General features: G+C 48.4%; 11 protein-coding genes and 1 long non-coding RNA gene across 122 annotated transcripts; 4 read left to right on the top strand and 8 right to left on the bottom strand.

Annotated features, from left to right (window-relative positions):
• Positions 1–2,077: 2,077 nt before the first annotated feature.
• On the bottom strand, positions 2,078–39,212 carry LOC145527844 (uncharacterized). The gene is made up of 9 exons (XM_081546128.1): positions 39,062–39,212; positions 37,729–37,808; positions 33,618–33,779; positions 29,007–29,169; positions 26,617–26,760; positions 19,283–19,425; positions 10,522–10,613; positions 2,553–2,680; positions 2,078–2,327 (listed from the first exon to the last, which is right to left on the bottom strand). The coding sequence occupies exons 4-9, from the start codon at positions 29,060–29,062 to the stop codon at positions 2,204–2,206; spliced, it is 687 nt and encodes a 228-aa protein (XP_081402254.1). The 5' UTR covers positions 29,063–29,169; positions 33,618–33,779; positions 37,729–37,808; positions 39,062–39,212; the 3' UTR covers positions 2,078–2,203.
• Positions 39,213–46,828: 7,616 nt separating this feature from the next.
• On the bottom strand, positions 46,829–80,957 carry MVK (mevalonate kinase). 9 transcript variants are annotated; one of them, XR_014069931.1, is made up of 15 exons: positions 80,909–80,957; positions 79,679–79,770; positions 78,258–78,405; positions 77,028–77,172; positions 75,867–76,022; positions 72,726–72,829; positions 72,076–72,121; positions 68,328–68,418; positions 67,849–67,965; positions 64,298–64,451; positions 60,863–61,002; positions 54,628–54,865; positions 50,004–50,161; positions 49,168–49,291; positions 46,829–48,939 (listed from the first exon to the last, which is right to left on the bottom strand). XR_014069931.1 is itself a non-coding variant. In XM_081546123.1 (11 exons), exons 5-11 carry the CDS (start codon positions 75,883–75,885, stop codon positions 63,144–63,146), a joined length of 780 nt encoding a protein of 259 aa, XP_081402249.1. In that variant the 5' UTR covers positions 75,886–76,022; positions 77,028–77,172; positions 78,258–78,405; positions 79,679–79,770; positions 80,737–80,957; the 3' UTR covers positions 62,567–63,143. The 9 variants fall into 9 exon arrangements, 8 of the variants coding, with proteins under 8 accessions (XP_081402249.1, XP_081402244.1, XP_081402247.1 ...); XM_081546123.1 differs by lacking the exons at positions 46,829–48,939; positions 49,168–49,291; positions 50,004–50,161; positions 54,628–54,865; positions 60,863–61,002 and adding an exon at positions 62,567–63,295 and having other exon boundaries at positions 72,726–72,926; positions 80,737–80,957; XM_081546118.1 differs by lacking the exons at positions 46,829–48,939; positions 49,168–49,291; positions 50,004–50,161; positions 54,628–54,865; positions 60,863–61,002 and adding an exon at positions 62,567–63,295 and having other exon boundaries at positions 80,737–80,957.
• Positions 80,958–81,228: 271 nt separating this feature from the next.
• MMAB (metabolism of cobalamin associated B) lies at positions 81,229–92,220 on the top strand. 2 transcript variants are annotated; one of them, XM_081546125.1, is made up of 9 exons: positions 81,229–81,396; positions 82,883–82,944; positions 83,594–83,687; positions 85,779–85,836; positions 88,326–88,398; positions 88,636–88,733; positions 89,297–89,361; positions 91,134–91,193; positions 91,807–92,220. In XM_081546125.1, the coding sequence occupies exons 1-9, from the start codon at positions 81,281–81,283 to the stop codon at positions 91,904–91,906; spliced, it is 726 nt and encodes a 241-aa protein (XP_081402251.1). In that variant the 5' UTR covers positions 81,229–81,280; the 3' UTR covers positions 91,907–92,220. The 2 variants fall into 2 exon arrangements, with proteins under 2 accessions (XP_081402251.1, XP_081402252.1); XM_081546126.1 differs by lacking the exon at positions 81,229–81,396 and adding an exon at positions 82,245–82,330 and having other exon boundaries at positions 91,833–92,220.
• Positions 90,416–101,223, bottom strand: LOC145527845 (uncharacterized). Its single transcript, XR_014069933.1, has 2 exons — positions 100,974–101,223; positions 90,416–93,407 (listed from the first exon to the last, which is right to left on the bottom strand). It is a non-coding gene; the product is annotated as an uncharacterized LOC145527845 (long non-coding RNA).
• Positions 101,224–102,580: 1,357 nt separating this feature from the next.
• Positions 102,581–149,550, bottom strand: UBE3B (ubiquitin protein ligase E3B). 16 transcript variants are annotated; one of them, XR_014069922.1, is made up of 30 exons: positions 149,418–149,550; positions 146,798–146,834; positions 145,422–145,524; positions 143,942–144,123; positions 143,296–143,416; positions 141,529–141,588; positions 140,626–140,730; positions 139,012–139,108; positions 137,341–137,426; positions 136,400–136,482; positions 134,973–135,078; positions 134,577–134,697; positions 133,404–133,581; positions 132,820–132,983; positions 131,502–131,669; positions 126,405–126,576; positions 124,728–124,846; positions 123,793–123,907; positions 122,905–123,004; positions 120,928–121,047; positions 116,574–116,750; positions 116,356–116,466; positions 114,509–114,646; positions 114,087–114,152; positions 110,816–110,874; positions 107,814–107,996; positions 107,215–107,326; positions 105,553–105,645; positions 103,688–104,695; positions 102,581–103,602 (listed from the first exon to the last, which is right to left on the bottom strand). XR_014069922.1 is itself a non-coding variant. In XM_081546042.1 (29 exons), exons 4-29 carry the CDS (start codon positions 144,100–144,102, stop codon positions 104,504–104,506), a joined length of 3,207 nt encoding a protein of 1,068 aa, XP_081402168.1. In that variant the 5' UTR covers positions 144,103–144,123; positions 145,422–145,524; positions 146,798–146,834; positions 149,396–149,550; the 3' UTR covers positions 102,581–104,503. The 16 variants fall into 16 exon arrangements, 11 of the variants coding, with proteins under 11 accessions (XP_081402168.1, XP_081402167.1, XP_081402163.1 ...); XR_014069923.1 differs by lacking the exon at positions 146,798–146,834 and having other exon boundaries at positions 145,344–145,524; XR_014069920.1 differs by lacking the exon at positions 146,798–146,834.
• Positions 146,792–209,592, top strand: KCTD10 (potassium channel tetramerization domain containing 10). 46 transcript variants are annotated; one of them, XR_014069929.1, is made up of 13 exons: positions 146,792–146,959; positions 147,077–147,286; positions 164,006–164,219; positions 170,711–170,880; positions 173,725–173,811; positions 174,133–174,185; positions 175,461–175,656; positions 182,976–183,196; positions 185,758–185,926; positions 188,119–188,194; positions 202,384–202,475; positions 205,912–206,124; positions 208,665–209,592. XR_014069929.1 is itself a non-coding variant. In XM_081546060.1 (10 exons), exons 3-10 carry the CDS (start codon positions 149,945–149,947, stop codon positions 205,949–205,951), a joined length of 984 nt encoding a protein of 327 aa, XP_081402186.1. In that variant the 5' UTR covers positions 146,792–146,970; positions 147,077–147,286; positions 149,909–149,944; the 3' UTR covers positions 205,952–209,592. The 46 variants fall into 46 exon arrangements, 40 of the variants coding, with proteins under 40 accessions (XP_081402186.1, XP_081402188.1, XP_081402185.1 ...); XR_014069928.1 differs by lacking the exons at positions 188,119–188,194; positions 208,665–209,592 and adding an exon at positions 149,909–149,947 and having other exon boundaries at positions 146,792–146,970; positions 205,912–206,353; XR_014069930.1 differs by lacking the exons at positions 185,758–185,926; positions 188,119–188,194; positions 202,384–202,475 and having other exon boundaries at positions 146,792–146,970; positions 147,077–147,290; positions 208,665–209,185.
• On the bottom strand, positions 187,869–304,509 carry MYO1H (myosin IH). The gene is made up of 32 exons (XM_081546034.1): positions 304,301–304,509; positions 273,997–274,183; positions 222,912–223,073; positions 222,016–222,131; positions 219,973–220,171; positions 217,989–218,069; positions 215,537–215,716; positions 214,392–214,490; positions 213,343–213,456; positions 212,922–212,993; positions 211,773–211,892; positions 210,724–210,791; positions 210,270–210,375; positions 209,896–209,976; positions 208,618–208,709; positions 205,920–206,014; positions 201,981–202,027; positions 201,485–201,565; positions 200,628–200,733; positions 199,256–199,373; positions 197,271–197,384; positions 195,677–195,753; positions 195,137–195,205; positions 193,775–193,859; positions 192,930–193,089; positions 192,068–192,151; positions 191,197–191,290; positions 190,936–190,991; positions 189,971–190,106; positions 189,400–189,470; positions 188,938–189,035; positions 187,869–188,168 (listed from the first exon to the last, which is right to left on the bottom strand). Exons 3-32 carry the CDS (start codon positions 223,035–223,037, stop codon positions 188,087–188,089), a joined length of 3,027 nt encoding a protein of 1,008 aa, XP_081402160.1. The 5' UTR covers positions 223,038–223,073; positions 273,997–274,183; positions 304,301–304,509; the 3' UTR covers positions 187,869–188,086.
• Positions 276,010–302,454, top strand: FOXN4 (forkhead box N4). 2 transcript variants are annotated; one of them, XM_081546048.1, is made up of 10 exons: positions 276,010–276,954; positions 277,773–277,861; positions 290,568–290,713; positions 294,993–295,117; positions 295,211–295,324; positions 295,626–295,753; positions 296,391–296,487; positions 297,203–297,410; positions 299,119–299,511; positions 300,593–302,454. In XM_081546048.1, exons 2-10 carry the CDS (start codon positions 277,776–277,778, stop codon positions 300,850–300,852), a joined length of 1,557 nt encoding a protein of 518 aa, XP_081402174.1. In that variant the 5' UTR covers positions 276,010–276,954; positions 277,773–277,775; the 3' UTR covers positions 300,853–302,454. The 2 variants fall into 2 exon arrangements, with proteins under 2 accessions (XP_081402174.1, XP_081402175.1); XM_081546049.1 differs by having other exon boundaries at positions 276,036–276,954; positions 290,568–290,723.
• A 1,111-nt stretch (positions 304,510–305,620) lies between the features above and the next one.
• On the bottom strand, positions 305,621–432,543 carry ACACB (acetyl-CoA carboxylase beta). 27 transcript variants are annotated; one of them, XM_081546020.1, is made up of 59 exons: positions 432,312–432,543; positions 431,466–431,672; positions 430,646–430,741; positions 427,967–428,064; positions 427,274–427,362; positions 426,078–426,256; positions 417,356–418,405; positions 402,226–402,881; positions 374,388–374,520; positions 374,058–374,196; positions 371,289–371,398; positions 370,993–371,074; positions 369,767–369,865; positions 368,683–368,792; positions 368,464–368,574; positions 366,987–367,196; positions 366,528–366,698; positions 365,760–365,921; positions 364,120–364,283; positions 362,549–362,699; positions 362,339–362,442; positions 360,732–360,813; positions 359,859–360,004; positions 358,231–358,381; positions 356,827–356,961; positions 354,239–354,385; positions 352,651–352,839; positions 350,280–350,380; positions 346,519–346,607; positions 346,302–346,426; positions 344,676–344,789; positions 344,474–344,587; positions 343,798–343,887; positions 341,924–342,042; positions 340,246–340,383; positions 339,116–339,215; positions 338,907–339,014; positions 336,859–336,915; positions 336,578–336,619; positions 335,038–335,253; positions 332,647–332,802; positions 331,570–331,773; positions 331,075–331,230; positions 327,125–327,247; positions 326,267–326,536; positions 324,875–324,972; positions 323,567–323,687; positions 321,169–321,279; positions 319,728–319,871; positions 318,956–319,076; positions 317,341–317,437; positions 315,410–315,506; positions 313,905–314,040; positions 312,651–312,828; positions 309,931–310,043; positions 308,434–308,588; positions 307,412–307,582; positions 306,919–307,055; positions 305,621–306,201 (listed from the first exon to the last, which is right to left on the bottom strand). In XM_081546020.1, the coding sequence occupies exons 8-59, from the start codon at positions 402,870–402,872 to the stop codon at positions 306,075–306,077; spliced, it is 7,371 nt and encodes a 2,456-aa protein (XP_081402146.1). In that variant the 5' UTR covers positions 402,873–402,881; positions 417,356–418,405; positions 426,078–426,256; positions 427,274–427,362; positions 427,967–428,064; positions 430,646–430,741; positions 431,466–431,672; positions 432,312–432,543; the 3' UTR covers positions 305,621–306,074. The 27 variants fall into 27 exon arrangements, 13 of the variants coding, with proteins under 13 accessions (XP_081402146.1, XP_081402147.1, XP_081402150.1 ...); XR_014069908.1 differs by lacking the exons at positions 417,356–418,405; positions 426,078–426,256; positions 427,274–427,362; ... (2 more) ...; positions 431,466–431,672; positions 432,312–432,543 and adding an exon at positions 408,046–408,107 and having other exon boundaries at positions 335,034–335,253; XM_081546021.1 differs by lacking the exons at positions 417,356–418,405; positions 426,078–426,256; positions 427,274–427,362; ... (2 more) ...; positions 431,466–431,672; positions 432,312–432,543 and adding an exon at positions 408,046–408,107.
• UNG (uracil DNA glycosylase) lies at positions 421,504–432,543 on the bottom strand. Its single transcript, XM_081546099.1, has 7 exons — positions 432,312–432,543; positions 431,466–431,672; positions 430,646–430,741; positions 427,967–428,064; positions 427,274–427,362; positions 426,078–426,256; positions 421,504–422,649 (listed from the first exon to the last, which is right to left on the bottom strand). Exons 1-7 carry the CDS (start codon positions 432,438–432,440, stop codon positions 422,509–422,511), a joined length of 939 nt encoding a protein of 312 aa, XP_081402225.1. The 5' UTR covers positions 432,441–432,543; the 3' UTR covers positions 421,504–422,508.
• Positions 432,134–440,210, top strand: ALKBH2 (alkB homolog 2, alpha-ketoglutarate dependent dioxygenase). Of its 12 annotated transcripts, none has more exons than XM_081546101.1 (5): positions 432,145–432,504; positions 434,711–435,142; positions 436,550–436,642; positions 436,735–436,933; positions 438,836–440,210. In XM_081546101.1, exons 2-5 carry the CDS (start codon positions 434,866–434,868, stop codon positions 439,140–439,142), a joined length of 876 nt encoding a protein of 291 aa, XP_081402227.1. In that variant the 5' UTR covers positions 432,145–432,504; positions 434,711–434,865; the 3' UTR covers positions 439,143–440,210. The 12 variants fall into 12 exon arrangements, with proteins under 12 accessions (XP_081402235.1, XP_081402227.1, XP_081402231.1 ...); XM_081546103.1 differs by lacking the exon at positions 432,145–432,504 and adding an exon at positions 433,559–434,120; XM_081546102.1 differs by lacking the exon at positions 432,145–432,504 and adding an exon at positions 434,159–434,424.
• Positions 439,340–462,491, bottom strand: USP30 (ubiquitin specific peptidase 30). Of its 4 annotated transcripts, none has more exons than XM_081546050.1 (13): positions 462,330–462,491; positions 460,272–460,381; positions 458,788–458,970; positions 452,827–452,930; positions 450,891–450,989; positions 450,251–450,296; positions 448,917–449,011; positions 446,743–446,802; positions 446,170–446,256; positions 444,890–444,970; positions 444,533–444,752; positions 442,265–442,385; positions 439,340–441,822 (listed from the first exon to the last, which is right to left on the bottom strand). In XM_081546050.1, the coding sequence occupies exons 1-13, from the start codon at positions 462,410–462,412 to the stop codon at positions 441,558–441,560; spliced, it is 1,554 nt and encodes a 517-aa protein (XP_081402176.1). In that variant the 5' UTR covers positions 462,413–462,491; the 3' UTR covers positions 439,340–441,557. The 4 variants fall into 4 exon arrangements, with proteins under 4 accessions (XP_081402176.1, XP_081402178.1, XP_081402177.1 ...); XM_081546052.1 differs by having other exon boundaries at positions 439,340–441,800; XM_081546051.1 differs by having other exon boundaries at positions 450,251–450,293.
• Between the last annotated feature and the right edge of the window lie 9,931 nt (positions 462,492–472,422).

Raw genomic sequence — 472,422 nt, 5'->3', positions numbered from 1 at the left:
AGGTTTCTGCGGCCTGGACCTGGATAAGACCCCTTGGGAAGTGCTCCAGCCCAGGGGCTGTGGGGACTGTATGATGAAGACAGAGCCGTTTGCTAATACCATGTGGCTGCTGTGACAGTCTGTTAATGCCATTTACAACGTGCTGTAATTATATCTCACACATGCTAGAGGCCCAGCCAGCAAGAACGTTCCCAGGGAGGGGCTTCGGGAAGATTCCTTCAGCGGGTGGGAGACTGGCTTTCTCAGGAGGCTGGGGACTAGGGGTTTCCATGCCATTGTGAAGGAGGAAGAATTCTTTGCACAGCCCTGGACACCAAAGAAAGAGGTCATCCTTGCCTGGACCAGCGGTTCCCACCCTGAATTGCTATGGAATTTGGGGCAAGTCAGGGCTCCTTTCTGGGCCTCTGTGTGTCCTTCTGTAAATTAAGGACGTGGGGAGAGATGAGAGAAGTATACAAGAGTGGTAGGTTCTTAACATCTTCTGGAGCATCTCCCTAGAAAAATACCCAGACTCACAGCTAATGGCAATGCAGCTTGTATTTCAGGGAGTTTGTCGGGCACTAAAGTCCATCATAAAGCTCTAAGGGCCCCAGGTCCTTAGATTAGCCCAGAGGCACACAGCTGCCCCATGAGAGAGTCGAGATTTGAACCCAAGTCAGTCCAAATATGGCTGAGCCTGTTTCACCACCTGGGTTCTGAGGTTGCTGTGTGCTGGGTGCTGCTCCTGTGTTGTTTGGGACATAGGTGTTCATGACAGTTAGGTATTCACTCTGGGTTGGGCTTCTTTTTTTTTTAATTACTTATTTATTTATTTGGCTGCCTGGGTCTTAGCTGCAAGCATGTGGAATCTTTGTTGCCACACTTGGGCTTAATTGCCTCACGGCGTGCGGGATCTTAGTTCTCCGACCAGGGATCTAACCAGTGTCCCCTGCATCACAAGGTGGGTTTTTAACCACTGGACCACCAGGGAAGTCCCTGGATTGGGTTTCTTTCATAAAGTGCCCAGAGTTGTCTCTTAAGGCATTTTTGCCCTGAATTTAATGGGCCGGCTAATTTCTACAATGCTGCCCAAACCCTGACATTGTAGGATTCTTGCTAGTTGGGAAGGCTCTTTCTCCTTGAGGTTTGATATTAATAAAAAAAAAAGAGTTCAGCTTTGGAGTCAGACAGGTCTGAGTCAGAATCTCTGCAAACTTCCTTGCTGGCAAACCACCAGCCTCCCTGATCCTGTTTCCCCTTGCAGCAATCCAGTGGTTCTGAGGGTTAAAAGGATCAATGCCCCTCAGGTGCCTAGCAGGGAGTAAGCACCCGATACATGCCAGTTTTTCTGTCCCCCTCACTCCCTACCACACTGAACTCAGGGCCCCTCTCCCTTTCCTGGAGGAAGCCGAGGAGTCCTGGGGAAAAGCTCTCTGGAATGGAGAAGCCTATTTCCAAGTCATTAGTCCCCCAGTGTCGGGCTGCAGGATGGATTTTGATCAAGAGCGGGGTGACATTTGGCAAAAGTTGCTGATGAGGGATTGAATGATTAATCGTCATGACAACCAGGCTGGAGTAATGACAGGGATGCGACGGCGCCCGAGTTAAACACAAAGCGGCCCTGCGAGCCGGGGCGGTAAATTACTAGGCATGTCACTGCTGCGCTTTTGGAGAAAGCGGCCGTGCGTTCCTAATGAGAGGTTAACTGTGTCCCCAAAGTAATTACAGCCGATTGAAGAGGTGGCTGGTAATTAGAGGATTAGCAGTGATGAGGCTCACCTGCATGGTTGCCATGGTGATGGAGGGTGGGTGGGGTTAGCCAAGGAGGGTCCAGACTCCTCCTCCAGGCAGGTGCCAAAAGCCTCTCTAGCAGCCTTGATGCCCACTATGGATGGGACAGGCCCCAAGGCTCTGTCTACGGTGGCTGGGCCTCAGCCTTCCCATCTGTAAAGTGAGGGCTTGAACCCATTTGCCACCTCATGGACTGTAGCCCACCAAGCTGCTCTGTCCATGGGGATTCTTCAGGCAAGAATACTGGAGTGGGTTGCCATGCCCTCCTCCAGGGGATCTTCCCAACCCAGGGACCGGACCCTGGGTGTCCTGCATGGCAGGCATATTCTTTATTGTCTGAGCCACCAGGGAAGTCCCATTTGAGAATACAGAATATCAAAACTGGAATTCTGGAATGCGTCGAGTGATATTTCTTTCATAATTCAAATAGTCTTTAATTTGCCACTCTCCCTCCAAGCCTGGCATTGCTGGGACCCAGGAAATCACACACAAATTCCAACTTCTTGGCTGAGTGACTCAAGTCAGGGGTCTGATTGCAGTTCTCAGTTTCCTCACCTCTGAAACGAGAAGAGTAACAATAGCTCCTACCTGGAGGGTTGTCTGGAGAATGAAGAGAAATCGTAACTACAGAGCATCTGAAACAGGGCCTGGACAGCAAGACAACAGTGCCCCTCTCTATGTTAGCGGTGATGGTCACCTGTCCAATCATCTCTCCTCTCCGCTGACCTGGGGAACTGGGGGCAGGGGCCTTGAACTTTTGTGGGGGAATGGGCTGAACCTACCCACAAGTGACAGGTGACAGGAACTCCAGGGCAAGGAAGTAGGTGCCCACTTTCTGCTCACTTGCTGTGCATCCCTGGTCAAGTCTCGTTGCCTCCCTGAGCCTCTGATTCCAGCCTGCCTGAGCCCTCTGTTGGGAGAAAGCCATGAAATGCTGGATTTGTGGTGCATTTACTCTAAACCAGACCCTCACGATGCACTTCACAACTCTGGTTTAATTTGATCTGCCGCACAACCCATAAAAATATTATTTTGCCCATTTTCGAGAGGAGAAATCTAAGGTTCAGAGAGGTGAAGTGACTAGCCTAGAGGCACATAGCAGGAGCATGAGAAAGTCAAGATTTGAATGCAAATCAGTCCAAAATTCTCAGCACCAGGAAGAGGCCAGCCTACCTCCCAAGAAGGAGCCAGGCCCACTACCTTCATCTAAGAGGGTTGGGCAGCACCACCCTCCATGGGCAGAACTTCAAGAGAAATCTCCCTGGGATTGGCTAGGGCTGGTCAACGTGAGGGTGGGGCCATCACTACTTAAGTGTGGGCTTGCATTTGCCTTGGTGCTGATGGAGTCTGCTCCTCCAGGGGTCGAGTTTGAGGTGCTGTCGGGGGGGGGGGGGTTGCGGGGTGGGGGGAGACACGGAGAGCGACAATGAACACCCCAAGCCAGTTCAGCTGCTGGTGATGCCTGGCATCAGGGCACAGGCCTTGGCGAACCGCCGAGCACAGTGCCCTAATTATTCCATCCATAAATGATAAGCCTCGTTCATTTCCAGGCCTTCATGACAAATTTATGGCCTTAATGTGCTCGCTGCCTGACCTTCCCTGGGATCGCAGGGAAACCGGGGGCCCTTTCTGGAGGACGCAGCGGGCGAGGCTTGCTGCTGCTGCCCCTGGGCCTGGCATTCCCTCCTATGGCTTCCAGGCGCCTTGCTCAGGTCAGCCCGCCTGTTGCAGCTTGTAAACCCATTGCTCTCTGCTTTGCTTCTGGGACATGCAGCAGTTTAAGCTAACGGCCACGACTCTTGTGGCAGCAAAGACCCAGGTTCAAGTCCCAATTGTGCTACCTCTGCCACCTTAAGTATGTGTGGGTCTCTGCCTTGGTTTCCTGGTTATGAGGGGGAAATGAGATAAAACAGATAGGAAATGTTTAGTGTGTAGTAAATACTCAGAGTAGGGTAGTGGTTACTGCAGCTTTGGGGTTTTCATATACAGTTATATGTTCATGGTATGTTGCTTTAGTCATGTCCGACTCTCAGAGACACTATGGACTGTAGACCACCAGGCCCCTCTGTCCATGGGCTTCTCCAGGCAAGAATACTGGAATGGATTACCATGCCCTCCTCCAGGGGATCTTTCCCACCCAGGGATCGAACCTGCATCTCTTATGTCTCCTGCATTGGCAGGCGGGTTCTTTACCACTGAGGCCACCTGGATTCAGAGCCTATTATGTGATAAGCACATAAACAACAATAACAACACCACCACAAATATGTATCTACTGCTTAAAGTACACCAGGCAAGTGACTTCTATTAACATAGTTAATCCTCACAACGACCCTGTGAAATAGTAACATGATCATTCCCATTTTGCATATGGGAAAACAGAAGCACAGAGAAGTGAAGTAAGCTGCTCAAGGTCACACAGCTGTTAAGTGGCAGAGCTTGGATTCAAACCCAGGCCATCTGGGCCCATGGTTCATGGAGACCCCTCCTTCTCAAGGTGGGAGAACTTGCCAAGTTGCTGTGCTGTTCCCAGCATGATTAGACACATGAGGACGTATGCGTGTGTGTCTTAGCTCAGGCTGCCACAAAAATACTAAGGACTGGGTGACTTAAATGAGAGAAATGCCATTTCTCCTAGTTTAGAGGGCAAGAAGTCCAAGTTCAAGGTGTTAGCCTATTCAGTTCCTGGCTGGTAGACAGTTGCCTTTTTGCTGTATGCTCACATGTCTTTCCTTGTTTCATGTGCATGGAGAAAAAATTGATTTCTCTCTTTGGTGTCTCTTCTAATAAGGGCACCAATCCCATCATGAGGGCTCCACCCTCACGACCTCATTTAACCCTAATTACTTCCCAAAGACATCATCTCCGTCATCACATGGAGGGTTAGAGCTTCAACATATAAATTTAGAGAGCAAGGGGACACAGACATTCAGTAGTAACAGTATGTATACTGTACACTTGTGCACATGTACATGCATGAGTGTGCCTGTACACACAAGTGTGTTAGCATGTCCATGCATGCATTTCATGTATGTGCGTGTTTGTGTAAATTCCATGTATATGCCTACGGATATATAGGGATGTGTATGTATGCATATGTGCAAGTGTGTGCATGGAAGCATGTGCTGTGTCTGTGCATATGTATAGTACATCTGAGTGTGTACATTCAGGTAAGAGGCTGGGAAACCTCATCCCAGGTCAGCTCCTCTGCCACTCATTCCAAGAGCCCCATGAAAGTCAGGGTCACACAAAGTGAGCTACGGAGGGGCTTTGGGGAGCTAGGGCCTAAGAACTAGTACTCTCTAGATTGGGGGGAGAGGACTCCCCAGTGCTCATGCCTGTCACCCTGGCCTCCAGGAGACATTAATAATAGATCAGCAAATTCCAAATGTAAATAGCGCAATCAGGCTCAAAAACACAGACATTCATCACCCAGATACAAATTATGCTGCTGGCCCTGATGTAATTACTGGAGTTCAGCTAGATGCATGAGCCACCCCCACGCTGCCCTGCACACTGCTTTGTGCTGGTGTTCCGCCCTGAGAACGCTCCCCAACCTGACTCTGCAGGGTCTCTCTGGACACAGTCAAAGGTCCCCAGCTGCCTTACGCAGCTGTGAAGACAGAAGCACATGAGATCCTTGTGCTTTGATGGCAGAGCCCAGAAGTTCATGGGGGCAGACACCAGGCAACAAATCTGCCCCAGATCTGGCTCCAGTTTTGAAATGACTTGCTGTGTGACTCTGGGTAGGTCACTAACCCCCTCTGAGACTCAGTTTCCTCTTCTAGCCAAAGGAGCTAACAATACAGTATGGTGTTAGAGCTTCAGGTTTTACAGAAGGGGCTGGGTTTGAATCCCAACTTTATCCACTCTCGAGTTTGGAAACCCTGGGGAAGTTTCTTCCCCACTCTGAGGCAACTTCTTCATCTGTAAATTGGGTATTATAATGCCTATCTTATGGGGTTATTTGGAGGAAAGAATGAAATAATATTTTTTCTTTTAATTGGTGAATCTAACTCATTCACATTTATTGGGATTATATTATCATATATAGAATGTATCCCATCAATATATAAATAGATTTTTAAAAATCTGTATCCATATATAGTCATTATGTAATTATGTGATTATATGGCTGGACTTGAGTTTTCCTGGTGGCTCAGTGGTAAAGAACCTGTCTACAACGCAGGAGATTTGGGTTTGATCCCTGGGTCAGGAAGATCCCCTGGAGAGGGAAATGACAACCCACTCCAGTATTCTTCCCCGGGAAGTCCCATGGACAGAGGAGCCTGGCAGACTACAGATCATGTGGGCGCAAGAGAGTCGGACATGGGCTTCCCAGGTGGGGCTTGTGGTCAAGAGCCCACCTTCCAATGCAGGAGATATAAGAGATGCAGTTTTGATCCCTGGGTCGGGAAGGTCCCCTGGAGGAGGAAACGGCAACCCACTCCAGTATTCTTGCCTGGAGAATCCCGTGGACGGAGGAGCCCGCCAAGTGATAGTCCACAGGGTCACAAAGAGTCGGACACGACTGAAGCAACTTAACACACACAACACATGGCTGGACTCTTTCTTGCTGTATTTGTTTTGTTTCCTGTTTATCAGTTTCCCTTTTGTTTCCTTCCTTCCCATGGCTGTTATATCAGTTATCTATTGGCTCAGATGGTAAAGAATCTGCCTGCAATGTGGGAGACCCAGGTTCAGTCCCTGGGTTGGGAAGATCCCCTGGAGAAGGAAATGGCAACCCATCCCAGTATTCTTGCCTGGAGACTTCCATGGACAGAGGAGCCTGGCAGGCTACAATCCATGGGGTTGCAGAGAGTCGGACATGACTGAGTGACTAACACTTTCACTCCGAAACTTGACGGCTTACCATAATAACTACTTTGTATCTCAGTTTTGTGGGTCAGGAACTTGGGAGCTACTTAGCTGGGTGGTCCTGGTTCAGGGTCTCTCATGAGGTTGCAGCTCTCCTGTCAGCAGGGGCTACAGTCTCATCTGAAGGCTTGTTTGGACTGGAGGTTCCAATCCCCGGAGTGGCTCCTCACTTCCTCCCCAGATGGAGCTCCCCAAAGCTGCTTGAGTGTCCTCATGATATGGCTACCGGCTTTCCCCAGTGATCCAAGAGAGCAAGGTGGAGGCTACAACGTCTTTAACAACAGAGCCTTGGAAGTCACAAGCTGTCACTTCTGCAGTGCTGGTTCTACAGGTCCATCTATTTGTGTGGGAGAGGACTACATAGCAAAGTGAATATCAGGAGGGAGAGATCCCTGAGGGCCCACTTGGAGTGTGGCTACCTCACCAGTGTTGTGTCAGACTGAATGACAATATACGTAAAGCTCTTAATCCAGGCACTGGGAGAAATTAACTGCCCCATGTCACCCCAATACCTGGCACAGACCAGGCCTCCACAGTAACAGGAAGGCAAGAAAAGGACAGTAGCAGAAATGGGTCTCCTCTCCCCCAAAGCCATTTCCTAGAAGCCAGTGGGCCTGTAGCCCACTGTAAGCCCACATCCTCCTTTCTTGTCACTGGCCAATCCTTGGTTTGGGATGGGCTGAGACACGGAGGGCCAGGGCCTCCTGCCGTCTCTGAAACGGAGAGTCTAGACCAAAGGCAGTTTCCAGGCCTGTCTCGTCCCAACTTTACATTGATCAGTAATTAAACACAGCCTCCAATTACTATAACGTTTGGCGAGGCACCAAGCTTGTGTGAAACCTTGTAATAAACATCTGCTTTATAAATTGCTTCTCTGTGCAGCGCTGCACCAGCAGGGTTCTGGGGGGCTGGGGAGAGAGAAAACTAGAGAACTGGGAAAGGGAGGAGAGGTGAGGGAGGGAGAGAGACAAAAGGAGAGATAAGAAGCAGAGAGGGAGAGGCTGTCCTTTCAGGATGTGAAGAGTCCCGATTATTCCTCCGTGACCCTCACCACCCTCCAAGGTGGAGGCCCAGGATTTAATCGAGAGCACAGAAAGCCTTGTCTCTTGAGATTTTGTCACATATCTGATGCAAATTACTTTTCTGTTGCTTTTTATTTTACCAAATCCCACAACATGCCTCTCGTCTGCCATTTACACTTAGAGGAAGAAACATAAAGATGTATTTGCTACACCTGCAGCAAATACAGGTGAGATACTCCCCAGGTTGCAGAGAAAGAGGTGGGTTGATAGTTTCCCAGCACCGGCCTGCAGCCCACTCCACACAATTACACACACTTCCCCCTGAGTGAGAAAAGGGCCTGTGTACCCCACTCTGCAAGGTCTTGTTCTGGGAGGCCACAGGGAATGGGGAACCCAGGATGGGAAATTAGATGGAAATGGGCTGAGCTTTGGCTCAGCTCACATGAAACTTAGGGCAGCTGACTTACCTCCCCGGGCCTCTACTTTTGCACCTGTTAAATGGGCATAAAACTACCCTCAGACGTTTGGGGTGGATTTTAGGGGTTGTGGAGGCAAGCCTCCAGCTAGACCTTTTCCTCTCAGGCCTCATCTAAAAATGGGACAATTTGATCTGTGGTCTCCAGCCTGCTTGTTTGTTCACTCAGCACTGGAGAAAGTTGAGGACTTCCGGTGGATGGGGATGGGCAGAAATGGGAGGGCTGTCTGAGGCCAAACTGCCTGCCTAGGGGACTCCCACGGTCACCCGGGGCGGCTGAGATGAAATGAAATAGCACATGTGTTGTATACTCAGCTGGTCACGCTAATACCACTCTCGTGGTATCTGCAACCCCGCCTGGGAGGTGTGGGGCGTGTCCCTCTTCCTTATTCCGTCCACTGGTCAAGTGAGATGCCAGGCCACCTCCCCTCTCCACACCCAGGCACCTGAGTCCACCATCAGAAACCCATTCCTTAACCACTGACAGCTGATCCTCTTTAAAAATGAAAACGGCCCCCAGAAGGCTGGCAGAGAAGTCCTCCTCTCTTAGCAAGAAATCATTTATGAAATGACCTAATCTGAGAGTGAATGGGGATGCAGCCGAGTGCCTGGGTCACGGTGAATATTTGATGCAAGAATAAGTGAAGTCTTCCTTCCCGTCTGGTGCTGGCATTCTTATTATGACACATTCACTGCACCGGAGCCCAGCCTCACTGTGAACCCTTTCCTGTTGCAAGGAGCTCATTGCCTGGAGGGCAGCCTGGGCCATCCTTAGACAATGTTATGCACTGTGCCTCTGTGCGCAAGCTCACATCCCTCAAACTCCTCTGGGAATCTCTCTGTGACCCTGGAGCCCAGCACTGAGGTCACTCTCCAGAAAATCCTAAGCCGCAGATAAGCAGCTGCCAATAAGTTTTGTAAAAAGCCATCTCAGGGTGTTTGTCAATGAAACCAGCATAGCAGGCACGGTTTTATTCAGAGTTGTCAGTCTGAGGAAGCATGTCCCAGGTGGCTCGGTGGTAAAGATCCTGCCTGCCAATGCAGAAGTCGTGGGTTCAATCCCTGGTTCGGGAAGATCCCCTGGAGAAGGAAATGGCAACCCACTCCAGTATTCTTGCCTGGTAAATTCTACGGACAGAGGAGCCTGGCGGGCTACAGCCCAGGGTGTTGCAAAGAGTTGGACATGACAGAACATGCATGCATGTCAGTCTGAGGCAGCACACAGGCGCTCCGATGAGTGGGAATGTGGCAGAATAATCTTAATAATAAGGGCTCATCCAGGCCAGGTGTCAGGCACTATTCAAATGCTTTCATGTGCAGCAACTTATCTCTACTTCTAACCCTCCAGTGAGGCAGGTGCTAGGAAATGGAGACTTAGAGAGGTCAAGTGACTTGCCCCAGGTCCCACAGCTGCCGAGGATTAGGGAAGGGATTTGAATCCAGACTGCCTTTCTTGTTTAAAATTTTTGTATTATATTTTTATGTTTACAGACATAGTAGTTGGTTGTTGTAAAAACTCAAACCATAGAGAATATTAGCAAGGAAACAAATACGCCCCAGGAGCTGAACATTTTAAAAGCGTTAAAACTTTAAAAATATACAAGTCCTGCTGCACATAGTAAAAAGCAAATTAAATGAGGGACTTCGCTGGTGGCCCAGTGGCTAAGACTCCATGCTCCCAATGCAGGGGGTGCGGGTTCTGATCAGGAGACTAGATCCCACGTGCTGCAACTAGGAGTTCTCATGCTCTCAACTAAAAATCCTGTGTGCCGGAACTGAGACCTGGTGCAGCCAAATCGATAAATGAACAAATGAATAAATAAAGAATATTTTTAAAAAAGTAAACTAAACAAGCACAAAAGTGGATGAAATGAAAATCAAAAACTGTCCCCATCCTGGGTTTTTTGGTCTCACTTGCCAGAGAGAAAAACTGTGAAGAGATACGTGTGTGATTCTTTCTACATCCTTTTCATGTACATCAAGCACATATATGCCTACTTTTATGTGAGAGCACATTATAAAACGCCCTATAGCTTGCTCTTTCCACTCAGTAACATCTCATATGCTTTCTTCTCCATTAGTCCACACAGGACGAGCTCGTCCTTTTTCTTAGCTTCATAGTATTTCACTCAAAGGGCTGTATTATAATGTACATGGACCTAGTTCCCTGTTGATGGACACTTAGATTGTTTCCAGTTTTATGCTTTTCTTAAAGGTTGCCATGAGCATCTCTGTACTTTTCTCTTTGCCCATTTGGATGCACAGACTTGGCTTCCATGCTGTAACCACCTGCTCCATAGCCCTCGTCTGTGTGGCCACACTCCCCTGCCAAGTTCTGCTTTGGGAACCTCTGCTGAGCCAGCCTTGACTACTTACGGGGCATGAAGGAGCCTCCCCTCCTGGCATCCCAGGCAGACTCTCCTCTCTGTCTTTTCTGAAGGAGACCCAGCTCGCAGCTCGCAGCGTCTCTGTGATGAGATAATTTACATTTTCTGTTCTTTTTCTTTTTCAGTGAAAAGGGGACACTTAAAGTGCTTAAAGTGAAATATCTCTCGCCACTCTGTTAACAAGGATTCATAAAAGTGAACTGCTCACCTTGTCTGTCGGCAGGCAGTTATGACAAATCAATAGCGCACAGAGAAACCCTGCTCCTCGCGTCTGGCGCTGTCTGTTCACTGGTGCGGGAGGGTGGAAGCACCCTGCCCTCCTCAAACACACTACTGGGAGCTGGGTGCATTTGCAAACATGGGGCCCTGCACCTGGGTGACAGCCCAGATCAAAGGTCAAGGCAGAGAGCTGTCATGCAGTGCCAAAAAAGCTGCCTGGCCCTACAACCCAGGGCCAGTATGGGTTGTATGACCAGCATGGGTCAGAGGCCACATCTTCTAGGAAACCTTTCCAGACAGATGCATTCACTTATTCACTCAACAAACACATATGGAGACAGGTTCTGGGCACACGGAGATGACTCAACACAGTTCCCGCTTTCTATGATGGGGTAGAAACGTGGGTAAACAGAGAGGGGTGAGGTGTACTTCTGCAGAGAACACCTGGGCAGTGTTGGGGCCTGATGGGAACCCCTGACCCATCTAAGGGGCAGCGCGCTCAGCAGGGCTCCCTAGAGGGCCTGTGTCTCTGCTCAGAGTCTAGGAAGCATGGGGGTCGGCCAGCCAGAGGACAGGAGGAAGACCATGCCAGGCACGAGGAACAGCCCATGAGGGGGCCCAGAGGCGAGCGGAGGGGAGGCAGCTGGGTCTGGGGGCATTAGCAGTTTGGTCTCACTGGAGCACATGGTCAGAGAGGATATGGGGTGGTTAGGTGGGCAGCAGACCCCACTGAGGAAGGGGACCTACCAGGGGCTGACACCTCTGGATGGTGGTATTTGGGGGTGAGTTTTCATTTGTCTTTGAAATTACCTCTAAAATTTCTTAAATTTTCTGTCATGAACATACATTACCTTTGTCATAATTTAAAAATAACAATAAAAATTATAGCAGAGGGGGAGAAAGGAGGAAGGAGGAGGAATAGTAATAGTGATCATGTTAGCAATAGTAAGAGTAGTATTGGTAACAGTGGTAACAGTAGTAATAGCAGATGGTGCTATCTACTATAGATAGGTAGTTATAATAAGAGTAGTAACAGTGGAAGTAATAGTAGTAATAGTGGTAGCAACAGTAACGATAGCAATAGTGGTGATAGTGGTGGTACCAGTAATAGTAGTAATAGTGATGGTAGTAATTGTGATGGTAGCCATAGTAGTTTAGTACTAGGAATAGTAGCAATAGTGCTGGTGGCAGTAGTGATAGTGGCGATGGTACTGATAATAGCAGTAATATCGGTAGTAAGAGTACTAGCAGTATTGGTGGCAGTAGTAGCAATAATAGCAATAGTGGTAATAATGACACTGTCCTTGCACACTTAGTTGCTCAGTTGTGTCCAACTCTTTGTGACCCTGATGGACAGTAGCTCTCCAGGCTCCTCTGTCCATGGGATTTCCCAGGCAAGGATACTAGAGTGGGTAGCCATTCCCTTCTCCAGGGGATCTTCCCAACCCAGGGATTGAACCTGGGTCTCCTGCATTGAGGGGGATTCTTTACCATCTGAGCCACCAGGGAGTAGTGTGATATTAATAGTAATAGTGGTAGTAATAGTAGTGTTAATGGTGTTAATAGTGGAAATGGTGGCAGTGATAGTAACAGTAGTAACTGGTATGGAGTGACAGGCCTCTCACCACCACTTTTCCACCATCCAGAACCTTCATCGTCCCTATTCTCAGCTCTAAGTATCCTCAAGAACTTTCTTTTGTTTTCTCCATCTACTCACCCATGCACCCATCCATCCATCCACCTGTTGCTACTTCATCTATCCATCCATCCATTCTCCTATTTTTGGTTTTGGTTGTAAATTTTTCCTCGATTAAAGTTCACCAAAATATTAATTTCTGGGTAGTGGAATTTAGAGTGTTGTTTTTCCCCCCTCTAATCTTTGCACTTTTCCATAGTGTTTGAATTTTTATGCCACACATCCATCATGAAAGTGAAAATGTTTAGTTGCTCAGTCATGTCCGACTCTTTGTGACCCCATGGACTGTAGCCCACCAGGTTCCTCTGTCCATGGGATTCTCCAGGCAAGAATACTGGAGTGGGTAGACGTTCCCTTCTCCAAGGGATCTTCCCGACCCAGGGATTGAACCCAGGCCTCCTGCATTGCAGGCAGATTCTTTACTGTCTGAGCCACCAGGGACTCCCATAATATATGTGTTTGTATAAAAATGATATATTCATAAAAACAAACAAGCATACCCAAACAAAAAACACGCCCAAGATTTCACAGTGCTTTCTCCAGTAGAAGTCAGCCGCCATGAAAGATGCCTCAGTGCTCTGAGACCACCATGCTGTAAGGAAGCCCAAGCTAGCTGAGGGGAGGAGCTGCAAGGAAAGAAGGGAGATACTAAGGCAGCTCCAGCCCTCCCAGCCACTGAGCCCGGGCATCAGATATGTGAGTGAAAGAGCCATGCTGGACATGTCAGCCCCAGCACTCACTGAAGAACCAGTGAGTCCATTTGGCAGAACTGGGACCCCAGACGTATTTCTAGTCTTTCAAACCACTCCAAATTAGAACCCAGTCATCGGCAAGCAAATACAAGCTGTCCCTTTGGTGGCCTGCATAGGCCAACATACTAAAACAGTTATTTTTTTTTAAATACACACACACACAATTAAGACCTGGGTTTGAATTCTGGCTCTGAGATGGTTTGGGTAAGACCATGGACAAGTCCCTTTATTTTTCGGGCCTCAGTTTCTCTGTCAGTGGAACAGGAGCTGGATGGCAGTAGGTGATCCCACTGCTGGTTTCTCCAGATCTCTTATTCATCATGTCAGTCAGCATCATAGGATGATACTAACTTGGACTTTGCAGTCAGAGTCCCAAGTTCAAGCTGCAGCTCTGGCATTTATGAGCGTGTGACCTTGATTCTCCACACAAGGCTTAGCCTTTTTTTTTTTTTCCTGTTTGGCTTTTCTATCTTGATGAAAAATATGTGATGTTGGATGTCACTGCCAACAGAACTGTAGCTAACGCTGCACTATTTATATTGCTGGTACTTTTGACAGTTCAAACATGCTTTGGCAATATTAGAAAGAAAGGTTCTCTCTGCAAAGTGGTTGAGGGGTACAACTGCCTCCAGCTCCCATACCTGGGGCCTGGATTCTCAAACTGAGTGTACTGAAGTCAGGAGAACCTCTTAGGCAGCCTGTGCCCCCCAGAATCAGCCCCAACGAGGCTGGAATGAAGATCTTGGCAGGGGTGTGAGTGTGCAGCCTGTGAGAGTGCAGGGGCACACACACACACACACACACACAGAGCCATGCACAGACCTGGCCTGATTAGAGTCAAAAGGGTGAAGAGCCAGATTAAATATATGTTGATTATGCGAGCTTGTGCTCCTGTTTATTTCTCATAAATAAGACATGAGCCCTGTGTTCCATCTCCAACACACACACACACACACACACACACAGTTCCACAGGGTGTGTGTGTGTGTGTGTGATATTTATTGTATGCAAATCAGAAACTGAACTGGGAGGAGAAGTAATCACCTGTTTATCAGATGGCAAGTGGATCAGGCAGAAAATAATGACCCTGCCTAATGGTGCCCCATCAATTTGAAAACATGATATTGACCTGCATCTGGACTTGCTGTGCGCTGGACCAGACAAGGGCTAGACCTGGAACCCACTGCCCCCAGACCTGCTCAGGTCAGCCGGGCCCCCTCTGCTCCGCCCAGTGGCCTTCCCCAGGTCATGGGGGTGGGGGGGCAGGGCAGCACGGTATTCACAAAGCAGCAGGAGGAAGACAGCAGTTACCTGCCACCCCCTGCATGAACCTGGGCAGCTGTTTGCAGGAAGGACAGCGCGGCAGGCAGACCAAGTTCAAGTGCAGGATCTGATGCTGCTCGCTGTGTGACCTCGAGCCAGCGGCTGCACTTGCTGGGCCCCCATTTCTCCACCTGTGAAATGAAGATGATCCTGACTCCAGTCTCGTGGATGCTGGGAGCAGGCGAAGACCCGAGGGTGTGTGGAGCAAGGCACCAGAGTGACCCTAGACCCTCCCTTCTCCCTCGCCCCCCATTTCCATTTCCTAGTATTTCTTGCTTATGAACACTGCCCTGCACCCTTTGAGGGTTCAGCCAGCACTAAGGGTTCGCTATCTCTTCCAGACTAACCCCCTTGTGGGCTACCCTCCCTCTCCTCTAATCCGTTCCTCGGTCTCCAGGGCAGAGAGAGAAGGCTCTTTTCTCATATTAAAATCCTATCATCACACCACTCCCCTGCTCAAGAGCCTGCTGTTGTTCCTTGGTGACCCCAACATGAGAAATCCTCACTGCTTCCTGCACCCTGCCAGGACCTGTGGTCCCAGCCCAGCTGACCTCAGCAGGCCGGGTGGTGCCTCTTGGATCTTTTTTCAGATCCTTAAGTGGAGCCAGTTCCTGCCCCAAGGCCCTTGCCCTAGTTGTGCCCTTCGCCTGGAATCCTGTGCCCCGGCTCCTTTTCCACAAGGCTACTTAAATGTCACCTCCCCCGGGAGACTGCTCCATCTAAATTAGGTCCCCTGCCGGCTGTTTGCCAGCTCTGAAAACCTTGTCAGTTTCCTTCATGACAGCCCTCACAATTTGTCATCGTGTTATTTATTTGGGTTTACTGGAATGTGGCTGTCTCGCCAGCTGACTGTGAGCTCCGGAGAGGAGGGACTGGGTCTGGTTTGCTTCACCACAGTGGCCCTGTGAGCTGGTGCCCAAGTAGCCACTTAAAATGGGCCAAACGGCCAGGGTGGCTGTGACCACGGAGGCACAGGGTCAGGGGGGAGGTGGAGTGGGTAGCCAGGGCGGAGGGGTGCTCTGGGCCAGGGACCATGCTTCTTGTACCCCTCCTTGGCTCCCTGCCAACTCCAGGGCCCCCCAAGGGATGTTTTCTTGCCTCTCCCTAATGACCTGACATACAGGGTGCCGGTGATAAACCTCCCTCTGATAAAAGATGCAAAACTAACATCTGGCGGTTAATTAATAAAGAGCAGCGGTGCCTGGCTGGGGCACGCGGTGTGCTGATGCTGGCATTTTCTTCTCCCGCCCCAAGAGATGCTGACACTGTGAGTGAAAATGGGGGGAAAGGATCGATTTCGAGCGGGCCCTGCTGACGAGGCTCCCAGGGGGCCGGACACCCCCTCATCCCCTCTTTAGGGGACTGACGCTCACTCCTCCACTGAAGGGGCATGGGTGGTGGGGCATGGGGTGGTATCATTTATTGAGAACCTACTATGTACCAGCACCTAGTCTCATTCATCCCTGCAGGAAGCCCTGAGAGGGCAGTGTCTCTGTTCCTATTTACACACAAGGAGTCCAAGGAGCCAATACTTTGGCCGTCTGATACGAATAGCTGACCCATTGGAAAAGATCCTGATGCTGGGAAACATTGAGGGCAAGAGGAGAAGGGGGTGACAAAGGATGAGATGGCTGGATGGCATCACCGACTCAGTGGACATGAGTTTGAGCAAACTCTGGGAGATAGTAAAGGATAGGGAAGCCTGGTGTGCTGCAGTCTATGAGGTCGCAAAGAATCGGACACGACCCAATGACTCAACAACAACAACAAATCCGAGGCTCAGCTGCTTGTCCCAGGGCCTAGGCTCCTCCTCACTCACTAGGAAGCAGGGCTGCTGGAGAGTCACTGGGAGCAACTCTCACAAACGCAGACTCCAGGGCCCCAGCATAGAGGCTCTACCGGTCCAGGAGGAGCCCAGGAGTCTTTACTTGTAATGAGCGCCCCATGGGATTCTGGAGCAGGCAGAATGGGCAGCTCAACTTGAAAAACACAGGTCTTGGGAATACTACCGTTTACCGAGCACCTACTATATGCCAGGCCCCAGGTTAATCCCGATAACACTATAAGCAGGTAAGCGTGATGTCTCCATTTGGCAGACACTGCCCAGAGAGGGGAAGGGTCTTGATCAAGGCCACACAGCAATGCAAGCAGGCTCCAATCCTCTGAATGTCCCCAGCCCCAGGGCTTCCCAGCTGTCTCTGCCCAGCCTCTTGGGAAAAGACCCAGCTTCCCAGATACAGCAGTCGCCTGCCAGGACTGGCCACTGAAATATTAATTGGGCTAACGTTCCAGTGACTTACTTGGGGCACTTTGGCAGGCCTGGCCCCTAACCTCCACTGAGTGTGACCACCATGGTGACCTTAAGCAAGCGGGTGGGGGGCCCTCTTGTTTGCCCAGGCTTCTGGGGTGGGTATGTGGCCGCTGGAAGTTCCTATTTGAAGGGATGGGGGGAGGGTGGCAGCTGGGCTGCTCTCTGCGTTGACCGGGAGGCCGTGGAGGAAGAGGGTAGAGAGAGGCCAGCAGGATGGGCCGGAATGTGGGAGGGTTTGAGGCTCCAGAGAGGGATAGACAGAGGGCTGTGTGAGACTGAGAACAGAACAACCCATGTCTGGGGTCTTCCCTAATGGTCCAGTGGTTGGGAATCTGCCTTCCAGTGCAGGGCAGGCGGGTTCGATCCCTGGTCGGAGAGCTAAGAGCCCACATGCTTTAGGGCGACCAGGCCTATACACAACTGGAGGCCCTGGGTGCTGCAGTTACTAAACCTGCACGCTGCAACTAGAGAAGCCTGTGTACCATAACGAAGCCCCAGTGCAGCCAAAATTTTTTAAAAAGCCCACATCTGAATCCCAGTTCCTTCTGGAACTCTCCATGGGGCTACGGAGAGTCTCACCTGAGAACAGCACCCAAGGGATCCCCCAGAGCCACGGTGAGGAGCCAAGCCAGGTGCTGGCTGTGGACTGAGCCTGGGGGTGCAGCTCAGAGCTACTGAGAGGCTTGGACTTCAGGCCGACATGTTCAAACCTTAGCTTCACAGCTTCTGAGCTGCATGAACAAGTCACCTCACCTCTCCAGGCTTCAGCTTCCCCATTGTCTCCTCCCACAGGGTTCTAACGAGAGTTCAGTGATATAAAATGCTTAGCACAGGCCCTGGCACAGAATAAAAGCCAACACACCACTGCACAACAGGCGTGAGGTTGCCTTAACACTACCATTCAGAGCATTACACTGGGAGCATGCTGCTTACCTTTTGGGGTTTTCCTGTCCCAGCTGAGCCCAGCCAGCGCTCCTCGTGGTCCCCCTGTTCCAGGACCCCTGCTTGGTTGCTTGTCTCGGAGGGGCGGCATGGTCAGCCACCACGGGTGGGGGCGCCAGCCAGCCCTGAACCTCTCAGCATAATTGAATTGTTACCGACTTGTCCTTATGACTCTGGTCCACAGACATGATAACGCTCCAGGGGGCTGAGCCGACTCCCACCTTGGAGACCTCCTGGCACCCGGGGGGGCGTCCAGATCGGGCTGGGTGTTGGGGGCTTGTGGAGATTATAAGATGTGCGTGTGCGTGGGGTCCCTGGCTCTGGGTCATCTTGGCCAAGCCTCTATCCCTTACCCCATCTGGGGCTCAGTCTTCACCTTTCAAGTCAGCTCTGACTAGCGGGGGAGACAGGAGAGCACTGGGGAGGAGAAAGGAGTCTGGCTTAGGGCTTGTTTGAGGCTTTGCCCCCAGCCCTAGTCCATTCCCCATCCTGACCCCTCTCCCTTAATCATAGCAGCTAACATTCACTGCCTGCAAAGTATATCTTAGCATCAAACCCATTTTCCAGCTGGGCAAACTGAGGCCCAGAGGGTGTAACAAAGGAGACCCACAATCAGAAAGTATCAGATCCTGGCTTTGAACCCACGTCTTTCTTTCCACCCCGTGTTCCTTCCTTCCCTGATATCCTGTCATCCTTTCTACCTCACCTTCTGCTTGACCTGAACCAGAAGTTGGGGAGACTCCCCTCATTTCTTGCTTTTCCAGCTACCTCCTCTTCCTCCCCCCCCACCCCCTCTCATTCCTGCCCTGGGCAATCAGTTTCTTCAGATATGATTTGGGATTCTAATGAACGGAATGATTTGGCATTTAAATAATTATCCACTCTCTAACTGTTAGTGGTGCTGAGTCGGGAGAAATTTCCGCATCTTATTTATGAATATGGTTTTTCTGTCTCCTGGGGGGAGGCTGCCCACCCCACCCCTTCCAGTGCCTCCTCCCTCAGATGCCTTTTCAGTACACGCTTCCAGGGGAGCTCCCCCCACCCCATGAGTCCCTAAGTGCCTATTAACAACTTGCCTCTTCCGCTATGTGGCCCCCCCACACCGTTCACGCCCCTTTTTATCTTTACATTTCAATATCATTACAAATCCTAGTGTTATTTAAATTGCATCAATTATTCAATTTCTCCTCCCCGAGTGGAGGCAGTGGAGGCAGCGGCTTCCGAGTGGCTGAGCAGGAAAAAGCAGAGGCCTTTCAAGGAGGGTTTGAAATTCATGGGGGATTGGGCTGTGTTCCATTAACCTGGGCTTTTTGGCTCCCACAAACCACGGAATTGATTAAAATACACACACGCTGTTTCAATTTGGTTTGGGGAGAAAGTCTGCTTCTGAGAATCACTGAAGAGACGGTTTGGGAGGGGAAATGCTTTTGCTGCCCAGTGATACTCATTCAGTGACCGTTTATCGAGTCCCTGCTGTAAGAGCGGCCACCGTTTATGGAGCACTTACTGTGTGCAAGACGCCACTTGAAGGTCTTTATGGAAGATACAGCCGTTACCCAGCAAGGGCTGGCTGCCTGAGGTGTGCAAGGAGCCAGAGACACGATGGCTCTGGTGTTTGAGGAAAGAGCGAGTTTTGTTCCCAAGGTCGACCTGCAAGGAGACAGGAATGGGGGTTCAAATCTGTCTCCTCCATCCAGGGTTCTGGGTGAAATTTACAGGATTAGGGGAACTTCAAAACTGGAAGCTACCTGGCTAGGCTTGAATCAGCCCAACTAAGCTACTACTGCTGGAAGTCGGAGTATCCTTATTGAAGGACTTCTGTAAAGGGCTCCAGTGGCAACATGTCTATTCTTTAGGTTCCGCCGACTGAAGGTTCCTGGTTCCAGGATCATCTTGGAGATGTGGGGTGGGGGGGTGGGGGGCGGGGTGTGTGTGCCCATTTTGCACATGTGCAGTGCTGTCTGAAAAAATAACTGAAGGTTTTAAGGAAGCAAAACCAGTTTAAGCTGGTCAGTGTTTTACACACTGTTTTGCCACCTCTAATTATCAAGAACCTGGAGTTAGTTATCATTATAACCTTCCATTTTACAGATGAGGAAACTGAGGCTGAGCGGGGTGGTCTCTAGCCCAAGGCTGCACAGCGGTAGAAACAGTGTTTGTCTTCAGGGTCAGGCCTCTTAACCAAGAGGTTTATAGGATTTGGGTGACCCCCAGGAATAGCTAGACAAGGAAGCGAGGGCGTGGAAAGGTAAGATAATTACTTCCTCCTGCAGGGCCTGTTTTTGAAGACTCACTTGAGAAATTGCTCACATCTCATTACCAAGAAAAGTTCTTTTTTTTCCCCTAAGCAAGTGGTAGTTTCTCAGCTTATGAACCCCAAGAGTCAAATAAGGCTCACATTTCTCTCTTTGCGTGGCTGCCAGGAAACTCTGATCCAGACATGTGGCCCACTGCTCAAAACCATACGAGACCTTACCCCACCATTCCATCATCCTGCTTTCTCATCTAGGTCTTTCCTACAATGGCACTGCGGTATATATTTGTAAGCCACTTCTAAGCCTTTTTTGAAATGAGGCTATATGTATCCGCCTACAATGCAAGAGACCTGGGTTTGATCCCTGGGTCAGGAAAATCCTCTGGAGAAGGGAATGGCTACCCACTCCAGTATTCTTGTCTTTAGAATTCCATGGACAGAGAAGCCTGACAGGCTACAGTCCTTGGGGTCGTAAAGAGTCAGACACGACTGAGCGACTAACACTTAGCACTTTATAAGTGCCTTTAAAAAAGGACTTTCCAGCATCCATTATGAACCAGGCATTTTACACAAGTTCTCATTTTAGCTTTGGCAAAGGGCTCATTCTCACTTTATAGATGATGAAACTGGGTATCAGGGGGGATATGTGAGTTGCCCAAGGACACGCAGTAAGTGGCAGAACCAGGATGGAAACAAAGCCTGTAGGCTTCCTCTTGCCACGATGCAAGGGATACAAAGACCAGGGAGGGTGGTCCCTCCCCAGGCTCTGACATCCCTGCTCTAGTCTGGCAGGAAGATGTCACGGAAAGAGCATTCAATCGTGAGTCAGCAGACATGTGACCTTCCTCTCTCTAAGCCTTGGTTTCACTGTTGGGCTGTGCTCCAAGGCCCCATGAGGCTCTGACCTGACATCACTCCCTTTCTGCCAGTTTTATTGATGCATCTGCCAGCATCTGAGCCTGGCTGTGCCTCTGAGTCACAGCCGCCACTCCCTGAGGCAGGTACACTCCCTGGGGAGGAGTGTCACCTAGTTCCCAGCGTTTTCTGATGCCACAGACAGGAGGAGGGAACAACCGTGGTGGTGATGGGGCTGTGACACCTGCCTCCCACACCAGCTGCCTGTGTGCTTTGCGATCCTGCGTCCCCGAGGCAGGCAGGCAGCACCTTCCTGGCAAGACAGGGTCTCCTGGGATGGGGACAAAGGAGGGGTGAGGGTGGCCAGGGGCTTTGATCTGGGTAGGACTTAGCCCCTTCCTGGATTTGAGGGTTCTAGGAAGGTCTGAGCTCCAAGCAGGCAGCTAGTGGCATAGAGATGGAGGAGGGAGGGGCACTGGAGATGGGGGCAGGGGGCAGAGAGGGGCTGCTCAAGAGAAAGGGACCTGATTTACTCAGCATCTTCTCAGAGTGCCGCCTTCCACCAGCGGCTGCACGCTGGCAGTCCACCGAGCAAATTCGGGCCACAAACATGGTGGCTTTGACCCACCTTGTGTTCTTAAAAAACTTGAATTCATTTCTAACACTGACAAATAGGGACGACCTACATAAAATCAGGATTTAGGGGTCTCTTGAGAAGTAGGACTACGTTGGGAAGTCCCCTTTACATTGTCTGCCTGCTCCCTGTGGGCATCCAAGTGTCTGACCCCCTTCGAGAGCCAAAATTGCCTTCTGGGTAACCGTTGTTGTTCAGTCGCTAAGTCATGTACAACTCTTTGCAATCCCATGGACTCCCCTGTCCATCACTGTCTCCTGGAGTTTGCTCAAATTCATGTCCATTGAGTCAGTGATGCTATCTAACCATCTCATCCTCTGCTGCCCCCTTCTCCTTTTGCCTTCAATCTTTCCCGGCATCAGGGTAAGTGTTATTATCCCCTTCTTACAGATGAGAAAACAGTGCCTAAAGACATCCATCCCACCAAGTCTCACAACAGGTTAGCACTGGAGTCAGGATTTAACCCCACCTCTCCATCCCCCAAGGCTCTACTGCTCCACACTCTCTCCCACCCATGGAGGCTGGAACAGACAGCCCCTGCAGACTCCCTTTCCAGTGGATCACTCTAAAGTTCTCTGTGCTCCTATTGTTCAATGAATGGCCTCTGACATCCTTTCCAGCTTTCATGTTGGGTGTGGCAAATTGAATGTAGTCTCCCTGGGGTTAGAACCAAGAAGCCAACCAATCACCACGCGTGCTCAGGCTTTGTGCTGGGAACTTGAAGCGCACCATCTCATTTAACCCTCATAGCTTTGCAGAAGGTAGGCTCTACTATTATGTCCATTTAATAGATTAAGAAACTGAGGCTCAGGGCTGCCCTGGTGGTCCGGTGGCTGACACTCCTCGACCCCAAAGTGGAGGGGCCAGGATTCAACCCCTGGTCAGGGAACTAGATCTCACATGCCACAACTAAAGATCCTACATGCCGCAACAAAGATTGAAGATCCTGCATGCCGCAATTAATACCCAGTACAGCCAAATAAGCAAATAAATATTTAAAAATAGAAACTGAGGCTTTTCCATCACTGTCTGTGGTCCAGCCCCTCTGGCTTCTTTTTAGCTCTTTGGTGATGTCCTGCACCCTTCCTACCTCAGGGCCTTTGCCCATGCCTTTCACCCTCCCCCATGTAAGACTTCATCATCCTTCAGGTCTTCCCTGATTCTCTGAACAAAGTATGGCTCCCCCGTTATTGACTCTGAGAGCTCCTGGCACACTGCATAGTATAAATAATGACAATAACACGAGATAAGACTTACTGAGCACTTTCCATGAGCCAGACTGTTCTAAGCACTTTAATTACATTACTGGAATCCTCTCACAATCCACTGAAGTGCTTATGATTATTACCCTCATTTTACAGATGAGGCCATCAAGGCACAGAGAGGTTGAGTAACTTGCCTAAGGTCACACAGCAAGTGTTGACATTTTTACCTTAGGTTGTATGACTGATTGGAGAAGGCAATGGCACCCCACTCCAGTACTCTTGCCTGGAAAATCCCATGGACAGAGAAGCCTGGTAGGCTACAGTCCATGGGGTCACTAGGAGTCAGACACGACTGAGCGACTTCACTTTCACTTTTCCCTTTCATGCACTGGAGAAGGAAATGGCAACCCACTCCAGTATTCTTGCCTGGAGAATCCTAGGGACGGCAGAGCCTGGTGGGCTGCCGTCTGTGGGGTCGCACAGAGTCGGACATGACTGAAATGACTTAGCAGTATGACTGATTGACATCTTCAGGGATTATGTCCTGGGGAACCTGTTCTTGATCACTAAATATCCTTTAAATGAGTGAACACACTAGGATTGCTGTTTGGTCTTTAGTTGCTCAGTCGTGTCCGACTCTTTGCAACCTCAAGGACTGCAGCCCACCAGGCTCCTCTGTCCATAGGATTCTCCAGGCAAGAATACTGGAGTGGGTTGCCATTTCCTTCACTCATTTAAATATCCTTTAAATGAGTGAACACACTGGGATTATGGCTCCAAATTTCATGTCTATAACCATGAAGGTATATGACTGTCATTTTCTGTCCCTGTCAGGGTTTCACCACTGCAGCGGTCCCCAGCTCCCATCTGATTCCAGGGTAGTGCTGAGTTCCAACTACTCTCCCACCTCTGCCCGCACTGTCCCCAGGGAGAAAGAGAAAGAGGCCAGTGTGGTTCAGGACCATGGACAGCACCACCTCCCTGCTTATACACACTCCCCTCCAGGGCTGGGGCTGTGTGAACTGGCCTCTGGGAAATTCCCAAGGAGACCCCGCCCCCAGCTCCCTTCCTCACTGCCCTCCCCCGCGCCAGTTTACTGCCAATGACATTCAGATAAATGGCTGCTGTCAGCCAGGCCGGTCCCACGGAAAGGCGTGTCGGGTGATGTATGACACCATCTTCTAAAACCGCAGGACTCACTGCTCAGGAGCTCCGAGGCGGGCCGCTCCCCTACCCCTATCAGCCTCCGACCCTGGGCTACACCTGGGATTTTTGGGTCCCCCTCCTCTCCAGCCCTGGGGATGAGTCCCCCGTCAGACACAATTACTAGGATCTTCAATCACACGCTGTTAAGACTCTGGCCCACTCTCCTACTCTCTGGGCTGCTGTGGTAGTTGTTTGGTTGATAAGTTGTGTCTGACTCTTTGCGACCTCATGGACTGTAGTCCGCCAGGCTATGTCCATGGGATTTCCTGGAGTAGGTTGCCCTTTCCTTCTCCAGGGGACCCTCCAGACTCAGTGATCGAACCCATGTTTCCTGCGTCTCCTGCACTGCAGGCGGATTTACTGCTGAGCCACCAGGGAAGCCCCTCACTCTCTCTGGGCTGCTATGTGACCCCAAACCTAACCTCCATTCCTATCTGCCCTAGGTATGCCCTCCTGGATTATTCAGGGGCTTGGGGCGCTGTGTGGGTGATGGTCATCAGGTTCTGAGCTTCTGGGTTCCATGGGAGGAAACTTAGCTCAGACCAGCCACACCACCAATAGGACAGCTAATACCACCCTAGTTTATGATCTCTTGACATGACTCAGATGATGTGGAGAGAAAAGGGCACGTAATAAAGCTGCTGCCCCGGGGGATCCTTGCCCCTTGCCTTTGAGAAGGATAGAGGTATGAAGCCACCCTGGCCTCACATGTCGGGGGAGGTGGGGGGCACAAAACTGTCCTCTCCTATCCTTGGCCTTCTGCCAGCTGCCAGCTTTGGCTCCAGGTCCGTCATCTTTAAAATGGGATTAGCAAAAATAATAACTAACACACAGTACTGTTCAAATGTTTTCTAAGCCGTTAAAACCCCTGCCATAATATTTAAAAGAGGGAGCCAAAGTATTTAGCTGCATACAGTTCAAAGTCATGTGTGATGTTAACCAGATGACTGAAGCCAAACAACAGAAATGTATTTTCTCATGGTTCCGGAGGCTGGAAGTCCAAGATCAAGGTGTTGGCAGGTTTGATTTCTTGGAGCCTCTCTCCTTGGTTTGTGGACAGCAGTCTTCTCCTCCCTGGGTCTCCACATGGCTTTCCTGCTGTGTGTGTCTGTGTCCTGATCACTTGTGATAAGGACACCAGTCACACTGGGGTGGGTGTGGCCCAGATGACCTCACTTTACCTTAGCTCCCTAGGTCAAGGGCCCATCTCCAATTGCACTCACATTCTGAGGAACTAGGGGTTAGGACTTGAACATACAAATTTTGGGGGAGACGCAATTCAGCCCACAGCAGTGCCCCATCCATATTCCCTCACTCTCACCACCTGGGTCCTCTTTTTTTTTTTTTCGGCCACTTCACGTGGCATGTGGAACTTCCCCAACCAAAGATCAAACCTGTTCCCCCTGCAGTGGAAGTACAGAGTCTTAACCCCTGGACCACCAGGAGTGTCCCTTAGTCCTCTCCTTAAGCCCACTCACAGGTCTCTGTGAAGCAAGTACTATGCTGAGCCCCTTCTTACCAAAGGGAAAATGAGACTCAGAGAAGCCGAATTACTTCCCTGAAGATGCAGAGCTAGGTTCACAACCAATACTGTATCTATCGTGCTGCAGGGTTGCGACCTCTGTCCCAGCCGCACAGAGGGGCAGGTGCCCAGGGCCCCCTTGATGCCTGCTGGGGCCGTGACAACTCCCCACCCAGGCCCCCCCCCCCCACAGCTGGGACCCGTTATCTGTTTTGCGCACGGCCTGTGCCCGTCAGGGTAATGGACTGTGCTTGTCCTAGTGGAGGTGGCCTCTGCCAGGGATGATGTATGAGGCGCTATTGTTTGATATGAATGCATTAGGCGACATTCCCGATAAAGACTTTACCAGCAGAGCCACACTCGCTGGCAGCAGCCCCCGAGGAAGAAGAGGGCGGAGGCAGAAGCCTGAGTCCCCATCAAGCAGGGCTCAGGGGGACCAGCCACCTTCAGGGAGGCAGGGACCAGGTCACTCTTGCTTTCAAACTTCTGGGTCCTGAGCCACACGTCTCACCCCCTTCAAGCAGCAGTGTAGACCATGGGTCTCACACTTCAGAAAGCATCAGAGTTGGCTTGGGAGCAGGCTGAAAACGCAGAGTCCTGGGTCCCGACTCAGAGCCATTGAAACGGAATCTCCAGAGTGAGGCCCGGGATTCCCGTTTTGCAAACCAGTTCCCTCGGTGAATCTAATAGCGCTGGTGTGTGCGCGTGCGTGCTCAGTCTCTCAGTCGTGTCCGATTCTTTGAGACCTCATGCACTGTAACCCACCAGGCTCCCCTGTCCACGGGATTTCCCAGGCAAGAATACTGGAGTGGGTTGCTGTTTCCTCCTCCAGGGGCTCTTCCCGACCCAGGGATCAAACTTGCATCTCCTGCTTGGCAGGCGGATTCTTTACCACTGTGCCACCTGGGGGCCGGGGCCCAAATGTGGTCCAAATATCCCACCTAGCGGAGGGATGAAGGGAATGGGGTTTAAAGTCAGAAAGCCCTGGATCTGAATCTGGGCTCCTCTGAGAAGCAGCAGGGAAATCTTGGGCAGGTCACTCAGGCTCTCAGTTGTGACCCTCCTCATCAAATAAGCCTCAGTTTCCCAATCTGTAACATGGGCACAACAGCGATACTCCCTGTGGCTGCCCCTACCCCCAGGGCTCAAGGGGACAAGACCCTACCTGTGCTCTGTCCACACACTCATGAATCCCAGGGCCTGGCAACGTAGATCCTCTACACCTTCCTGGGGTCGGCGGATGGTGGTGGGGCTTCCTGAGGATACCACTGTTATGTCCAGACTGATGCTCCAGGGAATTCCAGGCCCACTACAAGGAACGGGGAGCCCTCTATGGGCTAGAAGTTCCTTCAAAGCCTGGACTCCATGAGTCCTTTATTTTGAGTGGGGCTAGGGCAGGGAGGGGCATTGGCCGTTTGCACATTCGGTATGAATGGAATCCAGATGCTGCCCCAGAGGATGCTTACCAGGGGGAGAGGGGTCCTCCTCTGGGATGGCACCCCTGGGGACAATCTGGAGGGTCCCCACAGAGACAACATGATCCCATGAGCTGCAAGGCCCAAGGAGACAGAGGTCAGAGGAGTTGGCAGGAGGCAGATTATGTGTGTCCCCTCCCTGGATAGGACAATGCAGGAGACGTAAGAGATGCTGGTTCAAACCCTGGGTCGGGAAGATCCCCTGGCATAGGAAATGGCCACCCACTCCAGTATTCTTGCCTGGAGAATCCCATGGACAGAGGGGCCTGGCAGGCTACAGTCCATGGTGTAGCAAAGAATTGGGCGCCACTGAGCTACTAACACATAATCCCTGGAGAGAGAAATGGCAGGGTCTGGGGAGGGTCTCACTCCAAATGGTCTGATCATTGTGTTTATGGAAAGAAGACCCTGCAAGCTGAGGGGTGGCACCCTGTCCCAGGGGCACTGAGGGATCACGGGAGGACTTTGGGGAGGGGACAAGCAGGGTCAGCTCTGAGCATAGAAAGACCCCTCTGAGGCCCAGTGGGGAATGACCTCATGTTTGAGTCTGAAGTGGAAGCTGGTGAGAGGATCTAGGAGAACAGAATTCAGGAGGGGAAGGTGCAAGGAGAATGCCCCAGAGAAGGAGGCAGGTTTTAGTATTTGAAGCAAGAGTGGCTTCAGCCATACGGGGCAGGGGGGTGTCCCACATCAAAGTCAAGTCTCTCCAACCCCATTTTTCATTCATTCAGTAAATATGGATTGAGCCCCTACTCTGTGTCAGGCTGTACTGGGTGCAGGGAGTATGAGGGTTATTTTCATGTGTCAACTTCCCTGGGACTGAGGGTGCCCAGACATTTTGGTTAAACATCATTCTGGGTGCATCTGTGAAGGTGTTTATGGATGAGATGAACATTTGAATCGTGGTCTGAGGACAGCACACTGCCTCCCCAATGCCCGTGCCCCAACCAATCCACAGAGGGCCTCAATGGAACAAAAAACTGAGTAATAAAGAATTCTCTCTCTCTCTCTCTCTCTCCCCCCACCGACTGTCTTTGAGCTGGGACATCCATCGTCTCCTGCCTTCCAACCTGGACTCGGACTGGAACTTACCCCATCAGCTCTCCTCGGCCTCCAACTTACTGACTGCAGGTCTTGGGACTTGCAGCCTCCATAACTGCATTAGTCAATATCATCTATTGGGACTTCCCTGGTGGTCCAGTGGTTAAGACTCTGTGTCCCAGTGCGGGAGGCCTGGGTTCGATCCCTAGTCAGGGAACGAGATCCAGCATGCTGCAACTAAGATCTGGCACAGCCAAATAAATACTTTTTTTTTTTTTTGAGTTTCCATACTGAAAAGGAAAACATCCCCCTCCCCTGCCAAATAATAATAACCGTGCGAATACACAAGCATCTACTTTGGAGATGAGAACGCAGAGGATCAGAAAGGTTAAGAAACCTGCCTAGGGCCTCTCTGGTGGCTCAGTGGTTAAGAATCCGCCTGCCAATGCAGGAGACATGGGTTCGATCCCTGATCCAGGAAGATCCCACATGGTGTGGAGCCACTAAGTCCATGGGCCACAACTACTGAGCCTGTGCTCGAGAGCCCGTGCTCCACAAGTAAAGCCACCGCAGTGAGAAGCCCCCGATCTCTGCAACTAAAGGAAAGCCCGTGCAGCAATGAAGAACCAGCACAAATAAAACCAAAGACAAATAAATAATACTGTTTTTCAAAAAAGAAAAGAAGCCTGCCTTAGACTCACCCAGCTAGAGCCTACGTGTGGGGGCCAGGTTTCCCTCACGCCTGATTCTTGGGGACAGGTTTTTCCTTGTCAAGTTTTTCCCAAACCGTTGTTCTTCCAATCATCTCAGAGCTCCCCCTCCTCTGCACCTCAGGGTCATCAGCCAGGATGACCAGCCCCACCTGACTCCGCATGTTGAGAACCTGCCCATCTTTCAATCAATAGTCATTCAGCAAACAAATATAGGCTCAATTGCGCGCTTGGCATTGTGCTGGGAGCTGGGATTCAGCATGAACCAGACAGACATGGTCCCCATGCTCCAGGAGCAAATTCCCAAATGCCACCCTCTGGAAACCTACCTCCTTAATCTCTTAGGATGCCAACCACAGTCTGCTGCCAAGTTCAGCTGTTCCATGGCTGTTCCTCACTGGAGAGCGAGCATCTTAGGGTCAGGGGTGGTGTCCCACTCACATAGGGTCCCCAGTGCAAGGCCTGGCATGTAGTAGGTGCTCACAAAATGGCCTGTGAAATTGAATGAATGAGTAGGTGGGTGAGAGGCTGTGAGCCTGAAAGTGCTGGTCCTGTATACAATAGGTGCTTAAGACTGAATGATGATGATCATCGTGCTGATTGGGTCAGGAGGGGGAGAGGAGGTTCTGGTTCCTGTACTTTGATCTTGGGTTTCAAGGAGAGACTGCACATTCACACACACATGCACACACACGCGCGCACATACACACATGCTGACATTCATGTACACACACGTGCTTATGCCCTTACACACTCATGCACATGCACATGCAACATGCTTTCTCCATCAGGTCCAGGGTGAGACAATGAAAATGAGGAAGAGTTGAAATACGAGGTTTGGGTCCTGGTTTAGACGCCTCTTAAGGGTACCAACTCAGCCCCTCAGTTTCTTCATCTGTGAAATGGGGATGATACAAACCACCCTTACAAGGACAGGATCAAAGTTAGGTAAAGTGGAATCAGATAACTTATGTCAAGGTCTGGTCCACGGTGGCCCCTTGCTCCTCTCCCCTCCTCTGACTGGCTCTGGGACCCCTAACGCAGAGTAGGGGAGGGAGGGAACATGGAAAAGGCTGTGGAGCTGGCCCTGGAGCCTCATTGGCTCTTGCCTGCGCCATGCCCCCGAATGCCCCCTTAACCACTTGGTCCTGCCTCACTCTCCATCCGCCAGAGATGTCCCATTCCTCGTTTTCCACCTTTCAAAGTTCTTCCAATCTATGCCCACATCTCTCTCTTCTTTTGGCTGTGCCGTGTGGCATGTGGGACCTCCCGTCCCCCACCAGGGATTGAACCTGTGTCCCCTGCAGTTGAAACTCGGGAGTCTTAACCAATGGACCGCCAGGAAGTCGCATACATCCACATCTCTTAACACCCTGATTCTACCATCTACAAAGAAAATCCTGGGTCCTGCGTGTCCTGGGCATGAACACATTGAGGCAGAGGCTTCTAAACATGATGATGCTAACCATGGGGGTCTCAGGCACGTTCAGGACCCGCTTTCGCCCTCCTGCCCAAGCCAAGCCCACCCAGGGTTCGGCAGGAAACAGTCTGCAGCGTGGTGGCTGCAGATGTGATGGTTAGAGCTGATTTATGTTCCGTTTACACGGGCTCCAGATGTCGGGAGCTCCTCTGTGGGTTTATCCAAATGCCAAGGAAGAAGGGGAAGGGCTGGGGGCCGAGGCTGCAGCCCCTTCCCCCCAGCCTGCCTCCTCTCCTAGTTCAGCTCTGAGGACAGTATTCTAACGTGGCCCCGGCATGGACCCACCCTGCTGAGCCCCCAGCCCTGGCCCCCCAAGCTTCTGCCCCACGTTGTGGTCATAGACTCTAAACTTTGTGAAACCAGGAGCTCTGTATCTGGGCCAGCTCCTGGGCCCATGAAGTACTTATTAAATGCCTATAGTAATAACCATGGGTTGCAAAGAGTCGGACATGACTGAGCAGCTTCACTATAGCTATAGTAATGAGCTGACAGTGTGCCAGTGGCTCTAGTGGGAAGAATGGTGTCCCTGCCCACAAATATGTTGAAGCCCTAATGCCTAGTACCCGTGAATGTGACCCTATTTGGAAACTGGGTCTTTGCAAGTGTCATCAAGATACAATGAGAGCTCTCATCAAGTTAAGATGAGAGTTCAGGGACCTCCCTGGTGGTCCGGTAGTTAAGAATCTGCCTGCCGATGCAGGTGACATGGGTTAGATCCCTGGTCTGGGAAGATTCCCTATGCTGTGGGGCAACTAAGCCCGTGGACCACAACTACTAAGCCCGTGAGCCTAGAGCCCATGCTCTGCAACAAGAGAAGCCACCGCAAGGAGAAGCCCGTGCACCGCAATGAAGAGTAGCCCCTGCTTGCCGCAACTAGAGAAAACCCACATGCAGCAACGACAACCCAGTGCAGCCATAAATAAATAAATCAAATCAGGTGGCTCGAGTGGTAAAGAATCCGCCTGCCAACGCCGGAGACGCAGGTTTAGTCCTTGGGTCAGGGAGATCCCCTGGAGGAGGGCATGGCAACCCATCCCAGTATTCTTACCTGGAGAATCCCATGGGCGGAGAATACTGAATTGAAGTGGGTCCTAAATCCAATGACAGGTGTCGGAAGTTGTGCTATCAAATGTTTGCCTTTGGTTCCTCTTAGCTTGTCGGTTTTTCTGTCTGTCCCTCCCTTTCTCCACTCTTTCTTATGTCCTTTAGGCATTTACTGAATGCCACTCTTGGTCAAGGAACTGGAGGCACAGGGACAGAGGTGGCCTCTGTCTTGGAGAAGCTCCTTGTCCAGAGCTGAGCGGTGAGGTTGCACACGATGCTGGCCACGCAGCCTCAAGAGGACTCTGACGGGGACTCAGGGGGGCTGAGGGCACAGCTGAGGCACCCAGCCAGCCTGACCTTGGTTCTCTGCGCCCCTCCTGACTTCCAGGGCCATCTCATTTCCCACCCACCTCCACTGCTCAGACACCCACCTGGTCGGACCCCTTGGGCCAACGAAGGTGTCCAGGGGGTACGTGCACCCCCTCCCACTCACGCACGTCTCCCACCCTCCCACTCTCTCTGAGCATTTCTCATTAAAGGCTGCAGATTGCCCGGCCTGTCTCTGGGCTTCGCGCTGAAAGGGCTAAATGATATGCTGACACCTTAATTACGGCCCATTGTCACGGAGTGCTGCGGAAATTGTCTGAGTGATCCCTGGAGAATGGGCGCTAACAGGCCCGTCAGAGCCTTTGATTCCTTGTGGCAGATTGGAAAATGACACGACCCGGCGGCCGCTCCAACCGGCGGCCGCTCCAACCACAGCCTCCGGGTGACCCGGTCGGACCACCCCCTCACACAGCTTTACCTGTGGGGTTGCCACAGACAAGGGGTCAGGGGTCTCCCTGTGGTCTCATTCCTATAACACCTACCCCCCGCCCAGTTCAGTCCATTGCCTGACAATCGCTGAGTCAGGTATTGCACGCGTAATCCCAACCGAGATCCTCACTGCGGCCCAGCTGGGTGAGAACTCTTCTGCTCCCACTTTACAGAAGAGGAAGCAGAGATCCTGAGTGTTGAAGTCACCAGCCCCAGCTCACTGGCTTATGCAGAGCAGAGCAGGCAGCCCGGCTCCCCACCCAGGTCTCAGCCACTGTGAGACGCTGCCTCTGTAGGGACAGCGGCTCCAGGCCCAGGCAGGTGGTGTTTGCCGAGGTCACTGGGGCCACAGCAGACAGGGGCCAGGACCCAGGCCCCTCAATCCCACCCCACGACTTTTTTCACCAGGGCGGCCATTTGCCAAGTGTATCTGGGGGAGAGATGTTGACAATAATAATAACAACACAGTGACAGCACTGGCCTGTCACCGAGGTTGACAAAGCACGGGCTCTGAGCCTGGCAGCCCCGGGGGAATTTCAGCTCTACAGTCAACGGCGCTACCTTCGTGAGCTGGTTCAGGGAAAGGCGGGGAGGCCTCGAGCTCACTCTTATACCCCTCCTCCTCACCAGCTCACAGTCCACAGAGGGCAGGGGCTGATTCCTTGGGGGAGCAGTGTCGGCAAATGGAGGGAGGGAAGCTAGGGCCCACTCGAAGCCAGGTCTCTGACCACCCCCACCTTGGGAACACCCTTCCTGCTGCCACAGTTTCTGGGGTGAGCAAGAGGCGGGGCTGGGCATCTGATAACCTGGACTAAAATTCTGGCCTCTGTGTTGGAATCACAGGGGAGAGGCCTCTTGACATCACTATCCATTATCCAGTGTGCTCAGTCATGTCTGACTGTGTGGCCCCACGGACTGTAGCCCACCAGGCTCCTCTGTCCACAGGAATTTTTCCAGGCAAGAATACTGGAGTAGGTTACCATTTCCTCCTCCAGGGGAATCTTTCCTACCCAGGGATCGAACCCACATCTACTGTGTCTCCTGCACTGGCAGGCAGGTATTTTTTTACCACTGAGCCACCACTAACTGGCTCCATTAGCTGGAAAAGGAGCCAGGACACCTCTGTGCAGAAGACATACTCATTTGACCCCTCCAGGACAGGCAGAACTTGAGGCTGGGACCCCACAAATGTGTGCGGGAGCTGACAGGTGGTGTACCCAGGCTGGGAGGAGAGATGGAGCAGCAGGAGCCAGGTGCCCTCACAAGCTCCAGGGCAGGACCAGCCATGGACTCTGACTGTCATCCCATTCTCCTCCCAGAGGAGCAACCCCCAGGTGAAGGCTGATCTCCCACCCACCCCCAGAACACCACTGGGGGACGACAAAGAGGCGGGAATGACGTCTGAAAAGCTCAGCTCTGTTCCAAGTGCTTTCTCAAGCTCAGGGGGTCAGATGTCTCACCCATTTCACAGATGGGGAAACTGAGTCTCCAAATCTTTTCAGCAAAATTGCTGAGTGCCCGCTTTGTGCCAAGGGCTGTTCTGGGCACTGGGGCCACATTGGGGGACGAGACAGACAATCCCAGCCATCTAGGGACTCACAGCCACAAATGGAGCCTGGTTTCTCGTTGCTTCTCATAGCCGCCAGGAGGAGGCAGGGCCAGGCTGGGAGCAGGCTGAGGGAAAGATGTCATCTGGAAGACTGGGGACTGGATCTGTGACCTCAGCAAGTGACTTTGATTCCTGAAGCCTCAGTGTTCTTACCTGAAAAATGGGGGCTGTAATGATGCCTTCCTCCCAGGGCAACATAATCAAATACCATCAAACCTGGTTCTTCCACCACATCCCCTGCTGACAGGGACGGGGGTACTGGACAGTCAGCTGAGCATCTCCAGGGCCCTTTCCACACCTGGCAAAGGAGGATGCTTCCTGTGAGCCTTCTTCCTGCAGCCTTGTCATTTCCCATGGCCCCCATCAACTCTTGGAGGCACCTGGGTTGTCTCCACTTGGCAGATGGGGAGGTCGAGGCTCAGAGACTTGCCAGATACCACGGCAGGTAACTGGAAACTGCTATGCTCCTCCCCACCTGGCACCTCTCCCCTCCCACCGTCTCTCAGCACAGCCTCCCCTTGCCACCCAGGAGGCCACCAGAAAGCTTCGGAGCTGCCAAAATGCCATCACAAAACCCAAGCATATTCTCCTTCTCAGCTTTTTTTTTTTTTTAATTTTGGCCACAACACATAGCTTGCAGGATCTCAGTTCCCCAACCAGGGGTTGAACTCAGGTCATGGCAGTGAAAGCGCCAAGTCCTAACCACTGGGCCGCCAGGGAACCCCCTCTCCTCCCCAGTTGCTACCCCCAAGAAATGAAAACATGTGTCCACACCAAGAACTTGTGCACGACAAAGCGGCATTATTCATAACAGACAAAAGGCAGAAACAACTCAGATGTCCATCAGCTGAGGGAGGGACAAACAAAACGTGGTCCGTCCAAATGGTGGAATAGTATTCAGCCTTGAAAAAGGAATGAAGCGCTGACACACGCTACAGTGTGGACGAACCTTGAAAACCTGATGCTAAGTGAAGCAAGCCGGTCACAGACCCTGTGTTATATGATCCCATTGATACGGAACGCCCAGAATAGGCAAATTCATGAGTCAGAAAGAGGAGTGGTTGCCAGGGGCTGTGTGTCTGTGTGTGCGTGCGTGTGTGCACATATGTGTGTGTCTGTTAACAATCGAGGAGTTTCCTTTTGGGGAAAATGATGAAAATGTCCTAAAATGGTCGTGCTGTTTGCTAAACTCTGCAGATACTGCAAACCATCGAATGATACACTTTGAATGTATGATTTATCTCTCACAGAAGCTGTTCCCCCAAAACCCTGGTGAGCGGACCCCTACCCACAGTCTCTGTGATTCAGCCCCCACACCTGGGCTGGAGGGAGGGCCCAGCTGGGGTACCCTCAGGCCTTCAGACTTCCCCCCAAAGCTGGGTAGGGCCACATGGTCTAGCCCAGGAGGTAACACAGGGAACCTCCAGTGGGGATGCTCTGGGCCCATCCCTGAACCCACGCGGCCGTTCAATCTTCATTCCATATTCCAGGCTCGGTGCTGGAGCTGGGGGCTTGGTGGAGAGCAAGAAACTCTCCCTCCCTCTAGGAAGCTGAGAGAGAGACAGAGTGGGGCTGACGAGCACGAAGAAATGAAAGTCCAGTGTGACATTGCTACAAACCCGGCGAACACAGAGAGGATGGTCCCTCCCCTAGCCTGGCACGAGGACCATCTCCTAAGGAGCAGACATGCAGGCAGAGATGGGAAGAAGCTCCAGGGTGGAAAAGTAATCCAGGCAGAGGGAACAGCAGATGCGAAGGCCTAGAGGATCAAGAGGGGGTGGCAAAGAAAAAGAGGCTTTCCCTGGCAGTCCAGTGGTTAGGTCTCCAGGTTTCCACTGCAGGGAGCATGGGTTCAGTCCCTGGTTGGGGAACTAAAATCCCACGTGGTGCGCAGCGCGCTGCCAAAAGAAAAAAAAGGAGAGAGAGAAAGAGCATGTATTTGGAAGAAGAAAGCGAGGTGTGAAGGGGGACCCCTGCCTCTGTGAGGAGGGGGCTGGGAGGGTGGAGATGGAGCAGCCCACAGACTGGCCCTGAGAAGCCCCTTCCCGGAGGCAGAACAAGCTGCCAACCACATCCCCTGCCCTGTTGGACCTTCCGGGCTAGGGTGCCTGAGATGCTATGGGGGAGGATGTCAGGCCTGCACAGCTAGAATCCCCTAACCTGCTTCCCTCTCAACTTGTATGTCCCCGTCCCCAGCCGCCTCTCCCATGCCCTGAGTGTTAATCACAGTAGATGGAAAAGGCAAGACTAAATTTTAATGAGACAGCTCCGGGATGTCTTAAGCTGCATTTAAAAGCCCCAAAGTTTCCACGACAGGGGAACCTGCGTTTGGCAGGGTAAATATTTACAGCTTCATCTGAAAAGCTGGGCCTGTATTTCATGCAGGATTTTAACAATATAGATCATGCCACGAGTGAGACGCATATAGAGGGGAATGAAACCATGGGCGGCCACAGCCCTGGGCCCTGAATTATGGATATGAACCTGTCCCCAACTTCTTGTTTTTAATTAAAAGACCCTTTTGGGTAATTCCAAAGAGGTGGCTGTGGTTTGAGAGTCTCTTGCTTGTTCTCTTTAAGTCATGAAATGTCCCTTTGGCTCCTTCCCGTTTCAGGGATCAGAGGACAGGAGACGGGAACATTAGGATTAAGGAGGGGACAGGTCAGGGCTGGTGGGCACAGAGTCCTGAGTCTCCTCACTGCCATCTGCTTCTCCCCTGCCCTAACTCTCAGCCAGACTGGTGACTGCCCATCTGCTATGTGCTGGGAGCTTCCCTCTCCATCATCTCTCTTGCTGTTGTTGTTCAGTCGCTCAGGACTGTAGCACACCTGGCTCCTCTCTTTTCCACTGTCTCCTGGAGTTAGCTCAAATTCATGTCCACTGAGTCGGTGATGCCATCCAACCATCTCATCCTCTGTTGCCCCCTTCTCCACCTGCCCTCAATCTTTCCCAGCATCAGAGTCTTTTTCAGTGAGTTGGCTCTTTGCATCAGGTGGCCAAGGTACGGGGGCTTCATCTTCATCATCAGTCCTTCCAGTGAATATTCAGGGTTGAGTTCATTTAGGATGGACTGGTTTGATCTCCTTGCAGTCCAAGGGACTCTCAAGAGTCTTATCCAACACCACAGCTTGAAAGCACCAATTCTTCAGTGCTCAGCCTTCTTTATGGTCCAACTCTCACATCTGTAGATAACTACTGAAAAAACCATAGCTTTGACTAGACGGACCTTTGTTGGCTAAGTGGTATCTCTGCTTTTTAATAAGCTGAATAGGTTTGTCATAGCTTTCCTTCCAAGGAGCAAGTGTCTTTTAATTTCATGGCTGCAGTCACCATCTGCAGTGATTTTGGAGCCCAAGAAAACAAAAAGTGTCACTGTTTCCACTTTCTCCCCTTCTATTTTCCATGAACTGATGGGACCAGATGCCACTATCTTAGTTTTTGGTATGTTGAGTTTCAAGCCAGCCTTTCACTCTCCTCTTTCACCTTTACCAAGAGGTTCTTTAGTTCCTATTCACTTTCTGCTATTGGAGTGGTATCATCTGCATATCTGAGGTTATTGATATTTCTCCCGGCAATCTTGATTCCAACTTGTGCTTCATCCAGCCCAGCATTTCTCACAATGTACTCTGCATAGAAGTTAAATAAGCAGGGTGACAATATACTTTGCCGTACTTCTTTCCCAATTTTGAACCAGTCCACTGTTCCATGTCTGGTTCTAACTGTTGCTTCTTGACCTGCATACAGGTTTCTCAGGAGACAGGTAAGGTGGTCTGGTATTCCCATCTCTTTAAGAAGTTTCCACAGTTTGTTGTGATCCACATAGTCAAAGGTTATAGCACAGTCAATGAAGCAGAAGTAGATGTTCTTCTGGAATTTTCTTGCTTTCTCTATGAGCCAACAAATATTGGCAATTTGATCTCTGGTTCCTCTACCTTTTCTAAACTCAGCTTGTACATCTGGAATTTCTAAGTTCACATACTGCTTAAGCCTAGCTTGAAAGATTTTGAGCATAATCTTACTAGCATGTGAAATGAGTGTAACTGTTCCATAGTTTGAACATTCTTTGGCATTGCCCTTCTTTGGGACTGGAATGAAAACTGACCTTTTCCAGTCCTGGGGCCACTGCTGAATTTTCCATCTCTCTTGCTGCCCACAGTACTAGTGAGGTTGAGATCAGGATGCCTAGTGGACAGAGAAGAAGCTGAGTCTCAGAGACAGGAAGGGACAGGTCTAAAGTCACACAGCAAGTAGGAGGTAGAGCTGGAATTCGGACCCAGGTCTACCTGACTCCAAGTTTCCTGCCTTGGTCACCACCACCAATGATGGAGAGGGACCTGGAGTCTTCATCCCAGCCACTGGAAGGGCCTGGTGAGAGATGGGACTCTCTGGGACCTTGACCAGCACAGACTCGAGATCCAGGGAGATGGGATCTCTGAGCATCTGTTCTTGGTAGTGGGGAGAGCAGGCCAGATGTGGGTTTAGAGCTCGGAGATGCACACAGCTTGCCCTTGAGGAACACACAGCACCCTCCTGTTTATCTGTAGCTTACTTCCTCCTAGAAGCCTTCCCTCACTTTCCCAGCCATCATCCCTCCATCCATCTGCCATTCCTTCATTCACCTGCTACCCAGACCCTCATCTGATATTCACCGATCCATCCTTTCAATCATCTGTTGTCTTCTTCATGCATCCATCTATCCATCCATCCATCCACCCATCTACCATTCCATCCATCCACCCGTCCTTGCACTGATCTAATCTCCCATCCATTCATCCAGCCATCTACCCATCCACCCATTCATCCATCCTTTCCTCATCCATCCACCTACCCATTCACTCTTCCATCCATCACCCATCCTTCCATCCACCCATCCTTCCACTCAGCTAATCTCTCATCCATCCATCCACTCATCCACCAATCCATCCATCCGGCCAGCCATCCTTCTGCTCCCAGCCATCTATCCATCCACCCACTCATCTATCCATTCTTCCTTCCATCCATCCATCCAGCCTTCCAGTCATCTAATCTTTCCACTCATCTCCTCTCCATCCATTCATTCATTAATCCACCCACCCCTTCACCCATCCTATCCACCCATCTTCCTACCCGCCAACCATCTACCCTTCCACCCATCATGAAAAGGAACTGACACATCTCAAGCCATTACTGTGTGTCATTCAGTATGCCTCCCTCATCTAACAGCATCTCTGCCAAGTGAAATCTATCCCCTTCATTTTATAGATGGAGAAACGGAAGCTCTGAGATGTTTAAGTTGCTTGCCTAAAGGGAATGGAAAGCTACTTATACACTTTCAGGCAAGGTAAGAGCACGTTTATGGTGGAGTATTTAGGCCAGGAAAGAGAGACCTTCCAGCTCCTGCCATGTGGGTGGGCTGCCCACTCCCATCTCCATGTATGAGCTCATCAGTCCCTCACCCCTTGCTCCTAGGCCAGGCGGTGGCTGCCAAGGCCATCTCTCATCCCCAGAGTGGCGCAGGGACAGGCAGGCCCCTGAACACAGGGTGTCTATTGTGCCCCCAGGAGCACAGGCTTCTCATTGTCTGGAGGGAGCTGCAGGTGGGCTCCAGGCTGCTCCTGAAGCCCTGTGTCTGTCATCTGGCTTGGATTGTCACCATTGTGCGGCCACAGTGGCCCTTTGTCTCTGACGGTCTTTCTCTCTTTGACTCCCAGCCCTCCCCCACCCCACCATGGGGATTTGCACTCAGGAGGGTAGAGAGATTGAGGAGGGTGGGAGAGAGCACTGGCTTGGGAGTCCAGAGACCCCAAAATGTCACATCCTCTCTCTGAGCCTCAGTTTCCCCATCTGTAAAAGGGATAATCATGGGACTTCCCTGGTGACCCAGAGGGTAAGACTCCGCGTTCTCAATGCAGGGGGCCCAGGTTTGATCCCTGGTCCATGAACCTAGACAGCATATTAAAAAGCAGAGACATTACTTTACCAACAAAGGTCCGTCTAGTCAAGGCTATGGTTTTTCCAGTAGTCATGTGTAGATGTGAGAGTTGGAACATAAAGAAAACTGAGCGCTGAAGAATTGATGTTTTTGAACTGTGGTGTTGGAGAAGACTCTTGAGAGTCCCTTGGACTGCAAGGAGATCCAACCAGTCCATCCTAAAGGAGATCAGTCCTGGGTGTTCATTGGAACGACTGATGCTGAAGCTGAAATTCCAATACTTTGGCCACCTGATGTGAAGAAGTTACTCATTTGAAAAGATCCTGATGCTGGGAAAGATTGAGGGCAGGAGGAGAAGGGGACGACAGAGGATGAGATGGTTGGATGGCATCACTGACTCAATGGACATGAGTTTGAGTAAGCCCGGGAGTTGGTGATGGACAGGGAAGCCTGGTGTGCTGCAGTCCATGGGGTCACAAACAGTTGGACATGACTGAGTGACTGAACTGAACTGAACCAGAAACTAGATCCTACACGCCACAACTAAGAGTTCACGTGTTGCAACTAAAGATCTCGCATGCCACGAGGATGATCAAAGATCCTGCATGCAGCAACTAAGACCCGATGCAGCCAAATGAAGAAAATGAATAAATAACAAAATAAATATTAAAAAATAAAATAAAAGATAAAATTTTTAACAGGGATAATCATTCCTGCCATGATCCATCCATATTGTAGACAACGGTAGGCTTCACAGAGGTTGTTCTGAGTACAGATTTGGTCTAACTCAGTTTATCTCTGCTGTGTGGCTGTGAGCAAGTTGCTTGCTCTCTCTGAATCTGTTTCCACATCTGCAAAGTGAAAATAAAAGAGGGCCTGCCCCCGAGGAGACCCGACACACTAGGAGCTCATCCCGGGCCTGCACTAAGACAGAAACTGACATCTCCATCAGCATCAGGGGTGGTGGCAGCAGCCCTCTGAACACCTCAGAGCTCTCTGCCACACAGAGCAGGCTCCTGTTTCTGCTGCCCTTCCAAATCGTCAAGCCCTTTCTCAGGTCATCTCATGTCTCAGACCAGAGAAGTTAAGCAATCTATCTGGGGACACAAAGCAAGGAGACAATGGGCAGCCTCACGGATCCTGTCCTGAGTTCCTTATCCTCCAACTCAGGAGGCTTCAGCTGTGCTGTGGGCACCGTGGGGGCAGAAGGTAGGCAGGGGCTCAGCGTCTGAGAGTGGTCGAATGGGGGTGCTCCTGGCCTAAGCACATTTATTCATTGTGCTTGGTGAGGGCAGGCAATTGACTAAATCCCTAGTGTCGAACGGGCTTGGCTCATGGGAGCCTGATAAGTGGATAAGGGGAGCGTCCTTCGGGGGCGCCACAGAGGGGACAGCATGGAGGGCTCTGCCACTGTCACCACTGAGGACACAGTTGCTGCTGAGAGGTGCCCCCTGGTACGGAGGGATGACAAGATGCCGTGGGATCAGCCCTGCCCAGTAGCAGGCACTCTGCTCGGTGTGGCCAAGAACCGCAGCCTCTGTGAACACTTTCCCCACTCAGGGGCCCAGGCCTCAGAGTCCACGCATGGCCGGGTAGGGGGGTGGGGTGGCCGGGGCTGCAGAGATTGGTCCAACAACCACCAGGCTCTGCCAGCACCCAGAGCCCAGCAAGGGCTCTCAAGGCTGGGAATTACCCAGTTACAGTTCCTCATAGGGACAACACCACCCGGACACAACAAGGTCATGCGACAGTGTCATGAGACACGGATAGATGGTGCCACACAAACAACTTAGGTCATGTGGCCATGTCCTGGAGACATGGAAAAACATAGCGCAACGGGGCCAGTGTCACCGCAGTTGAAACAGTGCCCACAGCATCCATGGGTGTCACTTATCAGACACAGAATCACACTCAGCATGGGACACACCCCATCTGTCACACAGGGACACGAGTGGGTGCAGTGTCTACAGGGTCCCCGGGCATGAATGCCCCTCGGGGATCCAGGGGCTGGCCTGGAGTGGGGAGTGGTGTGGAGGGGAGGAGCCTGGCCACCCATACTCACACCCCCTGACCCCCTGTGATCAAGGCTGGCTGGGTGGCCGCACCACCCTGGATGCAGACACCTGTGTCTTACAGGGCTGACCATGCCCTTTCCCACCGGGTGAAATCTCTACGGGCCCAGGAGATGAGCCCACCAGAGCTTGTGCCTCTGTGGACCACACTCAGGAAGGAGGCATCATGAAATCCCCCCTCTAAGAGCCCTGAGCCCGCTCCCAAGCCTGGAGGACCTCTCCTAAGGTCCATTTGAGGACTATCCTCCCAACACGATCCTGCCACCAATGTGAGCATCCCCAGGCCCAGGGGGTGGTCAAGAGGAGGCTCTTTGAGCAAGCCATGTGGACCTGAGCAGGCTGGTGTCCCCCAGTGAGGGAGTGAGGCCCCTCTAGTTCCGGACATGGCCCATGATGGGAAGAGAAGCCTGAGGGGACTGGCGCTGGGCATCCGTCCTACCCAATCCAGACCCCTGCAAGTGTCACAGGCTGGCCTGGTGGGAGCTGCACCCTATCCTCAAACCACTCTGCTCCCAAAGACGGCAAGAAGCCTGCTTGTCAGGGGAAACTTCCCCTCCCCAACAAGTGAGATTCTGGGTTTGGGACTCTGTAGCCTCCCATCTCGTCAGGCTTGCAGCACCCCAGCCCTGCCATGGGACCTGCCATATGACCCAGGGATTATAAGCTGGAGCCCACGAGCCTGCTCATTGACCCAAACACGGGTGCACAGAGGATGCAAGTATACAGTTCACTCAGCAGCCCTGAGTAGACAATCCCGCCCAGCCTGGGGCTCAAGCTGGTAGAATCCAGGTCACCAGGAACAACTCAAGACTCAGAAATTCCATCAGGTTTGGGTTTAAATCAGGGCCCCAGGTGGTGTCTGCTGTGTGACATCCGGAAAACTAACGAGCCTCTCTGAGTCTTCGTTTCCATTCTGTTGGAGACTGGAGATAAGACCTGCCTCCCAGGGATGCTGTAGGGATGAAGGGCAATCATGGCTTTGCATCCTCCCTCTACCCATCTATACAGATGTCCTTGACCAGTCCCAGGAAGCATCTGTTGAACGGACGATTTTAAAAGACAATCTGAAAAGTGGGGCCTGGAGGAAGCCGCAGACCTCTGCCCAGCCCCCAGCTCCCAAATCCCTCCCTCTGTGCAGCTGCAGCCCCTTCCTGGGGCGGGGACCCCCGGCACCCCCGCTCCGGGCCCCTCCCCAAGCCACAGGAGGCTCAGACACATGTTGGAGGGGGCATTATCTGTGCTCAGTTGACTGTAAACGTTTAAGCGGAATTGACTGTGTACTCAGCCACTTTCAAACACAACTAATCTTCATCGGGGCGACGGGAAGTGAAATATGTTATTGTCGGCAGCAGTAAATTACCCGTGCCAGAGCTGGCTCGTGAGGCATTACGGGCCGTGGCCGGCGCACTCCTTCACCCAGCCGCCACCCGCCCGCAATTCATTACCACAAACGGCCCTGGTCACCTCCTCGCCAACTCGAGGGACATGGGGCCAGCTGCCAACTGCCTGGGCCTGGCCCCCAGCCCACCCGGGACAGCAGGGTGAGTAGCGGGCTGGAGGAGGGATGGGAGCAGGGTGGGGAGGATCTGGCTTCGCGTTGCTCTGCCTCACCTCCCTGAGGCTGGGGCAGGAGCCCTGGGAGGACTCTTGGCCTTGGATTCTTAGAGGATTTTTGGAGGTTGTTGACCAGATGGGGTGACGGAGGCCCAGACAGGGACAGAGATTTGGTCCAAGGCTTAGCTCTGTTGCCTTCTGAGCCTCAGTTTCCACATCTGTAAAATGGAACGGTTCATGCATTGTTTCACTGTGTTGCAGGTCTCTTTAACATTTGGCCAACTGAAGCAGCTGGGTTCCCACATGAGCCTCTGCATTTCAATCTGTCGCAACATTTGGTTTCGGTTGAAGCAGAGGAAGAACATCTGACCTGGCACGGGCATGTGCGAGAAAAGCGAAGAGTATTCTAACAGCCTTCTCAGATGATTATGGATATTCTTTGATATTAAACCAAAAGCCCTTCTGTGGCCATTCGCTAAAGGTTAGCTGTAACATGACACCTGAAACGACATCCATTAATTCTCCAATTTCGTTAAATTAAAACCTTGGTCTATTCTGTACTTCGAATGGATTTTTTTACTCACTTTGTAACATTCTGCATTGGTCATCAGGAATGTACTGGTTTACTAAATTATGTAGCTCTTCCAAATGTTGACATATTTCATTATACAATATCCAAAAAAAAAAGTCACATTCACTATTACCACCCAGCTCTTCGAGAAGTCTTTTCCATAGGAAGCTGTCAAACCCAGAGTGGCAGGTACAAGTTCTCCAAAATTCAGATTTTTTGCTTGAAAGTCAAATTTCATCATTGGCAACAAGTACTGTCAGCTGACAGGCAACTTTGTACATTTTCGAGAAAATGTCTGCCAAATCATCGAGCCTGCAAGGCTATAGTTTGGTCCGTGAGTCATTATTTAGAGTGAAAATGATGTTCCATGAAACACGTGGCTAGTGCAGCTCACGACTCTGACAGTCACATGGCATTTTTCCGGGCCCTTCCTGGTGTGTTTCCTATTTTGTCACACGGAGTATTAAAACGATGTGTACTCAAAAGTTGAGATTTTTAAAAATTCAGAATTTTTATTTTTCATGAAGAATATTCATAAGTGAAACTGGCTTTTAAATTTTTAGCAAAGGGAGTGTTCAGGATAAAGAATGCAACCATCGCTGTTCCACACTGGTGTCACTACCATGATTCTCCATGCTATGAAGTCAGTGGGTTTTATCCGCCCATTACTTTTACACCATCAACACAGTGAAAAGGGGCAAGGAAGGACTTAGGATTATTATGAAAATGGTCTTGATCTCCCAGGCTCCCTGAAAGGTGTCCCAGGAGGTCTGTGGAGCACACTTTGAGAACCACTGATCCAGGGTGATTATCCCAGGGCCACCAGGGCTGTTGGAAAATGCAGATGAAGTAAGGTGGGCAAATGGTCCTTAACGAGCAGCTTTTCATCAATCGGGTACCACCATCCCTGCCTCCATCATCAGGGGCCACTTCTGCATTCAGGGGGAAAAGTGTCCTCCCTCAATCCCAAGTCTAAAGGAAGCTGCTAATGGAAACCTCTTGGCTCTTTCAAGACTTTGTTCAAAGTCAAGTTCTTCCTGAAACAAGCCCTCAGTGGGGATCATGTCTCCCTCCTCTGAACCTTCAGTCCTCTCAGCGTCTCCCTTTCAGGCTCACCTCACTCTCAGCATCTGCATTGGACACAGTAAGCCCTCAACAGAACTATGTTGATCCAAAGAAATGAGGAGATGGCAAGTGTGACTTGGCCAATGGCTGGGGCTAATCTGTGATACCAGTTAACAGCAGCCAGAGGACCCCAGGAGGCTCTGCTATGAATCCCAGAACATGGGTGTAACCCAAGAGCTGAGCACCAGGGAGCAGAGACCCCCAGCACCCTGGGGGAGACTGGGATGGGTGGGGCTTGGAGGAGATGAAGGGGTTACAAGTTCTCTTATGGCTGAGACTGAGACAACTGAGACCTTGATGAAACTTACATTTTGGGTCCTTCCTGCTGTGTGACCTTTGGCAAATTACTTAACCTCTCTGAGCCACCGTGTCTGTATCTGTCAAATGAAGAGTATGGATCAATCTCTAAGAGTCCTAGAGCTCCCAAATTCTCTGAGTCCATGATACTTCAGTGCTAACACTCCATGAAGTTGGTTAACACCCTGACCTCCTGTGAGAGGAGAGTCAAGCTTTCTGGGTCACCTTTACGGCAGAAAGTGAAGAGGAACTAAAAAGCCTCTTGATAAAAGTGAAAGAGGAGAGTGAAAAAGCTTAAAGCTCAACATTCAGAAAACTAAGATCATGGCATCTGGTCCCATCACTTCATGGGAAATAGACAGGGAAACAGTGTCAGACTTTACTTTTGGGGGCTCCAAAAATCAGTGCAGATGGTGATTGCAGCCATGAAATTAAAAGACGCTTACTCCTTGGAAGGAAAGTTATGACCAACCTAGACAGCATATTAAAAAGCAGAGACATTACTTTGCCAACAAAGGTCCGTCTAGTCAAGCCTATGGTTTTTCCAGTGGTCATGTATGGATGTGAGAGTTGGACTGTGAAGAAAGCTGAGCACCGAAGAATTGATGCTTTTGAACTGTGGTGTTGGAGAAGACTCTTGAGAGTCCCTTGGACTGCAAGGAGATCCAACCAGTCCGTCCTAAAGGAGATCAGTCCTGGGTGTTCATTGGAAGGACTGATGTTGAAGCTGAAACTCCAATACTTTGGTCACCTCATGCGAAGAGTTGACTCATTGGCAAAGACCCTGATGCTGGGAAGGATTGGGGGCAGGAGGAGAATGGGACAACAGAGGATGAGATGACTGGATGGCATCACCGACTTGATGGACATGAGTTTGGGTAGACTCCAGGAGTTGGTGATGGACAGGGAGGCCTGGCGTGCTGCGATTCATGGGGTCACAAAGAGTCAGACACGACTGAGCGACTGAACTGAACTGAACTGATATCTGAATATAGCATGGCAATGACATTCAAATGTTCTGTGACATCACCCAGTGAGATCGACATCAAACAGTCTATAATGCTAACATGGTAAAAGACAGTATGCTGACATTCACACGGGCGGTGGCTGACATTGAATGCTCTATGACATCAGTGTGAATTGAGTGCCAGCTGTGTGCTGGTCTCAGCAACAGCCTGAAGAAAGCTGTGAATCCATAAACTGTCACTTCTCAGAACTTTCCTTCCCAGGAATCTAGACCCTCGAGATGGTACCAGAGAATGGCTTCCAGAGATATTGGCTGTCCCCATCTCCCATGGTCCATCCATTTATACGAAGGATTGATTTATCTAAACATAACACAAAAGCTATGACAAACCAAGCAGCATATTAAAAAGCAGAGACATCATTTTGCCGACAAAGGCCCATATAGTCAAAGCTATGGTTTTTCCAATAGTCATGTATGCACATGAGAGCTGGACCGTAAAGAAGACTGAGCGCTGAAGAATTAATGCCTTTGAACTGTGGCGCTGGAGAAGACTCTTGACAGTCCCTTGAACTGCAGGGAGATGGAGCCAGTCAATCCTAAAGGAAATCAACCCTGAATATTCATTGGAAGGACTGATGCTAAAGCTGAAGCTCCAATACTTTGGCCACCTGATGCGAAGAGTCGACTCACTGGAAAAGATCGTGATGTTGGGAAAGATTGAAGGCTAAAGGAGAAGGGAACAGCAGAAGATGAGGTGGTTAGATAGCATCACCGACTCAACATACATGAATTTGAGCAAACTCCAGGAGATAGTGAAGGACAGGACAGCTGTCCTTCAGAGTGGGACATGACTTAGCAACTGAACAACACCACCACAATGGAAACTTCCATACAAGTCCTATGGCCTCTTCCAAAGAGGTTCTGTCCCCCCTGGAATCTGGAGCTATCATTGCTGTGGCTGAAGTCCCCTAAGATTTCCCTGCTGCCCGATCTCTACCCAGGGCCTTGCCAGCTGGACCATGCTGGTGGGCATCAAGGAGAAACCAAGGTTCGGGGGGAGGGGACCCTCAAAGCGCTGTGGAAGAATGTCCCAGGGCGGTGGTTCAGCTTCCTCAACTCTCTGGCTGGAGTTGGGGCTCCTAGGGGGCCTCTAGGGGCAGAGGAGACAGTCACCATGGGGATGCCCGCTCCCTCGCCCCAGGCCACTGCCCAGACAAAGATTCCAAGCCCTGATTGGCTTTGCCTCTCCTGCCTCTCTTATTTAAAAAAAGAAAGAAAGAAAGAAAAGAAATTCCTGCAAGTTGAACAATCCTTGTGTTGGATTTGGAAGATGTTATTCCTAGTGACAGACAAGGGCAATTATCTGCAATCCGCCAGCAGTTTTAGCCTAATTTCATTACTGCTGTGCAATTCTCCCTGAGCTGCTAGTCTATCAATGTCTTGCAGAACGGATTAGCGGGCACTTTCTTCATCTTCAAATGAATTTTAGCTGTCATGCCCTTGATGAATAGAGCAGGGACAGGCGGCTGACCTGGGCCCGGGAGTGGCCAGGGGGCGGCAGGCAGGCCGGCAGCCTCGGCCGGGGCCTGGCGGGAGGTGAGGTGGAGGGGAGACACCGGAGTCATCCAGCCTTCCAGGGCCCCTCCAGGCACAGGAGTTAGGGCTGTTTGGACCCACCGACTGGGGCTCTGCACATGAGCGACCCTGCCCCGCCGCCCCCGCATCTAAGGACAGCTTCCAGGGCCCCAGGCTGAGGATCTGGGTGGGGGGTGGGGGGGTCTCCTGGAAACATGTTGCCACCTGACCTCCAGGGCCCCACCTCCCAGCCCTCTGGGGGCCCCCTGCCACAGCAGCTCAGACTTTAGAAACTCTGGCTTTGAGTCTGCTTCCTCGGGACGCCATGGACCTCACGGGAGCAGAGTCCAGCGCTGTCCTGTCCCCACTGTGTCCCGAGTCCAGCTCGCAGGGGAAGTGTTTGCCACAGGACAAATGGCTCTCGCTTCGCTGCAGCCTGGGTCGGGGGGCTGGCGCAGGCCCGGCTCATGGCAGGAGTCCAGCCACTCTCGATGAGTGGGTGACGCATGGTGGCTGATTAGGAAGAGGGTGCTGAGCAGAGGAAGGGGACGCTTTGGGGACCACCTGCTGTGTATCAGGCGCTGTGTGAGGCAATCTGGCTGATGTGGCCTCAGTTACTCTCAGGGAGGTGGAGGCCCTACGCCTGGGGTACAAGCCCACGGGGAACTGGTGGACCCAGGGCTGTCCAGCCATCCTCTCTGACTCCCCAGGGAGCACTGATTTGGGAGCTCTGATGCAAAGTGAGACTGATGGGCAAGATGAGGCTGAACAGGGGGAGAGGAGGAACCCTGGCAGAGGTCGAGTGGAACTCGGTGTGGGAAACATGGGGTGAACACCATGCCTACTTGTGGACCCCCTTGTCCCCACTCCCATCCGAAACCTCCCCTCCCCTCAATACTTATCCAAAGTCCTGGGAAGAGGGGCTGTGGTGTGATGGCTTTTTTCCTTTTACCACCTGTCCATTCTCCGCTTTCCTGGCCTAGCTTTGTGGCCTGGGAAGCTGACCTCCATGGGCTTCCCCACCCTCTGGCTTCCAGGAAGGATCAGAAGCTGGGGGTTGGGAGAGAGGGCGAATTCAGGGTACATCTGCCTCACTCTGCCTACCTCGGGGCAGCATTCTGTGTCCCTTTGAGTCTAGGGCCTTGACTTCCCTGGCTGGCTTGCACCGCTGTGTACGTAAATCCATGCACTGAACTCTCCTCACTGGTACATCCAACTGGGATGGCAGGTCCCGCCGGATGCTGCGGGATGCGGGTGGGGTGAGGGTGGGAATCCTGCCCACGGCTGCTCTGTGCTGACACTGGGCTGGGCTGCAGGCATCCCCTGGCCCACTGGAAACTCCCAATGGGCTCAGCGGGGTGTGTGATTTTCAGAGGGGAGTGCTGAGGCTCAGGGGGCGGTCAGGAGATTGGCTGGGGCACCCAGCAGGGAGGCGGGGGAGTAGAGACCTGAGCCAACCTTCAACTGACCTGTCACGTTCTCCCCAGGGCTGCACACACTCAGCTCTTCATCTGACCAGAACCTGGGGCGGCAGAGGCCTCCTGGAGCTCTACGCTGATGATTCCTCAGAAACACCAGATGTTCAACTTTGTCCTTAAAAGGCGGTTTTGGGGGACCTTTTCTGTTTCCTCGGCCCCCAGCAGGCCACCATGTCAGCAGAGGGAAGCTGAGGCCATGAGAAGAGGGGTCCCTCCACAGCTGCTGCCTCACTGGTCTCTACACCCCTTTTCCCCGACACCCCTCAAAGCTTACAGGAGAAGAAGGAAGGTCTCTGACTGGGGGGCAGCCCGGACCTCCATTTTACAGGTGGAGAAACTGAGGTTCGGAGAGGTAAAGGGACTTGCTCAAAGCCACCAGGAAGTCACACAGAGCTCGGCCCCCACCCAGGAAGTCGAGCGGCAAACCCCACCCCTCCCGGGGCTGGAAAGCGAGGCTCAGACTTGGCCTTCCACCCCCGCTTTCAAGTTCTGATTCTTCCTCCAGGCACCCAGGAGACTGACCCAAGTGTATCGATCACCAGGGCAGCCTTGAGTCAATATGGTGCACTTCGCTAATTAATCTTTTCCAGATAATTGCAGGAAATTATTGGTCAGTGTGAAGTGGGGGTGGAGAGGCAGACTCTGTCCCACACTCCACCTGTCCCTGGGCAGGACACAGGATGCCCTCCTGGACCCTCTGCCCAGCCTCCCAGCCCTCGCCTGCTTCTTCTGCCTCAGATCTGGGGCAAATGAATCCTGCCCCCTCTTGCCCCCCTGCCCAAATCCTCAGCCCAGCCTCCCTCCAGGTCAGCTCTGCTAGCACTTACGCGCTCTGGGATGCCGCAGGAAACTGGAAGCAGTGACGGTCCCAGATTCAAATCCTGACTCTGGCAATTCCTAGCTGTGCAACTTCGGGCAAGTTGCTTAATCTCTCTGAGCCTTAGCTGAAAAGCAAAAGAGTTTACAATTTGCATCACAGGCTGCTCTGAAAGATGAAACCAAAGAAGGCATTTTTAATACTGGTGGGTTGTGACCTCTCTGAATAATAATAACTCCAACAACAACAGCCAATGCAAAGCAGGGGGCTTTGCCACATTCTGAGTGTCTGAGAGGTGCTATTATTATACCCATTTTCTAGAACAGGAAATTGAGGTCTTGAACTAAGGTCACACTGATAGTGAGAGACTGAGACTGGATCCTGGGCCTGGGATGCCCGTCACTGCCCCACACAGTGTCACCAGACCCAGCGAGGTTCCCATCATAGAGCAGTGTCACCGGGAGCAAGCCCTCCACGTGCTCATCTCAGAAGTCAGGGGACACTGGCCGTGGGTGAGAGGGAGATGCGGTGGGATCCCAGGGGTGGCACAGACCTTAGAGGCACCCATGGCTCCCCACTCCAAGTTCCTCGCCCTAAAATTCTAGCCCACCTCAAGGAGGCTGAGAGATCCATCAGGCACCCCCCAGCCCAGGGGCCTTCCCCAGGCCCCACAGTAATTAATCATGATTGGACATTTCTGAATAAAACTTCCCATCTCTTTGGGGTCTCTTTCTCCCAGATATCATTTAATACATCACCTCACCGGGCTGTATATACCTGCTCCTAATAAACCTCTAAGACTTTAATGAACTAAATAGCAAATTACTTTTTTATTCAAGAATGAAATTTCATCATATTCATAATTCATATTTTATTTCAGACATCTGCTGCTGATTACATTACATTTAACTAAAATTAGATGATGCTCAGAATGCAATTAAGGCTCTGCCAAATTCTTCGGCCCACCAATGCCGGCACAGCGCAGCGGGGGCCGCTAGGAACCTAATATGTAATTAGGAGCTATTTTCTAGCTGTTTTTAAAGTCTGAAAATTAGCTGCCTTTATTAATCACACAGACAAATATAAAGTGGAACCAACGCTCGCTGAAATTTCTAAAAGGGATTTTTTGTTTAATTATACACCGCAGAGGGCCGCCACTCGTTCTGCATGTTGATTTGTTGTGCGCTGACATTTTGACAACTGGTTTTCAATTTGTCTGTCGTAGTTAGGCAACAACAAAGCTGACGGTAATACTTTAACTTTCAAAACCTTCCGTGTGCCAGGGAGAGGGAGAATGGCATGCCTCGCTGCGGGGCCTGCAGCTCGGGCTCTCGAAGCCATGGGGGACGGAGACGCAAGAAGAAGGATGGGCGGGGGCCCGAGGGCTGAGTGGGATGGTGGCGGAGCACTGGACTAGGAGTCCAGTGGCCAAGGTGCAAGCCCTGCTCTGAGGACCAGCTATACGAGGAAACCCTTTTCTTTCTGGGCTTCTGATTCTTCCAGTGCATCGTGGAGGGGTCGACAGTCAGAGATCCTTTAAGAAGCTTTTAGGTGCAAGATTTCCCTGGTGGTGCAGTGGCTAAGGGGCTTTCCAGGTGGTAAAGAACCCGCTTGCCAATGCAGGAGTCATAAGAGGCGTGGGTTCGATCTCCGGGTGGGGAAGATCCCCTGGAGAAGGGCACGGCAACTCACTTCGGCATTCTTGCCTGAAGAATCCCAGGGACAGAGGAGCCTGGCAGGCTACAGTCCACGGGGTCGCAAAGAGTTGGACGTGACTTAAGGGACTTAGCATGCACCAGTGGCTAAGACTCCATGCTCCCAATGCAGGGGGCCTGGGTTCGATCCCTGGTGAGGAGACTAAGATCCCACATGCTGCAACTAAGAGTTCACCTGCCACCACTAAGACTCAAAGCAGTCAAGTAAATAAAAATAAATATTAAAAAAAATGAAGCCTTTAGGTTCTAAAACTCTGTCTTCTTTTCACTGTGTTCCAGACCCTGTGCTAAGTGTACTCCGTGAGCATTATTTAGCCCCTGGACCTCACGAGGGAGACCTTTTATTATCTCATCCTACAGAGGACGAAACGTAGACTCAGTGACATTTGGCAATTTTTGCTGGCCAGCAGGTGGCCACACCAGAAACTCATGGACTCCAGGATGTGCTTTAACTAGAGCATCCCCCTGCCTGACTGGGTGGACCTGAGCAGGGGCGGCTGTCCAGCCCTTGTTACCCATCTGTGAGGCATGGACTTGGGGAAGCGGCCTTGCAAGGTCTCAGGCTGATGCTGTGGCCAGCTGCCCTTGCCCTTGCCCACCAGGCAGCTGACAGCCCCGCCTGGAGCCCTGCTGGGGGCCAGGAAAGGGGAGCACAAGGAAGCCACGGCATGGAGTAGAACAGGACCCCTTGATCAGACCCTCAGCCTCTGAGTTCACTCTGTGCCCTGAGCTCACCTTGCCATGTGGTCAACACCTCCCAGCAACGTCCAGAGAGTCCTGGGGGGCAGAGTGGCTGGCAAGGGGCCCAGTTCCACTCTACACAAACAACAAAGATGGTAATAGCAGCCAGCTTTCCCAGTGCGCAGGCGTCGTGACACTTTGACGCCTGCACCCTCCCACTGACCCGAAGAGGAGGTCCACAGTCAGGCTTGGCACCTCAGCCTGGGTTCAGATGCAGCCTCTGACATGTCCCAGCCATGGAGGCATGGCCAGGCTTCCCCCCTCTGAGCCTCAGTTCCACATCACAACAGTGAGGCTCCTGACAGCACCAGCTCTCAGGGTTCTTGTGAGAACTGACTGGGATAAGGGGTGCTTGGCTCAGACGACGCCTCAGACATTGAGGCTGCGTGTTACTACCCCATTGGACAGACAGGGCTGTTGAGCCTTTGCAGGGTGAAGGACTTGCCCTGAGGTGCAAGGCTGGGCTGAGAATCACGTCCCAGTGGGCTTGATCGCACAGCCTGGGCCCTCACCCACCACTGAGGCCACCAAATGCCCGTCGGGTAGGACTGGGGGAGGGGGCAAGGACCCGCCGTGGGGTCTGGGCTACCCATCTGGCCACTGTGGCTATTTCCAGGGGCCCTCAGAGTGCCTCCCTCTCATTCCCTCTTGCTCCCTGGATGAGGGATGCCACGCAGGCCTGAAGCCCAGCCGAGGCAGATCACACAACGGGACTCTTCTGCCACTGCTGTCCCCAGCCCAGCAGAACCAGTGCCCACCGCCTGCCAAAACCAGTTTTGGGGAACCAGCCCTGCCTGCCCTCCTGCCCCCAGGCTCTCCTGATGAAAATGCCACCAGAGAAAAAGAGGTTTTTTCTTTTTTTGGATGACAATGAAACTGTCAATAAAATCTCAAACGCAAGGCTAAGCAACGACTGTTTCTCTTCCTCTGACAGCTGAGACTGCTGGGGAAGGAAAGTTGATAGGCATCTGCTGACATCGACAGTGCTTCCCGGGAGAGGCCGCCCCCAAGATCTGCCCGGCGGGGGACTGTTCGGGCTGGGGTGGCTGCAGTTGCCAGAGGAGCCGGGGTCAACCATGGAGGAAAGGCTGGACATCCGGACTCTGTCCGCTCTTGTGTTCACCCCATGACTCCCCTGCGAGCTGCAACGTAACGCTAGGCTCTGTGCCAGGGACCACAGACACAGAAACAAACTGGGAAGACCACTGCCCTGAAGCGTGTCATGAGTTCAGTTGCATCCCCCCCACCAAAAAGATGAAGTTCTGATCTCTGGTACCTCTGAAGATGAGACCTTATTTGCAAATGGGGTCTTTGCAGGTGTCATCAAGTAAGAGGAGGTCATGAGGGTGGGCCCGAATCCAGTGTGACTGGTGCCCTTACGAGAAGAGGAGATGTGTGCTTTGCAGAGTGATTTTTGGGGTTTTGTGGCCACACTGCATGGCATGTGGGGGTCTCAGTTCCCCAACCAGGGATTGAGCCCATGCTCCCTGCACTGAAAAGCAGAGTCTTAACCACCGCACCACCAGGGAAGTCCCTGGAAATGTCCTGAGAAAGCAGAGACACACAGAGAGGAGATGGCCAAGGGACAACAGAGACAGAGACCGGAGGGAGGCGGCTGTGATCACGCCCAGGAATGCCAAGGACTGCCGGCCACCACCAGAAGCTGGAAGAGGCGGGGAGTCTCTACCTAGAGTCTCAGAGGGAGCATGGCCCTGCTGACACTTTTTTCTGACTGTGCCGGAGCTTAGCTGTGGCACACAGATCTCTGATCTTCCTTGTGACATGCGGGATTTTTAGTTGCGGCGTGTGGGATCTAGCTCCCTGACCAGGGATTGAACCTGGGCCCTTGCTAGGGAGTGTGAAGTCTTAGCCACTGGACCACCAGGGAAGTTCCCATTCATTCACCCTACACTCCTGTCAGGTACTGTGCTAACTTGGGGAGGAGGTGGCAGTTGAGAAGACAGCTAAGGTGACTGCCCTTGGAGAGCTGGCAATCGACTGGGGAGATGGCAATCGACTAGGGTGATGTAACAGCAAGTGATAGCAGTTTGGAGAGAAAACAAAGGGAGACATGGGGTGGGGTGGGGGCGTTCCAGGCAGAGGGCACTGTAGAGGCAGAGGCCCTGCAGTGGGACTCGCTCCATCACCATCATCATCCCCATTCTCCTTCTCACTTGCCTGGTCCTCCCCATGTCGCACTGGGAGGGAGTCCTCGTTTATTTCCAAGTCTTGCTCTGGAATGTAAGCTTCCCGAAGGCTGGCCCAGGGCCTTATGTCCTCAGTGACGCAGACCAGCACCTGGCACAGAGCTGTCCCCCCATCATATTTGTTGAGACTTCTCTGGCAGTCCAGTGGTTAACTCTGTGCCTCTACCACAGGGGGCACAGGTTGGATCCCTGGTTGAGAAACTAAGATCCTGTAGCAAAAAGAAAAGTCGTATTTGTTGAGTGATATGCCAAGGGAGGTGGGCTTCCAGGTGGTTCACAGTGGTAAAGAATCCGCCTGCACTTGCAGGAGGTAAAGGAGATACAGCAGATAAAGGAGAAGTGGGTTCGATCCCTGGGTCGGGAAGATCCCCTGGAGTAGGAAATGGCAACCCACTCCACATCCTTGCCAGGATAATCACACGAACGGTGGAGCCTAGTGGGCTAGCCCACGGGGTCGCCGAGAGTCGGACACGACTGAGCATGCACGCATGCATGCCGAGAGAACGCACAGGTACTGGGTTAAATGGCCTACACCGGTCCCCGCAGGTCATCCCTCCTCCCTCCCCCCACCTTCATGAAGACGATGGAGTCACTTGTCTCCCATTTGCCAGATGACTAAACTGAGGCTTGCTGGAGGCCATACAGCCAGCAAGTGGTAGCGCTGGGATTTAAACTCAGTTCTCCCTGGGCTCTTTTGCTCCCCTGCCTAGGCCCGGAGAGGGGGTGAGGGGGGAATGGGGAGTGCGGCAGGGTAGTAGGCCCCCCATACCCCCATACCTCCCCCTAAAGGCAGCAGGTCAAGAACAGTGCTGCAGGCTCCATAAATAACCCGGGTCCCTGGGCCCTGCCTGCGGTTTAGCCGCGGAGAGTGTGTGTGTGTATTACAAACAGCTCTAATCCCCTGTCAGTTAAACTGGATATCAGAGGAGACAAGCTTCCGAGCGGGGAGGCCTAATTGAATCGAATTGAAAAGGCGGAATGGGCGGCCGCGATGCTGGGAGGGAGAGGTGCGCGCAGCTGCCGGGGGGCCTCCCCTGCCCGGGGGCCAGGCGGCACCGCAGCCCCCGCCGCAGGGAGCCGGGCTTGGAGGGCATCGCAGTGGCGGGGGGCGGGGGGGACGCGCCCCAGCCGCGGTACCCCGCCCCCTCCGGCCTCCCCTTTATCTGCTGGCTCTGCCATTTTCTCTCCGTCGCTGACCCTTTTTCTGCTCCCTCTGTTATCTCGAATAATGTCACTGCCTCTTTAGAATCTATTCATCAGAGCAGAAAGAAGCCAATGCTGACACTGATAAAAAAAAAAAAAAATGCCATCTGTGCCTGATGGGGAAGCGCTCTCAGCCCAACCTCTGGCGCCCCTGCCCGCCCCCGCCACCCGCCTGTCTGCCATTCTGCCATTCGAGGGGGCACCCGGGGGTAATCAGATTCCGTGGGGGCGGGGTGGCAGCCCACAGGTGGTGCCCCCCGCTCCCCAGCTCATTCTCCAGAGCGCAGCCGAGCTGAGGGGACGGGCTCTGAAAGAGGTCTCAACCCCTGGCAGTTTTCCAGCTGCAGAAGAGTCGGATTTGACCCTTGGGGGTTTTAAAAATTGATTTACAGTCTTTATTATTTTATTATTATACCCTCCAAAATTTCCAGACTTGTGAATTCTCTTTAAAAACCAAATAGAAAGGTTGGGTGACTGTGAACTGACCACCCCGCAGGGCAACAACTGTCTGGAGCTTTGGAGTGGGGGTGCTGCACCCTCCCGGGGGCCTGGCTGGTGGGTGTCACCTGGCTGACCCCTGGAGGCTGTGAACTTGAGACCCCTGGGTGGGTAGGGTTCCTCGGAGTGGGGCTGAGGGGCACGTGGAAGACCCCAGGGCACTCTTCATGGGACTGAAAATAATATCCTTAGAAATACTAACCCAAAGCCCAGAGAGGGTAAGCCACAGGGTTAAGTCACACAGCATTTCAGGAATCTCCCAGTTCATGGGTAGGTGCTCTTCTCAACCACACAAGGCAGGTGGGGAGATGGGGGTCCTGATTCTGCCCCCGATCCTTCCCTGTCCCTGCTCCTCATCAAAGCAGTGAAGACGCCTGCATCTGTGTGCTGTCCCACCACCCCTTCTGGGAGCAGGCTCTGCTCCAAGCGCCCTAAGAGCGTCAGGGGACGTACCAGCACCCAGTCTTCTCTCTCCTGGGGCGGGACGTCCCATCGGCAAAACCCAGCCACGCCAGGCAAGGAAAGTGGAAGAAGTCCAGGCTTTGGAGTCAGACGCTGCTGGGTCCCAATCCTAGCTCGGCCACCTTGGAGCTGTCCCATCACCTTTCTGAGCCTCAGTTTCCCCACCTCTGATAACAGCAAGAGCTGACGCATCTTGGATGCTCACTCCAGGTACCAGGCTCCAGGCCAAGTGTTTGATGTGCACCGTGACCCAGCATCCCCACTTTACAGATGAGGAGTCGGATGCCCAGACAGGTGACATGACCACTGCAAGCCCCACAGCTGGAGGTGATCCGGCCACAGAACAAGGCCAGACCTGTCTGACCTCAGAGACCACAAAACGGTAATCACTGGGAAGATGACACCAGGGCATGAGGGCAAGCTCCTGGCAGAGTGAATGAGCCCCATGATTTCTATGGATGGGGAAACCCAGGCCCAGAGAAGGCAAGAAACTGCCTCAGTTCGCACAGTAAGCTGCCTTTTGGTTTTCTCTTCACAGCCAGAGCATCTTAGGAAGAGCACAGTCCTTGGTGTCTAGAGACCCATCTCAAGGCCTAACTTCTGCACTTGTTGACTTCATGGCCTGGAGCAGGGACTCCCTCTGGGGGCCTTAGTTTCTTCATCTGTTAAGTGAGGCTCACCCTGCTTTCCTCATAGGCTTGTGCCTCACAGATACAGGTGGAGAGAATGAACGTCAAAGTATCCAGAGCCACAGACCAGCATGCCGACAAGAGGAGGAGCAGCCTGTATTGGTCACCCAGCTTCCCTGGGGCTCAGCCCAGTTTCTGGCACGTATACGTACATACAGACATTGTGTGTGTGCTCAGTCGTGTCTGAATCTTTTCAGACCTCATGGACTGTAGCTGCCAGGCTCCCCTGTCCATGGAATTTTCCAGGTTAGGAACACTAATAGGTTGCCATTTCCTTCTCCAGGGGATCTTCCCGACCCGGGGATCAATCCCGTGCCTCCTGCGTTGGCAGGCGGATTCTTTTCCACTGAGCCACCTGGGAAGCCCCCTTGGCATGTGTAGGTGCACATTTAATATCTGCTGGATGAATAGCATCCAGTAGCTCAGCGGCCAGAATCTGCCAACAGCCCTGGGCAGCCATGGGGAGGAAGGCAGCCCCATTCTCTCCGGGCAGGGAGGATGCCCAGGAGGGAGGCCAGGTGCATCCCAGGAAAGCATCCGCGGTGGGCGGGGGGGACACCTCCTCAACCAATGCATTATGCAAATGCATCGAAATGGATGTTTTCCCCATCAGATTTAAAACATTGTGCAAGAACAGACCCAGTTAATCTCCTGTGCCGGGGGGTTTGGCAGAGCAGCGTGCCAAAGAGGCCCAGTTCCCGTCTCTTCCCCTGTGTGTGTGATTAGGCAGCCTCCCCGTCGGTGAGCCCACGAGGGTGGTGAGAATGCATGCGTTCGGGCCTCCCCATCCCTTCCCGCTCCTTGGAGGGAGGTGGGGGTGGCCCAGGAGATGGTGTTGGCAGGACCGCAGGTGGGGGGGGGTCTAAGGTGTGTGGGCAGCAATGAGGGCCAAGGGGGCTGGCGGGGTGTGCAGAGCCAGTGCCTCTGGGGCAGGTGTGACAACTCATGACAGCGGAGCAGGGACTGGAGGGGGACTTGGGGAGGGTCACCAGTCACCTCCCGGAGAAACAGTCCACCACAGTGGCTGAGAGCAGGGCTCGGGGGTCACGCAGACCTGGGTTCAACTCCCACTCTGCCACTTGCTTATCTCGGGACCTCAGGCAACTCACTTCCCTCTCCGGGGCCTCAGTTTACTCATCAATGGATGAGAACCTCCCTGTCTCACCTCCCTGAGGGGATTCACAGGGAGAAGGCACCTCAAGTGCTAGGCACCATGCTAGGCAGGGAGCAGGCGCTTGGGACGGCTGCTGTTGGCCACTCGGGAGCCGACAGAGCCACGAGGAGGGGTGTAACTTGCGATGACCAGTGCAGAAGATGGAACATTCTGCAGGATGGCTGGCCAGGTAAGGCACGTAACGAAGAGGAAAGGTGTGTGTGTGTGTGTGCAGGACTGCAGTGCTAGCTTAAGAGAGAATTTAGGGCTGTAACAGTCAGATGCATGGTCCTGGACAGGATTCTGGACATTTGGGAGACGATTGGGAGGAAATGTGCCTATGCCTTGGGCATTGGGGATGAAAACATATTGTAAGCATGTTGCTATGCCCCTCTGGGCCTTGCCTTCCTCACCTAAGCTGATGATTGAGCCTGGCACACAGTAGGTGCTAAGAGACAGCCCAGGAGTTGTCCAAAATGAGCTGGAAGGCAGGCAGCTCTGCAGAAGGGGGTGTGTGCTAGCTTTCTTTTTTAAAAAAGAAAAAGCTTTGGACAGAGAACAAGGATGAAAAGGGGGACCTTGAGAGGCAAAGGGGCGGGGCCAAGGCCACTCAGATGGGCAGGGTGGCAGCCCCACCACACCTGCTGACCTGCAGCCAGTGCCGCCTAACTCGATGGGCTGCTAGTGGTGCACAGGAGCCAGTCTCAGAGAGAAGACGATCCTCACTGACAGGAAGAACAAGGGTGCAACCTCAGCAGCTCTTTTGTCAGCAGGGATCACAGTGTCTGCTGCCCGTCTCCCAAGGCGAGACCTCTGCCAGAGTGGGTTAATTTCCTGCGAACTTCAGGCTGTGAGGGTGGGTGTTAAATCGGCTGCAGAGGCTGGGAGCCGCTCCAAATGCTGACTTGAGAAATTGCTGTCCTCGGGCTGGCGGACAGGGCCCGGGGCTGTACCACCACCTCTTTGAGGAGGAAGCCAGGAGGCTGGAAAGCCAGTTGGCATTCTCTTGTGTTTCCCGAACCGCAGTCCTGGGTACACGATTCAAACCCCAACTAGGGGGTTTGAATCAGCAGGTCTGGGTGCTTCTAACCAGCTCTGTGCACCATTCTGAAACTTCTGGACCCTGAGAGACACCCATGTTTCTCAGCTCAGGACAGTTATAATAAGGTGCATTGGACTTCCCTGGCTGTCCAGTGGTTAAGATTCCTAGCTCTCACTGTGGAAGGTGCGGGTTCGATCCCTGGTTGGGGAAGTTCTGCATGCCATGTGGTGCAGCCAACAATTATACTAATCATAATAGTGAGTGTTTTCTGAGCACTTACAATGTGCCAGGCACCGTGCCAAGGGTGTACATGTGTTTTCTCATTCAATCTTCATGGCACTCTATAAGGTGGCTGCTGCTGCTGCTGCTAAGGTGGGCATTACTATTATTTCCATCTTCCCGATGGGGAGCCCGCAGCCCCGAGAGTAGAGGTCAAGTGGTAAGTGGCTGGCAGGGCCAAATGGGGGCCCAGGTAGAGGCGAGCTCTTGGCAGGTATGACTTTAGGCAATATCTAGTTCAGTGATGTCAGCCCTGGCCGCACATTAAAATCACCTGGGAACTTGTGAAAACCACTCACAATTGAGCCCCTTCGAGATGTGTTAAATCAGAAGAGCTGGGGGAGGGGGGAGGCATTTGGGGGTGGTTTCTAGGTGGGGCTGGGAGAACGCCACACCAGGCAAAAGGAGAAGGGCGAGGCTACAAATGCAAATCACCTACAAATGTGACATCAGAGACAGGTGGCCAGGAGTGGGGGCCACCAGGCCCATATGGTGGCCAGTGATGGTGGTGGCTGGGGTGAGAGGCTGCAGGCCAAGGTGTGCCAGGTGGTGGCTTCAGTGGGGCAAGGGTAACGGGTTGGCTCATGCTCCAGGAGTGACACCCGGTCCCCAGGGAGGAAGAGGGAGGGTCTCAAGGAGCAGGCAGGTTTTGAGGCCTCGGCCTCTGGACACCCTCCTCGAAGGCCCACCTCCCGCAGTGCAGGAATGCTGTCAACCAGCATCAGCCCTGAGAAGGCATCATGTACCCCTGGCTGCTCTTTAAAATCGTGTGGGGAGCTTTCGAAAAACACCCAGGCCCAGGTCCACTCTGACCAAGTACATCAGCGTCCACAGGAAATCAGGAGCCCGAGCGTGGAAAACAGCAAGAATCACAACAAACCTGTGTCCAGGCAGAAGCACAGAGGGGCAGGGGGCGGCCATTGGAATCAGACCGTCTGACGTGGAATACTGCTTCGGATGCTGCTTAGCTGTGTGGCCTCGGACGAGTTACTCGACCTCTCTGAGCTTCAGTTTCCCAATCTGTAAAATGGGACTAGCAATTATTCTCCAAGATTGGGGGTAGATAAAAAGAGATGACTGAGGAACAATACTTAGAACAGTGCCCCACACATAGTAAGACCCAGTATTGATATCATTTTATGCATTGTGTTTTGAAGGCCAGAGGCACGCAACTGCCCATCAGTGACGCTGGGGCCATTTTCACATGTTAAGCTGAGGCAGACATTCTTCCCAGCACCCTGATTCCTGGCAGTGACCCCAGGCAGAACCTAGAGAGACAGAACCCTGGTGTTGGGGGGAGGGTAGAGAGACTGCTCTAAGGCGGCTCTTACCCACTCTCCCCTGAAGACACTGGGAAAGAAGTCAGCTGCCCTCTAGTGGCCAAGGGCAGAAGCGCAGACCATTTAAACCAAATCCTGCACTCTCTGCCCCAGCGCCCCAACCTTGTTGTTGACCCGGGGCTCCCAGAGCTGCCGGTGCTAATGGTTTTGGGTGGATTCTGACATTTCATAAAGCGCCTTGACTTGCAATATGAAGTTCCAATAGAGCCAGGTGGGTGCCAGACACTGGCTACCGGCACTCAAGTCTCTTTTCCCCACCCAGTCAATTTTAGAGAGGAAGAAATATTCCACGACCAAAGCCAGCAGGTTTGGTTTCCATTTCTTACAAAAGTCTGCAAATTAGTGAGTGCTCACGATTTGAGAAGTTAGGAAGTTTATTTTTTTACTTTTTCAGTCCAGTTCAGTCACTCAGTCATGTCTCTTTGCGACCCCATGGACGGCAGCATGCCAGGCTTCCCTGTCCACCACCAACTCCCGGAGGCTATTCAAACTCATGTCTATCACATCGGTGAAGCCATCCAACCATCTCATCTCTGTCATCCCCTTCTCCTCCTGCCTTCAATCTTTCCCAGGATCAGGGTCTTTTTCAATGAGTTGGTTCTTTGCATCAGGTGGCCAAAATATTGGAGTTTCAGCTTCAGCATCAGTCCTTCCAATGAATATTCAGGACTGATTTCCTTTAGGATGGACTGGTTGGATCTCCATGCAGTCCAAGGGACTCTCAAGAGTCTTCTCCAACACCACAGTTCAAAAGCATCAATTCTTCAGCACTCAACTTTCTTTATAGTCCAACTCTCACATCCATACATGACTACTGGGAAAACCATAGCTTTGACTAGATGGAATATTGTTGGTAAAATAATGTCTCTGCTTTTTAATTGGAGTATAATTGCTTTACAATGTTGTGTTAGTTTCTGCCATACAACAATATGAATCAGCTGTAAGTATACATGAGCTAGGAAGTCCCTCCTGAGCTAGGAAGGTTAAAATCCCCCTGGAAAAGCAGGCTGGAGCTGTGCTGATGGGATGAGAGTTTGATGTTCGGGCATCCATCCTGTCCACCACGGCCATCTGGAGAAACCCTGCCCTATCCCATGGACACAGACAACCAAATGACCCAAAGCCCTTCTTTCCACTAAGAAAGTGGCTGGAGAAGGGACAGGAGAGAGGGGGAAGGTATGGGGAATAGAGACTACCAGACCCTCCCATCTTTCTAGACTTGGAAAGAAGTGAGTGAAGCACTGTTTACTCAAGATCTTTTTATTTCCCCTTTGCCATCTTTCCTGCAACCCCTTCAGATACAGACCAGAAGGTACTGCACATCAACCCTGCCTTTGGCCAACCCTCAGGCCAGATGGAAGGCAGAAGGCAAAGACCACCACCCGAACATCCCAGGAAGGCTTCCTGGGGGAGGTGGGACAGACAGGCAGGAGTGCAGAGGTGGAGGGAGGGAGAAGTCCACTGCTCTGGGAACCAAACCCCTGCATGTGGCGTCCAAGCACCCCGGCCAGGGAGTCTGTGGGTCCGTGGAAGCTTCCAGGAGGCCGGGAAAGAGGCCCTCTTGTCTCAGACGACCACACACACCCCACTGATAGGCTGGCGTGAGAGAATGTTGTAGAACACAGACCACGGCTTCCGGGCAGCCTGGCTCACGGTGCGGAACAAGGGGCACGGCTGGCCGGAGGGGTGTCACAGAGGGGCTGGGGCCTCCCGTCAGCGTCAGGAGCTGGGCGCCCACTGGCCAGCGCAGAAGCCAACTCCGGCGCCTAGAATAATCTGGGAAGGGGCTTCGTGGTGGGGCTGCAGCCGTGTGGGCTCCTCTCAGAGGCTGTCCAGGGCTTGCTGGACAGAGGCGTCCAGGGAGGCGGCCGTGTGGACAGAGACACCTGGGGCACCAATGCTGGTTTCCCAGCAGTCAAACCCACAGCCGCTCAGCGCCCGCTTCGTGGCCTCTACCTCTGGCCGCTCCAGATCTGCAGTGGGGGGAATGGCAGCAGGTCACTCCCACCGTCAGCTCCCTCGGGGAACATTCCCCCTCAGAGAACGTTCAGCCCCGCTTGCGGCACAGGCAGGGGACTGGTCCTCCTGTTGGAACGCCGAACCTGGCATCCTCCATGGGAAGGTTATAGACCCCTGAGTCATGTGGACCTGGCCGTGGGGCCTCAAATGACATCCCCCCTCTGAGCCTCATCTCCTCATCTGGGGGTGAGGCTGACAATGAGACCCACCCCTCAAGGGTTACGGAGAGGCTGACGCGGGCTACTACAGGGGGAGGGCCTGGCCCAGTGTACCGCACACATTCCAGGAATGTTCTCCCGCCATCGTCACTGCCCCGAACTAGGCCCCCACAGTCAAGGTTGGCCAAAGTTAGGACGCAGCATCTCCTTGAGGCCTGGGGGTCCTACTGAGGGTGAGGGACCACTGTGGGCTTACAGCAAAGCAAGGGGGAAAGCAGGACGAGGAGAAGAGGGAGGAGATGGAGAGGAGCCGACCGAAAGCAGCGGTGACTCAACGCCCCAGCGCAGGGCGTGCTGCTGTAAGCCCGCTCCTCAGCCCTGCTCTTACCCCAAAGACTAAAGAGGGCAGAGACATGTTTCTTTTGTAGCACAGTCAGCCCCTGTCCCGGGCACATCAGGAGGTAACAGCAGGGGATGCAAGGCCAGTAGTGGTGGCAGTGACAATAGATGGTGACAATGCCTTTGTTATTTCTCAAGCTTGTGGGAAGCTTGGCAGGTAAGGAGATGGGAGGAATAAGACCTGTGCCAGGCTCTCTGCATACATTTTTCCTCCTTGAATCTAGGCAACGATTTTACATAAACTAGATGTTACATAGGCCCAGAGAGGTTAATTCCCTTGACCAAGGCCACACAACAGAAGTGAGACTGTTCACAGGCTTCTTCCTCCTCCCCCAGGAACTGCCCGGGGGGGAGCTTTGTGGGAGCCCAGGCTGGCAACCCTGCCCACCCCCTGGGTACCTGGCCTGAGAAGCGTGATGCCACAGCCCCCGCCGCCCGCGCCAGTGAGCTTGCTGTGCAGTCCGTGGGCCATGGTCACCTGGCACAGCTGGTCCAGCGAGGCATGGCCCACACCAAGGGCATTCAGATGGTGCTGGTTCATGTCGATGAGCTCCTGGGGAGAAAGTTCTCTGTTCCGGCTTGGCCTGCCTGAGGCTGAGATCCTGGGCCCGTCCCATCCATCTGACAGCCGCTGGTTTGGGACCTCAAAAGGCTTTGACTGCCCGACACAATGTCCTTCTCCACTGATAAAAAGAGACCCTCTCCTTCCTGCAGGACTCCCAGTGGGGCTGGGATGGAGCTGGTGGTGAGCACACGTCCCAGGTCTGGCCATGGAAGGCTCTGGCCGTGGGGACTGGTCAGACAATGAGAGCCCTTCCAGGGTTTACTCTGCCTCGTTCCACTGGAGCTGCTAAAACTGGCCAACCTCAGAGACATGCCACCAGAGTTATGTTCCCTGCATATGTTCTCAGAGATTACATTGAAGACAGAGAGACATTTCAGACTAGGTTGTCTTGGGCCCTGGATCCAGCTATGCCTGAAGCTGTCTCCTCTGGTCTTCTCATTTAGAAGCCAATAAATTCCTTTTCTGATAAAGCCTGGTTGAGATGGATTTTGGGCATTTGCAGAAGAAGTCTCAAGTAATTTGCTGTCCTACTGCTTCCTCAGGAACCGACTTTCAGAAGAAGAATGGGTGTGTATAGTTCTAACTAGGTCACGAGTTGGGGGAGTTGCTGTTTGTTCAGATTTCTCTGATTATGGATAATAAAATTCCTGCTCTCCTGCAGATCAAACAAGAGGCAGGTTGATGGAATAAAAAAGCTTACACTCTCCACTGCCCAGGCATTCCCTATTTATATTTCATTTACTCCAGTGGTGTCAGCAAATCCCATCAAAATGCCAGGCACCTCGCTAGATGCTGGGGCTCTAAAAATGAGCTCCAGCCCCTGCTGTCGGAAGTTATGAACATGGGATCTGAAGGCAGGCGAGCCTGGGTTTGAGTTCTGGCTCAGACACTTCTTGATTGCGTGACTTGGAATGAGATTTTTCAGCTGAGCCACAGTTTGTGTGCTGTGTGCTGAGTCGTACCCGACTCCTTGCGACCCCATGGATTGTAGCCCACCAGGCTCCTCTATCCGTGGGATTCCCCAGGCAAGAATACTGGAGTGGGTTGCCATTTCCTCCTCCAGGGGATCTTCCTGGGATCGAACCTGAGTTTCTTGAGTCTCCTGCATTGGCAGGTGGATTCTTGATCACTGTGCTACCTGGAAAGCCCCCGGGCTCTCCCTTGTAAAACAGGGATTCTAAGAGTATCTGCCTTGTTGCCAGGAGGATGGAATTAGGCATCTTTCCCATGAAGCCTGGCACAAGGTAAGTGCTCGGCAAACGTCAGCTGCTATTAGTACTTTCATGCTTCATTTCTAGTATCCCCATTTTTCAAAGGGGAAAACTGAGGCTCAGAGGGGACAGTGATGTGCCTAAGGCTGCTGAGCTGGGAAGGGCTGAGCCGGCACCAGAAGCTGGCTCTCCTGATGTGAAGCATGTGTCTCTCACCTCTGAGAGCACCGTTGACCACCCTCTTCTTGCAGTGTGCGGCTTCACAACGCGCAGTTCTACCCCAGCGTCCTGGGAGGGCCTGTGTGCTGGGAGGATGCCCATCACAGGGCTGTGTGCCGAGGTCCACCTGGTTCTCCTACCCGGAGCCATCGGGCAGGGTCGTGTCTGCCTCTCCCCGGCAGCCTGCCTCCCATACCCCAGCACTTGTGACAAATGAGCAGACATGCGTGATGGCCCGGTAGCAGCCCTGGGTGTCTTTCACCGGCCCTGGGGGCTGGAGGGGAGGGAAAACTTCTGGGGCCTCTCTTGGTGCCTGAGTACCAGGTGTCATGTTGCCAAGGCAGGTTCCAGACACCTGTCACATTCTGATCCAAAATCTGTCAAGGATCGGATGACAGGCTGTGACACAGGAAAACAGCTCGCTGCTGTGAGTGCAGAGCTGTCCGGGAGGCGAGTTGCACATTTCAGCGGCTGCCGCAGCCAAAAATATACACACTGTATAATCGACGTTCTGTTCTCAGGCATTCTCCAGGGGCTCAACGGGGTGTATTTTAGGCAGCACTCCATCATTATTAATTTCCTCCTCGGGAGGACTGTGTTCCCTTCCTTTCTACGTGAAATGAATCGAGAACCAGTGGGAAAAGGCTGGAGGGATGGAGGGAGATGGCTGGGGGAACGAGGGCAAAAGCCTGGAAATGAATTAGATGGAGTCCCTGCACCGAGCCTGGAGGACACACTTCTTAAAAATGTGGGGGAAGGGATTCCCTGGTGATCCAGGGGTTAGGACGTGGTGCTTTCAGTGCCCTGGCCGAGGTTCAATCCCTGATCAGGGAACTAAGATCTTGCAAGCTGTGCAGTGAGACCAAAAAAAAAAAGATAAGTTGACTAAAGGAATAAACGAACAAGTCAGTGACTCCAAGCTCAGCCACTCACCAGTTGAAACACCTCAGAGAAAGTCATTCTCTTTAATCTTGGTGTTTATATCTGTAACAGGGTGGCAACATACCCACTTCACAGGTAGGTTGCTGGAGGATTAAGTGAGGAATCTTTTGTGAAGAGACTTGGAGAGTACCAGCTCCCACTCATGACAGGGGCTGCAGACTCAAGCGCCTACAGCAGGACAGGGAGGCCCCAGGCATGGGGTACAGTGGCTGCGGATGATGATTAAGCAGTGGTGGGGAATGTGGAGAAACGGAGACCCCCAGGGCCTCTCTCGAGGTGGCTCCCTGGGCACCTCAGGCTGACCCGCTGTTGCACAGCCATGTTGGCCAGGCCTGCCGGATCCTCTGGTTCTTCCATGGAAGCCAGGTGGCTTTTTAATGCCAGTCCACATTCACTGGGCCAGATGGGCCAGGTCTGGAAATGAGCCCATGCCCTCTGGCTGAGCTGGTGGCTCATCGGGCATCGTGCTCCTGTGTCACCCATGGAACCTCACTTCATTAAGACACTCCAGTGAGGCCAGGATTCAGACGTGGGCCTGATGAAATCCCAAGAGTGAGGTTCTCGAATTAGGCAAAGGGTGGGGGCTGGAACATTGATGAAAGACTTTAGATCATGTCTGATCCACAGCGTGAGTGAGAGAGAGTTACTGCGTGAACTTGATGTATTTAGCACTAACTAGAGGTACTTAGCAAACAGAGCAGGAAAGAAGTGGCCAGGGGAGAAATCGCTCCTGGAATTATGGAGGACTGTGTCCTTATACGCATGACCCCAGACCTGGCCCACTGCACTTATTACACACTAGGCGCCACCCTCGGGGCTGTCTGTGTTCCCTTGATTGCTCCCAATCACTTAGGATGAGGCTTCAAGAGAAGACCCACTTGTTCATGGGTGCACACACAGGCTCCAGGCCCAGGCTCTGTATTTTAGCTCCCAGGGATTCCGAGCGCAGACGGAGCCGCTGCCCGGGACAGCGCCGTGGGTGGGGGACCCCAAGCCTGCACGTGGGCTCTTACCTCTAGCACGAGGTAGTGCTCCAGGCTGGGGGCTGTGGCCATCTCCCCCAGCACCCGCTCGCACTCCAGGGAGATGGCATCTATGGAGGTCAGGAGAGGAGCCACGATCTCCGGGAACTGCAGGGAAAGGAAGCGAGGGCCCGTGAGGCCTAGAGGTTGGCAGATACCTGGTGGAGGGGGAAAGTGTCCCCACGGCCCACACCCATCCTCTGAGCGAACCCCTCTCCTTCAGGCCTGGTCCCTGCCTTGCCTGGCCACCATGGACCCAAGCAGAGGGGCGGTTCTCACTGCAAAGGCAGCGTGTTTAAGGATTCCCGTCCTGCCTCCTTGCTGGGCTGTGGATGGACGGACCCTCCCCAAGTCCCTGCCCCCCCACCCCCTCCCCCCACTAACCCGGGAGGCAGAGGGAGGGCTTGGACACCCAAACGTGAGTGTCGTGGCCCCGCTAGGAACACTCCCAGGAGTGGAACCAGCAGCACCTTCAGCAGCCGGCTCCTGACGTTGGCCACCAGGGCCTTGGTGCTGCGAGGCACTTTGGTGTTGATCAGCAAGATCTTCAGAGCCGGTGGCCTGTGGGGCAAAGAGGGTCCAAGGTGAGCCCAGGACAGGGCAGCTGGGCCAGGGCTGGGGGCCCGCCTGGAGTCCGCCCAGGGCAGGAAGCAGAGGCCCAGGGAGGTGAGCTGGAGACAGGTCCAGGGAGCAGGGTTCCTGATGCCCAGTTGTGGGTGCCCACAGCCGCATCCCCGCTTTAGCCCCTGGACAGACAGTTGTTTTCCTTTGGCTTGTGACTCACTTCTCCAGTCATTTCAACCTTGAGTGAATGTGTAGACAGAGGGCCCGGCATGCGTGGAGTTAGAAGTTCAAAGGCGCCACCACCAATGGTATAAGAAGGGGATGAGGCTCTGTCCTGTGGGCCACCCCAGGGAGCTGGAGGGGAGGGTGCTGGAGAATCAAAAAGCCATGGGACCAAGGATGGGTCATGGATGAAGAAAGTCAGGTCCCAGTGTTGTGAGCCTGTTCGTGCCCTGCCTCATTGGCGCCCAGACCTGCCAGGACCCCAGGTGTGGTCAGAGGGAGTCAGTCACGCCCAGGTAGGAGAACGGAGGCCCCAGGGTGGCCACGGTCAGCTGGCCCTCCAGCACCACCACAATGTCCTCACCTGCCCTCTGGGCTCTATAATCCCTCCTAAAGCCACAGCCCCAACGGTCCTTGTGGTTGGCTGTCTTTGGGGACTTAAGCCACTGTTTTCTGTCATCTCGTCTGCCTTTCAGAGCACTGCCCTGAGGCTGGGGACAGGGTGTGGAGGACCTGAATGAGCTCTGGCCAGAGACAGCTGCATATAGGCCCCCGATACCTTTATTTGCTTTTCTTTTCACCGATCGAGACTGTAAAATCCAGTGGGGCTGGGAAAGGCTGCCAGAAACCTGCTTGATCTCACCGCCCATAAGCCCATGAAATTAATATCGATTCTCACCCTTGGAGGCCGGCTTTTTTTTTTTTTTCACTTTACAAAAGATGAACATTCTATTTGGCTTTTCTCTTCCCTTTCAAGACAAGCCGTTCCTCAAAAGGGCAGCATTCTGGGAGGCTGAGTCTTGATCCACTTGGCAAACAATGGTTGTTGTTTTTTTTTTTATATTGAGAAGCACCATGTGTGGTTTGGGGGTAAAGGGCTTCTCCTTAAGCCACGGGTGGGATTAATGTGGAGTCTGGCCTCCTGGCTTCTCAGAGAACCTGCCATCTGCTCACCGTGGCACCCTGCAGCCAGCGATGAAGGTCGGTCGCTCGCCCTGTGTCCCCATCTATCAGGGTGGGAGGAGTCTAGGTATCATGTCTTCATCTTTCTTAAATAAAGTCCTTTGCAAACAGGCCTGCTGCCAGCCCTGCCAGCCCCACAAAACTTAGAACTCCTGTGACATCCAGTGACCACCCCCAGGGCCACATCCTCTAAGTGCTGTGTGATCTGGGCCGGATGACATCCCCAAGCTCATCTCATCTCCCCTCTCCCTGGAGCTCACTCTACTCACCCACCCTGGCCTCTGAGCTGCTGTTCGACACTTCAGCCCCACTCCTGCCTCAGGGCCTTTGCACATGCATCTCTGCTGCCAGGGACCTGCCCCCCGGCCTTGGCACTCTGCTCAAATGCCATCCAGGCAGAGGGCTCCAGTTCCCTCCTTCACGTCCCAGCCCCCACTACTCTCCTGTATACTGAGGCCATGGGGATGGCCTGCTGTGCCCTTACAGAGACAACTGTCCAGGGATCGTCTTCTCCCACAAAGTGGGGCTCCGTGAAAGTGGGACTTTGGGTTCCCTGCTGAGACCCCAGCACTCGGCAGTTGTTCAGAGATACTTATGGACTGGATGGATGAATTCCATCAGGAAAGAGTAAAAAGCACTTGGCAGATACCGTTTCTGCCATGGACTCTCATGCCTAGGACTCCCATTCTATAAATGAGAAGACAGAGGCCTTGGGGGAAGTGACTCACCTAAGGGCCCACAGCAGGCAAACGGCAGAGCCAGGCTTCAACTGGACCCTGGGACCCCAGAGCACCTGCTGCCCCCTGCAACTGCACACACTTCCGGGCCTCTCCCCTGCCACCCGTGCTTGGGAGACCCTCCATCGCTCACTCGTAATCACCCTCACAGGCCATGCGCCTGCCCGGCCTCATCTGCACAGGGCTTAGGATACAACAGGCTCGCAGGAAAGAGACCTGCCCCTGCCCCATGAAGGACTCCCCAGATCTGCAGCCCGATGACGACCTCCCTGCTGTCAGCCCTGACAACTTAAGAGCCCCAAGAACACCTTTGTTCCAGATCGACATCACGACTGTCTCCTCTGAGAGACCGTGGGCTGCGGGTGGACCGGGCTCAGACACTCAGCTTCCAGCCCTCGCTCCTGATCTCACTGCATTCGGGTTCAGGCCACCCGGCAGAGCCACCCACCCCTGGGGGCCAGACCTCCCTTCCCTCCCCGCCATCGCTTCCACAAGCAGCCAGAGGAAGCTGTTCCACCCTCCTGAATAGCCCTGCTCCCTCCTCCGTGGGGTGCAGGGGTTGTCACTCGGGGGACTTGCCCTCCAGGGGCCGTGTGACAACATCTGGAGCTATCTTTGGTTGTTGCACTGGAGATGGGGGAGGGGCTACAGGCCTCTGGTGGGCAGAGCCCAGGGAAGCTACTAAACACCCCACGCTACCCAGGACCGGTCCATCCGCAAGGAGTTCTCCAGCCCCAAACGTCCACAGTGCTGAGGCTGAAGGAATGCTGACCTGGAGCCTCAGAAGGGCAGGTTTGGCTTCCGGAAGCCGACAGAGCAGGCATGAGAAGAAGCTACAGGTGTAGAGAGAAGGGGTCCACACCATGGCCTGCCAAGTCCCTAAGCCCCGAATGCAGTAGCCCAACTGGAGATGGCAGAGGTCTGGGACCTGCTGTCCGGCCACCAAGAAGACCACCCTGGCTACAGAAGGTGAGAGCAGGCCCCGGGACCCTCAGAGTGTGGAAAGGCCCCCGCAAGGCAGCAGAGTGCCCTGGGACAACCATCACCCCCCTTAACTTGATGGGGGAGGGCTCAGGGGACAGCCAGGAGGCACCTGCTCCTCTGGCCGCAGGCTCACTCCCTGCCCCTGACGGTCCCACTCTGAAAGCAAACAGAACAGAGGATACTGGAATTTAATACACACATCTGTAATTCCAGTGCCTCTGGAAGGAGGGAGGAAGGAAATCTACAACAGGCTGAAAGTTGCCAAACGTCTCTCCACTCAGCCTCCCATGAGCCTCCTGTGGGCTCCAGTCCTGCTCAGACATGGTGCTGTCACTATGGCAACTGCCACGGAGTCTTTCGGTGGCTTGTGTGTGCATGTCTGTCCCTGGCCACTCAGGACTATGTCCGAGATCCAAGGGCCCTAGAGTAGGGTCAGCTGGAACGCAGGAAGGTATCGTTTCTTGTTTACTAAACGGATGGATGGATGAACTGGTAACTGAAGGAGAGTCTGGGGGAATAGCTGCATTTTGGAAGGGGAATGGCCCAGCCTCACCTGACCACCTGACCACCCTCTCGGCAACTTCAGAGCTGAAGTGGAGAGGAAAGAGCAGGCTTCCTCATGCTCACGGCCTGTGGGACTACATGGGGGAGGGGAATGCCCAGGGACACCTGCTCTGGGTTCCTTCACAAAGAAATGGAGCTCCCCCTCTCCCACCAGATGCAGAAGCTGTGGCTCCCCCAGAATTACCTCTTTAAAGATGAAATCTTCCCTTGCTGGTATCGGAGCGCTCCTCCTAAAGAGAAGAACGGGTGCATCACAGTCACAGGAAAAGCTCTGTATCTGGGCCTCCTGGGAGAGGGGCTAGATTGGGGTGGGGTAGAGTGTCTCCATAACAGACTTGGCCTCGTAATGAGGCTTCTCAGCTTCAGGGATCAAAGGCCCAGGAGGGCGTGGAGGTGCTCCGTGCCCAGGGCCAGGGGTCCCTCCCTTCTGTCCAGATGCCCAGCTTCCCTGACAGGCCACACGGTAATGCAGTGGAGGTGGGGCCAGAGGGCATCCAGCTGCAGTGAGCAGGCGTCCTCGCCAGAGGGGAGCCCAGCTCGTGTGGCCTGCAGACCCCACGGCAGTGGTTGTATAGCTGTGCCCTCTGGAACGCTGGGGGTGGGGGTCTCACTGAAACCCCAGCTTCCCAGGCCCTAGCCCACCCCCAGAGATTTGGATCGGGGAGGTGGGAAACCCTGAGGTTCCCCGTCCCCCTCCTATCAGGAAAATGCTATCTTCCTCAGAAGCACTGACTCTATGTTCATCCCAAATCCACAGAGCCTGGGCAGCTACGCCTGTCACAGAAATTTCTGAAAGAATAAAAACTGAGAACGCGGGCCTGAGGCAGCACCTACCCCAGGTGCTGACGGCGTTGTCCACTCCAGATGGGTTCCCGTGAATCACCCTCTCCCCCTGGAAGGCCCACTTGTTAATTAACTCCAAGTTCTCCTCGGTCCACCTGAAGGAGACAGATTCGTCTTCATCATCCATGGTGGTGAATGGGGAGCTGGGGGTCACTGAGGGCAGCAGAGGGCCAGAGTCACAGGCGTGGCTTGCTGGAGACCAAAAGGCAAAGGGGTTTGGGCCCCCAAACTCAGAAAGAAAACAAATAAACAGCTCTGAACATCTCCAGCTAAAGAGTAGGCCCTGAAGAGCACTCCTGCCCAGTGCAGTGGAGAGACCCGAGGCTTGAAGTTCATGGGGCTCTGCTTTGCCTCTCATGAGCTGAGTGACTCTGGGCCCCTTGCCTGCCCACTCTGAGCCTCACTCTCCTCCTCCCGCCTCCGCACAGGCTCAGCAGGCGTGTGGGTCCGTTGGCCCCAGCCCTCTCTGGATTCCTCCCCAGAAGAGGTGTGGACTCACTATGACAGTGCGAGTATCACTTGAAAACCTGCGAGGACCATGTGAGGACACGTGCTCAGCCCCACCGCCCCGCCTTCTCTCTCAGCTCATTTCCTCTGTCTGGTCCCTGCCCCGAGACCCAACAGAAGCTGCTGGGGGTTGTGCAGCTGAGCTGTGGACTAAGCAGGGAGCTGGTCTGAACTCCATTTTGCTGCTGACTCACTGGGCGTCAATGAGCAGCCGCATCACCTCTGACCCTCAGTGTCCTCATTCGGGAAACAGGGCTAAAGGTGTCAAATCACAGAGGACATTGTGGGATGGAAAAGCGCAAAACGCACAGGGAATGGTGTGTATTTCACCTGGGGTCTCTCTCCTGGAGTCACTCCAAGCCCGGTCCACCCACTCTTTTGCTGTGGAGCCTTGGGCAAGTCAATCACTCTCTCTGAGCCTCTTTCCTCAAGGGTCAGATGAGGGTTTTATGGACCTGAGACTCACCCAGTGGTTGTGAGGCTATGATTAATAGCCAGTCAACACTGCTCAGAGCTACTGATTACCCAGGGCCAACCACTGTGCTACAGGCTTCCCCTAATAGACCGTGTGTAATCCTCACAATAACCTCTCAGGGAAGGTACAGTCACCACCCCCTTTCTTACAGAAGAAGACACTGAGACTCCAACGGATGAAACAGCATCCCCAAGACCACGGTGCCACTCACGGTGACATCGGTGCCACTCACGGTGACATCGGAGCCACATCCGCCCATCGGAGTCTGAGCTCATAACTACTGACCTTTGGGGTGCCGACGAGACTCCGTCGCTCACTTGTTCAATATACACTGAGCATCTACTATGTGCCTGTGACTAAGCGGACACAGATGTGATCCCTGACTGCTTGTAGCCTTGGAGTCTAATGCAGAATGGATGTCAGGAAGTCACCGGTATTTAACTATAGCCTCAGAGAAGTGCAATGCTGGCTGGACAAAGTGCACCCCATTCTGAAAGGGGTGGGGCGCCTGAGGGACAAGGGGAGGGGGTTAGGGAGGCAGGACGTAGGGGCAGAGCTGTGCAGCCTGTGCCGTGCCTGGGACTGGACAAGAGCTGGCCCTTTCCAGGACCACAGATGAGCCGAGAGCGAGGTGGGGAAGGGGCACCTGAACGTGGCTCAGGGTCCAGTCTACTCAGCAAACTTGACTCTTTCTTCTGACTGGGAGACGCTGGGGGCAGGGTGGGTGGGGGCCAGGTCTGCTCTCCCTTCAGGTTCTGAGAAGCAGTGATAGGTCTTCAGGGGAGGTGGGAGAACTAGGTGGAAAGAAGCAGGACAGGAAAGACCACACGCAAACTTGGACACCCACAGGCGTGCACATGCACACACACACCCACAACCACCCTTATCTTTTGAAAGGCAGAGCCGGTCTGCCAGTCCATGGGCAGATGTCTGTTTGGGGGACCCAGGACCACCTGGCCTTACTGCTCTGCACTAGAATCAGCGATCAGCATGCGGTATTGAGTGGCGGTCCTGTCGCCTCTGTCCCGTGTCACCATCTTATCCTGGGATCAGCACGTGTCAAGGCTGGAAGCTGCCCCACCCAGGAGTTCATCAGGTGCAGCCACTTTTCAGATGAAGAAACAGAGCCCCAGAGAGAAGCGAGTTAACAGGCAAACATGACTGCAGTTCCTGAAAAACGGCCCCTCCACAGCTGCAATCGCTCATTACCTGTCAGATGCTTCCCAAGGCCGTCTCCGCCGGCCCCCACCCCCCGGCATGTGAGCCCTTCAGAGCAGCCCTGGAGAATTCTGACTGGGAATCCTATCAACAGCCCCCGGACCCACTGTGGCCACAGGGACCAAACTGAGCTTTGGGCCCTGGCAAGCAGCACACCCTCCCCAACACAGCACAGCTGGGCCCACATGGCTGGTACCGGAAGGCCCCCAGCAAGAGGGCTCCCCGGAGCCATGAGGGCCCAGGACAGGCCTCAGCAAGAAGCTGCCAAGCTGGATGCTGCAGCCTCACTCCCGACTCCCAGGACAAACTGCATTATCCGTGCTCGGGCCGGTTTCTCAAGTTTCCCCAAGTAACAGAAACGGCCTGCCCGCAGCCCTGTCTGGACACACCTCACTGACTCACAGTGAGAACCGCAGAAGAGATGCTACGACCTTGTGGGCATAAAGATCTACAGGAGGGGAGACGTCCTGACTGGACAGATTCTCCTTCTGTGTTTACTTCTCAGCACGCTATTTGTCATAATCATTTGGTACGACCTGGCAATGCCCCCCTGGGTATTGGTATCACCATTTACAGAAAAGGGCACTGAGTGAGGCTCCCAGTCCGGGGAGTGGGCTGGTCAGGGTCCCACAGTGAGCTGATGACAAAGGTGATGACTCTTCTGATCCACTGCACTCTACATCTGGACTCAGGTTCTTTCTAAAAACACCACAGCATCTGAACCCAAAGGAGGCAAGGTTGGGATGAGGTGGCAGGGGCGGTGGCAAAGAGCTCAAGTTCTAGATTCAGACCACCGGGTCCAGATCCTACTCCACCATCACAAGCTGTGTGGCCACCCTGCGCCTCAGCATGCCCAGCTGTAAGGGGCCAACGGGACAGATCTCAGCTTGAGGTGCGGTGCCCAGGAGGGACAAGGGGGAGGGCCTGATTACCTGCCGGCAGCCTTCCCATCCTTCAGCGGGTTTGGGATCTCCTCGCATACTGTCAGGAGGGCGGCTGCCAAACACACGGAGTAGGCAGCACTGGAGCCCAGGCCAGCCCCGGTGGGCAGCTCCGACCACACGGTGACGTCCAGGCTGGGCAGGGCTCTGAAACACACCAGGTGGCAGAGCTCTGACTCTCCACAGGACCCCCTGAAGGTAGGTGCTCTCATCACCCCCATTTTACAGATGAGGAAACTGAGGCTTGGGAAGGCTAAGAACCTCATTCAAGCTAGAAAGTGACCTGGACTTGAACCAACAATGTCTGACCCTCAGCCGCATGCAGCCCGTACCCTGTATCACCCCGTGACACCACCTCAACAGGAATGTCCCTCTCTAGGAGCTGGCTTCCCCAAGGGCAGACAACCCAGATCTTATCGTAACACAAGCTTCACTCTGCTAATCACAGAGATCCCTTGGAGCCTGTAGGACATGGCACAAGCATGCCTCCCTGGCCATGGCACAGAGAAGCCACCTAGCAGATCTGAGAAGGGACTCTGGCTTTGGTTTGGCTGAATTGAAAGGCCAGAGGAGGCAGCATGAATTAAAAAGGCAGGTGTTGATGCTGAAGAGAACTGAGTTGATTTCCCAGCTCTCAGCACTTACTAATTAGCTGTGTGGCCCGGATACTCTCTAACTCTCTGGGTCCCAGTTTCTCCCTGTGCAAAATGGAGAGGGTGTCCTTCTTGTGAGGTTGCTGTGAATACTGAAAGCAGACCATATATATATATATACACACACACATAGGGTCTAGTAAGGTGGGCTTCCCTTGTAACTCAGTCAGTAAAGAATCTGCCTACAATGCAGGAGATCTGGGTTTGATTCCTGGGTTGGGAAAATCCCCTGGAGAAGGAAATGGCAACCCACTCCAGTACTCTTGCCTGGAGAATCCAATGGACAGAGGAGCCTGGCGGGCTACAGTCCATGGGGTCACAAGAGTCAGACACAACTAAGCGACTAAACCACCAACTAAACAACCACCAGTATGGTGCCTGGAATACAGCAAGGACAGCTGATGGGTATTCAGAGCCTGGAAGGGTCTAGCGGCCAAAACTTCGGCTCAATCTCAGGGTCAGGCTGCACCTGGGCTCCCTGCCCCAACTGCGCACATACCTCTGACTCCGGCAGATAGACAGGTATAAGTAGAGGAAAGCTAGCACGGCCAGGCGCTCAGGGTCCACACAGTCCTCAGGGAAGCCTGCCACCTCCTTCAGCTTCTCCACCTGCTCCAGAGTGAGCGCTGAGCCGTCACTGTGCCCTGTCACACAGGCAAACAAGTGTACGCAGGTGGATGAGAAGGGCTTGGTGCTTTTATAGACACCGGAATACAAAAAAACTGAGCCATTCCAGGCATCAGAATCTGGACAGACGTGGGCTCAGGGTCCGAGCACCACAGCCGAGGCTGTCGGTGGACTGCAGGCTTGGGAGGCAGGCAGACCTGGGTTTGGGTGCATCCTGACTGTGCCAAAGACTGGTTTTCTGACCTTGAGTAAGGGACTTAATCTGTCTGCGCCTCAGTTTCCCTGAGTGGTAGAGAGGTAACAGGGGTACCTCCTTCCAGGATTGTCACAGAGATAATAAAAAAGGTACAGAAAACCCTTAGCACTGCTCCTGACATGTAGTAAGGGCTTAATTGCTAGTAGTTTTCAAACACACATGCATGTACACGCGTGCACACACACACACATATCACTCAGAGACCTCGGTTTGACCTCCATGGTACAATATCAAAACTAAAGGCCACAAGGCTTCCCTGGTGGTCTAATGGCTAAAATTCCAGGGTCCCAGGGCAGGCAGACCAGATTCGATCCTTGGTCAGGGAACTAGATCCCACAGGCTGCAACTAAAAGTTCACATGTCACAACTAAATGACCCTGCATGTGGCAACTAGATATCCTGTGTACTGCAACTAAGAACCCAGTGCAGCCAAATAAGTATATAGATATATTTTAAAAAGATTTCCCAGTGATTTAAAAATTGCTACAAAATATTAAAAACACACACACACAAACTAAAGGCCATATTACTTCCCCAATATTGCCCTCTCCCAAAACATAATTAGTGAGAACAGGACACGCACATAAAGTGAATATGAAAGGTGGAGATTTGCTTGGGTGGAAGGGGAAGGCCGGCATGTAAAGAAGACTTTTAAATTTTAAATAAATTAGTATGTTAATAAATAAGTGAAGCTATTCTTAGGGGAGACAGGAGAGAAAACAACCCCAGGGTGACTTGCTTTGGGCCCCTCGGGGACAGTCTGGGATGACGGCCCAGCCGTCCTCCTTCCCCTTCTCCTCAGGGCCCAGGCTCTTCCCGCACCTGGTTCCTGCCCCCTGCACTCACCCAGAAAGCTGGTGTCCAGCAGCTGAAGGCTGGCCACATCCCAGGCCCTCCTGACACCAATGTTTGGTAAGTTGAGGTCCACTTTCCCATTGCTGTGGGGCTGAAGCCGGAGGAATGTTCTCAAGTTCAAGGCCACTGCTAGTGCTACCTATAGAACAAAGGGCATGATACCAGCAGTTAGCCCAGGGGTGGTTGGCAACATGCATGGCTTCTGACCTAAAATACTAGCACATGAGCCACTCTGAACTATGCCCTTGGCAGACGCTTCTCATCATCAACCTTGGCACCTTCACAGGCATAACCGCTACCAATCAATTAGGAGTTAATACCTACATATCTTTTCCCTCCCCACGTATAACTTCAGAATTCTCAACACCAAGGGACAGCTTCCCTAATCACCATGTTTTCAAAGATTAATATAAGAACATGAAAAATGACAGCATGGAGGAGCAGAGAAAGCATGGCTTTAGGTTCAAGCAGACAGGGTCACTCCTAGCTCTACCGAGGTGTGCGGGACCTTGAACAAGTTGCCAACGCTCTCCTAAGCCTCAGCTTCCACAACTGTAAAATAGGACAATAAAAGTTTAACCTCTGAGGACAGCTGTAAGAATTAAACAAGATATGCATGTCTCAGACTCCTTTGCAGGATCCTATTCATTTTCCCCAAGAGTTTAGTCTTTAAACTTCATCTCTTCTCCACTGAAGCTCACTTCCTAAGTGACTTTATTCCACCCACATGGCTTTCCATGTCATCTTCTTGCTATCTTACTGGGTGGGCCAGAGAAGTCCTTCAGAGAACCGAACACCTGCCTTTTCTTTGCCCAGCTGGGAAGAAACTGATCTCCTCTCTGATATCCCAGGCTACACCTCAAGACTTTCTTTCAGCTCCTTTTAAGATTAGCATCAGGGGACTTCCCTGATGGTCCAGTGGCTAAGACTCCACGCTCCCAATGCAGGGGGTCTGGGTTTGATTCCTGGTCAGGAAACTAGATCTCACATGCTGCAACTACGACCCAGCAGTCAAATAAATAAATAAAATATTTTAAAAATATATTAGCATCAGGGGACTTCCCTTGTTGTCCAGTGGTTAAGAATCTGCCTGACAATGCAGAAGACACAGGTTTGATCCCAGGTCCAGGAAGATCTCACATGCTGTGGAGCAACAAAGCCTGTGCTCCAGGCCCCTGATAGCTGCAACTATTGAGCCCACGAACCATGACTACTGAAGCCAACTTGTCTACAGCCTGTGCTCCACAACAAAAGAAGCCACCACAACAAGAAGCCTGCTCTTGCTGCAACTAGAGAAAGCCCTCACGCAGCAATGAAGACCCAGAGCAGCCAAAAATAAATTTAAGAAAGAGAAAAGATTAGTGTCTAGGAGCAGCAGTTCCCAACCCTCAAAGGCTCAGGGGGCCTTGTACCTTGCCGTGGACCACGGCATGCTCTCCATGAAGAATGACTTTCCCTGGAGCGGACACCAGCAGGACTTCTGACAACATGGCTCCTGGGAGTACTGAAAAGGAAAGAGAGAGAGAGGATGGAAGGTCCCCAGACCTCAGAGAACGCCTAATTCAAGCATCTCGTTATAACAAAAAAGGCAGCTACCATTCAGCATTTGCTGTGTGCCCCAAAAGCAGTGCGGGGCAGCAGTCAGCCTGACACACCAAAAAATCTGGGTTCGAACCCACTGCTCCCCAGTGATGTCATCTTAGCTAGCCACATAGCCATCAAATAGCCACGAACCTTAAAAGTTACACAGGGACAGTAACTATTTACCTTAATGGGTTTTGAGAAAATTAAACTAAATAACACAAGCAAAACACTTAGCAGTGTCTGGCACACCACAGTCAGTTACTGATAGCTCTTTATTACTGACTCTGTTTTTGGTTCCAGCTTTCATTATTACTACTATTAAAGGTAGAAATTTAAATGAAATCATGGACTGGAAAGAAATTTTTTCCCGGGCTGTTTCTAATGTTTGACAATTAGAAACAAGCTGCAGAAAACAGCTGTTACACCTCCCCACCCCACCCCCCTGTTTTTGCACACTTAAGTCAGGATCTCTACAAGACAGAGTCCTAGAAAGTGACTTGCTGGGTATGCGTGTGCACATTTTAGGTTTTTATGAATAATGCAAAGCTACCTTGATGGCTCAGACGGTAAAGGATCCGCCTGAATGCAAGAGACCCACGTTCGACCCCTGGGTCAGGGAGATCCCCCAGAGAGGGTACTGGTTACCCACTCAAGTATTCTTTCCTGGAGAATCCCATGGATAGAGGAGCCTGGCAGGCTACAGTCCATGGGGTCGCAAAGAGTCGGACACGACTGAGCAACTTAAAAAACAGAAAAGAAAAAAACTATCTATTTAAGGCTTTACTTCAATAGCGTGAGACCTGCCTGAACCGCACTATGAGCTAAGCACTATAGAGACCCCAGTTCCTCAAGTAGGGAAACTCAGGCTCGGAGTGAGGAGACCTACTACTTGTCCGAGATTCAAAATCCTGTCCGATTCCAGGTCGCCGGCTCCTGAGGACCGATTCTCAAGAGCTGAGGAAACTGAGCCTGAGAAGCCGAGAGCCCAGTCCGGGGTCGTTCTGGGTCTCGGCCTCGAACTTCGCGCCACCTCGCCTCGCAACCCCAACCTCTCTCACCCGTCGCCTCAGGTCCTCTGCTCCCGAAGCCGAGCCGCTCCCCAACTCCACACCCGAGCTCGCGGGTACGGAGGAGAGGCGGCTTCTTCCTTCCGCCAAGCCAATCAGAGCGCGCGAGCCGAGAGTCCCTTTACCAATTGGCTTGAGTATTGGCCAATAGCTGTCGTTTACCAAGCCCTCACGGGTTTCCCCGCCCAATTCCTTCCCTGGACCAATGGAAAGCAAGTACTTGGGAGTGTCCCGCCCTGGGGAGAGAGCCACGGACCAATAGAAAACGGGGACTGAGCGGTGGCGCGGCCGGCGGTAGGTGGAGTCAGCTCGGAACCTGGACGGGAAGCTGGCTGGGTCAGCTCTCGACTAGAGGCCCGGGGCATGGCTGTGTGGGGCCCGGGAGGTCGCCTTGGCTTGCGCGGGTTCCTTGGCGCCCGCAAGCTATTGTGTCCCCGTTTCCAGAGCCGAGGCCCCCAGGGCGTGGAAGACGGGGACAGGTGAGTACCTGCCTGAGAAGTTAACTCAGACACCTGAGTTGTGTTGTCGTCGGCGTGTTTACGTCACACCGCTGGGAGGTCACCGCAGCAATCGCCAGGTGACGTCCTCTTTAATCCTGACGTCATCATGGCAACGTGGGCTCCGTGGAAATCAGAGACCAAGATTTCTTAGCACGAGACAAATCCAAACGAAACCCAGCATCCGTCAGGACCGGTCATAGCCCACGTGAACCAGGAGGGTCCTTTTGCCTGACCTCACAATCAGGAGGGGTCCTCAATTCGGATCTTAACCTGTCCGCAAAGCAGTCAAGACACAAAGAGACACCAGCGCGATCTAAAGATGGCTCATCACATACCTTGAAATTTGCACCCCATCCCAGACCTCAGAACCTGACTTAGTACTGGATTAATATATTTTGTAGATCCAGTAATTCAACCTCTGAATAACCTTTTAATGTCACATTTTAATGTTGAAGTCTGTATTAAAGGCATTGCTATTTGAAAATGCCAGTTTTTGAACCCTATTTTGGCAATTCTCCATTTCAGAGTATACTTGGAGCTTCATAGTATGAAAGGGTTTTTTTCCCTTTCAAGAGCCCTTGGCTTTCCCTGGTACTCCAGTGAAAGTCGCTCAGTCGTGTCTTACTCTTTGGGACCCCATGGACTATGCAGTCCATGGAATTCTCCAGGTCAGACTACTGGAGTGGGTGGCCTTTCCCCTCTCTAAGGAATCTTCCCAACCCCGGGATTGAACCCAGGTCTCCGGTATTGGAGGTGGATTCTTTACCAGTAGCTGAGACCAATCTTCCAATGCAGGGGGCCTGAGTTCCATCCCTAGATCCCACAGGCTGCAACTTAAGATTCCACATGCTACAATGAAGATGAAAGAAACCACATGCCCAACTAAAGATCCAGCGCAGCCAAATAAATAAAAGTAAATATTTTTTAAAAAGAGAGTCCCTGGCTTGGTAGAACAGAAGTGATGGTTTGGGGTTGTGAAATAAGTCTTGGGCCAGAATCAAGCCCTACTATTTCTTCCCTGGGTGACCTAGAAAGGTGAGTCTCATCCTGTGAGCTACAGATTCCTCAAAAATAAAATGAACATCATAGATTGTGCCTCCCTTTGGGGTTTGGGAAGATTCCAGGGATAATTCCAGGAGATAACGCCAGTAATTCACTTAGCATAGTGCAGAGACTGGGAAAGTGATTGATAAATTCTCTCAGCAAATATTTATTGAGTATCTGCATTGAGCAATGTAGTACATCAGCTACTCTGCAGGTACAGGTGTGACAAGACACAGAACTGGCCCACAAAGGGCTTAAAACTAAGAGGAACAGAGGGGAAAGATTTCAAGAGATCCAAGCTGAGGGGGTGAGTTTTGACACTAAGGGTACAGGTAGCAAACTGTGACCCACTGAAGGAGGTGTCTCACTGGATATGCCATCTGTCCTCACTCACCATCTCTTGATGTTTATTTCTCCTTAGGCCACAGCCTTCCTCGAAGACTCCCAAGGTCCCCAAGATCTACACCAAAACAGGAGACAAAGGTAGGGTGGGGACAGGTGAAAAATGCAAAGAGATGGCAGATTCCATCTTAGAGTTCTTCCAAATTCTTTGCAGACATTAAAAAGTATGTGACAGACCTCAATAGGCATCACCCAAGTATCATGCAAAACAAAAGATGCCCAAGATACATTAAATGACAAAAGCAAATTGCAGAACAATCCAGAGTTGGGATCCATTGGATAAAAGTGTGTGTGTGTGTGTGTGTGTGTGTGTGTGTGTGTGTGTGTGTGTGTGTTTATATGTGTGTTCAGAAAGGCAATGTGAAAGGCTACACCTTGGACTGTTACCTAGGAGAGAGGTTGAATAGTGAGAGAGAGGAATGAACAGTCAGGCTTTCATTGTTTCCTGTACATTTATTCTATCCTGTTATCTTTTGTAATGGGCATATATTTCTTTGATAATTTAAAATCTGTCAGAACAGGGGACTTCCCCGGTGGTCCAGTGGCTAAGACTCTGCACTCTCAATGCAGGGGGCCTGGGTCCAATCCCTGATCAGGGAACTAGATGCCACCTGCTGCAACTAAGACTCAGTGCAGCCAAAAAAATCAGTAAATATTGGGGGGAAAAAAAGAGTATATCAAGATTAAAAAAAAAAACTCTTTAATTTGGGAAGCAAAATATTTTTCACAGGATTTTCTAGCACCTTCACTGGAGAAAGAAGACCCAAAGACGACCAGGTGTTTGAAGCTGTGGGAACTACAGATGAATTAAGTTCAGCCATCGGGTAAGGAGGACAGGATTGACCTTGAGGTCAGGTATGAGTGGGCCATTAGCAGGTGTGACTGAGGTGCGGCCCTGCAGAGCCAGTCCTGGAGGCTGCTTGCCCTTGACGCACCTTCCTCGGCCTGGAGGCGCAGGGCCAGCCGGTCAGCTCCACTATGCTGTGGACACCCTTCACCCTTCCCATCTGTTCATGTGCTGCCTTCTGTCCTGGGCTGTGTGCCCCACTTCACCCCTCCCTCCCCGCTCCCTCACCGTGCTCATGGCTTAGAAGGTGGACTTGGGGAAGTCATCAGAATCGGCCAGGCCTTGCTGGGGGTAACAGTGCCCACATCTCATGACTTGCACCACCAAAGGAATATTTCATCCTCTTAGTTCAAGCCCATCCTGGGTTGGGTGTGTTTCTCTGCATGGCCTTCACTCTGGGACTCAGGCTGGCGGGACAGCTTCTGTCTGGAACATGATTATTGGCTTTGGCCAGTAATCACAGCAGAGGGAAGAGAGGTCAAGGCAATGCCCATGCTGGCTCTGAAGGCTTCCAAGAAGTGACATGCCATCTCTGCTCATGTTTCATTGGCCAGAGCCAGGCACGTGGACACACCTGCCAGTGGTAGGGGTGGGAGGGGCAGCAAATATTAGAGCACCAAGTACAAGCCACTCAGGAAACTGTTGGCAGTGTGAGCTGCAGTTACTTGTTCTCTAGCTCTGGTGTGGCCTTGAGGGTGAAGGTCATGGTAATCAGATGGACCTGGGTTCAAATTCTCTCACACTTCCGACTGGCTGTGTGACTTCAGGCAGATCACCTGGTCTTTCTGAGCCTCAGTTTCTTATTCTGTCAAATGATCAGAGTGGGAAAGACTTCCCTGGTGGCTCAGATGGTAAAGAGTCTGCCTGCAGTGCAGGAGACCCGGGTTCAATCCCTGGGTTGGGAAGATCCCCTGGAGAAGGAAATGGCAACCCTTTCCAGTATTCTTTCCTGGAGAATTCCATGGACAGAGGAGCCTGGCCGGCTACAGTCCATGGGGTCACAAAGAGTCGGACACGACTGAGTCAGTTTCACTTATAATACATCTCAAAGGCAACAGGAGAAATCAGTGACGTGGGTTCAAATTCTGTCACACTGCCAACTGGCTGTGTGACTTCAGGCAAATCACCTGGCCTCTCTGAGCCTCAGTTTCCTGTTCTATCAAATGATCATAGTAATAGTATCCAGTCTCATTGGGCTCTTGTGAGGATGGAATGAGAGAATTCCATGTTCCCCCCTTAGTGCTAGGTAGCTAGCACTAATCATAATGCTAGCTATTATTATTATTATCATTATTATTAATTATTAAGACCTACTTGTTCAGGGCTGCCAGTTCTCAATGACAGGCCTGACTAAATAAGGTTTTCAGGATGGATAACGGGAGGTGGAGCTAGACTGCCAGCAGAGTAGAGGGCAGACGCCTCGGTGTGTGTGGGAAGAGTGTGGAAAAGGAGAGGTAGACACGAGATGAAGCAGGCAGAGGGCCGGGAAGGCGAGTTCTAGCATCATCGGCTGTTTGAAATTAGCCAGTCAGCAGCCCATCATCCCTCAGGTGATGTGGGTCAGGGGCCTGGCCAAAACTCAGCTGTGGATTCTTCTGCCTGTGTCACTTCTGTTCATATGGATCACCTGGCCCTGGTCAGAGGAAGCACTGAAAGAGTTGTTGTTGGCTGGATGAGTGATATGAAAAACAAATACCCCTAATCATATGTAAGGTTATGATGTTATAAAAACATTGTCAACAAAAAAATAACCCCTTTCCGTGATAGCTCAGTTAGCAAAATGGTCTGTCACCTGAGAAGGTATTACCTTCCAGCAAGACAGGGCTTCCCTGGTGGCTCAGATGATAAAGAATCTGCCTGCAGTGTAAGGGACCTGGGTTCGATCCCTAGATGGGGAAGATCCCCTGGAGAAGGGAATCTCTACCCACTCCAGTATTCTTGCCTGGAGAATTCCGTGGACAGAGCAGCCTGGTAGGCTACAGATCTCAAAGACTGAGCGGCTAACACTCAAGAACGGGGCCTAGGGATGTTATATTTGAGGCAAATTCTTTTTCCTTTTTCCTCATAGGTTTGCTATGGAATTAATTGCAGAAAAAGGCCACCCGTTTGTGGAAGAGCTTCAGAAAGTGAGTAACATTGTCTTACGAGAGCTGGGATTTTTCAACCCCGAGGCCTGGTGGCCGTAACTGGAATTGTCATCTGACCATCACTTCCTCTCTGTGTCACCTGGGACTAGTCACTTTCCCTCTGTGAGCCTCAGTTTCTTCATCTGTAAGATGGGAACACACAGAGATCACCCTCCCTCACAGGTGAGTGAGGAGGCTCACTCTCAGAGAGGGAAATGTGAGGTCACTGGTCTCAGCCCGGGACGTGGGGCAATGTCCAGACATGTTTTTGGTCGTCATGACTGGAGGTAGAAGTGATGTTGGGATCTAGTGGGTGGAGGCAGGGAAGCAGCTAAATGTCCTACAACGCACAGGACACCCCCACCCTGCACCCCCACCCCAGAGGATGACCTGGGCCAAAGTGTCAGTGGCTGTGAGGCTGAGAAACCCAGGAGGCCCAGCCGCCGGGAGCCCTTGGTAGGAAGGTTAGTAGGGTTCTTAGAATGACTGCTGTGTTCCCTAAGAGGCAGCCAGGCTTTGGCCCTCAGAGAGGACTTCAGAAATGGAGGCAGAGCTGCCACCCCTAGAGCACGAAGGACACACCCCAGGTTTCAGTCTACATGCTGACCTGAGCCTGCTGCCCGCTGGAGGGTCAGCCCCCGGCCCGCTTCAGTCCTCCAGGCCAGACCGGAGCACGCAGGGGCCCCTGGGAGCAGACGCAGGGCAGTGAGGGGCTGTACAAGGTTGGGAGGCCTAAACAGCTGGAACGTTCTATGAATGCAGCACCTCCTGTGTGAGGGAGGCAGGTCTTCAGCCTCATCATGAGGAACTGTTGGCGCCCACAGCGGTCGTTTCTGGTCTGCTGTGCCCACCTCTGAGCAGAGTTTGCCTGGGGACGAGGGTGCAATGACATGATGATCCCCCCTTACTTTAGGCCACATACTGTGAGTGACAGTTTCGACATCATCTTCTCCAGCACTGCTCAGGCCACCTACCCCCGCCTCCAGCTGGTGCCTCTCCCAGGCTCCCACAGCTCCTGCGCTTCTGCCTCGAAAGTGAAAGTGTTAGTCGCTCAGTCATGTCTGATTCTTTGCGACCCCATTGACTGTAGCCCACCAGCCTCCATCGTCCATGGGATCTTCCAGGCAAGAAAACTGGAGTGGATTTCCAGTTCCTTTTCCAGAGGATCCTCCCAACTCAGGGATCTTCCCAACCCAGGGATCGAACCCAGGTCTCCCACATTGCAGGCAGACGCTTTACCATGTGAGCTACCACAGACAGGAATCACCAGGCGTATGGCTTGGGCGCCCCATGGGTGTGGACTGTGACTTGTTCTCCTAGGCTGCCCCGGGGCCTGTAGAATGCCAGTCAGCCTGTTCCCAGCTCTCCCTGCAGAAGCCCATGAGGTGGAGGCCAGCTTTCACATCTTACAGAGGACAAAAGCGAGGCTCAGCCTGAGGCCCTGCAGCCAGGAATCCTAGCGGGGCTGGGATCCAATTCCCAGGCGGTGGTCACCTCTCTCCAGCCCCAGGGTGAACGCTGCAGGTGGCCAGTGGCGAGGTGGGACTGTGAGGTCACTTTCAGCTGGAAGCCGGAAGCCATGGAGACACCACATGGTCACATAACTCAAGCAGAGTCTGCAGCCTGGTGGCCCAAGGAAGGTTCCAGTCCACTCCTGAGCAGACAGCATCCACTGTCCACCCACTCTGTTCTGCTCCCAGCATACTGCCATGGTGGCCTTCTCATCAGAGGGCAGATCTGTCCTGTCTAGTTTAAAAAGCACCGTCAGGCTTTCCTGGTGGCTCAGTGGTAAAGAGTCTGCCTGCTAATGCAGGAGACACGGGTTCAATCCCGGATCCGGGAAGATGCCACATGCCACAGAGCAACTAAGCCCGGGCACCACAACTTATTGAGCCTGTGTTCTAGAGCCCACGTGCCGCAACTACTGAAACCAGAGCTCTAGAGCCGGTGCTCCGCAACAAGAGAAGCCACAGCAACGAGAAGCCCAGACCCTGCCACTAGAGAGTAGCCCCCACTCGCCACAACTCGAGAAAAGCCCACGCGGCAGCAAAGACCCAGCACAGCCAAAAATAAATTATTGAAAAAGAAGAAGGATGTAGATCAAAATAAAATAAAAAGCTCTGTCACCTTGGGTCTCTCAGCCCAGGTGTTATAGGTTAGAAGACCAAGGTCATCAGTTTAGAAAAAATAAAAAGAACTCACAGGGCCCCTGCATATGGGAGAGGAGGGTCGGGCGAGAGGATTCTTCTTAACCACCCCAGGCCTTTGATGCTCACTGTCTGCATCACCCAGATGTCCCCAAGGGAGCCAGGTCCCCTGCCAACCAGGGCAGATGTTCTGTGGGTTCAGTCAGTTTGCTCATAGCGTTTAAATGCTGGCTCCTTAGCGATCTGACAGCCCCAGCCCACCAGCTTCTGTGCAAGGACGCAGGGGACCTCACGTGGCCAGCATGACAAGGGTCTCATCCGCGCCTTCCTTTCCTCCCCCAGATCCAGTGCTCTCTGCAGGATGTCGGCTCTGCCCTGGCGACTCCGCGCTCCTCAGCCAGGGAGGCTCACTTAAGTAAATCTCTCCCTGAATGCACTGGGTGTGTGCTCAGAGGGCCCTGTGGGGGCCCAGGGAACCCTCTCCTGGGGGGCACCTGGGAGCCCTGTCAGCCTGGCCTTGCGGCCTGAGAGGGAAGGTGCCTCTGAGCCAGTGGAGTGGTTTGCAGGGTACCTGGATGGAAAGAGACCGGGGCGGGCTCCTATGATCCCGGGGCTGTGGCCTCACACAATGCCGGTCTCCTTGGCTCCACAGAACATGCCACGTTCGAGGCAGGGCCTGTCCTGGAGCTGGAGCAGTGGATTGACAGATACTCTCGCCAGCTGCCCCCGCTCACTGCTTTCATCCTGCCTGTAGGTACCCGGCCGCCTCAGCCTGCAGGGTGGCTGCGGACGCATGTGTTGACTACAACACATCAGCACTGACAAAGTCCCCCTCTTTAATGTGTAACAGTGACAGAAGCTGTCCCCCAGCCCCCAAGCCCCCTCCAGACCCTCACTGGTCCCATTCCCACCCCTGCACACCTTAGATGGGGGTACCCAGAGGCTTCCCTTGTGACTCAGACAGTAAAGAATCTGCAGTGCAGGAGACCCGGGTTCAATCCCTGGGTCGGGAAGATCCCCTGGAGAAGGACATGGCAACCTACCCCAGTATTCTTGCCTAGAGAATCCCATGGACAGAGGAGCCTGGCGGGCTGCAGTCCATGGGGTCACAAAGAGTCGGATACAGCTGAGTGACAACACCCAGAGACTGCGCCCTGGTAGGGCCCCTGGAGGCAGAACACTGCCCCGGGCTGGGGGCGGGTGGTGAACCTGCATGTCTGTCAGCCCCATCCGAGCTCCCTGTCTGCAGTGGGCAACCCCCAGCCCCCTCAACCCCACTCCCACCCCAGCCAACACCCGCTTTCTTCTTTCAGTCAGGAGGCAAGAGCAGCTCCGCGCTGCACTTCTGTCGGGCCGTGTGTCGCCGAGCTGAGAGACGGTACGGCCCCCCCGGGAGCGGGGCCTGGACGGGGACACAGTGGTCCCTGGTGAGATCAGAGCTGGTGCTGAAGCGGACAGCTCCAGCAACAGGGGGTGCGGGGGAGGCCCAGCAGGTCTAGTTGATTAATCATAATGATAATACCACTCAGGAGGTGTGAAGGCTCCCCGTTCTTCAGGTTAATTTAAATGGGAGGGGGCCTCTGCTGAGCAGGAAGATCCAAAATCTCCACAGCATAATGAAAGCTGTGAGGGAGGGTGCTTGGCCCCAGGGTGACCCAACCTGGTTGTGGGCATGGTGGGCGGTGGTTAGCAGGGGTGTGGTGGACAGAGTGTCCAGGGCGAGGGGACAGCAAGGGCAGAGGCAGCAGCCTGCGCTGAACGCACAGAAAGGAGGCTGAAGGTCTGATCCAGAGTGAGGGGCATGGGGCACAGTGAGGCCAGAGGCTGGGCTGAGGCCAGGCCAGGCAGGGCCTCCTGCACCCAAGGGCTCTGCCTTTATCCTGAAAGCCGATGACCGGCTCTAGGCTGTGGGGTGACTACTGGGTGCTGGGTGGAGAAGGGCCCAGACCAGCCAGCTACCTGCTGCCCCCGTCCCCAGATTCAGAGTCAGAGAGGAGGGAACCCCCCAGAAGCTCCTGGCCGCCTTATCAAGGAAACTTTAAAAGAGCAATTGCAGGGACTTCCCTGGGAATCCATTGGCTAAGACTCCAGGTTCTCAATGCAGGGGGCCCGGGTTCGATTCTGGGGCAGGGAACTAGATCCCACATGCCGCAACTAAGAGTTCACATGCCACCACTAAAAAGATCCCACCTGCCACAAGTAAGACCCAGGGCAGCGAAATAAATATTAAAAAAAAAAAAAAAAAGATTCTGCATGCCACAACGAAGATCGAACATCCCATCTAAGACCCAGCACAGTCAAATAAATATTGAAATAAATAAAAGAGTGATTGTGCAAAATCTCCATTTAACACGACTCATAGGCCAGGCTGCCACCCAGCTTTACAGAAAAGCAATAATAAAGACAATAAAACGTCTGTATACAACAGATGAGGCCACGCTGGGCGCTTTGTATTCATTATTTCATTGATTCCTTGTGGTAAGCTTGGAAGAGAGGTGGTGGCAGTCCCCCCTCTACCAGGGTCAGGAAATTGGGGCTCAGAGGTGACACCGCGGCCAGGGTCCCCTGGGTGGTCCATGGCAGAGTCTGGCTTGGAGCCCAGGTGTGTCTGCCCCAAACCTGAGCTCTGTCCACGGCCCCACATCATGAAGGTTTCACTTTTCACGAAAGGCTCTTGGACCCAAGTGGTTCGTAAAGGGACGCTGGGTCACAGAAAAGCTTCAGCTTCAGAAGGAAAAAAAAAGAGTCATTTGCACAGAGCCGTCCACATCAGCAGTGCTCATAGTAGCAAAAATGAGACAGTCCAAAGAAAGGTCCAACAACGGGGACTGGCCGAGCAGAGGAGGGTCCTCAGGACACCAAACCTGTGCCCAGGTGACAAAGCCCCTGGGGCAAGGGACATAAACCTGGGACCTCAGTTTGGGGTGAGCGCCTCCCAGCAGGGGTTATGCAGCAGAGGCTACGGGCCTGGAGGGGCTGCCACGTCATTGGCCCTCATCTCCAATAAGCACCCTCTAGAATGTCTGTGCACAGACTGGCGAGGACAACTCGTCAGGCTGCAGCGGGAGGGAGGTGCTGGCTCGGGATGCAGCCCCAGGCCCCGAGCGTGTTGAGCCCGTAACAACAGTGTGACGCTGTGTTTCCTCCTAGCGTGGTGCCTCTTGTCCAGATGGGTGAGACCGATGCAAACGTGGCCAAGTTCTTAAACAGGTACTCAGATGGGATGTGAAGTCTGTCTGAAAACGCAGGCACATTGTGCGGAGTAACGACCACGGAACAAGCCTCCCGCATTCATTCGCTTCAGTTGTGCCAATGTTGAGAAGCCGGCCCTAGGCCCCCTCTGCTCAAAGCGAGTTCCTTAGACCAGCAGCGCCAGCATCGCCTGCGCATCACTTAGACTTGCCAAATCCAGGCCTGGCCCAGCCGGTCCTTTCCAATCAGAATCTGATCTGTGTGTCACCAGGATCTCCGGGGGACTTGTGTGCACACCCCAGTTTGGGAGGCACCAGTCCTGGTCATTGGAAGGTGCAGAAACCAGGGATGGGTCCCAAAGTCGCTAGCCCCATGAGACTGGGCAGGGCAGTGGCCTCTTCCTGCGGAGACCGCCCCAGCCCTGGCGCCAGAGTCGGGTGCCGGGCTTGTACGGAAGCTGGCCTCGCGTGCCATCCATCAAGCCCGGGTTGGCTGAGCACCCGCTGTCCTGCCCGATGCTCCTGGGGGCGTGTGATTGATATTTCCTCCTTGAAGGCTCGTTTAGGGAGGACCCGGTTAGCATTGATCTCTCATTTCAGTCCATTCTGTTTGCCTGCTTCTGCCCCTCCAGACTCAGCGACTATCTCTTCACATTAGCCAGATACACAGCCATGAAGGAAGGGAATCCAGAAAAGATATACAAGAAAAACGACCCGTCGGACCGCACCTGAGGCTCTGGGAAAGAATGGAAGTGACAACAGTGAAGGGAAGACTTCGCCCTTGTGTCCTCATCCCTGAAGATCTCACCCACAGGGGCCAGAAGCTGGTCTTCTATCCAGACTCGGCTTCCTTTCATAGCCCTGCCACTTCCTTCGGGAGCTGTGGCTGGTTGAGAATCCTCCCCTCCTCCCCTGGGGTCTCCTCGGTCTTCCAGGAAGTGGGAATGAACTCAGTGTTGCAGGAAAGAAAGATAAAGTGATTGCTTCATTGAGGAACCAAGCAGAAAAAAAGAATAAAAGTGGGACAGGCTTGCTCCCTGTGTGTGTATATGTGTGTGTGTGTGTGTTACAGACAGAGCATGAGGCCTTCTACTGGCAACTCTGGCTGTCCGAGGATTTGGAATGGTACCAGAGGCTCTTGGAAATGTAATTGTGATTTACCTGTGCCAAAGGGGTTTTAAATGTCACATTTATAAAGGGGAAGGCAGACAGGATTTGGAGTTTAGTCACCTCTGAGCCACTCATCACAGGCGGAAGACGGCTGCAGACTGACAGGCGAGGCCTGGGGAACACTTGGACTTGAACTGTGTGCGTGGTGGGGGTGCAACCTGGGGAATCCTCTCTCAAGGAGAGTCTCCCTCTATCAGGGGCCAGAGACCCCTGATAGAGAGAGACACTGCTGCTTTGAGGGGGGCATGTCCTGCCCGGGGCGGCAGCATAGAGGGCCAGAGGTGGCGTGCCTTCAGCTTCAGACAATAAGCTCTTACGGTTCCAGCGAGGCTGACACAAACCAGACCGACTTCTCTGATGTTGCACTTGGCTGGTTTATGCCTCTGAGATCCAGACCATGGCTGTATTTTATTTCAGTTGTCACCGCGGCTCCCTCCTGCTATGAAGTGACACTGCCCGTGCCAGCTGTGTCCTTGGGAAGGGAGATATTTATGAAGGGCGAGGCAGCAGCCCTGAGATCCTGAAGGTTCCACACCGATAATTGCAGGAAACGAGTTGGGAGGGGCAGGCTCACAGAGTCAGGGCGGAAAGGTCCAGTGAACTCCATCCGCTGCACAGGAAGGCGGGTCCCTCCAGCCATCCTTGCCAGCAAGTCAGCAAACAGTAAAATGATGAGTTTTGTGCTTGCTTCTGCTTTCATTCTTAACCAACTTGCCTGCTCATTTTGCTGGAGGGAACATCATATCTCGTCCCCTCTAGGTCCTATTGTTCCTGAACTTGGGCAAAGTGGGTAAGGTGCCCGTGACCATGAGTGACAGCAAAAACCCTCCAGGAACTAGTGCCCACCAGGTGGCTTGGCTGGTGTGACCAGAGCTGAGAATGGTCCAGAACAGGCTAAAGGCAGTTTGTGGGCACTCAGGCTGGGTTGGGGAGGGGTATGTTCCAGGAGCTCCGAGAATCCATCAAGTCACTCAATCCTTCCTGCACCTCAGCGTCATCCTAGAAGGAGCAGGTTGTACATAATAAAACAACAGTCCTGCACTCCCTGCCATGGTAGACCATCCTACAAAGGACAAAAGAAGTGGTTTGAGTAGATTTCGTCCCCAAGGGCTGATCTTTGAAATAAGACCTTTTGCCTGTAGGCAAATCCCCACCCTACCAGCCCTTGCTGGGAAGGGCTGTCAAGGACAGATGGTAGCCCCGGGTTCCCAAGTCCCAACCGCTCCACACCATCCCTTCCATTGTGAACATCTCCGAGAAACAAACCCTCCAAGAAACAAGCATCCCTGAGAAACATGCAGATGCAGGCATGTCCTGTGCCTGACACAGCCACGTGGGAGCCAGAAGCGAAAGGAAAAATGTGTTCATCCCCCAGACACTCCTCAAAAGATGCTCCTGGGTCTGGAATCCAGTGGGAAAAGTTAACAAAACTCCACGATCAAAACACACGACTGTAAACAGCCCGTTTGTAGCCACTGTCAACCCTCGTAAATGATTGTTTCCATAGCACGGTAACGAGGGTCGGGGGAGAAAGGGCAGTCAGCTTTTATTTATAATTGTGATACCTTGTCGATCATAGATTTTTTTTTGTATAATTTTGATTTTTAAAAACTTATGGCATGAAAGCATTATTTCTCTTGCTTCCTGGATTTGGAGGCATTTCCATACATTTTGCACCCAAGAAAGTGCTCCACCTGCCTCCTGCTGGTCCTGGTCTGGCTCTCAGGAATGTATTTAGTGCCACGGCCAGAGGTGGTTGGATATTCTAGTGGCAAGAAGCCCACTGGGTGGCATCACTGAAGGGCTTGATGTGCCAGGCCCCGGGCCAGGGGCTTCACAGACATTATCTTGTTGAAATCACCCAGCAGCCCCAAGAGAGGCACCATCTGTGTCCTCTTAGCAGTGGAGGGAACAGACTTGAGAACCAACTCATGTCAGGGAGTCAACGCCAGGATGTGGGCCCAGGACGCGGCCCAGTGACTCCTGGCTGGGTGCCCCTCCCCCTGCCGCCACTTGACAGTCATTTTAATCACGACCTGGGCCGCCGAGAACAATGTCAGGCGCTAATAGATTCTGCTGTCTCATTTCTCAACCTAGTTTCCCTTAACTGATATTTCATGGCTATTGTTAATGTGCATTTTTTTTCACTGAGTAATTTTCACAGCCCGAACTTGTAACACATCCCAATGACAAACGTCCCCGGTACCGAATCCCCCCCTGTCAGCTGCAATGTCACCCTCATCTCCTCCCCACTCCGCCCTGACACCTTTCTCTGACAACCCATCCAGTTTTATGATCCCTCTGTCCTAGTTATCACTACTGAACCTTTAAGAATCCAGACGCATTTCAAGTTTAATTGAATAAAATCCTTTGTGTAATAAATTCCACATGAACGCTACATAAATCAGGGCCTGGGAGGCTTTGTGCCTCTTCCCTCCCTTCAGGTCGGTCTGATCTTGCTTAGGAGGGGCCCAGGGCCTCCTTTGCAGCCCGGCTGGGGTGCGGTGTTCCTTTGCCTTGACCTGTCGCTTTTCCTCTCTGGGAGTCCGTCATGGGAGACAGTGCTTGGATGCGAGCAGAAGCAAGAGATGCGCTGGTTGGGGACATAGCAGTTGGAAGGTTAGGGGGGTACCCAGGAACTCTGGGGGTGATCCTGGTGTTCACCCATCCACAGATTCGGAAACTTCTTCTTTTAAACATTTATTTATTTGGCTGTGCTGGGTCTCAGTTCCAGGACACAGGATTTTTGATCCTCATTGTGGCATGCGAGATCTAGTTCCCTAAGCAGGGATCGAACCTGGGTCCCCTGCATTGGGAAGCAAGGAGTCTTAACCACTGCACCACCCGGGAAGTCCCCAGATTCAGAAACTTGGGATGAAGGTTCTGTGCACCTTCTCCCTGGATAGACACAGACACACAGGTGTTCACAGTCTGTGTACAACCTGAAGAGGTCTGTGGAAGCCCCAGGGAAGAACCGTTGCTCTTAGCTCTCCAGTTTAGCACCCTCTGCAGAAGCGAATCCATGCACGGGGCTGCCTGCTTCATCAGCCTCGCTGCCAGCTGTGTGGAGCCCCAGAGGTGTGACAAGGAGCATGGGGGTGTGAGCAACAGCGCGGGCATCGGCTTCAAGCAGACCTGGGTTCAAGACCAGCTCTGTCACTTCCTAGCATCATGACTCCGGGCCAGTCATTCTGTCTTCCTGGGACTTGCTTCTTCGTCTGTAAAGCGGGAATGTGAAGCATATCTACCCCACAGGGCCACTGGGAGAGATTACTGAGGCAATGTTTAAAAGGCTCAGGGTCCCCCTGTCACATGCTAGGCTGCTATTCTTACAGTTGATTGTTACTATTTGAATTCAAGTCCCAGCTCTGCCACTTCCTAGCTGAGGCACCTTGAGAAACCCGCAACCACTCTGAGCCTCCATTTCCTACTTTCATCTTTGGGAATAATGATACCAGCTTCCAAGGGTTCAGGAAATATGTCCATGGGCCTCCATGGGCATGGCAGGTGGCTGCAGCTCAAAAACAAAAATGTATCTATTATCAAATCAAGTGTTTATCCTTTTTCAAAGCACTGTCAATAGCTCAGGCCCGGGTGATGGACAGAGGACCACTGAGCAGCATCTCTGGTTTGTTTAGACATCCTGAGCCTGCGGAAGACAGGGCTCTCCCCTGGCGGGGCCAGGTCAGCCAGGGGGCGTGGCTCCAGGAGCACCAGGACCAAAGTGAAAGGGAGGGTGACCTGGTCACAGGCCAGTGAGAGCTTTAACAGGTCGCCACCCAAGGACTCCCTGTGGGCAGTAGCAGAGCTGGGCAAAAAGACTGGTCTTCAGATTCCCGCGAGAGTTTCCTCTTGGGACAGAGAGCGTAGTAACTCAGGCAGAGGAGTAGAAGTGGTTAAGTGGTTAAGTCGTGTCTGACTCTTAGGACCCCATGGACTGTAGCCTGCCAGGCTTCTCTATCCAAGGGATTTCCCAGGTGAGAACACTGGAGTGGGTTGCCATTTCTTCCTCCAGGGGATCTTCTCGATCCAGGGATCAAACCTGTGTCTCCTGCCTGGACGGGCACCTTCTTTACCACTGAGCCACCAGGGAAGCCCTGAGGAGGAGAAGAGGGGACCATAAACCCAGGAGGACCCTGCTTCAAGCGACCTCTCCGAGAAAGGGTGAGACACAGGCCAGCTCAGGGTACACCAGGGCAAAGGCAGCCTGGGGAAGAGATTGAATAAATGGCAGAAAGGTGTCCAGTCCACCCAGGACCAGGGAGAGGGGTGTCCTCCCCCTCACCAGAGGCTCCCAAGGCAGAGACCCTCCAGCCCTTGACTCTGGCCATCTGTGGTGCCCACGCCCCTCCCCGGCGAGCAGGTGCCTTTATTTACGATCACCTTGGAAGGGTCGAGCAGACATATGTTGCTGAGGGTCGTTTATTCTTGTTTATAAAATTTATGGCTTTACCTCGATTACACACTGTCAAAACGGGAAGGATTGGCCCCAAAGTCTCTTACCGCATGACTGCCTCAGACGTGCGTACATCTGTTAACTCCGTAGGAGCTGTAGAGGGAAATAAGCCTGCCGATAACTCAGAAGCTCGCTGTCCCGTCAAGAAGTGGGGGCTGCGGGCCTTGAGAAGAGGTATCCAGGAGCCCACATGGAAGGGGAGTGGGGTTGGGGTCTGCTGGTGGCCACGCCAGGTGGCATCGGGACCCTGGCCCTGCCTGGTGACTTGGGTACTTTGGGGTGGGGATTGGGAGAAGAGGAACTAGAGTCCTGGGGCCTTCAGGGGTCTGGCTGCAGGACCGGCAGCTGGAGAGAGTTCCGAGCCTGTGGATCTCCACCTGCAGACGTCAGCGGGGAGAGAGAAACGCTGACTCTGCGCTGTTGGGGGGGTGGCGTCAGGTTCGACCTCTCAGAAGGGCGCTCTGGCATCGCCTATCTGAGTCGTGGAAATGTGTGTCCTTCTGGCCCCACAACTCCACGTCTGAGAATTTCTCCGAGGGAAAGAGATTCATCAGTGAAATCACAGGGTTGTTGTTGGTTTTCAGTGCTTGCTGCTCATTAAAGAGAAAAATTGGAAACAAACATCCAACAATAGGGAGCTCATTATTCAAGGAGGGATATTTAACAGTGAAGGGCTGTAAGAAATATCATAAGCTACTGAAAAGGATGGTACCTATACTTTTATTACTATGGAAAAGTGTTCATAATATTAAGTGAAAAAAAAACCCAAGCTATAAAATGAGAGGTATAGAATGATCGAAATCCTATAAGAGAGATATACAAGTGTAAATATACCAGAGTGTAAAAAAAATGCAAGGATCTGTTCCATATGTTAATAATGTGTGTGTGTATGTGTGTGTGAGTCACTCAGTCATGTTTGACTCTTTGTGGACCCCATGGACTGTAGCTCACCAGGCTCCTCTGTCCTTGAAATTCTTCACGCAAGAATACTCGAGTGGTTTGCCATTCTCTTCTCCAGGGGATCTTCCCGACCCAGGAATGCAACCCGGGTCTCCTGCAATGTAGGCAGATTCTTTATGGTCTGAGCCACCAGGGAAGCCCTATGTTAATAATACTTACCTCTAAATCACAGAATTATTGGGTGGTTTTAACTTTCATTTTTGTCTGAATTTTCCAATTTTGTTTTTTTTACTATGAATTTGGGTTAGATTTGACAGAGGCTTACTTGTGTGATAACATAATTTAAAAAGTGTAAGGAAACTGACAACTGCTTTCCCTGTCATTTACCTCCCTTGGGATGTTTAGCGCCAAGAGCACAGCCCCAGGGGAGGGCGGCCACCAGTAGCCAAAGCCACAAGGCCCCTCCGAAGACTAGAAGCCCAGAGACCGTGCCCTGAGTTTGTTCTGTTGGAGACAGCTGGCTGTCTGGAGAGCAGCCCCCCATGCAGCCTGCGTGTGGACACTTGGCTTCCATTCTAGGATGACAGCAGAGGGAAGAGAAATGATCACAGCCCTGCTGAAGGACCCCCGGTGGGGCATCATGCCAGCTTTTCACAGCATGCTGGCATCCTTCTTTCTCCTCTGTTGCTTGCTGCATCTTTGACTTGTACAGAATTTGAGAGGAGACAGCAGACTTCCACACTTACTCATCTCGTGTGGGTTTTCATCCTGCGTTATCACCCTGCGTTCACCTGGACAACCCGGTGCTCTGACCCATAGAGGAATGAATCCTAGGTGCTGCAGTCAGCAAGTGGAAAAACCAGCACTCGACCCCGGGCCTGCCAGGGCAGAATCCAGCTTCCTTGTTTCAGCTCTGTTCTGCTGAGACAGGGCTTATCCCAGAGACGGGCAAGAAACAACGCCAAAGCCAATTCCGACTGATCGGCAGTGGCTGCCTGGAGTGCTGTGGGAAGAAGGAACTTGAAGCTGGATCCAGATTCCGCAGGAAGGAGTTTGGTAATCCATTAGTAATGTCTGCCACGACTTGCTACGGAGGTAATGGAATAAATCGTGTGTGTTTGACATTTCTGAATCTTGGGCCAAAGTCCTCACAGATTTCCGAAGGGTGAGGACTTCAGAGGTAGGTATGGATCTTCAGGCTGCCTTAGGGTTCTCCCAACCCTATGGGCCCCCAAGAAAGCAAATGGGCAGGAAAGGGATTTCTCAGGGCTTTGAGACAACACATCAAACGTCATAGAATCTCCGAGAACGAAATCCTTATAAATCTGACTAACTGATTAGTCAGCCCTGATGAGCACGCCACCGTAATTTAGAATCTGTAATTACATTTCACATTAAAACATGCAAAGTTAAGATTAAAGCTGAAGAGAAATGGCTTGACACCTCCCGCCCCAGCCCACTTCCAACTTCCTACCTCCATCACCCAGCAGACAGGTCTCCTGGGGGCAGAGGCTGTGGTTCTAGAAGCCGCTTCCTTGTGTTGCTATTTCTCTCAGTTCCCTTGAGGGCTGTTTCCTACTGTTTTAGGACCAGGTCCTGCTTCCCTCCCTGCGGGGCTGCATTTAGTTGAGGCAAAAGCTTTGTTCAGGGGGGTACTTTTGGGTTTCTAATTTACAGTGCCCTCCAGCCAAAGACCACTAAGATTGCACCTATAGTTGGGCAAATTGTCTTGTTTCAGTGAGTGAGAACATGATGCAGGGAGAGGGTGTCAGAAAGAACTTAGAAGACTTGGGCTCTTGTTGGGTGCTTTGGGCTCTTGTTGGGTGCTTTGGGGAGGGTTCAAGGAAGCAGAGGTAGCTCTGTGATTGGATGTCTCACTAAACCCCTATAAGGAGGGAGGAGCGATGAGGCTAAAGCTGTAACAGGAGGGTCAGGCAGGCACAGCCCCCAACCTGTGTGAGGTCTCCTCAGATTAGTCACGCCTCTTCCACAACCCCATCACGAGCGCTGCAGGGCAGGGTGGTGTCCACGTTCTTCCACCAGAACTGCCAGTGCCTAGCCCAACCCGGAGCCTAGTAGGTCCTGGGTATCTATTAATATTTGCTGAATGAATGGACTTGGACTGAACTCCCTGGCAGTCTGCCTTCCCGGTCCAGCTCCTGGGCTGGGACACCTGCCAGCTTGCCAGGCCCATCTGGCACCCTCTGTAACGGGGACCACACCACCCAGGCTGCAGGGCCGACTTTACGTGGCCCTGCACTGCCCCACGTGGATGATGCCACCTCTCCCTGGACCCTGGGTGGGCCACGGGCAGGGCAAGATGTCAGTGGGGCCAGGCCCAGGGGGAGGGGGAAAGGACCATGGAGGACAAAGCGTCCCTGTGACCCCCGACTTGTCTCTTTCTGCCTCCTTCAGGCTCCCCTGCCTGCCGCTGGAGGTCCCTCTCCTGAAGCTCCCCCGGGTCTGTTTGCACCCCATGACTTCTAGCCCCCTTGGCTTTCCCACCCCCAGCAGCCCCCACCGCACAGGGTGTCCGGCGCGGACACTTCCCTGTGGCCGCAGGGCCCGTGGAGGTGCAAGGGGGACCTCCCTGGCCACGCAGACACAGGGCTGAATCCCATTTCCTGTGCTTTTGAGCTGTGTGGCCTCAGGCAAGTGAATCCACCTCTCTGCACCTGTGTCCTCCTCATCTGCAGAACCAAGCAGTGACCCTCCCAGGGCCCAGGGTCCTCGGGTGGATGCAACACAACTGCTTGTGCAGAGGTCTGAGCAGAGAGCTGGGCTTGAGCGAAGGCCGGGGAAGGCAGCTACCGCCATCACCGTTTATGGCACAACGCCCCCACTCCTGTCCTTGCTGACAGACGTGTCCTAACCTCCCCCCCACCTCCACCCCTCTGGTCTGGCTGCTTCCTCTGCCCCAGACGCCTCCCTTCCCGTCTCCAAAAAAAGAGGGGAAACCCTCTTTCCAAGTGAAAATGAGAAAATGCCTCCTTTATTGGCCCTTTCCTGCTTAAACCCCTCTTTTTGACCAGTGCACTATTTGCTACCATGAAGATGCGCTTTAAGGCATGCCTCACTCGGCCCAGTTCTTGGAGAAGGAACCAGAGGTTCGTGGAGGTGGTCAAATCGGTCGCAGCCAGTGGGCGGCCAGGCTGGGCCCAGCACCCATCCTATGAGCCCACAGCCCCTTTCCTGTTTGTGAGGTTCTCAGACTACTACTACTGGGGCGACTTTACTGATGAGGCAAGAAGGTTCAGGGAGTTAGAAACTTACCTGGGGTCACTCAGCTGATCTGTGCCCGTTTTTGATGCCAAGGTCAGGGTCTTTGCCTGATGTCTGGGCTGTGGAAGACAGCACCCTGACCCTTGCTCCTCAGTGTGGTCTGTGGTGTGGTGCCCCAGCCAGACCTGCGGAAGTGGACCTCCCTGGGGACTCAACGTGCAGGTGAGTGTCCGTGACGCTCTCATCTGGTTCCTCTGCTGGTCCTCTGGGACCCATCTTCAGCAGGACTGCTTCTGCCGTCACTGAGTGGATGCCTGCCATCTGGCTTCTTGGTGGAAGGTCTGTAATCCTACAGACTCACCCCAGTCCACCCAAATTCCCAAGGGCTGAGATAAGCCCGAAGAGAATGTGGCTGTGAGTCCTGGGTTGGGGAGATGCCTGGCCTGAGGGCATGTGGAAGCTTGGGCAGAGAAGGAGCCGTGCGCCTGGGGCGGGGCCTGGAGCCCAGCAGGAGATCCCCAGGGGTCCTGCTGACGTCATCAGGAAACAGCTCTGGAGAGGACACCACTTCTCGTTCTCCTCAGTGGAGGGTGCCTTGCTCCTTATTCAGTGGAAGCCCAGAGAAACAAGGGGCCTTGCCTCCCAGCCTCCCAGCTAGTGGGAGGAAGAGCTGGACACGAACCCAGGTCCAGATGCTCTGAAGCCCGAGGTCTCTCCAGCGCCCTCAGTTAGAGCTGCACTCAGCTGGACTCAGGAGTCAGCTGTGACCTGTTAAGAGCGTGCTTGCAACAAATGTCAACCATCATGAGGGTTATAATGAGGAGGCTGTTTCATTTTGACTCCACGCGGAGAGAATCACGGTTCCGGTCTGGGCCTCAGAGCAGCCCCTTCTCAGAGTTACTCTTGGATTCCTCTCGGGAGGCCGGGTGGCCCAACTGTCAGGCTTTTAAGACCTCTCCTGATGCTCAGATGCTCCCAGGCCAGGAGAGGCAGCGAGAATCCCGGGAGGAGCTGGAAAGATGGGCAGGGTTGAGATGGGTTTTCTGCTGAGTGTAAACCTGGGCTTGTGTGAAAGGATGAGACAGGGCTGGCATGTCCTGCAACTGCAACCTTTCGTAAGGGAGGAAAGCTGAACACACTCAGAGGAGCTGGAAAATCTCAGTTTGAGCATTACTGAATTATCTGGATTCTTTTCAACAGACACCCGTCACCGTATTATGTTACCGGGTAAGACGTGTGATCCAGGGTGGAGCTGCCTCTGGAGAGTGCATGAGAAGGATGGGGTGGGGGACGGACATGGAGGGTGCCTAAGGGACTTGAACTTTATCTGAAAGTTGACTCGCTTTGTATGGCAAACATCCCACTAGTGCTGACCCTGGGAAGGCAGTAGCTGCGGCTGTCTGCCGTCTTGTCCTGAGTCCTCTTCCCACCACAGGAGCCTCGGAGCTTGCCCCATCGCCAGCTCTCCAGGTGCTCGGTCGAAAGCGCTCCTTCCTGACATAAGAAACAGAACAAAGGGACTTCCCTGGTGGTCCGGTGGTTTCAGACTCTTGAACTTCCACTGCAGGGGTGCAGGTTCAATCCCTGGTCAGGGAACTAAGATCCCACATGCCCCCAGGAACGGACAAAGGGAGAAAAAAAAAGCGGAACACAGCCACTGTGTGCTGAAATACAAATTTAATAAAGTCTTTGATCATGTTTCAACCCATAAGTTATCTATGAAAACAACCCCACCCCGACAACTTTTTAGAGCCATCAAGAGCCATCACGGTGTCTGTGAACACCAGCAAGAAAAGTACAGATTCAGGGCTTCATTAGTGCCATACTGCTAGCCAGAAGTTAAATGAAATTACAAACTATCCCTCTTCATCAAAAGAGCAAAGCTGATGTTGGTGCATAGAAACCACTTTCTGCGATCCCACCCTGGCAGACTCCTAGGGAACAAACATCAAACCACTACCACTTCGTGCAGGCTGACAATCCTTCAGGCACCAGCATGAATGTACCCACCTGCCCATATCCCGACACAAATGTTTAGAAGAGATTTTCAAAGGAATTGAGTGTTTAGACGGTGACAAGTCCACAGACTCTGAGGTTACTAACATATCTTAAATAATAATAATAAATTCCTGTCTGTCTTTAGATTCCTTGCTGTCTTCCCATCAGGGTAAAACATGCGCTCTGTTTTCTAGAAGCCTGGGGCTCTACCAGGGCCAGCTTGGGCCTGCGCAGGACACTGTTACCCGGCTGAGACCCCCTGCCAGAGGCCAGGGAGACAGGTCCTGCCCGCTTTGTGCCAAAATGAAGGTTCTTTCCAGAAGGGTTTTTTTTTGCTGCTTGGAGGAGAGTTATGTGGCGTGCCCTCTGCTGGCTCTGCAGGGCCTAGGGACCGGGCGCTCCTGGCCTCTCGTCTGGCTTCAGTCTGGTGGCGGGAACACACGGAGAGTGCGGGGAGCAGGCGAGGGCGCATGGCTGTCCACACAGACACTAACGCGGCTTCTGCCTCGATTCCCTGGATCTGGAGCACAGTTCTTGTGACAAAGGTGAAGGTGACCGCAGATGAGTGCAATGGGTTGGAGGAGAAAACGAAGTGAAACACCAAACGCCAACCCGGAGCGCCCTCACGTTTCCTCAGCCTCGTGAGCCCCCGTCAGCGTCAAGGGCTCCTGGGTTCCTGGTGCTGAGGAAGGACGGGGAACAAGACCCGTGTTTGTGAGGACTTCCACCATCTACGGAGTGAAGCCACTGCCAGACAGGACAGGTACCTTCAGCTGGTGTTCATCCCTCACTGGACTGTAAGGGTGGCCAACAAGCAGCCAGCGCCCGCTGGAAGCAGCTGCTCTTAAGGACCGACAGGTTTTCTCTCCCAAGCTCAGGATGCCGACGTGAGTGCCCAAGATGGGAGCGGGCCGGTGGGGGCTCCTTGGCAGCCTGGCCGCTGAGGACTCGGGAGCACCCGAGGGGAGAGTGGGCAGGGGACCGCCACCGTGGGAACATGGGGCTCCTAGGTGGGAACAGCACCCCGAGCCTCCGGTGCCCCACGGCTTCCCCAGCAGGTGCCTCTGCGGCCCTGGGAGCCCGCGGGCCTGGCTGGCTGCAGAGGCCGCTGAGGAAAGGCCGGAGGGCGAGACTGCCGGGCGCGTAGAGGTGTGGCGAGGCCTTACCTGAGTAGAGAGCTTTCAGAAACGGAAGGGAAGCATCTCCCGCTTGGTCACCTTTGTGGGTTCAGGCTCACGCCCTGAAAAGCACTCTGGAGCCTGGGGGTTCCTGGGACTTGTTCATGCACAGCTTGCGCAGGAAGTTAAGGACCAGAAAGACTCACAAAAAGACCAGACTATCAAAAAGAGAAGCCCGGCTGCCATCAGAGGCCCATGCTTGAGGCCCCTGGAAAGCAGGAAAGAGGGACCTATGATGGTGGAAATCTGGAGGTTTATTTCCAACACCCGCTTCCTGTTAGTGTCACCTGGAGAGCGCTGGGTCGTGTCCTCACATGCATCCAAGTTCTTGAGGCCACAGGGGCGTCTCATGGCTATAGAGAAGGGCTGAGGCTGCCTGGGAGCCTGCAGTCGGCGGGGCAGGGGCTAGGAGAGCTCGAAGCCCGTGTTCATGCTGATGGCATAACGTAGCTTCTCCCGCAGGACGCTCTTCTTGCTGTAGTTGGGCAGCTTGAGCAGGTTGAAGCAGGTGGAGGAGGTGGGCAGGCGGCCGCCCGGCTCCCGCTTGCGGATGGTGAAGAAGCCTCGGAGGACGCTGCCCAGGGTGTCCCCCGTGTCCTGAAAGCACAGCCCACAGCCTCGGGTTGGGGGCACCCTGGGAGAGGGTCGGGCCAGTCCCCCCGAGGAGGACAACTGGAGGGATGGGTGCCCGGGAAGCGAGCCTGACTCCTCAGCTTCCGCACAGAGGCGGGGAGCTGCAGAAAGCAGCGCTGGGAAACAGGGCCTTCTGTCAACTGCTAACTATCGGTCAACCAATTCTCAAAGCGCCAGAGCACTCACTGTCCACATATTTTGGTAACAAAACATTTCTGAATGCAGCCTAACACTTCCTCCCTGATCTTGCCAGGGCGGACTGTAACTTGGGGCAGCCTTCCTTCAGGAAGCGGGTGAGAGTCGTTTGGTGTCACCTAAGAGGAGTGTGCAGCATGTAGCCAGGGGGTCGTGGAGAGTAGCGACCACCCAGAGACCATGGGCTTTCACGGGGGTAAGAAACTTCTAACAATGGCCACCACCCGAGCACCCACTGTGGGTCAGGTGGCGGCGCGCGGAACGCGGTCACTCTGAGGGCGTCCACTCTCTCTCTGCAGAGGAGGAAGGCGGCTGCTGGCCCAGGTGTGCAGAGCTGGCAGGTAGAGGAGCTGGACTGAGGGCTGAGCTTGTCCCATTCCTGAGCCCACGGCCCAACCCCTCTCCCATGCTGCCGTTCAGACCTGGAACCGGGGCGGCACGAGCAGCTACGAGAAACACCCCACAGGTATTCTTTCTCGAGGGAGTCATGAGAAAGGGACCTCCTGGAGCGCCGAGGTGCCCAGCCACCCACCCTGTAGACACGACCTGGTGGGCGCCCTGCCTGGTCGCTGGGACCCAGCAGATGACCCCTGGGAGGGGCCGGTCCTACCCCAGCAGTGGTATACCTGATCATCCGACACTTCGACACAGCGGATGGAGAAAGGAGGCTTGAGGTAGGCAAATCCCAGGAGCGGGGGCCGGGAACAGCTGGTCACAAACTGCAACACAAGGCGTGGCCGGGGGTCAGAGGGGGGAGATGCCGTCCTTGGGGGAGAGACCACACGACGGCACCAGAGAGGGAGAGGGAGGAGGCAGGGACCTGCTAAGCGCGGCAGGGCGAGGCCTGAGCTGAGGGCTGAGGCTCCGAAACACACATCACACCACCAACAGCTCGCTCACTTGGCATCTGCCTTCCCACTTGGCAGCTCAGGCACGCAGGGACGATGCCTGCAGGTGGCAGGGCTGTCCCCGTGAGCTTGGCCCCTGGCCAGCTCTCAGCAGGCTGACCAATACCTGGCCTCGGGCACCAGCGAGGCTGAGGGTGGACCAAGGTACTGGATGCCCCCAGTGGGGGATGTGGGACCAGCCTCGCGTCCCTGCTGCCGCCCTGGAATTACTGGCATCTTTCAGACGGCAGTTCCCGCGTCAGTTCCCTAAATGACTAGTCCTACCTGGACAGAGGCATCGACCCGCCTGGAAATCCAAGTGCTACCCCCGCCCAGGGAAGGCCTAAGAATCCCTTTGCTTTCTTCAGTTCAACATCAGTGCAACACTTTCCCTTCTCCAGGGGATCCAGGGTCCTGCTACTGAGAGCACCGAGCTGGGGATCAAAATTCCAGGCAAGACGAGTGTTTGGGTCTTAAAAACAAAGGTTCCCTTTTAAACAGTGCTATAAGTGATAGTGAGATTCCTGAGACGGTCCAAAAAGTTTGTGCGTCGTGCTTCAAAAACTGTTTGTACAAAAACTATTGACAAGATACATTACTAGCCTAATATCCTGTGTTTTCCACCAGAAAGACTGTAGCAACAGATCGTATTTAGAAGCATTTCCACCCTGAGCTGAGTCCACCGTGAACCCGACCCCATCTAACCAGGCCTCGGGTGCTGTGTGACTCCTCCCGTCTGAAGCATGTGGATACAGTCGTGGGAAGAGTCTGTGCCCCTTCCAGTTCGGGGTGCTCAGGCCCGCTGCCTGCTGCCGGCCAGGGCTGGTCCAGGGAGGGAGGCGCGGTCAGTCTCCCGGGATGGGAGGAGGATCGGAGGGCAGGGGCAGCCGTGGGGCTCTGCCATCGTTACATCTAAAGAAGGCACGTCCCCTCCTGTAGGACAGTTCTGGGGCCGCCCCCCAGCCCCTCCTCAGCTGTCTGCAGCCACAGAAAAGGGCAAGCCCGGGACAAGGGACTGCAGGTATGGTGACAGGCCACCCAGAGACACAAACTCGCCAGTGGTGAGGGGCGCGAGCGCGTGCTTAGGAGAGACCTGCTTTCCTCTTTCTAGGAGAGGGGGGCGCGCTGTGCTACAGGTCGGCAGAGACTGTTTGATGCTTCCAAGAGGCCCTGTTAGAAAAACTGATTCTCTCTTTTTTCAATAGGCATGATTTTTTTTTTTCATTTACTTGGCTGCAGCAGATCTTAGTTATGGCATGTGGGATCAAACTCGGGCCCTGCACTGAGAGGACAGGGTCTTAGCCACTGGATCATGAGGGAAGTCCCTAGAAAAACTGATTCTCCTGAAAATTAGCTTCTGGAATGATGGCCCCCTGAATGCAGAGGTAACGTATAAACTACCTTCAGAAACATGGCTCTCTCGTCGGGTGTGAAGTCAGAGGCCAGGATATCCCAGAGCCAGATGATAACCCTGTGGCTCCCATGGAAACCTCCGTAGTACACCGTGTGCTTCCTGAAAACAACACAGACAAGGGCTCAGCCACACACGCTGCCGGGCACGTGCAGACACAGACAGGCGTGGAATTCAGACAAGCGGCACAGTGAACTCTGCCTGGCCTGGATGACGATCAACTGCCCTTATGTCAGAAGTTCATGCCTTAATAACCCCTGGTCCCAAAAGCCCAATGGGCAGAGTGTTGCGTGGCAGGCCCGGGTGATCCCCAGCAGAAGCTGACAGGAGACCCTGAATCACTGTCTCCCAGGACTTTGGCGAGCCCCCCCACCCCAGCCTCAGACTCTGCTTCTGCTTCTCAGTCTCCAGGGAGACAAGGGTTTTGAGCTTTTCTTCCAAAGCAGTTCACAGGGAAGGCGATATCAGGGAGGGGAGTCCCTCTGGAGGCGGGACCCTGAGAACCCTCCAAAAGGAGCCCGGCGAAGGAGCGGCGTGCTTTCTGGGAGGCCTAAGAATCTCACCCTTGCCCCCTGCACTCGCTCCTTACTTCAGATCTTCCAGATCGATCTCGGCATTGTCCCCAGAGATGAGTCGCTGCAGCTCAGGGGTCGAGAACATCCGGATCCACTCAGGCTTGATGATGGAACGGAAGCCGCTAATGAGGGCAGCTGTCTGGTTCTTGATTTGCGTGTGCATTCGAAAGTGGGCCATCAGATGGATGTAGCTAATTCTGTCACCAACAGGGGAAAACACCGGAAATTAATGGGGCAGGGCAGGCGGTTGCTGACGGGCTGGAAGATGAGTCTGCTCGGCTCTGAAGCGTCTTACACAAACAGAAGGAGCGCCAAGGCATTTTACCAGAACTATGGCGACGAGGATGAAAGCTCTCCTGGACGGCCCGTGGCCGGCCACTGTGACGGCCTCAGTGTCAAGGGCATCACCTCGTGTGCTCCTCCCCAAAGCCAGTGGGTCAGACAAGGGGGTACCACTCCGCCGTCAAGAATAACAGTGAGATGTGCTCCAGCTAAGGAGAGGGCCCTTCTCAGTACAAAGGGACTTTTATCTCATTTCATCCTCTTGGACATAAACCATTTAAGACACTATTCAGTTCTCCAGAGAAAAACTGTTTCATGCTGAAACTTTAGGGGACGTCCCTGGTGGTCCAGCGGCTAAGACTCCAAGCTCCCAGGGCAGGCGGCCAGGATTCGCTCCCTGGTCAGGGAACTAGATACCATATCCTGCAACTAAAGATCCCGCGTGCCACAACTAAGACCTGGTGGAGCCAAATAAATAAAATAAGAAACGAAACTTCGGTCAAAATCTTCCTAGACTGGACAGAGTCCAGGCCGTGAGTAGGCAGGGCTGCAGAAAGTTTTAACCACATGTGGCTGGCTGATGATTAGGCTCAGGGAGGAAGTTGGAGCACCAACAAGGGTTCCAAGCGGCTAGCCTTCCGGGTCTGCTTTTAGCTCAGGTGCAGCTCACAACACAACGCGACGCCTCAGGCCAGGGGACAGCCGCTCCTACAGGCTTGCCAGCACGGCCCATTTCTTAGCAAACCATTTACTCAGAGACAGAAGAACGTGGGCCCAGCCCTGGTGCAACTCTCAACATTCCAAATCCGTACGGTTCAACTAAATCAGTTTACTCCATGATGCTCAGATCTGAGTTACTGACCTTGGAAATGTCCCTGTTTTAAGCTTCCAGGGGCTTCCCTGGTGGCTCAGTGGTAAAGAATCCACTGGCCAATGTAGGAGACGTGGGTTCGATCCCTCATCTGGGAGGATTCCACATTGCCTTGGGGCAACTAAGCCCGTGTGCCACAACTACTGAGCCCGTGTGTCGCCACTACTGAAGCCGGCGCGCCTAGAGCCTGTACTCTGCGACAAGAGAAGCCACCGCAACGAGAAGTTCGCACACTGCAAACAGAGAGTAGTCCCCACGCGATATGACGAGAGAAAAGCCTGCACAGCAATTCAAATAAATAAACATTAAGAAAAAAAGCTTCCAGTGGCAAGCCTGCACATGATACACTTAAATATGACTTTTTCTATCACTGCTACTCCTTTCATGGGCTTGTTGAAGCTTGTGATTGACAGTTTTCCCTTTTACCAAAAGAGAGGGAGGGAGCCTGAGAGACTTTCCTGGCCAACACCCAGGAAGTGCAAGATTAGGCCTCACCCCGTAGGAGTGGGTCCTGGCAATGCCAGGCCTTTTAAAGAGCCTGCAGAACGGAATGCCTTTGACCTCATAAAACCTGCTGAGGTTTTATGCTAAGAACAGGGAAGAGTTTGTGAAATGACTTTCCACGTAGGTTTCCAGGCAGGACAGGAACCTCACTCTGACTGCATCAATCCACTTCCACTGGCTGCTGGACATACAGCTCCATCACCCCTGTGCCACACCTGGCAAAATAGGGCCCTTCTGAGGGGGGATATATATGATGAGGGTGGGGTCACTGCTCTCATTTATTAAGGCCCTCTTTGGCACCAGACATCCTGGAAGATACTTTGCATGTGCTCTTGCGTGAAGCCCTCTGGAGGGATGGTTGCAGGCACGTGGTAGGCAGGCTCAGGACCCACCCTGCTCTCTGACACGCCCAGGCAGCTTCCTCCCACCCTGTGGTCCCTGACCTTTCTCAGCTGTCTTCATACGAAGGTCCTGAGGCCAAGAACCAAAACTGCCTGATGAGAATCAATCAATCATGATGATAATTCAGTCCGCTGTACTGACAGTCTAAATAAAAGCTACCCGAGCGCTGAGACTGACCGATCCGACCCGAGAGGGACGCGATGCTCGGGACAGCGGCCGTGATGTGCATCTGATCCCAGCGACTCACCGGGCAGGGCTAACCTCTCACCCGTCACCGAAGACAGCGAAGCTCAGATGAGCAGTTCAGATGCTCAGCTGAACCTGCAGACAGGGGGAGACTGACAGAAGGGCCGATACCGACTCCCTGTGCCAGGTCCTACGATCAATTAGGCAAGAACAGGGTGCAGACATGCCTGGAAGGGCTTTGCTTGGAGGGACCACTGATGACAGACTCATAAAAGCCTGCTTTCTGGGACAAGGCTGCCTGGCCTCAGGGTCTCCCCATGACTGAGGACCTGTCTGCTGCATCTGAGTTCATCACTGTTGTCTTTTCGAGAACAGCATTTTATACCACGGCCACACACTCTTGTTCCAAAATGATCTGCTCCTTCAAGGAGTCTTTCTGCCTCTGTGCCCTCTGGGTTCAGGACTGCAAACCCGAACGGCTCAGAACCCATCTGTCTGCATCTACAGCTGTCATTAAATTCCTAGGAACACCGCTGCCTGGGTGCCTCTGACCTTAGAAGTGCTACTGCCAAAAAATAAATTGTCAATTCTTATTCTGCAAATCGAATTTAATACGACTTCGGCCTATGAACTGTAACCAGTAAATTCCATTATGATATTTATGGCCTCCTTCTACTTCAATCTATCTTAATAAATTATCAAAGTAAGCCTGGAGAGCCAGAATGAAGTCTTTTCAAGTGGTGACCTTAAAAATCTAATTGCCATACTCACTTATTTTCATTTGTAACAGGAATGGTCTTCCCTCCAGGAACCAGTTCATGGCAAACAAGCTGGAGGAAAGAAAGGGGAGCAATTATTCAAGAGATTTCTAATGAGGAAATAAAGCTTCCCGAAGATGAAAGGCATGACGCTGACATCCATAATAATCATAGGAGGAAGATGAGTTGTGTGTGGGAACAATCATTTCCACAGAAAGTCAGGGCTTAAAAATCAACAAGCAGGCCCTGGCTGATCAATAGGAAAGGTTCCTTCTCTCTCATCCTTGTTCACACATGTGTATTAAGGCTCCAGGGTGTTGTGGAGGGGAATGTGTTAGTAAAGAGCACAAGAAGACGGGTAAATAAACAGTGGCATGCTGACCGTGCCCTGGAATACAGTGGCGCTATAAGAAATATGATGAAGACTTGACACTGGTCCCAGCAAGGACTCACTTGACAAGTGGCACTTGCTGAGGTAAGGAAAGTGTGCTCAGGGAGACGCAGTGACCCTGCTAAAGCCCTGGGAAGCTGGCCTCGTCCTACGAGCTCCAGGGCAGTCCTCGGACCATGTGCACACTGGGGCTCGTGCAGGGGTCCTGGGATCCAACTGGAGGGGCCAGGAGCCCTGTGGGGGAAAGCAAGACAGAGCGAGCCTAGGGGGAGCCCCTCTGCCACCATGACTTAAAGGGTCTTTTTTTCCCTGCTCTGCTCTCCATGCCGAGCAGGAGCGAGGACAGGATTTTGTTAGAGGGCCCTCCTGTTGGGTGGCTTCGGCCCCGTCCCAGTCCAGATTCTCCGTTTGGAACAGCTAATCCTCACCATCGTAACAAAAAGCGGGAGTCACTGTTCCCTCTAGAATAACCCCAAAGTGGACTGGAAGTAGAAGAGCAGGGTCTCTGTGGGGGGCCAGCAGGTCCAGGCCGGGTCATGGCAAGGGGAGGCGAGCGCCCTCTCGCCTGGCAGTGCGGGCGAGGGGCTGGGCAGGCAGAGGAGAAGGATGCACAGACGGACAGAGCCCCAGTCTGTGGGTCTCCCGGGGAAACCATCAGAGCAGGGCAGATCTCAGACTGGGAGCAGACTGTGGCTCAGATCATGAGCTCCTTATTGCCAAATTCAGACTGAAACTGAAGGAAGGAGGGCAAACCACTAGACCATTCAGGTGTGACCTAGATCAAATCCCTTACGATTGTACAGTGGAAGCGAGAAACAGATTTAAGGGACTAGATCTGATAGACAGAGTGCCTGATGAACTATGGACGGAGGTTCATGACATTGTCAAGACCATCCCCAAGAAAAAGAAATGCAAAAAAGCAAAATGGCTGTCTGAGGAGACCTTACAAATAGCTGAGAAAAGAAGACAAACTAAAGGCAAAGGAGAAAAGGAAAGATATACCCATTTGAATGCAGAGTTCCAAAGAATAACAAGGAGAGATAAGAAAGACTTTCCCAGTGATCAATGCAAAGAAATAGAGAAAAATAATAGAATGGGAACGACTATAGAAATTTCTTCAAGAAAATCAGAGATACCAAGGGAACATTTAATGCAAAGATGGGCACAATAAAGACAGAAATGGTATGGACCTAACAGAAGCAGAAAATATTAAGAAGAGGTGGCAAGAATATACAGAACTATACAAAAAAGATCTTCATGACCCAGATAACCACAATGGTGTGATCACTCATCTAGAGCCAGACATCCTGGAATGCGAAGTCAAGTGGACCTTAGAAAGCATCACTACGAACAAAGCTAGTGGAGGTGATGGAATTCCAGTTGACCTATTTCAAATCCTAAAAGATGATGCTGTGAAAGTGCTGTAATCAATATGCCAGCAAATTTGGAAAACTTAGCAGTGGCCACAGGACTGGAAAAGGTCAGTTTTCATTCTAATCCCAAAGAAAGGCAATGCCAAAAAATGTTCAAACTACTGCACAATTACACTCATCTCACACACTAGCAAAGTAATGCTCAAAATTCTCCAATCCAGGCTTCAATAGTATGTGAACCAAGAACTTCCAGACATTCAAGCTGGATTTAGAAAAGGCAGAGGAACCAGAGATCAGATTGCCAATATCCGTTGGATCATTGAAAAAGCAAGAGTTCCACAAAAACATCTACTTCTGCTTTATTGACTACGTCAAAGCCTCTGACTATGTAGATTACAACAAACTGTGGAAAATTCTTCAAGAGATGGGAATACCAGACCACCTGACCTGACTCCTGAGAAATCTGTATGCAGGTCAAGAAGCAAAAGTTAGAACCGGACATGGAACAACCGACTGGTTCCAAATTGGGAAAGGAGTATGTGAAGGCTGTATATTGTCACCCTGCTTATTTAACTTATATGCAGAGTGTATCATGCAAAATGCTGGGCTGGATGAAGCACAAGCTGGAATCAAGATTGCCAGGAGAAATATCAATAACCTCAGATATGGAGATGACACCACCCTTATGGCAGAAAGCAAAGAACTAAAGAGTCTCTTGATGAAAGTGAAAGAAGAGAGTGAAAAAGTTGGCTTAAAGCTCAACATTCAGAAAACAAAGATCATGGCATCTGATCCCATCACTTCATGGCAAATAGATGGAGAAACAACGGAAACAGTGAGAGACTTTCTTTTCTTGGGCTCCAAAATCACTGCAGATGGTGACTGCAGCGATGAAATTAAAAGACGCTTGTCCTTGGAAGAAAAGCTATGACCAACCTAGACAGCATATTAAAAAGCAAAGACGTTATTTTGCCGACAAAAGTCCGTCTAGTCAAAGCTATGGTTTTTCCAGTAATCATGTATGGATGTGAGAGTTGGACTATAAAGAAAGCTGAGCGCCAAAGAATTGATGCTTTTGAACTGTGGTGTTGGAGAAGGCTCTTGAGAGTCCCTTGGACAGAAAGGAGATCCAACCAGTCAATCCTAAAGGAAATTAGTCCTGAGTGTTCACTGGAAAGACTGATGCTGAAGCTGAAACTTCAACACTTTGGCCACCTGATGTGAAGAACTGATTCATGCGAAGAAATGACTCATTGGAAAAGACCCTGATGCTGGGAAAGATTGAAGGAAGGAGGAGAAGGGGATGACAGAGGATGAGATGGTTGAATGGCATCACTGACTCGATGGACATGAGTTTGAGTAAACTCTGGGAGTTGGTGATAGTCAGGGAAGCCTAGTGTGCTGCAGTCCATGGGGTCGCAGAGTCAGACATGACTGAGCGACTGAACTGAACTGAGGGCAGGTCTCAGGGAGCCAACGGAGGAAGGGGGCAGAAAGCCTGGCCAGAGAGGCCCATGTACCTGACCCATGACATCCTCATCGTATGACAGCGTCAGGCCCAAGTCAGCGATGTCTCCGTCGTACCGCTAAAGCAACAAAGAAAGGGACAATGTAGGTAGGGGTCAGTGAGTCCTACACCCCTGACGGTTTTAACACTCCCCTCCGACGATGTCCACTTGGAGGGCCACCACTGTGGCTGCCTGAGACTTGAAGCAGAGGAAGGGACCCCTCATCCCTTGTAGGAAGGAGGCCATGAGCATTAGTCTCGGGAGGAAGCGCTCAGGACACGAGGGCCCACTGCGACTATGGAGCAGGCCACTTCCCCATGGCAGGCGATCCTGCCCCTCCCACAACAGCTGGGCAGAGCTGGAGCCTGCCTTGGGCGTCCCTTCACTGAGTCCCTAAGGGCACTCAGCCAGGCCATCCCGCCTTCCACACTGACCTTGATGGATGTGAGGTTTTTGTAGAACTCCGAGTCCAGAGACGGCAGCTCATCCACAGAGCTGTAGAAGACGCTGTGGTGGTGCCCGAGCAGCTGGCTCAGGAAGAAGGACGCGAAGGGCACGTCGACCACGATTCCCTGCCAGAGAGGAGGCGGGAGCTGCCACCTGCTGCCCGGGACCCCGTTGCACGATCTCATCAGGGCAGCTCGGGCTGCAGAGGGGGCTCCGAGGGCCCCAGTGACGCATCTAAACACTGCCGAGATGCTCGCTCTGGAAGACGATGCCCCCTGGCACTTACAACACCGCGGAGTGCCTCCTGGGGACCTCACGGCACAGTGATTGAGGGCCTCAGCTCTGCAGCCGCACAGCTCAGGCATCAAACCCCAGCTCCGCAGCTGCCAGGCCACAGGGCACCAGCTTGCTCATCTGTAAATGTGGGCCAGCAGAGCCTCAGCTTCAAGGGTTAACCAAGCAGGGTGAGGGGACGTTTCCAGGAGGAAGGGTAGCAGGGCAGGAGGCCTCGAGTACAAGGCCCACGGTGTGCACCAGGGCTGGGATGCAGGTCTGGCCACAGGAGGGTGTGTGAGGGAGGGGGTGAGCAGGGAGGCCAGGGAGGCAGCAGGGCCCAACTGGGATGTGCCCATGAGCCTCCCAGAGCCTGGATTCTCTCCTGAGCCTGGGAGGACTCCCAGCAGGGACATGTGGATCTGTACTTCCTGTGGGGAATGGCTGGGAGGCAAGGACACGGCCAGGACACCCTCTCAGAACACTGGGAGCGTGCAGACTGGCGAAACGGAGACGGAGAGGCAGGCCGACTCCACGACGCCCTGTCCCGAGGATCACGAAGGGGAAGTGAGTGAACACAGGCCCGGGCTGTCCTTGCTGCTGGAGACGGAGGAGGCAGAGACTTGGCCCAGGAAGCGGGGGAGGACGTTTACAAAGCCAGGAAGTCGTGCCTTCAGCTGACCCAGGTGCTTCTGGGTCTGGTCACAGCTACACGTTCAAAGAAAAAAATCCACGGCAAACGACCAGGTGGGGCCTCAGGATTTTGCTTGCTTGTTTTGTAAAAAAAGGGGATCAACTGAGAACTGTTTCCATTTTGCAGATGTGGAAAAAGAAGCACAGAGAAGGGGCCTAGGCCACCTAACCAGTCCAGGCAGGAGGAGGACTGGAGGGGACTTGGACTCAGACGGGGCCCATGACATCATCATAGCGGGGACTGAGGCCGTGGATGGGGCTGTTTACACAGGGGGAATGACGGATTACTCAAGACTCAAAGCACTTTTGGCCCACACGGCCTCCTTTCTCAGCAGGGCCTGCAGTGGGCTGTGCCTCTGTAGGGTTTCCTGGCCTCCCTGGCCCCTGTAAGGGGTGGGATGTGAGTGCTGCTCAGGGGCGGCCCCTGGGGTGAGGAGGGAACGGTCCCCTGCCCCTCTGGAGTCCACTGCCAAGGCCACGAGGACAGGCGGTGATGGGCTGGAGTGGTGGCTTTACTTCCTTCCTGGGGAGCAGGACCCGTAGGGCTGGGGACCCAGCACCACCTGGAGGCACAGACCCCCTTCCTCCTAGTAACAGTGACGCTGGCAGCCCTGACCTGCCAGCCACCAGGCGAGGTGTTCACCTGTATCAGTTCATTTACTACCCACAGCGACCCAATAACCAGCTCTCTCATCCACCACCTCACTGCTAAGAACACAGTTGGTGTTGGTCCCTGTCCCTGTTCTTGACTTGATCCTCATGACCGGTAATTGCCACTATGTGCCAGGTCACCTCCAGGTATATGAAGCCTTCCGTACTTACAACATTTTATTTTCCATTTCAGCGCAATGGTCCTTAAGATGTTTACCTCGTACACCGCCTTCCCCAGCATCTTGCCCACAAACTCAAAGAGCTGCAGGTAATTCTCGTGGATGTAGGACGTGGGTGAGGGGTAGAGTCTCTCGTCCCCACTGGTCGTCTGCAAGGCAGAAGGACGGGGAGGGGCAGGGAAGTGAAACGCCTCCACTTTTCATCTGTCACCTCGAATCTGGCTGCTCTCTGCTGCACACTCACGCCCTTTAATACCTTGAACAGATTGAGCGCTGGGTCGAACACTCTCTTGATGATCTCTTCCAAGAACTCCTTGAAGACACCGTCTTGATCAATCCCGGCCTCGTCCACCCCGAGGTCGTTGACAAACTTGACACGGATGACGCCCTTCATGGCATGCTGTGAGAGCTGCCGGAGCTGCTCGTAGCCGTCCTGCAAGGGCAGAATTATAGTCCATTAGGAACCCAAGGACCCCTGCATAATTCAGGGCTCGCTCCTCAAAACTCCCCCGGTGCAGCCTTCCTGGTGTCATTACTAAACGTGTCAGAAAGCACAGGGGCGTGAGCAGAGCCAGAGGTTTTCACTTGCTTCTAGATGAGAGCCTGGTAGAAGAGGAATTCATTTTGGGGGATGTGGCTTTACCACTCTTGGGCAAGGGGAGACTGCCCTTGGGAGGGTGCTGAGCAGTGGGATGGACAAACTAGACCAGATGCATGATGACAAGCTCTCGGTCATCAGGATGGGAGAGACGAAAACAAGATGAATGGTGGGAGATGAATAAAAGAAGTCCTTCACAGCTCAACTCCTGGTACCTCTGCCCAGATCATGAGAGGCTGTGAGTCCTGCTGAGAAGTTTAGGTTAGAACCTGAGGGTGCTGGGGAGCCACAGAAGGGTTTAGGCAGAGTGACATGGCCGGCTTTCTGTCTTAGGAAGATCTTTCTGTCGGAAGCAAAGCCGAGGGCTGGTGGGAAGTGGGGAGGTGGGTGCAGGGGTGATGCTGGGCCTGGAGGAGGAGGGCAGGGGCAGTGGGAGGAGAGGCCTCAGCACCTCTGGCTTGCAGTCTACGCCCCTGAGACAAAGCCATCGGGCATGTCTCCCTGTTCAGAACCTAGGATGTGACGTCGGTGTCCTCCTGCTCGATGAATCACCACGCTCAGCTTCTCTCTTGGTTCTGATCTGCTGAGGTCTTCCTGCTGCCTGATCCTGTCATATAATGGATTCCTGGCATGTGGGCACTGACGAGCAAGCTGCTGAGCCTTTCATTTCAGAGCGGGGACTATAAAAAACAGTGCTTGGGACAGGACAGGGCCCAGGGGTAGTCCTTTGGCCTGGCATGAGAAGCCCCACAGCTTAACCAGGGACAAACCTGTGTCTTCAGATACTGTCCCAGAACAGGTTACAAATCAGTTGCCATGTCTGTCCTCTTGTGCACCGCCCCCCCAACACATTCCTCACCCTCAGTCACGAGTGCTATGCTCTCGGATGCTCTGCTGACGCCAGACAGGCCCTCTCCACGGTGCCTGCTCGCCGGCCCACCTGCTTCCTTGTCCCCGAGCACACGAGGCTGGTATAGCCAGACTTGCTCTGAGGAGCTCTTCCTGCTGACTACGTTTCCCTTGTACTCACCTACTGACCCGAAGGACCGGGTCACGAGGAGCCCCCCATCTTACTCAGGAGGTAGGCTCCAAAGTGAGTGAGCAAGGAAGAAAAATTACTCTGAAGTCCCCTGGAAGAACATGAACTAGATTTTGAGTGCACGGTCCTGAAAAGGACTTTTTATGCCTGTGAAATGTGAAAACCATTAAGTTGGATGAAAAGGAGAAAAACAGGAAGTCACCATGCAGCAGCTGGGGCTTTTAAGTCACTTGGCCTAAATGTAAGATAATGATCTTGGCGCTGAGTAGGGGATGGGGAAAGAATCCTAACAGGCCCTGCAAGAAATGCAGGTTCTCCACTCTGCTCCAAATGATGCCTGACTAACTTAGAGCGAGTTAGGAGGTGTGTTAGTGTCACGCATATGGAACAAGATGGTCGATGTGAAAGCTCTTAGCAAGTGGTCAAGCTCATGGATGGTGCGCCAGGAATGTCTGCTGGACTCAAATCTCAATTTTGATGGATCAGCTCCACATTAGCCTCCCTCTGAAATACTGGAGAGAGGAGTTTGCTGCCTGCCTCCTCTGACACACCTCCTGTTGCACTGCACTGCCCTTTCTTGAGGAGTCCATCTGCGCCCTGAGTGGGGAGGTGAGGTGGGGAACAGGGCAATCTTCTTCTCTTCCGCATCTCAAAGAGCAGATGAGCAGAAGGCGGACAGGAGACAGGAGCACCGGCTTCCATGCCCAGCACTGTCACTGAACTCCTCTGGCCTCGGTCTTGCCTCTCATGGGGTGAGCTGGATGAGGGTGCGTCCACGGTTCCTTCTAGTTCTGAAACGCTGACATCTGGCCCCTATTCACCCCTGTGAAGGGAGGGCTTCCTGCAGGACTTCAGACCATTAACTGGAAACCTCCTACATAAGCCTCAGCTTCAGTACAAACCGTGAAAAAGGGGACAGAATAAAAGCCCAGGAGATCAGCGGCTGAGTATCAGCTTGCTGATGCCCTCTTGTGTCCAAACCAAGCAAAGGTCACTGGGCTCCCGAGTTCTAATGACCTGAACCACTGAGTCTTGAGAACTGGGATAACTGAGTCAATGACCCTCTCCCCTTCCTAGTTCAATATGAACACAAGGGTTCAACTTAATGACATGATCTATCCCAAAGGAGCTTAAAAGAGGAAAATGGACTTTGCCTAAAATCCCGACAGACATCCCTTCTTTGATGCACATTCCTGGGGAATGTGCTGAAAAAAGCAGGCCTGGGGTAAGCGGGTGACTCTCCCAGGGACATCGGAGGTGTGCGGTAGGGATTCTGTCACTCCCAGAAGACACCAGCTTCCACCACCCAGACTCCCTGTCATGCTGGCCACGTCAGAGTGGGTATGACAGGTGGCGGAATGGAGGAGTCTGACAGGAGAGGTACATCCAGGCCCAAGGAGGAAAGTGCTGGAGAATCAAGTTCCTACAACACAATCGGGCTTTCTCTTCCTTGAGTTGAAGCAGAGGTTGGATACTCTGGGGCCCGCAGGTTGAGTTTGGTGGGCAGAAAGGTACCTGGAAGACTGCCGACCTTCCAGGTAGTTCATAAAAACTGCCTAGTTCACAACACAAGGATCTGTGGGCTTCAAAACTCTAAATTTTGAGTCTTCTCTTAAAAAGTCAGAGCATTATGGAGCCCGAATCTCCACAAGGCAATATGCAGGTGGCCTCTTGTAGAGGCATGTCTTCTCTACCTGCCTGCCCTTTCCTGGGCCCCAACACTGAGGCTGGCTGTCAGCTGTCATTCATCCAGTCACTCGTGGGGTCGGTCCAAGGGCTGGGCTCCAAGAAAAACAGGAAAGAGCAAGGGAAGGGGATAAAATTTCTATCTGTTTAACAGGCAAACAAAATATCCCCACACCGAGACACTGACGGCCAGCATTACTCGTCCCTGTGACTGGCAGGGCCCCTGGGGGGACTTACATTTCTTATCCCTACTTTTGAGAATGTCAAAATCGTCTGTTTACCACATGCTGTCTCTCCCCAGCAGACGTCAGCGTCCATCACCAGTGATCAGAAAACTTAAGTTCTCTAGGAGGGACAAACAAGGCGCAAACGCCCGAGGCAGGAATGCAAACAAGCGGGGAGGAAGGGCGGCCGCGGATGCCTGGTGCTCATGGCTGGCAACACGGCCCCGTGCTGACCTGGGATCCCATGACTGTCCTACTGTCCTGCAGAACGTGCTGATGAGGAACTGTGGCCGGAGTGAAGTTGGATGGAAGTCGAAAGGGCAAGTGTGGGCAAACCAACCAGGCCAAGCTGCTCCTGGGAGCGGGGACATGGAGCTCAGTCACCATACGTGAAGCAGTGTGTACTGCACAACCCGGGGGAGTGGCTGGCAGGCAAGACGCAGACACTGCAGGTGCGTGCATTCATGGTGATCGTGTTCCAGGATCTTGTTTCAACAAAACATATGAGGACAACTTTCTGACATGGGGAGGACAGTCTTCTGAGGACAGGCACCTATTTTTAAGTCACATCAAGTTGCTGTGCGGTGGGAACCCTGGATGCTGGGTCTGACGAAGGTGGGCCACTTCACGTGCGCTTCCTAGGTTTATGTCCACAAAGAACTTGCAGCCCTGTGATGGACGGAGGATTTCCCAGGACAGCTCAGTAACTTAACACCCAGCACTCCAGCTTCCACACTCATGGCTGGGTGTTGGGACAGAGCACCTGCTGGGACAATGGAGTCAGCACAGACCTGAGCCTGTCTGTCCTCGCTGTAGAGGTGAGGCTGCTCTCACTTCCTGGGGGAAAGGGAGGGAACCGCTGTGCTGTGCGGGGAGTCTCCAGCACTGAGGGCATGTCTAATTAAGCAGTCCTCAGGCTATCTGGCAGGACGAATGGGCGTCTCCTGCTCCCAGAGCCCCAGCTTCAGAGTCATCAGGTCAAGCAGTGATCAGAGCCATTCAGGGGTCATCCACTAGAAACAGAAACCCCGCGGTTGAGCACACTCAGAGACAAGCTCCTCACCTCCAACATCCGGGACCGGCGGATGGTGATGTGGGTGACGTGAGGGGAGGCCGAGCTGGTTTCCACAAGCCCCAGTTTCTCCTTCTCCTTGGTCACCATGTTTCGGAACAGGAGAACTCTCTGAGATGAGCAAAGGTGAGACCAGAAATGGGGTCAACAGTGGAGGATCCCAGAAAACACACCGTGCAAAATGAGCGAAATTTAAGCCTGGGAGAGGCCCCCAGAACGGGATGCTTTGATGTGCACTAAGGGAGGGAAGGGCCTTGTGAGAAGAGTAAACATTCCTCTACTTGCTCCTGGGATTATGAAGATAGCTGAATCCATGCCAAGGGAGAAAGGGTCTCGAAGGAGTGGTCTGGCTGCAGCCAGCGCCTGGCTAAGAATAGTCTGAGCGAAAATCATTCTCCATTTTCAGTCAATAATTCACCGTAAAAACCCAACGGCAGCATGAGTTACAGAGGCTGCTTTATATAACCATGCCTGCTTTAGAGGAAATCAATAGCGAGAATTTAAAAGAACATTTCAGAGAATTTTTTTCACCAGCAGAAAAAATTTTCAACGATCCTACTGTATAAAAGCCCCTGACCTTTCTATCTGCCTCTTCTGTGTCCTCAAGCACACTGCAGTCCCACCAGTAATATTTCTCAAGCATCATTTAAAAAAGAACCCTCTCGGGAGAATGGATACGTGGATAGGTATGGCTAAGTCCCTTTGCTGTCCACCTGAAACTCTCACAGTATTGTTAATCAGCTATATTCCAACAGAAAATAAAAAGTTAAAAAAATTAAAAATAAATAAAAAGCCTCTTGCATTCTCAAGATTCTGACAGGCTCCCTTAGGAGCACATAACCTTTGACCCCACCCTATAACAGCACACTCAAATCATGTCAGCAGAACGTATAAATAACAGCTGCAACCATAACTGTTTTTTTGAAAAATGGAAATCTCCCCAAAGCCAAGAGCGTTGTTAAAAACAAACAGTAAGAACAACAGTAGTGGTAACAATGGATAACTAGACACGAGGGGAGGCTAACACACGTCACTTGATCATTCCATGAGCTCTCAGAAGTAAATAAATATGGTTGTGACAGAAAAAGGAGCGGCCAGAATGACCTCCTGGAAAGCGGGGCTCCTCTCCACCCTGCCCTCGTCCGTGAACGCAGTGAGGAGGTGTGCGTGTCGTCCATGTATTGAGCCCACCTCCAGCCCAGCCCTCTTCTAGCTCAGACCCCCGTGTCCGCCGGCACTGAGGAGTCACAGACCCGTCACCTGCTCCCCGCTCCCCCAGCCCCGTCCTCGTCCGTACCCCCACCTCCGGGAACGGCTCCCTCTCACCCAAGCCGGAAGCCTGAGCATCCTCTGAATTCCTCTACTCCTTCCCCCCGGATGTCATCATTCTCCAGGGCCTCCTGCAAAATCTCTCGACATCCTTGTCTTTCTATTCCCAGGGCGCCAGCCTGAGTCCAGGCCAGGCTACCACGACATCTGCCTCTCACCAGTCCTCCACGCTACGGCCAGAAAGAAGCTTCCTAAGCAGAACTTTGACCAGGTACCTCCAGAGCTAAAAACTCTCCGATGGTTGTCGACAAAATCCAAACTGCTGCTCTTGATTCTCGAGGCTCTTCCTGCTCCAGCTCCAGAGCTCCTTGGCTCCAGCTCTGGACTCTGCCTGGCCCTCCACTGGTACCGCAGTCTCCCTTGCCCTGGGGCTGTGAACTCCGTCCACTTCTGCCTATGGAGCCCCCTCCTGAGCCCCTGCCCTGGAGCTCCTGAAGCATCCACCCCACAAGACCTGAACGGCCAGTTCACACTGCACCCTCCGACACTTGGCATGGCACCTGGCACAGAGTGAATGCCCACTGGCACCCGTGTTGACTGAACGATTGCTTTTATTCATGTCTGATCATTGCTGGGATGAAAATGGACATTATCAGGACCCACGGTGGTGGGAGGAGCCGGGCTCCAAGTGCAACTCACGTTTTTGTGAGGGATGACGTGTGGGATGTACTGCAGGATCAGCTGGGCCCGCTTTCTGTCCTTGTCAAGTTCCTGGAACAGCACGCTGGGCTTGAGATCCCTGCAGAGCAAAGACACAGATTTGGAATAAAGAGAGTGAATACCATCCTCCAGACAGGGTTGGCCAGCTACAGCTGATGGGCCAAATCCAGCCTGCTGCCCACTTTTTATAAATCAAGCTGTCACGGAACATGGTCAGACCAAGGCTTCATGTACTCCCTCTGGCTGCTTCTGCACTACAATGGCAGCATTCAGTAGGGGCAACAGACACTGCTGTGCAAAGCCTAAAATACCTACTGTGTGGCCCTTTACAGAAAAGTCTACCAGTCACTACTCTAGTGGCACAACTTGTAGAGTTACGTGAGAGCTGATCTGTCCTTGATTTAAAAAAAAAAAAAAAAAAAAGGCAGGCATGATCTTATGTTTAGTTGTTGCAAGAGGATTTCCCCCACCCACCTCCTAACAAACCTGGCTGTGGGTTTTCTCATCCCACTAATTCTGCTGGGAAAAAACCACCATTTAATGATCATAACCTGTTGCTTAGTTCGACTGAAAAGAACCTGTTTCTTTCCAGTTTGCATATGAAGTATCTGCTAAACATGATCTGGCTCTGTGACCATGAACGAGCTCTCATCACACTGAGTGTAACAGGGTCCTAACAGAAGTGACTGGGCGGTGGCCTGTCCTGACAGGTGCTTCATAGGGACACGTGCAGGTGAAAGGACGGGATCGAGATGAAGGACCAAGTTCTCTTGGCCCTAAAACACGATGTGCTGAGCGCTCAGGTGACCAGTGTGATGGAAGGAACCCGGCCTCCATAACCCGCCTTCCCCACAACCCGGTGCTCACTTTCGCAGCCAGTGGTCCTCGGGGGCGAAGCGCCGCCGGCAGTCCCGTTCGTAGAGCACCATCAGCCACCCGTGGACAGACTGGAACAACTCCAAGGTCTCACCCTTGGCGTTCTCTGTGGGGTGAGTAATGGGGAGAGCCACAGTCTGGGAGCCACTCAGGACTGGAGTGGGGGGAGGACAGCCGTGTCTCCTTCCGTCATCCTTGAGTCCAGCAAGGACGTCAACTCCCTCACGTTGAACGTGACATGGAACCAAGAGAATTAAGAGGCTCCATGGGTGCATTCTAAGGAACTGTGGGACCTGAGAATCGCTCAGACACAATCACTCGTGCTGTTTCCCACTTGGATGTCATCTAAAGGAGCTTTTAATCAAAGGGGTTCAGTGCTGAGCTACTGGAAATGTCTCAGGAGGTACAATCTAACTTAAGTGTGAGCAGGCACATGTTTTATCTTCATGGAGATCAACTCAAAGAATCAAAAGGAGATTCAGGGCAAAATTAATCATGAATAATGGTGGCACAGTGGTAAAGAATCTGCCTGCGATGCAGCAGGCGTGGGTTCAATCCCTCGGTTGTAAAGATCCTTTGGAGAAGAGAATGGCTACCCATTCCAGTATTCTTGTCCGGGATGGAGGAGCCTGGGAAGCTACAGTCCATGGGGGTCACAAAGAGTTGGACAAGACTCAGTGACTAAACAACAACAACAATCCTACATACACACGTAAATCCTGAAGGCTGCCTGGGAGACTAAGACTTCCACAACCACACTATGTTAAAGGATCAGAGAATGGAGAAATAAAACTTCTAATTACATGAATGAAGGTACATTTTTTTAATTAACTCTGATGGACAAGGCTAAGAATCAATTGACGTTCTAGACTCTGGACTCCCCGGGTGTAGTGTCAAGTGAGTGAGGGCTGACATCTTTACCTTACCTACGATTCCATCCCAGATCATCTTAAACACAAAGGAGTTCAGAAAAGAGGAAATGGTGACCAGCTCTTCCAGTTTGAATGAAATCTGTTCTTCATAAACTTCAATGTCATCGAGGATCCTAAATCAGACAGAAAGTTACTCACAGTTCCCCACTGAAAAAGGGAAAAAGGAGAGATCTATATCTTGCATTGAACAAAATAACGTTAAGAAATAAGCTCTAACTTGATAAAAATTACAGATAAAACGATCTGTGGGAGAGTGGGTTGGGGGTAGAGATGAAGCAAGAGTAGCCATGAGTTGATAACTATCGAAGCTGGTGACAGATATGGTACATGAAGGTTCATCATACTATTCTTTCCACTTTCGACTGATTTGAAATCAATCGTAGTAAAAAGTTTAAAAGATACAAATGAGAAAGGAAAGATACAACACACTCTATACTTTCCTTATTCCTAAGGACCTGACTGTGACACTTGTTCGTGACTCATGTTTGAATCACCAGGGCATCCTGACCGAGAGTCTGTGTCTACCGGAGGAAGCAGTACTCTTCCTCTGCATCTGTGACGGACACTAGGGGCATGTAGTAGGTACCTGGTAAGTATTTGAGGGTGGACGAATAAACGTCTGAAAGAACACGTGAATAAATGAACCACACGATGCAGCTCTAGCTGAAAACATCCTGTGAGTTGCTCTAGTCTCACTTTACAGTTTGGCTCACTCCTGGGTCACCCTTGACCTGGCCATTAAGGGTGTCTCACCGGCAGCTGCAGACCCCTGTTCTCACCTCTAACTACTCTCTGAGCCCTCCCTACATGACTCTTACCCAATCCGCCACCTACGTGTCCCTAATACCCATCTGCCAACGTCTCCTAGACCTGTGTGCAATTGCCTGAGGTCCATTCCATCTTACGAGTCTTTACCAACCTTTTGTGGAAAAAGTGAAATAAAAAAAAATACCAAATACTCAAGTAGACACATACACTTAAAGAAAAAGGAAGTGCAGGGGACTCACATTTGTTAATTTCCCACCGTGCCAGGCACTGTACTAACTCCTTGACATTCCTTGTCTCATTCACTCCCTATTAAATTGGTAATTCTGTTTTCCATTCTACTGTTGAGGAACCTGAGGCTCAGAGAGGTTGAGCAACTTGCCCAGGGTTGGCTTGGTAAGAAGAACCGCCAGCACATCCTGTGCCAGGACTATGCTGAACACTCATCTCCCCTATGCCTTCCCACACAGCCATGAGGTGCTACAAATTCCCAACTAGAGCTCAGGAAACTGAGGCCCAGGGAGGTGGAGGCCCTTCCTCCCTGGCCCAAGGGTGTCTCAGCCAGTGGCTGGGCCATGTTCTGCACCCTGGCTCTGGAATTTTCCGGGTAACTACTTGGCCCAGGGAGTAAACAGCTGAGGTGTAACCTGAACCCAGCTCCGGGGGCCCCAAAGCCCACATCGAGTGGTAGCGGCCCGGCTCTCCGGTAGAGGATGGGAGCTAACAAACGCTGACTCTCTACTACAAGTCCCCCACTCTGTTAAACGTCTTGTCTGCTCCTTTTAATGACGGGTCCAAGTGCTCGAGGTAATCCCGTCAAGCAATGGGTTCCTTGCTGACACTGTAGCTGGGTCTCTCCGCTCCATGTTCGGGGAAAGGAACTCAGCCCCACAGCGGTCAACCTACGTGATGAGGTGCCGGGAACAGTCACAGAACAGCATTAGCATGGCCAGGAGCTGCTTAGACTCCTCCGTGTCATTGTTGAGGCACTCCAAGAAGAGCTTCAGCCCTCCATGGGGCCCCAGCTCACAGATAAACGCCCACAGTTTGGGCAGCAGGTCATCGAGGTAAGTGAGACCTGGAAAAGGAGGCAGAAACCCAAGCTTCAGGTAGGGCTCCACAGGTCCCTTATTTCTCCTCCCCTCCAGGAAAGCAAAACGCTTAAACTTATCAATGCATGTGACAGAAAGAAAATGCCATTACAAAGAAAAGCATCATGAGAACAATGTTCCCCATGAGAACAATGATAATAGCAGCTAAGAGTCAATGGGTGCTTAACTACTATGTATCAGATACCATTCTGAATACTTTACAGGCACTACTTCCTTTTCACCTTGTGAAACCCGATGTTATTGCCATTTTATAAGGCAGGAAACTGAAGCCCAGAGAGATTGAGTAATTGGCCCCTAATCATACAGCCAGTAAGTGTCAGACGGAAGAATAGAACCCAGATCTACCTGACTTGGAGATAATGTTTTTTATTTTTTTTGAAAGATTTTTTGATGTGGACCATTTGAAAAGTATTGAATTTATTACAACATTGGTTCTGTTTTATGTTTTGGTTTTTTGGCCACAAGGCACGTGGGATCTCAGCTGCCCGGCCAGGACTGAACCCACACCCCCTGCATCGGAAGGTGAAGTCTGAACCACTGGACACCAGGGAAGTCCCCTCAGTGTTTAGGTTTTATTTCAGGGATTAGCAATTTTTTTGCGGAAAAGGCCCGAGAGTATTTTTAGATTTTTCGTCTGGATCAGGCTCGGTCAAAACTACTCAGTGCCGCTATCACAGCACAGAAGCAGCCGCAGACACGAGGTAAATCAACAGGTGCAGCTGCTCCAGCAAAACTTTATTTACAAAAGCAAGTGGTGAGCTGCTTTGGCCCGTGGGCCCTAGTTTGCTGATCCCTGTGTTAAAACATCTTGTAGGCTTATCCACACTGAGCAGAGCTTTCTCTCACCTACTTCTATTATTCTATCTCTTAAAAACGGGAAAGCAGTGAACAACCATAGCACAGATACTCTGAAGCATTATACAAAAATTCACCATAGGCGAATGAATGAAACTAGACTACTACCTTACACCGTACACAAAAATCAACTCAAAATGGATTGAAGAATTGAATGTAAGATCTGAAACCATGAAACTTCTAGAAGAAATCATATAAGCTGCTTGACAGTGGTCTCGGAAATGATTTTTTTGGATCTGACGCAAAAAGCCAAGCCAACAAAATAAAAATTAGCAGGTGGGACTAGAGCAAACTAAAAAGCTTCTGCACAAGAGTCGTCCACAGGATGAAAAGGCAATTTTGGGGATGGAAGAAAATATCTGTCCATCATATACCTGATCAGGGGTTAATATCCAAATTATATACAGAACTCATGCAACTCACCAAAATACCCCCAAGCTATCTGATTAAAAACTGGTCAGAGGGTCTGAATACATTTTTTCAGAAAAGACATACCAACAGGCACATGTAAAGCTGCCCAGTATCACTAATCATCAGGAAAATGCAAACCAAACCACAGTGAGCTATCACCTCACACCTGTCAGCATGGCTATCATCAGAAAGACAAGAAACAACCAGTGCTGGTGAGGATGTGGAGACAAGGGGACCCTCGTGCACAGCTGACGGGACTGTAAATTGGTGCAGCCATCATGGAAATCAGTATGGAGGTTCCTCAAAAAAAAGAAAACAGAACTACCATAGGATTCCAACAATTCCACTTTTGGGTATTCATTCATCGCAAGAAAACAAAAACACTAATTTGAAAAGATACATGCACCCCCTTGTTCACAGAAGCATTGTTTACAACAGCTAAGATAAGGACACAACCTAAGTGTCCATCAATGTGTATACACACACACACACACACACACACACACACACACACAGAGGAATACTATTCAGTCATAAGAAAAAAAAAAGAATGGTCTCTTGCCACCTGTAACAACAAGGATGGACCCTGAGGACATTATACCTTATGATCTCATTTATATGTGAAAACTAAAAAACAAAGAAACAAACCCAAGCTCATAGACACAGAGAACACATGGGTGGTTGCTGGGGAAGGGGGTGGGCGGCGGGGGGAAAGGTAAGCAAAACGGGTGAAGAGGATCAAAAACAACAAACTTCCCTGGCGGTCCAGTGGCTAAGACTCCACGCTCCCAGTGCAGGGACCTGGTTTCGATCCCTGGTTGGGGAACTAGATCCCACATGTCACAACTAAAGATCTCGCATGCCACAACTAAGGCCTGGCACAGCCAAATAAGTAAATAAACATATTTTTAAAGAAGGACAAACTCCCAAGTTATAAAATAAATAAACCACAGGGATGTAAAGTACAGCATGGGGACCACAGTTAACAATATATATACTGCGTTTTTGAAAGCTGCTGAAAGGGTGGATCTTAAAAGTCCTTATCACAGAAAAAAAAAAAAAAGAAAATTTTTTTAACAGTGTATGATGATGGATGTAGAAGCCTTACTGAGTGGATCATTTCACATTGTGTACAAATACCAAACCACTATGCTGTGCACCTGAAACTAAGAAAATGCTACATGTCAACTATTAAAACTCAAGCTAAAAAAAAAGAAAGAGACGGGATAAGTAGTTAACACCACGGAGATGACAGGTATACTTCTACAGGGCAAACATGCTCATTTACAGCGTGATGTACCAATTCAGTGGGGCTGCCTCCTGAGCACCTTGGACAGAAACAGGGACACCGTGGTCTGGAAGTCGTGTCAGAGGGGCAGCACGTGGCTCCAGGACCAACACACGTACGTTGAGGGGCACAAACGGAGACATTCTGTAGACTGTGAGAGCAGAAAAACTGCAGTCTTTTTATTTTCTATCATTCAGTTTGTGTATAGTGCTGTGTACAGCCAAACTGATAGAATGAATACTACACATAGACTTTAGATTAGTTTATCTTCATTTTTTTTTTTAATTAGCCACATGGCACAACTTATGGGATCTTAGTTCCTCATCCAGGGACTGGACCCGGTTCCCGGCAGTGAAAGCGCTGAGTTCTAACCACTGGACTGCCAGGAAATTCCCTAAAATCATGTATTTTCCACTTGCTCAGAAAACTTCCTTTTGGATGCTCTCACTGGGACAATGGAAGATGTTTACTCTGGTTATCTTAAAAAATTGGACACAGGGCTACAACCTCAAAATCACCTGACTCAGAATGCTTCCCAGACCCTCCCACTGGGTGCTGGGGTGCCAGTTCGTCTGCACCCCCCTCCTCTGCACTCAGGGAAGCGGCCCTAAGCCCCAGGGCTTTCACCCGCCCCTCTGCTCAGGCCCCCACACAGTACATTCGCATGCTGGCTTGGCATCTCTGCTGCGGGTCCAGTAGGCACCCTACACTCATCACAGCCCAGCAGAACTCTGGATGCCCCATGATCTCACCTCACTTCCCCAGATCCAATCTACCTGTGAGACCTGTTGATTCCACCTCTAAAACACATCGTAACCCTCCCACTTTCATCTCCATTGGCCTAGTGGTTCTCAACCAGGAATGATTTTGCCCTGCAAGGAGCACTGGACAATGTTGGGAGACATGTGTGGTTGTCATGAGTTGGGGAGAGGGGCTACTAGAACCTGTAGGTAAGGTGCCAGGGGCAGCTGAACATCCTACAATGGACAGGACCACCTCCACAACACAGAACTGTGTGGCCCCAAATGTCAGCAGTGCTAAGGTTGAAGAATACTGCTCCGGTCCAAGTCAACAACGTCTCTCATCACTCTGTCACAGTGCCCTTCATTATAGCAAATATATTTTCCTCTTGCTTATTACTGTCTTCGCACTACGAGAATACAATACTCTTGGGAATACACATCTTGGCTGTCTTATTCCCTCCTGTATCTTCAATGCCCGACACTCACAGGCTCTATAAATATTTGAAGATGAGTAAGTAAGTGATGAAAGAAGATGAGATGGTTGGATGGGATCACCGACTCAATGGACATGAGTCTGAGCAAACTCTGGGAAATAATGAAGGACAGGGAAGCCTGTCCATGGGGTCACAAAGAGTCAGACACGACTGAGCGACTGAACAACAACAAAAGTTAAGAGTGAAATACAGAAGCAGCAGCAATTTGATTCAAAAAAATGTAAAAAGCAACAGAGAAGTTCTTGACCCTTTATGCAGTCAACAGCTTCAAGGCTTACATTTTGTCCTCACAATACCAACCATACTAACAACTCCTGCGCTGCAACTTCTAAGCCCTGATGCCCAATTCTCTGCTCACAGTGGGGACTTTCTTCCCTGCTCAGCTAAAAAGGAAAATGTCGGGCATATCCATGAAACGAGGTCTCCTGCAGCCAATGAAAATGAGGGTTTAACAGCGAGGATCTATGGTAGAGCACAAGGAACTCTGCTCAATGTTATGTGGCAGCCTGGATGGGAGGGGAGTCTGAGGAGAATGGATACATGTATATGTATGGCTGAGTCCCTTTTGTTGTCCACCTGAAGCTATCACAATATTGTTAATGGCTATACCTCCAATACAAAATTAAAAGTTAAAAAACTAGTGAGGTTTTGAAGGATTTTGACATGATAAAATGCTTATAATGTGATTAATAGAAAGGGAAAAAAACTATACATTTCAATCTAAATACATATATATGTAACACACTCAGGATCAAATAGTTACCTATAGACTGTGGGATTAAAGGTGGTTTAAATTTTCTTTTCTCTGCCTCTTGTCTTTTCTAGTTTTCTATTCCTAAAAAAATTAACTTTTTTAGAAAGCCAGTTGTACTTCATAATGAAAATAAAAGCCAGGTCTCAGGAACAAACTAGGAGTGCTAGGCCTGGGATGAACTCGAGCTGTAACTGAAGTGGACCAATTTTTAAGAACAGCAAAGACACCTTTCTTCAAAGATCACCCTTCTGATTTCTAAGTCAAGGAAGCCAGGAGACAATCAACATCTAGGAGAACTTGTCTGGCAGACGTGAGCGAGGGCAGAGGCTGCCTTGGGACCCCAGACCTGTGAGGATCTGCAGCCGGATCTGGGTGAGAGTCGTCAGCGAGGTCTGGTAGAGGACGCAGATCCTGCAGACCTTCTGGACCTCCGCAGAGTCCACACGTTTACCCCCGACGGGCCTGAGGATGTTGCGAACTGATGCTGACTTCTGAAACGCACGCTTCAGGAGAGCTACCGGCGAGAGGAGGGGGAAACATGTGAGCAGGAGGTCAGTCATCTGCCCAACTCCCCCCCAGAAAAGGGAAGAGCATTTCAATAGGGCTCCTAACTTCCAGCCGCAGCCAGACAGGGAGGCTCTCCTGTGATTCGAATCCTCTCTTTGGGGTAAATCAGAAAAGCAGTGACAACAGGTTTTTAGGGAGAACGCAAAGACCTCTTCAGAATAGCAGGAGACTCTTCAGAACAAGCAGAACATATTTGATTCAGTTGGTGGATTACTTTACTGTAACCACTTAACTTTAGAACCCGCAAAGGTAAAACCTGAGGACTCCATTGGGGGAAGAGGGGGAGAAGTGTAGGGCCTGGCTGATTCCCAATGTGCTGTGCTTTCAGCAAGGAGGAGCATCAACTTCAAGTACGCATATGCAGTTTGGGGTTGCACTCTTGCTTACACCTTCCCGTTTATACCCTGCTGAAGTTACAAGCCCATGCTCACTGACGGCTACAACACGGAGCTCTGCAATACACTGGGCGGCAGGAGAAAAGCCACACTGAACCCCACAATCTGCCACAGGCAGGTAAGACCTCCAAATTATGTGCCAGAAGTGCTGCCTTCATTTTATCAGGATGAGCAATGAGAAACCTTTCCATGGAACCCACTTCCATGGATCCTGCAAGGGGGACACTGAGGTGGCAGTCTGCTCAGTGACCACTGTCCCTGTATCAGGAATTCCACAGGGGAGGTATCTTTTACGACTAGGAACTCAGAAAAGCTCTACCTCCCTTAAGAAATCAGTCCTCCTCCTTCTTCCTACTAATGAGAAGTTTGAAAAGGCCCACAAATTCCTTCTCATTTCTGGCTATTAGAAATTTAAAGCTGAAAAAAGAAATTCAGAGCCGAATAGAAGCTCAGAGTTGAGTACAGCTGCCCTCATGGACGATCTATGGATGTTCTGGACACTCAACCTTGATTTTGTTCACAGTTATACTTCCCTAGTCTTTGTTTTCTCTTCCTAAGGATTTTCTGCCACTGTTCTGCTAAACGTGAACCAGACTTAAGCCATCTCAAATCTTCAAGGGAGCAGGCAGAGGTCATGTGACAGAGGGGACAGGCACCCAGGGCCATTGACGAGCTGGACTTGGGGCAAGCTGAGCCACTCACTCTTCACGGGCAGCACGTTCTGCGGGGAGGCTGGTGGTGCGTGGGCCGGCTCCTGGTTCTCCAGCAGCTTCTTGCTCAGGATGTCGCTGAAGAAGACCCGGATGAGAGGCACTCCCCACAGGAACTGCAGCTGCTTGGTGATCAAGGGCATGGACTCGTTGAGGCTGGGCAAGAGCAGGAGAGCAGGCACGTCAACTCCACCTGACGGAAGGCCACCTGGAGGGGTGTCTGGGGACTGCCACTTGGCACGGCAAATAGGTCCCTAAAAGAGGTGTGGGGTCCCCAAACTGCCGCCGAGGCACTGACCTCCTCCTCGGCTCGGGCTCCACCCAGGCTTCCTTTGCTGGGGCAGCCCTGCAGCTCCCCCCAGGCCCTACGTGTCCCAGTCGCCTCCCAGCCAGCCTCGACCTGTTCATCCTGATTCCATCCTGTTCACCACCCTGTTGACGAAAGCTACCTGATGCCTAGTGCGCCATCGTCTTCATAGCTGGCCCACCGATCTCAACGAGAGGTGAGGGCAGTGGTGGGAGGGAAGCAGGAGGAGGAGGAGACAAGACAGGCAGGGCTCTGCCTCCAGGACTCACCCGTAGTCCACGGATTGGGAGAACCAGCCGAGGACGGGGTGCCAGTGGGTCAGGTTGGACTTCTTCTGGGACACGTACTTCTGACAGTAGCAGAGCATCTGGGTGAGCAGACTCACAAAGCCGTCCGTCTCCTCCTCTAACACCCTGGGGCTGAGGGAGCCCAAGTGCAGGAGGTTGCCTGCACAGAGAGAAGGCGGAGTGCGATGGGCCGGGGCCGACACGCTTCCTCACCTTCCAGCCCTGCTCCCTGCCTGGGGCCCAGGCACCCATGTCTACGGGCAGGAATAAAGTCCACAGAGAGGGACCTGTGGTGCTGGGGCTGCAGCGCAGGTCAAGGCTCAGAAACAGGCCGATCTGGCCTCCAGTCCAGGCTCTGCTGCAGGCGAGCTGGCCGACGCTCAACCCCACCTCTCAAGTCTGCTTCCTCCTCTGCAAGATTGGAATAAGGATCTCCTATCTTGATGTGTGAATTATTTGAAGTAACAGGCAAAAGGCCAGATTTTTAAGTGAGTGTAACACTTCATCATACTAGTATTCTAAAATCAAGGGTCAACACAAGGAATGACCTTCTGAAGAAAATCTGAAAGTCCTGGAAAACCACTGTTATTCAGTGAAGTTACTTAACGTCTTACTCTTACCATCGACTCCTTTCAAATGTAGCCCCAAGAGCCTTTTTATATTTCCTCTAACCTTTTTTTCCCCCTCTAATTTCTAATTCCTCTATTTCCTCTAATGAGGCAAACAGAATTCTGTACCTCTGCTGTTTTAAACACTCCTATCCACAAACCCTTTCCTCATCTAAATGAAAATATCATAAAATAAATGCTACAGACTCCATTCCGATCTAAGCCCCACCCATCTGTGCTCTCTGCTCCCCTGAGCTCATGATTCTCCAGGAACTCACATGTTTCCATTTTCCCCTTGGCTGCCAGGAAGCAAAAGGGCTGAAATGTAACATTCACTTACAGTCACTCAGCTAGTCTGCCAGGCTGATGTATTTTCCATGTGACTTTCAATTTTATGTGTCTACTTTAACTATTTACCTGTCTTTTGCTGTAAGCACCTTCAGCTTGTACTAAAAACAGCTTGTGGCTTCCAGAATGGTGGAAAGCAAAACACCTGGGCTTTTCCCGACGCCCGGGACACCATCAAATTCTAACCAAGGGTACTCACCCATGAGACAAAGCGTATGGCATCCTTCTAAACTTTCACACACATCACCGCATCGATCTTCGTCTCTTAAAAACGCGATGAATTTACGGAGCATGTCATGAGATTCTAAAACAGTGAGGCGCTGGGAACAATCGCAAGACTGTTAAAGTGGAGGCTGACAGGAGGAATTTCCCCCCAGAGCGTGAACCCCGTCACCTGCAGACCACCCCCTGGCTGCCAAACATGTTCTCCATCACCAGGGAGAAAATAAAGAGGAGGCCCCTTTTCTTCAGGCTTCCAGCATGAGTATGTCTATGGCGGCTACTGATTTAGGAGAAATGTCAGGAGAAGAGGCTGAAATTTCTATTCTAAGGACAAAGGCAAAAATGGGATTGGGGGAGTGCAGAGCCCACTGACCTCAGGGGTCACGGTGCTGAGATGAGTCACGAGGGCGGGCACAGACACGATGTGGATGAGGAACGGCCGGATCAGATTGTCTGAAAACTGTGCAGCAAGCACGGGGCTAGACACAGACAGACCACCTCACTCAGGAGGACTGTACTGTGAACCTGGAACAGAAGAACAATCCCGCCAACACCCCAAATCCCTTGAAGGTGTGCTTCACAGGACTTTGAGGAAGACCGGATGTGAAACGGGCCCATCCACTGGGGGAAGGGTTGAGTCAGTGACGGCTTATGATGCAGCTATGAAAAATCAATTCACTGAAGTTTTACTGCCATGAGAGAATCCTCACTCTTTAATTGACTTAAAAATCAAAGCAGAATAAGAAACTATATACATGGGAGAGGAAGGGGGGACTAGTGACTGGAAAGGAAACACAGAGGGGCTCCTGGGCTGCCAGTGCTGTGATGCTGACACGGGTATGTTTACTGTGTGCTAAGTCACCAACAGGCTTCCCAGGTGGCTCAGGGGTAAAGAACTCGTCTGCCATTGCAGGAGAGGTGGGTTCGATCCCTGTGTCGGGAAGATTCCCTGGAGAAGGAAAAGGCAACCTACTCCAGTTATTCCTGCCTGGGAAATCCCATGGACAGAGGAGCCTGGTGGGTTACAATCCGTGGGGTCGCAAAGAGTCGGACACGACTTAGTGACTGAGCGTGCACACAATTTTAATGAGAATAAATAAAAGCATTGATTCCATGCAAAGATGGTAACTTTGGATACAGTGGTTTAAATTAAAATATATCATTAATCTCCCCTTTCTTTTGACTTTTTACATAGTGTTCTCATCAGATAGAGCAGCCTTGTCCAAGCGAACCTCCTGTGATGATGGAAATGTTCCTTAGTTGTGCTGTCAATATGGTTTTCACTAGTCACCTGTGGTCTCTGAGCACCTGAAATGTGGCTAATGAAATCAAGGAATTGAATTCTTAATTGTATTTAATTTTAATAAATTTCCATTTGACACAGAAAGGAAATGGCAACCCACTCCAGTGTTCTTGCCTGGAGAATCCCAGGGACCGGAAAGCCTGGTGGGCTGCTGTCTATGGGGTTGCACAGAGTCGGACACGACTGAAGCGACTTAGCAGCAGCAGCAGCAGCATGTGGCTAATGGTTAAGTGGTAAACAGAGTCTAGCCCAGGTTGGTAAACTGTTGGCCACAGGTCAAAATCTGCCCACTGATGATTTTCGTAAATAGAGTTTTTTGGGAACACATAGCCATCCCTATCTGTGGCTGCCTGGCTACCGTGGGAGAGCAGCCGTGACAGAAGCTACATGGCCCACACATCTGAAAACATTCGCTAGCTGGCCTTCTTCAGAAAGAGTTTGCAAGAGGAGGTGGCTTCAAAAGCACACCAGCCCCTCAGCTACAGCGTCCTACTTACCGCATCGCTAGGGAAAAGGCGGCCGTTAAAGTGCCTTTGGACAGACAAGGCCGGGGTCTCGCCAGGCCACGGGTTAGCAGGATCTGAAGAGAGCATCGTAACTGGTCAGGGGGTGATGCCAACTTTATAGTCACGTGTACATAAAAAATGTACAACTAGTGCTTCAAAAAAAAAAATACTGTATTGGGATCTTTCTAAAAAAATGAAAGAAAAGTAATGCGCATGGAGGTTCACTGTCCCACTCTATCTCTACTCTAAGTATTACACTTAAGTTTTTCAGAAAAACAGATAAAAAAAAAATTAACAGCTGACAGAAAGAATACCAGATTTAAGATCTCAATTATTTTAGAAGCAGTTTGGAATTAGGGCGTGAAGGGGAAGCTGCCACTGAGAGGAACTGTGGAGAATCCACCCTTGGCCGCCACGGTGCTTCACAGGGCTGTCGTGAGGAGAAAAGGAAACCCGACTGGATGAGAGCCCACCTCAGCCCCAGGTGGGAGGATGGACTCAATCAACGTCACTTCTCAAACTCCGGAATTCCAAAGTACTTTTAAACACTGATTAGACAATTTCTGACAATTCCCTGCATGTACGAACTGGTGTGATAACATGCAGTGTGGACTGAAGACTGTTGGAGGACATGGAACTAGAAAGACATATCCAGACACTGACCAAGAAGGAACCTCCTGTCTGAGTTTAAGTTTCAAGTGACTGGACTGTCCTCATAACCAAAAGGTAAACACAATGAAGGGATCCCAGGCACTGTCCTCTCTTTACACAAACCATGAGGCGGGGTGAGGGCAGAGAGGGCGCTGGGCTGTAAGCCCTTTCTGCAGAAAGCGCTGCTATGAGGAGGGCAGCAGATATGCCGAAACCAGAGGTAAAATCCAAGTTCAGGTATTGGAGAATGAAGCCACACATCAGAAAATGAAGTCACAGACCTGCAGAACAGAGTAAAATCCATGCTGGTTGAGATGGCCCATTATGTTTGCACAAATGTGGTTCATGGCTGGTCGAAGACTCTCACCTAAACAAAGGAAAAAAGTCTAAGGAAAAAAAAAAAAAAAATCTCTGACCGTCATGTGAACTGTTTATGTCCCCAGGCCCTGGGCCGTAAGGAAACCAGAGCTCCCCTTGGGCCTGGTACCAGAAGAGATGCAGTATTTCCAGGATTCTCTCTCTCTCCTGCAAGGCCTGGTTCAAGGGTCACCCCTTAAGAGAAGGGTCTTATCCACTCCCAGAAGCATCATCCTAGGCCTCCAAGCTCCTGTAGCACCTTTTCTACGTCCCTCTGAGGGCCTGGCACTTTGTACCCACTGCGGCAACCTCCACTTCTCACTGGGACACAAGGTCCCTGGCAGGGCCCAGAACACAGCGAGTTTTAAATGCCTCCTCCCCTACCCCTCCCCAACCAGAGTCCAGGATCAGGCCCCAAAGAATCCCTCCTTCCTGGCCGGGAGCCTTGGCACACACAGTTTCCTCTGCTTCAAGTTCTGTCCCTCCTCTGCACACCCTACCTCTCCCTCCAGCTCTCAGCTCAGACACTGCTTCTTCAGGAAAGCCTGAGCCCCACACAAGGTAGGCCCTCTTACCCCACTGCACCTCGCTTCTCCTGGGCTCTTCCTTCCAAGCGCCACCTGCCACACTGGTGTCATGACCTGTACATACTCACATACATCACTCACACAGTCACATATGTTCATATATATGTTGTCATTCAGTTGCTAAGTCACGTCTGACTCTTACGACTTCACGGACTATAGCCCACCAGGCTCCTATGTCCACGGGATTCTCCAGGCAAGAATACTGGAGTGGGTTGCCATTCCCTTCTCCAAGGGATCTTTCCGACCCAGGGATCAAACTCGCATCTCCTGCACTGGCAGCTGGATTCTTTACCACTGAGCCACCAGGGAAACCCCATACTCTCTCTAACATCTGTCTCCTCTCCGGCCCCCAGACTCAAGCGTGGTGAGGAGGGGCGGGCACACAGAGTTCAGCCCTAAAGCCCCTGGAGGACAGTGACCGTTCTCACATCTCTGGTCGCTACTCGGCACCTTGCACCGAGTAGGCTATGATGAATGGATGAACGATATGAATGTATGAAACACATGAGCCTGAGTTCAGGATTCATGGACGGAGGCAGTTTTATGGGCAAAATAGAATTATTTTATGAGCTTTTAGTGTTTTTAGGCAGCGCTGTGCAGCATGCAAGATCTTAGTTCTTCCCTGAGAACCCACGCCCCCACATTGGAAGCACGGAGTCTTAACCATGGACCGCCAGGGAAGTCCCTAAAATAGAATTATTTGCTGCTGAACATTCTCCATGTGAAAAGATGAGGCTTAAGTGAATATGATCACCTGGAGGCTGCGGCGCTGTGGGCTCTGTAACAAGTGAGCTCAGAGGGACTGTGCCCTCTATCACAACACTGAGTGTGTTCTAGACACCGTGGGGCGGCGGGATGGGACACGCCAAGGGCATCTCCATGCGTGCGGTTCCAGGCCCTTCCCTGAGGCTTGTGGCAGCAAAAGCACTTCTTGAAAAGGTCCCCCAAACCCCCGAACTCTCTATGGAAATGCGACTTGGGGAAGACTTTGAAGTGAGTCTCACCGACCTTTTCCCCGGAGAATTTTCCACGTTGAAGTGTCCGTGAAAGTGACGAGCATCGTGAGGTACAGGGTGATGAGTTTGGAGTCTTGTAAAATTTCCGGCTAGAAACAACAGAGTGAGATTGAGACACGTGCCCTCCAGCCCAAGGCAGCAAAACAATCAATTTACAACTTTTCCGACTGCAAACAAACAAGTCAGGATTCTAAGCTTTTATTCTTTTTCTCTTGAGGAGTCACCACTTCAGGAGTTAAATGATGGGGATTTTGGCACATTAGGGTTTGACCACAGAACCTGAAAGATTCTTGAGACTGGTGAATTGAGAATTCTTGGAAAACAAGATGACCAGTGCTGGCTTGCTTATATGTATGCATTTAGTATTTAACACATGTATGCATGTACACTGCAGCTACGGAGAAATGCAATTGAACAGAACCAAGACAGTGAGCTCAGACTTCTGGCTTTACCACTTACTAGCTGTGTGATCTTGGGCAAGTTTCTTAACCTCTCTGTACTTCCTCCTCTGTTGACTAGAGACAGTAACGCTGCTTCTTTCATTGGGTTGTTATGAGACATAAATGGATTAATGTATATAAAGCACCAAGAACAGGGCCTGGCATACAGATCACACTAGGTAATACTGGCTATTTCTATAATGATGACTATAATTTATGCTTTCTCCGGGGTCAAGGCCGAGAGAGCCATTAACGAGTGCCTTGACAGAGACGTCTGGGAATGGATCCCTGGGGGCTCTGGCAACATTTGCTCCATAACTCAGTCACTAGCAAAGTCCACGCCAAGCCTCTGCCCCTAAAACATCTAGCCTCCACATGAGCAAAGTGGAAATGGCCGCTGTTGGCACACAGACACACCCTGCCCACCTTCCTGAAACACAAGGGAGGGCACTGGACCAGGTGGGGGTGAGGGCGGCACCCCATCTGTCTTGCCACCGTGACCAGTGCAGGGTTGAGGCCAGGATCCCACTGGACCTTTACGAGTCCTTCCAGATTTCTGAACTGGTGTGTAGAAGGGAGCTCTCCCTTTTCCCTTTGGTCAGGACAGAGTAAGGATGTAAGGCCCAGAACTGTTGGCTACCATGATCACAGTAGGAGAGGGCGAGGGGATTCCAAAAGGGAGCACAGAGGAGAGAAGTTAAGAGATGGCAACCCCATCAGCCCCTGGCTCCAGTCATCTCCAGCTGCCTTGTTAGAGAAATACTCTACAACAAAATGTTACCTTTCTTGCTTAGCTTGTATGGATTACCCGCTGCACTCACCTTGGGTGTCTGCACTTGTCACAAGGGGCCTGACTCATAACAATGTCAATTCTAAAGTATCCACTACATCAAAAGGACAGAAGGGAAAACAACAGATTCCTGGCATCAAGACTGTGGTGAGACCAGGTCAATATTCAAAATACTGTGCATGAAAAAGGTGCTCAGGCTGATAACAGCATCTAACTCACTCTCTCCGGGGACAGGGCTCCAGTAACTCATTACTAGACTCCAACTGGGAGATCATACAGGTAGTAACATCTATGAGTGGGTCATGAGGACTCTGAAAGTACATTCTACAGCCTCATGTGGGAAGGACAGAATTACAGTCTTATTTGTATTTTTTACCTTGAGCTGCTCAAGAAACTCACAGCAATACCACAGGATGTCTTTGATCTGTTTAATCCATAGGAGAGTGAGATCCTTGGAAAGAGCCAGGGACACGTACCACACCTGCAAGCAGGAAAAAAAGAGGAACATAATGGGCAATTACAGGGATCAAATAACATACATTCCAGACACTGGAATGGGATCAAACAGCCAGGTCTAGAGTCAGATGAGGTGAGGGATGAAGGACAAATAAGCAGCAAGTAGGATTTCTTTCGGGCTTCCCTGGTGGCTCAATGGTAAAGAATCTGCCTGCTAATACAGGAGAGTCGGGTTGATTGCTGGGTTGGAAGATGCTCTGGAGAAGGAAATGGCAACCCACTCCAGTATTTTTGCCTGGGAAATCCCATGGACAGAGTAACCTGGTGGGCTACAGTCCATGGGATCACAAAAGAGTCAGACACGACTGAGGGACTAAACAACAACAGGACTCATTTTAATGCTAAACTCAAAGGTAGAACAGCCTGGTAAGGGGATTTACGATCCTGAGTAAGAGGCAAGGGCTGAACACAGCTTCTTGGATAACGCAGAGACTGAGGAAATCAGCTGTACTTTGTTAATGTTTCTGATCCATTACTTACTTGCGTGTGGATGTGAACATATGCCCTGGAGGAGGGCATGGCAACCCACTCCAGTATTCTTGCCTGGAGAACCCCATGGACAGAGGAGCCTGGTGGGCTACAGTCCACGGGATCGCAAAGAGTCAAACACGACCGAAGCAACTTAGCACATGCGCACACCCACATGAACATAAGCAGACTCATACACAACAGTCAGAACATTCAACAGGAACTTTCAGAGCCAAGCAGGCTGGCTTGCGGGGTCGTGGGAGACTTTCTGGCAACCCCCACCACCCCCACTCACCTTGGGTTCATTCTCAGCTTCCATGCTGCTCAGGATACAGCGACACAACTTCTCAAATCTCTGCAGGGAGCAGAATGGGGGTTACACACGCCCACGATGAACACAGACATCAAGCAGCCCCACGTTCCCCTGGCGTGGCATGCCAAATGACTCACGTGGGGACCCTGTTTAACTCTAACTGGCAGACGTGGAGACCGACGGTCAGAAAGGCTAAGGAAAGGCTCTCAAACGGGTGGCCTGCGGGCAGGAGGAGCCCCGAGTGTGTTCTAGACTGGGGCTCCTTTTGGAAAACAAGATCAACCTGGCAAACTGGGCCTGGAGTCCCCCAGACCAGCAGCTGTTTCTCCTCAACTGTGCTCAGCCATTTGCCGTTTTGTAAGCACCACGCATACTGACTTCTGCCTCACAAGCTGTCATATCATCACTTGCATCTTGAAATGCAAAAGCAAGAAAAGTGGAAACTGGATCCTGGGTCACACTGTGGCTCTGCCATCCCTGGATCCACCCTTAGAAGCAGCGTGGCCCCGGCTGCCGCCCGGCCACACTAAGTTGCAGTCTCCTCCTCTGTTCACTGGGGATCCCTTCCCTCCTCCTGCCTGTCCTCACCTGCGTGACTGGACTCAGTGCCAGCGTCCTCCTCTCCCTCCTGCTGGGCTATGGAGCCCATTTTGTTTCCTTCAGAGACCTCAGTACCCAGAAGGGGGTCTGGTGCAACGAGATGCTTAGCTGCAATGGATGCCTGACCCCGGGAACACAGAGGCGCTCCTCAATGGTATCCTTACAACTGTCACAGACAACTAGCTCCTTCCTTGGAATCCTACTTTCTAGGCTGATGGTTCTAACTCCAAAGGTAGAACTAGCATGGTTCATTTGGTTTGCAGCATTTTAAAAGAAATTTCAAATTAGCTGCCAACCAGGCTTCCCTGGTGGCTCAGACAGTCAAGAATCCATCTGCCAAGGCAGGAGACTTAGGTTCGATTTCTGGGGTCAGGAAAAGCCCCTGGAGAAGGGAATGGCAACCCACTCCAGTATTCTTGCCTGGGAAATCCCACGGGCAGAGGAGCTTTGTGGGCTACAGGACATGACTGAGTGAGTTTCACTTTTCTTCAAATTAGAAAACTGAGTAGCAAAGATCTCCAGCATCTCTTTAAAAAATACCAGGGTCTCAGTCCCCCAGTGGCTGGAGCCGAGGGATGGCTGCTCTTTTGGTTGGTCATGGCACAGCCCATCTCTCCCTCCGATGCCCTCACCACCGCCTGTCAGTTACCGTGAATTATGACCTGTACTGTGCTGTAACTCATGAACAGCTTCTCTCACTCATCTGCTAACCTGTCTGGCTTCTATATGCATCTGAGGACAAGTGCTTACAGAGGAGTTACCATGAACCCAATCATGATGAGGGCCTTCCCTGGCCGTCCTGTGGTTGAGACTCTGTGCTTTCACTGCAGGGGGCACAGGTTTGATCCCTGCTCAGGGAAATAAGATCCCACACGCCACATGGCCAAATAAATAAATGGTAAAAAATAAGCAAACAAGCAAAAAAAAAATCCTCCAACCTTCTTTATTAAAAAAAAAAAATCATGATTCTCAGCACTGGGTATAATCCCTACAAAGCAGTTTCCAAGAAAACAAAAGGGACAGGACGTGGGGGTAACAGAACCTGACTCACAGAGCTGCTGTAAGGACTACATGAATTAATATTTATCAAATACTTATAAAGGATCTGACACATAGTAAGCATGACGTGTGTTTGCTGTTATTATTTACCTCGTTATCCTCTTTAATTCTGAACAAGAACAGCAGTTTCCTGGCAATCTTAAAAATACAAAGTGCACTTCTTTTACTGGACCCAGAGTCTTCTGCTTTAAAAAACTCATCAATCTCTCTCCTAGGTAGGGAAGGGTAAAAAAAAAAAAAAGATTTTTTTAGTTAGGAGCTCATAGCAGCTGGAAGGCTATTCAAGAACTGTAAGAAAATACCAACTGTGTTTTTCTTTTCCCCCTATTTACTGGGAATAAAAGTAAACATGCTGGGACTTCCCTGGTGGTCCAGTGGTTAGGAATCTGCCTGCCAACACAGGGGACATGGGTTCAATCACTGATGTGAGACGATCCCACATGCCGCAGAGCAACTAAGCGCCTGTGCCACAAGTACCGAGCCCACACTCTAGAGGCTGCAAGCTGCAACTACTGAAGCCCATGTGCTCTACAGCCCGTCCTCTGCAACAGGGGACACCACCACAGTAAGGAGCCCTCTCTTCACAACTAGAGAGTAGCTCCCGCTTGTCACAACTGGAGAAAAGCTGGCATGCAGCAACAAAGACCCGGCACAGCCAAAATAAATACACTTTTTTAAGTTGCAGAAAACAACATTTAAAAACCAAACAAAAGTGCTGAGGATTCCTGCCCCCTACCTGATTTCTCTTTGCAGTCGACGCCGACAGAGAAAGCTCCGTACGTGGGCCTGAATCTCCACAGCCGCCCGTTCTCGTTCCTTCTGCACCAGTCTTTCCTCTCGAGCCTGACGGGCTCTGTCGATGAACCAAGCTCTCGAGGTCTGAGAAACGGTGAACATGTTTGCAAACTTGCACAAACCCTGCAAGGAAAACGGCCAGTGGCTGATGTCAGTCATGATACGAAAAACACTCACAGAAAGGGGCTTAGGAGCAAAGGGCAGAAAGCCCTGGCACCCTCCCCAAGGGCTAATAGCTCTCCTGGCACGAGTCCCAACTTCCTATCGGCTTCTTTCATGCAACTCCCCAGACCAGCGCCGCTTTCTCCTATACTAAATAATTACATTTTCCTAAGAGAAAGAACACAGCGCCTGGCATAGGGTTCAGGCTCAGTAATCGTTTAATGAATAAACAAAGCATGAATCGATTCCATCTATAAAGCTCTAATTCAAACCAGGCATCCTCTAAGTCAAAGGTCCCTGGATATTTCACTGAGCAGTCAGCTTTTATTTTGCCGAGTAAAGCCTAGAGGGCAAAACATTAAACATAATTATTTACTGTTACCATTATTTTATTCATTCATTCACTCAACAAATATTTACCAATACCTACTTTGAGTCCAGCACAAAAGAAGACTTTCACTTTTTTTAAGGGCCAATTAAATATAAAGAAAGCCAAAGGTACGTGATTCCAGAATGTGAGACAATCCATCAAATTCAATGTGTTTGGTTCTAAGGACAACTTATTCTGTTGTCCTTACTATTCCCATTCAGCCAAGGGCTGATGAAGATGTTAGAACAGAGATGCCCCCATCCACAGACTGGCATTCTTGGACAGAGGCTCTCAATTAGCCACTAGAGTCTCAACTAAATCACCAGTAACTGTCTTTTCCCAAAGGGATGGTTGTGGCTATCAGCCTAGAGCACACAGTACTGGTCCATGGAGCCTCTCACACTGAGATAACGTCTTTAGATGCTTGAAAACTTTGTCCTTTTATGCAAAATAATGAGCCCAGCTGACACAGGCACTGAAATGAATTATTCATCAATTCAGACTTCTGGGAAGCCATCTCTTTACCAGGTTACCTCACTCAAAGCAGTGCCCACGTGAAAACATCCAGGATAAAAAGATCACGTGAGGCTTCTTCCACATCCACACATCGAGGGACCTGTGTGACTCCTGTTCAATGCTGAGCCACAGCTGGTAAACAAGGCTTTGCCAACATGTGGGTCTCCCATCAGTAATTCTCAAGACAAACATGGAGACAGTCCCTCGTGGAGTGTGGGGGGCAGTGGGGTGGGGAACAGTAGGGCCTCTAACCAATATTAAGACAGGAGGTTGCATGCAGACTATGACTAAGTACCTGTAATACAATCTCCAAACTTTCACCTGATTCCAGGATGGAGTGTGAGAAGACAGTTAATAGAAAGAGTCTTCTCACCTGAGGACCTGCCGGTGACCCAGAAATGTCAGGTAATCATTAGTGATCTTACACAGGACTCACAGCTGAGGGCAGCTTCTCACTTCAGAGGGGCTTGTCTTTTCTGGCAGAAGAAAAAAAATCCAGATTTGGGATTGAGTTTTATAGGCAGGGCATTGTCTATCTTCTTCACTGAAAAAAAGTAATAAAAACAGGGCCTCTGGTTTAAAAAAAAAAAAAACCCACCCATGTCCTCTTTAATTAATATCAGATCTAAATGGCACATGTATCTCCCCAGTCCTCAGTTTAAAGGGAGCAGGTTGAGAATAAGCCCAAAGAAGTTGCTGAATTAGAGCTGTAGGCTTTATGATGGCAACCAAGAAAGAATATCAGAGGGAATGGAATGTTTAGAAGCCATTGCAAATTATGTTTGGCATTTTTAGCAAACTGGAAAAATGTTTATGCTTAAGAAATGAAAAATGAAAAAAAAAAAAAGAAATGAAAAAGGGGCTGGCTGTGAACCAATACTGTTATTGAGTTCAGACTCATACTACTCATCACACAACAGGACAATAAGTCAAGAGACCAGTGCTGGGGCAGGGAACAATGACTTTATTTGAGAAGACAGCAAACTGAGAAGATGGTGAACTCATGTCCCAAAGAACCATCTTGCCTAAGTTAGAATTCAGGCTTCTTTTATACTAAAAAGGGAGGGAATAAAGTCAAACACTTCTTGGTTTCGGTCAGCCTCCAAAGGGGATATGTTCATTTCTTCCTCCCTGCAGTCATTCATGGGTGGGCCTGGTTAAGATATTCCCTGTGAGCTATACAGAGGTATTTTAGCTTAAGGCTTATTAGCTGGGAGGCAGAGGTCCCAGAGATGGACCACTGAGTATAATTCAGGCTTATATGCAACATCCCTTTAGGGATTAACTTGTAATAGAATACAAAAGATTCTTCCCTATGACCCCAATTACATCAAGAAAAACTCCTGTGTGCAGGTAGATACAAAACTGGAAAAAACCATTGTTAGGAATGCTTGTTTTAACCAGTGAATGTAACAAAAAAGCAAGCTCACAGACATAAAGAACAAGTGGTTGCCAGTGGGGCAAGGGAAGGAGAAAAGGGTAGCATAGGGGTAAGGGACTAAGAGGTACAAACTATAAGGTATAAAATAAGCTTCAGGAGCTTTCCTGGTGGTCTAGTGGTTAAGAATCAGCCTTGCAATGCAGGGGACAGGGGTTCGATCCCTGGTCTGGGAAGATCCCACTGGCCAAGGGACAGCTAAGCCCATGCTCCACAACTACTGAGCCTGCATTCTAGAACCTGAGCTCTGCAACAAGAGAACCCATGGCAATGAGAAGCCTGCACACCACTAGAGAGTAGCCGTCACTTACACAAGTAGAGAAGCCCACATGCAGCCACAAAGACCCACTGCAACAACAACAACAAACAAAACAAGCTACAAGGATGTTTTGTACAACATGGGGGAATATAGCCAATACAACTGCAAACGGAGGACAACCTTTAAAAATTGAGTCACAGTACATTGCACCCCTGTAACTTACATGTATTATACATCAACTGTATTTCAATTAAAGAATGGTTGCTTTGAGGTAGTGGGACTGGGGGACATTTTGCTTCCCTAACTGGTCTGTTTTTTGAATTCTCCACAGAAGGCATGTGGTCCAGCAACATGGCACTGTGAGAGGCACGAGTGTTTTGGAGTCACGGAGCGCTGGAGCGAGTCGTAGCTGTGCCGTGTACTGCAGGGATATAGCTCTGAGCCGTCCTGTCTTGTCTGTTAATCAGCTTAGAGGCTGATTGTAAGGACTGAATGACATGATGACATCAAGCACCTGTTGAAGTGGCTGACAGGGTGCACGGTCAGTAAGTCTGACGTCTTATTTTTATACACGTAAAGATCTGTCTTGTAAAAACTCTTTACCAGAGGCCCTTATCTGTACAGGCACTCTGGGTCTGCGGGTGGGAAAGAATGGTCACCTGTTAAAAGTGTTTTTTCTATCCCTGGGTGCACTGACACTCACCAGTCCTGTCACTTGGGCTATGAACCCGGGGCCTTGTTTAGACTGGGTGACAGCTTCAAGCCTCTCAGAGCTGCAAACAAGCCTGCCCAAGCCATGAGCACAATGGTATACTCCTTCCTCAACATGGAGACAGTCTCTCGTTGGGGGCAGGGGAAAGATGGGGAGGGAGCAGAAGAAGAGAGAGCTTTTTCCTGACAGAAAAACGGGAGGTTGCATGTAAACTGTGACTAAGCACCTGTAAGGCTATCTCAAAACTTCACTTCTCCCAGGGGGCTCTTCCTTGAGCTCACCAACCCCTGGGCAATGCTATATGCTGATTTCTGTTTACACCACATAATGGTCTATACTTTGCAGTTTTTCGAATCCTTTCTTCTTCACTTCCTCTAGCTGTATAATGTCTATTACAGTTCATCAATCAAATAAAAACACATAAGTATTTGTGAGGTACTTACTCTGCTAAATGCCCTGTAGGATCAAAGAAAATGCTGTGTATAGCAGAGAAAGCCCTGGATCAAAGTAGCCTTTGGTTCTTTTCAGTTCTGATTCTTTCTCATTTGGCCAAGTTCCTTATCCTCTGTATGCCTCAATTTCCTTATCTGTAAATTGAAGTTTGGGATTTTCCCGGAGCTCAGATGGTAAAGAATCTGTCTGCAACGCAGGAGACCCGGGTCCAATCCCTGGGTCAGAAAGATCCCCTGAGAAGGAAATGGCTATCCACTCCAGTATTCTTGCCTGGAGAATTCCATGGACAGAGGAGTCTGGTGGGCTACAGTCCATGCGGTTGCGAAGAGTCAGACGTGACTGAGCAACTGACACACATACACATAGCCCAGGTTAGACCACTAGTAAGGGACAGAGCCAAGATTTTAATAGAGTTAGGACTCTACTTGTATAGTTCCATAAGATATTCAGTCTTTTCTGGATGAGGCCAACTTCATGGGGAACTATGAAAGAGCCTGACAGTCCAAAGGTGAAGCACCGTAAATACCAACTGCTGTCTGAGCCCAAAAGAATTCTCCACTCATGGTGGGAACAGCTGGGCAGCCAGGTTGAATGACCATCACCATTTGTTAAGCGTGGATCATGGGTCAAATACCGTACAGATATTTAATCATCTCTGACTTTTCAACACCTCTGTCAGATCTCAATAGCCTAATTTTCTTAAGAATAAGCAACAGGACTTAGACTATTAATGATAACAGCTATCATTTATTGAAGGCTGCAGTCTATATCGGTGCATGCTACCACCCTCACACAGAGAAAACGATATTCAGAGAGGGACATGACTTGTCAGAGGTCACAAGGCTCCTGATTTTCAACTCATCTCTAGGTCACAAGGCTCCTGATTTTCAACTCATCTCTAACTCCAAAGAAATTACTTATTTTAAGTGAAACATAGAAGACCCAGGGATCCCCCCATTCACAGAAGGCAAAGTCGAGAATGCAAGACTGCCCGTGGGGCCAAGTTAAGAGTCAGATTACTACCAGGTTTTTCTTTCCTGGTATCACTAACTTCAGCTGTTTTTATTGAGAGCCGTCAGGTATCGTACTAAAACTTGAGTTACACGAGCTCCTCCATTTGACAGGAGCTAGTTACTCCATTTTACAAAGTTGGAAACTGAGGCACAGAGAGGGGAGGGAATTCACTCAAGGTTATAGGGAATCGGTTGGAACTCCGGTTCGGATGACTTCTGAGGCCCGGCGTCTTTCCTCGGCATCAACAACCACAATAACAAATCTTTTTCATCCAGCACTAGTCCGTTTATAAAGGCCTATTGCCTCTTTTTATCTCAGTAGCTCCGGAAATAAAAAGACCACGGAGAAACGGCCCCTAGAGCCCCAAAGCCAGCCCCCAGCACCTGCAATCCCGACCAGGCGAAGCAGGGACCCGGCCCTAGGGCCATCTCCCTCCCAGACCGCGGTCCCACCACCCGGAGAACCCACAACCCTGTTCCCACTCGCTACCCACAGGCCGTAGACCTTTATCCACTCGAGGCCCCAGCGCTCGGGATCGGGGCCGCAGTTACCACCGCTTCAGCCCAACACCCCCGAGCTCTGCCAGACCCAGGGCACCGGCCGAGGCCAGACCGCCATCTTGCCCTGGGGTGTTTACTCTGAGAGTTCCGTCGGAAAACAACAACTGGTTCCGGAAACGACAGTTCCGAAAAGCTTCTTCGTCCGGATGGGAAAACCTCCCTGCATCTTGCTGTCATTTATAGGAGCTAGAAAAGCGGAGCATTCAGGAGCGGTATAAACGCCTGACCCAGCCGAGAAGAGACGCAACCCATTCCAGCTAGGGAGCTTGGAAGAAAAGCTGTCTCTCTCTAGTAGTAGTACGACGGACCCTTTAGGAAGGTGTCCTCTGCGGGGCGGAAGTGAGGTGCAGGCAGCGGAAGTCCCCGCCCCAGCCCCGCCTCCGCCCGTGGCTCACGCGAGCTGGGTGTTTCCTGTCTCTTTCAGTCTGGGTTTGGAGACTCCGGCTTCCTCCGGCTTTTCATGGTAAGGAGGGCTTTGCCCGCGGACTGGGGGCTCCAGAGCGGCTTGAGAGAGCCGGGCAGAGGCAGAATAGAGAGGGCAGGGACCGAGAGGAGGGGGTGCGACGAGGGACTGTCGCGATAGGGGAGAGGAGGTTGGGAGGTTGGATGGGGGGCGAGGTTGGGGGTGGGGGAAGGGCTCTGGGCGGAGAATTGTGTCTCTGTTGTGGGGTGGGGGGCTTGTCCCTGGCTCTTGGGAACGCGAGAAAGGGTATTTGGGCTTGGGGAGTAGATATGTGCTTGAGTAAGTTGTGGGGGGTGAATGGTAGTGGTGAGGCGGACCACCTCTTAAGACTTCAGTGCTGGTTAGAAATGAGAATTGGCGATTGCGAAGAGAACAAAGAGATGTCATTGAAAATGGACTTTTGGGGTGGAAAATGAGAAAAATAGGAAGGATGGTGAAGGCGGATGTGTAGGTGACGAGAGAGCGAAGTGAGATTGCTTGGAGCGGGGCGTTTGGGGTTTTTGGAAGTTGTGCTCGAGTCGCTGGGTTTCGGAGAAGTGGGCAAGGTGCGTCTGAGTATTCGGGCCAGTGGTGTGGAGGAAAGAAACGAGAAGGAGCCTGTGGGCGGGCGTGCGTTAGGTGCTGGGAACTCCGCGGAGGGATGCCAGGGGCCTGAGGTCAGGGTACTTTCGCCACGGAGTTAAGCACCTTAACTGGTGCCAGGGTACCTATGTAGTCAACTTCCGTCGAGACCAGGGGTGACCACACCTAAGGAACTCGGGATGTCTGCCGCTCTTATCTCCTATCTGTGGGAATGTTTTTCTGTGCTTGGAATCCTTCAGGGCTTCGCTCTTTGGCTTTTTCCCTAGGTGGGAATGACCAAAGTTCAGCCCAGACCCTTTTTTTTTTTTTTTACTTGTTTGCCCAGAGTCTCTTCCCTGAAAAGTGCACTTAGGGAACACTAGTCCCAAGGCCAATATGGAAGAAGAAATGACTCTACCTGTATCTGACTTTGAACTGTTCCATTTCTGTGCCAAGTAAGTTCCACCTAAGGGAGAGAAGGCACTGAAGCAGTGGTTCTCAAACTGTGGTCCCCAGACCAGCAGCATCATCTGGGAACTTGTTAGAAATGGTCAAGTTTTCAAGCCCTGCCAGACTACTGAGTTAATCTGGAGGTAAGGCCCAGCAAGCCCTGCAAAGGATTAAAGTCATGATTTCTTGATTTGGGCTGTTATGAGAAGCGCATGAGAGTGGGAGTCAGAGGACCCTAATAGTTCTGACGCTTACTTTTTCCCTTTGAAAATGGGATTGATAATGACGTTTTTCTCACTAAACTGTTGAAAGAAATAGGCCAATGGTTTGTATGCTCAACACAGGAAGAGCAAGTAATTTGAGAGAACACTTGGAAGAAGCAGTGGCTGTCCTGTAGGTTTTGGATACCAAATAATGCTACAGTTATGTGGCTGGTTGAATTTAGTTGGTTTGAAATGGAACAGACTTTTTTGAACTGCAGAAGGGCCCACAGTTGGGAAGTTTTATAATTAGCCTCAAGGCAGTGAACCCTTAGATCTAGTCAGTTAAAGGAACACCTGAGCTTTGTGGCTGCACGGTAGAATCACCTGAAGAGCTTTTTAAACACTAGTTTCTGAGTTTCCACACCCTTCCACAATTTGATTAATTGTTCTGGGGGCGAAGCCAGCTCTCAGCACATCTGAGAGCACCCAGGTGATTCCGGTAGTGCTAGGGCTAGGACCCTCTGGTCTTAAGGATAGCTTGAGGAGCAGAACGGAAAGGACACTGTTTTGTTTTGTCTTTTTTAACAATTATTCCTTGAGGATTATTCTGAAGATTTTGGCTTTAACTTCATGTTACGAGTAGGAAGCTGAGAGACTTCCCTGGTGATCCGTTGGCCAAGACTCCGCACTCCCAACGCATGAGGCCTGAGTTTGATCCCTGGTCTCGGGAACTAGATCCCACATGCCGCAACTAGATCCTGCATGCCACAACGAAGATCGAAGATCCCACGTATCACAGCTAAGACCCGGCTCAGCCAAATAAGTCAATAAATACCCTTATCAGATCCTCCCAGGTAGAACACATAGTTTAAAAAAAAAAAGTTAGGAAACTGAGACTCGGTGTGTCTAAACGTCACACAGAACTGCAGTCCAGGTTTGCTAAACTCTTGTCCAAACCTTCCACACACATGTCTCCTCCAGCACACAACAAGGAAGACAGTTCTGCGAAGAGATGTAGAGAACACTTCAGAGGTTGAGGGATTCAGTATCTTTTTTTCCTATTGTACTTGCCTGGATCTCTTTTCAAGTCAAGGACTTTCCCCCATGGCTGGTTTTTGTTTTATTTTTTTTAAGCTAGTGTGCAGTTACTTCCTCTCTGTGTGTGGCCTGAAGCTGTGAAGCAGGGGCCTGCTTCTGTTTCTGATTTGGCTTGTTTTTATGTGTGGTCCAGAATTCATAGGGCCCATGGAGCCAGAGGAGGGGCAGCTTCTGCAATACCAGGAAGTTAAATGTAGCCTGATTGACCTGGGGGTGACACAGATCTCTTAAAACTGTGGGTTGCAATCTTGGCTGCACACTAGAATCACCCAGGGAGTTGGAATTTTAAATTTCTATTTCCCGGCCACATCCCCAGACCAGTTACATCACAATTTCCCTGGGTCAAGCCCAGGCGTCAGTATTTTTTTTTTGATAAGTGGAGAGCCACCATTGAGAATCAGCAACAGTATGCTCAGAGGAGGTGGGAAAGAGAAAGCCAGACTTACTGATATAATTAGAATAAACTTCTGATTGAATAAAATTGGTAACCAGCATGTCAAGTATTGATTACCTATGTTTCTTGTAGCCAGTTTTGCTCTCTCCCGCCTCACCTCCCCAACCTCACTGATAATGAACTCAAGCCTTTGAAAAAAGCAGGACCCAGCAGGGATGGCTGGGGAGTCCTCCGAAGAGAGGTTTGGCTGTGAGAGCCTCCTTGTCTACTACTTTGTGTCCCCACTCCATGTGACTCAGGCTTAGGGACAGACAACAGCCAGAACCGTATTTCCCAAGGTTCTCTCCTAGTATTGAAGTGGGCTCCAAAAAGGTGCAAGGCTTGCTATGTCTATTCGGAATTCTCAAGCTAGACAAGGTATTTTCCACCTTCATCCTCTTAGTAATTCTGTGTGATGTCAGTAGAGCTGGAAATGGTCTCCAAAGAGAAGAGACTTTGAGACTTGGAGCGCATCCTCAGATGATCATGGTTTGGGTGCTTCTTGTTGCTCTGAGCAAAGGGCCAGGCCCAGCACCCTCTGGGGCTTCTGTCACCACAGCCCTGGGAGGGAGGCGTGGCTGCTGTCCCGCTTGCTAGACCAGACTAGGTTCCAGACAGGCTTCCTTGATGGCTGAGCAGGTAAAGAATCTGCCTGCGATGCAGGAGACACAAGAGATGCCGGTTCGATCCCTGGGTCAGAAAGATCCCCTGGAGGAGGAAATGACGACCCACTCCAGCATTCTTGCCTGAAAATTCCCACGGATATAGAAGCCTGGCGGGGTACAGCCTGAAGGGTGGAGAAGAGTTGGACACGACTGAATGGCTAAGCACAGGCTCAGATGGCTCCTGCAGGCTCCCACAGCTGGTCAGTTGCAGGGCTAGGGGCTTAAACTCAGGTCTGATTTGCACACCCGAGCCCTCAGCCACACATGGCCTCCTGTCTTTATTCATTTTGGAGCTTTTTTGTACTTGTTGAAGAAGGGTGAGGTGGGGTCCCCTTTCTCAATTTCTGTGTCGTAGCTCTGTATGTACCAAGTGTGACCATGGATGAAATCGTGGGCTTGAGGCCAGGGAGGACTTACCCACGTTCTTCTCTTGCTTTGTCATCAGGCCGCTTCTGTCACCAGTGCACTTCCGGAAGTGACTGAATGTGGGCCCGAAGTATCCAGATTCACAAAAAGGAAATAACGATAGCTGTCTTCCAGCCTTGTTTAGATTTTATTTGTTTAAATATTTATTCATTTATTTGCTACGCCAGGTCTTAGTTGCAGCATGCAGGATCTAGTTCCCTGACCAGGGATCAAACCTGGGCCCCCTGGGTTGGGAGCACAAAGTCTCAGCCACTGGACCACCACGGAGGTCCCTGTTTGGATTTTAAATGGTTGTTTGTGATGATGCATTTTAGAACAGTGGCGGCGTCGGGAAAGGGGCTCTCTGGAGTGATGGAAGTGTTCTCTGTCTTGAGTAGGGGCCACATATATGGGCTTCGCTGGTGACTCAAACAGTGAAGAATCTAATTGCAGTGAGGGAGCCCGGGCTTCCATCCCTGGGTCGGGAAGATCCCCTGGAGAAGGGAACGCCAACCCACTCCAGTATTCTTGCCTGGGAAATCACATAAACAGAGGAGCCTGGTGGGCTACAGTCCTTGGGGTTGTAAAGCGTCAGACATGACTGAGCAGCTAACATACCCATAGATGCATCCATTGATCAAAACATCAAACTCTACACTTAAAATACACTTTATTGGGACTTCCCTGGTGGTTCAGTGGTTAAGAACCTGCCTTGCAGTGCAGGGAACACAGGTTCAATCCCTGGTCCCGGAAGAGCCCACATGCCTCAAGGCAGCTGAGGCCATGCCGCCACTACTGAACCCTCCAGCTCTGAAGCCCTCATGCCACAGCTCGAGAGCCTGTGCACCTCACCGAAGACCCCACGTGCTGCAGCTCAGACCCAGTGCGACCAAAATAAATAAAAAAACATTTATTGTATATACATTATCTTTAAAAAGGTATTGGGAAGCAAAACAAGTACAGTACATAAAAGTATCCGTTATGACTTTTATTTACCTGTTTCATGTTAGGTGCCTTACAAAATGCTACATCATTTCCCCAAAACATATTTATTTTTGGGTAAATTTTGATCTGACAAGGGTACTTAAAAAAATATTTCCATTTTGGGGCAAATTTCCTTAGTGAACTCCCATCCCACCCAAAACCCCCCCAAAATCCATAAATACAAACTTTTTCCCCCTAATATTTGTATTTTATTGAAGTGTAGTTGACTTACAGTGTTTCAGGTACACAGAAATGTGATTGACTTATGCATATACACACATTTTTTAAATTATTTTTTTTTAAGTTAGTATAAGGTATTAACTATAGTTGCCTGTGCTGTACAGTAAACCTTTGTTGCGTGTTGCATATCTATTTTTTTTAATTAGAAAGTTAGTATTCTATTCAAGCTAAGTCAAGTGGAATCATAATGTCATAAATTTTTTAGTTAGGCAAAAGTTCATGTTTTCTAAAATATACGTTATACATATTATTTTTATATATGTATACAAGAGCTTTACTACACTTGATAAAGGCTTGAGAAAGAACATCAAAAAAAAGAAGAGATGGAGAAATTGGAAAACAAACTAAATTAAATGGGAGCACTGAATATGAAATAGAAAAAGTGAAACGAACTAGATAAAAGATCTTTATACAGTCCAGTTTTTAAACATGGCTGCTCATTAGAAACATATTGAGCTCTGGCAGAAAGAAAAAAAGCAATACTTGGCCTTTATATTTTTCAAAAAATTCCAAGATAATTCTGATATGCATCTGGATTTTAAAAAGTGATTACAGGTTTTTCTTTTAAATGATAATTTTGATGATGTAAAACTCTTATTATTTTTCTGCTGACCAGTCATGATACAATGGTATTAAGTGAGTAATAGTTACATAATCAAAATAATGAAAGATATTTATCGGTTTTCACAATCAGTAGCCAGATAAAAAAAATAAAAGGTCGTTGCAGTTGCAGGCCACAAGGGGAATGTGATTAACCTAACAATATAAAGTAATTACATACAGTTTGGGGGATCAAGCAGAGTAATGTGATAAGTGGAAATGCATATTTGCACATGTTTTCATCTCCTCAGCCAGTCTATGTCTTTTGGTTGGTGTATTTAATCCATTTACATTTAAGGTAATTATCAATATGTATGATCCTATTACTATATTCTTAATTGTTTTGGGTTTATTTTCTGTAGGTCTTTTCCTTCCCTTGTTTCCTTCCCTTGTTCCTTTAGCATTTGTTGTAAAGGTGGTTTGGTGGTGCTGAATTCTCTTTAACTTTTGCTTGTCTGGAAAGCTTTTGGTTTCTCCATCAAATCTGAAGGAAAGTCTTGCTGGGTGGCGTATTCTTGGTTGTAGGTTCTTCCTTTTCATCACTTTAAATACATCATGCCATTCTCTTCTGGTTTGTTTCTGCTGAGAAATCAGCTGATAGCCTAATGGGAGTTCCCTTGTATGTTATTTGTAGTTTTTCCCTTGTTGCTTTTAGTATTTTATCTCTGTCTTCAATTTTTGTCAGTTTGATTACTGTGTCTCTGTGTGTCCCTCCTTGGGTTTATACTGCCTGGGACTCTCTGTACTTCCTGGACTTGGCTGACTATTTCCTTTCCCATGTTCGGGAAGTTTTCAGCTCATATCTCTTCAAATATTTTCTCGGTCCTTTCTCTCTCCCTTCTAGAACCTTCTGGGACCCTGTAATGCGAATGTTGGTGAGGTTAATGTTGTCCCAGAGGTCTCTTAGGCTGTCTTCATTTCTTTTTTCTGTATTCTGTTCTGTGATTGCCACCATTCTGTCCTCCATGTCATTTATGTGTTCTTCTGCCTCAGTTTTTCCACTATTGATTCCTTCTACTGTATTATTCGTTTTTGTCCTTTTGTTCTTCTAGGTCTTTGGTAAACATTTCTTGCATCTTCTCAGTCTTTGCCTGCATTCTTTTTCCGAGATCCTGAATCATCTTCACTATCATTATTCTGAATTCTTTTTCTGGAAAATTGCCTATCTCCACTTAGTTGTTTTTCTGGGGTTTTATCTTGTCCCTTCATCTGGGACATAACTTGCTGCTTTTTCATGCTGATTAGTGTGGTTTTTGTTTTATTTGCTGTGGGACTTGGTTCTTCTTGCTGCTTCTGTCCACCCTCTGACGGAGGAGGCTGCGGCTTGTGTAAGCTTCCTGATGGGAGAGGCTGGAGGTAGGAAAAACTGGGTCTTGCTCAGTAAAGCTTTAATCCAATTGTCTGCTGATGGGTGGGGTTGCACTGCCTCCCTGGTAGTTGTCTGGCCTAAGACGACCCAGCCCTGGGCCCTGTGGTAGAGTTAGCGATGAACTCTGAGAGGGTTTATGCCAAGGGGGACTCCTGGACCGCTGCTGCCAGTGCCCGTCCCTGTGGTGAGCCCCTGCTGACCCACGCTCCACAGGAGGCCCTCCACCCCTAGCAGGCAGTCTGGTCCAGTCTGCTGTGGGCTCACCACTCCTCCCCTCGGGGCCTGGTGTGGGCAAGGTTTCGTTCGTGCCCTTCAAGACTGGAGTCTGTTTGCCCCAGTCCTGTGGGCGTCCTGTAATCAAATGCTGCTGGCCTTCACGGTCAGATTCCCTGGGGATTCCCAGTCCCTTTGTCGCCTCCCCAGGCTGAGAAGCCTGACTTGGGGTTCAGAACCTTCACAGCAGTGCGAGAACTTCTTGGTATTACTGTTCTCTAGTCTGTGGGTCACCCACCCAGCGGCTGTAGGATTTGACTTTTTCGTGATTGCGCCCCTCCTACCGCTTTGCTGCGGCTTCTTCTTTGTCTGTGGGGTATCTTATTTTGGTGAGTTCCAGTTCCCCTGTGGATGATTGTTCGACACCTAGTAGCAATTTTGGTGCTCTTGCAGGAGGAGATGACCACACATCCTTCTCTGCCATCTTGAACCGGAAGCCCCTAACTAGAAGCTTTTTAACCCCCTGCTCCAAGTCTTCAAAGTTTTCCAAAATTCCTTATTCCCGTAAGCTGTTTCTGTCATCCCATGGATGATGTGTCTTTCTGGGGAAAGTGGTTGGTGATAACTGTTGCTGTCACCAACTGGTTTTGGCTGGAGGGTGTAAAACTATACTCTGATACTGCCAAAGATTTTTTTAAAATATTCTTTATTCCTCTCTTTTTCAGCCTTCCCACAATGAACATGTATTATGTTGATAACTGATAAATAAACAAAAGTGTCTTTTTTCTGCTGCAACACCTGTCAATGTGGGATCTCTAACCAGGGATCGAATTTCAATTGAAAGGAAGCTGGAAGGTGAGGGCCCTGCTTCCTCTTGGCCTCTGTCTTTTGTGTTTGGCATCAGGCCACAGAAACCCCAGGTGAGCTCAGCCTGCGCTTTTCAAACCTTAACTCCTTGTGACTTTTTTGCCTGATGGAGCAGGATCAGTTTCTTGAGAAAACACTTTTCTCTTCAGGAGGCTGTTCTTCATCTGTGTCCTGCTGCAGGCCCTGACCCCAGTTCCCCGGGGCACTCTTGAGGGGATGGAGGTTGAGCAAATTGGCCATTGTCTCTACTATCACCGATGGATGGCAGGTTGCCATCAGTTAGTCCCTTAGCCCATTTAAAAAGTATTTGTGGGATTCCCTGGTGGTCCAGTGGTTAAGAGTCCACACTTCCACTGCAGGGACATGGGTTCGATCCCTGGTTAGAGATCCCATATGCCAGGTATTGCAGCAGAAAAAAGACACTTTTTGTTTGTTTGTTTTTATCAGTTATCAATGTAATACATGTTCATTGTGAGAAGCCTGAAAAAGAAAGGAATAAAGAATTATTTTTAAAAAATCCTTTTGCAGTATCAGAGTATAGTTTTATGCCCTCCAGCCAAAACCAGGAGCATGTTTGTAGTCAAAGTTGAGTTTGTTTCCTTGATACATTGAGGGAGAACTGTGAGGCGGCTCAGGAGATTCTGGCTTGCGGTGGTTGATTTTGGGGAGAAATCAGGGAAGTGGGGCTTCACTTTGTATTGAATGCTGTCAGGAAATAGGGCTAACTCTGTGATTGGGTCTCACTAATTCCTCCCTTCAAGGTGGGAAGGATGGAATGGGGCTTGGGCTCTAATTGGGAAAAAAGCAGCCGTGGCTCCTATTGGTCATTTTGGGGGGACAGTGTCTTTGTCTGTGTTCAGACATAATCACAGAGAGGCCTTGCTTGGATCTTGATCCGTCTGCCACCAAGTGGCCTTGTCTGCTGGTGATGGGCTGCAGGCACCCCAGAGCCTCAGCGTGCATGCCAGGCAGCTGCTGGCCGTCAGGGGCTGCCTTCTCAGCGCCGTACTCCAGGTTCAGTAAAGACTCAGCCACTCTCGGACACTTCTCCAAAATTCTGTAGAATTTTGCCTATCCAAGAAAGTTTTCTACTGGGAGTTTGGGATTAGCTGATGTAAACTATTACATCAGTTCAGTCGCTCAGTTGTGTCCGACTCTTTGTGACCCCATCGACTGCAGCACTCCAGGCTTCCCTGTCCATCACCAACTCCCAGAGTTTGCTCAAACTCACGTCCATCGAGTCAGTGATGCCATCCAGCCATCTCATCCTCTGTCATCGCCTTCTCCTCCTTCCTTTAGTCTTTCTCAGCATCAGGGTCTTTTCCAGTGAGTCAGCTCTTCGCATCAGGTGGCCTAAGTATTGGAGTTTTAGTATCAGTCTTTCCAGTGAATATTCAGGACTGATCTCCTTTAGGATAGACTGGTTGGATCTCCTTGCAGTCCAAGGGACTCTCAAGAGTCTTCTCCAGCACCACAGTTCAAAAGCATCAATTCTTCGGCATTCAGCTCTAACTGTGGCCTTGACTATATGGACCTTTGTTGGCAAACTAATGTCTCTGCTTTTTAATATGCTGTCTGGGTTTGTCATAGCTTTTCTTTCCAAGCAGCAAACATCTTTTAATTTCGTGGCTGCAGTCACCATCTGCAGTGATTTTGGAGCCCAAGAAAATAAAGTCTGTCAAGGTTTCCATTGTTTCCCTATCTGTTTACCATGAAGTGATGGGACCGGATGCCACGATCTTCGTTTTTTGAATGTTGAGTTTTAAGCCAGCTTTTTTGCCTCTCCTCTCTCACTTTCATCAGTTCAGTTCAGTTCAGTCGCTCAGTCGCGTCCTACTCTTTGCGACCCCATGAACTGTAGCACGCCAGGCCTCTCTGTCCATCACCAACTCCCGGAGTCTACCCAAACCCATGTCCCTCGAGTCGGTGATGCCATCCAACCATCTCATCCTCTGTCGCCCCCTTCTCCTCCCGCCCCCAATTCTACCCAGCATTAGGGTCTTTTCCAATGAGTCAACCCTTCGCATGAGGTGGCCAAAGTATTGGAGTTTCAGCCTCAACATCAGACCTTCCAATGAACACCCAGGATTGACCTCTTTTAGGATGGATTGATTGGATCTCCTTGCAGTCCAAGGGAGTCTCAAGAGTCTTCTCCAACACCACAGTTCAAAAGCATCAATTCTTCGGCGCTCAGCTTTCTTCACCGTCCAACTCTCACATCCATACATGACCACCGGAAAAACCATAGCCTTGACCAGACGTACTTTTGTTGGCAAAGTAATGTCTGTGCTTTTAAATATGCTATCTAGGTTGGCCATAACCTTCCTTCCAAGGAGTAAACGTCTTTTAATTTCATGGCTGCAATCACCATCAGCAGTGATTTTGGAGCCCAAAAAAATAAAGTCTGACACTGTTTCCACTGTTTCCCCATCTATTTCCCATGAAGTGATGGGACCAGATGCCATGATCTTAGTTTTCTGAACATTGAGCTTTAAGCCAACTTTTTCACTCTCCTCTTTCACCTTCATCAAGAGGCTCTTTAGTTCTTCTTCACTTTCTGCCATAAGGGTGGTGTCATCCACATATCTGAGGTTATTGATATTTCTCCCGGCAATCTTGATTCCAGCTTGTGTTTCTTCCAGCCCAGCGTTTCTCATGATGTACTCTGCATATAGGTTAAATAAGCAGGGTGACAATATACAGCCTTGACGTACTCTTTTTCCTATTTGGAACCAGTCTGTTGTTCCATGTCCAGTTCTAACTGTTGCTTCCTGACCTGCATACAGGTTTCTCAAGAGACAGGTCAGATGGTCTGGTATTCCCATCTCTTTCAGAATTTTCCACAGTTTATTGTGATCCACACAGTCAAAGGCTTTGGCATAGTCAGTAAAGCAGAAATAGATGTTTTTCTGGAACTCTTGCTTTTTCGATGATCCAACGGATATTGGCAATTTGATCTCTGGTTCCTCTGCCTTTTCTAAAGCCAGCTTGAACATCTGGAAGTTCATGGTTCACGTATTGCTGAAGCCTGGCTTGAAGAATTTTGAGCATTACTTTACTAGCATGTGAGATGAGTGCAATTGTGCGGTAGTTTGAGCATTCTTTGGCATTGCCTTTCTTTGGGATTGGAATGAAAACTGACCTTTTCCAGTCCTGTGGCCACTGCTGAGTATTCCAAATTTGCTGACATATTGAGTGCAGCACTTTCACAGCATCACCTTTGAGGATTTGAAATAGCTCAACTGGAATTCCATCACCTCCACTAGCTTTGTTCGTAGTGATGCTTTCTAAGGCCCACTTGACTTCACATTCCAGGATGTCTGGCTCTTGGTGAGTGATCACACCATCGTGATTATCTGGGTCGTGAAGATCTTTTTTGTACAGTTCTTCTGTGTATTCTTGCCACCTCTTCTTAATATCTTCTGCTTCTGTTAGGTCCATACCATTTCTGTCCTTTATCGAGCCTATCTTTGCATGAAATTGTTCCTTTGGTATCTCTAATTTTCTTGAAGAGATCTCTAGTCTTTCCCAATCTGTCGTTTTCCTCCATTTCTTTGCATTGATCGCTGAGGAAGGCTTTCTTATCTCTCCTTGCTATTCTTTGGAACTCTGCATTCAGATGGGAATATCTTTCCTTTTCTCCTTTGCTTTTAGCTTCTCTTCTCTTCCCAGCTATCTGTAAGGCCTCCTCAGACAGCCGTTTTGCTTTTTTGCATTTCTTTTCCATGGGGATTTTCTTGATCCCTGTCTCCTGTACAATGTCACGAACCTCTGTCCATAGTTCATCAGGCACTCTGTCTATCAGGTCTAGTCCCTTAAATCTATTTGTCACTTCCACTGTATACTCATAAGGGATTTGATCTAGGTCATACCTGAATGGACTAGTGGTTTTCCCTACTTTCTTCAATTTAAGTCTGAATTTGGCAATAAGCAGTTCACTTTCATCAAGAGGCTGTTTAATTCTCTTCACTTCCTGCCATAAGGGTGGTGTCACCTGCATATCTGAGGTTATTGATATTTCTCCCGGCAATCTTAAATCCAGCTTGTGCTTCATCCAGCCCAGCATTTTGCATGATGTACTCTGCATATAAGTTAAATAAGCAGGGTGACAATATACAGGCTTGACGTACTCCTTTCCTGGTTTGGAACCAGTTGTTCGATGTCTGGTTCTAACTGTAGCTTCTTGACCTGCATACAAGATTTCTCAGGAGGCAGGTAAGGTGTTCTGGTATTCCCATCTCTTCAAGAATTTTCCCCAGTTTGTTGTGATCCACACAGTCACAGTTTTTAGCATAGTCAGTGAGGCAGAAGTAGATGTTTTTCTGGAATTCTCCTGCCAGCGGATGTTGGCAATTTGATCTCTGGTTCCTCTGCCTTTTCTAAATCCAGCTTGAACATCTGGAAGTTCTCGGTTCACATACTGTTAAATCCTGGCTTGGAGAATTTTGAGCATTACTTACTAGCGTGTGAGATGAGTGCAATTGTGCGGTGGTTTGAGAATTCTTTGGCATTGCCTTTCTTTGGGATTGGAACGAAAACTGACCTTTTCCAGTCCCGTCGCCCCTGCTGACTTCTCCAAATTTGCTGGCATATTGAGTGCAGCACTTTCACAATATCTTCTTTTAGGATTTGAAATAGCTCAGCTGGAATTCCATCGCCTCCACAAGCTCTGTTCGTAGTGATGCTTCCTAAGGCCCACCTGACTATTACGTAGAGGCTGGATAAGCAACATGGTCTTACTGTAGAGCACAGGGAACCGTAATGAAAAGAATATTAAAAAATGTCTGTGTATGTATAACCAAGTCAGTGCTGTGCCGCAGAGATTGGCACAGCATTGTAAATCAACTGTAATTCAATACAAATAAAATTAAATTTTATAAAAAGTTTGGAGTACACGCGTGCCAGATTCCAGTCTCCTTTCGTCTGTCTGCTTAAATCAGATGCGGCATCCATTTCTAGACTTGAGATGTGCACGGTCGCCAGCAGGGCTCTTAGAGAGACTCGGTGGATCTTGCTGTCTGGGGCAGCGCTAGTGCAGGAAGTCTCTAATTTTGCAGTAACTGGCTTCACGGCATCTTTATGTCTTTCATTGAGTCCTTGGAAACACTTTTTCCCTGGAGGGGAATGGTAGTTGAGATCACACTCAATTTCTTAAAAGTTTGTTTTGTGGGTACTTCAGCTGAAAGGTGTCACTTTCAGCTGTTGCATGGTGAGTGGCAACAAGGGGACAGAGACCCAGGTAGTGCTTTAGGATACAGTCAGGGTGTCCATTTAGTTATATCAGCAGTAGGCACAAAGGAACTCCTTGTAATGCAGGACTCGGTGGTAAACTCAAATCTGCAGGGTCAACAGGTGACACCGGTGTGTGAGCCCAGCTGTCTGGTGGAGTTTGGGGCCAGTTGGGGATTGCATACGCCTGCCCACAGGGCAACCAGCATCCCAGCTCACACCCCGCGTTCCCCTGCTGGTCTAATTGATCTCTTGATTTTGTTTGTTGTTGTGGTTACACTGGGTCTTTGTTGCTGTGCAGGCTTTTCTCTGGTTGTGGCAAGCAGGGCCTACTCTGGCTGCGGTGAGCGGCCTTCTCGCTGCGGTGGCTTCTCGTTGCAGAGCACCGGCTCTAGGCATGTGGGCTCAATCATTGCCGCTCCCAGGCTGAGTTGCTCCACGGCAAGTGGGATCCTCCTGGCCCAGGGATCAAACCTGCGTCTCCTGCATTGGCAGGCAGATTCTTTACCCCTGAGCCACCAGGGAAGGCCTGGCCTCTGATTTTAAGAGAAGCCAGAAATCCAGGTTTTCCTCTGAACTCTTCCTGAGCTGTCAAGACCGGGAGTGAACTTTGTTCTCAGTGCAGGACACACTGGGACTAAGTAGGACTCATCTGGAAGCCAGCCACAGCCCACTGGTTGAGGAAAGGAAATCAGGCCTGGTGCCCTGACCCTGCTGACCCTGAGTCTTGTCCCCGGGCAGGAAGAGATGTCAGGAGAAAGTGTGGTGAGCTCAGCGGTGCCAGCGGCTGCGACCCGCACCACTTCCTTCAAGGGCACGAGCCCCAGCTCCAAGTATGTGAAGCTGAACGTGGGCGGAGCCCTGTACTACACCACCATGCAGACGCTGACCAAGCAGGACACCATGCTGAAGGCCATGTTCAGCGGGCGCATGGAGGTGCTCACGGACAGTGAAGGTAAGCCCAGCATCCCGGGCTGGGGCTGTGCTTCTGGTCGAGGGCTTCCTTCCAGTTCAGAAAAGCAACGTGAAACCTGCTCGGGTTTCCTGTTGTGCTCAGTGTTACCGGACGTGGAGGGAGCCTTGAGTGTGCGTAATGGAGACCACGTCTAGTCTATTCGGGGTGTGGTCAAGGAGGGCTTCCCTGAGGAGTTGACACCTACACTGCGACCTGAAGATGACTGAGTTGGCCTGGGGGGAAGAGGGTGGGTTCATAGTCTCAACTTAGCTGTTGGCTTGCTTGCCGCCCCCAGGCCTCAGGTCTGTGCAGCGGACACTGGACTGGCTCCCCTGGTTGGCTCCCTTCCCATTCTCTCCGTGATGATCCTGTGATCTCAGAGTGAGACTCAGGTGTGACTCAGGCAGGAGCGTCGCTGAGGACCCTTGTCCTCCTAGGATGGGTCCTGTCAAGGACTCAAAGACCTGAATTGGAGTCGCAGCTCCCTATTCTCGTGTCTGGTGACCCTCCTCAAGTTGTTTAACCTGTTGACATCTCATTTCCCCATCTGGTAAATGGGCACAGTGACACCCACTCCCTGGGGCCGTTGGTCCATAGAAAGTGTTCAGTATGTGTGCATTCGGTGTGTGTTTTTTTTTTGTTTTCGTGGAAAGTCCTGTTAATACAAGATGAAGAATTGCTTACAGTGGTCCCACTTTCCACCCACGGGAACGCTCAGAACCTTGCAAGAGGGAGCATCCTCCTCTGACCAGGTTTACGGGGGAAGGTGGCATGTGGTTGAAAGATGGCCCCGTCCTTCGTTGCTTGGCCTGAGCTGGCTTGAGACCAGGCCACAGCCTGGCTTGACCTTAATTTCCCTGTTTCCGAGGCTAGCCTCTGTGCTGACGCCCCTGCCTCTCTTGGGATGGTAGTGCCTGGGAGAGGGGCGAGTTTTGACCCTGGGGGTGGGATTGGGGGCCCTGGGCCCAGTTTGCACATCATGTTCTCAGATCCTAAGAGAGCGCATCCTTGGGCTGTCAGCCAGTGGGCACGTCTCCCTGTGTCCTGGAGAAGCCAGTCTGCCGGGCCCGACGTCCGGCTTCCCCGGGCTCCCAGTGACCTTGGGTTTCTGGCCCAGCAGGAGCAGGCGAGTGAGGCCGGAGCCCCAGAGCTGCCTCCACGCCGCACCCAGAAAACGCAGAGCTTCTTATGAGTGGGAGGGTCCCCTCTGCTGGGCCACACCCAGCATCGCAGGAGTGTTTGTGGAAATCAAGACAATAGTGCCCCAGCTGCTGAAGGAAACAGACCTTATCTGAGAGCCCAGGATCGTTGTGGCTTTTCTTCCGCCCTGCCCAGTCCCTGGCAGGGCTCAGGAAAAGTGCCCAAGTTGTTTCAGAAGCAAAGTCGGAGCTTCGTCTCCCTGAAGGTCCCCGCCTTTGGTGGCCTGATGCCATGTCACAGAGGAGACGCAGTCCATGGGCTTTCCCACCCCAAGCTGGGAGACTCCCGGGAGTGGAAGCAGCGGGCCTGTGTGGGCTTCTCAACAGCTGCTGGACTGTGTGCTTGCCTGGGGCTTCCTGGAAAGCCCAGCGTCCCCAGGGAAGGAGTGGGGTCTTGGATATGCCATACCACAGCTGTTTTCACTTCACGGGAGCTCCAGCCCCCTTCGAGCCATTAGGAAAAGCTCACAGTATGGCCTTTTCTGGGCTTTGTTACATTTAAGTCTCACCCTAACCCTTTGAGGGGTGGCTTCTGTTGTTACTGATTAGTGAGAAATTCATTCCCTGATGGCTCAGATGGTAAAGAATCTGTCTGCAGTGCAAGAAACCTGGATTTGATCCCTGGGTCGGGAAGATCTCCTGGAGAAAGGCATGCAACCCACTCCAGTGTTCTTGCCTGGAGAATCCCATGGACAAGAGGAGCCTGGTGGGCACAGTCCATGGGGTTGCAAAGAGTCGGACGTGACTGAGCAGCTGACACACACACACATCTCAGAGAGGTGAGAGGCTTTTTCAAAAGCTACAGAGCTGGAAACGAGGAAGCTACTGAAGGCAGAACTGGCTAGCTCTTACTGTCTGCTCTGTGTGGTTTTGTGCAGGCTCAGGCCTCAGGCCAGGGCGGCTGGGGGTGGCAGCCTTGTGGCCCAACCACTGGCTTAGAACTGAAGCCCTTTCAGGCCTGTGACGTCAGGCTGGGTGTCTGGTCCTCCAGCCAGCACTGCGCTGGCAGAGCAATCCTGTTGGCCCCTGGGGAGACACTGCACAGCCCCACCCATGGCCTGAACACACCCCCAAATCTGCAAAACAGGGTAGACTTTCTGCATCTCACAGCTTCATCCTGGCCTTCAGGCGAGAATGCTGTCGGTGACAATGAAGTGTGCCACAAACAGGTGGGCAAAGCCAGCAGGACGGCTTGCTGGTTAAGGAACAAGGGCCCTGAAGGTCCCAAACTGTGTGCATTGTGTTGGTAGAAATCGCCACAGGATGCCTGAGAAGCTGGTGGCTTCTGGGGAGGGGTCCTGGGTGGGTGGCAGACTCTCTTGCACTCCACGCCCTTCTGCCTGAGTTGTATATCGTGTGGGTTGAGAAGAGCCCCTGGAGGAGGGCATGGCAACCCATTCTAGTTTTCTTGCCTGGAAAACCCCATGGACAGAGGAGCCTGGAAGGCTACGGTCCACAGGGTTGCACCAAGTCGGACGCAAATGTGACTGCTGCTGCTGCTAAGTCGCTTCAGTCGTGTCCGACTCTGTGCGACCCCATAGACGGCAGCCCACCAAGCTCCGCCATCCCTGGGATTCCCCAGGCAAGAGTACTGGAGTGGGGTGCCACTGCCTTCTCCAAATGCGACTGAGCACAGCACAGAGTGTCAGTAGGGACTTGCTTGGTGGTCCAGGGGTTAAGAATCTGCTTTCCAGTGCTGGGGACAGGGGTTCTTCCTGATCAGGGAACTAAGATCCCACATGCCACAGGGCAGCTAAGCCCACGCCACAACAGGAGAAGCCCACAGGCCACAACTAGAGAGAAAGCCTGTGTGGTACAACGAAGGCCCAGTGCAGCCAAAAAAAAACAAAGTGTCAGGAGTGCCGAGGCAGAGAAACCCTGCCCTGGAGATCCCGATTCAGGAAGGAGGCCGCTTCCAAGACTCTTGAGTTTGGAACGGGGACTCAAGTACCTAGGCAAGTTTGGGATCATAAAGATCTACCTTAGTATGGCAAAGGAGAGGTCGGTGAAAGCTTCCTGGAGGAGGTGGGGGAGGGAAGGAGAGAGGAAGTATGTGGTCTGCTGCCCCCGACCCTAAGCAGAGCCTCCTCCCAGGTTCCCCGGAAGCCACGCAGACCACCGTCCCTGGGGCTGGAACACGCCGTCTCCAGTCACGAGGACCTGTATACAGGGCTCACCGTCAAACACCTGATTTGAGTGTGGCCAATAGACCTGGCATTGTGCTCTGTGCCTCCTGTACATTTTCTTGCCTTTGTGCCAGCACAGGGAGGCACCATTTTTAGAATGGGAAACTGCCGGACCGAGAGGTTAAGTGAAATGCCGACGTCATCTAGCAGGCAAGCACAGAGCTCCATTTCCAGCAGAGGCCCACGCTGGGTGCGTCTCTCAGCCCATTCATCTGAGAGCCTCCGGGTCTGCACCCCTCACCCTTCTTTCCAGCCCTGCCCAAGGGGCCGGGGGACTCCAGGTCATCCTGACCTGGCTTGGCCTCTCTTAGCTTGTCTACATGCTAGGGACCGGAGCTGACCGTTTCAAAGGGATCGAATCCTGCTCTGAAAGCAGCAAAAATATTTTTGAAGTCAAAACGCTAATTGAAACCTCATGGAGAGCGCGCCTGGCTCTCCTTTTTTTTTGCCCTTATTTGTCCAAAGTATGATTCCTTCGCCACAAGCATTTCCTGGCAGCATTCTTGAGCTGGAGCCCGGTGTCACAGTCCGCCTGTTGGTTTATGGAGACTCTGGGGTGTCACTCGGGTAATTGATTTCAGGGGCCCTCGCTCTTAGCGGCCGAGTCGTCCATGCAGTGAAGGCAGGGGAGGACGTTTTCTTCCCAGAGCAGCTGAGTGGAACTGGTTGCCATTTCTCCCAAAGACTAAGGTTCTGTGTGGCTCCTCAGTTCTGTACAATGAAAGGAGTCTTCCCACGAGTTTCTTGCTTGTTCTCTGTGGTTTAGTGCTGCCTCCCCAACTCGAGGATGTCCCTGAATCTCTCTGAGCCTCTCTTTTTATCTGTGGAAAATGTAGGAGATTGAGCCTCTCTCATCAAGAACTTTTGGGAAGGTAATCCGGTCTTACCATACCGTGGCAGCTCATTGGAAGGCAGGCACTTGATCCACAGTAACACAGAGGTCGTAAGCTGGTGGCCTGCTTTCCCTGTTTTGGCTGCCCTGTGGTGGGTTAATGACAGGTTTACAACTAGTTTTGTTGTTCAGTCACTAAGTCATGTCCAAACTCTTTGAGACCCCAGGGATTGCAGCATATCGGGTTCCTTGTCCTTCAGTGTCTCCCAGAGTTTGTTCTAACTCACGTCCGTTGAGTCACTGATGTTATCTAACCGTCTCATCCTCTACTGCCCCCTTCTGCTCTTGCCCTCAGTCTTCCCCAGCATCAAGATCTTTTCCAGTGAATCAGCTCTTCAGTTTACTGAAAACTCAGGAGATTTTGCAGGGAAATCTGCATTTTTGGCTTCTCCTGGAGTCTTGGGGGCTCTCAGCCCTGGACTTCATTCCTGCCTGGCCACTCTTGGCTGGAGTGGGAGGAGTTCCCTTTGGGGGCGGGGCCTGTGCTCTGTTTGGCCCCGCCCATACACACTCAGTGGTCGTGTTTGCTTAAGGCCCCTTTAGGATCTGAGCTGCAGGACAGACCTTGAGTCTGTACTGTGTTGTCTTCACTGGAGAAAGGAGCAGTAGCATCAGCGGGCACCGTCAAGATGACAGGACTCGCCACCCCGTGAAGGGCTCAGCCTTCCTCGGATCCAGGGCCACACTTTTGCTTTGCATTTGCTGAGACTGGGGATAAACTTCTCACTGTGCTCAGGAAACCAGAGCTTGTGGAAGGATCTGGAGGACGAGACCAACCTGTAACCAAAGGCCCGGGAACTGTGGGCTGAGGAGTGGTTGCTCGGGAAGCATGGAAATGGCCTTGTCAGCATTCCTGGTGATGGTGATAGGCACCGCCAACTCGTGCGCTAGAGCACCCGCGCACCCTTGGTGGCGCTGGGTTTGGGGCAGGTGGGCCGACTTGCTGCTCCAGATGTGAAAAGGTACCTTGGCTGCTCTCGGCCTTCGTTGACCTCTGCTGATCCAGGGCCTGGGTCTGAGGAGGACTTGGGGAGGACGTAGTGGTCTTAGGAGTGGAAACCTGGCACTTTCCCCAGACTGAGAGCAAGCAGAGGCAGAGTGTGACTGATTGCTGTGTAAACCTCCTAACTGCCCTGGGTGCCGGCATTTTCTCCCCTGCAGCATGCAGCAGGAGACTGGGGGGGCCCCCCTTCCTGGGGTGATCCCACGGGTTGGGAAGGCCTGGACCCCTCCATCTGTCTGGCTTCACATTTTCTCTCGAGACATGCTTGGTCTTACTTCCCTTTCTGGTACCTCCTTCTCTTCTTCCCAGGCTCTAGTCCGCTTTCTCCCTCCCAATAGCATGTACATTTTAGCCGAGGAATCCTGAGAAGCATGGCTTTCTAGTGGAGGCGAAGCGGGCACCGCAGGCCAGTGCCGGATTGGAGATTGGAGAGGATGCTGATAAGCGGGAGGGCTTGCCTTGTCCTGCCCCCACCCCGAAGGCACAGTTTTGCACCATGCCTGGTTCCGGTCAGCAGCTGGGAGCCATCTCCATATCTTGTAAATGCCAGCGCCGTCTCCCCACGTCAGACTGAACCACTCGAGGGCAGGGTCTGTCTGCTCACCACCTTATTTCAGGTCCCTAAAGGCCTTGTGTGGGGTCACGGATGAAATTTCTTCTGGTGGTGCTGGTGAGTGCCTGGGGGGCACCCTGGAGAGCCAGATGTCACAGCCTGTGGGCAGTGAGCCTTCTGCTTCCTTAGAAACGGCTCTGCTATGTGGGAGTCTGAAAAAACTATTGTTGAAAAAGAGTGGACATTTTCACCCCAGAAGCCCTTCCACTGCCTGTGGGTTGTGGTTGTTGGGACCCCATTTTTATCCAGATGTGGGGCATTAGGCCCTCTTGGGATGCATTTGACAAAGGGATTTTTGAGGCAACTTAGAAACATGCTTTTAGGACGCAGGGGCCCTGCACCTGGAAGAGCCCAAGACCAGTGAGTCCGGGTGCGGTGTCTGCAGCCAGCAGGGCTGGGAGGCCGTGACGGTGCTGCCAGGTAGGGCCTCTGTCAGCCCTTTGCTGGGAGCCAGGCGGGTGAGGCCGCTGCCCTCTCCGTGGTCCTGCTCTCCCCTGGGAGGTGGACGGAACCAAGAGCCACCCCATTTCCCTCAGGGCCTTCCAGGAAAGGCACACCCAGCTGACAAACCCCTCCCTCCTGCCTCCTCCCGCCACAGGCTGGATCCTCATTGACCGGTGTGGCAAGCACTTCGGTACGATACTCAACTACCTTCGCGACGGGGCGGTCCCCTTGCCCGAGAGCCGTCGGGAGATTGAGGAGCTGCTGGCAGAAGCCAAGTACTACCTGGTCCAGGGCCTGGTGGAAGAGTGCCAGGCCGCCCTGCAAGTAGGTGTCCCCCCTTCCCCCAGGGCTCCCCTGCCTCTGGTTCCCCTCTCTGCGGAAGAGGGCGGTTCCTCCCTCACTGAGCTGCTATGCGAGTTAATGAGTTGACCTTGGGGCTGCTCCCCTCTGGCCAGCTTGACCCCCTGAGAGGCTTCCCTGGGATGCCCAGGCCACCTGCCTGCTCTTTGGCATATTTCAGCCCCCAGGGTTTCGGGTCCTCTCCTGTGTACGTTGCAACCCTTCAGTACCCAGCTATAGGGTGTACAACTTCATCCATTTTCTGGACCCTTCTGGGGACTTACCCATGAGTCATTGTTGAGAGCCCACCATAATCTGCAGACAGACACCCCCCACTCCTTAGCTGGACCTGGGGCAAGACCACTGGGGTCAAGTCTAGGGAGAGTAAAATCCCTGCAAAACTATAGTGGTTCTTGATGGGGCCAGCAGCTGTGAAGACACGGGAGAGAATCAGAAGAGTCCCTGTAGGTTGTCAGAGGCCTCGGATCTGTATTCGTGAGGCTCGAGTTTGCGCCTCTCCCAGCCGCCTGTCTGCGTGGCACCCCGCGGGGGCAGTCCTCGTCACGCCTGTCTGCCCGAGGAACCGTTAACTTGCACGTACCGACTCTCCTGAGAGTCTGTGAACTGACTGTAAATCTAATGGGATGTTGAAGCCTTTACTTTGTTGTTTTCATTTCGTGTTTATGTTTATTAAACTAACGCATGTAAAGCATTTACAAAGTCAAGTGAGTACTGTAGGCAAGGTTGATGTCTAAAACACTACCATATGCCCTCTACCCCCCTCCCGCCCCTGAAGCAGCCTCTTTTAATTCTTACAGCAGTTGTTTTTTTCCCATATTTCTTACATTGCTGTTGATTGATTTTCACTTTTTGGCATTATCCACTGACATTTCTATAGAAAGTGAAAAGTTAGCTCATGCACCACCCCAAACCACTACCAAACTTGCATGCACATATTCCTTCTCTCAATGTCGTTTCTCAAAGTTTTGATTAAACCAATACTCAGAGCTCACAGTAAGTCATATAAATATTGTTAACAGTTGAGCCATAGAGTATACAGTGATGATTTCCTTTCTCTTATAACTTTTCAGTTTGCCAGAATTAGTGATTGCTTCATTGTTTTTTGTTTGCTTGGTTTTCTAAGTACGCGACCTGAATATAGCCCCAAGTTCTCAGAAACCACAGTCTCCTTTTGGTATGCTTAGACACATCAGGGAATCTCTGTTTCACCTTTGTCTTAAAGACATGCCCTCTGGTTCCTTTTTGTGGTTTCTGTTAGTCTGAGATTAAACCTCAGGGGACTGGCCTCCTAGTTTCTGTCACTTTTATTGTTCTGTTTTCTCAGATTTTTTTTTTTTTTTCAGTTGTAGCTTTTCAAGGCTTCTGTTGAAATTTTCATTTCTGCTCTCATATTTCTGACTCCCAAGAGCCTTTTCTTGTTCTCCGCGTGCTCTTTATGTGGCATGCTGGTCTTGTTTCATAGGATGTGATACCGGCTCTTGTCATTCCGATCTTACTATTGGCAGTTTCCTTTCTGCTGCCTTCATTGTGTGGCTCTTCCTCTTACTTTTTCTCTTTGTCTTGGTCTCAGTCTCATATTTCAGAGGCTTTCTGAATCTAATCTGATGGTCCTTGGTCTGTTGAAATTTAAGCTCTGAAAAAAGATGTAGGTATTGGTCTCTGTTCATCGGGCTTCAGTGGTGAACGATAAGGCTGACTTCTTCAGTGGAAACTCTCAATGTCGGAATCTATAAATGCTTTTTCTGGACAGGTGGTTCCCGTAGAGGAGTCCTCCCCTCTCTAGCCTGATTGGTATGAGCCTGACTGGCTGCCTTTTGGGATCTGAGCAGAAGGGGCCAGGATGGGGCTCACCATTGAGGGTGTAGATCATTCACTGAATCCCCCTTTTCAGAATAGCAAGTCAGCCCTGTCCTCTCCTGTACAAACTTCTCCAGGAAAGTGGACTTTTCTCCTGCCAGGCTGGGGTAGGGCATCCATCTGGGGTCTCACCAGTGCTTCTGCCAACAAGCAGGCAATCCTCAACTCTTGCTCTCAGCCCACCAGCCTTCAGAGCCATTCTGGGAGAAGCTCCCAGACTCTTTCCCATCAGCTGGCTTAGGTTTCAGCTTTCTCCTTCTGCTTGGTTGTCACTCATTTGAGACCTGCTTTCCAGCCTTGAATTTGTGACATCTTTTGCCTGGTGACTGCACTTCTCCTATTCCTTTTCTCCTTATGGGCTTATACCTTTTCATTCCTCTGCAGTCATGGCAGTGGAGTTGGTAGGAGCTTTGATGCAATCATATTTCATCTGCCTTGTTTAGGGTTTATTTTTGAGTGGCTTCGTGGGCTATGAGAGGACTTCCCTGGTGGCACAGATACTAAAGCATCTGCCTACAATGCAGGAGACTCGGGTTCGATCCCTGGGTCAGGAAGACCCCCTGGAGAAGGAAATGGCAACCCACTCCAGTACTCTTGCCTGGAAAAATCCCATGGATGGAGGATCCTGGTAGGCTAAGTCCATGGGGTCGCAAAGAGTTGGACACGACTGAGCAGCTCCACTTTCTTTTCACTTTCACTGGGCTATGAAAAAGTGTCATCATTGTTAGTATTTATGGAGCACCCTGGCATGTAAGACTCCTGGCCAAAGAGCAGGTTCATTGGAGAACTCCGCTCCTGATTGTTGCCCAGCTTATAAGATCGTCCTCCTCACTTTGCAGCTGTGGCTGCCCCGTCTCCTCTCGCTAGAGCCTGTCTTTGCCCGGCAGGCCAGCTTAAACAGTCCAATGCTGGGCAGGCTTCCCAGGCTGAAAGTATGTTTTGTTCCAGCAGAACAAAGATACTTACGAGCCATTCTGCAAAGTTCCTGTCATCACGTCATCCAAGGAAGAACAGAAACTTATAGCGACGTCAAATAAGGTATGTTGGAGGCGCCCTTGTGGCATTTCTTTTGCTACCGAAAGTGGTGGAGATTCTTCTGAATAAGTTTTGAAATACATGTAAAATTACTTGCACAAGGTCTGAGAAGGGGTCAAGAATAGGAGCCTACGGCTCACCCTGTGTTGCCCCTGGTATTGGGGTCATGCCGTCTCTCTCAGCCCCTCCCCACCCAGCAGGCTACGCTTACCTGCTTCTTCAGGCTGATGGCAGGGCCTGAGGTGCGAGGGAAGCCAGTGGTTCTCTGCACCTGTGCTCCAAGTAACTCTCTTCTTTCTGTTTTTTCCCTAAAACAACCCACAGCCAGCTGTGAAGTTGCTGTACAACAGAAGTAACAACAAATACTCGTATACCAGGTAAGGTGTTGGCCAGAAAAGACCTCTGTACTCATGCCTGCCAGGCCCAGCTCCCTGCCCCCACCTTCCCTTCAGTCGAGGGTGGCCTTTCTGCACCTCTAGAGTGCCTGCTGGATAGATAGGTAGGAAATCTAATTCACACATACTGTAAAATTCACCCTTTTAAAAATACACAGTTCAGTGCTTCTTACTATATTCACAGAGTTGTGCACTCATCACCGCTTACCTCATTTTAAGCCGTTATCATCATCCCAGAAGGAAACCTGGACCCATTTTCAGTCACTCCCCGTATTCCTCCACCCTCCTACCTCCCCCAGCCCTAGGCAACCAATACTGTGTTATCTATTTCTATGGATCTGCCTACACTGGACATTTCATATAGATAGAATCATGCAATACGTTGTTTTTTGTGACTGGCTTCTTTCACTCAGCATAATGTTTTCAAGGCTCATCCATGCTGTAGCATGAATCACTACTTCATTCCTTTTTTATGGCTGAATAATATTCCACCATTCAGACAGACCACATTGTTTATCCATCCATCAGTTATGGTTGGACAGTTAGGGTTGTTTCCACCTTTTGGCCGTTAGGAATAATGCTGCTGTGGACATGTGTGTACACACACATATTTCCATTTATCCTGGGTAGATACCTAGGAGTGGAATTGCTGGGTCATGCAGGAACTCCAGGTTTAATCATTTGAGGACCTGCCAAACTGTTCTCCACAGTGACTGCTACACCATTTTATGTTGCCACTAGCAATATAGACGGGTTTCTTGAGTGCCATTTGCCTCTTGGGAACGTGGCTGCAAATCAAGAATTGAAGGATGTAGGGTTGATGAAGTCAGTCAAGACCAGTAAATGGATAAACAGTCTCCCTTGGGCAGGTCGCTCAGCTTCTCATGGGGCTCCATGGAGTGTCTCTTCATGTCCCCCACCTGCTGCCTGTGCCCGCAGGGCCCTGTGTTTTCAGCATTTCATCCCTGGTTTTGGCACAGCAGCGCAGCCACTCTAGCACAGACTTGGGGGCCAGAGCTGTCTTTTTGAGACTCAGCTCTGCCACTTAATAGTTTTTGACCTTGGGCAGTTTCCTGATTTCTCTGATCCTTGCTTTCCTTTGAGTGGTAGGGGCTATACTGCCTTCTTCTTGGGCTTCTTGTGAGATCGGTAAGGGCTGGTGGAGATAAGGGGCCTGCTTGTGGAAACACTGCCCCACCGGTGGTGGCCCTTAACACGCGCTGGTAATCAGTTGCCTTATCACCTGCTCCTTTGCAGCAATTCTGACGACAATATGTTGAAAAACATCGAACTGTTTGATAAGCTGTCTCTGCGCTTTAATGGAAGGGTCCTGTTCATAAAGGACGTCATTGGGGACGAAATCTGCTGCTGGTCCTTCTACGGCCAGGGCCGCAAGATCGCCGAGGTCTGCTGCACCTCTATCGTTTACGCCACTGAGAAGAAACAGACAAAGGTAAGCACCTGTAGAGGACGGTTCCAAGTGGCTGGGCTGAAGTCCGTATTCATCCAACTTCCTTTCCCTTGAGCTAAATCCACTTCAAGAGGCAAAGGCTCTAAAAATATTTTTTGGACTTGTGACTGCTCACTGGTACATGTTATCTCTGGGGCCCTGGAAAGGTCCAAATGTTGGCTTGGAAAAACAGCATGGCATTTTGTTTCTGACACCCAGCAAGGAGAGACAGTCATACTGCTCCTGGGTTCCTTTTCTGTGACTGGGATTCACACGGATCCTTGTCCCTACATGTACCCTGCTGCCCGTGTTTCCTCCTCTGCCGTCGGTGATCTGACACCACCTTGCCGTCCTCCATGCGACATGGCTTCCCGCCAGCCTGGCTGCACCCAGCTGGCTCATCGGGAGCAGTGCTCCCTCCAAGGCCTTGGCCTCGGGCTTCTGGCTGTGGTCTACTTCCTTGTTGTCCTGCTCTGCTCCCCGCCCTCACGGGGCTCACTCAGCACTCCTCCTGAACCCCGGGGGCTTCCTTCCCAGGGCGTGATTCCCTGACTGTTGTGGATTCTGTGGACCCATTTTTATGTCATCCTCTGCAAACCAGTGGGCCTGACCCTTCCCTTGGCCTCTGTCCCTGTGTTGTTCTGCAGAGCTCCATCATGCTGCAGTGTGGTTAGAGATCAGGTCCACTGTTCATTGAAATTCACTCCCTTTACGTCTCTGCTTGCCTCCCTTCCTTGGGCTGTGTGCCCTTTCTCTTTTCTTCCCCCTTCCTTTTTTTTTTTTTTTTGAAGTATAGTTGATTATACACTCTGGTATTAAATTACTTCTGTATAGCAAAGTGACTCAGTTACACGCATATATATTCTTTTTCATGTTCTTTCCCGTTATGCTTTATCACAGAATACTGAATCTAGTGCCCTGTGCTATACAGGGACCTTGTTTATCCATCCTATATATAATAGTTTACATCTGCTAATCCCAAACTCCTAATCCACCTACCCATCTCCACATGGCAACCACCAGCCTGTGCTTCAACTCTGTGATTCTGTTTCTTTTCATAGATAGGTTCCCTTCTGTCATATTTTAGATTCTACACATAAGTGATATCGGGCTTCCCTGGTAGCTAAACTGGTAAAGAATTACAATGCAGGAGACCCTGGTTGGATTCCTGGGTTGGGAAGCTCCCTGGAGAAGGGCTAGGCTACCCACTTCAGTATTCTTGGGCTTCCCTGGTAGCTCAGACGGTAAAGAATCCACCTGCAGTGTGGAAGACCTGGGTTCAATCCCTGCTTTGGGAAGATCCACTGGAGGGAGGAGGGCATGGTAACCCACTCCAGTATTCTTGCCTGGAGAATCGCCATGGACAGAGGTGCCTGGTGTGCTACAGTCCATGGGGTCGCAAAGAGTCAGACACGACTGAGTGACTAATTACAGCACAGCGTAAGTGATATACGTTATTTGTTTTGCTCTTTCTGACTTTACATACTATGATCATCTCTAATTGCCTCTTGTTCAGTTGATAAGTTGGGTCCGACTCTTTGAACCCCATGAACTGTAGCACACCAGGCTTCCCTGTCTTTCACTATCTCCTGGAGTTTGCTTAAACTCCTGTCCATCGAGTCGGTGATGCCATCCAGCCATGTCATCCTCTGTCGCCCCCTTCTCCTCCTGCACTCAGTCTTGCCCAGCATCAAGGTCTTCTTAGTGAGTCAGTTCTTCCCATCAGGTGGCCAAAGTATTGGAGCTTCTGCTTCGGCATCAGTCCTTTCAATGAATATTCAGGGTTGATTTTCTTTAGGATTGACTGGTTTGATCTTGCTGTCCAAGGGACTCTCAAGAATCTTCTCCAGCACCACAGTTTGAAAGCATCAATTCTTCGGCACTCAGCCTTCTTTATGGTTCCACTCTCACATCTGTACATGACTGTTGGAAAAACCATAGCTTTGACTGTATGAACCTTTGTCGGCAGAGTTATGTCTCTGCTTTTTAATATGCTGTCTTGGTTTGTCATAGCATTTCTTCCGAGGAGCAAGTGTCTTAATTTCATGGCTACAGTCACCATCTGCAGTGATTTTGGAGCCCAAGAAGATAAAATCTGTCACTCTTTTCCACTTTTTCTCCATCTATTTTCCATGAAGGAATGGAACCAGATGTCATGATCTTCGTTTTTTGAATGTTGAGTTTTAAGCCAGCTTTTTCACTCTCCTGTTACACTTTCACCAAGAAGCTCTTTAGTTCCTCTTCACTTTCTGCCCTAAGAGTGGTATCATCTGTATATCTTAGGTTGATGATATTTCTCTCAGCAATCTTGTCCAGCTTGTGCTTCATCCAGCCTGGCACTTCACATGATATATTCTATAAGTTAAATAAGCAAGGTGACAGTGTACAGCCTTGACGTACTCCTTTCCCAATTTTGAACCTGTCCATTGTTCCATGTCCAATTCTAACTGTTGTTTCTTGACCGGCATACAGGTTTCTCAGGAGACAGGTAAGGTGTTCTGGTATTCCCATCTCTTTAAGAATTTTCCAGTTTGTTGTGATCCACACAGTCAAGAGGCTTTGGCATAGTCAGCGAACAAGAAGTAGATTTTTTTTTTTTTAATTCTGTTCCTTTTTCTAAGATCTAGCGGATGTTGGCACTTTGATCTCTGGTTCCTCTGCCTTTTCTAAATTTAGCTTGTACATTTGGAAATTGTTGGTTCGTGTACTACTGAAGCCTAGCTTGAAGGGTTTTGAGCATTACCTTACTAGCGTGTGAGATGAGTGCAGTTATGCAGTAGTTTGAACATTCTTTAGCATTGCCCTTCTTTGGGATTGGAATGAAAACTGACCTTTTCCAGTCCTGTGACCACTGCTGAGTTTTCCAGATTTGCTGGCATGTTGAGTGCAGCACTTTCACAGTGTCATCTTTCAGGATTTGAAATAGCTCAACTGGAATTCCATCACCTCCACTAGCTTTGTTCATAGTGACGCTTTCTAAGGCCCACTTGACTTCACATTCCAGGGTGTCTGGCTCTAGGTGAATGATCACACCATCGTGATAACCTGGGTCGTGAAGATCTTTTTTGTACAGTTCTCCTGTGGATTCTTGCCACCTCTTCTTAATATCTTCTGCTTCTGTTCCTTACCATTTCTGTCCTTTATTGAGCCCATCTTTGCATGAAATGTTCCCTTGGTATCTCTAATTTTCTTGAAGAGATCTCTGGTCTTTTCCATTCTATTGTTTTCTTCTATTTCTTTGCATTCTTCACTTAATAATACTTTCTTATCTCTCCTTGCTATTCTCTGGAACTCTACATTCAGTTGGGTATATCTTTCCTCTTCTCCTTTGCCTTTTGCTTCTCTTCTCAGCTATTTGTAAGGCCTCCTTAGACAACCACTTTGCCTTCTTGCATTTGTTTTTCTTGGGGATGGTTTTGATCACCACGTCCTGTTCAAAGTTGTGAACCTCCATCCATAGTGCTTCAGGCACTGTGTCTAACAAATATAATCCCTTGAATCTATTTGTCACCTCCAGTGTATAACAATAAGGGATTTGATTTAGGTCATATCTGAATGGCCTAGTGGTTTTCTCTACTTTCTTCAATTTAACTCTGAATTCTGAAATAAGGAGCTCAAGATCTGAGCCACAGTCGTCTCCCAGTCTTGTTTTTGCTGACTGTATAGAGCGTCTCCATCTTTGGCTGCAAAAACTATAATATCCGTCTAAATTAAGTATTGACCATCAGGTGACGTCCATGTGTAGAGTCTTCTCTTGTGTTGTTGGAAGAGGGTGTTTGCTATGACCAGTGCATTCTCTTGACAAAACTCTGTTAGCCTTTGCCCTGCTTCATTTTGTACTCTAAGGCCAAAATTCCCAGTTACTCCAGGTACCTTTTGGCTTCTTACTTTGGCATTCCAGTCCCCTATGAGGAAAGGACATCTTTTTTTGGTGTTAGTTCTAGAAGGTTTTGTAGGTCTTCATAGAACTGTTCAGTTTCAGCTTCTTTGGCATTAGTGGTTGGGGCATAGTCTTGGATGATTGTGATGTTGAATGGTTTGCCGTGGAAATGAACAGAGATCATTCTGTTGTTTTTGAGATTGCACCCAAGTACTGCAGCACGTTGATGGACACCTGGCAGTCAGTGAAGGTTTACAGGCTCAACGAGGACCAGCAGTGAGACAACCAGGTGGCCAGGCATGTCGTCTTGACTATGGAGCAGCTGAAGGACATGTCCCTGCTAGTCAGGGCCTGAGAAAATGTGGTCTACTGGAGAAGGAAATGGCAAACCACTTCAGTGTGCTTGCCTTGAGAACTCCATGAACACAATGAAGAGGCATTTTTCGATAGCCTTAAATTCCTTCAGTATTTTTAATCTCTTTTTGAAACAGGTGTCTGTTAGACTGAAGGGGTCTGCTTCATTGTTTGTCTCTCAGGAGAATACTTTTAACCAGGAGTGGTTCCTCCGCTTTTCCATTTTACTTGCATTTCTCCCGCTCTGTGAGTTTAGGAGAAACAGTTGTCTTCTGTGGTCTTGGAGAGCTTTTCCTGTGGGTCGTCCCTGTGTAGCCTGTGTGATGGATTAGGTGCGGGGCTGTGTTTAGTATGGATGTCGGCCGCCTTTTCCCTGGCCTGTGCTGGTGGTTCGCTGCTCGATAGGTGGTGTGCAGATGCAGCGGGTGGTGCCCTCTTCTGGGGTTCTCAGTGGTGGCAGGCGGCTCGGGCACCCCCGCGCCATGTGATGGGGGCAGAGGCATCTGGCCGCCATGCCTGGTGTTTCGGCGGGCAGCAGAGGGGACCCCCATGACCACTTCTGGGGTCGGGGAGGGAGCTTCTGGCCTGTGACCAACCCCTGGAGCCCGTGCAGGCAATGTCCTGCCCTCTGAGAGTGTGCACACAGGGAAGAAGGCTGCAATCTGGGTCCCGCCTCTCCCCACGTGCACCCCACTATGGTCGCTGGTCTCTGGGGTGGCCCGGATTTCTGCGGGGAACACTTCCAGCCACGGTTGCACTGGATTCCAGCCCCCTGCCCCACTGTCAGTCTCTGCACAGCCATCCCCCGACCTCTGTCCGGTTCTGATCTCCGAAGCCCAGGTTGCAGCGCCCAGCCCAAGCCCACTGACCATCTGTGCCGCCTTCCATCCACTCTGGCCTCCGTGCTCTCCTCCCAGGCTTGCCTGTCCCAGCAGATCTCCCAGGGGTGGGGGGCTTCCCAGGGTGCAGGAGCATTTCCTCTTTCACTGCTCTCTCCCAGGGGCACAGGTCCCATCCTGATTTGTTTCTTGCTTTTTTTTTCTTTTTTCGTACCCAGTCTGTGGAGATTTTCTCTCCCTTTGAGCAGTCTGGGCTCTTTTGCCAGCATTCAGTAGACATTCTGCGAGAATCATCGCACATGTCAGTTTTACATATTTTTGATGTATTTGTGGGAGGAGGTGAGCGTCGCATCCTACTCCTCCACCATCTCGATTGCTCTCCTGTTTTGTTTTTAATCATACCATACCCTTTGTCATCTCCTTTTCAACCTAAGGGAAGTCTGATGACCAGGGACGCGTGTAGTAGGTCACGCCCTATCACCTTCCCACAGATCTGTAGGTCACCTGTTCAGGTCATCATCTTCACTGCAGCCCAAGAAGCCTGTGCTCCTGGAGCAGCCTCAAGAAACAAAACGCAAATGAGAGAAAATCAGACCACCAAGTAAAAACTAGAAATTAAAAAAAAATTTTTCACTTCTGAAAAGATTTTATTTATGTAGAACATATTCTAAAAGATACATATTGTTTTAAGGTAGCCAGGAAGGGAAGAACACTGAGGTTCTTCTTTTTCCTTCCAGAGATAGTGGGGGGGACCAGAATTTTTCACTTGGGGCGTCTCTGGTGGCTAAGACTAAAGGATCTGCCTGCAATGTAGGACACCCGGGTTCAATCCCTGCGTTGGGAAGATCCCCTGGAGAAGGGAATGGCAACCCACTTCAGTATTCTTGTCTGCAAAATCCTATGGACAGAGGAGCTCCAATCCATGGAGTCACAGAGAGTCAGACACAACTGAGCGACTAACACTTTCTCCAACATTGGGAAGTCACGTGGTTCTTTTCTCCTGTGACCTTGTCCTTAGGGCTGTGAATTCTACCAGTAACCAGACTCCCCATTGTGTCATGGTCTTGGGATCTTTCGTTGTGGTGCTTCAACATTCTAGTTGTGGTGTGTGGGCTCTTAAGTGAGTGGTCACCATAGTGCCAGCTCTTGGACCTAGTTGGTTTGCAGTATGTGGGATCTTAGTTCCCAGGCCAGGGATCGAACCTGAGTCCTCTGCATTACCAGGCAATTTCTTAACTACTGGAATACCAAGAAAGTGCTCATAGTTTGATTTTTTTGTCTGTATGTGGATTGCATCTGCCTTTGAATATTCAAAGTCTAGTCTTCATATTGATTAAACTTTAAAATAGTTACTTTATGTTTTTGGAGTTTAAGGGATAGGAAAGGTACTGAGAGACCTCACGGTTGGGTCCCAGCTGTGTATAGATTCTTGGATGGGTTATGGAGTGAGCCTGAGCTCATGTTTGGGCAGCTGGTTAGTGGTGGAGCCAGGATGGAGGCCAGGACCCCTTTCCCGGCTTCCTTCACTCTGCGTCCTGTCCCATCAGGCTCCTGTCTCCAGGGAGGTGGTGTTGGGATGGCCACCCCTTCAGAGGGACTGTTTCCTCCTCTTCCTCTCAGCCCAAACCTCCAGAAGCTGAGCTTTGGCATCAGCACTCAGGTTCTGTTGCCCCATGTCACTGTACAGATGTCCTACTTGGGTTTCTGCATCATTGCTATCTCCCTTGGTGTAGCATCTCAAGTGCTGTGCCAGTTCTCACCGATTCATTCTGTTGTATGAGTCGGGTGCCTGGGACCTGCCTCTTACTCATGGCGCCTGACCCCAAAGGGCGGTAAACAGACACGGTGCTTTCCTGAGTGGGAAGGGATTGTAATCGTCCGTTGCATGAGGGCCCCCTGCGGGTGGTCCCTGTTTGGACAGAACGCTGCTTTAAGGTGTGGCATGATGGGTGTGCAGGGATGCAGCCCTGTTTGCACCACGTTGGGGATGATGTCTGTGTCCCCGGAAAGGAAGCGCGGGGCGGAGAGATGCACTGCACTGCGTCCGTCGTGTCTCGAGAACCCAGTGCCGTGTGTGTGTTGCCCGCTGAACACAGTGACCACCTGGGACGTGATCGTGACGGTCTTACCGACCGTGGGGCTGCTGGAGCCAGACGGTGCTGCTCTCAAGTCCTCAGAGGCAGCAGAGGTGGACGGCGGGGGGAGCTGTGAGATGCTAACTTACCGCCTTGCGTTTCGTGGGGCCGCAGGTGGAGTTCCCCGAAGCCCGGATCTACGAGGAGACACTGAACATTTTGCTATACGAGGCCCAGGATGGCCGAGGACCTGACAACGCGCTCCTGGAGGCCACGGGCGGGGCGGCCGGGCGCTCCCACCACCTGGACGAGGATGAGGAGCGGGAGCGGGAGCGGATCGAGCGCGTGCGGCGGATCCACATCAAGCGCCCAGACGACCGGGCCCACCTCCACCAGTGAGTGGGTGGGGTCCCCCGCCGACACCCCACCCCCCACCCACCCCCCCTGCTGTGCACCCAGCACCCCCGCCGGCTCCTGGACGCCTGCCACTTCCCCCAGAGTCCAGAGAGACTTCCTTAACAAACCAAACGATTTTGGTATTTCTTGACAAGGTGAATTGATGTCTTTACCCGAGTGAACGCACCCCAGCTGGTGTACAAGCCGGGTCCACGGTCTCTGTTTCCCAGAGAATCCAAGCAGCGCTGGAGCCAGGCTTTCCCTGCTTGCGGAGGAGGGGGTGGGTGAACGGGTGGGGTGTGCATGTGAGGAGCACCTCTGCAGTATTTATTTCGGTGGGTGTTGACTGCCTCTCTGATCTTCTCATAGGGCCTTCCCTCCAGGGTTCAGGTTGCCAGCTGGGAGCGGGGCCCCGTGGTCGGTGGTCACCAGCGGCGTCCCCACATTTCCCCACCCTGCAGCCCCGCGCCCTGGCCCCTTTCCTGTGTGCTGCTCCTGGCACAGGCTCCAGGGCTTTGCGAGCCGCCCATCCGGCCATGGGCACCGCTCCGACCCACAGCTCCTGGCAGTGGGAGGTGTGTCCTGGGGGTTCGTGCCTCTCTGCTGCGGTTCCCAGCGTGGCCCTGGCTGCCCAGCTCTGCCGAAGGCCAGGCCTGTTGCCCCTTTGGCTGATCTGTGGTCTGGCTGCGGGCAGAGCTGCCCCTGCTCCCACCCCCCCCCCCCACCTTGGGGACCCACTCCATTCCAGGCAGGCCATCTGGCCTGCTCAGGGGCACAGCCCTGCCCGCTGGGCTCCATTCCTTCCTCCCCAGCCTTCTGCCCTATTAAGTGGGGCTTACTGCCCCAAGCAGATGCCCTCCCCTTTGCTTAGAAGAAATGAAACCTGGCCCCAGACTCTGTGCTGGCATCCAGGCAGGACCAGTGCTCACTCCAGTGGCCTCAGGATGGCTGTCCCCAGAGATGCCCTCCAGGTCTCCGCCTCTGAGTCTTACACAGTGTGACGTGGCCGTCAGCGAGCAGACTGAGAGGCTGTGCAGGTTTCTGGGGTCCTGTTGGTGTTCGTGTTCATGTTTGTTTAAGGGACGTGCGTGACTGTGGATGAGGATGTGTGCCTGGGGGGCCTGGAGGGCCCGCACTGGAGCCCTGCTGCCCGCACGGCGCTCGTGGGGGGCGGACGTTCTCGGTGACCTACCTCCCCGTCTCTCCGCGCCCGTGCCGGCCCAGAGGGAGTTGTGACGAATGTGATGGCTGAGACTAGGCTGGTAGAGTAGTTCCAGGAAGGTGAGGGTGTGTGTACCGTCTGGATGGGTTTTGTCGGCTATTCAAGTGACTGTTTTATACCAAAGGTATTAATATGGGCAGCCTTTGACAGTGTATTCCCCCAAAAACGAGTTTATATTTTGAAATGGTTTTTACCGCTTAGACTTTGTACATCTGGCCCTACTTGGTACAGTTGTATGTCTTTATTTTGTATCCAGCAGCAAAGCCTACAATAAAACTTGCAAACAATAGTGATCAAACCTAAAAATCACATACAGGGGTAGATGCTTTTTAAACTGTTGTGTGGGCAACTTTCGTATATAGGCCACCTGGATTTTATTAAGTACTGAGGACGGGAGGGAGGGAACTTAGTTAAATATGGTTTGTAAATATTTTCTACTGTGGAAGTTTTAAACACCAACCCTGCTGTTTGGGTTATCCTTTTCTAGAACGGTAAAGTGAATGTCAGTTCTGATGTTTTCTGTACGAATGGAAAAGCCATCATGTAAGTTCTCTTTTGTTTTTAAATGTTGACGTGAAGAGTAAGTTTGTGGATCAGTCTGAGCTGTCGGGGCTTCTACACCTTATGACTTAATAATGTTTCTGGCCATCTCTGTTTTCACATCTCCTCCCACTTTGCACTTGGAGTTTGAAGTCTTTGCTTCCCTGGGATATGAACAAGTTCATGAAAGCATTCCATAGTGAGTGATACTGTTAGCTGCCTATAGCCATGAGCTGATGATGATGAAGCGTTGGCTGGTCCAAGGCTCTGTTATCAGACATATTCTTCAAGGAACTCATCTCTTATGTAAGCACTAAGGGTCAGCAGAAGTCAATACCTGTATTTAAGAACCATCCAAGCAAAACACTGGCCCTAAGATTTGTTAAAGAGTGTAGTTTTTATTACACTGTAATAACTTACAGTGGGAAAAACCGAAATACGGCTTTGGGTCCCTCGTAATCAGGTTTTTTTTTTTCAAATAAGTCATTGCGGTGACTGGGGGGCCTCTGCCCATGACAGTTCCTGGCTGGGCCTCACCGTCACCCCCCCTGCAGTGACTTAGCGGGGTGGTCACCGTGCAGGTACCCCAGCCCTCCGTCTGGAATGTGTGCTCCCTACCACCCAGAGTCACCATAACACGTGTGTGTCACTAACCTTTCTGTCTTTGTCCCATGGGAAAAAGTACACTATGAGCTTCAGAAGCAGTCACTGTATGTTGTACCAGCCTCTGTGGACGTATGTAAAATTAAAGTTATATATAACGCTTCTACTTAAATCTGTTTTTGTGGATCTTTTCAGAAACGCCCAGCACAGTCCAGCCGCTGCACTGAGGTGCGGTTCAGAGCAGAGATCCCACCTCCAGGTTGCTCGGTGAAAAAGCTGAGTCATTTTTCTGGAGTGTTTGAACTCCCAGCACTGGCAGGAAATCTCAGGTCGAGAGGCTGCAGGACTGGTGGAAACACGCACGGTCAGTCAGCGGCTCTTGCCCCTGAGCGCAGGTTTGGGGTGGGGAGAGCTTCACCTCACCCCGCGGAACCTAAAGCCGTGAAGGAATTGGGGATGTTCCTGAGTTCCATTTACTGAAAGCAGAATTCACATTTTGCAGCTTAATGCGCTCAGACCATGTATTTCATTGTGCCTCGGGCAGCATGACAGACTCTGTCGCTGCCCCCATAATGATATACTCAAGTGTCCATCGAGCGTAGGTCCTCGTGGGAACGTTTAAAAGCACGCCCTTGGGTGATTTGAGGTTGGCTCCCTAGAAGGCACTTTTAGTGCCACAGGACACCTGTGGGGTTGGCGTAAGATGCCATTCCCTTCCCTCAGGGATGATCCTTTTCCCAGAACTGCTGGGACCTTTGCTTGAAGGTGTCGCTCGTGGGACCAGATTCAAGCTTCCTGGGCGTTCTCCTCAGTGGCAGCAAAAATGGTGATGGGAGAGGTCAGGTGCCATCTTCCATCAGGACTTCATGCGGACCGACACCTGGCAGGGGGTACACGCTGGGGCTCAGAGGTCTTGCCTCCCTCGGAAGGAAGCCGTTAGCACACCAGCCGCCCACGTGATCCAGGTGGACGTGGACAAGCCGTGAGCAGCCGGCCCCGCCACCTGCACTGTGTCCACCCTCACCCCCTGCCATGAGCAGCCACATCTGGAAATGGGCTCCCTGAGGCCTGTTAGGTTCAGCCTGAGCCGGCCAGGGAGGAACATGGGGCGAAGGCTTTAAGACAGCGTGTAAACTGAAAAATCGCTTTATCCGTTAGGTTAAAAATCATGCTTAAATATTTTGTTCCTGCTGACAGAATACATTTCATCGTTAAAAGTGTATGAGATGCTCCATGTTGTTAGACCATTTTAAATTGGTGTGTAGCAAACTGTGGATCCTTGGTACGTACATGCGTCTTAGAGCTTCAGCCGCCTTGGGGCGGAATAGTTGTCATTTCCCGGCCGAGTTGGATCAGGCTTGCTAGGGAGGAGCACTAGACTTGATTTATTAACATGGACCCGTTCCCCAAACCTCTGCTCCTTGGTCCCAGGAGCCTCCCATTCCAGGGCCGGGGCTCGCCCTCCACCGGCAGCATCCCGGTGCCTCGGGGAGGGGGGGGCACGAACACTTGGTATCTGTCAGAGCCAAGAGCTTCCCACGTGGACACTCGCTTGAGGACCACGCGGTAAGGCATCAGGCCTTTGCCACCCAGTAAGTTGGGCTTGGATATTTAATACTGAGAACAATTGAATGTCAGCTTCTGGTCCACTGAGAACTAAATGTGGTGAGTAAACTGTTTCCTTTTTCATTCAGTGTTTGCGTCTCTACCTCTAGTACCCATTCCTGACTGTTGTTCAGTGTAGATTCAGACAGAGGGAGAAATAAACTAGATTATGATTCCAGTCAGTCTGTGAAAGTGTTAGTCACTCATTCGTGTCTGACTGTGGCTCCATGGACTGTAGCCCACCAAGCTCCTCTGTCTATGGGATTTCCCAGGCAAGAATCCTGGAGTGGGTTCCTGTTCCCTTCTCCAGGGGATCTTCCCAACCTAGGGACTGAACCCAGGTCTCCTGCATCGTAGGTAGATTCTTTACTGTCTGAGCCACCAGAGAAGCCCAAGGAGGACTGAAATTAGGAGGATTTTAACCTATAGTCTCATTTAAAACAGCTTATACCTCCCTCCCCCAGACCCAGCCACTCACCACTGTCAACTGTCCGTTTTTATCTTTATAGATTTGTTCCTCTGGTCCGGTGTTAAAAACTATTGTGCCTTCTTTTCCAGGACTAATACAAAACTGTAAACTTAAAATATTAATATACAAAGTGGTAAATTACCGACGTGCTCCATTGTTTTTCTCCCCCTGCTTTGGGTCTGCAAAAGAAATTCACCTGTGGTTCTTAACTAGTTTCAAGATCACATTCCTGTTTCATTACAGAATTTAATTGTATAAATAAAATAACCAGAAGAAAACCATTTCTGCAGCTGGGAAAATGGCCATGCATTCCTGTAGTTACTCTCAAATCAATTTTAGCACAGCTCTTCCACAGGCATCAATAGCAGGGGTGTGGCTATCACCTGCTCTGGCCCAGGGGTCCCCCTTTCACCTGGTGACAACTTCAAGACCATAAGCACCTCTGGAAAACTAGATGGTAAGACCACTGTTGGTTCCTTTAGGAAAATGAGTGATTGCTGGCTTTGTTTCTCTGGAGCCCTTGTCCCAGCAGCTGAGGAGGGAAGAACGTTGTTGCAGGTAGGCGATGCTTTTTCAGGAGGGGGAGGCATGGGTGAAACAATTAACATTTGCATCTTCCTTGATCTGTTAATACATTATTGACCAGAGACATATTGATATGTCTTTTGTTACCCAGATGTTATTGACTGGAGTTGTATCAATACATTTTTAGAGTGATGCAATTAACATCACCGTAACTAGTTGCTAGAGCTTAAAATTGATTAAGGGTTCATTATACAACTTATGATTGTCATTAACATTCACATTTTGCCCCATCAGATTGTTGATCCAACTTTGTGTATGTCATAAATGCCAAGTTTATTACCATAAAGTTTTGAAAAATGACGCATCATGCAACTCTGAATGGAGAAGGATGTTTTGGTGAATCTTATGCAGATACTTTCTCTGATTGTCCGAGCGACATAGGTACTAGTGTCTCAGAAGATGATAGTTCTTCAGAATATAGTTCTGATTCAGATGGTGTGCATATTAGACCAAAAAGACAAAAAACCTGGGGGATTGGTTCTGATTTGGAAAGTGAAAATGAAATGGTGCTGGGGAAGACTTTACAGGTGTGTCAGGTGTAACTATTGAATATAACACTATTATATTCAATAGTGAATTAACAGAATTATGTTTTCGGCAGCCAAAGTAAAAATCACTGGCCACGGACAGTAGTTTCTGCAAATTCTCCCAGTCAATAATGAGGTAATAGACATTTAACACTGAGGGACTTAATGAGTCCAGATGCAACCACCTACCTTCCCTGAACAACATTTACGAGGTTCTCCTTCTTAACCAGCATGGTGAGCTTAGTAACTGCTTCAAATATGTGTTCACACTGTAAGATGACATCCCCCTGCAGCAAAGAGGAGAGGACACAGCCATTTCAGCGGTGCGTGCTTGGTCACTCAGTCGTGTCTGACTCTGTGACTCTGTGGACTGTAGCCCACCAGGCTCCTCTGTCCATGGGGATTCTCCAGGCAAGAATCCTGGAGTGGCTTGCCATTTCCTCCTCCAGGGGATCTTCCCGACCCAGGGATCGAACCCGCATCTCTTTAAGTCTCCTGCATTGGTGGGCGGGTTCTTTACCACTAGCACCACCTGGGAAGCCCTTCAGTCGTAGTGGCTTCAAGGAAAACTTAGCACTGAGGTTTCACCGGGGGCAGCTAAAGATTTCGGCAGTGTTTCTCCCTGTTAACAGCCCCATGACCTGCAGTTACCTTTTGCTTGATGTCTACTGGCGAAACGTGAATGACTAAGATCCCGTCACTGAGGCTGCTGGTGGAGACACCTTAGGACAGATGCAAAGTCAGGGGCCAGGAACTGGACAAGTTGACACAAATACAGAAAAAAGAGGCCCGCTTGGGGGTCCCCAGTCCCACACTTTTTCCCTCCTAGCTGGGCTGACTGAGGTGGAGGGCACATACTCCAGCAGTCAGCGTCTGTGCTTGGAATAAGAAGCTATCACGGCTGATTGGCATCCTACCTGGACGCTGGGGTGGGCTGCCCTGGGTTTTGTGGGCACCCTTCACTTAGGTCTTTTTTAAAATATTTATTTGGCGGTGCTGGGTCTTAGTTGTGACATGTGGAAGTCTGGTTCCCTGTCCAGGACCCCCTGGACAAGGAACCTAAGCCCTCTGGGGCCCCCTGCATTGGGAGCGCAGAGTCTTAGCCACTGGACCGCCAGGGAAGTCCCTCACTTGGTCTTTCAATGAAGGAGCTGCTTTCTTGCTGGTGCTCCTAGGAGCTGAGTCCACCCAGTGAGTCAGCTTAAGATCACCTGCTTCTTACCTTTGAGGGCGGGGTACTCTATTTTCTGCTTGATTTTGGCAAGTTCCACCACGTAGGCTGCTTTCTGAGTGAGGATGAGCTGCCGCTGCCGGGTCTTGAAGCCTTTCCTGTCGTATTTAAGGACCGGGACTCCGTACTGCAGGGAGGTGACCGTCACTGCAAGGGACGCTCGAATCACAGGGGAGGGGGCAGACTACCGAGTTCCCTGGTCCTCGGACTCTAGCACCGTGGCTTCAGGCACTCAAATGAGAGGGGCTCAGATGGTGCACAGATGGGTTTTCTCTGAACCCTGGCTCTCTGTGAGATAGACGTGATTCCTGGCTCTGCCTATGGCGTTGACCTGAGGAATTCGAGGCCCCGGCCATCGGCCTCACCAGGCTGCTCTGAAGACTCAGCAGAGATGAAGACACCCTGCAGGCGTTGGAGCCCTGACCGCGGGAGAGCAGTCTAACCCAGTCACAGGTCTCTGGTGCCCAGGAGACAGAGTGACCCAGCAACCCCCAGAGCCGCCACGGTCACTGGCTGCTGTGTGCCTGGGCCCCTCACACCCCCGACCCCTCCATCCTCCCCATTCACAGAAACATGAAGGCACCGAGACCCGAAGTCACCTGCCCGGGGGTCACACAGCTCAGTTACGAAGCCCACGTCGGTGCCCAAGCACCCCCACCACACTGCTTCTAACGGGATGTTTAATGATTATGTGCATGGCCGCATCGCACTCAACCTCACAGAACATCAAACACAGTGGGGTGACGGATGAGGACCGTGAGAACAGCAACGGGTACTAAAGGTTACGGGGTCCCCATAATCTCAGCATCTGGAGCACCACAGCTGAGAGCCGGGGCCACACACGTGCACCCCTGCTTTCAGACAGTGCTTCCAGCCCCGCTTCGTGTAGAAAACAGACCCTGTTCTCAGACCTTGTGGGGAAATCCTGTCTCAGGCGAGGACATACAGCTCCTTACCTGGATTTTCTCACTGCTGAGGAGTTGAAGCATTTTGGGATTAATGTCTCCTTCATCTAAGGAGGCAACCAGATCACAGTGAGTCATCACTGGGTACCAGCCCTGGGCAGAAGCCAGAGGCATCAGCTGGTTTTACCTCCCCCTGTGACCTAGACCTCAAGCTGGGAGATAGCTGTCAGGAAATGCTAGGTGTCAAACATCTTCCTTCGACTTTTTTAAAGAATAGGGCAAAAGAGCATGTAGATGGAAAAAGAGACTTACCTATTCGGCTGTTGGCAAAGGGCTGATTTAAGCTTTCTGCATAGCCTTCTTTCTTTCCCCTGAATATTTCACTCGTGACCACCTTTTCCTGCATCTGGTATAGTTAAAAGTACAGAACGGTGGCCATGAGGCTCTTGGGGACCCAAAGAGGTCCACGTTAGCACTGACTTTACTGAACAAGTCAGGCTTCTTGGGGAGCCTTGCCACACCTCTGCTGAGGAGTCAGAGCACAGAAGTCAAACACATCTGGCTTGGACCAAACCGCTAAACATCCTACTGCTTAGAGACTGAAGCTGATGCCTGGGCTCGTCCCTACTTGAGCACTGACTTCTTGGGAATAGAATGTTCACTTTCAGAGAGCACTTTCTTCTAGGTCACAGGTGACAAACTACAGCCTGCGGGCCAAATCCAGTAACGTGTTGTGAGTGATGTATATTGTGGAGCTTGGCTGTGCCCTTTATTTACAGGTGGTCTCTGGCAGCTTGGGTGCTGCCATGGCACGGTAATCAACAGAAATGGTGTGGCCCGCAAAGCCTAGAATATTAGCCTCTGGCTATTTATAGAAAAAAAAAATCCGCTGACTAGCAGATGAACATTAAAACCACACCTCCAGCAGAGAAGGGGCCATCTGGATGGTGTTTCCATGGTACCAGTGCTAGCAAGAGAGTGACAGTGCTTATGATACTGGCCAGTTCAGGAGGGCTCTGTGCTAAGTGGTCCACACGCGTTTTATCCTCAAGGCATGTATGAGGCATGAGCCTTGTGTGACCCTCGGCTTACAAGTGAGATGGTGGATGAGGACCACTGGCCCTCGCAGGGCTGGCACCCACCCCTCCCCCTCCCGCCACCTGCCCGCACGCTGTGTGCCTACCAGGGCTCTCCTTTCGGCGGTGATCCCACGGCAGTACTTCCGGACCAGGTTCCTGGTGCACATCTTCCTGAGCAGATCGGATGCCTGTGTGGGGAAGACATCCGTTATCCACCTGCCTCCCTCACCCGCCTTCCGCCTCCCGCCTCCCTTTTAGGCTTCGGCCACCAAGACAAGCTTTGAAACGAGGGCTGAACTCTGTGATGTAAAAGCACAGCGTTAATATTTTCTGATCAAAGAGAGCCGCTCATCTTCCAGTCTTTTCGCTACGGCTAAACTGGTGGTTTTTAACCTTGAATGAGTTTTGAGTCGCCTGGGTTGCTGGCTAGGAGGTTCCAAAAGATGCTGACTCAGGGGCCCTGGTGGGAAGGGGGCCCAGGAATCTTATAATCGCCCCCACTCTACACTCCAGACACACAGGGTCCCCGGAGCATCTTCTGAGAAACACTGTTTCTGAACCCATGTGAAAGGTGCCTTTAAGGACAGAAGACATTCAGAAGTGCTGTGTGTAAACTGACCCCCTCTGGTGTCATACTTCGAGAGAGAATATGACAGATTCTGAGTTCAGTTGCTCAGGCAGCACCCTCACGGGGAAATGCTTTATCTGGTGAGGCAGCACAAAGCAATGGGCTTCCCTGGTGGCTCAGATGGTAAAGAATCCACCTGCAATAGGGGAGATGTGGGTTCGATCCCTGGGTCGGGAAGACCCCCTGGAGAAGGCAATGGCTACCCACTCCAGTGTTCTGGCCTGGAGGATTTCATGGACCATATAGTCCATGGGGTCGCAAAGAGTTGGACACGACTAAGTAACTTTCACTAAGCTCCACCCACACCATCTGCAACACGGTTCTGGAATGGTCCTTACGGTTTCCAAGATGCCAGGAGGCCTCAGCCAGCTCTTGTCCAAGACGTTCTTCGGGACGTGATACCGAAGGTTCAAGATGTAATTCTTGCGCATGAACACGATGAACTCCTCGTTGTCAGGACAGAGGGGCTTGTTGCGATTGATGAACCCCTTTATGAACCTACGCGGAAGAGGGTGGTGTTAGTTTCCTGTATCCTCACTTCCTGTTTGCTCACTGAGTTCTCCCGCACTGGTTTGATTCGGCGTCAGCCAAAACGACGGGAGATGAAATTTGCTCACCATGTAGGACCACAGATCAAATCTGCCCCCAAAGATATGTTCTATTTCACCCACCCACGCCACTTTTTGGTTTTGTTTTGAGTAACCTAAATCTGTTGCCAAGAACAACAAATGGGAGGTGTTGCATGAAAGCCAGATTTCCAGCTTTCCTTGAAAGAAATTCAAAGATCTGGCCAGACTGGCCCGACTGGCATTGGCTGAAGCGGGGTGATGACTGCCCCCTGAGGTGGACAGATGGTTTCTGTTTGACTCAGTCCCCACCCTACCCTACCTCTTCATCCCAGGTCATGAGACCTGCTGGACCTGCCTGGCCTCAGAAGGCATTTGACTTTGTGACTTGAGAACTAGGCTAAGAGAAACGTCAAACATTCTGAGTTGTGATCACCATCCAGTGAGGGAACTCAGAGGAAGGAGATGGAACGGAATTCCTCAGGGCTGACGTCCTGCAGGGAAGACAGGTTTTCTGCCCAAAGCCAACATCTCAACCAAGTCCCCAACCACCCTCTCCAGCACGGCGGCAGCACTCAGAAACCTCCCCGCCTTACCAAAGCCAATGGAGAACTTACTTTCTTACAATCTGCACCGCCCACTTCCTCCTCTTGGCCTCCTTCCGAGCCAGGGCTCCATGCCAGTGGGCTTCAAGTGTAATGGCTGAAAGAGGTCACTGCTGGCATTAGAAAGTGAACCCAGTCCCTTAAATACAAGAGCCTCTTCAAGAATGATTCACCCCCTCCACAAACACCTGGATGCCCCTGCAGCACTCTGCCAGCCCCCGAGATGGAAAGTGGGATGAGAGTCTTCAGTCTACTCAGAGGTGCTCAGAGGGATCCCTGAACCAGGGGTACAAAGGAGCAGAGGGAACTGGGGTGTATCAAAGGAAACCCCGAAATTGTACTGGGGGCCGGGTTCCCCGGGTCTTTTTGAGGGACCAGAGTGGCCCTTGATGGCACAGGTTAGTCTCGCCAGTGCATTTGCCCTGTCTCTATCCCGTGTATAGTTTTAGTCATCTATGTTAAAAATGGGGACATCTAAAAATTAGACTTCTGGCTCCTGTCCCAATTTTTAAATGCTTTTCAGATTTTTTTTTTCCAGTTAATTACAAAATTCAAAGTGCTTTTCTTGTGCTCCTCATGGCAACACTATTACAAAAACAAACAACCAGAAGCAACCCAACTGTCTAGCAACAGAACAGCTAAATTGTGGTACGCTCGTATAGCACTGGGGGTCAGCAAACTGTGGCCCCTGGGACGGACTGCTCCGTTTGTAAATAAAGTTGCATTGCAACAAAAATGTCGCAAAAGAAAAATAGAAACAGTATCATTTTATGGAGTTCAAAACATTCCCAACCAGAAGTATATTATTTCATGATGCATCCAGAGATGATAAAATTGTAAAGAAAAAAAGGAAATAATCAAAGTTCAGAAGAGTGGTGTGTGTATGTGGAGGGAGGGGGTGATGCTGAGAAGTGATTTGGGAGGGACAGAGCACAGGGGCTCCAAGAGCAGTCATGGTGTTAGTAACCGTTAAAAAAAAATTGTTCTTTAAACACACATATATGTTGTGGATCAAGTAAAACATGTCCACGAAACAAGTAGAGGCTGCAATGTTATAATCTCTGCTCAACCTAGACAGCATATTAAAAAGCAGAGACATTACTTTGCCAACAAAGGTCCGTGTAGTCAGAGATAAGGTTTTTCTAGTAGTCATGTATGAATATGAGAGTCAGACCATAAAAAAGACCGAGCGCCGAAGAATTGATGGTTTTGAACTGTAGTGCTGCAGAAGACTCGTGAGAGTCCCTTGGACTGCAAGGAGATCAAACCAGTCAGTCCTAAAGGAGATCAGTCCTGAATATTCACTGGAAGGACTGTGGATGACAGGGAAACGGGGGGCCATGGCAAACTGGAGAGGTCCTGTCCAGGTCTTACCTGCTTGTCTTTTTCTCAGGTACGCTCTCTTCTCCATGCAGCCTTTGTACATGGCTTGGATTCTTGCAACTTAAAAGAAAACAAAGCTTTTGGTGAAATGGCTTTCAGTTGTGCATCTTAGCAGTTGTGACCTTCAGAAGGGGGTACCAGCAGTGGCCCTGGGGGTGGTGGTGCAGGGTAGAGGTGACCGAAGAAGCCTTGGGATGTGACAGGATCCTATTAAAATCAGGGCAGGGACGTCCCTGGTGGTCCAGTGGGTAAGAATCCACCCGCCAACGCAGGGGATACAGTTCAGTCCCTGGTCAGGGAAGAGTCCACGTGCCACAGGGCAACTAAGCTCATGTGCAGCTACTGAAGCCCACGCACCCTGGAGCCCGTGCTCTCCACAAAAAAGACGTCAGCGCAGTGAGAAGTGCGAGCACCGCAGCCAGGAGTAGCCCCACGTCGCAGCTGGAGAAAGCCCGCGTGCAGCAGTGAAGACCCAGCCCAGCCAAACATAGACAAAGTTTAAAAAGTCAAGGCAGAGGGGAAAAACCGTACCTAATTGATGTTTACTAAATTCAAAGGCATCTTCAGTAGCAAACAGAGTTCTGGGGAAGCGAATGAATATTTTGGTTCTAGAAATGAAAAAAAAAATCATTATTCGCTGGTCATCACCGTCTGTACTGGATTGAATAGTATCCCCTCCTCCAAATTCACATCCATTTAGATCCTCAGAATGTGATTCTTATAACAAACAGGTTCTTTGCAGATGTCATCAAGGTAAACATTGAGATAAAACCACGCTGAATTAGGGTGCACAAAGTTCATCCCAGCCCCTGATGTAGGTTAGGAACCCAGGGCTCCTTTATACTTAATCTCCAGTAGGCAGCGATGTAGCGTTTCTTTCTTGCCATTTAGAGTCTGCGATACTGGGTTTTATTATAAAAGATATCTACCTGGTCTTTGTCCTGTTTCAGTGTCTCAGCTTCCCAAACCTGTGTGATTTCCCAAGTGATTAAAGCAACGGGGGCCTCTTTTGATAATACTCTTGGGTTTTGCTCCTGAAATAACTTCCAAATGATACAGGTGAAATACGTGTCTTTTTAAAAATTTCTTTCCATTATGGTTTATTGCAGGATGTGGAATATAGTTCCCTGTGCTATACAGTAGGACCTTGCTGTTTATCAATTTTAAATATAATTTTATCTGCTAATCCCACACTCCTAATTTATCCCCCTGACCCCCTTTTCCCTGGGTAAGGGGGTTTATTATTCATAACAAACCCCTTTGAACTACACCATCACCTAACAAGTGATATTTGGAAAGCCCCTCAATAACCTAAGGATGGGAACTGGTCTCCAGGGAAACCAATTAGAGAGTTGGAAGTTACAGCCCCACTGCTTGGGAGGGGAGAGGGGCTGAAGGTGGAATGAATGACCCTTGGCCAATCAGTCATGTCTGCATAATGAAGCGTCCATAAAACCCCCCAAAGAATGCAATTTGGAGATCTTCTGGGGACACCTGGAAGAGCTTCCTCCCCCCTCCCACATACCTCGCCCTGTGCATCTCTGCTATCCTTGTTCCTGAGTTATATCCTTTTGTAATAAACTGGTAATCCAGTAAGTAAAATACTGGGTTGGTGAAATGTTCAGGCTTTTCCATAAGAAGTTATGGAAGAATCCTAATGAAATTTTTGACCAACCCACTATTTTTCTTGATTCTTTGAACTACTCCAGAATAATGAATCAAACCCAAGACAGGGGTCATGAGAACCTCCAGTGTATAGCTCGTTGGTCAGAAACTCAGGTGACAAACAGGACTTGTGATTGTTCTCTGAGGGGAGGACAGTCTTGGGGGACTGAGCCCCTCACCTGTGGGACCTGACACCCCCTCCAGGGGGCTGTCCGATGCAAGTCTCATTGCAGGACACCCAGCTAGCTGGTGTGTGTGCTGGAGGGTTCTGAGTGTGAGTGAAGTGTTGAGAGTGGAGGAGACACACAGGAGAGCATTTTCTTTACAAAACTGCATTTACATTGAGTGGACGAAAGTATCTTGTAAAGCTACGTAAACTCCTGAAGGATGAACCTCCAGGCTCAAGATGGAGATGAACCGACGCGTAAAACACCGTGACAGCGGTTTCCCGGACACTCACCTCCCTAACTTGTACTCCTCGGGTTTGTAGCCGATGTACTTGATCAGCCGCTCTACGCCCTCTGCTGGAGGCCCATGCCAGTGCGGCCAGGTGTCTGGGCACAAGGACTTATACCTGGGGAGAGGAGAGGCACATTTAGAAAGCTCCGGGGTCGGGAGGATCCCCTGGAGGAGGAAATGGCAACCCACTCCACTATTCTTGCCCGGGAAATCCCATGGACAGAGGAGCCTGGCGGGCTACAGTCCCTGGGGCTATAAAGAGTTGGACACGACTGAGCAACTGAGCCCACACCCACACACCTTCCACAAGCTCCCCTAGAGATCTGCTTTGCCCTTCTGGGCACGCCAGCCACTCAGAGGAGACTTCACACCGAAGTCTCCCAGAAGCGTCACTCCAGTCTCTGCCCCTGTGACCCTCTGTGCGTCCCTCTCTCTTATAAGAACACTCTCATTGGATTTAGGGTCTACCCTAATTCAGTGTGATTTCATCTCAATCTTTACCTTGACAACATCTGCAAAGACCCTATTTCTGATGAGAGTCACATTCTGAGGATCTAAGTGGATGTCAGTTTGGGGCAGGAGGACACTACTCATCAGAGGTTTATATTAGCAGGTGGATAAATCATTAAAATAGCAGTGAGGAAAGAGATTGTTACTTAATGCATATAAACAGATATTATCAAGACACATGGCTTCTGGGAGAAAATTAAGCAAGATCCTCGGTAGAGAAAGGGCTTCCCAGGTGGCAATAGTGATAAGGAATCTGCTTGCCAATGCAGGAGATGCAAGAAACACGGGTTCCATCCCTGGGTCGGGAAGATCCCCTAGAGTAGGAAGTGGCAACCCACTCCAGTGTTCTTGCCTGGAGAGTCCTATGGACAGAGGAGCCTGGCGGGCTACAGTCCCTGGGGCTACAAAGAGTTGGACATGACTGAGCAACTGACCACCGCCGTTGGCAGAGAAAAGTCTGATATTAAATGAAGACTGAAAAGAAACACCCCAAAATGCTGAAATTTCAGAGTGCAGTATCTTGACGTAAGTGGCATAATGCAAGGAATTAGATTTAAAGTGTAACCTATGCATGTGCTTTTTATAATTATAAAAAACTTGTACTTCAGAGACTTCCACGGTGGTCCAGTGGCTAAGAGTCTGCACTTCCAGTGCAGGGGGTCGCATGTTTGATCCCTGATCAGGGAACTAAGATCCCACCTGCTGTGAGGCATGGTCCCCCCCCCCAAAAAAAAGTTCAAAAGAGGTCGAATGTTAAGTTAAAATGTGGAATTAACGATATTCAACCATGTTAACCTACAAAAACAACCATTTTATTATGCTTCTCTTGAGAGGGTAAAAATGTGTTGTTTGCACACAGAACAAGCAGCCCAACTGATGCACAAGCGATTTGGGCCGTGGTGGTGGTGGTGGATATATCATTATCCTTACCAAAGCCTTGAGAGCAGCTTAATCCCCGTGTTGCATGTGAGCAATTAGGTCACAGGGGGAAGAGGAAGAATGGGGATTCCCACCCAAGCATCTGTGGCTCCAGTGCCCACGTTCTTACCACTACCCCTGCATCTTAACTTTAACACCTGTGTCTCTTGACAGCCCATGAGGCCCAGGGGTTTGCTCCCAGACTGACCTGCACTAGGCCAGCAACCATGGGAAGAGACTTCCTCAGCCAGGTTCACACTCTCAGGGGCGCATGGCCCATGTCTGCCCTCTGGTGGCAAGTCTGTGCATTGGCCCTTGTACTTCCTAGATTCCAAACAAGTACTGGGTTGGCCAAAAAGCTCATTCAGGTTGGCCAACCCAATACATTAGTGGTTCAGTGAAACAGAGGGAAGGTGGTAACCAAGTCAGCTTCCTATTCTCTGGAATGCCATTACTGTCACAGCTACGGCAGTTAAGAACCAAATGAGTTCCCTGGGGGGATGACCTTGTATTCATCGCCACTCACTTCATCGGCTTAAGATCCACAAAACAAACTACCTTTGCAAGAAATGCTCGTACTTCCGTCGGTAGGCAAAGCCGGCCCGTCTCACCCGCAGGTGCTCCATCAGCCCCAGGTACTTGACCTGATGCCTTATGAGGAAGTCGTCGAACTTGCCTTTGGAAACACAGAAGGAAGAGTGATGGTAAAGGGCCCCATGGAGGTGTTTCATCTAAGACAAGACCAGAGGCTGCACGCTGACGATCTCTGGACTAGGTCTAGCCACAGATATGTCCTGTTAGGTTCTAAGTGTGTTTCTTTTATCGAGGGGTGGGGGTGGGGGTTAACAGGAAAATCTGAACTTCTGGTTTCTCTTGAAAAACCATGATGGGACTTCTCTGCTGGTCCAGGGGTTAAGATGTCGCCTTCCAGGGCAGAGGGTGCGGATTCCATTCCTGGTCAGGGTCTTAAGATCCCACATGCCTTGTGGCCAAAAGAACCAATACAGAAAACAAACCATAATGTAACAAATCCAATGAAGACTTAAAAAAAATGGTCCACATTAAAAAAAAAAATCTTAAGAAAACCAATAAGATCTGATCATTCTGGACCTAGAATCTCATATGGCAATAAATGCGCTGTAGTCAGGGTGTGCCTGCTGCAATTTGCCACAGTCCCCTCCATTCCCTATTGCCTCACAGGCAGCCTGCTTCCCTCATTTGCTCTTCCCACCTGGCTGCTGTAAGCCTTTGACTGTATGACCTTATTGTGAGAGCATAGCGCAAGCTCAGCAAATACCCAAGGCCTAGACCATCTGGGAAACTGTGCACTGGCTGGAAAGAAGCAGGGTGGCTTTCCCTCACCTCTGATGTCTGCCAGGCTCAGCTGCGTTGGCCCTGAAACTGGCCAGGCTCTGAGCCATGCTCACACGAGACCACAAAAGTGACCTTCCTCCCTATTCATTTACCTTCTATTTCTTTAATATGTTTTTTTTTTAAGTATTCTTTTTTAAAATTTTATTTATTTTTGGCTGTGCCAGGTCTTCACTGCTGTGTGGGCTTTTGCTTTAGTTGCAGTTAGTTGCGGTGCACAGGCTTCGCATTGCAGTGGCTTCTCTTATTGCGGAGGACGGGCTCCAGGGCTCAGAGCTCCCAGGCTCTAGAGCTCAGGCTCGATAGATGTGCATGGGCTTAGTTGCTCTGCAGCATGTGGGATCTTCCCGGATCCGGGATCAAACCTGTGTCTCCTGCATCGGCAGGCAGATTCTTTACCACTGAGCCACCAGGGAAGCCCCGTTTACCTTGTGTTATTAAATACAGATGACAAGCAGCAAGACTGTGGTGGTTTTTAGGATTTTACCCTGCTACCATCTTGGTTTTCCTCCCAGGCTCACTTCCCTCAGCTCGGGGTTCCAAACGATTCTTAACTCACTGGGTTCTTTCCTCTCATTGGGCTTGATGCAACGGATGTACGAAGGTTCCTTGGAGATGAGAATTTCCAGAAGGCTGCTCAGACTGTTTTTAAACTGAGTCCCCACCTGCAGGAAGACAGAATGAGCTGACCACACAGTGTTGCTCCCCATTTATACAGAGAAGACTGGCTCAAGGCCGAGACGGGTCCTTCAGACCTGAACTCTTGACAGACTAGTTCTAGTGGGCTGGCCAAAAAGTTCATTTGGGGATGGTACCACCAAACCGGAATGAACTTCTTTGGCCAGCCCAACACTTACTACCTGTCACGAGCCATTTTGCCCATGAAGAGAAGGGTTTGGATGTCCTGGCCTGAGAAGCCCGAACTCCGTCTGGCCCAGCAGAGGCTGGACAAGCGTCCCAGGATGATTTTCTCACTCAGTGAATATGAAGCGAGCAACTTGTAGGACCCAGCCTTACCGCTGAGCCAGTCTCCTTGTTACCAAGCTTCCTATATGAGATGCTGGTTATAGTAATTTCTTTCTTTGATGGGTAGTATCTTCCTATAGACTGTAAACCCCACAAGAAGAGGAGGACCCCTATCTGTTTGGTTGTTCCTGGATTCCCGTGCCCACCACAGCACCTGACACACAGCAGATATCCAGTGAATGTCTGCCAATGAACACACTGGTTGCTAACCTTGGAAAATATATATTTAGTAAAACTTGTTAGAGAAGGATACTTCCAGAAAAAGGAGTGGACAGCTTAAAAAATACAGTTAAGTAAAGTAATTGCACCCTTGGGAGATTTCTGCTACCTTTCCAAATTTGCACAGGCACACCGCCTCCCCCCCTCCCCCGGCCACACACACACACTCACTGTTGGTGCCCTTCTCCGGTTTTCTAACTCAGCCACCAGGAAGCATTCCTTCAGGATTCTGTTTTTGGACCTGCACAGCACCTGTAGGCAAAGAGAAATGACCACCACACTTGCTGCTTCAGAAGTCACGAAGGGCTCTTCAGGAAAGTTCACAGTGTGTACGTGATGGACCAGAGCTGTTTGCCTTGGGAGCACTTGAAAAAGAAGATGGAAGAGGGACTTCCTTGGTGCTCCAGTGGTTAAGACTCAGCGCTTCCACTGCAGAGGGCAAGGGTTTGAACCCTGGGTGGGGAACTAGGATCCCTCTTGCCACGTGTGGTACGGCCAAAAAATGAAAACAAAGATGATCTTGAATTGTCTCTTCTGGACACGACGTACGGGAATTCTAATACAGTACATCAAAGAGAAAAATCCAGAAGGCCAAACCTCCCAAATCAGTATTCCAAGTGATATCTCATAACCTTCAAAAATACACAGAGTTAAGTTTCAGACTTACTTCTTTCAGATGTCTGTAGAGGAGATCATTGTTCTTTTCCAAGAATCCTGTAAAATATTGAATAAAAAAAAAAAACCCTGAATCAATGGCTTTGATTAAAAATATAATCCCATACTGATTGCAAAGGGAAATCCTCAAAATGATCTCTTAATTAAGGGTTTCACAGACTGGGCAATACTGACGTTTGGGGCTGGGTCATTGTTCTTGGGCGGCTGTGCTGGGCACTGTTACCAAAACTAATATTTTTATTGTGGTAAAAGATACTAAACATAAAATTTACTATTTAAACTATTTGTAAGTGTGCAGTTCGGTAGCATTTCATGAATTTACATTGTTGCACAACCATCACCACCATCCATCTCCAAAACTCCTTTCTTTTTCCCCTGGTGGAAATTCTCTACAGGTTAAACACTAATTCCCCATTCCTCGCTGCCTGAAACCCTTGATAACCACTGTTCTACTTTCTGTCTTTATGGATTGGACTGCATACCTCACGTAAGTGGAATCCTTTCATATTTGTCTTTTTCTGTGTGGCTTATTTCACTTAGCATCATGTTTTCAAGGTTCATCCACATTGTAGCAGGTGTCAGAATTTCTTGCCTTTTTAAGCCTGAAATATGTCCCATTCTAAGGACAGAGCACATTTCGTGTGTCCATTCATCCATCGATGGACACTTGGGTGCTTCCACCTTTTGGCTACTGTGAATAAAGCTCCTGTGTACACAGGTGTACAGATACCTGTTCACATTCCTGCTTTCAGTTCTTTCGGATATCTACCCAGAAGTGGTCAAAATGAACTTTTGATGACCTTAACAAAGCCACTTCTGAAAAACTTATCCTAGGCGTATAAGGAGCACAGACTGGCTAAGTGAAATATACAAAGATGTCAAACACAGCACTGTTTACAAGAGACAAAGCTGGGAACAACCAGAGGCCTTCAGACAGGTGACGGGACACAGCCCCACGGGCTGTGCTTGTAGCTTTTCCAAAGAAACGTGGAGGAATCTGCCACTATGGAGAGTGAATGCAAGTCTGGAGGCAAAAGGCCTGGGTCTGAACTCCCGCTCTGCCACTTACTAGCTGAGTGACCTCGGGCAAGTTACTTAACATCTCTGAGCTCAGTGCCTCATAGATTAAAAGGGGACCAATAATGCTGCCCACCTCCCTGAGTTCTGTGAGGTTTAAACAAGCAACAGAGGTAAAGCTTTTGGGATAGGACCTGGTCCATAGAAATCGCTCAATGGATGTTAGCTGGAGTCCAAATGATCGCCAATATCCATTAAATGGAAAGTACAAAGGAGATAACACGAAATAACAATCGGTATTGTTTAGATGTGTATTTGTGTTATTTAGATGTGTGGGCATACACGTCCCCACCTACGTAATTATATGCATAAGATATTTTTATTTTCCAGTTGGTTCTTGTGGTTACCTCAGGGAGAGACTAGGCATAAAAGAGGTTTTTAGTTTTCCTTCTGTACCTTTCTGTATTGTGAGCAATTTCTAGCCTTACATGTGTATTGTTTAGTCACTAAGCCGTATCTGACTCATTTTGACCCCGTGGCACCCACCAGGCGCCTCTGTCCGTGGGATTTCCCAAGCAAAAACACTGGAGTGGGTTGCCATTTCCTTCTTGAGGAGGTTTTCCTGACCCAGGGACTGAACCCTCATCTCCTGCATTGGCAGGAGGATTTTTTTTTTTTTTACTACTGAGCTACCAAAGAAACCCTACATGTCTATTACTTTATTCTTTAAACAAAAATCAATAGGTTATCTACTTAGAGAGATTTGTCCTATTTAACATTTTTTTTCCATCTTGGGCTCCCTTGTGGCTCAGCTGGTAAAGAATCTGCCTGAAATGCAGGAGACCTGGGTTCGATCCCTGGGTTGGGAAGATCCCCTGGAGAAGGGAAAGGCTACCCACTCCAGTATTTTGGCCTGGAGAATTCCATGGACTATATAGTCCATGGGGTCACAGAGAGTTGGACACAACTGAGTGACTTTCACTTTTCTTTTTTATACCACTATATATTTAAGGGAAGAAAAACCCCTAATACATGGTATCTTATTTTTTAAAGCTTTTTAGTGAAATGAATTTATGTAGAAGTAAAAATTATCTAGAACCTAAAGCAGAGGTGACAAAAGAAAATGTATGAAACGTGTGTTGCAAAAATGTTCACAGCAACATTATTCATGAAAGTGAAAAAGTGGAAACAACCTCCATGCACATAACTGATGAAGGCATAAGCAACATGTGGTGTAACCATGCAGTAGAATCTTATTTGGCGATTAAAAAACAGTAACAGCAGGCATGAACCGTGAAAACATCATGCTAAGTAACAGAGAACAAAGTGGCCGTATCAAAGTTAAGAACTTCTGGGCTTTGAAGGATGCCATGAAGACAGTGAAAAAGATAAGTCACAGATTGGAGAAAATACTTGCAAACCATCTATCTGATAAGGGACTTACAGCTAGAACATAATAAACCATACGACTCAATACTAATAACAAAAACAATTTAAAAAATGGGTAAAGGATCTGGACAGACATTTCTCCAAGGAAGAAATGCTGTTGGCCAATAAGCACAAGGAAAAATGCTTCATATCACTGCTGATGCTGCTGCTGCTAAGTCGCGTCAGTCATGTCCGACTCTGTGCGAACCCATAGACGGCAGCCCACCAGGCTCCGCATCCCTGGGATTCTCCAGGCAAGAACACTGGAGTGGGTTGCCCTTTCCTTCTCCAATGCATGAAAGCGAAAGGTGAAAGTGAAGTGGCTCAGTTGTGTCCGACCCTCAGCGACCCCATGGACTGCAGCCATATCACTAAGCATTAGGAAAATGCAAATCCAAACCACCACTTCATACCTGCTAGGATAGCTAGAATCAGAAGACAGACAATACCAAGTGTTGGTGAGGACATAGGGAAACTGAGACCCCCTACACTGCTGGTAGGAAAGCAAAATGATGTAGCCACTTTGGAAAACCAGTCTGGCAAGTACTTGAGAAATTAAGAATAGAGTTATCACAGGACCCAGCAACTCCACACCCAGGTATTTACCCAAGAGAAAGGGTAGCATACGTCCACACAAAAACACAGTCATGTTGACAGCAGCATCATTCATAACAGCCAAAAAGTGGAAACAACCCAAACGCCCACCAGCTGATGAGTGAACAGACAAAATGTGGTCTAGTCGTACAGTGGAACATTATTTGGCAATTATACAGGAACAATGACATGCATGAACCTTGGAAACATTATTCTAAGGGAAGGAAGCCAGACGCAAAAGCCCACACATTGTATAATTCCATTTTTATGAAATATCCAGAACAGGCAGATCTCCAGACAGAAAGCTGACTGGTTTGTTGCCCCGGGCTCTGGAAGACAGGCTAGGGGAAAATGGGGAGTGCCTGCTAACGTGTATAGGGGTTCTTTTGGGGGTGATGGAGTGATTCTAAAATAGAATGTGGTGACAGTTGCACAAGTGCACAGTGAATACACTTAAACCCTTTTCAATTGTACACTTTAAGTGAGTGAAACAGAGGCTATGTGAATTATCTCAATAAAGTGGTTATATATAAAATTACTACATTTTATAATACATTTTTCAAATATTTTTTTTGATGTGGAACATTTTTAAAGTCTTTATTGAATTTGTTACAACATTGCTTCTGCTTTTTTTTTTTTTTTTCCTATATTGCTTCTGTTTTATGTTTTGGTTGTTTGGCTGCAATTCATGAGGGATCTTAGCTCCCAACCATGCTTGCGTTTAAGGCATGGTTAACCACTGGACCCCCAGGGAAGTCCCTAAAATACTTCTGAAATGCTGTGATTGCAATGGGGCTAGGGAACATTTGAGATGGATCTGCAGCATGTTTAGAGCGGACTCAGGGGCACCTGCATGGCTGTGACCTGTGACCTTTACCCCACAGACACTCACCCCTGGTGCAGTACGTGACCTCTCCCGCATAGTGGAAGAGCCGAAACTCCATCCAGCCAATCTTCTTTCTGCCCTTCGGACCCGCCAGCTTCCGGCTATAGCAGGACAGAAACAGACAGGAGCTGAACCTTTCTACCTCACTGCAACAAAATGCACCAATGTATAAAGCAAAAGAGCTGTTTAGGATTGTGACGATCAGCTGAAGGTCAGCACTGAAATCTATTTCAACTATTTCTTCTGGCCACAGACAAAGGTCTCACTAAAATTAGACCCGTCCTTCTCACGAGCTCTGAAGGATGAAAAACGTACATGAGCCACACAAACACATTTATTTGTACAATGAAATAATGTTCATTTTTCTTGGTGATGACTAAAAACCGATTTTACTACTTTACATTTTTATGACATGGAGAGACTAAAATACTCACGAAACATTGTTTTTAAGATTCCGGTGATTTATAGTTTTTTACAACTGTTCTTGAAAAGCATATACAAGTATATTGATAGCACACACATCTGAAGTGCACAGCTCAATGAATTTTTGCAAACCGAATTCTCCTGTGTAAATAATACCAGATCGAAAGATAGAACATTTCTAGTCCCTGAGAACTCCCTACCTTGAGCCCTCTCCAGGTACAACCTGACATCTAACAAAATAGGTTGTTTCTACCCGGTTTTGTGCTCTAGGGAAATGGAACCATATAGTGCGTTCTCTTGTATGTCTGATTTCTCTTGATTACATGTTTTTGTGATTTATCTACATCACTGCATGTATTTAGATTGTTCATTCTCCTGGCCATATATTATCCCATCTGTAAAGATGTTACAATTTATTTTTCCAATCTTTTTATACATTTTATTTATTTATTCTTGGCTGTGCTGGGTCTTTGTTGCTGCTCGGACATTTCTCTAGTTGCGGAGAATGGGGACTACTCTCTTGTTGCAGAGCATGGGCTCCAGGGCTTCAGTAGTTGCAGTTCCCAGACTCTAGAGCACAGGCTCAATAGTTGTGGTGCATGAGCTTAGTTGCTGCAAGGCATGTGGGATCTTCCCGGACCAGGGATCAAACCTGTGTCTCCTGAATTGGGAGGCAGTTTCCTTACCACTGAGCCACGAGGGAAGTTCTGTTTTTCCAATCTTGATTCATATACTTATCTAATTCCATTCACTTATCCTTTCAATATTCTATAGGTTTGATAAAGCCACTACCATATATTGAATATTTGCCATGACCAGAAATTACACTAGGTGATTTACAGGATCATTTACAATGCTATATGGTATGTATATTAATTATCCCAGGGATGGAGGAGCCTGGTGGGCTGCCGTCTATGGGGCCGCACAGAGTCGGACACAACTGAAGCGACTTAGCAGCAGCAGCAGCAGTAGAAGGGGAAACTCAAACTCAACAGTACTTACTGCTTGCTCAAAGGCATGTGTCTATTAAGCATCTGGGTTGGATTCAAAACCAGGTCCCTATGACTCCACAGTACACGCCCTTAAATTCTCTCCCCCTTGTCTCAGAGTGCATTACATTTCTAGTTGACTTTCTGGGACTCTGCAAATGTTCTGTGTCTTCATCTGTGGGGTGGTGATGTGGGTACACACATATGTAATAATTCACCAGGTTGCACACTTCAGATCTACACACATCACTGCATGTGTTTTACACCTGAATTTTTTTGACTATTTCTTGCATGTGGACGTGCCCAAAATGAAATGATGATAAATAAAGATACAAAATCTTAAAAAAAAGAATTCTACTTGGAATTCACATGAGCTTGACTCCTACCAGTGAAAGCTGTGCAGCCGGTGTATCATCATGCTATTTCTATGTATGAATTAGTAGCTAGGGACTTCCCTGGCAGTCCAGTGGTTAAGACTCTGACCTCCCAATGCAGAGGCCATGGATTTGATCTCTGGTTGAGGAACTAAGATGCTGCACAGCACAGCCAAAACCAAATTAGTAGTAGCTATACTATTGGGGAGCTATACTAAGGGGGCTGCCCTTGTGACTTAGCTGGTAAAGAACCCGCCTGCAATGTGGAAGACCTGGGTTTGATCCCTAAGTTGGGAAGATCCTCTGGAGAAGTGAAAGAATACCCACTCCAGTATTCTGGCGTGGAGAATTCCATGTACTGTATAGTCCATGGGGTCGCAAAGAGTTGGACACGACTGAGCAAATTTCACTTTCACTTTCATACTATTGGGGAGACCTGTCCACATACCTAAGAAAATGGATGTACAGTTGACCCCTGAACAATATGGGGCTTAGGGATTCCACACAGTCAACAAATTGTGTGTAACTCATAGTCGGCCTTCTGTATCCATGGATTCAACCAACAGGGGGTGGGGTCATGTAGTACTATAGCATTTACTATTGAGAAAAAAAACACTCATGTATAAGTGGATCTGTACAGTTCAAACCAGTATTGTTCAAAGGTCAGCTATACAGGGGACTTCCCTGGTGGTCCGGTGGCTCAGACTCCATGCTTCTAATGGAGGAGATCCAGGCTCAATCCCTGGTCCAGGAACAAGATCCCACAGCCATAATGAAAGAGTGTGTATGCTGCAACTAAAGATCCTGTATGCCATAACTAAGACCCAGCACAGCCATATGTGTATATACACACTGGAAGTCATCTATACAACTACATGACCTTCCCCCATGCAACAGCCTGGCAAATGAGACACCTACGTTTCAAAGTGTGCGTGCTTTCCCACTTTCTCCTCCAACCTCTCCAGGAAACTCAAGTCTGTAGCAGGACCAGGACGAATACATTCTTCATCCTTCAAAACAGAAACAGAAGTCTCCAGTCACAGTACCACACTCCCAGCAGCTGTGGCAAAATGTAGTGGATTGAAATATATCATCTTGTGCACAAGTGTGGGTCAACATTTCCAGGGGGAGGAAGGGGTAATCCATCTTATCAAATCTGATTAGGGAACCATGGAACCAGAGGGACTGGAAACTCCATGAAAAGTCAGCTCTCCCACCTATCTGACGTCTATTTCCAAAGACTTCCCAGGGACACTTCTCAGCTTCCATAACCAGCTGAGACACTCAACTTCAGTGTCTCTTAACCAGTCTTAGCCAGCTGGCCAATAACATACCCTCTTTAATGAGGAGCAAAGCCTTCAGAAAAAGCAAGCCATGAAACTAGTTAAGTCTAACCTTCCCCAGTTCACAAGCTGTTTTTACTTTCTGTTTTGGGTCCTCAATAGTGATAACATTTAATTGACCATCTTAAAAAAAAAAAAAGAAAGAATTCCATGGTGGTCCGGCACCTAGAACTCTATGCTTCCACTGCAGGGGGGGTGGGTTCGATCTCTGGTCAGGGAACTAAGATCCTCTATGCCAAGTAGTACGGCCAAAAGACAGAAGCAGAGAACGTCTTCTACACCCGCCACTTGCAGACCCATAACATGTAACATGACTGAGAAATAAAGCTTTAAAAAAATGAATCAAGATTGACATATACATGCTACTATATTTAAAACAGATAACCAACAAAGACCTACTGCATGGCACAGGGAACTCTGCTCAGTATTCTGTAATAACCTAAATGGGAAAAGAATTTGAAAAAGAATAGATATATGTGTATATGTAACTGAATCACTTTCTGTATACCTGAAACTAGCACTCCAGTCTAATATAAAATATTTTTTAAATGAATCAACCCTGTAGCTTTTATTAAAACAAACAAAAAAACTGGGTTCAGGTTGGTGAGACAATTCTTACAAAGCAACATTTCTATGCTCTCTGCATCCATCTATGGCAAACCATAGATGAATTTGAATAAGAGGGGAAAGCCCAGTCTAAAACTTGGAGCAAAAATTCAGCAAAAGAGTTCAACTTGCATTCTTCAACAATCCAGTGGATTTCATTCTTAACTCTTTGTAAGCCTGGGGAAAAGATCTTCTGAGTATTGAGGATATCATGGAATGGGCCCCAAGTCAACGTTAATTTTCTCACCAGAATGGAAATGATTCCTTTGTGTCTCTCTTCTACCAAATCACAGATGATCTTGTTGTTGAAATACTGAATTGGTTCCCACTAAAATGACAATGAGGAAAGAATTCTCCAGGAAGGATTAAGATTGAGCATCAAATATATTTCTTTAAAATTGATTGTCCAACTTTTCTTTTCCATATCTGATTTTTATCTCTAACATTTCAAAAAGAATACTTGCTGAATATCAAAATAATTTCCCAGGAAACAAGCAGAGAAGGACTGAAAAAATAATTTAGTACTCATCAGGAAAAACCTCCAATGAAATGATATTTCTCACAGAAATGTCTTTTGTTAGGTTAAGAAATCAAATGAGGAGAAAACATTGAAACATTTACCTCTATACCTTCCATTTCATATTCTGCCTGTTCCGCTTTTAGGGTTCTCTCAATTAATAGTTGCTGGAGTTTCTCATTGCAGTAATTTATACAGAACTGTTCAAAACTGGAGGTGCAAAAGATTTAAGTAACTAAAGCTACATGAGTAGACCAAGTTTTCCAAAAAATTTCTATTTACTTATTTTTAAGGATGCTTTTTCCATACAGAAAACTGAAGTCCTTATTAAACAGTTAATTTAATAAACTAATCAGAAGAATCAACCTAAAAGACATTTGCATTTTTAATGGTTATTCTGATTCTAGAAAATTTTATGAGGCAGGGGCTATGCAAACCTGGAGAATTTCTAGGAATAGGAAAATGAATTCCAATAACATCACCAATGCTGTAAACCAGAATCAGACCTTAAAGAAGAATGAAGAACCAGTGGATCACAATGAACTCAAACAAACTCACCCATTCTTGTCAAAGACTTCAAACCCATAGATATCCAGCAATCCTATCACGGTTTTCCCAGTAAAGTCCTAGTCAAAGTAACACACACCATTAATCATTGAGGTTGTTTACTTTGTAACACTCAATATCTGGCAACTGCCCCTGAATCTGGGATGTGGCTATAAATCTCATAGCTCCAACAATGGCTTACAGAAGAAACAGCGTGGAGATAATTTTCCCACCCTGTCTCCTGCCTGCAGCCTCCCTAGGTCCCATCCCAGCTTCCATATTCATTATCAGAGTAGAGAGACTGACCTTCCCCTTCTGATTCACTTCCTTGCTTCAGCTCTCCTCAGCCCCCCAAGCTCACATTCAGTCCAAAAAAAAGATGAGAGAGAGAGAGAAAGAGGAAAAGGGGAAGGGAAAGAAAAAGAGAGATGGAGAGAGGGAGGGAGGGAGGGAAGGAGGAAAGAAGGAAGCTATTGACAACAGTAACAAGTTCATCCAGGAGAGAAAGCAGGTATTTTGGATCATTTTCAACAGAGGGCCAAGTGCTGTCAGGCAAGGATGGCTATTTAAAGAGAATATGACTTTTCTTCTTAAGGGACACAATGTAGCATTCTGTATGATGTGCTGAGTCAAGGTATCCAAATCCATCCTTTACACATTTCCTCCATGAGTCTCACCACATCCATGCACCCCGTTGCCCTCATATCATGGCCTCAACTTCCAGCTTTGCATCAGCTCCCTTTTTAATTTAAATAATTCCGCTTAAAAGGGAAATATGCCCTTAGGGTGAGTCCAAAGGAGCTGTCTTGTTTTTTTTTCTTATACACATTAAAATATACTACTGTTAAAATGAAAAGGTTCTGTGTACACTTCAAATGCTGTGCATCCCAGACTTGGGGACACACTGACAAGATCATTTGTCAGTGCGTTTTTGTGAGCCTACTGTGTGCTAGACACTGGCAATGTAGACATGAAAAGACAGTATCTCTGCCCACCAGGAGCTTACACTCAACTCATGACCATGTTAAAGAGCCCAAGGCACCCAATATGCATGGACCAACCTTGTTCACTAAGGAGGAATTGATTTTGTTGACCAGCCAAGTAAATGTTCGCCCATAAACAGCCTTTGCCATTGCGTCTCTAGCGTAGGCAGAGAGCTCTAGTGTCAGTGGGCACATGACCTGAGAAGAACAACAGGTACTTCATTACAGAGGTTAAAAAATTTTAAAAGCCCCCAGAGTTTTCAGCCCAGGCTTTAAAGATGACTGGGGGACGAGGGCGGTTTTCCCTGATGGTCCAGGGGCTAAGACTGTGCTCCCAGTGCAGGGGACCCAGGTTCAAACCCTGGTCAGGGAACTAGATCCCACATGCTGCAACGAAGACCTGGTACAGCCAAATAAATAAATAAAATAAAGATGACTAGAGAAGGATACTTGATGGAGGAAGAACCTCCCACCTGTGCTGTTTCTTGAGTGCCAGGCACTGTGCTGAGATACAGCCTCAACCAAGACAAACAGTTTCAGCCTCTGTGGGCTCATATTTGGCAGAGGGTGTTCAACAAGCCAGAGCTTCCTGGGTGACACTACTGGTAAAGAACCTGCCTGCCAATGCCGTAGACATAAGAGATGCAGGCTCGACCCCTGGGGTGGGAAGATCCCCTGGAGGAGGGCATGGCAGCCCACTCCAGTATTCTTGCCTAGAGCATCCCATGGACAGAGGACCCTGGTGGGCTACAGTCCATGGGGTGGCAAAGAGTCGGACGTGACTGAGTGACTGAGCACAGCACAGCATTCAACAAGTCACACAAAGAAGCATCACGTAGTTCTGAAGCTGAGAGTGACAAGTGATACATATGGTGCTTTAGGGCGGGGGTGGGATGAGCAGGGGAGGGGCTTTGAGGAAGTGATCCCTGGGAACTGAAGGATGGGAAGGATTTAACTCGGTGAAGCACAGGGAAGGGTGTTGCAGCAGAGGGAACAGTATATGCAAAGACCCCATGGAGGGAAGGCAGGGTGAGCATGAAGCACCAAGAGCTCGTGATGGTGGGATGTTGGGGGATGGGGGAGGTTAAGGCCGGAGACGCTGACAGAAGCTGGACCTCGCAGGACCTGGTGGGCAGGATTCAGGTGTCTGGCCCCCCCTGGGGCCACCATCCTACTGGCGGCAGCAGCGGGGAGGGTGGGCACATTTCCCCCCAGAGCCACTTTTACCTCCTCCATTTTGGCTTCAATCTTTCTATGGGTGAGAGCTTCCAGAAGGACCCATGGGTGGACCCCTAGGAGCTGAATAAATGGAAAACAAAATGCCATTCAGCAACCCAACTTGACTCCCTAGTAAAAAGTCGGTGGTGTCTCCAGGCTCAGGTTCACCTTTCCCACCTGCTAATCGTGTTCTGGGGCAACACAGACCGTATCTGTGCAAAGCACAGTCCATGTTTAGTCTTTCAACCGACTGGCTTTTACTCACTCCCTTGCCCACCTTCTAACCAGTGTCAAGTGGGAAAACAAGGTGGTAGCCATCTGGGACGTGGGTACCCAGCTGTCTTGCTCCCCTCCCCCTCCCCTCCATCTCTGATAGGGTCTGGGGTCTCTCCTGCCCGCCTACCCCCACTCTCCCAAAGTGGACCATCACCTTGGCGATCCATTTGATCTCGTGAGTGTCCGGTACAGAGGCACAGCCTTGCTGGTTCTCTTCAAAACAAATGTTCCCCAGGTGCAGGACGCTGGCAATAATTCCAAAGAGATTCTAGGAATGTGGGAAGTGGTGAGGAGGGCAAGGAGAGAAGACGGCGGCTGCCTGATTGATAAACGTCATCAGAGGTGGTACCCGGGGGAGAACCGCACCCGCCTCCCACCCCTAATTCCAGACTGGAGATCACAGATCCTTCCCCAGAAACTGGCCCTGTGGGCTCTTATCCACTTCTGATATTAAGGGAAGAGGGAAGGAACTTCAGTGGAGGGCAGGATGCTCCCTCACTATGTCCAGCGTGGAACACCACTATTCTGGTATCTCCCTTTGTCCCCTGCCAATAAGCCATCCAGTGTTCAAATGCCACGGCCCCAGACACACACATACACACATAAATTTTTTACAAATTGTATTCTGGTCCTTGAAAAGTCAGTAGTTTCACAATCCCCCTCACCTCCCAAAAGAGACCCAAAAAATGTAAAAACAAAACGCTTATAAATCCTACAATTTGGCCCAACTTGTTCCAATAGAAAAGCATAAATAAATGATATTCCTAGCACTCTAGAGGATTAAATATTTGAGACTGGGTTTGAGAGGAAGAAGAAAGACGACTCCCTGCTGGCACCCAATACTGGGAAAATATGGGGCTGCTGGGTAAAATGCAGAATGCCCAGCTAATGTTTGAATTTCAAATAAGCGATGTCTAATGTTTAATTCTTTTTAGTTAAAAACAAAAATTTTATTGGAGTAAAGATGCTTTACAATGGTGTGTTAGTAAGCAATGTCTAATCTTTTTTAGCATGAAGCCTGTCAATGTTGGGACATACTTCTACTAAAAACCTAGCCAGTGTTTATCTGAAATTCAATGTACCTAGGTATCCTGTATCTTTATTTGCTGACTCTGGCAACTCTGTGTCATCACCAAGAAACCAGGATGGTTTCCTCAACCCCAAGCCTGGCCACAGGGAGCTCCACCCTCGAGGGGCTCATACCTCAAGATCATCTTTAGTAAAATCGATGACAGAAAAGGCATTGGAAACAGTTTTCCAGTCATTCTTGTCGTTAACAGATGACTCTTTGGCACAGCGACCCTGTTGACACAGAATTGGGCCACTTAACAGCATTTTCATAAGGACAGTTAGATGTCAAAATTTTTCTCTGCAAGCATTAAAAAGCTAGTTCTATAATGTTCTGAGCTGTGAAAAAAATAATTTTATTCTACTTGTCTAGCACCTGATGATTTGCCAACTGCAGCTTTTTTCAAATTTGGAATTTTGTTTAAAGATCTGTTCTGAGAAAACTTTCAGAGATACATATCAGTGGTATATCTTTTCATGTGCGTGTTTTTTAAAGTAGGCTTTCTTATCATTTCTGCTGAACATATTGAAGACATTTATCTCAATAGATATCTACTAAAACATGCAGTAAATGACAGCGTTTAAATTCAAGAAAACAATCTTGATACACTTAGTAACCAGCATCAAAAACTTCAAGGCAGGATTAGATAGAAGGAGATTTTCCCTGAAGGAAATAAAAGTTTGTATCTAGAGAAATACAGATGATACAGGAGGTGTGATAAGACTTTTCCCACTAAGTCTAGAAGTTGTCTTTTAAATAAGTAACAGATTACCAGTGTCACAATTTAAAGGGAAAATCTTCTAGATGAGGTTTTTTTTTTTTTTGCTTTTGTAGTATAGAGTATTTCTAGTTTCCCGATTACCTGAAGATGCATCATTTTAAAAGAGTTTCTTGTTGCATGCCGAAAACAAAGGTGTCATACCATGAAAATATTCACCAGTGAACTGGAATGTTAAACCTGCAACCTCCCAAATATCTCTCCCACACAACCAGCGCCATGGACTCCCTTCACTTCAAGGACAGGGCTAGTTTAAGTCAGACCTTAAAGAACACCTAGAGGTTTGGAAACAGTGCAAAGCACAGTCACCAAGTTTGCCAAAGTCACAGAAGATCATGAAATTGATCAAAATAATACTGGTGAATTGCTTGAGCTGTTTCCAAAGGCACTGTGGCAACAGGATCCAGTAATATGGCCATGAGCAAGTTACTGAATATCCCACAGAACTAACACCGCCCCCCACCCAAAGGGGCACCAGAGACAGGTTATGGTCCCTATAACCTGTGAGAGGTATTTATAGAGCTGGGGGTCTCGCTGCAGTCCCAGGTAAGCAAGGAGCTCCTCTTCTCCACCTTCTAGCAGCTGGTAGAAGATGTGAAAATTCCGCTCGCCCTGATTCTGATAGACGACTCGAGACTTTTCTATCAGGTAGCTGATGATATGCCCGCCTACGGGAATGCCCTTCAAAAGAGAACAAAAAAATCCAGCCAAGACAACAATCAAGGCCACTCTCTTACTATGTCTCCTGATGAACTGAAATTGTGAGTCTTAATCAACCTGATGTATCCATCTTCTAAGATTCACGTTTTCTGGGTTCCATTCCTAACCCACCAAGGTGATGAAGATATTTTCTGTTTTCATTTAGAATCAATTGTTTTACCATCCATGTTTAGGACTATGATACATCGTGATTTAATTTTTGTATATGGAGTGAAACAGAGGCCAAAGTTCTCTTTATCCATATGGATTTCCAGTTGACCACCATTTATTGGAAAGACAATTCTATCGATACTGAATCTCAATGGTGCTTTGGTCATAAGTCTGGTGACCATACAGGTAAGGAGAGCTGGGGTGCTTCTAGCCTCTGTTCTGGGCCATCAGCCTCTTAATGTCAATATATTCTTATGCCAATATTAATTATTATTATCTTAATTATTGTTTTAAATAAAATATTCAATGAAGGATCTGTATTCCATGACATACATTGAACACTTGCCAATAAATAAGAAAAAAATCACCCAATTAAAAATGAGCAAAAGACTTTAATATACAAGAGGGTCTTTAAGGGACCAATGAGCAAAACTTCATTAAAACTGAGGGAGGTACAAATTTAAACTATAGTGAGAAACCACTATATGCCACCAGAATGCTTAAGATTTAAAGGGCTGACAATACCAAATGTTGGCAAGAGCGCGGAGAAATTGGAACTCTGGTAAGAATCCAGCAGTGCAACTTCTGGGTATACACCCAGCATAAATGAGTGCTTATGTCTACTAAAAGAGGTACAAGAATTTCAGAGCACTGCTTGCAACAGCTAGCCTCAGACTGGAAACAACCCAAATGTCCATCACAGGAGAACAGATAAACAGTGATAAAAGTCGAGCAATCACAAAATGAACAACTTCATGCAGCAACACAGTTGAGTCTTACAAGACATGCTGATTCAGATAGGCCAAACATGAAATAGAACAACTATATAATTCTATTTTTTCTGAAGCTCAAGAACCAGCAAAATGAATCTGTGATTATAGATGCCAGAACAGCGATAACTTTTGGGAAGCGGGGGGCAGATATTTGTCAGAGATGGGTAGAAGAAATTTCGAGGTGCTGGGAATGTTAATATCTTGAGATGAGTGGTAGTTGCACAGGTAGATTCAAATGGAAAAATTTATTGAGCTGTGGCCATGATCTGTGTCCTTTTTAGTATGTGTTGGATTCTAAAAAATGTTTAAAAATATGTATGCTATTAAAATTTTTTCAAATTCTGTGCATGTGTGACCAGAACCCCATGTTCCAGCCTCTGGGAAATCCTTAATGAGTCTGTCCTCATCACTATACTCAACGCTTAGCCAGCTACTAGCCTAAGTGTCACTTGGAATTATATGTCCCTGAGAACTTTGCCTACCCCTCCTACCTGCAGGAGCCCCCATTTAAACTCTGTGAACAATATGTATATATCTTCTCTGGCTACTTTCATGCTACAACAGTGGAGCTGAGTAGTTGGGACAGAGGCTGTATGGTCCACAAAGCCTAAAATATTTACTATCTGACCCTATCCATGTAAGTTTGCCAACTCGTGTCATATAATCACATACACCTAAGCAATAAATTGTTTACTCTGGAACGCTTTCAAGCTTTGTAAGATATGGCATCTTGCTGACATCTAGTACATTCTCATGACCTGTCTAGGTTGCATGCAGCTGGCATTCACATGCTCTCGCTGCCATAAAACGTCTCATTGTGTGAGGATCCCACAATTGGGCCCTTCTCCTGTTGACGGGCATTCAGTCCTGGCCAGATATGTTGGTTCTTTCCAGTCCCTTTACCTTCATGAGCAGTGCTGTTGAGGCCATGCTTACACATCTGCAGGAATATTTCCAGGAGTGGAAATGGCTCCACCTTAGATTATGTGATTTCAGCACCCCAAGATGATACACTGTTTTCCAAATGGATTTGACCAACATACACCCCTTCCACCAGCTGTGTGTTGGAATTCCTCATGATCCACATCTTTGCCAACACCTGGTATCACCAGACTTCTTCATTTTTGCCCACATACTAATATGATATGTCATCATGGTCTTTATTGGCATTTCCTAAAACTATTGCTAACTATATTCAACTATTTGAGCCAAGAAGAAAACCCTTCCTCTCTTAAGGTGCCTTGAGTTGACTTTCTGTTGCTCTCAAGTTAAGGGGTCCCCAGGAAGCAGTAATAGGAACGTCAGTGTACCTTAAAGTCGAACTGTATGTCCATGTATTTCCCAAATCTGCTGGAGTTGTCATTCCGGAGTGTTTTGGCATTTCCGAAAGCCTTGGAATACAAAGGGAGGGGACACTGAACCCATCTGTCATTCGCTGACATTGAAGCTCTCCTGTTCATACAATTCCTGACCCTGAATGACAAGCTCATCGGAGGAGAGAAGGGGGAGCCAGGAATGGAAGCCACACTTTATCTGCTAAGAAGAAATCACTATTTACAGAGCAGTTGATGCCAAATATTGGGGTTGGACCCAGAGAAAAGAAAGGAAAAATATCTTCTCTCTAGAATCCATTCTAGGAATAGATTAGAAATGGCCTAAGGAGAGGTTGGGGCTTCCCTGGTGGCTCAGTGGTAAAGAATCTGCCTGTAATGCAGGAGTCACAGGAGACGCAGTTTTGGTGCCTGAGTCTGGAAGATCCTTTGGTGGAGGGCATGGCAACCCACTCCAGTATTCTTGCCTGGAGAATCCCATGGACAGAGGAGATTGGTGGGTCACAGAGTTGGACACGACTGTAGCGACTTAGCATGCATGCAAGGAGAGCTAGATAGGACCCTAGGCCCTGGCTCTAGAAGGCACTGGCCCTCATCAGCAGACATCTTCCTATAGTATAGATGTAAATTGTTCAGCCCAAAGGTCTACTGGGAAAATCCCTTCAACCATAAATGCCTTTTACGCAAAGAGCAACAAAAACACAGGAGAAAATAACATATTCAGAATCATCCAACAAGTCAGAGAATTGCAGTAGTAAAAATAATAATCAAGATGATTTTAATTAATAAAAATATTAATGAATAATAGAGTATTATTTTAGTGCTTACTAATTCTGCTGTGTGCTTTTTATGCATGGTGGTTTAGTCACTAAGTCGTGACCGACTCTTGGCGACCCCACTGACTGTAGCCTGCCAGGCTCCTCTGTCCATGGGATTCTCCAGGCTAGAATACTGGAGTGGGTTGCCATTTCCTTCTCCACTGGATCTTCCCGACCCAGGGATCGAACCTGGGTCTCCTGCACTGCAGGCAGATTCTTTACTGACTGAGCTACGAGAGAATCACATTTTTTTTTTTTTGCATTCGTCTTGTTTTTTATGCATTCATATCATTTAATCCTCAAAACCTAAGAAGCAGGTACTATGAGTAGACCCACTTTCCAGATGGGGAACTGGCTCCAGGATATGAATGATATGCAGAAGCTTGCTGATATATGATCGTCCTGAGATTAGTCTCCATGCCTGCTGGACTTCAAGGTCACACCCTTCACCACAGTACAGTAAGTTCCCTACATATAAACAAGTTCTGTTCTGAAAGCATGTTTGTAAGCCAAATGAATTTAACCTACGTTCCCAACTAACACAATTAACTATATATTAATAGTATAGTAAGTCCCCAGAACCTTCGAGGTGTGAGTTTTCAAAGATGCAAATATGCGTTTGCATGTTCAGTCACGTAAGTTAGTTCACGTGTCACGTGGAGCCTGCCCTCCATCTCCTGTTGCTGATGATCCTTCACCTCTACCATGTCCCACCCCCTCTCCCCGCTCCAGTCAGTAACTCTTCCTGCCTGTTCACTCGATGCCAGCCCCTGGATGCCAGCTGCTGTACCATAATACTGTCCTTTTCAACGTACTGTACTATAAGACTAAAAATGTTTATTAATGTATTCTTTTTGTGTGAAAAGCATTATAAGCCTATTACAGTACCATACCGTATAGCTGATTGTGTTAGTTGGGTACCTAGGCTAACTTTGTTGGTTGGACTTATAAACAAATTGGACTTACGAACCCTCTATCAGAATGCAATTTGTCCATATGTAAGGGACCAGTTGTACTACCCATGTGATCTGTTCTCTTCTTAACTCCCAGACCTGCCCATTTTGACCGACCCACCCAAGCAGAGGGTCTTCTTACTTAGTGACTTCCCTGGAACTCCCCTTTCTAGGTCCTTAAAGATCACTTACCTCCAGCACTGGGTTGGAGAACAGCAGTCTGTCACGGGCTATCTGCAGTGACTCGGTCATCGGGCAGGTCACTGCAAAATACTGCAGGATCTTCTTAGAGGCCTCTGTTTTCCCTGCCCCGCTCTCTCCAGAAATGAGGATGAAGTGGTTATTTAGCTCAGAGCACATCATGCGGTAAGCATTGTCAGCTATGGCATAGCTGGAGAAGGAGTGAGATAGAAACGGAAGGAGTAGGGCCTTTCCTGGTGGTCCAGTGCCTAAGACTGTGAGTTCCCAGTGCAGGGGGCCCGGGTTTGAACCCTGGCCAGGGAACTAGATCCCACACGCCACAACTAACCGTTCACAGGCCTCAACTAAAGATCCCATGTTGCTGCAATAAAGACCAGTGCAGGGAAACAAATTTTTTCTTTTTAAAGAAGGAGTAGAAGTGACTATAACACAACTTCCCTTGGCTCTGATGCCCACCAGAGCAGAAGGACAAACTACCTGGCCTCTCGGGAGCCACATCCAGATTGTAGTACCAGGCTCGTAGCTCGGAGAGCTAGCAAACCTTCGCCATTACCCACTAGATAGCAAACCACTAATGTGTATTAGTCACTCAGTCGTGTCTGACTCTTTGCAACCCCATGGACTGTAGCCTGCCAGGTTCCTCTGTCCATGGGATTCTCCAGGCAAGAATACTGGAGTGGGTCGCCATTCCCTTCTCCAGGGGATCTTCCCAACCCAGGGATGGAATCTGGGTCTCCTACATTGCAGGCAGATTCTTTACCATCTGAGCCACCAAGGAAGCCCCAAAACTCTAATAGTAGAAAAGTTAAAGTGAAGACTTGGGGCAGGAATAAAAAAATTTTTCAGAATTTATCAATTAAAAAATCAACCAATATTTCTTATAAGAAATTTATGTACTAAATTTTTTATGTATGTATGTAAATATTTTATGCATTTATATACTAAATTACATCCCCAAGAGATGTTCTATTAAATGTAGGTGGAAATAATATCCTGTCTAAATATTAAATAATACAAAAGATATAAGAGCTCATTTTTTCCCTTCAAAACCTAAAATACTAAATGTATAGAGATAGGAAACAAAAAAAATATTTAAAACTTCTGTTTTAAAAACAGAAACTTAGGATACTATCATAGAGGCTTTATCTACAAGGTCAGAAACTGAAGCATGAAGGTTTCTCGGGGTATACTCTTAGGATGTGGCCGTTTGAAAGCTGAGTATTTCTGTAATCACTGGTGGTGGTGAGGCAGAAAGATTTATACATGCCTTGGGAGTGGAATAGGTGAATCACTAAGAAAAAGGAAGCAAGACGCTAAATAATAGCCCAAAAGTCAACCAAGAAGGAGAAGAGGGAAATTCAGCAAACCAGAGAGTCACATACAGACCAGGCAGAATATTGCTTTTCTTACCGATCGCCAGTCCGGGTAAGTTCCTAGTCACGGGCACCCTTCTCAGCTGCCATGATACTCAAGCACCAGTAGGTGGCACTATAGCAATCCACTTCCCAGAGAAGGTAACTCTAGCTACAGCAGTCACACAAAGATTCTACTTTTCATCACAATTAAAATGAGACTTGATAATGATCTGCTGATGTTTTCTATTGTGTTGAAAGATTTATTTCAGAAGAAGGGAGTAATTTAAGTGAGGTACAGAACCTAGTGAGCATGCATCAAGAATTCAGATGGATGGATATATGAATGGATGGATGGGTGAGTGGATGGATGGATGGGGGGGTGGGGGTGGGTAGATAGGTAGATGGATGGATGAATGGGGTGGATGACGGATGGGTGGATGGGTGGATGGGTGTGTGGGTGAATGGATGGGTGTGTGGGTGAATGGGTGGATGCATAGGCTAGTGGATGGATGGATGGATAGGTAGATGGATGGATGAATGGGGTGGATGATGGATAGGTGGATGGATGGGTAGGTGGGTGGGTAATAGGTGGACATATGAGGTGAAGGGAGAGAGGGGAGAAAAAGAGAGGCAGAAAGAGAAAAATACTCCTATTGCTGACTCCATGGGTGCTACTTACACATGTGGTGGCAGTTCGAAGAAGCTGACCCCTTGATAAAGTTCCATCTGGCTCAGAGTATAGATTCCCAGCTCCTGGTATGGGTTCACAGACACAAGGAGGGTCCCAATGTATGTCTAGAGGAACAGACCAAAGCACTAGTGAGGAATTCCAGGGTGCAAATGCCTCTGGCAAAAGGCCATCATGTGCTACGATCCCCATGTGCCCCTTCAGTACTGGGGATACAACATGGTAAATAAGTCAGGTTGTGTGTGTGCGTGGGCAGATGTCTCCGCTGTCATGGAACCTAGCTGGCATGGGTGGACAGACTAACAACCAAGTGAACAAGACTGCTCCACTTAGTGTGTTAAGAAAGGCCTGATTCTGCTGGCAGCCACGTTGCCACCGTGCAGAGAGGCTGCTGCAGAAGGAAACTGATGCAAAAGAAAGCAGAGGGATGGGAAAGAGTCCTCAAGACATCATCCTAGGCCCTAGAGATCTACTTCTGGACCCTGAAGTTACATAGGTTGACAGATTCTCTCTCGCAGCTTAGGCTGATTTTAGTCGGGTCTCCAGCACTGGCAGCCAGAAAGGTCTTAATACAAAGGATCACAGTGCACCTGACTGGTCCCTGGACATGCCCCCTCCGACGGTTAACCTAGAGTGACACTGTTCACAACCATCCAGACTAGAGACCGGGGGACTTCCCTGCTGCTCCAGTGGCTACGACTCTGCCCTCCCCGTGCAGGGGGCCCAGGTCTGGTCCCCGGTCAGGGAACTAGATCCTACATGCCGTAACTAATATCCAGTGCAGCTAAACAAATTAAATAAATTAAAAAAAATTGTTTTTAAAAAGGCCAAAGACCGGAAGGGAACCACCATTCTAGGAAAAACAGCTGAGAAATGAGTTACGCTACATAGATGAGGTTCTCGCTGAAACGCTTGCGGAGGTTGTCCAGAAAAGCAGATTCACTGGTGTATGCGTCCAGCAGCACAAAATCCTGCACCCCGACCTTGTCACGTGCAGTCAGCGTGCCTTCCATGTGCAGACGGATGTGCTTGCGTCTTACTTCTTCTTTCTATGGAAAACACAACCTTCCTCAGCAACTCACTTATCATATCATTTTTATCATGTCTAGTATGGAAATAGCAAGATCCCAGATCCTGGAGATAGCTGAGAGCAGAGATTACATTATGTTTGCTTCATTAAGCATTTATGATCTGGTTAGGGATACAAGTAATGATAGTAAAAGCAGTAACTATAGCACCAGCAGCAGCTGCCAGGGACTCAGCATTCACTGCTTCAGCATGACACTAACCGTTTAACATGTACTATTTCTATTGATCCTCATTCCGACCCTATGACGTGCTATTATCATGCCCTTTAGACTTCATCAAACATAAACCTTCTCATCAGAAGACACATTTGTTAAGAAATAAATCAGCCAGCCACAGGCTGGCAGAAAAAATGTTCATGAATTACATACCTGCAAAGAACTTGTATCTAGAATAAAATACTCAGCTCAGTTAAGAGAGAAAAAAAAACAAAACTCAGACCTAACAGAAACTGGGCAAAAGACTTGAATGGATGCTTCACAAATGAAGATAGACAGATGGTCAATAAGCACATAGAAAAGTCCTCAACATCATTAGTCATCAGAGAAATGTACCCTTAGAATCACAATGAGGTGCCACCAGAAAAGTTCAAATGAAAAAGACAACATTGAATATTCTCGAGGATGTAAAATGATAGAATTTTCATACATTGCTGGCAGGAAGATCAACTGGTCGAATCACCGGGGAAAGGTCTGGCAGTTTCTAATGAAGTTAACCAAGCCTCTACCCGTTGATGCAGCAATTCCGTTCCGAAGTATTTACACAAGAGGAATGTAGACATAGGTCCACAAAAAGACTGGAACATGAAGGTTTACATCAAGTTTATTCATGATGGCCCCAAACTGGAAACAATCCAAGCTCCCATCAACCAGAGAACGGAAGTGGAACATCTATACAATAGAATGGGTACAGCAGTGAAAGAGAAATGACAGGTGTACACAATGACACAGACATTATCCCGAGCGAAAGAGCTCAGACACAAAAGACCGCATGCTGTATGCTTCCATTTATATGACATTCCAGGACAAGCAAAACTAATCTACACTGAAAATCACAGCAACTGTTGCCTGGTTATGGGGGACTGCCTGGCCGAGGACATTTCTGGAGTGATAGAAACATTCTCTAACTTGGTACAGCTATGAGTTACATGGGTGTATCTATTCGTCAAGATAAATGGCTACAGTGGTGTGCGTTTTGATACATGTAAATTCTGTTTTGAAAAGAACCAAAAAAATAATCAATTGGGGAGTGGAGGATCCAGAGTGGATGGAGGTGAAGATGATAACAGAATGGCAGAATGCTCATAATTGTTGAAGCCGGGTGATGGGTATAGAAGGGATTTATTATTCTCTTCTGTTTACATTGTTGTTGTCCAGTCCTGTCCCTGACTCTCTGTGACCCCATGGACTGCAGCACGCCAGGGGGTATACGTGAAATTCTCCATAATAAGAAGTTTTAAAAAACCAGATCACCACCAGGTGTCTCCCTACACTAGCCAAATGAAGCTAGAAGGAGCAATCATGAGCTATCAAAGGATAAAAATGATGCATTTAGATCAAATTATTTCAGGAGGATCCTCTGGAGTAGGGAATGGTAACCTGCTCCAGTATTCTTGCCTGGGAAATCCCACGGACCCAGAAGCCTAGTGGGGCCACAGAGGGTCAGACACGGTTAAGAGACTGAGCACACGTGCATTCTAGTCGATTACAAATATTCCCACCTAAAAAAACTTTTATAACAGAGGCATAGTGATAAGTATAGAAGGAGGAAGGATAACAAAGAAATTCAAGGTTTCAGTTTGAGCAAAACGAAGATGATTAAGACTTATCAGTTGAGTTCAGTTGCTCAGATTAAGAGACGAATCAGTTCAGTTTAGTCGCTCTGTCGTGTTCAACTCTGGCGATCCCATGGACTCTAGCACACCGGGCTTCCCTGTCCATCACCAACTCCCGGAGCTTGCTCAAACTCATGTCCATCGAGTCGGTGATGCCATCCAACCATCTCATCCTCTGCCGTCCCCTTCTGTCTTATAAGAGACTTATATTTTATAAGTATAGCATGGTGATGAAAGATGCAAAGACTTTGGACCATGAGTCTGTCCAGGTTCAAATCTCATCTCTGTTGCCCCCGGGCAGTATAATCTTGGGAAAGGCTTATGCTTTCCAAGTCCCTGTCTCATGTCTGTAAAACGGAATCATAAGTGTAGCTACTTCATAGGATTATTGGTTTGAACAGGACCATGGAAAGCTCTTGGAACAGCGCCAGAGACAGTATCAGCTCTGTGAGTTCTTGCTTCCGTCCTCATGACTATCAATGATTAGATTGTTAGAAAAAAGAGCATAACAAAGCAAAACAGAAATCTGCTGGTGAGTAGTCAGCAAGCCCCATATGAAATGGAGTGGGCTGGAGTCTGAAGATCCCCTGAAGGAGGAAATGGCAACCCACTCCAGTATTCTTGCCTGGAGAATCTCGTGGACAGAGGAGCCTGATGGGCTACAGTCCATGGGGCCACAAACAGTTGGACATGACTGAGCACACACACTCTTCATTCTTTATTAGAGTCTGAAGTAACCTCTAGAGCTGCACCCATGAGTATTACTGCAGTCTGATCTCTGCATGTGGAGGGTTGCAGAGATTAACAAAGCTTCTTTCTTATTCCAGTCCTGGAGAGGGGAGTGGCAATATGCTTACCGGAGTGAGTCCAGCAGTGAGCCCCAGGGCCTTGTGTGGCCCAACGAGATTTGATAAAACCCCATAGATTAAAGAAGGTGACAATGATTTTTAACTCGCAATGGCCAAAGCACAGTGCAACCATGTCAGCCTGGAGTTCCGTTTGTTGCAGTATTTCAGTACTAAAATCTGGATTTTTTTAATCTAGTTTATTTCAAAATATCTTTAGAAGGACATGGACAAGCTAGAGGGTCCCAATGATATTGACAAGAATGGTCAGAGAGATGAATATTGGAGCAGGAGAAAGGGTAATGAAGAAATTGAAGGGTTTCATCTTGACCAAAGAGACTTTATCATTAAGAAAACATTAATACCATAAACAACCAGACAAGAGGGAAATTAAAGAGTAAGAGATCTTTGCTATACCTAAGAAAGAATTCCATCTTTGGGTGATAAAACTAGGAGATACTACTAGGCAAACACAAAGAGCAGGGATCACAAACTCTGCTACCTAAAGGGCAGGTACTGGAACCGAGTCAAGCTGCAGGTGGCAGGGACTCATGCAGACTAGCGAGTGAACGGCCATCTACGTGCAGCCACTGCTTGCAGTGAGCTGGCTGACACCAGGCAAGGATGTCCAGCTTGTGTTGCCAAACCCTTCCAATTCTTCAAGAAAAGTTTTCAACATAGAATTTTATGGATAATTTGCCCTGTAGAATCCCCCACATTCTGGATTTTGTGGACTGCATTCTTACAGAGTCATGTGACATGTTTCTCTCATCCATTTTCTGAAAACTGCTAGTTTGATCTAGAAGACTTATCAGATGCAGAACTGAGTCATTCAGGCAAAAAGATTTTATAGGCAGTACAGTGTACTTCCAACAGAAGTACATAAGGTCTGGCTGATGTTTTAAGATGTCAGTGCTCTAACACAGATGCCTAAATCCAGATTTTCTTAAGAGACTGCAAAAAATGGTAATATTCCAACTCTTTCACTTCTTTATTTATTAGCTGGAATCTTTCTATAAAGAGAAACTTTATTAACTATTTGGTTGCCCCAAGGTTCAGTATGGGGAGAAAAAAGGTAGGATAAATGCTTGCTTTGCCTGTTTTCAGAACAAGTTGGTTCCATAGCATTTTTCAAAAGGGACCATGAGTTTTTAATATTATGAGATTGCAGGTTTAACTGTATTTGACATATTTAATTTCATGGCAATTATTTATTCTTACAGGATACTAAAATTGACTTCCCTGATAGCTCAGTTGGTAAAGAATGCACCAGCAATGTGGGAGACCTGGGTTCAATTCCTGGGTTAGGAAGATCCCCTGGAGAAGGGAAAAGCTACCCACTCCAGTATTCTGGCCTGGAGAATTCCATGGACTGTATAGTCCATGGGGTCGCAAAGAGTCGGACACAACTGAGCAACTTTCACTTCACATGCTAAAATTATCCAACTTTTGGAGAGTGGGGGAACCTTTTAAGTGGGCTCTTGAGTCCTTTTGACATGACCTTAACAGTCTTTGATAGCTTTCCTTGCTTATCAAAATGCCAAGCTGCTTTCAGGTTTATTTTATATATTCTCAACCTGGACCTTGAATCTGCCCAAGGAACTCCGATTTCTTTCGATGGGGAGGTGGTAGATACCACAGTCAGACACTAGGGGTGCTCACTGTTACTGGGGTGCTCACTGTCGCTGGGGTGCTCACTGTTTCTAAAGCATTTCATTAGAGACACCAAGAAAGTTTGTTTTTTTTTTAATAAAATACATGAGTTTATTCTAATCCTATCAATTTAAATACACAACTAAGGAATTTGTACTTAAACTTTCTTTACTTTTATCTCTTCCCCTTTCTCCTATCTAAAATTCCAATTCAGTGATATAATTATTCACTGGCTTTATTCCACAAGTCACATAACAGTCTCAATACAGTAATACTAACACGATCATCAACATGATTACTGAAGAGCATTTGAAATATTTTTTAAAGAGGTACTTCTCTATTTTTTGTTGTTTGTTTTGTTGGTTGTGTTACGGCATGTGGGATCTTAGTCCCCTGATCAAGGATCAAACCCTCACTTCCTGCATTGGAAGTGCAGAGTCTTGGAGAGCTAGGGAAGTCCAAAAGTTATTTGTCTTCAGGACATCCCTGGTGGCACAGTGGATAAGATACTGCCTGCCAATGCAGGGGACACAGGTTTGATCCCTGGTCTGAAGATTCTACAGCCAGGGAGCAACTAAGCCCATGCATCAAAACTACTGAAGCCTGTGCGGCTAGAGCCCGTGCTCTGTGAAAAGAGAAGCCACTGCAATGAGAAGCCTGTGCACCACAATGAAGAGTGGCTCCCACTTGCTGCAACTGGAGAAAGCCCACGCAAAGCACCAAAGACCCAGAGCAGCCAAAAATAAATAAACAAATAAATAATCTAAAAAATTATTTGTCTTCAGAGTACTTCCCTGGGTTTGTATAGGCACATTACTATGCTTTAAGCTCCCTTTAAATAGTTGATTTCCATGTGACTATATATACCAGCAGTGAGATAGACATATTTTGGTTCAGTTTTATAGTTTTATTCCTTATTTGAGGAGACTGATTTTGAAATTATATTTTACCATTATGTAAAATATACCTAATGATGCCAAAAACAAAATAAGGCATTTTCAAAGATCTATCATACTTGTCCCTTCTACCCTATTACCTTCTTCCTGCTGTAAACAATCATTTCAAAAGCTTTAGAATACTAAAAATTGTTTCTTTTCTTAAATAGAAGCAAATACACACGAAGATTTGCTTTCCTCCTTTCTTAGGCTATGCTTGCAAACTCAAAATGCTATTTTTCCACCAGTCTTTTCACTGGGAAATCTATCCGGGAGATCCCTTCAGAGCTGTTTATAATGACATTCCTCATTCCTTTCCAGGGTTGCAAAGTACTCCATTGTATGTACATACTATACAGTTGACCCTTGAACAACACAGGTTTGAACTTTTTTCAATTAACTTAGATTTAAATAGCCACAGGTGGCTAGTGACTAGTGTTTATGCTGCACAGGTCTGGAATCTAATTTCCAGTTCAAAGGAAAACAAAGAATGAGAAACACTTTAATAAAAAAAGCACTTCCATCAATAGTCACCTAAATTCAAACTAGGAAACTCTATGAGACAAACTATCTAGTTTTTTCATCATTTGTTGAAGAACACTGCAAGAGAATCTACATCTAAAAGACTTGAAACAGAAAGATGCAAATCAAAATCACAATAAGCCATCACTTCATACCCACTAGGATGGCTACAATCAAAATGTCAGACAATAGCAAGTGTTGGTGAGGAAACAGAAAAATTGGAATCTTCGGATATTGTTGATGAAATATAAAATGGTGCAGTCACTTTGGGAGACAGCCTAGCAGTTCCTCAAAAGGTTAAATATAGACTTCCAATATGACCCAGCAGTTCTCCTCTTAGGTATATAGCCAAGAGAAATGGGAACATGTGTCTACACAAAAACTCGTATAGACATGTCCACAGCAGCATTATTCATAATGGTCCCAAAGTGGAAACAACTCAAATGTCCATCAACTGATGAATGAATAAACAAAATGTAGCATACCTATACAATGAAATATTAGTTGGCAATTAAAAGGAATGAAGTGGGACTTGCCTGGGGGTCCAGTGGTGGAGAATCTGCCTTCCGGTGCAGGAGATGCATGCTTGATCCCTGGTCAGGGAATTAAGAGCCCATCTTGGTCGGGGAATCAAGAACTCACATGCCATGGGGCTACAAAGTCCGCACAACTCAATGCAAGATCCTGCGTGTCACAACTAAGACATGACACAGCCAAAAATAAATAAATATTTTTAAAAACAATATCTAAAAAAAAAAAAGGAATGAAGTACTGATACATATATGGATCAACTTTGAAAACACTATGCTAAGTGGAAGAAGCCAGTCACAACAGATCACATATATGATTCCATTTATATGAAATGTCCAGAATAGGCAAATCTATAGTGATGGAAAGGTAATTAGTGGTTACCAAGGGTGGTGGTGGGGTGTTGAGAGAAAATGAGAAGTAACTGCTATAGGATAAAAGGTTTCTTTTTTTTAAATATGTATTTTATTTATTTATTTTTGGCTGCTCGGCATGTGGGATCTTGGTTCCTGGACTAGGATCAAACCCATGCCCTCTGTAGTGAAAGTATGGAGTCTTAACCACTGGACTGCTAGGGAAGCCCCATTAAGGGCTCTTTTTAATGTGATGACAGTGTTTTAAAATTGATTTTGGTGATGGTTGCACAACTCTGAATATACTAACAAACTTGAGTTGTGTACTTCAGAGGGTGAATTTCCTGAATGGTATGTGAATTAGATTTCAAAACTGTCACAAAATCAAGATCTAAATGTGAAAGGCAAAACTACAAAGTTTTAGAAACAAATGTAAACGTTATCTTCATCACCATGGGATAGGGAAAAGTTACTTCATAATTTATACAAAGAATATCAATCATAAAGGGAAGGGAAGGGAAGTGTTAGCAGCTCAGTTGTGTCTGACTCTTCGTGACCCCATGGGCTGCAGTCCACCAGGCTCCTCTGTCCATGGGGATTCTCCAGGCAAGAATACTGGAGTGGGTTGCCATTTTCTTCTCCACGGGGTCTTCCCAACCCAGGGATCGAACCCAGGTCTTTCAAATTGCAGGTGGATTCTTTTTCATCTGAGCCACCAGGGAAAGCATCAAAACAGGGAAAAACCTCAGGTTCTAACGATAATAAAATACATGGCTATCACTACCACATAATGCTATAATCACATCAGACAGTTATTCAGAGCTTTACAGAGCACCATGCACTGCCTTAAGGACTTTTCATATATGGATTCATTTGAAGCCTTTCAACAACCCTATAAGGTAATAGATATTTTACTCCCATTTTTCAGATGTGAGAGCTGAGGCTAAGAGAGGTGAAGTAACTTGCCACAAGGATAGTAGAGCTGACAGAGATTCAAATCTAAACCATTTATATTCAAATCTAAGCCATCCATGCTCTTTTTTACACATTCCACAAGGACACAAAACAAGATTTCAAGAAATAGAAATACATGTCAGATCCTGGAAAAGGAGATTCAAAGATATTTAATTTAACTATTATGTTGTGTACAGTTGTAAGAGTGAATGAAGGACAATTAGGCTCACCAACGTGGCTTGATTTCAAATAAACAGCATTGTTCAAAGAAAAGCAAATCACATAAGAATATACACATATGTATGTAGTTTCTATTTTAAACAAGGTCCCAAACAAGCAAAATTAAGCAATATGCCGCTTGAGGATACATTCACAAGTGATCCAACTACCAGGAAAACAAAGGATTGTACTTATCTAACACTGGGTAAAAACATAGAGTTATTATTCTTTAGAGTATACATATATGCTCTTCTTCATGTATGTTATTTTGCAATAAAAATACTAAAAAAACTAGGCCAACCTCATTTAGGTATAGGTATAGCAATACCAAATTCCTCAATAAGTGATTAGTAAACAGAATTCCGGAGAAGGGAATGGCAACCCACTCCAGTCCTCTTGCCTGGAAAATCCCATGGATGGAGGAGCCTGGTAGGCTGCAGTCCATGGGGTCGCTAGGAGTCGGACACGACTGAGCAACTTCACTTTCACTTTTCACTTTCATGCATTGGAGAAGGAACTGGCAACCCACTCCAGTATTCTTGCCTAGAGAATCCCAGGGACGGGGGAGCCTGGTGGGCTACTGTCTGTGGGGTCGCACAGAGTCGGACACGACTGAAGCGACTTAGCAGCAGCAGCAGCAGCAGCAAACAGAATTCAATATAACAATAAAGGGATAGTAAAATGTTACCAAGTGGGATTTATTCCAGGAAGGCATATTAGAAAATCTATTAATAATAGACTTATCATATTAGTTGATCAAGAGTGGAAAACTACACATCTCATAGATTCTTAAATGGCACTTGATAAAGTTCAACTGTCTTGATAATTACATTTATCAAAAACAACCGAAACCAAAACAAATTCCAAAAGGATCAAAGATTGAAACATCAAAAAAGAAAATTATAAAATATTAGAAGAAAATACAGGTGAAGGGAGGAATGCCTTTTCAAGTATGATACAAAATTCAGAAGCCAGAGAAGAAAACACTGATCAATTCAACTACAAAGAAAAATTTCAGGCTAGGAAGAGCATCATGAGCAGAGTCAAAAGATAAAAACATTTTGGGGAAAAAAAAAGTGCAATTCACATCTCAGACAAATGACTCATTTCCTTGATATATAAAGAGCTTCCATAAATCAATAAGAAAAAGTTCAACACCTCCCAACGTGCATCACATCAGAAGTGGGAAAGGGATATAAACAATTCACAGAAAATAATATGAAAATTTGTCTTTTAAACATTAGAGAAAGATACTCAACTTCACTCCAAAGAGAAATGCTGTTAACATACGTTGAAATACCACTAAAATATCATTTCTCATTGTTGGCAATCTGACAGGTGACGTTTGAGAACACAGTCTTCATGACATTGTGGCAAAGAATTACTTGCATCTATTACAGGTGAGAGGACACATATATTGTAGAACATCTATGAAATGTAATTTGATAATATATTTTAAAAATTTTAAAAATACATAAAAATTTACACATTCTTTTATGTAATAATTTCACTTATAGATATTTATTCTATTACATATGATCTCACAAAGATAAAACCCAGATATTCATCAATAAGGAAACAGGTAAATTAAATCATGATACATGCAACACAATGGAATTCTACAGAGGTGCTGATTCTCCTGAACAGATTGCTACCATGTAATGTGAGGTCATAATATTTCTTTAACAGATTTTTTGTAAGGATATGAGGTAGCAGTGAATAAATAGTAGTCCTTCCTCTAGAAGTAGTAGATGATAAAATAACAATGGATGTAGAAATATTGGGTTGGCCAGAAAGGTCTTCGGGGGTTTTTATGTAACATCTTATGGAAAAACCCAAACAAATCTTTTGGCCAACCCAATAATAGTGAGAACTAAGTTTACAGCCAGGAAGGGACCCAGCTGGGATTCAACACACACCTGTCACTCCAAACTCACTTTTCTATCTTGACTCAATTTAGCTCTTGCAGCAAAGGTAAGCACGTCTCTGTGTTTGCTTCAATGCTCCACCATGGCGCCTCATGTCTTTCATATGTAACAGGTTAGAACAGGTTTATCTGCATCTGAGTGAGAACCACAGATTTGTCCTGCATTGGAACTTCTGATTCTGTGGCAATGAGATTGGGACCGTGAACAGATTTGCTCATCCTACTTCAACCACAAAATAAAACCACTAGCTACAATAGTCTCACAGTCAGTTCTAGGGCTGTTTCAAAGATCCCTATGCAGTTAGACTTGATAGGTACAGAAGGGGACCCCCAAACTTCTCCAAACCTTCCCCTATCTTGGATAGATTATACTTGGGCTAAAAACTCACTATTGATCCCTTTGCTTTGGGTTCACTTGTTGTGTCTAAGGTTGATGGGCACAGGTTTAAGAAGTTTTGGTGAAAAGAAGTGAACTGAAAGACCTGGCTTACGTGGACAGTTGCAAAAAACAAAGGATTTCTACACTGAGAAATTTGCAACAACTAACCACGCCACTCCCTTACCTTGTCTTTAAAAGTGCTTTGTTGAAACCCTTCAAGGACTTTGGGGTTTGGGGGGCATGAGCCACCTGTCTTCTTGTATGCCCCTGCAATAAACCGTTCTCTGCTCTGAACTCCCAAGATTTTGGTTTGTTTGGCTTCTCTGTGCATTACCCAGGTTCGGTAACAATAACATAATGGATAGAATTTTAATAAATCTAGAAGAAAAAGGATGATCTTTTGACTCAAACTGGAGCTCAAATTGTAAACCGTAAGGTTTTTGAGCAAGCTCTGGGAAATGGTGAAGGGCAGGGAAACCTGCTGTGCTGCAGTCCATCCGGTTGCAGAGTCAGACAGGACTGGGTGACTGAACAACAACATCAAGGTTGGACGCAGGGAAAGGCCCTTTCAATAAATCTCACGGTCACTAGGTCCCGTCCCTCCATCAACTAAATAACGAGGCCACGCCTGGAGGTTCCCCAACAGTTGCTTGGTGACTTGTAGCTTGTGGGTAAAAGCTCTCATTTTTTTGCTGACAGGATTACAAAGCCTTTGGTGGCTGAAGAGTAAAGGCCTTTGGGTCTGTTTTCTCTTTCCAAACTTAAACCGGAAGCAGTCGGCTCCATGCAAAAGACAATCATGAGTGAATCTGGTCACTCCACGTCTCAGCTGTGACGTTTGCCATGTCCAAGTCCCGCATTTTTCGAGATGCACAACAAGGCCTTTTGGCTTGTTCTCAGTAGTAGGATCTGAAGAGTGATGTATCAGGTTTGCTAGTTCTTTTCTCCAATTTGCGTGGACACATAACTATGCCATCTCTGCACCAGTTAAAATCATTTAGATGCTTCCATTTTGTGAAACTAGTCTGATTTCTTTTGAAAAGTGTAATTTTTATTTGCAGAGCAAATGATTTTTTTTTTAAGTTATGAAAATCCAGGGTCTTCCCAGGTGGTGAAGCAGTAAAGAATTCGCCTGCCAATGCAGGAGACGCAAGAGAGGTGGGTTCGATCCCTGGGTCGAGAAGATCCCCTGGAGAAGAAAATGGCAACCCCACTCCAGTATTCTTGCCTGGAGAATCCCATGGACAGAGGAGCCTGGCGGGCTACAGTCCATAGGGTCACAGAGAGTCAAACCTGACTTAGTGACTAACGCTTTCACTTTCACACTTTGGTGAGTATGGAGTTGAATGAAAGAGGCACATGAGGGGCTTCTAGGGTAACGAAGATGGTGGTTGTATGGGTGTGAGCTTTATAATAATTCATCAAACTGCACAGTTATTTCGGAGAAGGCAATGGCAACCCACTCCAATAATCTTGCCTGGAAAATCCCATGGATGGAGGAGCCTGGTAGGCTGCAGTCCATGGGGTTGCGAAGAGTCGGACACGACTGAGCGACTTCACTTTCACTTTTCACTTTCATGCATTGGAGAAGGAAATGGCAACCCACTCCAGTGTTCCTGCCTGGAGAATCCCAGGGACGGCGGAGCCTGGTGGGCTGCCGTTTATGGGGTCGCACAGAGTCGGACACGACTGAAGCGACTTAGCAGCAGCAGCAGCAGCAGCAGTGGGTGTAGTGGTAAAGAACCCACCTGCCAATGCGGGAGATGCAAGAGATGTGGGTTCAATTTCTGGCTCAGGAAGATCCCCCAGAGGAGGAAATGGCAACCCACTCCAGTATTCTTGCCTGGAGAATCCCATGGACAGAGGAGCCTGGTGGGCTACAGTCCATGGGGTCGCAAAGAGTCAGACCTGACTCACTGACTGAGCGTGCATGCGCGCACTTTTATTTATATATTTTTCAGTGTGTGGGTTACAGCCCACAATCAAAAACCTTTTGAAAACATCATATCTTAATTGTTTCCTTTCAAGATAAAGAATGTAGGGCAGCAGTGCCTATGAGGAAGTCCACGTTTATTTTTCACTTATTCGCTATAAAATCGGAGCTGAGGAAGCTGAGTCACTGAAAGCCTTGCTTCAGTGAAAATTAGGTAGACTTGTGGAGATAGCAGGTAAACAGGATAAACCAAAAGAGAAAGACTGGGAGGATGGAAGTTATGTTCACATGTCAGAAGGAAGATCAACATTCTGTTGCAGCTTTTAAAAGTATTGATTCTTGCATCTATTTCTCCTCTAACATAGAATCCTGTGGCTGCTTCTCACACCTAAAGCTTAAAAACCAACGAGGATTTCAGGCAGAGTCTTGCAAGCAAGACCCACTTCTGTCGACATCTTTAATTCACAGATGAGAAATGCTTACCTGTTTTTTCTTTTCCTTTAGTACAATACTTTCATACGATTAATCTCACGGAAAAAAGTCAAGACCGTGGATGTTTCTGGCTACATCCATGAGGATCAAAGAAACTTTTTCCAGGAGACAAACACAGTCACCCTCCACTCCATGAAGGTAGATGACCCAAGAGTTTGGAACGTTCCACCTTCCAGAAACATTTTACCTATGAGCATCAGACATTCACAGCTATCTTTGCCTTCGGCTTCCTAACATTCGTATTAGGAAAATTCCAGGGAGAGAGAAGACCCTGGCTATGGCAGTTGTCTCACTGGCAACAAAGCAGTATTGAAACTCTGAAGTTGACATCTCCACACCAATTCAGGCAGCACAGAAACTCCTGTTAGTTTTGTCATAAACCGATTAGAGCTGGTACACAGACCTAAGGATCTCAATGCTTCGACACTGAATAGCCACTCAGATCCCAACAGTTTCCCCAGTAAAAACCCACTGGGAAATTCTCAGTAAGTTCACCACAAGGTGCCATCTGAGATACTCTTCAGTCTCATAATCATCCCCACACACACCCAGGAAAAAATAAAATGATGTTTAGTCCAGAGAAAGCGGCAACCACCCATGCCTGGGACCTCCTGCTTGTCTGTATGAAACACACTCTGAGAGTCTGGTAAAGGCGGACCGTCCGGCTGCTGCTGGAGCAGGATGAGGGCGTGGGGGTGGGGAGAGCCTCTACCCTTTCCCAAATCAAAAGGGGGAAAGTAAGTGAGAAAATCTCTGGAGTTCAAACATTCCTTTAAACCCCACAACTTTAAATACTAAATGTGTTTCATGGCTGCCATCTTGAAAAACATTAGTTTGCCAAAGGCGGCCTTTGATTCCCATTTGGGATGGAAACGCTGGCAGATAATCCATTGAAACAGGTCCTGCACAAAGGCCCTTTTGCAACAATCGTGGTGCTTGTGAAGGACAACATTTTTGTGCCCAAAATAAAACATTTTAATGCGCTACAATCCATTACACATATAGTCCTCCATTTCCTTTCAGTAATTATTCATTAGAAAACATTTAACGTCACTGTGGATTTCACACTGGGCAGTCTGGACACAAAGAACAAGAGATGGCCCATTTATAAGGGGCTGGAGTCTTCTTTTCTAATCTGAGAAACTCCGAGGAGGTGGGGCCCGCAGGACACAACAGGCCGGCTAAATTGTGCGGTTAACGGTCAAAGCCCCCCTGCCTACTTTGACACTCATTTAAAGATGACGGGGAACAAAAGAGATTTGTTCTGTGCAACCCTTTCTTGTTACACAGTCTACATCGAGCTCCGTGCATGAAACCCGCCCGATATTTTATTCCACCTGCCAGCTCCCTGCCGCCTTCCTCGACTCTCTCCTCTGCTACTTGGCTTTCTCCCACTTTAACACAAAGAGACAGGTAAAGAATATCTGTAAAAGCGGCCCATTCAGCATGTCAGCTTTCATAATACAATTGCCTGTCAGGTCCCCGAGGAGCTATGAGGCGCTCAAACGTCTGGGTTTAGGCCAGAAATCCGGCCCGCACTTCTGTTGGTTTAGCTGGGCAGCTCCCGGTCACCTCCCGCCCTCCCGTAGCGGAGGGCCATCTCCCGGGGCCAGACACCGAAAACCGTCTTGAATAACAACAGTCTGAGACATTTGCTCCATCAGTGAGAGACCACATGTCCACTCCCAATGGGCTGCATGTATATTCCTTTCATGCCTATGTTAAAAAAAATGTTAACCAAAAGCTCAGACCCAGGGATCTAGAGTCAACGGAAAAGTTGGGGAATATTTATCTTATAGCCATCTTTTAAAAAAGGTATGCGACAGAATAAAATAGTTTAACAGCAGAGGATTCTTCCCTAAGGTAGTGGGGAAAGATCCTATCCTGAGAGTCTAAGCAGATTAAGATGTATGGGCATATGTACAAATCGAAAAACCTCTAGTTCCATTTCGACTCTGCAAACTGCATGAAGACTATATATCACCTAGTGATGCTTCCAGAATATACTGATGAGAAACCAGTGAGGACAAATAGGCTTGGCTTTCCTAGAGTCTCAAAAATGATTCATGTCACTGTATGGCTCTTTTTATAGCTGTTTGCATGTTAAAATACCTGCTTTTTGCCATTATCCTGATGTGTTAGAGGAAAATCAGTGGGTACTTAAAGAGAAAGCAAGATCATAATGAAGCCAGTCATAGAAGCTCAGTCAGCGGTCAATGAAATTCTAAAAAAAGAAACAGTTATGAGTCAGAGAATAGCAAACTAGGGCTCGTGGGTCAAATCCAGACAGCTGACTGCTTTTGAGGCAACAAAAGAATTTTTTTTTTAAAGTCGTGAGAAAATTGTATGAAATTCCAATGTCTGTGTCCATTAACATTTATTGGACTACAGCCATGATTATCATGTATGTCTATCTGTGACTACTTTCCTGCTATGACAGACTTAAGTAGTTGCCAAGGAGGCTGCTGCTGCTGCTAAGTCGCTTCAGTCGTGTCTGACTCTGTGCAACCCCATAGACGGCAGCGCACCAGGCTCCTCTGTCCCTGGGATTCCCCAGGCAAGAACACTGGAGTGGGTTGCCATTTCCTTCTCCAACGAATAAAAGTGCAAAGTGAAAGTGAAGTCGCTCAGTCGTGTCCAACTCTTCACAACCCTATGGACTGTAGCCTACCAGGCTCCTCCGTCCATGGGATTTTCCAGGAAAAAGTACTGGAGTGGGGTGCCATTGCCTTCTCTGCCAAGGAGGCTGAATGGTCCACAAAACTAAAATATTTACTATCTGGCCCTTTATTAAAAAAATCTGCTGATTCCTACTCTATGTCCTGTATCGTATACATGTCTCTAGTCCTTAAGATCCAGGCTTCCAAATCAATGGTATTTAAAAATTGTAGGCACCAGGAGGAAAAAAAAAAAGTGGAATTTCAAGTATAACTTTTTCCAAACAAATGTTTGATGGTTTATGATGAATTCCTCAAACTCACGGCTGGGATACTTCTTAATTAAGATCTTTATATCCAACATTGTTAAATGTTGAAAAATAGGGACGTTGAGAATGCGAGGTGAGATGGTACCTTTCCAGACCCACTGCTGCTTCTTAGCTGCCCAAACATACACAGAAAATTAACTGTGCAAACAGCAGGTAGCAGTATCTCCAGTAGAACTTAATGAATGTTTGCTCCATAAACAAACAATGCTTCTAGCTCTCAAGAAAACCATCTGAAGGATGGTACTCAGTGGCAGCTAAAATTTAAATCAAACATACATCAAGAAAGAAAGTAAGATCTGATACTTTGATTCAAGGAGGAGTCTCAGCTGTGGAAAGGATGAGGCTCAAACTTCAGTGATAAGAGCATTATCATATTGTGCGTTTTTATGCATCCGATTTGCTCAACGGCTGAAATGTGGGACTATCTTTTCATGTAATGACAAGAAGACTGTCAGCTTTTGATTATTCAACTGCAGCCTCTTAATCACTACTGAATGTGTATAATTATGAATATCAATAAACAGAATAATGCTTCTAAATTACCTTAGGGATTAGATGGTCTCCTAGTAAGAATTAGAACAGTTCACAGAGTCTTAATTGCCTCAGGGGAGTTCCAGGTGGAGAAAGAAATGGCCATGTAACTGCATATATTTTTTTCAGCATAAAGTAGAGGATTAAAAAAATCAAAGGCAAGGGCTAGATTTCTCTTACTACTTCCCAACAATAAGTAAATAAATTAGACCAATAAATACAGCAAAAAGATCTTTGGATGTTTACAGCATTTTCTCCCCTTCATACACACTTTTTTTTTTTTTTAAATCGAGGTATAACTGGCATATAGAATTATATTAGTTTCAGGTGTACAACATAATGATATTTTTATGCATTGTGAAATGGTCACCATAAAGTCTAGCTAACAGCCAATCAACTTACATAGTTACAAAAATTTTTTTCTTTGATGAGAACTTTTAAGATCTCTTTTAGCAACTTTCAAATATAACTACAATATTATTAACTATAGTTACCATACTGTATATGACATCCCCAGAACTTGCTCATTTTATAACTGACAGTTTGTATCTTTTGACAACTTTCAACCGTTTCTCCCAACCTCCAACTCTGGCAACCACCAGAGTCTTCTCTGTATCTATGAGCTTGGGTTTTTGTTTGGTTTTGTTTTTAAGATTCAACATGGAAGCGGGGGATAAATCAGGAGTATGGGATTAACAGATTCATACTACTATATATATATATATATATATATATATATATATATATATATACACACACACACACACAATAAATAAACAGCAAGGATTTTACTGTATAACACAGGGAACTATATTCAATATCTTATAATAACCTATAATGAAAAGAATCTGAACAAAGAATATATATATAAATATATATAAAACTGAATCACTTTACTGTATACTTGAAACAAACACAATATTGTAACTCAATTATAGTTCAATAAAAAAATATTCAACATGTAAGTAATATCAGACAGTATCTGTCTTTCTTTGTCTGACTTATTCCACTTGGTAAAATTTCCTCAAGTTCCATCTATGTTGTTACAAGGGGTAAGATTTCTTTCTCTTTTTTTTGGCTGAATAATATTCCATTGTATACTTATACCACATTCTCTTTACCCACTCATCTATAGATGGACACTCTGGTTGCTTCCTTGTCTTAGCCATTACAGATAATACTGCAGGTGACTTCCCTGGTGGTCCAGTGGCCGAGACTCTGTGCTCCCAATGCAGGGGGCCTGAGTTCGATCCCTGGTCAGGGAACTAGATCCCATAGGCTGCAATGAAAAAGATCCTGAGTATTGCAACTGAAACCCGGCACAGCCAAATAAATATATAAAAATAAATTTTATTCATCCTCCCCCAAACTCCACATGCGTATGTATGGCTGAGTCCCTTAGCTGTTCACCTGAAACTACCACGATACAAAATAAGAAGCTTAAAGTTTGAAAAAAAATCTTTTTTAATATATTGAAAATTTTAAAAACTAATGTTTTTTTTTAACATTACCAAAAAAAGTAATGCTACAATGATATGGCAGTACACATAGCAGCTTTGAATGGCGGATATATATCCTAAATACTTTAAGCCTTGCCTCAAGTCCCTGGAAGTTCCTTGAAGTCCCATGTCCCTGAATTTATGGATGAATTTATAAAAGTAGTATTTTCTTCCCTTAAAGAGAATCTTGCTGGTATTCTCAGCTATCTTTCCCTGGAAAGAAAGATAGTTCATGGCTTGGGAGCCTTGCAAACACTCAGCAGAAACTACACATTGACCATGGGTTAATACCAAAACCTATTTGGAACAATAAATGCTAAAGTGTGGCCCAGGATTTTCCCAGGGTGCCCCCACCACCTCAGTCCACAGTTCTTTGGGGTCAATGAAGAAATTAATAGACATCACAGGATATACAGCTTTAAGCACAGCTTTTTAAACTATTTGGGGCTTCCCAGGTGGCATAGTGGTAAAGAATCCACCTGCCCATGCAGGAGACTCAAGAGACTCAGGTTCGATCCCTGGATCGGGAAGATGCCCTGGAGGAGGAAATCCCACTGGAGGAGGAAATGGCAACCCTCTCCAATATTCTTGCCTGGACAATTCCATGGACAGAGAAGCCTGGAGGGCTACAGTCCAAAGGGTCACAAAGAGTTGGAAATGACTGAGCGACTGGGCATGTACGCAATGAGAACCTACTGTATAGCACAGGGAACTCGACTCAATTCTCTAGTGACAAAGAGTGGATATGTGTACACGTACAGCTGATTCACTTCGCTGTACAGCAGAGACTAATGCAACATTGCAAAGCAACTATACTCCAATAAAAACTAGAGAAAATAATAAAGTTTAGGAAGGTTGAAGGTAAAGGAAACTAATTTCCTGGAGGCAACATGCATGTGAAAATTGAGAAAGAAAACTCTAAATACTCTTAGGTTGAGAAAAGGACTCACTGAAGGGGAGAAGGGAAAGAGGAAGAAGGGAAGGCTACACATGATCCCTTGGGGACAAATAAGCAAGAAATATCCACCTATGAAGATCAAAGTGTACCAATTTTTTTTAAAATTTACTTTTCTGGATTTTGCTACCTTAAAAAAAATTGGCTGTGTCAGGTCTTTGCTGTAGCATCCAGTGGTTAGGGGTATTCCCAGGTGGTTCAGTGGGTAAAGAATCCGTCTGCAATGCAGGAGACACAGGAGATGCAGGTTTGATCCCTGGGTCAGGAAAATCCCCTGGAGAAGGGCACAGCAACCCACTCCAGTATTGTTGCCTGAAGAATCCCATGGACAGAGGAGCCTGCAGGCTACAGTCCATGGAGTTGAAAAGAGTCAGACACGACTGAAGTGACTGAGCACGCACGCACACACCAGTGGTTAGGACTCAGCACTTTCACCGTGGGAGCCTGGGTTCAATACCTTGTTGGGGAACTAAAACCCCTTGAGCTGTGCAGGGCAGCCAAAAGGAAAAAGAGACACTCAGAATGGCTTCTGATGCGAAAAAGCAAGGAAAAAAGTACGAAAAGTATGCTTATTAAAAAGGCAACTATTAAAAGCCTCCCATAAATATAGCCCTTTTAAAATGTTATCTTCTCTTTTCTGTTATCTGATTATAAAAGAATTACATATACATTTTAAACATTCTGGGAAAACATGATAAGGAGGATAAAAATTATCCAAAATCCCACCACTCAGAAATTACCACTGTTTTCTTTTTGAAATATTCCTTCTAATCTTTCCCACCCCTGTGTGTGTGTACATAAAAATACTGGGATACTGTTTTATTTGTGATTTGGTGTCATTTTTCTAAAATAACGTGATTAATCCTCATAAATTAAGAATGACACTATAACATATCACACAGTGTAAACTCATCTGAGGGGCTTTCCTGGTGGTCCACTGGTTAAGAATCCACCTGCCAATGCAGGGCACGTGGGTTTGATCCCTGGTTCAGGAAGATCCCACATGCTGCAGGGCAACTAAGCCCGTGTGCCTCAGCTACTGAAGCCTGCAAGCCTAGAGCCTGTGCTCTGCAACACAAGGAGTCACTGCAATGAGAAGCCCGTGTACCATAACCAAGAGTAGCCCTCTCTCACTTCAACTGGAGAAAGCCCGAGTGCAGCTACGAAGACCCACTGCAGCTATAAACTAATTAATTAATTAAATTAAAAAAATCTTCTGGAATTGAAATGTGCAGAATTACAAGGTTAGAAATCAAAGTTCAGGCAATTCAGTTAATTTCCTAGTAAGTTCTATGGACTCCAATGGTATATTTTAAGCCTTATGACCAAGTACCCCTGATATGAAAGTATTAGTATTGAGAACTAGAATTATTTTCATCAATACCTGTCATCTTTGAAAGACTCCATTAAAAGTAGAATTCTGAGCAGAGCCAGACTTCTGTGACAATAAAGAATCTAGCACTGAAAACAGAAAAAATCCTACATCTTCTGAACTATATTGAAAGCCTCTTCTTGTTCCACTAGTAAAACTTAAATTCTGAAACAAGGAAAGAGAGAAAGTCTCATCTGACAGAATCCTGAATATCTAGAAAATCATACAGAAGAGAAAACAGTTTTATTTTATCTAAATGATAGTGATGGAAAAACAGCATAATTGGAACCAACTTCTCTGACCAGCATAGAATCACGTGTTTTAGATTCAAGCAGAGACAATTTTATAGAACCTGCTGAAACTATTGGAAACGTTGATCCTAGAATCTGTATTGTCAATTTCAGAAGCAAACTATCACATAGCAAATTTGAGTGATCCTATTAAACAGGAATATGAGCACAATCAAAATAATCATAATTATGGAGTTTTCTTATTTTTTTGATTTTTAAAAGTTTATTTTATTTTTTCGGCCATGCCATGCAGCATGCAGGATATTAGTTCCCTGTCCAGGGATTGAACTTGTACACCCTGCAGCAGAAGCTCAGAGTCTTAACCACTGGACTACTAGAGAAGTCCCTTATTTTTCTAAAGAGCACAGCAGTTGATTAACTAATTGGCAAATATTTTCTGAGCATCTACTGTGTGCAAAGCACTATGGGAGGTATCTGGCCCCCAGGAACTCACAACCCCTAGAGAAATAAAACACAATTACAGGAACAGTGAACAAGACAACAGACCTGGACTCAGTGGCTAACCTTTTCAATGGCTTTTCTCTGATTCTAGTCAAAAATGGTTAACTAGAAAGTTACTTAAATAGTGTCGTTAAGTTTCTGCTGTCAAACTGTTTGATACTGTTTTTCTTCAAGATTTCAGGATAAAATATTTATTTTGTTAGTCAAAAGATAAGGTAAGATAGTGGGAGTTGACTGGAGGAAAAGCATTCATAAGAGTTTTTAATAGTAGTGATGTAAAACACAGCCTGGCTTAGATGCAGCTTTGCTTTAAAAATAAGTCATACTACACATATACCTATGGCTGATTCATGTTGAGGTTTGATAGAAAACAACAAAATTCTGTAAAGCAATTATCCTTCAATTGAAAAATATATTAATTTAAAAAATAAGTCATACCAAAATTAGTGGGCAAAATGAAATTACTAGAAATGAGATCTAAGAGGCGGCTTATGTTCCCCCATTGAGGATGGAATCTGCATGGAGATTAGGGAACCCGCAGGAACCCCTGTGGAGGAAGTGCAGAGTCTTAACCTCTGGACCTCCAGAGGTTATTTTGGGAAGTCCCCAAAACAAATACACTTGATTGTGATGGTTGGTCCATGGATCAACAAATGTGATAAAATGGCATAGAACTACACCTGCACGTAGTACAATGTCATTTGTCCTGGTTTAAATATTGTACTATGTAAGATGTAACCACAGAGGGACACTGGGTGAATGGTCCACGGGATCCTCTCTGTGCAATTTCTGCAACTTTTTATAAGTTTATATTTTAAAAAGTTAAAACCTTACCTATTGCATTTCAACTCTTTGATGTGTCATAAAGACCCTTACTCCTTGGAAGAAAAGCTATGACAAACCTAGACAGCTTATTAAAAAGTAGAGACATAACTTTGCGGGCAAAGGTCCGTCTAGTCAAAGCTATGGTTTTTCTAATAGTCATGTATGGATGTCAGAGTTGGACCATAAAGAAGGCTGAGTGCCAAGAACTGATGTCTTTGAACTGTGGTGTTAGAGAAGACTCTTAAGAGTGCCTTGGACTGCAAGGAAATCAAACCAGTCCATCCTGAAGGAAACCAACTCTGAATATTCACTGGAAGGACTGATGCTGAAGCTACAGCTCCAATACTTGGGCCACCTGATGCAAAGAGCCGACTCATTGGAAAAGACCCTGATGCTGGGAAAGACTGAGGGCAGGAGGAGAAGAGGGCGACAGAGGAAGAGATGGTTGGATAGCATCACTGACTCAATGGACAAGAGTTTGAGCAAACTCCAGGAGATGGTGAAGGACAGGGAAGCCAGGCATGCTGCAGTCCATGGGGTAGCAAAGAGTTGGACACAACTTAGCGACTAACAACAACAACAACAACAAAGGCACAAAAACATATAAAGTCACAAAATATATTTGAACTCATGGCAAGGTACTTATTTGAAACATGGTGAAAGCCATCCTCTATAAACATGGATGTAAATCATGAGTCTCTTCCTTATCTGACAGGAGAGCTTTCTGATTTCCAACCAAGTTCCCTACAATTCAATTAACTTGGAGGAAAGAGGCAACTGACCAGATGATTTCCATAAAGTGAGCAGCATATGGAAATAGCCATACACGAATGATGCCCAATCAAAGGGCAGGAAGTAAGTGCTCAGTTATCATCAGCATCATTATTCAAGTAGTTCTTCACTTTGCTTCACTCATCAAACTCAGCTCCCCCTGAGGTCATTTCTAAATGGCTCCATCTCTAACATTTCCAAATAGGCTTTAACTTTTCATTTTTAAATAATTATAGACTCATAAGAAGTTGCAACAATAATACAGAGGAGATATCCCATGTAACCTTTACCCAAGTCCCCCAAAGGTAATATAACTTTAGTACTAGGAAATTGACATTGGGACAATCTTCAGGTTTTACTTGGGGGTTTTACATGCACTCATGAGTGTGTAGTTCTGTGTAATTTTTTCACATGTATGTAACCACCATGACAATCTAGACACAGAATTGCTCCATTATCCCTAAAGATATGCTACTCTGTACACTCACACCAACCATCCTCTCTCTAACTCCTGGCAATGAGGAGTCTGTTTTCCATCTCTGTAATCATATCATTTCAAAAATTATATGAAGACATGCAGTATATAACCTTTTGATGTCTTTTTTCACTCAGCATGATGCCTTTGAAATCCATCCAATAACTTGGAGGGATCAATAGTTGGCTCTTTTTTTTTTTATGGAGCAGTATTCCATTCCAATAGAGGTTTACCAAGGGAATCTGAGAATCAATTCAGCATTTAAGGAAGGAAAGCTTCCTTCCTGGAAAAAAAAAAAATATATATATATATATATATAAAATATATATATAAAAGACCATGGGTTGGCTACAAATTTCATTTGGGTTCTCTGTAAGATGTTATGGAAAAACCCAAATGAGCTTTTTGGCCAACCCAATACATGTAGATACATTTGCGTGAATTTCTAAATAAATTTCACACGGCCACAACAATAGAAAGAGCCACACATAACCTTGCTTGAGGACAGTCTAGCTGTGTCCTTTCCTCTGCAGGACCCTGATCCATGGTGAACATTCCTCTCCACCAATCAACCAGATTATTTCTCCCAGTGAATCATGCTTCCTAGAGTTCCTATTCTGAGATATAATGCAGGAATGAGAGGTAAAACCAGGACCTCTGGGCATTCAAATACCTTTTCAGTCTCAAGGACTGTGCCATTTGGAGTTCTCAGTTGCCAAGGCGACAGTATTAGGTGCTATAGAAATGGACCACGGGCTGAATGGCTCGATGACAGGCTCTATCTAGAGTTTCTTCATTGTGCAGGAGGGCTCTGTGACCAGCTACTGAATTATTCTAACTCATATATAAACACTTCTGTAACCTTTGTGGCTGTCTAGAGAAGTAGAAATAATCTTTTGACAAGTAATTTTTTTTGAATAGACAATCTATAAGATGGTTGTACCAAAAAACAAGTGAAGGAACCAGGAAAAAAATGATCTTTCTAGATCTTACAATTTTAATTAATTCCTAGGAAAAGGCAATAGGTCTGACACTCAAATTCTGTCTTCCACTACCCCCAGAGAATTTTCTCATAGTGTACAGGCCAATGAAAATAGTTCTGTTTTTGCTTTGTGAAGGTGATTTTTACTTGAGATAATTTGAAGTTACCACATCTAAGAGGAAACACAATATATGTGGGATAAAAGAGAAAATTTACAAGTAGTCCTACACCTAAGGGCCAAAATTACCTACGATTTTCTTCACTATTAGGTCACCATCTATTATTTAAGGCTCTACCTGGGCTGTTCAACACAGTAGCCACTGGCCACATGTAGCTTTTAAGATTAAAGTCAAATTTAAAATTTAGTTCTTCAGTCACACTGGCCACATTGCAAGCATTGAACAGTCACATGTGACCTGCAGATAACTCGTTGGACATCGAGAATATAGACCATTTCATCATGACAGTACAGGAGATTGACAGCTCTGCTCTGAACCAATTTGAAAGGAATCTGTAACACCCCACACTTCAGTCCTCAATGATCACATCTCCCCCAGCCAGCAAAAGGAGGGCATCCAATTGGATCACCTTAAATGAAATTTTCACCAATTTCAGAATCTTATCCATGAGCCTCTTCCCATGCCTATCAGAAGCCCAGGTATTATTGCATTTAGGCGGCTCCAGGTAGAAAAGAGGATGTCACCTCCGAGTCCCATTACCTTGGATCCCATCCTGCTTGGAAGAGACCGGATTGTTAGCAATTATTCCACTTGAGCCATTCAAAGCCTGCTTCCCAGTGGTGTATGCTCCCTCGGTGTGTGATGCTGGGTAGCAACGTATGAGGTGATTCTACCTCGCTGGGCGGAGCAGTATTCATAATTTATCACTGCATCCTATGGCCACCCACCTGCGGGCACACGGGGCCGCTGGGGAGTGATAAGAACTGGAAACCGGACCTTCTTTGAGATTATGTTACAGCTATTGCTGATCTCTGATTAGTCACTTACATTCCTGACAGGTCACTGTCAGGTCCCAGGTGAGCTCCGCTAAGAAAAAAAGAAAGTAAAAATTCTCTTTACTTGATCCAGCTCAGCAGAACTCCTCTTGGAACCCCATCTTGACTTCCTTTGGAAAACTTGATGTCCTCCAACTTTTGCAAAGTGACAGGGTGACTTCGAGATCCAGAATACAGAGACACTGGCTGTCCCCAGATTTCTTCTATTTTCATTTTATTAATTTTCAGAAGTAAATAGAATGCACATGTGCCTCGTTAAAAAAATTATAATGTTCAGATATCTATGAAACTGAAACAGACTCAAGGACACAGAGAACAGACTTTTGGTTGCCAAGGGGGAGGGAGTGGGGAAGGGAAGGATTGGGAGTTTGGGGTTAGCAGATGCAAACTGTTACACATGGTTTGCTTACAGTGTAGCAGGGTCAGGACTAGGGTGTGGTAAATGTCTCATGGGTGCACAATTTAAGTTTCAAAAAACTCAGTAATTGCTTCAATCAGCTTGGGACGTCATAACAAAATACCACAGGCTAGGTGGCTTCAACAGCAGAAATTCAACTTCACTGTCCCTCCACCTTTTTATTCTATATGTGTGTGCATGCTAAGTCGCTTCAGTCATGTCCAACTCTTTGCAACTCTATGGACTATATCCTGCCAGGCTCCTCTGTCCATGGGATTTCCCAGGCAAAAATACAGGAGTGGGTTGCCAAGCTCTCTCCAGGGGATCTTCCCAACCCAGATCCACATCTCTGTGTCTCCTGCATTGGCAGGTGTGTTCTTTACCACTAGCAGCACCTGGGAAGTCCCTCTTTCACTTTTTTACCCTATCCAGGCCCTCAAAGGATTGGGTGATGCCCATCCACGTTACTGAGGGTGATCTTTGGCTCAGTGGTAAAGAATCTGTCTGCCAGTGTAGAAGAGGCAGGTTTGATCCCTGGGTCAGGAAGATCCCCTGGAGGAGGAAATAGCAATCCACTCCAGTGTTCTTGCCTGGAGAATCCCATGGACAGAGGAGCCTGGTGGGCTACAGTCCATGGGGTTGCAGAGTCAGACATGACCTAGCAACCAAACAACAACAACCAATTCAAATACTAGTCTCTTCTGGGAACACTCTAATAGACCCAAGGCATTTACACACATACCTGGGCATCCCTTTAGCCCTGGCAAGTTGACACACAAAATTAACCATCAAGCCTGATAAGAATTTTCTGTCAAATATGAATAACCTAATTTTCCAGAGTAGTAAAATATATATTTGAGAATCCAAGTAACTCGCCAAGGTCAAAGTCACACAGGTTGTAAGTGGTGACTTAGGTAGACATGCAGGCCAGTATTCTTAACCACTGTGGCTGATGCTAGGAAAAGGTACCTAGCTCTCATTTATCAGGCTCTGGCATAATCAGAACAAAAGCCCTCTCACTGTTTCTTTTTCTTTTCTATTCTGGTGCCCTTGGGCTACATTTAAGAGGTGGCACCAGCATTTTACAACCATCTTCGTAAACACAGAATCAAGCTAGAATCCTCGGTGGGTCCTGAATCCAGGGGGAAATTTTGATGAGGTATGGGATATCTTCCAACAGACTGCATATTGACAGAGATGAGGAAAACTGTACTGCATAAGCCAAAAGTTCACTCAGGTTTTTCCATAAGATGTTATGGAAAGGAACTTTTTGGCCAAGTCAATAATTATACAGTGGAGAAATCAGACCAGCACCTCTGCTGGGTGGCAAAAGTTAGCATCATCAACAAGGGGCAAACAAACAAGGTGAACCTTTGGTTTTGATTCCTTGAGAAAGCAACATCACCTCTGCAATGACACTGACCAGAATGTATAACTGGAATCTAATCACCAGGGAACATCAGCCAAACACACGAGATGGACAAGGTTCTATTAATCAAATGGGATGAGAGGGACAGTATTCTTCCTAAATGTCAATGTTACCAAGACCAGGCAAGGTTATGAAAAAGTTCCAGGTTAAAGAAAGCTAAAGAGGCCTGACAACCAAACACAAAATCTGACCCTTGATTAAATCCTGCACTGGAGAGGAAAAGATGATAGAAAGAAATCGTTTCAGGACTTCCCTGGTGGGCCAGCGGCTGAGACTCTGTGCACCCAGTGTAGGGGGCCTGGGTTCAATCCCTGGTCAGGGAACTAACATCCCACATGCTGCAACTAAGAGCTTGCATGAAAGTGAAAGTGAAAGTCACTCAGTCATGTCCTTCTCTGTGACCCCATAGACTATACAGTCCATGGAATTCTCCAGGCCAGAATAATGGAGTGGTAGCCTTTTCTTTCTCCAGGGGATCTTCCCAACCTAGGGATTAAACCCAGGTCTCCCGCATTGCAGGTGGATTCTTTACCAGCTGAGCCACAAGGGAAGCCCAAGAATACTGGAGTGGGTAGCCTATCCCTTCTCCAGCGGATCTTCCCGACCCAGGAATGGAACCGGGGTCTCCTGTGTTGCAGGCAGATTTTTTATCAGCTGAGCTACCAAGGAAGCCCCAAGAGTTCCCACACGCTGCAATGAATATGGAAGATCCTGCATGCTACAATCCAGCTGCTGCTGCTGCTAAGTCGTGTCAGTCGTGTCTGACTCTGTGCAACTCCATAGACGGCAGCCCACCAGGCTCCCCCGTCCCTGGGATTCTCCAGGCAAGAACACTGGAGTGGGTTGCCATTTCCTTCTCCAACGCATAAAAGTGCAAAGTGAAAGTGAAGTCGCTCAGTTGTGTCCAACTCTTCACAACCCTATGGACTGTAGCCTACCAGGCTCCTCTGTCCATAGGATTTTCCAGGCAAGAGTACTGGAGTGGGTTGCCATTGCCTTCTCCCGGTGCAGCCAAATAAATAAATATTTTAAAAAAAAAGAAAATGACTTTGAGGTAAAGGGAGCCCCAAGGATAAAGCAAATGGGATAAACTTCTCCCAATAAGGAAATCTGGGTGAAGGGTGTATGGGTCTTCTTTGCACTATTCTTATTCTTGTATGTAAGTTTCAACATTAAGAAGAAAAAGAAAAATATGACATAAAACCATTCTTCCCTTTGACTCCAGGTTTGGTTTTGGTATGTTTCTGATAATTATAAGGCTGATTATATCGGTCGTATTTCTAAAGAAATTCCTCAAGACCCTTTTGGTGTTTCTGGTCACTGAATTCCATTGTGGGGAATGACATTCAGTTCTATACATTCAGTTCCCTACGTACACCTCGAGCAATTCTGGGGACACCAGTTGTGTGTCCTGCAATTCGACTCTACGCTGACACTATCTACCCACAGGTAATGTCAAATCCCATAGGTTAGGGGTTCAGTCCTATAAGACTGCCCACCCCCAGCCCCCAGTGCTGATGCCAGTCCAAGTCCAGATTGTTACCTGTACTTCCAGCCAACTAGCTATAAACCAGAGGTTCCCACAACCCCCTCCTGAGGTTCAGTTAACTTGCTAGAGTGGCTCACAGAATTCAGAGAAACCTATTATGTACTAGATCACTGGTTTATTATAAAAGAATAGAACTCAGGGAACAGCCAGATAAAAGAGATGCATGAGGCATGGTATGTGGGAAGGGAGCATGGCGTTCCACAACCTGTCTCTCCAAATCTCCATGTGTTTGCCCATCCGGAAGTTCTCTGATCCCTGTGCTTTTGGGGTTTCTATCAAGGCTTCATTACATAGGCATGATTGTGCCAATTAAGTAAGGCTGCTCGCCACCCAGTTCTACAATAATTAAGTCATTAGTCCCTGTAGTCGCTGCCTTTCAACACACCCTGAAAGGAATTCAGGGTGGAGATCAGGAATGAGGCACTCTGTGCTCTGGGAAAACTGGCAAAACACGCCTTCAGTTAGATATTTTCAGGAGAAAGTTCGTATGTACCTGAATTTCATACTTAGAAAAGCACTAAAACCATTAATCAAGATAGCTGTTCTTTGTGACCAGCTGAGACATGGGCTTGAGTTCAGTATCTTTAGCTAAAATCACACATATGCTGATGTCCCCTTATACCTCTTTGGAATAGTTTCTCAGTCTCTGAAAGGCTGTCTCCTAGGCTAGAGTCTTCATTCAGTAAAGACACTGAATATACTCCACTCACAGCTTTTATGTTGTACCTTTTCTCCCCAAGTTGACAACTGATTAAATCATTGGCCAATGGAGACTGATTCAGCTTCAGTTCAGTTCAGTCGCTCAGTTGTGTCCAACTCTTTGCAACCCGTCACCACCTCCTGGAGCTTACTTAAATTCAGGTCCATTGAGTCAGTGATGCCATTCAACCATTTCATCCTCTGTCGTCCCCTTCTCCTCCCACCTTCAGTCTTTCCCAGCATCCAAATTGTTTCAAATGAGTCAGTTCAAATGAAAGTTCTTCAGCTTTCTTTATAGTCCAACATTCACATCCATACATGACTATTGGAAAAACTATAGCTTTGACTAGCCGGACCTTAGTTGGCAAAGTAATGTCTCTGCTTTTTAATATGCTGTCTATTCAGCTTGCCAGCCCCTCTTCTGTCCTTAGAGAGGGAAGGTGGGTACAACTAGCCGCATCCACAGGTTCATCGCCAAATGCACCTCATTAACATAAAAATATACTTTCTATCACATATAACACTTAGGAAATTCTAAGGATTTGTGAGCCAGGAACCAAGGACGAAGACCAAATATATATATAATCATATTTCTTATAAATCACAATATCACATCCAAATTGTTTTAACTATTTAACTTTCTTTGTACTTTTCTTTGTTGGCAAAACAAAATAAAAGACCAAAAAATTCCTCTTCCTTCCTACCCACTCCCAACAGGCAAAATTATATCTGAAACTTACTTCTTATCCAAATGTTCTTGCTTATCTCCTGGCCTTCACAGTAACCAGTGCAGTACCAGGCACAGAAGTACCTCAAGATACCACTTCATAGACTCAAAATTCTCTAAATCTAAGGTGTGATTAACATCTGGTAGTAGGATATGACCAATAAAGAACCTAGTCATACTGTGTGGGAACAGTGACAGACTTTATTTTCTTGGGCTCCAAAGTCACTGCAGATGGTGACTGCAGCCATGAAATTAAAAGACACTTGCTCCTTGAAAGAAAAGCTATGACAAACCTAGACAGCATATTAAAAAGCAGAGACATTACTTTGCTGACAAAGATCCATATAGTCAAAACGATGGTTTTTCTAGTAGTCATGTATGGATGTGATAGTTGGACTATAAAGAAAGCTGAGCACCAAAGAATTGATGCTTTTGAACTGTGGTGTTGGAGAAGACTCTTGAGAGTCCCTTGAACTGCAAGATCAGACCAGTCAATCCTAAAGGAAATCAACCCTGAATATTCATTGGAAGGACTGATGCTGAAGCTGAAGCTCCAATACTTTGGCCACCTGATCAGAAGAGCCAACTCATTTGAAAAGACCCTGATGCTGGGCAAGATTGAAGGCAGGAGAAGAGGGCACTAGAGCTTGAGATGGTTGGATGGCATCACTGACTCAATGGACATGAGTTTGAGCAAGCTCCAGGAGTTGGTTATGGACAGGGAAGCCTGGTGTGCTGCAGTCCATGGGATTGCAAAAAGTTGGACATGACTTAGCAACTCAACAGCAACAACAAGAGTATGGTCAATAAAGAACCTAGTCACACTGTGTGGGAAACATGGTGTCAGAGATACTGATCCTGTCTTTATTTACGGTTTTGGTGTTTTATTCATCATTGGATTTTTTGCATTGGATTTTTTAAAAATGCTGTTTATCTTGACTATTGACATTTTTGGCAGTCATTTAAATTTTACACCTTTGCCTCATCCTAGTTCCAGACCCACAGATATTCAAAGTTCATTGATTTAAAAAAAAATCAGAAGCAAACAGAAAAAAAGCATTAGAGAATTCCAGTGAGGTTATGTATCTAGTAGGTTTATTCCCTACAATAACCTATAAGATAGATCCTGTTATTGTTCCTGAAACAAGGCACAGAGGAGATAAATAACGTGCTGAAAGTCACAAAGCCAGAAAGTTAGCTATAGCACCTGGTTCTTCTATATTCCACATTTTCTTCAAAATGGTTGCCTTATGAAGTATGATTAAGCCAAAATATCATAGCAACTTGGGTTGGTAACAGCTTGAAATGATCTTTTAAGAGCCGTGTAATTATCATAACTGATTTTTCAAACGTGCTATGAAAATGCAGTTGAAAAGATGCAAAACACACACTAACCTGGGGAGTGACCTTTGCTGGGGAATTAGACCCTGGGCTCTTGTATGGGGCAGCAAGACTGGCATCCCTCCCATCGAGCTTTTTGGGGGAGTGGTGAACAGGACTCCTTTTCAGGGAGAAATATAGCCAAACACGTTACATCTGATCTTCTACAAAGTGAATTAAGGGACTTCCCTGCTGGTCCACTGGCTAAGACACCAAGCTCCCAGTGCAGGAGGCCCAGGTTCGATCCCTGATCAGGGAACTAGATCCCACATGTCACAACTAAGACCTAGAACAGCCAGGTTTTTTTTTGTTTGTTTGTTTTTTCTTTTAAGTGAATTGAGAGGTGCTGGAACCAAAACCATCAGATTAAGGTTCAGAGAATGTTTTCAATGAATAATTTTTATCAGGGGCACAGTTCTTGAGGCTCTAGCCTATTGTGTTCCCCCTTCACTTGGCTAAGATATAAAGCTACTCTTTTTCCTCCATAAAAACAAAAACAAAATAGTTTTATCATGATTTGAGCAAAGCGTTTTCCCATAAATTAGAGACCATAGGGTTATGTTTTTTTCTATCTTGCAAGGGGGCAATTTTCCCCAGTCAAGAGAAAGTGGGGGCTGATTTTTGGAGTCCTCAACACATTCTAAGGCCTTCCCTTGTGGCTCAGCTGGTAAAAGTATCCGCCTGCAGTGCAGGAGACCTGGGTTCGATCCCTGGGCTGGGAAGATCCCCTGGAGAAGGGAAAGGCTACCCACTCCAGTATTCTGGCCTGGAGAATCCCATGGACTGTATAGTCCACAGGGTCACAAAGAGTCAGACACTATTAAGCGACTTTCACTCACAGGTTCTACATGCAACGAGGGCAAACAGTGCCTATACTTATAGACATTAACTACCAGTCTGCAGGTACTTCATTTTCTTCTTCATCAGTAAATATTCATTGATTGCCCACAGAACAAAAACTAGGAAAGATCTATGACAAATCCCTGCATTTTATATGGTAAATCTGCCATCAAAAGACATAGTGCCAATTCTGACATGTCTCTTGGATGACAAAAAGTTTTAGAAGAAATTTCAAACACCAGAGGGTGGCAGAAAATCCTTATCAGGTTAAGTTGTGTGTCTGCTATAGAACTACATTTTTTTTCTTTTTTTTTAGTTTTTCCTCCAAATATGAAAATGTTTTGTTTCAAAAACACAGCAATTGACAGAACTGCACAGTGACTACCCACATACACACTACCTGGATTCAACCATTGACACTTCACTCTGTGTCATCACATAGCTATCCATCAATCAATTTCGGGTGTTTGTTAGTCACTCAGCCATATCCAACTCTTTGCGACCCCATGGACTATAGCCTGCCAGCCTCCTCTGTTCATGGAATTCTCCAGGCAAGAATACTGGAGTAGGTAGCCACTCCCTTCTCCAGGGGATCTTCCCAATCCAGGAATCGAACCCAGGTCTTTGGGGTGTTTGGTGGTACCTTTAAAAATAAATTGCAAACTTCAGTATGCTTCCCCCTGAATACTCCAGCAAGTGCGTCATTACCTAGAGTTCAAGCTTCATTCAGAGTTCCTTTCTTTTCTTTTGTGTTAAAATTTGCATTCAATGAAATGAAATGGACACATTTAAATGTACTAGGAGCTGTGTTTTGATAATTAGATACCCAAACTGCTAGAAGTGATAAAATACAGTTGTTGTCCCTGAAAAATGGTGAGTCCAAGGGAGGCGATGGGGAGGTGATGGGGAACTGGTATTCAGTAGGAACAGTTTCAGCAGAGCTACACTATTAAAAGCAACACATCTTCAGCTTTGAAATGGAAGCTAGACTCTATACTCGAGAGCAGAAGGGAGAAGTCATTGCAGGGGGACTGAAAGAAATGACCCCTGCCATGTCCATCCATTCCTATCACATGCAATTCTATCCTGACTCTTTTTTCTAAAAGATGTAGAAAGTTCTCCTGAGGAGGCAAAGCACATAGAACTTCTAACAATTTTCCTTCCAGGGTGGTCTGCCTTTTCCCCAAGAAGCTCTTGGCTCTGAGGAGGGCCCAGACTTTGTGTCTGGATGTTGGGCCAGGTGTCCGGGGATTTCAGAGATTCCCACCCGACATGGGCATGCACTGTCTCAAGAGAGATGACCCAGGCTGCCACTCAGAACTTCTGCCTCCCTGGAAACTGGTCCTCAAGGCCTTCTGAGGTCAACTGAGCTCAAGAAGGAATTATTTGCCATGTTGGATTGTTAAAATATTATAAAAAACATTATCTTCCATCTTGGGTCATTAAGATATGAAAGCTGGGATAGCTGAAAACTCTAAAAATCAACAGGAGACAGATACACCTGCAAATTTTCTAAAATGGATTTCCAACTCAGATGCTGACTGACAGACGGTTTAACAATATCAGGATAATAGTGAAGAAACACTGAAGTGTATGATATGTGAAGGATTATTTCATAATAAATTAGAATAGTAAACAAAAAAAATGAGTCCATTTCAACCAGGAAAATTTATCTATGGCATAACGCCATGCCCAAAGCAATATTTAAATGATACTTAAGTGAGCAGTCTGTCAAATTATGTCCAGTATTATAATATTCATTAATTTTGAAAGAAAAACTTGTACTATATTAAACAAACAAACAACACTCGGACATACACACAGAGACCATCCCAATCCAATGATTATTTTTGGTTTAACAACCCAAGACAACAACTCTAAAGCTAGGTGAAAGAAAGGGATAAAAATAGTGTGATTTCCTGGAAATCCCACAATGCAATTTCACTTTGAACTTGCAAGCAAATATCCAGGCATGATCTGCATGCAAGTGGGTGGCGCTTTGTTCTAGAACGATGGGTCCCAATTAAAAATAATGAGGCTTGTCTCCAGCCGCCAGACCCAATTAGAGATAATGAGGAGTGATAGCTCCAGAAATAGATTCATTTTTCTCTGATAGACGAATTGGGACAGGGGTCTTGCTAGGGGTCACTGGGATAGCCCTGGCAACAAAGCATGGGTCACTCAGGCTTAAGAAGCCCATACGAATCCAGTTATTAAATAAGGAAGTAGGAATAACCCTGTGCATCGTTCATTCATCAGCCACTTACAACCCAGCACATTCAGATCTACGCTGTTACCCAAACAGGGTGACTACTGACATTAAAACCTTTTTAATAATGACCATATCATTTAAATGATTGCTTTAAAAAAATAACGAAACAGAACATATGTGGTTAACTTCACATATGTCTGTGTATGTTTATGCGCAAGTATATATGAGCGCAAAGAGTAGCGAATGAACAACAACAACAAATACAAGTGCATGCGTTTGCACTTTTGGAATAATTGTAGACTTGCAGAAAAGATGCAAAGATGGTACAGAGAGTTCCTGTATAACCTTCACCTAGTCTCTCTCTTCTCTAGCCCCTTGGATAGCAAGGATATCAAACCAGTCAATCCTAAAGGAAATCGACCCTAAATATTGACATCAACCCTCTAATATTCTACCATTGGGAGGACTGAAGCTGAAACTCCAATACTTTGGCCACCTGATGCAAAGAGCCAACTCATTGGAAAAGACCTTGATCCTGGGAAAGAGTGAAGGCATGAGGAAAAGGGGGCAATAGAGGATGAGGTGGTTGGATGGCATCCCCGACTCAATGGACATGAGTTTGAGCAAACTCCATTAGACAGCGAAGGACAAGGAAACCTGGAGTGCTGCAGCCAATGGGTCACAAAGAGTCAAACTCGACTTAGTGACTGAATAACAAGAAGTCTCTCTCAGTGTTAATATCTCATGTAACCTGGCACGTCTATCACAACTAAGAAATGAAGTTAACCTTACCATCAACTAGACTTACTAGCCTGGGACTGGAAGAAGAGAGATTAAGATTGTGTGATGGAGTTGAAGGAGGGGGACAGAGCTGCAGCAGAAAGTGGTGTAGAAACATACAAACTGCTGGGCCCCCGGGGAACTGGGGCAATGATGAAACTGCTCACCAGATGGAAGAGATCACCTGGACAGGTACAGACAGGCAAGCAGTTTGTGCCCAAGGTGTCTGATTACCCTCTTCCAGCAAAGGCTGCTTCAAGCTGATAGGACCTCAGCACAGAAGTGCTCTCTAGACGGAGTCTTTGCCCTGTAATGAAGAATAGTCATCGAGGATACAAATGTCTTGTGTAAGCCTTCAAGAAGAGAACTAAGACATTCTCAGGATGATACATTTGGAAAGATTCAGTGAGAATTCATCATCTTCACCCCTGGTTCCCTGAGCAAGATTTAAAACTCTAATGAAACGACAACTTTAACATGTTGAAAGGGGTTGTGGACTTCCTTGGTGGTCCAGTGGTTAAGAATCTGCCCGTCAATGCAGCGCACCACGGGTTTGATCCCTGGTCTGGGAGGTTTCCACATGCCAAAGACAGTTAAGCCTGTGCACCACAACTACTGAAGTCCTCATTCTACTGCCTGGACTCTGCAACAAGAGAGGCCACCACATGAGAAGCCTGCTCACCGCAACTACAGAATAGCTCCCACTTACTGCAATCGGAGAAAGCCCGGACACAGCAACAAAACCCCAGTGCATCCAAAAATAAATAAAAGTTTTGTCTGGCAGAACAACACAATATTGTAAAGCCATTATGCTGCAACTACAAAGAAATACATTTAAAATAAGCAAATAAACACTTTAAAAAGAAAAGGGGTTGGGTTTTGCAAACATATCTTAATCATGAAGGGGTGGGGGGAAGTTTTTAAAATGTTTGGTAGGTGGGGTTTTCCAAAGATGATCACAATAGTATCTCCTATTTCACCTGCTCTTCTAGATTGCTCCATTCCCCTATCAAAAGGTGGAGTCTAGTTCTTCCCTTGAATCTAGGTGGGCTTGTGATTCATTTGTAAGCAACAGAATGTGGCAGGAAGGACACCGCGTGGCCTCTGGGGCTAGGTCAAAGACACAGCTGCCATCACAGCAGCTCTGCTGCCCAGCAGCTGCCATGCTGTGTGGAAGCCCAGCTACATGGAGAGGCTACCTGCAGACCCTCTGGTCAGCAGCCCTAGCCCTCCAGTCTCCTCAGCAAGGGGCCAGATGTGAGAGTAAGCGAGTCTTTGGATAGTGTGAGCCCAGCTATCAGATCACTCCCTTCTCAGCATTCCAGGCTTCCCAGCTGAGGACTTGGACATCAAGGAGCCAAGACAAACGCTCCCCACTGTTCCCTACTGGAAGTCATCAGCCACAGAATTGGTGAGCATAAGGAGAGTGTGGTTGCTTTGTACCACCAAGTTTGGGGTGGCTTTTTATTGCCCAACAGTAACCAAAACAATGAGGCATATTCTCTCTTGATTGACCTCCATGAACCGAATCCCAAGACTAGCCATTGTGTTCTATAATCTGTTGAACACACGGATGACACCCAGGCCTGCTGAACTCTCAAAAGCAGCAGGAAACCCTCTAGAACCTTGCTACACAAGGTCCAGGAACCAGCAGCCTCAGCACCATCTGGGAGCACTTAGAACTGTACCATCTTAGGCCCCATCCCAGACTTACTGAGTCAGCATCTGTCTTTTGATAAGATTCCCAGGTTAAAATATGAGTATAGCAGAATGCACGGCAGACGCTATGCCCAAAGACCAATCAAAGTTCCTTCCTCCCTTGCCTCCTATAAAGGATGGAAATGTCAAATACTGGGTGTTCCAGGCTCCCTTTTAGCTAAGGGAGGCCTCACAGGCCATGTTGAACCAAAGAGCTACAAGTGGGAGTGCATGGGAGAGGCTTCCAGGAAATCATTCTAAAGAAGAAAGATGCAATTTACACGTAGGCCTTCCAACACATCACTTAACATTTAAAAAACATATCTGGTTCTCTGCTTTTAATTGCTGTACAGTATTCCAACCATAGACCCACCTTGTTCAACTCTTCCATTTCCCTAGTGATGGATACTCCAATCAACTCCAGCTCACAACTGCCTCAAACACCAACATGATGAACATTTCCAGACATCTTCTCTTTTGAACATACGCACAAGTCCTCACAGGAGTGTATTCCTTGGAGTGAGACTAGTGGGTTAGCAGACACACACATACATGATTTCATTGCATTCTGCAAACCCTTGTTCAAGAATGATCATAGAAGTCAGTTTGTCCTTCCTTCAACAGTGCCTTGTGGCTCCTGTTTCTCTATATCGTTGCCATTCCTGGGCACTTTCAGGTTCTACAATTTTTGCCAGCCTCATGGGTATAAAGTGGTATTCCACTGCTGTTTACTTTGGTGTTATTGACTATTTGTGAAGTTAGACAGAATGATTAACCAGAAATGTTGATTAGCTAGTTACCCTTTTTCATATGCATGAGTGCATTTCTCGGTCTCTGATCTATTCTGTTTCACTGTTCATTTGTGCTTTCATTATGCCTTAAGAGTGGGAATTAATAATTCAGACTGCAACTTTGTCAAATGGTTTAATTAAGGAGAACTGACATAGTCACAGTGTCAAATTATCATATCCAAATCACTAGGGAAATGCAAATCAGAACTACAATGAGATACTAATTCATATTCAGTAGGATGACACACACACACACATATATATATATACATATATACACACACACATCTATAAAACAATAATAAGTATCAGTGAAGATGCAGAGAAAGTAGAATCCCTGCACTCCTGCTGGGACTGTAAAGGGGTACAACTGTTACACAAACAGTATGGAAGTTCCCCAAAGTGTTAAAAATAGAATTACTATGCAATCCAGCAGTTCCACTTCTGGGTATGTCCAAAAGGCTTCAAAGCAGGGATTCAAACATATTTGTACACTCATGTTCTTAGCAGCATTATTCAAAATACCCAAAAGGTGGAAGTAATCTAAATGTCCATTTATGAGTGAATGGATAAACAAAAATGTGGTGTTACACACACACACACACACAGAAGATTATTATTCAGCCTTAAAAAGGAAGAAAATGCTGACATATGCTACAACATGGCCAAACCTTATACACATTATACTGAGTGAAATAAGCCAAATTCAACTGGGAGTACAACAAACCAAAATGCTTCTGCACAGCAAAGGAAACTAACAACAAGATTAAAAGGCAACTAACAGATGGGAGAAAATATTTGCAAATCTCGTTTGGAGAAGGGAATGGCTACCCACTACAGTATTCTTGCCTGGAAATCCCATAGACAGAGGAGCCTGGTGGGCTACAGTCCATGCGGTTGCAAAGAGTCAGGCACAACTGAGTGACTAACATTAACAACTAACATATCTGATAAGCATTTAATATTCAAAACATACCAGGAACTCATACAACTCACAGCAAAAAAAGAAAAAAAAAAAAACAACAGAAAAACTCAATTAGAAAGTGGGCAAAAGACCTGAAAAGCCATTTTCCCAAAGAAGATATACAGATGGCCAACAGGGACGTGAAAAGATGCTCAGCATCATTAATCATCAGGGAAACGGAAATCCAAACTATAGTAAGTAATTATCTCACACTTGTTAGAAGGCTATCATGAAAAGATTGCTATTGTTGTTTAGTTGCTAAATTGTGTCTGACTCTTTGCAATCCCATGGACTGTAGCTGCGAGGCTCCTCTATCCATGGGATTTCCCAGGCAAGAATACTGGAGTGGGTTGCCATTTCCTCCTCCAGGGGGTCTTCTGGACCAAGGGATTGAACCTGCGTCTTCTGCACTGTAGGTTCTTTTACCATTGAGCCACCAGGGACACCTTCAATAAGAGATAACAAATGCTAGCAAGAGAAAATGGAACCCTTGTGCACTGACTATATGCACAAGGGAATGTAAACTGGTACAGCCACTATGGAAAACAGTGTGGAGATTCTGTAAGAAACTAAAAATAGAACCACCGTATGAACCAACAGAAATAGAATCACTAGAAATCGGTTGGTTCTAGGAATAGAACCAGTCCCGCTTCTGGTTATATATCTGAAGGAAACAAAATCCTTTTTTTGTAGAGATATCTGCACTCCCTGTTCATTGCAGCATTATTCACAATACACAAGGTATGGAAACAACCCAAATGTCTATGGACAGATGAATGGATAAAGTCAGCATGATGTGTATACACAATGGAATATTATTCAGCCTTAGGAAATATGAAATCCTGCCATTTTTGACTACATGGATAAAGTTAGAGGACATTAAGTCAAGGACAAATTCTGCACAGTATCACTTACATGTGAAAAAATAACAAGAAATTTAAAAAGGCAGCCAAACTAAAAGAAACTGAAAAGTGGCTGGCAGGAGTTTGGAACTGGGGTCAGTAGGGTGAGGTTGGTAAAGAGCACACATTTTCAGCTACAATATGAATAAAGTCTGCTGCTGCTGCTGCCAAGTCGCGTCAGTCGTGTCCAACTCTGTGCGACCCCACAGACGGCAGCCCACCAGGCTCCTCTGTCCCTGGGATTCTCCAGGCAAGAATACTGGAGTGGGTTGCCATTTCCTTCTCCAGAATAAAGTCTGAAGAGCTAATAAAAAACATGGTGACTATGGCTGATAACACTGTCTTGTATAATTAAAGATTGCTGAAAGTAGATCTTAAATTAACCTGATAGGGGAATCACAATGGGAAAGTCACAATGTATATATGTTTATCAAATCATCAACGTTGTATATTTAAATCTTACAATTGTCAATTATATCTCAAAAAAAAAGCAAGTCTTGGATTCATTTTTTTAGTGGTATATAACATTTGCTTGTTGATTGATGTAAGAACACTTAACAGATCTACCCTCTTAAATTTTTAACTGTGTAGCACACTGTTGTTCAGTGTGTTTTACTGGCACAACATCCTACAGACACCTTACCCCATCCTCCGCCTTTATAGGCTCCCCTCCCACCAGGAGCCCAGTTCTTCCTTGCTATTTCCCAGACCAGAGAAAATCAGGTGGATAAACAAAGCATTAGTGACTTAACATCTGAATTTTAAAACACCAAAAAGAAATGAGATACAGCATAAAAGAATGGCTTCATACCACCCTGAGCAAGCAGAAGAGACATTTCCAGAGAAAAACAGGCAAGTAACTGGACCGCCCTTGTACACAGGGTCTCTCCAAGTGTCAGATCCCAGGGAGTGATCCACTCACCAGAAGACTCTGCCTGGTACTACCATGCCATAACTTGAATGTCCTGGAAAGGAGGAGGAGGAGGAAGTCTGCATTTCCTGATTCTGAAAGCTAAAAGTGTGTTTGAATTGTAACAGCAGTTTTTATCTGTCTCACTGAGTGAGGAGACTAGATATATGATAGATAATCCAGGAACCCTTTCTATTACAGGATGTAATCAACAACATCCAACTACAAGCACAATCCTTCTACCCTCTGCCCTTGGGACCAACAGAGCTTGGCTTCCATCTACCTGTCCGCTCCTAAGACCCAGCCAGGTGGGAAGGTACCAAGACGGTCAGAATCGGGAGAGACTGCTAACCGGGACTATTTTCAGCTAATGGGGAGCCCTGTTCTAGTGTAAGACAGGCAATATGGAGCTCTTAGCCCACGATGTGTCCTATGACCACTAACAGGTGGGTAAGCTAACTCAAGTTATTTTGCTTTTCGTCCTCCTCAGTTTTCTCCTGATCAGGGTGGTTGTGAGCAGGTAATGGGCGGCAGCTTGGTTAACAGCTACTGGCGGGGATAATAGTGAGCCTGCTCTGTTGTTCACTGTCAACATCACACACAATGATAGCCTGGAAAGGACTTAAAAGTTACGGACCCCAAATGGATGAGAAATAATACAGTGAATAAGCTCAACATCTAGATCAGTGTGGCCAACAGAACTTCTTGTGATAACGGTGATGGTCTTATCTTCATTGTCCAATATGGTAGCCACCAGGCACTTGAGATGTGGCTAATGAAGAAGTAACAGATTCAGTTTTCAATTTATTTTAAATTTAAGTAGCGCCATATGGCTATTGATCACTATATGAGAGAATGAAATTCTGACAGTTTTTTTTTTTTAAAACTGTTTATTTCCTTCCCAGTATCACAACAGCCCAGTAGTTCTCAGCCAGGAGCAACCGTGCCCCTGAAATCCAGTAGTCATTTATCACTGTCTGGAGATACTTTAGGTTCATGATGGCGGGAGGGGTGGTACTGCCACGTAGTGCAGAGGCCAGGGGTGTTGCTAAACATCCTACAATGCACAGGACAGCTCCTCACCCCAAACACAGGGTCAGCAAGCCCAAATGTCAATGGCATCAAAGCTGAGAATCCTTCTATAGTCTTCATGATGGCAAGCAAAACTTTTCATAATTTTTACAACTGTTGTATTCATTTTTTTGATTCTTCAAAAAAGTATTAAATTATGGTAAACCACATAAAATTCATGAGATAAACCATAAAATGGCAAATACCATTCTCCTTTCTGTCTCTATGACTAATTCTAGGTATCTCATATAGGGGCTTCCTAGGTGGTGCCTGCCAACGCAAGAGACAAGGGTTTGATCCCTGGGTTGGGAAGATCTCCTGGAGTAGGAAATGGCACACCACTCCAATATTCTTGCCTGGAAAATTCCATGGACAGAGAAGCCTGGTGGGCTACAACCCATGGGGTCTCAGAGAGTCAGACATGACTGAGTACACATACATTTTACTCTACACTAGGATCTCATGGAAGTGGAAAGATACAATATTTGTCTTTTTGTGATGGCTTATTTCATTTAATATATAGTCCTCAAGGTTCATGTTGCAGCTGGTGTCAGAACTTCCTTTTTTTAAATTTATTTTAATTGGAGGATAATTACTTTACAATATTGTAGTGGTTTTTGCCATACATTGATATGAATCAGCCATGGGTGTACATGTGTCCCCACATCCTGAATCCCCCTCCCACGTCCCTCCTGATCCCATCCCTCAGGGTCATCCCAGTGCACCAGCCCTGAGCACCGTCTCGTGCATCGAACCTGGACTGGCGATCTATTTTACCTATGGTAATATACATGTTTCAGTGCTATTCTCTCAAATCATTCCACCCTCGCCTTCTCCCCCAGAGTCCAAAAGTCTGTTCTTTACATCTGTTCTCTTTTGCTGTCTCGCATATAGGGTCATCGTTACCATTTTTCTAAATTCCATATATATGCATTAATATACTGTATCGGTGTTTTTCTTTCTGACTTACCTCACTCTGTATAATAGGCTCCAGTTTCATCCACTTCATTAGAACTGGTTCAAATACATTCTTTTTAATAGCTGAGTAATATTCCATTGTGTATATGTACCACAGCTTCCTTATCCATTCGTCTGCTGATGGGCATCTAGGTTGCTTCCATGTCCTGGCTATTATAAACAGTGCTGCGATGAACATTGGGGTACACGTGTCTCTTTCAATCCTGGTTTCCTCGGTATGCCCAGCAGTGGGATTGCTGGGTCGTGTGGCAGTTCTGTTTCCAGTTTTTTAAGGAATCTCCACACTGTTCTCCATAGTGGCTGTACTAGTTTGCATTCCCACCAACAGTGTAAGAGGGTTCCCTTTTCTCCGTACCCTCTGTAGCATTTATTGTTTGTAGACTTTTTGATAGCAGCCATCTGACTGGCGTGAGATGGTACCTCATTGTGGTTTTGATTTGCATTTCTCTGATAATGAGTGATGTTGAGCATCTTTTCATGTGTTTGTTAGCCATCTGTATGTCTTCTTTGGAGAAACGTCTATTTAAGAACTTCTTTCTTTTTAAGGCTGGATCCTATTGAGTTCTGTTTATCCATTCATCCATCGGTGGACACATGGGTTACTTCCACCTCTGGGCTATTTTCAAGAAGGCTGTGAAGATGGGTGTGACATTTACTTGATTTAAAATAAACTGGGGGTGATTTTAGATGAACAGAAAAGTTGTAAAGATTATATAGAGAGCTCTTATCTACCCCTCACCCAGTTTCATCCATACTATTTCATATTCCTGTGGTACATTTACCACAACTAAGAAACTAAAGGTGGGACATTTCTATTAACTGTGTTCCAGACTTGATTCAGATTTTACCAGTTTTTCCCACTAAGCCCTTTCTTCTTCCAGAATCCAACCCTGGAAGGACACCACACTGCCTTGAGCTGTCCTCCCTACCCCGTCCCCTCTGATCTGGAACACTTTCTCATTCTTTATTTTTCATGATCTTGCCAGTTTTAAAGGACATGGGTAAAGTATTTTGTAGAATGTTCTCATCAGTAGACTGACGTTAGAGATTTTAGAAAGAATACCACAGAGGTAAAGATCCTATGCATCTTCTCTGCATAGAACAGTCTTAAGGACTCTGAGGGAGAAGGTGAGGGTGGGACGTTCTGGGACAATAGCATTGAAACATGTATATTATCATATGTGAAACAGAACACCATTCCATGTTCGATGCATGAGACAAATGCTCAGGGCTGGGGCAATGGGATGACCCAGAGGGATGGGATGGGGAGGGAGGTGGGAGGGGGGTTCAGAATGGGGAACACATGTAAACCCATAGCTGATTCATGTCAATGTATGGCAAAAACCACTACAATATTGTAAAGTAATTAGCCCCCAACTAAAATAAATAAATTTATTAAAAAAAAAAAAAACAAGGGAAAAAAAAATATCCTATGCATCTTCTCACCCCATCCCATCAGGGGTTCATGGGATCCACATATCATTGTTGATGCTAACCTTCATCTCTTGGTTAAGGTTGTATGTGCCAGGGTACTCCCCTATGACATTACTATTTTTCCCCATCTATACACTATTATTTGGAGGCAAATCACTAAGACCAGCCCCACAGGGAAGGGGGAGGAAAGAAGAAAGAATTATTAACAATATTAATCTCCTGGAGGAAAGAGGATGTATTGGGTTGGCCAAAATGTCTGTTTGGGTTTTTCTGTAAAATGTTACGGAAAACCCCAAATGAACTTTTTGGCCAACCCAATACATACATATTTGAGATCTTACATTCAGAATATTTCTCATGTCTCCCTCAGTTATCTATTTTTCTTCAATCATTTATGTCAGTATGTACTCATGGACGTTTAAAGTGTCAGTTACAATCCATTTTTTTGGCCATCCCTTGCTTTTCTAAACAGTGTATCAATAACTATATATTTTGAACTTGATACTTTAACATGTTTCAAACTTGACAGGCTTTTTCCAAGGAAGGAGTCTTGCTTCAGTCAGTGTTACTAATCACTGATATTTATGACCACAAAGGCCACGTTGATCATTCTGAACAAGTGCCTATCCAACCCAGCACCTGAGAAACAGAGCTGAACTGAGGGCCAGTTGCCAAGCATCTCTAGACTAATCCAGAGAAGCTTACAAGCGTTCCCTCAAGACGGGGCTGCCAGATCCTTCTGGGCGGGTAATTAACTGGTCCAGAGGACATGGTCATTATCACTCAGTTGACTCACGGCTGTCACAAATCCCTGGGTTCAGAAAAAGCAATAAAACGTGTGTGGGATGCATATGCTTAAAAGCAATATAGTCTCTGGAGTCAGACATAGCAGTGTTCACTCGTACTTTTGTTTTGAGCTCTGTAACAATACGGTGTTTGGGAACAGAATATTTAAACAATTCATTTGGATAAAGGTTTTGAGAAACAAATGCTAAAAAGCTAAGACAATGATGCTAACTAAGTTCTTTAAAGCATTCAGGTTCTTGGGTTTTCTCCTGCTTGGAAAATCATTCCTTACCTTTACATCTGAAATCAAACAGAGATTTAGGGGGAGAACTTACACGTGGTTGTATGTAGATGTTGCATATGCATCTTAACTACCACTGAAATGGCTATGCTCTTTTTTTAAATTTTATAAAGAGTTGCTTAAAAATATAAATAAAAAGAAAACAGCCTTACTTAGTTCAGAGTCCCAAGAACACACTGCTCTCTGCTGCTCTGCTCGATAGCTCGCTCAGTCTCATCTGACTCTTTGCGATCCCATGGACCGTAGCCCACCAGGCTCCTCTGCCCATGGGATTTTCCAGGCAAGAATACTGGAGTGGGCTGTCATTTCTTCCTTCAGGGGATCTTCCCAACCCAGGGATCGAACCTGCATCTCTTGCATCTCCTGCGTTGGCAGGCGGATTCTTTACCACTGCACCACCTGGGAAGCCACATGCTACAGTAAGTGACCATCTAAGACTACGCTGACTGGTCACTTGCTGTAACATGGTCTGTATTCAAGGATGTGTGTATGAGGGTGTTGTTTTCACTTTCAACAGTAAGCATGTCATGGGGTTTGCAGTCTGAGGTCTGCAGACTGACAGTTTCAAAATCAGAGGCACTGTGTTTAAGGGCCCTTTTCATTTCTCACACAGATTAATTTCTGAAGCAGAGAAGCCTCCCCAGCCCCTAGTCCACACACAGCAATTAGTGAATAGCGAGTATGGGGTTTTGACAACGAGTTCTCTGGGTTGGGCACCTCTGCCAAATTCCCACTGCATGCCCCACTGCGAAGTCGCTCTTTATGCAAATTCGAATGGAATTTACAAGAGTTAGAGCTAAGCACACTGAGAGGATGCTTCTCACATGCGCGTGGTGGGTTTCAGAGCACACAAGGCACTGTAGAATCCGGTGCAGGCCGGGTGCTGAAACGCAGGCGTCCTTAGGGACTGAGCACCCCAAACAAGTCAGGCACTAGGACCTCCACCGTATTCTCCAGGCTGAAGTTGTGGAGGTCTTTTTGTCCGTTACATCCATGCATGTAATCAGCGATTGTTCCTATTGTAAATCCCAGATTCACCATCTGTATGCTCCAAAGGGCTGGGTGATTGTTAATACCCTGTCCCTATGGGATTAATCTGCAATTTCACACTAAATGATTTTTAAGTATAATTTGTTACAATGATACAACATTACCATTTCTAAAACAAACAGCCTGGATTGTTACCTTGCAATGAAAAGCAAAAAGTTTGTGTGCTACTGTTTTACATTCATTTCATTTTAGACACAAATAGAGATATGGAAAAAAACCCAGTCCAGAACCTTGGGAAGGGGTTTTACGAAGGGAACACACTACTTTTTATTCCTAGGGAACAGTATCTGAACCTGTAGTAGTTATAAAAGGGAGCAAATTGTCTGAATAGTCTTTTAAAACCACTTAGATTTGTTTGGTGTTTGCAGAATAAAGGAGTTTACAGTAAAAACAAAACAAAACTCTGTTGAGCAAAGAACTGTTAAAAGTTTTTTGTAGACAAATGAGGAGCCTCCAAAATCAGTCTTTGATATTAAAAAGAGCTGGCTCCAAATGTGCAGAGAATATTTTTTTCCATGTCTTGGTTTGTTACACAGAAGATGTTACTCCAAAAGTTTCAATGCTATGAATTTCAAACTATGTCATCTAGAAGAGAATATTATTTGAAAGCAAGTCTAATGGCAGCCAGGATACCAAATATTGAGACATTTGTGTGCATTTTACTAAGAATGAAGCCTTTCCACTAGATTGAAACAAATGCAACAATTCCCCCCCCCCCACTCCCCTACCGCCTTCCGCCCAGGAACATTTTAGGATGAGTTCAAATGTTCCTTTTATGGATCAGATGGTTGAGATGTTGGAAGCAGTTCAAGTTACAAACTTTGCTCAATTTTTATTATAATCCGCCCCATAAACTAAATGCATGACATCTATGGGACCTATGTGGGGACCAACAATTTCCTGGGATGGAGGGTCATCCATCTCAGTGGGATGTGCCTTGTCCCAAGCTATGCATCATTCACAAAGATGCCTAAAAGGGCTTGCCCAACAGAAACCATTGGTTGCAGAAGAGTTGGAGGGCAGGGCCCCCCATACCACTTCTTCCCATCCTCTGACACCATCAGGTAGAACAGACAACATGAGCCAAGTCTGAATTGTTTCCCCATCTCTCACATGGGTGCAATCACAGCCACCTCACAGCATTGTGTGGATCAAGAAAGATGCCCAAAGCACTCAGCATATCATCCAACAGAGTAAGTTTTCCAAAAAGGGTAACTTATTATTTTTATTAACTATTGACAATCTTTCTGAGGTTCTGACGGCATCACGGGCACAAAATCCATTTCACTTTTGTCTTCATTATTATAAGAAAAACAACAAAGACCCATAAACACATGGTCAGAGGCCACTGGTGAGGACCTTGGCCTGAGGTTGGGCAATAAGGAGTGGTAGAACCTGTGGCAACCTGGAGAGCATGTGCCCATCCCTCTAAGGGGTGGGGGAAGGGGGCAGTGGCATTCGATCTCAGCTGAGGGCCCCCTCTTGGGATCATGGGCCTAGTGCAGCCAACTTTTCAGATTTTTCAGAAAAAGCTGGAAATCCCAGCTTGAAGGATTTTCCAATGCTGGCTTCTGATTCAAAAGTTTTTAGAAAGAAAGCCCATGAGCCAAACAAAGCCTGCTTGTGGCTGCGTGTGGCCTGCAGCCGCCTGGCTGAGGACGCCTGCTAGAAGCCAATAGAAAAAGACATACAAAGAAATCAGAATATAGAACGGAGTAACCACCACAGTGCTGTCTCATAATGTAGACTCAGATTAGATGTGGAATTGCACATTAACTGTACCCAGAACACAGATCTAGAGGCTGCAGGCATATACTCTGTACAAAATGAGAAAATATATACACACACATGACAAAGTATGCAGAGGAACCAGATTAAATCAATGATAGAAAGAGCTTTCCCCTGCATGGTGACTGCTAAATGGATTTCCTGGTGGGTAAATGAAGGGCTTGGATTGGGTAAAAGTATGATTTGGGGAAGAAGATAAGCACCTTGGGTATTTTTTCATACCTAAAATGGCATTATTTTGAGGGAGCCTAATTTCTCCCGAGATGCCAGGAAAAGGTGGTACAACCTTTCTGATTATGAGAGAACTGTGGTAAATCCAGACTCTATATTTTTTTTAACTTTTTATTTTCTATTTGGGTATAGCTGATTAACAATGTCATCATAGCTTCAGGTGGACAGCAAAGGGACTCAGCCATATCTATACATGTATCCATTCTCCCCCAAACTCCCCTCCTATCCAGGCTGCCATGTAACACTGAGTGGCGTTGCTTGTGCTATAAAGCAGGTCCTCGTTGGTTATCCATTTTAAATACAGCACAGACTTGACTGATTTTAAAGGTTGAGAGTTTCCCAGAGCAACTCAGTTGATTTCTTAGTTGCTCCAGGAGAATCTAGCTGCAGAATAAGGACCTTAACAAAGACACATTCAACCTGGAAACACAGCTGTCATTGGTTGAGCATTTTCTATACATCGGGTGCGGTCTCCAAGGCTCACTGAGCCCTGAAAGGTGGCTGATGTTTTTTAGAAACAGGGAAACAAAGTTACGGGAATAACTCACCCCAAAGCTACTGAAAAGGGAGGGGCAGCCCTGAGACTTGAACCCTGGTTGGCCTCACAGCTGAGCCATTACAAAAACCCTCCTCCTAGGGTGCTGTCCCCCCATTTGCAGAGTCAGCAGGGAATGGATGGTTTTAAATATTCTCAGATGGCATTCTATGTTAAGATGTCTGCAATTATTTGCTTTCCAAAAATAAAACATGCTTCAGGTCAAGATGATGCCAAACAATCTGACAAATCGTTTTTTTAATTCAGAAAATCCAGTGAGCATTATAATAATGTAGATACTCATACTTGCCAAGAGATATACCCAGCTTTTTAAAATATTTTTATTCTAGGAGCCCGATTTAGTCTCTATTTGGATATTTAAACTTAAGCCAAATAGAAAGACAACTGCCTGACTGTTTCCGTATGGTCATTGCCAAGATATATACGTTGAAACTGATATCAGATTTTAAGTTTTCTTTTCAAAGCATTTATTTTTGTACTCCTCTCCATTATCACAATTACGTATAATTATATTTGTTATGGGCTTCCCTGATAGCTCAGTTGGTAAAGAATCCACCTGCAATGCTGGAGACCCTGGTTCAATTCCTGGGTCAGGAAGATCCCCTGCAGAAGGGATAGCCTACCCACTCCTGTATTCTTTGGCTTCCCTCATGCCTCAGCTGGTAAAGAATCCACCTGCATCGCTGGAGACCTGGGTTCGACTCCAGGGTTGGGAAGATCCCCTGGAGAAGGGAAACGTTACCCAGTCCAGTATTCTGGCCTGGAGAATTCCATGGACTGTGTATATTTGATAAAGCAACAGAAACTTACTTGTTCAAATTTAATAGGAAAATAACTACTGTGTACATGGACTTGGCACTGACATTCAAGGACAAGGTGTGGAATTCCACGGAATTTTGGCACTGGGTGGGCCTCAGAGATTTAATCCCACTTGTCTCTGGTCTGTGAACCCCTTTCACCTCTTCTCAATCTCTGTATCAACAGCTAGGTGAAGGGCACTTTCTACCACCAGAGGTGACAGTCTGGCCTGAAGCTGCCGTCACTGTTAGAAAGTTTTTTCCTTATCCTGGTTAAAATAAGCCCTGGAACCTTATAACCCAGTGATCTAAATTTAGCTTTGGGGGAATCACAGGCAAAAAGGCCTCTGGGTTTTATTCTTTCAACACGCAAATTCTCAAATGAAAAAAAACTGCACTCCAAAGAAAAAAAATTTTATAAAAGGAATGCGTAGACATCGCCCAAACAACTAAATTAGAGTATTATAAAGGGAAAGAGAAAACTCCGGCAACCTGTTTGGAGCACATTCAAGGGTGCCATTCAACAAAAGATTGAATTTATTAGCTGCCAACAATCTTTCTGAGGAATAGCATGGGGAAGTGATGGAACTGGGTCTGGGTGGAGGCAACAGGGTATCATCTAGATTCAAAAATCTTAGAGTACTCCTTTCCTGGAAACATCCAAGGGTTTAGCATCCTTTTGTTAAATAAGACGTAGGCCAACAATGATAAGCGGCAGTTCCTCTACAAACGTGCTCCCAAAGAACCATAATACACATATCAGTCATGCTAACAGGAGCAAAAGAGATCAACAGCCAGGGTACTTTCATGGTCTCCCACAGGAAAAAAAAACCCATTCTGCCCTCCCCATCTGAGGAAGCTGTGTTTAGACATCAAACAGGGGCTTCACAGTGCCGTGGAACCGACTTCTTAGGAAATCAGAATCAGAAATTACTGTTAGAGGCAGCATCAACTTTCGGTAGTGAATACTGGGGATGCTTTCCATTGAGAACTTAATAGAAAATACCACCTGATTAGGTTTTTTTTTGCAATAGATGAAGCAAGAAAAAAAATTTTTAAGCCTGTAAGAATCCTGTGTGCCAGATACAGTCCTGGGTGCTGTGGCCTGGAGGGGTTGTTCTAATATAATTGTACCTGAAAAAACACCTTGATATTTCTGCTTCGTGGACATGCCCTGTGGTTCACTATGACAATCAGTGAATCAGAGTGGGAGAAAGAGAAGTGATTATTTATTGCTACAAATCATCTATCTCTGACCACGCTCCTTTTGCCTCTTCGCTGCCAGAAAATCAGAACAATAAGCAAAGTAAAAGTCAAGAACTTAGTAGAAAGAAGAAACAGTCCTAGTCTGTAACAATATGGAGCTGCTACTTGGTCAAACAAAACCTGTTTTAAACTTACTAGTGGTTTTAGTTTTAGTTGCTAAGTCGTGTCCAACTCTTGCGACCCCCTGGACTGTAGCCCACCAGGCTTCTCTGTCCATGGATTTCCCAGGCAAGAATACTGGAGTGGGTTGTCATTTCCTTCTCCAGGGGATCTTCCTGACCCAGGGATCGAACCCAGGTCTCCTGAATTGTAGGCGGATTCTTTACCGACTGAGCCACCAGGGAAGCTTGCTGAGTAGTTTTTAATCCTTCCGTACCAACTCTGCTCCTACACACTGCTGTGAGGAACTGGTCTTCCCAGCTATGACTGAGTTGGTTTTAAGCGCATGATCAACATCACAAACAACATTTCTTACATAGTCCTGGGCACGCAAGCTCTGAACAGACCAGGCAAATAATATACTGCTCAACTACCACAACTTCAAACACTGGCCCAAGTTGAAACAGTCTCTGCTACATCGCACCAGAGAGCAAGAGAGAAGCCGCATGTGTACCTGTTGTGTTTGCTGTCTTCTGCCTTCCCTTTGTAACCAGAGGACTGATGGACTGTTGAGGCTTTGAGAAATCTTGCCAGCAGGGAAGCAGGTCCGCTTGCAAAATCAGAATCGATCTGAGGTTCTCGGTAACCAGAAGCAAATGATAAGGGGCAATACAGCCACGGAAGCAGGTGAATTTCACATTCTTTCATTCAAAAGAGAAAAAAAGGGTAGAATCGGTCATCTTTATACTCAGTGAGATCACCTCATACAGGTGCGCACACTTAATCATAGAATTACCAGAAACTCCTGTTACAAACTGAGGATTCCCATGTTCTTCCCTTTTATGGTTCTAATTTCACCCCAGGTGACTCTTCTAATTCAGCAGGTTTGAGAATGACCATACATTTATAAAAGGGAGCAGATACATTAACCTAACAAAAGAAGGATTTCTGCCAAGTTACCTGGGTTTTCTGAATAACTCTAACAGTAGGTGTTTGAGTGGCAATGTTTTCACCAACTAATCCTGGAGCAAAGAACTCAAACGCTCCACTCTTTAGGGAAAGGATAGTTGCCAACCAAAACCCCTGCAGAGAGGTCAAGTTCCTGAGGAAAAGGGGATTCCGAGGAACTGCCCAGGACATCCTGAATCTCTATCTTAAACAACTATTTTCTTTTAGTGAGAAGTCTTTGCTCTTTTTTTCCCCATAGGGCATGAGTCTACAGAAACTCCAGGTTGTCTGCCTTTTATTTTAAAAGCTTTACTGAATCCGCCAGTTTTCAGAAGAGAGACTTCCTTTCCAAACCATCCTAAAGATAAAAAATTATACCTGGATGAAAAGGACTGTTACTTCAAAAGGTTGTCAAGTTACCTCTACTCCCTCAAAAAGCGCCCCCCCCCACACACACACTATTTACTGACAACTCCCTTAAGGATTAACACAAATAAACCCAAATGCTTTGAATGCTTACAACTTAACCTCTGAACTAATTGTAGGTCATTCGGGGACATTCAAAGCCATGTAAACTATCTTTAGAACTGGTCAAAATACATATTTTCAATACAGGCAGGTCGAAGGGATGAAAACTGAGAAGTTTCATGACCATGACCTTAACTAACATCTGTAAATTACATTCTCCCCACCCCCAGAGAATGCAAGCTGATCTATTTACTCCGGGCAGAGAAGAATGAAGCAAGGGCGCCCAGGTGCTACAAGAAAACATTCGGGACATGGAGCACGGCCAAGATCACAGCCCACCTGTGTGAGAGATGAAACCCAGGTACACTCAGCCTAGGGAGCTCCGGCTCCTTCTTGAAAGTAAACAGAGAGTCGGAAAGACTTCCCAGCCACAGGTGCGGAGACGCGGTTCCCCTGCCCGCTTCGGGATAAACAAACCACGTGAATACAGCCTTCAGAAACCCAAGAAGTATGGGATGCCCGGCCTGACTCCGCCAGAGGCGCAGACTTGGGGGCAGGTGCTGTGGTGTCGTGGGGGCCGAGGTTCCAATCCCCACTCTGCCCGTGAGACCTCGTCCACTCATAACCGCCCAGAGCATCAGTTTCCCCAAGAGGACCATCCTGTCCCCTAAGGCGCTGGTGTGAAGGATAAACCAGGCGGCAGAAACAAGCAGATAAATTAAAGGATGACTGTGACTATTATCATTGTTAAGTCGCCGAGTCCTGTCCGACTCCTTGGTCACCCTTGGACTGTAGCCCGCCAGGCTCCTCTGTCCATGGGGATTCTCCAGGCAAGAATAATGGAGTGGGTTGCCATGCCCTCCTCCAGGGGATATTCCGGACCCAGGGATGGAACCCGCGTCTCCTGCACTGGCAGGCGGGTTCTTACCCATTGCAAATTATTCCAACAGAGGCCCCAGACGGAGGGGGGTCGAAAACGCAAACTTCCTCGGAGGATCAAACTAACTCAAGCTCCACCTAGGGGACTGGGGAGACCTTTGTCCGCGTTCGACCCCGCCGCCCGCGGCCCGCGCCACCTTTCCCGCGGCGGGCGCGGGGCGGGGCAGCCGGCGGCGCGGGCCGGCCGGCGGGGAAGGCGGGAGCGCGGGCGCACCGGCGGGCCGCGGCCGCCAACGGCTCGGCTGCGCTCCGCTGGGCTCGGCCGGCCGCGGGGAACCGCGAGCGCCGCAGCCTCCACCGCACCCGCCGGCGGCCGGGCCTAGGGATCCGCCGCGCTCGCTCCGGGCCGACTCACTCTCTACGCGGGACTGGGGCTGGTGGACCCCGGGTACCCCGCCCTAGCAGTCCCGGCAGGTGCAGGCGCCCGGCGCGAGCGCTCCCTGCTCAGCGGGCCCCTCCGGCCGCGCGCCGCGCCAATCCGCGCGGGCGCAACTTTCTTAAAGAGACAGGTGGCCCTAATCCGTGTTTACCTGGGGCCCCGACTCGGCATCCTGGCCTGTCCGCACCGCCCTCCCTGCCCCGCCGCAAACACCCTTTGCGGGAGAGAGAGCGGGCTGCAACAGATCTCCACATCCACCCATCTGCTTTCCCCCTGGGCAGTGAAGGACTGCAAGTTTTTAATGCACCCAGCATCCTTTTGCAACTTAATTCTTTGGGCCTAAACCACCCTCCCACTCCCTGCTCCTCAACGCATGCTCGTGGGCGTGCAGTTTGGGGGCCACTGCTGGCAAAGTTTGAACGGGGGTGTCCCTAGCCCCTGCGCCACACCCTACCCGGAGCCCCCGGGGCGTGCAAGGCTCGCTGCTGCTGGGAAACGCCCGCTGCAATCCCCTTGACCCTGCCCTGTAACTGACCCCTCGGGGAAAAGCCCCCCTACGCAGCTACTGCGCATGCTCTGAGCTGGACAGCTCCAGAGAGGGAAATTTAAAAACGGTTCGAGCTGCGACGGCGGCCAAATTGCAGAACGCGAGGGGCGAGCGCGAGGGAGCCCCCCCTCGGAAACCCCAGCCCGCCCCAGGAGCGCCTGCGGCGGCGGCCCAGCCAAGATCGGCTCCAGGTACCGCCTTGCACGGTCGGCTTTGCTTCCCTCTTCCCCGGCAGTGCCCGGCATTGCATTTCCTGGGAGGGGGGAGACTCAGGGCAGGGGCTGCGGGGGGCTGCCTCTCTTTGCTCCCTTTTCTTCCTTTCCAAGAATCCTTGATGACTTTGGGGGCGGACCTGAGAGTCTAGTGGGTTTGTGTGTTCGTTTCAGGCTCAGAGTTTGGGAAACTTAAGGGAGATTTCTTTTAAAGGCTATGTTTGTGTGTAGCGGGGGTGGGGGGCTGAGAGTGGAGTGGTGGTGGTAGTGGTGGGGGGTTGGATTGGTTTTCCAGCAAGGGCACTGTGGCATTTCTGAAGGCATTTCCAGGGTGGGAGCCCTGTGGAGATTATTCCCTTTGCAAGTGGGAATTTGTCTCCCCCAGAGAAACGTACAGGACTCATCAGGCTGTCCTTTTTTATTTTTTCCAAAGTGGTCATAACCGAGCTGTGGTTGACAATACTAGGCTTGGAAGGCAATCAGGTTTTTCTGATTCCTATTTTGCAAGTCCATGTTTTCCAGGATTTGACATTTGGCTTCTAGAGACTTCCTTTGCCCTTCCCCATTAATTTGAAAGAGCCTGGAATTTCATTCCATTCTCTTCATTTGCTTCTAAAACCCTGTAGAATTGCCCTGGAAAAGTGACTTGTGACTCCCAGGAATCCTCTAGTATTTTTTTTTAAGTGTTCTGTTAGTTGAGCTCTATCCTTTTGAATTGTGGGAAAACTATTGAGTTTTCGGTCCTGTCCACATCGTTGCTGATGGAAGTTTTGTTTTCTGCTTGTCTTTTCCCCAAGGAGATGATAGAAAGTGACATCTCATCCATGATGTCAGGAATTATTCGAAACTCAGGGCAAAATCACCACCCCTCTCCACAGGAATACAGGTGAGGGCTTCGACAATAACAAATGACATCTTTTTGAATTGTTTGAAGTGTTTATGCACTGGCTATGGTTTCTGAAACTGCCCAAGAACTACGGTTACATTCAGTTCTGTGATTTTGCAGGCGAACGAGAAGATCTTGGTCTTAAAGGTGGTGTCCCTCTGAGGGTGTGTAACTTGTGGCCTGGGGGCAGTGGGACCATGGAAAGCCTGCAGTCTTTAGTCCCCTCCTGGGTGAGAGACTGGGCATCTGAGTGGATGTTGAGATGACAATAGCAGTTATGGCTTCTCCTCCAGCGGGCTTAACAGGCCTCCAGGAAATGCCCCCCAAGAAAGGAGAAAGGGCTTGTTCAAGGTCATCAGCAAAGGGAGGGAGGAGGAGAAAAAGAATGAATCCTCAACCTCTCTCCCCTGTGAGCCACTGAAGACCTGCCTGCCCCCATTCCCACTGCTCTGCCCCCAAGAAAGCACCGTGTGTCCCTGGGTGGAGGGGGCATGGCCCAGATGAGGGAGTGGGGACAGGACAGAGGCTGGCCTGAGAAGAGCAGGCTGTCACCTCGGATCAGCCCTGTTTACCCAGGGGCTGTCTGGCCTCCCGGGGCCGCTGCAACTCACCAGCGGTGCCTTGGGGGAAGACCACAGACCCTAATTAGAGGGCCACTGCTTCCAGAAGGCTGTGGGTCTGGAGACTGCCTTCAGAGACCTGAATGAGGCCATGCATTCAAACAAGGGTTTGCTGAGAGGCTGCTGTGGGTGAGGCTGGAAGCCTAGACGTGTGCCAGGCACACAGCAATTTGTGGGCACCTACCGTATGCCCAGCTTGAGGAGCTGCTCCGATGAGACCCCATCGTACAGGTGGAGAAACCGAGGCTCAGAAAAGTGGAATGCTTTCCCCAAGATCCCACAACCAAAGACCTCTGGGCTTCCTGTGCTGAAACGGTTTAAACCCTGGCAGGTGGGCTGGGGGCAACACTAGAGTCAGGAGCTTGGCTCTGGGGTCAGAATCCCAGCTTCTCTGGTTGTGTGGACCTCTCTGAGCCTCAGTTTCCCCCTCCATGAAATGGGGACAGAAACAGTACCCACTGCATAGAGCTGTTAGATTAAATGACAATTTCGTCTCTGTCACTTGCCTGCTATATGATCTTGGGGAAATCCTGGTGGGTTCAGCCTTTCCTTTTCACAGGGATTCAGGGATGTTTTCTTATGTCAAATAGCATAAACAGAAGGCAGAATAACAAAACAACAACAACAACAATAATAATAGCTGACGGTTTCTTAATGCTTTAGTACCTGCCTGCCTGCCCTGTGCCACAACCACCCTATGAAACGAGCACTGTTGGGCCCATTTGGCAGATGAGAAAACCAAGGCTCAGCTAGATTAAACGACTGAACAAGATGATGCAGCTAGTTACAGGGATAGCAGGGACTCAAACCCTCACCCAGAAGGTACCACGGCCACCACTCCCATGCCCCACTGGAGAAGAGCACAGGGGGTTGGAACAGAGCAAGTCGCCCCACCACCTCACAGCTGTGTGACCCTGGACAAGTCACTGCCCCTCTCTGTGCCTCAGTTTCTTCGTCTGTGGCACAGAGCCATGAGAGCCCAATTCGCAGGTCCTTGGGAGGAGTCTGTGCATCCATCTGGAAAAGGTGTTCAGCCGTGCCCAGGGAGGTTGCTTTCTCGTGGAGGGGAGCTTTTGTGATTATACAGCGACTCCCCCCAGCCCACTCCCATTTCTCCTACCACTCCCATTTTTCTCCCGCATAATAGCCCAGGAGAAGTTTATGGGCTTCACTCCCCCTCCCACCTCTCCAGGGAGTGGCTCTGAGGACCCCTCACGCTGCTAGTGCAGCCTGGTTCCAGCCGCCTTGCAGCCCTCCACCCAGCCGCTGCCCTTCCATCCCCAGGGGCGGAGTTTGGCCGTTAACTCTCAATGGCTGTGCACGGGAGGGTGGGGGCTGGGGGGACGTAGCAGCTGCCTTGTCCCCCCAGGGAGCTGTCCGGAGTCAGGCTGGGCCTAGACAGCAAATTGGCAACAGCATCTCAGCCTGCCTGGGGCCAAGGGATGCAGGCAGCCCGGACCGCCTGAGCAACGGCTAATAGCTCCTGCTCAGCGTGGGTTAGCTGGTCTCCCCCTTGGCTCAACACTCTTGGAAATCTATTCTCTTTGGGGTAGCAGGAGACCCCGAGAGGTATTAAGCACTTCCTGTGTGCTAACTCCTTATTCTAGAGGTCAGATCCAACAACTTCCTTTTACAGATTGGAAAACGGGCCCAGACAGGCCAGAGGCGGTGGGCTGCTGACCCTTGGAACTTCAGGTTCTCCTGGGACCATGCAGCCCAGTGGTTATCATCACAGAGCCTTATACGGGGTGTTGACTCCCCAGACCCTCAGTCCCTCCCGTAAGGAAGGAGGTGACTTTGGCAAAAATCTTGCCCTCTCTGAACAGTGGTTTTCTCATTGGTGAATCAGTTGCCAGGCACACGGGAGATATTTTATAAGTATGCCTTAGGTGGAGAGATGAGTGGATAAGTATCACATGAGAAATAGCACATCCAGAGAAACTCAGGGAAGTTGCATGCTCAAATGATGACAAAATCCTGTCCTGTGGACCAGGGCAAGCAGACACCACCTGCCTTTCCTCTTAAGCCTCCCCCTGCATGGAGTATGGGGATGGTTTACCCTTGTTCTAGAATGGCTCCACTCATTGGTTGTAACCTCCTTGGGTGGGGGGGCTCCATCTGGCATGGGCAGTGACCATCCAAGCATCTTTACAACCTTCCACCCTTCTGGGTGTTCGGGATGGCCAGGATGGCTCCTCAGGCTACCCGAGGGCAAGGGAAGAAAGGTAACCTTCCTGGGGTGCAGTCCCCATTCCAGGTCTTGTGTTTCCACCCCCAGAAACATGCATCCGGCACTCGCACACGCACCAAATCTCAAGCCAAGTTCTAGAAAGGAAAGAGTCTTTTTTCCAAATTCCTAATCAAGTCATTACATGTTATGCTCACTCTTGGCCCGGTGGGGAATTTCTGAGCTTGCTACAATGGCATTTGATTTCCTTTTTCCTGTAAAGGGTTACAGAAGATCTTACAAAAGATGTGTTCGCTAAATAAACAGCTCCATGAAATGCAAATCCCTTTTGTGTAAAGGTTGGACTGGAAACAAGAACAGTTAGTAATGATGTAACAATCTCTTACTAACCGCATCTCCAGAAGGCAGGTAAAACCTCCTGGTTATAATCATAGCGGACAGATGGACGGACAGACAAATGTGGCTCTGTCCCACTCCCCACAGAGACAATATTTTCTGGGCAAACCCCTCCTAGTGACAATGAAAGGCCAGAGGAGAAAACAGAGAAATGTGGTTTGAGTAGCTGCCTCATGCCCTTTCTTACAAGTTAACAGATCTTATCCTCACAGTTATCCTCTGTGGTGGGAATTCTTATTCCATTTTACAGGTGGGAAAACTGAGACACAGAGACCTGAAGTGACTTGCCTAAGGTCACACAGAGATAGGATTCAAACCTCAAACATCTGTTCCTTCCACTGCACAATTGCTGTATCAACTCTAAGAATCCCCAAGATAGGAAATAAAGGATTAAATGTGGGCTCTGGACTGAGAGAGAGCTGGTTGGATGGCATCACTGATTCAATGGACATGAGTTTGAGTAAGCTCTGGGAGTTGGTGATGGACAAGGAGGCTTGGCATGCTGCAGTCCATGGGGTCGCAAAGAGTCAGACATGACTGAGTGACTGAACTGAACTGAGAAGTCAGGGGTAGATAATAGGGTTAAAATAAATCAGTGAGCTCAGGAGTCTATGCCAGGGTAGATGCTAGCAGCAGTAGTCATTCCAGGGGATGGAAGGACTAGGAGATACTGGGCTGGTCTGGGAGGGCTTCCTGGGGGAGGTGGTGTCTATGCTGGGCAGAAAATGGATAGAAATTGGGGAATGTTAGATGTGCTGGAGCTGAACTGGGTTGAACTTGGGGGAGATCCCTCTTCCTTTTCCTACTCCAGCAGGTATGGAATAAATGCCCACAGGGTGCCAGGTCCTTTGCTGAACACAACAGGGGGCCTCTCTGTCCCTGCCCTCCTAGAGTGGAAAGACTAGAAACATGTGTAAGTGAATACCTCGTGGCAAAATGCTAAATATTCCTCAGACACAACACTTCAAGGACCACCAGGGATGGGGGTGACAAGGGAGGAGCTCTCAAAGAAGGGAACTGTTAGGCTGTGGTCAGAAGCACGAGATAGCGCTAGCTGTGAATGAGTGCATGGAACCGCATTCCCAGGAGAGGGAACAGCATGTGCAAACAGAACATAGAATGTTTGGGGAACCTGAAAGATGAGCAGGTTTGCTAGAGCAAAGGGGAGCGGGGAGGAGATGGCCAAAGGTCAGATCATGGCAAGGAGCTTGAGTCTTACTACGCTAATGGATTTTAAGGACAGTGACAAGTTCTGATGTCCCTTTTAAGAGGTTGCTCTGAATGCTGGGTGTGAAATCCATCCCTTCCACAAAAATGCACCTGACACTTGAGCCAAACACTGCACTGCGCCCTGCAGTGATCTACCTACCCTGAACCAGGAAGCAAGCCAGGCCCTTCCATCACTTCTGTTCTGTGCATGAGAAAACTGAGGATCACAGGCAGCGAGTCACCTGCAAAAGGACCCCCCTCCATTAGGAGTGGGGCCAGGACTGGGATCCAGGTCTCCCGGGCTCACCCATCTCTGGTCCCACTCTCCTGGCTCATCTTCCATCCCTCCAAAGGATCAATGAACATAGCTAATTGGTGAAGGATATTGTTCATTAATGTTTTCAGCATGGTCCCTTGGCCAGTGCAGAACAGTAGCCATGGACTCCAGGGGTATCTCTCTTTGCCCAGGGCTACCACAGGGCCCCCTGACCAGTGGCCCCAGCACCATGAAGGCACCTTGCAGCCTGTTCCTCCTAAAAATAACATGAATAGGGTTTGCCCTTCCTGCTTACAACTTGATATAGCTTAGCCATGCTGGCAGAGTATCCAAGTGTAGAGACACCAGGGTGGGTGGTTTAAATCCCAGCTCCTTTGCTGACATGCTGTGCGGCTGAGGGGTATCTCCTCCACTCTCTGGGCCTCAGTCATCCCATCTGCAGAATGGGTATTGTAAGCAGCCATTCCACAGGCTGGCAGGAGACGAGGGAATTATAGACCTGAGTGGACTGGCAGGAAGGTGGGCATGCCAGGGGGCAGACCTCTCCTCCTCTGCATCCCTAGGTCAATTAGAAAGTTCTTTCCTTGGACAGAGGGAGTTCTGTCTGCCTGCCAGAACAGGGCCTGGCAAGTAGGAGTTCAGGAGGTATTTGTGGAATGAATTAGATGCTTCCTGAGTGTCAGATACTCTGTGGTGTCCCTCCTCGTGAAGCCTGCTTCACGCTGAGTCCATACCCTGCTGAGGACGTGTATGCTAATCTGAACTGCTAGAACACCATGCATATTGATGTGTGCTCTGGGGTGTCCCACTTGAACTACATTTAGTTCTTACAAAACCCTATGAGATGGGTACAGGTGTTAGCATCCCCATTTTACAAATGAGCAAACTGAGGCTCAGAGAGGCAGATGACTGCAGACAAATCTCACAGCTATTAAGAGACTGGGTGGGGTTCAAAGCCAAGCCTGGTGGATCCAGGGCCTCCACTCACAACCAACTATACAGAAATGCTACAAAAAGAGAAACACAGGAGCCTGGGCCCAGGTTTTCTAGGTGCGGTGAGCTCAGAAGATAGCCTTGCAGAGGGCCCGCCCCCTCTGATAAGCCCAGAGGCTTCAGAACAAAACACATGATGGCACACATGGAACACATGTAAAGTGATAAGCGCAGAGAAAGCACTTGAAAAACGGCAGCCCTGCTATTGCACTGGCGCTTCCTCGGTGGCTCAGCGGTAAAGAATCCACCTGCAACACAGGAGATGCGGGTTCAATCCCTGAGTTGGGAAGATCCCCTGGAGAAGGAAATGGCAACCCACTCTGGTATCTTGCTGGGAAAATCCCATGGACAGAGGAGCCTGGCGGTCACAGTCCATGGGGTCTCAAAGAGTCAGACACAACGGAGCAACTGAACATGCGCGCACGCACTATTGCACTGATAATAGGTTATTCTGATGTTGATTTTCCCAGGGTACCACCTGGCTCCTAACCGGGATCTGCGCCTCTCAGACGCTCCAGGCCGCGACCCCCTCACAGTGGGTCGGTACCCTTCGGCATCCCACTTGCCAGCAGAGCTGGGCTGCCCACCTCTATAGTCCTCCAGGCCCTGCAGGCTGTGTGTCCCAGTGGCTGCCCCACAGAGATGAGAGAGGCTCAACTCTGACATTCCAGATGGGGAAACTGAGGCCCCGGGAGGGACAGGCGGGAGGTGCGGGGGCAGGTACCTGGGGCCACTGCCAGGAGGTGGCTGAGGCCAGCTCACTGGGCTTGGCCTCACCTTTCCTGTGTCTGAAAGGGAGTGATGGTACCCCCTGGGGGGTGTGTGTATTTTAATAAGAAGAAGATGAGAGATGAGTGGGGCTGAGCTTTGAGAAGAAAGATTGCCCCTTGTGTGGGTGGAGAGCTGTGGGGGAACCCTTATTCAAAAGGGGACTCTGGAGTGCTACCTAGGTCGTCTTCTTTTTGACCCCAAAGCTTTCCACTCACTAATGAGGAACCCCTGTTGGTGACAAATTTCCCCCGCTGGGTTTGAGAAGGATGCATTGCCAGGGGTCCCCTATGGAGCCCCAAAGGTAATAGTTTAACCTGCTTTTTCAGTAGAAAACTAGATGCTTCATCTGATCTGATGCTTACATGAACTTTCAATGTGTTCTCAACAGCCCGCTTAGGGTCGGTGCTATTATTATTATTCCTATTTTACACACAGGGAAACTGAGTCCCAGGGCAGGTGACAGTCATACAGTCAGGAAGCATTCAGGCCTGCCTGTCTTGGGGTTCACACCTGCTTCTACCCTTGGGGTGCTACTCCACCTTCTTAGAGTCCTAGGGCCAGTGGGACCCTGAGGGAACTATATATATATATACATATACATATACATAATATATATATATGTATATATATAAAGCCAGTAACACTTTATAGATGGGGAAACTGGACATGTGGGAATTTCCTGGGCACAGGCATGTGGGTTAACTGCCGTCATCCCCCAAAAAGTCAAAGTGCAAGTCACTCAGTCATGTCCAACTCTTTGCGACCCCATGGACTATACAGTCTATGGAATTCTCCAGGCCAGAATACTGGTCTTCACTTCCCTTCTCCAGGGGATCTTCCCAACCCAGGGATCAAACCCAGGTGTCCTGCATTGCAGGCAGATTCTTTACCAGCTGAGCCACAAGAGAAGCCTAAGAATACTGGAGTGGGCAGCCTATTGCTTCTCCAGCAGATCTTCCTGACCCAGGAATAGAACCAGGGGTCTCCTGCATTGCAGGCGGATTCTTTGCCAACTGGGCTATCAGAGAAGCCCCATGCCCTGAAAGCCTGGCTCAGTGGCAGCCCTGGCAGTGGGGACACAGGAATGATGGGTGGGTGAGTGTGTGGGAGGGAGACGAGTCTGTAGGAGATGGGGGCGGTGGGGGGTTGCCCGGGATGCTGGGTCAGAGATAGAAGGGACTGCAGGAAGATGGTAGAGGTTTACCAAGAGCCTCTTGTGGGCTCTTTGCCTCTGTCAGTATCACCCCACACTGCAGGGGAGGGAACTGAGGCTCAGGAGGTGCGGAAGCATGTCTGATGTCACCAGACAGGAACAGCGGGGCCAGGACTTCATCACAGGGCCCCTCACACCCAGGAACAGAGAGACACATGGAGAAGACAGTGACACAGGCGAGGAGAGGGAGAGAGTTGGAGCAGAGGGGCAGGGGTGAGATAGGACGGGGCTAGGGGAGTGGAGGGAGCAGATGGAAGGAGCTGGGTCTTTGCAGTTTCATGCTCCTTGTGGCCTTCGCTGGAGGTGACCCCAGGTGGGCAGGCAGCAGTGACATGGTGACCCGGGGTTGGGGGAATGCTCTCCTCCTCACCCAAAGACACAGAGAGACCCCAGGGCGAGGGGGCTGGGTTTGCCTCTTCCTTTGCATTGCAAACATCTATCATTTTCCAGCAGACGACAAACCCATTCAGGAGACTGACACAGGCTCACACACACACTCACTCGTGGCAATAATCCCAAACCCTCACAGACAGCAGGGGATTTCACAAGCCACTTCGCCTCTGCACTGACGTGACAGCCCCAGATGCGGTTTAAGACACTGCAGCTTGGTTTATCATTTGTGCCCATTTTACAGGCGGGAAAACTGAGGCTGGGGAATTCAGTGCCCTCAGAAGCCATAGCGGTTCCTGAACCACAAAGTCTTTCTCTTGTCACAACTGCCAAGGGTCCCATGGTTGAGGCCACTTAACATGCAGCTCTCTAGGAGAGAGCAGGAAGTAGGCCCCTGGGGGCACCTCAAATGAGGAAACTCAAGGCATGGGTGAGGGGGAGGTTTGGGGGGCCTTCACACGGCACTGTGGAGAGGGGCTGTGTGCCTCTGCAGGGGGCAGATGAGGGTGGGAGAGAAGGAAACAGAGATGGTCAGGGTCCCAGGCCGGGCAGTGGGGATGGGACCCTCCCATTTAGGCCCCAGAGCATCACCTCTGGGTTCCTGTGACCCACGGTGAAGAGGTGCCTGGAGCCAGGTGAGCCATGGGGCAGCAGGACGTGAGCCAGGCTTCAGGGCCGGCAGGCTCCAGCACAGCTCTGGGCATCCACAGCCATCACAGGAGACTGGCAGGGCCACATGCCAGGCATACGGAGGCTGGCATTCTGGCCTGGCTGGGAGGGAGGACCAGACAACCTCTGGGATGCTGGAGACGGCAGGGGGAGCGGGGTCTGGCTGTCCACCCCCAGAATGAGCAGTAAACCCCTGAGGAGGGGGGTCGGGGGCCAGACCTGTGCAGAGAGTTGAACACACACTGTCTCACTTGATGCCCTCAATAGCCCAGGGACAAGCGGTCTGTTCCTCTCCCATTTTCCAGATGAGAAATGGAGGCTTGGGGACCTCAAGTGACTTATTCAAAGTCACACAGACACAGCGTCATAAGGACTTGAACCCAGATCTGTCTAATCAAAGTCTGAGCTGTGTGAAGCTGCTGCCACACCCCCTCAGGGCTGTCCCCCACCCCACACCCCCTAGAGTTCAGGGAAGCACTAATACACAGCTTCCAGGGCCCCACAGCCCCAGAGTGAGACTCTAGGGTCTGGGTTGGGCCTTAGACTCTGCAGTGGAACCAGCTCCTGGGTGACGCCCCTGCTGAGAGCCCCAGACTCGGGATGGGGGCATCTCCCCCAGAGGATGGAGGTTTTCTGCCAGTGGTGCCGCAGGTACAGCCCACGATGCAGCAGACAGACCTGGGTTCGAGTCCTGGCTGCAATTTTGCTTTCACCGGTCTGGCCTCAGTTTTCCCATCTGTAAAGTGGGGCTACCTGTCCCCTATCCCTGTCCCGACGCTGTTGCAAGGGCTTAAGGAGGCTGCTACTGCTGCTAAGTCGCTTCAGTTGTGTCCGACTCTGCGTGACCCCATAGACGGCAGCCCAACAGGCTCCCCCGTCCCTGGGATTCTCCAGGCAAGAACACTGGAGTGGGTTGCCATTTCCTTCTCCAATGCATGAAAGTGAAAAGTGAAAGTGAAGTCGCTCAGTCATCTCCGACTCCTAGCGACCCCATGGACTGCAGCCCACCAGGCTCCTCCATCCATGGGGTTAAGGAGGCAGAGGACAGCTAAACTGCTGGATGTGACAGTCACTGTCATCCAGTTCTCTGGATCGGTGGCCTGGGGTCAGCCTGTTTGACTGGCCAAGCAGGCACTGAAGTAGCTCCACTGTGTGCTGAGACCTGGGCTGATGGGGACTGGGGGCCAGCCCTCAGTGAGCCGAGAGGCAGGATCTGGGCAAAGAGATGGCAGGGCAGGACTCACCCAGGGTGCAGGGAGGGTCTCTGAGCTTAGGGTCTGGATTGCAAAGACTTCCTGGAGGAGAAGATGCTGCTGGGCTGGAAGGGGCCCACACAGCGAGCCCGGAGTCCCTGCCCTGGTCCTTTCCTGGAAGATGACATTGGGACCCAGCTGCCTCCTTTCTCTCAGTCTCAGTCTCCGTGTGGGTAAAATGAGGGGAGGGAATTTGGCGTGAAGAAGCCAGAAGATAGGATTTGAAGTGAGCCTCCAGGGCTGGGCACAGTTGGGGGCGGGGAGAGAGAGCTTTCCTGTCCCAGAGGTGGGATGCTCCGGTGTGGGGGGGAGGGCGGTGCCAGGGGCGGGACGGACGCCAGGCCGCTGCAGGGCTGGGGTGGGTGGGCGGGGGGGGGGTGTGCTGCTCCGAGGGCCAGGGAAGCCTGACGGGGCTCTCAAGCAGCAGGAAAAACAGAAAAGATTGATCAGAAGAGCACCATTAACTCAGCCTCTACCACCTGTACACCTGTGATTCTCACTCTGGGGGAAATAAGCTCAGAGCATCTGAGAGCTCAGGGCCTCAGCTTCTCCATCTGTAAAGTGGGCCTGTTAAAGCACACAAGGAGCTCTCAGTAATTGGAAGCCGCTAGTGGCAGCAGCAGCAAGGGCAGGTCTGGGTGACCCCAGAGCCCAAAGCTTTGATGTACTTTCAGTCTCCTGTGGTGGTTTCGTCACTAAGTCGTGTCTGACTCTTGCAACCTCATAGACTGTAGCCCGCCAGGCTCCTCTGTCCTTGGGATTCTTCAGGCAAGAATATTGGATTGGGTTGCCATTTCTTTCTCCAGGGGATCTTCCCAACACAGGGCATGAACCCTCATCTCCACTACTGGCAGGTGGATTCTTTACCACTGAGCCACCAGGGAAGTCTGATAGGAACTATTATTTAGCCCAACTTTGTAGATCAAAAAAACTGGGGCTCAGAGAGGTTAAGTCAGCAGCCCAAGGGCACACAGGTAAGTGAAGACCAGGATTAGAACCCAGAGTCCAAGCTGTTAAATAACATATGACCTAACAGATTCAACTGCCTCCAGAGATCCTGCCCCACGATAATGCCCAGGACCCTGGTGTGTTTACAAGCCCCATGCCACCATTCAGAGGGCTCTGGTGGGGCCCCCACCTTGAGAAACCTGTACCAGGGCTTCATCTCCAATCCTCCTTGGAGCAGGAGGAGGCAAGGATGATGCCAGGCAGAACCACAAGGGCACTGGAGAGCCACAGCAGGTTACTGAGTAGGGGTGGGGCTCCCACCACCAGAGGCTGGAAGGTCGGCCAGCCACGGGGTGAGGAGGGGGCTTGGGTGGGCGGCACATCAAGCCCTCAGCCTCACCCCGTGGTCTCCACGGGCCCAAGGGGACAGATGGCATCACCCAGGCCTGGCCCGTGGTTGTCACTCATCCAGATGAGTTATGAGCGGGTCGAATGGGCGGCAGCCGGGGGGTGGGGGGGGCTGTAAAAACAATTGCAGGGAGACCCCAAGACAATGGGAGCCACGTGCCATGGGGGCAACAGTCGTTTGTCACACAATGGACCTCCAGGTGACGGCAGCCGGGCCAACTGCTGCCACTGACACGGGCTGGCCGAGTTTTCAAATCATTTCCAGGCTGTGTTTTCCTATGAGGCAGCCAATCGCCAGGGCGGCCAGGCGGTCACCTGATGCTAGCTTGGTGGGCTGAGGGCCCAGGCCCTGCGACAACCAAGCAGCCAGTGCCATGGCAACGCTAATTGTGGCCCTAAAACACAAGGAAGCGAGAGCAAGAGATAGAGAGAGAGAACCGCTTGAGGGGGGCCATGCAGATGGCAGGAGGGGGTGGAGGCTGATGCCCCAGCTGGGTCCACGGTCCTGTGCATGAGAAAACCCCAGGCTGTACCCTTCTCTCTCTCTCTGAGGTCCCAGGACACCTACTTTTGAAACTTGCAGCTTAAAATTGGGACAGTGGGCCTCAGGTCACCAGACCAGAAAGTGTCTGGCCTATGGGGTGGCAGGCGTGGTGGGGCTGGCGTGGGCTCCTGGCCGGTTTGCAAACACACTACATTATAACAGACAGGGTGGTGCTGTGAGGTCCAGGGCCCTAGAGGTGTGGGGTGAGCACTTGAAGGACACTGGGGAGCCACGGTTATCCCAAATTGAGGGTACTTGCCTGGTATCCTTGTTGGGCGCTCTTTCTTTCCATAGAAAGCAATGTTTTTGCTCCAGAGTTGGGTGAGGTGTGGGGGGCATGGATCCTAACTGGAAGCTCCAGGGGCTGCCTGGGGTCACGGTGAGGAATTCAGGCTGGGGTTCCAGCCCCACCACTTCCTGTTCCAGGTTGGCCGTGGGTGAGTGACTCAGGGCTATGAGCCTCAGTTTGCCCATCTGTGAAATGGGAATAATAACACCTACCTCATCAGGTGACTGGGGGTGTTCTCTGGGTTACTACCTGGGAAGGACTTGATATGGTGCCTGGCACATAATAAGTGCTCAACAAACACTAGTGTTTATCATTTGGGGGTAGGGACTGAGTAAGATGTGTCTAGTGGTTAAATGAAGGAAAGGTTTGAGGATGTGCAATCTGGGTGCTAATGGGGGCTCCCTAGGGATGGGCAGATTGGAGGATGAGGTGACCTGGGGGAGGTGAGAAGCTTTTGGGGTGATTCTAGAGGTGGAGGAGCCCCCAGGAGCTGGCCTGAGCTCCCTGCTCCCGCCCAAGCTCCTGCCCCTCCCTGCAGGCTCCTGGCCACCACCTGCGATGATGACCTTCCCGGGGACCTGCAGTCGCTGTCGTGGCTCACGGCTGTGGATGTGCCAAGGCTGCAGCAGATGGCGAGTGGCCGTGTGGACCTGGGTGGCCCCAGTGTACCACACGCGCACCCAGGTAGGCACAGGTGTGAGGCGGGGTGGTGTGAGGGTGGGGCGGGATGGGGAGAAAGGAAAGGGCAATGCTCAGGGTTTCCATGAACCACAGGGTGGCTGTGGCCAGGTCAGGCTCTCTCTCTCCAGGCCTCAGTTTCTGCTTCTGTAAAATGGGACTAATTCTACCTTCCCCAGAGGGATGCAGTTCGCTCTTTTGCTCATCATGGTATGCCAGGCCCTGTGTGAGCTTAGGTTTTGGAAAAGAATAAAGACAGCCCCTCCCCTCACCCCCGGACATCTAGAGCACCTAGAGCAGTCAGCAAATGACCCTCTCTGGGAGCCAGTGCAGCCCATGGCTTGTTGTTGTATAGCCTTTGTGTTAAGAATGCTTTTACATTTTTCAAAGGTTATAAACAACAGACAAGACAGATCACGTGGCTGGCAAAAGCCTAAAATATTTGCTGTCTGACCCTTTACAGAAGTTCAGTTCCTTTACTTCTTTAGAAGTACTTTGGGTTGGGGGTGGTGGGGGAGGGAGAAATTTGGAGTTTGGGACTAACATATACACACTGCTATATATAAAATAGATAAACAGCAAGGATCTAGTGTATAGCACAGGAAACTATACTCAGTCCTAAAGAAGGGCAATGCCAAAGAATGTTCAAACTACCTCAAGACTGTACTCATTTTACATGCTAGCAAGGTAATGCTCAAAATCCTTCAAGCTGGGCCTCAACAGTACATGAACCAAGAACTTCCAGATGTACAAGCTGGATTTAGAAAAGGCAGAGGAACCAAAGATCAAATTACCAGCATCTGTTGGATCATAGAAAAAGCAAAGGAATTCCAGAAAAATATTTTCTGCTTCATTGACTACACTAAAGCCTTTGACTATGTGGATCACAACAAACCGGAAAATTCTTGAAGAGATGGGAATATCAGACCACCTTACCTGTCTCCTGAGAAACCTGTACGCAGGTCAAGAAGCAACCATTAGAACTGGACATGGAACAATGGACTCATTCAGAATTGGGAAAGGAGTACATCAAGACTGTATATTGTAACCTTACTTATTTAACTTACATGGAGAGTACATCATGCGAAATGCTGGGCTGAATGAAGCACATGCTGGAATCAAGATTGCCAGGAGAAATATCAATAACCTCAGATGTGCAGATGACACCACCCTTATGGCAGAAAGCAAAGAGGAAGTAAAGAGCCTCTTGATGAAGGTGAAAGAGGAGAGCGAAAAAGCTGACTTAAAACTCAACATTCAAAAAACTGAGATCATGGCATCTGGTCCCATCACTTCATGGCAAATAGATGGAGAAACAATGGAAACAGTGGGAGACTTTATTTTCTTGGGCTCCAAAATCACTGCAGATGGTAACTGCAGCCATGAAATTAGAAGATGCTTGCTCCTTGGAAGAAAAGCTGTGACAAACCTAGACGGTGTATTAAAAAGCAGAGACATCACTTTGCCAACAAAGGTCTGTATAGTCAAAGCTATGATTTTTCCAGTAGTCATGTACAGATGTGAGAGTTGGACCATAAAGAAGGCTGAACACCAAAGAATTGATGCTTTTGAAGTGTGGTGCTGGGGAAGACTTTTGAGAGTCCCTTGGAGAGCAAGGAGATCCAACCAGTCCATCCTAAAGGAAATCAGTCCTGAATATTCATTGGAAGGACTGATGCTGAAGCTGAAGCTCCAATACTTTGGCCACCTGATGCGAAGAGCTGAGTCATTAGAAAAGACCCTGATGCTGGGAAAGATTGAGGGCAGGAGGAAAACGGGGTGACAGAAGATGATGTGGTTTGATGGCATCACCGACTCAATGGGAGATAGTGAAGGACAGGGAAGCCTGGCATGCTGCAGTCCATGGGGCTGCAAATAGTCGGACACGACTGAGCAGCTAAACAACTATAAGGGAAAAGAATGTGGAAAAGATTTTCAGATATATAAAGTTTATATATATATATATAAATACAAATATATATATATAACTAAATCATGTTGGTGTATACCTGAAACTGCTACTGCTAAGGCGCTTCAGTCGTGTCCGACTCTGTGCGACCCCATAGGCGACAGCCCACCAGGCTCCCCCGTCCCTGGGGTTCTCCAGGCAAGAACACTGGAGTGGGTTGCCATTTCCTTTCATTTACCTGAAACTAACACATTGTAAGTTAACTATAGTTCAACTTTTTTTTGAAGATTTTTTTTTTTTTATGTGAACCATTTTTCAGTCTTTACTGAATTCATTCCAATATTGCTTCCATTTTATGTTTTGGCTTTTTGGGTTTTGGCAGCCAAAACGCAAAACAGAAAACGGAAGTGATATTGTGGGATCTTAGCACATGGGATCTCAGCTCCCTGACCAGGGATCAAACTCACAGTCCATGCATTGGAAGGTGAAGTCTTAACCACCAGATCACCAGGAAAGTCCCAGAAGTTACTATCAGTCTTAAGCCAGAAAAAAAACCTTAGAAGAATGTGATTTAATATTAATGTTATTCAAAGTGGCACCGAATTTACTTCTCCATGGCATATACTTCAATTTTTTAAAATGGTTACCATGAAAATTTTTTTAAGTACTTTGACTTCTTTAAAGAAAGTACCACAAAGACTTCCCTGGTGGTCCAGTGGCTATAAGACTCCGAGCTCCCAATGCAGGGGGCCTGGGTTCGATCCCTGGTCAGGGAACTAGATCCCATAAGCCACAATTATGAGTTCATAAGCTACAACTAAAGATCCTGTGTGCCACAATGAAGAAGATTAGTGTGCTGCAACTAAGACCCAGCATAGCCAAATAAATAAAGACAAATATTTGTTTAAAAGTACTGTGCACAGGGCCCAGCACACAATAAGTACTCCACAAATGGCAGCCAGTTTGCAGTCATAGCAAGTGGATTAAATGTTTGCTGCTGCTGCTGCTGCTAAGTCGCTTCAGTCGTGTCTGACTCTATGCGACCCCGTAGATGGCAGCCTACTAGGCTCCCCCATCCCTGGGATTTTCCAGGCAAGAGTACTGGAGTGGGTTGCCATTTCCTTCTCCAATGCATGAAAGTAAAAAGTGAAAGTGAAGTCGCTCAGTCGTGTCCTACTCTTAGCAACCGCATGGACTGCAGCCTACCAGGCTCCTCGTCCATGGGATTTTCCAGGCAAGAGTACTAGAGTGGGTTGCCATTGCCTTCTCAGGGATTAAATGTTTAGGGACACAGAAAGTGTGTCCTAAGAAGAAAAACAATCAACAAAAACAATCCCAGCAATACATTAAAAGGACCCATAGTTAAAAACTTATCGCCTAGGAGTATTTCTTTCATTAGACAAATTGTTCTTGGCGAAAACATCAGTAGCAGGAGTCACCACAGTTTTTCTGTAAAGGGCCAGTAAATGTTTTAGACCCTGTGAGCCAGATGGTCTCTGTTGAAACATTTCAACTTTGTCATTGCTGTGCAAGACCAGCCATGCATAATATGTAAATGAATGGCTGTAGCTGTATGCCAATAAAACTTTATTTACAAAAACATGTCATGGGCCAATTTGGTCTGGTGGCCAATAGTTTCTCAATCCCTGATCTAGAACCCTGAGGGGACAGCTGTGTGACCTTGGGCAGATGCCTTTGCCTCTGAACTTCTTTCCTCACCTACGATGAAAAGATAATAGAACTGCCTTCATGAGGTGTTGTGAGGACTCAATGCAGAAAGTCCCTTGCACACAGTAGGCATTCAGTAGACGGGAACTGTGAAGTAAGGGAGCCCCTTCCTTCACTGCATCATGGCACATCTCCTGTGTGCCTGTCACTAGGCAAGGTGTTTGCAGCACTGAGTTATATAAAATGTGGTCTCAGTTCTCAGGGAACTAAGGATCTGGTCAGAGATGGAAGGACAAAGTAGACAGACCAAAGCACAAACGATGAGCCCAGGTGGCAGCCAGAGCTCAGAGGAGAGCTGAAGGCCCCAGGGCATGATCATCTTGTACATCAGCTTTGCTTGATTGGCAGAGTCTACCTAAAATCAGGCTGGTGCAGTGAGAATCTGTGATAGATTAGCAATGCCTGTCACAGGCCCAGCACAGGAGAAGGGGGTACATCTGCTATTCCTGGGCTGATCCTTGGCAGAAGAGAAGGTAGGAACCCACTCTTCACTATCATCTAGAGACGTGGTTTGCCAAGCACCTACTATGCACTGAGCCCCAAGGGTGGGGGATGGTTTCATTCTCTGGAGGTGCCCAGGGGCTGGGCTGTCCCTGACCACAGCCACCACTCCCCCAGCCCAGGCATCTCTGCACTTCCCTTTTCCAGGTGCCTTGGCCAGGGCGGCTGACCTGCACGTGGCTACCACCCCAGGCCACCTGCTCCAAGGCCCATCTGGCATGGCCCCCCAAGGCATGCTGGGTCTGAGTCCCCTGACCAACCACGGAGCCAGCGTAAGTGCCACCATGTGGGTCGGGGAGCGAGGGAGGTGTCCTACAGGGCTGGGGTCGCCCTCGACCCTGCGTCTCCTTCTCTCCCGGCCCCAGCAAATGAACCAGTTCACTGTGGGGGGCCAGCCCTCGTCCAGTCTGCAGAACCCACCACAGCTGTACTCTTCCGCCTCGCAACCTCAGTTCCCACTACCCCCAGGTGTCCAGCAGGTACTGGGGGCTTGTGGGGGGGGGCCTGGACTCAGAGGCAGACACTCCTGACTTGGGCTGGCTAGGGACTGCTCTGAGCCTCAGTTTACCCACCCGGAACATGGGAACACCATGTCATGGGGTTGTTCATTTGATTTCCACCCAAAACCCTGTGCTGGGTGGAGACAAGATGGTCTGCCAGGGCTATAAACCCTGCGTCTTCGAGATGGGAGTGGGGCGGGGTGATTGTGAGTGACTGATGCTCTCTCTCACCATCTCTCTCCCTGCCGCCCTCCTTCATCCCCCCACCCCCGATGGGAAGTGTGCTCCTGTGGGCCTGTATGGCTCCCCGTTTGGGGCACGGCCTCCCTACCCCCAGCCCCGCATGGCTGTGCATTCATCCCAGGAACTGCACCCCAAACACTATCCCAAGCCCATCTATTCCTACAGGTGAGGTCCTGGGGGGCTGGGACAGTGGGGGACTCGGGGAAGAGAGGGGTGAGGGCTGTCTCAAGGGCATCTCAGAGAGCTGGGTGTGGTGGTCTAGGCTTCCCAGGGGGGAGGTTTTGGGAAGTGGGGAACCCCCGGATGGGACCCATTCTTAAGACGGATCATCATGTGGTCAATCAGTTCCCAGGGTTGAGAACCCACTCCAGACCTTGAGCCCAGTGCTCTACCCTTGTCATTCACAAGCTAGCTGTATGACCTTGGGAAGTGGCTTGGCCTCTCTGAGCTTCAGTTCCCTCTGATGTAGAAAGTCATCAAATAATAGTTTTGTGTACTTCACAAGATTTGGGGAAGGCAGTTAAACAGCCCAGTTAATGTCTAAAGGCCCATTAATGATGAGAAAGAGGTAAAAGGAGGAAAAAACAAGTTTTCTCAAATCGTTATCAATAGCTGAGCTCAAGGTCAAGGGCAGACAGTGGGAAAGACATAGAGCCATGAAAAGGTATTTAGAGCTAACACTGTGAGTGTCTAGGGGCTGGTACCAGTGGGGTTAAGCAGGGCCAACTTCCTGGCAGAGGGGACCTTGGGCTGTCAGCTTGAGATGCCTTCACATCTGGCCTGCCCCACATTTTGCCTCCAGCTGTCTGATCGCCATGGCCCTGAAGAACAGCAAGACAGGCAGCCTGCCCGTGAGCGAGATCTATAGCTTCATGAAGGAGCACTTCCCCTACTTCAAGGTGAGGGGCCTCAGCCAGGTTAGGGGTGGCTATAGTGGCTCTGATCTCTCCCTGGCACTGCTAGAACCTGGGCCAAACTAAGCCACCCTTTCAGTCCCCTAGTCATGTCCAAAGACACCTGTAATGTGCACTCACACAGACATGGGCCAAGAAATCCAGAAAGAGAAGGGGGCATTTGAGCTGGGCCCTTGACGGATGAATAGGAGTTCAGCAGGCATCTCAGGGCAAAGGCCAGAGGGCCAATCTAGCTATTCAGCACAGACTCAGTAAAACATAATGATGCAAACACAGAAATTGTGTGTAAAGTGAAGAGGGTGTGAGGTGCATTGCAATGTCTGGTTACCTTACAATAAAATATGAATGCTTAAAAATGATAGGCATTTAATACACTCAACAAATTATCCACATATTAGCATCATCTCACTTGCTTGTTTCCTGAGTAAGAGAAAAAGAGCAGATCAGGTAGCCTTGGGCCTTGTCCTTGTGTCTTAACCATTGCCCAGAGCTGAAATACAGCTGCCCCCCTAATCAGAGCATGGACCCTCCTGTTTGCCACAGTCCTCACTGCTCTCTCTCGTCTTCCCAACTCAAGGTTAAGCATTGGACACTGTCCCCCCTACTCCTCTAGGCCCAAGTCTGAGATTGCCCCTAGGGAGATGGGTTTAGACAGGGGTCCCTGTAGAGAGGTCTCCTATGGGCCCATTTCTCCCCCTAGACAGCTCCTGACGGCTGGAAGAACTCTGTGCGGCACAACCTGTCCCTGAACAAGTGCTTTGAGAAGGTGGAGAACAAGATGAGTGGCTCCTCGCGCAAGGGCTGCCTGTGGGCCCTGAACCTGGCCCGCATTGACAAGATGGAGGAGGAGATGCACAAGTGGAAGAGGAAGGACCTGGCTGCCATCCACCGGAGCATGGCCAACCCCGGTGAGGCCCGGGTGCCCCGCCACACACACGCACACACACGTGCTTGCACCCTGCCCGTCCTGCAATGAGTGCAGAATCTCACTAACAACCCCAATGTCTCCCACAGACATGCCACACAAAACAACCATGGGAGTGCAAGGCTTCCTTACCTTTCTTACCATATTGGAACAGACTCCCAAAAGTAATAAAACAGTAACACCCAGTGTGGGCTACGATGTGGAGAAATCAGCACTGTCATGTACAACTGGTGGGAATGTAAAGTGTGAAACTTTCCCAGGGCAAAGTAATATCATGAAACTTTGCAAATTTGGTCCCCAGTTTGGTTCATTTATTCTACTTCTGGCAGTTTATGCTGAAGAAATCAAAGATTTGAACAAAAAGTTTATGAACAAAGTTATCCATCATGAAGTGATTTCTGATAGTAAAAAATTGAAAGCAATCTAGACATCCTGCAATAGGAGATTAAATAGATATAATATTATACCATGCAAGTATTAGTATTCCAAAAATATTTTTATCTCCAAAAAGAAATGTTCCCAATATGATAAATGAAGAAGCAGGTTATGAATCCACATACATAGTGTAGTCACATTCTAAAATGCATATATATCTACACCCATGTGTGTGTATTAATGTATACATTATATATACATTATATATAGATATAAATATATATGTATACACAGAGGCTAGAAGAAATATATCAAAATCTTTACTGTGAATGGAGAGACCACTGATAATTTTTATATTCTTTACATGTTTCTCTATTTTCCAAACTGTCTATCCTGTTCATGAGTTACTTTAGACTTAAAAAAATATCGCACCTGCTTTTTTTTTTTTAATTAAGAGATGTCAAGCTGGGGATATACGAGTGACATGTGAATAGAAAGAGTGACCTGGGAGGCTTATTTGGCTTGGCCCTGTGGATTCAGCATCATGCTTGAGGTTTGGGTGTGAAGGGGGATGGGAGTCCAGCTCAGAGATGAACAGTTCAATAAGCTGAGCAGGACCATAGCAAGACCCAGTAGGCCCTCGGCTATGACCTCTGGGGTCTGATTTGAGAACCAGGGCTTGTCCTGACACCTATTGGGTGTGAGATCTTGGGCGGGCCATTTCACCTTCTAGATTCTAAGTGTCCTCGTTTCTAAAACGTGTTCAACCCTAGTGGTCCAGTCTCAGAATTGCTGCAGTCAATGAGACACAAGCCAACAACTAAAGATAATTTTGAGTAACTTCCATCTTATTTCTACTGAAGAGCATTGAGGGAGGAGGATCCAATTTTCAGTCCACAGCAATGCTTCATGTCTCTGGCTAGGGACCCTTGTATGTTAATAATGTTTGTCCCGGTCTCGTGGGATGTGTAATCTCTGCCTTAATTCCCTCTTGTAGGCCTGTTATAAGGTTAAGTGAAGTCCTAGAGTTACAGGATTATTCTATAAAGCACTGTCCCCATGAGGGGAGCCAGTGTTATCTGAGACCCCTCTCATTGTTCCAAGTCCCTATGTCGTTTGTGATTTCACTCTATTTCCACGACCCCATGTAGAGTGTGTGAGGCCATCTCATAGATGAAGAGACTGATGTTCCAAGAGTCCAAGAGGCTTGCTAAAATCACACAACTGATAACACTGGGTTTGAATACAGGCCTGGGCCGGGGACCCAGGAGCTATAGAGTGGCTTCTGATGAAGGACCTCTCCCACTTGCCTGCAGAGGAGCTGGACAAGCTGATCTCGGACCGGCCAGAAAGCTGCCGACGCCCTGGCAAGCCAGGGGAGCCTGAAGCCCCGGTGCTGACCCACGCCACCACAGTGGCCATGGCCCACAGCTGCCTGGCCGTCTCCCAGCTCCCACCCCAGCCGCTGATGACCCTTTCCCTGCAGTCGGTCCCGTTGCACCACCAGGTACAGCCCCAGGCACATCTGGCCCCGGACTCTCCTGCCCCGGCCCAGACCCCACCTCTGCATGCCCTGCCGGACCTGAGCCCTAGCCCCCTCCCCCACCCGGCCATGGGAAGGGCACCCGTGGACTTCATCAACATCAGCACCGACATGAACACCGAGGTGGATGCCCTGGATCCCAGCATCATGGACTTCGCTCTGCAGGGTGAGGTCGGAGGAAGGGGCTGAGGGGAACAGAAGGGGAGGGAGGCGGCCAGAAAGATTGGGGGAAAGGAGAGCCATCGGCATTTACCCCACAGCTCATTCCTTCAACAAACACCTCCCAAGCGCCTAATCATAATGAATCACAGCAGGCATTTAGTTAGAGCCTACAGTATACCAGGCCTTGTGCCAAGCACTTCAGAGGCATCATCCCATCTCAGCCTGCGACAGTCCTGGAGGCCACTGCCATTTCACATTCCCGTTTCGCCGCTGAGAAAACTTAGACCAAGAGAAATGAAGTCACATTTCTTCATTCAGACCTCATTCAGCCTGAGGCTGCCGGGCTATATGTGGCAGAACTGGCATTTCAACCCAGCCCTCTCTGACCCCACATTGTCAATCAGAAACTGCATCAACTTGCATGTGCCAGCCTCATGCCAGGTCACGCTCTGACCCACATGGTCATCTTCAGTACACAGGGAATGAACGAATGAATGAACAAGGGAAGTTCAGATTCAATGAGGGCTCGTAAACCATCCGTGCACTGGTGCACCTACTATTAGCCCGCCAAGGGCTGAGAAATCCCCTGCCCTTCAAGGAGTTGCATGTCTAGTGAGGGAGCGGGACAAGCTAGCAGGTTAGTTAGTTAGCAGGTGAGTTAGTTAGCAAATTACTAACTAGGTCAGCTATAGCTGTGAAATGGGTATGTTTGGACTGCTCCGCCTCTCCCCAGGATTACTGTGCAGTTAAAAGGAAATCATGATTCATCCCCTGACTTTGACCAGGATGGTGCCACTTAACATAGGCCGAGTGCTTCCCACGCACTCCCTAGTTTAAGACTCGCAGTCCTAGGAGGTGGGTTCTCTGATCATCTCACTTCCGTCCGAGGAGCCCAAGGCTCCAAGACAGTGGTGATGTTCCCGAGGACACCAGGGGTGGGGAGGGGAGGACTGGGGCTGGACGCTGGCTCCTCCCTACTGTCCTGTGATGTCGTGAGTTTAAGCCCCACACGTGGTCTTTGCTGCACCCCTAGGATGGGATTCAAACTCCTGTCCATTTGACATGAATGCTCTTGTCTTTGGAAGGGAACCTCTGGGAGGAGATCAAGGATGAAGGCTTCAGCCTGGACACGCTGGGGGCCTTTGGAGACTCCCCGCTGGGCTGTGAGCTGGGGGCCTCGGGCCTGACCCCTGTCTCTGGTGGCAGCGACCAGTCCTTCCCAGACCTTCAGGTGACCGGTCTCTACGCTGCCTACTCGACCTCGGACACTGTGGCCACGTCAGCCACCAACTCCTCCTCTCAGTACCTGGGCACCCCGGGGAACAAGCCGATAGCCCTGCTTTGAGCTGACAGCCTTGCCTGCCCCAGAACGTGGCCCCTGGAAGGATGCTCACGGAGCTGGGTATTCCCAGAAGGGCTCCCTACCCTCCCACAGGCCTCTGAACCGTGGCTGCTGGCTGACCTTGCCTGACCTTCAGGGGAAGTTTCTGGGCCCTCCTCAAGTCAGCAAGACAGAGGAGAGTGGAGAAGGCCCCCGTGACACTCCTCTGAGGCTCGAGATGTGAGGCCTGGCCGAGCTGAGAACAAGGTCTCTCCAGTCTGCCTCCCCGCTGGTTCCTGAATGACCTGCAGCCCACTTTGGGACCAGTGCTCCACGGAAACACCCCGGTGGGAAGGCCTTTAATTTATTCTCCTGGGATGAAACCCCTGCCTCAGTCTCCAGCGGACAGGCCCTGAGGCTGGGGTGGGCTGGCAGACTGTCCAGCCTTTGTGGACCAGAGCAGGTTGAACTCTGAACCGGGCACCTGCCCCACTGGCCTGCAGGCCCCCTTCCTTCGTAGTCTGTTAGGGTTTCATAGGCAGATTCCTGAGCCGCACCGGGCACTGTGACCCTATGTACCTTTCTTTATATTTATTGGAGCCCATCCACGCCACCTCTTCAAACCCCACCTGTGGCCCCTGGAATGAGATTCCATGGTCCCTCCTTGCCCCCCTAAATTATCCGTACATCACATCTCCACCTGACTCTTAAGCCCTCTGCAGTCTTGGGCTGCTTTTTTAGAACAAGCAAGCACTTTTGATACAGTGAAACATCCTATTTTTTTAAAATTAGAGACTGGATATTTTCCTAATGCTTAGCCATGATTCAAACCTCTTGAAATGTGCACATAAGAAGGGAGACTCCTAGTTTGGATTTTGGGGGCTTTCAAGTCAGGATGGGATGCGAGGAATGGGAAGGGGTTTTTTGTACTGGAAATGAAGACACCCCTGATGGAAAGAAAGTTAACTGTGGACCAGATAAAGCCTGACCCACATGGCTAGTGGGGCTGTAGAAGCTGCAATGCAGAGTGTTTATTGGCACTTGTTGGCCTGTCTCATTGCCCCATGACCTTCTTTATGTCTTTTTTTCCCTCTCTTGTTGCCAGTGACTGACTTTCCAAGTGGCAGTTTCTACAGATAGTTGGCTTAGAGGGGAGCCAGGTGAGTGGCTGGGACACAAGTCGGTAACCAGGGATCATCCAGCTAAGCTGAGATGAGAAACCATGGCAACCGCCTAAACCACTGTCCTCTCCGGCCCCACTGGATGTTTCGGTTCCTCCGTTTGGGAGTCCCCGAACCTTAGAGCCAGAATTTTCTGAGTAATCCACAGGTCTGCCAGCCACCTGGTAGGCTTGGTATTCAGGCCTGTCTTGAAGAACCATCTCTAACTTCTTCCAAATTCTGGAACTTTCTGCCAAGCATCACCATCATTACTCATAGCTCAGTGCTACCTGTCGGAACAGCATTGTCACCTGCTTTGTGGACGTGAAGCCCCCTGCCCCCCGCCCCCCGCCCCATAAGTTAAGATGTTTGAGTCATTGTTAATGAAGATTGTGTTTGGGCGACTCCAGGAGTGTGTATCGTAGTGTTGAAGACCCATCTTCTGTCAATAAATGCTGAATGCAGCTCTGTGGCTCGGGGTGGGGAGTGGTGAACAGGGGAGGGAGGGGTAGAGGACAACAGCGCCTCCAGCCCCTCACAATGGAGACCCACTTACAGATGGGAAAACTGAAGCCCAGAGACCAAACACTGGACCCAGGTCCTCTGATGCCAGGTTCCCCTCATGCCAGACACAGGGAGGACTTGGTCATTATCAGTAAAATTAGTCCGGCTGCCAGTCCCCACCCCACAGTGCCCAGGCTCTGGACGAGCACTCGCTCAGGCAGGAATGCAAACCCCGCTTATATGCTCAGAAGCTGAAGCTCAGAGAGGGTGGACAGGACTTGGGGTCCAGTGAGGAGGCAGGACTGAGCCCGTGTGTGCCAGGCCCCAGAGCTGTCTCTTCAGTGCCTGCTTGGGGTCAGAGAGGGCAGCAAGCTGGGAAGAGGTACACTCTTTCCAGCACCAGGCCCTGTGCCAGTCAGGGCTGTAAATCAGTTCGTTCCATCCTCATTACAACCCTAAGAGGCATGTCTTACTACTTGCTACACCCATTTTACAGATGGAGAAGCTGAGGCCCAGGACTAAAGAGGTGACTTGCCACGCAAGATAACAGCAGAAGGGCATATTAATTAGCAGTATGGGACCTCCCTGCTGGTCCAGTGGTTAAGAATCTGCCTGCCAATGCAGGAGACACAAGTTTGATCCCTGGTGCTAGGGCAAGTAAACCCATGAGCCGCAACTACTAAAATGGCTAAGCCTGTGCTCTGCAGCAAAAGCAGCCACGGCAGTGAGAAGCCCACACACCACAACTAGAGGAAGCCCGTGCACCAACGAAGACGCAGCATGGCCAAAAATAGAAATAAATAAATAGGAGTCTGTCGAACTTTTAAGCCCACGCAGGAAGGCGCTTGCAGCCTCACTGGGAGACCAGACTCACACATAGGCAATGATCAGCAGGCAATGATCAGCCAGTAGGGAAGGTAGAGGTCGATTGATGGGGCTGTAGGTGGTATCGGGAAGGGCTGACCGGGGCCCCGCTTCACAGGAGAACAGGCAGGCAGCAGGGGCAGGGGTGCTGCCTTTCTCTCCCCAGCACTCCTCCTCCTCAGCTGGGCTCCCGGGTGGCTCTGTGACTTGCATCACAGCCTCCAGGCACCCTCGGGGATTGGCCGGGGACAAGGGACTCAGCTGTATTGGTCACAGCTAAAGGGCATCACCTGCACGGCCTGCAGAACCTCTGAGGCACAGGGGTGCTCTCCTGCTGGGGTGCCGAGCTGGGTGGATGGAGCCTGAGTGGCTGGTTCACCATGTGGAGAGGGCTGGGGAGCCCTTTCTTGGGTCTGACATCCATTCCTTACCATGGGCAAGTGGGGCTGGTATGTACAGAGTCAAAGCGAAAATGCCAAGGTCACAGGGTCACGGACTGTGGGCGAGAGCCCGGGTCACAGCCAGAAGACTGCCTGTGCCGGGACCGTGCTGACCCTGGATGAAAGCAGGGAGGAGACACAGGAGCAAGGCTTCGCTGAGAGTCTGCAGCTGGCTGACTAATGGGTGAAATGTACTCATTGCCACCCTTTGAGGACCTGCTGCACACACATAACACACTGCAGGACTGGGTTTGAGTCAGCCTGGCCACCTCTCACCAGCTGTGTGACCTTGGACATCAAGTCCGCTCATCTCTGAGCTGAGGTTTTCTTGTTTATAAAAGTGAGGATAGAACTGTAGCATCATCCACCCTCAAAAGGCTTTGCAAAAGGATTGCACGCGATGGAGGCCAGGGCACTGTAGGTGACCCTGAGTGCTCAGCGTAGGCCTCGGTAGGCAGCCCGGGCCTCTGGGCACACTCAGTGGTCTGATCCTTTCTCCCTTACCTGGAGGCGGCTGTGCCAAGTCTCCTGAAGGAGGGAAGTTGATCTCATCGGGGAAGATCCGTTCATGCTGAACTTGGCATCACCAGCCGGCAGGCAGCAGCTTGTGTCCAGATGTGAAATGGAGGTGCAAGGATGAAGCGGTCTTCCTGTGGCCTTCGGGAGGGGAACTCGTATCAGAGCTCCATTCTCCTGAGATGGGGGCTGGCACAAGATCTCAGTGGCGACGGGAGGAGGGAGCATCCCCGGGGAATCCCCTGCCAGTCTGCCTGCCTGCTCTACTCCAGATAATAAGCCAAGGCCAAACTGCCTCCTTCCAAAAATAATTTATTCCACACATTCCCTGGTAGGTTCCTCCACCCACCGTTCCTGGGTCGCAGCTAGTCATCGATGTATCATCCCTCCCAAACCCGCAGGGACTCCCCCACACGGAAAGGATTCAGTTCCCAAAGCCGCATGTACGCTTACCTACCTCCATCAGTCTCAGGACACAACAAAGGCTGACTTGTCTTTCTCCCACCCCTCACTGCGACCACACCACCTACGCTGGCCAGGGCTGTCATCATCGGCCGATGGCCTCAGACACCCCCCAGCGTCCCTGCCTGTAGGGGCTTCCCTGTGAAATTTCGCCGGCCTCCACATCGGCCAGGTGTAATGTCTGGTGTCCTCAGGCAGACTGCCCGTCATGGCAGTGGAGGGTGGCCAGCTCCCTCCATCACAGGCACCAGGCACAGATGGACGTGGCCAGGAGGACCGCAGGTCCTGACGCTGTGTGCTCTTCGGGGCTGGGTGCAGGCGGTGGCATCGTGAAGCCCTCCCTGAGGGAATCAGCATGGTGCTCACAGTCCGGTCCTTGGGAACCACCGGTTCTGTCCCTCGGGCTACAGCCCACCACGGACACTGAGGCAGGAGGGTCAAGAGTGAAGGGGACCCAAAGGGGCCTCCGAGGCAGGTGATGGCAACCACAGGGGTGCAACCTGTGAGCAAGCCGGACTGCTGAGGTTGGAGAAGGTCTTGCCTCTCTTCTCTGTCCTCCCAGCCCAAGCTGGAGTCCCCTTCTCCTTGGAGAGAAGGAGCAGGCAGAGGGCTGTGAACCACGTGAAAAAAAAGTCTCCCAACGCCTTTGAGCCTAAGAGCTATGCAATTTTCTGCTAATGAGAGAACTAAGCCCAGTAATGGGACTTTGCTAGTGATTAGCTAGGAGTCTCGTGAGGAATAAAACACCATTTTGTACTCTTAATTAAAAAAAAAAAATCATTCATACCCTTTCCTGGGTGAGAGGAATTCAAATAAGGATTCAAATAAGCAGACTACAAAAATAGGTTTTCTCTTTTCTAGTCTCTTATTTTGCTATCCTTGTTATACTGCTGAACCCTGTGAGAGGCTTACATCAAGAGCTGGTTTTGGAGTTAAAAAAAAAGATTCCACGCTATGGTAGAAAATGAATCTAAAAGAACACCTGGATCCCGCAAGGCACCAGAAAGTGGACGAAAACTGGAGTGTTTGGGTTCAATTCAATTCAGCCATGGAGCGAAATGTCTTAAAAGAGCTAAAAACCAGACTTCCCAGCAATGGAGAAGGGGGCAGTTTCTGCTTGGAAGGGAGCGCTCCTGAGCCTTTTATTAAAACAGGAGTGAGCTGGGGGTCAGCAGCCTTGCGGCAACACCCAGGAGTTTTAAAAAGCAACCCCCCGCGGTCCTGGCGAGGGCCTGCGGTCAGTGGATCGGTGTGGTTTCTCTTGCCCAAGGTCCTGCGAATGACCGGGAGGACGGGGGGGTCAGGTAGAGGCCGGGCCATCCACGGTGGACAGGAGGTGAATGACCTGGGCCCGCTCGGCTGGGCTGATGTGCTGGCTGATGTACACCAGGGAGTCCATGGCCAGCTCGGGGTTTTCTTGAACCAGGCTGCAGGAGCGGGGGGAGGAGGGCAAGGTCATTTCTCCCACTGAGTTTAGTGGGCGGTCCCCCAGTAGCCCCAGAGCCCTGCGCAGGGGCCCGTCCCACTCCTGGATGTACAACCAGCCACCCAGAGCTCCCAACCCTCTTCCTGTTGTGGTCACAGTGGGGCGATGGTCCTGTGGGGCAGGAGGGCCACAGCACAACCTCAAGGAACAACAGTGGACCCTCCTGCTCACGGGTTGTTTGACCTGACACACACACACTCTCACCCTGAACCTAAGCTTCAACCCCCAGATGGGGTCCCATGCGCTCAGCTCCCTGCCCCCTGGGGACGAGCGGAGCAAGCCCTCCGGAAAGGCTTATACCCAGCAGGGGCTGGCAGCCCAAAGACTAGGCGTTCAGAACGTGGTTCTCTAAACAAACACGCTTCGGCCGTGACCTTGGATGAGGTCTGACCAGGATAACGAATTGAAATCATCGCACCCCCACCCCCCGCCCCCGCTGACGGCATCCCCAGGACTCTGGGCCGGGAGACCTGGCTTAGGGGAGTGGCGGCCTCTGAGCTGGGGGACTGGGCTGTGGACCCCAACCCCGAGGCGGAGGCCGTGGACCGTGAGATGTGGTAGATTCGAGTGGCCGCTCTGGGGCCAGGCGGCCGGACACGAGTCCTGGTGACCAAGGCAAGTGAGGTGAGGTGGGCGGGTGGGCGGGACGGCCACTCACCCTTGGATGGTCTTGAGGACAGAGTCCCGCTTCAGGTACATGATGTTCTCGCGGACGGTGGAGTGCAGCCCCTCGCCCACCTGCCAGTGCTGCTCCAGCCACCGCACCACTGTCTGGTTGTTGTCCCACAGGTAGGCCTGAGAGAAAGTGTTAGTCGCTCAGTTGTGTCTGACTCTCTGCCATCCCACGGACTCTAGCCCGCCAGGCTCCTCTGTCCATGGGATCCTCTAGGCAGGAATACTGGAGTGGGTTGCCATTTCCTTCTCCAGGGGATCTTCCCCACCCAGGGACTGAACCCGCATCTCCTGCATTGCAGGTGGACTCTTTACTGTCTGAGCCACCAGGGAAGCCACAAGGTAGGCCTGGGGTGGAGGCTGAGGCTGCATCAGTGAGGGTCCCCTGATGACCGGGCCGGCCCCCTTGAGCCCCCGCCCCATGTGTCTCTGCCCCTTGGACCCCTGCCTGCATGCACACATCTCTGCCCCAGGCCCACCTTGACGGCACCCTCCGTCTCCACGAACCAGCGGCGCAGCATGGACTGCACGTGCATGTGGCTGAGCTCGGGGCAGGCCCTCAGGACCTCCTGCTTCACCTGGTTCTCCAGCAGCAGGCGGCGCAGGCGCCAGTACAGGAAGCTGCGGGCCATCTTCCACTCCAGGATGTCCTGCAGACAAGCCGTGGGCCTGAGCTTCCCCGGAATGGTGGAGGGGGACTCCGGGATCTGCCCAGGGCCCGGCCCTGCGATCACTCCCATTTCACAGGCCAGGAAGCTGAGGCTCGGGGAGGTGGCAGAGACAGGACGCTGCCAGGTCTCCAGACCACCTCCCCTGGGTACAAACCCGGTGCCCACCTACACCTCCAGACCCAGAACACGGGCTCACGAGGGGTACGGGGGGCCTGGAGAGGCAGGAAGGAGCCCAGCACACAGGAATGTTCAGGACTGGGGATGACCTCGTGGGGACGGTGCAAGAGGACGGGGTTGTGACCATCAGTGGTGGGGCGAGTGCATTGTGGGAACAATGGTCCCAAACCCGGCCCAGCAGTTCTGAACACACACAGGGGTTGGACTGGTGGTTCCCAAAATTGGCAACCTACTGGAATCTCTTGGGGATTTGGGGAAAAAAAAATTGCTGATACCTGAATTCCCCCCCACCCATATTCTGATTTAATTGGAGAGCCACCTGGGCACTAGGGTTTTTTAAAAAATACTTATTTATTTATTTTTGGCTGCATTGGGTCTTAGTTGAGGCACGCAGGCTTCCCTCCAGTTGTGGAGAGGTGTGCGGGCTTAGCTGCCCTGTGGCATTGGGATCTTAGTCCCCTGACCTGGGATTGAATCCACGTCCCCCTGCATTGGAAGGTGGATTCTTAACCACTGGAGTTGTTGTCGTTTTTAAAAAAAGATCCCGGTGATTCTCACAGGTGGAATTTGCCTCGTCCCACAGGCCTGAGTGCAAATGTTCTCTGTGTGTTGGACACCAGGTGACCCGAGGCTCCAGCGCCGCGGGCTCTTACGTAAATGACACCCTTCTCCAGCATCCTGCCCGCCGTGTCGTGGAGGTCGGCAAACTGTACCGCCACCTGGTGGTACGTGGGCAGCAGCAGGTCCTCCCGGGCCTTCAACTGGCCTTCCAGCTCCTTGCGGTCCTTGTCTGAGAGCGCAGACGTCCCTGCGGGCAAGGCGAGAGTCAGGGCTTGCAGGACAGGCCTGAGCTCTAACCCTGACAGTGCTCCTAAGTCAAGTCGCTCCCGCACCCTCAAAAACACACCCAGTGCTAGGCGGCCGGTCCCCACTAGCGACCTATGTCACACACGGGAGTGCACGTATGCCAACCCCAATCTCCCCGCCCATCCACTCTCTGCTCCCTGCTCTGTGTCCACACGTCCGTTCTCTATGTCTGCACTTCTGCCCTGAAAATAGGTTCATCTGTAGCACTTTTTTGATTCCATATATATGTGTTAATACACGATAGTTGCTTTTCTCTTTCTGATAGCTCAGTTTGGTGCTCTGTGATGACCTAGAGTAGTGGGATGGGGGTGATGGTGGGAGGGAGGTCCAAGAGGGAGGAGATATATGTCTACTTATAATTGATTCAGCTCATTGTACAGCAGAAACTAACACGACATTGTAATGCAACTCTACTCCATGAAAAAAAAATGCACCCAGATTTGCAAGACAGCATTCAACACGCAACTTCCAATTTGTTCCCTTTCATCAGGCCCACTGCGCTTATAGGACACCATCAGTCACTGTTTTTAATTTACGTAGTACAATCTAACAAGGGAATATTATAAACAAGTCTATGCCAATTTGATAATTTAAATGGAACAAACTCCTTGAAATAAAACAAACTACGAAAGCTAACCTAAGAGCAAAGAGATTAAACTGAACAGTCCTATATATAAAAAAGGAATTGAATTTGTAGTTGAATTGTAAATCTTTGCTATCAAAAATTTAAAGAAATAATGCCAACTCAGACTCAGAAAACAGAGGGGGGAACACTTTCTGATTCACCCTATGATATAAGCATTACCCTGATACCAAACCAAAGAAATTCTATACCCATCATCACCATCATATAAATTTTGTGAATTTCTGATGACATAGATCAGTTATAAAGGCAATGCTACCTCATATGGATTTTTAAAGAGAATTACAAATAAGTTACAAGTGAAACAAATCTATCATTCAAACAAAATTAGTAAAATCTCTGATGGAAAAATTCTAAAGGGTCATTTTGTTACCAAAATTCGGATGTTTCTCATTGGCTTGAAAAGTTCAACTATTCTATCTTGTGCGTGTTGAGAAATTACATTCACTAAGGCACTGTGTATATTTTTTAATGTTCAAGGGGTTGATAGGCTGTGTGGGAACATTTAAAATATCTCACAGTTGTTGCTGCTGTGTTTTGGTTTGTCTTCACTGTTTTTAACATACTAGAAGCCTCCAGCAGTGAGTGGGCTGAGCCCTTTCATGACCTCTGAGAGGTGATATGTTTCAGACCCACTCACCAAGCTGTTCCATGAGCTTCTTGGAAGCGGGGTCGATTCTTCTGATGGTCTTTACCAGATCTTTCTTCCGGTACTTAATCTCCACTGTTCCCTCTGGCTCCAGAACACTCGCTCTGAAAAAAACCAGCATCGGGGGAGGTGTGTACGAGGTGTTCCCCAGCAAGTGACAGCCACAGGACATGGCAGGGGGAGGCAAGACAGCCAGGAAACCTGGTGGCAGTCCTCTGCTCTGTAGTTGACTTTCTGTGTGACCTTGGGCAAGTCACTTCCCCTCTCTGGTCACCTGCTTTTCTATCCATAGAATGAAGAATTAAACCAGCTTTTAAAACAAAGTGTTCTGGGACTTCCCTGGCAGTCCAGTGGTTAGGATTCCATGCTTCCACTCCACAGGACGTGAGTTCAATCCATGATCAGGGAACTAAGATCCTACATGCCATGGCAAGTCCAAAAGCTAAAAAATAAAAGTGTTCTGAACTCTGGAAGGCCCTTTCAGCAACAATTGTGTATGACTTTTTCCAGAGCAGCGTATCCCACCGGCTCTTCAGGTGCAGTCCTCTCTGGCTTTCCTAGTCTCTGCTCTCCTCAGGCCAGGGTGGTGGTGGTGGTGGTGGTGTTCAGTCACTCAGTCGTGTCCGACTCTTTGTGACCCCATGAACTGCAGCACACCAGGCTTCCCTGTCCTTTACTATCTCCCGGAGTTTGCTCAAACTCATGTCCATTGAGTCGGTGATGCCACCCAACCATCTCATCCTCTGTCATCCCCTTCTCCTCCTGCCCTCAATCTTTCCCAGCATCAGGGTCTTTTCCAGTGAGTCAGTTCTTCGCATCAGGTGGCCAAAAGTACTAGAGTTTCATCTTCAGCATCAGTCCTTCCAATGAATATTCAGGGTTGATTTCCCTTAGGATGGACTGGTTTGATCTCCTTGCAGTCCAAGGGACTCTCAGCACCACAATTCGAAAGCATCAATTCTTCGGCGCTCAGCTTTCTTTATGGTCTAACTCTCACATCCATATGTGACTACTGGAGAAACCATAGCTTTGACTATATGGACCTTTGTAGGCAAAGTGATGTCTCTGCTTTTTAATACTCTCTCAAGGTTTGTCACAGCTTTCCTTCCAAGGAGCAAGCATCTTTTAATTTTGTGACTACAAGGTACTCCTTAATCTCCTTAAAGCACACAAAGGCACATGGAGGAATCCAAGATATGAGTGGCCCCTTCCATTCCCAACCCTCTCACCCCACTCCTTGGTCTCCCCCTGTCCCCTTTTCTTCTGACAGCTTGGAAGCCCTGAGCAATACTATATGTAGCTCTGAGCCTCCTGGTGACCAGAGTGAAAAGTTAATGTGACCCCATTTGGGGCTGCTCTCATCCTGAGTCCTCTGGAGGTCTGACGTGAGCAGCCTCCCAAGAAGGTCACAAGGCACTGAAAGCAGGACAGGCTTGGCTCATTTGCACCATATCACGATGCCTAATGTAATGCCTTGGATGTAGTAGGTGTTCAATAAACAGTCACTGAATTGAGGAACGAATAAGGGAGTAGACACAGGAGGAAGGTGCCTATCGATACCTTGAGCAGAACTATTCTTTTTTAAAAATATGTTTGTTTATTTATTGGGCTGCTCTGAGTCTAGTGTCAGCATGCAAACTCTTAGTCGTGGCATGTGGGATCTAGTTCTCGGACCAGGGATAGAACTGGGTCCCCTGCATTACAAGCACAGAGTCTCAGCCATTGGATCACCAAGGAAGTCTGGGCAGAACTACTCTCGGGGCCTTTATATTCTGCACAGCATTTGTCATAGTCTTCATTTTGAAGGCACTCAAACACCGAGTTACAAGCATTAGCGTCAGCATCCTTTCTGTAAGAATCTAGCTGGGATAAATTCCCACTTTAAAAAAAAAGTGCCAGGGAGGTTTCTCGCCCCTGAGGAACTGGTGTCCTCTTGTGCAATTATACATTTCAGTCATTCATTTGTACAGTATTTCCCAAGCACACACTAGGAGTCAGGTATTAGGCCCTGGGCTATAACAATAAATAAAAATGACTAAAACACAGCCTCTATGGAACAGTTTTGGGGAAGACTCGGGGTCTAGTAAGAACTAGATGACTAGTCATATTTCCCTTTTCATCTTGGCTGCCAGGAAGCTCAGATGCTTTTGGTCTTTTTCCTTTGGCTGTATCAGGTCTTCACTGCTGCATGGGCTTTCTCTAGTTGTGACGAGTGGGGGCTACTCTCTAGATGCAGTGCTCAGGCTTCTCGTTGTGGTGGGTTCTCTTGTTGTGGAGCACGGGTTCTAGAGTGCATAGGCTCAGTAGTTGTGGCTTGTGAGCTTAGCTGCCCCACAGTATGTGGTATCTTAGTTCTTGGACCAAGGATCAAACCCATGTTCCTTGCATCAACAGGCAGATTCTTAACCATCAGGGAAGTCCTAGTCTTTCTTTAAGTGATTGCAAACCTCCTTGGGAAACAGGTGAGTGTAAGTTATGAAAGAACAAACTATAATTCCTCTACTACTTCTGGGCTCCAGTCGCTAATTATACTGAGAAAATCCAGTTGCATGCTGGATGCTGGTTTCAGACTGGGAAAACTGGAGGCTCTCCATCCCTTTGGAAGTTCAGAACACCACTGCAATCCCCCGAGTGCAACTCAAAGGGCATGGGGCCTCAGGACTGGGAGTGAGAACAAGAAAGGCAGTGCTGGGCTGGGGCGGCACACCCACCTGCTCTCTCTGTCCGCGTATATCTCTATGCACAGCGGGTTGATGGAGGTGTCCATGACTGCCCAGGAGCCCCCCCGGACCTCTGCGTAGGGCGGGATGTAGATCAGGACGGGCTGTCTGTACTTCCGGAGGCTGTCCACAATGTAGGCTCCGAACTTTAGCACCTGGTCGTACATGTCTGAAAAGCAAGGCAGCCGCCCGTTGAGGTGACCTCAGGCCCACCCTTGGCTGCCTGGGGGTTGTGGAAAGGCTCTCATGGGGCCAGGAGGCAGGATCAAGGCACAGAGGGCTCCCTAGGTGCCCATGTGACCTTGACCAGGTCCTCCTCCCTGCCGGAGCCTCAACGTTCCCACCCAGAAAAGGAGGCATGGGCTGATCCCTAAGCTCCCTTCCAGCCCTGGCTCCGAGATGCCCCTGGCCTGTCCCACTGTTTCCAGAACAGAACCCTCTCCAAGGGTAACACAGTCTCTTCCCTCCTGCCCACAGGCAGACGGTCCTTATTTTCTACCAAGACACATCCAGTTAGGCATGGTACATGGAAACAACAGCACAGGAACAAAATCTGGGACCCCCCTGGTGGTCCAGTGGCTAGGACTCTGAGTTCCCAATGCAGGGGGCCCAGGTTTGATCCCTGGTCAGGGAACTAGATCTCACACACTGCAACTAAGACCTGGCACAGCCAAATACACAAATAAATATTTTTAAAGAATAACTCAAAATCACACTGAGAGTAACCACCATGTGCCAACAAACCCTCATCTTGGCCCTTTGAGGTTGGTTCTATTCTTACCCCTCTTCGCAGAGGAGAGAAACTTCGGCTTGGAGCAGTCACCCACCCAGCAAGGACTCAGACCAGGTCTGCCTGGCCCCAGTCCAGCTCTTTCTGAAACATCCCACTGACAGCCTGTGTCTCTTGAAATGCGCTCAGTGCCTTGAAGCACTTGCATTTGAGTGTCAGGTCACTGAAGCTCACAGTAGCCCCCTAAGGAGGGCAGGCACCTTCTCATCTTCCCAAGAGGGGAGGTGACAGCCCAGGTCACTCGGCAGCTTCCCGGAACCACCCCTGCCTCCCCTGCCCCTCCCTGCATGACAGGGACCTCTAGCAAGTCACACTGGAAGCCCTCAGTTCCCTGAACAGCTCCTGTCTGCAGGGCTGCGGGGAGCTCAGCTAAGATGACAATGTTGCGACCCTGGGGGAGCTGTCCAGGGTGCTGACCCCGAGGCTTCAGGGCACCCACAGGAAGGCCACTTTACCTTTCATGCCCCCAGAGAACCCCCTCCAGTTGGCAAAGATCATCAGGGGCAACTTCTCCCGGTTGAAATCATTGATGGCCTGGGCCGTCTTATAGGCCGAATCCGGGAACCACACCTGGCCAGCCTGCTGGATTATCTGGAACACAGAGCGGCCTGCGTCAGACTCCTCTGAGTGGGACATGGGCTGGCCGCTCACATGGCACCCTGGAGGGCAGACAGTCTGATTGGCATCAGTGACAACACTAGAGATGGGGCTCAGATGTGTGACTCTCACGCTGTGGCCCAGGGAGGCTCCTGCTGCCTGTTGATAGGTGCCAAGCTAGTAAAGGCCACCCTGAGTAGGGTCCCAGGACCCGTCCTTTGACTTCTGAACTCCTCCCAGGATGTGGTGTGGCCCACCCTAGAAACAGCAAGTGACGGGGGCAGGAGGAGGGAGGGATTCCTCAGGACCCATCATCCTCTGAAGAAGACAGTGTGGAGCACCATGCATCCTGCAGACACAGTGCTGGGGCCCCCACCCCATCCCACTCCAGAGCCAAGGATGCCTCTGAGTCTCTGAGCTGGAAAGACAGACATGTGACCACTCAGGACCCGCTCCTGTCAGCTCAACCGGCCTACACAGCAGACCCAGCAAAACCACAGTCATGGCCGTCAGAATGACCATCATCAGAGAGTCTGCAGAAACAAATGCTGGCAAGGATGTGGAGAAAAGGGGACCCTGGAACATCCTGGTGGAAATGTTAACTGGTGCTGCTACTATGGAACATAGTATGGAGGTTTCTCAGAAAACTAAAAATAGAACTGCTATACAACTCAGCAACTCTATTCCTGGGTGGGTGTGTGTGTATATATATATATATATATATATATATAACCCAGCACTAATTTGAACAGATACATGTACCCCAATGTTCACAGCAACAGCATTTACAGCAGCCAATATACCGAAGCAATCCCAGTGCCCAGAGACAGACGACTGGATAAAGACGGTGTGGTGTGTATACAATGGAATACTGCTCAACCACTGAAAAGAATTAACTTCTGACACTTGCAGCAATGTGGATAGATCTAGAGAACATTACACATGGTGAAATCAGTCAGACAGAGAAAGACAAGCACTGTATGTTATCACTTATATGGAAAACCTAAAAAATAATACAAATAAACATATATGCAAAGCAGAAACAGATTCTCAAAAATAAAACAGACAAAAAAATAACCTAGGTAGTTACCAAAGGTGAGAGAGAAGATGGGAAGGACAAATTAGGGGTATGGGATTAAGAGATACAAACTGCAATGTATAAAATACAAAAGCAACAAGGATATACTGTATAGCACAGAGAAATATAGCCATTATCTTGTAATAACTTTTAATGGCACACAATCCATAGAAATGCTGAATCACTATGCTGAAATGAATCACCTGAAATGAATATAATTTGTAACAACTACATTTCAATAAAAAAAAACATGAAAATAGCCAGCCCAGCTCCCTGACCCCTAACCTTGGCCTCGGAATCCAGGTTGGCAGGGTCGGCGGGCACGACCACCTCCACCGTCCGCGTCTCTGCAGCGATCACTCCGACAGGAATGCCCCCCAGCCTGCAAGGTGGACCACAAGTGAGCAGGGGCACAGGGCAGCACCCCAGGCCGATTCGGTGGGGTAGGTGGGTCCAGCCAGCCCGGGCACATATTCTATAGGCACGCAGGCTGGGATGAGGGTGGACAGAGGAAAGTGTGTTGTTTACAACTTGGCCCTGAAGCAGTGAAAAGCCTCACAAACGAGCAGGCTGGAAAGGTCCACTGGGTGCCCGTGTCGGGGTGACAGCTGCCGGGGTTGTGGGAAGGGTCGGGCCAAGGCAGGGATGGAAGCAGCATCGTCCCCTAGAACTTTCCATGATTATGGCCACGTTCTCTAGCGGCCTGACCAGTGCGGCAGCCGTGAGCTGCACATGACCACGGAGCATCTGAAACGTGGCAGGGACGGCTGAGGAGCTGAACATGTGACAGGCTCTTTCACTGTGTGATTCATCTGAATTTGAGCTGCTCACGTGGCCAGCAGCTACCACGGTGGACAGTGTGGGTCCGGACACCACGCCACATCGGGAAAGGATGGAGGTGTGCTAATCCCAAGCAGCTTCAGTTATGGGTGGTCCATGGCATCAGTCTCCATCAGCAACCGCCAGTGGCTGCCCCTGGCCACCTGCGTCACTTGATTCCTCTCAGTTACGCTCCCAACAGTTTACGAGGCAGCTTTGGGGAGAGCAGTCTTCAAATCAAGTGCTTCCATGTGGAAGGGGGAGTAGATTTCATCTCAGGTTTAAAGAACATATTCCAGGGGACTTCCCTGATTGTCCAGTGGTTAAGAATCTACCTTCCAATGCAGGTGCCATGTGTTCGATCCTTGGGTGGGGAACTAAGATCCCACATGTTGCAGGGGAACTAAGCCCCTATACTGGATGAAGACAGTGCAGCCCTCCCAAAAAAGAACATTTGAAAAAAGTAAAACACTTATGGAGAAGCAATCCCAGTAACAGGCTTAGTATTTTAACAGTTATTACAGAGAAGTAAATAACAACAATAATGGCAGCTGCTATTAATACCATTATGGAGCATTTATGATTTTTTAAATGCTTTTTGTTTATTAAAAAAAAAATTAATACCGTGTGGCACTTGGGATCTTAGTTACACAATCAGGTGTTGAATCCGCACCCCAGCAGTAGAAGCAAGGAGTCTTAACTGCTGGACCACAGAGGAATTCCCCATTTATAATATTTTAAGTGCCTAACATATTAACCACTTCTAGTCATCACAGTGATCCTTCAGGAGTGGGAAGGGGTAGAGTTATTAGCCTCACTGTACAGATGAGGATGTAAAGGCCCAGAGAGGGTGAGTGACAGCAGAGGTCTGAGTCCAGAACCTGAACTCGTAGCAACTGCCTTGTGCCAGGAATCTGAGTGGTAAATTATGAGGCTGTTGCTTTGGGCTCCATGAAAGGAGGAACTCTGGGGCAGCTGGACTCATCCCGAAGAGAAGGAGTGAGCTCAGCTTTGAAAGCATCCAAGCATTTATGCCTTCCGCCAGCTCTGGTATACAACAGCGGTTCCTGCCCACGGCCCTTCTAAATGGAGTTCATAGTTCTGACTGTCTGTGTGGTTTCCCAGAGAGTACCAGGGCCACCTTCTGATTCCCAAAGGGGTTCACGGCCCACCTGGCGAGGGTGCCCTGGCCCCGGGGCAGACACAAGGGGCAAGGGTCCTGGCCCCCAAGAAGAAGTTGGTGGAGACGTCTTCTAAAGCTACAGACAAATTCAGACTCTGAAGAATTTCATCAGCCAGAAACACAACCCCCGCTTCCTCATTGGTTTTTCTTTCAGAAAATCCAGCGCCAGGGAGAAAGCATCGGTGAGGCCACCAGGGCCCGCCCTCAGGGTTACCTTGCTCGTCCTGTCACCACAGTCTGGGCCCAGGGCACCATGATCTCCTTGAAACTGCCCTGGTCGAAGAATCCACTTTGCCAGGATCCCTTCAGAGCTGTGGGCAGAAGGGCGGAAGCTCAGGCCAGGGGCCGGCTGCTGAGGCCCCCAGTGTCCACCTGGAGGGCAGGCTCCTCTGCCGTCTCTCTAGGACAGCCTGACGTTGACAGCCCCGATATCTTTATTCCCGGAAAACGACAACACTTCCCCTGCCCCCGCAACACACAAAACCAGGGCTGCTAGACAATGTACCAAATCAGGAAGTCGGTCCATACATCCAACCACATCAACTTCCTTCAATGCCAAACACGAGGAGACCCTAGTCACAGTCTCTGCCTTTACTTCTCAGAAGGCAAAAAGAGCAGATGGCTGCCTTCGGAAGGCATGATTTCAGAAGGGACCACCTGCTCAGAAAAAAACTCATCCCAGACCTGGTGGCTGCAGCCTCAAAACCATCTAACTGGGAAGAACTGTTCCATTGAGAGACACAGAGGCAGAAAAAGGGAGAGTGAAACAAGCGGATGTCAATTGCGGCCCTCCTGGGGAGGACGCAGTGCCTGGGATCCACACCACGGTGTACATGACTGTGGTTTGGACACGAGGAGGCAGGTAGCGGGAGAGATCTTACTTTGTAGGAATAGGGGGGCTGGGCCCCTGGGAACAAAGCAACCCAGCCTCAGGGTCTGCCTGAGGGCTGGCCCTACTAGCTGGAGCAAACGGTCGGTAACACATCAGACGTTTTTTAAAAATCAAGCTAAAGCCAGCGCTCATAGGCAAGAAAGCCTGAGAGAAACGGCCGAGGGGGGAACAGGCCACGGGGCATCTTTCGCTGGCGGAGCCTGGCATGCTCCTAGCAGCACCTCCCTTGCCCCATGCAGCTGGAAGGAGAGGCCGAGTTCTAAACGGGGCAGCACGTGAAATTCTAGACTCAGGATTGTGGCAACGGGGGCAGCTCAGCTTTCCAGTTCTGTCCTGGTTGCTCAGAATGTAATCAGATACCTCCAGGAGGCCAACCTGTCCCTTTGGCGGGGGGTGGGAGACAGGGAGGGAGGGAGAGAGAATGTGTGCATGTGCAAGCATGTGCGTGCACACGGGTGCGTTTCGATATATAAGTGCACATCCACATGTATGTCTACGAACGGAGCTGCAGAAGAGGCAAAGTTGCCCATCCTGGGTAAACTCATGGAGAGTTACCGTATGAAGGTTTAAGCCAAATAGAGAAAGAAAGAGAGAGGGACAGGGAGAGAAGCGCTCTTCTCTCTGAAACCTTGATGTTTCAGCCCCAGAGTTGCCACCTATGTGACCACATCTGGGGCAATTTCGGGGAAGGAGGTCATGACTTCTGCTACTTTTCACCTCCACCCATCAGCTGCAGAAACAGGGGGCTGTTTCCACCCCCTCTCAGTCATCAGCTTGGGAAAAGCACAGAGAAAAATCGCCATTCTTCCACCCCCTTTTGCATTCGACCTCAGATGTATCCCTTGGGGATAATCTTCTACTGACTCATTCTTTTATCTTGGTGGCAGAAAAGAAACCCCAAGACCCAGGGCTCAGGAAAAACCCTGGAGGGACTTACTTGGGTGAGGTCTTCCTGCAAGCAGCCACCGGGGGTCGTAGGGCCCACGAGATGGCTGGAATTCAATTTCTCTGTCAATGGGGTCCTTGGGTGTGATGACTGGGACTGGGCTGCGATTATCCTAGTAAAGAAAGTCAGGTCTCCCACTCAGTCCTTCGGGCTCATCAATACCGTCCGCAGTTCACTCTTTGCCCTCTTCTCCCCTTCCGACTATGGTGATGCCTGGTTACATGGCAGAAGCCCAACCCAAAGCAGGTCATCATCACAATTAGGAGTAGCATTTGGCTGAGGGCCTACCAAGCGCTGAGCTCTACACATCATGTCACTGAGCCATCAATGATAACACCCTGGGGCGGGTGCCATCGTTATTTCCACTTTACAGATGAGGAAACTGAGGCTTAGAAAGATTAAGAGATGGTCCTGAGGTCTCATTGCTACAAGAAGGAAGCCAGGAATCAAATCCAGCCGACTGCAAAGCCTGAGGGTTCTCTGTTGTCCATGTTACCTCTTGATGACAGGCAATGTCACCTCTTTCTAAAGGATCGACACATAGTCTCCTTACAAAGTCATTTAAAAAAAAAAAGCAAAGAACAGAAAGTACAGGGCTGGGCATCAGAGAGGGAAGGAGGGAAGAGAAAAGAAAAATTAACCCTAGGCACAATTTCAGTGTTACCTACTCCCTACCCTTCCACACCACCTGGCAAATGAACCAGATAACAGAGTGTTCCAGGCTCCAAGCTTCAAGGGGGATGGGGGAGGAAGGATACTGCACCTTTGGCATATAGGACAGCCACTCCAGGATGGTACAAACACCCTCGAAGTCATCTGGCACGGTGACATGTGAGACGCCATTGTAATGCATGATCTGCACACCTCCCAGCTGATTGTTGGATGTGTAAACATCTCTGCCCAGAACCTGCTTTGACATGACACGGTTAGCAAGGTCCTGCCCGACCTGGGGCCCTTCCATCTGTTCAGAAGTCACCTCATTCGGTGGTCCTCAACCCTGGCTGCATGTCAGAATCACCTGGGAGCTTTCAAAAGTCCTGATGTCCAGGCTGCAGGCAGCCAAACCGATTACATCAGAATCTCAGGTATTTGTTGTTGTTGTTGTTTTCAACTTCCAGATAATTCCATTATGCAGCCCAATTTGAGAACCAGTGATCCAGCTGATGACTGGTCATCTCCAGGCAAAACCCAACCTAGCATTGCTGATGGAGCAGGTCTGCGGTGGGGCCAAAGAACTTTGCATTTTTATCATGATCCCAGGTAATGCTGATGCTGCTGGTTCAGGGGCCAGACTTTGAGACCCACTGTGGGATTTTTAGCAGACCTGATGTTAGGGAGGCTTTACAGCATTGTGGAAGGCATTTCAATACAGTGAAGACAGTCACACGAAACTGTGTTCACTAGGAGTCTAACTATGTAAAGACATGAAATGCGAGGAAAACTACACAAAAAGTATAGTAGGGACAAAATTACTTTTTTTTTTTGGTCTTTTCCCAATTTTCTGCAATGTGTAATGCTATTTTAATAATTTTTAAAATTTCAATAATATTTTAAAATTTAAATTACAGTAACACAGAATTAGTTCCACCAGAAGAGCCTAACACACACATTGTTGCTGTTAAGTCACTCAGTCATGTGGGACTCTTTTTTGACCCCATGGACTGTAGCCTGCCAAGTTCCTCAGTCCATGGGATTCTCCAGGCAAGAATACTGGAGTGAATTGCACTGGAGTGGGAAATGGCAATTTCCTTCTCTGGGGGATTTTCCTGACCCAAGGATCAAACCTGCATCTCCTGCTTTGTAGGCAAACTCTTAACGCTGAGCCACCAAGGAAGCCCAATACACACATATATGTATGTGTGTATGTATGTATCTATCTATTTATAATATATGTTAGCTCATAAGAGGCCCATATAACTGCAAAATGAAAGAACAGCTCTTATAATAGCAGGGATGGAACTGGTTTCTTTTTTTCCTTTTCTTGCCACATCATGTAGCTTGTGGGGTCTTAGTTCCCTGACCAGGGATTGAACCCGGGCCCTCAGCAGTGAGAGTGTGGAGTCCTAACTGCTGAACCACCAGGGGATTCCTGGAGCTGCTTTCATGTTAAGAAAAATTCCCCACTGGGGACTCTGGAAATGTCAGAATGACCCTGCCCCCACCCCAACACTTCCACTCCCCGGCCATCCCTTCAAGGTGGTCACCTTGTTGAGAGCCGTCGCCCCCGTGAGGATGATGTGGGAATTCTCGACCTGGATCACTCGCTGGCCCAGCCTCACCAGATAGGCCCCGATTCCGAGGGCCCGGCAGGTCACCTGTGGAGACAGGACCCCTCCTGCATTCCTCAGGGCCAGTGTCCTGCCCCCCACAGCAGGGGCAGTCCAGGAACCACCGGGTGTGAATGGAAGCTAAGCCTGGCCATGGGCATCCTGATTGGTGGCCGGACAGCGTGGGCACAAGCCTGTCCTTCAGGCTGCCTGACTTCGACCTCCTGTCCAGAAAGAATGGGGCTAGCAGGGAAGAGTGTTGTAAAGACACACAGCAGACGTGGAATGTTCTGGCTCTTGCTTTAAGAGGCATCGCTGTGGCTCTTCTGAGTTCGATCACTCCTGAGACATTACACACATTCACACAACCAAAGAAAGCCTAGGAGGGCGGGTGAAACTGGGAAAAAATGATGGAGGTCTGTATCGAGTTAACAGTATCGTGCCTATGTCAGTGTCCTCGTTTTGATCATGTATGACGGTTACATAAGACACCATCACACGGGAGCTGGACGAGGGGCACCCAGGACCTGCCTGAACTATCTTGTAACTTCCGATGCATTCTAAACTGTTTCAAAATAGAGAGATTTATACAGGCAGACCTCATTTTATTGTACTTCGTGGATGCTGAGGTTTATTCTTTTTTTTTTTTTTAACAAGTTTGTGGCAATCCTGTGTGTTAGATGAGGGTTAGCATTTTTTTAGCCATAAGGGATTTTAAAATTAAAGTGTATACATTTTTAAAAGACATAATGCTAGCACAGACTTAACAGACTACAGTATAGTATAAACATAACTTTTACATGGATTGAGAAACCAAAAATCCTTGTGACTTTATTGCAATCTCCACTTCCGTGCTATATTCATTGGCTTTACTGTAGAGGTCTGGGACCAAACCTGCAACATCTCTGAGGTCTGCCTGTCTGTGTATAGATATATACACATAAATTAAAGATATATATATATATATGTATACCTGTTTTGGAGTATATAAAAATATACCTATCTTTTTATATCCTTCAAAATAAAATGACATATTTTGGAATATGTAAATATATATATGTCTTTTTATTTTGAAATAGGTATGAAACATACATAATGACACCTAGACAACAAGCCCAAGGAAGACACTCGAGGCCAGCATTTTCCACCTTGGGAACTGAAGAGTCAACACCAAGTGTAAAAATCAGGGCTGAGTGACAGTTTACCACTGAAGAGAACTATTACTACGACTCCAGCAGAAACAGAAGATATTTCTCCAAAGGCCAAACTAGGGAGTGAGAAGATAGTCATTTACTACCAGTTAAAATTAGATACAAGTTCTTTTTGTTTTTTGCCCACTCTGCTGGGCATACAAGATCTTAGTTCCCTGACCAGGGACTGAACCCGTGCCCCCTTGCAGAGAAAGTGTGGAGTCTTAGCCACTGGGCTGCCAGGGAAGGCCCCAAAGTTCTTCCAAATACTCAATATCTTTTAAATAAGAAGATTGAACGCTGATTCAAGCCAACTGACTATAAGAAGACATTTTGAGATAACTATGAAAACTGAACAAAAATTGAGTTCTGACGATATTAAAGAATTGCTGTTGATATTGTTGGGTGTAACAGTATCATGGTTATGTTATTTTTTAAAAAAATGAATGGGGGAGCATTTATCTAGCAAAGAGCCACACTAGGGTACTTAATAGATGGAAAGATATAAGTGGAGCCTGCTTTAAAATATCCCAGAACAGCGGGCAAATGGGCTGAGGATGCAAGAATGGTTACGCGCTGACAACTGTCGGAGCCGGTGATGAGTACGTGGGGCTCATTATCAATGCTCTTTACTTTAGCGACTATTTTTTAAAATTTATTCGTAATTGGAGGATAATTGCTTTACAATGTTGTGTTGGTTCTTTCCGTACAACAACGTGAATCAGCCATAAGGAAACCTATGTCCCCTCCCTCTTGAACCTCCCTCCCACCCTCTACCCGATCCCACCCCTCTAGGTTGTCACAGAGCACTGAGTTGAGCTCCCCGTGTTACGCAGCAACTTCCCGCTGGCTATCTATCCTACATACGGTAATGCATAATACATGTTTCAGCGCTACTCTCTCAATTCATCCCACCCTCTCCTTGCCCGGCTGTGTCCACTAGTCTCTCTCTTTGCCTGTGTCTCTATTCCTGCCCCACAAATAGGTTCATCAGTACCAGTTTTCTAAATTCCAGACATACGCATTAATATATGATATTTGCTTTTCTCTTTCTGACTTCACTTTATATGACAGGCTTTTCGTGATTGTTATAAAGTTTCTATAACAAAAAGTTGAGTCGGAAAAGAAAACGGGCGGGGACTCACCATGCTGATGGTGACGATCTCGTCGTAATCCTGGGAGGTCTCCCCAGCAATCATGCCTGAGCCCCTCAGGTTCTCTACGCCCAGGCCCTCCTCCTTCCCAATGATGTCCGTGATGACATACCTTCAGGAACCAAACGAGAGTTACAGACTGAGCTCCAGCCCAGGACAACCCAAGGCTGATGCGCTTCCCAAGGAGCCAGGGAAGGAAGGCTGAGCACAGTGAGGGACTAGAGGGTGACAAAGCGGACAATGGTGAGATGAAGGCAGGGGTCTAGGACCCTCACGATTGGCCCTAAGGTTTCCAGAAGGGCAAGTACAGCTTCGATGATGATCACCCCTCCAGCCAAAGAGAAAGTCTGCTGATTCAGAGGCTGTCCTAACAAAGCATCACCCCTGCCCTGCACTCCTTCGGAGACAATGTAGAACAGCCTTTGGTCTGCAGAGAGATGGGCGTGTGCCAGGAGAGGGCACTTGGTTCACGACCAATCAATCATGGCCACATGAGTCCACTGCACAGCCCAACCTCCCTGACTCTCTGAGGGGGAGCTGATGTAATAATAATAGAAGTAAAGTGCCCAGCACATATAGCAAGTGAATCATCTTAAAACCATCCCCGCCTCCCTGGTCTATGGAAAAATTGTCTTCCGCAAAATCAGTCCCTGTTGCCAAAAAGACTGGGTTAGGCCCTAACCTATTAGAGATTCACAAGGCATTTTAGTGCATTAAATGCTCTGAGAAGGCCTGCAGTAAAGAAAGATGCTTGTTGGATCTCATCTAACCCAGTGTTTTCGAAACTTACTTGACTATGGAAAATTTTCATTCCCTTTCTCCCCCCAGATCAGTGACTAACACCCCAGGAAACCCAGCCTGGGAAATTCTGATTTAAAATTCTGATTTAAAAAACCTACAACCTTCCCTGGGAAAGACAGCGGTACGGCCCTTGACGTTCTCATGGAGCAGACCCTGCCCACGTCTTCCCAGCTCACCCAGTGAGTCAGTTTGGCTCACTTGGTCATAAAATGTGAGCCCGCAAGCTCTGGGGACATGTGGGAATCCAACCTAACTGTCCCCAAGTGATGTGCTGTTTTTGTGAGAGATGTGCCTCGTGTGGGGACAGCAAGGATGGGGTCACCCTAAAGGGGGCCCCAGGTGTCTGAGCTGTCAGTGCCCACAATGGAAGCTGGGGAGTCCCTCTATACAAACACCCCCCACCTGCTTGAGAAACCGTCACCAGCCCAGGGGCAGATTCCCCACAAACTGCTGAAATGAACCACAGTCAATGCGGAAGCTGCCTGCTAAGTTATTTACCTGGATTCTCCATCTTCCTCCACATGTTTACAATGGACGGAGTTCAGGGAGCTGATTCTGGTGTAGTCTTGGGGGGTCAGGTACAGGTATTTAATTCCCTTAAAAATACATAAATACTTCAATGAGGCTATGGGTCCAGCTCCGTGTACTCAACAGCCACTGTTTTGTTTTAATGTCAGCACTGTGTTTGAGGGATGCAGGGAGGACACTGTGTTAATAACACAGTCACCTATCTGATGTTAACATATTAATAATACCAATTAACTGAATGCCTGCTCTGTGCTTGCCGCTCACCCTTACAGCACAACCTCACTTTTTCCCTGGTCTCACTGATTCACTGTTTGTTTTTAAATCTTTACTGAATTTGTTACAATATTGTTTCTGCTTTATGTTTTGGTTTTTTTTGCTCCCAGACACGTGGGATCTTAGCTCCTCCACCAGGGATCGAACCCTCACCCCCTGCAGTGATAGGTGGGAGTTTAACCACTGGACCTCCAAGGAAGTCTCCTATTCAGTGTTGTTGAATCATCTTTTCATTCTCCCTCCCCAAAGGAGCCTTTCAGATACTTCTTTTTCCCTGATTACCAACCCCTATGCCCCAGTAAACTTTTATTATGGATATATAGGTTATGTAATAAATGTATGTATATGTGTGCTTCTACATGAAAATAATACTTTTTGTCCCTTTGGGGGGGACAATACCACCTCCTTGAGAACATGTGCTGTGGTTTCAAAGAATGCCTCTGTCCCCTGCATTTTCACATCACAAGATGTGTGTTTTTCTTTCTTCATTCTGCCTTTTATGATGTCCTGAGGTCTTCTTGATGAATTTTAATAACTTCCTGAAGCCACAGATTATATATCATTCACCTCTGCATCCTTGGTATGTACTGTTCAGGAGATGTTCAGTATGTATTGATATTAACTACATGTTTATATAAGAAATAACTATTGTCATTATTGTTCCCCAAGGATCCTTCTGAGGGCTTCTGAAGTAGCTCAGTGGTAAAGAATCCACCTGCCAATGCAGCAGACACGGGTTCGATCTCTGGGTCAGAAGATCCCCTGGAGAAGGAAATGGCAACCCACTCGTGTTCTTGCCTGGAGAATCTCATGGACAGAGGAGCCTGGTGGGGTACAGTCCATGGGGTCACACAGAGCCAGACACGACTGAGTGACTAAATAACAAAGGATCCTTCATAGACCAATTTTTTCCTAATCATCACCTCCTCCCATGAAATTTTAATGCCTGTTTATGTACTTTATGTTTATTTGTGCTGTTTACCCAAAGAGCTAGATTTTTTCCCCACTCCCTTAGAGGTACTTCACTCCCTCAGAAAACACAGCAGGAGCTGGGTGGAATCACACTGCCACGCCAGCTTCGCGCCGTACCTTGTGGGGGTCTTCCGGGTCCACCCAAGCCACCTGGAACATGTGCTTGATCTCCTCGGCCAGGCCGATACGGGCCCCACTGTTGGCCGCAAGGTAGACTCTGGGGATGCCCTCGGCCCGGGCCAGCTCGGACGCCCGTAGGTACAGAAGGTCTTCTCCAGGGCCGAAGGATCCGATATGGAAGGTGATGTCATTGCTGATGAAGATAATGTCACGCCCTTCTGGGTACTCAAGGGTCTTGAACCTCATTTTGAAGGCCACCATGCCCACCTGGAAAGGAAATGAGTGCACAAGAAAACAGGTTTGCTTTGCTTATTTTTTTTAAATGTGGACCATTTTTAAAGTCTTCATTTAATTTATTACAATATTGCTTTTGTTTTATGTTTTGTTTTTTCGGCCACGAGACACGTGGGATCTTAGTCCCCCGACCAGGGATTGAACCCACACCCACTTCACTGGAAAGTGAAAGTCGCTCAGTAGTGTCCAATTCTTTGCAACCCCATGGACTATACAGTCCATGGAATTCTCCAGGCCAGAATACTGGAGTGGAGTATTGTAATACTGGAGATTCCCCTCCAGGGGATCTTCCCAACCCAGGGATCGAACCCAGGTCTCCTGCATTGCAGGCAGATTCTTTACCAACTGAGCTATCAGGGAAGCCCTTCCTTCACTGGAAGGCAAAGTCTTAACCACTCAACAGCCAGGGAAGTCCCCAGGGAGAAAGTTTTTTAAAGGGTGATTCCAGCCAGGAGCTGGGCTCTGTGGGTCTGTTTGGTTTTTTTTAATTTTATTGAAGTGTAGTTGGTCTACAATGTTGTGTTAATTTCTTCAGTAGAGCAAACTGACTCAGTTCTTTACCTCATTTCCTCCAGGAAGTCGGTTCATCTCCACCAGCTGGCCCTGTGGATCCAGCACGAGTTCGGTGTACGTCAGGATGTCTTTGGGGTACTTGTCCGGGGAGTGCCACATTTTAAAAAGAGCCTACAGAGAAGGGAGGCAAGAGAAAAATCTGAAGTTGCCACTAAGGAAGTACATTTTCTAGGGCTGCTTTTCTTTCTTAATCACGAACTATTTAAAGCACGCAGGAAAAACATGCAGAAAAATAAATACCCAGGCACCTATCTTGTAGTTTGTCAAATCATAATTTCTCCAAAGTTGCTTTAAGAATTTTTTAAAAAGAAACAAGAGAAATGCAGTTGAAGCCCCTGGTGTGCCCCTTCCCATCCCATTCCCATCTGTCCCTTCCCCTGCTCCCCTCAGGTAACCATTATCCTGAACTTGAAAGAAAGTGAAAGTTAGTCACACAGTCGTGTCCATCTCTTTGTGATTCCATGGATATAGCCTGCCCAGCTCCTCCGTCCATGGAATTCTCCAGGCAAGAGTACTGGAGTGGGTTGCCATTTCCTTCTCCAGGGGATCTTCCCGACCTGAGGTTCGAACCCAGGTCTCCTGCTTTGTAGGCAGATTCCAGCTGAGCCTCTAGGGAAGCCCATCCTGAACTTAGTGTTGGTCAGGTCCTCCGTATGTGTTTACGTTTTCATCTCATCATATGTGCAGACATTAAAACATGCAGCATTATTTTGCATGACTTCCATTTTAAATACATGGTGTCACACCAGACATGTCCTTCTACAATTTATTTTTCCAACTCTCTAATATATTTGAGAGATTTATCCATGCTGATAAATTTAGCTCTGGTTTATTCCTTTTCCCTCATGTTCAGTTTTTTATGGTATGAACATGTCACAATTTATTTACTCATAATTTTTAGTAGAAACATTTAGATTTCCAATTCTACAGTATTACCAATAATGCTATAATGAACATCCCTATGCTCTTTAAAACAAAAATAAGCACGAGTATATACCTAGGAGTGGAATTGCTGGGTCATAGTGTATGTTAAACTTCAGTTTTCCTGGACTTTATCAAAGTGCTCCACAGTGAGAACGTGTGAGAGCTCCTTTGCTCCGTGTATTGCTGGGTCGTGGTGTATGTTAAACTTCAGTTTTCCTGGACATTATCAAAGTGCTCCACAGTAAGAACGTGTGAGAGCTCCTTTGCTCCGTGTATTTGCCCACATCTGCTTTTGTCAAATGTTTTCATGTTTCCCCATCTGCTGGGTGTGAAATTATACCGTGATTCTTTTTTGCTGTCATGTTGATCTGTACTTCACTGATTGTCAGCGAGGTGAGCACCTTGGAATATGTTGATCGAAGCTTCCCTTACATAATATTGCTCTAATCTCTTGCTGGTAACAGACATCGAAACATATTCTCCCAAGCTGGGGTCTTTTTTTGAAAAATTAACTTATTTATTTTAATTGGAGGCTAATGACAATATTGTGGTGGTTTTTGCACACATCGACAAGAATCAGCCGTGGGTGTACGTGTGTCCCCCAATCCTGAACCCCCCTCCCACCTCCCTCCCCACCCCATCCCTCTGGGTTGTCCCAGAGCACCAGCTTTGGGTTCCCCAACCTGGGATGTTTTTACATAAATAACTTTTAAATTTTAATGTAGTCAAATTTATGGGGTTTAATGGCACCCCACTCCAGTACTCTTGCCTGGAGAATCCCAGGGATGGGGGAGCCTGGTGGGCTGCCGTCTATGGGGTCGCTAAGAGTCGGACACGACCGAAGTGACTTAGCAGCAGCAGCAGCAGCAGCAGCAGCTTATGCTTATGCTTTTAACTCACTCCGAGTGGTTTTAATTCTCTTGAAATTTATTTTTGTATACCAGATGAGGTAGAAATAAAAATTTATTTTCCCAATTAGATAAGAAATGTCTTTGTATCTTTCAGGGAGATGTATTCCCCTTCATTCACAATTCCACCTCTGCATTCTGTCGAGGCTCTGTTTAGGAGTTCGTCTGATTCTAGACTCTATTATGTTCTATTGGTCTATCTGTTTAGCTCCATTACAATAATATTATGCATTACAGTAAGTACAGCTGCTTGAAAATAGTGACTTATTTTAAAGGACAACTAAGACAAGTCCTCCAGATTATTTTTTCAAAATTGCTTTTGCTATTCGCAAACTTTTCCTTTTCCTATGAACTTTTAAGTTGCACCCAAAACTCCAGAATTATACTGAATATGTTATGAGGGGAACTATTATCTTTACAATATTGAATCTTCCCATCATTCATAAGCATGATATATCTCTGTTTATTCAGGCTTCAAGTACTTTCATAAAGTTTCAAAATTTACTCCATAAAGGACTTGTATGTTTTTTTAATTTATTCCTAGGGAAACCTTAGAGTTGATCTTAATATTGTAAACGGCATTTTTCCAATGAGATTCTAGAAGTATTGCTTGTCTATGAAAGCACAATTAATTTTTATATACTGATCTAGCTGGAGAAGGAATGGCACCCCACTCCAGTATTCTTGCCTGGAAAATCTCATGGACAGAGGAGCCTGGTGGGCTATAGTCCATGGGGTTGCAGAGTCAGGCATGACTGAATGAGTAAGCATGCACTTGTATTTAGTAATCTTGCTGTATTACCTTGCTGGTTCTTTAAATCCTCTTGAATTACTGTATAGGCATTTTATCATTTACAAAAAATACCACTTTGCTTCTTTCTATTCTTGTATCTTTTATTTCTTTTTCTTATTTTAATGCATTGATCAAGAACTCCAGTTAAAAAAAAAGGTGGAGTAGATGGAGTAATGCAATTTCACTAATGCTTATAATCTATGTTTTCTATTTCTTCTTGAGTTAGGTTTGATAAGATGCATCTTTCTGGGAAATTTTCCTTTTCATCTGTTTTCAAACTTATGGGTAGTCCACAGTACTCCTTCTTTATCTAAAGGAAAAGTGGATGGATTTATTTTTGATGTGTCTGTTTCTTATCCTTGTGGCCCATGATGTCCAAGGCAGAAGGATACAGACAATAACATTCTTAATCATAAAAGTTTCCATTTATTAAAATAGCCTCTACTGAATACTTAATATGTATTTCTTACTACAACCTTGGGAGGTAGGCACTAATATTATTCTCATTTTACAAAGGAGAAAAGAGAGGTCCCGAGAGGTAAAGGAACTTGCCTGGGGACACACAGGAAGCAAAGGACAGATTTGGGACTCAAGTCCAGGACTTCCTGACCCTAAATAGCAGCTTTTCCTACTACCCTGCATCTCTTATGCTTAAAGTACACTGATGCTTTCCTGTCTACAGTAGAAGTCCATGGCCTCAGTTTCATGAACGCCATACACAAGGCCACAGAGAGGATGTACAAAGGCATCCCTATCACCAATGCCAGCGTGTTCAGTCTCCTTGAGAGGCCCTTCTACGTAAAAAAATATAGGCATAGAAAACATACTTGAAGGAAATATCCAGTATATATTCTGTATCCAGTGTATACTTCAAAATTCATCAAAACATAAAACATTATTTTTTTTTAATTCCTCAAAGGTAGTGACTCCATCCTCTTCCTCATGGTCTAGCCACCCTTAAAATGGTGCCTGGCTTGTAGCAGGTACTTAATATAAGAATTAACAAGACCAGGAGGAAATGGTAAGCAACTTGTCTTTAGTATATGGAACTAGGAGTTATTTTTTATTCCTTCCACTCTCCTTTGTTTTCCAAAGTTTCTATATTATATTCTTTTTACAACTGGGATGAAATAAATCTTGTTTTAGAAAAATATACTACGAAGTCATTCCCAATATTAGTTTCTTTTTGTTCATGAAGACTGTTTTTTAGAGTGAGGTCTTTGGAAAAGTAACTGAGAATGGAGGTTGTGGATGCTGGTGGAGTCTCTAAAGGGGGACCTCATGCGGTGCTGAGTCTCAGCCCCAGGACTTGCCTGCCTGAACATTTCTGGGAAGTCATACACATAGGTGGTACCCAGGGACTGGGCCTGGAATCGCTTGGCCTGAAGCAGATCCTTGGTGACGTAGGGAGTGTTGATCAGCATCCCATGCTGGGGGCCTTGTTTGTTGCCAAAGGAATGAAACAAGATCTGGACCAGAAAGAGAGAAAAACAGAGAGTGAGGGAGGCAAGACTCAGAGAACCACGCTCCTGCTCAATTTATTTCTTCCTGCTCCTCAATGAAAATGCAAAGAGGGAATACTACTCAGCCATAAAAAAGAGAAAACCAATGCCATTGGCAGCAACATGGATGGACCTAGAGATTATCATACTAAGTGGAGTAAGTCAGAAAGATACCACATGGTATCACTTCTATGTGGACTCTAGCATATGACACAAATGAACTTTCCTGAAACAGACACAGACCCACAGACGTGGAGGCTTGGGCCTCCACTCTGACTCAACTTCTGTGACCCAGCCCGGCCTTACATTTCCAGATCTGGGGTCGGTCACTTCCTTGTAGAGGCTGATGTCCAGGTAGTAGCCTGACTCGTTGGTGATGAAGAGGCGGATGGGGATGGCACTGTCGGTGGTGGTCTGGCGGATGTTGATCTTGACCTCTGCCTGGAGCACGCGGAGCTTCCACAGCCGGCTGCCATAGCGCATCACCATGGACCGCACCGACTCCTCGATCTGCCGCAAACCACAGCGGTTCAATTTCAGAACCTAAACTGCGCACACTCATAACAGTTCTTGCTCTGACGATGACAGAATGGTGAGATATACCGAATGCAAAACGCACCGCATGTATACAGCAGAGTAATATGTTGCATGTATCATTGTTAGCTGATAAGAAGCAAAGGCATCTCTGACTTAAGCTCAGTATCTCACTCTGTCCCCACAGTTACCCAGAGAGGCTAGCATTTTTGTCCCCCATTGACAGAGGAGGAAACTGAGGCCGGTAAGAGCTAATGCTCCTATGTCTTCCTCTCCGTCATGTATCCCAAGCCGAAGCACTTTCTCTTCTGGGAACAACATGAACTGGTGGAGCTGGGGAGTCAGCATGAGACTCTGCACCCCCCACATGCCAAGCCGATGGGCTGAAAGGACTTCTTTCATCCCAGAATCACCACCACAAACTCTGCCTGCTCGTGAGGAAACAGCCATGGAGGAATCAGCCATGGAGGATGGTTGAGCCACAGACCTCAGGTTCTCACTCCCCTCCCCCACCCAGAGGTAGCCTATAACGGAGCCTGGAACCAGGGAGAGGCCAAAACTGTGTTTTGCAGAGGACATTCTGGGCATCCGTGTTTCCTGAAAAGTGAAGTGTGCCCATGGAGGGGGATCATCCTTAGGGACAGTCCTCAGGGGAGTGGCTGGAATATGGCTCTGGAATTAACTGATGGAAGCTTTGTGCTCCACTTGCTGCAATCGATGTTCAGACACGCACGTGTGTACCCTGCAACTCAGGTCTCTAACACCAGGAGACAATACCCCGAAGCAGGAGGGTCCCAGGGAAGGTGAACCCCCAGAGCCTGGTGAGAGCCCCGCCCGCCAAGGGGAGACCTTGGAGGGGTCCATGATGACGGTGGGCACGAAGTTGAGGAAGATGTGGTTGCAGTCAGTGCGCACGCTGGTGTTGTTGAACGCCACCTCCAGCTCGTCCATGGCCTCCAGGAGCAGCCGCTCGCCCTCGTTCTGGAGGTACTCGAAGGAGGCTTCCTGTCAAAGTGGGAGGGGGCAACCGCTAAGGCCAGGGGCGCAGGGCTCAGAGAGTCAGGGAGAGGGGAGAACAGCCCCCCTTCAAAAGGTGCACCTGCTAAGACAGAAGAGCCCCACCTCCGGAGGCAAAGGGATGTCCAAGGCCACCTTGTGTACTTGGCACCTCTTTTATTTTTCTGTATTTCTGCTGTGCTGACCCCAGAGGGGTCCTACAGTCTCTTCCTAGATATTGTAAACAACTCTCCCATGAGCCCGCTTTTCAGGCAAAGCAATCAATCCAACCAATCCACGGTCCACGCCCCACTACTCCTTGTCAGGCTCATGCTCCAGGCTACTGTCCTCAGGCCCTAATCACCCCAGGGCCAGGCATCAGACAACTAGAGACAGCCCCTATGTTCAGAGCCTGCTGAAATCACTCAAGTCAGCCACTGCCAAGCCTACCCACCTGCCTCACCCAGTCCTTCCTGCGAAACCCACAAGAAAGGCCCCTGTCCACGAATCCCACCTCCCATGGCCTCCTGAGCAGCCCCAGCACTTCCCCACATGGTCTCCATGATACACAGTGCCCCCTCCCCTTGGGATCTGTAAGTGACAAACAAACCATCTTTTCAATGGCAACCATCTCCTGGTCTGTTGGCCTTCCCTGGTGGCTCAGCTGGTAAAGAATCTGCCTGCAATGTGGGAGACCCGGGTTCCATCCCTGGGTTGGGAAGATCCCCTGGAGAAGGGAATGGCTGCCCACTCCAGTATTCCGGCCTGGAGAATTCCATGGACTACACAGTTCATGGGGTCACAAAGAGTCAGACACGACTGAGCGACTTGCACTTACCCAGATAATCATAAAAGCTAGCCATGAAATTAAAAGATGCTTATTCCTTGGAAGGAAAGTTACGACCAACCTAGACAGCATATTAAAAAGCAGAGACATAACTTTGTCAACAAAGGTCCATCTAGTCAAGGCTATGGTTTTTCCAGTGGTCATGTACGGATGTGAGAGTTGGACCATAAAGAAAGCTGAGTGCCAAAGAATTGATGCTTTTGAACTGTGGTGTTGGAGAAGGCTCTTGAGAATCCCTTGGACTGCAAGGAGATCCAACCAGTCCATCCTAAAGGAAATCAGTCTTGGGTGTTCATTGGAAGGACTGATGTTGAAGCTGAAACTCCAATACTTTGGCCACCTGATGTGAAGAGCTGACTCATTGGAAAAGATCCTGATGCTGAGAAAGATTGAGGGCAGGAGGAGAAGGGGACGACAGAGGATGAGATGGTTGGATGGCATCACCGACTCAATGGACATGAGTTTGGGTGGACTCTGGGAGTTGGTGATGGACAGGGAGCCCTGGTGTGCTGTGGTTCATGGGGTCGCAAAGAGTAGGACACGACTGAGCAACTGAACTGAACTGATTAGAACATCTGAGGCAGTAAAACACTGAGATTAGCTTAGCATTCATCACTAGAGGATTCCTTAAAAAGATTGCATACATGTGATATTTCTGTGCTAGGGAACTGCAGGGAGGAAATTATCTTCATTAACATACGAGGTCTACAGTAAAAACCAAGTCTTTACATGGTACGTACAGCCTGAGCTCCCATCTGTAACATTATACCTACAACCCAATTCCATGGAATGAGGCCTACAAAGGGTCACCAACAGGGCTGACCCCTGAGTGGCAGGATTCTGGGTCCTTTTCCTTGATTTCTCCTTTTTTTCTTGGCCAAGCCACGCAGCATATGGAACCTTAGTTCCCCAACCAGGGATCGAACCTGTGCCCTCTGCATTGGAAGCAGAGTCATAACCATAGGACCACCAGGGAAGTCTGTCCTTTATTTTTGGAAGTATTTTCAGGATTGCTTGCAATCTTCACAGTATATTCATGAATTACTTTTGTAAACGCAAGAAACAATGGGACATGATGATACACTCAATCAGCAAATACAAAAAAATCCCCTTAATAAACCAGGATCTTTCTTTTCTATTCTCCTGATTCTCTCATGCAGACACATCTCCATGATGGAAGAAAGAATCCGCGTGTTACCCCGTGAAAATAAGCCACTATCTACCTCCTGTCCCCGCTAGACTGGACTGTGGGTCAGAAGGCCAGGGCTGTGGGTGCCCCATTCACCCTGTGATCCCTGCAGGCAGCAGGCCCTCACCCCGAGTGGGACTCAACCCCGGCAAGGCTGGCCCCTGAGGGACAGGTTCGGGGGGGGACACCAACACCCGCTGACACCAACCTTGGTGATCAGGTCCGAGTGCCTGATGATGACCCGGATGAAGAACCTGTGGTCTGTGACCTCGGTGCCCTCCTTCACTCTGGCAGCGCCCAGGTACAGGTGCATCTTGTGGTTGGCGCAGGGCATGGCGGTCACGTCGAAGTTCCGCAACCGGCTGAGCTCCAGCTGGAAGGCCAGGGCTGGCTCCAAGTGACGGTAGATGCGATCTTCTGCAAACTGCGGGCCGACCAGGGAGAGAAAACAGACAGACACACAGACACACGTGGAGCTTGACATGGAGGCGGCATGCCCGCTTGACCCATGCCCTGCCCTGCACGCCCCCTGGTGCTGCGGTTTAGTGCTCAGGAATGAGGCAGTCATGGTGTCCTCTAACCGTGAACTCAAGAGCTTGGAGACTGGAGATTTGAAGTCCAGCAGAGAGGAAGGCCCAGGAGCATGCAGTCTTGTGCTGGTACAAGTCTCTCAGCCCTGGGGGAGCCCAGTTAGTCCCCAGCACCTGCCGGCCCACCAGGCTGTTTCCCATGAGCCACGACACAGAGTATTCCTCAAGAAGACCCTAAGCCCTGGTTTCCTTGTGGAGACTGGTCCTTAGAAGGAAGTGACTGATAGTGCTAGGGTTTTAACTGAAAAGAAGATGAAGAAGCTAAAGGAAGGGTGGGTCTTAAGTAGTAAAGTGAGGCTCTGGATGGATTAAAATACTGTTTGCTGGAGGCTGGGTCTGTGCTGGGAACAAGACCACCTGTTCTAGAACAGGGATGAGCAAACTTTTTCTCAAAAGGCCAGAGAACCAATGGAGTATACAGTCGGTCACAACCACAGTCTGACTTCTGAATCCATGGGTTCTGCATCCGCGGATAAGACCAATCACAGAGATTCCATCTGCGGTTGGGTGAATCCATTGTGGAAATTGCAGACGTGGAGGGCTGACTGTACTCGATTCTGCCTGATTCTGCTGCTGGAGCCAGAAAGCCGTAGAAGACAGCAAGAGATTAATGAGGACGGCCTGTGTCCCAGTCAAACTTCGGTTATAAAAACAGGGGACTGGGGAATTTCCTGGCAGTCCAGTGGTTGAGACTCTGTGCTTCCACTGCCGGGGGCCTGGGTTCGATTCCTGATCAGGGAACTAGGATTCTGCAAGCCATGTGCAGCATGGCCAAAAAACAAAACAAAAACCAACCAATCAACCCCTAAACAACAGGGAGCCGGCCTGCAAGCCATAGTTTGCAAACCACTATTCTAGAAGAATAGAAGCAAAAGAGGTTTGGAGGCCTGTCTTACAGAGTTGCACCAGCAAGTATAAAAATTCTCCAGGTGAGACAGAAACATGTATAGCGAAGGCTGAAAGGGTGGGAAACGTGAGGTCTGAGGTCCACATACAAACATGGGGCTCTCACTGGAAATACCAGCCCAGAGGAAGGCTGAAGTCTGCACTTAAGTTGCACTTCTAGAATACAGGGATCATATGCACTGGGGACAATATTCTTCCTGAATATCAAAGATCCCAGGGAAGAGAGAACTACTTCATTGCTCTTCACCATACCTCATCTCTTGCTCTGAACGTGAAAAACTTGGGAAATTCTTTCTGCAAAAAAAAGACGTATGAAAGACAACTAAGTCAAGCAAGACTCATTTAAATATTTATAGACTTGTTTTACGATTTTTAACCATTACCCAGTCCACTGCTAGAACAAATCATTTGGAAAGCCATCTCTCCTCTAGCCATTGATCTTTCCCACCCCAATCTACAGAGCAAACTTCAAATAAATGGCACGGAGTCTTGAAGAATGTGAAGAACTCAGATGTGCCGAGCATCGGACTAACCTCTTGGGCAATCAGGAATGTGATTCTTCGGAGTCCACACTCCACAAGGATGTTCTTCTGCATTAAAAACCAAACATACAATGGGATCATACTTGGTCACACAAAGGAATGAAGTCCTGATACATGTCACTACTACCTGAATGAACCTTGAAAACATGCCAAGTAAAAGAGGCCAGTCCCCAAAGACCTCACATTGTATGAAATTCCAGTTAGTTCATTGATAGGAAACACCCAGAATGAGCAAATTCACAGAGAGAAAGTAGATTAGTGGATCCTGAGGGCAGGGAAAAAGGGTGTTGGGTTGAGGGAAAATGGGGTGACTGCTAATGGGTATGGGTTATTTTGGTGGAGGTGGTGAAAATGTTCTAAAATATAATGATTATAATGATGGTTACACAACGCTATTGTTTTTTTTTCATATATATATCTTTGATAAAGTTTAATTTATAAATTAGGTACTATAGCCTCCCAGGCTCTTCTGTTCATGGAATTCTCCAGGCAAGAATACTGGAGTGGGTTGCCATTCCCTTCTCCAGGGGATCGTCTCAATCCAGGGGTCAATCCCAGGTCTTCTGCATTGTAGGCAGATTCTTTACCATCTGAGCCACCAGGAAAGCCCACAATAGGAGATTAACAATATAGAATAATTATAGTCATATACTGTAATAAAAATTATTTGAATGTCAGCTCTCAAGATATTTTCTTGTATTTAATGCCTTTTCTGTCTTAACTAAGCACTTATCACTCACTGTGGTCATAATGTTTGCAGTTTAAGGGTACACTTCTTTTTTCATCCTTCACAATTTCATGGCTAGAAGACTCAGTCTTACTGTAGATCTTAGCAACTAATATGTTTTTTTCCCCTGCCTTATTAAGTCACGAAGTTTCACCTTTTCATTTAAGGGAAGCACCCTATGGCTTCTCTTTGGCATATCTGAATTGCTGGCATCGCTACCCTTGCACTTTGGGGGCATAATCAGGTAAAATATGGGAGACTTAACATAACTACTGCAATACCATGACAACTGATGGGACAGCCCAGCTAGTAAGTGACGAATGGCAGATGCACTGGACAAAGGGATGATTCACATCCGGGTTGGACAGAGCAGGATGCCACATGACTTAAAATTTACAAATTGCTTATTTCTGGAATTTTCCATTTAGTGTTTTCAGACTACAGTTGGCCATGGGAAACTGAAGCTAAGGAAAACAAAACTGCAGAAAAGGGGACTATGGTACCAAGAAGCATTGAACTACATACTTTAAATGGAGGAATGGTATGGTACGTGAATTATATTCAATACAGCTATTAACATATATATACACACACATTATTATACACGACACCACATGTTTATAAAACCAACCCAGTTATTAGCATACATGGTTGTTAATGTAAGTGACCATTTTAAAATTGGGAGTTTTGGACTTCCCTGGTGGCCCAGCAGTAAAGAATCCATCTGCCAATGCAGGGGACATGGGTTCGATCCCTGGTTGGGGAAGATCCCACATGCTGCAGAGCAACTAAGCCTGTGCGCCACAAATACTGAAGCCTTCATGCCCTTGAGCCTGTGCTCCATGACAAGAAAAGCCACTGCAACAAGAAGCCCGAGGACCACAGCTAGAGAGCTGCCCCCGCTGTCCACAGATAGAGAAAGCCTGCTCGTGGCAACAAAGACCCAGTGTAACCAAAAACAAATAAATAAAATCATGAGTTTTCTGGCTTATCCCAATGAAAACATTGCCCTAAACTCCAAAACTATTTACTGACTGTGTCCTCTGCATAAAGTAATGTATATACTGTGTCATCTTATTACAGCAACTCCCAGGGAGAGAGAAATGCCACCCCTGTGTTACTGGGGGAGAAGCCAAAGTTCTGGCCTGTTCAGCCTCCTCTGCCCAAGGTCACTGCCAAAGCAGAGCCGGCGTGGGCTGCCAGGTCTGCTTGAGGCTCTGAAGCTCTCAAGAGAACTCGGGCACATGGACACCTCATCAAGACAGCCCTCCTCCTTCTCCAGGGACCCAGAACCAGAGGCTGCCTGGCATACCTTGGACTGCACGAATGTTCGGAAAATGGGCACCAGCTGCTCATCCTCCTGGTGGTCCGCGTACCGGAGGGCCACGTTCAGGATGTGGATAGGCTCCTCTTTGAGGCTCTGGGACAGAAAACCAAGGGAGGGGCCAAGAAAACCAAGTAGAAGGGCCCAGGGCCCCCAGCCCACCCCCTCCTCGGCTTGCTCCCTGCTCAGACTCTCACCTTGTTGTCGTCCTCGGAGTACAGGGAATTCCGGGCCTTGCTGAAGAGGGGGGTGTCCTTGGGCATGTTGGCGAAGCAGGAGATGACCTCATCAAAGTTCCTGGGGGTGCGGGGCAGAGAGGGAGGGCTGAGGGGCCGCTGCCCCACGAGGTCGTAGGTCAGACCCAGACCCTCCCTCTTTCCCAACCACCATGCTTCGAGCGCGTCCAAGTCTGTGTAGAGCTCCTGTGGTTCCTGACTAGGTCCGAGGCACTAATGACTGGGCCTTCCCCCAAAATAAGAATGAACCTATGTGGTCTGAGACGGTGAGTAAAAGAAACGGTTCCAATACTTTGGGGGCATGTCTAGGGTCCCCTTTTTACTGGCTGGGAGACTCCTGCAATCTCATCTTACTTCTCTGAGTCAACTGAGGATAACAAAAGTAATCACTACAACTCCCAACGCTGTTGTGAAGATACGAGATAATCCAAGCATGATGCATAATATACAGGGACAGGCTGAGAAAAGGGCAATGAGGACTTCCCTGGTGGGCTGGTGGTTAAGAATCTTCCTTGCAGGGGAAGCAGGTTTGATCCCTGGTCAGGGAACTAAGATCTCACATGTTGTGGAGCCCACGCACCACAACTACTGAGCCTGTGTGCCACAACTAGAGAGCCCGTGTGCTACAACAAAAGAGCCCGCATGATGCATCTAAGACCCAACACAGTTGAATACATACATAAATATTTTTAAAAGGGGGAAGATATCGACATTTTTGAGCATGTTATCTACATATTAACAATGGTTTAAATACAATATTTTTTAATGTATTATCTCATTTAACTTTCATGGTGACCCTATGAAGTAAGTCCTTCTCTTGTGCCCCTTATACAGATGAGAAAACAAAGGTACTGAGAGAAATCATTTGTTCAGAGTCTTATAGTCGAGAAGCAGGGTGGGACAGTATTCAAAAGCAGGAGGCGCTGACATGAAAGCTCACACTTGCGATGCCATATTATTCTATTATTATTAACTCACTGTGCCGTGTATCTAGGCCACCCCCACCTGTGTGCAATGAACAGGGGTTCAGGGGAAGCTCGCTCAAGCCCTATGGGTGGGGTGTTCTGGGGAGACTGAACCCCGCTGGGTACCTGACGAAATCCTCGAATCTCTGGAAGGCGACCATGGCCCCCATTCGCTGGGACTTGGGGGAGAAGCCACTGTCCATGAAGAGCTCCGTGCTGTGTCTCAGCAGTTCCGGGTTGGTGACACTGATGGGCACGGTCATCCTGCAGTGGGGGTGGGAGGTGGGGGGTGAGGTAGCCGCCTGCAGATCTGGCCCCAAGAGCCATTTCTGCCCTGGAAGCTTCGGTGAGCCAGCCCCTCTTCTGAAAGAGGGGGGCTTAGAATCGGAGGTGGAAGTGGGGAGAGATCCCCCTCTAGCCATGCACAGAGCACCAGGGGCCTGGACTTCAGTCCTGCTGGTCTGTTACCTGACCTCCCCTATGGTCACAATGCACCTGGTTCTACAGACACAGGTGTGGAGGGTCCAGTCAGGATCTGCTGGGGGGGTGGGGTGAGACGTCACCCCTTGTGACCTTCCCAGAGGCCTGGAAAAGCAGGGCTGTGGGGCAGCTGAGGCCACAGGTCTCAGGTAAGCTCTTGGCCCTTCTAGCCAACAGCAACAGCAAGGGCCTGAGAAGGTCAAGGAAGCCCTCCAGGGTCCTCAGTGTCTCCCTGGCTGATAATAATGCCATGTGTCTATATATACTAAGGGTCACAACCATGACCAGGACACTCATGTAGGTTCTTCCAAGAAACAAAGCGTGAGTGACCAACCCAGCCTTCTTTCCTAGCAGCGCTGAACTGCTACAACAAAGAACTCCAGAGGCAAAGAATTCTGGGACTTCCCTGGTGGTCCAGTGGCTAAGACTCCGTGATCCCAATGCAGGATGCCTGGGTTCTATCCCTGATCAGGGAACTGGACCCCCCATGCCACAACCAGGAGTTTGCGTGCCACAACTAAAGACCCCATGTGCTACCACAAAGACTGAAGCTCTCTTGTGCCGCAACTAAGACCCGGTGCAGCCACATAAATACACAAACAAAGGCAAAGACTGCCTCCTCAGGGGTGGACAAGTTCAAAAGTTCTTATACCACATCTCCCACAGACCCCAAAATGATCCCAGGCCCCTAGTCAGTCCCCTTTTCTCTCAGCTGGGCAAAGGTGACAATCTTTATTTTGTGGGATGGGGAATAAAGCTGAATAAAGTAGAGTGTGGAAGCACTTAGCATAGGGCCCGACACATGTCATGCCATCGGACAGTAATAACAGTATCTGTCATGATTATCAAAGGGATCCTCAATATTCATCAACTTTCTGTGTGCCAGGCACGGGCCTAAATGCTGTCTGTGCCTCCTTCTTCATCAGGGTCTTGGACAAGTCTGTCCAACAGAACTTTCTGCAGTGATGGAATGTTCTAGAACCACAATGTCCAATATGGCAGCCACAAGTCACACGTGAGCTGGTCTGACTGAGGACCTGAATTTTTAATTTAGCTTTGATGCATTTTAATCTCAATATCCCACAGGTGGGTAGCGGCTACCATCCCAGACAGTACAGACACAGGAGGCAGGCACAGGGTTATCTCCATGCTACAGAAGAGAGAATGGAGGTGTGGAGAGATGCCAGGCTGGGGAACGGTGTGCCTAATGTCTCCCAGCGGTTCCCAGATATCCCTGCTGGGTCCCTCCAGAGACAGGACTACAGTGGTCAGGGAGAAAAGAAACATAAGCTGTCCCCCTTCCTAGGTGGGTACCACTCTGTACCGGTTCGGGTGGGAGGAGGGCAGCATGAACTGGAATTCCACCACGCAGGTGCCATCCGGGAACTGGCGGTGCTGCAGGCTGGTTAACTCATAGGCGATGTAGCCCCTCCGCACATAAACCTAATGAAACAGAAGCACAGACTGCACCTGATAAAACCCAGGCTGGCAGGTCCCAGAAACAAGCCTGAAAAACAATCCCTAAAGCAGTGAAGAGCAAATGTGCTCACTCTTCAGGATGCTACCTTCTCTGCAAAAGACCAGATGGTAAATATTTTAGGTTTTTGTGGAACGTATCATCTTTATCACAAATCACAGCTACTTAATTCTGCTGCTATGGGATTTCCCTGATGGTCCAGTGGTAAAGACTCTGACTGAGCTCCCACTATAGGAGGCACGAGTTTGTGCCATGGACAATATGTAAATGTGTGGGTGTGGCTGTGTTCCAATAAAACTTTATTTACAAAACTGGGCAGGGGGCCAGATGTGATCCACAGACTATAGTTTGCTGACTCTTGCTCTAGAGTAATGCTGTCCAATAGAAATATAACACAGGCCATGGAGGCAGTTTTAAATTAATTTGAAATTTTCTAGTAGACACTTAAAAGGAACAGGTAAAGATGATTTTAATAACATACCTTATTTCATCCCCAATACCTAAAATATTATCATTTCAACATGCAATCAATTTTTTAAAATTGAAATATTTTCCATTCTTTTTCCATACTAAGTCTTTGGAATCCACTGTGTATCCTTCACTTCAAGCACAGCTCAATCAGACTGGCCACATCCTAAGCCACGTGTGGCCAGCAGCTGCCATATTGAATGGCATGGTTCTGGAGACTAAGCATTGGGAATTTTTTTAACTGGATAGGGAATCCGGGTATTAACTGCTATCCTTTGAAATTCCTGCTTGCAAGACTGGCCCTTGGCTAGCATGTGAGAACTTGGATTTGGGGAGGGTTCCCACCATTCCCAGATAAGAATGGTTGGCAGTGCTTTAACTAAGCAAACAGTATGACTTATGCTGAGCATATGCTTTCTTCCTGGGAGTCTGGAATTTTGGTATGTGCGAAGCAGAGGGTGCTTACGTGATCAGACCCAATAAAACTCTGGACACTCAGTCTCTAATGAGCTTCCCTGGTAGACAACTTTCACATGTTGCCATAATTCGTTGCTCAAGGAATTAAAAGTTTAGACGAAGTGCCTTGGACCTGGCCCTTAGGGGTTAGTATTTAACTGTGCCTGGCCCAGAGGAAGCTGGAATAGCACACAAGACAGCTGGGGTTACCAGCAAGAATTTTGCACTAAGACAGTCAAATGAAAAGTCATTCAGTCATGTCCAACTCTTTGTGACCCTGTGGACTACACAGTCCGTGGAATTCTCCAGGCCAGAATTCCGGAGTGGGTAGCCGTTCCCTTTTCCAGGGGATCTTCCCAACCCAGCGATTGAACCCAGGTCTCCCGCATTACAGGTGGATTCTTTACCAGCTGAGCCACAGGGAAAGCCCAACAATACTGGTAGCCTATCCCTTTTCCAGTGGATCTTCCCAATTCAGGAATCGAACTGGGGTCTCCTGCACTGCAGGTGGATTCTTTACCAACTGAGCTAATGGACTAAGATAGACTTGATGTAAATCCTGGCTCTGTCACTTCTTAGCTGTGTGACCTTGAGCAAGTCGCTTCACCTCCTCTGAGCCTCCATTCCCTTTTCTGTGAGGTAGGTATAAGTAAAAGGACCTACCTTGGAGAGAAAATGCTGAGATCATGTTTTCCAGGCACATGGCCCAGGGTTAGGCATGTGGAGTGCAGGCAGCGGATGCCAGGACCGGCACTGGTCAGTACTAAAGCTGTTCCAGGGACCTCTCACTCACTTACCTCCAAGGATGCCATGCAAACCACTTTGTTAGCGTGGTAGAAGAAAGTGGGCAGCACATCAAAGATAGTTGTTTCTGAGAGTATTAATTTCTACAGGAAATGGAAAGGGAAATAAAGAAGGAAAGGGGAATGTTAACAAGTTCCAACCAGCAGTCAGAGGAGGGGAGGGATAGTGGCAGGGAAGAGAGGTTGGTCATGTTGTCATCACAAAATGCTGCCCGGGCCCCAGGCCCATGAGATCTGAACGTGGAGGCAATTCTAGAGTGACTGGTCCCAGGGTTCCCAGCTGTAGACGTGGAGGGGGTGCCTGGAAGCTTGTGAATGAGGCAGATTTAGGGAGTGAGGAGGGGGCCCTGGGAAAATGAAGCCAAGACCCAGCCATGTGAGTGCTCACAGCTTCTAATAAGCTCCATCATGGAGTTTTAACATCCTGCCTCCTGGGAGAGCCTTGCTGCCTTGCCATCCATCCTGCAGGACCCAACCTCTCCCAGAGCCGCCCCTGGGCTCCCTCGGGCAGCCCTGGCCACGCTGGACTAAACCACTGGTGCTGGCGATTGTGCCCTGCACCTTAGCACCAGCCCATGGAGTGCAGGGAGAGCCCGCTTGCCTCCCCCTAGGCCCCACTCGGGCCATGGCGCATGCTCTGTACAGTGTGGACGGATGCAGACAGCCTCACCTTGAGGTTTTCCGGGCAGAACTGGTGGCCGTACATGTCGATGGCCGACAGGAAGATGGACTCCACCTGGTTGTGTCTCAGCTCGTAGGAGGGGAGGTGGGAGGCGATCAGGACCTGCGGGGGGAGGGAAGGGGCTGGGCATGGGAGAGGATGGCACCCTGTGAGCCCCGGGCACGGCGGGGACCACAGCCGGCCAGCCTACCTGCCTGGCCCTGAGGGCCACCTTGCAGTGCTCGCTTTTGCTCAGCTGAGTCAGCTCGTCGAGGATGGAGGTCAGCTCATCAGACAGGGATGGGTCTGGGCCACAGAGCTCATCCTTTTGGGGGACAGAAACAATATCCAAGAGGATCTTCTGTTCCACCAGAAGGAGACAGGCCAGCACTCACTGGCCCTTGGCTGGGGGGTCCAGCTGCCCCAGCCAACCTCCACAGTCTAATACATAAACCCTCCACCATTCTCCACTATATATTCACTCACCCATGCATCCACCCCAAAACATGCCCTAAATTCCTGGCACAAGGGAAAACAGAACTAAGTCTCTACTTGCATCACTATTAATGGCCAGTACGTAACAGTCATTTACTGTGGCCAGACAAGCAGCTAGACCCTTTCCATTTATTTCCTCAAACGCCCTCCACCCACTGACGAGTTACTAAATGATTCTCATTTTACAGATGAGAAAACTGAGGCTCAGAGAGGCAACATGCCTTGCCCCAAGGCTACCAAGCCCGTGCAAAGCAGAGCCAGATTTGAACCCAAGGCTCTCCTATCCCTAGGCCCTCTCACTCTTTCCTCTGCACGTCACTGCCTGACTTAAGGGGCTCAGTTTCAGAGAAGAGGGACAAGGGGAAATAGAAGCAGGTATGAACAAAGAGTAAGGGCTATATGAGGCTCTAGTGAGGGTGTGCAAGCCAACTCTAGGAGCCTTGGCATGGGGGGAGCATCTAGGGCCTCGAGACATCCTGCCAGAGAGAAGACATAGAGACGACACATGCCGAGGAGGCAGGGACACTGATTCCTATGGGCAACCCTCCTCTCTGCTTCTGGAACAAGGGACCTTTCTGCTGGAGACCAGGGCTGGGTGCGACCAGTCTTTGCATCTACTCTTATGCCCTAAACGCAAGAAGGGCTTAGGAAAGGCTCAGAGTCGATGCTCCCTCAATACCTACTAAGACAGAACAGTGACTGCTGGGAGCCTGAATACCTGGGTGCCACGCCCCCACCCCCGCAACCAGGCCGTTCTCCAGGCAGTCACCAGACGGTGGGGCTGGGGGCTCATTCTTTTCTACCTCTGCTTCTGCATGTCCCTAATTAGAAGGAGCCCATATTTTGTTTCCATAATCAGAAAATTTGTTTAATGTATTAACATTTCACATACGTACACAAGCACACAAGCAGGTCTGTGCTGAAGAAATCTCATGGGAAACTATTCTCAACCTGCTCTCCCTCCCAAATTCTGATTTGCTTTGTGTTATCAAATGGTGGTGACACTAGTCTCTATCATTCCACTGGGCTGTGCCTCCAAAGACAGCACGGACCACAGGCACTGTCCAATGGCCAGGCTAGTGGTTTTCTAAGAGAGGAAAGACTCAAGAGTTCCCTGGTGGCCTAGAGGTTAGCATTCCAGGCTTTCACTGTCATGGCCCAGGTTCAATCCCTGGTCAGGGAAGATCCTACAAGCTGTGCAGCGTGGCCAAATGAATAAGGGAGGAAGGACCCAAGACAAGTGTGGTATGAAGTATTTTAAAATCTGGCTACCAGAATCTTTCCAGGAAAAGTTGGCAGAGCCCTGTCCAACTCTGAGTAAAGGGCGCCTTTTCCTGCTTACGATCAACATGATCACCAGCTGGTTCTTCTTGGCCACCTGCGAGTGGGAGAAGATGCAGTCCAACACCTGGGACATGTCTGGCTTCAGCTGCTCCCGGAGGTTTATCACACACTTGTCGTAGTGGGCTGCACGGGGACAAGAAGCCATGCGGGGTAAGGCTCCGGGCGCCCCCTGCCCCCGTGGACTCCTCACCAGTGCCTGGGGTGGCGACTCTTGCCTTGTTGGAAATGGTGCTCAACCAGCAAATATTTCCGCAGGAGGTCCAACACCACTGTCTTCATGTAGCCGCGGGACCCACTGCGGTACCTGGGGAGGAGGAGGAGAAGGCCGCTGAGTGATCAGCTCCATGTCCTGGAGTGCCTATTGTCTCCAGTGGGACTTTTGTGACTTGAAAAAGGAGTTCAGTTCAGTTCAGTTGCTCAGTCGTGTCCGACTCTTTGTGACCCCACGGACTGCAGTACGCCTGGCCTCCCTGTCCATCCCCAACTCCCGGAGTTTACTCAAACTCATGTCCATTGAGTCGGTGATGCCATTCAACCACCTCATCCTCTGTCGTCCCCTTCTCCTCCTGCCTTCAAGCTTTCCCAGCATCAGGGTCTTTTCAAATGAGTCAGTTTTTTCGCATCAGGTGGCCAAAGTACTGGAGAGAAAAACACTAACAAAGAATCCGGAGGAGGACTTCCCTGATGGTCCAGTGGTTGAGGATCTGCCTTGCAATGCAGGGGACATGGGTTTGGTCCCTGATCTGGGAACTAAGATCCCACATGCTGTGGAGCAACTAAGGCTGCACACCACGACTGCTGAGCCCGTGTGTCACAACTGGAGAGTCCGTGAGCCATAAGCAAAGATCCTGTGTGACGCAATGAAGATCCCGCATGCCACAGCTAAGACCCGACACAGCCAAACAAATAAATAAATATTTTTAAAAAAGAATCTAGAGGCTGCACCCTCTAATCCTTAGGTCTGGGAGGGATGCGTGAGTTGGTCCATCTGTGCTAACTCTGCCAGTCAGAGAGAGTGAAGACTTGCCCAAGGTCACACATCCAACCAGAGGTCCCCAGAGAGAAGGAAAAACAGTCACAGAGCTGGGATGGTGAATGGGGTCAGCCTTGCATGAATGAGTGAAAACAAATATTTTCAATTAACCATCCAATGGATAAAGACAATTTGAAAAATAAAACAAAACTTGAAAGACATTTACCAAATGATCCCTGTGTACATTTCACTTTCCTTTTAAAACCAAATGGTAACCTGGAGGTTCCTTAAACTATTTCCTCTTCTAAACCATTTCAGAACATGAGGAATGGGATGCTGAGTTTCAGGAAAGTTGAAACCAGCTTTGCCCCAGCACCAGCAAATGACAACAAAAGAGAGTAGGAACTGAAAAGGCTCCTTTGTTCAAATGTGATTTTTAAACACACACACGTACACAACATAGGATATGTCTCTGAGATTTATATTTAACACAAAAAAGAACCTGCTAGGGAATCTGATTTGTTTATCATTTGTTCATATCTCCCGGTCATTTCCCCTACACTAAAGGATGGGTTAGGGTTAGTGGTGGAAGAGTTCTGGGGAAAGGATCAGCCCTTGGCTATGGAACTCTCACTTTGTGGGGAATCCAAACGCAAATCTCCTTCCTCAGCTGCAATCCTATATTGTCAGTATGAGTCCTCACAAGCCAGGGAGTGCTCTGAAAAAAAGGGCATTTTTCTATAGTCATCTATCTTCTGCATCTCTTACAGTTTTTGGTACGTGGCTAATATGTGCCGAATTAACTCTTAACTCGTTCCAGTCTGAAAATGTTTGGATTCTGTCCAAGAAGGCAAAGCTTTCTTGCTGGGTAGAGTTTTCATTCAAAAGGGCAGTTCTTTTTATCATCAGAATAGTTCTCCCTTCTCAAGAGCTATTTAAGATAAAATACAAGTTCTTAAAGAAAATTCTTTTAAAAAATTCTTACCATGTAAACCCATGGCTGATCCATGTCAATGTATGGCAAAAACTATTACAATATTGTAAAGTAATTAGCCCCCAACTAAAATAAAAAAAATAAAAAAATTCTTAACAAGGTGGGAATACAGACCTCCCTCTCTTAACTCTTGAGAAATCTATATGTGGGTCAAGAAATAACAGTTAGAACCAGGCATGAAACAACTGACTGGTTCAAAATTGGGAAAGGAGTATGCCCGAGGCTGTCACCTTGCTTATTTAACTTATATACAGAGTATATCATGTGAAACGCTGGGTTGGATGAAGCTCAAGCTGGAATCAAGATTGCTGGGAGAAACATCAACAGCCACAGATACGCAGATGATACCACTCCAACGACAGAAAGCGAAGAGGAACTAAAGGGCCTCTTGATGAGGGTGAAAGAAGACAGTGAAAAAGCTGGCTTAAAACTCAACATTTAAAAAACTAAGATCATGGCGTCCAGTTCCATTACTTCATGGCAAATTGAAGGGGAAAAAGTGGAAGCAGTGACAGGTTTATTTTCTTGGGCTCCAAAATCACTGTGGACAGCGACTGCAGCCATGAAATTAAAAGACGCTTGCTTCTTGGAAGAAAAGCTATGACAAACCTAAACAGCATATTGGGTTTCCCTGGTGACTCAGCTGGTAAAGAATCTACCTGTAATGCGGGAGACCTGGGTTTGATTGCTGGGTTGGGAAGATCCCCTGGAGAAGGGAACAGCTATCCACTCCAGTATTCTGGCTTGGAGAATTCCATGGACTGGATAGTCCATGGGGTCACAAAGAGTCGGACACGACTGAACGACTTCCACTTCATTTCACTTCAAACAGCGTATTAAAAAGCAGAGACATCACTTTGCTGACAAAGGTCCGTATAGTTGAAACTATGGTTTTTCCAATAGTCATGTACAGATGTGAGAGTTGGACCATAAAGAAGGCTAAGTGCCAAAGAATTGATGCTTTAATTGTGTTGGAGAAGACTCTTTGAGAGTCTCTTGGACAGCAAGGAGATCAAACCAGTCAATCCTAAAGGAAATCAACCTTGATTACTCATTGGAAGGACTCATGCTGAAGCTTCCATACTTTGGCCACCTGATGTGAAGAGTTGACTCATTGGAAAAGACCTTGATGATGGGGAAGACTGAAGTGACAGGAGAAGGGGGTGGCAGAGGATGAGATGGTATCTAACCATCTAACCATCACCCACTCAACGGACATGAATCTGAGCAAACTCTGGGAAATACTGAAGGACAGAGGAGCCTGGTGTGCTGCAGTCCATGGGTCGCAAAGAGTTGGACATGACTGAGCAACTGAACAAGTTGTTTACCAATCCCTCCTTTGCAAGGATCCCCCCAAATCACAAGAATAATTTCTATAATCATTTACAGCTTATTAAGTCATTTCATTCCACTGTTTCATAAGCAAAGCTACCATGATGACTTGCTGTGTTTCAGCACTTACAAAAGTTAATCTACCGGTAATGCAAAATGATTCAGCATGTGAAGTATTTTTAATTCCCATTTTACAGACTAGCAAACTGAGACTTGGAAGTAAAGGGCGTTGCTTTGTTCTTCTGTTAGGCAGGGCTGTGCCAGGGCTGGAACTGGGGTCTCAGACCCCAGGTACTGTCTCTTGGTTTGCTGTTGCTGCTGCTAAGTCGCTTCAGTCGTGTCCGACTCTGTGCGACCCTACAGATGGCAGCCCACCAGGCTCCCCCATCCCTGGGAGGCAAGAATACTGGAGTGGGTTGCCATTTCCTTCTCTAATGCATGAAAGTGAAAAGTGAAAGTGAAGTCGCTCAGTCGTGTCCGACTCGTAGTGACCCCATGGACTGAAGCCCGTCAGGTTCCTCCATCCATGGGAGTTTCCAGGCAAGAGTACTGGAGTGGGGTGCCATTGCCTTCTCTGGTCTCTTGGTTTGAGGCTGCCCTTAAGATAGTAGCACCCTGGGGGAACACATGGATGAGTGAGTGTGACCACCGCGTCCCACGGAGGGCCCGGGACTCACTTCTGGACCAGCTGCACGATGCTCTGGGTGTTCATGAAGAAGACCTCTCGGTCGGCCTTCCGCTGCAGGGTGGCTGCATGGCAGTCCAGGATGGTGGCTATCTGAACGGGAAAACAGAACAGGTCTGGCCACTCAGATCACACAATCTGTCTACCACACAGAAGTCACTGGAAGGACCCACCACAGGTTCCCAAGCAGAGCCCACCAGAGGATCATTCAAAAACTCCAACCCAAAGCCCTCTGGCCCCCCAGAAACAGCTCTGTGTGGCCCACTCAATGTGTGGCTTTAGGACTAAAGAGCTCAGGATGACAGTTCAGTTCAGTTCAGTTCAGTCGCTCAGTCGTGTCGGACTCTTTGCGACCCCACAAATCGCAGCACGCCAGGCCTCCCTGTCCATCACCAACTCCCGGAGTCTACTCAAACCCATGTCCATCGAGTCGGTGATGCCATCCAGCCATCTCATCTTCTGTCGTCCCCTTCTCCTCCTGCCCCCAATCCTTCCCAGCATCAGGGTCTTTTCCAGTGAGTCAACTCCTCGCATGAAGTGGCCAAAGTATTGGAGTTTCAGCTTCAACATCAGTCCTTCCAATGAACACCCAGGACTGATCTCCCCTAGGATGGACTGATTGGATCTTCTTACAGTCCAAGGGACTCTCAAGAGTCTTCTCCAACACCACAGTTCAAAAGCATCAATTCTTCGGCACTCAGCTTTCTTCACCTTCCAACTCTCATATCCATACATGACCACTGGAAAAACCATAGCCTTGACTAGATGGACCTTTGTTGGCAAAGTAATGTCTCTGCTTTTAAATATGCTGTCTAGGTTGGCCATAACCCTCCTTCTAAGTAATAAGCAGGATGACAACAATCACATAAAGACTTATGCATGTTCACACCATCCCTCTTCACAAACACTCCGGGGAAAGAGTAGAAGGGAATTTCCAACACCAGGGAGCATGAGGGTGTTGGGTGTGTCCTATTTTTATAATTAGGTTGAATGCTATTGACATACTGTTTTGTGGCAACAAAAATACCTCTAATGAAAAACCTGCATCAGTAACAAACTCCCAGAAGGTTCCAACATATACGATTCTCCACTGGGGTCCTTGAGAGCTTTGTTTTCATTATTTCTTAGTTGAGCTAGAATTCATACACTATCATATTCCCCTCCCTCCTTTTAAAGTGTATATTTAATTCAGTGGTATGTACTATATTCATGGAGATATGCAACAACCACCACTAATTTTAGAGCATTTTCATCACCACCCAAAGAAATCCTATAGCCATGGGCAGTCACTCACCCCTGCCCCAAAACCCTGGCAAGCACTCATCTACTGTCTCTTCTCCACAGATCTGCCAGTTCTGGACATTTCATATAAATGGAATTGGGCAACGTGAGCTTTTGTGATTGGCTTTCTTCACTGAGAATCAAGTTTTCAAGGCTCATCCCCAGGGTAGCATGAATCATTTCATTCCTTATTACAGCCAAACAATACTCCAACCTAGGAGTCAATTTCTGGGAATAAATTATAAAGTGACTCACACTGACCTCGAGCTCCCCAAATTACTGACTCATGGGTGGAGGGTAATGGTGCAAGGAAGCCCTTCTCACCAGACCGAGGGCATGAAAATAAAAAAGAGGGGGCTCTTCCAGATGTAGGTTTCCTTTAACATGCTTGATAAAAGCAGCCCCCCCAAAAAGAACAAAATGAGGCCAATGCAGAATTATTAGAGATTTCTGATACTCCCTGGGAATGGCTTCCATTCTTAGAAAATATGATATACACGTACAGCCCCACAACTGCCACCCTACACAAACCTAAGAAGGAAGAATCAACACTACAGACTAGCGAGAAAAACTCACAATCTCCTCTCTTACGTCAGCCAGTGTAGTTTTGGAAAATGTTGACTATTCGTACCAACCACCTACTCCCGTTCCAAATCTGAGGACTACTGATAACTGCTTATGTCCATCTAAAACTGTTGCTTTGTGGGGGAGTGCTGGGATTCTGCAGAGAAGGCGTGAAAGAAAACTCTCAGGCCCCAGCATCTTGGGCTGTTGGTGTGGGTCTCACAAAGCCCAATTTGTTTTTTTTTTCAGATGTTTTTAACCATTTATTGAATCTAAGCCTAAAGATTTAACTGTATAGTCTTTTTCAAAATTTTTTATTTATTTATTTTTTAATTGGAGGCTAATTACTTTACAATATTGTGGTGGTTTTTGACATACATTCACATGAATCAGTACATGTGTTCCTCTTCCTGACCCTCCCTCCCATCTCCCTCCCCAACAAAGCCCAATTTGATGGGAGGCTGGAGGTCCAGACTGACCGGGGGCTGAGTTCCTGGAGGGTGCGGGTGTGGACCTACCTGCTGGCTGGGGAACTGGCAGAGCACCGAGGTGATGTTGCTGGCGTACTGGGCCATCACCCTGCGGACGGCCTTCTCCACGGGGGCGGGAATGCGGCCCGACACGCTGGTCATGATCTCCTGCAGCTCCAGCAGCGGCAGCGACGGGTGCCGGAGGGTCCTCAGGAGCTTCTGCACCCAGTCCTTCAGCTGCAGCGGGACCAGAGCGTCAGCCCGAGGCCTGCAGGGGGCGTGGGTGCAGCCACCCAGCACGGGGCAGGGGCACCCAACACATGAAGCCGTCCAGGCCCCATGCACTCTAGCAGCCAAAGATTTAGACCTGGTAGCCTCTGCAACAGTCCAGGGTGGAATGGCCCCGCCCACAGAGCGGGAGGAACACCCACCCAGTTTCCCTACCTGGGACGGCCCCACTCCCCACCCTGTGCATCCAAAATGCCAGCCTGGTGCAGGGTCAGGACATCAGGCTTTGTGAAGCTCAGATGTTTGTGGGATGCTTGCTTTGTGCCAGACACTGTTCGAGGACCCAAATTGACCTGTTCTCATTTGATCCTCAGAAACAACCCTAAGGATTAGGTATAATTGGTACTCCCATTTTGCATTTGAGGATGAAACAGCGAGGTTAATTAAGTTACCCAAAGTCACCCAGCTAGCAGGAAGCAAAACCAGGATGCAAACTCAGAGACTCTTAATAGCTGCACTGCCCTGCTTCTGGGTCACTGGAACTGTTGATGGTTTTTGAATGGGAAGGAGAATGTTGTCAACCCCGTAATATGGTTGTAAGGTTTGAACTTGAAACCATGCAGACACTGGCAAGTGCAGAGGCTGAGAAAAAATGTTGCAATGCTGGTACTTAGGCAGCCTAACATAGGGGCTACGCACAGACTCCAAAGCTGGAGGGTCAGGGTTCAAACCCCCTCTTTGCCTCCTTATGGGTGAAATAAGGCAAGTTTTGTAGCCTCTCTGTGTCTCAGTTTCTTCACCTGTAAAATGGAAATAATACGAGTTCCTACCTCCCTGTTGTTGGGAAGGTGAAATGACTTAATAAATGTTAAGTGCTTAGTGTGGCAGCTGGCACATAGCATGTACCAGACTAGAGCTGGTCATTATTACCATGACCACCATCACTGTGATGGACTATTCTGGCATGGAAGGTGATGTAGAAGTAGTTTTATAGCTACTGATGTCAAGTTCAGAAGCATGGGTCCTTCACAGAGGTCTGCAAATTTGAGGACTTACTTCTCTACAGACAACGGGACCCTGGATGAACAGAGTTGTGTCTCTGGACAAAGTCGCTTCCTTACTGTCACTTTAAGAGGTGACCCACATCGACTCTTATGACGTGAACATTCTCACTGTTGAGCTGAACCAAATCCCCGAAAGCAATGCAACCTTTACACTGGTTTATAATCAGAGAGAAACGTATACCGATGTCTACAATGAAACTGAGGAATCCCGAGAACAGGTCCTTGATAGAAACGACAGACTTCCTCATTTCTTACCCAAACAAAGATCTCTGGGATCTTTGGGCTCTTCACCTGCACCTACGCACGTGTGTGAGATGCACACCTACCCTGCACACGTGACCCACCTTAATGCTAAAAATAGGCTCTGGAAGACAGTAGCCATTCATGATGTTGGTGAGATTCTCCAGGACACTGTGAAAAACCTGGTGCAGTTTCTCTCCGAGGATGGGCAGCGTTGGCTGTGAGGGGAGCTCCCCCATGAACGGCTCAGCCTGAGGAGACACAATAGGAGCCAGAGGTCAAGACCACCGTGGCCTCCGCAGGAGACGACCAGCCAAGGGCCAAGGCAGAGCCATCAACACACAGTATGTACACCATACACACAGTGTGGTTAGCATGAAGCCTGAAGGGGAGGGGGAAGAGAAGAACGCGTCCTATTGGAAAGTTGAAACTGCTCATCCACACCCTTGTATGAGGGTTCCAAATCTTCCCCTTGGTAAATACCATAGTCAATTACGTATTCCAAATAATTCTGGAGAGTGTTAGATGTGATTGTTTTTTTAAAAAAAAATGTTCACATGTAGAGGTCAGGGGAAGTCATTGTGGCTTCTACATGAGTTAACTTGAACTTCACGCTAACTAAGCAGCCTGTCTATAGCCAAACATACACTGGACATCTGTTTTAATTATTAAAGAAAAGAGCACACTGAAGTACAGAAAGTCCATGTTAAAAATAAAGATGAGTATGGCTGAGTCCCTTTGCTGTCTGCCTGAAGCTATCACAACATTATTAATTAGTTATACTCCAACACCAATAAAAAGCTAAAAAATAAATAAAATAGAGATGCAATGCCTCCCCTCATGGGATGGTTCTCCTCTGATGCTAGCAGGACCCCCTTTCTGGGTGCCAAGGCCATGGTGGCTTGCTGTGCCTACCCTGGTCTGGTTTTTTTCCCTTTTGTTTATTTTTGAAATCTTAGAGGAAAGTCTTCCTGATTTGTTTCATATTCATTGCTCCGACAAGACACAAAACTGTGCTGAAAACCATGCTTCTCAGGAGCAGTTCCTCATAGTTATCTGAAAGGTTGTCTTCCAGGCTGTGGTCCTCAGTTTGGCTCAAATAAAATTCTTTTCCTATTGCTGATTATTTTTGCTGACAGATGTTTTCGTTTGGCTTTGCTTTCTAACCAATATCACCTCCCTATTTTTCTATTTCTTTTCAGCTTTGCTTGAATCCCAAAGATGAATGCCTAGCACAGAGAAAATTAAGGAAACTCTCATACAAATGTACGTGCTTTTTGTAAATCATAAACATATGGCCTTAGAGGATTCTCAAATAAAAAGCTCCCCAAAGGGACTTCCTTGGTGGTCCAGTGGCTAAGGCTCTGTCTTCCAATGCAGGGGGTGCAAGTTCAAATCCTGGTTGGGGAACAAAGATGCCACATATTGTGAGGTGAGGCCAAAAGTTTCTTTAAAAAAAGCTCCCCAAAGGGGCAACACTGACTTCATGCGTTCATTCATCTGTTAATTTATTTTACAAATATCCACTCAATTGGAGTAAGAAATGGCAATCTATTCCAATATTCTTGCCTGGAAAGCCCCATGGACAGAGGAGCCTGGAGGGCTACAGTCCGCGGGATGGCAAAGAGTCGGACACGACTAAGCGACTAGGCACATCCACCACTACCGACCGTGTGAGGCGCTGGGACCCGGGAGTTGGGGGCGTGCTATTCTGGGCGGGCCCAGAACCCTCAGCTTCCCATTCCCTCCACTCCGCTCCCAGCCCTGCAGGCTCCTCTCACCCCTCAAGATCAACTGGAGGGTTTCCTGTCTCCACAATCTGCTGCCTCTTCTCCCTCTGGACCCCCATAGCCAGCGGCCAAGGACGGTCCCTCTGATTGAGCTGAATTACAAAGATTTATCTGCCTATCTTTCTCATAGGCAATCATGAGCCTGATGGCATGGTGGCTGGGTTCCTGTCTCCAGAAGCCAGCCCGGCAGGAAACAGTCTGCTAAAATGAATCACAAAGGTAGGCACGGATTCATTTCCTGTTATCTAACAAAGCTCGCTCTATTTCTAGCTTTGGGAACCCTTGAAAGAGAATAATGAAAAGAAAGAGGAGAAAACAAATGAAACTGATAGGATAGTCTAGAGAAGAGACAATTTGATTTTTTTTTTTTAAAAATGCTTTTCTAGCTTTTTTTCTTCCTGGGCATACATGCTAATTATTGTAGAGAAAAACATACAAACAAACGTTAGCTGCATGAATGGGGAGCCACCTCCCCGCATGCCTGGCTTACTCTAGGAGGGCAGGTCACCTCACGTCACGGAGACATGACAATGCTATATAACGCACTGCAGGGAAGAGGGCTGCATCCTACGTTTACAGGAAGTGAGAGGATGAGACTTGTGCACATTTGGGGGAAGATTCTTCTGGGCAGAGGGAGCTGGCCCCGAGGGGGAGGAGTCCAGAGCATGTGATTAAGCGGGAGAGGGAGGGTGAACCCAGGGAAGAAAGCGGGGCACAGACCCTGGGGCACCCCGAAGATCATCGGAAGCCCGTGGGTTTTGCTCTTAGTGGGATGCTGAGCTGCTGAGGAGGGTGTGGGCACAGGTAGGCACGTTCCTGCGCCTATCGTGGTGGGTGAGGCCGGAGGGCCAGAGCCGCCGGCCTGTCCGGCTCACAGGGTAGCCGTGCCGGGTGTCACATACCGGGCGCACTTTAGAAGGGTCATCGAGCTCCAGCCTGGCCACCACGCAGCCTGCTTCCAACACAGCCCCCGGGCGCCTGACATACTTCACGCGGCCACTTTCCTGCACGTTCAGGGTCGTGGTCATCTTCATGACCTGTTTTGCACAAAGAAGTGATTTCTACTTAGGTGAGGCCCCTCGGGTCGGGCCTGGGTCACCCCAAACTAGCAATTCTGGAGCACGGACCGTGTCCCTTACAAAGAATGACCCCATGGGCAGAGTTCAAGTGCAGTGGGGAGAGGGGAGCAGCATTTACACAATCTATCATGTGCCAGGCACAGTGCTGGTCATACATCTTTACCATCTGCAAAGCCAGCCAGGGAGGCAGGTGTTCACGGTGCCCATTTTACAGCTGTGGAAACTGCTCCTTATTTCCAAAGGAAGGCCTTTCTCTTAGAAACACAACTAAATCATATGATGTAGGGTGACTGATACATATGTTCCTAAAATGAGGTGCATTTTATGACTGGCTCCATTTCTTAAAGGCAGAGAGAAAACCCTCTGGGGAATGAAGAATGTGCTTCCAGTCCAGTCATCAGCCCCTTTAACTGGTCTAAGAGTCTGGCTGTGTGGACACTATGAATGTTGTTAGCATGTATGGGCTTCAGACAGACAGGACTATCCTGCCCTTTGCTCAAAAGTTCATAGCTTGGGCACTCAGGTCAGCTAGGCCTGAGCTGGAACCCCTGCACCCCACCCATCACTCTGTGATCTCTAGCACATGCCGTCCCCTCTCTGAGCCTCAGTTTCCCTAACTGTAAAATGGGGAGAAATGACAGGCCCCTCTCACAGGGCACTGATAAGGATTAAGCCGGAGGGTGCACAGCAGGAGGCCAACAGGTGCCGGCTCCCACCGCTGCTGTATTTTCATTACAAAATTCATTCTTTTCCTTGGCAGCAGAGAATGAGCAGGTTGGAATCCTGGCTTTGCGTGACCTTGCGTTGAGTTTCTTAGGCTGCCTGGGCCCTGTGTCTTCATGTGCAAAATGGAGGTTCTGTTTGGGTACAACTCATGATTGCTAGGAAAATTAAAGAAGGAATTAAAGACAGAGAAAAAGCTTAGAAGGGTGTCTGCCACATGGTAAGTGCTTTGCAGGTGTTGGGTTACCATTGTCAGCATCGTTATCATTCATCAGCTGGGGAGGGATACATTTTTTGAGATTTTTTTTTTCCCATGGAATTAGGCAGGGAACTGGGGCTGAACCCCCCACGCAGTGGCTTGAGGGATCTGCACGTGAGAGCTCAGGAGAAAGGGACGGTCTGTTGGCTTGGGCGCAGCAGCCTAGCCAGAGGGTCCTCCCTGGGGGAGGGGGTGTGAGGACGGCACGGCTGCAGCCCCACCCTGGGGGCCAGCTCTGCGGTCACCTCTATCTCAGCGTAGCTGCCCCCAGCCTCAACGTGGCCCCCGTCTGCCACGGTGTACTTCACCAGCTTCCCAGCCGAAGGGGATCTGAGGACTGTGGGGTCATTCTCCTTCTCAAACACGCACGTCTTGTTGCCGATGGTGATTCGGTAACTGGAGAGAGAAGGAGGTGGTGGGGACACTGGAGGGGACCGTCTACCAAGGTGCCGGAGTCAGGCTTCTGACAGCATCTTCCCTCCTCAATGGCAGCCGGGAGCATCACCCTGGGATGGTTTGAGCGACTCACTCCACTATTCCCAAATGGTGCTGTCTGACAATTACCCCAAAGACTTTGGGGGTGAGCTGGGGTGGGGCCCCTTCCTGGCAGAAAACTAGCTCCTTTTCCTGACATAATTCCAACAGGCCCTGGCACAGAGAAAGCAATCAAGCAATATCAATATTATTCAATACATATTGACCCAGGGAAAGGCTTCTCCTTATAACAGAACCACTTCCCTGGTGGCTTAGACAGTAAAAAATCTGCCTGCAGTGTGGGAGACCTGGGCTCGATCCCTGGGTTGGGAGATCCCCTGGAGAACAGAACAGCTACCCACTCCAGTATTCTTGCCTGGAGAATCCCCACAGACAGAGGAGCTCTGGTCCAGGGTCGCAGAGTCGGATATGACTGAGAGACTAACACTTCCACTTTCTGTAACAGAACCAGGAAGAGCATGCCCCATGGATGGCGCCTATAATCACCCTGAATATTCTTGGCAGAGAGAACACAGGTTAAGAAGAGGTAACACAACGCCGATCTGGGGTGTATCTTGTCCGCCTTCTTCCATGGAGGACTGGGAAAGGAACCTGCACTCCCTAACTGGAGCTTTTTCAGGCCTGGGGCCTCTGGAACCCCCACCCCCCATCCCTCCCCCATTTTACTCTTCTTGGCCAGGGGTCTTTGCTGCCTGTTCAGCTGGGAGGTGGGAGTAGGGGTCTGTGTTTCATCGTGTGAGCTCAGGCTGGTCAGACACCCCAGAGTAACAGGGTCTCTGTCTCTGAGGCTCCCCGCACTGAGTGCTTCCAGTCATCCCATGCTCCACCCATCCTGACACACAGCAACCTTCCCTGCCGCCGTCCGCTTGTTCGATGTGTCTCTTCCCCGACGAGACGCCATGAGTTGTGACCACTGTTCTCTGCTGACACCTAGCCTGACACCTGGGGTAAGTATTGAGTTGGCCGAAAAGTTTTTTCAAAGGTAACATTTTACAGAAAAACCCAAGCAAACGTTTTGGCCAACCCAACAGATGCTCAAATAAATAGCCGCACCCTAACTGGATAACGGCATCTTCTCCCAGCCTTGCTCCGACAGGTGTGGACACTGCAGCTCAGACCCGGAGCTGCGGGGACTCAGTGCACACCTCGCAGGCTGTGGAGCTGGCAGCCCTGAATCCGTCCACATCACTAGAAAAGGGATGCCGAGGGACCTCCCATAGATGCCCACCTGCAGCCTGGAATTCCACCCTCGAGATGAACCTCCCCAGGAGCCCCGGAAGGTCCTGGAGAAGGTGCCTCGGCTAAGAGCCTGAGCCTGCACATGGACCCGCAGTGGGTGGGTGGGGGGAGCTGGCTCTGGATGCCCCCAGCCACACACCTGTCCACCTCCTCCTTCAGGTAAGTGGTGTAGCTGTTGCCGCTGCAGGACAGCAGTAGCCCCCCGTCGTTCAGCCGGTGGGCGTCGATCTCGATGTGAGAGCCGTTCATGATGAGGACGAACACGGTCGGAGACTGCCGGGCCACCTGTGGGGACAGGTTTTGCCCCTGAGCTGTGGTTCTGCTCGCACGCTGTGAGGGCCTGAACAGTGTCCCCCCAGGTCCACGTCCTTCCTGGAACCTCGGCATGTCACGTTACTCGGAAACAGGGTCTTTGCAGATGTAGTCAGTTAAGGAGGGGTCATGCTGGATTAGGGTGAGCCCTGAATCCAGTCTGACGGGTGTTCTTGTAAGATGGGAAGAGACCCAGACAGGCACAGGAGGAAGATGCAGACAGACAGACAGACACAGACGCACTCACAGGTGACTGTACAAAGCCAGAGACTGGCACCGATTGGAGTGACAACCTCTAAGCTGAGGAATACTGAGGACTGTCCATGAACACCGGAAGCTAAGAAAGGGTGGTTCCAGGGATCCTAAGAGACCACCCCGCCAACACTGTGATGCTGGACTTCTGGCCTCCAGAACTGAGAGACAATAAATTCCTGGTGAAACTGGTGAAGACACCAGTTTATGGGACTTCATTCCGGCAGCCGTGGGAAACCAATAAATGCTCTATCATGCCTTGTCTGTGCATGTGGTCCAAGCCTACGGGTTCTGGAACCAAAGCCCATAGGTTTCAAGGTCATGGGACTGCATGGGGAATCCCAGGACCAGGCATGAGAAAATCCACTGCAGTGGTGGCGCGTGGCAGAAATAAAACTCCCTTGAGCCCCCAGAGTGTTGGAGACACCCCAGAAATAGAGACCTTTACCTTGAGGATGTACTTGACGCCTGCATAGATTAATTCCACGTCCACGATGTTCAGCAGAGAGTCTGCGGGGAGGACCTGGCCCCTGGGAGAGAAGACAGACCTGCGGTGAGTCTGGGAGTGACCAAGAACTCTTCGGCCATCTATTCTCTGGATTTTAAAAGCCACTTGCTCTTTGCCTCTGCTAAGCGTCACCACGGCTGGTTGATAAAGGCAAGGGATGGACAGTTCCAAGGAACCTGATATTCCTCAGAACTGAAGGAAACTGGTCTTGCTGCAGGATGTGAAATTTCAAAAGGGCTTCCCAAGAAGCAAACTCTATGCTGCTTTTTCTCAGAAAAAGTCCTTATGTGGGAATCCTGCCACCTGCTTGTGAGAGAAACCAGTGCACGGACAGGGCCTCTGCTGCTGCTCAGTTGCTTCAATCACGTCCAACTCTGTATAGTCCGATGGGCTGTAGCTCGCCGGGCTCCTCTGTCCATGGGAGTTCTCAGGAGAGAATACTGGAGTGGGCTGCCATGCCCTCCTCCAGGAGATCTTCCTGACCCAGGGATCGAAGCCGGGTCTCCTGCATTGCAGGCAGATTTTTTACCACTGAGCCACCAGGGAAGCCCATATTGTGACTCTATTACAATTCAAAAGCATGTTATCTGGGACTTCCCTGGTGGTCCAGTGGCTAAGACTTGGCGCTTGCAATACAGGGGGCCTGGGTTTGATTTCCGGTCAGGGAACTAGATCCCACAGGCTGCAACTAAGATCCAGTGCAGCCAACTAAACAAAAATATTTTTTAAAAAAGCATATGCTCCAAGGACTAAAAACTTTCATCCTTCTATTTCCCTTTTGGTAGTCTCTTTTGCCTATCATGGTGGTTTTCAATGGGGGCGGGGTGGCAGGAGGGAGATTTCTGCCTCTCCCCAGAGAACAGAGGACAGTATCTGGAGACACCCTCGATTGTCCTGACTTCCAGAGGAGAAGGAGGGGATGCTTTGGATGGGCTAATGTCCCATCTGGCACAGGTCAGCCCTCACCACAAAAGATGACCCAGCCCCAAATGCCAGTGGTACAGAGGCTGGGAAACCCTGGTCCATCCTTAGAGGGACCTCCTGGCCATCTTCACGGGCTCCATTTCACTGGTTACTTGATTCATATATAGAGGTGACCTATAACCTGGGAAAGAGCCATTCATAGAGGCAACCTATAACCTGCTTTGCAAGTTCACATCCTCCTCTCTGAACTCCTGCCTGTTGTGATGTAACTGACACATGGTCAGCATGAGTATGTACATGGCTGTCTGCAGGATGACGGCTGTCTTGGCCTTGAGAATCCCTCTCAATCATCCAGCCTCTTCCAGGGCAGCCCAGGTTTATCTGAGCAATTCTACAGAGGCAAGCACATTGGAAGGACTGATGCTGAAGACGGAGCTCCAATACTTTGGCCACCTGATGCGAAGAGCTGACTCACTGGAAACCCTGATGCTGGGAAAGACTGAGGGCAGGAGGAGTTCACTAACTGCGTGGTGACTGATCTGCACCCAAAGAAAGCATGTGTCTGCCTTACTTGCCACCAACACGTATGCCAAGAGGGGAAAGGAAGTACCCCTATGCCCTACCTTTCCAGCGAGTGTAGGAAATCCGTCATGCAGGTTCTGAACATGGAGTCGGCCACATTCAAGGCTCCGCATACGACCCCAAGCATGATATCCGGCTTCTCAGCCTGGGAGAGACTCCGTGCGTCAGTATCCACAGGGACCAAGGCGACAGGGAGCGGGGTGAGGGGGCTGGTTCCAGGACCTCCAGGGGAGATGCGTGCAGCCCTCTACCTGCACTTTCTCAGCAATGAGGTTATCCAACCAGCTGGTATCAATGTCGTTGTTCTGAAAGTTCTCAGTCTCCAGGAGGTTGGTGAGATATTCCACGGTGGTCCTGAAGTCGCCCCGGATGGATAGTTCCTTCAACGCCACCACCATGTTCCTCGAGGGGAAGGCACACAGATTGTTTCCCCAATTAATATATGTGTCATCAGCTCCAGCATGGTTCCCAACGAGCCAGAACCGCAGAGAAGAGAGGGTCCTGAATCAGACAGCCTCCAGCATGGACTGGTCTAGCAAATCTTGGGCCAGTGACTAAACTGCCCTGGCCTCAGTTTCCTCATCTGGAAAATGGGGGGCGGGGGGGATGACCCTGCCTTCTCACAGGTACTTGGGGATTCAAATGAGACGATCCATATGAAGCACATGGTCCCTGATCAGTAAATGTTAGCTGCTATGAAATGATTAATTACAGTGATTATAATTGTTGTCAACCTTGCCAGTCTCTTTGACTCTCTCTCCTGCTGGACCTGTCAAAATCCCTCAGTGTCCCAAGGAGGAGTCACTCTAGCTGTCCACCCAGCTGCCCAGTGTGCCTGGCGTGCACGGACAGTGGGCTGACACCAGTACCCCACTCTGCATGGGGCAGTCACCAGCCCGCAGGTGCTTGGCTGTAACCACCTCCTGTTTCCCAGAGGGCCCCCCCCGCCCCTGCCATCAAACATGGTGTCCAGTCCAAAGGGCAGAAAACTGCACTCTCTATGAAATCAGGGAGAGTATTGTAGGGGAAACACACCAGATGATATCACTTATACATGGAATCTAAAATATGACACCAATGAACGTATTCACGAAAACAGGAACAGACTCACAGACATAGAGAAGAGACTTGTCATTGCCAAGGGGGAAGGGGGTGGGGGAAGGATGAGTGGGAGGTTGGGGTTAGTAGATCCAAACTATTATCTATAGGATGGACAAACAGCAACGTCTTACTGTATAGCACAGAGAACTGTATTCAATATCCTGATAAATCATCACAGAAAAGGATGTTTTTAAAAAAGAATGTACATATATATATGTTTAACCGAATCACTTTGCTATACAGCAGTAATTAACACAATACTGTAAATCAACTATACTTCAATTTTTAAAAAGATCTAGGTGTTTTGGCATTTGAGGGCTTCTTTGTCAATGTGGATTTCTCAGGGAACTACTTAAGAGACTTAAATTTAAAAGAGGGGCCCCCTGCACCTTTTTTCTTTCTTTTTTTTTTTAAATAAAAAGCTATAGCACTCAGCACCTTTTAAACTCCTGGAATCACCTTGAACATTCTTTGGATCCCCTTCAAGTTCAACCTGTAACAAGCTCAAGATCAGTGACCTTGGTGAACTGATGCCATGTGCATCGTCACAGGTCTCGAACGAGGGAAGCAACAGACCGTGCTCTTGGACTTGGGCCTAAGGTGTTTGAGACAGGGTCTGCTTTTCATCCCCTGAACTGCTCCTGCACCTGAAGCCACAGGCTAATAACTTTTAGTTTCTCAAAGGAAGAGGTGGAAGGAAGGGAGGGAGGGAGATACTAACGAAATGGCCTCTTCCCGGTTTTCCCCCCAGGAGAAGCAGTGCCCAAACTGGGAATCTGCAAATTCGTGTAAGCCACCAGCTGCAGCCACGCTGAAATAACCCCATACATTCTTGCTGCTGCGGAAATTCAATTCTTGGACCGTTCCCGAGCTCGGCTTAAACCCCTGCAGCCCAGACAGAAGAAGCAAAACAGAAGAAATTATTACTCCAGATCTATTTTCATCAGAATTAAATCCTAGGAAAACTCAAGAGCCTCTCCCACACCCAAGAGCTTAGTGTGATCAATAAAACACTGATACTTGTCACGAGCAGTGCAGGTGTATCCAGGTGAGCACGTCAAGGCATGAAACTTTTATTCTTAAAAACAAAAAGTTGAAAGATAACAACCGAGTTGGGGACCGGTAATCGCTCGATGGAGCTGAGTGACGGTACCTACTGATTTTACATGCTTGCCCCTGTCGATCAGAAAATGTTTACATAAAAGAGGAGAGGGATTTCCAATTCTAGACTATGAAAAGTCTGGCAGATACAGAAATCCAATGCTAGCCCTAGTTGATGCTAATATACACATAAATTCCCTTTGTGAGAATGACCAATCCCCTTCTGAATATAATTCTGGTAAAAGGGGAGAGATGAGTTTGATGCTCTGGCTGGGATTGCTTGTGATAAAGGCATTCATTTTGGCAGACATGCTTGGAGGTGAGAGATGCAAAGTTTCAGATGCCTGGGTTTTTTCTAAACATGGTCCTCCATCCTGTGAATAAGACATTAGCCCCCTAAAAGTCTCCCATTTTGTCTGCCCACCACCGGAATTGATTGCTCTCAGCCAAAGATCCCAAACTAATACAGTTACCATAGGGGAGAGGGGATAAAACTTCTCTCATCCCAAGTTTCTTGAGTGAAGTCATTAAACAACTAAATTGTGGTAGACTATGGTGGTTGCGTGACAACTGTTAGAACACACGTAAACTGTGACAGATGCCAGCTGCTTGGTACTTTAAGGCACAAGTAAGAACAAGTCACAGAAGGACTCCTTAGACCAGGGGTCCCCAACCTCTGGGATCTAATGCCTGATGATCTGAGGTGGAGCCGACGTAATAACAATAGAAAGAAAACACACAATAAATGCCACGTGCTTGAATCATCCGCAAACCATCCCCCCCGACCCTGGTCCACGGGAAAACTGTCTTCCGTGAAACCAGTCTCTGGTACCAAAAAGGCTGGGGACCGCTGCTTTAGACTGTATGTTGTAGTGAAAAGTTCATGGGGCCAGAAATCCAAGGATCTGCGTTCTAAACCCAGCTGCCCGTCCCAAAGATGGACATATGTGACCTTTGTAGTCCACGAATGGGGCTCTGCTATGGGCTCAGCAGGTCCTGGGCATGAGGCGGGTCGCCTCAACCTCTAGAGCTGTGATGCAGGGTGACAATGCCCAGCGGCGCAGCTGTCATGTAACTGACACACCAGGCATCTGCCTGGTACCTGGCACACAGCACCTGTGGATAAACCCTTTCATCCCTTCCCTTCTCGTAAACTGTGAGGCCTGTGCGTCTCCTCCAGGCTAAGGTTTGGGGTCTGCCCCAAGCTGGGAGGTTGGAGGTGGTGGAAACGCAGGCCCCCCACCACTACCCCCGACTTGCCTCATCTGGGTTTTCGCTGGTGATTCTGGCTGCAATGACATGGCCTCGGGCAACAGGAGGGTTGCTAGGGGTCTCAAAAGAAATGGGCGTCATCCCCCACGGGGACTCTCCGTACAGAAGCCGGATATCCTTCAGCCGGTGCAGCGGCACACCCATGGCGATCTGAAATCAAGAAGTCCATCCCGTGAGAGGGTCAGTCCTCGAACACAGAGCCCAGAGCTAGAGGTGATGGAGGAAGCGGTGCGGTGAATGATTTGGAATATACTGAGCTCCTCCTGGGCCCACAAGACAGTACAACATGGGAGACGCAAGGAAAGAAAAAGACAGCTTGCCTCTGCCCCCATGGAGCAGTGTCCTTGGGCAAAGAAGCAACAGTCACAACACATCATAAGCATCAGATAAAAGTTACAGATTCTTAGTAGGTGGGACGGGAGGGGAAACAGTGTCCAGGTGCAGAGCTAAAGAAAGTTTTGTGAAGGACACAGGGAAAGATGATCTGGAGGAATGAGGAAGAAGCAGACGATGGAGGACACCAGCTGAGCCAAAGGATCACACTGAGTCTACTGGGTCTTAGGATGTGACCCACTCAAAGGGACCCGCCAGCACCTGTATCATATCCTGCCAAAGTGAGTGAGTGACTCCCAGCAGGAAGAAATGACCAGGCCAGTCCAAATGGAGGGAGGTCTGACCTAAGCAGGACAGGAGACCTCACCCCCAGCCCCCGCTCTGGGCAGAAGCCACCCCAGGGCTCAGAGCCCGTCTCCTTGCCTGCAGCTGGGCAGCAGGCAGGTTGACATCTGCGATCATTTCCGTGCAGGGATGTTCCACCTGCAGGCGGGGATTCAGCTCCAAGAAGTGGAAGCTGCCGTCCTGGCTGTAGAGGTACTCGACAGTCCCCGCGCTCACGTAGCCCACCGTCTTGGCCAGGCGCACGGCGCACTGCAGACAAGATGGGGAAGGAGGGCGTGCTGGTGGTTTTCTCGGGGGAGAAAACATCCTGGTTCCCTAACTGAATGCAGGCTGAGGACCTGCCGTGTGTAAATGACCTTGGGACCTCAGAGATCATAGTCCAATAAACCTGCGTGAGGCTGAATTCATCTCCTCCTTCCACCCCCTGCCCCTTCATCTCTTCCTGGACACCCACTCCACTTTGGCAACTTGGGCACTGAGAGCTCTTGCTGGCGCTGAGCTGAGACGCCTCCCTCACCCAAGCTCCCCAGAGCCCACCTGCTCCATGAACTCGAACACGGCCGGCATGGCAATGGTGGCCGGCGCCTCTTCTATGATCTTCTGGTGCCTCCGCTGGATGGAACAGTCACGCCCGAACAGGGACACTGCGTTTCCATACTGGTCAGCGAGGATCTGGACCTCCAGGTGCCGGGCGTGCTGGGCCAGCTTCATGAGGAAGATTGGGGAAGCAGGGGTCTCGCTCTGTACCTGGGGGAGTGGGGACGGCAGGGTGGTGGGCTCTTCCCTGGGGAAGCAGGGCTGGAGCAGGAAGGTCTCCGAGGAGAGTGTGCAACAATGGCAGGGATGCCCAAGATCTTGTTGATCTTTTAGTTTTACCTCTTCTCAAAGATATAACATTCTCAAAATCAAATATGATAAAAAAAAAAAACACAATGTAGAAGATGGAGTAAAAATAAGGATTCACATGGAGTTATTTGTAAGACAATTTAAAAAAAAGCAGATTGCAATAACACATGGGAAGATCTCACTTCTGTGAAAAATAATAAAACAGAATTGTGGAGACTTCCCTGGTTGTCCAGTGGTTAAGGATCCACCTGCCAATGCAGGGGACACAGGTTCGATCCCTGATCTGGGAGGATCCCACACGCCTCGGGACAACTAAGTCCATGCACCACAACCACTGACCCACACGTTCTAGAGCCTGTGCTCCGCGACAAGGAAAGCCACGGCAATGAGAATGCTTGCTGCAACTAGAGAAAGCCAGCATGCAACAATGAAGACTCAGCACCGTCAAAAATAAAGTAATTAAAAAGCAAACAAAAAAATCTAGAACTATATGAAAGTCTATTTAAAAGTATATACTACAGTAAAAGTACTGGAAAGAAACCCAGTGGTTAACAGGGGTTATGCTGGTTTTTTTTTTTCTTTTCCAGATTCTTTTCCCTTATAGGTTATTACATAATATTGAGTATAATTCCCTGGGCTATACAGTAGGTGCTTGTTGGTTATCTATGTTAAATGTAGTAGTGTACATATTTTAATCCCAGTCTCCTAATGTATTCCTTCCCCCACCCCCCAGGCAAAATGGTTTAAAAGTAGAAAACCAGCTACAAATAAGTAAATACACGATTCGTTCCAATGATAAAAACGATCGTCTACAAACATTAAAAATACTGAAACTGCTGAACTGTACAAAATATTCCATCTCTCGATAGACAAATAGTCACGGATAGATATTCTCACAAACAGGTATCTCTGAAATCCTTTACAGATACATTGGTTCATAGAATCAAACATCTACGGAAACAGTGTACAAATCAACCCAAACCTTGGACTTTTTCAAGTAAAGATGCATACATTCGCTTTGCAACACAACACAGCGATATTTCAGCTCCCCCCAGGTGTCCTCTTGGTTGTGACACAATAACATTAGTGCAAAGAATCTGGTGGCCACCAACCGAAGCAGCACAGTTCCCAAAGACACGTGGAAAAACACACAGCGCGAGCAGCTCACTTGTCGGAACAGGATGGGGAAATCCTCGGCAGTCTCCGCCTTCCGGATTCCTTTCCCTCCGCCGCCTTCAGAAGCTTTGATCATCAAGGGAAAACCAATTTTTTCTGCTGCCTGGGGGCAAAGGACCAACAGACCTCTTTAGAGGTTTAGACAGTTTCTGCAGCTACCAGGCTTATGAGAAGCTTCTGGCTCCTGGCCCCCTCAAGGATCTGCATTTACCTCCAAGCCTTCATCTACATCTTTCACGCAACCATCTTTGTAGATGTACTCTGGGATGCTGATCCTTTGCCCCTCCTGTAGACTGTCTTCTGCCCACTCCACTGTCAGACCTGGAGGGTCACAGAGAAAACAGAATCCTCCCCAAAACAGCCTAGACACAACACAGAAATACAGTGCCTCTTCCCGCCACACTGGCTCTAGATCTGGCCTCTGGACGAACAGAATTCAGACACAGTCCTTCAGCTTCCCCCTGTGCATTTTCACTTCCTTAAGGACCAACTCGACCCTGAATGGGAAACCAAGCTTAAGACAATTCAGACTGAGTCTACCAAGAACAGCCATACTGATCTGAATTTTTCAAAAAAATCCCAACTCTATCTTATGGAGTCATTTGTATGTCAATCACTACTTTCTAAAATCCTGTGAAGATTTCAAAAACAAACAAAAACAAACTTTTCACTCCAAATTTAAAATTCAGTCTTTGTAGGAAAAAATCAAATTGTTTAGAAACTCTTGAAATGTTTTCCTGTTTTTTTAACTTATTCTAAAAATTGCACTTTTAGGAATTTACCCTAAAGAAATGATTAAAATGTACATACAGAGTTAGCTACAGGATTATCAAGGCTTTAAATATTTTCATAGTTAGAAAAAAATTAATTGGAAGCCACCTAAAAGCATAACTACAGAGGACTGTTAGTAAATTAAGATACATTTGTACAATACAATCCTATGCAGGCACCTGAAGTGTTGTGAAGTATATTTATTGACAAAGAAAGACTAGTGAGAAAAAAAACACGTCACAAACTATTAACTATAAGATCTCTGGCTTTTAAAAGGATGTGCCTAGAAAAAAGGCTGGAATAATAAAACACATGATCAAAACCAGGTCACTGAATTATAAACAATTTCTATTTCTTTTTCTTATTTTTTCCTATTTTCTAAGATGTCTACAATGATATCATACCACTTTCTTGATCATTTAAATTTTTAAATGAATGAATTAAAGAAGCATACTCCTGTCACCCCTTCTGCTCTCAAGATTGGGCCCAGGCGTCCTCCCAAAGTGAAGTTCAGGGCCCCTTACCACTTCCGCTCCAGGGCAGTGTTGGGATCTGCAGAGTCTGGGCCACGATGGTGGAGGCGATCTTGTCCCCCAGGGCCCACATGGCCTCGCTGGGAGGGCCTGAGGGATGGGGCAAGGGGGAAGGCAGACTCAGGCCCTTGAAACTGGGGGTTGATCAGGTGCACAAAAGAAAAGTCCCCAGGTCCCAGTTTTCGAGGATTTAACATCAAGATGGGGAAGAAAAAAGATCTATTGGTACTTCATCAGTCAACTTTCAATACATGTGGACTGTAAACATGATTTATAACTTAAGCTAAGTGGCCTATACAAAGTTCACCAGCAAAAAACTAGACCAAGGGGGGCAAGCCAGCACCTCAAAACACTAGACCATGGATTAGCAAACTTTTTCTACAATGAGCCATAGACAATACATAAATGAAAGGGCAGGGCCGTGTTTCAATAAAACTTTATTTACAAAAGCAGGCAACAGGCTGGATTTGGCCTGTACGCTGTAGTTGGCTGGCACTAGGGCTGGACCATCAATTTCTAGAACTAAAAATGAGAGACAGTGAGAGTCCCATGTGACAGCCAATGAGAGGCCATGGAAAAGAACACATCAGTGAGCACAGGTCACCAGGCAGACCCTCAGGTGAGTATCAGGTACTGACTTAGCACCGAGCTGCTGTATACACACGAGTCTGTGCTGTGGGCCCGGAGGTTAAGGAGCAGCAACAGGGATTTACTGAGAATGGTAAATTATTCCAATTTACATACAAGGATGACAACCTAACTGAGTAAAGTTTACAAATTATACATCTGAATTCTGAAACAAACAGATGCCATGAACAATAAGTATCATTTTACCTAATGAGTAGCAGAGATGAGGGGTTCTGGTCCCAGGGGGTGAGGGCATTCCAAAGGCCTAAGAATAGCCCAAGCAAAGGTGTGGTCTTAAGATTTCCAAACTGAGTTAGAAATCTGAACATGGCTGGTATCTCAGTACCAACAGGAACACCAGTAGAGGGTTCTGCTTGCCCCAGCATCATTCTGTGGTGGTAACCATGGTAACAGCTATTTCCCTGGGCTGGCCAACCTCTCCACGTGACCTCCCACCGCTGGACTCAGTTGCTCCTGACCATGAACGTGTGATGTGGGAACATCAAACAGGCCCCCTCCTTACGGGGCTGTATTAGCGAGAATCTCATCAAGACCCCCATTCCCGCATATCTGATGGAGGCGCACTCTACCTAGGAAAGCAATCTCATGCTTGTGCAGGAGCTCCGGAAGTTTGGGGTTTTCAGAAGCATGGCCCCAACCAGCCCACACCGCCTGCAAACACACAGAGGCACGAATAGAGGTCTTTCTTCAAGAATCCGCCTCCCATCACAGCCCAAAAGCTCCTTGCTGGGTCCTACCAGCCCTGGATTTCAGAGTCTCCTAGGACCCAGCTCCTCCATCCCTTCCGAACTGAGGGATCGGGTTGCTCCAGAGCTCAGGGCATCGTTCCCGTCACAGGCAGACCAGGGCACCCCGTATGACTTACCTGCACGGGGATCCTCTTGGCGATGTCCACAATGAGCTCCACGTTGGCGTAATTGTTGTTGTTGGGCCCTCCTGGGACGGGGACATACTGATCTGCCATCTTGATATACTCTGGAATTAAACAAGAGAGAGGTGATCAGAAGGACCAACAGACCCAAGTCGAGGACAGGACACAACCACGCACGGCCACTGAAAGGATAACCGTGATGATTCTAGGATCACAACGGAGGAATGTACATGATAGTTTGAAGAAAGAACTGAGATTGACTTTAATTGTGAGAAAATATACGTGTGTCTGGTCATGGCCTGGAAGGCAACAAAAAATTTGACTTTAATTGTGAGAAAATATACGTGTGTCTGGTCATGGCCTGGAAGGCAACAAAAAAGAGGGAAGCAAGCTATCAACATAAGAATGTTATCTGTATTTTTAATTTTTGGCAGTGCCATGTGGCTTGTGGGATTTCAGTTCCCTGACCAGGGACTGAACCCATGCCATGGCAGTGAAAGCCTGGAATCCTAATCACTAGGCCACCTGGGAACTCCCTAAAAAGTCTTCTGTAAGGTGTTATCTTAATACTGCTTTGCCACTAAACAATACAATGTTTGCTTTTACTCATGGTAAAAAAAAAAAAAATAAGCCACATAACAAAATTTACCATCGTAATCACTTTTTAAGTATATAGCTCAGTAGTGTCAAGTATATTCACGCTGCTGTGAAACAGATCTCCGGAACTTTCTCACCTCATGCAACTCAAACTCAATACCCATGAAGTGACACCTCCCCATCCCGCTGCCCAGCGCACCTGGCACCCACCCTTCTGCCTTCTGTCTCTATGAATCTGACTGCTCAGGACCTCGTGTAAGTGGAAACATCCAGTATTTGTCTTTTTGTGACTGGCTTATTTCACTGAGCATAATGTCCTCAAAGTTCACCTGTATTATGTGCTTAGTCATTCAGTTGTGTCCAACTCTTTGTGACCCGATGGCCATGGACTGCAGCCCACCAGGCTCCTCTGTCCATGGGATTCTCCAGGCAAGAATACTTGAGTGGGTTGCCGCGCCCTCCTCCAGGGGATCTTCCCCACCCAGGTCTCTCTCATTGCAGACGGATTTTTTACCGTCTCAGTTACCAGGGAAGCCCCACCTGTGTTATGACGTGATGATTTCCTTCCTTTTCATAGCTGAATACAATACAATGCTTTGATTTTAATATACTCATGCTCTTCAAACCCAGAAATCCTACTTCTAAGAACATGTTCTAAAAAAAACATTCATCAGTGAGGCCAAAGACATGTAAAAGAGTGTTCACGGGGCAGTGTGTTTTTATTTTTCACCTGTGGAACTCCCCTGACCAGGGACTGAACCCAGGCCCTTGCAGTGGAAGCGCAGTCTTAACCACCGGACCACTGGGGAAGTCCCTTCTCACAGGACAGTGTATGAACTATGCAAAGGTAGATTCAATCACAAGTCAGGAGTTAGCACATCTGTACTATGACATTCTCTAAGACCTTGAGAAGGAACGATGTCAAATGTTATGTGCAGACTTGAAAAAAAACTCGAGAGCAGTGCTTCCTTCCGGCCCCCCGGCCTCTGATACTGACCCAACATGGTGTATCGGTGACAGGAGAGGTCCAGAGATTACAAATCAAGGCGTCAGGCCATGACCCGCTCTTTGTTGAATTGTATTTTCGTGTTGGAGAAGATAAACAAGAAAACAAGCAGGGTAACCACAGACTGTGGGCAGTGCCAGGGCTCTGACAGGGATGGCCAGGAGAGCCATGACATCCAAATTGTGCGTGGGGGAGTGGAGGCCTGCTGTGCAAAGAGCTTCCAGAAAGCACTGTCAGCAAATGGTCCAGAATTTTCCAAGCCTCTGCAACAGGAAAGAACGAGGCCAACACTGATGAGGCCAGTGTGACTGGGACCCAGGGATGGAGGCTGAGAGGCAGGAGATGAGGGTTTGGGAGGCCAGCAGGGGCCAAGTCATGTGACACCTTAACTGGCCTTGGTGAGGTTCTCAAATTTTAGCCTGAGTGTGAGGAGTGACCCCACAGCATCGGGTTGTGGATTCAGCCCATGGTTCCAATCCCCAGGACCCTGGGCAAGTGAGTCACACCTTTGTGCCTCAATTATCTCATCTGTAAAATGGGGCTAAGGAGCAAACCTGTCCTCACTGTTGTGAGTAAAATGGAGACTCCATCTGTGCAGAGCAGAGCCCAGGGTCTTCACTATGGGGAGGTTCAGGGGGTGAGGGAGCTGGTGCTGGACATGGGGTGGGGGGCGGGGCATGCTGATGGAACCTGAGTTGTGTTTTAAAAGATCTGTTTGGCTGCTGTGTGCAGGATCTGTAAAGGGACACGATTGTTCAGGGGAAAAATCAAACTGCCCAATAGTTATTAACAGAATGATCTATGCTGATAGACATGGAGAGGTAAATAAATAGAAAAATGAAGGAATGATTGAAAAATAGCACATACACGTGCAAGAAAAAAGCACTGGAGGAAGAGATGCCAAGCTACTGTAACACGGACGTTCCTCAAAGGTGAGATTTCCACTTTGCACGTTAAACATTTACATTTTTATAAGGTATATGGGTCACTCTTGTTAGCAGCAGACATTTCAATTAAATACAGAAGACTGTGAAATAAATATGGAATCAGGAGAGGTACCCTGCAATGCTCTCTGGGGTACAGGATGGACTTGGCCCAGGCTGAGTGGAGGAGGTGAGGACGGGGAGTGGCAGAGAGGGAGGGAGTCAGGGCCCGAGTACCTGCATTGGCCTTGAGGTCCTCTGGCGTTACCATGACTACGAACCGGATGGCCCGCTCATTTCGGAACATCTCATACGCCCACCTGCGGATGGAGCGCATGCATTTCACGGCAGCGATACCGTTGTTGGCGATGAGCACCTGGAGAGAGGAAAAGGGCAGGGGGCCCGTGCTGGAGGCTACGTGCTACCCCAGGGTTCATCTCACCTCTGAGAGCCTCCGAGGGTACCTCCTGCTTCTGCAAGTGCTCACCAAGGGGCGGGCCTTTCTCTGCAGCCTGAGGCAGGTTGGCCTACCCCACCCCACCCCGAGTGCCAGAACCCCACCTGTACCTTCTCGATGACCAGATTCCCCCCAAAGCGTGTGACAAACTCGGCAGGGGAAGCCACGGTGAAGTCTCTGTGCAGGTCCACCTTCTTCTGTTCTCGGCCCCTTCTTGCCAGGTGGAGCCCCGACATGCTGGGCCTGTGAGGGAACAGGACAGACCTGTGAGCAAGCTGGTTGGGGACACGCAGGCCCCTAGGAAATTAACTTCCACAGAGAAGCCAAAGTCCATCAGACTCCTGCAGCTTTGCAGTCCCTCTCTAGGGACCTTGAAACACTTTACGAGGAGACTTCAAGAGGCCAGATCACAAAAGAAGCAGAAGAGACCCCCCTGACCTAAGCTGTATGTTCAGGTTTTTCATCTTCAATTCACTCTTTATAGTCTCACAATTTAGGAACTCAAATAATACAAAAAAAAAAAAAAAAGCTTACAACAGGGTACAAGTTTAAGACCAGAGAAGTACACACATTCTAATACTTTGTACTTGTGAAGCAGTTTGTACTTTTCATGTGCTTTTCTGTACTTCCATATCAAGCTTAAAAAAAAAACTGAAAACAATAAAGAAATGTACAACAACAAAATAGAAGGTCCTTGTCCCATCGCCCCTCTAGAACCCCACTCCAGAGGAAATCACGTTTGACTCTAGCATTTACACATCTCCGTGGTTCTGAACGATGTGTATACATTATCTTGTGAGTCATCCATTAAGACACCATCTATCTATGAGCTTCTTATCTTGACAGACATGGAATTACTGCTCTTAAGCGGCCACCCCATCCCCTTTCCCCAGCCTCATAATACAGATATCCTGCGATTTGGTAAATTCAGTATCTGGTGTTTTATGACTCTGGGATCATTATTCACAGGTTAGGGTTTGTGGTATACCAGATGTCCCTTTCTTTTTGTTTTGGTTTTTTTTTCCTGAAGTTAATGATTTTTTTTTTCTTTTAAATTTGGTTTTCCTTGCTTCTTCTTCTCACTCCTCAGCCTCCTAGGACATGTAAGACAATCAGTTCCACTACTTTTTCATTGGCCACACCCCTCCTGAAGGCCTCAGCACTCCTTTCATCTAGACACAGTCCACTAAACCCCTGTACAACCATCATCTGGGACATCCCTTTACTGACATCCTTAGGATTCCCTGTGCCTTTCCTGGGGGTTTTAGCCCCTGAATTCAGGGTACCACATGGCTCCCTCTTTCTTGATAGACCCCTTTGTCTTGCTAGGGCATACCCTACAGCAGTTTCATCCAGTTAAAAAGATGACAAATGGGAGGGAGGGGGCTAAGATGGCGGAGGAATAGGACGGGGAGACCACTCTCTCCCCCACAAATTCATTGAAAGAACATCTGAACGCTGAGCAAACTTCACAAAACATCTTCTGAATGCTGGCAGAGGACAGCAGGCATCCAGAAAAACAGCCCATTGTCTTCAAAAGGAGGTAGGACAAAATATAAAAGATAAAAAGAGAGACAAAAGAGTTAGGGATGGAGACCCGTCCCAGGGAGGGAGTCGTAAAAGAGGAGAAGTTTCCAAACACCAGGAAACCCTCTCACCGGCGGGTTTGGGGGAAGTTTTCCAATCTCGGAGGGCAACATAACCGTGAGGAAAAATAAATAAAATCCACAGATTACATGCTAAAGGCAACTCCCAGCAAAGTACCCCAGACGCTCGCATTCGCCACCAGCAAGTGAGGGCTGAACGGAGAGGAGCTGGCGGCACTGCTTAGGGTAAGGACCGGGCCCGAATGCCCCGAGGGCAATCTCAGGGAGCTAACGTGAGATAGCAACCTAAACTGTGGGAGAGCCGGAGAGAGAGAACTATCCCGCAAAAAGCCCAAATCTACGGCACTGCTGGTCCGCTCACAGAACAAAGGACTGAGCAATACCAGAAAAGAGCTAGCCGGCTGCGGACCGCCCCATCCCCCCCACCAGACGCAGTGGGCAGGCAGGGCCAGCCAGAGCCGGAAAGGGGCAAACTCAGCCCCAGAGAGCAAAGACTTCTTGAGATTCCGGAGGGTCGCAGACAGAGGCCAGATACCCAGAACTGACACAAGGCACACCAGAGCTGGGCGCACCCAGAAACCGAGGCGGGGACCAGGCCAGGGAGGTGATAAGTCACACCGCCCCAACAGGGGAGAGTGCGTTCGCCAAACACCTGGCTGCCTGAGCTGCTCCGACCAGGGATCGGCACAAACCGCGGGCCCAACCGAGAGTCTGCGCCTTTGTGGAGTACCTGAGAACCTGAACCTGAGCAGCTTAGACCTGGGAAGTGCATGCAACTCAGGGCCCGCTCCCCGGCAGAGTAATCTGAAGCCTGAGCAGGGTAGACTGGGAAAGCACACACGCTATGAGCGGGAGCAAACCCAGTGTGGCCAAGACACTGTGAGTTCTCCACACACACGCCAGTGATATTGGTTTGCCGTGTTCCTCCCTCCCCACATCACGACTGAACAAGGCAACCTAAAGAGACCACCTCCGCCCCCTTGTGTCAGGGCGGAAATTAGACACTGAAGAGACCTGCAAACAGAAGCCAAATAAACAGAGGGAACTGCTTTGGAAGTGACAGGTCAACAGATTAAAATCCCTGTACTTAACACCAACTACATTGAAAAGGGCCTATAGATCTTGAAAAGTATGAGCAGGGACAAGGAACTATCTGAAACTGAACTGACCCCATACTGCTTGCAACAGCTCCAGAGAAAGTCCTGGATATATTTTTACTATTATCATTTATTTTTTAGTAAAAAAAATTTTTTTCTTTTTTCTTTAAGTCCTCTATTACACCTTTAATTTTCATTTTTATAACCCACTATTACTTTGCAAAGAAAAAAAGACCCTATTTTTAAAGCAAACTGCATACATATACTTTTTGTGATTTTGGTTTTTTTTAATATTGTAATTTTTTTAAGAGTCTAACCTCTACTCTAGATTTTTAATCTTTGTTTTGCAGTATTTGATATCAATTTTGTACATTTAAGAGCCCAATCTTTAGTACCCATTTTTACTCAGCAGTGTGATTACTGGGTTGATTACTCTCTCCCCCTACTGATTCTCTTTCTTCTACCCCAGGGCACCTCTATCTCCCCCCTCCTCCTTCTCTTCCCAACCCAATTCTGTGAATCTCTGTGGGTGTTCTGAGCACCAGAGAACACTTAGGGAACAGAGTACTGCCCAGATCTCTCTCTCTCCTCTTGATTCCCCCCTTTCTACTCATGCTCATTTCTATCACCTTCCTCCCTCCTCTCTATGTAACTCTGTGAACCTCTCTGAGGGTTCCAGACTGTGGAGAGCACAGAGGGAAGTGCTTACTGGCTAAATTGCTCTGTCCATGTTTGAGTCCCCCTCTTCTCCTGGTCACCTCTATCTCCCTCCTCCCTCTTCACCTCTCCAGGTAACTTGGTGAACCTCTCTAGGTATCCCTCACTGTGGAGAATCTTTTCACCATTAACCTAGAAGTTTTATTATCAGTGCTGTATGGATGGAGAAGTCTTGAGGCCACTGCAAGAATAAGACTGAAAACCAGAGGCAGGAGGCTTAAGCCCAAAACCTGAGAACACCAGAGAACTCCTGACTCCAGGAAACATTAATTAATAAGAGATCATCCAAAAGCCTCCATACATACACTGAAACCAAGCTCCACCCAAGAGCCAATAAGTTCCAGAGCACGACATACCACGCAAATTCTCCAGCAACGCAGGAACATAGCCCTGAGCATCAATATACAGGCTGCCCAAAGTCACACCAAACCCACAGACATCTCAAAACTCACTACTGGACACTCCATTGCACTCCAGAGAGAAGAAATCCAGCTCCACCCACCAGAACACCAATGCAAGCTTCCCCAACCAGGAAACCTTGACAAGCCAATCGTCCAACCCCACCCACAGGGAGGAACCTCCACAATAAAGAGGAACTTCAAACTAACAGAATACAGAAAGGCCACCCCAAACACAGCAATCTAAACAAGATGAAAAGGCAGAGAAATACTCAGCAAGTAAAGGAAAATGATAAATGCCCACCAAACCAAACAAAAGAGGAGGAGATAGGAAATCTATCTGAAAAAGAATTTAGAGTAATGATAATAAAATGATCCAAAATCTTGAAAACAAAATGGAGTTACAGATAAATAGCCTGGAGACAAGGATTGAGAAGATGCAAGAAATGTTTAACAAGGACCTAGAAGAAATAAAAGAGTCAATATATAATGAATAATGAAATAAATGAGATCAAAAACACTCTGGAGGGAACCAACAGTAGAATAACGGAGGCAGAAGATAGGATAAGTGAGATAGAAGATAGAATGGTGGAAATAAATGAGGCAGAGAGGAAAAAAGAAAAAAGAATCAAAAGAAATGAGGAAAACCTAGGGACCTCTGGGACAATATTAAACGCCCCAACATTCGAATCATAGGAGTCCAAGAAGAAGAAGATAAAAGGAAAGGCCATGAAAAAATACTCGAGGAGATAATAGTTGAAAATTTCCCTAAAATGGGGAAGGAAATAGTCACCCAAGTCCAAGAAACCCAGAGAGTCCCAAACAGGATAAACCCAAGGCGAAACACTCCAAGACACATATTAATCAAATTAACAAAGATCAAACACAAAGAACAAATATTAAAAGCAGCAAGGGAAAAACAACAAATAACACACAAGGGGATCCCCATAAGGATAACAGCTGATCTTTCAATAGAAACTCTTCAGGCTAGAAGGGAATGGCAGGACATACTTAAAGTAATGAAAGAGAATAATCTACAACCCAGATTACTGTACCCAGCAAGGATCTCATTCAGATATGAAGGAGAATTCAAAAGCTTTACAGACAAGCAAAAGCTGAGAGAATTCAGCACCACCAAACCAGCTCTCCAACAAATGCTAAAGGATCTTCTCTAGACAGGAAACACAGAAAGGGTGTTTAAACACGAACTCAAAACAACACAGTAAATGGCAATGGGACCATACTTATCAATAATTACGTTAAATCTAAATGGGTTGAATGCCCCAACCAAAAGACAAAGACTGGCTGAATGGATACAAAAACAAGACCCCTATATATGCTGTCTACAAGAGACCCACCTCAAAACAAGGGACACATACAGACTGAAAGTGAAGGGCGGGAAAAAGATATTTCATGCAAACGGAGACCAAAAGAAAGCAGGAGTTGCAATACTCATTTCAGATAAAATAGATTTCAATGTAAAGGCTGTGAAAAGAGACAAAGAAGGACACTACATAATGATCAAAGGAGTAATCCAAGAAGAAGATATAACAATTATAAATATATATGCACCCAACATAGGAGCACCACAATATATAAGGCAAATACTAACAAGTATGAAAGGGGAAATTAACAATAACAGAATAATAGTGGGAGACTTTAATACCCCACTCACACATATGGATAGATCAACTAAACAGAAAACTAACAAGGAAACACAAACTTTAAATGATACAATAGACCAGTTAGATTTAATTGATATTTACAGGTCATTTCACCCCAAAACAATCAATTTCACCTTTTTCTCAAGTGCACACGGAACCTTCTCCAGGATGGATCACATCCTGGGCCACATAAATCTAGCCTTGGTAAATTCAAAAAAATTGAAATCATCCCAGTCATCTTCTCTGACCACAATGCAGTAAGATTAGAACTCAATTACAGGAAAAAAAACTATTAAAAATTCCAACATATGGAGGCTAAACAACACGCTTCTGAATAACCAACAAATCACAGAAGAAATCAAAAAAGAAATCAAAATATGCATAAAAATGAATGAAAATGAAAACACAACAACCCAAAACCTATGTGACACTGTAAAAGCAATGCTAAGGGGAAGGTTCATAGCAATACAGGCGTACCTCAAGAAACAAGAAAAAAATCAAATAAATAACCTAACTCTACACCTAAAGCAACTAGAGAAGGAAGAAATGAAGAACCCCAGGGTTAGTAGAAGGAAAGAAATCTTAAAAATTAGGGCAGAAATAAATGCAAAAGAAACAAAAGAGACCATAGCAAAAATCAACAAAACTAAAAGCTGGTTTTTCGAGAAGATAAACCAAATCGACAAGCCATTAGCCAGACTCATCAAGAAACAAAGGGAGAAGAATCAAATCAACAAAATTAGAAATGAAAATGGAGAGATCACAACAGACTACACAGAAATATGAAGGATCATAAGAGACTACTACCAATAGCTATATGCCAATAAAATGGACAACTTGGAAGAAATGGACAAATTCTTAGAAAAGTATAACTTTCCAAAACTGAACCAGGAAGAAATAGAAGATCTTAACAGACCCATCACAAGCACGGAAATCGAAACTGTAATCAGAAATCTTCCAGCAAACAAATGCCCAGGACCAGACAGCTTCACAGCTGAATTCTACCAAAAATTCAGAGAGCTAACACCTATACTACTCAAACTGTTCCAGAAAATTGCAGAAGGTAAACTTCCAAACTCATTCTATGAGGCCACCATCACCCTAATTCTAAAACCAGACAAAGATGCCACAAAAAAAGAAAACTACAGGCCAATATCACTGATGAACATAGATGCAAAAATCCTTAATAAAATTCTAGCAAACAGAATCCAACAACATATTAAAAAGATCATACATCATGACCAAGTGGGCTTTATCCCAGGAATGCAAGGTTTCTTTAATATCAACAAATCAATCAATGTAATACACCACATTAACAAATTGAAAGATAAAAATCATATGATTATCTCAATAGATGCAGAAAAAGCCTTTGACAAAATTCAACATCCATTTATGATAAAAACCCTACAGAAAGCAGGAATAGAAGGAACATACCTCAACATAATAAAAGCTATATATGACAAACCCACAGCAAACATTATCCTCAATGGTGAAAAATTGGAAGCATTTCCCCTAATGTCAGGAACAAGGCAAGGGTGCCCACTCTCACCACTACTATTCAACATAGTTTTCGAAGTTTTGGCCACAGCAATTAGAGCAGAAAGAGAAATAAAAGGAATCCAGACAGGAAAAGAAGAAGTAAAACTCTCACTGTTTGCAGATGACATGATCCTCTACATAGAAAACCCTAAAGATTCTACCAGAAAATTACTAGAGCTAATCAATGAATATAGTAAAGTTGCAGGATATAAAATTAACGCACAGAAATCCCTTGCATTCCTATACACTAACAATGAGAAAACAGAAAGAGAAATTAAGGAAACAATACCATTCACCATTGCAACGAAAAGAATAAAATACTTAGGAATATATCTACCTAAAAGAAACAAAAGACATATATAGAAAACTGTAAAACACTGATGAAAGAAATCAAAGAGGACACAAACAGATGGAGAAATATACCGTGTTCGTGGATTGGAAGAATTAGTATAGTGAAAATGAGCATACTACCCAAAGCAATCTACAGATTCGATGCAATCCTTATCAAGCTACCAATGGTATTTTTCACAGAACTAGAACAAATAATTTCACAATTCGTATGGAAATATAAAAAACCTTGAATAGCCAAAGCAATCTTGAGGAAGAAGAATGGAACTGTAGGAATCAACCTGCCTGACTTCAGGCTCTACTACAAAGCCACAGTCATCAAGGCAGCATGGTACTGGCACAAGGACAGAAATATAGATCAATGGAACAAAATAGAAAGCCCAGAGATAAATCTACGCACCTATGCACACCTTATCCTTGACAAAGGAGGCAAGAATATACAATGGAGAAAAGACAATCTCTTTAACAAGTGGTGCTGGGAAAACTGGTCAACCACTTGTAAAAGAATGAAACTAGAACACTTTCTAACACCATACACAAAAATAAACTCAAAATGGATTAAAGATTTAAACGTAAGACCAGAAACTATAAAACTCCTAGACGAAAACATAGGCAAAACACTCTCCGACACAAATCACAGCAGGATCCTCTATGACCCACCTCCCAGAATATTGGAAATAAAAGCAAAAATAAACAAATGGGACCTAATTAAAATTAAAAGCTTTTGCACAACAAAGGAAACTATAAGCAAGGTGAAAAGACAGTCTTCAGAATGGGAGAAAATAATAACAAACGAAGCAACGGACAAACAATTAATCTCAAAAACATACAAGCAACTCCTGCAGCTCAATTCCAGAAAAATAAATGACCCAATCAAAAAATGGGCCAAAGACCTAAACAGACATTTCTCCAAAGAAGACATACAGATGGCTAACAAACACATGAAAAGATGCTCAACATCACTCATTATTAGAGAAATGCAAATCAAAACCACAATGAGGTACCATTTCACGCCAGTCAGAATGGCTACTATCCAAAAGTCTACAAGAAATAAATGCTGGAGAGGGTGTGGAGAAAAGGAAACCCTCTTACACTGTTGGTGGGAATACAAACTAGTACAGCCACTATGGAGAACAGTGTGGAGATTCCTTTAAAAAATGGGAATAGAACTGCCATATGACCCAGCATAGAACCGTTCAACTTCAGGTAGCGAAGAAGCTGAAGTTGAACGGTTCTATGAAGACCTACAAGACCTTCTAGAACTAACACCCAAAAAAGATGTCCTTTTCATTATAGGGGACTGGAATGCAAAAGTAGGAAGTCAAGAAACACCTGGCGTAACAGGCAAGTTTGGCCTTGGAGTACAGAATGAAGCAGGGCAAAGGCTAATAGAGTTTTGCCACGAGAACGCACCGGTAATAGCAAACACCCTATTTCAACAACACAAGAGAAGACTCTACACGTGGACATCACCAGATGGTCAACACCGAAATCAGATTGATTATATTCTTTGCAGCCAAAGATGGAGAAGCTCTATACAGTCAGCAAAAACAAGACCAGGAGCAGACTGTGGCTCAGATCATGAACTGCTTATTGCCAAATTCAGACTTAAATTGAAGAAAGTAGGGAAAACCACTAGACCATTCAGGTATGACCTAAATCAAATCCCTTACGAGTATACAGTGGAAGTGACAAATAGATTTAAGGGACTAGACCTGATAGACAGAATGCCTGATGAGCTATGGACAGAGGTTCGTGACATTGTACAGGAGACAGGGATCAAGAAAATCCCCATGGAAAAGAAATGCAAAAAAGCAAAATGGCTGTCTGAGGAGGCCTTACAGATAGCTGGGAAGAGAAGAGAAGCGAAAAGGAAAGATATCCTCATCTGAATGCAGAGTTCCAAAGAACAGCAAGGAGAGATAAGAAAGCCTTCCTCAGCGATCAGTGCAAACAAATAGAGGAAAACAACAGATTGGGAAAGACTAGAGACCTCTTCAAGAAAATTAGAGATACCAAAGGAACATTTCATGCAAAGATAGGCTCGATAAAGGACAGAAATGGTATGGACCTAACAGAAGCAGAAGATATTAAGAAGAGGTGGCAAGAATACACAGAAGAACTGTACAAAAAAGATCTTCACGACCCAGATAATCACGATGGTGTGATCACTCACCTAGAGCCAGACATCCTGGAATGTGAAGTCAAGTGGGCCTTAGAAAGCATCACTACGAACAAAGCTAGTGGAGGTGATGGAATTCCAGTTGAGCTATTTCAAATCCTCAAAGGTGATGCTGTGAAAGTGCTGCACTCGATATGCCAGCAAATTTAGAAAACTCAGCAGTGGCCACAGGACTGGAAAAGGTCAGTTTTTGTTCCAATCCCAAAGAAAGGCAATGCCAAAGAATGCTCTAACTACCGCACAATTGCACTCATCTCACATGCTAGTAAAGTAATGCTCAAAATTCTCCAAGCCAGGCTTCAGCAATACGTGAACTGTGAACTTCCAGATGTTCAAGCTGGTTTTAGAAAAGGCAGAGGAACCAGAGATCAAATTGCCAATATCCACTGGATCATCGAAAAAGCAAGAGAGTTCCAGAAAAACATCTATTTCTGCTTTATTGACTATGCCAAAGCCTTTGACTGTGTGGATCACAATAAACTGTGGAAAATTCTGAAAGAGATGGGAATACCAGACCATCTGACCTGTCTCTTGAGAAACCTGTATGCAGGTCACGAAGCAACAGTTAGAACTGGACATGGAACAACAGACTGGTTCCAAACAGGAAAAGGAGTACGTCAAGGCTGTATATTGTCACCCTGCTTATTTAACTTATATGCAGAGTACATCATGAGAAACGCTGGGCTGGAAGAAACACAAGCTGGAATCAAGATTGCCGGGAGAAATATCAATAACCTCAGATATGTGGATGACACCACCCTTATGGCAGAAAGTGAAGAAGAACTAAAGAGCCTCTTGATGAAGGTGAAGGAGGAGAGTGAAAAAGTTGGCTTAAAGCTCAACGTTCAGAAAACTAAGATCATGGCATCTGGTCCCATCACTCCATGGGAAATAGATGGGGAAACAGTGGAAACAGTGTCAGACTTTACTTTTTTGGGCTCCAGAATCACTGCTGATGGTGACTGCAGCCATGAAATTAAAAGACGCTTACTCCTTGGAAGGAAGGTTATGGCCAACCTAGATAGCATGTTTAAAAGCAGAGACATTACTTTGCCAACAAAAGTCCGTCTAGTCAAGGCTATGGTTTTTCCAGTGGTCATGTATGAATGTGAGAGTTGGACGGTGAAGAAAGCTGAGCGCCGCAGAATTGATGCTTTTGAACTGTGGTGTTGGAGAAGACTCTTGAGAGTCCCTTGGACTGCAAGGAGATCCAATCAATCCATCCTAAAAGAGATCAATCCTGGGTGTTCATTGGAAGGTCTGATGTTGAAGCTGAAGCTCCAATACTTTGGCCACCTCATGCGAAGGGTTGACTCATTGTAAAAGACCCTAATGCTGGGTAGGATTGGGGGCGGGAGGAGAAGGGGACGACAGAGGATGAGATGGTTGGATGGCATCACCGACTCGATGAACATGGGTTTGGGTAGACTCCGGGAGTTGGTGATGGACAGAGAGGCCTGGCGTGCTGCAATTCATGGGGTCGCAGAGAGTCGGACACGACTGAGCGACTGAACTGAACTGAACTGAACTGATGACCCAGCAATCCCACTACAGGGCATACACACCGAGGAAACCAGAATTGAAAGAGACACGTGTACCTCAATGTTCATCGCAGCACTGTTTATAATAGTTAGGACATGGAAGCAACCTAGATGTCCATCAGCAGACGAATGGATAAGGAAGCTGTGGTACATATACACAATGGAATATTACTCAGCCATTAAAAAGAATGCATTTGAATCAGTTCTATTGAGATGGATGAAACTGGAGTCCATTATACAGAGTGAAGTAAGCCAGAAAGAAAAACACCAATACAGTATACTAATGCATATATATGGAATTTGAAAGATGGTAACAATAACCCTATATGCGAGACAGAATAAGAGACACAGATGCATAGAACAGTCTTATGGACTCTGAGGGAGAAGGTGAGGATGGGACGTTCTGAGAGAATAGCATCGAAACATGTATATTATCATATGTGAAACAGAACGCCATTACAGGTTCGATGCATGAGACAAATGCTCAGGGCTGGGGCAATGGGATGACCCAGAGGGATGGGATGGGGAGGGAGGTGGGAGGGGGTTCAGGATGGGGAACACATGTAAACCCAGGGCTGATTCATGTCAATGTATGGCAAAAACCACTACAATATTGTAAAGTAATTAGCCCTCAACTAAAAAAAAAAAAAAAAAGATGACAAATGGCAGGCCACATGGCAGCGATGCCCCAACATGCCTGTCTTGGTCCCGGCTGTACAGGCTTCCTTTGTCACTAGTACCCCAGAGACCTCCCTCGGTTCTCTTAGATCCATTTGCTTTTCCGTCCTCCATGTCTTGCTCTTCTTTGATCTACTCTCTTGTTTCAATGGAAGACATCCTTCAGTAGCTTTCTAAGAAAAATGTGTGTGGGGGAGCAAATGTTTGGTGGCCTTGCATGTTCTAAAACTGTCTTCCTTCTGCCCTCACACTGGACCCAATCATTTGGCTGTGCATGGAATCCTAGAAGGGAAAGCCTTCTCCTTAAGAATTTTGGAAGCCTCAAGCCATTGTTGTTGTGGCTTTCAAGAATGCTAGAACCAGAGCTTATGCTGATCCTTGGTCTTTTTGTTGGTGACCTGTTTTTCCCTATCTAGAAGCTTGTAGGTTCTTCTCTTTGCGCCATTATTCTGTAAGTTTAGGGAACAATTTTAGGAATGTGCTGAGGTACGTGTCTACTTCCATCAGTAACACTGGAAAGCTGTCAGGTTCCTTCAACCTGGAAACTGAAGTCTGGAGATTTATCTGCAAATTTTCTGTCACTTTTCCGACAAAGGTTCGGGTAGTCAAAGCTATGGTTTTTCCAGTAGTCATGTACAGATGTGAGAGTTGGACTATAAAGAATGCTGAGCACTGAAGAATTGATGCTTTCGAACTGTGGTGCTGGAGAAGACTCTCGAGAGTGAGTCCCTTGGACAGCAAGGAGATCAATCAGTCAATCCTAAAGGATATCAACCCAGAATATTCATTGGAAGGGCTGATGATGAAGCTGAAGCTCCAATACTTTGACCATCTGATGTGAAGAGCCAACTCATTGGAAAAGACCCTGAACCTGGGAAAGATTTGAGGACAGGAAGAGAAGGGGATGATAGAGGATGACATGGTTGGATGGCATCACTGACTCAATGGACATGAATTAGAGCAAACTCTGGGAGATAGTGAAGGACAGGGAAGCCTGGCGTGCTGTAGTCCATGGGGTCGAAGAGTTACACATAACTGAGTGACTGAACAACAACAAAATTTCCTTAGTGACTTAACTTCCTCTTTTTTCTTCACTTTCTCCTATTTTCTGGATGCTGAAACTCCTGAATTGGCCCACGAGTTTATGTATTTTTTTCCCTCTCTTATTACTTTCTCTTTTCTTATTCCTTCTGGGCTATTCCCTCAGCCTTATCTCCTAACTGTTCTAATAGCATGCTTTTAATGTCCAAGAGCTTGGTTTGGGGCTGTAAATGTCCCCTTTCCTATGCACCTGTTCCTATGTGTGCAGCACCCTCCCTACCCCCGATGAGGGTATTTATGATAGCTTTTCCAAGTTCTCTTCTCCTGATGTGGTTTCTGTATCTCCCACGTTTCCTGTGTCCCTTTTGGTTGGGTGCTTGGGGTTTGCCTTCCATCTTAGAAATTGCACTCGAATGTATGATAAGCCTTGGTTGCTTTCTCAGGACCAAGAGCAGGAACCAGAGAGGTGATGAAAAGTACTGGGCATGTAGTGAAGCCACTGAACCCTGAGCTCAATGCAGGGTGATTTGGGAGGGCTGTGTGTTGGGGAATTTCAAGTATTTTTAGAGTCATCCTTGCTGGCTGGTCCAGTTCCCCCAGCGAAGACAAGCCTGTGGGGCTTCTGTTGCTCAGTCACTAAGTTGTGTCCTACTCTTTGCGACCCCATGAACTACACAACAGGCTTCCCTGTCCTTCACTATCTCCCAGAATTTGCTCAAACTCAGGTCCATTGGGAGAAGGAAATGGCAATCCACTCCAGTATTCTTGCCTAGAGAATCCTATGGATGGAGGAGCCTGGTGGGCTGCTGTCCACAGGGTCGCACAGAGTCAGACACGGCTGAAGCGACTTAGCATGCATGCATGCATTGGAGAAGGAAATGGCAACCCACTCTAGTATTCTTGCCTGGAGAACCCCAGGGACAGAGGAGCCTGGGTGGGTTGCTGTCTATGGGGCGCACAGAGTTGGACACGACTGAAGCGACTTAGAGGCAGCAGCAGCATGTCCATTGAGTCAGTGATGCCATCCAACCATCTTATCCTCTGTCGTCCCCTTCTCCTCTTGCTCTCGATCTTTCCCAGCATTGGGGTCTTTTCTAATGAGTCAGCTGTTTGCATCAGGTGGCCGAAGTATTGGAGCTTCAGCATCAGTCCTTGCAACGAATATTGAGGGTTGATTTCCTTTAGGATTGACTGGTTGGATCTCCTTGCAGTCTAAGGGACTCTCAAGAGTCTTCTCCAGCACCACAGTCCAAAAGCATCAATTCTTCGGTGCTCAGCCTTCTGCCTGAAAGTTAAAGGTTGGCCAGGTGCTGGGACAGGTCTGGGGGACAGGACAGCTTTCAGAATTCAGCACTTACACAGCACCCATCCTCCGGTTTGGGAAGTGTGCTCCACAATGCTCATCAGTGTCCAGTCCAAAGACCCTCTACTTCCCACCCTCCAGAGATCAAACCACCTGCCTGCAACTGGGGTAGAAGCGGGCAGCCCCCAGCCACCTGGGCAGATGAGGGGACCTGGGATTCTTTCACCTTGTCCTCTTCATGTTGGGGTCCCCAGATGCAGAAGCATCCAATGCTGCTGATCCTGGTGCCTTTGAGATACAAGTTCTCAGCTTCTCTCACTGCTGCCTTATGGCTCAGCCCTCTTGGTTCTGTTAACCAGTGACTACTTGTTCATCTGCTTTGCAGCTTCCAAAATGTCACTGCTAACTCCTGCTTCCATTCTGCCAGTGCCTGACGGGTTTCCAGCTCTTTAAGAAAAATCTTGGAATTCCCTGGTGGTCCAATGGTGAAGAATCCACCTGCTAATGGCTGGGACACAGGGTTGATCCCTGGTCCAGAAGGATCCCACATGCCGCGGAGCAGCTAAGCTTGTGACACAATTACTAAGCCTGCACTCTAGAGCCCATTGGTCAAAACTACTGAGCCCACATCCTGCAACTACTGAAGCCCTAGCACCCTAGAGTCCGTGCTCCCAACAAGAGAAGCCACTGCGACGAGAAGCCTGCTCACCGCAACTAGAGAGTAGCCTCCACTGACCACAACTAAGAAAGTACGCACACAGCAATGAAGACCCAGTGCGGCCAAAAATAAACAAATAAAATTTAAAAGGAAAAGCTCTTTATTGTCATTTGGTGAGGTTTAAACAGGCGCAGAATCAGGCATTCTGCCCATTCTCTCTCATCCCACCAACAGGCTATTCAAGCAGGGAGACAGCCGCCTGCCAGGCATTAAGTTAGAGGTTTGCCACCCAGGGACATGTCCAGGAACTCTGTCACTAGTCATCTTGGGAGGGCGGGGCTGAGTGGGTCTGAGGGGCCAAAAAGTTTTGGTGAAGAACTGACAGGTCTTAAGGAACACTGCCAGCAAGCTATTGGAACAGCAAAGCTGTAGGCCAATAAGCCGATGGGAAAATGGGAAAGAGATCCCATTTTACAGATGGGCAAACTGAGACCCAGCCAGGCAATAACCCAGCAAGTAAACAAGACTGGAGCTCTTGCCATCACACCAGGAAATGCTGGGTGTGGGCATTTTCTGCTATATAAAGTCTTTGCATCCAGGAGAGTTCCCTGTGGGGAAAGCCTAATACAAACCTACAGTCTGTCCCCCTCACCCTCTCCAGGCTCTGCCTATCAGAAATGAAAAAACAGACTTCCAGGCCAGGGAACAAAACCAGAAATGAATGACAGAAACCCATCATGAGGGCGTGAGGCTACACCATAAGAGGACTTGTATTTTTCAATGAAGACTTTCTTAGTTCAACTGGGCTTTTGCACGCTGCCTGAAAGAACAAACAAATGGACAAGTGATTTCCGGCCCTTGAGCTGGCCTTCCTGCGTCCCATAAATTGCAAGCAGCTTCTCTTCTAACACCTCCTAGGATTGAAGTTCTAAAATGAAACAGGACTTGGAAAAGGACTCTGGAGGTCAATATCATCTTGCAAATGTGGACAGGGCTTTCATCAGAATTACATTCCATGAACCAGCAAGCAGTTTTTACTGAACAACAGCCTGTTTTTATTTCTTTAAAACAGCAGTCCCCAACCTTTTGGCACCAGGGATCGGTTTTGTGGAAGATAATTTTTCCACAGACAGGGCAGGGGGGAGGGATGGTTTCAGGATGACTCAAGCACATGACATTTATTATGCACCTTATTTCTATTATTATTACATCAGCTCCGCCTCAGATCATCGGGCGTTAGATCCCAGAGTTTGGGGACCCCTGCTTTAGAAAACAGGCATTTTGGCCTCAGTGCCGTCATTTGCAGACCCCTCATGTAGGGAAACAGACACCAAAATGGGCAGTTTTCTCACAGTGGTTGAACAATGAGTCGTTCCTGTTTTCTTCTCTTTGCCTACATTCGTTAAATTTTCCGTCATGCTATTATTATTTTCAGTAAGAAGAGAAAGCTATTAACTTTGTAACAGGGATGCTGAAAGCCATGGTCGTTTTGGTTTCCATCGGGTAAGGCACTCAGTAGCCTCCACTATAAAGTGAGGATAATAACACGTACCTCACGGGATTGTGAGGATTAAACAAGCTAGTACATTTTCCAGTGGTCATGTGTGGATGTGAGAGTTGGACCAAAAAGAAAGCTGAGCGCTGAAGAATTGATGCTTTTGAACTGTGGTGTTGGAGAAGACTCTTGAGAGTTTCTTGGACTGCAAGGAGATCAAACCAGTCAATCCTGAAGGAAATCAGTCCTGAATATTCATTGGAAGGACAGATGCTGAAGCTGAAGCTCCAGTACTTTGGCCACCTGATGCGAAGAACTGACTCACTGGAAAAGACCCTGATGGAGGGAAAGTTGAAGGCAGGAGGAGAAGGGGACGACAGAGGATGAGATGGTTGGATGGCATCACCGACTCGATGGACATGAGTTTGAGCGAGCTCCGGGAGTTGGCGATGGACAGGGAAGCCTGGCGTGCTGCAGTCCATGGGGTCGCAAAGACTCGGACATGACTGAGTGACTGAACTGAACTGAACTGATAGAAAGTAAAAGTCAGCACTGGGTGCACGGAAAACTCTGTTATTTCAGTGCAATGATGCCAAGAGAATCAGGGGCTACTGATCTCCCCATCTAACCAAGAAAGGCATCAGGCTGCTCCTCTTCCCAGGGCCTCCTACCCAACCACTCACTCTCCCCACTCTGTCCATGGTCTTCCCTGACTGGCTAGCTTGATCCTCTGGCTTCAGAAAATCTGAGACATCCCATATTTATACACACAACCTTAAAACTCAGCAATTTGACCTAAACTGCAACAAAGAAAAAACTCAACCGCTAGAAAAACACCTTTCTGTGACCTGGGGAAAACCATTCATGGCCGCCATTTTGATCTCAAAACTGGTGACACAGCCCCTCCATCAGGCAGGCCCCAAAACCATCACAGCAAAGTAGGTGGGTGAACACACAGTGCTGCTGATGTGGCTTTGCTTTGGGGCCAGCCTCAGGGCCGGTGCCTATTTTTAATCCATTTCTGACGAAGCTGGAGGCCAATCACATTAGCTCTGGGGGGCTGACCTTTGGCTAGCATTTGTTCCAAGACAAGTGTGGGGGCTGAAATACTCCACGGTGACTTTGGAAATGGCTTCAGGTGCAGTCAGCTATGCAAGAGAGCTGTCAGCGAAACACCAAACACCGTCAGCTACCCAGGCATGAGACCAGGCAGGACTGCACGGGGAAGGAAGGAATAAACATCCTCAAGTGTCGCCATAGATTGGGCCCCCAGGGTGCCTCCCTGAACCCCCAGAGCCTTACACAGGGGAGGCTATCATCTCCTCCTCACAAGGCTCAGAGAGGCCCATGGACCTCAAGTCACACAGCTGGCAGGTGGCAGAGCTGGGCTTCCAGTCCAACTCTACCTGACCCCCGGAAGCTAATTTCAAGGCAGAAAGCCATCCAAGATCAATGGAAGTAACTCTATGGCCTGGACTTTGAAAAATAAGCACTTACATCTGAGACACAATTTTGTAAGCCAGGGTTCTCAACTGGGTGCAACCTTGCTCCCTTGGGGACACACAGCAATGTCTGCAGACATTTTTGGGCGTCACAACGTGGAATGTGCTCCTGGCATCTAGTGGATAAAAGCCAAGGATGCTTCTCAACATCCTGCAAAGCCCCCCACGAAGACTGTTGTTCAGTCACTAAGTTGTGTCCGACCCTTTGTGATCCCATGGACTGCAGCATGCCAGGCTTCCCTGTCCTTCACCATCTCCCAGAGTTTGCTCTAACTCATGTCCGTTGAGTCGGAGATGCCATCCAACCATCTCATCCTCTACCATCTCCTTCTCCTCCTGCCCTCAATCTTTTCCAGCATCAGGGTCTTTTCCAATGAGTCAACTCTTTGCATCAGGTGGCCAAAGTATTGGAGCTTCAGCATCAGTTCTTCCAATGAATATTCAGGGTTGACTTCCTTTAGAATTGACTGGTTTGATCTTCTTGCAGTCCAAGGGATTCTCAAGAGGCTTCTCCAGCACCACAGCTTGAAAGCATCAGTTCTTCAGGGTTCAGCCTTCTTTATGGTCCAACTCTCACATCTGTACATGACTACTGGAAAAACCATAGCTTTGACCATATGGACTGTTGTCAGCAAAGTGATGGCTCTGATTTTTTTTTTTTTTTATAAATTTATTTATTTTAGTTGGGGGCTAATTACTTTACAATATTGTAATAGTTTTTGCCATACATTGACATGAATCAGCCATGGGTTTACATGTGTTCCCCTTCCTGGACCCCCCACCCACCTCCCTCCCCATCCCATCTGCTTTTTAATACGCTGTCTAGGCTTGTCATGGCTTTCCTTTCAAGGAGCAGATGTCTTTCAATTTCGTGGCTGCAGTCACCATCTGCAGGGCCCCAAATGTCAACAGTGCCACCGCTGAGAGATCCCAGCAGACTAAAGCCAACCTTCCAGGCTTTGAATCAGAATCTACTACTTACGACCTGGAGAGTCATGGAAAAGTTGTTTCCACACTTTGTGCTTTGGCTCCTGATAAGATGCAAACATTCACAATCTTAATGGGGGACTTCCCTGGTTGTCCAGTGGTTAAGAATTCGCCTTCCAATGCAGGGGATGGTGTGATCCCTGGCTAAAGAACTAACACCCCATAAGTCATGGGGCAACCAGAGGTCCCGCTCACTCTAGAGCCCATGCGCCACAACTAGAGAAGCTGGCCCTCTACAATGAGAAGCCCAACTCCGCAATAAGAGAAGCTCATGCATCAAAACTAAAGAGAAGCCTATGCACATGCCACAACAAAGACCCAGCACAGCCCCATCCCCCCAAAAACTGATGCCCGGACTACTAATCAGTCAGTATCCCTAGGAGTTGAGGCATTGAGGCATCTACATTTTTCAAAAGCCCCCCAGGAAATTCTAATGTGCACGAGGCAGGAATGAGACCCACCTGCAGACCAACAATCAACAGGTCAACATGGGCAGCTGGCTGTGGTGCTGAGCCGGATTCCCTTAGCAGTGATGTCATCATGGGGTATTGTGGGGCTCATTGAAGACCAGATTCTTCTGCCTCATGGTCCTCAACTTTATTTCATTCTATTCCACTCAAGACTCCTCTTGAGAAGCTCTTCTCCAACCATTCTGACCCACATTCATTCACCTGTTCTCTGAACTCTAGTCCTGTTTGCACACCAAAGGATGCTGGCTCCATTTGGGACCTTGCCTTCCTGCTAGTTCTGGCTCCTCAGTAGATCATCTAGGCCTTCAGGACAGGATCCCAAGCACCTTGTGACTCCCCAGGCCTCTTTTGCAACTGAATCCTGTCATCACTGTTGTCAGCTGTGCAAATGTCTGTGCTGACTCAGGACAGCACTCAAGACCCCAAGTTCTGTGCATAAGAAGCCTGGAAAGTCCAGTTAGGATCAGCCTCAGGGACAGATGAGGAAACCAAGGTTCAGAGGGTGGATGACACTTGCTAAAGGTTACATAGCTCAGTGGCAGAGTGGGGCTGTCTATCTCCATCTTTTTAGCGACTCTAAGCTAACAAAGGAACCATGCAATGACCCAAGAAAGCACCTTCATAGTGGCTCAGATGGTAAAGCATCTGCCTGCAATGCAGGAGACCCAGGTTTGATCTCTGGGTTGGGAAGATCTCCTGGAGAAGGAAATGGCAACCCACTCCAACATGTTTGCCTGGAAAACCCCATGGACAGAAGAGCCTGGTAAGCTACAGTCCATGGGGTCGCAAAGAGTCAGACACAACTGAGCAACTTCACTTTTACTTTTCGCTTTCATTATTATATACACTGTGATCACATGGCCTTCTGAACTTGCCAGGACAATTCCAATTTCTTGCAAGTTCATTCCTTTGGATCAAAGTGTTTGTGAAAGCTATTCTTTTGGATTAAGGTGTGGTTGTATGGCATCAACAACTCAGTGGACGTGAGTCTGAGCAAAGTCCAGGAGATAGTGAAGGACATGGAAGCATGGCACACTGCAATCCATGGGGTTGCAAGGAGTCAGACATGACTTAGCGATTGAACAACAATAAACAACAAAAGTTACAGGTTAGGGACTTCCCTGATGGTACCTGAGGTTAAGACTCCACCCTCCCAATGCAGGGGCCCAGGTTCAATCCCTGGTCGGGGAACTAGATCCTGCATGCCGCAATGAAAACCCAGTGCAGCCAGAAAAAGAAAGAGTTTCAGGCTAAACTTTTTGTGGTAATAGGGGAAAAAAATGTATCCTTTCCAGACCACCTGACCTGCTTTTGTTACTCTAGGATTTGAGTGTTTGGGCCAGACAGGTTAGATTAGGGCTCCAAATGTGGAAGAAATGTGATTCCCATACTCCCCAAAAAACTTAGTGCACAAGAATGACCGTGACCCAAATCCGGGATCCCTGCCCTTTTGCGGGCCCTCTGCTCAGACACCCTCTGAGCCCTCCAAGCCTCTCTGAAGGCTCTGACAGTCTGCTCTGTGCAAGGACCAAAAAACTGGAGGGTCAGCCTCCCTCCTGGAGGAGTGGCCGCATGTCTGGGACATGTCTCTTGCTCTCTCTGAAGCCCATAGCTGAGAAACTCAACAACCACTGAGGTTCTTCTGGCTCCAGGAGTCTTTACTTCCGTGCTATGCTCACCAGCCACAATCACTAGTTGCCAGCCAAGTCCTTTTAGTCTTCTGACTAGTTCAACATGAGGAAGGGCTGACATTTAGAGTCTGCTCAAGCACATCAAGCATTAGAACATGGCTGCCCATGGAGAGCCCTTTGCACAACAGCCTGCGTATGAATCCTGATTATCCTCTCACCAGCCCCGACAGCCTCAGTTTCCTCATCTGTAAAATGGGGGTGACAGCACCCACTGAGTGTCCCATGGTGGTGATGCAGATCTGGCATGAGCTCACACATACAGAGTTCAGTCTGGCATCCAGAAAGCACCTCATAAAGGAAGCACTTAATTACTGTTGCCCCAGGGGGCCTTGATTTTGAATTATTAAGAAAACACCTGCTTCCCCCACTAGATCAAGAGTTCCCAGAAGGCAGAGCTCAGGTTTCCCAAACATTTCTGGGTCCCTTCCTGCTTCTAGATACAGAACTTACACTCAGGAGATATTCAAAGAATGTTTATGGGCCAGATGGATATATCTTGGGAAAAGAATAAGTGACAGAGACTTAGCTATGAGGCTGTTTTTTGCTGTGTTGGTTATAATAAGAAAAAGGGAGAAAGAGCCCAAATAGCCACTCTTTGTAGGAGATTATTTATACATTTTAAAGTGTATCCATTTAAAGGAACACAATGGACCCCTTCTGCATGTTGCAGAACAAGGGTGGGCAAATGTTTTCTGTCCAGGACTGGATAGTAAATGCTTTGGGTTTTAGAGTCTAGACAGTCTCTATTCCAGTACTAACCTCTGCCCTTGAAGCACAAAAACAGCTATATATGATACACAGTGTGGCCATGTTCCAATAAAACCTTATTTGTAGACACTGAAATCTGAACTTCATGTAATTTTCACAACTCACCAAATAGTATTCTTCTTTTGATTTGTTTCAGCCATTCGAAAGTTATAAACTATTCTTGGGACTTCCCTGGTGGTCCAGTGGCTAAGACTCCGCGCTCCCATTGCAGGGGCCCAAGTTCGATCTCTGGTCATGGAACTAGATCCTACATGCTACAGCTAAAACACCTCATGTGCCTCAACTAAGACCCAGGGTAGATAGATAAAGAAGGAAAGAAAGGTAAAAACTATTCTCTGCTCACAGGGTACACAAAAACAAACTGTGGGCCACAGTCTGCTGAGCCTGGTGGTAGAATATTTATAAAAGAATGAGATACAAAATGAAAATGTGAGTTATGATATAGTATGTTCAGTATGATTCAAGTTCATAAATTAAAACACATCTGCACACACACAAAAAGGCTGCAAGACTATACAGCAACTGTTAATAAAGATCAAACATGGGGCAGAAGTACCGATGAGTTCGTTCTTCCTTTTTCGCTTATCCATAATTTTCTGAATTTTGAACAACGAACATAATTAGCATCACTGGTAATTTTTTAAAATGCAATTAAAATGAGACAAAAAAAGAAATGAGATCAAACAAGTTGGCACCAAGAAGGACTCAGGCACAGAAATGCCAGCGCTCATCTGCTTAGCAAACAACCTTAGATGGGATGCCTGCCCAGGGGCACGTGAGTTTCCCCCTGGGCTTCACGATCACGAGGCTTCAAAAACACCTGCCGTGTGCAACCATCATCTTTATCAAGGCTAAGGCCTCCGCCAACCTGTCAACCAGAGGAACCTGTGCGCTCCTGCGCTGCCTCTTCCAACCAACATCACTGCCAAAACCGTCTCCGCTTCAAATGCCAAGCCAAGCTAGCGTCTTCGAGGAGGGCTCCATCTCCCCAGCCGCCAAACTGAAGCCGGCGTTTCTTTGGGTGGGGGCAGGGAAGACGGGGTGGTGCAGCTGGTCTTTACTCGGGGCGGGGAGTTGGGGGTGGGGTGGGAGGGACTCGGCACAAGCTTATAAAAGATAACGGTCATTATACTTGAAGACTTACTTTACTTTGCGGTCAGGGGAACAGACCTTGCACTTGGCAGGGCTCATGTTGACCGTCCTGCGGCTCACCAGGCTGCTCTTGGGACGCAGAGCATGCTCCCTCGAACCCCGTGAAGCAGACTCCGGTCCTGGGGCCCGGCCAGGTCGCGACAGGGAGGCGGAGGCGCTGTCCTAGAGAGCCTCGGGCCGAGCGGCGCGTCAGCCTGCAGCAGCCCAACTCTGCGTCTGGCTTCCTCCATCCCGAAAAGCGTCCGGCACGCGAGTGTCAGGGGGCAGAGCTCCCGCCAGGCCCCGCCCCCACCAAGGAGGCTCCGCCTTCCGGGCAGGCCCCGCCCCCCGACCGGGCCCCGCCTTCCGTCTCCTGTCCCGGGACTGGACGCGGACCCCGCCCTCTCCCACCCGTGTCCCGTCCTCGTCCACCTCCCCCAGCCCAGCCGGCAGCCAGCCGCGCAGCCACCGCTGACCTTGGGCGCCCGGAGCTTGCGGCCCGAGAGTTTAAAAGAATCTCGAGGCTCCCCAGCTCCCCCGACTGGAGTAGAACAATTCCAGGATAGCAATCCCCTACACACAGGCAGCTGGGAAAAACTCTCAAGCAATTCAGGCGCTGGAATACACACACAGTAAAGAAGTGGTGGAAAAGGCGAGTTCTTTAAAATGTGAGTCCAATGTCACCTCGGTACCTGGTAAAAGCCCCGGGAATCAAGTCAACTTTTGGCTTTCAAGCTCCAGCTTTTGCATATTCTTTCATCTGTGCTACCAGAGACATGTCTGCTCCATGCCTCGTCCCTCCCCACCCACCTCTCCTCCCCACCCCCTCCCCCGTGATCGTCCGGCGCACACTTGGAACCACCTGGGTCCCCAGCTAAAATGACGATCTCCAAGACAGGAAGGACGCAGCTGCCCTGTGACCCTCAGTAAGTTTCCTTCTACGACATTTACAAGGTGCTCTTTGGTGCCTTTGTCTCATTTAATCGTGGCAACAACCCTACTGGTTTTATTTCCTATCATTATACAGATAAGGAAAGAGGATGCAGAGACAGAATATATACAGGTGCCAGAGCTGGAGACTTGGACCCAGACAAACTGATTCCAGTTAGAATGAACGAATGAATGCTTCTCCAAGTAGTTGAAAGGACCCAAAACACTGCCTAGCAAACATTGCAATAATAATAAATGTAACTTACGTTGATAGCAAACCAAAAAATTAAAAATAAACTGTGTGCATGCTCAGTCGTGTCCTACTCTTTGCAATCCCATGGACTGTTGCCTGCCAGGCTCCTCAGATACAAAAGACAAAAACACCCAGCTGCCATTTCTGAAGAGCTGGGAGCAAAAAGTGGGTGTCGGGATTAAAAGCAGGGTATTGTGCATGCCCCCTGCACACAACACCACAGAGGGATGGGAAGACCACCTAAGCCACCCCTCCAACCTGACCCCTGGACACACCTCTACCCTCACCCCATATAAGGAATGAGTTCACCCCCGCGTGGGGGAGCAAGCAAAGGAATCTGTTACTTGTTTTCTCTCCCTCCCGCAGCCAGCAGCCAGCACAGGAGCCCCAATAAAGCCTTGTTTGGCCTCTAGTCAGTTTCTATTGGTTGAGGAAGGCCAAGAACCCTGGTCAGTAATACTATCTCCTAACTCTTCCCATAGGGCTTCCCTAGTGGCTCAGATGGTAAAGAGTCTGCCTGCAATGCGGGAAACCTGGGTTTGACCCCTGGGTTGGGAATATCCCCTGGAGGAGGGCATGGCAACTCCAGTATTCTTGCCTGGAGAATCCCCATGGACAGAGGAGCCTGGTGGGCTACAGTCCATGGGGTCGCAAAGAGTTGGACATGACTGAATCGACTAAGCACAGCACAGCACAACTCTTCCCATTAATGGAAAGAACAAGTTAGGAGGAGGATGGAGGTGCCTTTCCTGGGGTCCAGGTTAAGCAGAAGCATCAACACTGGGAGTTCAAAGACCACTTTCTGATCTGCATCTGCTGAGGGTCTGGGTTTGAATGGCTTCGGGGTCTTCCCAGCCTATGCTGGGAGGCCTCGGGGAGACCCCTGAACCTCTCTGGGCTTCAGCTTCTAATATATATAGTGAAATGACTGGTTCGCTTTCTCCTCTCCATCACCATCATTTTTATACTGCTTTGTGATTAAACATCGTTAAAACGTCTTATAACAATCGTTTCAGCAGAAAGTTAGAAAATGCAGAAGAAGATATAAATGACCCATAATTGCACCACATAAAGACAATGATTACTATTTGGAGACACTGCTTACAGTCTCTTCACACACACACAATTTCTTCTTTTTCTTTTTTGTCTAGGAGATCTGGCCTTGAAACCTGGCTCTGCTACTTCTGAGCTATGTGATCTTAGAAAAGGTACTTTGCCTCTTTTCTAAACCATTTTTTTAAATTGAGGTAAAATTTCCCTGATGGCTCAGATGGTAAAAAATCTGCCTGCAATGCAAGAGACCTGGGTTCAACCCCTGGGTTGGGAAGATCCCCTGGAGAAGGGAATGGCAACCCACTCCAGTATTCTTGCCTGGAGAATCCCATGGACAGAGACGTTATTTTTTAAATGACCCTATGGCTACAGTCATAGAGTCGCAAAGAGTTGGATACGACTGAGTGGCTAACACTTTCATAGTTGATTTACGGTGTTGTGTTAGTTTTTTGTACGCCAAAGTGATTCAGTTATACACATATATATTCTTTTGCAGATTTGTTTCCTTTATAGGTTATTACCAGATATCGAATTTCATTCTCTGTGCTATACAGTAGGCCCTTGTTGTTTATCTACTTTAAATATATAGCGTGCATGAGTGCTATCTCACTTCAGTTGTGTCCAGCTCTTTGCGGACATATATATATGTTGATCTCAAACTTCTAACTTACATCCTCCCCTGCTATCCCTTTTGGTAACCATAAGTTTGTTTTTCATGTCTATGAGTCCGTTTCTGTTTTGTAAGTTCATTTGTATCCTTTATTTTTTAGATTCCACGTATAAGTGATATCATAAGATATTTGTCTTTTTTCTGTCTGATTTACTTCACTTAATATGGTCATCTCTAGGTCCATCCATGTTGCTGCAAATGGCCTTATTTCATTATTTTTTAAAATTTATTTTATTTATTTTGCTGCATTGGATCTTAGTTACAGCATTTGTGATCTAGTTCCCTGACCAGGGATTGAACCCAGATCCCCTGCATTGAGAGCACTGAGTCTTAGCCACTGGACCACCAGGGAAGTCCCTATTTCATTGTTTTTTAAAGCTGAGTAGTATTTATTTCACCTCTGAGGGCCTCAGTTTTCTTATCTGTAAAATAGGGATCTATTGCCAGCATTGTACTGTGTTTATGAAGGATAAATGGGTAATTTACATAAACTATAGGTAGAAGTAGGGAAGTTCTGGGTAAATTTGAGTGCTGGATGAAGTGGGTGCTGGTGGGAAAGGGCTGAGAAGGAATCTACTTCTTATTAAGCACCTACTGTATACCAGACTCTGCATACTTTATAAATATTATCCCGTTTAATTTTACAGATGAGGTACTGGGGCCAGGACAAGTGATGTGCCACATCCAAGGTCACGCAGTGGTGGGTGGCAGAACCAGAGTGGAACTCAGCTCTGAAGTCTAGCCATTCCTTTAACCCTTCTAGAAACTCAAAACTGTCTTCCCCCAAAGATCATCAGTTAGGGAATATTTTCTTTCTCACTTCCAGTAACCAGGGTTAAAAATTAAGCTCACCAGGAACATGGTGCCTATGGAAGAGCCCATCTCCTCATCCAGGTTTCCCACATTTTGACAGTGTATGCACATGATATGCTTAAAAGAATAGCCAACATCAAGCAACTAAACCCCAATTAAAAAAAAAAAGAAAGAATGCATCAATATATACGTGTAACTGAATCAGTCTGCTGCTGTAAATCAACCACACGTCAGTAAAAAAGATGATTGAAAAAAAAAAAGAACAGCCAACAAGATTCCATTCCCAGGGAAGAAAAACAGACTGGAAGCAGGAAGAAACAGTGGAACACAGCAGTGGTCCTTCCAGGCTGTCGGAGTCATGGTTGGTGGAGGCTCTTTCCTACTCTCTGCTCACTGCATTTCCCCTGTTTTCTACCTGCAACTGTTGTATTCCATTCGTAATTTGGGGGGGGAGTTGGCAAAGTTCAATAACAGTAACAACAAAAACAAAGCCAATGGGACTTCCCTGATGGTCCAGTGGCTGGGAAACCGCCTTGCAACGCAGGGGTCATGGGTTCGATCCCTGGTCAGGTAACTAAAATCCACATGCCTCTGAACAACTAAGCTCACGAGCCACAGCTAGAGTATCTGTGTGTGGCAACAAAAGATTCTACATGCCACAATGAAGACCCTATGCAGCCAAATAAATCAATAGTAGTTTCACTACTTCACTATAAAAAGCAAACAAACAAAAATAATTGGAAAAAAAAAAACAAAGCCACTGACTGCACCCCTGGGACAGTCCCACCTGTGACGGACCTGTAGGTATTTGTTTCCAACAATCAACTTGATGGATGTGGTTATAGTATTTGAATTTCTGCTTTTTCTTTTTTTGGAGGTGGGATCTTAGTTCCCTGACCAGGAATTGAACCCGTGCCCAGGGCAGTGAGAGCACCAAGTCCTAACCACTGCACTGCCAGGGAATTCCCTTGAGTTTCTGCTTTCATCACTGGAGGAAGACATGTTTTACAGTTAATTATCTGTTGGATGAACCAACAAATAAATGAATATTCATCAGGAGGCAGGGACACAGTCCCTCCCTTGGGGTTTCCATCATTGCTTTGGCTCTTGCCAACCTGAGCTTCTTTCTGCTTAGATTATAACTAGTTGTTACATACAAGGTCATCTGCCCCAGCTAGACCACGGTCTTCTGGAAAGCCAGTGTCCTGGCCTGGAGCCCTGTACTCACAGGAGATACTCAACAAGTGCTTTTGAGAGGAGGGAAGGAAGGCGGGAGGGAGGCCCATGTCTCCTACTTGCCACACAGCCACCCTCAAAGCCCTGGCATAGCCGGTTGCTTCGCTGAGCAGGGAAGGGTGTAGACCCCACCCCAACGCTGCACCTCCTGGTTACGAGGACAAAGAGTGCGTTACCTTATAACGGGGGCGGAGGTCTCAGTCTCGCCTGCGGCCTGAGCAGTCTCCAGGGACAGGGTCCCCAGGCTGGCCCGGCTGCCCTTCCGGGAAGACTGTCGGAACAAGCCAGCAGCAGCATCCTCGTCGGAGGAGTTGTCATCGAAAGAGCCCAGGATGAAGTTGGTCATCAGCTGTCTCTTGATGTGTGCCTGCTTCCTGTCTTCCCTGGAGAGGGTTCTGGCTCGCTGGCCCTGGGGCCTGGCTGGCGCGGACAGGTCATTGGTATTTGGGATCTCCAGGCCTTCGGTCCCTGACCCGTTGGCTTGGCATGCTGGGGAGGCACCATCAGACGAGAGGGGGTTTCCTTGGGGATTCTGCAGTGGGGGTGATAGGGAGGTTCTCTGCTGGCAGGTGTCTTGGGGTCCTTTGTGGGAGGCCGGCTCAGCCTGGCTAGGAGTCTCTGGCAGAGGGCTGCTATTGCAGTCTTCCTGCGGTGGCTCCTGGGAGCCGTCTGAGGCTGGAATCAGCTCCTGACTCGGGGTGAAGCTCACTTTCCGTTTACTCTTGGTGACTTGCTTGGAGTCTGACATTTTCCCCCAGCTTTTTAATCGGGAAAAGGTCAGGCAGGAGAAAATCAGACAAGATAGAAAAAGAAGCAGGATCATTCAGAAAATCTGTAAGGAGAACAAGAGAGCCATTTTAGGATCTGTGTAATCGTGTTACCTGGCCTCTTAAAGGAGCTGGTGGTGAAAGCCAGTTGCGGTGCTGTATATTCGGCAGAGAGAGCTAGAATGGAGAAGCAATAGACAGGGAACGGAGAAGGGGCTCTCCTCCCCCAGCTCTGCCCATCATGAGCTCTGGGGTCCGCGGCATGTTTCTTAACTTCTAATTTAGAGATACTAAGAATGCTTACCATAAATCATGAACATGCATGTGAGAGAGAACTCAATGAGATTAGGTACATTAAAAGACTGTTACAACATCATTTGGCTTCTCTAGTGGCTCAGGTGGTAAAGAATCTGCCTGCAATGCAAGAGACCTGGGTTCTATCCCAGAGTCAGGAAGCTCCCCTGGAAAAGGGAATGGCTGCCCACTCCAGTATTCTTGCCTGGAGAATCCCACAGACAGAGGAGCCTGGCGGGCTAACATCCATGGGGTCACAAAGAGTCGGACACAGCTGAGTAAGTAACACTTTCACTTTTCACTCATAGCATCATTATTCATAATATCCCCAAAGCGGAAACATCCCAAGTGCCCACTGATGAAAGCACAGACAAGATGTGGTCTGTCCATACAATGAAGTATTGTTCAGCCACTAAAAGGAATGAACTTTATGCTAAGTGAAGAAAACCAGTTCCAACAGACCACATGTTGTATGATTCTGTATTACGTAGATAATACACCTGGATTAGACAGAATTGATAGATATGGAATGATTAGCAGTTGCCTGGGGCTGATGGGGTGGGGATGAAGGTTAACGGGTACAGGTTTCTGATTGGAGTGATGAAAATGTTCCAAAACTGATTGTGGTGATGGTTTCACAACTCTGTGAATAGACTAAAAACTGCAGAATTGTGCACTTTATGTGAGTGAGTCATATGGTATATGAATTATACCTCAATAAAGCGTTTCTTTAAAAAAAAAAAAAGGGGGACTTCCTTGGTGGTCCAGTACTTAAGAATGTGCCTTCCAATGTAGGGCACACAGGTTCAATCCCTGGTTGGGAAACTAAAATCCCAATGGCGGGCTTTTGGGTGGCTAAGCACGCACGCCACAACTACCGAGCCCACAAGCCCCAACTAGGTAAAAGCCCATGTGCCACAAGGAAGATCCCACATGCTGCAAGTAAGATCTAACGAACCAAATAAATAAACACTTAAAAAAAAAAAAAAAAAAGACTTCAGGGGCTTCTCTGGTGGCTCAGTGGTAAAGAATCCACCTCATGCAGGAGACACAGGTTCCGTCCCCAATCTGGGAAGATCCCACATGCCAAGGAGCAACGGAGCCCATGCACACAGCTGCTGAAGTCCATGCGCCCTAGAGCCCATGTTCCACAACAAGGGAAGCCGCTGCAATGAGAAGCCCAGGGCACTGCAATCAGAGAATAGCCCCCTGATCGTGCAACTAGAGAAAGCCCTCGAGCAGCAACGAAGACCCAGCATGGCCAAAAACGAATAAATAAAAATTTTTTTAAAAAAGACTCTATTATATTCCAATTTGTAGATGAAAGGGATTGTTGGCTTCTAGAATCATCAGGACTTGCTGAAATGTGGTTTGGGTTATTTTCTAGGTAACACACAGGGTCAGAAGATGTTTTTCTTTTCGTGTGCTCAAGTTTCCTTTTAAAGAAAAGTCAGTTAAGGGTTGTTCAATGTTAATCAATGTAACAAACCACTTTAATAGAACAAAGGGAAAAAAAATGATCATCTCAATAAACATAGAAAAATCCACCACTGTTGGGAATTCCTGGTGGTTAGGACTTTCAGCTTTCACTGCCAAGGGCCCGGGTTCGATCCCTGGTCAGGGGAACTAAGATCCCAGAAGCCAAATGGCATGGCCAAAAAAAAAGATCCAACACCTTTTAATGATAACAACATTCAGAAAAGCAGGAATAGAAAAGAACTTCAACAGAGTAAGGCACATTGATGAAAAAAGTACAGCAAATATATATTCAATGTTGAAAGATGGTAAGCTTTCCCCTAAGATCTGGAACAAGACAAGGATTCTCACTTTCACCACTGCTGATCAACATCCTACTGAAAGTTCTAGCCAGAGCAACCAAACAGGAAAAAGAAATAAAAGGCATCTAACTTGAAAAGGAAGACATAAAATCACCTCTGTTCACAGATGACAGGAGCCTATATACAGAAAATCCTAAAGAACTACCAAGAAATGCTAATAAAGGTAGTAAATTAAGTGATTGTTGGATATAAGATCAATACACAAAAATCAGTTTTGTTTCCATACACCAACAATGAACAATCTGAAAAGGGAATTAAGAAAATAACTCCATTTACAAAATCACATTCCAAAGAATTAAAATACCTAGGAATACGTTTAATCACTATGGTGAAAGACCTATAAGACTGAAAACTAAGAAACATTACTGAAAGAAATTAAAGAAGACCTAAATAAATGGCAAGACATCCTGCGCTCATGGGTTGGAAGACTTACATTTGTTAAGATGATCACACTACCCAAAGCAATCTGCAGATTCATATGGAACGGCAAGGGGCCCCAAAGAGCCAAAACAATCTTAAAAAAGCAAAACAAAGTTGGAGGACTCACACTTGCCAGTTTTGAAACTTACTACAAAACTGTAGTGTGGTATGAGAATAAAGAGACATATAGACAAAAGGAATAGAATTGAGGGTCCAAAAGTAAACCCATACATCTATGACCAGTTGATATTTGACAAAGGTATTAAGGCCATTCAGGCTTCCCTGGTGGCTCAGATGGTAAAGAATCTGCCTGCAATGCGGGAGACCTGGGTTCGATCCTTGGGTTGGGAAGATCCCCTGGCGAAGGGAAAGGCTACCCACTCCAGTATTCTGGCCTGGAGAATTCCATGGACTGTATAGTCTATGGAGCCACAAAGAGTCAGACACACCTGAGCGACTTTCTCTTCACTTCACTATGGGGAAGATCCCTTGGAGAAGGGAAAGGCAAGAGTCTCTTCACTATATGCGTTTGGAAGAGATGGCTTGAAGCAGGCTGCAATTTTGATTTTCGGATGTCATTTCTGAAGCTGCATTCAGGAACACCAGCTGGTTTTTCCTTGCCAGTTCTGAAGAAGAGTGCCAAGCAGAAGACCTTGTACAAACGTGGGTGATTTTAGGTACACTTTAAATGTACACACTGGTGAGACTTCCTTGGGGGTCCAGTGGTTAAGACTCCATGCTCCCCATGCAGGGGTCCGGGGTTCGATCTCTGGTCAGGGAACAACTGCCACAACTAAAAGTGCACATGCCACAACTACAAAGGCCCGGCACAGCCGAATACGTAAATATTTTTAAAAAATAAATGTACACGTTGGAGATTCTGAGAAATAAGAAACTGTAAGTGCATTAAATGGAAATGCTGAGCTGCCCACCACTCTAAACAGAAAAACACTTGAGTTATTGCTGAGAAAATAAAAGAGCAAAAGCATGCTGCAATGGTTCGAGGTTTCGGAACCCTGAGGATGCAGTCGCCACATTGATCCCCACTGGAAAACCAGTCAGTCTGTGGTTTTACATGACACAGGCACCCTGATAACTTGCTGGCTGGGTGAATGGATGGCAGATGGGGGCTGCAGGTAGAAGGATGGAGAGGTGGTGTGTGGAGAGGGGTCAAGTGGATGGGCAGATGGGTGAGATGGCAAGAAACATGCATGGTAAGCAATTGAGGGTTGATGGGTAAAGCAGCCAAGCTCTAAACTGGGCACTCTAAAGAATGGAAGGGATCAGCAATTCTCCCCACTTTGGCCTCCTTTCTCACTTTAAGATCTGCTGTTATTCTGATAGGGGCCAGTGGACCTAACATCCCAAACCTACCTTGCAGAGATTACCTGCACAAAAAACCTCAGAGTCTTTCCCTATATTCTTTTGTTTGTTTGTTTGTTTTTTAAATTTGGCTGCACTGGGTCTTAGTTGCGGCACAAGGGACCTTTCCATTGTGGCATGTGGGACCTTTAGATGCAGCATGTGAACTCTTAGTTGCAGCATGTGGGTACTAGTTCCCTGACCAGGGATCGAACCCTGACCCCCTGCATTAGGAGCACAGAGTCTTAGCCCCTGGACCAACCGGGAAATCCCCGCGTTCCCTACTCTTGCCAGTGTGATGATTGTGGGGAGGGGGGTGGCCCACAGGCCACCATATGAGTACTTTTCACAAGTACATAGAGACAAATGCGGAACTCTCTGAGAAAGCTCCTCTGAGCCTCAGTTTTCTCATCTGTAAAACGGGGATACCAATTCTTGCCCCATTTACAGGCCTCACCGTTGCTCTTCGAATAACCTAGATAGCATTTGTGTAAATGCTATCAGAGGCATCAAGGAGCCATCAAGCATGTACAGTGCCTTCAAGTTTCCAATCCTCAGGACAACCTGGTGGATGTTACAACTGCTACGGTCTCTATTTCAGTCCCATTTTACAAGTCAGTAAACTGTGGCTCAGAGGAGTTCAGTTCCTTGACTCCGCTTATACCCAGGCCCCATGCCAGTACCTTTCCCACTGCACCACCATCAAAACTGGATATAAGTAAATCCCATAAAGTGGAGGATGTTCCCCTGAGCACCTGGATACGATCCTAAAGTTGGATACCTAGCCGTGAACCTGGAGCAAAGTTCACCAGGAACCAGGTTCCTGGTTCATGTGGAACCAGGTGTGCACAGCCGTCTAGAAGGAGCACTGTGCATGTGGCTCAGACCCACGGGCAGTCAAGGCCAGCAATGTCCTTCCCGTGAACCCTGGTGGACATGCCACGCCGAGCTGCTGCCCTTCACTGAGACAACCCAGCTGACCCGAAAACCCAGCGAGGGCCGCGGCTATTTTTGTTTCTCGCAAACCGAACACAAGCAGCAGCTGCCTGGTGCCAGGGAGACCATGGCCTTGACTGAAACGCAGGCAGGAAACCGCTGGCTCCCAACAGGTGCTGACTGGCGGCCAGATGGGGCTGGAGAGGGAGACGGCTCAGGGGTTTGTTTTCCAGCTCTCTCCCACCCTCCCCCGCTGCAGCACACCCAACCATACCTGGCTGGGCCTTCGAGGGACAGAGAAGGGCAGCAAGTCAGTGTTAAAACAGCCATCCGTTCCCCTCCCACCGAGATGAACTCCTGAGCACTCACTGCCACTTACCCCCGCTGCCAGGCCACCAGCTCCATTCTCGTGTGTGTCCGACAGGCACCCACGGGATGACTAAGGGAAGCAGGCCGTGGAGTGTCCCGTTTCAGCAGGAGCCTGGTGTCATGCATCAGCCCAGGTGGGGGGAGGAGTTTGGACCAGCCCGTGCTGAACACGAGTGAGCTTTCTCCCAAGTCAGGCGCCCTTATCTGCCATCTGTAAATATAAGCCATTTGCCAAGGTCCTTGCCCTTCTCCCTCCTGCAGGTTCAAACTCGAGTACGTAAGAAGCTGTCTGTGCTCTCGGGAGCTCTAGGGCCCACAGAGCCACCTCCCGAGTTAGAGCCTACTTCACTGCTCATGCAATCGCCCACCGTCTCGCCCAGCTCCAAGTCTCTAGAGTTTTAAATACTCCTGTAGGGACTTTCCTGGTGGTCCAGTGGTTAAGAATCCGCCTCCCAATGCAGGGGACACAGGTTCCATCCCTGGTCAGGGAACTTAGATCGCATACACCCTGGGGCAACTAAGGTTGCACGCCGCAACTAGAGAAAGCCCAAGAGCCACAAGGATTCCCAGTGCAGCCAAAATTAAACAGAAAACACTCCCGTAATCATGCCAGCTTCTTGCTGCCACCATTCATCTGTCAGACACCTGGCAGGAGGGGGGCGTCCGTCCCAGCACAACCTGGGTTTGGCCAGGGTAAGCTTGATGGAAACAGAAGCAAAAGCATCAGGATGAAGTCCAAGGCCCCTTGGGCTAGCAGGCGATGATACAACATCCTTTTGCAAATTCAGAGATCATTACAGTGATAGAGGAAACTATGCCAGGCTGCCAAGGCGGTCAGACCTGCCAGTAGATAATTCAACCTGCACTCTGGCCCTTAGGTTTGGGGTGTCACAGGCCACCCTGTGTTTCCCCATAAGCCACTCAGGTTCCTACCTGCCAACACTTGGCAGGTCCAGTGTTCTTGCTTGGTAGGTGAGCAGAGGCCAGAGGTCATGTGTGAAATTAACGACACTGCCATGAGTGGCACCAAGATCCCCTGCTACAGGCCAGTGTGGGACAATAGTCACTGTAAAGACCCACTGTCCTCGGGTACCTTGGTGGGTGCCCTGGACACTGATGTGGGTTCTCACCTCATGCGGGGTGAGTTCTGGATGAAGGAGCTTCAGCGTCCTCATCAGCAAAAGAGTGTAAGGGCGCGGCTCCCAGATAGAGGAGCTGAGAGTCCAGAGCGGTCCAGGCAGGGCACTGAGCACAGTTCATCCAAGCGGAGAGCCTCAGACAGGATGGATCACCTCCCGGCGACACTGCCACCCACAGAGGGTTGTCTCTGAGGAATCCTGTCTCCTCTCTGATCTGTTTCCCCATCAAGAAAAGGAGGGAAAATCCCCAGCCTCACCCACATCATAGGATTACTGCTAGGATCAACCGAGACCTGTCAGACCTGTCGAACACCACCCTCCCCTTCTTGCTGAGCCAAAATGGAAAGAACATAGCTGGTGATGGTGAGCAGGGATTCTCCTCCACCAGGGACAGAAACAGACTGAGTGTTTCTACGTGGGTGGCGGCCTCAGTCCAACACTGCTCATGTGCCCGGCTGGGACAGGAGGACCCTCACAGACAGACAATCCCTGGACCCCCTTCAGCTTTGCAGGCCTGTGGGGCACGGTGGTTTCTTCCAAAGAGGAGGCCATTTGTGGGGCTGCAGCAGATGTTAATTCAGGCTGAATTCATTTCTGTTAATTAAATTCTGTCTGTTCCCTGGTCCAATGGAGATGGTCCTGAGAACTCTGTGTGTGTGTGTGTGTGTGTATGACTTTTTATGTTATTCAGAGAGATGAGGTTCTTAATTTTATTTTATTTATTTTGGGTTTTTACATTTTTAAAAAAAATTTTTGCGGCTGTGGGATCTTAGTTCCCTGACCAGGGATCAAGCCCACGCACCCTGCATGGGCAGCACAGAGTCTTAACCACTGGACGGCCAAGGAAGTCCCAGAGACAGTGGTACGGGACAGGAAGTTTATCCCTAATAGATCAGAGGGGTGTGTCTTCCTGCCAGCAGCATTTTTTTTTTTTAATTAGTTTATCTATTTTTTTAACTTTACAATATTGTATTTGTTTTGCCATACATTGACATGAATCCACCATAGGTGTACATGATTTCCCCTTCCAGAACCCCCCACCCACCTCCCTCCCCATCCCATCCCTCTGGGTCATCCCGGTGCATCAGCTCCGAGCACCCTGTATCATGCATCGAACAAGCAGCAGCGTTTTCTGAGTGCGCAGCCACTGTGCTGAGACCTTCACACACGTGAGCTCATCAAGAGGGGCTCCCTGAAGCCCTCTACAAAGCTACCACTTCTTCCCCACCTTCTGTGGGCTCCATCACCTCCCATGTTCATACTGCTAGGACCCGGTGGCCACGCTCTGAAGCCCACGCTCCTAATCTTCACGTCCTCCTGCTCTCTGTGCACAATTCCCCTCCATAAGCCCCGAGGAAGGTCCTAAAACCCCAGACCTGAGAAGTGACTGTTGGGGGCACTGCTTGGGTTCTGAGACCCATGGGTCTGTTTTTAAATCTCTGCATCCATGCCTTTAAGAAACTAAAATGCAACAAGAAATAAATAACAAAACGACTTCTTTAGCCTTGGGGGTTCTTCTCCTGGGAAGAGTTTTGGGAGAGATGGGAGAGTTCTACCCAAAGGGAAAAACAACCTTTTAAAATCAAGATTTAAAAAAATAAAATAAAATAAAATCAAGATTTGGCCACTAGAATCCCAGAATAAGGAAAAGTCACATCTGGAAGGCAGTTCATTTTCTTTCTTTCTTTTTTTTTTGGCCACACTGTGTGGCAGGTGGTATTTTAGGGTTCCATCAGGGATGGAACCCATGCTCTCTGCATTGGAAGGCAGACTCAACCACTGGACCACCAGAGAAGTCTGTGGAAGGCAGTTCAGAAAGAACTCCTTCCAGGTGTGGAGAGGGACAGGAGGAAAATTAAAGAGGTGACATCTGCTCTGGGCCTTTGAAGGAGGAATAGGAGTTCACCAGGCTGCCAAGGGGGCAGGAAATCTCAAAGAGAATTTGCTCTCCACACTTGCTGGATGGCAAATTTCTAACTCTACTATCTAAAGATGGGGACTTGGCCAAAGTCACTAAACTGGGAGCAGTGACTAGCAGAATGGTTCTATTGTGAAGGGATAATCATTTGTTTTCTTTAGAATGTTTGCATCTGAAGAAGATATTTAGGTATAGCTCCCTACAAATGGGGAGACTTGAGAAATCACACCAGCTGTGTAATCCCCAAACCTCGCCTTTCCCTGCGACTGTGGCTGAGGGCACCGGTACTGTGTCCACGCTTCCTTACCCCGAGGAACAGCAAGAGAACTGCAGCCTCCACCTCTGAGAACAGACTGTTCTCTGTTATTCTTCAACTACGAACAACAGCTACCCCTCCCACTATGGGGCTTCCCTGGTGGCTCAGAGGGTAAAGCGTCTGCCTGCAGTGCAGGAGACCTGGGTTCGATCCCTGGGTCGGGAGGATCCCCTGGAGAAGGAAATGGCAACCTACTTCATTACTCTTGCTTGGAAAATTCCACGGACAGAGGAGCCTGGTAGGCTACAGTAGGGATCGCAAAGGGTTGCACACAACTGAGCAACTTCACTTCTCACCCCTCCCATTATAATGAGCATCCTGCATTCAGGATCTCGTTTATTCCTCATGCAATTCTACAAGGAAAGTATCTTATCCCATTTCACAGATCAGGCGTGAGAATACAATGCCCAGAGAGGGGGAGTGAGCTTCCCAAAGTCACACAGCTTTGGAGGTGCATAGAACCCAGCCCTGTTCTGCCTGACTCCAAAGCCTAGACTCCTAAGAGAGGGAGGTGAGCAGACTATTGATTCAATTGATTAACTGGCCACTCTCTTGGATGGATGGAATCAGAAGCTTGGAAGAGACACGGGGAAGTTTGGCAGTTCTGAAACTTTTCACCTGTCAGAACACCTACGCCTGCTGAGAATCTCAGCAAACACTGATAGAGCAAGCCAGTTGGCCCTAGAATCGAGCAGGTGTGCAGCCTCAGGGGCCACCGATGTAAGAACCCAGCTTCCAGCAGGAAAACACACTTGAGAAAAAGTCTGTGCATTTCAGTTCTTCCTGCAGTCAGGAAAAGGCTCAGACACCATAAGTCCCCAGGTCCTTTGGGACTGATGACCTTGAAAGGGACATGTCCCTGGTGCCTGTTACATGGCAGGTGCTGGATTACACCTGGGGAGACAAGTCCAGCTTTGGATGGGGTTGACCTGCATGGGGGGGTCCCAGGCAAAACCAGCCCGAATGGTTCCAGATTGGCCCCGGTCTTGGAGGAATGTAAGAGCAGCGGTTCCCCCATCTCCAGGGGAAAACTTCTGTGAGCTCAGAGGTCTATTGGGCTCATCTGTTCTGACCCTGTCTCACTGGCGTCATCCCTGTAGAAACTGCCAAAGCTGACTGTCCCGTGCGCCTGAGGTCCCCTCCACCTTTGCAGATGGAACTCTACCCTCCTTCCCCTCTCTTCCTTCTGTGCCGGGAATTCGTGTTCTTCAACCATCACTCATTCACGGGCAGGTAATTCCTGGGCACCTGCCAGGCGAAGCACTGGTTGTCATGGATACCGAGCAAACAGAGCGGGAATGGTCCTGCCCACACAGGGTTTACACTCTCAGTGGGAAGCAAGTTAAGATCCCGGAGCAAAGTAAGGGCACAAGCAGGAGAATCGCCATGAAGGAGAAGCACTCGAAGTGAATGAAGCAGGGGCCCTGCCTTAGTCTTCGAGGTGAGAGAAAGCTTTCTCAGAGATATCTTGGCTGAGACGGAAGGCGTGCGACTTCACCAGGCAGAGGGACAAGATCAGGAGGAGACAGAATCTCTCCAGGAACCCTACGCGGTTGGCCTGGAGCTGAGAAAAGGGTGGGGTGGGGTGGGGTAGCAGACAGGGATGGTGAGCAAGGTGGGGGCCACACCTCCTTCTTGGAGCTCCTGAGAGCTGGAGCTATGGAGAGCACCCAGGCAGGAATCTCAGCTCCATCACCTACCTACAAGCAGAGTGGGTAACCCGAGCCTCAGTTTCCCCAACCTCAGCAGCCCACCAGGGCAATTAAATGCACTCATGGCGGGTGGATTGTTTGTTGCTGTTGTTTAGTCGTTAAGTTGTATCTGACCCTTTGCGACCCCATGGACTGTCGCCCGTCAGTCCATAGGATTTTCCAGGCAAGAACACTGTATACTTCAAGGTGGGTGAAAGTTCTAAGTTATAGAACAGGGACAGCTCATAAACATGGGATGATTGATAGCAATAGGAAACAATTATCCACAACCAGAAATGAAATAATAATGTCCTAGGCTCCGATCATCAGGGACTTGTAAAGCCATCTGGAGAAAGGTTGAAGAGGAATTTCACAACGGAGATTGGGTTATCCCCAGACTCTATGATGAGTCAACATCACTGCAAGTGGGATGATCAGACATTCTATTCTCGACAGGACACAATGAGATGTATACAGCAACAGCTCTGCACTTGGACCTGAGTTCATTCAAGACTCTAGACTTAATACTTTATTAAGAAAGACAGAGAAGCATGCTGTATGATGCCTTGAGGGTGCTTAATCACCTTAATCAGCCAAATCCAGCATGGGGAAAATTCTGCAGGACGCATGACTCCATTTCTTCAATAAGCAACTGTCATTTAATAAAGGAGGGTAGTGATTACTATAGGTGAAAAGAGACTTACTAAGACCTTTCGTGGGTCCTGATTTGAACAACACAACCTCAAAGACAAAATCTTTGAGATGACCAGAGGACACTGAGCATGAGCTGGATACTGGATAAAGGAAACAGCGTTAATTGCGCTGGAGGTAGATAATCATGGCAATGACTTTACATTTTTATTTATTTAACTGGCTGTGCCAGGTCTTAGCTGCAACTTGCAAACTCTTGCTGGCAGCATGTGGGATCGAGTTCCCTGCCCAGGGACTGAGCCTGGGCCCCCTGCATTGGGAGGGCGGAGTCTTAGCCACTGGACCACCAGGGAAGTCCTGGCTTTTGTAAAAAGTCCTAATCTCTTTTAGAGCAATGTACTAAAGTATTTGTCTGGCTCTGAGATTTGCTTGAAAATACTCCAGAGAAACAGAACTTGAGTTAATGATAGTAACTTGAGTTACTCGGTAACTCAAGTTACTGAAGTACTCAAGGGGAAAGGTATTGAAGTCTACAATTTCTAAGAAATGTGTCCGGGACTTCCCTGGCAGTCCAGTGGTTAAGACTCCATACTCCAATGGGGGGGACCCAGGTTCGATCCCTGGTCAGGAAATTAAGATCTCAGCCAAAAAAAGAAACGTGTAAAAAGTGTAGATAGAGAAACAGATGTGTGACGAAGCAAATATAGTAAACTGTTAATGGCAGAATCTAAGTGGTGGGTGCATGAGTGCTCACTGTAACTTTCTTTCAATATTGTTGTATGTCTGAAAGTGTTCATAATAAAATGTGGGAGGAAAATACAGGAGGAAAAGGTGTATGTGTGAGTAGGAGAAACTAGAAGAGCAGAAAGCCGACTGTTCCTGAAGGCGGGTGGTGAGTGTGTAGGGCTCGCTGTGCTATTCACTCTACCTCTGAATGTGTTTCCCAAAAAAGTTCATTTGTTACACTAAAAAGTTTAAAAATACATAAAGCAAGATGTAAGGCACCCAGCCTACTTATTAGAACCTGAGGAGTTAATGGGCTTCCCAGGTGGCATTAGTGGTAAAGAACCCACCTGCCAATGCAGGAGACCTAAAAAGAGACTCGGGTTTGATCCCTGAGTCAGGAAGATCCCCTGGAGGAGGAAACGGCAACCCACTCCAGTATTCTTGCCTGGAGAATCCCACAGACAGAGGAGCCTGATGGGCTACGGTCCATGGGGTCACAAAAAATTGGACACGACTGAAGCAACTAGAATACACACATAGTCTCTGAGTCATGTCCAAGTCTTGCGACCCCCTGGACTGTAGCCCGCTAGGCTCCTCTGGCCATGGGATTTCCCAGCAATAATAATGGAGTGGCACACCAGGTCAGAATGGCCACCATCAAAAAATCCACAAACAACAAGTGCTGGAGAGGGTGTGGAGAAAAAGCAATCTTCTTGTACCGCTGGTGGGAATGTAAATTGATACAGCCACTATGAGACAGTATGGAGACTCCTTAAAAAACTAGGAATAAAACCACCATATGACCCAACAGTGCCACTCCTAGGAATATACCCTGAGGAACCAAAATTGAGAAAGATACATGTACCCCAATGTTCACTGCAGCACTATTTACAATAGCCAGGACATGGAAGCAACCTAGATGCCCATCGACAGATGAATGGATAAAGATGTTGTACATACATACAATGGAATACTACTCAGCCATAAAAAAGAACACATTCAAGTCAGTTCTAATGAGGTGGATGAAGCTAGAGCCTGTTATACAGAGTGAAGTAAGTCAGAAAGAGAAAAACAAATAGAAACAAGTATATTAATGTATATATACAGGGAATCTAGAAAGATGATACTGATGAATCTATTTGTAGGGCAGCAATGAGATGCAGACATAGAGGACAGGCTTATGGACAAGGGCAGGGGAGAGGAAGGAGAGGGTGAGATGAATGGAGAGAGTTGCACGGAAGCATATACACTACCATATGTAAAAGAGATAGGCAATGAAAATTTGCTGTATGACTCAGGGAACTCAAACCAGGACTTTGTAAGAACCTAGAGGGGTGGGAAAGGGTGGGGAGGGAGGAGGAAGGTTCGAGGGAGGAGACATATGTACGCCTGTGGCTAATCCATGCTGATGTATGGTAGAAATCAAACCAATATTGTGAAGCAATCATCAATCAATTAAAAATAAACAAGTATAATTTTTAAAAAAAGAATACTGGAGTGGGTTGCCATTTCCTTCTCCAGGGGATCTTCCCGACCTAGGGATCAAACCTGGGTCTCCTGCATTGGCTGATGGATTCTTTACCACTGAGCTACCTGGGAAATTAAAGTGTTCGTTTCCCCATAAAGATCAAGTATCTTGTATAAAGTCATACTCTTACTTCTATCTCAGATGTGAAGTAACAAGAGGCTGAGGGAGTTCACACAACACCCAAGCAGGGGACCATAAAACTTTTTTGCATGAACACAAAATGCCTTCCCAAGCTCTTCAAGTAAAGTCACAATCTGGGGATGCTTGCAACTCTGATCACCTGACTTAGGATGGGCTAGGTCTTTCCATTTAAAACCTAGAGAGGTCAGTAAAGAAATTGCATCTTGGAAAAGATGCCCCAAGACACTGTTAGAAGCAAAAATTATTTAGAAAACAATATCTATACCTTCCAGTTTTTAAATTGAAAAAGACCTGCTTCCTGGCAACTCCCCCTCAGTCGTGCCTGTGTGTGTCAAAATAACAGTAATGACTGACGTGAGAGACAGGATCAAGAACACAGTACATGTCAGAACAAAAAGTCTGAAGGATATAAAGTCTGGGAAGTTTTATACTAAACTGTGCATTGTAAAGGGGCTTCCCAGGTGGCGCTAGTGGTAAAGAACCTGCCTGCCTAAGAAGGGGACGTAAGAGACTCAGGTTCGATCCTTGGGTTGGGAAGATCCCCTGGAAGTGGGCATGGCAGCCCACTCCAGTATTCTTGCCTGGAAAATCCCATGTACAGAGGAGCCTGGCGGGGTACGGTCCAGGGGGTCACAAAGAGTCAGACACTGAAGTGACTGACCACGAACGCACGTGCATTGTTAAAGGTAAGGCTCCCTGGAAGGAGGAGAGACAGACCGAAGGATGGTTCAAGGAGGCGCCCTATTTTACTATGTGCTGATTCAAGACTTCCTTGGTACTACGCTTTTTAAAAATGAAACCAAATCATGTCTTTCTAGCCACAGAGGACACCAGACATGCTTGACTCTTAAGAGTCTGCATTAAAAAAAAAAAAGAGCAAGTTTGAGAGATCAGACATCTGTAGGAAACAGAATTCCCTTCCTGAAGACAGAAGCTTTGGGAGTCAAAAATCTTCCCCCCTTGCCTTTTAGGTAAGCCTAAACTCTTTTGGTTTGGGGAACTGATAAAAGTTTGCACAGGGATCCCCAGCAACATAACCATTTATAGAAGCAAAGAAAGATCCTTCATCTACATTTCCATACCTTTACATCAGCTTTGCACAGCCAGCCATGCTTCTGTCCAGAGGCTGCCCTCGCTACATGTTCAATTCCTGTTCACCTGGACACTGGCTGTGTGATCAGTGACCCCAGGGAGGGGAGAGCTCACTTACCACTTATTTCTGCCTCTTTCCTTTCCCCATGTCCTTTCAACTGGGTATCCAAGCTGAGTTTTCCGGGTTCCCTTTTTGCTGAGGACCTGACTGTCAGCTAGCCAGCTGCTCACTGCAGTGACTATAAATGTCACTTTCAGATGAACTAGCTCCTGCTGTTTAAAAATATCCCCGGGGCACTCCACTTCCAAGGCTCTGAAGAGCAGGCATAACCCAGGCGAAGTGGGAAAAGTTCTGTCCCCTCCTTTTAATCCCATTCCTCGCTTTATTTCAAAACCCCTAGATGTCTGAACCACGGGTCATTTAAAGTCCAGGCTGCCATCAGCAATACAAAGTCATTTTGGCCCTCCTGACACGTGCAGAAAATTAACCCCAAGCAGGTCGTGGGGTGTTCGTGAAATGTCTTCTGGAACAAGCCCACAGTGAAGGCTCAAGACGATCACTTTCAAAAGATTTCCTGGCTTCTCTTCCAGAAGAGATTTCGTAAAAACCCTCTCAAGGAAGATGCCACCTGATGAAACGTCTATTTTTCAGGACTTAGGGGGAAAAAAAACAGAACCAAACAGCTCCGTTCCCACGCAGGGTCAGATGGCTGTCTCAGGGATTGGCGGAGAAGACATAAATCAGCTCTGTGCCACGGTTACAGAGTGTTCCGCAGCTGGGGTGTGTGTGTAGAGGGAGGGGGGCCAGAGGCTTGTAGGCCAAAGGTCACGTCCAGATCCGAGCCAGAGTTGTGGAGGGATCCAAGGCCGCACATAAGGGCATTCCATTGTGCTCCGAGAAAAGATAAGGGGACCGCAGTTCAGTGGCTTGGCAAGTGGAAAAACCCGTAAGGGCGCTGAACTAATGCACAAATGATTTCAGCGGTGGGTGTGCCAGGTGCAGCTTCGCCCTGCCAGAGCGACTTCATTTCTGGGCATGTTTTTCAAGAAGGAAGAGTTATCAAATAGTGAATTTCGTGGGATTTTCTCCAGTGGACTTACAAGGAGGAAGAATATTTCTTGCCTGCTGCCCGGGTTCTCCTGAAGCCTGGGTATCATCAGCAGGAGCCTGGAGTTGAGGATGAAAAAAATGCAGGTCAAGGATTCAGTCAGTGACGGTGCTTAGGTTGTTTACCCAGACTACTTCACTCCAGAGGAGCTCATACAAGCCTTTGAAAGAGCCATCTCTCTAAATGCAGACATGTCCTCCAATGTCTCCAGGGGGAGCCATTTGTAACTCAGGGAAATTTTTTAACACTCCATTGAAAATCCCTCCCTAATGACTCCAAAAAATTATGATCTGGGCAGAGGTTCAGTAGTGGCAGGACTACTGGGCTTTGAAATCAGATTGATCTGACTCTGAACCCTTGCTCCATCACCTGTGGCTTTGGGCAAACGGCCAAGCCTGTTTTTTCATCTAATGATTTCACTGCATGGTTGAGAAGATTAAATGAAATGCTAGGAACTTCCCTGGTAGTCCAATGCTTGTGAATCCACCTTGCAAGGCAGGGAACGAGGGTTCGATCCCTGGTCAGGGAACCAAGATCCCACATGCCACGGAGCAACTAAGCCCTCGCATTCTGGAGCCCAAGGGACACAACTAGAGAATTCCGTGTGCTGCAAAGCAAGATTCCTCACGACCCAACGGAGATCCTGTGTGCTGCAACTAAGACCTGAAGGATCCTCCAGCCCACCCCCTTATTGTACAGATGGGGAAACTGTGGCTTGAACTGGGGTCAGTGGGTCACATGATCTGTAAGCAGAAGAGGAGTAACAGAAATCCTCAAGTGGTCAAGACCTGCCACCTCCAGCCCCCCACCCTGCATGGTGTAGCCCTCCCTGGAGGTCCCAGGTGACACCAACGCAGCTCTGAACTCCAGCTGCCCAAGGGGGAGGAGATGGAGCCAAAGCACAGAGAATTCCTGCAGGTACAGCGAGTTGCCTTGCACACGGCATTTGTCCTGCTCAACCTTGAAGACTGGCTCCTCTACCCTGAATTCTTCCTACCTCCCAGCCACCCTGACACCCCTGGGGATGTCACTGCCTTCGTGGGCGTGGCCTCAGCTCCCCCTGGTGGCCATCCAAGGCCCAAGCTGCAGATTCAGGCCATTGCCAAGTCCAGCTCACGTGTGGCTCTTTCCCCAACTGAATTCTGGAGCAGGGTCCCACCCTGGATGCTGCGGCCCAAACCCCCCTCCCGGGGAGCCGATGATTCCACCCACGGAGTCTCATACCAACTTTGTCCCCAGGGCACCCCAGTTCTAAAAGGTCCATTTACTAAAATCCCCCTATGGCACAGAGCACCTGATTTTTATGTAGGATTCTGAGTCTCCCTGTTTGGCTCGTGGGTCAGCAGGGAGTTGTAGCTTTTTGTTGTTGACGCCAGCCCGGTAAGGGTCTGTCCTCCTCCTCCACTGATAGCTACAGGGCAGGTGAGAAAGCTGGATTTGGAGCAGGCCTGCCAGGAGGACACTAATGCTGACGGCCTTTGGAGGCCTTGAGCTCTAAGGACCCACCTGCTCTGAACCAATGTCCCTCCTCTGACTCAGATAGGGTCTGAGTGGAAACAGCCAGCCACAGAGGGTAAGGGATCAGTTACAGGTATTTGAACTTAGATGACTGTTGTCTGTTGTTTAGTCCCTCGGTTGTGTCCAACTCTTTATGATCACCTCCCCCCCGCCCCCATGGTAACCCGTCAGCTCCTCTGTCCATGAAATTTTCCAGGCAAGAATATTGGTGTGGGTTGCCATTTCCTATTCCAGGCGATCTTCTTGACCCAGGGATTGAAGTTGCATCTCTTGCACTGGCAGGTGGGTTCTTTACCACTGTGCCACCTGGGAAGTGCTAGGTGACTTGTAGGGGTTACTTAATGTAAGCTGCCTCTGGAGAGCTATATCCTCGAGTCTGACGCTGGAGCTTGAAGCCCTGGGCCAGGCTGTCAGGACAGAGGGATCAGAGGCAGCCAGGAGCAAGAATGTGCTGGAATCCATAGGCACACGCCCACACGGAACTAAGTAATCTTAGTTCCCTGAGATGGTGTACCAAGTAGGGCACACAGCTTTTGTGATATTGCCAAAAATATATAAATTCATAAATCAAGGGAAAGACTGAGGACGTCACAGACCAGAGGTGAACGAGACATCATAGCAAAGTTTAATGTGGCATCCTGGATCCTGATATAGAAAAGACATTACTGGGAAAATGAGAAACTTGAATAAAGTTTGTATTAGTAAGGAGCGCTGTACAAAGCATTGTGGTTTTTTTTTATGTAACTGCATTTTAAGGAAGTTTTTTTGGCTGCACTGGGTCTTCACTGCTGTGTGGGCTTTTCTCTGGGTGTGGCAAGCAGGGGCCACTAGAGATGCTTGGGTTTCTCTTGTTGCAGTGCACAGGCTCCAGGGCTGGTGGGATCAGTAGTTGGGATCAAACCTGCGCTTCATTCATTGGCAGGCAGATTCTTCACCACCGAGCCACCAGCGAAGCCCTTGTACCCAGTTTTGATTCCTGGTTTTGATCCTTGTACTGTGGTTCAGTAAGACATAAGCATGAGAGGAAGCCAGGTGAAAGGTAAATGAGAACAAAGTTTAAAATAATTTTACAGGTTCAAAAGGAAGTTCAGTGGGAAATCTGCTTCCCTCCTGTCCTTCAACTACCCAGGTTGCCTCCCCACAGGGATCAATGTTAGCAGTTTCTGATGTTTCCTTCTAGAATAATCTGTGTCTGCAGCAACTAGTCTCCAGTGCATCTACCTTATTTGCCATCTTGGCCTCTGACTCACATAAACTTCAAATGCCTGGGGATCCATGGCTGCTTTCTCAACATCAAGAGTGGAAGAAATATTTTTTCCAGCCAGAAGAGGTTCCCTGAGGGTCCCAGCATATCCCAACTCTATCTAGCCCTCGCCCACGCTCCACAGCACCCGGGGCGCTGCTCGGGGTTGGGAGGGTGCCCAGCTTTGAGCACGCCTCACCTCCTCCTGCTTGTGCCCCTCTCAGGAGGCCCAGGGCTTCCCGAGGCTGCCAGGCGGTAGAGCGGGGGCAGAGGTGGGAGGAAAGAGGAAGCAGAGGCCAAGTGTGGCCCTTCCTGCCCACAATGGTTGTCATGGTGGCCCCGGGTTAAGAGTAGTCCAAGGGCATCCGCCCAGGGCCCAGAAGAACTAGGCACAAATGAAACTTCAACAGTCTTTTATTATAAAACTCAGGCGGCTTTAAACCCAGCTGGGTTAACCCAGTTTATAGCGAAACCATGTCATCTGGGGATGGAGGTGCGCACCTAGTAAAGGCTGTCTCTTAAAAAGAGGATTAAAAATATATACATATCTGCGTATCAAAAAAAGCAAAATTCACCAGTGTCGCAGAAAAGAAAAATCCTAAGTGATTTCAGTCCAACCCCCTCCACTCTAAATGAAAAAGCAGCATTGGCAGTCTCTGCTGGCTCAAAAACTCCAACTCAGGATGTACCCAGGAAGAAAGCATTTCTTTCCTCTTAAAAACACTTTCTGCTTTATGTTCAACCTCCAGAGCTTACTCCTTAGAAACATCTGAAGAATTACTCTATAAACAAGACCCAGTTTGCTTTTCTCAGCTTCTATTCACTGAAAGTTCATACCAAGGATAGTTCCTTAACAATTTTCACCTCTACTACAGGCAGGAAGTCAATCCCTAATTTCTGAGAATCAGCAAAATATCCTCAGGCTTCCTGAGGGCTCCATGAAAGACCACAGTTCAGACTGAAATGCCAGAGTAGGCAAAGGGGGCCTTTCCAAATAAAATCAGTCAGCATCCCCAAACCTAAAGTCTAACCTATCAGGTAAAAAACAAGCAGCAGCTGGCTGTAACAGAAGGGGCTTATCTCCCTGCTCTAACCATGAAGGTGGTAACAAAGGGGAAGAGAGTCAGTACTCGACCTCACCTCCCTTCCGGGAAGCCTGAGCCACAGCTGCTGTAGTCCAGTTATTTCTAGCTGAATAAAGCCGCCACTCCCAGGCAGCCTAGCTCACAGCTGCTCCGCTGGAAACATGTTCCCTTGTGCAGGGTGCTTGAGAACCACAAGGGAGATTTTCTTACTTCGACTTCATAAACAACCAATACTTCTATTTCGCAGCTTGTAAAAAACTGCTCAGAGACCCCAATCCCCAGGGTCAACGTCACCCCCAGGATCCAGGTCACAAGGTCACAGGTCCTTCCAGTTGATGGGCTCTTTGCCAGACTTCTGCAGCAGCTCGTTGGTTTTAGAGAAATGCCTGCATCCGAAGAAGCCCCTGTACACCGACAGCGGTGAGGGGTGCGCAGTCTGCAGCACGTGGTGCCGCTTCTGAAAGAGGAGACAGGTGAGACCATGGGGGCACATTTGGGTGAGACCATAGGGGCACATTTGGGTGAGACCATAGGGGCACATTTGGAAATGCCAAACCACACTGGCATTTGCCCTTTCCATCAGCTCTGCCGCTCCACTGTGCCAGCTCTCAATTTGCAGTGTCCGCACAAGTCTGTGCGTGCATTTATCCTCCGTTGGCTGGTAGAGCCACCACCCGGGGAGGAGGCTCCGAGAAAGCAGCAGACCCCTCCCTCTCCACCTTCTGCTGGGTACTCCGTGTGGGATGTGTGGGTGTCTGTGTCCTCCTACAACCCAGCAGTCCCACTGCTGAAACTGCCTCTGGTAAGGAACTCAGCAATGCACGCATCTCCACAAACATGCAGGGACAAAGAGGGGCGCAGCTGCGCAGCTCCTAGCCGGTAAAAGCTGCTGTAAACCCAGTGCTGTGTGTGCAGAAGATAACACATATTTTTCTAAAGGTTCTGACAACGCGACACCACATAGCGACCAGAACAACAAGGTCAAGCTCTAATGCTGACATAAGACCTCTAAACTCTGTCACGGGTGGTAAAAGAGAGACAAGAAGGGATAAATGCATTAAAAAAAACACAAAAAACTCCCAGAGGAGGGGGAGCAGATAAGACCCAAGACACTAATACAGTAGTTCCTTTAGGGAAAAGAGTAGAAGGCATTTCCTTTCCAATCTGTACCTTGCTTTGCTGTTTTAATCATCTCACCACAAAACTGGAATACTTCAAATTTATTAAAATGTCACCTGTAGATAACTGAGTGGGAAGATCCTGGACCATTTTTGTTTTCTTTCTGATTCTTTCCTGTGTTTAACTAAAAATCACCCAACAAGTCGTTTCTGTCTCAGACGGTAAAGAATGCTCCGGCAGTGGATGAGACCCAGGTCGATCCCTGCTCGGGAAGACCCCCTGGAGGAGGGCAGTAGAACGGCAACCCACTCCAGTATCCCCGCCTGGAGAATCCACGGCCAGAGAAGCCTGGCGGGCCACAGTTCGTGAGGTCACAGGGAGTCAGATACAACTAAGCAACTGACACAGCACCCTGCAAATAACTGTCTTTCAAGACACGGCTGCTTTCAAGGAGTTCGGTCCAGGAGCGGCTGCTGGGGGTGCCGGGCAGCCTGGATTCAGGCGCTGGCCCTGCTGTTCAGCAGTGGGGCACCCTCCAGGGAGCCACTGACCATCTCTAGGCCACTTTTCAGCCGTGGCCTGGGAGTAACAGCAGGGACAGCTTGGGAAGACCCCATGAAGAACAAAGCTGGGTCTTGTGCACAGAGCATCAGGAAGGGATGCAGGCCAGGTCCCTGAACACGCAAGCGGTGTGCACTCCGAAGGACAAGTCAGCAGCCAGCCCGGAGCACACAAAGACCTCCACGTGCTAGACAAAGGCAGGCAGGGGAGTGGGGCACCCACGAGAAACCAAGGTGGCTCAGGGGGCCTGGAGTTCAGAGTCTGAGAGGCAGGCCGAGACCCCTAGGCCCCAGCTGGTGACCCCAGTCAAGGCCTTTCAGGGAGAAGGCGTCTGAGCGCTCTGGGCAAGATGAGATGAGGCCGACCTGAGGCTAAGGTAGGCAGGTGGGGAGTGGCTGAGAGAAGAAAGGCTGTGAATGGCTGGTGTGTCTGTGAGGTGGGGGTAGGTGGGAGACGGAGGGAGAAGGGGAAGAGAGAGGGCTAGGACATGTGTGATTATTTACTTTCAAGCCAAACCGTATTTAATACTACAGATTACAGATGTACTGAGCAAGGACGCTTCTGACCACAAACCTCCCTAAGACGGAGACTGGAAATGACTCCCACACACATTTCGTTACCTAGATAAGCAGACCTTACCGAGCAGTTAGTTCATTTATGCCGGGTTTTATTCCTACTATTGCCTCCCCAAAAGAAAAACACCTGAAAATATCCTGCTCACTCACAAAGAACCTTTACAGAGAAAAATTAAGACGGAACCCACTTCAGAGAAAATGGAGAGGATAAGCGGCATGCAAGTCCAGTCTCTAGACCCGAACTCGATGGCTGGCTTGGAACCCTCGCCCACAGGCCCACCCAGGTGAGCGGGATGCTCACATCAGACTCAGAAGCTCCCCTCACCACAAGTGAGTGGGCAAGTGACCTCGCCTCCCTGAGCCCGGTACAAAGGGGAGTCCGGGTATCCCCCATGCCTTGCCCCGGACACAGCCTTTGTTAAGATTAGGTGAGTCGCTGCGTAAGAAGTGCTGGACTTGCTCCGACAGGGCTTCAGCATGTTTGCACATCTCTGACACACCGTCAACTGCCAGGCTGCCTTGATTTATCCCTTTACTTCACTTACTGAAGTGTCTACACTATCATTTCTCCACCCAGCTTCACTGCCCAATTCAGTGCCTCCAGCAGCCCAAGCTAAGCACTCCTCCTTGCTGCCCGCCTCCCTTCCTCCCGGCCCCACAACCAGTCTCCAGTCTCCTTCAAACCAGCTTTACCTGCAGTCCATGACAGGCATCCCAGAGAAACACCAGGGCTCAGCCCAGATGGGTGGCAGGATTGGGGTGGTTTTAGGACAGGGTTAAAGGGCAGGAGGGAAAGGATTGCAGGAAGACTTCAGGTGGGCTTTTTTTGGTCAAGGCGCATGTGGGGATTCGACTAGGGCTCGAACCCCAGGCCCCCAACCCCAGGCCCCCTGCAGTGGAAGCACGCGTTTTTAACTTTTTAGGATGACTTCTGGTTTTACATCTCAGTTAACTGGGTATACACGGGTGCTTCGGTAAGTGGAGAAGGAAGGAACAATTAGGGGAGGATGTGGGGAGGGCAGTGACTGAAGAGCTGGGTTAGTGGTGCCAGGGACTGGTAACCAGAGCACCGACAGTGTTTTCATGGGGGAAGTTAAATTTGCGCTGAAGTGGGACTCTTCGTGTTTTCTATATACCCTCAAACTTGTTGAAAGCAAGAGACTTACCTGACTCATCATTTACTGCATCGTTTGTTACATGAATAGAACCCGAGGACCTGTGTAGTCTTCCATGTATATGGCAAGTTTATGCCAGTGTTATCAACTGCATCTAAGCAGAAGCTGGCAACTGCTTTCCTCATTACACAACTAATCATTTCATCTGAGGTCTGTTCAGTTTTCCTTCTTGCTTTGTTTTGGCCTCACCATGTGACACATGGGATCTTAGTTCCCCAATCAGGGGTGGAACCCAGACCCCCTGCATTGGGAGCAAGAGGTCTTAACCACTGGACCGCCAGCAAAGTCCTTGAGTTCTGTTCAATTTTTGATGGGAAACCTAATACTATCATAGTCGTAAGGAAAAATAAGCTTCATTTTAAGAAATGGATTTTCTGGGACCACATAACTGAAATTCTTAGAATTCTCTAGCCTGGTTTAAACTATTAAAAAAACAAAAACCCCACACAACATACCCTATCAATGGCACTGCCCTTCTTCTGAGCGTAAGAGCCCCAGAGTAAGAAGACAAGGCCATTGGCGTTCTGATTGAGCCACGACACAACGGCATCGGTGAACTGTTCCCAACCTCTGTCTTTATGAGAATTGGCCTGATGCGCCCGGACTGTGAGGACAGCGTTGAGCAGGAGAACACCTGTGAACACAGCGAAAAAGTGGTTTCCAGGGAGGCTGAAACGTGGAATCTAAAATACGACACAAATGAACATGTCTACGAAATAAAAACAGACTCACAGATAACAGAGAACAGACTTGTGGATGCCAAGGGGGAGGGATAAATTGGAAGTCTAGGGTTAGCAGATGCAAACTATTACATATATGATGGGTAAGCAACAAGGTCCTGCATAGCACAGGGGACTCTATATCAACATCTTGTGATAAACCACAATGAATAAGAATATCAAAAAGAATCTGTATAATGGAGTCACTTTGCTATACAGCAGAAATAACACAACATCGTAAAATCAACTATATATCAATAAAATTTAAAGAAAAAAAGAGGCCAAAAGGAGTCAGCCCAAAAACCAATAATGAGCTCAGTGAATAACAAAACTAGGTAGCATCAGGACAGGATCAGTAGGTGCCTCCGGGCAAGATTTATTTTCACCTCTACACTTTCAACATCTTCTGAGTGTGCAATCATACATTATATCCATCATGGGAAATAATTGTTAAAAAAATATATACATATGTATCCTAAGTGACATGAAATAACCTCAGAATTTAACACAAGGAAGCCAAGACATTTCGCTGAAACAAAAATCTCGTTGCAAGAAAACAAAGAGTAAATATTCTTTCCTTTTCCTGGTTCTAGTTTATTTGTTCAGAAAAAAAGAAAGTCCTGTAGATAGGCATTAAAGACACACAACACAAGCTGTGTATAGAAATGAGAAAACTGCAGCTGCCTTCTGAATGGTCCAAGTGGGTAAACATGAAGTATGGATGCCAAGGAACCAATTTTCTCTTTCACATTACAAATAAAACATGAGAAACACTGACTGCAGGATGAGATACATTTCTTGACTTAAACTTAGCCATTTTACTAGAGCTCTCTAGTTCTACACGGCTAACTTTTAAAAATGTAAGCCGGCCGGACAGAAAAGAGAAGACTCTTGAAATCCACCCAAAACACATCTAGCAGTGGTTGGCTCACCTTGTTTGGCCCATCCGGATAAATCTCCATGACCAGGCTGAACAAAACCATCTATGTCTGTAGACAGCTCTTTATAAATGTTTTCCAAACTGAAAGCAAGCCAGAAGAAAAACAAAAACCCCAGAATCTTAAGCATCATTCTGAAAGTTTAGGACCCACCAGCACACACGCAAATTATGGCCTGCAAAGCCAGCCCTCGGGGTTGCCCTTCCTTCTTTCTGACAGGCACACCTGCTGAACACCTTTACTTCAGTCACTGCTAGGGTTTAGGGAAGAGAACTTTGGAAAACCCAGCAAATTAGCCCAGGATTTACCACCACCCTCAAGTGATGGGTTTAAAGTTTATATCTTTAATAAGTTTATTATATTTACAAATGATACGTGAAATCCTTCAAAGCAGGGGTTCTTGACCAGAGGTGATTTCTGCCCTCTGGGGGACTTCTGGAAACGTCTGAAGACATTTTTTATCATCACAAGTCGGGGGCAGTACTGCTGGCCAGGGGTGCTGCTGAATATCATACAGGGCAGCCCCAGCGCCCACAACAAAGAACCAGCCCCAAACGTCAGGAGTGCCGAGAATGAGAAATCCTGCTCCAAAGGCGAGTGAAGGTCCCACAGACAGGCGCACCTGTAACCTGCAAAGCACACATCTGAAAGCAGTCATGACTGGAGCCCCCCGTACAGCCTGCCTACCTGGGCGGGGGCGGCACAGGTCTCTGAACACTGAAGCACAGCCCGTGAGCTTGATTGGGTCCGTGATATGGATCCTGTCCCAATATTACGACCTTCACCTGTGAACACCAGATGGCGAGGATCAAACAGTGTGGCACCGGCGGTGTGAATGAACAGCTGGCTGCTGCTAACTTACACAACAGGACACTGTGAGGGCAAGGGCAGCCCCCCGCCTGACCCCACTCAGGGCCCCCGGAAGGGAGGAGGTGTGACCTGGCACTGTGGCTTTGCATTACCAAGTTATCCTTCCCTCAGTCACCTGCTGCAACACCCCCTCCCTTCTCCGACCTGGATGTTTGAAACAATTGGGGATCAACTTTGCTTCCATCCCCTTCGTTTTTCAAATTACAAAAGGAGTTACGCCCTTGTCACAGTATGACCATCCAGAAACATACCAACAAGTCACTTCTATCCCATCTTGATCCAATTGTTTATTATCACCCATATAATGAGGGTCACTGGACTCACCACTCTATAGTTCTTGTGTTTCTCATGTCATACGTTCTGAGCCTCCTTTAAGTCAACAGACCTCAATCATTAACAGGCAGTCAGTTGGATTCCCAATTTTTTCCCTTACAAAAAACAATGAGGTAAACATCCTACTATATGTATCTTTACATACGGTTGCTTTTTTTTTTTTTGGCCATGCCATGTGGCATGCAGGATCTTATTAATAGTTCCGTGACCAGGGATGGAACCTGTGCCCCCTGTATTGGAAGTGAGGAGTCCTAACCACTGGATGCCAGGAAAGTCCCATTGTTGCTTTTATTTCTATGGAATAGATTCAGAAGATTGGAGTTGCTGGTCAGAGGATAAGTGTATTCAGACATATGCCAGATAGCTTTTCGACAAATTAAAGCAATTCCCATCCGCTAGCTGCATTATGAAGGTGCCTGTTCCTCTGGACAGGTACACAGAGGAGATACTGCGGGTTTGATTCCAGATCTTCTCATTAAGCGAATATGGCAATAAAACAAGTCACGTAAATGTTTTGGTTCCCAAGTGCATGCACTGTACTAACTGTCCAACTGCATGTGATCAAAAAAAAGCACAGATCTTATTAACAAGTACTTTATGACTAAAAAATGCTAGCCATCATTTGTCAGTGAAAGCTTGCCACAAAACTTCAATTTGTAAAAATCACAGTTATCTGTGAAGTGCAATAAAACGAGGTCTGTCTGTGTCCTCTTAAGGGATGGACTCAAAGGAGATTGAGGTCACTGTCAAGGTTGGTGTTAACATACTGCTAGGCCTTTTGATGGGTGCCCACCCACCTCTCTTCATACCCACACTTCTGTCATGTTCCTTCTTAAAATCTTCTTCCATAGCTGAAGTACACTTTACCCTTCAGAATCCAGACTGGACCCGGCCACTTTCGTGGACCTCTCTGTCCCCCCGGTTGGTACCCACATGGGCCCCAGCATATTCTTGATGCAACCCATTCAGCAGCAAAGCTTTCCTGTTCTGGTCCTGGATAACGGCCTCAGCGGAGCCAGGTAACATCCTAGCCGTCCATACGTTCATGGGCAAAGAAGCCCCCCGGGCCATCTGATCCTCAGAAGTTCCATCCTCTTTTCTTATTCTTTCTTTATAATATTGCTCGTTGATATTCAAAACAGCACATACTTAAAACAAGGGGTAAACCAGTACTGAATTTAATAGGACTTAGGGTTTTTTTTTTTAAACTTTATAAACAAGGCGATATGTTCGAAGTACTTGCTCTAAAATGAAAATTATGAAGTTTGCTAAGTTCTAGGAGTGGCAATCTTATCATGATGGCTTCCTCAACAATTTCACTTCTCTTTAAGACACTTATTAAGTCATGAGATTCCCACCCTCAGCTTATAAAATCAGTAAGGAAAAAGGAGAACAAAAAATAGAACACGTCCAGTGGAAGCAGATACTGAAAGTTAGAGGAAATTCACATCACAGAGGTAGTAGGGGACAGGTTTCCTTCCGGGAGGTACCAGAGACGGGTCTAGTTAGCAAAAGACAGAAGTGAGGAGAGAGTCACCGCCCAGGCCAGCTCCAAACCAGGAGGATGGGAGCTGGAGATGAGGCTGGAAAGCAGCATGTGTCTGTACTCACACTCAGCTGTGAACTTGCTATGAACTATGCAAAGGCACAATCAAGCTTCTGAACAGGAGTCTGAGGCGACCAGAGCTCCCAATGAGCAGCCATTGCACACAATGAACTAAAGCAAAGAGATGTCTTTAACAGATATGTTCAGGCCAGAAGTCAGCTATAAGACAGTGTGGTTAGACAGAAAGAACACTGAGCTACCAGTCAAGGTGGAGTTGCCAGGAACCAGCTGAAAGACACTTAACTGCTTCCTGCCTCAGTTTTCCCACCACCGCAATACCTCGCATGCGCATGCGGTCCGTTTCAGAATTAAAGATAAAAAAATTTAAAAAAAAGAAAAAAAACCAGAAGTCATTGCACATAGCCTATGCACAAACTTTTCTTTTTTTGTTGCATAAATGGCACACAGTAAAGACAGCCTGCCAAACCTCACAATTTCAGTGTTATTTCTAAATTATGAATAGTGGTTAAACTCCACTGCCCCCAATTAAGAAATGCCATTTGAATCCTACTCCCTTCTACTAATTTTAGTAAAATTCATCCACAACTTGTACTTACGTCTCTTATGTCACACATTTGGGTCCACGTGAAGACTTGGTGAGGGGGAGGGTAAACAGTGTAATGTTTTCTTTCTTCTGCAACAAATCCCATAAGCTGATGGAAAGATAAACTAGGTTTACAAACCAAATTCTCACAGGAAAGCGTAAGAATTCAATAATTAAGAACTATCATCTAAATCTTTTCCAAGTCTTATACCCAAATTCTGCTGGGAAAATCCGCAACAGTCCCCGCAGCCCACCAACGTTTCAGTTCTCTCGGGCTTTCTTTGGGCTGGGTCCAAGTTGATTGGCTCTGCGGCCCCGATTTCCCGCGGGTGCAAACCCCGCCCTCTTTTTTTTTTTTTTCAAACCCAGGTTTTAGTCTGTAGGGTTTGTGGTTTTACTTCGCCACTCTTTCCTTGAGAGTAGACTAAGTAACTAAACTCTTTCCTTAAGAGTAGTCTAAGTAACTAAACTAAGTCTAAGTAACTAAAGGTTAGTAGAAGCTGTGATAGTTATCACAACATTGTAAAGCAACCACACGCCAATAAAAAAAATTAAAACCCAGCGCAGTAAAAAATAAAAAATTAAAATATAAATAGTAGTGACATTTAAAAAATTATCTTAAAATTATTTTTAAAAACTAAAGAAGCTATGATATCATCTCACAGCCTTTTAAAAACCTTAAACCACAGATTGAAAACACCTTAACTGTATTTTACCCGCTGAACATGAAAAGAGCGTTGAAGGAGAGAAAGCAAGAGCCACGAAAGCAATCTCGCACAACCGTGGGCTTGGCCCGCTCTATGCAACAAGACGCCCGCAGCCTCCAAGTTTACCTTTATGAAGTATGGCTTCCCGAACTCCCCACTGAGGTGCTTCTTCCAACTCTCGCCAAAACCCACCGGCACGTTACGCGCCGCGAGTCTGAGCAGCGCGGCCGCCTTGTTCCTCTGGATGCGGATCAACTGCTCCGGGCTCAGCGGCGACGAGGGCGGCGTGCCAGGCTCCTCTGGCCCGGCCCGGGGCTTCTTGGCGGGGCTGGCCTGTAAGCGGTCCCCGTAGAGGCGGCTCACCAGCTGCAGCGGGCCTCTCCCGGGCACCCGCAGCTTCCGCCCCCAGCCCAACGGCCCCGGGCAGAGGACCCCCATTCGTGGGGGGTTTTAGCCCCGGGGACCCAGGGCTGATCCCGGTCAGGCACTAGCAGGCCGCGGCCCGCATTTTCAAGTCTGGTACCAAAACAACGCGGGAGCAGAAGGGTTTGCGAGGAAAACTCGCGGCGCCTCGCGAGAGGTTGGCTGGGAATGGGGCTCGGGAGAGGCCCCGCCCCCTCGCGTCCCCACGCGATCTTTTCGCGGCAAAACCTTCCCCTCCAGGACCCACCTCCTCCCTCCTCTGATTGGATGGCGGGCCGGCCCCCTCGTCTCTGATTGGCGGCGTGGGCCCCGAGGCTCGCCCCCATTGGCTGGCCCCTCAGCATGGCCGCCGATGGGGCGCCAAGGCGGCTGTTTTGAACACGTGGAGGCGGCCCCCTTCCACCCAGTCAGTTGCCCATTCATTCCTGCAACCCGCTCGGTTGGGGTCCCTCTCGCGGGGTCCGCCGCCCTCCTCATCCCTCTCACCCTTTTCGGCCTCCCTGACCCATGGCCCCAAGAGAGGTCCCCCCGCTCCCAACCGCTCCTCACCGCCACATCCCCGCTCTGAGCTACGGCCGCAACGCCGGTCCCTGGGTCGGCCGGCTCGGGGCTGCGGGCACTTCGCTTCCTGGTGGGGTTCGGGGAGAAGAAGGAATACAGCGTCTTCTGGCCGATCATTCCGAAGCCGAGAAAGAAGCCCACGCGCGCCGCCCGGGGTCCCGCGAGTTTGGCGCCAGCCGAGGTGGTCAACAGTTGGCGCCAAGCGGCCCGCGCATGCTCCGATTGGGATTCTGGGCGGGGGGCGGCGGAGGCCCCAGCGCGCATGTCCGGGAGGGGCTGCGGAGCGAGAGCCCTGGGGCCTAGTGGGGCTTTGAATTGTGTTTGGAAAGGGCGGAGTTCCTTAGGTCGGTTCACTCAGCTATTTGACTGTTTTATTCATTATTCTCAGCCACAGTCCCTCTGCCTTGGGCAAGTCCCTTCACCTTTCAGCCAGTAAAAAGAACTTCAAGTCCTGCCCCTTAGGGTTGCTATGGGAGTGAAATTAGCATTCAAATTAACTATACTTCAATTTTTTATTTTAATGGTTTAAAAAAAACAGTCACGGAACGTCCCCAGTTTGTCCCTCCTGTGGTCTTTACACCTTGCGGGCGCTGTCCCCCTGCCTGGAAAACTTTAAGTCTCTACTCGACACCCGTCCTCTGAAGGACCTTCCGCTGCCCCACTTTCTAGCCCGACACCATTTATAGCTTCATCCAAAATGATCTTACTTAGGGACTTCCCTGGCGGTCCAGTGGTTAGGCCTCCGTGCTTCTAGTGCAGGGGTACAGGTTCGACCCCTCATCAGGGAAATAGGATTCCACATGGTGCATGCCCCCCCCCAATGATCTTATTCTCTCCTTGCTTATTTCTGTCTCCAGCCGTTTTAAATTATTTTTAAAAATAGTAACATAAAAGCCACTTTGAAAAACAGTTTGGCAATTTTGTATCAGGTAACACATACACTCGTCTGTCCTTAGGATTTCCCAGCCAAGAATACTGCAGTGGGTTGCCATTTTCTTCTCCAGGGGATCTTCCCCATCCAGGAATCGAACCCGCGGTTTTTATGTCTCCTGCAATGGCAAGCGGGTTCTTTACCACTAGCGCCATCTGGGAAGCCCATTTAACCCATAGACTTACCATGTGCCCCTGCAATCCCATTCCTAACTATTTACCTGAGTGAAATTAGAATCTCTATTCACAGGAGAGCTTGTACATGAATAGATATAGTGACCATATCTGGATTTTCCCCAAACTAGAAACAACCCAAATGCCCCTCAAGTGGCAAGTGGGTGAAGGAACTGTAGAGAGAAAATAATCAAAAACCGGCGATGATGAAAGCTGACGTTTGTTTGGAGAACAGAAGCATCGTCTCACACATCCTCTCGTTATTTAATCCTCATGGCATGGGTTTTGTAGTTCCCACTGTGCAGAGGAGGCAATTCAAGCCCAGAGATGTTAAGGGATTTGTAGGAACCACACAGCTTCAGTGGAGTAGACAGAAGTGGAAGTTACAAGGGTCTGATTGCAGAATTCGTGTTCCTACCTACGACAATATGCTGGTGGCCCAGCTCCCTGTCGGGACACCAAATTAATCTCCAGGGAGAGATGACATCAACCAACAGCTCCCAAACCACTGGTGATCCCGCTCAGAGGCGAAACAAGTAACTTGACCCTGCATCACCGTGGTGCTTGCAAAGCGCCCGGAAGGCCAACAGGTGGCGCCCGAAGACCGCCCACGGCTTTGTTCTGCAACTGTGCCTGGATTTTCTCCAGATCGCCGCTGCTATCTACCCGGAAGCAGTTCTGTGGTCGGGGCGGGTAAAAGTTTTCTCTTCCCCGCCAGCGCTTTCTAGAGCGTCTACAGGAATTGGAGCTTAGCGGGTGCTGAGATTTTAAAGGGAACCCTCAGCACCACCACCCACGCACGTATTACAGTTATTTCCTATCAGAATTCGGCGTGCAAGCAAGCACGTTTAACCGTTGTTAAACGTTTAGATTCTGAATCATGTCCATTTAAGGATCGCAATACTTAATCTGTTAATACTTGTGTGGGTGGGCCCGTCAGTTATACACCCCCGTCCTTTGCAGAGCGACAGGGGGAGAGAGAGACATGCTTTTCTGGGTGAATTTGGGCAAACCCCTCCTCCTCTCACCGTGTCACTTTCCCAGGTATAAAGTGAGGGTTTGGATAGTAGTTTTCAAGTTTGCCAGTGGCATGTGAATTCCGCGGGGGCGGGGAGGGGAGAGTTATTTCTTTAAAGTTCCTATGTTGGGGGGGGGGTGGCGGGCACGTGAGTTTTGCAAACTAGGCAGCTGATTCTGATACCAACCCCGGGTGTGGGAGACCCCTGACCAGATCACCTCTGAGGGATCCTTCCAGCCTTAACCTCCTCTTACTTCCTTTATAGGACTTGGTGTTAAACTTTAAAATGAAACCTTAAAAACGGGAGGAATGCCACTGTGGGACCACTTTGCAGAGTAGATTTTGGCGTTTGGGACAGACCCTGGGCAATCTGTCTTGGCCTGGCCACCAGCTCCCAGGTCTTCGCTTTGTGGAGACAACATGGACAAATTCCTGGTGAAGGGGGCTGTCCGGGGCCTTAAGAGAAAGACGGAGCAAGAGCAGACTGGAGGAGGCCCGGCAGGGTTGGCAGAAGCGGAGGGAAACGGCAAGAAAAAGCCCAAGAGAGCAGCCCCGGGGAATGGAGTTGACTCGGCAGGCCTCAGCTGGCGGCGCATTCGAGCCGAGGGCCTGGACTGCGATTATACAGTCCTGTTTGGCAAAGCCGAAGCAGACGAGATTTTCCAAGAGCTGGAGAAAGAAGTGGAATATTTCACAGGTAAGCAGGGAACGGTGGGGGTGTGTGTGGAAGACTGGTTTGAACACACTACTGGTCTGTGCTTAGAGAAATCTGAACTTAGGAGCCATTAATAACAGATTCCAGCACAAGCTGGAATCAAGATTGCCGGAAAAAATATCAATAACCTCAGATATGCAGATGATACTACCCATATGGCAGAAAGCAAAGAGGAACTAAAGAGCCTCTTTAGTTCTCAAGTGAAAGAGGAGAGTGAAAAAGTTGACTTAAAACTCAACATTCAGAAAACTAAGATCATAGCATCCAGTCCCATCACTTCATGGCAAATACACGGGGAAACAATAGAAACAGTGAGAGACTTTAATTTTGGGGGCTCCAAAATCACTGCAGATGGTAACTGCATGAAATAAAAGACGCTTGCTCCTTAGAAGAAAAGTTTTGACCAACCTAGACGGCATGTTAAAAAGCAGACATTACTTTGCCAACAAAGGTCTGTCTAGTCAAAGCTATAGTTCTTCCAGTAGTCATGTATGAATGTGAGAGTTGAACTATAAGGAAAGCTGAGCACCGAAGAATTGATGGTTTTGAACTGTGGTGTTGGAGAAGACTCTTGAGAGTCCCTTGGACTGCAAGAAGATCCAACCAATCCATCCTAAAGGAAATCAGTCCTGAATATTCATTGGAAGGACTGATGCTGAAGCTGAAACTCCACCTGATGTGAAGAACTGATTCATTTGAAAAGACCCTGATGCTGGCAAAGATTGAAGGCAGGAAGAGAAGGGGATGACGGAGGATGAGATGGTTTAATGGCATCACTTACGTGATGGACATGAGTTTGAGTAAGCTCTGGGAGTTGGTGATGGACAGGGAAACCTGGCGTGTTGCAGTCCATGGGGTCGCAGAGTCGGACATGACTGAGCCACTGAACTGAATAACGGATGAGTTTGTTAATTAATACATACTCCTGGCACCTCTGGGCCAAGCACCTGACTGGGTGCTTGGGATACAAACTTAATAGGAATCGCCTGTCCGCTGAGAGCTGGGAAGTTACCAGGTAATTCCTGTGCACCAGTTCTCAGCATCACCCGGAGGACTTTGTTGCTTGTGAGCAGTCCATTGCGGGCCCCGCCCCCTGCAGTCTAGTATCCGCTTTCCAGTGCTGCTGATGCTGGAACCCACACTGAGAGCCACTGCAAGGTGGCAGAGCCCGGGGGAGTGGAGAAACGCCCACGGAGAGCCAGCCTCCATCGAGAGCCGCATTAGCACCATCTTCCCTGGATGCCCACACTCCTTCATCCCCACAGTTGGCAACATCACCATGCTAGGATGTAACCTCCCTTCATATTGCTCTAATTTCAGTCTGTTTTTTCTGGTTCTGCTGAGCAATTAAGTTATGGTGTTTTGTTTTTGTTTTTTAAATTGGACTAGGGCCGTTTCTCCGTGTCGGACAAGAATCACTGCCCTCACGGGAAGGCTTTGGGGGAGCCACGATCATTTTTGAGGAGGAGGTCCTCGGCCAGAGTAATAGATGTTATTCCTGTTGTGCTTTCGTTCCTGAATGCTCAGGAAGCCAGTGTAGATTTCTGAGGTCGTGCCATGTTCCCCCTGCACAGGTGCGCTGGCCAGGGTCCAGGTGTTTGGGAAGTGGCACAATGTCCCAAGGAAGCAGGCAACGTACGGCGACACTGGGCTGACCTACACCTTTTCAGGCCTCACTCTGTCTCCGAAGCCCTGGATCCCCATTCTAGAGCGTGTCCGGGATCGTGTTTCTCTTGTGACTGGACAGACCTTCAACTTTGTGCTCGTCAACAGGTGACACTCTCTTTACTTTTTGTTTTTTTCCAGGAGCATGGACTGGATTTTATAAATCTTCTGTCTCTTCCAAAAGGAAGAATTTAGGATTCCACTGTATTTTACTCATTTGTACAACAAATAATTCTTTAGTATTGTTGGGGACCTAGTAGTGGAACAGCACAAGCATTTTGTCTTTATGGAGCGCTCACCTTGGGTGGGGGGAGCTTCCCAGGTGGCTCGGTGGTAAAGAATCCGCCTGCCAGTGCAGGAGACGTGGGTTCGATCCCTGGGCTGGGAAGATCCCCTGGAGGAGAGCATGGCAACGCACTTCAGTATTCTTACCTGGAGAATCCCATGGACTGAGGGGGTCATGGGGTCCATGACCTCATGGACTGTGGGATTATAAAGAGTCAGATGGGACTGAACACTCACGCATGCGCCTTGGTGGGCAGGGAGAGGCTGAGAACTGATGAACAGGTGAACAGGATACCTTCAGTCGCTGATAAATGTCTTGTAGAAAATTAAACAGGCTGATCTAAGAACATCTGGGAGGAAGGAGTCTGGGTTTTTCAACAGCACTCGATGCTTTCAGCCAAATAATCCTCTTCTTGGGGCTGACTTCTGTGGTGTCAGATGTTGGGCAGCATCCCTGACCTCCACCGACCAGATGCTGGGAGCTCCCTGTGGATGAGAAATGGTTCCCTGCTGTATCAGCACACGGAGGATTCGGGGCCACTGCAGCCGCCCCCAGCTGTGAGCACTGAGGGAACACAGGATAGAGACATACCTGTTGGCAGGCCCTCGGCCACGGCAGCTGCCTCCAATGGTGCACCAGCAGGAACTCAGGCTGGGAAAGAACAGGATACTGGCCCCATGTCGCTGAGGTGCATGTCAAAGGAATGATTTCAGTGAGCCCAGATTCTTGCATTTTCCCATACATAGAAAACACTGAACTCATTAACCTGTGATGTCTGGTTTTCTTTAACAAGAATCTTTTGATGTTCCGACTACCTGGTTTTTGTTGCAAAACCCCTCTGTATCCTGGCTCCTGCCTTATCTCTTTGGGGCCATCCCTCAGAGCTGAGAGACTGTCTCCAGGGCTTAAGTCCTCCGTTCTGTCTGCAGAAGGAAACACAGTTTTCAACTTTTAGGTTGTGCATTTTTTTCAAGGGTCCCTTTGGAGCAACGGAAGGTCTCCAGACATCGCTTGAGTGCCCCAGGGAGGGCAAAATTGCCCTGGTTGAGAACTTGGGGTTTAGGGGAAGATGGTTAGAGGAGGGGTCATGGAGGGGTGACATTTGAGCTGATATCTAAACCAAGGGAACGTGAGCCCCACAGGCCTCTGCAGGGAGAGCAGAGGGAGTTTGGAGTGTCTGTGGAGTGGAAATCCCACTGGTGGTGCCAGGAAACAGTGTATGAAGGAAAGGGGGGTGTGGGGTGAGCTCAGCTCAGAGGTGGGCAGGGGCCAGGCAGGGAACACAGATTTTACTCTAAGTATAGAGAGAAGGCATCTTGCGTGATAAAGGTTTACAAATATGAATCGGGGGACTGTTAAGATGTGTGTTTGGCCTCTATCGATGTGTGTGGGGTTTTTTTTTTTGGCCGCACCGTGTGACTTATGGGATCTTAGTTCCCCAACCAAGGACCAAACCTGGGCCATGGCAGTGGAAGCGTGGAACCCTGACCACTGGACCACCCGGGAATGCCCTATTGGTGGGCTTTTTTAAAGCCTGTGATCAAAGAGGGCTGATAACAAAGTGAAAGGCTTGCTTCACCATGTAGACCAGGTGCGGCCCTTCAGCCCCTGCAGGAACCTGGGTTTGTGGCACTGTTTCCTGGCTGGCGGACGAGGACTCTGGGTGTGGGTGGTGTGTTTCCAGAGAGGACTGTTCTGTGAACTCGCTCATTTTCTCACTATAGGTACAAAGACGGCCAGGACCACATTGGTGAGCACAGGGATGACGAGAGAGAACTGGCTCCCGGAAGCCCCATCGCCTCTGTCTCCTTTGGGGCCTGCAGAGACTTCTTCTTCCGGCATAAGGATTCCCGGGGGAAGCACCCGTCCCGGAGGCTGGCGGTGGTCAGGCTCCAGCTGGCCCACGGCAGCCTACTCATGATGAACCACCCAACCAACACTCACTGGTACCACAGTCTCCCGGTCCGAAAGAAGGTTCTGGCTCCCCGGGTCAATCTGACATTTCGGAAAATCCTGCGTACTACAAAGTGAACAACATTGTTAACAGCGAGTGCTTCTGTCGGCTCCTTCGCTCTCCACTCCTAGAGGGAGCTGCTGTATCTTTTACCAACAGGGAACACAGAACGGGTTTCACCCAAGTGCAGGGCTTCTTACGGGTACAACACAGAACTCAGAGAAAGAGAATGTTTGTATCAGACTGGTGAATTATGAAAGAATACCAGCTGATGTTTTTCCTAACAAAATGATTTTTTTATTGCTATAATACAGCAGATACAAAAGGTATCTTTAGCAAATACATAAATCAGCAGTTATTATGGCATAAACTATGAGTTTGACTCAGGTTTTTGCAAAAAAAGAAGTGACTCTCTAAATAACTGAATGCTAGAAATAAGATTATTTGGCTGCTAACTAATGCCTAATAATTTACAATATGAGAAAGCCGCCCTTAAGTCAGGGGTAGAGCATGTGCCTGGAGATCATTCACATTTATAGCCGTAGCCGTGGCTCAGTCCCTGGCCTCTGACCAAAGGTCTGCTTACAACCAAACGTTCAAAGGAGGCACTCTTCACAGCCGGCAGCTCTTTGACAGCAGATTTCAGAGTGCGGGGCGGCAGAAGGGCAGGCACACAAAGCTACGCTTGGCCAGGCAGGTGAAGGCCATGCGACCTGGGCACGTGTTGCCCCCGACGCGGGTGTCACGGGGACGCTCCTTTCACCATGAGAGCCGGGGTCTGCGATGAAGTCGGGAAGGGACGTCTGCCGGGAGCAGAGCAGAAGCTTCACGCTGCTTCTTTCTCCCTGATGCTCACTGTCTGGAGAAACTTCACAGTCTGGTTCTGTCCATAGCAAGACTTCCCAGTCCTCGGGATATACACACACCTGGCCCGGTGGAACAGGGACCGCCTGGGCCTCCGATGGGTTCAGCTGACAACAAGGTCTTGCCTGGGAGTGTTGCCAGCCCGCCCACCAGGGGAAGCATGGTCCTCAGCCTGACCTCAGGTGACCTGGATGCACCTGATGCCAAATCTTAACCTCTGAGGAGTCAGTCTGGATTTGGTATCCTTTCTTTTTTAAATAAAAAAATCTAGCTAAAACATAGATACCGCTGTGTCCTCAAAATTCCTTTGGCCCTGCGCTGCCTTCATGAGACTGACCTGAGGAAGTGGGGGGATGATCAGATGGGGCCTTCTGTATGAGGTACTGGAAACCAACACGTGTAGAATATGGATCTAGGACAGGATGATGGGACTAGGTGTCAGCCGCCGTTGTATGTTTCAAAAGTTTTCTTAAACTTCTTTTTTGTGGGACAGGCTGGACTTTGATGGCCGTGAAATCGAACTCTTCGCTTTACAGATGAGGAAACTGAGGTGTGGAGAGGTGGCAGCCCCGAGTGAGGTCCGCGCCCTTCCTTCTGAATCCAGCTCTCGCGCGGAGGCCGGGATTGTCTGTCTGTCTGTCTGTCATGGCCCCCGGCTCCACCGGTAAACCTCAGGAGCTCCACGTGGGCAATAAATAAATAGATGAGGGTAGTGGTCCACGGTGGGTCCTGGCGTGAGAAAGGGTTTTCTATGGAGACGGTGGTCGTGGGTGCAGTGCAGAGGCTGCCAGGTTCTGGCTGTCCGGGCAGTTATATGATAAGCGGTGGCCACGCCTCTCAGCGTCCAGGACAGGAAAGATGACAGCAGCAAGGAAGCTGGTCACTGTCACTGATGAAGTAGAGAAAGAATTCCCCTGAGGGGCAGGTTTGGCAGATGAGCTTTCACTACATATAAAGACTCTGAAAGGTTAGAAAAAGACATACAAAAGGGGAAGGTGGGTGTGCGCCAGGCGTCTTCTGAATTGTCCCTTTGTCTCCATTCAGTCACTCTGGAAGGATCAGAGCTTTGCAAAAATTGTTAGTGTGACTCTCAGGTGAGGTCTGTTTTCCAGAAGGGACGTGCTACAAAAGCAGTTGAGAGTGAAAGGCACTTTTTTTCTTTGAAATTGTTGCCTTTAATGATTTCACTAATTCATCCGTTTTCGTGGGCCTTGCTTGCTTATTAAAAATAAAAGATCTATGCTGAAGCCCTGGAGGATCAGACAGAGTTAACTCCCCTTTGAGAACACCTGATGCATCAGAATATATTAAAAAAAAGGTGGCTTCTGGAGTCTGGTTTCTTTTAATTACCTGTATCGGGTGAGTGACAAGACACAGTCTAGACACACACGGCGCCCGGTGCCGCCGCCCTGGTGCCCACGGGCAAGCTGTGCGGGGAGGGGTGGGGGCCTCATCTGCTGTGAATCAGGGCTGCCAGTTCCTCTGTGGAGCCTGCTCTTCCACCACACCAGAAGGCCGCAGGACTCGAGTGGGGCTGCTCGCACGCACGCACGCACACACGCCACACACACACGCAGACACACAGGGATGGGACAGTGCCGGCTCTCCAGCCCTGGGGCGGGGCAGGGTCATTCCTCAGACTTGTACTCCCGACCCTGCGGCTGCATCTTGGAGAGAACACGCTCGTAGAACAGGAGGTAGGCGCTGGAGGACAGCACCTCCTGCAGGCTGGCCTTGCGGACAGTGTCGTCAGAGACCCACAGCCACTGGCTGCTGGCGGAGAGGGGGCTCTTGGCCGAGGGCGGGGAGCGCCGGTAGGTCACGAAGTGTCCAGAATGCATGTCCCCGTGGTGGACGACCACAGCCATCAGCTGGAAGAGGTATGTGGAGGAGCTGAATGGTAGGAACAAACGCCAGTGGTTTACAAATACAACGAGGAAGGTTTAGAGGCAAAAGCAAAGAGTAAGAGGACCCTAGCTGGATTCAACGATGGAGGGGACTGATACCAATGGCACAGCCACACAGCTAGATGCTATAAAATCGTTAAAATGCAGACCTCTATTGACTGGCCTGGTAAGCCGTCCACTCTGTCAGTGTACCTATATTATGTGGTATATGCGCCCACACACACACCTTTACAGAGAGGAAAACGAAGATTTAACTAGTGACCTCTGGGTGATGTCCCAGAGATATATTTTATTTCTTTATACTCTGTGTATCTACTTTCTTATATATGTACATGTATATACACATACCCATAATATTTACAATTTATGGACTTTATAATTCTTATTTTTAAAGCGATCAGTGAATGAGGCTTGGAAGAGTGGCTCACCTGTAGTCAGGAACAGCTGGGAGGGGGAAAGGCATGGGGGTTGGCAGGGCGGGCAACAAAGACGGGGAGCAGGCGCCATTCATGAAAATCTGTGTTTTGGGGCCCCCCAGGTGATTCCGAACTGCAACAGAAAAAGGCCCGAGGCGATTAAGATGAGCAGCGGCTCTGGGTAAACAAAACATGGTTTTTGCTTAGCTTGAGATTTAACTCCCTGATAAGACTACAAAGGAAAAACAGATACTTGATTTTGTACTATGTTGATTCATAAAACTTCCTACTTTTTTTGTCTCCACCTGCTTTACTCCCAAATAGGAAAACTGTATCCCACTCCCAGCCTCCTGCTCACTGTGACTGCTTTGTGGATCTTTGAGATTTCCAGGCCTGGCTGCTGAAGCTACGTGTCAGAGCCAAGCAGTGGCCCGCTTACTGGCCTTCTGACCGAAACCAAGGCTTCTCAAACTTAAGGCTCTGGTCACCCTTTGTGGGGGACTCTCCAGGGTGCTTGCAGGATGCTGAGCAGCACCTCTGGCCTCCACTCACAGCAGCGCCTCCACTCACAGCAGCGCCTCCTTTGCCAGCTATGACAACCAAACACGTCACCAGGCCCAGCCCTGTGTCCCCTGGGGGCCAGACTCCCTGCTGAAAAGCACTGATCCAAACATTCTCTCTTCTCCGACTGTCAGCTTCTGAGAAGCAGCAGTCGGAGACAGCGGGGATGTGTTCATGGGTGCAGACGAGATAATTAAGGAAATGTTTACATCTCTTCTCCTTTCAACTGTCATGTTTGGGGGCCTTTAATACCGACTAGCTCACTGTTGGCCTCTTTAACCACCATGCTCTGAACACTAGCAGACCTGTGCCCCCGCCTGGGAGAAGAGAAAGCGAGGCCAAGAGGTCCCTGATTTAAAACTAGGCCCTCTTCCCACCACTGCTGCTCTCTACTCTCCAAGTTAACTACGGATCTGCTGAGAAAGGACAAAGCTCTGTCCCCCTGTGAATGATGTCCTGCCAGGCCACACAGCTGGATGTAAAAAGGAGTGACAGTAGTGAGGGGGTGGAGACTTCCCTGGTGGTCAGTGGGTAAGACTGTGCTCCCAGTGCAGGGGGCCCAGGTTCGATCCCTGGTCAGGGAACTAGATCCCACATGCCACAACTAAGACCTGGTGTGGCCAAATAAATAAATAAAAATAAATAATTAAAAAAAAAAAGAAAAGAAAAGTAGTGAGGGGCGCTAGGTGGGGAAAGGCCAGGGTGCAGGGAAGACAGTCCTGGCTTGACTAGGAGCAGCAAACAGGGTGGAGGGTGGAATGGGACGAGATGTTCAGGCTTGGAGCCTTTAAAGTCAGTGGGTTTTCCCTCATTAATAAAGAACTAAACACATTACATAGAAGGCCTTTACTGTCTGGACCCATCACTCAGCCTCTGGAAGCCTCGGTTCTCTCTTCAGTGAGACTGAAGGTGTTAACAGCAACCTGGCTTCACTGGTGCCTGAGTCAAGGATTAACCTCAAGGGAGGATTGTAATGGGATCGGATAAATCAGCAATTCAGTAAAGAAGTAGCAACCCAAGAAAGATGTTTAGGGATCTTCAGCCAGGACACCACCTCCCCATGTTTCCTGTCTAAAGGAGGTGATGAGAGGGAGGTTCAAGAGGGAGGAGATATATGTATACCTATAGCTGATTCCCTGGTGGCTCAGATGGTTAAGAATCCACCTGCAACGTGGGAGACTTGGGCTCGATCTCTGGGTTGGGAATATCCCCTGGAGGAGGAAATGGCAACCCTCACCAGTATTCTTGCCTGGGGAATTCTATGGACAGAGGAGCCTAGCAGGCTACAGTCCATGGGTCACAAAGAGTCGGACATGACTAAGTGACTTTGACACATAGCTGATTCACATTTTTGTACAGCAGAAACCAACACAGCATTATAAAGTAATTATCCTCCAATTAAAAATTGAATATATATATATAAACTAGGTGACTGTATGGGGGCAGAAAAGAGAAGAAATTCAGTGGAATGAGGTGAGTCAATTATTATTTAGCCAGAAGATCAGAAAGCAACCTTCCACTCCCCCGCCTGTGTGTTTCCATCCGTCATAGAGCTTTTAAAAACTAGACATCACTGTATCATTTTAACCTCTTTTATGAAACCCTCCTTCTCTCACCCCCAGTCCTGCTGTTCTCAAGAATGTAAGCGTCATCGGGCAAGCCTGGCCCTCAAGGCGCCAGGGCCTGGAGGGTCCTTCTCTCTGCCCCTTGGACACGCACCTGACTTGGGGGCTGCCGGCCCGTCCTGTAGCTCCAGCACGGGCCCTGCCTTCTCGCACCGCTCGGGGCTGCGGTGAGCGGGCTTGTGTCCCAGGAGGTGGTACTTGTAGATGTCCATCATCAGGAACTCGCCGAACTGCACGTGCTCGTGCCGCTTCAGGGGCGTGCCGTGGCTGGACCAGCTCAGCCGCTGCAAGTGGATGCATAGGCACTGCGGGAGCTGCGGCGGGAGAGACGGAAGGAGCGGAGGGTCGGAGCGGGACCGGGGTCCCGAGCAGAGCGGGCCCCGGGGGCCCCCGAGCAGAGCGGGATCCGGGGCCCAGAACAGAGCAGGCCAGGTGTGCGGCGTAGGCTCACCTTCCCCAGTTTTAACTGTTTGACAAATGTGGTCCTCTGGTGTTCCACCTTCTCCCCATTCAGTGTCCCTTTTGCCTCAATCTGAAATAAAAGAAACATCTCTCTGAAGAAATTCTTGAAACAGGACCCTCAGGGAGAGCAGAGGGGCAGGCTGAAGATATCCCAGCATTCTCTGGGCACTTGGCATCCACCTGCTGAAGGAACTCAGCAGCCCTGATATTTGCAAGTTGGTTTCACTGTTTTAAATGGGCTTCCCTGGTAGTTCAGCTGGTAAAGAATCCACCTTTAATGCAGGAGACCCCAGCTGGATTCCTAGGTCAGGAAGATCCGCTGGAGAAAGGAAAGGCTACCCACTCCAGTATTCTTGGGCTTCCCTGGTGGCTCAGCTGGTAAAGAATCCACCTGCAATGCGGGAGACCTGGGTTTGATCCCTGGGTTGGGAAGATCCCCTGGAGAAGGGAACGGCTACCCACTCCAGTATTCTGGCCTCAGGAATTCCATGGACTGCATAGTCCATGAGGTTGCAAAGAATCGGACATGACTAAGTGACTTTTGCTTTCACTGTTTTAAAGAGGATGAGATGGTTGGATGGCATCACCAATTCAATGGACATGAGTTTGAACAAACTCTGGGAGATAGTGAAGGACAGGGAAGCATGGCAAACTGTAGTCCATGGGGTCCCCAAGAGTCACCAATTCAATGGACATGAGTTTGAGCAAACTCTGGGAGATAGTGAAGGACAGGGAAGCATGGCATACTGTAGTCCATGGGGTCGCCAAGAGTCGGACATGACTTAGCGACTGAACAAAAACAATAGTCATTAAATAACTGTGACCGTGGCAGCAAAAGAAACAAAGAGGCCACAATGAAACTCTGGCACTGGCTGCCTGTCATCTGTTTTGTTTTGTGTCTTCAAAAATTCTTTCCCATATACTTCCTCTTAATTCAGAGGATGACATTCAATTGCCTGGGGCAGTTGGGCAGGAGTGAGACAGGTGGGCATGGAGGGGACTGTAGCAAATTGGAGCGGGCATGTCTCACCTCAAAGCATATGATTCAATTTTTTTCCTTTAAACATTCTGTGAATGAAACAACTCATCTGGGAAAAAGATAGTCCGTGGGCTGCCAATTTTCTAAGCAAGTGAGGTGGAGGTGGCTGTGGCTGTGGCTGCAGGGAGCCTCTAGGCCAGTCAACAGAGCTCAGGGCTAAGGGTATGCGAGGCCCTGTATCTGGACACGGGGGCCAGCTTGGGAGATGGCGGCTGGGGTTAAAGTCATACCTTCGTACAGTTGTCACAGACGACATCCCGCACGGATTCCGACGAGATGAAGTGGTGGAGGCAGTGGTCCAGGGTCAGTGGATGACCCTACGGCACGAGAAGCACATTAATGATTACAATTCAAGGAGAGCCGCACTGACACTCTCAACAGGGCGAGGCCCAGAGCTTTATCCTGCTCAGGCAGGCAGCGAGGCTTCACAGACACAAGTGGGTGTTTCCCGAACAAAACGGGGAGCTCAGAGCATCCTAGATCTGTTATTCTGGACGATTCAAGGATATGAGGACCCAATACTGCAGAAAAGTATGCGCTTCCCTGCTGTTTTACGCATCTTTGAACTTGAGAGGTGTGTGTATATGTATTCAACAAGGCCAAAATTTCTGCAGCAAGAGAGAAACCACCTTCTTCTTCCCCTAGACAGGTCGTGGTAACCACAGATTAAAACTAAGACAGGTTCAACCAACTATGTGTCTTGAGTCATGTATAGTACCTGAGTTGCCCAAGACGCCTCAAAGCCCTTTCAGATTCAGACGTCTCTGAAACAGACCCGAAATAAACCAGAGATTGGTACATACCCATGTGGCGGCTGGAATACTGAGTGAAAGACTGTCGAAGGTATCAAATCGAACGGGACTCTGAAAAATAAATTGCAGGAAATACAGAAAGGACTTAGGTTCAAGTCAAAGTTTTATAAGTGGGAAGATATATGCCTATAAAACAGCTTCATATTTACACATCCAACAGTAACATAGTCAAGCATAATGTACTTACCAAGAAGCAAAGTCTATTAAGAACAACTTTGTAAACATAAGAACTGCAATAATACTAAAGGACAGCTTGGAAAAACTGTACAATAACATATCTGACCCAGCAAAATGGGGATATTATCCTAAGGAAATAACCATGGACAACATAACTACAAGGATGTAGTTATCACAGCACCATTTATAACAGCAAAACGTGAATGGGTGAAACTTCTACGGAATGATAAAGTAAATTATATCATGTCCACATGGAATGGAATACTATATTTAAAATACTGTAGTAGAAGTATACATGGTTACACAGAAAGATGCACATGTAAAAAACAGATGACAAAATGCATTTAATAAGAGTTCCTGCTTTGGGGACTTCCCTGGTGGCCCAGTGGTTAAGAATTTGCCTGCCAATGCAGGACACATGAGTTCGATCCCTGGTCCAGGAAGATCCCACATGCCATGAAGCAACTAAGCCCGTGCTCCACAACTACACAGCCGATGCTCTAGAGCCCGTGCTCTGCAACAAGAGAGGCCACTGCAATGACAAGCCTGCACACCGCAGCAAAGACCAGTCCCTGCCGGCTGCAACTAGAGACAACACACACACAGCAGTGAAGACCCAGCACAGCCAAAAGTAAACAGATAATTTTATTTATAAATAAAATAATAAATACTAAAATCAATAAAGAACTTATTAAAAAAAGATTCAACATCATTAGTCACCCAGTCATGTTCAACTCTTTGCAACCCCATGGACTGTAGCCCGCCAGGCTCCCCTGTCCATGGGATTCTCCATGCAAGAATACTGGAGTGGGTTGCCATGCCCTCCTCCAGGGGATCTTCTCGACCCAGGGATCAAACCAGCATCTCTTACATCTCCCACATTGGCAGGAAACGTGGGAAGCCCCAGTTCTCACGGTAAGGCCAATTAAAACCACAATGTTGAGAAAAAAGAAAAAATGAGACAGCAAGTTGCACACAAGAGAATGGGTATAAATAAAAACTTAGATAACAAGTGTTGGTGAGGATGTAGAAAAATTTGAAACTTCATTCACTGCTGGTGGAAATGGAAAAATAGTCTGGCAGTCTCTCAAAAGGTTAAACTTAGAGTTACTATATGAGCTAGCAATTCCATGCCCAGGGAAATACTAAAGAGAGATAAAAACATGTTCCCACAAAAATATGCACATAACTATTCACATTAGCATTATACACAGTAGCTGAAAAGTAGAAACAACTCAAATGTCCATCAACTGATGACTGGATAAACAAAATGTGGTCTAGTCATACAGTAGAATATTACTTGGTAATAAAGAGGAATAAAGCACTGGTACAGGCTACGACATGGAAGAACCCTGAAAACATCATGCTGAGTCAAAGAAGCGAGTCTCAGGGCACCATACATTGTATGATTCCATTTATATGAAATGTCCCGAGCAGACAAATCTATAAAGACAGAAAGTAGATTAGTGGTTTCCTAGGGCTGACAGTGTGAGGAGAAACAAGAAAGGAAGCTAATGGGTACAGGGTTGGTTTTTTCATGTGTGTGGTGGGGGGGATGATAACAATATTCTAAAATTGACTGAGGTGACAGCCCTACAATTCTCTACTTTTGCATCATGTTCAAAATTTTGCATAATAACATTTTAAAATCTCAGAAACAAAACACACACACATACACACACCAAAACTAAACAAACAAAAAAAACCAGCCCTAGAATCTGTTGTGTTCACCACGAGTATAGACCCAACCTTAGGACTCAAAACCCTGCCAATCCACAATGGGTCTGCTGGTCTTGGTACAGAAAATGCCATCTGAGAGTCAACTGGTATGTCAGCACTGACCAAACGTGGGCAGTCAGTTGACTAAGCACAGAGACCCCAGAAAATCACAAAAGCCAGACACCAATGTCAGTCTGCACACTCTGGTTCCTTCATGAATCTTAAATAAAACCTTGCCAGAAAATATCAGGCATTGGTAGTGTATTTACCTGGTGCTCACAGTGTTTGCAGACCATGTTACTCGTGAGTCTTCCGTGAAAAGGATGCTGAGACTTCCAGTGGTTGGACGTGGGATGTGGTGACCCTGGAACACAGAACACCTCTGGATAGGCCACCTCTAGCCCTTTGGCACCAATTTCAAAATTCACCCCCCTTCTTAGTACGTGGTACAAACACCCTCTTTGAAAAAAAAGTTTCTGGACTTCCCAGGCAGTCCATTGGTTAAGACTCCACGCTTTCACTGCATGGAGACTGGACTTGATCCCTGGTCAGGGAGCTAAGATCCTGCATGCCACGAGGCAAGGCCAAAAGAAAACAAAGGCAGGAAAAAAAAAAAAGACTTCTGAAAACATCAGAATAAGCAGGTTCTAAAGAACTGGGGTTTGGGGGGATAGGATGGGGGTTAGTGGAATAAATACAGCGGTGTGGTGTGCTAGTTAGAACCACAGGCTGGAAGACAGGTCGGCCTGGGCTGGGTCCTGGCTTTGCTTCTTTAGTCATGGGACCCAGGGCCAGACTTCAAGTTTATAAGCCTCAGTTTTCTGGAAATGGGGATAATTATGATCCCACTATGCCCCACACCTGGGGCTTCCCTGATGGCTAAGCAGGTAAAGGATCCGTCTGCAATGCAGGAGACACAGGAGACATGAGTTCAATCCCTGGATTGGGAAGATTTCCTGGAGAAAGATAATGGCAACCACTCCAGTATTCTTGCCTGAAAAATCCCGTGGATGGAACAGCCTTGTGGGCTACAGTCCAATGGAGTAGCAAAGAGTCAGACACAACTGTGACTAAGCGCATGCCCCACACCACCAACTTCACAGAGCAGCTGGAAGACTTATGGGAGGTATTATGGTGCCTGGCACACAGCAGGGACCCAAAAGATAACTGTTCTCATTATACTACCAGTGCACAAAGGAATTGATGTGTCATTTTCTTAAGAAAACAATGATTTCCTTCTAGGGAGGCCGGGATCATCTGCAGAAACAGCTGGCCACAGTGGAAACGCTGAGGACATGGCACCTTCAGCTTATTAAGTTACAGGACCAGTTCAAGAAGGCAGAGAGAGACCGCCGTTTGAAGTAGAAACAGGTCTATTAAGCAGAAACTGAGCAGGGCTCGGCTGTGATGGACACTCGAGATGTTCACCGGGGGGACAGGTTAGCGCTGTTTCTGAAACACAAGTTCTTCTCAAATGCACACACTCCAAGTCGGGATGGATGTCACGAGAAAAAAACATTCTCTTTAGAAAACATAAAGCAAATTACTGTCCTGTTGAAAAGGTACACATCTCACATGTTACAGTTCAAGGGAAAACGACTACCTCTGGTGCGGCAGGTGATCTGTCTGGGAGTTATTTCTGTCTGCTGCTGCAGGGGAAGAAAGAGAAAGAGGCTGAAAACCCTACTGCTCTCCTTCTGACCACCCACCCTCAATCCCCCTTTAAATCTCTCGACTGCCCTGTTCAAAAATCAACTTTAAACTAAGCTTCCTAAAAGCAGCCTTAACTATGCTCTCTGACTGATTTCTGTACCTATTCCTTCACCAAATACAACTGAACACCTTTCCTCTCTGGAATATCTATGACCCCCTCCTTTGACTAGTTAACTTTTATCAACTCCCTAACATTTAAAATGTACCAGGGAAATGAGATTCATTGAGCATTCTTGTGGCTCCTTGCTCTCCTGTATTGAACGGGGGGTGGGGGGTGGAATACTCTTTCCTCTCAAGGCCAATGCAAACTGCAGCAAGGGAATGCTTTCAAGAACCTCAACACTGCTAACCACGGTTACTGACTGCCAGCTGTGACGTTTCAGACCTCCCCCCAGCCTCACTCCCACTGCTGGCTTTTGATCGAATCTTCCTTTTCAGTTTAACGTTGTAGGAAAATCACACTCGTGTCCCCTGCACCTGTTCGATGTGCACAGACCACACTGGATGTACTGACAGCATTAACGGTTTACCTCCAGGGAATGCACATCAAACAGATGTGTGACCCGGGGCTGGCGGTCCCGCTCATCCTCCAGTGACGAGGTGATCACGTGGAATAACTCGTGGGCGTCCTGTCAAGAGGGCAGAGCATTCTTCAGAGCGGCTGGAGAGGCCGGGCAACGTCAGAACCACCTGCCTGTGCACTGCCAGGCAGACCCTCTATGGCTAAGCTGGGTAGAGTTTGCTTTCCAGCTTCTCAAGGCCCAGTGCGTTCAACGGAAACGGTTCTAGAAGTGGCTGGCCGATCTGATCACTAACAGTGAAGGTGTGGACCAGGTCCCCTGCTAGATGCTCTGATGCGCTCAGAAAGGAAGGGAACCAGAGACAGATGCTCTTTCTCTCCCCACACACACCACAGCGCCACACGGCTCAGCATCAGACCCTGGAAACACTCCCCGGGAGCAACTGGGACCCAAGTGGCTCCTTGACAGAAGAGCAGGACTTAAGGAATGTGGACAAAGAATGTCACCTGTCACATCAGTAAACAAAGGATGGTGTGGCCACCAGACCACCAGCCCTGCAGTCGCCCCCCTACTGTGCCCCGAGGGGATTCAGGATGGAGAGAAGCAGGGTGCGCACCGAAGGATGGCTTCACCGAGCCCAGACGTGCGTATCTTCCCTTAAGTAGGCAAGTGCTTAATTCATTAATTTGGGAAGTCCAGTTTTCCTTTAATTAACAGTAATCTTTTGATGTTCTGACTACTGGTTTGGTTTTTTTTGCAAACACTTGATATATCCTGGCTCCTCCCTTACCTCTTCCGAGAAGCCCACTGAACTATCTGAGAGGCTGTCTCCCCGCTTAAGTACTGCCTTCAGTATGCCAGTCAAATAAAACCTGATTCTCAGCTCTAAGGTTGTACTTTTTTTTTTCAGCTGACAGGTATCTGATGTCCTGATGGACTAAACTCCAGTCGCTCTCTCAATTTAGAAAAATGTGAATTGTAGCTAAATAATTCCAGTTACCAGAGGAGGATTATGAAAGTAGTTTCTAAATGGAAAAATATTTCAACAAGTAACGGATTAGTAAAGAAGCATCATGAGAAAGTAGAGATACTCTTAACATCGTGTTTAAAAAGTAACACACACATGGCTTCCAATTAAAGTGAAAACAGAGACCATCTTTAAAGAAAAGGGGAGTGAGAAAGCCTTCCCACCTCACTTTTCTGAGTTTTTAAATGCCTCTCACTTCAGCCCAAAGGCTTTGGGGAGCCCAAAGGCTCTGGTCCAGGGGATGGACAGTGGAGGCAGAAGCGGCCAACACAAAGCTGGCCGGGGCCAGCCTGGAACATTAGTGGACAGGAGGATGTCCTGCCGGAAGTGTACACCCACAGAGGCGAAACCTTCGGTCCCTAGAACTTCACTCTCTCAGCCCCAGCGTTGTCCTCTGGGGAAGGGGAGGAGGGTGGCCAGTACCAAAGAGGACAATGAGGCTGCAGTCTGGAAGGGGTGGCTGGAGGAAGGCCCTGGGGCTGCATATGACAGCCAGCCTCTAAAAACAGACTTGTTTTTTAGAAAAAAAGGAAGGTATACTCTAAAGAAGAGCCACACCTGAACCTCTGAGCCTCTAAGGTAGAGCTACTCACCTCTCTCTGAAGGCCTCACGTGTCCCCATCAGCCACTGAAGTGCAAAGTCACTCGAGAACTAAAAAGATTTCCCCTCCCTGGCAAAAGTGTGCCTACGCCCTGTCCTGTGAACCTTCCCTGTCCCCAATCACAATCTGGTCTCAGTACACTCAGGCTGTCTGAAACGTCACGGAAACCTCCACACAGGCCTGGCAACTAACTGCGAGGTCAGCGCTGGCATTTACTCCTCCCGCTGCAGTGGGAGCTCCCGTTTCTGGAGCTCAGGTCCCAGCTCATGAATGGGAAGGAGTCTCCGAGGAAACCTGTTTTGAATGTCATGTTCACCTGCTCTTCAAATGAAGAGATCTGCCATCGGTACATTCTTAAGACGTCCAACAAGCAGCTTGCATCCAAGACCTCTTCGTCAGTAGCTTCCTGGCAGGATAAAGCTGGAATCAAAAAAGGCAACACAGTCATTAAGTGAACCAACACAACAGCTAACCAAGAAAACCTGTGCAGAAAGATGTGTCAAAGCTAATTAAAAATGGAAGGACTGGAAAATTCACCCTGGAATTTTATCTCTTTTGTTACTTTTCCTTGTAGCCTTACCCAGTGCTTAGGACACTGGTAGACACCTGCAGTTTGCTGAATGAATGTAATTTTTCATGCGGCCGCAGCATTTAGCAATCAACTTTCAGATATTTGAATTACTATCATCAACAGAAACTTACTGCTGCAAGATTCACGTTGAATAAAATTATTTTAACTCTCAACTCAGAGGGACAGGAGGGCCCTTAAACATCCATCTGGTCCAACCCTACACTTTCTGCCTAAGCCCTTCTCTACAGGACTGTCCCAGGACCATCAGGCCTTGTTTGCATTTGAGTTTCTGACTATTACTACAAAGCATCAGGCTCTATGAGGCAGCCCGAAAGAGTACTCTGAATGGTTTACTTTTCTTTTTTTTTTTTTTTGTCCTTGTTGTTTTTGGCCGTGCCACATGGCTTTTGGGATCTTAGCTCCTAGACTAGATATTGAACCCGGCCTTCAGCAGTGAAAGCACCGAGGCCTAATCACTGGACCACCAGGGAATTCAATCTAAGTAGAATCAAGCCTAGCAGATACACAGAAAAGTTTGATGAGCTTATGAATTCATACTGCAATTAAATCTATATCAGGGGTTGGCAAACTTTTTCTGTAAAAGGTCAGCTAGTAAACATTTTAGGCTTTGCAGGTCTCTGTGGCAACTACTCAACTCTGCCACTGTAACACAAAAAGCAGTCATAGATGATAGATAGATAATATGTAATATTATATAGATATGTAATAGTATACATTACATAGATACATATATAATATTACATAGATAATATGTAAACAAATGGACTTCCCTTGTAGCTCAGCTGGTAAAGAACCCACCTGCAATGCAGGAGACCTGGGTTCGATCCCTGGGTTGGGAAGATCCCCTGGAGAAGGGAAAGGCTACCCACTCCAGTATTCTGGCCTGGAGAGTTCCGTGGACAGTCCATGGGGTCGCAAAGAGTCGGACACGACTAAGCAACTTTCACTTTCACAAACAAATGGACATGGCTGTGTTTCAATAAAATTTTATTCACAAAAACAGTTGGTACGCAAATTTGGCCCCGGGGCCAAAGTTTGTTGATTCCTGATCCTGACCACCATCTTCCCTGAGCATATTATTAAGGACCAATATATCACACTGAATCAGCACTGCCATGAGATAAAGGAGATAAAAATGTAGGAGAAGCCTGCCTCTCAGTGCAGTTTCTGGGAGTTCAATGACTCTCCAGATAAATGAAGCCGGTGTTTCTTCTCTGTGATTTGCAGTCAGTGAACTGGCAAAATGGCTCTGACCCGGGAGGCCCTGAGCACTGCCACCCCTACCCCTGTCGGATCATGGCTGCTGCCTTGGGTGGTGACCTGAGGAGAAGTAGCAGCCTTGGCAGCTGGTAGCCAGTTATTGGTGCAATAAATCCTAGGGTCAGACCCTCACCCTCCAGAAGGGTACCCATCCGAAGAGGTACTGATCCTTCCTTCTTCCTCCTACAGCCCCAGGCAGCCCTCTGTTAGCTTTTTCCCTCCCAAAGAACATCTGAATGTCCCCTTTAGGCCAATTTTGCCTATAACACAGTGGGACAGTGTGGCAATGTCTACTCATTTTCCTGTCTTACAATCCAGCATCGTGACTTTCTCAGGATCTACCCAGGGAAACATGTGACTGTGTGCTTGATGGCCACATACAAGAAGGGTCACTACAGCCAGTTTATCTAGACAGGGCACCGGAAGCTAATAGCTAAGTAGACGGGGGACGCGGTACAGCTGTAAAGGTGCATGAGGTTTTGCAAACCACGTACGTGATAAGGGATTAAGATTCAAAATATATTAAAAAAAAAAACAAACTCCTAAAACTCAACAACAAAAACACAGAAAACTGATTTCAAAAATGGATGAAAGATTAGAATAGACATTTCAAAAAAAACACATATAAATGGCCAATAAATACATGAGAAGATAGATGTTCAGCGTGACTTATGATTAGGGAAATGCAAATCAAGGCCACAACGAGACGTCACTTCCATACCTATTGAGGTGGCTGTTATCAGAAAGACAAACAATAACAAGTGCTGGTGAAGATGTGGAGAACTGGGACATCTGTGCAAAGGGAGGTAAAAGGCTATAGCCGCTGCGGAAAGCGGTGTGGTGACTCCTCAAAGTATTCAACAGAATTGCCATCTGATCCAGTGAGTCCATGCCTGGGTATATAACCCCCCAAAATCAAAAGCAGGGGCTTGAACAGATATATATGTCCACAGCAGCACTATTCACAATAGCCAAAAGGTGGAAACAACCTAAATATCCACTGACCTATGAATGGGTAAACAAAATGTGGTGTGTATATAATATACACGTGCACACACACACCGGAAAGTCGTTCCTATTCAGCCTGTAGGAATGACATTCGGACACATGCTCCAGTGTGGATAAACCTCAAGGACATTATGTTAAGTGAAATAAATTGGATTCAAAAGGACAGATATATTGTATGATTCCACTTAAATAAGGTACACAGTCAAACTCAGAGACAGAAAGTAGCATAGCGGTTACCAGGGTCTGGGGGTAGTAGAAAATAAGGAGTCATTGTTTAATGGACGTAGAGTTTCAATACGGAAGATGAAAACGTTCTGGAGATGAACAGTGGTCACGGTTGCCCAACAGTGTCAATATACCTACTGCTACAGAACTGTTTACTTCACAATGATTAAGATGGTAAATTTCAAGTGATGAATATTTTACCACAATTTTTTAAACGGGCAAAGGATATGAGCTAGTAGTTTACAGAAGACAAAATACATGAGACCAGTAAATTCAGGAAAAGAAAAAAAAACCGTGAATGAAGGAGAAATGTGTATATGAAACGGCCGTTTCTCTAATACACATCAGGTTATTTGGTCATGAAAAAACAAAGAAAATAATATATCATTTCTGCGGGTAGGTAAAGATGCAGTTAAATGCACAGAAATGGTCTGGAAGGTTACACTTATCTTTTGCTTTCAGGAAGGAAGGAGGGGAGCAGGGCTGGGATAGTGGTAAAGAGAACTTCATGCCTCTCTGTAATGCTTTAACTTCTCACAAGGAGACTTTATTCAGGCATTACTTACAGAATTAAAAGTTTATTTCTAAAAACCAAAATAAAAGACACTAAGAGGCAGAAGCAGAGAAGGGAGAATATGGCAGGAAGACAACACCTAACCTGTGTTAGGACACCCATGTAGACATGTCAGGTCTTCACACAGTCTTTGGGATGTTTTTTTGTTTTTTTTTTAAACAGAGCAGTAAAAGAAGAGAGTTTCAAGCTGCCTCCCATGTAGAAGAGCAGAACTTGCTTTTCATAAAGGTTTCTGGTCAAGGTGAGATCATACCTCAAGTTAAGCAATACTCAGCTAACTGTTTTCAAAATCCAATTTTTTTTTCTGACTAATTTTTTCTAATAATACACAATCATTATTGAAAGTTTTAGTAGTTTTTTTTTTTTCATCTTTTTAAATTGTCACCTGTACCATACCAAAATATCCATGGCTAATGTTTTGGCCTTTTTCTGCCCACCCTTTATCTGTGGACATTTTCACTTTCTTGAAGTCAAATTATACCATATTCTGTATCCTGCTCTTTTAAACTTAATAGGATAGCCAATGCCTCTTCCCAAATTAAAACAAAAACACTTCAGAAAGATGATTCTTAATGGCTGTGTAACATTCCATTGCTGGCTTAATCACCCAACTGCTGGATAACCACATTCTTCCCTTGCCCCCCCAACCTCCATTACAACAAGGTGTTGGAAGTCTTTGCTCATACAGTTGGCCATCCATACCCACTAGTTCCATATCCTCAGATTCTACCAACCAAAGATTGAAAATACTCAGGGAAAAAAATTCCAGAAAGTCCCCCAAAGCAAAACTTGAATCTTCCAGGCACTGGCCACTATTTACATGGCATTTACACTGTATCAGATATTATAAGTAATGTAGAGATGATTGAAAGTTTATGGGAGGATGTGCACAGGTTATACACAAATACTATGACATTTCATGTAAGGGGCTTGAGCATCTGCAGGTTTTGGTGTCTGCCTGTAGGGGTGTACAGATGGTACAGGAGAAAAACCAGTTCTACAGTATAAAAAAAAATGGTTAAAAATAAAATGATTGGAAGCAACCTAGATGTCCACGACAGACGAATGGATAAAGAAGTTGTGATACATCTATACAGTGGACTATTACTGAGCCATGAAAAGGAACAGAACGGAGTCACTTGTAGTGAGGTGGATGAACCTAGAGCCTGTCATACAGAGTGAAGAAAGAGAGAGAAAAACAAATACTGTATATTAACATATATCTATTATGGAATCTAGAAAAATGGTGCTGATGAACCTATCTGCAGGGCAGGAATAAAGACACAGATATTGAGAATGGACTAGTGGGCACAGCAAGGGAAGGAGAGGGTGGGACGAACTGAGTAGCACTGACGTATACACTGTTGTGTGTAAAACAGATAGCCGGTGGGAAGCTGTTGTACAGCACAGGGAGCTCAGCTCAGCGCTCTGTGATGACCTAGAGGGGTGGAACGGAGAGTGGGAAGACGGAATAGAGGGGTGGGAAGAAGGCTCAAGAGCGAGGAGACATATGTGTGCATATGGCTGATTCATGTTGTTGTACAGCAGAAACTAGTATTACGTTGTAAAGCAGTTATACTTCAATATTTGTTTTTTTAAATGAAGTTAGATTGGAGACTTCTTAAAACCTTTACCAAGCCCATGTACACTGTGGCTTTCCAAGCTCAGGGCTAGTACCGGGCCATTCCCAAACTTGCCTGCCCTGGGAACAAACTCCACTCCCAGCTAGTGTAGATCACAGTTCATTGAATTACTAGGTCAAATGGTCCTGGGTGTTTTGCAAGCTATTACTATGTGGTTCCAAACCGGCTTCCACCAAGGCTGTCCCAAGTGACACCACCAGCATGTATGAATGTGTCACCCAGCGGCAGCTCAGGATTGTAGATCTGCTTTTCAATCTTTGCTGACAGGCCAAAAAGCGGCACCTCACTATTATGTTATTAATATTTCTTTGATGGTGGACGCAGTGAATATTTGAGTATTTTGCTTGCTTTGTTTGTTAGATACATCCTATGTGTTAGTCGCTGAGTCATGTCCGACTCTTTTGGGACAGCAAGGACTGGACTGTAGCCCACCAGGCTTCTTTTTCCGTAGGATTCTCTAGGCAAGAATACTGGAGTGGATTGCCATGCTCTCCTCCAGGGGATCTTTCCGACCCAGGGATTAAACCCGGATCCCCTGCATTGCAGGCTGATTCTCTGTGGTCTGAGCCACAAGAGCAGCCCAGATATATCCTGTCTCTATCTAAATACAATTTGTATTATTGCTTTTGTGAATTACTTCATTTTCTAGGATAAGATACTTTTTTTAAAAAAAACTTTAATGTTTTTGAAACTGGAGCACTTCTTACAATCCAAATGCTTAAATGGCAGTGGGGTTTTTTTTCCCTTCCTTAAAAAACTGTTACTAAATTGACAATTTTTAAAATAAATGATTACATCTTTGATTAAAAAAAAAAAAACAGCCGCCTGAGTGTATCTATTGGGCCCTTAAGTGCTTTTTTTCATAAGAATCTGTGTGGTTTTTTTCCTACAGGAAGGCTATTAACCCTTCGCCTGCCATCTGGGCTGCTGCTTTGAAAATGCACACAATCCCCTTTCTGTTTCCAACTCTGGTACCTTTCAGGAGGTGCAACAGTGTCAATGATAAGTATTGGTGTTGAGGGAGCTCCTTGTGGCCCCCGGCGTACTGGGTGGTGAACTCTTCCAGCCACTTGATGAAGGTGGGGCAGGCGGACAGGCCCTGCAGCAGGGAGTTCATGAAGCAGGTGTTCCCCAAGTTGACAAGGCCAGGCACAAGCCCTAAGTGAGGGGGGAGAAGAGAACAGCACATCACACTGGACCGGCTCTTTGTTCCTCTCCCATCCGGGCCCCAGAGCTCCTGCACCATGGCCTTGGACTGGAAACCCCAATTTCAGAAAGTCCTCATCCACAGAGACCAGGCGGCCAAGCGTTCCATCCCAGCCGAGGCCTGGCCCTAACAATGCTCCTTCAGGAGATCATAGGCTGCAGAAGGGCAGGTCCTGGCCACGTGGGACTCGTGAAACTCACCAGAGCACCAGTGTCTGGCACAGCCTGGCTTACATTAAATGTACAGAAACACTTAGTAACCTCTCGCTCTCTTTCTCTCCCTCTCTCTCTCTCTCTCCTTTGTTAGGAAAGCAATGTTTCTCACAACAGAAGAAAACAATCGTTTTGCTCTTGCTCCCCCAGGACAGTGATTTTGTTCTTATAATCAGTGGGAAAGACACTGCTCCTGCCATTCGGATTAGTCTTTCTGCAAAGAGATTAACAAGATCTGACATACTTCCCTCTTCTGCTGAAATTGAAAACAACAAAAACAAAATTTTTATTATGAAAGTTCTCAAACATCCACAAAAGAAGAGTCGATATCTAACAAACCCCAATAACAACCATCCCCAGATTGAACGATGATCCAGCATGGGGTGGGAGGCGGAAGGGAGGTTCAAGAGGGAGGGGACACACGTATACCTATGGCTGATTTATGCTGATGTATGTCAGAAATCAACACAACATTGTAAAGCAATTATCCAATTAAAAATAAATAAATTTTCAAAAAATGATCAACATTTTGCTACATCTGTCCCTTTTATGTATTTATTTTGGCTGAATTTTAATTAATATAAGTAGAGCAATACTGACAAAAGGGGGCATTTTTAAAAATAAGAAAATAGACTTTTTTTGTTAATGAAGAACTTGAAACATTTACTAGTGACTATTTAATAGTGACTAGCAGCCATTCGGTGAAAGCACAAAGGCATCACACAATTAGGCAGCTGTACAGCTGAAAAACACAATGGCTATAATAATGAGGACACTTAAGACAATTAGCCACTTGAAATTTCTCATTACGAAGCATGTCTCAAACTCATGCCCTTAGTGGGGGTGAAATATACATCTTGTTACTACAGGATATCAAATAAAATTCATTAAAATTAACTTCTGTTTAAAAGCAAATACTGTTGACAAAATTGAAGACACAAGAGAACCATACATGTCCCCCCCCCCCTTTGGTAATATTTTTGAACAATTAAAGGTTTGGGTTGAGTCTGCAGACCATGATGCAAAGGCTTCATTCTTACCTTTTCTACGTTTCTTTCTTTCTGTAATGGGACCCCAAATAACATAGATTCCTGCTGCAAGAGCAGCGGCAATTCCACCTATAACACCCCAGTTCTTCATGACTTTACATCTAAAAAAGAAAATCAAGTTGACTGTCTTTCCTCATAACCAATACAATACGTGTATATATAGGGACAGGTAACATTTCATCAAAATAACCCACTGGCCCACCAAATACCTAGCTTTCAAATTAAAGTAATACACAATATAGGATTATGTCTTGAAAAATCTACACACACAGATATTAGGATTTAAAACTTAAGTCGGCGCACAACCTCCCCAAAGCCCCACCTCACTCAGAGGAGGGTCCAGGGCTTTCCTCCTGCTCTGTCTCTCATTCCACCGCCATACTGGCCACCACCCCAGCCAAAGCCACGCTCCTACCCCAGGGCCTTTGCATGGCTGCCCTCTCTGCCTAGGATGCTCTTCCCCCAGGTCCCACTGCTTGGCTCATTGCCTCCCCTCTTTCCTTTTTTTAAAATTATTTTTTACTTTTTTGCCTTGCCAAGTGGCATGGGGTGCTCTTAGTTCCACAACCAGGGATTGAACCTGTGCCCCCTGCAGCGGAAGCGCAGTCTTAACCACCAGGCTGCCAGGAAAGTCTCTCCCTCTCACATCTAACAAACTATTAGAACCTGCTTTCATGACATTTTACCCAGTTCTACTTTCTCTTTCACCACAGCGCTCTCCACATTCCAACATAACATTCACTGATTCACCACGTTTATTTTCAGTCTCCCTCAACTAAAATGCAAAGTCCCCATGGACAGGGATCTTTGTTGTTTTACACACTAACATATTCCAAGTGCTTCCAAGTGTTTAGATCACACAGGAGGTTCTTGATAGTATTTATTGAATGATTGGAGAAATACAGAAATGGATTTATCTTTTAGGTTATTAAATGGGGGGAGATCTTTATACAACAGTATAAAGATAGATGTATAAAGTATAAAGATAAATAGATGTATAAATAGATCCTTATACAATCATATAAAGATCATCTAAATATTTATTAAATATTAAATATTTCTTCATTTGAAGCTTGACTTCAACACTGACGTTATTCTATTACTACAAATAAATTTCACCAGCAGTTTAAAATACTGTCTTCACACACAGTTATGTATTTCCACTAAATAAGGCAAACAATATATGTATGAACCTATGCAGGAAGTGGGGGCTGAGGGCAGCCACAGTGCTCAGCTCTGAAGCCTGGAGCCCGTGGGAGGAGGGTAGACAAGAGAAGGGACATAGGGACCCTGACAGGATTGGGGACTCATACCGTCAGGGGTCCTGGCAGGAATGCGGGATCTTAACAAGACTGGGAGCCTTAACAGGTTAAAGGGTCCTGATTGGTTTAGGGGCCCTTGCAAGATAAGGAGTCACTAATAGGACTAGGGACTCTACAGACTAAGGGGTCCCCAGCAAAACTTGGGGGGGAGGGGTGACAGGAAGAGGGGTACTGACAAAATGGGGTGGGGGGACACTAGCAAGCTCGGGGTACTCTAACAGGGTTGTGAGAATCATGGCAGGTTTGGGGAGCTGGGCAAGGTTTGGGAAACCTAGCAGGCCAGGAACTGACATAACCGGGGAGTCCAGAAGAATTGGGGGTATCCTGATAGGATGAGGGAGTCCAGGAAGTCCTCCGAGGCGCTGAGAGCTCCGAGAGGCCACTGACAGAATTCGGGGCCTTGACAAGCCCGAGTCTCCCTGGCAGTTCTGGCGACAGTGACAGGGTTGGAGGAGACAGTGGCAGGTGGAAGGACGGGGGTGGAGGGGGCACTGACAAAACTGGGGGCCCAGCAGAACTGGGGAATGCGGACAGAATCGGCGTTGCCTTGAGGCCCTGGAGGCCCGACAGCCCCACCCCCGCCCCAGGGCCTGGGCCTCCAGCCCTGCCGACACAGAAGTCTCCGGAATGCCCACTCCGGCCCCGGGGACCCTGACTGGAGCGTGAAAGGGCCTCTACAGGCGCCCCGGCCCCGGCTGCCCCGGCCGCCCCGCCCTCCAGAGCTCACCTGACGGCCGCCCCGGTCCGCAGGAAGCGCTGGATGGCCCTGTCGGCCGCGGTCATCGCCGCCGAGGCCCGGGAGCTCAGCATCGCGGCTGCGCGGGAGGCGAGCCGCCGCCCCCGCCGCTGTTGCCGCGGCCGGACCCAGGGCTCCCAGGGCTCCCGAGGCGGCGGAACCCGTGGCCAAAGTCCCAGCTCCTCCGGGGAGGGTAGACCGAAGGACGGGCTGCCGGAAGAACCGGAAGTAGCTCTCACCGGAAGACTAGAGTCGAAGGACCACAACCTTGTACTTCCTTTTCCCCCTTAGCAACGGATGTCGGCGTCGGTTACTAAGGGAGGCCTTGTGGCCCGGGACCGCTTGGCTTTCAAGTTTTGTTCGGGCCCTGTTCTTATATACAAATGTCCCATTTGCAAAAGAGACCCTGGCTCACTTTTATTTTTCGGTGTGAAGAGGGCGATTCCCGCCAGAAAGCGGGATCACAACTTGTCTTCGGAGTGGAAACGGTTCGCAGAAGAAGGGCCTTTAAGGAGCGTGTGGACCATCCTGACGGCATCTATAGATTAATCAGACCTTGAATAATAACAGCCACCAAACCTATTGTTTAATTCAGTGTATTGCTAAGTACTTCACATCATTATTCATATTTAATCTTCGCACTTACATTATCCACATTTTACATCCCAGGAAACGCAAGAAATTCAGAGAAATAGCAAGTTTTTGACACAGGTGTAAATGGTGGAAACAAGATTGTCAGGCAAATCTGTGTCTCAAGAATAGCACTGTCCAATAGCATATATGGAAGGCCATATTTTAAATTTTCTAGTTGCCACATTAAAGTGAAAAAACCAGTAGATTACTTTTATCAGTATCTTTCACTTGCCCCAATATGTTCAAAATATTGTCATTTGTATGTAAAAATTCTTTTTTTTTTTCTTGTAAAAATTCTTAATGAGATCATTTACATTCTTAGGGAGTGGCAACCCACTCCAGTATTCTTGCCTGGAGAATTCCTTGGACAGAGGAGCCTGGCTGACTACATACAGTTCTGTTCAGTTCAGTTCAGTCCTGTCCGACTCTTTGAGACCCCATGGACTGTAGCACACCAGGCTTCCCTTTCCATCACCAACTCCTGGAGCTTGTTCAAACTCATGTCCATCCAGTCGGTGATGCCATCCAACCATCTCATCCTCTACCATCCCCTTCTCTTCCTGCCTTCAATCTTTCCCAGCATCAGGGTCTTTTCCAATGAGTCAGTTCTTTGCATTAGGTGGCCAGAGTATTGGAGTTTCAGCTTCAGCATCGGTCCTTCCTATGAATATTCAGGACTGATTTCCTTTAGGATGGACTGGTTGGATCTCCTTGCAATCCAAGGGACTCTCAAGAGTCTTCAACACCTCAGTTCAAAAGCATCAATTCTTTGGTACTCAGCTTTCTTTATAGTCCAACTCTCACATCCAAACATAACTACTGGAAAAACCATAGCTTTGACTAGATGGACCTTTGAAATCGGCAACATCTCTGCTTTTTAATATGCTATCTATGTTGGTTATAGCTTTTCTTCCAAGGAACAAGCGTCTTTTAATTTCATAGCTGCAGTCACCATCTGCAGTGATTTTGGAGCCCCCCAAATAAAAATCTCACTGTTTCCATGGTTACCCCGTCTATTTGCCATGAAGTGTGGGATCCCCGGATGGGATCTTAGTTTTTTGAATGTTGAGTTTTAAGCCAACTTAAACATAACTTAAACAACATACAGTTCATGGGATCGCAAAGAGTCAGACACGGCTGAGTGACTAACACTTTTCACATGTTTGTACTAAGTACCTCTCCATTTGAACTAGCTGTTTTTCATGTTCTCAACGGCCACATGTGACCAGTAGCTACTACACTGGATAATATCGGAGCCAGAGAAAACTTGCTCTCCCTTGTAATCAATTCCCCCAACTCCAGTGCAAGTAATTGCAACTGCTTTAGTAATGAAATCAATGTTTTGGTTCAGTGATTCTCCAAGTTTTTAGTCTCAGGACCCATTTATAAGCCTAAAAATTATAAAGCTTCTGTTCATGTACACTATATCTAACTATATTTACACTACTAAAAATTAAAATTGAGAAATATAGAGCATCCTGACTAGTACACTGGGTTTCACACTTCCTTTGTCTATAAACATAATAATTGAAACCACTTGCCAAACATTTGCTAGTGGCTAGATCCTTGTGCTGAATACCTGTGTGCACTGTCCTAGTCTGTCCTCCCAACAAACCCACCAAGTAGGTTCTATTAAAATTTCCACTTCAGGGGACTTCCCTGGTGGTTGAGCGGTTGAGAATCTGCCTTGCAATACCGGGGGCTTGGGTTGAATCCCTGGTCAGCGAACTAAGCCTCCACATGCTGCAGAGCAACTAAGCCTGCCCGTGGCAACTACTGAGCCCACGTGCCACAACTACTGAGTCCCTGTGCTTCAAAGAAAGATATTGCATCCCTGTGGGAGAGTAAATGGGTACCATCTTCATCCTGGGCAGTTTGGACTATTTAAAAAAATGACGAATCTGCATACCCTGTGATCTACAGAGTAATCTATTTATCACACACACATAAGAATAAAGGTGTTTATTGCAGCATTGTTGTGAATAATAAACAATGAGAAGAAATCTAAATACCTAGAAAAATTATAGTAATACCATACAGTGGAATATTATATGCTATGAAAATAATACAGCAGCTCTTTTGTTTGATAAAGGAGATTCTAAGATTCATTGTTAAGGCAGAAACAGTAAAGTGCAGGGCAATGGAAGAGAATGCTTTTAATTGTGTGAGAATAAATGTTTATAAATATAGAGTTAATTAAGAAACTGGAGACACTGCTGGCCTCTGATAAGGCAGCTGTGTGATTGAAGGCAACCTTTTGTCTTTGGGAATTTTGTGCCATGTGCGTGCATTATTACTCAAAAATCAAAAAACAATTTAAAAACTTTAAACTTGAAAAGCATCATCAAAACACAGGGGAATGACTTCCATTGTGGTCCAGTGGTTAGTAATCCACCTTGCAATGCAGGGGACGTGAATTTGATCCCTGGTCGAGGAAATGAGATCTCACATGCTGGGAAGCAAACAAGTCAGCACAAGCCAGAACTGCTGAGCCCTAGTGCACCGACCGGAGAAGGCAATTGCAACCCACTCCAGTACTCTTGCCTGGAAAATCCCATGGACGGAGGAGCCTGGTAGGCTGCAGTCCATGGGGTCGCGAAGAGTCAGACGCGACTGAGCGACTTCACTTTCACTTTTCACTTTCATGCATTGGAGAACGAAATGGCAATCCACTCCAGTGTTCTTACCTGGAGAATCCCAGGGATGGCGGAGCCTGGTGGGCTGCCATTTATGGGGTCGCACAGAGTCGGACACGACTGAAGCGACTTAGCAGCAGCAGCAGCAGCAGCAGTGCACCAATAAAAGATCTCCCATGGTGCAACTAAGACCTGACACAGACAAATGAATAAATTAAAACTACAGTGGGAAGACAGCATCAAAATTGATGTTCCTTCTTGTAAAAAATATATATATATTCATTAGAAGCTCATGAAAATTGAAAAAGCAGGCCACTTAATAGGATAAATATGAGCCCAAATTTGTAAGAAGACATCTATGTTTAGCTGTCCCTGCATCAAAAAATGGCTGGAAGGCTATAGTCCCCAAATGGTAACTCTGGTTCTCTCTTTGTGGTAGATTAGTAGTAAGTTTTATTTTCTTCTGAATGCTTTTCTTATTATCTGATTTTCTATCATGATCATTTATTTCTTTCATAACTAGAAACACTTTTAAGATATGACTATATAAGTGTATCTTTCTTTATGCAGTAGCTCTGAATTGTTGCAACCTTTGTAACTCAAACCCTCCTTTTCTAGTAGGATCTCCAATCTCCAGAGAGACCCTTAAACCCAGTTTTTAAGCTCACTTTACCTCTCAGATCTTCACAATAAACTCACATTTAAGCCTTCCTAGGTAGCTCTTCAGTATAAATCCTTTATAAAAATAATTAATTTGTAATAAATAATTGTGGGAATTATTACCTAATTTATGCGGTTGATCAATTCGTATTTCACATGTATTCACTTTCTAAAACCAGCAAGCCCATACAAGTTTCCAAGAACTCATTTATGGTTTTTTGCGTGTCTCCTCCCATCTGATGGGAATGTATATGTTGTCAAACAGTGACTGGGTTCCTGTTTTATTTTCCAATAACAAAGAATGGCGTTAGTTTCAAAGTCACTTCCTCCTGTTCAAACAGAAGCCCTGTAAGACTTCAGCACATTGGTTCCCAGAACATCTGATCATAACGTCTTATAAGTCACCATTATTTATTTTTCTAATCAGGAAGGGCCTTGCCTGAAGAGGCCATCAGAGGTCAGTTCATTGACGGGTGAGGAAATGAGGCCCAGAAGAGTTCACTGATGGCAGAATTAACTTCTGCCATCAATTAAACTAGTCGCTCCATTTCCTGGCAGAGACTCGGTGTTTTTTTTTCCCAATTGTCTTTTCTGAGAGTTTTAAACATGCGGAACAACACAGAAGGGAAGTTGAGTGTAGTAGCCAGCCTCCAAGATATGACCCCCAAGACCTTATATATCCTGGATTCACACATCCCACGTTAAATACAGCGGACATGTTTAACCAAACGATTATTGTGAGGGACTTTCCTGGTGGTCCAGAGGTTAAGAATCTGCCTGCTGGTGCAGGGGACATGGGTTCGATTCCTGGTCAGGAAAGTCCCACATTCAGAGTGGCAGCTAAGCCCATTCACCACAACTACTGAAGCCCACCTGTCTTAGAGCCCACGCTCCACAACAAGAGAAGCCACCGCAAAGAGAAGCTGGTGCACCACAGCTAGAGAGTAGCCACCACTCGCCACTAGAGAAAGCCCATGCACAGCAATGAAGACCCAGCACAGCCAAAAATAAATGAATACATAAATAAATATATTTTTTTAATTTTATTTTTTACTGTGAGAAGGATGGTATGTAAATTTCAAGGTCAGGTCATAAATGACCTTCCCGTATCCACTTTGCTTTCTTTTGGACCACTTGCTATGGAAGAAGCCACTCACTATGCTACTTGTGAGGAAGCTCAGGAGAGGATCTGCCTTTTTTCTTATTTTTTATAATTTATTTTCAATTGGAGGATAATTACTTTACAATGCTGTGTTGGTTTCTGCCAAACAAGGCGAATCAGCCATAAGTATACCTATGTCCCTTCCCTCTTCAACCTCCTTCCCATCTCCCACCCCATTCCACCCCTCTAGGTTGTCACAGAGCACCCTGTTAAGCAACCTGTGTTATGTATTAGCTATCTGTTTTACATAGCTATCCCATTAGCTATCTATTTTGCATATGGTAATGTATATGTTACCATATACGTTACATTATCAATGCTACTCTTTCAATTCGTCACACCCACACTGTGTCCACAAGTCTTTTCTCTGTGTCTACATCTCTATTTGTGCCCTGAAGATAGGTTCATCAGTACCATTTTTCTAGATTCCATATATTTGCACTAATATCTATTTGTTTTTCTCTCTCTGACTTACTTCACTCTGTATAACAGGCTCAGGGTTCATCCACCTCACTAGAACTGACTCAAATTCATTCTCAAATTCATTCCTTTTTATGGCTGAGTAATATTCCATTGTATACATGTACCACAACATCTTTATCCATTTATCTGTCAATGGACATCTAAGATGATTCCATGTCTTGGCTATTGTAAGTAGTGCTGCAATGAATACTGGAGTATATGCGTCTTTTTTAATTATGGTGTTCTTGGGGTATATGCCCAGTAATGGGTTTGCTGGGTCATATGTTAGTTTTAGTCCTAGTTTTTTAATCAATCTCCATACTGTTCTCCATAGTAGTTGTAGCAATTTACATTCGCATCAAGAGTGCAAGAGAGCTTCCTTCTAGGAGAGGATCTTCTCAGGGAGAGGTCTACCTGTTAAGAACTGAAGCCCCCTGCCGACAGTCATCACTATCTTATCAACCATGTTAGTCTACCACCTTGAAAATGGACCTTCCTGTCTCATTCAAGTCTTCAGATGAGACCACAACCCTGGCTGATATCTGACTGAAGCCTCATGAGTGACCCTGAGTTTCAACCACCCAGATAACTGGCTCTTGGATTCCCGACCCACAGAAATTGTGTGAGATAATAACTGTTAATATTTTTCAAAAGTCATAAGTTTTGGGGTAATTTTTTATGCAGCTATAGATAACTAAGACACTGGAAACAATGTTCTTTAAAATGTGGGCCTTATACCACCTAGCTCAAAAATCCCCTGACTTCCTGCTCATACCCTCTTGTAGGGAATGTAAATAGGTGTGGCCACTATGGAAAACAGTACAGAGCTTGCTTAAAAAACTAAAATTAGAGTTGCCATATGATCCAGCAATTCCACTCCTGGGTATTTATTCTGAGAAAACAAAAACACTAATTTGAAAAGATACATGCACCCCAACATTCATAGCAGCATTATTCATTTATTCACAATAACCAAGAAATGGAAGCAACCTAAGTGTCCATCAACAGATGAATGGATAAAGATGTGGAATATTACTCAGCCATAAAAAAGAATAAAAATCTGCCATTTACAACAAAGTAGATGGGCCTGAAGGATATTACACATATGAAATGTCAGACAGAAGAAGACAAATACTATATATTTTTCACTTACATGTGGAATCTAAAAAATAAAATGAATAAAAATAGCAAAAAAAAAAAAAAAAAAAGGTGCATGTTCTTGGCTCCATCTCAGCCAAATGTAACAGTGTATCAGTGTGATACTCATACATCTGCATTTTGACAAACTGCTGTTGTTTGCATTCTAAATTCTAAATTTTTTTGGTCATATCCAGGCATCATCTTTACTATTTAATCTAATTAGCTTTGTTTTTTCTACCTATATCACATAAATATTTTAAAATTTCATTTGTTTTTAGTTTGTTTTCATATTTGGACAAAATATATTTTTCTAATATATATAAATAAGTAATTGTATTTATTTTAAGTAGAATAACTGTTTATCCCATGTATCACCTAAAATCATCTTCCTTATGCTCAGAATGAAGTGTAGTACACTCTATCTTAGGTAAAATACTGAGATAGAGAGATAGAGATTATTTGACAGTGATAAGAGCTATAGCACCCTGTGTTTTCTCTGAAGCTGGGCCAGTTCTAACTGCTGGCATCTGCAGCATCTCCTCCCAGTCTCACCACACTCTTGAACAGCAGGCAGGCTAAGGTCTGATCAGTGCCGCTCTTACAGATGAGAACACTGAGCCACATACAAGTGCACAGGCCTGTCTAAGGCCACAAACGCTGTCACAGAACGCAAGCCCTATCTCCGGTCTTCCTGTTCAAACATTTTTGCAAGATACACTATTCCTCCATGGCCAAATAACCCATAGAGATCTAGAGAAAAGGAAGGCTACCTAAAATATAGAGGGCATATTATTGTGAAAGAATGTAATGAAACACTCAGAGTTACTGGAAATGGATTGTAGACCTAAGTGTAAAAGCTAAAACTATAAAACTCCCTAAGGAGGTTTTCTTACAGGAGAAAAATCTTTGCAGCCTTTGGGTAAACAAAGATTTCTTTGCCACAACTAAGACCCAGCACAGCCAAATAAATAAATTAAATATATAAATATAAATATATATAAACCCTAAAGATTTCTTAGGTCACAAAAGCCCAAATTAGAAAAGAAACCATATCTGATAACCTCAATCTTATTTAAGTTTAAACATTTTCTTTGAAAGATACTGTCAAGAAAATGAAAAGGTATGCCACAAATAAGTACACACATCTAACAACAACCAGGATCCAAAACGTGTAAAGATATCTTACAATTCAGTAAGAAGACACACAATTTTCCCCAAACTGTCAAAATATTTGGACAGACGTTGCACACACACAAAAAGATATATAAATGGCCAATATGTACATGAAAATATGGTCAACATAATTTGTAACAAGAGAAACAAAAATTAACACCACAATGCCATACACTATATTAGAATGATGACAGTTAAAGAAACCGTCAATATTGTTTGTTGGTGAGGATTTGAAGCAACTGGAACTCTCTCATACATCACTGATGGGGATGTAAAATGATACATATGCTTCCCAGGTGGTGCTAGTGGTAAAGAACCCCACTGCCAGTGACGGGGATGTAAGAAATGTGGGTTCCATCCCTAGGTCAGGACGATCCCCTGGAGAAGGGAATGGCAACCTACTCCAGTGTTCTTGTCTGGGATATCCCATGAACAGAGGACCCTGGGGGGGCTACAGTCCATGGGGTCGCAAGAGTCGAACATGACTTACTGACTAAACAACAACAACAAATGCTTTGGGAAGCTGGCAGTTTGCTATAAAGATAAACATAACCTTACCACAGTGACCCAACCATTTCACTTTTCAATATTTATTTATCCAAAAGAAATGAAAATGTAAATCTATACAAAGACTTGTACATGAATGTTCACAGTTACTTTATTCATAAGAGCTTCAAATTTGGAAAATTTAAAATGGTCATTAATTGATGAATAAATAAGTAAAATGTGGCATATCATACAATAGAACATTACTCTGTGATAAATAAGAATGCACAATTAAAAAACAGTAACATTTATGAATCTCAAAGCCATGCTGAATGAAAGAAGTCAGACAGAAAAGAATATGTACTTTATGATTCTGTTTACATAAATTCTAGAAAATACAAATTAACTTATAGTAATAAAAGCAGATTGGTGGTTCTCTGAGCAGCCAGAGATGAAATTTTGGGGTGATGGAAACATTCTGTATCTTGATTGCAGTATTGTTACACTTTTTCTTTTCAAGTGCATATTGGCTATTTACATGTCTTCTTTGAAGAAATGTCTATTCATATCTTTTGCCCATTTTAAATTGAGGTATTTGTCTTTTATTAGTAAGTTACAAGAGTTCTTTACATATTTTGAGTTAGTCTCTTGTTAGTTATATGATTTTCAAATATTTTCTCTTATTCTATGGGTTGTCTTTTCATTTTCTTGATAGTATTATTTGCAGCATAAGAGATTTTAACTTTGATATAGCTCAGCATATCTGGTTGTTTGTTTTTTGTCTCTTGTGCTTTTTGAGGTTGTGTCTATAAAACCATTGCCTAATTGAAGGTCGTGAGACTTACTCCTATGAGTCTTATAGTTTTATGTAAAGAGTTTTATAGTTTGAAATCTTGCACCTAAGGGTATTCAAAGCCCTCTAGGCATGAAAACCCTTCTCTGGCTTAGGTTGTAGAGCAACTGTCAAGGTTTGCTTCGGACCCAGCACTTTCCAAGACACTGAGCTTTCAGCGCTATAACTCAAGTCCTGAGCAAACCAGGATGAGTTGACTCCTTTACCAATAACCCTCCAACTTGCCAGCTCTGATATAAATTATTATCCCTACTCTCCATGGCTTAAAACAGATACTGAATCTCCTCACTTGAAAGATGTCTGTTTTCAGTTTAACAAGCATTTATTGAGTGCTCACAACAGCAAAGCCCTGGGGTTGAGTGTAGTGAGGAATATTAAATTCCAATTTCAGTGTCCATAAATAAAGTTTTATTATTCCAGGCCCTGGGGGTACATCAGAAACCTTTATGGAGCTTAAGTTCTAGAGGCGGAGCGGGGGCGGACATTCTAGTGGAAGAGGGAGGGGTGCCACTGAACAAGATGAAGAGGAATTTGAAGGCAGGAATTGGGTTTTATTCATCTTTGATTCCCCAGAACTGCAGAGATCACTCACGAATGCTTGTTGAATAAACGAGTGATCTTTGGGTTTCTCCTACACAACTTCCCCAATTTTTTTCTTGATTCATTTCACAAGATCTCATCTCTGTGATGACAATGTCATGTCTAACTTGTTCTCTTATCATTTACCCAGTGACTATCACCTTGCCCAGCATACAGCTGTTTAGTCGCTAAGTCGCGTCTGACTCTTTGCGACCCCAAGGACTGCAGCCCGCCAGGCTCCTCTGTCCATGGGATTTCCCAGGCAAGAACGCTGGAGTGGGTTGCCATTTTCTTACGCCA

The sequence above is a fragment of the Giraffa tippelskirchi genome, chromosome 11 (genome assembly GCF_054371585.1).
Source record: "Giraffa tippelskirchi isolate mGirTip1 chromosome 11, T2T-mGirTip1v1.2.pri, whole genome shotgun sequence".
NCBI lineage: Eukaryota > Metazoa > Chordata > Mammalia > Artiodactyla > Giraffidae > Giraffa > Giraffa tippelskirchi.
Note: the sequence above shows the minus strand (reverse complement) of the source record. Positions and strands in the feature narration are given on the sequence as shown.

What these genes read in the sequence shown, in the direction of transcription:
- LOC145527844 (XM_081546128.1), bottom strand. Translation starts at nt 29,062, where the DNA reads ATGGAACAGCTGAACTTGGCAGCAGACTGTGGTTGGCATCCTAAGAGA. An exon ending in CATCCTAAGAGATTAAGGAG is followed by an intron (nt 26,761 to 29,006) that starts GTAGGTTTCCAG and finishes CGTTCCTTGTAG; the next exon opens with TGGGCCTGGAATTCCCTGGA. An exon ending in AGTGTGTGGACAGAGCACAG is followed by an intron (nt 19,426 to 26,616) that starts GTAGGGTCTTGT and finishes GTCTCCTTGCAG; the next exon opens with GTCGACCTTGGGAACAAAAC.
- MVK (XM_081546118.1), bottom strand. Translation starts at nt 79,756, where the DNA reads ATGTTGTCAGAAGTCCTGCTGGTGTCCGCTCCAGGGAAAGTCATTCTT. An exon ending in ATGCCGTGGTCCACGGCAAG is followed by an intron (nt 78,406 to 79,678) that starts GTACAAGGCCCC and finishes TTTGTTCTATAG; the next exon opens with GTAGCACTAGCAGTGGCCTT. An exon ending in AGCACTACCTCGTGCTAGAG is followed by an intron (nt 64,452 to 67,848) that starts GTAAGAGCCCAC and finishes CTTTCTCCCCAG; the next exon opens with GAGCTCATCGACATGAACCA.
- MMAB (XM_081546125.1), top strand. Translation starts at nt 81,281, where the DNA reads ATGGCTGTGTGGGGCCCGGGAGGTCGCCTTGGCTTGCGCGGGTTCCTT. An exon ending in GAATTAAGTTCAGCCATCGG is followed by an intron (nt 83,688 to 85,778) that starts GTAAGGAGGACA and finishes TTTTCCTCATAG; the next exon opens with GTTTGCTATGGAATTAATTG. An exon ending in TTGTGGAAGAGCTTCAGAAA is followed by an intron (nt 85,837 to 88,325) that starts GTGAGTAACATT and finishes TTCCTCCCCCAG; the next exon opens with ATCCAGTGCTCTCTGCAGGA.
- UBE3B (XM_081546042.1), bottom strand. Translation starts at nt 144,102, where the DNA reads ATGTTCACCGTTTCTCAGACCTCGAGAGCTTGGTTCATCGACAGAGCC. An exon ending in AGTTTCTTGAGCAGCTCAAG is followed by an intron (nt 139,109 to 140,625) that starts GTAAAAAATACA and finishes TGTTGTTTCTAG; the next exon opens with CCGGAAATTTTACAAGACTC. An exon ending in ACGTCATCCCTCACAAAAAC is followed by an intron (nt 121,048 to 122,904) that starts GTGAGTTGCACT and finishes TGCTCATCTCAG; the next exon opens with AGAGTTCTCCTGTTCCGAAA.
- KCTD10 (XM_081546056.1), top strand. Translation starts at nt 164,012, where the DNA reads ATGTCAGGAGAAAGTGTGGTGAGCTCAGCGGTGCCAGCGGCTGCGACC. An exon ending in TTATAGCGACGTCAAATAAG is followed by an intron (nt 173,812 to 174,132) that starts GTATGTTGGAGG and finishes AACAACCCACAG; the next exon opens with CCAGCTGTGAAGTTGCTGTA. An exon ending in AACAAATACTCGTATACCAG is followed by an intron (nt 174,186 to 175,460) that starts GTAAGGTGTTGG and finishes GCTCCTTTGCAG; the next exon opens with CAATTCTGACGACAATATGT.
- MYO1H (XM_081546034.1), bottom strand. Translation starts at nt 223,037, where the DNA reads ATGGAAGGCACGCTGACTGCACGTGACAAGGTCGGGGTGCAGGATTTT. An exon ending in TTACTAAAGATGATCTTGAG is followed by an intron (nt 213,457 to 214,391) that starts GTATGAGCCCCT and finishes CCACATTCCTAG; the next exon opens with AATCTCTTTGGAATTATTGC. An exon ending in GAGGAGTACAAGTTAGGGAG is followed by an intron (nt 195,754 to 197,270) that starts GTGAGTGTCCGG and finishes TTTCATTTCTAG; the next exon opens with AACCAAAATATTCATTCGCT.
- FOXN4 (XM_081546048.1), top strand. Translation starts at nt 277,776, where the DNA reads ATGATAGAAAGTGACATCTCATCCATGATGTCAGGAATTATTCGAAAC. An exon ending in TGACCAACCACGGAGCCAGC is followed by an intron (nt 295,118 to 295,210) that starts GTAAGTGCCACC and finishes TCCCGGCCCCAG; the next exon opens with CAAATGAACCAGTTCACTGT. An exon ending in AAGCCCATCTATTCCTACAG is followed by an intron (nt 295,754 to 296,390) that starts GTGAGGTCCTGG and finishes TTTTGCCTCCAG; the next exon opens with CTGTCTGATCGCCATGGCCC.
- ACACB (XM_081546020.1), bottom strand. Translation starts at nt 402,872, where the DNA reads ATGATCCTGCTTCTTTTTCTATCTTGTCTGATTTTCTCCTGCCTGACC. An exon ending in TTCCTACACTCGCTGGAAAG is followed by an intron (nt 360,814 to 362,338) that starts GTAGGGCATAGG and finishes CTTCTCTCCCAG; the next exon opens with GGGCCAGGTCCTCCCCGCAG. An exon ending in GCGTCAAGTACATCCTCAAG is followed by an intron (nt 360,005 to 360,731) that starts GTAAAGGTCTCT and finishes CTGTCCCCACAG; the next exon opens with GTGGCCCGGCAGTCTCCGAC.
- UNG (XM_081546099.1), bottom strand. Translation starts at nt 432,440, where the DNA reads ATGATCGGCCAGAAGACGCTGTATTCCTTCTTCTCCCCGAACCCCACC. An exon ending in CTCAGAGCGGGGATGTGGCG is followed by an intron (nt 431,673 to 432,311) that starts GTGAGGAGCGGT and finishes GACCGCTTACAG; the next exon opens with GCCAGCCCCGCCAAGAAGCC. An exon ending in ATCCGGATGGGCCAAACAAG is followed by an intron (nt 426,257 to 427,273) that starts GTGAGCCAACCA and finishes CTGTGTTCACAG; the next exon opens with GTGTTCTCCTGCTCAACGCT.
- ALKBH2 (XM_081546101.1), top strand. Translation starts at nt 434,866, where the DNA reads ATGGACAAATTCCTGGTGAAGGGGGCTGTCCGGGGCCTTAAGAGAAAG. An exon ending in AGAAGTGGAATATTTCACAG is followed by an intron (nt 435,143 to 436,549) that starts GTAAGCAGGGAA and finishes AAATTGGACTAG; the next exon opens with GGCCGTTTCTCCGTGTCGGA. An exon ending in AACTTTGTGCTCGTCAACAG is followed by an intron (nt 436,934 to 438,835) that starts GTGACACTCTCT and finishes TTCTCACTATAG; the next exon opens with GTACAAAGACGGCCAGGACC.
- USP30 (XM_081546050.1), bottom strand. Translation starts at nt 462,412, where the DNA reads ATGCTGAGCTCCCGGGCCTCGGCGGCGATGACCGCGGCCGACAGGGCC. An exon ending in GATCACCTGCCGCACCAGAG is followed by an intron (nt 449,012 to 450,250) that starts GTAGTCGTTTTC and finishes TCTGTGTTCCAG; the next exon opens with GGTCACCACATCCCACGTCC. An exon ending in CCAGCTGTTCCTGACTACAG is followed by an intron (nt 441,823 to 442,264) that starts GTGAGCCACTCT and finishes CCTACCATTCAG; the next exon opens with CTCCTCCACATACCTCTTCC.